Here is a 476,879-nt window from a genome sequence, read left to right as displayed (position 1 = left end):
GTGATCAAAACTGTGCCCACAAAATTGGAAGGCAGTGTCTGATGGAGCAAAAGAACAATATGTAGTAATGGAATCCACAACTTCTGACTACTCCAGTCCTCTTCTGATTATTAGACCAGACTGCGACTCAGATAAAACCATTGTTGGAGGCTTAGAGTAATTATTGGAAGGATAGGAAGATGGGCTCAAAAAAAGCCAGTTTTGGGAACCAGTTGTGATAATTTAATAACTTTGGATGACTTGGAAGAAGATGCAGAGAGACTGCTAACTGAACTTGCAGGTGATGCAAACGAGGTGGGACTTCTCTTACCTCTTACGGTGTTATTAATCTAAGGAAGTTAGAGGAAATGAGGGGGCAGGGGAAATCAATAGTGGTTCAATTTAGGAGACCGAATCTGACATAAATATAACAAAGAAGAATCCTCGTCAGAATACAACACAAAGTATCGAAGGTGATGACAATTTGAGCATGTGCTGTGATGCTGCTGCAAAAACAGACGGATAATTTATAGGGTATTGCATATAACAACAGGAAAGTAATTATCTCTGCATACTGCATGGGCAATGCCATGTTTCATGCACTGGGTGCATTGCTGTGCTGTATAAGAGAGCTCAAACTGAAAGGAATATAGAAGAATGGCAACAGAAATGCTAAGCAGCTTGGAAAAAAAGTGCCTTTGAAGAAAGGTGGCTTTGCAGAGCAATGCAATGACCTGGCAAACATGTTTATACAACCACTGTTGTTGGAGATAATTAGTGAGGGGGCTAGAGGTTAGAATTCAATAACCAACTAGATGTTCCTTCCAACCCAAATGAATCCAATGCTGGTAGTGCAAACCAAAAGTCTGCAGTGTTTATTTCAGTTCCTTTAGAAGCGCTGGGAAGGGAAAAAAGAATTGATGCTTGTCAAGAGATTATTTTCAAGCTTCTAAGAGCAAACTGCAAATAACGGGGATGGAACACATTACAAAAAGAAGATTACCCTCTTAGTGGAAAGATACGAAAGTTCTGCTGAAAAATCCAAGCAAAACTCAAAGCAATGTGTATTAAAAGAAGAAGGATGGTATAGTGGTTAGGGAACCAGCTTGGGACTTGGGAGACCCAAGTTTAATTTACTGTTCTGTCACAGAATTCCCGTGTGACCTTGAACAAGGCAGTTAATTGATATGCCTTAGTTCCTCACCTGTAAAATGGGGACAGCAGCACTTCCTTACCTTCCAGAAATGTTGTATAGCCTAGAGACTGGGAGGTATTCAGATACCATGGTGATAGGGGCAAAGGTGGGGTATATAAGTACCTAATATAGAATAATTATATTCTGTAATGCCAGACAAAGTCATTCTTATAGATGCCTTAGTTGAAATAATAGTAATAACAACAATTGAGTTCCTGATTTTGTTTTAAAAATGTTTTTGGCACGTATAAAAATATATAAATGTTCAACATGGAATTAAGTTGTTAAGATTGGTTTAAAATTCAAGAGTTATAAATTCTAATTGCAATCTATCAGAATCAAGACGAGCAAGCAAATGAACTATCTTCCTTCAATTTAGCAATTAATCAGTCCTCCAGAATCCAGAAATACTGATTAAAATTTACCTTCCACTGTTACCTGTCTTTCCCTGCAATGAGCAGCCACCAGTGTTATGTTTAACATAGCCATTACCAGTAAATCTAAGTCTGTCACAAAGCAGTTGTAAACTAGTGTCTCTCTAAATAAAACTTTATCCTTTAGCCATTTAACTAACAAAGACCAGCCAGGGAATTTGACATGCTTGGGTTAATATTTTTTTGTCCACTGCCCTCCTCTGATAGCAGGCTCATAAGGGATTTGTGCAAACTTTTGTCTCAAAATCTAAAAATGGAAAAAATTTTTCAAATTTCCAAAATTCCACTGAATTTTTTTCATGAAAAACTTTCCCCATTTTTTTGACCAGCTCTATCCCAAGTCATGTGATGTTAATCAGGGAATCTGTTTCCTTGTCATCTGTGAGATCAGCCTAGGTTCTTTGTGGGGGTTAAGAATCATGGCCGTGTGTCAATTTATGATTTCACACTGTAACTGGGGACCACTTGTCATCCACATTGTTTTGAGGAAAAGCCATCTGAAGTGCTGCAGTGTTTTGCTTTGTTTCACTAGTGGATGTAAGACAGGCGAATGATGCTTATAAAATTCTGGCGTGCGTATCCAGGTGAAAAGAAAATAAAAGATTCACATGAACCCTTCTGAACTGCCAGTTGATATAGTCCAGTTTTGCACAGCACCCATACCGTGTGGCCAGAGGATACAAGTTGAAACAAAAATAAACCTGAGGCTTCTCCACCCCTCTCTGGCATGGACAAGCCTGGAAAGGTAAGGATGCAGAAAGCCTTGGCATCTCTCTAGGAAATGCCTTGTGTTTTCAGTTGTGCCCATCAAGGGAAAAATACAAGTGAAGAAGCTACTGGGGTACCTGCAGTGGGAAGGAAGTTGGCTGAGGGGCTGGTGGGGAGTGGAGGAGACGTATCCACTTACAGCATAATAAGCAGGCACGTGCCCCAAGCAGTATGCCTCTGTTCCCCTCCCCCACCATTTCCTTACCACCATACTGCCAGCCCCAAGAGTTCAAAAGTCATGAATCAGCCCCTTCTCCCCCAAAAAAGTAAGACTGTAAATATACTTTTTAAATATGCTTTCTGGTTTTTTGAAGTAGTTTGTCTCCCTCTCCTCATATATTCAAGTTCTTCTCTGCAACCATGAGAGCTAAAACTTGTACATGAAAAATGTCAGGTAATCACCTGACTCCAAGAACTGGGGCTCCAAATAACATGAGATTGGGTTACCCTGTTGCAATGAAGTAGTACGGCAATTTGTCAAAGTTATACCTGTAGCTTTAGAGTAAGGCAAACAAGCTGGGTTGTGCTGCACACTGTGACAATTCTTGTTCGGTCTGTGAAGCCTAACTATAAAACCTATCTGCAAAGTTCACATGCTTCCTAATGAGCTGTATGCATATTTCTCTCCAGCGCTGTCCACAGGCCAGCCAGTATGACCTCGCTCCTAATTACCGCTCTCCTGTCAGCTTGATTCATATGGGAAGGGAGTCCTGGGGAAGCATCAGTGTTTTTCTTCACCACACTGATTCCAGCAGAATGTTAAGAGATTTCCCTATTACAGGTGGGTCTCTCAACTCATTGCTCTCTGACCTTCCTTCAGCAGCTCATCAGTAGCTGCATTTAGAGATTTTACTACCTTGACCTCTACAGTCAAGGGCAATGCATGCTCCTGGGACCTGGGACAATTCTACTTGTTTCAGACTTAAAAACATTGGCTCTTCATATTTTTGTTTCCTTTTTTTAAGATATACTTGCTTGGCAGACTCCCCCTCTCCCCATGCCTCAAATTAGCGACCTGCTTCCCTCATTCAGATATAAATGTGCATCTAAGCCAATGTTCTAAAATGCTGGTGGCCTCTTACATGGGCTGATGGAGCCCCAAGGCCTGGAAGCTGAGCACCAACTCTGAAATGAGGTTGTCTCAAGGCCTAATCCAAAGCCCATTGAAATCTATGGAAAGACTCTGTGTCTTGAATATGCTTTGCATCAGGCCCCCAGCAATGGAGCATTCCACTTCAGGGCAGGCGATCTGACCCATACCCACCCAGACAGGATTGTTCTATCTTGTAGCATTTCACTGGGTAGAAAAAAAATGTGCTTTGAAACATAACCAGCCAGCTGCAGGCTCACCCTCTGACTCCCTGCTACTGCTCTCCTTTTGCAAGTTTTATGGAGTGATTTGTACTATATTTACACAATGGCGATAAAGAGTTTTTAAAATGGAACTGAAGAAAATGCAGTTGAATGAATTGCTACAAAAAAGCCCTGTTTACCATTCAAAAAAAAAAAAAAGTATAAAAATCACCATTACAGGGACATTCTGTTAGTCAGATTTGGGTACTTTTCCCTTGATTTGTGTCTCTAATGTGAGGAGAAGAAGCTGCAGATGCATGCTGAATTCTGCAGAGAACATATGCATGCATTTAAATCATTTACAGCTTTTTACTGGTGCAATTGTAAAGCACATTATTTTTTTGCATTTGTAATTAGATTCCAAACAGATGGTGAAGGACTGTAGCTCCCAATAAGACTGGCTTGTGCTCTGTTGGACTGAATTGAAAGAACTAACTGAGCTAGGAAAGTTTTCTAATTTATTACACCATATTGGGAGGGAGGATATAACTATGTAACGGGTTGGCTAAGTATGAGTTCCAGTGTCTGTGTGTGTACATATATATCTATCTGGACAAAATTGAACTAGTCCACTTATCTGCTTATAATGTAATCAGCGCATTTCTATGAATACAAACAGTCTTCACTGGCCAAAATTTAGCATAGATTCCAGATTTCATAAATATGAGTGATGCCCAGTAGCTACTGCATGATTTGTTCTGCACAGCATAGCTTTTATTATGCAACAGCATAAGATATAATGTCTGCTTTGACAAATGTTTTTAATATAAAGCAGAAGGTTTTGATTTGAAAAGAGACTTTAGAATTAGAGCAAACTTGAAACATAAGGTCACATACAAAGGACAACTGTCCGGTTTATGGTTTTCACTTTGCTTTTCAGCACTGCCTTTCCCCTTCAAACCTAACTTCCCCGTCCGTTTGAAGATATGGTGTAAAGTTCTTTTAATCCTCTTTCGAGGACATCCTTGTAAGCTGCAACAATGTCACAAACTCAGTCTACTGCCTTCATTGTGGGATTAAGAAGGAGGAACATAATGAGCTGTACTCTTCCTAAGAGCTGGCAAAGATGGTTTGGAAAAACACATCACATGAGCAGTTAAACAGTTGTATGTGTGAGTATGATCCATTTAACCTTGTTTCCAGAACTATACTCCTGTTCTAAGTTAATCGCTAAGGGTATGTCTATACAAGGATTAAAAAAAACCTAGGCTTGCCCAAGTCAGCTGCAGCCTTGCTGTGGGGCTTTGATCCCTGTATAGATGTACTTTTAGAGAGAAACTAGCTGGGTCTTTGCCTTTCCCTAGCAGCAACTGCTCTCTATGGGCTAAGAAAGCCTGGGTACCAAACGGCTAATTGCACACCCTCTTATGAGTTGCCTCGTTTTCAGAGTTGCTATTGCTGCCCGGTGACCTCAGTGACCCAACTGTTGTGTAGAGCAGGCATTCATCAGATGCATTTCCTTGTATTATGTATTTATACATTTCTGTACTTCTGCTGTGTCTGGCCCAGTTTATTTTTTGTGGATAGGAGACGGAAAGGGGATTAGGTATGCACACAGCTAGGACAGGGGGAAAATAGACAGCTGGAGATGCAAGGAGACAAGAACTTAATAGAACCAGCCTATGCCAGGCGCGTGAGTCGAGGCTGAACTGCTAAAATAGACTGAATGGTTTCATGGTGAAGGCACTGGACTGAGATTCAGGGTTCCATTCCCAGCTCTGCCCCAAACTTCCTGGGTGATCTTGGACAAGTTATTTACTTTTGCTGCTTGTCACTTCCCCACACGTAAAGTGGCAATAAAGAGACTTCCTTTCTCCCACCCTTTGCCTGGCTTGTGTGTTTGGATTATAAACTCGTTCAGGCAGGAGTTGTTGGTCATTATGTGTATGCACCCAGTCTACCCCAGTCGTGCCCTCTGCCACAGTGGGAGCTCTTGTGTAGACAAAGTGCTGGCAGTTTTATCATGTCCTCTAACTCTGCTCAGAGCAAGTCTAAATGATAGTGGCAAAAATACCATTAGTCACCGACCACTGTTTTCTGCACTTGAGGTTGTGCTGCTGCTACCACTGGTGGCAGTGGGAAATCTTCGTGTTCAGTGTAGGCCAGGCTTATGCAATATGAGAAAGGGCTAGATTTTGCTTAGTTCTGTGCTGTTAATTCCCCTTGTCCTTTGCTCTAGAGCCAGCTCCTTAGTTGGTTCCAGTTTCCAGGGAAGCAAAGCAGTCATAGCGAGGGAGCAGGAGCGAATAGCTAGAAGTAAAGATGTGGGGTGCTCTGAACTTGTCAACAATTCAGCTCCTTGCTGTGGCAGAGGCAGATCCTAGTGAAACATTTTAACATTTAGAGCACAGCTCTGAGTCAGGTGACATTGGTGCTATTTTAAACCAGGTGCTTTTGTTCTACAATGGTGCCAGTTCCTCCTCTCTGTTTCTCTATCTTACATTTATATTAAGGTTGCCAGTGCAGGTGTTCCTTTACAGAAAGGACTTGCTGCTGGTGAGCCACTTATCCATCATTCCTCTATGCAGGAAGCTGGGCTTTATCTTGGTGCCTTTCTGTTTGCTAGAGAACAGAAGTTGGGATGGGAAAACGGCAGTTACAGCTTTCAAATGGCAGCCATGCTCTGGTGACCGGCAAAGGAACCTTTCTGAGAATTCTGCCCTGAGTCTTGGAGCTCTTGTGGCCCTTATTAGGGCTAGATTGCGCAGCCATGTAAGGACGAGGAGAGGGGAATAAAAAAGATCAAGGCTCCCTCCTACACCAGGCTCACCTGGATGGGGAATGCAGGGGCTACTTGTTCAATTCTCCCAGCTGCGGGCGAGTGGGCAGGAAGGAGGTGGAGTGGAGAGGAAAGGGGGGAGCCCTGGCCCCATTCTCTTTCTTACCAGCCATAGTTGCTCGCTGGGCACACAAAGGGAGGTGTGTAATTTACTTCCCTACCCAGCCCCAGAGAAAGGGGAGAGCAGGGAAGGAATTGAAACCGTTCATTCTCTGTACGGCTCCTTAGCTTCATGGGGAACAAATATTTGATAATGGGCTCTTCAGTCTGGCAGAGAAAGGTATAACATGATCCAGTGGCTGGAAGCTGAAGCCAGACACACTTAGGCTGAAAATAAGGTGTACATTTTTAACGGTGAGAGTAATTAACCCCTGGGACAATTTACTAAGGCTCGTGGTAGATCCTCCCTCACTGGTGATGTATTAATTGGATTGGATGTTTTTCTAAAAGATATGCTCTAGGAATTATTTTGGGAAAGTTCTTTGTCCTGGGCTATACAGGAGGTCAGACTCAATGATCACACCAGTCCCTTCTGGCCTTGGAATGTATGAATCTATTAAAACCTGAGGGCAGGTTGTCAAGTTCCAATCCAGCCCACAGCCATCACTCTCCGCAGCAGCTCTTCACTGATTTCTGGAAGCATTCACCAACTGCAAGTCTTCCCATCTTTCTCTGCCAGATGCATCCAGACAGAGGGATGGCATCAGAGAAGCAAATTATCATGACTTTAAAATCCGATGCTCTTTTTTGATTCCACGCTCCTGCCCAGAGAGAGAAACTGAAATAGGGACTAAAAAACCATGTTCCTGGTGTTTATGATGGAAGGCCCTGCCTACTTTGTACAGTAAGGGCAGTTCTGTTGCCTGTGTTAGGCACATACTAAATGGAATCTAATCTGTCCCTGGCAGGGAATGCTTCATGGACAACTTCCACAGTTTCAGAAATGAGTCAGAGAAGTCCTGTGCAGCCAACTCCTGTCAATGCAGGATTGTTCCCTAAGGTATGCTACCTAGCATTCTAACCCGCCCCCTCCATCCTAGGCTGTCCCTTGCCCTGCGCTGGAACCAGCCTACCCCTTTGCTGCTTACTCCAGTCACTTCCCATTGATGGAGCACCTGACTGTGCAGAGAAATACTTAGATTCCATCTCTTTGCTATGTTTGGACAATGCCCAGCACAATGGGGTTGGGGCTGCTAGGTGCTATCACAGCACAAATAATTAATAACAACAAGCAACCTCTGAGCAGAGCTAGCTACCCTCCACCTGGAAATGCTTCTCCTAGTCACTTCCATCACATGCATTTATTATTAGTTAATATTTACATTATCGTAGTGCGTTGAAAACTCCAGTTTCCGGCTCCATTCTTGCTAGGCTCTATACATACGCAGAGTCATGGCTTACAAAGAGTTTACAAATACTCTGTGCTGTGAAGGACGCTTCTATGCCCTGATATCCCAGTTGTCAGCATCCTTAGACAACAGGGCAGCACATAGGACTAGGAGCCTATTACAGAAAAAGAAACCAGCTCCTTTTGGGAAGCTGAAGAGCTAAAAGGCTGTTGTGTCTGCAGTCAGCCTGTAGATGGCACCTTTTACTGTGTCTGTGGTGATGCTGGAAACGGTGGAAAAAATTGTACTCTTACAATGTAGGGCTCAAAACTGAGAGAGACTGGCCTAAAGCAACACAATCAATGGCTCCAAACTATTATAATCCAGATCCAACTAAAGGGACTTGGACTCCAACTCTGCCCTTCCCTGGACGTAACTCCTGCCTCACTTGAGATTTTTTAATCAATGAACGGTTGCCATTCTGTCAATCGCCTGACATTCCCCTTTGTAGGAAATTCCTCCACTACTTATTTCAGAGGCTAGAGTCTCTGGCTGCTTGGATTGGAGCTGTAAAGTTATGCCGCCCAGGTTGTTCCTTAACTCCTCTTGTGTCAGTGTCGGCTGAGAAAGAGACTTTTAAACCTAGGAAATTTCTTTATTTCTATGAAAATGAATGTATCTAATGTAACTAGAAAATATGTAAGTGCCAACAGAGTGCCTACAAACCAGAAAAGAAGATAGCATGATCTAAATTAGATTGTAAACAAAGATTAGACCTTCAGCTTTTATTCAACTTAGATAAACTGCAGTTAGTCAAATATCCTCCACTGTCTAGCTGGACAAACATCTTTCAGTCTTTGGAGTAAAGTTAGGTTTCTGCGTCTGCAGTGGCAGCATGTTCAGAGCTATACCTACAAGCCCATTCTACGTGGGCCTAGACCTCCTGTCCTAATGCTTATTCCCAGACACTTAACATCTCTAGTCCTCTGAATGCAGGGCATTATGCTCTATTGCTGATAATGAGGCACGTTCCAGAACATCTAGCTCCTGTCTCCTATTACCAAGGACTCTGAGGGACTCTCTAAAGTAGTGCAACACAGATTGTACCATCTGTAGAACGCAAGCCACCGAATTGCTGGGCAAGAATTATGGGATCCATGGGAATAGATACCTCAGCATGAAGGTCTTGTGTTCCCAGCCTTTAGACTTTCCATCATGTTTAAAGACATGTAATTTTCACAATGGCTACTTTAATAAAGTTTAAAGACAATTACTTTCCCAAAGAATAAAAAGATGATCTTTTTCAGTGCAGAGAGACAAGTTTATATACAAGGAATATATACTCCATCCCCTTAATCACCAGAGTGGACTATCCCTTAACTGTGCACAGACTTCTTATTTGGCATCATTCATTTATAATTTCCCAAATAAAAAGCATGATCCTAATATTGGTCTTAAAATGTTGCGTGAAATTAATTTCACACCGGAAGAATGAGTCACTATCAATCATAACATTCAGGTATGTTGCATGGACTATCAAATCAAGCAAGTTCAATGCAAATCAGTCCACAGCATTTAGTTAACCTGACTTGATTGTACCAAATGGGCTGTCCTTGACGTGAGGGGCTGGAGCTGGGGTGGGGGCAAGACACTGCCACCCACAGTGGCCATTGTTGGCCTGGTTGGAATGTGCCCCTCTGTCATGGCAGGGTGAGTATGGGGTGCATTTGCTCTCCATATACCCCCTGCCCTCCACACTAGACTGGGACTAGGGTTATGGTGCCAGGGCAGAGGGTGCAGGTGATCGATGCCCCTTTGATGGAGCGAGGAGAAGGCAGTGGTGGAGAAGGAGGACACTGATAGGACACTGGCCTATGATTTCTACCCCTACCCTATGCCCTAATTTGGACCCAGGGTGGGTCACAAAAATGCAGTTGCTGGGTTGCTTTAGTACAAAGTTTGGGAACCATTGACTTAGGAAGATACTAAAGAAAGACCTGCTGGCTGGTTTAAATACACACACCAATTTGCAGAGCTGTGAGCTATCTGACCTAAAACAAGTCAGTCAAGGTTATATGTTGAATGGTGTTCTGTGGTGCTGTAGAATATGAACGAGAGGAATTGGACAATGATTCTTAAGTGTAAGAGAGCTGCACTTTAAATAGAAACACTGGCCTGAATTTATCATGGCGAGTCATTAAGTGAGCTATCATCTGTGTGAAGTCAGAATGACTGCAAATGGCCAATCCAGAGCCTTGTCTCCAAATAGCTTTGCGTGGATTTTTTTTCTTAATTATTTTGTCTCTTGTTGTTCTCTACTTTAATTATGTGTCTGTGTTTTATGGATGTGAGTGAAATCCATCTGTGCAGTTTATTTGTATATTCCAGCAGCACTTGCTCTGTGTTAAGGGCTGGACAAGACAACACCACTTCTGCACTAAAGAGCTCCTAACCCACGAGAAAAAGCAACGTGATGGGTGCAGGAGACAGACAGAATCCAGCATGCAATTTAGGTATCTTAAAGTAAATAGCAGCGAGGCCTAACTACCCCTCACTGTATCCATCATTAGCTGGCATTTCAGTTTATTCCAAGTGAATTGAACTCCTCCCTAGTTCTGTGTGCGCTCAGCCTCTTTCACAAGCAGATTATTTTCCATCTTCCAACATTAAAGGGCAAGCAAATGCTTCTTTCTTGGACCAACACTAGTGCAGGCTTGGAGTGACCACTTTTCAGCAGTGCCACTTCTGGAGTGAGGGATTCTTCCACCTGCTGGACCCTAAATGACGCATAAATATCATAATATTACCCCACTTCAAAATGGGCAGTCCTCCCTCTGACGAATCAGCTGCTTCTCCCTGGAGTGCATGTTTATAATCTGCTGCTGCAGTGCATCCCCTTCTACCAAAGGAGTGACTACTACCTCCAACACTATTTTTGTGCTCCAAGCTGAACCCCAGGGGGATCGTTGGGCGGGGAGGGAGGAGGTTTGAATAATACAAAAATCATCCTTTATTTTCCCCGTCCCAGAGAGAAGGGGACAATCTCCATCCCATGCAGCTTCTCCAGTACTCGCTCCCATGGCAACTCTTAGGGCTAGTTTACACTTGAAACACTATAGTGGCGCTTCAGTGTAGCCACTCACTACAGCAACTGGACCTGCTCTTCCATCAACATAGGTAATCCATCTCCCCGAGGTATTTAGGAGTCACTCCTATGTGGAGTTTCCCTAGTATGACACTGCAAGTATTTAAACCCTGAAACCACTGATCTGGGCTAGATCAATGGTGTTTGTTGTGCCCGTTCAAAGTGAATTCGATAACATTATAGTTATCACCGTAGGCCAGAGTTATGAGGGAGGAGAAAGCTGGATGGGATAAGCCAGATCTTGTCCAGTCCTGTCACCACTCCTTCTCATTTGTGCAATGAGGAACTTTCTTGCTACAGACAGCTGTTCTTGAGAGGGTGTTTTTAAATGCTGGTTTCATAATTCAGTCTAATAAATCTGGTAGCAGAGCATCTTAGATTTTCAGTATGGTTTGCTCTAATTTACAACATGGGACTCAGAAGCCAGAATGGAAGGTTGTATATAGGCTCCCCAGTTCAGTTTTCCTTCCTCTGAACTAGGAACACTAGCCACCATGTGTGAGCCTTCAAGAACCTGCAGAGCCAACAGCTGCATCACAGCAGAGAAGTAGATTAACCCAAGGCCATTGTGTGACTTGTGTGATTTCCCTACTGGAGCAGGTATTGCACATATGCCCTGTAGAGGCTAGACTTACAGATGATCTAACTGCATCACCTCTAATATTGTATACCAGAGCTGTTTGCAGGGTTGTGGGTGTCCTACAAACTCTTACTTCATATACAACTTTTGGGGGGCTTGGGATATGCAGATTACCAAAACCAGACTGGCTTCTGGACATTAGATGTCCTCAGATATTTACCCTCTAGTCAGATGCACCATTATGTTGTGCTTTTGAAAAGCACAATTATTCAAAATGCTTAATTAAAGAGAGCTCCATTAAGCATTTTGAATAATTGTGCAGCAAATGAAAGCTCTAGCCTTTCACCTTCAGTTCAAATTGCTCATCGGCAGAAAGATTTACTAACATCAGTTTAGACTATAGTAGATATTTGTCCACTCCAAATCAATAAGCGCCACACAGTTTGGTAATGATATAATTGTCCACAGCTGTTCAGGAGAATCCTAGGATTAATCAATGCTACCAGACCCTGACTTCAATAATCTGTATGAGTCACTCATCCAAAGATGTTCTTAAAGGGGGAGGGAGGGTTCCAGTAACAAAACATCCAAGAAGAATTATCTAGCAGTCTAAACGTGAATACAGGTGTAGATTTACAGAAATCCTAGTGTTTATTTGGTGCTCAATTTGAGACACCTTAAAGAGGCCTGCTTTTCAAATGGACTGGTGCTCATTGTTTCTGAAAATCAGTCTTCTTCAAGATGGGCACCTAAGAATCACTATTCACTTTTGAAAAATGAGGACATTATTTATACAAAGGAAAACTATAATTCTTCTGAATTTAACTAAAAGGCAATGTTATTCCAGGGTTGTTACCATGATTCTTGTGCCTCAGATGGGAGTGTGGCACCAAAGGGGTAGGCTTGGCAGTCTCTACTGAAAAGAATCTCAGGGCTAGTGCAGTGAGGACATTAAAGGTTAGGACTGAAGTGTGTTAGTAGAGCTACACTGTGTAAGAATTTAGTACTGGAACAGTAGAGGCAATACAGAGCTAATAGCAGCTTTAGGTATTGTGGGTTAGGATGGAGGTAAATTGGCAGTGTGGAGTGGGGAAGGTTGCTCAGTGCCCCTAAGTGACTAGAAACCTTAGCATGGGAAAAATGAGTCCACTGCAGCATTAATTGTATCCTGAAATGCTCCTTCCAGCTTGATTCCCTTTAGTCTTGCTTTTGCTCCTGTGATTAAACTGGGTCCTATTTGCAAACAGACAGAATCCTGTTGTCACATTGTATCCTCACTGTGCCAACGTGCAAGAAAACACAGTGATTGAAATGGTTTTACTGTATGTTTGGCTAGTCCGCAGACAAGCCATGTTTAGTTGATGCAATTTAGCATCATTAAGGGAGTAACTTGTCATTAAATGTAAAACTAAATCTCTCCATTACTTGTATTGAGAGTACTGGAAATAACTTTTACTTTGTGGCATTCATTGAGCAAAACAGGTGCAGAGAAGATTTAATTGCCCTCTTCCTTAGTGGAAGTCAGGTGCCAAGATCATAAACCACCAGTAACAGGCAAGATAGAAAGAACAGCCTGTCCCAAAGGGGGAGACATTGCCCCTGGAAGCCAGAACCCTCAGGCCCCAGGGGGAGAGAAAGGACAAGATGAACTGTATCTTTGCAACATTGCTCTATTCCAACTGCATGCCATTGTATGCTAACGGATGCCAATCCATGCCAGGATCTGCTGTTTCATGTTCATCTATGATTCATGCCAGTCTGGATAATCCAAGTCATTCTATGCCCACTTTCATTTGCTTTTCATATTATGGTTGCAGCGGGGCCTATAAATAGCTAATGGTATAAAGGCTAAGAGGAACTTTATGTACATGCATAATGACTAGTTTAGAATTATGGGAAGAAGGGTGGTGGGGTTGGTAGAGACAATTGTTTTCCAAAGCAATTTATGCTGCTAACGAAACGTTTCTTTTCTAGGTTGTTTTTGTTTTTAAATGTGGAGCTATCAGCCCGAGGCCAACCCTAATTCTTTTTAACAGAAGATTTCGGATGCTTTAGGTTTGCCACCCTCCACACTTGAAAAAGCAAATTTCTAGTCAGACGTGCTAGGTTAGTGGAGACAGACGTGACCAAGGGAGAGGGAGCCAAGGAACAAGGAAATGACTCCAGAAGCTGATGTTTTTTAGGGCCTTATGTACAGTTGTTGTTTTTTTAAAACCCAAACAAAAACCAAAACGCCCAAGCCCTGGCACATTCTGAATGTACTCTTTAGACAAATGCCTGACTCAACTGTAGTAGGAGTGGGGGGAGGGGGCACACTGAAGAGAAGCAGGGTCTGGCTGAGAGTAGAAGTGGATGCCAGGTACGATTGGATTTTAGATGTAGCTCACTTCCGACTTTAAATGTGAACTTTGAACCCTAGCAGAAAGGCCGAGGAATCTCTTTGTTTCCCCCCAGCGTGTTGGGGGATTTTTCGGCCCTATTTACAAACTATAGGCACCGCTAGCTGCTCTGGGCCGGAGCCTGATCTCCGTTACGGCTGTGTCAATCCAGCGTAGCCCCCCAGGGCGTTCAGGGAGTTGCTCTGGAGCGATCCGCGCCCGCCCCTGGAGTACCGGTTTAGAGCCAGGGCTTTGCTCTGCCGGCTGCCCCCTCGCAGAGCGGAACGGGGGCGCCGGGAGCCAGAGGAAGGGACGATCTGCCCACCGAGCAGCGGTGTTTAAACAAACCCATTCCTGCTGCCCGGGAGGGGAAAAGGCGGCGGCGGCGGCGGCGGCAGCAGCAGCAGCAGCAGCCAGAGAGGCGAGAGGCCGCGCTGCTGCCGCCGCCTTCTCCTCGCGCGGGGAGGATCAGCGAACTCCCTCGCACACAGCCTCCGCTGCACCTGAGTCGGGTTTCTCTGCGGGGATTTGTAGAGTCACCAAAGCAGCCACTGCCATGACATCAGCCGAGGGCACTTCAACGCGCGCTGAAATATTCATCGCCTGGCGCTGCGGCGCCGCCGCCTCGCCCGCTGATCGCTAGCAGCTGCGTTGCCTGCGCTCCTTCTGCCCCCACCTCCTCTCGCGTGCGCCGCCCAGGGGCTCCGTTTACTCCGCTTGTTTCCAGGGCAGGAGTGAGGGCGAGTCCCCCTGGCTCGCTGATGGCGCTGCGCCCGCGGGATCCCCTCCCTGCGGAGCGGGATCTGGCGAGGGGAGCCGTGTAAACGGTAACGGACCTCAGTGCGGGGGGACGCTAAAGTTGCCCGCGGACGCCGTGGTCCCGGACGGCGCAGGCAACCAGGCGCCGGTTCGGTTTACAGACGGCTTGCGCCGAGTCAAGCCGTGTGAACGTGCCGGGGGCGCGCTGCGGAGCCGCTGCTGTTGGCGGGCCATGGAAACGGGCTGGAAGCGGCGGGGAAGGGCTCGGAGCTGGAGCTGGAGCTGATGACAGCTCTCCCGGGCGGCCCGGAACTTCTCCCATCCTTTGCCAGGGACTCGTCAACCCGGAGAAGGGGGAAGAGTTTTCCACCGAGCAGCCTCGGAAGGGGCATTGCAGAGCAGGCGCTCCCCGGACGCGGGGCGCTCCCCGGCGGCAGGTAAGGCAAAGTTTTAAAGCCTCTGGCTCATCCTCCGCTTCGCAGCGGTCCGTGTGATCGCGTCTAGTCCGGGCCAGGAGGGAGAAACACTTGTTACCGCCCAGCCTGGTTCTCTCACCTGCTGTGTAGAGACCCTCCCCCCCCCCCCGGTATCTTTTTGTTGCGTTGTGTTTTAGCGGGGGCAGGCAGCCCGGCTCGGAAGAGCGGGGTTTAAACCACAAAGTGGAAAGCCACAATGGAAACAATTCGCCCCCGTCTCCCCTTCCCCTAGGGGCGTTTTGTCTCTCTCGTGCACGGAGACTTTGTTTTACTGTTTCCCTTTCACATGGCGCAGGCAGAAGGCGCTTTTTTCCCCCCGGCGGGTTTGCCTATTTAATTTCCGTGCCTGTGATCGTTTTAAAAACCCCAGTGACCCAGAGCCTCCCTGCGATCTGCCGGCCGGGGGCGTTTCTCCAGGGCCACACGCGCCTTGTAAGTTTCCGATAACTTGTCCTTCCAGTCCCGATGCCGCGATCGCTCGCGGCGGGATCGATATCGCTGTGCCCCGGGCATGCCAGGCCAGAAGCTGCAGGACTTTGCACGGGGATTAGCGGGTCTGGCTGACACCCCCCAACGCTTTTACACGCAGTCCTCCTAGGCAATGGTCAGAGGAAATCCCCCGCCCCCCAGGGCGAAGTTGAGTCTTGGTATTGATACGGTGCTACAGGTGCACCGTTCATTCACACAGCTGGCCGTGCAGGGCTGTCGTTAGTAGCACGCTTTATCTGGAGGGAGATCAGGCGCGCACAGACACGATTACTAAATAGCGGGGGGGTCTGTGGGAAGTGCCACCGCTGGGCAGCGCCGCGGTTCACAGCCCAGCCTGCGGGAGCAGGAGAAATATTTGCCCGCACAGCTGGGCTGCCAGCGGTGACTGCCAGGCTGCGGCGGCGAGCCATGGGCTGTCAGCGGGCCAAGCGGAGTGTCTCCGGGGCCCGGGGCTCGCTTTCACCCCCTAGCTGCTTGTCCTCCAAAAACATCAGCCGGGGAAGTCTTAACTTCAGGAGCGGGGGCGGGTTAACCACAGGCCAGTACACCTGCTTTGGGCAGCAGTCAGCTCTTTCCCTCCCCGCCGCCTCCGTTATTTCTGGGCTTCCCCTTATTTTTTGGTTCTCCAGACGGCCAAGCGAGCTCTCTGTTCCCACCAGCCAGAGCGTTCACACACTAAAACCGTTGTCCGGAATCGAGACTCAATTCTGCACGCGTCCTTCCAGCTCCTTGTTCCGCGGGGCTGTTTCCCCTGTCTGTTCGGAGCCCTCTCTCTGCCTGAAATGCACCCGAGAAAAGGGGGGTTGGAAAGGCAGGTGGAGGCATCCCCTGGATCTTTCCGAGCAGACAGATGAGAGTATCCCGTGGCACCTTGGTTGTCCTGCGTTTGCACTAGCTGGTATGAGTGGGGTACCTGTTGCAGGCTATTTTGTGTCCTGGCACGTGTGCATGGGAGGTAGGAAGTCGTTCTGCTCACTTTTCCCAGTTCGGGGATGTTCCTTAGGGCACGATGTGGAGCAGCGGTATCAAACTTGTACAACTCCCCGCCCTATCGCAAACAAGTGGGTCACACTGCCAGATCGCGGAAGAGTGTCTGTTTAAACATTAATAAACCATACGGAGTGATGGCTCTTCGCAAGAATAGTCTGATAACTAGATTTTATTGGTTAACTCACCACTAGCTCCAGTTTCAATTGCTCCTGGACCAAAAAAAAAAAAAAAAGTTTAAAACGTGTTCTTTACATAGTGCCTCAGGGGTGCACGGTGCTTTACAGACAAACTCTGCACTTGTGGACAATCTGAGCTAGACAATGGAGGGCGAAGAGTAAAACAAAAATGAATGAGGACCACTGTGCACATGGAGGCCCTGATTCGGCAATGAGAGCCGCGAAGTGGCATTCTGCCTGCATGCAACTCATCACAGGGTCAGGATGGTGCATGGTTCCTGTTTGTTTGGAGCATCTTTTTTGGCTGGGAGAAGTGAGTTTGAATTAATACATCAACATATTAACAAATCAAAATAGAAACTCTATTTGTGAGCACCCAGAAGATAGTAAAGTAATAAATAATAGCCAACGTGGATTTATCAAGCATAAGTCATGTCAAACCAGTCTACTTTCCTTATTTGATAGGGTTAATAACTTAGTGCATGGGGAAAGACATAGTTGGGGATATCTTGATTTTAGTAAGGCTTTTGATACAGTCATAGATAGTCTTATAAGCAAACTAGGGAAATGCAGTCTATATAAAATGACTAGAAGGTGGGTGCACAATTGGTTGAAAGACCATATTCAAAGAGTAGTTATCAATGGTTCACTGTTTAAACTGGGAGGATGTGTCTAGTGGGATCCACAGGGGTCTGTTCTGTGTCCTCTACTAGTCAATATTTTCATTAATGACTTGGATAATGGAATGTAAAGTATGATTAAAATTTGAAGATGATACCAAACTGGGAGGGTTGCAAGCACTTTGGAAAACAGGATTAGAATTCAAAATGATCTTGATAGAATGGAGAAATGGTCTGAAATCAACAAGATGCAATTCAATAAAGAAAAGTGCAAAACACTACAATGAAGAAGGAAAAAAGATCAAATGCACAACTACAAAGTAGGGGATAACTGGCTAAGGAGTAGTACTGCAGAAAAGGAGCGGAGAGTCCTAGTGGATCATGCATTGAATATCAGCCAACAATGTGATGCAGTTGCGAAAAATGCTAATATCATTCTGAGGTGTATTAACAAGAGTGTCCTATAGAAGACATGCGGTAATTGTCCTGCTCTACTTAGCACTGGTGAAGCCTCATCGGGATTGCTGTGTCTGGTTCTGGAAGCTCCACTGTCAGAAAGATATGGACAAAGTGGAGAGAGTCCAGAGGAGAGCAACAAAAATGAGAAAAGGTTTAGAAAAACGTGAACTGTGAGGAAAGGTTTAAAAAAAAAACTGGGCAAGTTTAGTCTTGAGAAAAGAAGGCTGTGTGTGTATGTAAGAAGAAGGAGCGAGGGGACATGATGAGACCTGATAACAGTCTTCAAATATGTTAAGGGCTGTTTATAAAGAAGACAGTGATTGATTGTTTTCTGTGTCCACTGAAGATAGGACAAGAAGTAATGGGCTTAATCTGCAGTAAAATAGATTGAGGTTAGATAGTTGCAAAACCTTCTAACTATAAGGATAATTAAGCTCTGGAATAGGCTTCCAAGGGAGGCTGTGGAATCCCCATCACTGGAGCTTTTTAAGAATAGGTTAGATAGACACCTGTCAGGGATGATCTAAGTATATGTGGTCCTGCCTGGGGGGAGGGGAGGGCTGGACTAGATGACCTCTCGAAATTTCCGATTCTGTTTTTGCTTGTATGTTCTATCCACATCTTCTACCCTTTGCTTATTTGTATTTTTAGACTGTAAATTCTCCAGAACAAGAAATATATCTTCTTTGTTTGTGCAGCACAATGGGGTCTTGCTCCTGCTCTAAATCTTTGGGCACTACCATAACATAAGCATTTACTAATAATTAATATTGTAGAGAGAAGCAGGGTCTGGCAAGAAGTCAGGAGAAGAGGTCAGCCATGGAAGGAGACCAGTTCGAAAGAGAAGAATGAGGCTGCGAGGTACATAGAATCTGGGAGGGCAGTCCACTTTTCAGGACATGTAATCACCTATCTAATGTGGTGCAATCTGCCAGTAGCAGAGTTTCCAGAAAGAGCTGCCCACTGCCACAGGGTCTTACTGAAGTGGAGATATCATTATTTGTAGGTGCATCCAGCATAGCTGTGCTATCACATGAAAAATTCATGGAGACCAAAAATGATCACAAGACAAAGAATAGTATTTCATCTTGCCTGAGATCACCATGACAAAGATGAGGCCATTAAAGCACCTGGGGAGGTTTTAAATCGTAGTATAGAAAAGAAAACGTAAAGGAGTTCTTCCCTCAGGCAATGATAGTAATGGAATAATCAATCTATTGTTACTATTGCAGGAGGCAACTTCTTTTCTCCTTTAGGAAGATATCCGAATGTTGATTCAAACTGAGGTCCTATAGAGGCCAGTGTTCTCCCAAGACTCAAGATCCCTCGTTGGGTGCCAAAATACATAGCTATAGATTTTTATTTTTAATTGTGAGCTTTTCTTGGGGACTTTTGTTATAATGATAAATACCAACTAAAGAAGTCTGTCCTAGTGAGACAGGTTAAGTGCCATCCTCAATCCCTCTTGTGCCATGTGGGTGTAAAACACTGCTGCTGGGATGAGAACTGAATTCTGATTTAGGAGGGGTTTACACACACTCTGCATGGTTGTAAATGACTATACACGGCGCAGAGGGACTGGAGAATCAGGCCATTCATATTCATCTGAGGAATATGAGAAGGCAAACTGAAGTATCTGGGGTGTGCATGAGGAAGAGAAAAGTCTAGAATCTGGCAAGTCTAGTGATTGACATGCCCAGTTACAGTAATACCTGCTGAGAGAAAGTCTTCAAAGGGACAGAGACCAGAAAGAAAACACCTAATCAAAAGATTTCTGCCTATCCCAAGGCTGCAGCAGCTGCCTGGGCCACTACCAAGTAACAGTGCCATGTTGGTGACTGGAAGGGACCTTTAGGAAGTACAAGAGCATGCATAACTTGTGGGAATGTCAGTGCGAGGAATGCACTGCATACCAAGAAATCAGCTGATCTGATGCTAGAGTATGTGTTTACATTGCGTATTTATTTTCTTCCATGATGTGGGCTGTTGGGAGTGCAAGTTTCTTCTTGAGTAAATATTGGGGTGAGCAGGCTGCCACTTGAGTAGATGACAGAGACCAAGTTGGGAGGGAGGATGCATAGTGATTACAGATGAAATGACACAGAGTGGTTTTGATTTTTGGCACATGCCAAGTCTTGGACCCAAGGAAATTGACATGACAATGACAAAGTCAAAGGCGAAATCACGCCTGCTTTTGATTTTTGGATGCAAGGCAGGAAGCAGTGAAAGACTCCAAACTTTTTAAGGCAGATAGTATAGAAAGGAAGAAGACAACTTCCAAAAAAGTGTCCAGTATAGGAATGTGAATGTGCCACAGGAGCAAGGGTTTGAATTAGACCTCAGCTGCAATCACTCCTAAGAACAGTTTAAACAAAACTATAGCCAAACAGGGCTGCTTTCTAGCTACAGAGAGTTGGGGGCAACGTCAGATAAATGAATAAAATAAAATATTGAAATGGAAAAATGGATTTTTTATGAAAAAAGCCAATTTTTTACAAATTGTTTTAAAAAAAATTATTGGGTTTTCAGGTTTTTTAATTTTTTTTTTAAAGAGAGAAATGTATTGAAGGGAAATTGATCAAAACAAAACAAACAAAAATAATCACTTTCATTAACATTCTTCAGTGGAAAACAAATCCTTTTCTGACCAGCTCACTATGTCTGGCCTGTGAGGGATGGGCCCAAATTATATAAGAATAGTACATCTCGCTATTTGTTTGTTTATTCTTAGTGGGATGGGGGCATGTGGCAGAGCCAGTGCTGGGAAAAACAAACTAAGCAATTGCTTAGGGCCCCAAGCAGCTCAAAGCGGTCCCCTATTCACTTTTTATGATAAGAACTTGCCTGTTTTAGTATTGGGTGGCGGTGAGAGGGGGCCAAAATATTCCTGAATAGGCCCCCAATGGTCTAGCACTGGCTCATGACAGTTGGAGCTTTTGTTAGTATGCTCTAGTCTCAAGAGCATTGGTTAGACAAACTCTTCTAACACAATTGGCTCCCTGTTTATATTGGCCAGTCAAAATGTGTAGCCTCCCATTTGGCTACAATGGCGTTCTGGCCTAATTTAGACTGTAAACTTTCTGGGGCTCTTTGCCTTTTTGCTCTGTGTTTGTACAGCACGCAGCACAATGGGGTTCTAGGTGCTATCATAATACAAATCATTATCAGACCATGCTTTAATTACAATTTTAAACATGGCTGGAAAAAACAGTTTAGTTACTAACATTCAATTAAAAAATAAACCAGATTCTTGACCGCGTAAGTTTTATTTTGCATAACTATTAAACAAGAAGCGGACGGGCTGAGGCAGCCTGGTTGAGGAGAAGAACGAAGAGAAAAGAAACTATTACTGCCTGTCCCAGATTAATAACTGAGCTCTGTGAGGAGAAACAGCAACTTAGAACTCTATTGCAGGCAGAAAGGAGAGGAAGAGCAGAATCCAAGTTAGCTCTGGATATAGAGAGCAGAGAGCCCAGAGTGGGGTCAAGGCCATTGCAACCACCAGCAAAGTTTAATTAACTCTCTCTAGGGTCCTTGGGAGCCTGGTGCTGATCAGTAAAGAAGAGGTCAGCACAGAAAGGACAATGTCGCTGAACTACAAGCAGTGTGCAGTGCCTGAGGACTTCCCTGTAACTCTTGGGTCCTTTATGTAACTGGAGAGTTTACTGTAAAATACACATTTCTTTATGCAAAATGACTGATTCGACTCTTCAGACAAGTCCCAGGGTAAGTGGAGAAGAGAATCTCCTTCTCTGTTTCTCTCTCATGTCCCTCTTATCCCCATCTGTTTCCAATTTGTCTGGCGCTGCCCCTCGCCACTGCTTAGTGGTGCTGCAGGTTTCATGAGTTTTCAGGCCCATGTAAATCAGCTGTTTCTGACCTGCAACCATGGCTGTGTTTGAGGGGAAGGGTCTGGCTTCCTCAAAATTTGGATGAGGGATCCCATCTCTAGCAGTGCTACAGTTTTAACTTGAGAGGTATGTATGTGTCGGAAAGCAGCCTGGATTTCATTCCAAGTATGCAATGGGGTGAAAGATCATCACCGTGGATAGCTCCCTGTCACCTGCTCTCTTCCTCATTTGTTTTTGCAGAAGATGCAAATTACCTGCTCCTTTCCTTCCCAACAGATCCCGCCTGATGTGTTGCCCAGTAACAAGGAGGCTGTGAATGCAGCATAAAGTATAATGAGTAACTACAGCTGGCTGAACATTTTCCGATGGAACCTTTTAACGTCAGAAAATGCCGATTCATCTAAATCAAAATGTTCTGCTGTGTAACAGCGTGTCCTGCCCCTTTAAGGGCCGGGAGGCCTCGGGCCAGCCAGCCTGTCTAATTATCCCTGCCCGGATAAATCTGTGTTGGGTGTGAGACTTAAAAGGGGCTAGAGTGAGAGCCAGGGAGACTCTAGCTAGGTGGAACCAGGAGTTCCATACAGGAGGGAAGCCTGAAAAGCTGCAGCTGGGCCGAGGAAACTGCTGTAGGCAAGTGTTGTGGAGAGCAAGACTAGCTCCTGCATGGAGGAAAGGAACTGAACCCAGCTCTGAGAAGGAGGGCTGGGGTCTCCTGACTCAAGGGAGGGGGAGAGGAGGAAATTCACTGAACTGGGGTTGGGGCCTGGAGGGCAAGAGTGTAAGGACTAAGTAAATTGCACCCCTGAAGGGGAGAGTTTTAATTACCATTGAACTGTGAGGTGGAGTTCTTGAGGAGTCTTATGAGAGAGGGAAACTGAGGCAAGATGCTGCAGTGCTACCTCTGACCACAAGGGGGCATGTGGGAGGCAGCTACCTGGTTATCTGTGGGAATGTGTTGGTTTAGAAGAAATTTTGTTTAGAAAAAATATCAAAACATTCCATTCTGGAACCCTTGACTTTTTTCCCCTTTTGAAAGGACTTTTTAATTTTTGTAAAATTTTGTTACGCCTTATAATGTAAAATAAAGACAACATTGAAATTAATTTTTTTTATTGTAACGAAATGATTTGTTTGACTTTTGTTTGGGAAAGAAAAAAATAATTAAATCATTTTGTGGGAAACTTCAAAATTCGATGTTTCATTCCTATTTGGAATTCAAAGACATGGAATTTCCCATGAAATGGAAATTCTGGTTTCTACCCAGCTCTGAGAGTAACTGTGGGGCTTGCTAGAGTTGCCCCTGCATGCCACAAGTTCAGAATGATTTGGGGGAGAGCTGTGATCAATTGGTTAACGAGGCTCCCAACTCCTGGGCTGTATTCTGCCACCCTTTTGCTCATGGGAATTAAAATAAATGGGGTGTTATACATAAAAATAGATAGTGAGATATGGCCCCATGTAATTATCTTCAGACTAACATGCAGCGTCCTTGCTAACAAGATTGCTCCACAACACTATACTATATGTATATTGCTTAAAAAACCAGAAATAAAAGCAATGAGATGTTTGTGTATTTTCCCTCCCCTCTCCCCCCCCATGGCCTCCAAGGAGTACTGAGAACTGTATCTTAAAATTGATTTAATTTGTCATATTTCTTAAATGTATTGGCTGCTCTCTAAGCAGATAACTTTAAACACGGATCCCTTTTTAATTAGCTGAGGATACAAGATTTGCTTGAGCGGGGGCTGTCCCTTTCTCTTTCTTTAGTGCATAAAGGGTCCCAGCTGTTGCTGCTACTGTTGCCATGAGCATGTATGTGCAGAGAAAGAGTATGTCTCGACATCATCGCTGTAGAATTTTAAATGTAGTGCTTGCTCTCTGATTACATGTCCTTTTATGCTCATTGGGCAAACTCATCCCACTTGTTCACAACAGCCCCTGGAATTTCAGTTTCTCCTGCAAAATTCCATTCACTGTAATAGTGGCAACTATGTAAAAATGCTACTTTGTGTGTTTAGGACCTGAGCTTACAAACACATAGGTCCATGTTTAACTTCAAACACATGTTTGTACAGCACCTAGCACAATGGGATCCTAAGTCCATGACTAGGGCTCTTAGGACACAGTGGTAATACTTTTTTTTATTATTTGTAACAAGTAGCCCCACTGACATTCATAAGACTCCTCATTTACTGAAAGTTAAGTATGTAACTAAGTGTTTGCAAGATTGGGGCCATATAGTTTTACAGATCAGATTTTCAGTGCATCAGGGCAGATAATGATGGCTTCTTCCTGTCTGGTCCGATCGACTTGCACAGACTGCTTTGAGAGTTGCAATGCTGCTCTGTGTACACAGGCTGATTCCTTGGCTTTCTTCTCTTCCCAAGCTTTGAATTTTCCTTTTCTTCTGTAACAGGGCAGGGAGCAATACACTTCTGACCAGTCAGCGCACTCTATATGTAAAACTGCAGTGCATGGTGCTGGTTTGTGAGAAAATAACATTCCTGTTGCCGATTCCATGCCCCAAGGAACACTGGGGCTTTCCAGGTTGAGATGAAGTCACCTAGGAGAATAAAGAGGATACCTAGACATTACCAGATGCTCTAAGTGGAGATGGACAAGCAGCAGGGTGCCTCACCAAGGGTTGGGCTGGGCTGGCTTTGTGCGTGGGCTGCACCATCATAGTAGTTAAGGCTTGAAATGGAAACCTTTGTGGTCCTTGTGCAGAGAAGCGTCTTTGGCTCTGCTGAGCTAGTAGGAGCTGTAGTGAGCTTTTATTATATCCATCCTCTTTTTTCCAGTGGGACAGACCTGCAGGAACATTGGCACATTTGCTTCTCTTTCTTAGACCTGGTACGTTGGAGGTTGAAGCTAATTCGTGTGTGTGTGTGTGAGAGAGAGAGAGAGAGAGAACGCACTCTGTGAACAACAGGCTAATCTTGTACACTGTCTCTGATGGATTTCGAGCATGGATCAGTGCGTCACCAAACTGACACAGAAACGCACTTTGGTGGTGAGGGCTTCTTTTGGTGTATCTGAAGTACTGCAGTGTGGGGCTGGGGTGTGCCAGAGCTACCTTTACAGGGGATCACCCTGAAAGAAGGAGTGAAAGCTGGCTATGAACATTTAAATAAAGGTACACAAGACCAGCCTTAGCAGCACAAACTGTGGTCCTGTAGTTGACTGGAGGTGGGTTTCTTCCACAGATACAAGAGCCTCTGCCAGACATTGACAGCATCTAAAAATGACCTATTTCTGTGAAGCTCTATTACACCTTGCTGCCCTCTTTCCTGTATTTGTTTTCCCATTTGTGGTGTTTTATGTAGCATCCAACATGTGCTTGGGGCTTTTCAAACATGGGGTCAAGATCCCTGCTGTAAGGAGCCTATGGGCCAGATGTACAGTGGGCAGACGAGATGGGACTCAGCTGAAGCTAAGGACTGAGGAAGTGGTAATTTCTTTCCTCTTCCCCCACTTCTCTTGGTTCGTGTTTTTTCTCTCCATTCTTCCCTCCCCACCACATCCTTAGTGATTACCAAGAGGCTGGTGTTGTAACCCTCCCCCTCTTCCTGACCAGTGGGTCTGGAACAACTGAAGAGGAAGGCTCTCCCTCTTTTAAGAAAAAAAAAAAATCATCCCAAGTTTCATACTGGACCCATTGTATATGGGGTTAGAACTTGGGTAGTCTTGGCATTGCTTAGTGGATGTCCACGTTCAACAAAGCTGATCAGAAGAGGCTACCATGGGAATGCAGTGTCAGAGACAAGTGCCCAAAAGCTCAGACCTTCATGCCAACTATCAAAATCTCCTCTTTAAACCTGAAGAGCTGGGCAGAAACAAGAACAGCTTTTCTTTTGATTGGAACTACAGAGCCAGACCCAGGAGGGAATGTAGTGAAAAGCTAACCGATGGCCTCCAGATCTCAACAAAGGCTGACGTTTTAGATGTTCTGTTTTTAATCCTCGTTGCTTTGCCCCATTCCTAGTCCCAGTCTGAGGGTTTGACATCACCACCTCTTCTGAGAAGTGACTCGTGGGCTCACTGGAGTGTCATAAATTAAAGAGTCGAGGGAGGAAGGAGGCTGAGGAGGAAGGAAAGAGAATATTTTGTACCTAAACCTTGGTAAATTGCAACGAAGGGGAAAGAAATTTGGGGAAAAATGACAGAATAGCTTAATGGGACCTCAGCAACTGATCAGGAATGTTTGCATGAGTGTGTGTGTTGTGGCTGTTTAACCACTGAACATTTAATAAGTTGCAAAATAGTTTGTTTCATGATAAGTATTTTGTTTTTCATGTTGTTTCTGTCCTTCTTGGAGAGAATGATGTGGTAGCTTGGGACTGACTGTTCAAAGTAGCCCTTCTTCCCTTCCTCTCACTACCCTCAATTTTTAAAAGGTTTCAACTAGCGAGTGATTAGCCACAGCGGGCCCACGGTGTTACTATATCAGGCAAAGTGTCAGTTTCATTAGCTTGAACAGTGAGTGGGCCTTGGAATGGTCTGTAGCAGAAAAGTGCCTCTCCCTGAGAGTTAAGTGAGCTTTGTGCAAAATCAGCAAGGACATTCTCTCTCTCTCTTGATTTGGATGAAGAGAAAAATGATTTGAAAGCTTTTGCGGTTGAGACTGCTTAGAGTGACTTGTGCTTCTGGAGCACCCTTTGGGCTTTTCTGAGATTTGCCCTTTTGATCCACTGCTCCACAACTGTAGAAATGGACAGTAGTCACACAGATTGTTTATTTAGCGATGCAAACACCAAAACTGACATCGGAGTAGTTAGAGACGGAAAAGAATGATGAAATCCTTGGAGTCCATCCCACTACATCCTCTGTGTGTGTGTTTGGTTCTTCTACTGATACTGAAATGGATTTTCAGTGATGTCTGTTTTTGGGGTTGGGGGGGAGGAACAGAAAGATTTGGAAGGGCTTTAAAATGTAGCTTGATATCTGATGCTTGTGGATTTCCAGCTTTGAAATCAATAAGGTTCGTTACAGAACTTGCCGTGTTTAGCTTTTGCATCCAGAATTCTGCAGAGGGGAGGAAAGAACAACTTAAGGAAAAGAGGATAGGCTTTCTTTTTGTTAGTGTTTAATGGGCCGATACAACGGATAGATGTACTCCAGGCTAGTGTTTCTCAATGATCGGTCCATGGACTGGCGCTGGTCCCTGAGATCTCCCTGACACAGTTTAGGAAGGCAGCAAGCCGGCCCCTGGTATCAAAAAGGTTGAGAAACATTGCTCTAGGCAAGTGCTGGGCAAATTCACCCCAAGCAGTCCTGTCAATGCACAGCAATCCTGAGCTGCAACTCCCTGCTACTCTTCTAGCGCTGCTGCTTAGGCCATTAATCCACAGATTCCAATTCTGAGCCTGGGACGTTCGCGATTAGTGATCTGACTCGTGTACATTTGAAACTAAGTGGTTATTCTTATTTAGTACGTACAAAATGAAGGTGCTGCACCTGAATCAAGTCCTCTCCACGGATGTCTTTGAAAGTTGCAAAACAATTGTTGTATGACAGAGGAGAATGTCTTGTTCAAATGTGGACTAGCAAAAATTTCCCACACTAGAAAGCTTCCATGCAGGATATGTGTAGGTACAAATACACTGCAACAAGATGGCAGGTTCTGGGCCAAAATATGAGCATTCAGGGCTCCTCTTTGAGTCATTTTGATGATAGCTGCTAGGAAAGTACTTTGTAGTTCCTCATGAGTCATACCAGCAGGTGGATCTTGTTAGGTCACACCAGGGTATCAGAGGGAAGGATGGAGGGTGTGGAACAGAGAGGTCCTGCAGGGGAAATGCTAGGAACAGCCAAGTATAGGGAGAAAATTTAGGCTGAAGTCTTTGTTCCATGAGGGGTAGTGTGACCTAGTGGATAGGACTCTGAACTGGGACTTGAAATCTGAGTCACGGTCCATGCCTCTGGGCCTCCATTTCCCAGCTGTGAAATGGGGACAATGATCCTGACCTCATTTGTAAAGCACTTCAAGATCTATGGATGAAAAGCTGATTGTTGGGGGTGGGGGAGGGGTGGTTGTTTTTGTTGTGTGTCCTGCCAGTTGGTTGAGGGAAGCAAAGTCTAACACTCAGCCCAGTGGTGTTTGTCTATACCATGATAACTTTTGAGCACCGCCTCTGACCAATGCCAGTCTTTCAGGGAATGCTCTAGGCAACAGTGGCAGGAACCCAGTTGGTTTTGGTGAAATGATCAGAATCAGCCACTTCAACCACCTCTGTAATTGTCTGTATAGATGAAAGCACCAGATGATAGCAGCTGTTTACATCTTCCAGCGTAGCACTACCTCCCATCTCAGCTCTGCCCTTCCTCTCAATGCGCCTTTAAAATGCTCACACCCTGCATGGGGGGTGCGGGGCGCACAGAGCCCCGGCAGAGGTGAGAATTGGAATTTCTTGGTCCTGGGGGAAGGGTAATGCAGGCATTGGGGGAAGGGGGAAAATTGGGGTGCCCACAGAGCCCCTGGGGGAGAGGAACAATGGTATGGAGGGAGAGGGACATGGCAGACATGGAGCCTCTGACGTGGTAGAGGAGTGAATGGGGGGGGGGGGAGGGCTGCAGACAGTCCCTGAAATAGTGGGGAGATGGGAGGGTGGCCCACAGGGAGCTTGTGGGGGTGGGGCAGGAGTAATGGAGGGATGCAAGAAGCCTCTGGTGTGTGCAGTGAGCTTGGCCTACACACACAACAACCTGACACCATAGTCAAGCCAAAGCACAGAAAAGGGGGAGTTGGGACAGCATGCAGTGTCTGTAAGTATCCAGCCCAGAGCAGGAGGGGGAATTCACCTCCTTACAAACTGCTGCTGCGGTGGGGTTGGATCCTGTTCTGAGTGAGGTACATAATGAAACTCCCACTGACTTAAATATGAGCACGTCTAAGGGACTGGAAAATCTCCCATTGACTTCAACGAATCAGGCCATAGTGCCTAGCCTTTCCTGCAGTGGTTTGCCACTTTGTGCCAGCAGCCCAGTGCCTGTTTTATGTTTGTTTTAAACACAGCACCCTTGGCTGAGTAGAGTCTGCCCACCATCCAAACTATAAACAGACTCAAAGCGCGCACACCAAATTCATGTGCGTGTTTGTCGTTGGGTCTGCTGAAGAAAATGTTTGCCTTCCAGAGAGAGTGAGGTTTCCCAAGTGGAGGGTGATTGCTAATGACAGTAGAATTAGATGGTAATTAGCAGATCAACTGCAGAGACACTCTGCTGGGAACTTTGGACTTTACCCAAGGAATTGATCTCCTTTCCCTCTGTGTATTGTGTGCGTACACATGAAGACATTGGATAAAAAACAGAAATGCGCTTGGTGGAAGGTTGCAACATGACCTACTTTATTTCTTAGAATTCAAAATCACACAAGAACCCAAAAGCAGAGAGAGAGAAAACTGGCTGCTCCCTAGGCAGTAAAGCACAATTTGCCCTACCTCACTTGAAGGTGGCTTTTTGCAGACTGACTCTGCAGAGGCCTTATAACCTGCAAGCAGGACCACTGTGCCCCCCATTCCCCCACTCTTAAAATGATTGTTTACAGTTCCAACACCGTCCTCAGCACACCACATATCGGGGCAGCGATGGTCTATTTTCATGGTACGGGTACGTACAGTGCAGCTGTCGGCACTCCCACAGTACAAATAATGAATAGTAGTAGTAATACCAATATGGCTGAATGGATTCCTAATCGCAGTCACCTAGCATAGCAAGGGGGGGGGTCTTTCTTACCTTCCTCAGTCTCCCTTCATAAATAGTGCATAGTTGCATGGGGGGAGAAGGAGGAGATGAATTTGACATTTGGCAACTGAGCATTACAGGACAAATGGGTTTCTGAACAGACACTGCTTCTCAGTGTTAGTACAGTATTGCAACCGATTGCATGCCCATCATTAAGGTCATACATTGCAGATTATACTGAGGACACCCTCTTTTCCTTTTTCTCTTCTGACAAGATAGGGAGGAAAAAGGCACATATGTATTCCCCCTCCCCACTTTAGTGCACTGGTCGGAAGGGAAGGCAAGGGAGTTGATTTTATAAAATGTTTTCAAACATGCTTTTCTTTCATGATGCGTGAGACTGTCTGTCCTAGCCACTTGCTCTGACTCTGGGATATAGATCTTGAGGGATGTGATTTGTTGTAAGATTTAAGGTTAGATTGCTGCTTCTCCATTTTGCCAGGTACAATTCAGGAGGGAACTTTTTGCAGTGTCACCCCCTGGAACAGCTATTCTTTCCCTCTTTGCTTCCTTAGCCAGGTCATGATAATTTTAGAAATGGGTGTGCTGTTCCCATCTTGGTCACTCAGCACATGGGGTATCAAGAGATCCCGATTCTTCTGTGAAATTGCTTGCCTTGTCTTGCTATCCAAGAGAGAGAAGTCTTAGTGAAGGGTACGTAGATCCTCAAGATCAGGTAACCTGGAGACTAAAATCTATATATTAAGCATTTCCCATCCCCTTGGTGTTCACAAAAAATTGTTGTATTCTTGTCTCCCAAAACACACTAGCCATATTTGTACTCCTCAGTAGACCTTCTCTCATATCCCTGTAGCTTGCACCTGCACCAAATGTCTACAGATATGTTGGCCTGTATTATTTAACAAGGGAAGTTGTTTTTTGTCCCTCCTTCCTCCCCCCTTCCCTCCCCCTCCCAAGAGTGAGGCGGGGGAGAAGAGGGCAAAATTCTTCACTGGGAACAAATCTCATTTTCAAGAGTCCTGACAAAATGAGCCATAAAATTACAATATTTTAAAGCGCTCTGTAATTCCAGTGCAGATGGCTCTTCATCATGGAATCTGAAAGCTCAGAAAATATAAAAGTCATTAGATTAAAATAAACCACCTACTGCGAGGAAGAAAAGCTTATTTATCAATATCAATTTACTTCTGATTACCCTGTTCTGCAATTTGTTATTTTCAGGAATTATGATTTGTGTATTGCTCATGCCAATGTAATTTTTTTTTAAACTTTAGTTTACTTTTCTGTAAAATGTGCTTATTTTAAACACCTAGCTAGGAAAGAGGGTTAGAGTTCTGAGCAGAAGGTGCTAATAGCAAATCATGACAAAAAGTGAAGCCTTTGTGTTGCAAAAGATCCACAAGTTAGCAAGTGTCTCCCAGTTTCTTGTCAAGTTGGAACCAAATATTTTTGCACTCTTTAGCTATTAGCAAATGTTAGGAAGCTGCCATTCGCTGGTGCTTTTGGAATACAACTTGCATTCACAACTAGAAGCCATAGGGGTGTCTTTCAGTAGGACCACTTCTTGGTTCTGTCAAAGCTGAGCCGTTCTCAACAGGATTCAACCCGCGGTTAATTCAAAGACTAACAGTTTAAAAAAACAATTTCCAGCTTGACTTGTTCATGGTCACCTGGCCTTAGTAGGAACAAATCTCTGAACTGAACTATGTCTAAGCAGCATAACTATGCTGGCATAGGGTATGTTTACACTACAGCAGCAGAGATACTGTGCTGCAGCTGTGTCACTAGCGTAGATGCTTCCTGCATCAATGGAAGGGTTCTTTCTGTCAGTGTAGGAAATCCACCTCTTTGAGGGGCAACAGCAAGGTTGATAGAATTCTTCTATTGACCTAGCTGCGTTTTATGGAGGGGGTTGGGTTGACCTAACAAAGTTGTGTATGTAGCATGACATTTTTCACAGCCTTGAGCAATGGAGTGAGGTTGACCTAAGTTTTAGGTGTAGACTAGGTCTTTGATGCAGCCTGTGCCAACAGAAAGAGGAGTTTTTCCGGCGTAGCTACACCACCTCCCTACATGACTTTAGCTATGCTGACAGAAGCACTTTTCTATTGGCATAGGTGTATCTATGCTGGGGTTTTGCTGGCATAGCTATGTCAGCTGGGCATGGATGTGTTTGTGTGCTAGCCAAGTTATGCTGGCAAAATTTGTAGTGTAGACATAGTCTGAAGTGCGTCATGCATTTGGGATCCAAATTTAACTCTGCCCTGATTAAACTGACGGTATCTTAAGTTCCTGTCTTAATGTACTTGATGATTTCCCAGTGATCATCAAAGCTCTGGACAACATTAAGTAATGCAAATGTCCATAGAAGTGCTAGAGGTCAAATGCCATCCTTCATTTATGTCTGAAAGAGGTGCTTGAAGTTCAAATCTGGGCTCTGATTTGAATCCAAGCTTCTCCAAAGTTTGAAGATGTTTAGGTTCATTGTTTTGGCTTAGCCTGTTATAGAGAAGCTCGAGCAGCAAGGCAGATCCAAAGTTTGGGAACCAGAGTGAGGTGCTTCTCATCTCTAAGTGAAGACAGGATAACAGTGCATGCATATTGAAGATGAGAATTTGGCCCTAAATGTTTAAATATGAGTTAGAAAAAATGTTAAGAAGCCCAGTTTAAAGTTTTCTTATGTCTGTCTGTACCCGAGTCCCATGTCATGGTTCTGTATGTGGCTATCTAATAAGAGTTGAGAAAAAGGAAGTTCTCATCAGCAGACTGTCTCTGGATGGGTTTTTTTTTAAAAAGAAAACCTCTGCATCGTGCCATGATTCCACTGTGGATATTTTGTTGTTGTTGTTGCTGATATGGGTCTTTCTATCTAAATTTTAAAGACCATTGTTCTGTTCTGCTGGGGAGTGACGTCTCCATGGATTAGATGAGAGCTATCGGAAGAAAGAAATGTGTTTCCCACTCCCTTTGTTCCCGAATAAATGGGAGCAGAAGGAATAGAGAGAGCCAGGTGTGAAGGGAAAATCACTGCAATGGTGGCAGTCAGAATGCCACAGCAGAAGAAGCCTTCTTGACAGGTGGATGAATGTCACATGCGCGTGCACAGAGATCCCTGTTGGGTTGCTGGTGATCTTTTTTGTCTTTTCTAAAAGGAAGCAAATACCATTAGTGGGTAGCCCCAGCTGTCGTGTTCCAGCTGCAATTATTCTATGAATGGGGGAGGGAGAAAGGGTGTGGGGCAGAGGCTAGCTAATTGCGTGATGTGCATCTAGAGAGGCAGTTTGGGGACGGGGGCTGAGAGTCATGAGCAGTTCCCCACACAAAAGCCATTTGGGAGATGCTTTGATTTATACTTTCATTTCTTCTTTACGCTCTTGGAACAGCATGCAGCAAACAGAAAGACTGACACTGTATATTAAAGACACAAATATTGTGGTAATGTTCAGGAAAGAGAAGACCAGGTGGGGGAAAGGGAGGAAGGCATTGTAGGTTTGGGATTATAAAAATGCCAGCAGCAGCCCAAATGTTTCTGCATGGTGGCCAACAGGGCACAGACAATGCAGAAGCTGCTGCTGTTCCGACGGAAGCAATTAAGAGTACTTTGTATGTATAACAACTCCTCTCCCGCAGAAGTGTCCCAACAGTGCATTTAAAATAACCAATACAGGTGCACAGCCCAATAAACTGACACTTCCCAGCCCGATAACAATACACAAAACACCAAATCCAGACGTGGCGTAAGTCCATAATTCTTCTAAGTGAAACGCTGGCAGCTTCTCCGCCGCTTGTTGCCAGTTTCACCTTGATTCATTTACAGTGAGGGCATGGAATGGGGATCTGGAGCATCCACCACCTGGAGTGACTGCAACTCAGCATGCTACAGTGAAAATGGAGTCCCTAGAAAGAGGCATTTTTATCTTTGGTTTTCTGGGATCAGTGCCCCAAAATAACAGGCTTCTGAACCAAATGCAGAGATGCCTTAGTGCCAACCTAGAAATCATTATGGATCAAGACCATGAACCTAGAAGATGTACGGCTACTAATTGCAGCCCCAATCCTGCAGTCTGGTGGGCAGAAAGTCAGCAAGGCTCCACATGTGAACACGGAACTGATTGTAGGGCTGGGGCCTGTAATCTAAATATCCTACCCCCACTTCCAGCCAAGGTCATCAGAGTGATGCACATGTCACAATAAAACACTCACATTTCTCTATCAAAATATGCAGCACAGAGCCACCACTGTAGGCCTAGGGATGCCTGAAAGGAAAAGGGAAAGGGAGAAGGCTATGAGTAAGAGGCCAATATTGTCTCAGTAAAAATCTCTGTGGGGGCACAGATTAACAAGTGTGAGTTGCTTATTTTTAGAGCAGGTATGTCTGTATCGCCCTCTAGTGGCCAGATTACTTAGCGACTCGAGTCTGCTACTGCCCCTACCTAAACTAACAGAGTTTATCATTCAAGTTAAACAGTAGCACCTCATGCTTTTAGATCCAGAGGTTCTAGGTTCAGTTCCCTGGGATGACCCATCCAGACCTATTATTAGATTTACATACAAGAAACTGTATTTCTGCAGCTATCTTCTTTTTACAAAGAATCTCTTTCAGAGATGAGGCACAATTAGATAGTCTCTCTAACACAGAATTTTGAAGTTCTCCCTTGAAATTCCTAAATCCACAATATCAAAACAAAGCCATCTCTGGAAACCAGTGTGGAGAAGTGCAATATTAATGAAGACAGACAATCAAAATGGCATTTCAAGCAATTACTTATGCGATGAAAAAGTGATTTAGACTATACAACGCTTAGCTTATCATTCAATTTAAAAGAGCGGCTGTCAACAGTCTTTATTTCTAAATAATTTGAATGGTTTTTCCACTGCTGGTTGTCGCAGAAATGCACTCTGAGAAGTTGGAAAATAACATTTCACCCTCTCTGGCTTGTGGTGGCCCCAGTTCAAAACCACAAGTGCTGCTTTCTCCGCTGGTGAGTCTCATGCTGGGAGGGGTTGCAAGTGCTTTGGAGGATAGGATTATAATTCAGAATGACCTGGACAAACTGGAGAAAGGTGTCTGAGCTGTGTGTGGACTTGTGCATAGATATGAGTGAATGGGCTCTGCCACATGACTTGAGATTTGTATGTGGTGGGGTGGCTTCTTTTTCACATTAAAAATGTAGGTCTTGTTTACTCTTGACTTTTCTGCTTGACTCAATGGGGAGCTGAACTGGTAAGAAATATCACACAAGTGAAATCAGATTAATTGAGAGAAGGAATTCATTTATCTTTATTTAGAACATTTCAGACTTTTCTTAATATCTGTCATTCAAATGCCTGAAACATGGGGGAAAAATACTAGTTTATTTAAGATTCAACATCTCTGCTCCTTCAGTTAAAGGCTGAGAGCTCTCCATTTACATCTGAGACCTTCAATGAGCCTTCCAGATAAAACAGGGAAAGCATGATTTCCAAAGGTTAAATTTTAAAAAACAAAAGAGGCAGAATTGATCCCAGTTTTTTCCCGAAGAAACCTTTCACGTTTACTTTAAATATCATAGATAAGCACCAAAAAACCCACCACCAAAGCACACGTGCGTGTTTCTTTTTCTTTGCAGGTCACCTTTAAATATTTCTTGATGGTGAAGTATTTCAGAGAGATCCACCCAGTGTACAGCAACGTTAATTTTAAATTCAGTCTGACACTTCCCCTACATAATATAAATGAATCTAGTTAGTGATTACTGTGCTGAAATATTTACCTTCTTACCCTCAAAATAAAATAATCTCCCAGCACCCTTCTCCTGCCCCCTTATTCCAGAGGTAAGTTTAAGATTTTTAGATTTATCTCCACAAGCAAAGAATGAGTGAGCCACCCTGGAGAATTCCTATCTTCCCTTGAATTCTGGGGCCTAAGGGATTGATCCCAATAGGGTCAATGAAGTTAATAGAGGTCTTTCCATTGACATTGATGGGCTTTGGATCAGGCTCTAATTCTCTTTGGTCATCTTGTCCGTTGCCCAGGAGCCAGTGCATAAATGCTGCCTATAGACTGTCCTTGAGAGCTCTAGTTTTATGAATCAGATAATGGTGCATCCATCACTTCCTTTGGAGGGGAGCTATTCCACACGTTTGTCTGATAGGGAACACTTCCAGTAGCGATGAGTGAGCCTCAAAAGTTTTGGTTTTCAGGTTAGTTTGGGTCCTTTAGCAAACTAACTGGACCCTTTTAGTTCTGTTCTGGTGGGCTAGAGATCTCCAAAGAATAGTCTCCCCAGTCCCAGCTGAAGAGGGGAATAAAAAATGGGAAAATAAATTAATGAACTCTTACAAACCTTTCCATTTTTAAATGAACATTAGTGCCCAAACCTTCCTTAATACTAGACACAAACCATCTCTTGCTCACTTTCATTGTGTTATTTCTAGTTAGTCTCCTTTGGTCTGTTGTGATGTGACTTTACTGAAGGAGAAGGGGGATGCTCTTTGGCTGAGGGTATGTGAATATTATCCTGGAAACTTCGTTCACAGGTGTGGGAGAAGGGCACAAAGGTTTCTTCACAACCAAGCGAGGGTCCTAGTATGTTCATAACTCTGGCTGCTTACAACTTGGGTTGAAGGTGTTATCAATGGAGCTCTTCAAGGCTGCCTTTTTCTGGATGCTGTAAAATGAAGGCCAAGATCCTCAGCTGTTGTAAATCAGCATTCCCACACTGTCTTCAGAGCTACAGTGGCTTACACTAGCTGAAGATCTGGTCCAATAATTGGAGCCTGACATAAAAATATGTATAAAGCTAATAATATGCACTAAACTTAATTTCATGGAACACTTGTACTCCAGGGACAAACTAATAAAGCACTGGATCCTGGGTGAAGTGTTTTGGTATGTGGACTCCCAGTTGGACCGCAACTACCACAAACAGGCAGATAGGACCTTAGTTTAATGACTTGTCAGTAAGATAGCAGCTCCTATCATATACAGGCTCTCTGTCTCTCCCAACCTCTCTTTCCCCCAGCCCCAGACTGCATATCCATGCTTGGTTTGCACTGCCTCACCTCATAAGGACAGCTCAGTGTATGTGCAGATGAATCACTATTAATATTACGAGGTTACTTGCTGAGGGGTATGTCCCCAGCTTGCCAAAACTGGTAACTTGTGCCTCAATCTGCGAGGGCCCTGGAAGTCTCTGTCCCACTTTAATTCTGGGAAGATTTCCATACCTACACAACAAGACCTTGAACTCGATACAGTAAATCACTTAAGCATGTGCCTCACTACTTCCCAAGGGCTGCATAAAAGTTAAGCGTGTGCTTATGTGCTCCTTTCTCAATTGCTGCCAAACTGCTCAGTGCCTTGCAGATCAAACCCACGGAGCAACTTCCACCAATATTCCACAATATATCCCAGGACATAGACCTGCCTCTTCCTGTCATGCATGGCCTTTAGGAATGGAAGAGCAAGGGAATGGAAGGTGCAAATTCCCCCATTCTCGCTAATCTTGTACACCTGAATCCATTTTACCCATATTGTTGCTTTTTCAAAACTGCTGCTGTGACCAAGGAGGTGAGTTCACGTGGATTTCTGCAAGGCTTCTAACCCAGCTAGTAGTTTGCAGTCAGGAGATCACAATGCAATAAGAAGACCTTCTATTGATCTCATTTGAAAATACAAATTTTCTGTGGTTTGGAAGGTTTGGGGTTTTTTTTTTCTCGTCTTTTATTTAATCATCTGAAAACAATGAAAGCATCTGACCATTCTAACCATTTCTGTTTTCATTTTTAATTCTGTGGCTTCATTGTAAGAAGCCATGTGCTCTGTTAATACTAGCCTGGGAAATTCTAGAAGCTAAGTGGAGTACTGAAGTGTTCGTTTGCATGCTAATTTACTCAGAATGTTCTTCCAGCTCATAACTATTTCACAGCAGTGCTTTGTTTGAGAGCTTTGGATGTGCTCATATGTTCTCTGTTATTTTCTGCATCATACTTCTAAATTCCTGGTGAATTTTTAGTGATTCCAGTTCTGGTCTCTCACACAGTTCTGCCAGTACAACTTGATAATTCACTGCTATACCAATCCTGGGCTCCCATACCATATTGCCAGCTCAGCTTAACCCTGACCTCCTGCTGTCCCAGTCCTCTGCCTTCTAACAGCTTGTCCTGGGCATCTCAGACCAGACAAGCAGCTCCCCTGCTGTGCCAGTCCTGAATCAGGAGTGGCGTCTCCTGAGCAGACGCTGCCGAACATGTTGAACTGTGTAATGATTCTTATGATATGAGCAAACATCCTCAGGAGACTAAGAATTAAACATCAGTCTCATTTTGATTTGTGACACGAGCAGTCATTTGACCCTGCTTTCCAGCTACAATGGGACAAATTCATCCCTGGTGTAACTCCATTGACTTCAAGGAATTAAATCGGGGATGAATCTGACCCAATAATTGTAACCCTTTAATTCCCACCCCTGGTTTGCACGTGGGTGTGCAAGGTGAGGGAGGAATGAGGTCTTCCATAGAACACAGTTATATGGCATACAGTCATAAGCTACATACCTGTTATACTTCTAGTTATACCCTGATTGGATCAAGAGTGTTAAGAGTAGTAAAGATGTGCTGCTTTTTGTCTTAATGCTATTCAGATGCAGATAGTCAATGGAAAGGAGAAATCTGGAAAGCAATGGCTTGTCAGTCACAGTGAAATTTTGTAAAGGATGCAGGTTTCGGATCACTTGGAGCAGGAAGGCAGTAATTCCTCTCTTTGGCTCTAGCGAGCCTGTCTCTGGAATACAGGGTTTTATTCTGGTCACCTCAGTAAACACTAGAAAGAGTCCAATATTTATTAAGGAATAACTAATGAGGCAAGCTTAAATGAGCTAAATATAGTTTGGGATACTTAAGGGAGACATGATGACTGTGAAGGATTTAAAACCAAAGAGGGAGAGGAGTTGTTTAGAATAATACAACAGGTTATAAATAGCAGCAACGAAATTTAAAATGAGCAAAAGAAAATTGTCTGGGCATTAGCAAAGATTTTCCTAACAGTGAGATCTTAGATTGTGGGGAAAAAAATCTCCCAAAGGAAATGGCAAAAATCCCATCTCTTGAGACACGTACAGTTGGTTTTAACACAGTATTAAACTGTAGGGTCCAATCCTGCAAAGCCAGAATTATGGACAAGATAATCTGATATAGGTCTCTTGTATCTCTAATTTCCATGAAGCTGTGTAATTGAACATTATGAACGTATTCAGTACTTGCTATGGCTTTTAGATACCTCTGCTCGCCATCATCTGATGAATGCCCACCAAGAGGCATCCTTTTGCTTTCTGTGCCCAAACAATGCATGACCACACACTGCCAGCTTTAACCAGTTTCTATTGTGAGGTTGTTGATGCCAGTAACTGTCAGATGGTATTTTTCATGGATTAACTGTATTTCTTCCTCTGTCTCCCCACTCTTCTTGTCTGGGGTGATGCTTAACGCTTTCATGGGTTTTCCATCCCCTAATATAAGGACTCTGGTTTATCTCCTTCAGCCAATACATTCCGGACTTCCTGCCTGGCTGGGTTCATGGTAATTGTGTTTGCAATGTCATTGCTGTACCATATGTTTGGAAGGAATTTTGTCCCTCACTGTAGCTGCATAAGTGTGCTTTGGGGGAAAGATGTCATCCACAAAACTGACTAGACTTGAAATGTTAAATTTGCCTCTCCTCTTCTTTGTCAGGAACCATGAAGTGTCACTTTGCTGCCAGCAACGTTCTGCTCTCCCTCTTGGTCTTGGAGTTGGTCTGTTTGGGTAAGTAGAGTTTCTCTTTGTTCAATGCTTGATTATCCTTCCTTCCTTTTCCCTGGCCCATCTTTCTATTTCAAGCTGTGTGATTGCATTTAAACAGCTTAACAGTTGCACGTTTGAGGGTTTCTCTCTTGGAGCAGAAAGGCTTCATCTTTCTACCGAGTATGTGATCTCTCTAGCCCAACACACTGTGATTGAACCTATTGTTAGATGGATGCCTTTGAGAAAAGCCACAGAAGAAACCAGTCACCACTCTTGAAAACGGGGTGTGGGCTGTACATAGATGGTAAGCGCCCTGGGGCAGGGACTGCCTTATGTGTGTCTATGCATACCACAAGGGGGCCCTGCTTTGTAAGTGGGGTCCCTAGGCACTACCACAAGAAAATAATTATAATTATATTGGAGAAGATCAGTTCTGATCGAGTCTATCAGTTCTTGATAGTTGATGCTCATCTGCCAACAAGGTTTGCTGTCACAGTAGTCCTGAAACAGAATCAGGACCTGCAGTTTTAAGTCAGTTTCACACTGTATATGTAGACTGAGAGAGAGAAATATGTTCTTTTATGAAAATAAGACTGACTGAGAAACTACATGCAGTGAGTACCGTGTTTGTTGCATTATGTTCTGCTGGAAGGTATTTAATGAGGGGTCAAAACCCTTGCAGACTTTCACACATTATGGTTACATGCCAAGCCAGCTGGCACCTCCTGGGGGCAGTTTTTGTACAAATGGTGGTAGCAGGTGTCTGCTCTCTGTTTTGTGCACCGTGGACCAACTACATCCCAACTATGGTGTGGCTGTCTGCCACACCCCTCCCACTAACCAATTTTCAGATCTAGAGGGCAGACTCCTTTTCTCAAGGCTGCCACTGGACTTCTGCATTGGGCCACTCAGGATATGTCTACACCGGGATGAAAACCTGCGGCTGGCTTGCATCGGCTGGCTCAGGCTCAGACGTCAGGGCTGAAAAATGGCTGTGTGGATGTTTGGACTCAGGCTGGAGTCTGAGCTTAGGGACCCTGAAAGCGGGGAGGGTCCCAGAGTTTGGGCTCCAGCCAGAGCCTGAACATCTACACAGCAATTCTTAGCCCTGTGAGCCAAACTCAACTGGCCTAGACCAGCCACGAGGCTGTAATTCCTAAGTGGCACTAGAAAGAACTGGGGGTTAAATCCTTTGTCATCTGGCATGTGGGAAGGTGGTTAAGCTTATTATACCCATTCCGTGTCAACATGAGGCATGATGCAAGAGAGTCAGCTGAGTTATTGAACTTGGCCCTTCAGGCTTAATGAGAGAGCTTTGGCTCGGTTGGTGAGAGCTCCCCCTCGTGTGTCAGTCTCCTTTACCCCAGGGGCTGTAATGCTAAGCAGGATCACCCCTACTCCGGAGTGGTTCTCCTTGGAAACGCTACACACGCTTTGCAGCCGGAGTGTGCTGGCAGCAGAACTCAGGCTGGATGCGGGACACCTGAGGATCGGGCCCTCTGGCTTCATCTTTTGTGCAACACGCTTACAAGCAGTTTTACGTAATTAACATTCAACAAACCAAAGCACGGAGACGATAAGAAGTGAGGCAACACCCTGCCACAGCATGACAGGCCCTTTTAAGAGCGAGCAAGGTCCAGTGCCCTTGTGACTTATTCCAGCTCTCTCACAATTAGGCTTAAGAGAGTGCACCTAGGTTCTAGCAGAGGAGACCAGGAGAGTCCGAGGTAGGGAAGAACTGTCTGAGTGCAATGCTAGAGAATCAGGAAGTGGTAGGCAAGAGCTGCCTGAGAGAGACACAGAAGGGCAGGTGCGAGCTGCTGGAGGAATGACCCAGGACAGAAGAGCAGCAGCAGAGCTGGCAAACGGTGCTTGGGACACAGCTAGGAGCTCTGATGGGACCTGGAAAGGAATTGCTGTTTGGAACTGACCACAGCTGGAGGATGACAAGCAACAGGCTTGGGCAGCGGCTCCCTGGGAAAAAGGAAAGATCCAGCTTGTCTGGGGAAGCCAAGCCCAGAACCAAGAGGCTTGTTGCTGGAAGGTGGATCCCCAGCGCAGGCATAGAAATGACAGGCAGGGAGGCCAGGCAGTGCAGCACTGCAAGAGGGGGAGCCCTCTGGGCCAAGACCTGAGCGGGGAGCTACAGGAAGAGCCCAGGAACAAAAGGTTGGTCCTGGAGGGATGTTCTCTGAGCAGGGGTTGGAGACTCAGGCAGGGATGGCTGGGGAGTGGAGCATTACGAGAAGCTCATTGCAGGGAGGCGGTGGTAGAAGAGTCATGAGACTGGTCTCTCAGAGTGGGACCCTGGAGCTAAGCACTGCTATTGACTCTTGGCTGGGTGATTTGGAGGCCATGTCCCTGTAGCGAGGAATGGAAAATCTGCTCTGTTTTATCTGCTTACTGTGAGAATTGGAGAGTGGTTTTACTATAAGGGTTTGGGGGAATTACTGCACTCGTGTATATGAATAAATGATGCCCAGAAGCGGCCCTTGTGTCCAACACTGACAGACTATGTTTTTTCTGTGGACAGATAAAAAGGGAAACGGAGGCTAGGTGCACTTGTCATCCTGCCTCTATAGGGTGCCCCAAGCAGAGCTGCCGTCCTTAAATCCATACTGTGAGATCATGTCCCTCCAATTGCTGTCTTCAATTCTAGCATGATTTTAGCAGCTCCTAGCCTCACGATTTCCTGACGTTAGGATTAAAAGGATTACGAACTTTAGGATGTTACACAGCATTAATTCTAGCTCTGAGTTCTCAAAATAGTGCCCACTAAAAGCTGCTGGGACCTGAAGGAGCAGTGAGACAAGGAATGTGCAGAAGGCAGCTCCAGAAATACAGGCCTCCACCTGATGAAAGAAAGGAGCAGCTCCCCATCTCAACCAGTTCAAGGTATCTGGAAATGCACCCCTGGGAGCCTCTCATTCTGTCCAATAGAGGGCAGTGGGACACATGCCTAGACCTAGAGGGACTGGGCTTTCTCTGTATCGGGATTAAACAGAGGACTGGCCAGCTGTGCTAGAACTGTTATCAGTATGATCAGTATCCCTGTAGCCATGTGTCTCTCAAAAGTTAATATCACTGAATGGCTGGTACATATGTAATACTAAAGCAATATTGCCAGGCTTGAGGCAGCACCAGCACTGATAACTGATTTGTCTTTCACTTCAGCGTATAGTCTCTGAATATCATGTCTTCTACTTTTTTTCCCATCCAAGCTAGCCTGAACAGCCACATGATCTACCTGTGTGCTCCTGTACCGCAGCCTTTATTAATAATACTGTAAGAAACATGTTTCAAGAGGGAGCAAGCACAATATGTGAAATTTCCTCCAAAACCTCTCTCCCCCCCCCCAATTAAATTCAAGACCATTATTGTACCCCCACCCTACTTTTGGAAGGGGGTTGGCGAGAGTGGAAGGAGATTTAATTGAGCGGAGAAACTTCTAGCTGGATCCAGCAAAGGTGGAAATCTCTAACATGCTTGAGTTGGAAGGTTAGCTCAAAATTTTCAAATGTGAGTATGTAAACTCAAGCACTTAAACCTCTAACTAGAGGCTTAAATACGTGGCATGATTACCAGAGGTGCCCAGCCCCCAGAAATTGTCCTCACAGACAAACGTTCACATGACAAAAAGACACTCCTAAAAGGACCAATAAACAGGTTTCTACCCAGCAAAATTCTCCGCTCCCTTTACCAGCTTTCTACTGGGACAACCAACACCTTAATTGTACCTGAGACCCTCCAGAGGAAAAAAGCAGAAGCCTCTACAGCCTGAAGTAAAGGACTAAGCTCCAGAGCTGGGACTGTCACAGACTCCTGTCCTCTGTGGATCAGGTACTGAGGGGAATGTGAGACACCCACTGAACATTAGCATCCCTGCTAACCTCCAGAAATGCCCCGCTGTCCTGATGATGATCCTTAGCGGGGTAGGAAAGAGAGAGGTTTGGGAATAGCCTTGATTTTCTCACTTCTAGTCCAGACTGAGAGCTTCTAGCCAGGAAGCCTTTCTTTAATGGTGTTACAAATGGCTTAACTAGGAAATAATTAATCTTCAACCCCAATGGAGGAGGGGCTGAGCAGGGAAATCACTCACTAATAACAACATTTGTTAGCAACAGATCATTTTCCTTGGGTAGATAGAGTCAAAAGCCTTTGCCAGCAAGAGGGTAGGGCACAGGGCCTGTCAGTCACTGGTTCTCATCTATCCCTGGCGATCTTGTGGTAGGTAAGCTCTGTGCTGAGGGAGTGTGAGTGGAAGGAGAATACCGTTTCTTTATTTGGCTGAACAACAGCATTAAAGAGTGAGTAAATAAAACCTAAAGGAAATTAAAACAAGCAGACAAAACACTAATATGTAAAGTGGAAGGCAGCAGTAGCTACATGAAAGTGGGACCATTACCACAGCGTGGGGCAGCACTTTCTCCTCACTGTTAAGGGGACTTCAGCAACCAGATTATTAAAGTAATTGTTTAATATATTCCAGGCAGTAACATCCATTTCTTAACTGTGAAACAGCTTTATAATCCCAATGGAATATTTACAGGTTCATGTAAACCTCACAGCAAGAAAAGGAGACGGCTCTGCTGTGGTCCCCCCGAATTTCCTGCTAAGTTAATGATGTTAGCAGCAGTTTGGCTCATTTCTCACATGCACAAAAAAGTTCAGTGCCAAAGTGTCGACAAGATCAGCAGCAGCCCTCTAAAACATCCACCTGGCAAAATTCCCACGTGGCAAGGTAACAGTGTAACACAATGCAGATTCTAGGCAAGGTGAGAAGGCTCTCAAGCTTCACACCAAGGCTGAGTTTTTAAAGCAAGTTATTTTTATGTCTGCACTTTAAAGGGGCCCGTGTAATAGGAATGAAAGCAGAGGGGTAGTGTCCAAAGTTTGGGAACGCTGATGTCTTCAGTGCTGGGGTTAGAAGAGAAATGGCTCCCGTTCCTCCCTGGTGTATTGTTGTGTCTGCAGGTGCAATGGCTCTAATGTTGCTGCCTAAAATAAGCTTGTTGTGATCTCTGCATCATCCTGTCATGAGCCTGCTGCAAATGGTACTATGTCATGGCAGATTCGGCTAACTTTCAAATGGTTTATTATAAAGCATATAGCACAGTCACATGAAAACTGGGATGGCTCATAAATAATTGGTGGGGTGGGACCTCTTAGCATGGGCGTTTATTTACCTATATGTGAATCTCTGAGAAACAATAGCAAGCAGGTCTCACTTTGATAACACTGGTGCTTGAAGTAATTTGTTGTTGTTTTCCCCGCCAAGACATAGTGGCAAAGATATGGGCCACATACTCGGCCCAGCTTAAGTTCCCTTTGTGCCATTCCAGTGAGGATTTAAAGCTCACCTAAAGGGAAGGGCCAGATTTTCCCCAGTAGCATAAAGTCTGAGTAGTTGTCTGATACCTGCTTCCCTTCCCATTGGGGGCAGGCGAGGGCGTGGCCAGGGAGGGGGAAGGGATGGTCAGGAGTGCAGTCCTTCCCAGCCATCCCTGCTCACTAGTATGCTCTAGACCTGCTCCAACTGGGGGCCTGTAGATCCCCTGGCTGGCCCCAGGCTGTAGGGAAGTGGAAAGGTGCCTTACAGTCACCTTTGCTGCCTTCCCCTGTGCAGTGCCTAGCATGAGCTTGGGGCAGCTGAAGAATCAAGTCCATCTTTATACATTTAAATTGATTCCAAATGGTTTCTGGTTGGCTTCCATTCTTCATATCCTGTATCAACGACCTACATTTGTATGTATCCCAAAGATTTTTTTTCTCCCCCTCAGCACTTTTTTTCCCCCCTCTCTTCTGAATTTTGACAGCCCATCTTCTTGGTGACAGCCATCATGTCAGAGACATAACTCGCTCTCTATACGGGGATGTACAGAAGAAGAGAGAAGTCATGCTTCAGAACCTCACCTCTTGCCCCATCCTAGCTTGGTCCATTCCTTGGGTATCTACACACCGTAGCTTGATCACGTAGGGGCTGTGATCTGACAGCTCAAATATATCAAACATCCTGATACAGCTGTTTTAGAAGCTGTAATCATTATTTCTAATATACTGTACAATATAAATAAGGGCTTCACATGCATCAAGAAGAATCTTCTCTACAAAGCCAAGGCCATTCAGCCTTTAGAAAAAACTGCCCACTAGGGGCTTGAAATGAAATACTCAGAGCTCTGCTTTGTATGTGGCAGGTGATCTGAGAAAGCTGCTGCCCAGCAGGGCGTGCAGAGACTTCAGTGGTCGATTATTGGCAAGTACTTTAAACTACAATTTAAAAAAATTGCATGCCACAGAGAAGGTCTTTTTGGTCTTGTGAATTTTATCTGACTCCTAGCTTTCTCACTCTAAAGCTCCCATCCTGGAACACCAATCAGTGCTCACTGACTTCTAACCCTCCAGAAAAATAATTAGCATTGAATGAACCATTTTGTCTGTGTGTTTTATTATTTTTTATTTATTATTATTTTTCTAGGTGCTTAGCACTGGAGTCCAAGACCCTTCACAAATACTAGTTGTGTAACTCTATGCTCCTGTGAGGTACACATGAGAAAAGCATTATCCCTACTTTAGGGAGAGGGTAAGGGACACAGGTGGTCACTGTGGAAGCTAAGATGAGTGTGTGGGTTTCCTGACTCCACTCTCATATGCTAAATGCTTGATACCTCTTTGTTTTTGTGTCATAGAGGTGAATTTTGGAAAGTGTGCATCCAAAAGCACCAGCTAGAACCGGATATGTCAAAGCTTCCAACACTGATCTCTGCTCATTGATTTCACTGCAGCCCTAGGCTGGGAGCCACTCCCAAGCAGGCTGTCTGTCATGATATCAGACACTTGGGAGTAGACTGAAATCACCACATTTGTTTCTGCTGGTGTTGTCACAACCCGAGTTTGCATCCAATCTTCAAAGAGGTAAATCTTTGATGCTAACTATTGCCCCCAGTTCCCTATCCATTCTGTGTCTTTACTCTGCAAGTGCTAAATCTGCCTCCTCGGCCATTTATCTTCCCCGTTATAAGTTTGTCAACTTAAGGCTGCTCAGGCTTTTTGTTTTCCTAACTGTTTTCTCTTCCTACAGTTTTTGGCAGCTTAGCAATACATCATCTTCCTGCAGACACATGATTGTGAGCTTTTCCCACTCCAGTTGCCCCTGTGCCCTTTACCTCCAATGCTAGCAATTCACCATTCGCTGGCACTGCTGTTAAACATCCCCAGGCTCAGAAACTGAAATTAGCGCACCTTGGGCAAGCTAGTTGGTCCTCCCCAGAATAATTATTTCTGGCTTTCTTTTTCTTTTAGTTTTTGCTGTGTGCACCTTTAACTAATGAAACCAATGCTTTGCTGGCAACCCTTCCCTGCGTCAAGGACAGCATCTGTGTTAGCCAGCCAACTGCTTCCATGGGCAGCACAAAGTACCCAGTGTTTATACTTCCTATCAACTTTGTTGTGACCTCTCAAACTGTGACATCAGAACTGATCAGCCAATGGAAAGGCTTGGACTAGGGTAGCCACCTGTCCTGGCTCTGCCTGTATAGATAGTTCTGAATTTTGGGGGGGACTAGCCAGCATCCTGCCAAGTAGGCAGTAGCTCCCTTAAAGTAGCCTGCAAAACTGTCAGCTTTGTGCAGCCTGACAAAATCACATTGTGAGATTGTGTCACAGTACAGTGAAAGCTAATGTAATTAAAACTCCCTATAGTTTGCTTAAGCAAACTTTCACTTCAATGTGTCACATGCTATGTTCTGTAATGTTCTTTGCACCTCAGATGATGCCCAAGATACTAGTGGGGGAGAGAGAAATGTTTCCTTATAACTGGTTTCCCAGGTATTATGGGGGCATGTAGGAGCAGTGTAATGAGGATCCTGTCTCCTTCTGGTGGCTGGCCCTAGTGACTCTATAGCCACCATTCGGGGCTAAAGGAGCTCTCATGGTAGAAGCCAGTGGGTTGGTGGTTAATTTTGTTTGGGGATGGGATGTTGGATTGGCAGGCAGTGCTGATGGTCCGGAGTTCAATCCCCATTTACTGTGGTGGCTGTCAGGGTAGTATGCATTGTTTGTTGCTAGCGCGCCAGTGACTAACAGATAATTCAGCTGCAGAGTCTCTTTAGTACAGATCAGCCATTGAGAGCTGGGCCAGCGGAGACAGTGGGCTGTGGGAAATGGAGGCCATGAGCCTCCAAGTTCAGAGGCCTGCAAATGTATAAGGGATCTGAGTGCACAGCTCTCCTTTCATCCTGTGTGTGCAGCTAGCCCAGGGGCTGGAGGTTTCTTCCTTAAGACTAGGTCCTATCAAATTTAACTGAGAGGAAATTAATAAAGTTCTCCAGAAGCTTAACAGGGTTCTATGGAAAATACTTAGAGAAGGATAACCTCTCTATCACAGTCCATAGGATGTTTGTAACTGTCCTGTAGAATTTTATAGCAGAGTGAGTTCTCTGTTAGATTCTACAGGGTGGTTCAAATAGCCTATAGAAAAGGTGTAATTTTTTTTATTACTTTTTCCCTAAGGGACATCCATTAGGAAGTTGAAGCCAAGCAAGCTTCAGAAAGATGAGCTTGGTGTACAAGCAGGGCTCTGTTGTCTCTAAATAAGTGCTAGTCCATGCCACTAGAGGGCATTAATGGTCCTTAGGTGGCAACTGTTGAACCATCCCCTGCTGCCATGGTGCTGGGAAGCTAGTGAACAGAATGATGAGGAAGCAGGGAAGAGCTAGGAAAGCAAGTGTAAACTGTTGCTAAGATTTGCAGTAAAAAAGTTTCCCACAACCATTGTCTGTTGAATTAGCAGTTGTCTTGCTGGTGAGTGACGGTTCTTTTTTCTTCTTCTTCTTCTTCTTCTCACTTTCGTGGTCACTATCGCCTAACAATCAAACTCCCCGAATTTCATGTTTTTGTCTCTTGAGTTTTGCAGCAAATAAATATCAGTCCCAAATGTTGAACTCTCCAGCCTGTTTTTTTGGGTGCCCAATGCCTGAGCTCCAGTTTGCATGCTTCAACGTGCTCCTGAGATGTAAGCTTCTGTCTCTCCCGTCGCCTCAGACATATACAGCCATGACTTTGTGAGTTCACTCAGCATGGCTGTCAAGGCGCCTCCCTGTCCTGTTGGCTTCTTTTTAGCCAGCTGGCTCTACACCCTTCTGAATGCAAGCTCCTGCCTGTGGTGTCCTCCCTGTGAAGGCATGGAGAGCTTGCATTTTAACACTACAATTATTTTTATTTAAACCTTTCACATAATAGCCGCCAGGGCGTGATGTTAACTGCAGCTCCCTGCAGCCCCGATTCCTGCCTTGGAGCCCTGCAGGCTGGTGTTTGATCTTTGCAGCCACAGCCTACCGTCACGAGACTTAACTTCCCTAAAGCCTGAACTCCTGGAGTCATGGAACTATTGAGAATCTCAGCTTTCCTTTAAAAAAACCCCAGAGCAACAAACAAAACATTTTAGACCTTGGGGTTGAGGATAAAAGCTTGAAAATGACCCTTAATACATTTAAGGATGATTTAAATCATCCTTTATTGAGTCTTTATTTACAAAAATTTAATGATTTTGGAATGCTGGAGGTTGACAATACGGCTTACGCAATAAGGTTACTTCACACAGTCGCCAATTCATATTGCAGTATGGAATTGATTGGGGGCAGGGCAAAGCTAACAGGCTGTGGGGCAGAGAGAGTGCAGGAAATTCAGAGGTGGGGGAACTATTCAAAGGCACGGGTAGCCCATCCACCAGCGCTTCCTCTCCAGCTTTTTTAATGTTATTGGATAAAGATCTACTTTTAGTGTGTAAAGTGACTTCTAGGGAAATCTTTATTACTTTGTTTTCCAATAGTCCCTGAAGCTCCTAACCCAGATCAAGGCCCTGAAGAGTTTGCAGAATAAACAGAGTGGTCGAACGAAAGTATAATTGTTCCCATTTTCAAAAAAGGGGAGCTGAGGCACAGGGAGAGTGGTGGATATGACATGGTCATTCAAGCAGTCTGTACGCAGCCAAGAATTTAACTCTGACTTCTTCAGTCTCAATCCTGAGCTGTGCTTATCTTTCCTCCTGGAGGCATCTGTGGCATTTCCTTGTCTTTTCCAATAGAGCTGAGCTAATGATTGAGGCAATGATCTGGACTGACTCAGGTGACTTGGGCTGGTTTGGTATTTGCTTCCCTGTCAGAGTGCACTGTGTTGCAAGAGGCAGCTGGGGTGGGCTCAGGTTGCCCAATGTTGTATTCAGAGCCTGACTCTTGCATTCACTCACCCCTGCTTTCCAGGTGAGCTGGAAACTGGAACCCACAGAAATTGGATGCAAAACACTTGTGACAGGCCAATTAAAACCTCCGCTTCCTTTGTTCAGTAATGTTTGTCGTCTGGCAGTTAAACTGCATCTCTTAATAAGTGAGCGTACTGACTACTTCAGCCCTGGCTGGAAATCAAGGGAAAACCCATCTGTCAAATGCAGTACCGTCAACACAAGGCCCTCTTGGAAATCTGCTGCATCTCTCTCCTGCTGCCTTGTATCCCATCTCTCCCCTTGCTCCCATGGTCAGTCCACGGTAGTTTATCGTTGCCATGGTTTAGGCTGCAGTTGTTGGTCCACGTGGTCCGGCCTGAACTTTCTCGCAACTAATGAGCCTCAGCTCATGGGGTGGCAACAGCTGCAGTTGTGAGGACAGGCGCACGTGCTCTCAGCCCTGCTCTCACTAGGTAAACAGGGAGTTGAAATAACTGATCCTGGTTATTAAAGGCGAAAGGAGGCAATTATAAGGAAATGTGATAGTGACAGCACGGTGGGGGAAAAGTGACGCTTTGGCAGAATTAAGGCTGATGAGGCAAAAGGCTCTCAGCCATGGGAACAGCGTGAGGTATTAATCATGTGCTAAAACAATAATTGCTGTCTCCCATCCCTGTGCAGCTGCTTCCGCTGCCATCACCCTTCAAACTTAGGCAATGGTCACTGTCTGCGGTCTGAAGATCTATCTCTCTGCCCCTCTGTAATGTGGTCTATAAGCCCCATTCAGGACTTAGACAGGAGGGGGAAGAGAGTCTTTCCTACCTGCAAACAAATAGGCTGCCACGCCCACATACAGCTGCAAGAGCTGCCAATTGTGAAGGCAGACACCCACAGCTGAACCTCATGAAGGAGGCAAAGCCCAATATAAATGAGGGAGCGCAACAGAGGAGGAGGATGGGGCAGAGAAGTTTGAGCCAGCAGAGCAGTGACAACGCTGTGCCAGTCCTTTGACAAGGTAGCGACACACCTGCAAACTCAGCAAGAAAAAACCACTCCCAAGACTGCCCTGACCAGGGGCAAACTGGGAAACCTGAGGAACCCAGCACAGACCCCGACGGGAGCCTGTGACAGCCTCATAAATCAATCTGGTCTGAGTGAGCCACAGCGCACTGACAGGTTTGGGCTGCTAGGGTATTCTTCCCTTTCTTTGTTTGTTCTGGGCTGCTTTACTGCTTCATCTACTCTGCATCCTCATCTGAGCCCCTGAGGTATGGGAGAGACAAAACTGGATCAAAAGATTCCTGGCCCACTTCCTGTCACTACCAACCCTTCAATCCAGTTGTTAATTTCCTTCTCATGTTGTCTCAGGATATATCTGTACTACAGCTGCAACTACATGGCTGTAGTGTAGACACTACAGCGATGGAAGAGTTTTCTCTGTTGCTGTAGTAAATCCATCTCTCCGAGAGGCGGCAACTAGGTCTGAGGAAGAACTCTAGCTGCAGCTATAGGTGGGGTTAGACCGACCTAACTACATCGCACTGGGTGTGAAATTTTTCACAGCCCTGAGCAATGTAGCTAGGTCAACCTAAGTTTTTAGGTGTAGACCAGTTTTAGTGTCTATGCAGTTCTTCTCACTGGGATATCTGAACACCATATGCGTAAGATGAAGCTTCCCACTTTGTCCAGCAGTCTCCTTTTGTCTGATTCAGTCAATGATGGGTTGGTTTGTCATGTCCCAATTAATTTTGTATTGGGCCCCAGTTGTTTCTCTGGAATGATACAGTGTAACCCTAGAGAGACACCGTGGGGGAGGTAGTCTCTTTTATTGGACCAACTTCCTGTTGGTGAGAGAGACAAGCTTTCAAGCTACACTGACTGAGCTCTTCTTCAGGTCTGGGAAAGCTACTTCCAGCTGCATCCACAGCAAAATGCAAGGTGGAACCGTTCCAGAGGGGTAGCCGTGTTTGTCTGTATACAGCAAAAACAACGAGAGTCCTGTAGCCCTTTAAAGATTCAATTTGTTAGTCTTTAAAGTGCTACAGAACTCTCTTTGTTCAAGGTGGAACAGATTGTTTAGCATAAGTAGTTAGTGCACATTGTAATGGACCATTCCGGGTAGGGTGGCCCATTAACACCTCTACAGTAATAGGACAAAAAGAGAGGGTTAGTGGGTAACAGGTTATTGTAATAAACTGTAAATCCAGTGTGTCTGTTCAGTCCATGATTTTTAGTGTCTAGCAGTGTCATGAATTCAAGCTTCCAGGCTCATCTTTTGAAAGTGTTGTGGAGGTTTCCTTTGAGGATGGGGACTGATAAATCAGATAGAGAGAGAACTGTGTCCTGTGACTGCAGAGGTGTTAATGGGCCACTCTACCTTGAATGGTCCCTCTTACAATATGTGCTAACTGCTTATGCTAAACAACCTGTTCCAGCTTGTTGTAGTTAGTTGTGATGTTACTTTTCCCAGGCCTGAAGAAGAGCTCTGTGTAAGCTTGAAAGCTTCTCTCTCATCCTGGGACCGACAGCTACAACTACATTGCATACAGTATAACCCTGTTTGCTATCACAGGCAGTTGGGTGAGGAATGGGACCAGCTGGGTCTCTCAGGTTGTGGTGATTTAAGGCACAAGAAGACTGAGTGACTTACTGCAGGCCTTCCGGAGAGTTAGGGCTTGCCTACACGACAGAGTTTTGTTGACAAAAGTCAACTTCTGGTGACAGAACAGTGGTGGTGTACACACTACAATGCACTCCTGCTGGCAAAACTCTCCTGCTTTGGCAACAAAATAAAAGCTCGACAAGAGTAGAGCTTTTTGCTGCAGAGTTGAAGTGACAAAGCATCAGTGTAGATGCTGTGTGCCATAACTGGGCTCCAGGAGCAATCCCACAATGACAACCCTGAGCGCTCTGCTCACTGTTTTCAACTCTGCTGCACTGCCCTGCATTCCAACTACACAGGCATGCATCCCTCTGCTTTTAAAGGCCTGGGAAGTCTTGACATTACTGAGCATGGAGAGCTCACACAGTTACTGCCCACTTCTGCCTGGACTACGGTGGGAGAGGGTGGGATTTGTATGGATCATTCTCCTCGGTCTGTAGGGAGAGGCGGCTGTGGAAGAACAATGAGGGAATCAGTCCTGCTCTCCTATGGCAGGCATGCAGGCAGCATGGGCTGCTGCTGGGGCAGGTGAGGAGGGGAGCAAAGAATCATGTGCAGAGCCAGGGAAGGAGGCAGGGTCTGATGTTGAGGTGTCCACCTCCCCCTGCTAGTGTACAGGTCTTCGCTGAGCTGTGGTGGGGGGGCAGGAGGCCATCAGCTGTCTGTGCACCAGCTTCTGCCTTAAGATTGGTTGCTTCCGGCTGCTTGTCTGAACTTAGAGACCGCGTGCAGACACACTCACTGTCCCCCAACACACACGCTGTCAATCACTGTCACACACTTCTCTCTTCCCCCCCTCCCCCCCCCCTCCCCAATGCACACACTTCTGGGGCTTCTTGCGTTTGTTTTCAGCAATGTCAGTTTGACTGACAGGGCAGTTGAAAAGCGGCTGTCAGTCTAGGAAGATGCCTATGGAATGATGAGACTCAGAACTCTTCATCAAATGATGCTGTGCCTGTTCCATGAGGCATTATAACCCTTCTCAAAGCACCCTGTGTGCGTTTACACAGTGGGATAGCTACCCCCAGTGCGCTGCTCCCTGTCACTGCAAGAGCTGGTAGTGTGAATGCACGCCACTAACACAAGGAGCTTAGTGAGGACATGCAAGAGCAGTTTAATTACAGCGGTGGCTGCACTCCAGCATAACTTGTGTCAACAACATTCTGTAGTGTGGACAAGGCCTTAGGGCTGACCTGAAGACACTGCCAGCTGTTTATTGCAAGCATTACTCTACCACAGCCTCCTTCCAAACAAATGAAATAGGATAAAATGTACTTAAAACCTTATTTTTCTCCTTCATCTTCTCAGGTCTGAGCAATCGTCTGCCGTACTTCATCAACTATTTCTTTGACACGTACCTGTTGATCAATGAGGATACCCCAGTGGGTGAGTGAGCTTCACTTTTGTGTTAATGAGCAGATTGTACTGTGTTTCCAGGTCTGTTGGGGGAGGGGGGGAAAGTGACCAGGGGAAGGGAGGAGGAGTGCAGAATGGCTAACAGGTACCATTCAAATGGGCTTTGAAGTGTGTTTGAAATTGCCCAACTGGGAAAAAGCCCCAGGCCCACCTGGGACAGTGGAACTTTTTTTTCGAAAGAAAAGAATTAGAAAAATATGCAATGTTCCCTGGGGAAGTATGTGGTGTGTTTGATTAAGATGTCAATTCAGGATAGTAAACTAAATGGGCCATCCTTCATCAGATCTTGTGTGCCTCCTCTCCTATAGAGAAGCTGGGCTTTATATGCAAACAAGGAGGAGGAGGATGTCTTTCTGCACTGAAATCTTCCAGAGTGAAGACCTGATCTTGGAAAGTGCTGCTGAGTGCCCTTCACTCTCAAAGTAGCATCCCCCAGGAGAGCTCAGCCCAGCACTTTGAAAGATCAAGTCTCAGTAGAGATCTCTTGCCACTTGAGGGCCCAGTTCTCCATTGCCCAGCAACATATTTAGTCACTTACGTCAGTGCAAAGTGTACTGTTACCAGACCAGAATGGTAGTGTCTGACACCCACTTTGCACCAGTTTCAATGATCACACAAGGTACAGAGCAACGGGGAATCAGGGTCCTCGGTGTTAGTGGGAGTTATCTGAATGCATTAAGGAACAGAAATAGACTCTTAAATAAGTGAAATTGTAGCTCATTACTAAAATGGGTCTGAGAGGTGCCAATGGGGGGAGAATTACACATGGAAATGGATTGTGGCCCAGCTGCACTTTATATTAAAATAATATTGTGTAACATACAAACTGCATATATGCTCAGATTTCCTCAGTCTCTCTTTTTATTTTGGCTAGCTTTCCATAGATAGCATAATAAAACAAATGTGTGTGTACAGTGCATGGCACAATGGGGTCCTGTTTCATGAGTAGGGCTTCTAGGTGCTGTGGTAATACAATAAATACTTATAAGCAAACACTTCCCCTAGGCTTCTTGTAATTTGTTGCCCACTTCCCAGTCCTTTCCAGCTTCCCATTGCAGCTAGTAAACAAGTCCTAGAAACTCTCACAGAAGCAGCTACAAGAAATTGAAGTGGGGAAGTGAGAGAGAGAGAGATTAGTTATTTCAGGGAGGTTAGAACAGGTTTAAATTCTGGGAGAGAGGCTTTTGTTGGATAGTAACTTTTCCCCTTCCTTCCCCCCATCCAAAATGCACAGACATACACGCAGCCACTCAATCTGGCTGCTCAAGTTGGTCACCAAAGAGCTGAGAGTTTGGGTAGAGAGGGGATTTTTTTGTATCGTACCCTTGGAGAAAAATTGTAATTTTTTAGATTGACAGATGTAACTTTTTATTTAATTAATTTGTTTTGCTAGTGATAAGTTTTAAGCCCGATCGATTTCTACATTTACTTTCTCAGCCTTTTTCCAGGCTCTCAATCCATTAAACTTGTGCTCTTCAATCAGGGCAGGTGGCTGGCTTTTAATGCTGAAGAAATTGATTGTAAGCCCAGAGTATGCACGACTGTGGGTCTGGGCCTCTCTCTGCAGGCAATAACTGTGATTTTAGCAGGGCCCCATTTACACTGGCCTCCTTCATCTGCCTGTTCCACCCTTCCTCACACTTGTATGTTTCAGATTCATGCAGAAGGAACCTAGCAGCTACTGAAACATCAACAGTCTCTTTCAAAATTTATGGGGGATTCTAGTCAAGGGTGCTTCTGTGAAGAGATTAAAACAGTACGGCTCACCAGAATCAGGTCTTTCTAACAACATCAGTGAGAGTTTTGTATTCAGTTTTGTATTCAGTTGTTTTGAGGTGCTGTAGAGAAGTGGGAATTTTCTTTAATACTTTTATGAATTCTGTGTGCCCCACCTGTGTTTTGCACAGTTAAGAGTGTTAAGTCTGCTCTTGTGGGCAGAGCAGGACATGAGGTGAGGGACAAATTGATAAATTAAACAGTAATAAGTCACCAGGACCAGATGGTATTTGCCCAAGAATTCTGAAGGAACTCAAATGTGAAATTGCGGAACTACTAACTGTGGTATGTAACTTATCACTTAAATCAGCATATGTACCAGATGACTGGAGGATAGCTAATGTAACGCCAACTTTTTAAAAAGGTTCCAGAGGCGATCCTAGCAATTACAGGCTAGTAAGCTTAACTTCAGTACCAGGCAAATTGGTTGAAACTATGGTAAAGAACAGAATTGTCAGACACGTAGATGAACATGATTTTTTTGGGAAGAGTCAACATGTTTTGTTTTGTTTTTTAAAGGGAAATCATGCCTCACCAATATATTAGAATTCTTTGTGGGGGTCACGAAGCATGTGGACAAGGGTGATCCAGTGGATATAGTGTACTTAGATTTTCAGAAAGCCTTTGACAAGGTCCCTCACCAAAGGCTTTTAAGCAAAGTAAGCTGTCCTTGGATAAGAGGAAAGGTCCTCTCATGGAGCAGTAACTGGTTAAAAGGTAGGAAAAAATGGTCAGTTTTCAGATTGGAAAGAGGTAAATAATGGTGTCCCCCAGGGATCTGTACTGAGACCAGTACTTTTCAACATATTCATAAATGATCTGTAAAAAGGAGCAAAAAGTGAGCGGGCGAAATTTGTAGATGATACAAAACTACTCAAGATAGTTTAGTCCAAAGCAGACTGCAAAGATTTACAAAGGGATCTCACAAAACTGGGCGACTGGACAACAAAATGGCAGATGAAATGTAATGTTGATAAATGCAAAGTAATGCACATTGGAAAACATAATCCCACCTACACATATAAAATGATGGGGTCTAAATGAGCTGTTACCACTCAGGAAAGAGTTCTTGGAGTCATTGTGGATAGTTTTCTGAAAACATCCACTCAATGTGCAGCGGATGTCAAAGAAGCTAACAATGTTGGGAATCATTGGGAAAGAGAGAGAAAATATCATATTGTCTCTATATAAATCTATGGTACGCCCACATCTTGAATACTGTGTGCAGATCGGATTGCCCCATCTCAAAAAAGATTTATTGGAAATGGAAAAGGTACAGAAAAGGGCAACAAAATTGATTAGGGGTATGGAACAGCTTCCATATGAGGAGAGATTAATAAAACTAGGACTTCTCAGTTTGGAAAAGAGATAACTAAGGGGGGATATGACTGATGTGGAGAAAGTAAATAAGGAAGTGTTATTTACTCCTTCTCATAACACAAGAACTAGTGGACACCAAATGAAATTAATAGGCAGCAGGTTTCAAATGAATAAAAGAAAGTATTTCTTCACACAATGCAGAGTCAACCTGTGGAACTCCTTGCCAGAGGATGTTGTGGAAGCCAAGGGCCAAGACCATAACAGGGTTCAGAAAAGAACTAGATAAGTTCATGGAGGATAGGTGCATCAAAGGCTATTAGCCAGGATGGGCAGGGATGCAAAAGCCTGCTCTGAAGTGTCCTTAGCCTCTGTTTGCTAGAAGCTGGGATTGGATGATAGGGGATGGATCACTTGATGATTATCAGTTCTGTTCATGCCCTCTGAAGCATCTGGCATTGGCCACTGTCAGGTGACAGGATACTGGGCTAGATGGACCACTGGTCTGACATAGTATAGCCATTCTTATATTCTTATGAGAGTGTCATGTTGCTGTTTGGGCTGCAGTGAATAGGGTCATTAAGGAACTGACTGGAACGTCCTGAAAGTGAGCCATACCAATGCAGGATCCCAAAGAGACCACGGAAAAGCCCCAGTGACCAAACACTGACATCTAGGACCCAATGAGCAAGAGCGAGGTGGTTTGTACCTCACTTCTCAGCAGGGAAGCTGAGTAGAGACCCCAGCTTGAGAACAAAAGCCTGAGATGTGTCAGGCAGGGAATAAGGAGTTGGCACCTGGAGGAAGCTGGCTGCAAAGCAATCAGAGAGAGAGAGAGAGAGAGAGCAACAGAGCCAGAAATGTGATCCACTGTAGGTTGGCTGGTGGTTTGTGCTGGTTTGGCCAGAATGGACTTTCTTTTAACCTTTATTTCTCTATGCTAACCGAAGGACTTTCTGTGCTGTGTGCCAGCTGTCTAATAAATCCTACTGTTTTGAAAACGCTGCTGGAGTGTCACTGTAAATATCTGCTGAGGTGCATTAGTCACGGAAGAGTGTACAAGTCTCTGTCAAGAATCTATTTCAGCTGGGCTGCCTGGGCAGCACTCAGTGTGAGGCAGGAGGGCTGGAGCCCAGATGCTCATCTGCAAGGCAGTGAGGCTGCATGGCTTACCCTGAAGGAAGGAGTGGGACCCCTTGGGGGTCTGTCACACCAGAGCAGTTGCTCCAAGAGACTGTTTAAAAGCTGGGGTGTAGCACAGATCCTGTGGATCCATGACAGGACCCTCAAATCGAGTGTTGCACATAGCCAATGGTGTTATACTTATTTATAAATTGTCTGGGACAGTGACAAGGCCCTCCTAGCACACATCCTAAAGAGTCCATGGGACTTTGACCCCTTGCTTGAGAATCTCTAAGACAACGGTGCACAAACTTTTTTAGTCGCACTCCCCATTGCCAGTAATGACATCTGTCCACACACACCCCTCCATTACTGCACAGCCCAGGCTTCCTCAGAAGTGGTGCTTGGGCAGAAGGTGAAGCTGGAGACGGAAGTGGGGATGAGGTAGGAGCCGGGGCTAGAGGCTGAGTGCGGCTGGGCGGAGAGGGAATGAGGGCAGAGCTGGGCCTGGGGGTGGAGCAGGATTGGATGCTGAGCAGGATAGGGAGTGGAGTGGGGCTGGAGGCAAATTGGGGCTGAAAGCGTGGTGCTCAAAGAGTGGTGCTCCCTCCTCCACCCCCATGGGGGCTGGCATGGGCCTGGAGGCAGAGCAAGACTGGGGACTGAACGGGGTTGGGTTGGCACTTCCTCCATGCCCCACCATGCACCTCCCTGCCCAACATTTCTCTGTGCCTGCTTAGGGGGATGTGCCCTGCCATTTTGGGACCACTGCTCTAAGATCCTTCCCCACATTCAGAGGACTGACTGGCAAGATCCAAATAAAGATGGTCACTTGACTTTTAGCGACTGTGTATCTTTGCACGAGTTTTAACTTGGTGACTGTACAGACAAAAGTACACAGGGAGTGCTCTGGGTGTTGTAGTCTATCTGAAACATAGCATCTCAATAAACAGAATAGCCACCCTCTCCTGCTGAATGAGTCAATACTGTGTTGGAATGTGAGTGCTTGGTGTGATAGGTAGCATCTCGAGTAGCAAGGCCTATCAGTGGTTTGTAATGCAGTGCAAGAGAACAGAATTGGGTCCGAGATTCACAGCAGACCAAGAATCACAAACTCCATATTGTGGATGACTTCTTAAAAGAGAGATTTCCATGGGCACCTCCTTTCACAATCTTTGTAGAAGCTAGATGAAGACGGTGTAAAGGAAATGAGAAAATAAATTCCTTTTAATATGATGATATCCTGTTTTGTACCGGCACTGTTCTACTTTCTTTCCTTGTGTAAGACTTTGCATAAGTGCAGTACTTTATCTGCAGCCCTTATTGCAGCATTAATATCTATAGATAACTTTACAGATTATTTCTCTCTTCCTGTGTGTTTGCTACCCTCTAATTTTGTCATCCCCTTCAAATACAATCACTACTGAATTTGCCCCAAGGAAATGCCTGATGAAGAAAGCAGCTACATGGACTACAGAGAGGTGGTAGGTGGAGCTGACTGGAAAAACTCTGGAACATTTTCTGATGGAGAAGTGGTTCTGCAGAAGTTGAAACAGTTTATGAAATTGGGTAGATTCTGCCACAATTTTGTCAGAACTTTTTTCACATTTTTTTTCTCCTAATGTCAAAACAGGATGTCTTGACAACATCAAAATTAAACATTTTGACTTTTTTTTTTCATTTTGAAATGACTGTTCACTTCTAAACTTCTATTTTGTATTAAAGGCAAAATCAAAATGAAATGTTTCGGTCAGGCTGAAACCAGAATTGTATGGAATTTTCTTTTATGGAGAATATTGAAATATTCAAGTATTATTCCTGATTGGAATGAGGACAAACCTCAAAATCCTTCGCAAAACAGAATTTTTGGTCTTCCTCACTGGTCTAGTTGTTTTTTTCTGCGTACATTTCTCAAATTAAAAAAAGTCCTCTGGAACCCATAAAAGTCCTGGACGAGGGCACATCTAGCTGATAGCAGATATTTCAACACTGTGCCAGAAGCACTGATAAAGTATATATCACACTCATGCAGTCCTAAATGCTATACAATGAGTTGCATGTGCAGGGGGTGTAGTGGCTGTAGACAAACACAGCTGTTATGTACTTTGCAAGAGTTGACACTATTTTGGCTGTTAGAACCTACATTTCCTAAGAGGATTTTGATCATGGTTACCCCCACTGCTTACTCAGCACTGTCATGGTATCTTTAAATTCTACCAGCAGCGCTCACAAGGGACCTTGCTTTAATGTCGCATGCAAAGAACAACTGTAGCAGTGCAGTATCCCCTTTTCCCACTGTGAGGTGTCACTACTGGACATGAAATTACTGTGTGGGGGTTTGAACCTACAGCATTGTGACTCTCTCAGGCAAGAACGCTACTGAGACATACTGAAGAATACAAATTCATTCCAATAGCTGCACTTGTGCAACAGAAACTGAACTGTAGGCTGCATCTCAGATGTTCAGTTAATTCAAAAGATACCCTCTGTCATCAGCACTGGGAATTCAGTCATCTGGAGGCAGGGCAAATCACCTCCAAACTGCACCCAACTTGGAAAACCTTAGATCTGGGGGAGGGGAAGGAGCCCCAAGATATCTGCAACATTCCCTTCTCTTTGTTAACCTCTTCCCTCCCAAGAAAGCCCCTCTATTCTTGCTTACTTGGCTAGAAATTAACAGCCGCCTCTTCCCTTGCATGATACCTAAAAGAGTCTTAAGCAACAATTAAAGAGATCATTCCCTCTCTAATCACTTACATGAGTAAATTAGTCTTGTCAGGAGCTATTAAGATCGAGAGCTTGGAATTCATTAGGCTAGATGGGGCCTATGAAGCTCCTGGCATTGCCGCCAGTCCAGGCTGATTAATTTCTCTGAAAACACCATCAATGCCCATCTGTTTCATTAAGGTCCAGGGAGAGCAATTTTCAGGTGGACTGATCCCCGCTTGTCAGTTATTTCACCCAGAAGTAATGAAACACACACAAGCACTGCAGAATTGGGGAGGGGGAGAATAGGAGGAGGAATATAAAACACAAATATGAAGAATACAAAAGCAATTGAATTTGCTAGGCAGCAGAGAAGAAATTGAAGGACAATAGAGAAATGAGTGAAGTGAAGGAATATTAGGTGCTCTGTGATGTGCATGACACGAAAGACTAGTTTAAGGAAGGAGGCGGGGAATCACCCAGCCATAGGGCTGCCAGGCGAGACCCATTGCAGAGACTTCTTACCTTGTAAACAAGAAGTGGGTAGTGGAAGCAGAAGGAACAAGGAGGGTCTGTTTTGAAATATGATGTGTATAATGGGTGAAGTTGCAGGAGTTATGAACTAGCTGGAAGGGAGTGGTTGCAGGGGCTTGGGCCTCTCAATCCCTGTGATGGGAAGCAGGGAAGACAAAGTAGAAACCAAAACTATGGGGCATAAACCTGGACTCAAATGTTTAATCCTGGTCTCATTGGCTTTACCTTGTGGAAGGCAGGTTGTTGAGAAGCAGAATTTCTATTCCTCTTTCTTATACCTGTTAACCTCATTAGCCGCTGACTTTGCATTATCACCATCTATGAATTGATGGAGAATAAAGCTGCTGACTTTGCATGTATAACTGAGAACTGGTTCAATGATGATGCAGGACAAATATTTGCGCAGCTGTCTGTGATTGGGTGTATGGTTCAGCATGAGATTAGGGAGGACTGGGCTGGAGGTGCTGCTGCTTTGCATCTGCCTCCAAGTGGAATGGAGTTTTTGTCATATTATTGGTATCCACAAATATGATAGTGACAATACTTAGCTTTTACTAAATTGCTTTTACTCCAAAAATCACTTCAGAAACATTTGACTAATTAATCCTCACAAGATGTAGGTAAGTGGTGTTCTCCCAATTTTATAGAAGGGTAGATGATGGGGGAATGAGGCAGAGGTTAAAGCCAGATCCCCATTCCCTCCTCCGCCCCTCCACCTCCCCAAAACCCCCGCAAACAAACTAGTCCTTAAGTGTTTTTGTTCAGAACTACAGAGGGTATCGATGTTCTTCTGAGATTAGGATCTGGCAGTTCTTCGTTCCCATTTCTTCCATGCTATATAATCAAAAACAAAATGTACAACCCCTGAACCTTCCTTTGCTGTAAGAAATGGGGAACATCACCTCCTTGTATGAAATTTGTGGGACATAATAACGCTGCAGCCTGATGATATGAAATTTCTGTTTTGGAATATCATCACATACTATCATGGCATGATGTCTTCACCTGGTTACAATGTCATCATCGAAAATCAAGTAATGACTCTCTAATTGCCCTGCAAGATGGATTTACAGCATGTGGGACAGACCTGTGAAAAATGAGATTGCCTAGCAAATTTCAGAACAGATAGCAACCTTGTAATTAGATGTACTGCCTTTGCACAAATTTCCGGAAAGTTGCATGCTTTGGAGCCTTGCCAGATACCCAACAGAGGAGGTAATTCAACTCAGGAAAGGAATGTGGTGGTAATACTTTAAATGAGTCTGGTTCTGAGTTCCCATCATTTTGGCTACTGCATTTAAATGTACTTGGGAATAATGCCATCTCCAAGTAGTAGTAACTGTTTGATTATGCTGTCCAGATGGACTCCAATAACCTTAAGACTGTTGCATTCTCAGTGTGAGAATGATGAAGATATATTGTGTGTGGGGGTAACTACAAGGTTTGGTATAGTAGCAGAAGATGGGAGGGGTGGCCCAGCAGTGCTGCCTGTTGGGTGTTCTAATTCTACTCTCTCTTTCACAGGTTGGGAGCACTTATTCAAACTACTGCTATAAAACTTAGGTTAAAATGGCTAGATAATGGTGAATATAGATGTGTACGCCAGAGTTTCACTGCGAGATCTGACTATCCATGGGTAACTTCAACATGAAAAAAGTCCAGGCTCTGATATTTTTGTTGCTCTTTCTGGAACTCTCTCTTCCGCTGTCTCTGGCTCTGGATGATAAATCTGTCTGTGGCTGGGAGCTTTGCCCAGGAGATTATGGCACACCTGCTGGTATTTCAGACAGGTGGAGAGACAGAACTTCGCACTGGGACTTCAGCAAAAGGCTCCTTCTACCCAGATATTTGAGTTCATCATGTTTCTGGGCAGAGAAAATGAACATAGCTAAGGTTCCCCAATCCTTGTTTGCTGCATTCATGATGAGACATTGGCTCAATACCTCTAGCTTCAGACAACAAGACTCAATCTTCTGTGCACTGTTCAGGAGCAAACTAGCTAAGCTGCTTGAGTATGCTAGGTTGATCTCAAGGGAGAGGCTGCTGTGGGGACAGCGGCTCAGCACTTCTAGCTTTCTGGGCAGATTTAGAGGAACAGATATCTGAGAGGTCTCTGGTTCAACATCTGTAGCTTGCAGGGCTGATGTCAACATGCAGTTCTCTCTGAGCTCACTAACTCAGGATCCCTAGCTTTCTGATCTCATGGGAAAGCATAAGTCTCTGCAAAGTTATTGGCTCAATGGTTTCAGAGTGCTGGGCTTATATCCAAGTAAGAGTCTCTGCGAGGTCACTGGAACAGAGACACCAGCTTGTTAGAATTATGTGAAGGCCCAGACCTCAGTGAACTCTCTGGCTCAGCACCTCTTGCTTGCTGGGAAGAAGCCAAGGCATCAGCCTTTCTGTGGATACTTGTTCAGTACTGCTGGCTTAGTGGAACGACCTGAAACCATGATAGCTTTCTGATATGTGGTTCAGCATCTCTCTTCCTGTGAACTGATGGCAAATTAGAGACCTCTTTGAGTTCATTGGCTCAGCACCTTTAGCTTACTGGTCTGATGTGAAGACCCAGGTCTCCGTAGGATCTCTGGCATTCTGGACTGCTACCAAGTCATGGCTCTTGAATGTTACTAGCTCAGCATTTGTAGAGTAATGGACCAGGGTGTAGGCAGTCTCACCTAGTGGTCACAGGTGGGATGAGGTCTGCCCAACAGAGGATGGTGGTAGTTGGAGCAGTCACAGGAGCAGGCTCCATAAGCAAGAGTGAGGGTCGGAGTCAGGCTGGAGTCCGAGGCTGGAGAGCAGGAGGTCAAGCAGGGTCTGGCATTACAGCAGGCCAAAGTCTGTGTGGTTACCCAGACAACTTCCTGGGGTAATCCCTGGGGTCAGATAGGGGCCTTGGCTAATCAAAAGGCCACAGGGTACTGTCAATCTGGGTCACTTCGGTGGCACTTCCTCTGGCGCCTACTCTCTCTAGTGCTCCCTGGCGATACCTCTGCGTGGCCTTCCAGTGGCACTGTAGGACTACCTACCAGCTGTCCCAGGTGCTCCACAGACCTGGGCTCTTGTCCCAGGGTCCTTACATGTAGTTTACTGGATGTCTGACATCTGGGCAAAGGCCTTGTGAGCTCAGCAACTCATGATTGTTGGTCTGAAGTTGAGAGAGAGAAAACTGTGAGGCCACTAGCTCAGAACCTCTACTTTGCTGAGCTGATATTAAGGCACTGGCCTTTGTAAGGTTATTGGGTCATCATCTCTAGTTTTCTGAGTTTGTAATTGGATCAGCACATAGCTTGCTGGGCCTATGTGAAGACACGGGCCTGTGAGGTCACTACGTCATCAACTTTAGCATTATGTTCTGATGTCAAGGTGTAGGCCTCTGTGAGGTCATTGGCTCAGTACCGATGGTTAAAGTAGATCAAAACTGGAGAATAAGCTCGTACATTTTGATGTTTACAAGTTATGTTTTCCAAGATAACCTAGGAACCTTCCATCGACCACTCTGACACAAGGAACAGCTATTGCTCTTATGGAAAAGTCCCCTGGAATTTGAGAGAATTTTAACGTTTCTACAGAATGTTAAACCAGCCTATGGAAATCAATGGTGCTGAGATAATTCTCTACTAAATTCTATGGGCCAGATCCTGGTCTCCATTATATCTGCTTTCGCACTGCTTGGGCTGTGCAAAGCAGACATCTGGGGATTCCTCTTGCATAGAGGAATCTTCCTGTCTGTGGTGTAAAGCTGGCATAGCCTGACACACACAGAGCTTTTTGATGGCCAGATATGACAACATGAACAGAGTGCTGGTGTACTCTGGTGATCCTTGGCTGTCAGAAAATAGCCCCTTGGCAGCCATTGGATCTCAGTTTAACTTAGAGTAGCCCTGGGTGTTCCCATAAGGAAAGGAATTAGAATTTAAGGATCCAGTCCTGCATTAAGAACAACAGGGCACATTCCTGCACCTGCAGAGCCCTATTCAAGCCAATGGGGCACTGCAAAGCAAACAACGGGGCTCTGTGTATCCAATTCCACGTCCTGTTCAGGCCATGCAAATGACCCAAAGGTCACGTTACTTTGTTGCCGTCTCAGGCTAAGTTACCAGGATTCCTAACCTGACAGCATTTCTTCTGGATTCCAACTCTTGTCTCTGCCGTATCCGGTTGAACAGATGGAATAGGAAAGATCATATGAACCATTTTGATGAGTTTTCAAATTTACCTTAAGAGGTTCTGTTATAGGTGAGCTCAGAGAAGAACTGTACAAAATGGAGACCCTGATGCAATGCAATGGGGTAGGCAATGACCTTGGTTGGTTGGTTGGTCCTCCACGAACACCTGAGGGAGAATGGGCCTACTGCCTGCCCAAGACTCCAGAGCAGGGTGGTAGAAGGCCACTGTATTTTTAAGGGGGTGAATAGAAAAGAACAGTGCCAAATAGGAGTGATGGAAACTGTCTGGTCTGGTGGAGTCCTTCATAATTCTGGATAATGAAAGCCTCCAAAGTTCTGGATATCAGTCTGTGTGAACTAAACTCTGAGCCTTTGAGATTCACAAAACTCCACTCAGCCTTAACTGTGGAACTGCAACGGTGGCTCCCTAACTTAGCTGTGCTCTTATAAGGCTAGCTTGCTGTGTGCGTTTGTTTATTTTGGCTGCATTACTGCTGCATTTTTGTAGGATTTTTTTGTATTCCCCTCTTAGTACAGAAAGCAGAGCAAGAATTATTTAATGTGGAAAAAGAGATCAGGTTAGGATTCACAAAGGAGATGGGAAAAACCACAACTGGTGGCTATGTGGTGTAATGTACTTGACTTGACCCTTGGCTTGTACTTTGTGCATTCAAAGCAGCATGTGATGCTCAGATTTAACGTGTTGGCTACACACCTATGACAATGAGAAGAGATCCTGGATATGGAACAGACCAAAAGGTCTGTGTAGCACAAGGGCAGCTGCCATTGCATTATCCTGAATTTAGTATCTATCTTCCTGTCAGTCTTCGTTAATGGGTCATCACTCCTATGTGCGTGTTCAGGTCACAAGAATCATTGACGCTGTGGGAGCCAAGTGGGATCCGGGGGGGAAACAGGCCACTTTATTTGCTGCTTCAGATATCTCCATGTAGTTGTGCATTTGCTCTCTCATCTAAATTCAGCCTATTTTGTCTGCTTGTTTTTAATCCCACTTCTGCTGGCATTTTGCTGCTGAGTAATGCTGATCTTGGTATCTGGTCCCACCATGGTGCTCTGCTTAATACAAAGCTGGGGGGAAAAATTTGTCATTCAGTTTATTGCTATTCCCATTTCTTGTCTTTTGGAATCTGTGTGGTAAAACAACTCTCCTCACGATAAACGTATGGGCCAGTTGTTGGATCCTTAGCTATTGCAGGTTATGTGAATGCCCAATGGTCGGGGAAGGGTGAAGGGGAGGGGCTTTGTGGGATGAAACTTGAAGAGGAATAAGGGATCATTAGCAGCATAATACTACTTTCTTCTGTCTCTCCCTGCCTCCTTTTTCACCTCTGAGTGCAAAAGTAACATGGCAAGTGGCTACTTGACCACTGCCACCTGATATTTCACAAGCACAAAGTTATAAGTCAAAGGGGTGTTATCTGAATGTTCTCATGTTACATTGGTTTAGCATGTATTGTATTGAAAAACAGCCAGTGCCCAGTCAGCAGAAAAGCAAAACTACCTGATCCTGATGCCACTCAAAACAAGATGAATATTAATGGGACATTTTGTGAAATGGGTTCACAGCTGCACAGAACTAGTTCATTCCCATTCCCCCAATGTACTAGATGCTGTAGATGAAATACTAATGACATAAAAGGGGAATTCGTTATTTGTTTAACTCTTCAATAACAGAGATGTAGCTTGTACTGGAAGACCTAGCTGTTCCCACCTATGAACCATACCCTCCCCCCTCCACTGGGTGTCCTTTTTGCAGGGTTATGGGCTGTCAGAGCTACAGGAACTATTCCAGTGGGAGGATTTGAATAAGAACAAAGGATGCTCATAGGGCTTGGGTAACGTACCGCACAAAGTACCTGCTGAACTGGGTAGAATTCCCTGGAATAGCTGAAGTGTTTAGCAGAGGAAGGAATTTGTTGAACCTGAAATTGTTTTTATCATTGTACCTTGCTGATAAGTAATAACTGCATGCTGGGGCCTAATCCTGCAATGGGATGCCTTCAGATATTGAGGTGAGTTGATGGTGCTCTGCCCCTCTCAGCACTGGAACTATACTGCACAGTCCTAGAATAAGGTATGTGTGGATGCTGCTAATGGTGCCTAATAAGTGTGTAAAAAGGGCTAAAAGCCACAGTGTAAAGAAAGTGCTGCAAGCATACTGTTAATGAGACACTAATTGGGTACTAACCAGGTGTGAATTAAATGAAGCACAGAGGATGGTTGCAAAGCTGTTGTAAACTCCTTGTTGAGACAAGCTGAACTTTTACTTTGGCTGCAGTTCTTGTTACTGTGTGTATTTGTGGTCATGGTGCACACCAGGAACACCCATTTGTGGGGCAGGCAAGCGACATTCTTTGTACAGTTTCTTTGGTACTTGCTAGAAGGAGCAGGGTTTGCTTTGTTATAAAGAAATGTTTAGCAAAATTTCACAAAACGATTTTGCATTTGCAAAATTTGATGAAACTGGAAGAAAATTGAGACGCTTTAGGAAATATGCTTGTTTGTAAGGGGAAATAAATGGACAATAATTACCACACATCTTCCAGGTACATCAAAGGGCACTTCCTCCATGAGGCTAAATACTAGTATACTGCATTTAAATACTGTCCAGTAAGGGACCCAACTTCGCTACAAAACAAGCAGATCAGAGGACCCAGCTATAACCTGGTTAAAATGTGTTGTGTGGACAGGTACTAAATGTGTTGTGACTTGTTTATAACGCAGCTGGGGTAGTTCCACCAGTGCTAACAATTGCGCGTGACCTAATGTAAACCATTTCTACTGTCTTCACTAACCTTGCCCACAGCTGGTCTAAATGGCAAAGTGGTTAAAACGCTGTCAGCGGCCAGCACCTTGGCTGCACTGGCAATTTTGTCTCAATCACAGCAATTGCTGGCCAGCCACCTGTATAGCTGCACCAGGAAAGCTGTGATTTGCACTGGTGTGGTTTATGCCACTTTCAACCATTAAGAAAAGCAAGGAACTCTAGATGTTAGTTATAAGGCATAGCGGGATGGAAATCTCTGCTCCCTCTACACAAGAAAGGGGGGAAGAAAAGCCAGCTGTGGCCAGCCCCTGAGAGTCCCCCCTTAATGCTGCCCTCTGACTACCATAGAGTGTAACTAGCCCCGTGAGTAGGGATTTAGGTGAGGGGGGATTTTGTGACTGAGGACACTAAAGCTCAACAAGCTGGACAGTTAAGCTGGATCGTGTGGTTGGTGATTGTCCCAAACCACGGACTGAGATTTGCTCCGTTGATTGTATGTAAATATGTAGGTGGTTGCGATGTTTCTTTTCTTTGGTTTTTCTCTTTCCCCCCCAATGTTCCCAGGCCTCCTGAGTGCTTACACGTAGGGATGAACCTCCCCAGAAGAGTGACTAGGAAAATTGCATTTTAATTGCCTAAAGCCAGAAATAGGAGCCGCTCTGGGTGGAACCTTGAGCCATCCTTTTACTTACTGTAGAAAAGGACCATAGAGTTGGAACCTGGTCCTTTGCTGTTGCCATTGGAGAAGGGTTACATAGTGTTAGTAGAAGAAAAAGTATCTAATGTAGATCAGGCCTTTGTGCAATGTGGTCTGGCTGTTTCAAGTTCTGAGGTTCTCCCTCGGGCTGAGCTGTAAAGTGGAAGTGAGCGGTCTCTGCTCCATTCAAAGGATATGACTTTCCCATTCCTGAGTAATGACACCAGTTATGCCAGAGAGTGAGAGTGTATATCCGTCCATCATCCTCATACGCGTGTGCCATTACTCTGAACGAGTGTGTATACATTTAGCAGAATTGATTTGGCCTTTACAAAGGGTAATTCAAGATGAATAGACTGGCCTCTGACTGTGAGAGAGATTGAGATATTATTGAATATGAAATCTGCTTGGATAGTTTCACAAAATGCATTATAGGTATGTCTGAGAATTTAAAGTTCTCAATAATCTGGTGTTAGCTAGCAGGGAATTAGGAGGAACTTAATCTCCACTTTAGTATTTGTTGTTAGGAAACAGTATTGTTCTCAATCATTATGTCCTGTCTAAAACTAGACTACAAACTCTTTGGGGCAGGGACTTCACCCTCTTATTTGTTCTGTAAAGTGACAGGCACACTTGTGAATGCTATAATGATAATAAATGTAAATGTTCTAACCATATATTATGAAACAGTATAATACAAGGATATTCTAATTCAATTCTTGTGACATAAACTCTTTTCTCATGGTTTCTGATATCATTAGAGGGTTCCTTGATGGCATTATATTCTTGTTCTTGTATATTAAATATAAAAAAATCCCTACTGTGTACACAATATTAAGGCTGCAATCAAATATTCAAAAAGTCAGGACATTAAAAAAATTAATCTTGCATTGTGAAATCAACAACTTTGCGTATGCGGTCTATTTTACAGTCTACTAACAGAATAATACATTCATGTTTACATGTAACAAGGGAGAGTGAAATAAAAAATTACTATATGTCAAACTGGACCAAATATCAGGCTGGAATAACCTTAATCTTTGTAATTTCCATATCTTTGAGTGTTACATCTTGTGTTTGATCTTACAATTTTTCATATTGCACTGTGAATTTTTTGTTTTGTTTTTGTTTTTCTTTTTAAATCAAAATAGTTGATTTATAGTAACTGGCTTATACACCTTACAAGCATTGCTGACTTCACCAGTCAAGCTTGTGAATTCTTTACTATTTTATATAGTTCTATAGGTAAAATATACTTTTTTACCTGTGGACATAACCAGGTTTGCATGTAGGTGTGAAGCTCCCAATGGTGACACAAGCGTGAGTACCAATCTGAGGGCACAAACCCCAAACTGATTGTGAGTTCTAAAAATAGATTTCACCAATCTGCTACACCAAGGGCAAATTCCTCTGGCATTTTATCAGCTTTAACGCTGAGTCACAGACAGTCCTCTTATATTCCAGGAGTCTGTCTTGCCTCCAGAAGAATGTATCTCTGTGAGATGGCCCCTTATACAGCAACATTCACAGCAACATTCAGGTTACTCCTAATCCCAAAGGACCAGTCACTTACCTCAGGTCAATTGTGTTTTAGGTCTCGCACCAAAGACAATGCTTGGAGCCAATCCTAAAGAATATGAAGATTTTTTAAATAGGAAAAAGAAATTAGAGAGTGATTTATAAGGTTAAAGCAAATGAACAGACACACGAATAAGTTAGTCTTGTGTTTCAAAAAATAATATAGGCTTCTATAAGTCACAGGATCTATTTGTTTTTTAGGGCTAATTGGCTAAGCAGCTGGGGATCTCTTGCTTATGCCTAGAAACACCTTGCCCCCTCCCTCCCCGAGTCCAAGCATCATGGAGATCCTTAGTTGCATCTTTGATTTGGAGATTTTATACTCTTCCTGCCATGTGCTCTGAGCTGCAAATTCAGCTGATAGGAGGAGTCTATTTACATGACTCATCTTCATGGGGAAGAAAGCAAAACAACAAGTGTCTTTCATCCTTTTGCTGATGGTTTCTCAATCCAGATGTAGGAGTTTCTAATTGCAAGATCTAACCATAACGCATCTGGTATCGATGGGTCTTCTCTTTCAGGAGGGACATAATAATTTACATAGAAGAGCAGCTCTTCACATTAAGGCCTGGTCCACACTAGAAAATTAGGTAGGCATAACTACGTCACTCAGGGGTGTTAAAAATCCACACCCGAGTGGCGTAGTTAAGCCAACCTAAATCACTTGTAGACAGCTCACGGAAGAATTCTCCCATTGACCTAGCTACCACCTCTTCGGGAGAAGGATTACCTATGACAATAGGAGATTCACTCCCATCGGCATAAGTAATGTCTACACTGAAGTGCTACAGGAGTGCAGCTGTGTCACTGCAGCCACACTTCTGTAGTGCTTCAAAGAGTAGACAAGCCGTAAGGGTATGTCTGCACTTAAACCACAACAGCGGCGTGCAAACAGGAGGAGTTTAGTCATTAGCATAGGTATCCACCTCCCCGAAAGGCAATAGCTAGGATGATGGAAGAATTTTTCCTTCGACCTAGCACTGGCTACCCAGAGGTTAAGATGGCATTGCTGTGTCTCTCAGGGATGTGGATTTTTCACACCCCTGAGAAACATAGCTGTGCCTATGTAAGTTCCTAGTGTAGGCCAGCCCTAATTAATGTCCCTCTCCTGTATGGCGATTCATAGTCGCAGAGACTCACAGTACAACTGCTCAAATATTACATTACAATATGAAACACCAGGTATTACAAGTAAGATTAATATATACAGCAACTCACAAACATGAAATAGATCCTAAACACTAAACACTTTCTTACAATTCTAATATCTGTTTTATCAACATTATATTAACCCACAAGTGAGCCAGACAGATTCCAGCTGTGTATCTGTCAGTGTCCATTTGAAACATGGGGATGTTGGCATAAGCTGACACACTGGCCTGCCAGTGTCACAGCTTGCACACTGCATTTGCATTAAAGAATGCCCCTGTAGATCCAGGAAATTTACTACTGTGCATGTAATTTTCAAATTGTCATATCTTTCTTAAATCAAGCCCTTTTTTCAAACTAAACAAGGCACTAGTTTTCAGTCAGGGATATGGGTCTCACTGTGCTAGTCCTAAATGTTCAAAAATCATAGAGTCCAGCTCCACCCCCATCATATTTAGAAAAAAATGGGGTGAGGGAGGAGGAGGTTTTTTAAAAATTGCCTTATAATTTGAGCCTCTCTCCATATTTTCAAGCTCTTCTCTGCATCAGGAAGGCTAGAAACTTTGCTTTTTTTCTGATGAAATCCTGAGATTTTCATACAATGTCTTGATTTCAGCAGCAGGGACTTTAAGAAAAACATCAACTATTATGGTGAAATAGCTAGCATCACTGAGTCATGTGCTTAAGTGCTTTGCTGGATAAGGTACTTCGAGGATGTGAAAAACAACCGTTTCAATTGAAACTGATTTGAAACTTGTTTCCACTCCAAGTCTACACTATAAAATTAAGTTTATTAAGCTAATAAAACTAAATTAGGTTGACTTACAGCCACCACAATAATTAAACTGCTTTTGCACGTCCACACTATGCTCCTCGGGTTGGTTGTGTGCAGACTCACCAGGAGCGCTTGCACCTATTAACCTCTCAGTGTGGGACATTGTGGGACCACTTTTGAAAGACAGCAACAGTTGATATAAGCAATGCAGTGTCTACACTGACACTGTGTCAACCTAACTATATTGACTTTAGCGCTATGCCTCTCATGGAGGTGGAGTTATTATGTCGGTATAGTGGGCGAATTATATCAGTGGGAGCTGCATTTTAGTGTAGACCCTTATGGAGTTAGGTCAATGTAAGGCAGCTTACAAACTCTGTAGTGCAGATCAGCACTAATATAGAGCTGTCAACATCTGAGAGCTTGTCTACACTTAAAAAACTACAGCAGCACAGCTATGTTGGTGCAGCTGTGCTGCTGTGGCACTTTCATGTAGACATTACTTACGGGGATAGGAGGGATTCTGCTGTCAGTGTAGGAGATACTCCACCTCCCCAAGAGGCAGTAGCTGGGTTGGCAGAAGAATTCTCCCATTGGCCTAGCTCTGTCTACATGAGGACTTAAGTCAGCTTAACTATGCCTCTTAACTATACCGCTGAGTTTTTCACACCCCTGACTGATGTAGTTAAACCAACCTAATTTTCTAGTGTAGACCAGGCCTCCATTCTCTCTTTATAGAGCTTACCTTTTATGAGGCTTTGTCTACAATAGCACTTTTGTCCATAAAACATTAGTAGGTTGTGAGTGGGGGAAAAAAAACACACCCCGACTGAAATAAGTTTCACCAACAAAAGTGCCAGTGTGAACAGCTCTATGTTGGCAGGAGATGCTCTCCCTGCCAACATAGCTACTGCCGCATGTTGGGGGTGGTTTAATTTGTGCTGGCGGGAGAGCTCTCTCCCGTCAGCATAAAGCGGCTACATGGGAGACCTTACAGTGGTGCAGCTGTAGCGGTACAGCTGTGCCACTGTAAGGTCTGTAGTGTAGGCATAGCCTTAGTGAGTAGTGGAACAAGAACTTTGCATGGTGTAACAAAGGAATTATCATGTCTCCCTTAACAAGTGAAGTTAAAGCCATAATAGAGATAAGCTATCAAGTATTATGTGTACCCTCATCTCTGTGTACTACTTCTTTCCCCCACTGCTGTTAACTGAAATTGCAGTTGAAATGACAGATGTGGGGAATGAAGAATGCTAGGAATAGATGGTTCAGAGTTGTGCTGACACACAGTAATTCACAAGTTATAAATTTATCAATGAAATAATGCAAAGATGTGCATCAAGCTGCAAAGAGCACAGTGCATGATGGGGAATGGCTCCAGGCATTTTGTTACTATGCTTGTGCTGTAGTGGAAACTACTGTCAAGGCTGCAAACTAGTTTTAATTAAACTAATTTTTACACAGTTTGCACACCCGTAACCTTCTGAAAAATTAATCTTCTAATGAAACTTTTCTGTGCTTGTGCTCAATTGAAATGTGTGGGGCTTTTTCATAAATAGCTTAAGCAAAATCCTTTCAGTTGTTTTTTAAACTGTTTTCTGCTATTTTGATATACACTTAAAGATCACACTTCTTTTAACATAACTCAAAGACAACTGAACTTTCAAACTTGAAAATTGGCATGTGACTAGTTCTTGTTGTGGAGAATGTCCATAACCGGGCTGAAAATGAACAGTTATGAACACTTGAAAATGTTTTGTACGGAGCATGTTCAGCTCAAAATTTAATTGTCTAGGAGTTTATACTCATAAAATAAACCACAAACATGATTAGTGCATCTCTGTAGATGTGGACATTATACTTTACAGCTGTTCAAGTGTTTATGCCACCATCAGTGCTTAAAATAAAGTAGCCTAATGGTAAAGTTTAACCCTTTCCTTGTTTTAAAGAAATAGGGAAACATAAACTTTTTAATGGAATATTAAAATTCACAATAATAATAAATTCAAAATTAAAGGTTCCTATAGCACACTTATTTTGGCCATGCTATGTATGCAATATCCTTTTTTTTTTTTTTTTTTTCCATGTTGATTGTATGACCTGGAAATACTGATGGTGCAATGTGGCCAAGCTAATATTGCTGTATGAGTCAGCATTTCCTAACTTTTTAACTGTGCAACCTGTAATAAAGTCAGGCCAGAGGGCCTCAAAAGGGCATATCAGGGCCAGAGTGTGAGCCCTAGAAGGCCAAAAATCCTTTTTCCTGCAAGCAGGGGAGAGATGATTGCAGGGCAATTAGAGACATCTGGACCCAATGAAGGGCTAGTCCAGGTGTACTTAAACCCTGCCTTCCCTAAAGGGAGGGGGAGAAGCGCAGGAGGAGGAAGCTGCTAGAAGGCTGGTAGCAACTGGAGGAGAAACTTCCCCCCAGGCCAGGAGACAGTGCTTCTCTGCAGCTACAGAAGGAGAAAACCCCTGGCCCCAGTCAGCAGAAGGAAGCTGGAGCAGGGTACCTCCAAGGGGAGACAGGGTAACAGGTGACTCCCTGGCCCACTACAAGGGGTTGAAGCGTGAGACCCACTAGGGAGGAGCTGGCTGTTTGCCACATACCTTAACACAAAAGTAACGCACTGTTTTGCATTTAATAGGTGAATACGTTTGACTGGCAGTATAAGTTAATAAATTGGTTCCTCATGTCAGACTACTCATACACACTGATGGCTTCTGCAGTAGCTGTAACCATTCGAGGAAAAAGATTGAGACAGAATTGCGAACAGCACAGTGAAAACATCTCCTCCGTTTGCAGCAGCCATAAAAAAGAATGAATAAGCTGTGTATCCTCTTTTTAAAGATGTATTAATATTGCATTTTACACAAGGGGAAAAGATTTCAAACACTTGATCTTTAGTGGTTAGTAACTCAATTTTATTCCATTCATCCGTGTTGCTTTGTCAAATTATTGGTCTTTTGAGTCTCATGTATTATATCATGTAGGTTGTCTTTCTGTGTGTGTTCAATTAGGATGGTAATTCAGTCTTCTATTTCTCTGATTTGTTTACTATCTGACTATGCTGATATTTTTAAAATGAATATTCAGCTAACGGAGTATGATGGGTGTGCTCTCCACACAGGCTCTGAAGGGGTTAATGTGGGAATTATGGTACCTAATTGCACCAGGAGCATGAGCATGAGCTGCACTGAAGGTGAAGCCCAGCTAGGCAGCAATAGGCTGGTTAGTATAAAGCCAGGAAATTGACAGCAGAAGGAGGCTGCAGGGGAGAGGCTGAAATCACTTGCTCAGAGCAGAGAGGTGGAGTGGTGAAAACGCGAGAGGGAGAACAAGCCCTGGAATCCTAGCCCTGGAAGAAGGGTTAACCTAGAGGAGTTGTGGGGAAAGAGAGCCTGAGGAGGCAAGGTAGGAAGAAGCCCAGTGAAAGAGCAGCAAGGAAATGGGACTGTGTAGACCTTGGCTGCTTGTTATAGGGTCCCTGGGCTGGAACCCAGCGTAGAGAGTGAGCCTGGATTCCCCTGCCACCCACTGAGAAGTGGCACAGGATTGTTGGCGATGCCAACTGGACAGTTGGTCTGGAGGGAGTTTGACTCCCTGGAGGGGGAGGACTGTACAGTGACCTGGCCAAAGGACTGAGTCACAAAGAGGAAGCACCCTGAATCCAGAAAGAGAGAGACTGCATAGGGTAAGCAACTGAAGGAGGTGGTACCAGATGGGAGAGAGCTAATCCCTAGATGAAACCGCAGGGTGGCACCTCCATAGTAAATGAGCCCCTTCACAGGGAGATATAGAATTCTATGGATTATGTCATAATGCCATTATATAAATCTGCTGCAGCCTCATCTTGAATACTATTGTTAACCTTTGGTCAGCTAATTTAAAAAAAAAAAAAACACTTAGCAGAAATGTAAAAGGCCCAGAGGAAGATAAATGCTTCAGGACATGCAAGAGAGGGGCTTCCATACAAGTAGAGCTTAATGACTAGTACTAATGAGTTTGGAAAGGAGAAGAGAAGGAATAGGTATGGCAGAAAAATATAAAGTGACCAGTGGTATACTGAAAGTCAATCTGCTTCCTGGAATTTACCTTTTACCATAACACAAGAGCAATGAAATGTAACCAAATTTTAAACAGTTAAAAATAAGCACTTCTGTCTGCAGAGTTTTAACATGTGGAATTCAGTTCAGCAGGATATTAAGGCAAATAGCTCAAAGAAGTAAGCAATGAGCCTTAAAAAGTATCAAATGCTCCTGGCCCTGATTTCAGCAGGGTACATGGGCATATGCTTAACTCGAAGGATGTGGGGTAGTCACATTGACTTCAAAGCTAAGCATGTGTTTATGAACCTTGCTGAGTCTGGGCCTAACGGTATAATAACAGCATGTATTTATCCTCTAGCAACACTTTAATGGCTGTTAATGCATATGCTTCAGAGACTAAATTATTTAGGAAGAAATGGGGGACCAAGACTAAATTTCCTAGTGTACAGTGAGATGCGTTATGGGATTTAGACCTTCTTTCGAAGGGCCTGAAGACTGGGGCAGTTCCATGTCACTAAGATTTCTGATACCTACCTCCTCAGCTGGTGTAAGTAGGCATAGTTCCACTGAAGTCACACATCCAGACAACTAGAATGACCATGGACTTTGCAACACTTTAGTCACTCTGTGTCCACTGACAGTAAGCTAGCAACACAGAAGTGATATACTACCTTCTCAATATCTTGGAGTCCAAGATCATCCCCCTTTGGGTCTACACGTGTTAACAGTTGCATAATCTGTGAAAGACCAAGGTCAGTTTAGAATGGTCTCCCCAGAGCATTGCCCCATTAAAGCAGCCTGTGATGTCTGCAAGAGACACTTCTGTTGGCAGATGACTTAGCACAGCTCCTATAGGCCTAGATTAGGAGGGATGTTCTCTTTAACTCCCCACACAGAGCTGCAATTGGTAGGACCACAAAAGTTGGAGTCTTGGATGTGTTGGTTGCATGAATATACAGAGCAAGTTCATCAAGGATCTAGGGGGACTCAGCTCACCAGTGAAAGCCATCTGGACTTTCTTCCTGTCCAAATGGTGCATGCAGTAGAGCATGTCAGACTTGAGGTCTGATGATCTTCATAATGTCTCAGCTTGACTCTCCTGAACTGCTTAAGGATGCAACTATGCAAGAGATTCCCCATGTAGACAGCACAGTCCTTCTGGTTATCAATTTTTACAGCTGTTTACTTGCAGTGTTGCTTGCATGAAAAGGGGAGAAAAAATCTCCATGGCGGATATGAATTCTTCACTTTCCTGGAGAAATTGTCCCTGTGATTGGAACATCGTCCGCAGTCCTGTCAGGTACATAGCCACAAATGGCAGGATATAGAAAGCAAATTGGCTAAAAGCTATTACACTTTTACTTCTGTGAAGTTGGAAAAATAGTCATAAATTAATGTTCCATGCCAAAGAGGGGAAGAAAAATAAAACTCCCAAACAGGTAAAGTCATAGTTTTCTTTGGGGGAGGAATAGGATGCTCTGATAATTGCTTTAAACTTCTGATGCCTCTTCCAAATTTACATACAGTCCTGTGAGTGGGGGCAGAAAAGGAGGTGGAGTGAGGCCTACAGGGCATGGGCCACTTCACAACAGTTTGCTGGCAGATAGCAATGTTGAGAAGAGGTTTCTCCTAGCAGATGGCAAGGGTGGTGGTGTTGCCTCACTTTTTTTAATAGGTGCTGTGTATTTAGGATTTTTTCCCTCCCCCCATCTCCCCCTTTCACATTGCTTGCTTTACACCTAACATAAGAAGAGACAATGTATTCTAATCTGTTGCAAAGCAAGCATTTGGGATGTCTTAAATACTTTTTGCTGGGTTGTGTTTCTTAATCTGATGAATAAGAAATGATATCGCTGTTCAGTCAGGTGGATTGTATGAAATTCAGTGTTTCTTAAAAGCTTTGGACTGTGGGCAGGCATTCCAGGCCTGGTCTAATCAAATGGTGCCAGATTTTGTGGTACTTTTTATGACAATGAGGTCTCAAAAAATCAAGCACTTCTTCTGAATGAAGATTTTCCTATCCAGTGAGCATTCAGAAGTATGAGGAAGGGAGTGAGTCCTACAGCTCTGCCTTTAATCTGCTGTGTGACTTTATTTCTCTACGCTTCTGTTTCCCTTCTCACCCGTTGTCTACCCTGTCTGCTTAGACTGTAAAACTCTTCATGGCAGGGACTGTCTTTCATTGTGTGTGTCTGCTGTATTGTGCCTAGTACAATGAGCCCCTGATCTTGACTGGAGGCTATGTGCCACTTGTGACAAACTGGGAAATTGTTTTTATGACTGTGGTGCAGGCCTTTGTGTTTGGTTATGCTGAGTTACTTGAAATGCAGTTAAATCAAAGGAGGCTGTAGATGGGGAAATCCCAGAAAATGAAACAATGGCAAAGATAAGATAGCTTCAGATACAGTCCTTCCAAGCAAGTAAGGGTATATTTACACTGCAGTTTAAAAACCTGCAGCTGGCCTATGCCAGCTAACTTGGGCTCTCGCATTAAGGGACTGTTTAAGTGCCGTGTGGACCTTTGGGCGTGGGCTGGAGCCTGGGCTCTAGGACTCTGTGAGGTGGGAGGGTCCCAGAGCTCAGGCTGCAGCCTGAGCCTAACCCTCTCCACTGCAGTTAAACAGCCCCTTAACCTGAGCCCTGTGACCCCGAGACAGCTGGCACAGGCCAGCTATGGATTTTTAATTGCAGTGTAGAGATACCCTTAAATAACAATGGCTGAGCCATCAGTGGGGAGGAAGCTACCCGACAGGCTCCGTCCAGGCTACAATGATTTACTCTTCCCAGGGATCAGGACTGGTATACACCTAAAACACTAGGTTGAACTAGATACATCATGCAGGGGTGTGAATAATTCACACTCCTGAGAGATGTAGTGAAGCTGATCTAAGCCCTAGTATAGACACTGCTTGGTCGATAGAAGAATTCTTCCATGGACGTAGCTGCTGCCTCTAGAGGTGGTGGATTTACTATTATGATGGAAACCCCTTCCATACCTGTAGTGACTGTCTATACTGCAGTGGTGTAGTTATATTGCTTGTAATGTAGACACCTAAACCTGGGATCAAAGGAGACCTACAATTTCAAAGACCACGTGTTGGGGAAGAGATCTAGGCAGCTGTGTCTAGTGGTTGGAGTCAGAGTCAGGAAGTCAAGCCAAGGCTCAGAACCAGACTTGGAGACCAGGGCAAGGATCAAGAACTAGGAGCAAGGCAAGAAGGCCGAGGCCAATGTAGCAGCCAGGCAGAACCCACTTGTTTGGACAACTTCCTGTGCCTCTATTTAGATTTAAATAGGAAACAGTGATCAATCAGAGTTCATGGTGTTCCTCCAGTCAGGCCCAGGGAAGCCCTCCCTGATGTAACTTCAGGATTCATGGTCTTTCCTGCTCAATTGGTTAGTAATGAGCTGCTGGGTGGCAGCAGGGAGGCAACGGCCAACTGGGAGCCCTGCCGATCCAGGTTCAAGATCAGCGGAGGTATGCCACAGTGGAAAAGAGAGGGGCTTTGGGTGAGCTAGGAGAGGCTGCCCAGTGTGTGTCAGTGACACACTGAACGGCCATGTGGACACAGAGAGATACAGATGTTGTGAGCAGTGGCAGTCTGTTTCTCCCTGCTAGGGAGGGAGTCAGCTGGGCTGAGGGGAACTTACCAAGGTGTAAATAATAACTTTGCGTCTAGGCTTTTTCTGTTGTTTTTACCCTTTGCTCTATATGCTTGTACCTTTGGATGAATCAATCAATAATGCTTTGCAGGGACACAGAAACAGCATCTTCGTAACAAACATGTGCTGCCAAAGGAAAACTCTTACAACGGAGTTAGGCCTGTGTCATTCACATGGTTGGGAACCAGGGGCCTGCTGCCCAGAGATCTAGTCTGTCGTTCCACTCAGAACGAGGTGCAGGCAGACTGGTCAGGCACGAGTGGTGCACTCAAGAGGGACTAAAAGGGGTCAAATGCACAGTCCTCCCTGCAGCTGTGAAACTACTGTAATACAAGTAACCGGCTACTTTCACTACTGTCCTCTATTTTTCTTGCTCTTTATTGGTAGCTCAATATGAAACAATGTCATTATAAGAGACTGAAATAACAGGGATCTGCACAGGCTGCATTTTAGAAGAATATAGTCATCTTAGAGGAAACTTTGGGGGAACTACATGGAACTATTGTGACAGATATTTCCTGCAAAATCCCCTCCGCCCCCCCCCAAACTCTTTTTGAATTAAGGTTAAGTAGCTTGGAAGTCCATGGTATTAAAAATGCAAAGTTTTTATGTATTATTGTGGGGTTGTATGTAAAGTCTCTAGGGGGGAAGGACCAGTGTAAGTAGACCTGGGAAGTGGTATGAGCTTCAAGGGACTATTTGAAACAATGTGCCAGACAAGAATGAACTTCTGGGACAAAATTAAGTGGGTTTCCTGGGAAATCTGTAGAGGAAGGTGAATGGAAATGTACCATCCCCGGTTGTGCAAAAACCCAGTCTTTTGAAGCTTCACATTGAGGAGAGAACCATCGTCTGGCTGATTACCTATTCATGATCTCTGCAGATCAAAGACCCAGGCTGTATAAAGAAAAGGCTTACCTATGCATAGAGGTGCTTGTTCTGAGCTAACTGCTGTTATGAACTTGTAAACCATAGAAAAACTCCTTGATGGGAGAGAACTGACTCCTATCAGAGCCCTTGGGTTGGAGTTGGGGTAATCTCTGGTAAGCTTATTAGCATGTGTGTAGGTTCTTTCATTATTTTTAATATGTTTTCTCTGCAATGCTTTCACCTTTAAGAATAAATGTGCTTGCTTAGAGAGGGCTGTGTGGTACCTTATAATTGTGAGCAATTATGCTGCTTATAACCTCTGAAGAGCAAGCAAAGCAGGCCTGCTTTTGCAGTCTGACTTGCTAGGGAACTCTCATGTAGGTAGGGAACTGTGCTGCCTGGGAAGAACTGTGGTCAGGAGTGGGAGAGCTGCAGGTCCCTGCCCAAGAGATGTGACTACTGAGGAGCTGGGAACCAAGAGTGGGTGCCTTTACGGCATCACAAGGGAAATACAGGTGCAGTATCCCTGAACTGGGACAACTACTTTAGAAAACATATTTACTTTCTTACAAGATACTTACTGCATCTCGTCTTGCTGTTGAGTCTGGGAGCACTAGGATGAGTACACCCTATCCTTCTCGTGGAGATAGTATGCATTGCCTTTGTTTGCTGTATAAATGGTAATTAATATAGGGATGCTTCCTATAAAAACCCAGCATAATTTTGGTCCCCTTTTCCAGGTAATTTAAGCTGATCACCTTTCCTTGGAACCCTAGATTATCTGGGACAGTGCCAAGTGAAGGACTGTTTCTTGAACAAGAGCACATCTTCCAGCCCTTCCTCCTGGATTCCACTTCCCCTGGCAGTACAGGAACAGTTGTCCAGAACCACTGGGGTGATATAATCAGGCACAGCTCCTCTAGAGTTCTCCCCATGTTGTACCAGTGTTGGATGGAACAGTAGGGGTCTTGCTGTTTTGATAGGTCACTGCTACACAATTAAGCACTCAGGGTCACCATTTGCTCAGAACTTTAACCCTCCTCCTCTCCATTGCTTGTAATCAATGACTCTGTCTTACTAACCCTGATCTAGAAAGGACTGTCCCTCCTAAGATTTATCCAACTCTTTCTCTACTTTGCGGCAACCTTTTCTCAGGAAATCAGATCATCCAGAATTTAATCCTTGTGCTTGTGTTTTCATGTAGTCTCTCATAGCGAGTGAGCTGAGAACACCAAACTCCGTCAGCTCAGTGCTTCTGTTGCTTTCATTAACAATCCAGGGGAGAGAGGTTTGGTGTCCAGTTCTTATCTATAAAATGCCTATTTTGGTATCCAAGCACCAAAACTACTGCTCTCAGTGGGCACCTAGATGTAAAGTAGACCAGAAACCTGAGAGAGTCTGTAGAAACAGGGAATTTTTTGGTTCTCAGAAACTTATGATCACTCTAGATAGAAGCAATGATTTTAATAAGGGCACAAGTGGCTTGATGATTTTCATATTGTTAACCACAATGCGGCTTATCGCTGACAGTGTCTGAGTCATCCTAACCAAACCAAGAGCCATAAATGGTCTTCAGCACAGCCAGAGGGCGCCCACTGACATCAGTTGTAGTTCCACATGTAGACAGAGAGTCAGCTTGAGTTCCTTGCTGTCTAAAGCAAGCGTCTACATAGAGACGCTTTCCTTAAGTCACACTCTGAGCATCCTCTTAGCTGTGTAATTAAATGCTCATCCTGAACAGCTTTATTAGTGTGATTCTGTGTGGGAATTGTTTTGAGAAATAACAACAAAATAAATATTTTGCTGAATTGGCTGGAGAGCAGCAGTTATGTCTCCAAGTGATGGTTACAAGGGGCTCGGCAGTGCAACCAGCTTCTCCAATCATGTTCTCATCCTTTTATCTATTAAACCCGCTGTGTTGTAAAAGCAGAAGTGGCCCCAGGTGGCAGGATAATAGCATATTTAATTGTGCTCTGAATGCGATTAACTTCTTATCTGACAGTTTGACATCTTTATTATTATTAATGTGTGAACAACGCTTTGTTATTTTTATAAACTCTGTGGTGGCAAATATTTTCTCTTTGTTTCAATGCATCAGTTACTTCCTTAGTTATCCCAGACTGGATTCTGAGCCTGTCTCAGAGGATGGAACTTTCCTTCCTTTCTTTATATCATGGCCCCTTCTGCTATGCTCCTTTATTTCATGGCCTGCCATTGTTTGTCGGGGAGGTAGAGGTGCTGGCAGTGAGAGAGCCCCAGTGCTAATGACATAGCAATATTAGAATTTCTGAGCCTAATAAAAGGAAGTCACGGTAAATGTGCTCCAGGCTGGCCGAAACTTCAGGGAGAGCTGCCCACAATTTAGTTCACACTTCACGGTCATTACAGCTGGCTAATCATTTTAGAGCAGCGATGCCGGTGGGACAACGGATTCAGGGCATCACAGCTGTGGTGTCCTGAGTTGGATGCTGGCTGCAGATCTCCACAGTCGTCAGTGGTACAGAGAGGGCGCTGGCTATGGCTGTCATACATGCTTCTTTGGCAGTAACATGGGTAGAACAGCAGTATCTGCAACATCAGCACTGTCATGAATGTTGGGAGAGGGAAAAGGGGAATGTGCTGTGGTTTGCAACCGGTGGCCAGGCAAGGGCCGCTGGCATGTGTGCATCGCACTCAACCTAATGTTGCTACTTAACTAGCTCTTTAATGGAATGACAAGGTCAATAATGCCTTTGCCTCTGTGAGCTTTAGTCAACATCTCTATGAAAACCAGCATTAATTTTCACTAATTAGGAGCTGCTACTTATGAGTGTCACAGTTAATTTACCTCATCGGTAATTCAAGAAAGGAGCAGATCACATGGATCTGAGAATGAGACTCTGACTCTTATCTGCCTTCCCTTCATCTCTGCCATGCTTGCATTTATCACTTGCCTGCTCTCTGCATCCATTCATCCTATGAAGACAATTGTGCGCCCATGTGCGAACTTGTCCTGCTCTGTGAATGTGTGTGCGTTTTTCTGCGTTGCTTCAGTGGGCAGGCGCTTCACGGAATCACTGCATGCTGCGGAATGTGGGTGTTGCCTGGTTCAGTCAGGAAAAGAATTAGTGATTTAGCAGTTGATCAGGTGAAGCAAGCAAGGCTGCGGGTAGGGTGGGGGGAAGCTGTAAAAAATGACTTCATATAGGGCTGCATTTAAGAGACAGAGCTGGCCAGCTGTGCATGACAAAACAAAATTAATGCAAATGGGGATAAGGACAGGGCAGCCTGCTGGATGTCACTGTGACGGTAGAGCTACAAAGTTAGCGCTCTGTCAGGGTTCATGGAAGCTTTCCCCCCAAAATGATAACTGCAGTTAGAACCGTGGGGGATGGGAAAAAATTGGAAGAGTTCTCAGCAACACGTACGGGGGAGAAAGGTGGAAATGACCCTGAAGGGGAGTTTTGGTGAATGTTTTATTCTTCTCTTCACTGGGAGCTCTTGAGGAATATTTTGAAGCCCTGCACTCTTTTGTGTTGTCCTTCCCATCCTCTGCTCAAATTAGTGTCCCATGACAAGGCAGAGAAGCCCATCTGAAAAATGTTCAAAGCTGCCTGCCTGTAGCTGAGCGCATTAGGTGGTGAGGCTTTTACAGGGACTCCTTTTCTCCTTCCGACTCCTTACAATGTCATCTCTATCATAAAGTCACATGGCTGGGCTTTTCTCTTGTAACAAGAGCAGGGCAAATGTTGGCAAGACATGATGTGGGAATTTTCGCAATATTTGTTATTCCAATATGCACCTCAAGTTTCCCTTGGTACCTGATGTTGCTGTGCACCTCATCTCTCCTGCTTTGTCATATCATTAGCAGGGGGTGATATGAATGGATCATTAAGGACTGGCTGGGGTCCTACAGAGACCATGGAAACCCAAAGACTGAATAATGGACACCTATCAGTGTGAGGCTCCCAGCTTACCTGGGTGGAGCACACATGAACACCGGCTACGTCTACACTACAGAGTTTACAGCGGTGCAGATGCACTGCTAGAGCGCTGCTAGAGCTCTCTCCCGTCGACTTAATTCCTCCAGCCCCTGTGAGCAGTGGTAGCTGTGTTGGCGGGAGTAGCGTTCCTGCCGACATAGCGCTGTCCACACCAGCACTTAGGGTCGGTATAACTTACGTCGCTCAGGGAGTGGCTTATTCACACCCCTGAGCGACATGAGTTATACCGACGTAAACGGTCGTGTAGACATGGCAATGGGGCGAGGTGACAGGAGGACTGGTAAGAAGAACTGGGCTCAGACAGAGAGACAGAGTTCTCTCCTGGAACGAAGGGTATGTCTACACTTCTTCCACTACAGTGGCACAGTTGCAGGATGAAGTGTAGACTCACTACAGTGATAGGAGGATTTCTCCCATTGCTGTAGTTTATACACTTTCCCTGTTGACTTAGCATTGTCTGCACCGGGGTATAGGTATATCTGTCTGGGGTGTGAATTTTTCACACCCCTGAGGGATGTAGATATACTAAAGTAAATAGACCAGCCCTAAGACAAAGGAACGGAGATGAAGAAAGGAAGCCAAAATGGTCCCTACAGCAGCATGGCTCAAGGGAGTCCATACGGGCCTATGCCAGGGCTATGTCTTAATCTTTGCTTCTCTGCAATGACCAAAGGACTTCCCGATGATGTACTCCAATTAACTGTTAAACCCTATTCAGTTTTGAAAAGGCTGCGTGGAGTCACTGCATATACTTCCTGAGGTGCATTGATCCCTGAAGAGGGTAAAAGTCTGAAGGGGATCCTATCGCAGTTAGACTTGCTAGGGAGAGTTCACGGGGAGAAACGAGAGTGCTGGATCCCAGAGGCTCAGTCTTTGACGTGTTGAATCCCTGGGGTCTGGCAGACAGAAGCACAGACTGTTAAATCACACAGATTCTGTGGATCTAGACTAGACACATGTCCACAAATATTCTTTGGAATTTTTAGTGAATGAGCTTAGCCAGTGTCTGCACCCCATTTGTGTTTGCTTTCTGCTGAGTTCTTGGCAGGTCTAGTCCAGGAATACTGCAGAATATTCATGGGAAGCACATTTCCAATTGATAGTTGTAACTATTTGCACTGGAAATCAGAGTCTCAGGTTCATCCACTCAGGGAACAAGGCCTTACCATATGAATTACGTGTCCAGTAAAATGGCTCAAATTTTGAAACCAATTGCTCCCCAAAGAGACACAGGCCAAGAATTAACCAGAGATTCTTTGATAAATAGTTCTGACAATCTGTTTGAGACTGTTTGCAGACAGTTCACCAACCGAGAGCCAGAGTCAAAATGCATTAAGTAAATTATTCGTTTTACCTACTTCCAACCACCCTACTCATTCTCTCAGTACTTTCCTGTGTTTGAAGGAAGCTGTCTTTGGTGCAGAAGGGTGAGCAAATACTTGTGTTGTCATTGCATTTTGAAATTTACTTTGCGAAGGTTGGAAGAGCTGGAATATTGAGTTGTTTGATGAATTTCTGTAACTGACGTCCTTGAATTTTTGCCTCCCCAAAAGCCGGGAAGTAGATGGATTTTTCAGTGTGCCCTGAATGTCACCAAATTCAGGCTGTTTTGGACCACAATGGGGAATTAGTTCTAATGGCAAGAGCCCCCCATGGAAAATGCCCTGCTTAAAAGTGGCTTTCCTTTTGTAATCCTAGCCCTTGGGCCTGGGTGGTGTTGCTGGAGTGTTGTGGTCATCAGTCTTGGTCCCTGGTAGCCTGTCACATGGGCAGCAGAGCACAGTGTGATGTAGGAATGTGCTGTAGATACTCTAGTTGCTAGGTCCCAAGTCTAACACATGGTGATTCCGCATAAGCACTCTGCCAGTTGCCTCCAACCATCACACTCTCTTGTAAGGCCAGGTATCCTGACCTATTCCTCACCAGCCATCCTCCTCCCAATGACCTAAAACTTTCCTCAGCAGGGAGAAGAGAGCAGCAGCAGACTGATCAGTAGCAAGTACATCACATTGTGCTCTGCTGCCGTAAGACAGCCTCTGAAACCAAGAGGTTAACTGCTCTACAGTAGAACCCAAATTATGTGATATTGTCTAGGGAGAGAGGCAGGTTCTCAGCTGAGCAGGTTTCAAACCATTTAGGCTTTTATAGGTTGAAACCAACAAACTAAACCCACATCGAAATTAAGGCTTGTGTCTAGGGCTGACCACAGCCAGAGAACGTGTTTTTAAATGTGTTCAATCCTGTTTACGCTTGTGTTTGAAATGTGTTAGTTAAAATGCGTTGACTAACACACTTTAAAACACACAGTCTTTCCTTGTCTAGATATGGTCTCTGGAGATGATTAGGATGCTCAGAGAGCAGTTTAGCACTATGGAGACATGCCCTTGACTGCTGGGCTTGATGACAAGTCCATATTTCACAGGCTGGTCCCTTTCCAGAATAAAATCAGCGGGTGTGCCATACTATGGCCTCCCTTAGTCTTGAGTGCAAGTGTGTGACCATGTTGCCTGGAAACTAGCTTGAGTCAAACTAGATGTGTTCAGAAGATTTGCCTTACCAGAGCAAATCACTGGTCCATCAAGTCTGGGGACGACTCTGGCAGCATCCAACACCTTTTAGAAGAAGAAAACCCACTAAAATACCCTTAGCTAATTGTGCTGACCTCTGCAGGTGATCAGCTTCAAGCTCTCAAACATGAAATCTGAACGGTCTTATCTAGATCAGTTATTGATTGTGTGACTATTCAGCTTTTGCTTTTTTTTAAAAGGGCAAACAGAAATCCAGCCACAGGCTGCATCAACACCAAGGTTTGTTCCCTAAAATTTCACACTACCGCAGTCACCTTCAGTAGTGTTTGCAATGGTGAGGATTCTAAAATAGACTGGGCTCCAGGTCACTGCATGTGTTTTAACTACCATGTTGATTAACTTTATGTAGAACAGGTCTAGACAACTCAATAGGTAAGATACTGCCACCTTGTCTATGCTAGAGCTCCAACTAAAAGGGAAAACATAGGAAAAAAGTCCTAGTGTAGGCTAGGCCACAGTGTGTGGTTTTGGGTATATCTACACTGCCCCATAGACTGAACTATGGGGATTGTGCAGAGCAGGTGCTATAACTCCCTTATGTAGACACTGGGCATGAGCTAAAATGCTAAAACTTTGCATTAATGTAGTCGTGTTTGAAGAGGACCATGCTAATGCGAACTAGGAACCTTTTCGTTCATGCTCACAGGGTCCCCATGGGGGAAGTTCTAGTGCAGCATGCTAGTGTGTACTGCTATGTTCACCCCCATAGTCTGAACCGTGGGGCAATGTAGGCATGCCTTTGGTCTCCTTTCATGGTGAATTCCTTAGTATGGTGTACACTGTGTGAAGATGTGTTTCCAAGATTCACCTAAGCTTCTATAGCATCTCTTGGTTTTGGGAATCTCAGTGCCTGTCACAAATGCAAAAATACTGAGATTTACAGAGGTGGCAGATAGCTACAAGCATCCAATGGGTTAAAACAGTCTCCTGTAAATAGTAGCATGTGTGAGTATCGTGCCTGATGCATCAATTGCCCTGTGGAAATCAGTGTCTCATCCTTGGAAACACACAGAGTTTGTGAGAATTTACGCCAACAGAAGGCAGAGCACAGTAGCTGGCAGAGGATGGTAGCTGACAGCATGGCTCTCTTTCCTCCAGCATGCTGACACCTTTTGCTTGGGGGAGTGGTGGATGAGAAAGTTTTTTTGCATTTAGTACCCAGGAAAAGCGACCTTCAGGCAGAATAGTTCTTTGGGAAAACTTCCCCATCCGTGACAGATTTGACTATAAATCTCCAGTATTAATGCCCTGGTTCCCAAGGTCTGTCATCCTGCATGCCGGTTAGGCGCACACGTTGCTTGAAAACAATGTACTGATTCATCAGTCATTTCTGAGACGCATCGGATCCTGTTGCTGCTACCAGGAGGTTGAAGGAAGACTGCAAGCTGTGTTTGTCTGTGTGTGCATGTGAGATAGAAGGCTGCTTTGGGGTTGCCACCCCAGAGAGAAGAAATAACAGGGTGTATCTGTGCCCTGGGAAAATTATAACTGTAAGGCAAGAGTCTGCCTTAATATAGGAGGAGCCACTTTGTACAAGGTTTTGATGCACTCACATTTCACGCTGGAGTTCTGGCCCCTCATGCTAAGGCTTGAGTGTGAAAGGTTGGAGAAGAGCTTTGTGGCTCTCAGAACTGAAGTGGCAGGGCTGAAGTATACAGGCATAGCTGCTTGAGAAAAGTTAGTACACTACTTCGTACTATGCCTGGCTCTAATCAGCACTAGCGTCAACCTCTCCCTTTTGATTTGTCCTCACAACTTCCAAGCCCCAGAGATGCTGCTGCAGGTACTAATCCTTTCCATACATTTGTCTTTTTCTTTGTTGTGTGGCCAATAAGATGCTAAATGGGTGTCCTCCGGTGAAGGTCACCAGGTTGCATTAGTGGCAGTCAGGGGCTAAGAAGCCTGCCAGGCTTCTTCAGTTAGAGACCACAATTGTATTTTAACCAGAAAGCTATTTTTTTCTTTAAAAAATGCCTTTGTGAATCATATCTCTAAAAAGGAAGAGAGGAATGGAAGTATTTTTCTGTTGAAGATGGAAAGAGTGATGCAGTGAGGGTATCTGTTTTATTTGTATAGGCATTAAGAAAGTTATGAATCTCTTGCAGTTCTTTCTCCTAAGAAAATCCTTTCTTTATTCCCCTCTCATTCACTGCTGGTTAATATGGCTTATTACTAGTCTTTAATAATGATGGTGATAATCTCAGGCTTCAGACCAAATCTGCGAAAATTTGGGAGGTGCCTAGGCAACAAAGCTCTCTTCATTCTCACAAGGACAAGGACCAGAATCAAGAGGTTTCAACCATTCACTGTTTTGCAGTACTCCATAGCTTAGCTACCTTAGATGAAAATAACTATCCTTTAATGGGGTGGAGGAAAAGGGGTGTATTTCATGTTGATGAAAAGGAAGAGAGAACTGGCTAGAATGAGGCACTGTACATGCAGGCAATGGGCAAGCTTCCTTTACATTGAGTGAGGCCAATATGCCTCAATCTTGCCATGAAGCAGTAACAACAATAAACAAAAATCTATTAGAGGCTATGGACAGACAGCTTGCCATATTTATTTAACTTGTGATCCTAAGTCACAATTGTGAGCCCACGTCTCCAAAGGTGAAAGGTTAGTGCATTCGTTTGCTGTGCCATTTAGCCTCCTGCCAGTGCATCCCGTCCTCCAGCAATAAAAATCCAGAAGAAGACTGAGAGGGGACCTGATAGCAGTCTTCAGATAGGTTGAGGACTGTGATTAATTGTTCTCTGTGTCCATTGGAGGTAGGACAAGAAATAGTGGGCGTAGTCTGCAGCAAGGGAGATTTAGATTTGATATTAGGAAAGGAGGACACCCATCATGCAGCGACTGCCTGGGCATTCAGGTGTTGTCTGTCATGACTGGGATGAGGGCAGACAGACCTAGTGGTCAGAGGAGGAGTCGGGAGTTAGGCTGAATCCAGGACTGGGAGGTCAGAGTCCGAGACAATCCAAAGGGAAAACCTAGAGTCAGTTGTCAGGAAGCAGGCAAGATCAGGTTACCAGGAGATCAGGGTTTGGTGCTAGGTTGCAGACAGAAATTAAAGAGCAAAGCTAAGGACAAACCAGGGTTGGAAGCTGGAGTCTAGGGTCTGGAGTGGAAGCAGGCAGCCAGGCTGTGTTGCTTAGACAACTTCCCATCATGGCTTCCTGGTTTAAGTACTGGTACCAGCCAATCAGTGGGCTGCAAGATCCTGCCACTGAAATCTTGCTGGGCTGTACTTCCTGCCAAGCCCAGCCTCATAGGGTCCTCCCATGGGAGGCCAGTCTAAGCCTCCAGTGGCGATGTGGTGGCATCAGCAGCATAGAACTCCCATGATCCCAGCCTTGCAGGTTCTTACGTCATCCATCCTCGACACATGGCCAATCCGATGTAATTGTGTTGCAGTAAGCATGGCTTCAATCCCTGTGGCATGACTACATTCCAGAACCTCACAGTTGGTAATTTTATCCGGCCATTGATGCAGAGTATGGCATGTAGAGATCACGAAGGGTAGTTAAGCTCTGGAATAGCCTTCCAAAGGAGACTGTGGAGTCCCCATTATTGGAGGCTTTTAAGCACCAGTTGGAAAAACACCTGTCGGGGATGATCTAGGTTTACTTGGTCCTGCCTCAGCACAGGGGGCTGGACTTAGTGATGTCTCAAGGGCCCTTTCAGCCCTCTGTTTCTATGATGCTCATGAAAACAAAGACTCAATCCAGTGGAATATTGTGAGATGAAGAGGCAAAAACATGAAAATCCACTGATCTTCCCTCCTTCCCTAAGCAGTGTGTCCATTGGAGAGGATTTGTGTGCTGGTTCCTTGGCGTGACACTAGGTGGCTGTGTGCTTCTAGCTGGAAACTAACAGTGGAGTGAACCAGAAAATGTAAAGGTGGAATTGAGCCATGTTTTGAGCTGCACCAGCTGTGATGTTTTCTGTATGACTGTGCTAATCTCAGGACCAGGGCCCAAGCATAATTTTTTTGGGCCCAGTACAAACTTGTAACATGGGCTCCCTCCTCCACACATACCCATGGAGATTGCAGCCTAGGCCGGGCCCCCCAGGGCCTCCAGGCCCCGGTAAAGTGTACCCTTCCCCCCCCCCATTTGGGGGCCCTGTTCAGGACAATGCCATGCCCCCATACCACACAGTCCCAGGGCACTACTTTTAGCCTTAAAATATTTACAAGGTTCCTTCATTTTATCACTGGCTGACTTTTATCAAGAGACACAGAGCCAAGCCATACATTGGAAGTCATTTCAGGCACTTGTGAAAGAAGCTAGGGCTGGAGTCAGTGTGCTTCTCCATAAGAAATGTTGGCACTGAGCAGGAAAGGACAAACTACTAAATATGGATTTGCTCTCTACAAACTTAGTTAGATTTTTCTCTTCACTTCAGGAATGGCTAATAGCACAGGAAGGGCCATTTCCAGCAAATACATACGTTTTCAGAATTAAAATCTGTATTTAATAAATTTTCCCTTCCTTTCTGCTGATATGTCATATAGGAGAATTCATACTAATTAAAGTCCCATCTTAAACCTTATTGCTGGGAATGGGCCAGGAATACAGCCAGTACAGGGAGTTCATATGGACTCTAGTTCTGGATTCTCACCGCTATTGGCAATGTATGTGTAGTGCAAATGTTGTTTATAGTGTGTTAAGGAATTTGTCTTTAGGAGTTCATGAAACAGGGCTGGCTCAGCTGCGGGGCACTTGAAGACACAAGAGGCTTATGTGGTGCTGGAAGTGAGTTGGTTTGACATGTGAGTCAGCGGTGTTATGGAAGCTGATGGAATTGAATGGAATAGAAAAATACTTGACCCACTAGCTATCAGTACACAGGCTGCTGTGTCTTGCACTTTTCTTCTGTCTGATCTTTAAAAGTAGCTGTCGGCTAGTATATGCTGAATGCAGTGGTCAATACCCATCTCTCACTCTCATAACAACGAGCAATTAAGGCTTCAAGTGGGGGGAAAAAAGCTTTACTCTGAAAAATTGAAGAAAAAAAAGTCTAAAACCATGACTTATTGAATAATTTTTCCCTCCATAGATTTCTACTTTTAGAACTGTCCATGAAAAACATTATCATTGCTTCCCCACACCCCTTTCAAACATCTAGATAGCTGGGGTTTAGAGTGGGTTTTGTGTTTCTTGCTTTGGGGTTTTTTTTAGATTTTTCTCTGAGGCAATTTTTATGCTCTGCCTTGGTTGGACACAGGAGAGAGAGAGGCACAGAATCAAAGCAACATATTGAAGCTGCAAACCTGAGTGCAGTAGAAGCTGCATGAATTGCTTCTTATGCAGTTTGACTTTTCCAGGCCACCTTGGCCACTGGACATATGTTGGCCTGAAGTATCTCACCGCTTCCCAGGCTCAGGACTCCACTGCATGACACGTCGTTAGTTTATTTCATGTTCAGGGCTTGTCTACACTTACAGTAGGTGCGGTGCTTAGTGAAGGCGCTACCTATGCCGACAGGAGAGCTTCTCTCATCAGCGTAGGTACTCCATTTCCCTGAGAGGCGGTAGCTATGTTGATGGGAGAAGCCCTCCTATTGACATAGCGCTGTCTACACAGGGGGTTAGGTTGGTGTAACAATGTCATTCAGGGGCATGGAAAATCCACACCCCTAAGTGACATAGTTATACTGACATAAGCTTGTAGTGTAGACATAAGCCTCAGAGTTGTTACAGTCCAACGGGACCAGGGTGTGGTGACTCCTGCACTCCATCCTCTCTGCCTCAACAGGGCTGAGAGGAAAGCAGGTGGAGCAAGGCCTAAACGAACACCATCGCTCCAGGGCCCTTATTTCCCCCACATTTTAAACTGCTGCTTTTCTTCATTCTGTAATAGCCACATTCCTTCATGTTCATGAAGGCTAATGTGAAGTATCAGATATTGAGCATGTCCGTAGACATGCTGTTTTGTGAGAAGAAGAACCTGACTTGGTACTTCCTGTAGCTTCCAGTAGGAATAAGGAATGGAATAGTAGCTCTTGCACATAATATCTCGAAAGACTGGGCGCTGTCCTACTTTTCAAGCCATCTGTCCGCCCCGTGACAGTTATTTTTAATGAACTGTTAATGTACAGCATAAATTTGTTACTTCTAAGTGCTAGGACTAGAAAGCTGTGAGCTCCACTATTGTCAAAGAGCTTCTCCTGTATTTGCTACAGCAGCTTCTGCTGTGTCTGCAGAAGCAGTCAACTTCCCCCACAGCTGGGGGATACTCCTTTTAAATATTAGGTAAAACCCTAGCCCTACTGAAGTCACTGGGGCAGGATTTTGCCCACTATCTTTCACTTGCTTAACCTCTTTCACTTGCATAACCCCTTTTATTCTGAGGTATCTCTACCTCAAGCTTGCAATATTATCATGAGAATTTACCAGTCCACACACACACAATCTATTTCTCCACCTTTTTACCACAGTGAGGAAGATAATGAAAAAGCAAATGATTTCACTTGTCTGTCCTAAAGATAAAAATTACTTGCCTCAGAACAGTAATGTTTTGCAAATCTACTTAGAATGCTTTACAAGTCATACAGGAATAACTTCACCTGCTACTGAAATGCAATTGCATCTGGAGTGAAGCATGGTAATCAGACGGGCAACTGGCGCAGATCAACAATGTACAAAAGGTGCGGTGGGATTAGTTAATATCCAGGCAGAACTTTAAGGGCTTTGTTTTTTAAGGTGTCTTGTAAAAACAAAAAACAAATCCCACCACATGTAGTCCTATGCAGATTACTACAGTTTATCTGCTTCACAGGGAGATGGAGGGTTGAGTGAGCACTGCAGGGGTTAAAATCTGTAGTTTCAATGGAGTTAGGTGTTTCAAACATGATGTTTGCACCACATAATCATAATATCTAGCAACACTCTAGCTAGGGGAGGCTGAGGCTAGTGTAACTCTCTGGAGGGAGCAGGCACGTAGATTACTTTACCTGGAGATTTGATTACTGTGGAGTTGATGGGATTCCTCCATGGAGAATTTCTTGGTGTTTGGAGGTTTCTCTTAGGAGTCTTTATTGTTTGCATTCCCGATTTCCTTTCCTATTCCACTGTTGTGCCATGTGGTGGTGAAAAAATGTGTTTTAAATGTTTGTTGGCTGTTGAGACAAGGAGCTGAGAACAAGATAGGACAATGCATAACTGGGATGCTGGGTTAGGAACCACAGATGGAACTAGAATTGGATGAATACTTTAGTGAGAAGTTCGTGAATGCTCTTCCGAGTACAACGATGTGAATTCATTTTGGTATTTCACAGCTCTTATTCACTTTGTTTTGACATTCATGCAAATTACTTTGTTTTCAAGGACATTTACAGAACGGCAGTGTTCTCAATACTCGCCATGTTTGCACAGGTGTTCACATGGCCATCGTGAAAGCTCTTTTTGGATTTAGGCATCATTCAGTCTAGAGGCAGAAACAATTCCATGTGCCTTAGGTGACCAATTGTGCAATGTAAATTGCAAATTGCCAATACTCAGAACAATAGTGATAATGAGCAGTTAACAAGAAATCTATAGACTGAAATACGGTTTTAATAAACCACTCATTGAATATACTCAGATAACAAATATATTCATAAAGAATCCAAGTCTATTTACAGATAACCCACAAACAATAAGAGAGGCTAAATTCACTAAGTAAATCACTCACTAGGGAGAGTTTTCCAGCTGTATCAAGAACCTCCAGATGTTTGTCTGCAGTGGTATACTCTTTCACAGATAAAATACTGCTAGGTACATTAACTCAGAAGCAGACTTCTGGTGCATACTTGTATGTTTCCACACCCCCACCAGCACCTGAGAAATTCTATTGTAAGAAACCCTGCTCATTTTTCATCTGGTCACATTAGGCATCTGACACATGCAAAGTGATGGAAGAGCCCTGTATGCCGCTTCCAATGCTTCAGCTAATTTAACCCTCCATGGTGTACCACACAGGTCCATCAGGAAGGCTTGATCCTCTAATGCAGGCCAACCATTAGGTCTTAACTTTCATTTTATTTGGTTGGGTTTTCTAGATATAACTGTAGGAGAGAGGGATGATGAACTCCCCAGTCTGTCAGCCATGAGAGGTCTTGTGTTTGTCTTGCTCTTATGCATTGTACTTAGGAGTGAAATTGTGGTGTCTTATGGGATATGGGAGGAGTGCTTGAATGTGAAGTTGGAAGAAAGGTGGAATGTCCTGGACTTGTCAGCCAGAGACCAGAACTCTACCAGCCCCCTCTAAAGGAGGAAGGCTTTATTAGTTCATTAGCGAATCATCAGTCCAGTGTGATCCATTCATTTTCCCCAGTTTTATTTTGTTTCTGTTGTTAAGCATCCCAAGCTGGTTTTTAAAGTCCTGTAACCGAACTGCCCCATTACTCACATGTGAGAGGACAATAGAACACCAGGATGCTCTTAAATGTCTCTCCACGTCGGTGTCATTAATAACCGTAATGTTGGCATCACTCGCTCCTAAATAGCCTCATTTATCAACAAGCAATTTACCGTGGAGCGGTGGCGGGGATGCAGATAAGCAGTCGTGGCTGAGATACCATGCGCCACCTGCAAAGTCTTTCCCCCCACCTTCTCTTTTGGCACTTCAGTGCTGGAGAGGGGAAGAAAGAGAAACACTGGAAAAAACTCAATCGGAAACGTGACTTCCATTGTGAGCAGCATTCTCCTCCCGGCAGCCTCCAAACAAGCTTCTGCTCTGCGCAAGGCCACTTCAAAGCTAGAATTAATAACCGAGGGTATTCTTGAGTTGCCTGTGCCACATGCAATAGTAGCCTAGAAGCATCATGTGCAACGGTGTGTTTTTTGTTCACGATGGTATACGTGCATCTCCCCAATCCTGTAATCTCCCTCCGGCCCTCTCACCACTGTCTTTGTTAGGTAGTCACCTGTACTCCAACTTTGTAAATTAACTGTCCAGTGGCTGGCTGTTTCTGTTGTGTTTATTTTTGGCTGTTGTTTGTTGTGGGAAGGAGAAAGGGATGTGGAGGTACATAGCTGCTTAACCAAAAGTCAGCTCTTTTAAAAAGTGAGTCCTGGCAGCTCCTAGTCTATTTTTGTGTGTCCCACTCATTCTGCAACTGCAGAATCATGGGTTGTAGTCTCTCTTCTGTGCACGGGGCAGAGGAAGGATGCAAAGCAGCAAGGGTTCTGTTGTATCTTAAATACAATCTTTTCCTCCCCTCTCCTAGTGCACTTCACTATTGCACCAGAGTCCACTCTAGTCACCAAAACCTCATGTTGGCTAGCATAAAGGTGGGGGTGCTGATTTTGCTCTAATATAGGGATTTTTAGTTGCCAGTTGAACAGCAACCACCAGTTGTGGGCAGAAGGGCCCTCATCCAAAGGGCAGTACCTCTAACACCATGTCATATGGCTAATAGACTACACCATCCATACTGGATAGGAACCAACATCCTCGTTGGAAACATACCACACAGCTTTCTGGCCAATGGAGCCCCTGTTTGAGGCACTCTGACAAATGCCAGGGCACGCTTGTATTGGAGCAGAATATCACGATATAGACAATACGCAAGCCAGGTCAGAATGCCACAAGCTAGGTACACACTAATCGTGTGTGTGTATAAACCTGTCCATGGCCCTCTTCTTCAGCAGTTCAAAGTAGTGGAGTGGAGAGGCTGGGCTACAGGGAAGCTGCAGCACTGTGGCTTTTCTTCCCTCTGACTGAAGTGGGAGCTTTAAGGCCTCTTCATCTTCTTGCAAGGCAAGAAATGAGATTTCCGGAGGAGCTCTTGCTTATTACATGTGTAATAAGAGCCGTAGACTGCCTCCAGCGAAAGCATCTTCAGAGGGGATCAGCTCACTTCTTCTCCTTCAGGTCAGGTAACCACAACCAAATCTTGGTCAATAGTATGTGACCCTGAGGGTGCCAGATCAGTCTGCTGTTTTCAGAGTCCATTTCACATGAAATGGAAGATTTCAGTAACTCTGAACACACACCCACCCCTTTTTTTTTCCTTATGCACAATACTGAAAGCATTGTGATATGAGAGAGGTGATCTCCAGGGGAGAGAACTGGTGTGACCCGCCTGCTAGCTCAGCATGCCAATGAAAGTGGGGGGTTGGGAATCAGGTCTCCTGTGTTCTGCTCCCAGCGCTGCCCCTGACTTGCCTGTATTACAGCAGCACACAGTCTAAACACTAGCAAAATATAGTCCCTGCCCTGGAAAGTTCTGGGCTCAGTTTCTAGGAGGGATAATCACTTTCTTGCCTTGCAGGGACATTGAGGTAAATTACTTGTTTGTAATGCACTTTGAAATACTTGGGTAGGAGATGCTGTAAACAGGCAAAGGAATAACATTCTCCATTGGTTCACCTGATAAAGCTGCTACTTCCAGGTGAGGATCTTGGCTTTGAGTCTTGGTTGCAGATCTTGTAATCAGTAACCTCTGGGTCCAAGGTCCTCTAGTTGCCCCCGAGCTCTTGCTAGTTAATGAGCGCACACTTCCCAATCTTGAATCTAGAAAACCTAGGTGTCTCACCCCTCCAGTTTCCTCCCCGTACTTTCACGCTGGAACCCTACACAAGTACTGCAGTTCTGTCAATTAATAATGTCAATGATCACTTGTACAGCTAGCCTCCTAGCAATCTGAATAATTTATACAAATCATTCTTGTTTTGGAAAGTGGGTGCATAATGAATCCAAAATAACATCAACCACTACAAAACTCATGCCGTTTTGGAATTGCTACTGAGAAATTATCATTTTTGCAGTTGCTATTTGATATGCGTTTTCCCAAATGCAAAGCGTGGGCACTGCGAGTTGACTTTCTGACATAGCTGGCAAAGCCGAGTCTTTAAACTCACGTGGGGCACTGGATACCTCAGAGAATGGCTAGTTCAATAGGGAAGCTTTGCTGTGGGTTGCAAATGAGTCATTTGCTGTCTGATGCTTGGGGTGTGAAGTTAATTTATGGTCTGAATCCAGTTCTCAATGGGCTGGCGTGCATCACAGAGGAAAAAGTAACCAATTGGAATGCTGCTTGGCTGAAACACCAAGGACTGAATGGACATGGAAACTAAACCAAGCCCCAGTGCTTATTTGGAAAAAGAAGAGTGCTTGTATTCTTCCTAAGGGCTTGATTGGCATGGAAATTCTCTCCATTCCGCTGGCACTGGGGGAGACCCTTCTCTCTCTTTGGTTCCCCATTTCTGCTAGGGAAATCAAATCAAACAAAGCAATGTTTTATAAATTACTGGTGGGATTTCCCAAAAGGCTGAAGTCAGTGGGAGCTGGGCACCTAACTCCCATAGATACTACTGAAAAGCCCAGCCGAGATGTAGCTTATTCATCCTAATGGGGTGAGGGAGTTCTTGCTCTTTCCTGTCCCTTCCTCTCCTCTCCCCACTTCCATTTTTCTGCCATAACCCACTTCCATCCTCACCCTTTTCTGTTCAGCAGTGCTCTCCTGTTCCACCATCTGGTGCATCTTTTCACTTTGAACAAACCATTCACCTTTTTAATTTCCCCCTCATTCTTAGTTTGTCCTTTCATAGTCTCTGTTCTTTCTCCCTTCCCACCTTCTCGTACTCCATTCTGCAGAATGCCGCTCCTTTTCCTATGTTCTCCTGCCTTTGCATGGCCACCCCCACATTTTTCCTTTTAGTTTCTTTTGCCTCCCACCTACCCTCCAATGGACACCAAACTCAATTAACCTCCTTCTATCCATTCCTCAGCTCTCCAGTTTTCCTTCCTTTCTGCTCTTCCTCTTCCTCCAGGCTTTTGGGTCAGGGCCCAGCTGGTGCTGATAACATTCCCACACAACGCTTTCTGCTGCTGCTCCTTCCCTTCCTTCTGTTGGTGCCACCCCCATCTCTGCCAGCCACCACCAGCTCTAGAATTAGTTTACCATATAGAGACTAAGGTGTGCGTATCCTTAATGGATATGAAACAGCTGGCAGTGAGTACATCTGTACGCTAGAGACCCTCCAGGAAGGAAATAGGAAAGCAGGAGGGTTCTGCAGTGGGAAGGGAGTTGAAACATTAGTGAGACGTGCACTTGCTGCATGTTGTGAGCTGCCTTCAGTTGTGTCTGAGCTGGAGTAAACCGCAAGATCTAATCAGTGCCAGTGTAGCGAGCCGTCCGTAAGTGCTGATGTACTGTTCCACACGCTGCCCTCTCATGTCCCACTTCAGATCAGGGCTGAGGCACATTGGTTGGAAAGATCATTTTACCTGTTCTGTGATCAAATGGGACTTTATTTCAGTTTCCAGATCTGTCTAGTACTCTGCACAAGCACTATTCACTGGTAAGTCACCCGATGGGATTAAAATCACTCTAGGCATGGCTTTATGCAAATGAAAAAATTGGTTCTCGGTGCTCAGTGTAACTGCTATGGGAGACTACGTGAAGTGAAGATTTTATACAAGCGTTGCCTCTTCCCAGTGTTTTACACTCCGTTGTTTGTAACTTCTACTTAAAAGCTAGAAGATACCATTTTTCATCGTAAAAATATTCCGTTTGAGAGTCCTGTTCCCCCCTCCCCCTCTCCCCCCCCCCCACACCATGTGGAACAGATGAAAACTTGAATGAGGGTCTGTGTGAAGAAAAATGTAACAGCAGGTCTGAGACTATTCTCTCGGTCTTCCATTCTGTCCTTGGAACTGTCCAGCAATTGGTTCCTGCTGCCATCCAGTTTCTTCCTATTCCTTCAGGTCTCCACCCATCCCCACACCATTTCATTTTTTGAACCTTCACTGTGTACTTCACTGTGAACTTCCACTTCATGCATCTGATGAAGTGGTTGCAGGCCACGAAAGCTTATGACCACAGAAATTTGTTAGTCTTTAAGGTGCTACAGGACTCTCGTTGTTTTTTATTGTGTAAGTAGAAAGACAAGTTAGTTGTGGAACCAGCCAAGAAAACTGGTGATTAGGTGAAAAATTTAAATTGACCTGGATTCCTAATTGAAATGGGAGAACAGAGAGGACAGCTGTTCAATTCCCTTCCCCACCTCCTAATAAATACCTCATTGAGGAATATCTATAATTGATTATGTTGCCCTTTGAAGAACTGTTGGTAACAGGAGCTCTCTATCTCTTGCTCATTAAAGAGCTAACGAAGCAGAATGACGGAAGAAGAGTGTGGTGTTTGAAATATGTGTGCCAAAGAGTTGGTAGGGCTTGCTCTCCTGTTGCCCTATATGTATGTCAATAATAGAGTTGGTGCTTTGATAACTATGCTGTATCTGCTGTTTGGTTGCTGCTGTGTTTGATATTATGCAAATAAAGCTCCCAGGAATGATGTCCTACACGGGGCTGATGATATATCATTGCTCAAAGGTGTGTCTTTGTTTGGAGGTGCAGCTACTGCCTTCTGGGGGCTGTGCAGTTCATGACTGCTGCCCAATTCTCTTATGGCAGCAGCATCCGATGCTACTTGCCAATCTGATGGACACGTTTTTCAAGCAAAGCTTGCACTTACTGTTCAGGAAAGCCCAGGGTTTCTTCACAGCACTGTCAGTAATATTGTAATTGACTTTGAAAGGGACATTCCTGTCTTTCCAGTGGGTGATCAAGCTGTTACGTGCTTGGATTGGTCAGGGTGTTTCGATGGATCACGAAGTCCCTCCATTATGGGGGTCCCACCCCAGAGGAAGGTCCCACATGCACAGAGATGACTCACCAGTCATCGTCCCCTTGTGGCTTGGTGTGGGGTTGTTGGATCTTCCCCTTGGCTGCCTCCTTTTGTTGGTTACCTTTGTCTGTGTCTACCATACCCTAACCCTCTGGCCAAGTCACTTAAAAGTTCAGTCCCCCTCTGAGATACTCATATTCCCAAAATAAACGCACCTTCCACAATAATTCCAAGTTAACATAAACAGACGGTCTTGCGCCCCTCCTGGACTCAACCTGCCGTTCTTCTCACTTTTATCAGAGCACTGATTTTGTGGGCATCTGCCCTCTGGGAGTCCAAATACAGCATAAACCACATTGGTCTTCTGCCCCTCCTGGGCTTCTCTTCAGTTCCCTGTTCCTCTTGTGGAACACTGTGTCACAGTTCAGGGCAACCGCACCTGCATTTCCCCTCAGTGGTCCAGCAATGGTACCCACTTTCAGGACTCCAGCTTCCCCAGCTGTTGTCTGGCTTGGTGGAGACCTGCATCTCACTCCCTTGTGACTGGGGTGTTTCCAGGCTGGACAGATCCTTGCCTTCACTCTGTTATTCCCAGCAGAGACAGACTGCCAAACAGCCCTGCTAGTTTTCTCCTCTGAGACTGATGACAGAGTGATTGTCACCAGTTAGAAGTACCACACAGCACTTCCTATGCAAGCCCATTTTATTCTTAAGGCAAAAAGCACTACAGAGAAAATATATTAAAACCAAAAACCTACGTGCATGCTAATAAGCTTACCAGAGATCACTGCAACCCTAACGTGAATTCTGGCAGGAGCAGTCCTTCAAACCTCCACCCAAGAGGATTCCTTGTGGTTACTGCTTCAGCTCAGAACAAGTACTGTGCCCTCACAACATGTTTAGAACACCCTTTATACAGTTGATCTGGAGTTTCCAGCAACAGGTAGTTAACAGACAATGGGTTTTTTCTCTGCTGGTAGATCTGAAGAGGGTCATTTGCATTCCTGTTATCCCCATGTACTTCCTAGGAACTTCAAAGGGCTTTTTTGGAACAATACCTGCAAAGGGGTAATACCTTCCAGAGACTGCATTAGTCAATCTCCTAGAGCAAGCATCTACAATTCCACAATAACCCATACACAATGGCATTTCTAATATACCAGACCCCAAAGGAATTAAAACTAATTCAACAAGGTTTAGCATAATTCAGCAATGTTCAGTCAGGTTATTGCAGGATATTGTTAGTCTGTTGCACACTGACATCAGGACTGCTTCCCTGGATCCCACCCCATGGGCCCATCTCAAGAGTTTGCTCCAGTCCTGTAGCTCAATTCTCCCGCCACCATCTAGGTCAACTCCTCCTCCTCCACAGCCAGCCCAACTGGTGGGCTTCCTTTCTTTTTAAGTCTGACACCCAACATAGGTGTGGCAGGCCAGGAATAATTCAACAGGGCTGGCTAGCTCTGGACCTCCTGGTCCTTAAAGGGGTAGGTTATCCTGTTACACCCTCCCTTGCAGCCAATCAGATTATTTCAGAGAGTGGAACCAGTATGTATCCAGCATGTATGAGGACAGATCTGAGTTAAAGTTGTTTAAGGAGCTTCCCTTCTTGAAGAGGAGGGCCAGCACAAAAAGGGTCCAGGAAAAACTGACTCGGGTGGGAGTTCTGCAAGGAAGTCTCTGGAGAACCTTAGAGTTAGGGTTCAGAGTCCGTTAGGGAGCTGGGTTAAAGCTTAGGACCTGAGCAGGGAATTTTTAGCCCAGGGACGTCAGCAAGTGTTGCTTTCAAAGTTCCAGTCTGCAGGGAGCCGTGGAAAACACAGTCCAGAGAGTAAGAAGGACAAGGGGTAGAATGACATCTGCCTGGTACGGATAAGCCTTATAGACTTTAAGGCCTTAATTTCAGAAGGATAGGCCTAACCAGCAGCCATGGGTTTTTTTTTTTTTTCTGGAGGAGCATGTATTAACAATCAACACTGGATGGACACGGGGAGTTAGAGCTGGTCTGGTCCACACATGGTCACTGCGAGCCTTTTGTTGTTGTTAGAATTATGTTTAAATTGTTGAGTGTAACACCTGGAATTGAACTACTCTGCATTATCTCTAACCATGCTGGAAGCTGCTGGAGCCAGTCACCTGCCTGGGACAAATAATTGACTATGCCCAGTTCAGTTTATGACCCATGTTTGTGGGCTCAGTTTATTATTGTCTGCTTACAATACTCTGCTGCAGCTACAAGTGTGTGCTCATACCTCTCTTCTGGGCCTCCTTTATATCCTCCACCTGGGAATCATCTGTCCCAATCACCTGATGCTCTACAGCTCGATTGGCTGATTCCCAGCACTTGGCTGCTGGGTTCCTCTCCTCTCCTGGCTCTTTATGGGGAAGACCACCCTGTTACATATGACCTTACTGTTTCTCTGTTGGTATGAGAATAAAGGTTCATTAAATTTCATGACGTGTGTGTGTGTGTGTGTGTGTGTGTGTGAGAGAGAGAGATCCCTACCAGGGATGGGTTGCCCACATAGTGCTAATAGAAGCAACCATAGTACTTGCTCTTTAGGGTTGTGATGTGGTTGTCATAGTTATTAGCACTACAAAATTTCTGGGCACCACTTTTTGCACAGTATCAGGCCTATCTGAGACAAGAGAGGGGTCAGATCTAATACAATTCCCTGTAAATGAGTTTCAGGGTGTTCTGTTGTATGACTTCAGAGCTCCGTTCTTGCCACAAAACTGAATAAAAATAAAGGAAAGAGGAGGTGCCATGTAAGGACAAACAACTTAATCACTTTTAAGAGCAAGCTAGACAAACTTATAAGTTCAGTTGTTTGCTGGGGCTGCTAGTGGTGATAGGGGGCAGGCCTTAGCAGCCCTGGGACTCAATTCCAGTATATGTTCCTAAAAGCTTGTGCTTCAGGGCATCAGGAAGGGATTTCCCCCCACAATATGTTATGGGAGGAAATTTTTTAATCTCCCTCCTCTGAAGATTCAGAGATGGCCCTGGCTGGAGATGGGACATTGGATGGCAAGGGCCAGGACTCAGAGACTGTTCAGGGCCACCTCACTGTTAGGTGCTTGCCTGGCTAGTTCTTGCTCCTGTACTATGTGGGGTGATTAAGTAATTTTCCCCCAGGATCAGGTTGGCAGTGACCAGGTTTTCGCCTTCCTCCGCAGTTTATTGGTGCAGGTCTGGGTATTTCTCACTGAATCAGTTCCTTGCCATTGCAGGAGGCTTGGGCATTGGTACACCTTGGTCCCTCCTGTTGGCTACCTGGGGTACATAATAGGCTAGTCTCTTGTGGGCTATAAATTATATGTTGGTTTAATTGCGGTTGTCTGGTTTAGTGTATGGGCGCTTTACAGGAGGTCTGACTAGATGATCTGGTGGTCTCTTCTGGCCTTGAACTCTGACTTGCTAATAAGTCCTTCTTTAGACGCTTCCCTCCTGTCTTTCTTTATATGCTCCTGTCAGATAATTTCATGCTGGGGGCTACCACTCCTCCATCCTATAATCCTGATTTGCTCCAATGCAACAAGTCCTTCAAAGGGTGCTTACCTTATCTCTGAGTCTGCTCATTCTGAACAGCAAGAAGTTAGTGTTATCACTGCCTTCTTCAGTAAAAAATGCTCCTTTTTTCCCCCATCCAAGCTCTAATTCACACTTTCCTCAAAGGTACTCACAGGACCTTCCCTCCTGGCTCCCATCCACTCTCCACAATTCCCCCGTTCCAGCAGGCTTTTACCCCCTCTCTCCCTTTCAGTGGTTGTACCTCTGGGCTCAGTTAATATCTCTCCAACCATCTGGTGTTCTGATTCCCCAGTTCTCAAAGTATTCTTCTCTGGTTTAGAGATTACCCAGCAGTCAGACTTCCAGAATGTTTGGCAACTGAGAGTAACAATTTATAACCACTAATATTTGTTTTCCTATACATTTCCACATGGCCCATGATATTTAAATGAGGAGAGGAGTGTGTGGTTTTCCTCTCCAAAGTAGCACTTACAGTAAGATTCCTTCATCACATTTTATAAAGCAGATATATACTTAGCCAATGGGATTGCTTGATTAATTAGAAACTGAGATTTCTAGTGGTGGTGGTGGTGGGGAAATTGTTCCTCATCCTTTCTGGCCTATTTCGTTATCTGCAAAATTAAATTTAAAAAAGGGTATTCTGTGAATTGAAGGTTTAGACTTTGTGTCAGAAGTATTAATCAAGACTTTAACTAGATTTGTCAAGGGGAGTGAGTGTGTGTATATATACAGAGCACATAAGCAGATTGTTTATAAGGTTCTGTTGACGTAAGTGTAGGAATGTATGTATGTATGTACACATGTACAGAGGAGGGGTTTGTGTATTTACAGGAGTAGGATTTGATCTCGGAACTTCTCTTCTTGGCCAGTTGGCCAAAGCCATCTCAAGTAATGCAAGTTAACCCTAACATCATTGCATTTCTTTTCCTCCAAAAGAGCATCCAGACTCAGAGGTTTCTCCCCACCCATGCTGCGAACAGTCATATGTCCCTCATTTTGAGTCTCTGGTCTGGAGGGTTCACCAAAAAGCAATGCAAGGTGGCCTCTCTAGGCCAGGCAAGTTTTCTGCTTTGACATTTCCAACAGTAAATAGGGATTTCTGCTTCCATGTTAAGTCAATTCTAGGATTACCTGCCATCTGCTCCACAAAGAGAGTGCTACCATACCTTGGAAAACACACAATCTACTTCTGGACTGAAAGTAAGAGGGATTTCACTCTCCATGCTCATTCGCTCCCCAGGCAAAACCATCTTTCCCACTGTTTCTTTTCCTCCAACTTTGACCTGGAGGGGGAGGGTAGGGGACCTCTAATCTCCTAGTGAGAGAAAGGGAGTTCAGTCTCCATGTTAATTTCATTCCTGGGTTGTCCTTTCTCTCTCTGTCCTCCCCTCCTCACTGCAGTGTTCACAATATAATAGAAATTAGAGATGGAAAAGACCTATGCCTCTAGTCCATGCACGTGGGGGCAGTACAGAATCGTTCGCAGGGGTGTGTATATTCTAGATTGTCTTTTTGTTTTTTGTCCGTCTCTCCCTCTCCCCGGTCTAGTTTTAAAAATCTCAAGAGATGCGGCTTCTTCCACTGCTTCCTGAAGATGATTCCTCACAATGAGATAAAGTTTTTTTGCTAATTTTTCCTTTACTTCTTCACTCTCCTCCCTCCAACCTAAATAATTCCTCTTCATCCTTGCTGGATACACCTTGCAAATAGTTGTATATGGTCATGGTATTTCAACCAGATGGCCCCATTGAAGCCAAGCTTTCTGTAATTGCCTGATTTTAAAAAAAGAGACTCTCCCACCCAGCCCTCTAATCACTTTTTATACTCTTCTCTGCACACTGTCCAATCTGAGATGCCCAGAAACCATGCAGTATTCCAGTTATAGTTGAATTAGAGATTATCACACCCCTGCTTTGTGGCATGGTGCCTTCTCTGTGCCCTTCAAAATCGCAACGGCCTTTAAGAAACCTTAGGAACTGCTAGACCTGTTGAAAAGCTTAGGCTGAGTCTTGTGTTATCTTGTTGTTTGAGTTACCAGTAAAGCCAGTCCACGCTGAGGTGTACGTTTGACTTTATACAGCATGAGCAGACTTTATCTGGAACAGAGTGGGAGTATCACCTGCTCACAATGTCCTTCAATGAGTTTTCATGTCCTCAAACAGTGCTTAAAATTGAGCCACTTTGAATTAATTTTGTAAAACTTTGTAAGACAGGACATCAAATGCTTTTCTGAGCTGATGGTACATCCTGTACATTCCTTTCCTCCACTCATTTTATAGTTCTGTCATGAAAATCAAGTTTGTCTGATATGATTTCTTCCTTTATAACCCCATGATGCTCATTGCTTATGTTTCTTTATATGTTTGCAAATTGTTTCATAATATTTATTCCATTACTTTACTGAGGACTGACTTTAGATTTTTCAGAGGGTAAATATTTGTTTTTTTTCCATTTCTCTGGTCCCTCTATTGTTCTCCAGTCCTTCTAAAATATATATATATATATATACACAAATTGTTCACTAGCTAATTCCTTCAGATTAGTTTAAAATGTTCTCCCGAAATCCCTTGAAATGTTGTTTTTATTAAAGGACCCCAACCTTATCCTAGGTGAGCCATCATCCACTGATATGAGAATAAATTTTTTATGCTTGTTTGATGGCTAATTTGGGAACTATATGATCGTTCTGTGGTGCAGGTTGAGATCTAAACTATGGCCACTCTTTGATTCATCATCTTTGCGAGAGACTAAAGGGGCAAGGATGGATATCTATAAAAGTGAATGAGGTTGTTTGACAGTGCAGCTTCTGAGATGGAACTTTTTATGGCACAAACAATGGATGGAGTAATATTTGCATAAATCTCATTAGAAAATGTGCAAGTTTCATAAATCTTGTGATAAATTAGTGTGATATCATTCCAAACGTGATATATTAATTTTAAGGTAAAATGTATGGTTCTGTGATCATTGTTGGTAATTAAGTTTGTAGGCAGTGCGGAGAGGAAATTATTTTTTTTAAAGGGACTTCTTAGCATAGGAACTCCTATCAGACTGGCGATGGCTAAATAGACACTGACACTTTCCTTTTACAGTGTCTTTTTCCTACTCCTTATTGTTCTGTAATTTGATTTTATTGTTTGTCGTGCCCTCTTTAAAGTTAGTAAGTTTCTTTCAATTTTTTAAAATCTTTTTCAGTTTGTCAAAATATTTATATTCTCCCCCATCCCATTCCAGTATGTCAGGATGTTTCTAGTGGAACTGGAGTCAATAATGCTGCCAGTTATTTGCTTCCTTATTTGTCCAACACATCACTCATAATCTCAGCAAGAATGTGCCATTTTGAGGAAAGGGTTTGTTAACAAACTCCTGCTGCAAAACCAGCCGTGCGCTAGAAAAATGAGCTCGGACTGCGTGGTGCTTGGGACATTATTTGCTACTTAGTGGGCTCTTGATCTAGAACTGACATTGGCATGGATGCATATGGATGTAGGCAACAGCTTCCGTATGCCTATCTGCGGGTTGCTGTACACACAGAAAGTGCACCAATTGGAGTCACCATGGATATTTCTCTGAATACAGCTGCTCAATGTGCAGCAGCAGTCAAAACAGCTAACAGAATGTTTGGAACCATTAGGAAAGGGATAGATAATAAAATGGAAAATATAATGCCACTGTATAAATCCATGGTATGCCCACACCTTGAATGCTGTGTGCAGTTCTAGTCATCCCATCTCAAACAAGATATAATTGCAGAAGGAGCAGAAAAGGGTGACAAAAATGTTTAGGGGGTAAGGAACAGCTTCCATACAAGAGAGATTGGGACTGTTCAGTTTAGAAAAGTGACAGCTGGGGAGGGGGTGGAGGTTATGATATGATAGAGGTCTATACAATCATGCATGGTGTGGAGAAAGTGAATAAAGAAGTGTTGTTTTCCCCGTCACATAATATATGACCCAGGGGTCACCTGATGAAATTAAGAGTCAGCAGGTTTATTTAAAAAAAAAAACCCAAAAGAAAGTACTTCTTCACACAACATGAGACTGACCTTACTGAGTCAGATCAGCGGTCTGTCTAGTTCAGTATCCTGTCTTTACACAGCAGCCAGTGCCAGATGCTTCAGAGGGAATGAACAGAACAGAGCAATTATCGAGTGATTCATCCCCTGTCGTCCAATATCAGTTTCTGGTAGTTGGAGGATTAGGGACACCCATACTATGGGGTTGCATCTCTGACCAATTTGGCTAATAGCCATTGATGGACCTATTCTCCATGAACTTATCTAATTCTTTTTTTATCTTTTATTCTTTTATCTAATTCTTTTCTTTTCCAGTCAACTGTGGAACTCTTTGAGGGGATATTGTGAAGGCCAAAATTATAACTGGCTTAAAAAAAAACTAGCTAAGTTCATGGAGCATAGGCCCATCAATGGCTATTTGCCAAGAAAGTCAGGGATGCAAGCCCATGTTCCAGGTGTCCCTAAACCTTCGACTGCCAGAAGCTGGGACTGGATAACACGGAACGGATCACTCAATAATTGCCCTGTTTTGTTCATTCCCTCTGAAGCACCTGCCACCGGCCACTGTCGGAGGACAGGATACTTGGCTAGACAGATTATTGGTCTGAGCCAGTATGGCCATTCTTCTATTCTGAAATTAGCTAGATCAATTTAGCTAATATGGTGCAGCCCTCTTATGTGGATGTGTCCATAAGAATCTGAATTAGCATGGTGATGGGCAATATTCTGAGATTTACCATAGGTTGTCAGATCCATTTATGCTAAGCATTTCCTGACTGGATTCCTTATTTACACTGGTGATCTCCAGTTTAAAAAATATACTACTGAGGAATTATGTATTCTTTCATATTTTCATTCCATCTCTCATTCTGGGTCCAGGCATCAGAGCAAATGGAAAAATGTCTGTCTCCTCTCCCCAAAAAATCTTACTAAAGTTGCCGTATTTTTAACCGCAAGGATTTGTCCTCCCTCCCCAGTCAGCTCCCCCTTTCATAGAACCATAGAAATATTGGATTGGAAGGGACCTTGAGAAGTCAGCAAGTCCAGCCCCCTGCTCTGAGCCAGGACCGAGTACACCTAGATCCTCCCTGCCAGGTGTTTGACTAACCTCTTTTTAAAAACCTCCAGTGATAGGGATTCCACAGCTCCCCTTAGAAACCTATTCCAGAGTTTTATCACCTTTATAGTTAAAAAAATATTTCCTAATATCTGACCTAAATCTCCTTTGCTGTGGATTAAGCCCATGTCCAGTGGACACGAAGAACAATGGATCACAGTCCGTTTTATAAACAACCCTTAACATATTTGAAGTCTGTTACCAGGTCCTCCCTCACTGTCTTTTCCCAAGACTAAACATGCCCAGTTTTTTTAAATCTTTCCTCATAGGTCAGGTTTTCTAAATCTTTTATCATTTTTGTTGATCTCCTCTGGACTCTTTCCAGTTTGTCCACATCTTTCCTAAAGTGTGGTGCCCAGAACTGGACACAGTACTCCAGCTGAGGCCTCACCAGTGCCAAGTAGAAGGGGACAATTAGTCTCATATTTTACATATGACAGTCCTTTTAATACACCCCAGAATGCTATTAGTCTTTTTCACAACTGCATTGCAGCCTCATATTAGGTTTGTGATCCACTATACTCCCATGTCCTTTTCAGCAGGACTTCCACCTACCTAGTTATTTCCTATTTGGTAGTTGTGCATTTGATTTTTCCTTCCTATGTGTAATACTTTGCACTTGAATAGTGAATTTTACCTTGATGATTTCAGACCAATTCCCCAATTTGTCAAGATCAATTTGAATTCTAATCCTGTCCTCCAAAGTGCTTGCCACCCCTCCCAGCTTGGTGTCAATTGCAGATTTTATAAGCATACTCTGCACTCCATTATCCATGACATTAATGAAAATATTGATTAGTACCAGACCCAGGACTGACCCCCGTGGAACCCCACTAGACTGGCTGTCCCAGTTAGACAGCGAACCACTGATAACTACTTGATCTTTCAACCAGTTGTCACACATCTTGTAGTAATTTCATCTAGACCACATTTCCTTAGTTTTTTTTATGAGAATGTTATGTGGGACTATCAGGTTTTGTTACTAAATATATCTATATGTCTTACCTAGATTTTACCACCTGGCTTATTCAGTTGCATTTGCCTATCTATCTAATGCAGGGGTTGGCAACCTTTTGGATGTGGCGTGCCATGTCTGCCCTCCTTTCCCCCCCTCCCACGTGCTGTGGGCCCAGCAACCTGGCCAGGAGCTGCTCCCAGCCTCAAGCAGCGCTGTGTGGCAGCCGCTCCCCCCACAACCCTCCCTCGGTCCCGCCCCTCTCCCAGCGCCCTGGCCAGGAGCTGCTCCTGGACCCAAGCAGCACCACGTGGTACTTGCTCCACCCCGGCCCTGCCCTTCTCCCAGTGCTGGGTCCATGTGACGTCACGTGGGAGAGGGGCAGGGCCAGGAGGGTGGAGTGGCCATTATGCAGCGCTGCTTGGGGCTGGGAGCGGTGTGGCTCTGGCCAGGGCTCTGCTGATCCCATGCGGGATGGGGCGGGGCTGGAAGAGGGGAGTGGCCTCTGTGCGGCACTGCTTTGGGCTGGGAGCGGCGCGGCTCAGCCAGGGAGCCACTGGGCCTACGCGGGAGAGGGGCGGGGCCAGAAGGAGCGAGCAGCGAGTGCCACTCAAAATCATTTGTGTGTGCCACAGGTTGTCGACCCCTGATCTAGTGTATAAATTGGGGCGCTAGTTTTTTGTGAGCCTGCTGTGCTGATCCCATGCTCCTGATATGTGTTTTGCATCTAGAAGAGTGACTCCCATTCTCCACATATCTGTATCTCCTAGCGCTGTGCCATTCATCACTTTGAGCCCGACAAAGAGCAGAATACATCCATGTTCAAATTGTGGGAGCGTTTCTTGCTTGCTGTCATTTAGCTGGAAACTAAAATCTTTTTTTCCCCTAAGAGAATTGTTGTCCCCTCCATCCCTCATGTGCACACAGGTTGGCTGTTGTAGGATTGCCCAGTGATGCAGAAATGTTGGCATTAAATTATCTTTAGGGAAAACATCAAAGAAGCATTTTTTAAAGGTGGTGTGGGTGGGGGTGGCAGTTGGAGGGGAAAAATTACATGGACTGTGCAAACAGAAGGAAAAGGGAACAGGTGAAGAATTAGGAACATAGGATTTGGCTTTCACGATCAGATTCAGCAAATTCAGTACCTTGGGTGGAGGTGTATTAGAAGCCTTACTGGTATAACGAACTGGGCCAATTGTGGAATGCTTACGTAGAGATGGGGATTGCTTCTTCCCCCCTACAGCGATCATCTTATGTCCTAACACCTGAGATGTGTTTGTCCTGACCATAGCCTGCATAACTAATACCTCAGTCCTGCAATCAAATCCACTCAAGTGCAGGCCATTATGCGAAACATGGATTGCTACTGAAGTCAATGGGGCTCTGCATCAGTACACGGGCCCTAAATGTTGTTATTCATTATCTGGTCCTAAAAAAAGAAATATAGAAAAGCTAGCACCAATGTTTGACTTGCTGATCCTCTCCAGCAGAGAATTTCACCGACGAGGCCTCCCCCTTTTAGCTTTATTTTGACAGGAAGCTTTTACTGGAGCAAGATATTTTGTAATAAAATGAAACCCTGAGGCCTGGTGCTGTATATATAGTGTTCCTCAGGATTGTTCTTTGCTGGGGAGGGCCACATACTGATATTATTATATATGTCATGTGTAAGACTCAGCAAAAAGAGCTGAACTCTCTTATGCTTACTCAAAGTACTCTAATAGCTGTTGTCTTAAAGATCTATCTCAGACTGTCCCCTTGGAAAACAAATATAGGCAATGGCCTTGGTGCAAAGGGCTTCTTCTGCCTTCTGACCCCTCCCTCAATGTGCTTTATGCAGTTTGGGAATTAAGTGCTGGTTCCTTCTTTCCCAATCCTCGAGTTGGGAGTGTACAGTTTTATTTTGTAAATCTTCTTTTCTGTAAGCTGAAGCGTTGCTGAGTTATCTCCAGATTCTGGTGTGCCCATGGTATAAATTACAAGAAAGAGTGGTCTGAAGAAATTGTATAGAGACTATACTAAAGCATGCAGTCATAAGGCCAGGTAGGGTGAGGTCAATGAAGAGGCCAAGGCTAGGGATACAAAGGGCCTTTTTAAAATGAGATTTTAAAACGTTAAAATTAAATGTACTTGGTGTTAGAAGATCTGACCCAAAGCCCACTGAAGTCAGTAGGGAGACTCTCACTGACTCCAATGAGCTTTGGAACTGGCTTACTGAGAGTGTTTTTTAAAACAAGTAACTAAAAATCCAACCTTTGGTATGGGTTCCCAGCATCAGTCTCCATACCCAGTGCCCTGTACCACCTCTTGTACCAGTTCCTGGCATCCTGGTCCTCTGTCTGGTGCAATTCTCCATGTTGTACCCCCTGGTCCTCTTGTTCTTTCCTACTCTTGAGGTCCAACATTTTTGGAAATTCTGCTGCATTTTGAAGATCGTTATTCTTCTCAGGGAATTCATTGTCTCTTCTTTCAAATTCCTTATTTAAAAAAAAAAGGAAAGTGGTTAATGGTGGTAGTAGAAAGTCCACCCCAGGCAATCAGACACAAAGCAGCAACTTTTACTCACTCTTCTGCTGCTCTGATGTTGGCGGAGGGAAGGGAAGCTTATGAAAGCATTGAGTTACCAAGTGAGGCCTCTCTTAAGAGAATTTTTAGTTTCCAGGGAGAAGGATAGGGGAAACTTGGCAACCTTTGAAAGGTCATTCTGCCAAGCCCAGCGCTCTGTGGTCCGTGATAATCGGTATTTGCTGTGCTAGAAAACCCCAGATTTAGAGATGAAGGCAAGACATTGAGATAGGAGTTTCTACTTGGAAAAACTAAAAATCCCTAGCAAAAAAAAAAAAAAAAAAAATCCCCTGAGGTCAGTCAAAGTTCAAGATTCTGAGAAGAAGAAAGTGAGCGAGAAGCAGCCATGATTGAAAGAGGGAAAGCAAAAGAAGACAAGATAAATTGTGATTATCTGGCAAAATCAAGACACTTAACTGCCCTGTCTGATTCCAGGGAGGAAACAAATGGAGTTGATAACTTTGCACTACAAAAAGATCATTTCTCCTAGTTTCCTTTGTCCTTCTGCTAAAGCAGCTGTCAGTGGGGTTCATGTACACTACTCTGTTCTTCTCATGTCCAGCACATTCCCAGGGAGATGTCATGTTCCTTTTCCTCACTAGCTCCTGAAATGCAAGCTCTGGATGGTATCTACCTGTGTACACAGGGACTGAACACAGCTCCATCTGAGAGGAAATACTGCTCTTTGCAACAATTCCCAATTAAAATTTTCCAATGATACACCAAAGTGGTGATTTCGAGCCTTTTAGAACTATTCATGAATTATGCCTCACAATGTCTCTGTCCAGCAAGGAAATACTAATAGCCCCGTATTACAGATGAGGACACGGGGGGAGGGTGGGGTATGTGTGTTGCCCATAGCCACACTGGAAGTCTGTGGTACAAATCAGCAGTAACAGCTAGCTATCCTGAAGGGCAGTTCTTTGCTTTACCTCCCCATGATGGTCCTTCCTCCTCGACTGTAGCACTGATGAATAGTAACAGAACTGGCAGGGCTCGGGGGCTAACTAGTATTTTTATATTGGACAGTGTTTATTATTTGGCATTTGAGCTCATTTTAAAAGTGCCAACTTTTCCATTGCTGGTAACTTTCCTGTCCTGGGAAGTGTGAGGGTGAACATACCAGCAGGCTAGAGAAGTACCTACCAGGAATAGCAAGGGATGTTACAATAATTCCAGGAGTGACGTACCAGTCAAACTGTTGTTCAGCCATCAAAATCCCTGGTCCAGCAACAGCTCACAAGGCCAAGAAGTGAGTAGGATCAGACATTGGGATGGGTGAGAAGACTACCCAGAGTTGGGATCATATTTTTAAATGCAGCCCCCTCTGGAATACCACTGGTTGCCAGGAGGAGTGGTATCCTTGATCTTGGCTCTGTGGCCCATTTTGGGACCAGTGGGCCCTGGATTCTTTGTGCCTTTCTTCCAAGTCCAACTGAAGGGCTGTGTCTCTTCCTGTTTTTGGAAGCTGCCGCTCTGCAACCAACTCCTGTCTTCCAAACACCATGTTGGTCCCAGCTCAGTTCATGTGTACTAGGTGATCCCATTCTAATGCAGACAATCCAGGGCTTGTAGTTGGCCGCCATGGAGCATCAATCAAGTTCTTTGTTTGGCCATCACAGGCTGACTGTTCATAACTCCAGCATCTGCGTAGGCAGATTTTTGGGATCCTGGAGGTCTGTCTTCTTCCTGGAGTCTCCACAATAGGAGGAAGTCAGCTTTGGAAAGGAGATCAACCCTCATGCTTCAGGCTATAAATCAATCTCTGTGACTGGAGGTCAGGAGGAAACTTTCCAGGGGGCTTGTTATCCTATTACTGTCTATTGCATGGTTTCTCGCACATTCATCTGAAGTATCAAGTGATGGCCACTCTTGGAGAGAGGATACTGGACTAGACAATCCACTGGTCTGATCCTGTTAGGAATTGCCAGTATTGTTCCTAAAAAGGAGAGGCGAACGGTTCATTCTGCAGGCATGGGAATGATTAGAGGGGAAAGGAGAGGAGTGGTACCTGGCCTGTGAGAAGTCATGGTGAGGACATGACAGGAGTTCTGACTAATAGAGAGCTCAGAGGAATACATCTTTCAATGGGGAAGATTGCCAAGGGGCCTGCCAGATGAGCAGAAAGTTTGGGTCACGAAGAGCTGTACTGGGGAAAAGGAGCAACAGTGGTGGTTCAGAAAGATATATCTACATTAGCTTAATTTGATCTGGACCCTATCACCATAGTAAATACCAGCAGAGGCAAAGGAGTACAAAAGACTGTGGCTTTACATTTCTGTTCCCTGTGGTCTACAAAGGCAAAAAATGGGGGAACTCTCAAGTTACAGCTACTGTAGCACAAAGTGTGCTATGGGGAGAGGGCAAAGAGAGCCCCCTCCTATCATTCCCTCCACTTCAGACCTCCCATGCACGAGGCAGTGATAATTTGGCTGCTTGTGTTCCAGGATGGTAGTGGGAAGGCTAATTCATGCTGCTTTGGAAGGCACGTATCTTGGCAAGGCCATAGCCATAGCTCTGCCTCCTTGTGCACAAACTGGTAGCTGTGCTAGTGGGAACACAGTGTACACCTGTAGAACAGTTGTCTCAGAGGTTACTGGTGGGTGCCCCTGGAGGCGTTATGCCTGCACTTTGCTGACCTAGGTAAGATGATCCCAGAAGAAATACCTCCTTCCTCTTTCAGCACAGCTTCCCCTTGTAGCAGCCTTTATTTGGTCCTACGCATAGGAGTGGAGCAGGCAGTGTCCTCGTCCACTGGTGACCTTTGATTAGCTGGAGTCATCCTCCAGTCTCAGTGGTGGTGAGGAGAAGGGCAGCACTATCTCTCTGCCGTTGTCAGAAGCAGTGACTGAGGCAAGGCGATCTTCTCTGAGGAGGCAGAGGAGCACTCTTTCCACGCTCGCAGCATAAGGCGTATCACATAGGTTTCCAATCTTTGGGAGGCCCCTCCCTCAACCTAGGGGCATGTTTGAAGCGCTATCCAGATAGCTGAGAACTGTTCCCATGGGGAGTCTAGGCAACACACAGGGAGAGAGAGAGAGAAAGAGACTGATTTTCATTTAGTGAAACCAAAATGTGAAACTGCTGCCTCCAGGGACTCTTGTATAAACCCAATAACCACTCTGGGGTAGGCCTTGTTCTGTAAGAAGTGTCCTGGGGTAACTTGGAATGACAGAGCTGTAGTGGCAAAGGTGAGGGCTCTACACTCCACTGCTGAAGAATCTTAAACATGGAGCCCGCTTGGGGCCCAGCGATGGAGAGGTACAGCTGGGGCAGTTGGTAAACAGAGCACAACAGGGGAAGTGAGAGAGAGGGAGCCCGCAGGATCCACAGCAAGGGTGGTAATATGAATTATAAAGGTGGGGAAAAACCCAGTACTGGTCCTCCTGTCTTCTCTGAGTGTGCCTTTGGATCTGTAAACTGCGTGGAGCAGGAGTTGTTGTTAGCTTCAAGCCTTCTTCAGTGCTCAGCACATTGTTGACACTTAAAAAATAATAAGATGCTAAGTGAAAATTTGTCTTTTTATTTGCTCTTTTGTGGGTATGAAGCAGCACGGCTGGGATTGGGTTTTTGTTGTTTGGTTTTGGTTTTTTTCTACCTGTTCCACCAGCAGTGAGAGAGGCTTCACATCTCTCCCTTTCTTTTGAACAGATGTGCCGTTACTCCACTGATGCTGCTGCCACTGCAGCAATTTAGCTGCTTCGTGTAAGCTGGCACCTATACAGCAAGTGCATTGGTGGGGGGGAAAGGGGAAGGAATATAATTACTTGCCGAAGGAATGTTGAGTACCCAATTCAATTACTGAAGACCATAATGAAGTGGGAGCAGTTGCTCCATAGTTAAGCCTGAAGCTCACTCCCCATGGAAAGCCCCATACCCAAATTTCTTTAAAAAGAAGCAAATTTTCCCAGCTCTGTAGGCTGTGTCTCATACTCAAGTAAACTTTTTTTCTAGGAAGTTTGGCAAAAAAGGATAAAGAGTTGAGTTATGCAGCTTAGCAAATGAACCTGGACTTTACTTAGAATATTTTTTAAAACTTTTTTGTGGCTTATCATATATTTAAAAGGGCTTGGCCTAGAAACCCCAAATCTGCTTTAGTAGGCCTTGCTGACAAGAGCCTTTTAGTACTTTTGGAAGGGCTGGTGAGAGATTAAAAAAATATAAAGACTTGTTTTTTCAGGGTAGGGAAAGCAATGCTGGTTGGTAAATCTAAAGTGGGCTCCTTCTGACTCCAGAATATATAATATATATAAAATAAAATGTTGCGTGTGGGAAGACATCCAAGGGAACTATGGTCGAGTGAGAATTTGTAAAGGCATTTGGAAATGAGGCCAAGGACAGAGGAGGGTGGGGAGCTTGGGGACAAAGCAGGGGGAGAAAACTTCGGTGGGGGCAGAAGCCGGAGGTTACATGGTGGCGATAGCATGGAGTCATGTTTCCCTAGCTCAGAATGGGAGAGAGGGAGCTTGAGGCAGGTGGAGAGGGCACATGGATGGGAGCAGGATGGTAGTGAGGCATGAAGGAGTGATGGAGACTGCAGGGATCTCCAGGAGCATTTGGTAGGGTGGGCAGGGAATTTAAATTAAAGCTTTTACATGGATAAAGTTTTCCTCCTCTGCTGTCGGCCACCTCTGTGTTCCACATGTGCATAACTGTGTTACAGGGTCCTTGCCCCTGTTGAAAGCCTAGATGCCTGGGGCTAGCCAACCTTGGATACTAAGTAGGCCCACCTGAGCAGGGATCAGGTGATTCCCCTATAAGAACAGCAGGAGCAGGTGGCTGTGATGTTCCAGGGTATTAGCCAGACCAGTGAGGGGCTGTATCATCACCAGCCCTGCAATACCTGGCTGTTGTAGCTCAACCTGGTTCGCTGACCAACAGCCACCAGAATACAGGTGCCCGAGTGTCTGTGTGATACTGCAGCCTGCCGGTTATACTCTGGTCATATGCTGGCTCTCACCAGCCTGAAGTACTATTCCAGGGTGACCCCAACACTCTACAAATCCCAGATTTCCACCCCAAAATATATGTTCTGTGCTGTCCAGCCCTCTCCTGGAAAATCCAAAGAGATTAGGTCTGCTGTCCCGAAGACAGTGGTCCCAAACTTTTGGGGTCGCACCTCCCTTTACCTAGTCTATGCCCACCCTGGAAGTGCAATAGGAAGCCGGGGCCTGGAGTGGGGCCAAAGCTGCGATTTGGGTCCAGGAACTGGGGCTCAAGTTGTGGCTGGGGCAGAGGGTGGGGACTGGAGCTGCAGCCATGGGGCCGGGAGCCACAAGCTGGAGCTGGGATTTGGGGCCCAGGGCCAGGAGCCGAGGCTGGGGCTTCAGCCAGGAGATGGGGGTAGAGTGGGTGCTTCCTCTTCGCCCTGTGGGGTCTAGCCTAGGCCCTGCCACAACTCCCCCTGAAGATTCTTCTGTGCCCACCTAGGGGGGCACACACCACAGTTTGGAGACCTCTGCTCTAAGAGAACAATACACAACAACTTGCAACCTTCAATGGAGCTACTGAGACAGTGTATAAAAACCACGTGCTATATGCGCATGCCTCAGTGACTCATGAAATGACTGAGGCATGGGTGTGTGCGCCCTTTGTTTTGTGGTGGTGCTTTTAGTATGGGACTGTTAATGTACTAACTGTTCCCATATGCTGCCTCCCTTGCAGCCTGTGGCATGGGGGGGGAGAGATAGGAGGGGAGGAGGAGGTGTGTCGAGTGTGGGAGGAGTTGTCTCTTTGCCACTGAGCATTAGAGATGCTTGGCTGCTGTAAATTAAAACAGCCCCCCAGGTTGCTGTAATTTGTTGTGGGGGCCACTCCATGTGCTCAGCCAGCCCAGAATCTCCTTTGCCCTCTGACTTCCTGGGCTCCACCTTCAGTTCTGTGGGTTGTACTTCTGTCTCAAGCACAGTGAAAATTAGTCTGATATCCCCATGATCCCTAGTGAGTGTCTGTCTACAGAAAAGACCCTGCCATTTGGCACAATTTAATGTTATTGGCAGTCTCTGTTCAAGGCCCAGAAATGCAGCGGGAGCATTTTGCAGGTCAAGGCTGAGAGATGCGTTGGCAGATGGATGAAGGGGGCTCCAGGATTGAAATGAGAGTAGATGCGCTGGCAGAATTGTGTGAAGGAAGCACGCACAGTAGTTATCCAGTTGTCAGTTTAGCTGTTGTTGTTGTTGTTCCTGTTATTTTCCTGAGCTCTAAAACTCTGTAGCAACAACATGAAAGTAAAGTGTCTTACAGTTCTGAGGATGGATGTTGTTGGCAGATTTTTACCAATAAAGATGCATGGATTCTCTGTGTTTCTAGTGATTGACACAGCTGGATGCTGCCACTTTTACTCAACTAACTCAACTTTCCCATATGCAACAATTCCTTCTCTCATTCACTCACACTTTTTTCCTCACTTATGTTGTTCTAGGCTCGTCAGTGACCCAGCTGCTTGCCCGGGACCTAGACGATGATCGTCTTGTGTTTGGTGTTGTCGGAGAAGAGGCCAGCAGGTTCTTTGCAGTGGAAAGCGTGACTGGAGTTGTATGGCTCAGGCAGCCCTTGGACAGAGAGGTAATGTCATTTGCTGCTAGAAGACAAACTGCCACACTTTGATATGTATTTTGTCAGCAATATTCCCTGTGGCAGGCACCTGGTAACTGGAGGGCAGTGGCAAATGGACAGGATCTTGACCAAACATCAGAATGGAAATGATTGCTCCTCATTTTTCTGTGCGCCTCTTGTATGAGGTGATCAGGAGCCTCCTCAAAGCCCTACCTGTGAAAAGTGAGCTTTCCCTGTGTGGTAACGTTTTGGGGCTTGGGCATTCTTTTATTTTTCGATGATAAATCAAAATTTTACACAGAAAGCAGAAACCTTGTGGGACCGAAATTCATTTAATTGAAAATCCAATTTTCTATCAAACGACTTTCAATGGACAGTTTTTGTCCATCCCTAAATGAACCTTTCCATAGTAACGGTGGCATGTATCCCCTTCGGATACTCTGAACTTTGTTCCAGACTCATGGTAACGTTAGGAGCTATGCTCATACCCAGTCTGCAAACGTATGTCAGGGCTGAGCTGTGGTTTATATACCAGAATGAGCCAGTCAGTGGGGAGTCACCACTCAAGCCCTGCTGGGCAGTACTTTCTGCAGTGCCTAACTTCACAGGGTTCTCCAGCAGGAAACCCCCCTAAGCTTCTAATGGCAATGCAGAAGCGTCAGTGGCTCAGAACCCACATGGTCCCAGGTTCTAGTCCCACAGATTCTTACATCATCTGCTCTTTCAGGTTGGTGTCAGTCCAGGTGAATCCTGTGGAATTCCTCCATCAAGTCAGGGGCATGGACATGGGAAGCAGGTTCCCAAGTGTGATCATTGGGGCCATAGCCTTCCCAGTTCACCAGACAGTGCAGGTGGCCATGCATCTGTTAGGAATCAAAGATGGCATGTGCTTTGTACTCCTTGATACTCTGGATTTCAATTGGCAGAGCCAATGTGTGGTTCGGTCAAGGAAGGGCTTCAGAAGGGAAACCTGAAAAATTGGGTGTGTTTTGAGAGGCTGGGGAAACTATAGTTTCAAGGCAATGGGGTTGATCTGCCGGCATATCAGGAAAGGTGTCCCGGGAACTGGCGATCCAATTTCCAGGATTGTGCTTGGTGGAGAGCCATGCCTGCTGGCCTGACTGCGGATGTTGGCGCTTCTCGTTGCTGTTGGTCTGCGTGCCTCTTGTAAGCCTCCTTCACCTCTTCTAGATGGTTCCCGAGGTGCTCCTGAATTATATTGGACCTGTTGGTGGCAGCTGGATTCAGGGAAGCTGCTGGTAGCCCCTAAGGAAAAGGGGATAGAACCCGTAATTAACCAAGAAGGGGCTCTGACTTGTAGAGGTATGGTCAGTGTTGTTATATGAAAACCCTCCATATAGTAGGAGTCTCTGCGGGTACTCAAGTGCTGAAGGGTCTTGTCCAAGGCATCTTGGTATATGCACAGGAGTCTATGTAAGCTTGGACTTTGGCCAGCATGCAGGGCCATCAGAAAAAACAGGCAACCATGTGGGAGATGTTCAAGGCAGCCAGAATGACCTGCTGATGGAGCATCATGGAGCATCATGGCACAGCCATAGCACCTCCACTTGGGGGTGTCCTGCGGGGGGGACAAATATGCACTTGTTGAAGTATGTTATCCTATCCCACCCAGAAAGTTGCATCTGAGCCTCTAATGGCATAGACTGTGTTGCTTGGGCAAGCAGAGTCATCTTTTGAGGCAGACAGAATGAGGGAGAGTACGTCTTGCTGAGCTGTAGCTTTGACAAACTTATTCTGTTCAAGGAGGTTGGGGGGGGGGGCTCAGAAATAGGTTTCTTGTTTTCTCAGTAGTATTCACCATAGAGCGTCAGCTTTTCCATTTCAGTTTTCCAGGCACTAGGTAACTGTAAACTTGAACTGAGAGAACAACAAGGCCCATTTTAACTTCAAAACTTGGGCCTTGTGGAGGTACTCAAGGTACTTATGGTCTGTAAAAACCTGTCCTGGGTGCTGAGCGCTCTCAAGGTGATGACACCATTCTTCAAATGTGGTTTTGATTACAAGCAGCTCCTAGTCCAGTATTTCATAGTCCATCTCTGTGGGGGTGAGATTTTGAGAGTAGAATGCACAAGAGTGCAGAACTGACTTGGGTCTAAGTTGCTGTGAGGGAACAGACCCAACAGCTACCTTGGATGCATCGGCTTCCACTGGGTCAAGGTGTGCAAGAATGAGAGCCATGGTAAAGGTATTCTAGAGCTGGTCAAAAGCAGGCTGGGCTTCAGGCAATCACATGAATTGAAATGCTTTATAAAGGAGGGAAGTCAGTTGGGCTATTTGTTCAGAGAAGTTGGCAATGAATTGCCTAGAAAAATTCACAAAGCCCAGGCAGCACTGAAGCCCTTGGAGGGTCTGCATTTGCTCTCTGGTTGTGGATGGCTACCACCTTCTGCAGGTCCATCTGAATGCCCTCTGAGGAAATGATATCACATAGATATTCAATGGTGACCTGGTTGAAAGTGCACTTCTGTAGTTTGGCTTACAAACAATGCTTCCATAGTCTCTCCTGGGCAGACCAGACTTGATGGCAGTGCTTCAGGGTTCTCAGAAAATACTATCAAGGTAGATGACCACATACTGGTCCAGGATGTCCCTGAACACATTATTTAGGAAATGTTGCAGGGGCATTGGTTAACGCAAACAGCATTACTCAAAGTGCCCATATTGGATATGAAAAGCTGCCTTCCATTTATCCCCAGGTCTTATTTGCAGTAGATTTTATGTCCCTCAAATATCTAGTTTAGTGATGATCCTGGCAATCCTCAGGTAGTCCAGCAATTCCAGGATCAGGGGCGAGGGGTACCGGTTATGAATAGTCACCTCATTCAATGCACAATAGTCTAGACAGAGGCATAGTGATGTGTCCTTTTTCTGCACAAAGAGGATTGGTGCATTCGCTGGAGAGGTGGATCTCTGAATGAAATTCTTGGCAAGATTTTCCTGGTTATAAGCACATCATGCCTCTCGCTCTGGTTCAGACATGATGTATATCCATCCATAGGACACCTTTGCCCGGGGTTGTAGGTCCATTGGACAGTTGTAGTCCTGTGTGGGGGTAACAAATTCACATTTTTCTTCTCAAGCACATCCAGATAGACTCGCTACTTGTGGGGGAGGCTGAGGTTCTGGTCTGAAACTGCACCCTTCTGGTTATCCCCTGTGGTCCAGGATTTCACTTCAGAGAGTGTTATCCAATTCTGGAGCCCTGGATGAGAGTCCCCTGTGGGTGGGTCAATTTGTTGGAGGCAAATTTTCTGGCAATATTCAGAAGAGAAGCTAATGCTCCTCTGCTGCCAGGAGATCCATAGGTGGTTCTCCAATCAAGGAATGCCAAGAATTATTGGGAAGAATGGAGAGCAGATTACATCAAACCATATTATCTCTTGGTGCCCTTTCACTATGGCTTCTAAGGGGGTGGTCTCTTGTGTCACCAGCCCTGACGATAGGAGGACCAGTGACACAAGAGACAATCATCAATCATCTCCCTCAGGTTCGGTGTGGGCTTGGGCTAGAGAGGGATCTAGAGGGTTTGAGTTGCCTTCGTGTCTATAAAATTGGCTGCAGTCCTGGAGTCCTTCATTACCAGTTGTGGAGGAATCTGCTGTACCTTCTCCAAGATCCACAGCTACAGTAATGATTGGAAATGTGGGGAGAGCCCATGGCTCCCAGGTCAGGTTCTACTTGAGCGTTTGCAGGGATGGTTCCAGAGCATGAAGTTTGGTGATGCCCAGGCTGTACCCGCTACCGGGCCTGGGCTGGTCCACCTCCTGAGCTTTTTCAAGATGGACAGGAGGCAAGGGCATGCCCTGGTGCCCCATGGTAAAATCAAGGTTTAGCTACCGTCAACGGTTCTTTCCCCTCTGGGGTCAGGTATCAGCGATCCAGATCAAGTGGGTTCAGGGCTCAGTTCAACAGGGTTTGGCATAGAGAGCAAGCATGGGGACATCAGGCCACCCCTTATTTCTTCCTTCCTTCTGGTCTCACAGCCAAGAGTCAATGTGCAGGGCAAAATCAGTAATGGCCTTTAGGCAGGTGGGGTTTTCAAAGTGGGCTAGCTCATTTTGTATATCTTCACTGAGTTCCCCCCAGAGTTGTTATAGATGAGCTGCTTTATTCCATTTGACATCCAACTGCAAGCTGTCAGGACTAAATGGCATAGGAGGTGGCTGCCCTTGTCCCAGTGAAGCTTATGGAGGGCTGCCTCTGCTGAGTGGATGTGATGCAGGTCATCAAAGATGGTTGAGAAGGCTTGCAGAAAGGAATCCTGGTTGGAGAGCACTGGGGTGTTCTGCTCCATCATCGGGATAGCTCAATTAAGCACTTTGCCAGTGAGCAGGCTGACTCCTAGCCCCAACTTCGTTTGGTCTGTGGGGTGTGTTTGGGGGCAGAGCAGGAAAATCAGCCTGCATTAGTTCAGGAATCCCCAGAATTTCTGACAATCCCCATCAAACTGTTCAGGCAGTGGTACCATGGGAGTGATGGATGACCTGTTTGGGCACATAGTGTAGCTGCTTCTCTCTGAGTGTGTGCTAACTGCTCACGTAGGGTCTGTGCTTCACCAGCAAGCTGTGTCATTTGGGTCTTGTAGCTTGCGGTTCTCTGCCTGCAGGTGGGTGACATAGTCCTGCAGATCCTGGGCCCTCGGGGAGCCATTGGTCGGAAGGGACCTGCCCCTTCTGTCTTCTGTGGAAGGGTTGGATGGAGTGGCGGTAGGCAAAGGTGGTCTGAGCAAACTCTCGGGACAGGGGTGTGGGTAACGTGTGTGCATCAGTCAGTTACCAAGTTGTGGGCAGGAGATGAATAGCAGGGTCATTCTCAAGCCAGGTCAGGATACCAGGAAGTCAGGGTCAGGCACCAAGTTGCAGACAGAAGGCAGATAGCAGAACTGGGGACAAACGAGGGGTCAGAAGCCACACTCTAGGGTCCACATCCAGACAAAGCCTAGAGCGGAAGCAAACCAGCAGTCTGCATTGTTGCTTAGACAGCTCCCTATGATGGCTTCCTGGCTTATATACCAGCATGAACCAATAATGGACTGGGGGGCCCTGCTGTGTGATACTTATTACAGTGCCTGGCTTCCTAGGTCCTCCAGCAGAAATCCAGCCTAAGCTTCCACTGGTGATGCAGAAGTGTAAGTAGCCCACAACCCCCATGGTCCCAGTTTGTAGTCCCTTCGGTTCTTACAATGCAATGATGAAAATGATGCCATAAATCCAGTGACACCCCAATCCAGAGATCTGGATTCTTTCTGAAAGGTCATTCCCCACGACCTCTGTGGAGTCACTAACAGATCCTTCCCCTTTCTCTGGTCACACACACTGATGCTTCTGTGGAGGGCAGAGGGAATGAGCAGGAGGCACACGTTAGTTCTGCCTCATTACCTACCCTGGATTTCACAGTCATGTGATCTACTCTAGTGTTAACAAAAAATTAAATTAATACTAACGGCCAGAGAGCACAGCACTCAGAAACTCAGGAAAGGTTATGTGCTCAGCCTGCTCCTTTGAAGCCATCCAGAGTCCAATTTTCACTTTTAAAGAATATCTGAACCCTATTTTTTCAGAATATTTTGCATGAAGATGGTGTGTGCCTCAGTTTCCCCTTGGTACTACATGATTAACTAGGTGGTGGGGAGGTGTTTTCTTTGCAGAAAAATCCAGAGATCAATGTGGGCCCTGGGCCCAGACAATGACCCAGCAATCTGTTACCTAGCAACTGACACCCCTCTGTGGGAAGCCAGCCGGTTTGACCAGCTGGAGAACAGAGTCAGGAGGAGACCATATGACCTTATTTGCCCAGGAAGAGGAACAAAAGACTGAGGAGGAGCAGGTTGGGTTAGTTAAGTGTGGCGTGCTGGAAGCAAGAGGTACTCTGGACTGGGGGCTGTGAGAGGACCCTAGGCCCTTGCCAGACTCAGTTGGACTTGACTGCAACTTTCCCACTCTTTGTGCTAACTCAAGGACTTCCTGTGCTGTGTTCCAGACATTTAACAAATCCTGCTGTTTGACAATGCTGTCTGAGAGTCACTCCAGTCTATAGAGGTTGGAGAGCATTGCTCCCTTTGGGTGTGCAAGGCTTCCCCCCAGGGGGCCAATTTGAGTGGACTCACTGAGGGGAGCTCATGGAGTGAAGCAGGTGTGCTGGAGGCTCAGAGGTACAGTCCATGGAGGTGGTGAAACCAAGTGGCTTACCCCGGTGCGAGAGTAAACCCTCAAGGGGTCCTCCCAGGGACTGTTACAGAGCTGTGCAAACACCGGATCTGTGAATCTGTGACACCTTTGTTAGAGATACTGGGTAACACTACTCATATTGACTTCTGTTGGGTGTACATGGCTTCTTCTCTCAAGATCAGGCACTTGGATACTAAAATTGGCATAATCTCGTACATAAATGACCATTTTACACACACATAGTAAATGCCTATTTGAGTGCCTAAATGCAGGGGCTGGGTGCCCTGTTTAGGTGCTCATCTTTAAAAGTTGAGCTTCGCTATTCCCCTGGCTGCTGCATCTCCTGCATTTCTGATGAGATGGAGGATGGTTCCATATGGTAAAGACACTGGACTGGAACTCAGGAGATTTTGAATCTCTTCCTGGCTGTGCCACAGACTTTCTGTGTGACCTTGGGCAAAGCACAAATCTTCCCTGTGCCTCTGTTCCCTATCTATAAAACAGAGAAAGTACTTCCCTACCTCGCAGAGGTGCTGTGAAGCTAAAACCCATTAATACTGGTGAGGTGCACAGATACTATTGGGATGAATACCAGAGAAATCTTAGTTTAAAAAAAATTTGCATGGGAATGGAGGGACTCTTTGCAGAGGGTCAGACTCTGTGCTGTCTCTCGCAGGAGTTTTGGCATAGTAGACACAGCCTGGCGTGGTGGTATGGAGGAAGGGGCAAAAGATAGTTTTGCACATAGACGTCAACTCTCACAATTTAATGGTGAGTCTCATTGTATCTGGTGGTTGTTTTTTAAGTTCCCCATGATCTCACAACTGCTGGCATCAAACTCCCAAATCTTCCTCTATTCAAAGTGGCCACCATCTTCCATCACTTTAACAGGCCTGAAACCAAACATACTTTAGTCAAGATGTCCACTATTTCCCTGCAGTTTTGCCAGTGGAAGCAAGGCTGCCCCTAGTGAAGACAACCACCGTCTTCCATTATCTTCAGTGGGTTTGAAGTCAAGGTGCCCTCCAGAAAAGTGTCTGTCATTCGATGGGTAGGGAGCTGACAAGGAGTTATGAGGAGATGGGGGGAATGTGAGAAGCAGGAGGGGACTGAGAGGGTGCAGGGGAGAGCCTAGAAAGTTCAGGGAGACGTGGAGTGCAAGTGAGGGTCTTGAAGAGACAAAGGAAATGAATGTACAAGGAGAGAAACTTGTAGAGGAATGTAGGATGCAGGTGGAGATTGGGAACAGGGGAGGCTGCTTGTGTCAAGGAGCTGGAGTGTTTATATGAACTTTGCAATCCATGTGGATTGTGGTTGGGGTGTGTGTGTGTGTGTGTGTGTGATTGGATTTCTGAGGAGAGCAGCTTGCATATGTAAGCAAGATCTGAGTGTCTGAATAAAGGGGGGCACTTTATTTGCATGGGCTTTGTATCTGCATGAGTACAATTAAGTATTTAGCATAATTCACCTAGGTGCTGAGCATAATGGGAAATGGTTAGCAGGGCTGGTTTGGGGCTACAAACCACTTTTGTGTTAACTGCTGGGGAATGAAATGTCCTTCAATTGTATGAACAGATGTCAGCAAAACTGTGCTTAGTCTGTTATGATAGAATACTTCACCCTAAACTAAACAGAACTCCACAAGGGTGGTGGACAGATGTTTCAGCCTGATAAATATGGGAGGTGGAGAAGTCTTCTATTGGGATTGCATGGGCCCTGGTAAAGGGTTGCCCCCAGGCATGGAGTGAGTCTCTCCTCCCATTGTTAAAAGAATTAATGACTCCTCTGTCTTTTGTTTCTTGAAAATTGGGACATTGTCTGTATGTCAGCAAAAGGTTTACCCATGAGCTGAAATCACTAAAGAGCTGACCCAGTAGAGGATCGGGAAACCTTGCCTGACAACTAACAGAGCTAAGTGAGCAACAGGCACCTCTGGTGAGAGGGTGGCACAGTCGGTGCCAGCCCGGTCAGCAGTTGGCAGAGGGGCCAGCACAGTTGGTGCCAGTCCGGTCGGCAGAGAGGGCCGGCACAGTCAGTGCCAGTCCGGTCAGCGGTTGGCAGAGGGGCTGGCACATTCGGTGCCAGCCCAGCGTGGTTGTCAATGGGAGACAGGCGCAGTCGGTGCCAGCCAGGTGCAGTCAGCGGGAGCCAGGCGTGGTCGCTGCCAGAGGTCAGGGACTCAGCAAGGCCCGAAGGCAGTAGGAGGCAGCAGCAGAGGGGGCCTGGTCAAGCCTGTGTCGAACAGGAGCCGCATAGGGGGTGGAGCCACACCTGAGAGGTGGACATTGCAAATACGAGGGTCAGTACAGGGGGAAGAAGGAAGGGAGAGGCGAAGGACACACCCTATACTCTGGGATGGGTTTGGCTCATTAAATTAATGAATTCTGATTGCACTGTTTCCCAAACCATTAAAACTATTAAAAGGTTTCTTTCTACACTCAGACTCTGTGCTTGCGAGAGGGGAAGTATTGCCCTTTGGGGGCACCCAGGGTATAGTATGTGATTTCCCAGGTGACTGGGTGGGGGCTCGAGCCAGTTTGGTGTTGTATCATTGACAGGGACCCTAGACATAGAACCTGGCCCTTGCTGCTGTTGACTTGGTCTGGCAGAAGGGTTACACATATATGAACTGATCCTGGGGAAATCTGCAAGTGTTTATGTATTGGTTTGACTGTGAGGACAAGTCTATAGTATGTGAGAGGAAGAGAGTTTGGAGGTGCAGGCAGGCAGGGCAGAAGTGTGTGAGAGAGTTTCTGGTGGAGTAAGTAAGAGAGAATGTGTGTGAGAGAAGATGAAGGTGGAAAGAGTATACAGAGACTGGGAGTGGCTAGTATGAGAAAGGAAAAGTGTAGAGGGAGAAAGGGGGGAGAGATTGCAAAGTCGGAAGAAGAGTAAACCATGAAAGAAAAGCAAGATGGAGGGGACATAAAGGAATCATATTAATTATTGGACAGTGTAGGAAAATAAGGTTGAGGAACAAAAAGAGAGAGGACAAACAGCAGTGGAAAGGGAAAAAACAACAAAAGGGAAAAGAACAAATGCAAGGGAGTCAAAATAAGCTTTGAAAGATTTACTTAATAGAAAGAATTAGATGCAAAATGATGCAATAAATTACCAAGTCTAAAAAGGGATGAGACTGAAATGAGCTGTGGGGACAGAAATTAGGCTGGGGGCAGTCCTGTCTGTCTGTCCTGCCTCTACCCTGATTTATCTTTTTTTATGTTCAACAAAATTTGGTCTTGGTCCCTGTTCCCCAATTTTTTCCCCCTTGTTGCACTTGTGGAGGGAAGAGGTGGGAGAAGTAGTGATGAAAAAGCTGACATTGGAGAGTCTTACAGCAAGGAAAATGGATGTCTCTCTTGTGTCCTTGGCATTTGGGCTGCTCAGACTGGCTACAGGCATTGCCCTGAGGCAGGAACTGAATCCCACTTAGGCTTTCTCAGATTGCGTTTCCTGAGCCTTCATGGAGGGGAAAGCATGCTTTGGTAAACCAGCCCCGAACCCCCTGCAAGGTAAACAGTTATCTCGGTGTAAGAGAGAAGCTAAGCTGCAATTTTGGGAACCAGAGCCTGCTGGCTATCCCTAAGCTTCCTTAGAATAAATCAACCAAGTCTATATCTCATGCAATCATTCCAAGCTTGCTTTCAGATCATTCCTCTACCGAGCTTCCAGTGTGCTTGTCATGCCACTCTCACAGCAGTGGCTAGGGGGCAGTGCAGCTGTAAAAGGAGGAATCGGAAGGAAAGGAATTGTTTGATGGCTGGTTGGGACTCTGGGTTAAGTGAAATCAGACAGTCTCCAGATAACAGATAGCTCTGTTGTAATATTTTGAGTCACTCTCCCCAGCCCCGCATGATTTCTTTGGCATGATTTTATGTCCCTCAACTGGGAACAGTCCCTGGAGGAAAAGAGGTGGTCAGGAAAGAAAGTTCCTCTCCATCTTCTTAAGCATTAGATGCCAGCTGTTGCTTGGAGGCAGGATACTAGAGTTGACAGACCAGTAACCTGATGTTCCAGTATAGCAAACATTCTGTGTTCCTGGACTGAAGATGTCAATACACTCACATCCAAGAGCTGGGTGGAGGTGGGGATGGTATATAGGGAGGGAGAACGGAATATTTTTTTTTAATGGTATGGAAAAATTGATGGGACTTCACAGGTCCCTTGTCTCTAATCTGTAAACTGGGGACTTTGCTTCCTCTTGACTCTTTAGAGTCCTCCTGGATTGAAGTCATCATCACAGGGCCAGTGTTGGGTTTTTATTTATTTATTTTTGTTATGCTTAGCCGTTGAATTAACTGGGATGTTAAGGAGCATTAGGGGCATGGGGCAATTGACTTCTCGAACCCTTTCCTCGGGGGGGAGGAGGTCTCAAATGTTTTTATTCTGCAGACTACTTGTCTCGTGGATGCCTCTCCTGGCATTCCCAGTCACAGAACATCCCAGCAATTGCTTTCTATCAGAGTAATATTAGGAAAGCTGTGATGTGTTTTAGCAGTCTTTAGTGAGATAATTGTGGTGTCCTATTTGACAAAACCTCATCACATCTCTCAGCTGGAACCAAAGAGGACAGGCAGCTCTCTGCAGACCACAGTGGTCCATGAGCCACAGCTTGGGAACCCCTGTCTTTGAGGAGGTCTGTCTCTCCCTTGCTGGCCATTGTTGCCAGGGTCATAGTGCATGCCGGAATATGCTGGAGAGGGGTGGCACGACGAAGAAGGTTAAACAGCAGACTCCTTTGATCTGTATGGCATTCATAAAATATCCACCTCCTGTTAGAGTGCTCAGCTGCCAGTTGGGAAGCTGGCTGCTTCAGTCCTTGCCACCTGTTGACACGGGAGAGCTGCCTCTCGTGTATAGATAATGTATGGGAGCCCCATGTTGTCAGTATTTCTGAGCAATTGCACTCATATACAACATATGTAAGTGGGCTTGACCCCTCCTTATTTTCTTCAAGGCCATGACAGTGTTTTGCATGTAATAATACTCGGCTAAAGTTCAAAGCCTGCCCTCCACAGATAAATGCTATAGTGCCTCTAATTATATGTTTTTCTTCTCTTTTCATTTCAGACTAAGTCAGAATTCACGGTTGAATTTTCTGTCAGTGACAGCCAGGGGGTAAGTGTGACTTTTTTCATTTCGTGATCTGAGACAGGAGAAGCATGGGGTGGGACCGGAGAGCACTGGCTGCTGGGGAGCTCACAGCCTCTGCAATCCCAGCCTCTCCCCGAAAGGGGCATCATGGAACGAACAGGAGAGCACTGGGGGATGGTTCAGATACTTCAGGCCCAGCCTCTTTCACCAGGCCACTGTAGGGCATGGTGTAGAAATACAGATGCAAGTCGTTTTACTTTTCATGTAAAAGCTGCGGCGCTGCAGGGATTAGAGTAGAAGCACTGGCTCGGGGGATCATGCAGCTACAATACTACCATCTCCTAGAAGAGCAGCTCTCAGGAATGGAGTGGCTGCATTGTTTTCCAGGGGAATAGAGAAGTATTCTAGTCCCAGCATCTACCAGCAGGGGGCGTTGTAAGTCCCATTGGACCTCTGGCTGTTGGGAATTTAAAGAGAATGATGTACAGTAGCTGTGGCTGTAAAGGAGTTGACAGCTGCTGAAGTTTTGGTCACTTTCTGCCTGAATCTGCAATTCTACATCTGCCCCTTCTCTGAAATCCTTTGAGAATGAAGAAAATATCCAGTAGCCTAATGCCAGCTATATGTTTTATCCTTTCGGCCACAGGTGATCAAGGGGACAGTGAATATCCAAGTGGGAGATGTGAATGACAATGCTCCGAGGTTTCACAATCAGCCCTACAGCGTTCGCATTGCAGAGGTAGGGGCTTGGGTTTCCTCTGGAGAGATCTTTTCCCTGGGCACTCTTTCTTCTCAAGGGCAGAGCTTGCCCATTTGTTTCAGTTCATTGTAAAAAGAGCAGAGCTCTCTGTCCAACTGTGTGGTGATGGTGACAGCCCCCAGGAGTGCTGGGATCTAAAGCACTGGAGATCAGTTTGGTTCCATCTCTTCCACCTGGCCTATCTTTGGGGCTTAGTGAAGGATGACGTCTCTGAAAGTTTAGGCTGTTTGTTTCCAGTGGGTAGGAGTGGTGATAACTCTCCAGCGGCAGAGTAAACCTTCGGAAAAAGGCAAGTAGAGGAGTGAGGTGTAGGCTCAGAAGAAACGCAACACACAGTCCCTCTGGGGTTTTAATTCAGGAACAAGCTTTGGGAAGGAGTTTAGACTGAAAGCAGCCCCTAATAGCCCAGTTTTTGCTTCTGCTTTCTTTTGGGGACAAAGGAAGAGGAGCCTCCACTGAGGCAACTTTGTGTAGAAGTAAATGCTGCCGCAAGCCTTTTAGATTAGTGGCAAACTCCAAGAAAGGTCTGCCTGTATGGTTCTGCTTCCCCAGGAGAAGACTGTCATGCTCCTTCCAGGGTGGCTTGGCCATGCCGGCTGGTGGGAAGAAGATAGCTCCTGTTTGTGTCACTAAGGGAGACTGCTTGTGTAAATGCAGTGAAGTAGAATTAGCAAGGGGCTTCTCACTCCGGAGATTCTGGACTGGTGTCAGGATTGTTGGGTACAGCCTAGCAGCCAGTGTTCAGTGAGGGAGAGGATGGAGACTGACAAGCTGCACCATGGCTGGTACTAGTCTTAGTCAAATGATTAACAGTTTTGAAATGGAGAAATGAACTGATGGAGCCCTCTCCTTTTCTGATGCTGAGCCAGGCCCTGCTGTTCCTAGACTAGGGGAGCCCTCTCCCTGTCTGACCCCAGGGCAGGCTCTTGTTATTCCTGGAGCATGCCTCTGTGTGCATATAAGAGAGTGCATCTGTGTGTGTGAAATTGAGCAGGCTTTGGTAATTGAGAAGTACAAATTATTGGATTACAAATGATTTGTTAATATGCTGACTGCAGGCGCCCTGGTGTACTGGAGCTTTGATCTTTCACTGTCTCTTTCCTGCGTGGGTGAATTTTCTTCATTAGGCTGCTTGTGATAAATTGGCCTGGAGTTTGTCTCCCGTTTGCTTTGTCTGTTTCTATGTGAAGCAAATAATCTGAAACACCTTTTTGGGAATGACAGTGGATCAAAAGCATTTCTTCTCCTTTTTAGAGAGTAAATATTTTAAAAAAAACAAAAAAAACCCCGAAGTCAGCAGTAGCTATATAACCCACTCCCTGCTCCCCTTGTGTGCCCAGACCTCTGAAAACGAATGAGGAGTGACTGGATCTCAATCTTCCACATCCTCTGTATGGTGATATATCTGACGGAGGGTAGTTTAGTTGGTCTGTAAAGGGAAAGGGCAGTCGGTGTTGGAACTGCATGTCCTGTCTCCACAAGGCCACCCTAGGATATTGGAGGGGAGGGAACTGGCTTTTAGGTGACTTCGCCCAAATCCTTGAACACAGAGACCCTTGTTTTCTATTGCTTTCCTCCTCTTTTCAAGCTATTTTCCTATCTACAGAAAACTTCCCTGTAGGACACAGACAGGAATAGAGGTGAATGTTCTCTCCTCCTTCGCCATCCCAATTTCACCCATAAATATCTGTTAAAATATTTGTATATGGTGTCTACTGGGGAGAGGGCTCTCTCCTGGTCATGGAGAAATGAATGGAAACTGGATTTCTGTACCCATCTGGTATTGACACTGAATTAAGCTCCTATATTTATATAGCTGGAGAAGCCATGCCATTTCTTCTCTCACGTCACCTCCATCTTGAGAACTAAGATCGTAAATTTTCAGCCTTCCATATATCTGAATTTGTTTATGGGCAGTAGGGAGGGCAAAAGTTCAGGAATGGATGTGAATGTTAAAGTTGGTTGGGAAAAAGGCATCATGGCAGCAGTGCCGGACTAAAAAAAAAACCAAAAACTGCCACACTCTTTCTCTGCCGGCTTCTTCTGGATGTGAGTCCCCTGCTCTGCAGTGAGGACTCTGTTGTCCATCTTGTTTTTGGTTGTAGTTAGCATCATGTTACTCAGAATGCACCATCATTGCAACTTTGTTGCACCTTCAGAACTTATGCTTTTTTGGAAGTTGCCTAATGTAATTAAGTTTGTTCATGTTGCAGTCCGTACTGGTGAACTTTAGGCAAGGGCATGAATCAGAGGTAATGAGCCACATACTCATCATTCAGCCTGTGTCCTGGAAGCACTTCTGTTCTTCTACCAGGCAGATAACATTTCCATGGTGTCTTTTTTCTGTGTGGTAAGGGAGTGAGAAAAAGGGAGATGAGTGCTTCTTTGAATCCAATACGACCTTTGAAAGGTATTTCACTAGAAAAGTCATTGCTACTGTTTGCTCTCTCTTCCTCCTTAACACTGCTGGTGGAGACACTCTAGCTTATTATATTACAGGTTCTGGGGCCCCTGGAAGGTGGAGGGTATTTTCATTTTGTGGTAACTTTGGGTTGGCAATAGCATGCTGTTCTCCCTGCCACAATATCACTTTACATTTCCTGCTGCCTGTAACCCATCCCTGTTCATGTGGGAATCCTGGGTGGAGGAGTCACGTGCCCATCCTATTGGCCAGAAGAGAGCAAGCAAGAGAGACAATACCTTCTCCTTTTAAAAAATGACAGTTGGGTGGGTTGAGTTAGCTGCATGCTGCTACTATCACCTGGTGCTGAGTATCTCTAGCTGCTATTGACTTCGCCTGGAAGTGTAGGTGCTGTTCACCTTGGAAAATCAGACCCCTGGTGCGAAAGGGTGGCTTTGCACATCAAGAGCTGCTTCATACCAGGTGAGTTACTTTGAAGTGCCAACATTCCACTGAAACAATAGTATTTCCAAGGAATATGGACACATTGTTGCTATGGGACAAAGCTGTGAAGGGTATTATCAAATTCCTTTCTATGATATTGCTTTTGATAAACAGTGAGGTTACTAACAGTAAGAGACAATCCCCTGCTCCAAAGAGTTTACAATCCAAGTTTAAGACCAGCCGTGAATAGACACAATGAACAAATGGGACTGTGAAGTTGGGGAGGGAAAACGGACTAACAGTCGTGCAATTGCAATTTTCCCTCAATTAGCTGCTGGCACAATTTGCAGATATTAAGGGTTTTCCTGGTTTTATGAATGTATTTCTTTTGAGATATCTGAACGTATCGGTAGCAGTAGTCCCAGCTGAGAGATGAAGCAGCAAGGGAAGGGCTATTTAAACCTACTCCCATTGTATGGCAATAGGGAAATAAAAAAATAATGTGCCTAGGTAAATGGAACACCCTTTAAAAATACTGTTTCTGAATAGGTATCCCAGTGCCTTAAAAACCCCATTTGTTTCAAGAATGTCAATTATTTGGGCACGAGGTGTGTAGTGCAGTTTGTGAGTGTGGGTGAATGAGGGAATGTGCGTGCAGTTTTACTGGGGAAGAGAATGCGCCATTTAACGTTAAGCTCAGTGTGTCAAGCTGGTTAGTGGACTGGTGATAACGCCTCTTCGCCTTATGCGTCAGTACAATACCTGTGGCATGGTGGTTTTCACTGCCTGTCATGTCTTAATTACATCACAGTCACCTATTTGGAATAGCAGAGCAGATGTGTATGTTTGTGGGGGGAGGGGGGTTTCCCCCAGCCCATCACTATGCTGTTCCGGTGTAATTATCCATTTTGTTTGGGCAAAAGGGCCTGCAATTTACTTGTCGAACTCTAATGAGGCTGCACGGATGCTTTCAAGTCTGTAAAGAAAGGGGAATCCAGTTAGAATTGGCAACTTAATTCACCAAGCTGGCCTTGACAGACCTCATTAAGTTCCCTTGTATTCATTTCAGGCTAATGGCTGTCATGCTGACTGCTGTTTGATTTGCTATAATAGACTTTTATGGCTTTCCAATTTGCTAAAACGTGTTTGCCTGTGTCTGTGCCCCGCAGTGCTTCTGTAGTACATTAGTTAGGCACCCATGTGCAGGCCACGCTGACCTTGAGGGTTTGTTTTCAAAGATGCATTTTTTCACTTTGTTCTCCTTGCCCCTACTACATAGACTCATAGAAATGTAGGACTGGAAGGGACCTTGAGAAGTCATCAAGTCCAGACCGAGTAGAGCAGGACAACTACCTTCTGTGTTTTATTCACAACACTTCTGTTAATACACCATGGGATGTTATTAGCTTTTTTCCCAACTGTCACATTGTTGACTCCCATGCAATTTGTGATCCTCTATAACCCCCAATCCTTTTCAGCAGTACTACCACCAACCAGTTATTCCCTTTCAGTAGATGTGCATTAGAGTTTTCCTTCCTAAGTATAGTACTTTGCATTTGTCTTTATTGAATTTCATCTTAGAATCATAGAACCATAGGGTTAGAAGGAATTGCGAGGGTCATCTAGTTTAACCCCCTGCCAAATTGCAGGATTTGTTGTGTTTAAAAAGTGCTGTATAGAATTCAGACCAATCATCCAATTTATCCAGATCATTTTTAATTCTCTAACTCTGTCCTCCAATGTGCTTGCAACCCCTCCCCTTTGATGTCATGTGCAGATTTTATAAGCATACTCTTCGCTCCATTATACAAGTTATTAATGAAAATATTGAATAGTACTAGGCCCAGGACTGACCCCTGTGGGACCCAACTAGATACGTCATCCCAGTGAACCACTGAGAACTAGTCTTTGAGTATGGTCTTTCAAGTAGTTGTACACATACTTTAGAGAAATTTCATAATCTGTTCCTTCGTCTCTCTCTCTCTGTAGTTCTGTTTTCAATTTTCCCAGAATCTGGATTATAAATAAAAGTTCTATAATGCTGAGTTCTTCCTCTGTCCATTCTGGGTTGTCTAGAAATAGACACGGAGCATCAGTAAATGCCAGAAACCCAGTTTCATGTGAGATCTAACCCAGTTTTGGGGTTGTCCAACCTACGGTGGAGAATAGTGGATGTGCCTAGATCTGAAAACTCTTGTATATCTTTAAATGTAAGCTAGCCATCTATCTTTTCATTGTACATAACATGTAAGAGAATAAGCCAGGTCCGCCAGCCTGCCATGATATAATGATTCTATGTAAAACAAGCTAACAAAGAACAGAATCAGCACTTATTTTTGGAATCTGGTCCAGGTATGGTACCAGGTTAGACACAAAATATAACCTCTAGGTACAGCAATGCCTCTCCAATCCAGTCTGCAAATACATAACTTTCAGAGGCAGGTGTCTCCCCATTTACTGGGTTATGTTTCACAATCATAGTGGGAGTCTCGAGTTTATGAAATACTTGGTTTCTGCTGGATTTTATGGCTATTAACTCCACATGTATTCAGTACTCATAGGAATTAAGTCTTTGGTCCTGCAGGTTCCACGCATAACATCTGTACCTGGTGAGCCAACTGGCTCAGCTGGGGGGGAGGGGAGAGTGGTTAAATCACACTAGGTCCAGTATCCCTTAGGAGAGGGCATTGCCCTGTGTTCTGATTCCCTGTAGAGCCAATTGATGCTCTTAATTTCCCAGTGTCCTGAACCACTCTTACCTTGCTAAACATGCCATGGTTCTCTGTAATTACTGGGGAATTGAGAGCCCTCACTGGATGACAGAAATATCAGTTGACTGTTTCCTTCCTGGCTGAACCTTCATTGGGTCATTTCCAACAGGGATTTTCTCTTCTGTAGCTTCCCCATCTTCTTCTTTCTGTTCTATCTATTTAACACATGGGATGATTTATAGAGTCATGAGTATTATTGGGTTACATTCTGGCATAAAACCATCCTCTCGGTCATCACGCTTTTGCCAGACTGCCACTTAGTACCTCAACCAGCCGTGAGATGACACGTACACCAAAAGAAGTACCTGTAACTTGACAGGACATATTAGTTTATACTAGAGCTTTGTTTACAAGAGGCTTCCACTGCATCTTTAACCATCCACTTATTGATCTGTGAGAGAGAGGAGCAGAGACCAATAAATCATCTCCAAACTTCTCCACTGCTGGACTGAACTGATGAGCTGCCAGTGCCTCTGAGCTACTGAATCTAAAATCTTTTATCCCCTCCAAAAGACATTCTGTGGGCTCAGGTTCTTTGACCTTTCCTGCCCACTAGTATGGTGAGCGGGTAATGAGAAAATCCTCTAAACATCAGATAGGTGGCACCGTTTAGAAAACCACCACCTTTGACTTTGTAGCTCAGTGACTTTGTCTGCAGCAGTTTAGCATATTAAAAAGCATCAGGCACAAGAAGGGGCGTGTGTGTGGTGTGAGCCTGCATGCATATGTGGTTTCCAATAAAAAAAAAAAAACACCCTGCATCTGCATTTGCTTTTATAGATAGAAATATAGCCAAAAGAAGTTTCTGCAGAGCAGAGCCCTGTCTATGCAGTGACAGTCCATCTTGTCAGTGTTGTGTCCCCTGACCAGGGTTTTGATTACCAATTTATTTTAATTGGGAATGTGGTGGGGCTACAATCACTTGCCATTTACAGCAGTCACTTCTGTTAAAAGCAAAAGCCTCTGGGAATGAAACATCACAAGCTTGGGGTCACCGTTTTCATTTTTAATATATTGATGCTGCTGAAGCAGTGGTTTGTTTTTTGTTTTTAATTGGGTAGAAAGGTGTTCTGCTGCCCAGGGTGGGGGCTGCAGGAAAGGGTTGTTGTCACCATGCCTTACCTGGAATGAGCGTGTGCTAGGAGAGGGTGGGGAGCAAAAAACCAAAGCCCCAGATGTAATTAAAATGATTATTTTGTTTTAATGGTAATAATGTTAGTAATTACATCTCTTTCCCAGCCGATTCTGCCCAGGAGTCTTTGGAGGCCCATACAATTCTATTGCAATGGTTACAAGGCCTGATGTTATGAATATGAAGCAGTTGAAATGAGTGTGAACTTCTAGTTCAGACACACTGGCAATTCTCTTACTCATTCCAGGCCACCTTTGATTATTTTTTGCTTTAAATAAAAAACCTTTAAATTGAAGATGATAAAGCTCTGATAGGAGAGAGGTTCCTGCTACATTGTAGAGCTGTCAGTAATCAGTGCTGGCTGCTTTTCTTTCTCTTTTCCTTTTTTATCCCTACTTGCCTTCTTCCTCTCTCTCTATCCTTAGGCTTCTGTATGTTGTTTTTTACAGCTGCATGAATAAGTTGCAATGAATAATTTATCTGACCAGTCTATCTTCCCCCCCGCCCACCCATCGCCGGGACCTCCGCCCTGCTCACAAGATACCTGTAAACAGATCAAGATTTCCTCAAACATACTCGGTATGCAAAATTATCTGATGGAGGTTTTTAAAAACTTTCTGTTTGGTCCCAAAGAGTTCTGTGAATATTCACTATTCAAACTGTGTTGGTTAATTGTGATTGGTCTGACATCACATGGTTCTTCTTTCTTGGATTGCATGCAAGCACTTCCAGCACAAATACTCCCTTATGTGAATGTAAACTTTGGTTTATTCAATTATTCATCTTGTATGTTTGTAATTCACTTTCTGCAAACACTCATACCAGTGACACTCAATGACACAAATGCCTATGAGAAGTGAACACCAAAGGAGGATGCAAGCACAGCCTAAGAGAATGAGTTTAAACATTCAAATGAATATTGACTGGAAAATATTTTTTGTAGATTCCACCCAACTCTAGCATGCTATTTGAAATATAATAATAATCACTGCTCAATCACACAGGGATTTAAAAGCCCAAAGATGAGGGAAAGACATTTGTTCACTGGCCAGGCAAGGGGTTCTCTCTCTGCTTTTGTCACTTTTTTTATGGGAGAGTGACTAGCAATAGAACTAATTTTGGTAAAAAGTGACAGACTTAAAAATTGATTTCCTCCGTATGACAGCATGGTCCTCAACCCTGACCTAGAGGGATCACCTCTAGGGATGAGAGGGGAGCTTTGTTGGCTCGCTACTGAGATTGCAGTTGCGGTGGTTTCTGGTTGGGATGTGGGCACATCTCCCCTAGGAATTAACCTGAGCTCTTTGGTTCATTTCACCCATAGGATACTGAATAGGGGTTGGAAGGTGATGACTTTTAGACTTCAGAACTAGTGCCATCCAGGTGAAAGAGCTTGTATCCCATCACCAATCCTCTCTACCATGCACAGCCCATTGGTGGTCTAGTGATTTGTTGAGTTCTTGCATCATTAGATCTGTTGTATCATATAATGCAGAAGTTCTCAATGTGGGGGACGTGCCCCATCTGCCGAGGGGCGGGCAGAATGTATTTGGGGTGAGGGGGGCAGGTAGGCGTGAGAAGTTTTAGGAAATAAAAATCTTACCGTGCACATTCAGAGCTGGGTGGCTGGAGAGCAGTGGCTTATGGCCAGCTCTGAAGGCAGTGCTGCCGCCAACACTTCTGTGGCGCTGCCACCCTTACTGCAACCGCCGCTCTCTGCTCTGCCTTCAGAGCTGGGCGGCTGGAGAGTGGTGGCTGCTGGCCAAGCACCTGAGAAGGGGAGCATAAACTACGACAAACACAAAGAAGAGGAGCATGATCAAATAAGTTTGAGAACCACTGGTATAATATAATATAGTATAATATAATATAATGTACTGAGTTCCTGTATCACTAGGCATTCCAGGTTCAAAGATTCTGTGACTTGCTTACATTACTGCCTAAAAATATGTTCTCACTGTTGCCTTTAAACTGTTTGAATTTTTAGTGCACATGGAAATGAGGAACTGCATTATCTGGGCATACTCTGTGCAGGCTTTAGTTTTAACAGCACTTTTTAATCCTGGCTTACAATTCTTCATATTATTTCAGTTCTAGGAGCAACTCTCAGAGCTCTGCAAAAATAGCTCCGTTCTGACCTGCAACACCTCACCCCTGCTACTTCAGTCATAAATCTCTCTTATGCACAGGCTACCAGTCTTGCCAAATTGTGTTACTCTGTGGAATGTTTTTGGGATGCAAACCTGGGAAACATTATAATATGAGAGGATAATTCTGCATAATAAATACTAGAAGGTGGGACTGTTGGAGTTTTATAAACTTTACACAGAGAGATGTTACAAGTTGTTACAGAGTCATTTAGATGGCGCACAAGTCTGACCCATTGAAAGTCCCAGCGAGGGCTGGAAGAAATGGGATTACATACAGAAACCATAGGGAGATCAGCCAATAGTTCTTGTTCTATGTGAGGGGTTGTTCACCCCATACCAGCCCTGAAGGGGTAAATGTGGTTCAGAAGGGGCCAATTAACCTTATAGGCTGCACCTGGGGGAGAGTCAGGCTTGATTGATAAAGCTAATGATGATGAAGCCTAGCTGGGCTGGGGCAGGCTGAACTTGTATAAAGCCAGGAAGTTTGCAGCAGAAAGAGGTTGCAGTGAGAGAGTCTGTAGCCACTTTCTGCATATAGACAGGTGGATAGGAGTAAACCCAAGGGAGAGCAAAACCCTGGGATCCTAGCTCTGAAGAAAGGGTTTGCCCAAGGGACTTGCAGGGAAGAGAGCCTGTGGAAGGCAGAGTAGGAAGAAGCCCAGGGAAAGAGCAGCAAGGTTTGAGACGGTTTACACCTTGGTTGCTACTGATTGGGTCCCAGGGCTAGAACCCAGAGTAGTGGGTGGACCTGAGTTCCCCTACCAGCCGCTGAGGAAGTGGCATATGCCAGGAAATGCCATGGAGGACTACCTGGGATGGTGTACAGACAATTGTTCCAGAGGGACTTAGATACCCCAGAAGAGAAAACTATATAGTGACCTGGCTGGAGGGTTGAGTCATAAAGAGAAAGCACCTAGAATGTTGGAGAGTGAGGCAAGCAAGCTTTGGAAGGGATGCTAGACCAGATGACAACTGATCCCCGGACACAGCCACAAGGGGGCACCCTAGTTGTGAGTGAACCCTGTTACATTCTTTCACTAGCCACTGGAGCTGTAGAAAGAAATATTTGTGAGCTTCCAGTGCTGTGGCGCTTGCTCATTGAAACCATTTGTACTGCTCTGTGGGAACTTTAAGAGTGCAGTCAGTAGAGCTTCCCAGTAGGGCCAAAGAATAAGGCAAAAGAGCATCTTCTAGGAAGATTCTGGAGCCCATTAGACTTCCCCATCCCCACTACACATTCTAGATATGAGTGTCTTGCGTGGAATGTAGGGGTAATAGCTTGTGCTGCCACATACACCCACACTACAGTCTCTGGGCTTGAGTGCTGAATTCTCTTATGCTAGTTTTATGCTGGTGAAACATGAACAATTCCAGTGTGCTTATTTTGGCATAAAGCTCACATAGTAAAGTGAAGAGTAAGGCTCTCTAAAATGGACTCAAACTGCTGTCAGTGGGAGAGTGCTTCAGCCTAAGTACCGCTCGCTTCCAATTTACAGGTTTAATTTCTGAAATTTTCCTGACAGTGTGGTAGGCCTGATAACTTCTACTTCGTAGCTCATATTCATGGCAGACTCCTTTTTTTGATATTGGGTGACTCCCTTGGCGCCACCTTTTTTTTTTTTTTTTTTTTGGACACTCTAGGCGATTGCCCATGCCATCCATAGACTGGTCTTAAAGCTCTGTCAAACAGAGTGAGCATAAAGGAGGCATTGTCTTTAGATGATTTACAGTGAGCACTTAGCGTGTTAGGACAATATTTTCCTATGTCTGAGGTGTGTGGACTGTGTGTCGGAGAGCAAACTGGGAGCTTGTGTGCACACAGTGTCAGGACAAGGAGTTTATTTAGATTTTAGTGACCACAGGCCCTCTAGAAAATGCTATTGGTTGGTAAAGTGTCTGTTTGTTAGTCTTAGTTTTGTGATTGCTGCTCTTGGGCTACAGCCCATGGAAAGGATCTCTGCTTATCCTTTGTGAAAGAAAGCGGGGAGGATAAAGTATGACTAAAGTATGTTATCACATTGTATTTTCAAACTTTGGGTGTGCTGTGGGGCAAGAGGTTGAATGTTGAGTATCCTTGACATGTGTGCGTGTGAAAAAGACAATGTAATTGCATGCCCTGGAGTGCATTATTGTTCTGATAAAATATTTGCACATCTTGCCTAAAGCTCTCTGACGCATGCAGGCTTTTGTGCTTCACAGCTTAGAAATCCTCACCGAGCAGTGCTGCTTCAATATGGCCAGTTCTGGAAACCAATGGAAGTATCCCATTATTGATTGGTTGCCTGGAATGCATGTAGGAAGATGGGACAGTGATGGATTCCACTCGTCCTCACAGGAACGCTGCATTGTGACATGTCCCCATTTCACAGAAGTGTAACAGTACTCTGCAGCAAGTGAATGTTACAGATGTTACCAGTGTCATCCATTCAGAATGTGTGAACTTTAGAGAAAACATGGGCCTGGATTTGAGTATTTCGTTTACATCATTGCAGGCCTTGAGGCGTTCTATTCTATATTGTATATTGCTGCTGTGTTGTTTATAATTCGTATTTATTTTTTTCTGGGTTTAAATTCCAGCTCCCATTAGCTCTGACAGGTTAATTTGTGGGCAAAATAACAGGATAGATCTATATCTTTTCTCTCTGGCATTTGAACAGCTGGTCACAATGGGATCACTTAGATGTGTGCTTTGGGACCAAGCTCTCCTCCTTCCTTGCTTGATGGAATGGTAATAATTTCTTTGATTTCTTAGCAACCTTTAATTACTTCCCAGCTTTGTACAGCAAACTAGTGGAAGTGTGAGGCATGCAGCGAGAAGGATGCGCTTGCCTTTAATAATCTTAAATGGAAGCATAGTGTCCATCTGTAAAAAAGCCATCTCTTAGCTAGATAAGATCACGTCTTTGAGTAGGTTTCATTTGATCTGTAATCACTAGGTAGAATATAATATCCCAGGAAGAATTAATGTTCATGGCTCACCCCTGTACCCCACTTGTGTGTGATTCATGGAGACTTGTCAATTTCTGTATTGCCCTGATAGTCTGAACATTAAAATGTATCTTTACATTAGAAAAATTGTAAAAGTCAGAGCTCTGCCACTAGAGGCAAGGCAAGGTCCCTTTCATAGGTTATTGAGAGACTGTCCTGTTGGCCACATCCTACCCCCACTTCTCCCAGCTCTCACATGAGAGCGCACAGACTTGGACACAGAGCAAACAGAATCCAGTGAGTGTAAATAGGGAGCACAGAACATGAGTAACACAGAAGTTATCAGGCTGAGTTTACTCTGATGTACTTCCCAGTTTGAGACGTGTGTATTGCTGTGTATGCTGGCAGAAATGGTGATATTGGCTATGAAGTGGAATTGTAAATATTCACAAATATCCATTTTCGCAACAAACAACTTCCACTGATAGCGTAAGCAAAGAGAAATGAATGAGAGTGCTTTAAGTGTGCTGACCTCAGGTTGATGGAGGTTCTCTGAGATGAAAGGCTATTGTTCTGAAACCAAATCCTAGCTTTGGCCTTCAATTTCTCTTTCTATGGCACTGAACAGATGCACATAAATAAAAGGGGTTGCACGGGTGTAAACAAATGCAGCATTTAGCCCAAAGGATTTTGCACCATTCTTGTCAGTCATGTGCACAGGATCAGTTTGCAGTTAGATCCAAATGTCAAAAACACTAAAGTGTCCAAGTAGTTTATTAAAAATGTGGTGAGTTGTGCCACACAGACAAAAGAATAAATGGGGGATTTTTAGTGATGGAGCTGGATGCTGAACGGCAGGTTGATCTTGCACAAGATTAAAAGGTTAGTGAATATCCATGCTCCATCACTTGAGTCCTGTTGTTTGTATAAGAAGCTGTGGCAAAGCAGAGTGCCTGGTAAACCTGAGAATTTCCAGCCCCCTGAATATTGTTGCCATATAGATTTCCTTGTCTTTCTTGGCGTTGCACATGCTAATATATCATAGCAAAATTTTCTAAACCTTTCTGGAAACTTAAGCCTTCATGCATGAGCTATTTCCTCAAAATCAGAGGATAAAAATTCTCCAACTCTCGGAGTCCTGCCATTTGTCCCAGTTCACTGGCATATATGAGACCCTGACTCTTTAAAGCATGTGCCCAAGAAGTGAAATGAGAAATGCAACAGAAACTACTGGGGCGGAAAACTCCAAATGGCGTGGAAGTAATGTCTAAAGTGCGCTGGAGATTACAATCATTTCCATGAGACAATGCTTTGACTGTGTGGGGAGTGATGCTGCAGCAAAAAAGGAGGGAAAAGCAACCTAAAAATTAAAAATAATCATTCCATTTCAACCAACATAGTTCCTTTGGGGTGGACAAAGGGGGGCAGGGAAAGGTAGAAAGGGGAGAAAATGGCAGATTTGGATGTCAAGGAGAGGGGTACGTGGGGCCACAGACAATTCTGTGCATCTGTAGTGAAGCTATCACCTTGGGAAAATGAGATTCCTAGAACCAAAGGAATAATTTCAGGGCAGAATAAGAAAAACTATATTCAGAAGAATTTTTCAAACAATGCACACCTAAAAGAGAGAGGGGAAAGGTGAGAGCTGAACCTGGATAAACAGGCAGTCATCCATTGAGCAGTAGCATAGTGAGGATAAACATACCCACTTTTCAAGCCTATCATCCCCAGTACATACATACTCCATATTAATCACTGCACATAAAGCTATCCCCAATTCTTCCCTCCTACCGGCTTCCAAAGCTGTGACAATGTCTCCTTCCCTACACCATCTTCTTGAGATATGACTCCGAGCAATATTTTGTTTCTTGGGATTGCAGGAAGCAAGAGAGAGAAAAAGTACTAGGAAGTTAACAAACACTAAAAGTATAGCTCTGAGCAGCTCCCAGGAAAAAAACAATGCTTGTCTTTTCAAGATCTGCCCAAAGTCATGGGAAAAGTGAGAGCTTGACATCACCATGTACTCCTAGCAATGGAGGCTTCTCAGGAACCCCTCAGTCCAAGTGGAAGCAAAGAATTCTGGGTTACTTGTTAAGACCTTGGTTTTGGAGCCTGAATCGTTTCACAGTGAACAGAGAGCTGTGGTATTGACATTTTCCATGAATGAGTACAGGAGAGTTCAAGCCCATGATGTTGCAGACAATGCGGCACAAAAGAGGACTTCTCTAGTGTAGAAAAGGATGGAGATGGAGTGACTAAATAATGAAACAGTGCTGTCAGCTATTAGTTTTGGTTTTACATTTTTTGCTCTGCATGTTTATAACATGCTGCTAGTAGCTTGAAAACTGAAATATCTTTTGCAACAAGTTGTCCTTTTTTCTAATGAGTAAACTTTGAGTCCTTGCCCTTCCGTTTCTAATGGAACAGAAGCGACATGGTTCTTTTTTGTTTACGTCTCTTTTTGTGCGTTGGAATCAGCATCTATGTCAGTAGGTGCGTGGCTCCCTCTGGAAACAGGTTTGCTTGTTATCTGTTTGTTGCAAATCAGGCAGCAGGGGGAGCTTGCATGTAGTAACTACAAGGTATGGAACACCAAAGACCATTAACTCCCCTCTCCCTCCCCCCCAGTTATCTCTTGCCAGTCATAGGATTTCTTTTGATAGAAATAGATACTTTGGGGATACCTTTTCAGGCTTGGGGCCTAGATTGGTTGCATACAATATGCTTGTGCATACACTCCGACACAGGACTCTGTGCACTAAACAGATAGTTGGATATGAAGATTGGTGCCTATATACATGCAGATATATGATTCTCATGGGTCTGTATTTTGCAGGCATAACTTAGGTCCCAAGTTTTGAATATTTAACCTTAGAATGTAAAGGACACATGAAACCATTATTATAAGGTAGGTCACATTTGGAGCCAAATTGCATTGAGTGCCTATTCAGCATGCTTTACAAAAGGTCCGCCACCATCTCTTAAATATGTATCCACCACCTTTCAAAGCTCCATGTTATGGAGATCTTCCTTTGGTGAGAGGAGCAAAATGACTCCTTTTCATCAACGTCACACCTACAAGGGGAAGGAGATTTATTGCAGCACAGCAGGAGGTGATCCCCATCATTTCCAGAGCTAACTATGATTGATTGTATGGGGCTCCCAGACTCAGCTGGCTAAAAAGATGGAGATCTGACCTGAAAACCAAACCTTGAACGAGGTTTTCTTGGGCCTGCCTTTCTTGAATACATTTTTAATTAAACAATTGATTTTATGTTTAACCACTCCACCTTCTGCTACTTACCCCTTCGACATTCCCAGTATCTAGAGTTCCACCCCTTTAATAATAATGAATTTTGTGCATGTATGTACAGTGTCTTCCATCTTAGGATATCAAAGCTTTTTACAGATATTAATGAGTTGAGCCTCACAACAGTCTTTTGAGGTTGGGTACATATTATCCCCATTATATAGATAGGGAAGTTGAGTCACACTGAGGTTAAGGCCAAAAACTTTTAAAGGACCTGTAATTTCAGGGTGCCATAATTCTTGGGTACCTCACTTGAGACATCTGGGTCCTCACTTTCAGTGGGGCTCAGCACTCACAACTTAAATTGACTTTAACTGGAGTTGTGGTGAAAGTTAGGCTCTGGATCTTTCTAGTTGAACAGCTCAAATTAGAAGTCACATTTGAAAATGTTTGGCCTTTAGCTTTGGAGACGCCAGCCTCGTATGTCCATATCTCACACATGTGAAATTGTCCTCAGCGTTCATGTTCACAAATGTCCTTTCGTCAGTTTCACAGACATCAGAGAACAAGGTTGGATGTTACCTGCTGCTGCATGTGAAGAATCATTTCTGTCCTTCATTTACTGTCCAGTTCAATCCTGACTTATTTAGGTCTCATTTGGCTGAATAATTTGCTGCCTACACCTAAGGATGAGTAGCCGTCTTGTAATGGTATTCAGGATCACATGAATACTGGACAGAAGCAAAAAACATATTTTTGGATTGGGTTCTTTAGATTTGATCTGCCCATTCTCATCTTATCTGATTTACATCTCCATCCCAGTTCATGCAGCCTTCCCTAGTTTGAGATTTCCTATGCCTTATCTAGCTCACTTTGGACTTCCTGGCTTGATTCACTTTCCATCCATCCCAGCTCATTTGTCCATTCTATTTATACATAAATAAATAAAATGCTAATGACAGTCAATGCCCAGACTGAACCAAAGTGACTGTTCAAGCTTTACTTTAACTGAGTTAGATCTAAATTCAGATATTTTGTTTCCTGCGAGAAAGCTTGTCTCACATCACCCAGTCTGTGGCTTCAAGCAAGTTTGATACAGAGCAGCAGTGCACGTACCTTTTTGATTGTTCCCAGTGCTCTGATATTGATATCATACCTGCTGCCTTCTGAGCAGCAGAACTGGGCAAATGTGCAGTGAATGAGCTTTGTAAATATGCTTTTTTCAGTTTTCTTTTTTCCCTTTTCTCTTTTCTCTTGCTGTGTGTCTGCTGTTCTGCCTTGATCTCCAAATGTCAGACTATCTTCTTACTTTTCAGCTTCAGTGGTTCCCATTCTCTTGGTTCAGTCCCAGCACCAGCTCTCTTTCCCTTTGGCTTTTTGCTCTTCATTTAATAACGCACAATGGGCTTTAAAGGCAACCTCCCCCCAAAATATACCCAAAAAAATCTGGATAAATGGCTATAAATGAGAGAAACTCAAGACACCAAAAAGTACAACTGCAGATAAGCTTTGTATTTTAATACAATCCAAGCATCTGCAAACAGGATTAATATGTCCAGGTGACATGGGCAGAAGAATAGAGAAGAGGGGCTATATCACTAGTTTATTGCCATTGAAACAAATCCATTATGCCATGTTGAGGTGATGGGGTTTTTTACTCTAACGTGCAAAATCAGATCACAGGATGGTATTTGGTCCCTTCTGTGTTAGGTGCTTCTGTTCCTTCCTCTCATATGGCATTGAGCAGCACTTCATGGTCTGTAGATAGGAATCTATGCTTCTGGAGATAGAACAGAAGCAGAGGGACTGTGGTCAGTGGGAACTCTGTAGGACCTACTGCAAAGATGGTATAAAATGCTGTTGTAAATCAAACTGAGGGCAGAATGGGAGCTAGGGAAGAGAAGCAAAGGTGTAATTAAGTTGGCCACCTTCTGTCCAGTCAGTGTATGAATGGCTTCTGCCATCTGTACAGGCTTGCATACTCCACATTGGCAGCACTCAAGCTACGTCTAGCTTAAGCCAGTGCTACCATGAGTGCTAAATTGACTCTTAAGCTTATCAGCATTTTCATTGCCGACTCTTCTTTCCTTCTTAAATGTATCAGATTAGGGACTCCAGTTCCTGTTTCTCTGCCAGAGAAGACAATGGGCTAATAGAAAACATTTGTATCTTTTTGTTTGGGATGGGGCCAGGACAATACCCAGGATCCACACCCCTCTGAACTTCGGGGAAAGTGTGGCTCCAGAGCTGAGCTGTGCATCTTGGGCCTTTCTCTGCTTCATACCAGGGCTTGGAATAAGTGTGGCTAACAAGAATTGGGATCTGTGTAACTGAGATCCAAAACCCAACATGGGGCAGGAACTACTGAGCCGACATATAAAAATAACTATTATATATGCTAAAGACACATGGCCAGATGTGCAGTTACCGAGTCTCATTTGCTCTCATGCCTCCCTGGAGTAAATGTTACTCACCCTGAGAACTGCACGCCTGTCCTTATTTTTGAAGATTGGTCAAGGGAGAGTGAGAATGTTAAAGCATAAAGCTGTTCCAGTGCAGTGGCTAGTTTATAGTCTGTGAAGCGTCTGCCCCAGTTTGCAGTTTGTTGGTAAGATGGGAGGACAGGTGGCTATTCTTTTGCCTTGTGTATTTTATGCATTTGAGGAGGGAGATTTTGTAAAAAGGCTGCTACTCTGATTAATGAATTTCCAAGGCACTAGGAGATGAAGGAAATAGCTGTAGCTGCATCTCAGAACATCATAAAAGCTGCAGTTTATGCGGGGCCTTAATGGCCCCTACCCACTTCGACATTTAGTATGATGGCTCAGGGCCAGATTTTGTCTACTTGCAGGAGAGGGGGTGTGAGAGAGAGGACGCACAACGAGTCTTCCCTCCTTTATTCCCCTGCACAGACACAATTTCATCCTTGACTGTTGGGGGTTAGTGCCGACAGCACTACTAGCCTTCCCAGAGAGAGTCCCAGCCCTTTGTGCCAGGAAATGACTTCAGTAGGCTCTGGATCAGGCTCTAAAAGCACAATCTATCTCTAATTGCCCTGCAAATTGTACATTTTCCAACCTGATTGCATCTCCAAGGCTCGTCACATTGTAAATGAATCCTTGTCATGTACTGTGTCTTACACAGGCTCATATTTGACCTGTGTAGGTTTTTCAGAAGATGCTAGAAGTTGTCAGCAGGGGTTAGCACTGCTCTAGAAAATGACAGATCCATTTCTTTCCTTCAGAAATGTGCTCTACTTTTCTGAAATTTTGCCAAAGAGTGAAGGGTCCGATTTGTGTTGGGTTTCTTGGCCAATCCCTTCTACCAATGTCTCCACAGCGATAGCATGAGTGGCTGTGTTCTGCTTGATGGAGCATCCTTGAAATATCCCACTGGGAATGTAAATCTCTCTTGGCCATACGGAGTGTTTGGTGTCAGACGCATTACCAATACAGCGGGGACAGCGCTTCCTGCTGGCCCAATCACGTGACTTGAACGTGTGTTTCTAGAGCCTGGCTCTCCACAGATGGGGTTGGGGTCAGGTGGAAGAGCAAAGGCTGTAGTGTAAATGAAATGATTCCATTCTGGGCTCCCCCTGGGGAAGGACTGCTAGGGAGTGGAGGGGAGGAGAAGGGAGAAACTGAGGCAAGTTGGGTAAAAGAGAGGGCAAGCAAATATCTCAAGGCCCGGAAGCAGGCTTGGTGAGTGGCGTGGTCGGTTAGTCACGTCCATTCTGCACGTTTGCACTTCAGGCTGGGCTGCGGCAGACATGCTTTTTTTGTTTTTGGTTAAAAAGCCTCATCGGAGCGTTATGGAATTGGAATGTGAAGGGTAATTGAGCTGAAAGCCATTCTCTTCCTGCAGTCCGCGCGATAGGAGTGATTGAAGCTCCCTCAAACGCCAGCCTGGGAATCCTGATGGAAGAGCGCGCGGCAGCTGGAGGAGAGGGGGAAGGGAGGAGTAGGAGCTAGGGAGAGGGAAGCACAACTCTCTCCTGTATAGTGACTGTCTCCTGTTCATAACCGCAGAATGCTGCCCAGGGCTTTATTTTCTATTCGGTCTTATCCCCTGAGGTCATGCACTCCCGAGCTCCTGCTCCCCAAGCTTTCAGTTGCACATAAGAGATGATCTTTAAAGGAACAGAATTCAGGACAAGGTGGGTTAGTGAAAAATGAAAGTTTTGTGTGTAATAAACACACAAAGATAAATAGATTCCCTGAACTGTAATCTCCATTTCTGCAGGCACCGGCTCCACAACACTCTCTGAATTAGTTCCTTCTACTCTCACTGCATCTTCCTTTGTTCTCTTTTCAGTGATGGTGTCACATCTGTTCATGATTAAACCCTCCTGTCATACCTCTCACCATGTCCAGGGCCGTATAGCAAAGCGCTTCCAAGCACCTCCCGATCCTCCGTTTCACACCCACCCCTAAGGCCATGTACATTCTGTAAAAGGCTGCATAATATTGACTAGATCAGCCAGATACATTATATTTTAAATGATTGGAAGGCCTGGAAAAAGACACCATCTGACTGGGCAGGATGGGGACTGTTATTGGGTATAACTGCTTGAGAGTGAATGTAGTAGTCACATTCCCTACCTTTAATAGAGATGAGTAACACTGCAGCAAATTAGGTTACACAGTTACCTGCACTATGTCAGAGGAGGGGGTTAGCAGAAAACTCCTGTTCTTCAGTTTTGAACCTTAAGCCCACCCACCGAAATGCAAATACTTGGTATGGCTGTGCACCTTGCCGTGTGTTATTGATTGCAAAACAGGCAGAGTTAAATGTGTCTCATTAATATTTGTTTTGGTCCCTTTCCTAAACTCTGATGTGTGGAGAAGATGCTTCTTATCTCTCTCTCGCAGGTTTTCTTTCTAGAGGATTCCACTTTCTGGTGACAAACCTGGTCTTTGTAATAGTTGGGCCACTTTCCCTGATTTCAGAAGGAAGGGTGAGCTCTAGAAGCTAACATAAAATTAGAAGAATTCGGTAGAAAGGCAGTTAAGACTATTTTTTTTAGCGATGTTCAACTTGTGCAGCTGAAATATTGATTGCCTTGCTCAGTTAGGTGAATAAATCTATCAAAATGGACAATTTGCATGTGAGGTTTGCCTTGGGTAAACTTTTGAATGTACGTGCAGAGATGTGTGCATGAAGTGGGTAGTGGGCTAGCTGATTACTCGTCACTATCTTTGGGTCTGACTTTGAGGTGTTTATTTTAGACCCGCAGACAGTGTTAAGGGGTTTGAAAGCCTTTTGTCCTCATCTTCTATCTATTCTTGTGCCATGGCCAGGCCATTGTCACTTCCAATCTACAAGATATCCCTTTGGTTTGCTCTCATTCATCTTTGTTTCCCTATTGTATCTATCTGCATGAGGCTCAGCTGACTTTTTCACATACTTCGATGGCCACTGGTTAGCTCCCATTCTATTTTTCTGGTGAGGTCCTTGTCATGGTTACTGAGGTAACTGCACCTCTGACCCCTTTGTGGCCTCCTGTAGAGCACTCACCTAAGTTTCACCTAAGTCTCTGGCCATCACTTTCTTGGTACAGGAAACCTGTGTTCGTCTCCCTCCAGACTGGGGGGGTTTCAGGCTGCAATTCTATCTGCCATTAATTCACTGTGATCTCCGTGGCAGGCCTGACTTTAGTTCAGCACCTGTAGTCCTGTTCTCTCCTGGGCAATGACAGGATTAACCAATGACCAGCCAGCCTTCATAAAGCAGAGTGTTATTTATTCAGAAAAAAAACATTGCAAAGAAAACCTGTCATAAAGCAAGAAACAGCTTACACACACATTTACCAGGTAGTACATATCCACCACAAAGGAACCTCATAGGTTTCAAAGTACCTCAGGATCTTTCTGCTGAGTCAGATTATCTGGTCACAGTCTCATGTCAGCTCCTGCATCCCATTAGAGCAACCCCATTGCCTGCATCAAACTAGTCACTTTACACAGTTTTTCAATCCTTTGCCAGATTTCTCCAAGCAGGTAAAATTAGTCTGTGCAATTTACCCCAGCTGAGTGATGCTTCTCCAGACTTATTTTCCTGCTTAGGATTTGCATTAACTATCCCCCTAGTCCATACAGATACACATAACACTTATCAAGTTGATACAATGGTCTTTGAATATTCTGTGATTCTCTAGTTCAGTTCACAGATTGATCATTCATTCATGCTTACCTGATTTCCCCCAGGCACTGCATTGCTTGTCTTGTTTTAAGAAAAACATTGATCTCTTCATGCCGGGGGAAACAATACAAGGTGGGAGGGGAAACTAAGCCACACTTTTTTGCATAAAAATAAATCAGAAGTTTCCCAGTTCTCTCCACGGGCCCATGTTTCAATTCCTTGGCACGGCTAGTTGGATACAGGCGTGTAAAGGATGTAGATGTGTCAACAACCATTTGTGTCAATTGTTTCTTATTGTAATGCACCATGATATATTAAACTGTTGGTAATCTTGTTCAAAGACTTTCACCCCATTTATTTAGTTTGTAGCTTTAGATGTTAAATAAGAAGTAAAAGAAATGGTTCTACCTGCTGTTATTACATACTATTTGTTTGTAAGCTGGTTTATCACGTAAACAATGGATCTACATTTTTCCCTTCCATGCCTACATCTGATGTTCAATGCAGACACCTCACTTCTCTTTGCTGTACTGCTTGAAGGTGGCTCTGCCATGGTGTCTGCGGGAGCAATGCAAGACTAAGTTGCTGTTATAGAGACTTTACAAGGTTATCATGCGGTTATGTCTCTTCCCATTCAATGAAGAAGCAAATACAGTGTTGTATGCTAAAAATTTGCTTTACCATAACTTTTCTGTTAAACCAAACCCATAAACTTTTCAACGTTTCAAACTTGACTGCAGCTTTCATGGGCAAGGTACTAGTCCACCTCTTTATATGTCTTGAATAACAATGTTTTGTTGGGCTGGAGATGCCTCTAGTAAGTAACCAGGTGGTCACCACAGGGCTGCATAAGCGATTTGCTGTACAGAACAGTTGTTGATGTCATGAGTCTGAAGTATTTTCAGATGTTCTCTAGGTAGGTCAGAATCATTGGTGGTATATCAATAGGATCTTATTTCCCTCTAAGTGTTTATCAAATGTTTGTTGCAGCCACTCCCACTATGCAAAGCACAGGTCTGTGTTTAAGGTATTTATCCAGCTGCATTCCCCATTCAATTAGAAATGGTTCCTGAAATCGAAGTTTTCTGGCATGTCCAAAAGCAATGAAAAAAGCTGCTATAACATAGTTACTTTTCTGGTATTTGAATGGTATATTGGGTTCAAATTGCTATGAAGTGATAATAGCCTGTGGAGCATGAAAAACTGCATTTTTTATAGTTTACAAATGAAGACCTGTCAAAAGCCTTTTTAAGCAGTCACAACTTACTTTTCATGATACATTTACCCTTTCAAAGGTTTCCCATCAAGCCTCAGTTCTTCTCTTCACTCGCTCCCCCCACCCCCAAACTTTTTTTCTCGATTCTTCCTGGTTTAGAAGGATATGATCTGGCCTAGGTAGCCATCCCCATTCTCAGCTTCTGTATCTTCCTATCCACTGGGGTCTTTGCCCATAAAATAAATGCCTAATAAGGAAATGTTGATATTCACTATGTTCATCCTGAGTGCACATTCCTCCAAAAGCACATGGAATTGGAGAAGGAGAGGTGTACTGGAATATGGTGAGGAGCGAAATTGGAGCCACCCAGACAATTAGCAGTTTTAAGCAAATATTTTGTCATCTGGACCCGCAGCTTCCTTCAGGAAAAGATTTGCTAAGCCAATTGGTATTTGGAAGGTTTTCAAAGGGTGTATGTGTGTACAAACTCACACTTCATCTCCAAGAGAGACACGTGTCTTTGCCAGAAATAATGGAACATCATTCCTGGACAGTGTCATTTGCCTAATCAGTTTTTTTTGATGCCACTGCTTTATTCCCAAAAGTGTTATGAAAATGATGTGAGCAATGTAGTGGCAACCTCAGTGGTTAGCTAAACCTGCACCTTGATTAACAGTGGGAATCTGCCAAAGGTTAGGAAACTGTCTTCTGCACCCTTTCCTCCACATGCATGATGTTTGCTATGTCTTGTGCAGCTGAAATGTTACTATCTGGCCAGCTATGAGCTTTGACACACGACACAGCTTGTCACAAATTACGTAAAGGTAGCTGCTTTGCCAGAGTTGGTGGGGTTGTTTGTTCCTTTTTTCCAATAACTCATCAATTTCCAGATCAGGTGTTTTGTTCTCAAAGCATTTAGGAGAAACTAAAAGTAAGAAATAGTGTCAAATGGTAAAAGGTGCCAGATTGAGGGTCCAGGACACTGAACACCCCCTCTGTCTAGTCACAAAGTAGATGCTGTGGCAATGGGCCCCAAACTTGATCTAGACTTTCTAGAGGGATTACCTCACGTTCAGGCTCAGTGTCCATCTTATTAGCGTTCTCCATGTGGGGAGTGCCTACGAGACCATCAGTTAGGAGGGTGGTTTTTGTTATGTGGGCACTTGTCGTTGAGAATTGGACTGACACCTGCCAAACAGCCAGCAAGTGGTAACACCTTTCCATCTCTACCTATCTGAGGGAGAGTCACCCTCTCAATCTTTAGTCAAAATTCTAGATCTCGTTACCAGTCTCTCCCATTCCCCCATTTGGGGAAATAAGGAGCAGTTTCCACCTTAACTGACAGACACATAAGAAGTTAAGATGCAGTGTCAGCTTACAAATAATGAGCATAAGTTTTATTGAAAGAGGAAACGTTCACTTTCTGCTCCTCTGCTGAACAAGATGCCTAGAAAAATCTTTCCACTTAAAAAGCCCTTGTCACACTGAGACAAACTGATGATATTTCACCATACTCCCATTGAACAGCCATGGTTTTTTTTTTTTTTTAAATGTTGTTGTTTATTGGTACTAATTGGCAAGGTATATTTGTTACTAGTGTTCCATTGTACCTAACAGCCGGCCTGCTCCTGAGCAATGTACCAATACTTTGATTGTGACATTGCAATTACTTCAAATGATTGTCACAAATTCTCGACTGTGGCATCACTGCGAGACTGAGGAGAGCTACTCTGTACACACATACCCTGGCAATTAGCAAGAATGTTGAAGAAAAAACAGGGAAATGGAGAGGGCAGTTCAGTGAAATGTCAATTATATTTCTTTTAAATTTGCCTGAATCTAACACAGGCTTTTGCAGTGGAGGAGGCAATATGATATGTTGTTCAGGCTTTCTAACACTCCAGTAATCTGTTGAATGGAATTGTGTTGGTGATGTGAATATGGTAGCAGAATGCAATCCCCTGAAGATCTGAAGAAAGGATGCCTTAATTAATTAGCCTGTTCTTTTGTAGGTCACACCTCTTCAGTTTGCCCCAGATCCATCTGCTTCTGGGTTTTTTTGATGTACTGTTTCCAAATATATGGGGGGAGGGTCTAATGGGATGTTGGACTTGATGTGATTGTTGTGGAGAGCACTGTCACAAGAATGGAAAGTCTCCCACCCCACTTTGTGAGGATGGGGTTTGGAGGATTAACTTGTTTGTAGATGAGCCAAGCTGGTAAAGATAATATATGTATCGAGCCTTTCACCACCATAAACCAGGGCTGAAATATTGCTTTGGCCACAAATAATTTAACTTTTCTATGGCTGCTATATACTACACGACCAACACACAATTCATCATAATTGCACTGAGAGTTGCTCAGGAGAACTCCAGGACTGAAATAGCAGGGGCTGAATATAAAGAAGAAAAATATGATTTATCTGAGCACCTTTCATACCTGTACATACATGTGCCGATAGGTGAGCTGGGACTTTCAAAATAGAGAGGAAACACATGAAATAATAGTAGTTTCCATCTTACTTCCTGAAAAGCAGATGGTGAGCAGAATTTGAATAGTGAGATTAGCTGTGGTCCAGGATGGAGAGGTATGAGTAGAGTTGTGTGTGTGGTGGGCAGGGCTAAGTGTGCATTAGTAAGATGTGGTGTAGGAATGAGAGGCATTCCTAGTGGAGTGTGGTGGGTTCTAGCCTACAGTAGCACGCCAGAAGGGGGTGCATTACAGTATGTGCAGGGAAAAGAGGGAATAGTTTGCGAAAGATACCTGTGTCCGTTGTGCCTGGTGTTAGCTAGTGCTAACTTTCCCCCTTTTTATGGACATTAAAAAGAATTCACCCTGCTATAAACAAACCAAAAATCTTTTTAGTAGCAAGAGCACAATTAGCTGTGCTCTGAAGAATAAAGAGTAACTCTCTTCTTGCTACCTCTTCAGTGTGACTGTCTCATATGTAGAGTTGCTACAGGAATGTCTGATGTCACAAACAAAGAGTTGTGCGCTTGAGGTTTGTCTTTCATTCACTGGTGTAAATCAGGAATCACTCCAGTGAAGTCAGAGGATTTACTCTGGGGTAAACCAGAGTGAGAGAAATATCTGGCCCCACAACATCATTCTAAAAACTAAGTGTAGCAGCCAGAGGGGAACAGAGAAGATGAACAGATGAATTCTAAAGAACAAAGGAATAATTCTCTGACAAATTAGCTGACCAACAAGAAGTTTGAGGAAAGCGAAGAAGAGCAAGAGTGGACTTTGGTTAAATTTCTGGATTTGTTAATGTGGGGCTGTCCTGGACACCCTCCTTTCTCCTTCCTCTTTGGCTGCAAGAAAGTTGATGTGACTTTTGCTGAAGCCTGCTAACCTGTCTCTAAGCATAGACCACAGGAAGTTGTGTGGGACTGAGGTGAGACATTTCATTCTCTAGGAGTTGTGTGTGCTGCACTCATCATATTCAGTATGATAGCTCAGGTCCTAGACTTGGATACTGTGTGGAAATGCAACATGCAGCCACTACATCACTGGACAAATCTCTTTCCCATGTTAAAAACCCCTGCTACTCCCAACAAATCTAAAAGAATAGATTTTACCTAACTCCCGTTTGGTGTCCTGTACTAGCACACTCTCTTTGTATTTCTTTCTCCATTGCTATTTATTTCCTCTTAACAGGTGAATTTCATGCTTTCTCCATGTTCAAATAGCAAATTATTGAACTATTGAAGAATCTCTGTAATTGATTATTAATCTATTGGTGTGTATGTATAGATTTCTTCTTTCTGATTATTCTGTTCCAATTCCTTCAGTGATGTCAAGGTCCACTGTTTGTAATATCTCAGCTATAGGGATACATTGAGAAGTCCCAAAGAATGATCTTGGATCTCACTAATTGACCAAGGCAGGAGGAGACAGCTGATGATAAAAGAAAGGGTTACCCACCAGTGCTCTCTATGAACACGTATGGGGAATTGCATGACACTTTTAACGGTTTCCTTGGGGTAAAATGATTAGATTTAGCACATTTTATACAAGCATTGCAAAGGGGCTCATAAAGATGTGATGGAAAATCCCTGATGAGAGTAGGCCTGTTGGAGCCTCAAGGGGTTGTAGTTGGCCAGTCTGTGAAAAGAAATCTTTGTGTAACAGATAAACAGGTGGTCTTTTAAAAGCATCTCTCCGCTCCCCATCACCTTTTTACTTACAAATTTTACAGCATGAATCTCTGGGTTTATGAATCAAAAGAAAGACAGCAGTGATAGTGAGGGAAGGACGGGAGTGTTTTATTGACCTCTCAGGGGGATGGAGACACTGTGTAAATTACACCATTTGTGTATGTTTTGTGAGGTCACAAATGACAATGTTGCAAGTACCATTGAGAATCCTACTAAACAGATAACCTTGCTGCATCAAAATACTTTCTTCTCTATTTTTCCAGCAAGAGTTTCTCTCAGTGGGCTTTGTTGTTTCATGTCATATATTTTGGTTTGGCACGTGGAAAGTGCTTTCATTTAACAGGTTTTTTATTGGGTCAATTTCCTGTTGCTTTTTTCCTTTGAGTGCACTTAGAGGAATTTATTTGTTTAACAGGTTTATTCCTGTGTCAGGTATTTATTTTAAAGGGCTTCTCTGTATTTCTGTGGACAGTTTGATTTTCTGTGTGGAAAATTTATTCTGTCACTGGCTTGCTCCTGTGACAAAGGTACATCTAAGTAGGTTCCACTGTGCTACTTGGTGTATATTTTACAAAAGGGGTAACATTGGAAACTAAAGATGATGATGACCTTATATTAGGGCTTTACAACCTCAGTATTCTCTCCCTAAACTCCAGTAGGGTTTTTCAGTTTGGATAGTTGCCATATATGGGAAAAGAGTTTAAAGGGACACTGCTAAGTACCTTTTATGCATGTTTTTAATTGTTGTTGTAAAACCCCTGGAGAAGATGGAAAATGCTATTTAATTGTTCTACTGATGTTTTTTCCTTCTTGTGTTTTGTACAGAGTAAATAGCTAATATGTTTTGTACATTTCCTTTATTTGGGCATAGAGAGGCTCTGCATTTACAAATGTGTGGAATTAGGAATTTTCTATATTCTACAGAATCTGAACATCTTTTAAAGCAAATTTTTATCCCTTCTAGTTGCACAGAAGAGATTTTTGGAGGGTGTCTCTACCGATCTTTTATGCCCCAAATGTCCCACTATTGTGACTACCAGTTCAGCTCCACCAGTGGTCCTAATGGTGGGAATTCTAGAGTAGACGGGGCATCAGGTGGCTACTTTGCACTTTTAAGCACTGTTCTGCATCTCCGTGCAGAGCCACATCTATGTAACAAGGTGGTTTCAGGAGCTGCTAATACTACTCTCCCATTCTTGCTACCTGAATGGAGCTGAACAGATGTTGTCAACAACAAGCATTTGTGTAGAGATAAACCTAGAGTGGACGAGGCTTTGCAGTTGTTTTCTGAATCTGCAGACAGAATATCATCGAGAGAACTTGTCCCTTTCACCTAAACATGGTGTTAGTATTGGAATTTAATTATCAAGGAGAATATAAGTAGCAGAGGTGCAGTGTCTTCACGTTAATCATGCTGTTTGGGGTGTAGTTTCACCCCACATTCAAACTAATGCTGTATTACACCACTCCAGTTGCATTGCTCAACCTTTCCAGTTTACTGTAACCTTTCAGGAGTCTGATTTGTCTTGCATACCAGTTTCACCTCACTTAAAAATTACTTGCTTACAAAATCAGACATAAAAAGACACAAAAGTGTCATAGCACACTATTACTGAAAAATTGCTTACTTTCTCATTTTGTCTGTAAGAATTTTTAGTTAGTACTGACTTCGCTGATGCTTTTTATGTAGCATGTTATAAAACTAGGCAAACATCTAGATGAGTTGATGTAGTACCTGGAAGACCTCTGCATACCCCCAGTGGTATGAGTACCTCTGGTTGAGAACCACTGTTCTGTAGTTCCTGATAAGTTCTCTAATGCAGTGGTTTGTGAGAGATTTTAAACAGCTTCCTGGGAGCCCAAGAGGGCTGTGGGACAAGAAATCAAATTCCCACAATTCTTTTAGACACCCCCCTAAGTGCCTGGAGGCCAGTGTTATTTCCAAGTTGTCTTCTCAAATTGAAGGCTAGGATGAACACACCCCTACTCCTGGCTGAGGGAGAGGTTTGCTGTTTGACCTTTTCAACAGCAGTCACCAAGTGGCAGAGGGTGTTCTGCAGCATGCACCTTGGTTCTGCTCCTCAGCTCACTGAGTAGGTGCTGCCATAGCCACACACATCCTACCCCTAAAGAGGAGCCTGCTTTCTGCAGTACTGGAGGGAGAAGTTGACTAGCTGGAGTGCCATTTTGCGGTCTGGATAACAATGACAACCATGTTGCTTTGAGTTTCTCTGAAGACCCAGGACAAGCAGCAGTGAATGCAGAACTTCAGAATGAGGAGAAAGTCTTTTTTTTAGTCTGCTCACCCTGACTTTGGAGCACAAGATTTCCAGGATGTGGCAGTTGCTGTGTGGAAGCTGGCTACCCTGAATTACTCATTGGTTGGGGAGTCCATAGTGGATGGTGTTGTCATGGAGGTGTGAATGACAATACGCAGTATGTTGCAGGGACATGCAGTCAAAGCCCCAGTGTGCAAGAGATAATTGAAGGAATCCTACAACTGGGATCTCTTAACTGTGAAGGAGCTATTGATGGAAACTGTGTGTAGTTCTCAATAATTTCTGGAGGACATTAACAGGAAGGGGGTATTGGTCAACAGTGACAAACACCCTAGTGGATCTTTCTGACAGGTTCATGAATGTGCATGGAGGGTGGCCAGGGAAAGTACTTGATACTAGAATTTAAAAAAAACCTCTTGACTTTTCAAGAGCAGTCGGAGGAAGACTCTTTTTCCATGGCCTTGACATTGACATCAATGGTATCTTCACTCCCACTGTGATTGTCAGAGACCTTTCATATGTGCTTTTGCTATGACTAATAAATCAGGATTACATAGACCTAAAGAAACCTCTATTCACCCGCACACTCAGCAGGTGCTGGATAGTGGTGTAGGGTCCTCTTGAGATGATGAAAGCAAGACCTGCAATGACAGTTACCATTTGCTTGTTTCATCTTGCGTAATTTACATGAAAGCAAAGGTGTGATGTCCTTTACACAGTGGAGGAAGAAAGCATCAGGACATGAAGCAACTTAATACCTGGCCAGACAGACAACCTGTAACTCCTGAGGTTGATGTGATTATTAGCAGTCTGAAGTTGCCATGCTTTGTGCTCACACACTCAGAATTATGGTGGGAAAATGGATGATGGATCCTGTGATGTAATTGTTGCTGTTTTAAGGCATCTCAAAATGATGCACAAGAACTCCATGACTTACACTGCTTTTTGTTACATGTAAGTGGCTTCTGGCATACCTGAGTCTTGGCCAGTAGAGTGCAGAAACCAGACCAGACAGGCCACTTGAGTAGTAACTGGTGCACTGTGCGGGGTTGGTGGTGCGAGGGTTGTTTGTTGGGGCTATTAGACCAGTGATTCCTGTCCATGATGGCTTTGTACAACGTACATTGGCACCATGGCAGACAACATCAGGGTTTAACCCTGCTTGAAACAAGTCTCGTGCAAGTGATGGCATGATTGAGTCTGTGCGCTGTTGGGTACATCTTTGTGTTTGGATGTGTGTGGCCTTTTACATGTGTGCTAGGACACCAAGCCATGATTAGTGTGTATTTTTTACAGTGCCCAGCATGATGGGTTCCCACTCTTGATTGGGGTCTGTAGGTACTACTGTAATATAAATAATAATAACTAATAGTGAATTTTGCATCCCAATATTGCTACTGTAGACAAGGACAGAAAGAATCCAGTTAGCTAGGCAGGGTATGAATTATACACCAGGGTGCATATGGATTTCCTATTGGGTGCCTTTTTTGTTAGGTTATTTACCCTTGGATCAGAAACAGACCATTTAAAACATTCCCATCATTTTTTTTCTCCCATTGCCAATGAAGCTTCTTGCAGTAAGAGGAGATTCAGCTGTGAGATAGAACAAGCAGCATTTAGACTTCCACTCTCCCTCAGGAGATGTGACATGGGAAGCCAGCTTTTATTTCCTTCTGGGGTTTCATCAGAGCTTTTCTGGTGGAACGCTGCAAAGGGGAGGCTGAACTAGGAGCTGTACTGCCACAGAATTACCTATTACCTGATGTCTGTGGAGCTACTTGGAGGGGGTTCCAGACAGTGGGAGATGTGCAGTAGTGGAGCTGCACCAGTGTACCAAAATAGAGGAAGCCCAGGTTACTTAGTGCTGTCAGGGATTTATGTGTGATAAGGATAAGTGAGGAGGATGCTGCACAGAAGGTCTGTTTCCAGCTCTGCCATGAACTCAGTGGAGCCTCCATATGGAGTTATGGGGCAGTGGAGGCGGCAGTTTCTTTTCTGGGCTTTTTTGTCACTGTTCTCCCCCCACCACACCCATCTCCCCCAATACGTTCTTTAGTTTTGGGCTTCCTGTGCATAGAAATAGATGGAGCCAGGTGTTGTCTTGGTGATTTGGCTAGGTGATTTGGCTAAAGGGACCAGTGGGATAAACTGAGAACCATTCCACTCATCTCCCTGGCGACTGAAGGTCAATTTAACCTCCTGATTCTAGAGCTTCCTGAAGCTGCTTTGTCTGAAAATGGATTTTGGCATCCCGAAGTTCAGACATTTGTCCTGAGCCAGAAATATACACAGATTTGCTCTCTAATTTAATAAAGTCATCCAAATAATATGATTTCTCCCACAACCATCGTTTGTTTCATAGCAAAATGATAATGAGAAAGTCATTAGAAGTAATAAACAAAACCAAACCCACATAGCATTAATCCTTCACTGAGCCTGACTGATGGGGAGAAGAATAACAGCGCTTGAATCTTAGTTAGCCAGTGTAATGTTTGCTGGCTGCTGCTGTTATTTAAGCAAATGTAAAATGATGCTTCAAGAACATTTTTTGTTTAAAAAAAAAAAAAAAAAAAAAAAGGATTTCTGGTGCCTCAGCAGATGGAGCTAGTCAGGCCCATACTAACTTTCCCTCTTGCAACCAGGTTTTTATTTTTATTTAATACTGGATTGTTATAGTAGTTTCAACATCCCTTCTTTCCCCTGTAAGTGTATTGGTACAATAGATAACAAACTATCATCTGTCACTCCCCAAAAAGCTTTCCTTTCAGCATAATTTTGTTGACTCGTTCTTTCCCAGTTGTGCCAACAACCAGAGCCTTGAGAACGGCACCTGCAGGAATGCCTGGGGGTGTGTATATGCACGTTTCTCTCTTATCTCCCAGGCTGATCGGATTAATAAATTCTTATTTAAGGCTCTCTCCCCTTTCCTTTGCTTGACCCATATACTATAAAATGGCTTTTCTTATAAGCATTTGATTTTTTTTTTTCTCTGTAGATATTTAAGGGGAAAAAAAACTCAATAGAAATACAGGAAAACCCCTTGAGGAGAAACTGTCTCTCCAAATCTCCGAAAGGTTTTCTCTTTTGCGCACACACTCTCTTACTGCTTGTGGCTTTGTTTGTTACACACTTGTCAGGCCCATTGAACTAAATGATGCAAAACCAGAGATATAACAGCTCCTTTTATCTCCCTCTGAAAAACCCAATTTGTCTTTGCCATCTCTCAGGCAATCCACTGTAAACTCCTGCTTTTTTCTTGGGTATTTTAAGTATTATTCTGTTCCCCCCCCCCTTTCCTCCTAAGCGGGGGGGAACATATTATCTGTTTTGCACTTCCATTAAATAGTGGAAAAAAAGCAGTTGTGCATGCAGTGGAGCTGCTGGCCTGGTTGTAGAGGGCTTAACTAACCATTTGGGGGTTTTATTTTTAACCTTTCTTCTACCCAGATGTGCCTTGAGCATATGAGGTTCTCAAGTTTAATCAGCTGAGTGGAAAGAATACTGTGAGAAAATGCTGTTCCATGCACACCCTGCCACTTTCTTTCCAAGGAAAAACTGTGATGAAAATACTTAGTGCTAAGCTGAACAAAGATTTTCTTCAAAGCAAGGGAAAGGCTCTTTGGCTCAAATTTTCCAAAGCACCTTTTGTAAGACAGACGACTGTAGGATGCTTAAATCCATGCAAAGGGATGTACCTTGCTAAGTCTTCCCAGCTCTTTGGGAGTCTCTTTCTCAAACACTTAGTGGGTCTGATCCTCAGTGGAACTATGTAGATCTTCATCAGCTGAGGCTCTCAATCTTGACAGTCTTTTGAGGTCTGTGCACCTGACACATCTGGAGATACAAGACAACATTCTTGACCATTACAGACACTGTAGAAGTGTAACAGTCAGGATATATTCTCAATACATTTTATTTATTTTATAGATATATTTTAATGCCACCTGCTGAAGTCCTGAAAGACTGTTTCGGAAGACGGCATTTTTTCCTTATGATATTTTTTCTTTTTCTTCTGGGACATTTATTTCTTTGATACTAGGTTGCTGATGGCACCTGACCCCTTTTACTTCACTCAAGGATAACTGGGTAAAGCATGATCTTGTAATTATTCATCTTTAAGGTATATTGTAACACCTTTATGCCAGACTGATGGGCCGGAGGCACTACAGTTCCTGGAGAACAGGGGGAAGTGCCTTGTGTGGGCACCTATGACCGCTTTTTGGCTAAGAAAATAAAAAGAATATTTTGTATAGCATTGGAAAGGAGTCCCGTGCTGTCTTCTTGAATCAGAACTAAGATGGCTGTAGTATGGGGCTTTAAGGATGGAGGGGGAAAGTGGGGAGATATGGCAAGATACTCATTCTTTTTTAGGGATATAGAAAATCCCCACTCCCTGCAGCAAGTGCCTCATGTACAGTTACCACTTTTGGAATATAAACTAAACTAAATCTCCAGATAATTCTAAGAGGTGGACCAAACATAGATGGGTCCTTTTAGCGATAATAAATACAGATTATGAATAAGATTTGTTAATACCTATATGAAAAATTCAGGTATGATAATAACAAAAAAAAATCGGTAACAAAAGGGCCTCCTTTGTACATGTCTCAGATGACATGCACGTCTTCTGACATGCATGCCAGAAACAGCCTAGTTGGATAAGAGAAATAGAACTCGCAAGGAGATGTTTTAAATTGGGGAAAAGAGTTTGTTCTCTGAGGGGTTAACATTCTCTGATGCACTGAGGTCCTGTGCTGGGGCAGATGCCTACATCAGTAAACAAGGAATTAAAGAGCTCCTCTAGAAATTGGCCCCAATCCAGCACACCTGTGAGGCTTGTCAAACCTGGAGTCCTTGGAAGGGAGGATCCCTGCTCAATTTGGGGTGGCATTCTGGAGGAGTCAGAGCTCCCCAGCCCCTAGAGGCAGGGGTTGCTGACTGGGGAAACCCCTTTGCAGCCTTTCAGCAAGGAGTGGAGCCTGTTCTTTTCTCTTTTCTAAAAGCCATGGACGCTGCCTTTTGAGGGCCAGAGAAGCATCCCGACTTTTTTTTGTTTGGGCTGCTTTACCCCCTGTACTGGGGCAGATGCCCTGAGCAGCACATATGAAGGGCTGTGCCCCAGACTCCAGGACAATGGTACACCAATGCTGTGGTGAGGGGAGGGATCTCCAAGATGAGAGCTGTGCTCACCTTGTCCCCAAGGGGGTGCCAGAAAAGTATAACCTACTACAATGGGACATTACTTGTCATCCTTTCAGGGGGTGAGAAAGTGAGAGTTCAATGCATCTGCATCTTGTCCCAGTCTAGAAAAAACAACTGGGACTGTTGGAGAGCTCCAAAGAGAAGGGCTTCATTTGTTATGGGAGCTTCAGATTTTCCTGGCCTCATTACAGAGAGGCTGTCACCACCTGAAATTATCACCATGACATTTTCTGATTTGGCCTGGACTGGGAAGAGCAGTTTGGGTTTTGGCTCTACCTGGCTTAAACTATGAAGTTGTTTTTGGTGGAGTCACTTAAAAATCGTTTTCAATCCACTTACTTGTCGAGGCCTTGATTATTCTGTGATGTTGAGCTTGCGGAGAACAGGATGATGGGATCCAAGGGGAGAGGGGTAAACACACACCAAGCCACCGAGGATCAGCTGGAGGTCAAGTTGCTGCTTGGGAATTTCTCTCATCTACACAGCACATTAGCCCTCCTGTTTCTATTTATGGGTTTGGGAAGGGAACCTCAGAGCTCCCTTTTGGAATGGACCCCTGCCCAAACTAAGGCAACGTGATGTTGTGAGTATTGGCAGTAGTCCAGCTGCTTTTCCACCCTGCTCTTTCAGTATGTCACAGAAACGGGGTGGTGGCAATCACTAGATATAAAGCCTCAGAAAAGGGCATGCAGGTGAGGGGGATGGTGGCTCCTGTTGTTTTCACTAGAGATATGAGTGACATAGTTGGCTGTCTTGTCCTGCCTCCTTTATCTAGGAAGGGCTCTGGCCCAGCTATCAAAGCACTTATCATTCAGCTGATGGCTTTTTGGAAATAGTCGGTCATCAGACACTTACGGTTCTCTCAAGCCCCTTTCTCTCCCTAATAATCCCACCTCTTGGGAGGTATTGATTCCCCACTGTTGGCTGTCTCTTGGCATTCCTGGCCCATTTTTGTCTATATAAATTGCTGTGCTATTATTTTCACGCAGCAATTACCTGCTCTGATTTCTTTCATCCTGAATCTTTTGCTAGAAATCTGAACTCTGTATTGACAAACCACAATAGCAGAAGAAGTTTAAAGAACAAACTTTAAGAGTTTTCTCCAATGCAAAATAAATAGTTTATATTCTCTCTCTCTCTATATATATATATAGATGTAGATGTAGATGTAGATCTGTAGATCTATATATAGATATAGATATATATATGCATTACATGGAGCAGTCACAGTGAAGTTCAGTCATGTCACTTTCTCCTCTTGCCACTGTATGGAACCTAGGTAACCAGTGAAAGAGAAACAGAATTACAAGGTGAACAGAGGCCTGTGAATCGGGTATTTATAACCTTCCCCACCTCCCTGTTTGCGCTGAAAACATAAGAGATTCTTAATCTCCCTGATCACAGCATTCTGCACAGGATCTGCCTGGAGACTTTGAGACAGGGATTCTTTGAGAGTACTCCCAAACTTAATTGATTTATTTTCTATTAAAATACAGGGGGAGACTGATCATCACCAGTCTCCAGCTGCAGAAGTAATGGAGCCTGTGTGCTTGTGGCCTATGCGTTGCTACCACCATCTAGAAAAGTTACACAAGGGACGATTATCCAAACTGTGGTTTTGTGGGCTGCTGGAAGAGCTCTTGGACTATATTCTCTGGAATTCTAGTGCATTGCAAATATTCATCAATCAACACGCCCCGTCAGTGACTGTCCACATTAACCTTTTTGACCCAAAATTTCTCATCCTTGCTCAAGCTGGGTCAGCTCCACTTGTGGTAGCAGCAGTACGCTAGTGCAGACAGGGCTCCAGACTGCTACTGGTGTTTTCACCATCATGTTGCCTCATCCTGCTCAGAGTAAGTCCAGAGAATGCATTGGACTTCTGGGGTTTGCTAGCACCCTTTCTACAATAGAGCCCTTGCTGTGGTTGCCATTGGTGGAGTTGGGCTAGTATTAGCAATTGTGGGAAACTTGGGCCAAAAAGCCTATTGTAGTCAAGGCTTGTGAATGAAATAATTATCAATCTTTCACAGTCGGGGAAATAAAGGCAGAGAGATTAAGTGATCTGACTATCTCCACAGAGGGAGTCTGTATCCGAGCTGGGATTAGTTCCTTGCTTAGTCCACTAAGCATGCTGACTCTCACTCTGTTAAGCTGCCATAACTCATACTGGCTTCTCCTCAGAAGTGCCGACTGAGCTGCAAGCGGTCTAAGGGAGCTTGCCACTGCCTTGGCAGCAATGTGGAACAGCTGCAAACTGAAGTGAGTTCCAAAGTCAAAAGAATCTCTGAATATGGCTTTTTCAAACCACCAGGGCCAGATGTGGGCGTGTGGTGGTGTGGGTGGAGGAGAGGCTAGGAATTTGAATAATATCATACATTGAGAAAATTAACCTTTCAGTCTTTGTGATCGCATTTTTACTTCCGTTATCAGGAAAAAGGCTAAAAACTTAATTTTAAAAATAAATGAAAACTGAGATTTGTACTGATACTTCTAGGTCCCTAAGTTCCTGCAGGAGAGTGGGGTGTCCACAGTTGCAGGTTTCCTGTGCTTCAGAGGCCTTTTCTGATTGAAGCCATTTACCTACAGAGATGAATGGACTTCTAGTCCAAGTCAAAAGATGTACATATAGTGACCAGGAAGAGTTCAGCGTCAGGCTCTTGTGCAGCAGATTAGAACTCTAAACCAGTATTGGTAACTGGTATTAGAAGAAGACTGACTGAATAAATGTGGAGTTTGTTTCCCAGGAGAGGGTGGTCCCTTTGGAGCCAGGATTAGAATCCACCTATGAAGCAGATGGGGGGAGAGGCTTGAAAGAATTTGGAATGACTACTATGCAGATCCTCTTGAGATGCACCTTTTTAAGGTAAATGTAGTGGAGGACAGTGAAGCAATAGGGCAGTGGGTTTTCTCTTATTCTTCTGATTTTCATTTCTGTACTCTGTACCATATAGTTTGCAGCCTTCCAGAAGTGACGAGAATTTTCCCTAACATGGCACAAAGTTCCTCTTCCAAACTTGAAGGCATTTTGTTATTAAAACAGTACGCCTGGCCAGTGAGAGCTCTCACTTGAACAGAATCCCTATCCTAGCAGAGAATAAATTAAAAAGCCAACTGGCCGAGCCTGCCTGAGGAGTACGGGGAACAGAGATAGGGCCAGAAGTCAGATAACAAATAGTGTCCAGAGTTGTGATGCCTGGTGCAAGGCGTGAAATTAAAACCTTTTCTCCCTCCCCCAGCACCCTGTAATAAAACAGTTCCTTCCACAGTCTAGTGACACCGACAGTGAAGAGGAGAATAATTAAATAACTGGGGATTTTGTTTCTGAAGACAGGTCTTCCTAGGGAAATGTCCCTTCTTCTTAGTCTTTCTCTGCTTTGGGCATATGCTGCTAATTTTGTAGTATTGCCCTGTTGCTTCCGCCTTCCGTGGTATCCTTGACTCACGTGCTGGCCTGTGGCAGGATCTGTTTTGCCTCTGGACACAGGGTAGAGAATGCCACAAGAACTGTTATCGCTGACCCAGCTGCAGGGTGTTGCCATGGGTGCAGTAGCATGCCAGCCCCTGTAGGCGTCTGGTAGGGTGCTCTGTGTACCACGAGTTTGGAGATGAGTGCTGTAGATGCTCCAAGCACTATACTCAACTCTCTAGGCTCCAGCCCTTGATGAGTCCCCATTAATATTCACAGATTACAAAGATCTACTAGGGGATTACTTACTAGGGTGGCTGGAAAATAAAAGGTGCAAATACACTAGGCACAATTGTTTTAATGAATGACAACAGAGATCAAACCATCAGTTCCTAACCCAGCCACTAGGGGAAGTTCAGTACCAGGGTATGAAGATAACCATTCCTCATGGGGCTCTTCAGACCTAGCTCCTGGGCTACTCCCGCCACTCCACCTCTTTCCCAAGGGCAGTGGAGCTTTGGCCTTCACATCCCCAGCCGAAGCTCAGCTGACTTAACCAGGTTCTCATTGGGGCCCCTCTGCACTGTCTTTCAAATATACGGTTGACCCACACCCTCAACATCTGCTCTCAGGTCTCAGTGCAAGATCATGCTGTTGCAACTGCTGTCTCCAGCTGTCAATAGGCTGCTTCTCTCCTCTCAGCTTTCGGTCTGTATTCTTTTTGATGCCTGACCTTCCCTCTGCAGCTAGCAGCTTCTGGTTCCCTCCTCAGCCCAGTCCCTTCTGTCATTTCCTTTTCCTGTCCTCTAAGGATTCTAGAGCCCTCTACTAGCTGGATATGGAATTGGAAGGGAATATAGCACCCATTACTGGCCAGGTCCTTTACCTTCCCCAATCCCTGCTGAGCCAGAAGGGACCCAGCCAGCAGTTCGATTTCAGTAGGGGAGGAGATGTCTGGGATAAGAAGGATACAAAGACTTTAAGACAATCACCTCCAAAAAGAAATACATAGTGCGGGGGAGAGGGCTTACGCTGGGTATTCATTGCTCCATCTTGATCTGAGTGATTTGGCTACATGGCTGTAGATGGAATATTGCATGCTGGGACATGTAGGCCTTGGGGCCATATTTCCATATTAAAGATGAGGAGGCTGTGAACCACAGAATTAGTGGGCTGCACTCAGTCTGTTTTCAGGCTGTTCTTTGCCCACTTCTGCCGTATATAGAAGTGAAAAAGCTTTAATGAGTCTTGTTTGACCTTAGTTTGCAGTGTTGTAGCCATGTTGGTCCCAGGATGTTAGAGACACAAGCTAGGTGAGGTAATATCTTTTACTGAACCAACTTCTGTTGGTAAGAGAGACAAGCTTTGGAACTTACACAGAGCAAAGCTGAAGAAGATCTCTATATAAGCTCAAAAGTTTCTCTCTTTCACCAACAGAAGCTTGTCTCTGTATTTCACCTTGTCATTTGAGAAGGCTCACTCTTAAAGCGGATAAGCACCTATTTCAGCCCTGCACTTGGTTAACAGGTGTGGTCCTGCACACAGATGTGCAGGGTACAACAAGCTTTAGAAACAAGGCCCCAAACCCAAAGAAATGCACGCATTGTATCAGACTTCGTTTCCAAAACCTTAAGTCTTTTCAGAGCTCTGAAAGGATGAACTCCTGTTGCTTTTCTGGAGTTACCACAGAGAAGCAATGAAGCAGGCAGCACTTTTTAATCAAAGTTACATTAGGTGAAGCCTTATATTATTCACCCTGCTTTATTACAGCTATTTTTACACAGGGGTTAGAAGTTAATGCTATTCTGCAAGCCTGGTTTTACTGAACTCTGGCAGCTGCTGAAATCCATCAGCAAATCAAGACAGTGGAGGAAAGAGCCAAAGTGGAAAAATAAACTCACCAACTGAACTGAAAGAGCTGTTAAAAACAAACTTTAAAAACCCTTTAATAATAGAGGCTATGGACTGAAGTGGTAGGAACAAACCAGTGGCATCAGTTCTAATCAGCAGAACTAAGGGGCTGCAATCACTGCAGTGTGGGAAACAGGGACTGTAATGGGAGTATGAAGGGGAGGAGAGGAGAGGGGGTTTCAGTGCTGTGATGCAGGCAGGTTGTTTTTCATGGGCTAGAAAATGAATCAGAACTCTATTATGGTCCTCAGCTCCACACCTGGTTGAAATGATGAGGTTTCAGCCTGATTCTATTGGCGGTACATTGACTCAGGAGACTGAGATGTTGGCTGCAGTTAACTGCTTAGTGTCAGGCATTTTTAGCAAATAATACATGATGGGGCATATTTTCAAAGCAATGCATAGGGTTTCAGCTGTACAACTTCCTTTGACTTCAGTAAGATACTCCCTGGGCTAAGAGCTGCACCAACTTTTGAAAATGAAGGAATGGTTGGGTTGGGAATGGGAACTGCAACCCCCGCTATATTTTAATAAAGGGTCAGAATGCAGCATTCCTTAAACCCAGACCTCTTCCTGGAGCCCCTATACTTCCCGAGTCAATGATTCAGTGCCATTAGTTACAGCCCAGACTTTCCCAGCAGGAGGTGCTATTGCAGTGCTAAAGAATTATACTTGCACAGGGTCCAGACTGATTTCTGGGAAGTTCTGGTGTCCAGGTGTGTTTTACAGGGAGTGTGGGGGCACTTTTGCAAGTTGAGCACTGTTTAAAAAAAAGCCCCAACCTTACTGTGTCATCAGTTGACTGACTGCCTTATGCCCACCTTAAAAGCTAACTCAAAATGAGCTTATTGGTCTTTTGAAGAACAATCAAAAGGATTAATAACTTGCTAAATGCTTCCTTCCCCCATTTTTTTGAAAGACTCTCCTGCTCCCATTTTAAACCAATTATCTTGTAAAAGGTAAAAACATACATTTGTCAAGGCCTCAGTCAGTCTCCAGCATTCACTTCCAGAACTGATTGCTCACTAGGCAGCAGCTTAGGGAGGGTGGGATGCTATGCTACATGGAGCTGTGGGGAGAGGAAAAGGAATGTGTGCTTCCAAGGGGGTGGGGAGAGGGAACATTATATAGTGAGTAGGGGAAAATGTGCTGCCTGGGGGAAGAAATGTGAAGGTGGGTTTATGGGAGCATGGAGCTATATGGTTTCTGAGGTTCCTTTTCCTCCATCTCATGGCCTTGTCACCACAACCTGTATGTACCCTAAATGGTAAATGCAGCTCTGTAGATAGACTCTGAAGTTGCCCATGAGAAGTGGCACTCATTAAACAGTATGGCAGCTAATGCTGCTGCCAGGACTTTTAGGGTTTATATCAGCTGACATCAAAGAACAATGAGAGAATATGGCAATCTGTTTATACCTACATGACAGTCCATATTTGGTGTGCAGTCCACCATTGCAGCAATGTGTTGCTATAGGAACTCTGGCTGCAAAGGTAATCATGCTATCACTGCCTCAGCCTCTCGCAGTAGCATACATTTTTAAGGGGCTGTCTGCTTCAGGAATTAGTTGTATTGCAGTAGCACCTTGAAACCCTAGGACATCATTGCGCTATGCACTGTACCAATACAAAAAGATGGTCCATGCCCCAAAGAGCTTACAATTAAATATCAGACGAGACAATTGGTGGGTACAGACAGATGGGGGTTTGCAAAGAAACAATGAGACAGTATTGGTCAGTGTGATAGGCGGTGGTCTCAGCATACCAGCAGCCTAACTGGTCAAGTTTCTGTAGGCCTCACAGCAAAGGAGTTTTAAGGAGGATTTTGAAGAAGGATAATGAGGTGTTTTTGGGGAGCTCCTCTCAAGCATGAGGGAAGGCATGGGAGAAAGAACAGAGGTGCTTGCTTGAAAACTTAATGAATGGCCAATGGGGAGGTTGACATCATTAGCTGATCAGAGGCAGGAGTTGACATCTCGATAATGAATAAAAGGCAACTGGTGTAGTGGAGATAGGCTGTTCCAGTCCCATCCTCTCCCAGCAGGGGTCAAAGGATTGGAATAGGGCATGGTGTAGGGTTGCTGCCTGTGAGGAAGTTCACAGTTAGAGTACTCTGGTCCCGCTGTCAGGGCAAGAGTAGTTTATAGGGGATGGTGAGTACTGATGTTGGAAGCTCTTAGCTACAGGGTTCTACTTTCCTCAGCCAGGGATGAGCCTTTACAGAAAGCCCTCTTGTTGTGGGACTGAGGGGAAAAAAGGAATAATTCAGGCTATTTGTTGGGTTAGGAGCTCATGCCCCTGGCTGTGCCCTAGAAAAGAATAATATGAAAGAGAAACTGGCATCTGGATTGGTAGTTACTTCTCGCTGGCTTTTATGGACAAGTGTGTCTCTCACATGTAATAGATTTCTTCTTAGCAGTAGGTGCTAAGTGTCTTGTGCTTGACATTCAGAACAGAGCACTTGGCAATGGCAGGCAAGGGAAACCGGGGTAGAGACTAGGAGAATCTGTATTTCCCCATTTTAGTCAATGTCTTGGCTTACAGCTAGCCTGAGTAGATACTTGTTTTTCAATAATGAATCTAGTAATGATTCAGGTAGTCTGCACAGTCACCTCAGCCAGTCCTAGTATTTCATGCTGCTTCAGTCTCTCTTGGGATGGGGAGCAATATACTATTTATAAGGGTCAGTTCTCTACGTCCGCGTTCACTGGTAGATACAACACCAGTCATCAGTGGGCTACTTGTTTCTCAGTGCAGCGGTCAGATGAAGAAGGAGACAGTGCACAACATTACGTTTTTTTATGAGCTAGAGCAGGTATATGAGGCAAGCCCATGGCTGTGAAACTTAGTTCCTCCAGAAATCAGGATGGCACAGGAGCGTCCTACATTCAGGGTCAAATGGGCTGAGCTCTCAGCGGCTCACATTGAAGTGAGTGAGCTTTTGGGCTTTTTAAAAATCAAGCCACTTACACAAGTCCCTGAATGTGAATTTAAGCCCCTAACTTTCATCTCCCATTTTAAAGAAATTATTTCATTGAGGAATAGCCTGAAGTGGGAATTATCAGCACCACATGTTCAGTTCAACATTGTTTTGAGAGTAAACGCTCAGAAATATGATTAATTTGGTCAATGCTAGTTAATTGTGTCTGCTGCCAACCACCGGGCTGGACTACAGGGGAGTTGTCTGGAATCATGTCTTTCCCATCTTGGCAGTATTCTCTTGAAGACTGAGAGGAGTGGGTGAAGACAGGCTTTTAGAAACTTTGGCTGGCTTTCCGTTGTGTCCACACACACAACATTCCTGTCAGGCATCAAGAACAGTTTTTAACAGTGATTGGAAAGAAGGGGAGAAGGTAGGAGGGGGAAGGTGTGATTTATTTATAATTGTTGTGCCTCTATGTTGTATTAAGTTTATAATCTACAATGGATTTTTCTCCCCTATCTCTGATGATAAATTATTATCTGGAGGAATCCCATGCACATTTGACATACAAGACATGATCCATTCTTTCAGGTGTGGGCAGGGGCACATCTGGGTAAAGAGAATTTAAATTACCTATACAAAAAGAGTAGCGTTCACCCTATTTCCTAAATGGGCGACAGAAGGGATGACACTTAAAACAAACTTGTTTCTAGCCACAGAGACACGCTCCTGAGTCTGAATGTTGTTGTTTAAAATGAATGATGGGAATGCCAAAACATTGCTGCCTTAGTTATTGTATAAGCATAAATCAATGTGTTGGATTCTCTGGGAAATCCTTTTAAACAGGAATCATGTTAGACAGAGAAAAAAGTCAAGTGAACACAATTATCTAAGGTGACATGTAAGATCTTATGTATGCCGTGGTGGTGTACTTGTGTTCATCCCAGGATATTGGAGAGACAAAGTGGGTAATATCTTTTATAGCACCAACTTCTGTTGGTGAGAGAGACAAGCTTTTGAGCTTACACACAGCTTTTCTTTAAGTCTGGGAAATGTACTCAGGGTGTCACAGCTAAATACAAGGTGGAATGGATTGTTTCACATCAGTAGTTAAGTCATAGTTCAAGGGATCAGTCAAGGTCCCAGTTAACACATCTCCAGTCATAGAGGGGAATGGTAGGGTGAAAAAAAAGCTGGAGTGGGGGAGTGGGTTATAGATTGGTGTAATAAGCATAAACCCAGTATCTCTATTCAGTCCATGATTTTTCGTATCTAGCAAAATTGTGAATTTAAGCTTTTGAAGGTATTGTGCTGATTTCCTTTGAAGAGGAGTGGGAGGTCAGATGTGGAGTGATCGTTTTGTAAAAAGTGTTCACCCACAGGTGATGTGGTGCTTTTGTTTTTTATCATTTTTCCTATGAGAGTTCATTCGAGAGTGTAGTGATTGTCTCATTTCACCCTCTTAGTTGTTTTCAGGGCATTTATTGTCCTGGTGTTTGGGGAGCTTGTGTCTGATGATGAGCTTGGAGAGGCTGGGGGGTTGTTTGAAGGCCAGAAGAAGGGTTTCAGGAAAGATTTATTTCAGCATATGGTTCCCACTGAGTATGGATAGTAATTGTTAAATGATATCCCGTATATGTTCCAGGGTGGGATGTAGGTAATAACTAGGGCTGTGTGGTCGGAGGGGGTTTTATTTCTGTATTGAAGCAGGTTCTTTTGGGGAATTAGGGTGGGCCATTCCATGCTGTGGTCTACTTTTTTGGTGGAGTGTCCTTGCTTGGTGAAGGCGGTTTAAAGTGTCTTCAGATGTATATCCTGGACTTTCTCCATGGAACATATTCTGTGGTATCTGAGTGCTTGGCTGTGGATGACAGATTTCTTGGTGTGTTTGGGGTGGATGCTGGATCTGTGAGGGTAGGTGTAGTGATCTGGGTATGTAGTACTTTGTAGGGTTCTATTGTTGAAGCTGATCATGATGTCCAGGAAGCTGATGCTAGTGTTGACTGTTCTAAAGAGAATTTAATGGATCGGTTGTTTAGTGGTGGTTGAAGTTGTGGTGTAAATCTGGGAAGGAGTTTAGGTCGTCTGTCCAGAGGATGAAAATACCATTAATGTATCTCAGGTATATAATAGGTTTTGTGACAAGATCCTATACTAGTTAAAAACCCAAGTTTTTAACCATTCAGAGAGTCTTGTTACTCTAAAGGAACTTTCCATATGTCAATCTCTGCCTGAAAGGAGTGGCAGTAACCAGGCTGAGGGGAAAAGTCTCAGCTGGACACTTGCCCAGAAGCAGTTATCTGACAAGGAAACCGACCTGCACCTAGTTTCAGGCTGTGGTATCGCACTCGCAAATTAAAATGAAACAATGTTCCTGCTGTGGTTGCCTGAGGCATTTGTCTGCATTTTACTTGTTCCGTTGGGCCAGAATCTGGCCCAGTCTGAGATTCAGCTGCACACTTTTTCCCAAGGCATAACTTATGTGGCTGACATCATATGTGGCTGACGACATATGGTGGATTCCCCCTCCCCTCTGACTGGCAGCTCAGCTGTATTGCTCTCTTCTGTCGCTTTTCTTCTCCCTACTTCTGTGGCAGCTCAGTTCCCTTTGCTCCACTTCCACACAGTCCTTCCGTCCATCCTCCTCTTTGACTGATAACTCATTGCTGTTGTCCCATGTCATGAGCCCGTGCCCCGCCTTGCCTGGCAGTGGTGTTATCTGGGGTCTTTGACTTCACAGATGTATGCAGTGCATATCAGCTATGTAGCTGTATGTTAAGGGGGAAATGTTGTACTCAGATAACTGGGCTGGACAGGGGGGGTCTCTGTGAAGAAACCTTGGTCCCAGGCTGGCTCATCTTCAGCACTGAGGTGCAGCCCCCACCAATCTTCAAATCCCCTCTTTCAATCTGAATGTTCGCCACTCAGATAAACCTGGAGATTGTGTGCTGAGACTCCCATATACAGGAGTTAATGTAGCAGAGAAGCTGAAGTCCATGGGCTACATGGCAGAACTTCCTGAGCCATGCTTTAGTTACAGCTTTTTAGACTCTATGTATTGCTATTCATAGTACCATAATTCTCCTTTATATGAACAATTTCTTTGCTTTGTACTGCTGTCTGAGTTATTCTGAATATTAAAGTTCTTCTCCTTTGCACTAACTATATGTGCAGTTTTTATTCCCCACTCATTGGTGCCCTATCTTCCTTTCCCCAGATCACCTAGAGACAGTGCCGTTAATTAAACATGTATTTTGTAACACTTATTTAAACAAAGCTTGCTAAGGCTGTTGCCATGTTCTGAATTGGAGTGCATTGGGTGACAACTCTGTCTCATGCAGATCACTGGCTAGACGGAACTTGCAGAATACATCTGCTAGTCTGGCGTGGTATCTGGAATCTACAAATCTGACAAGGAGTGTGCGTGAGAGGTTTGTGAAAGTTTTTACCTGAAATACCCCATCCTGTTAGTAGGTATTGATCCTGCTGTGACAGGGTTACGTGGGTGTGGCTGAGTTATTGAGGCAGGTAGCTCGTTACTCTACTTGGATATAAGGCGTAGGTAGGAATGTGTCTATAGGAACAGAGAGAATGAATAGCCCAGGGTTGGCCCTTTCTGAGAATGGCTAAGCTGCAAGGCCTGATCTGAACTTTACTGATCACTTCTTTTTTAATAAAGCCATCCCCAGGAATCTGAGTTTTTTGACTCTACACAGTGTATGGTTTTTGTTTTAGTGCATCTTGGAAAAGATACCTGTTCACAGTCTTCCAGAGATTTCTCAACATAAGACTGGTTTCTTCAGACTGGTTTATGAGAGCATTCAGGTCCCAGACTTCAAAGAGATTTTCCACCTTCATAGGCACAAAATATCTGTTCTACCTCTGAACAGGTAATCATCAAGTGATCCATCCCCTGTTGCCCATTCCCCATTTCTGGCAAACAGCAATCCCTGCCTATCCTGGCTAATAGCCATTGATGGGACCTATCCTTCATGAAATTATCTAGTTCTTTTTTGAACCCCGCTATAGTCTTGGCCTTCACAACATCCTCTGGCAAGGAGTTCCACAGGTTGACTGTGTGTTGTGTGAAGAAGTACTTCCTTTTTTTGTTTTAAACCTGCTGCCTATTAATTAATTAGGAAACTTTTAACTGATTTTTTTTCTAGTGGGTTTGCATTGTGAATAAAATGTATCCCCTGGTCCTATTTTTTAGTTAATACTTAGGCAGTCGTGCTGTACAGGAGACTAGTGTTCAATTTCTGGTTCCAGTGTCTCTCACCACAGGTGGATATGGGACAGGAGTGCTGCAGAGCTTTCAATGTGCAATCTCTGGTGAAGAAGTAGAAGTACCTTTCAGGTTTATTGAGGTTTAAACTCTGAAGGGAGTTCAAACTGCTCCTCAGCCAGAATGGGTGGTGGTTGGATCTGTAGGAGTGATGGGGGGAAAAGAAGGAATATTCTCTGCTGTCAAAGGAGTACAAAGGCACTTTTTTCAGGGAAAGAAAGAGATATGAAACTACTGTGCAAAGGAAAATGTGTTCACAGACAAACATCCTTAGATTGTATGTGTATATTTGCAATATGTTGCATAAATGAATATAGAACCTAATGATTCGTGATTATTATTTGAAGGGTCCCACTGTTCCAGATTTGTCATTTCTTGTAATAACACAGATGATAATGAATTCATTTGTATTAATGTAGGTGTCATGTGGACTTCCGTTGAAATTCTGCGTTAATTAATGTACCATTAAAATAAAGTGTCACCCAATTAATATCAAGTAGAGGTAATACTGCCAGTGTCCTTTCATTAGGAATTAATTTGAAAGTTATTGTATTAACATTCTGCTTAATGAAAGTAATTTGCAATCCAGAGTATCACCCCATAGGCTTCCATGGGAATACCAGCATTAAACATAAGCTAATGGACCTATCAGAAAGAGGTTACCCAGATGAATTGATGATGACAGAACACTGTTAAAAGGGATACACATTATTGCCTCACCTCAAGCCCATGTCCGACTGCTTAGAATTCCAATTCTGGTCATCTTCCCTCTCAGGAGCTGTGTCAAGCGTCCATTTCAGGGATTAGAGAAAGCTGGTTCTGGGGTTTTTTTTTTGTTTGTTTTTTTTTTTTTTTTAATTCCTTCATTCCAGACCTATAGCATCTCTGCTTTTTGAGTCCCCAAGTTTCACCCATTCTTGCTGAATTGTGCAGCAATATTGTGATGTGTTTACAAATTCACTAGTGACTGGGGATGAGTCCAGTCTTTATTTTTTATTTGTAGCGTCTGTGGCCCACTCGAGAAACAGGGCCCCATTGTGCTAGGCGCTGTACAAATGAGTAATAAAGACAGTCCCTGCCCTGGAACTCATGATCTAGGTATATGACAAGATTCAGCAGGGGGAATTAAAGAGACAAAAGGGTGTGGGGGGAGCTGAGGGAGAATGAGCTAACAGTAAAGTGATAAGCAGTAGTCTCATTGATGACCTAAATCAACATTTACATCCAGGTCGGATGCGTTGATGTTACCCACTTTACAGTCCATAGCCCTTTTCCCCTTCCCCATTTACATAACACAAGTGTGTTCATGAATGTAAGCAGCCACTGCAAATAAAATATTACCTAACAAACAGGATCTAGCTGGTCATGACACAACCCTAATGCAGGAATCAGTGAAGTTTGTCCTAAAAGCGCTTTAGTCAGTATGGGGAAATCTTACTGAAGACTTGCGTTTGCTTATTGAACTATGATATTAAAAGAAGGATGGTAGTGAAATTTCATCTGTTGCTATCATCCTAGGCTGCCTGACTGTCTCTATAGGAAGATAGCAATGTCCAGTGGTTAGAGCACAATATCAGTAGGTGAGAGACCTGGGTTCTATTCTCAGCCCTGTCACTGATTCATTGAGAGTCATTCAATCATATCTCTCTGGGTCAGTCTTATGTATCCAAAAACCTGGCTTAATAGTACCAGGGATGATTTGATTTCAGTGCTAATTGCAGGTGTTCATCACCCCCGATGGGCAGGTTGCGGGGGAGGATGTGATGCTGGTAGCCCAGGCTGTCTTGCCACTGACTTACAACAAAGCCAACTCTGAGATCTGGTAGTATTAGTCGGGGGTTCTTTTGTCAGACTTCTCATGGCCACACACTGTCTGACTCTGAGGTAGGTTGTCTCTGAGATCAGAAGCTAAACCAGAGGCAGGGTCTCTAAAACCTTTCTCTCTCTCAGAACAGCATTCTACCTAGGAAGGGGGATGAGGGTTGCGCATGATTGCATGAATGAGATAAAGCTGGTGTGACATGACTGGAAACCTAAATATGGAGGCAGAAGCTGAAGGAAGGCTTCCTTTTCCCTGTCTGAGCTGAGGGCTTGCTGGGACACTCACAATGAACCCTCAAGCAGAGGTTCCTGAAACTGAAAATCCATTGCCTTGCTTATAGTAGGGGACATGAAAGAGCAAATTAATTGCCATTGGGAGGCCCTGAGCTTCGTGACTGACAGGTTTTCACATTCTCAGCATTTGCTTCTGACTTTCAAATGTCTCATTAGGCCAGCCTGGGATCCCATCTGTCATGTCCTAAATCAGGACTAACATGATAGCAACTCAGAACATTAAAACAGGCTACTTCACAGTCCTCCTTCCTTCCTTCTCCACTTCCAGCTTCTCAAAGGCTGGAACCTTTTTATGGACTTCACCTCAGAAAGGATATGCTTCCTCAAACATGGTAGAGGAGGGCACATGGAGGTGAAGTGAACTTTCCTTTATACTCTGTGGGGACTTTGGTTCAATTAGGTCACAATTGAAATGAATCTGGAGACTTCCACCTCCTCCAGAGTGCAGGTTGGCTGGACCAGAACTTTTTGCATCTTCTCTATCTCTACTCATCATTCAATCTGTCTTCTGGAAAGAACTCAGACATGGGGGGTTGCTTTCTGTCAGTATTAAGGCTGGCAAAGGATGGAGTAGGAGGGGCAATATTGGGACAGTGGGGCATGCTGCAGAGAACTGTGTTGGAGGTTGCTGCCTGTCCCCTAGGTCTGCTTCAGTCTGTCACTTTTACTATCATGAGAATGCACCTTTAATTACAGAAAAATGCTTAAAATTATACCAGTGGGGGTGGAAGAAGGACATGAAGATTTAATTTACTAATTTGATCAAGCAATCTGGACAACCCCTTGTTAATATATTTGTATGATGTTAATTTCTTGTCAAGCATTCCTGATTACTTACTGTCCAAGAAATCCCACTTGCACTTTGTTCATTCACAAATGTGTCTGATGCTGTGTCTGCAGATGACTAGAACTATACTAACATTTCAGACAGGTGCCCAGGCCACCCCCAATGAACAGTATGTGAGGGGCATTATGAAGGTTAATTTCAGATGAGGCTGCCAATCCAGAATTTCCCTGTGGCTATTACAGGTGAGAAATGCTACCAATGGAAAGCTGTCCTCCTATCAGAACGGGAATGGGATCCCCTGGTCTGTTTTTGTGGAAAAAACTATCTTCACAACTGTCTTAAAATGAAATACTCTTCACCTCACCTGCTTGAACTGTGCTGATAAGCTGCAGACGTACACAGAGACAGCTACAGGGGATGGGTGTGGGTGGGGGGAGCCTGTGGGTAGACCTGGGGAGAGAACGAAAATTCCATTTAATGCGGATTTTGAATTTTCAAAATTTGTTTTCATTCTTATTTGAAACAAAACCTGAACATTTTGAAATTCTCCACGAGAGAGAATTCTGGGGAAAAAATAATTTGGGCTAGATCAAAATGTTTCTTTTTGACAAATGAAAATGTTGAGTTGTGATTTTGAATTTTTAATGCTTATCATACAAAATTTAAAACATTTTAAAATGAAAAGTTGTTTCTAAAGGAAAAACTGAAACATTTCAATCTGACATTGTCAAAATGGGACATTTCAAGTCCTCTTTTGACATAGTTGGAACTCACCCCCCACCCTTTTCCCCCTAGACTAAATTTCAGTAAAATCAACATGATTTTGTGAAGTGTTTAGATTTTGTTGGAACTGAGTTTTGTGTTAGAAAACTGTTCCATTGAAAGTTTTCTGATGCAGCTCTTAACTGTGGGTATTTGTATGTGTTCACGTTTGTTTCTCATAGACTTTAAGGCCAGGAGGGACCATCATGATCATCTAGTCTGACATCGTGCACATGGCAGGCCACAGAACCTCACCCACCCACTGCTGTAATAGACCCCTAACCTCTGCTGGAGTTACTGAAATACTCAAATTTTGATTTAAATATTTGAAGTTACAGAAAATCTATCATTTATGCTAGCTTAAACGTGCAAGTGACTGTGCCCCATGCTGCAGAGGAAGGTGAAAACCCCCCAGGGTCTCTGTGTTTCTGTGCATATATGTTTATAGGCTCGTGTAACTAGAGAGAGCAATCTCTGAGCATCACATTTAGTTTCTGCAAAATGTGTATGTGGTGGGGGAGGGGGAATGAATTTTGACAGACAAAGCTGACTGGTCTGCCTAAATGTCCAGGTACAGTGCAGAGGGAGGACATTTTAAAAAGCTGGTACATCACTTTTGTTCTTTTTCATTGGACCACAACCAGTAATTTTCCCTTTGTGTCTTATGGTGCTGAGGCCAACACAGCTGCCTTTTGTTTACTTCTTTGTCTGTGCAGCAGTTGTGAAAGAACAATGTGGTGTTCATGTTATAGAATTCATATCTGCTTTGGATGCATAGAGAGATCTGTTCACCAAGGAGCAAGCAAGATTTCAGTGAGAGAGAGACCAAATAGATGCTCCCTTTCTCCTGGGTTTGGTTTCTAGTTCAATTCTCTGCTTCTTTAGGGATACATTTGCTGGTTTGGAAAACTGACATTTGTAGCAGTGACTAGAACCCATACAAGAAGATAGTGGGAAATGCTACACAACTCTACTAGCATACTCAGTCTTCACCTGGAACATCCACTGTTATTGGAATCCACCCATCTCTCCTTCCCCATCCCAGCTCTGCCAATGCACCGTATCACTTCGGTTGTGACCTGCAGCATCCTAGCTACCCTGGTCCTGGCTTTCCATACATATCTGTCTATGCAGCTATGTCATGACCTGCATCGCTGCAGCTATTCTAAGCTTTAGAGCCCTGAAAATCCGCAGATATGTGCTTTATATCCGCGGACCATTTTTTGCGGATGGTGGATCAGATGCAGATCTCAAAGGTGGGGAAGCAGCTGTCTGCAGCTCATAGCCTTTGACACTGCTTCTTCGCCTTTGATATCTGGGGGTGGAGGCTCCCCCTGCCGGCCGCCAATCAGCTGTTTGGGTGGGGCTTCCCCTGCTGGCTGCTGATTAGCTGTTTGGCAGCTGCTTGGAGGGCTGACCTCCAAACAGCTGATTTGGGGGGCCCAGAGCTGTGGATGCATGCGGGTATGGATGACCTAGAAGACAGAGACTGAGGATGGCAGGTCGGATGTAAATTGATTCTGGCGGTGCGGATCGGATACGGATCCACATTTTTGTATCTGCGCAGGGTTCTACTAATCTATAGTCTGTCTTGAGCAGAGTCTGTCAGTGATGCTGAATTGTTCTGAAGTGTGAGGTTTTTGTGATGTGGGTGAGCTGTGGATGGCACTGACACTACTAAACTCATTTCATTTATGACTCAGGCCAGACAAAGCTGATGCATCAACTCACTTCATACTCTCCCCATTCTCCACTTCTAGAATTGTAACTAATGCCGTTTACTTTCCCAAACCACACAAGACTAGACACTGGAACTAGCAGATGCCATACTTTGTGCACGGCTGGCAAACCTGCTGCAATCTTGGTCAAACAGAGCTCCTCTTTGAAGCTGCATTGTTTGTCAGAGCTTTACTTTGCACCTCCCTCCTCTTAATATCTTTAAAAAATAGAAATAGATTCTGGGTGAGTGTGTGAGCCTCCAAACAGCTTTGTTGCTCCCAAAGGTGGAGACTGGGCAAGTGAGAGGTTCCACTTATCATGTCATTGCCTGGGAGGGACAGCAGCGGGAGCCGATTGGGAAGTTTATAAATAAGAGAGACATTTTTATTTCTTCCTCTTCCAGCTGCCCTCTTTCCTCTCCCTCTTCTGCCCCCACAATACGCCAGACAAATAAAAGGCAGATGGGTGTGGTGTTGAAGTAGTATTTAACTGCCTTCTCCACAAATAAACCAGCAAGGTGTCAGCACTGGAGACCCACCAGCTATTTTGTGTGTCATGTGCCGTGTGTCCGGGAGTGTGGCTTGACAGAGATTACGATTGCTATATTGCACTTGTTTTATGAAGGACTGACTGCACAGCAGGTTAAATGCCTGAAAGTGACACAGATCACTTCCTTTTCCTCCAGGAGAGGAAGCGAAGGGGCTGCATAGGGTTGAAGGAAAAGGGATGTTCTGCCCACACAATAATGGAGCAGTGACCCAGACTAACCTTTCCTCTGCTCATGTTTAGTCACCTAGCCTACCTGCTATGGTCTGCTGCTGTTGGGATCTGAGAAGTGTATGGCAGAGCAGTATGCAGTTTATGTACTGAGTAGTGGTTTGGAAGTGTTGGGGGACCATTTATCTTGCTACAGCAATTTTTACTTTGCCATCCCCTCTACACTGGGATGCTTGTGAGAAGTTATATTCATGTTATAGTATTTCAGTCCATAGGGGACTATTATGTCCTTGTAATCCATGACTAATTGTCAGCATGCAGTCAGATGTTCTAGTAATTGCTCTGACCAGTGCTCCATAAGCAGCATTCACCGACACCAGACACAGAACAAACTGGCTTCCAGTGTGTCGAATTCCTGCTAAGGCCTGCTCATTATGATGTCTGTTTCTTTAACATTTTGCATTGAATTGGGCTGTTTATATTTTGAATAACAGCACACAGAGATGAGAGCAGTTAACCAGGCTGTAATTCAACCTTGAGTTTTGATAACGTGTGTGCTCCAGCTGTGTTTATTATGTTTTCAGAAGCTCCTCAATTGAATTATTGCTCCAGAATGGCTGTTTGCCAATGTCACCCTATAAAGAGAGAGGTCACTTAACAGAGATAACAGGAGATACATATTAAATAGCACTGGTGTGAAAAAGGGACAAAATTTTCACCAAAATAGTTGTCCATTTTTAATCGATTTTTTTTTTGTTGAAATTTTGAATTTATTTGAACACATCTAATATTAATGCATGCGGAATAATAATAATTAAAATCCTGAACGAGTAGATTGGCCTTAAAAATCCTCAAGCAGATAGACTTTCAATGTACTATATACATATAATTCATGAGATAAGAGGCTGATTCAATGTGGCAAGCAGGTGACCTTCAAGACCGAACCAAAGAAGGGAGATGAATCTTCAGATCAGGACTCATTTTTCCTGTCTGTGGAGTTTAGAGAAAGGGGTCTCAAGGTAGAGGTGATTCAGATTCACAATAGGGGTCTCTCTCTGCTTTTGTTTGCTTAGCCCTCCAGGAGCAGGGGAAATGGAGACATAGAATGAATGAAATATGCCAGTGTTCAGCTGGGAGTTGGGGTGGGTTCTAACATCTCACCAGTCAGCTAGGGGCACATGCCTTGCATCTTGAAGCTCTTAAAAATAAACAAATATACTTAATCCCTCTTCCTCTCTCTCTCTCACTTTCTTTCTTTCATTTCCACCACCTTTGCTTTTTTCCTTGCCCCCTTCTTTCTCCCTCTCCTTGCTCCATTTAAATTTCTGTCCTGCATGATTTGGGCTACATAGGTAGGATTCTATTGATGAATCAGCAGGAATGGAATGCAGGTCACAGTGGAGCACTTGAATTCAGTTATCTGTTACACCTCATACTATGACTTCCGGGAACCTGGCCTGTGGTTAAAAGGCCTCCCTCTGCTTTTTGATCTACGATGAGAGAGACACAACAAGAAAGCCCTCCAGCTAGCATAGGGAAACCTTAAAAGTGTACTATGCCACCTCTATCCTCTCCTCTCCAGGGCAGCCTGATGAGAAAAGGGAAGGAGTGAAAGGGATGGAAGAACGATATTCATTGTGTCAAATTTGTCATCTTTTATGAGAGACAGACCTTGGTGGGTGTTTTGTATCATAGGAGCGATCAGCTATCTATCCACCTGATCTGTGTGGTTGCTGTGGGAGGGGAGGGGAGTCCAGTATATGATAGAATATGTCTGGCTGAAAGCCTTAGCTGGGCAGAAGCCTGCTTTTGGAAAGAGCCGAACAAGAGCTGCATCATAAGCTGCCTCTTGTTCTAACCCCAGCAATGCCTGTCAGTATGCACCCATCAGTCCGTTTCTATTACCTTCTCTCATTTCATTGACCTTCAGGCAGCTGTTTGGCCAGATTGCCTGCTGTTTTTATACATTATTTGCATTGGTACAATGGGTGTGCATTCGCATCCTAATCATTTTTACCAGCTTCTGTTCCTCCATTGTTGGGTGACTTTGCCCTGGGCGGTCATATGGTGGTCCTGTGTGCGTGCGTCTGCCCCTGGGGATAAATAGGGTGTGTCTGGGGATTAAATGGGAATTGCATCAACAAAACTTTGACTTTTCCCAAAAATTGTCACAGTTACAAAAAAGGCTCCCTGGCTTTGGAGGGAGGGCTGAGGAGGCAAATGGGTGTTGGTGTATCTAAAGAATAGTGTATCTAAAGAATGACGGACTCCAGTAGACATCCTGTCTCGCCTGAGACTCATAGACTATAAAATCAGAAAGGATCATCGTGATCATCTAGTTTGACCTCCTGCACATTGCAGGCCACAGAACCTCACCCACCCACTCCTGTAATAGATCCCTAACCTCTGACTGAGTTACTGAAGTTCTCAAATCATGGTTTAAAGATTTGGGCTGTAAGGATGGCAGACCCCAAGATGGTACTGTAAAACAGTAGCAGAAAATTGGGAGTTCCTCTGGTTGCTGGTGGGTGATGCAAGCCACATTTTAATGGATCCCATTCCTGCTGGCATAGTAGGATGAATAAAACACCTGCAGTGACGCTATCACAAAAAGATGGCCACTCTCTTACCTGGTCAGGCAGCTGGCCAGTGACCTTTTCATTCACTTTTCAACCCAGCACACATACAAGTCCTCGCTCCATTCATCAGATCTCCAGAGGAGCCACAAATATGACCCATAGTTGTGCTGGCAGTGAAACCCCAAAGCACAGCTGCAGACATCTCCATTGGGAGGCAGAGCAAGGGGATGGCATGCCTGAATTGAAGACTGATCCTGAGCAGAACCCCCTGTCCTCCCCAGGCAGTGGATACCTGGCGTTAAGTATCTTCTCTCTTTCAACTGCTATGTGAACCTGCATCTTATACTGCTTAGGAACTAAATGAGGTGCAATTTAGCCTCTTCAGAATATGGGTCTGCCTTTTAGGCTCAGTGCGGCGGGGTTGGTGCCTGACCTTAAGTCTTTGCTGACCTGGTGGAAACAAATTGGCTTTTCTTAGTCAACAAGGCACTAGCAGATACCTCCCAGTATGTCAAAAACACAACACGATGAGGCACAACTTGGCACAACAGGGCCATTCTTGTTCAGGAAAGGTCCAGGATTAGAATAATGCAGTATAGAGTGCGGAAGTTCAGGGTTGTGGTACAGTGACAGAGCTGTGTTAGGCACATGACTAGAACAGCAACAGTCTTTGAGATCAGGATTCTGGAGCATCTGCAGAGTTGTGTGGAATAATTTGCAGAATGGGCATTCTGCTTACTTAAAATCAGTACTGCCTGTCCTCATCTTTATGAACATTGTATTTGCTTAGAAAGTTATTGCATGTGTGCACGTGCACATGTACATGTGTTTCACAAGGTCTTTAAACTATTTTGGTAGCTCCAGGGCTTTCTGTAGCCGGAGCTAGAAGGCCCTAAACGGTTTTCAAGTGGCTGGCCAAGATTTGCGAGAATTAATTTAAAATGAAATCTGATTCATTTAATGAAGGAAATGGGAAATTTACTTTTCAAAGTCTGCCTCCTCTTCCCCCACCTTTATTTGTATCAAATACTGATCCTGTTATAAAATAATCAACTCTTTCTTTCTCTCCTCTTCACATAGAAGGGCACTTGGCAATAAGCCAGTTGGATGAGGTTGATGGATTGAGTCACGTTCTAGGTGTTTGTGGCTTGTGGCCCGTGAAATGGTTTTGATACGGTGGAAAGCTCTGAAAAGCATAGCGTGAATCTATTCCTTTAACAGGTTTATTCATTTAGCTGGGCTTCCCTTGTATCTCTCTGTCTACCTTAGGTTTTTATATAGAGTTGGAGCTTTGCCACTGTGAACGTCTTGTGCCCCTGAAGGGCTCTTGAGGCCAGATTTATATTGCAAAAGGGTCGATTGATTAACCCAGTACCTGCCCCTTTGTCAGACTCCACAGCATGTGAAATGTTCATAACTGGGGGTTAGGGGTGGGGGGAAAAATGTCAGGAAAGAAATTCTGACTCCTCATTCATTTAGTTTTTCAGGTTTTCATAGCAGAAGAGTTCAGCTTCAGCACTAAAGCTGACTAGGTATCTTAGGTATGATACCCCCATTACCAGAGAATCTGAATACCTCACAATCTGAGAGCCTGTGCTGTTACATGCAAATAATTTTTCAAGTCATGTGTTTGTGAGAACTTAAAAATTGGACAGTAACAGACTGTGGATCCCAGAGATGATTGAACTTGGTGATATTCTGAAGGAAAAGGAGCCCTCAACCATGCTAGGAGCGATTTCCATTGCTTCACATGGACTCCAACATTATAGTATTCGGAGTGATGTTTAGGGTTATTGTGTGTGCCGGTTCTGTTGTTGAGGGTGGTTGTGCTGATTTGCATGCGGATTGTGCTGGAAGATTTGTGCTGATTTGTATGGGTGGTGAATGAGGGTGTGTGCTGCCATAAGGCGGGCAGTGTGTGTTTGGGGTTATTGTACATGCTGATTGTGGTGGTGTGTGGGTGGTTTTGAAGAACTGAGGCATTTGGGCAAATAATCCACTACCTTTGCAGGCTACCTTATACAACCAATGAAATAGTTGCACACAAATTAGTTGTAGAGTAAGGGTGGTGACTGGTTGAGCTACCTCTGATACCACAATGTCTAGGAGACTTTTCATGGCATTTGCTGTTGCATAAGTGTAATTTGTAAAGTCAAAATGGCTGAGAACTTAAAAATCAGACGATGACAGACTGTGAAAACAAGTGATAATTGTACCTGGTGATATACTGAACAGAAAGAGCTCACGGCCATGCTTGTAACGGTTTCCATCACTTTGCGCTGACTCTACAGACATTCAAGTTTCAAAGTGATAATCTTGGCATCTTATATAGAGCCTCACTTTTATCCTTATTTTACAGGTGGGGAACAGAGACACAGAGAGGCTATGTGACTTGCCCAAGGTGTCTCTCACAGTCTACTGTGGAGCAGAGAATTGAGACCAGGCCTCCTGAGTCCCAGGCTAGTGTTCTAATCACTGGACCATTCTTCTCTTGTCTATAATGTCTAGTTTAGAAACTAGTCCACAGAGAAATGTAAATGGAACTATGCCTCGAAAAAGACCCAATTTGGTTGTATTTTAGACTAAGTGAGAAATTAGCTCAACAAGACTTACTGATGCCTTGGGGGAATTGACCTCTGAATTTTTCTTGGGTTTGCAGCTTCCCCTTTGAGGAATTATCGGCACGTTTTGGTGTCCATTTTAGAATATTCTGTTGGAAAATGGTTTTGCCTGATTTCTGGGTTGATGAAGTCCATCCCTTCTGATTATTTACATGGCAGAGCTAAATTGGGTTAAAGGATTTCCCCAGTTTTTTTTTCCCCTTTCCTGAGAAGTGTATTTTCTGGGTCCTGATCCACATACCTCTGGGACACATGAAGCTAGGGCTGCCCTGGGTAAATCAAAATGTTCCATTACTGGCTTTTCCAGATTTGCCAGGTCACTGTGCTGTTCAGCTTTCAGAAAAGATGTCTACTTGGAATGATCTGTGGATACCATAAAACACAACATGGATGAGAGGTGTGTGTCTCAGAAAGCTCTGACAGGTGATAGGATGGTGCATGTGGAACAAGAATCAATTCCAGGGAGTCCAACTCTTCCTCTAGGCTATTTTGAAGGCTGTGCATATTGTGCAAAGCTATATCCTGGTACCTGTTCAGTCAGAGGCTATGAATATTGTACTTTGCTAATTCACTGCATATCTCAGTTTTTGTTGCACTGTAACAGGATCTATGATTAGTCTTTGAGAGAGCAGTCAACTTTCAACCTATCTGGGCTTCCAAGTGGTTGAAGTCTCATTTCACAACAATTCTGGGGCCACTCCAGTCATGGAGCGTTGCATGACACTGCATAGGCACAAGAACTTCAAGAAGTATGTAGTCTTTATGTAGTCTATCCACAAGTCCATCACTTCCAGTTCATCTGCACACTCAATGTAGCTGGTACTTCAGAAAGCAAATCACTTGTTACTCCTGACTGAATTTGCTCTGAGCAGCTCAGAGATCACCAAGATATGTTTGGAGTAAGAAATTATGGATACAACTTTCAGAGGAATCTTTACAATATCTATCTGTCTAATCTATTAAATCTGAACTATGTGATCTATCTGGTATTATGGTACATTCATGTTGAAAGGATATATTTTGTACATGTAGTAATCTGTGATATATTGTTACACCTTGTGAGACTAGCTTCTGTCAAAAATTGATTACTAATGCATTTTATAGAAGGATTTATAATTAGATATTAAATACTGTAGCTGTATCTACTGAGCATATCAGAAATATTTAAAATAGGTCTTTATTTGTAGCACCTTCATTGAATGTCAGTTTCCAGGTGCCTTTTGTTTAGGGTATTGTATTGTATAGGGCTTTCATATCGCAGATATTAACATACCTGTGTGTGTGTGTGCATGCCTTACAAAATTCGATTTGCCCATTCAAGATACAGACTTACACAATGGGTGAAATCCTGGCCCAATTAAAATCAATGGGAGTTTTGCCGTGGACTTCAGTGGGACCAGGACTTCATGTTATGTATCTGAGCTTGAGCAAGTCACCTGAGCTCTGGCTGTTTCCTCCGTTGTAAAATGGGGCTTTAGTATGTCAATTCAGTTCATTAAAACTTTACTGGCAGCATAAGCTATATTGGTTTTGCTGAAGTGTAAGAGACAAACCCTGCACCCCATGCTCTGCCAGAGGAAGATACAGTGTGCTTAGGATGGCGCTTCACACTGTTTGGGATTTGATCTCTGTCCATTTGTCATTATGGTCCATTCCTGATCCAGGGGGAGGTTGCTACATAGTGTAATGCTATCTCTGCTGGGACTCCCTTTTCCTTAGGGTTAGACACAGCCTTTTCTTGCAGCTTTTTGATGAAAACTCTTATTTCTGATCATTCAAAGAAATAACTTTTCCTTCTGTTTGTCATGTGCCCCTATTGTGGTTGAATGGAAAGTGTCTGCCTTTCCCAATCTCTCCTCAGTCATATTGATTACTCTGTCACTCTTCTCTGGGTTTGGACTGTTATTTATGTCTCTCAGATTCCAGCTCTAGGTTATGGTCACTTATACCGTATTTGATAAGAGTGTGCCCTTGCTTTGCATGTTCCACTGCAATGAGGTAGGCTGCTAGGGTAATAGTTCCGTTCAGAGATCTGTAGTAGTGTAGCTTGTCTTTGATTGGGTCTTCTCAGTGACTTGCATGTTCGTGTGTTGCAGTGTTGTTCTAGTCTCTTGATCATTTTTCAATTTGGAATGGATTGTTTGCAGTTTGGGAGGTTAGTGATGATGATAAACAAATGGAGCATGCTTTAATCTGTATTTAATTTTTGATCCTTCAGTATTTTGCTGTGCTAAACCGTTCCCAAAAAGTAGTTATCAGTGGTTCACAATCAAGCTGGAAGGGCATGTCATTTGGGTTCTACAGGGATAGTTCTGGGTCCGGTTCTATTCAATATCTTCATCAGTGATTTAGATAACGGCATAAAGAGTACACTTAAAATGTCTGGACAATACCAAGCTGAGGGGGGTTGCAAATGCTTTGGAGGATAGGATTAAAATTTAAAATGATCTGGACAAACTGGAGAGATGGTCTGAAGTAAACAGGATGAAATTTAATAAGGACAAATGCAAAGTATTCTGCTTAGGAAGGAACATTCAGATGCACGCATACAAAATGGGAAATGACTGCCTAGGAAGGAGTACTGTGGAAAAGGATCTGGGGGTGATAGTGGATCACAAGTTACATATGAGTCAACAGTGTAACACTGTTGCAAAAAAACCAAATATCATTCTGAGATGTATTAGCAGGAGCCTTGTAAGCAGGACACGAGAAAAGGAACAAAAATGATTAAAGGTCTAGAAAACATGACCTGTGAGGGAAGATTGAAAAAACGGGGTTTGTTTAGCCTGGAGAAGAAAAGATGGGGAGGGGGACATGATAACAGTTTTCAAGTCCATAAAAGGTTCTTACAAGGAGGAGGGAGAAAAATTGTTCTCATTAACATAGGATAGGACAAGAGGCAATGGGCTTAAACTGCAGCAAGGACGGTGTAGGTTGGATATTAGGAAAAGCTTCCTAACTGTCAGGGTAGTTAACCCCTGGAATAAACTGCCTAGGGAGGTTGTGGAATCTCCGTTATTGGAACAGGTTAGACAAACACCTGTCGGGAATAGTTTAGATAATACTTAGTCTTGCTTTGAGTGCAGGGGACTGGACTAGATGACCTCTGGAGGTCCCTTCCACTCCTACAGTTCTATGACTGCCTCCTGGATGGAGCATCCCTGACACTAGGCCAGAGAGACAGCCCTGAGGGGCTTAGTTAGAAACCGTTGGTTGATCTTTTGCTTATAACTTAAACCCATTGTGCTAAAGTAGTTGCAGTGTTTTTCTGACAGCCCTAACCCTTTGTTTTTCACCAGACTAAGTGTTTATTGGAACCCAGGAAAGGCTGGAGCCTACTGCTAGATATGCCTACTGCACTTGCTTCTGAGTGTTCAGTACAGTCACCTCTACCAGACATATAGTGCACTGGTATGCCACAGCATTCAGAGACCCCTTGCAATGGCTCAGTTACAGCATGACCAAATAATCAGCACAGAAGAGGCATTTTATCTCCAGATTGTTTAGTGGGAGTGCTGAGTTAAGGTATTGATGTATATGTTGAGGAGGGTCAAACAGAGGATGCATCCCTGTTTTACACCTCTTTATTGCCAGGAGAAATTGGTTTGCATGTTTATTTCTATCCTGCATCTGGGGGAATGGTCCTTGGATTTAATGATGATGGGTATGCTTCTCCAGTTCCATTCTGTAGTAATTTTAAGGTTCAGTTCTGAGAGATGGATTGAGTCAAAAGCTTTTTTAAAATTTTGTGAAGCAGGCAAATATTCTACCTGTTTTCAGTGAGCATCTGTAACATCTAGACTTGGTCAGTGATTCGATTCTTTTTGGAATGAATTCGACTTTTTTGCATTTACTTTGAGCTGACATAAACAGTTCTTAAATCAGCGCTGAGGAGGCGGAAAGTTACAAGGGAAACATTTAAGTGTTTTGTAATGGACTAGATACTCAAATGTAGAGATATGACTCATCTTGTGTGGTTTACTGTTTACACACACTCATGAGTTTTGCCTTCAGCTAGTTATTTATGATAAAATACTAAAGCGCCACAGAATGTTTATCCAAATGCATCACTCCATTGTTTAAATATTATAATGCCTCTTTTCAAACATAAGATGCCATCTCCTGCTGTGGAATATTCCAGTGACCTGTTCCTTTGTCACTCTTGGGAGGGAAAGGAAGAGGATTTTTAGCATGTTTGTTTATTTTAAGAAACACTCATGGAAATTCCTGTAAACTCCGGATATATTCTAGCATAAATGCTGCAAACATTTCCTTTCTTAGTGGAGTGTTGTTGTGTTCTCAGTCTACGCCTCCCAACTACTTTGGTCTCATCTGAACTGCTTGCTTCAATGAAAATAAATATTTCCAGGAGTGCTTATTAGTTTAGGTCCAAATCCTTGACCTGTGTGCAAGCCTGAGTAAATAGACTTTGTGCAGAGGTTCTCAGCAAAGCATGGGGTGATGGACTCATGGCCATGGAGTCCTAATGAAACTGCTTCATAGTTTCTCTACGGCCGCAACTGAAATAGCGGTGGCTCATATGCTCTCCTTTCCATAGGGTGTTTGGGTCAGTTGATCCATGCAGTCGTGGACTTATTGACCATTCTGTTGCCCCTATCTTGCTCCCAATAAACCTTTTTGTGTAGGTGTGCAGCACAATTCTACGGTTGGCAGGAGCAAAGAGTGCCTGGAGGAAAATTTTTCAAAATCTGCCCCTCTGCAGCAGAACTTTAATGCTTTTGCTGAACTTTGGGTCAATCAACATGTTCACAAGGGGGGAGCAGGATTTTACCTATATCATAAAACCTGCACACACCTCTATTTCTTGCATACAATATGTGGTTGTTCTTCCCACATCTTAGCAAAGATTTAATAACACAGCTAGCACTTTACTACAGAGGCTTCATGCTACTAACACTTCATTGCTCAACCAAATATGCTGCAGCATGCCTGTTTTTATTAGCCTGTGCTATGATGCATTATAAATGGTTAAAATGGAGTTAAAAATGTCAGACAAATACAACTTATTTTCTGATGCCGCATCCATGACATTTTAAAGGATTTGATCTCTTCTTTTTTCATAAAATTCACTGATTTGGATTGGATTTCACCAATTCACAGTCCATAGTGTAAATTACTGAGGTTCTATACTTCTACTGTAGCTTTCATTTCTGCCCATGGAAGAAGCAGATGCTGAATAGCAAAGCTAACATAGGCTATTGATCAAGGAGAGTAGTTTTACCTTAGCAAGAGGACTGTTAGTTTAGTAGAAGGTTGATCCTCATCACACTTTCTGCAGCATTATCACCTTTTTAGCTTCACAATCCCACATCCTTCCTTCTGCCTAGCTTGGACAATAAAGGCATCTGAAATAACTTAGGGAGCCTGAATAATGCATGACATTGTGATACAAGGTCACAATTATAACTGGGCAAAATTGGCCCATCGGATCGACCAAAACATTTCATGTTGGATTCACAGAATTGTTTCCATGGTAAAACAAACTAAACAAATTAAAAAAACTAACCCAAGATGTTTTGTTTCAGCATTTTTTAAACAAAACATCTCAAATTGAAACAACTTTTGTTTCAAAACTTACTTTAATTTCATTTTTTTCCTAAACAAAAAAAAAATGATTTGGGGTCACATTTTGGTTTGTCAAAAAATTTGTTTCTGATTGACCCAAAACAATTTTTTCCCTCTGATTTGGAATGACCAATGAACTAAAAACATGTTGTTTTCACAGCTGGTAGTCATCATATGGTGGTGGCTTCATGCAATGTGATGTTTTGACACCATCATTGCATTGCAAGATGGTGATGATGATTAATGTCAATGCAACTTGAAGCAAGTTATATAAACCTGAATAAGCAGCATTGTTGGGCTGTTTCACGCTGCAGTTCTGCTGTTCTGCTTGCCTTTTAGTCATATCTTGGCTCCTAAAACTCACCAGCACCATTTACCTCTCTCCTACATGTAGTTGCATGTCTCCTTGGGGTCTTTATAGCTTTAGCACAGATCCACAGGACCCTGTTCCTTGTGGGTAAAATAAAAATTCAAAGTCTGAAATCCTGTTCATTTGTAATCTCCTGTACAGGCCAAGTACGAGAGGGAGAGCTGACCAGTGAATTTCTGAGATAGGAGAATAACTGACCTTTATCCCCAACCAGAATCCAGGCTTCATAGCTGTCTTGATTCCAAACTACTTTTCATTTCTGCTGGTGCCTTAGTTGACAGAACCAAAACTTATCACACCCATAACCCTGAGTCCTCAGTATGGCGTCTCTGGAGCAATTGAGCTGCCTTGGGGGCTAGAGAATGAATAATACACTTCAAAGCCTGTTTTTGGCTATTGTATGAAATACAATACCAGCTAAATCAAACTCTCCTTTTTCACAGTCAGCCGTGCAGCCCGATAATTGTTGGTGACCAGAGCAGATTTGCATGTTAAAAGAAGTGACTGGGGACACTTAAAAAGAAAAGGAAACGTGTTCATCAAGGCTAGCTTTATCCTTATGAATATTATTATTCCCAGGGACAATACCCTTAGACCTCATCAGAGCAGGCCAGCATTTAGACTCCTTTTTTCCCATTAATAGTTAATTTGTAATGGTTTGAGTCTTAACACTGATACTGTGCAGCTCACCAGAAGGAATTAAAGAAGACGCCTGTGAGGCGCGCTCTGACAGTAACATGCACTGCATGGGAGGGGTAGCTGGCTTTGGAAGGACGCTACTAAGGGGACGGGCAGGCTGTAGGACAGTTTCTTAGAGTGCTGCTGTTTTGAAGTTTGTAATATCAGGATTATAAATGACCCTGATAAGGACACAGTTCTCAGGAAGCATATAGTACTGGAGTCACAGCTGATGCAGATGTGACACTATTGAACTGATGGAATCCTAGGTGGTAGTGGTAGGCATTGCTAGCAGGCAGCTCACACTGCTGGAGTCACTCCCCCCCCCCCTCCCCCCCCCCCCCCGCCCGCCCCGGTACTAATTTAAGGGGACCAGATTTCTAAAATAGAAACTGGGCTCACTCTGTCTCACATTGCCAGAGGTGATGGTGCAGCCAGCAGGGCTTTGGTAGGTGGGAGGGTGGGGTCAGAATGGAGGCTTTTGTCATAATGGTGAGTGAGTGGTGCCTGCTTAACAATCATTGCTCCCCACCCCTTTCCCAGTCTCTGCACCCAACAATCTCTTCTTCTCTTCCTCTCTGCAACTTTGATTCCTGCCTTCAGAGATAAATCTGAGGCTTTGATGTGCCAGCACTGGGGACTGACAGGGTACCACCTCACTGAGTTGCTGCACACTTCGGTGCAGAAAGGAATCTGGAAAGCTGCAAATCTCAAAGTGCATGGGATCGTGGTACAGAGCACATGGCCTAGAGGCACAACCTTTTCCAGACATAGCTGGGCCCAAAATTCATGTTGATGGATGGGGATCTGGCCAAGGAAGCTAGTTGATCTGGCTGATTCATATTGCAGTTGTGATGAAATACCATTCAGTCATCCAGGGTTCCCTTCACAAATCCTGGTTGGTCTCCGAAAGCCAGGCCATGACATACAAGATCTTCTTTGGTATTTTGATATTTAGAAAAGAAAAGAAAAAATCCCATCCATCTGGGAGCTGCAACTCCTCACACTTCAAAGAAGTGGGACTGTAGCAAGAAAACTCCAGTGTTTTGTTTGAGCCTGAGGCAAGCTAATATGTCAAGACATTTCCTGTAATGCTGTATTACCTTTTGTGCCTTTTCTCCAACCCCCTCCAAAAAGCAGATAAGGATGTATGTGTGTTAACACCTTGCTAACTGACATTGCGTTTCTTGTTCCTGTCACAAGAGCCCACAGTCCTAAATGTAAATTGCAGGTAGTGTTCTAAATTACCATTCTCAGCTGATCAGCTCCATATGAAACTGTGGGTTTTAATGGGTGTGAGTTCAAATACCTGAATTCTTTTTTCCGAGCTGTTGATTCAAACCGACCCAAGAACTAAAGGAAAGCTCATCTGAAACCCTGAGCTTTGCCTGGGTTTAGGGCAAATCAGAATTACTGGTATGTGAAATCTTGTATGTGAGAGTTTCTTATGTTTTCTGTCAAAACTTATGACTCTGACCAGGGTCACTAGAAACTTGGCTCTGATTCACTGGGAGGTTTGTGAATATCGGTAAACCCTGGCCTGAGAAGATTTGACATGGAACATGACAATGGGCGGGATTGTGACAAAGCTTTGGCAAGCCTGCATCGGATCAAAGGGCTGGTATCAACTCGGGTTCAGAATTAAGTCCCACACTTCTAACACATGCATTTCCCCCCCGACTGTGCAGTCATCTTCACTTTGCGGTAACTCCATTTGTGTTGAGGAGGAATGATTTAAAATAAGTGAGGTAACAGTAAAATAGGGAGGCTTTGGAAGGGTTTTGAAGAAGTAATTTGTGTTATTCAAGCTGGTCATAATCAGCCACTAATGTGCCTATTTGTGTTATGACCTTTGCTGTCCGCTTTCAAGTGTTAGTTCAATGTTAATCCTGCCCATTGTTCATTTCTTAACACATCTAGGAATGCAGTATAAATATATGTGCTTACCACACTTGGATGTTGTGGTCTCAGAGTAGCTTTAAATTATCCTTCTTGCACATTTTTATTGCTGTGTATGGTATAACTTTTCTGCCTTTAAAGATCCACTTTTAAAAATATGCATTTAAGTTGCATATATACAAAATGCAACAGCTCTGCTCAAAATGGATAATTGTGCTCCTGCCGCTAATTAACAATAGGAAATGCCACACTGTATTTGTAGTTACTGATTTTGTATGCTCAGCTGTGTATATGCAGATTAGTTACTTATAAAAATTTAGCTTTTAATATGTGTGTAATCTGGCCAGGTTTCAGTTGCTGTGGGAAGTATAACTGAATTTCATGTAAAATTCCAACTATAGTGTTACATTTAATACAGTTCTTTTTGCCTTTTTTTTTTTCTTTTCTTTTTTTAAATCCTGGGGGGGAGAGGTGAAAAAAGATTGTTTTAATATTTGAAAAAAATGTGCCTTTGAGCTGAGAAAAAAACAAGAAATTTCAGCTTAAAAGGGGATTTTTTCTGGAAATTTGTGTCTGAAAATATTCATTTTAGAATGAAAGTATCTTCTCAACCACAACTGTATAATTATTATTATAGCTATATTAAAACTGTTATTACAGCATAGCTGTAGCTATAAGGAAAGCAACTGTATACCATGTAAATATCTTAAAAACACAGAAAATTTGTTTATTGTATGCACTTCTCTATTTTCAGAACACGCCAGTGGGAACTCCAATTTTCATAGTGAATGCCACAGACCCAGACCAGGGGGCAGGAGGCAGTGTGCTTTACTCCTTTCAGCCTCCATCCAGCTTCTTTGCCATTGACAGTGGTCGTGGCATTGTGTCGGTAGTACGAGGGCTGGATTATGAAATTACTCAAGCCTACCAGCTCCAGGTCAATGCAACGGTGAGTCAGGCCATCTGCTTCATTTAATTCTTTTGCTTGGCATTTGAAACTCTTCAGCTGCAGTGGAAAGAATCTATTATTGGCCTGTTTTATCTCCTCTCATTCTACTTTCCCTTTGGAATCCTGGTTTCCTGTGGAGTGCAACAGTAAAATCCTATTTTAGAATATTTTAAGTGGCCACCTAGGCAAGGGTCGGAGGATTTTATTTAAGCAAATACATGCAGGGCATGTAGTTACACTGCCTTAGATATGGGCTTGAATGCCAAGTGCCTCCAACACTTTGTGTGTACATGGCATTAAAAGCACGCATTTTTTTTTCAAACATTTTATGCTTACAAAACCCTTATTTTACAAATTGACTGGTGACTTCCAACTCAGATGGGGTCTTGAGTCTCCAAATTGCACCCTTCACAATATTTTGCATGCACTCAGATAACTCCCTTCATCCAAGAAAACAGACCGTAACAAGGTGGTCTGTCCCCATTGGGTATGTCTACACTGCAATGAGATGCCCATGGCTGACTCATGCTAGGTGGCTGTTTAAATGCAGTGCAGACATTCAGGCTTGGGCTGGAGCCAGTTTCCAGGACCCTGGAAGCCCGAATGTCTCTACCACAGTTAACAGCCCTTTAGCCTGAGTCCCATGAGCCCAAGTGAGCTGGCACAGGCCAGCTGCAGGTTTGAATTGCAGTGTAGACATACCATTTAAGGGCAGTGGGGTCCAGGTCAGTCAACCTCTGTTTCAAGGGGTTGCCCTTTAAAGAAAGGTGTTCCATGAGAGGATCACTGGTCCAACTGGGAATGGGGGCCAGCTGTTTTAGTCGGGTGACTATAATCATCAGGTCAAGAGACTTTTGTAGAGCTCAGTGAGGGGAGCCTGCGGTCTTGAGAGACGTGGAGGGGTCAGCTTCCTGGAGCGGAACATGAACCCTGATGGGGGAGAGCTAGGGATGTCAGTGAGGACTGCAGTGCTGCCCAAGAAAGCAGGGCTGTGTGGGTACCCTGTACCAAGGGATAAATTTGAGCCCTTGAGGGAAGGCAGCAAGCTAAGGAAGAGGCCCTGGGAAGGAGAAGCGGGGCAGTTTGCAGCTATGGGGGGCAGAGAGGTTTTTTTGTTTTGTTTTATTATGCCAAGAGTAGTTCATCTAAGAATCTGGGTGTCTGGGAGCCACTAGTCCCCCAATTGCTTGAGAGGTCATATGCAGGAACTAGCTCTTTTCCTTGAGGGGAAGGGGCTGAAGAGACATTGACCAATTCCTCAGAACAAGCGTTCAATACCTGGGACCCTTTCAGCTAAACTGGGACTGTTAACAGGTATGGAAGAGTTGAGCTGCTCGGGTCCTCCCCGCAAGTACCCATGGCTAGGGGAGGGCACAGAGAGGAGAGAGACTGTGTGGAATGGATTCACAGAGACAGAAAATAATTACAGTTAAACACCCTGATTCTGTGCCGTGATCTCTGCCATGTGATGTGTCAATCAGTGATGCTGAAAGTCATCAGGATACAATACCATGAAGGAAACATTGCAATTCAATGTCAGAATCATACTATGACTATGTTGCAGCTTCCTACAACTCTGTTCATTATTGGCTTTCTCACTCCTTGAAGACAGGTGCCACTGCCCTAGCATTCCATACCTAGACACCAATTAAATGAGTTTAGTGATTTCATCCTAACTGAGTGCCTCTCTGTCATATTACAAAACCATCTGTGCTACATCAGAATTGTCTGTGTGCTCTCAGGAGAGGCCCAGATATGCTGTTCACCAATGCTGCTGATGAGGTTTGAGTTGTACTGGCAGAACTGAGCGCAGGTCAAGGCTTAGGATAGAAAGGAGCATTGCAGATGAGCATTGAGGTGGGGCTTCAGGCTTGTGTTTGGCAGAACTGAGGTTGCACAGGCAGAGACTGTTCAGATGCGGAAGCTTGTGCAATGTCTGCCGGCACTGCATAGGACAGTATGGTCAGTCCAACTTCACCAGACTTCAGATCAAAACTGGAAAAATAGTTTTTATCTGAAGAAAATAACATCCTCAAGCCCCGTAGCAATAATGCTAGAGGAGGAAGAGAGTGAGAGTCAGAAACGAGTATCCAGCATAGCCATAAACAGTGAGGCCTGTGTGTTAAGAGGGTAATGTACAAGCTGTGTCATTGAATGCAGTTTAAATTAGCATTAATCTCCTGGCAATCAGTCCTTGCTGCTGTTCAAAACCATTTGCGCAAGTGTGCAGTAACCTCTAATGTTTGCCTTTCACCACTGCGCTTGATGGTTGGGTAACAAGAGACTTATTTATCTCCCTTCATATGTCTGCTTCTGTTTGGCCAAATATGTAAAGGTTAGTACTTTATCTGGCAAAGGACTACGTGAGCTAGCCTGGCTTTGGGGCTCCCGTTGGGACGGGGGAGACTCCTGCAACAGAGCTCTCAGTACTGCAGACCTCACCTGATGTGGGACAGCACTGTGAGGAAGCTCCTATGGATGTAGTCCCAACTATGACTCGTAAGACACTGTACTTAGGACGTTCACACTTGTAGCATTTCAGCTACTGCTGCTGTAACAGAATGCATGCTGCAGCAGTCCTGGTTGGCAATAACTGGATTCAGTGGTAAGGGTGCCTACTTCACTTTCTTGAGACCATGGTGGGTTATTTCTCTTGCAAACTAAGCCATGTCTGAACCCAGACTTCCAGCAGTGAAAAGCATGCAACAACCCAATCACCCTCCACCCACCTGGCTTGAAATGTTCCAGGGCTGTTGCTTTAAAAGGCTTTCGTAATAAGACCTCCTGTGTACTTGTTCCAAGCACTGCCCTCACTACAGCACGGGAAGCAATGTGCCTCGCAGAGAGCGAGAGCTGCAGTTGTACTAATCTTGCTCAGCTCATTTATAACATAATAGAAGTGGGTGACTTTTGACTTATTTAAACTCAAAATGTAACTTGCAAATGATTTGAATACCATGAGGGCATTGTCCTCCCATGGCTAAATGTGTTGTATTTATTTTTAACCCATTATTCCAACTGTAGAAATTGGGGTTGCTATTTGTGGAGCCCACACAAATGACCATGTTACGAGCTCTTGTTAGTCACCTGCTGGCGCTGCAGCAGCAAACTAACCCAGTATATAGCCCGAGTTAAAACAAATACATTTCAGCATAAGGAAACAAACTGTGGATTGAAATATTTGTTAAACAAAAAGCAGACTCTGTTCCGTTCAAAACACAGTGAAAAATACATACGTGTTTGCTAACTTGTGAAGGGCAAATCTTGGGCAGAAAAACGTGTTGTTTTCCAGCTCAGAGATATGTGCTGCCGACAATAACTTCACTAGATAGTTTTAAGGAAAAGTGATTTCCTGGAATAGTTATAGAACCTGACCTGACCTGGTGGGCAAGATGGCAGGAATTTTGTAAGTGCAAATCTGAGACACTTGACCATTGTGTGGGATGAACTATTGCTCTGGGTATTTTTCTCCTGGTCATAAATGATTTTTTCCTCCCTGGGTTTTAAGGACCAAGATAAAAGCAAGCCCCTGTCCACTTTGGCTAACCTGGCAATCACCGTCACGGATGTGCAGGACATGGATCCAGTCTTCATCAACCTGCCTTACAGCACGAACATCTATGAGAACTCCCCTCCGGTAAGGGGCTCTTTTTCTTGCAGTGGAAGGGGAAGAGAGGTAGAGCTAAGGGGAGAGGGAGAATACTCGCCTGTCAAGTACTGTGGCTTCCTCCTCTCAGGATGGTTTCCCTGTCCCTATTTTCAAGTGTTGAATTTGGGCCAGGGAAGAACCCTGTCTTCAGTGCAGCTGCCTGATGTCCAGATTCAAACACCATAGCACAGTTTTTGTTCTGCAGAACAAAATAGGGGAAATGGCAGACGGTGCTTGGTCTGAAGTTTGGGAAAGGTGTTATGATAGTAACAATATGTCTGCTCGCTCTGGGGAAGGGTAGCTTGACATACAATAACAACATTTTCAAAAGCCTCTGTAGCCTAAATACCATTGGAGTCTATTGTACTTAGGTTCCAAAGTAACTTTTGAAGATTTGGCCCATAGAACATGTGTTCTCTACACTTGGAAAGCTACATCCTGTCCTAAAATCATCCTGTGCTAGACTTCCATGCACTCGCATATTGCTTCTGGAATCCTGCCTTCAAATACCTGCTTAGGTCACAATTTACTTCCTTCATCTCATCCAGTTACACAATTTAACATAATAAACAGTCCATGTTCAAGAATGACCAATACATAAATAAATGTAGTACAGGATTGGGGTGCAATATCCAAGCTGTATAGGGGCACAGGGCTGGAATAGGAGTAATGGCTGCACATCAAAGTTGAGGTGGACTGGTGTCTTTGAAGAAGGTTCATCCAGTGCCAGGCTCCGTTGTCCATAACTCAGGCTTCGAAAACAAATGCCTCACCTGCATAGTTCTACATTCATCTACAGACGTTCTCAATCCTCCCCCACTCTCAGATCGTTTCTTCTGCATCAATTGTATGCTCATACTGCGGAATTTCCGAAATACTACGTGTTAACTAGAACATTTCAAAGTCTGGATGGATGGATAGATGGGCTTTGTAGTCCGGAACACTGGGCACGAAATGTAGGGATACATGTTTTTAGCATTCTCTGAATGTGTGGTAGGGTTGTCTGATGCCATCCGGCAGTGCACAGAGAAAAAGGTATAAATAAGGTAAATTCAGACTGGAAATAAGTTGTAAATTTTTCACAGTGAGGGTAATTAACCATTGGAACAATTTACCCAGGGTTGTGGTGGATTATGGCCTGTGTTATACAGGAGCTCAGACTAAATGATCTCAGTGGTCCTTCTGGCTTTGGGATCTATGAATATATAAAGGTGGAAAGCCTTTTAGGAGCATGTCTGATGGGACAAACTCAGATGTCAGGACATTATAATATCACGTCAGCACAGTGCAATGCAATGTACATTTTTGGGTGAATGTAGTCCATGTTGTGAGCATCCTATAAGCAGTGCTTGTGAGAAGCAAATTACCCCCTTTAAAAATAGGACAATCCTAAAATACTAGGACATGTGGTGGCAACTCTAAACAATAAATCATTGTAAAATAAATGGGGCTGAGATCTACATGCACAAATCAAACAGTGGAATAGCCTCTTCCGAATGACCACCCTCCACCCCCCAAGAAAAGCAAAGAAAATAGAAAATTGCAATTATTTCAAACCCAAAATGTCCTTCTTTGCTGGTATATTGTGGAACCTCTCCCACTCACACACGCAATAAATGGCAGCATCTAGGCAATCAACAATAAATATTAAATATACAAATCAAAAGCGCACATACGTAATACATGAAGGGGTGATGTGCCAGAATAATACTACAAGGATCACAGATGTTAGAAATGGCAAAGCTCTATTAAATTATTGATTCTCTTCCTTGGCAAGGGTAGGATATAGTTTTCCCTCCTAGAGGATTTTTTAAATATTTGACTGATATTACATTTGATCTTTGCCAAAAGGCTGAGAAGTGATTTCAAGAGGGAAGATGCAATTGATAGATACAAATGGCTACATGAATTACACTCACATGAAATCCTGTCCTGTTTATATTAAGCATTTTCCCAGCACTAGATAGTATACACAGTGAAGAAGAAAAGTTCCTCTTTAGAGTATTATTAACAAAAAAAAAAAAAAAGAATGATATGAAATGAAAATTCCCACTATCCTCAAAGATTATAGACTGGATCACCTTCACGGAGTGACCTTGTATCCATGAAAGGACACTCTCTCAAATTAAATGACAGTATAGTAAGATTGAAGCTAAATGGTCCTTTCATGTTGTTACTTATACTAACATACATAACAATTACTCTCTGAAAGTATAGTACTCAGCCTGGACAAAATAACCAAAGAATCCATGTCTAAGGTGAAATATGAAATCAGCCCTCAACTACTAAGCTACAATCTAACAATTTTCCAGTTTGTTTATAGATTTAATTTCTCTTCTTCTATTGCATCTGAAAAAGTATATAATAGAATTAAAAAATGAAAATGTGAGGGAAACAAAATTCTGATACATCAAACTGTCTTCATCCTCCATAGAAAATATGAGAGTATACAGCTTGTATTAAGTGATTTCCCCTTCACATTCTCTTATCACATGTGTGCGCAATTGATGGGAGTTCAGAGAGGACCTGTATGTGACTGAATGGTGGAGTGTAAAGGCTGGTGTATTTTCCCTTCAGGGAACAACTTCTGACATTGTAAAGAGCATAAGAACACACATCTCTGTGCACATGCTGAAGTTTGGCTGTGCCGCTTTTGCAAGACAAGAAATGGTTCATCAAAGCGCCAGCCAGGCATCATTGTCATCTCCAGCACCTCTGACTATTTTTCTTTTCTTTTCAGATCTCCAAGTTGTCCACCTGTAGCACTGGCTTGGAGATTTTGTGACCTAATAGCCTCAATGCTTATGAGATGAGGAGACTAGTGTGAAGTGAATTCTGATATAATTGTGAATAATTTGCTGCTGTAGTGAGAGATTCCACTAGAACTTTCATTTGCAAGAATAGTTGGGTCGTGATTAACAGTGAAGTGATTTAAAAAAAAAAAAAAACTATCCGTACAATAGCTTGCTACTTACTTAGCCACTTCTGAACCTCATAAAATCAGGCACCAATACAGTGTCGAGAACCTATTATGATGAATACATGGACTGTGAAAGCCTCCCAAACACATCTCTGTCCTGACCTATAACGCCCTTGGTATTCAGTTGTGGATGTGCTAAATAGAAACTGTCAGACTGCATGGTGGTTTTGTTATGTGGAAAAAGAAGTCCACTAGAGGTTTAGATGAGACACCTGGACTTATTTAACTTGTGCCATAAAATGGCCTTCAACTTGAACTGGACACTGTGGACTGTGCTCAGTGCACTCTGTCCTGCTATATACATCCACTCTTCTGGCACATTGGGCTAATATATGCACAAGCTGTTTCTGCTATTGTAGATGTAAGGCTGCATTCAAGGTTTGAACAAGGTTCCTGATAGTTTCCCCAGCCTGTCTGTCTGTCTGTCTCTCTCTATCTATGGTGCACAGCATGACTGTGTTTCTCTATGTATCAGGCAAGAATAACTAATCTAAAGTGTATACATTACCTAATAAAATCTTCTTATTTGGGATTACTGCATCAAATTTTAATTTCCTCACTCAAGTAACAGCATGTCAGCCAGCCTGTCAGTGAAGAGCTGATAGAAGGTGAAAGGAGTGGATAAACTGCAGCAAATTACTGAAAACAGATCCCTATCAGCCCTTTGACTAAAATTGACTGAAAATAAGGAGTGCGAAATAGGATTTTTTTTTTAACCTCAGATTCTGCCATAGCAGCTTTCTGAAGTGCCCTCCCATCTCCCTCCCACTGGCTCCTCCTGCCTTGACAGGGGGCTACGGTTCACCTTTCAAGTCCTTAATCCTGTGACAGAAGAAGGAAGAAAAGAGAAGAGTGCTGCTGTAATTCTTATTTTTCTGAGCTCAGGATGCTGTAGCATAATTCAAAAGCCTTTTGCACATACTTATTCAGACCCTGGGTAGAAAGAAAATTCCTCCTCTTTCCCCACCCCCGTTTATAATTCATTAGCCAGCAAAGACGGGGAGAGAATTTGTCTTCTCATTAAGTATTGCATATTCCTCCTTGATGCAGTATGTATTCTCAAAATGGACAATACAAATTTCCCTTGGCTCCTGGACAAACCGAAACAGAACACCCTACAGTTACAGTTATGTTAGGCACTTGTGAGTCAGAGTTCTTGTCTTCTTCAAAATGCTTTGCAGATGTGAATCCTCACAACCTGTATCAGTTGGTAAGCATTGTGGCCATTTTACAGACAGGTAAAATGGAGGTGCAGAGAATTTACTCACAGCCATACAGAGGATTCAGTGTCTGATAACCCAGGACTCCCTGGCTAATTTTGTATTCAGACCACCACTCACTCTTGTCCAAGAACTTTAAATCAAGACCCATCAGAGCTTCTCTTGTCGAAGGAGCATGGGTATGATCCACCGAGCAAGAGGTAGGTTGAGGCACACTGGAATGCATTCCACACTGGCATCCCAGACAGGAAACCACAACAGTGAGGGATGCTGAGACCCAATAATTTTTAGTCCCTGATTGGGTTTTGCAAGGTGAGGGAATAATGTGTTCCTTTATTGCAGCTTGACATCTATTCCCCTTAAAATAGAATTAAAATACTTTTAATTCTTTGTCACTTCCAAACTCTGCCCCTCCAAATTATTAAGTTAAAGAAATAATGCAGAAGCACTGCAGTACCACCTTGGCTCCAGAGTATCGATAGCTCTCTGTTAATTCCTTCTTAGAATATTTCCAAATCATCAGTGTGAATACTTTATTAAAAGCTCAGGGTTTTATTAAAAAAGGATTTATTTAACCCCCCCCCCCCACCCCCCCCCCCAAAAAACCCTTTATTTGGCTAATATAAATGTCTCCTTTTTCTTGTTTTTAAGCATGGGCTATTTCAGATTATTGCTTTTTAAATCTTCTTCTCCCATCCATGTGGGAGTGGGTTATTCTGTATTCTTACACTCCACTTTACACCGTTGACTTTGGGGCCTTACATTATGGCCTCCCCCCTTCTTGATGGTTTGATGAATTGTTAATCTCTGTAAGAATATTGGGAGCTTTCAGGAGTAGCTGCAGCCACCAGTTGACCTGACAGATGAATGGATGAGTACCCCCTGGAGACAAGAACTTCATGATTCCGCTTAGGGACCTCACTAGTATATAGGATAACAACAAAGACTTCTTCCAGTGACAGTGGCAGAGTTACCTCTGATTTAGAGATGGAGTCCTTCCTTCCTGCTTGCTATTGGAGTTTTCTGGGCAACAGGCTTTCATCTCGTGAGTAAAGTTAGGGTGTCTTGTAAGAAGAACCAGGGAAGAAACCAGCTGCCAATCTAAAAAGTTGTGAGAGACTGAGTAAGTGAGGAGGACACCAACCAATCACTTAGAAGAGTTTCTTCAGATGAGGGAGCAGCTAGCAAGAATGAAGCTGTCAGGATGTTAATTTGTATGCCATATGGCTACCATGGATTGCCTTTGTCAGCATACTGAGGATGTTTCTGGATGGGGCGCGGGTTGTCAGGGGCCCTGGCTGTTGGGGCCCAAAAGTATTTTTTGATTTCCCATTTGAATTTGCTTTTCTACTCCCCCAATGTGCACTCTGAGACTCAGCAGCATGTAGATGGGTGTAAACAGAACCTGCTCCAAGTTGGTGCCAAGTTTCTGGTTGGAGCATCAGAAATTTACTATGGTTGTGTTTTCAGATATGTCTATCCTTCCTGAAATTCACTATTCAAACTTGGGATAGATTAGGGCAAATTGTGAGGGGGAAGGAATTTCTTGACTGTTTCAGGACAGCAGAATGTTATGAAAGCATGACACAGGAAGATGCCTAAAGAAAATATAGGTGTAGAGAGAGGCCCTTCTTAGGACGGCATGGATCCAGCTCCCTTACAGCCCTCCACTGCTTGGCTCTGTATATTCTTTTCTGCAGATCAGTTTGCTCTGGGATAGTAAATAAGTGCTCTGCATTTGAGGCTGTTACCCAGGTGCTCAGATATGAGGGCAGTTCATGATTATATTGGTATGTTTCATTTCACACTAAGAAATTAATTGAAGATGGGCATTTAGGACCTGATCCTTTGAATTCAGTGAAAAACTTTCATTGACTTTGCTGGGTTTGGATAAGGCTATTAGTGGGAGCATGCAAACTCCTGGGAGCTTGGTTCCGCTGGTCAAATGGATGTTGGGGGAGCATCATATAAACAGGACTGCAAGAAAGATAAAATCACAGTCTGGTAGGCCATAAAGGGAAGTGTGTCAAGGGGCAATTGCTCTCTTTTCTCTGGGTTCAGGAAATGGACGTCTGGACAACAGGGGAGAGGCAACCATATCCACTGTAATGCATGTTATATTGCCCTGGATAAAGTGTGAATCGTTTTCAGCCTGGCATAAGGAGGGGCTTGTAAACTAGAGAGGGGAGGAGTAGAAAGGGTTGATCCACAATTGCAAAAACACCTTCATGAAAGCCTGTGTCTGACTCTTCTGAGCCAGCCAAAGCCCTAGTTTCCAATGCAACCAGTCCTTTAATCTTCATGACCAGATGATGAAATATCATCTATCCTGTGGGTGACCCCGTGGCTCTTGCAGGTGGGTTTTTCTAAAAAGAAAATCCCTAAACCCTCACAGCACCATCGGTACTCTTAGCTTCTGCCTCCCGGCAACAATCATCCCACTTGTCACCCACAGAAGGCGGATTTTCTTCGGATAAACCTGCACCAAATTAAATAGGGCCATTACTATTCCAATGCCATCACTAGCCCCCCTTCCCCAGCAATTGCTTTCCCTTTGAAATGTACAGCACGGCTTGTGACACTTATCATTCTGAGCTGCTCCTTCTTTTTTGACAGGCGATGAGTGAACTGTCAGATAGGCCACTGCTGCATCTAGTGTCTTTGGAATGGAGAAACACTTTAGTTTGCCATTGAGCAACTGGAGGCTCATCTCTCTCCCGTGGGAACAGTAAATTGAAGTGCCACATTTGGGAAGTGAGCACTGAATTGTGTGGATAGAAGTTTCACTCTCTTTCTCTCCCCCTTCCTCTTTTCAGATTTCTTCACTCCTGTAAATCCCAGCTACCAGCTCCCACCTGCCTCAGTTTCCTCTTTTTCCCTGCTGCTTGTAGTACCATCTTTAGTTGTACTTGCTGATTTGGAAAACACAATTACTCCTGGTGATTTAAAGGCTCTCTGGTGGCTGCTGGATCCCAGCAGCTGAGTGCTCAAAGGTCAATGACCTGGGAGTTATGCTTAATGCTATCAGATAAAAGTGCGGATTTACTTAGAGTTTATTGAAATGCCATGGAAGGATGGGGAGTGAAATATACATGGCCCAAAGTACTTCCCTTTTATTACAGACAGTTCCATGTATTCTCCACTCAGTCCTCATTGTGTCAGACTGCCGCTCTGAAAGTGGGGGACTGAAAATCTGAATTTCTGTGGGAGAAGCTCTCTGTGGTTTCTCCTAGGTAACTCAAAGCTATTTTTAATTTCTAAATGAGATTATTTTGATATCATGAGATCACTTCCATTTCCTGTACTTTTAATGAGGTTAATTTCTATTTGACGAGTGTACTTTGTATGTATTGTGCACACACATAGACACTGACAGGTATTGCATGCTTAAATATTTGCACATGCATTGGCAGGCAAACACAGACATTAACAGGTACGCATACACGTACACAGGAGCAAATATGTGTACACCCACCCACCCCACACCTGGGTACTCGCATGTACATCATTATACTAATAGGGACACAAATATGCATTCACGCACATTCACATATGCACACTTAGTCATGCATGCCCAGTGGCAAGATTTTTTAAATTCAATGCAGTTCATAAAAAAAAAAAGCTGCAGGTGTAAAGAAAAACCGAACCAGTAATGTTGGTTAAATAAACGGTGGAAATTCAAGGGCTCCAACCTTCAGCTGATGAATTGTGAGTTTGGTGGAATGCAGCCAATGCCAATGCCAATGTGCTGCCACACTTCCTCATTAGACATGCAAATGCCCGTGTTGACATTTTCTCTCAGGGTGAAATAACTGCCTCTTTTTCTGCTCTCAATAAACCACTGAAAACAGAGCAGCTTACATTCATAAATGTGTTCACACTACATTAATTATTGTTTTGTGTGTGTGTGTTTGTCTGAGCCCGGACTCACTGCAGCCTCAGAAGTGAAACCAAAGCTAGAGAAGCCTGATAGTGAATTCACATACATGAATAACGTTTTTATTTCAAAAACTAAAACTAATCCTTGGTCAGTCTTTGGCCATTTGCTGTTTACTTGGGGCTCTTGGGCTTGTGGATGCTTTTGGCTTTTTACAGGATTGCAAGTCCTGTGACTTTCCTGAAGGTGCTTGTGTAAGTAGCTGTCTGCTGACTGCTCAGACAGAGGCGACCATCTGTAAACTGACCTGTTCTGAGCTTTGTTCTGACCCTCATTCTGTCTATAGCTTTTGATTAAAATGTAACAGATCTTTGTAGCTCTTCCAGTCAATCAGGTAGGTGGCCCACCACGATCAGTATCTTTCGTTGCCAAGTCCTCATTCAAAAACACTGAAGACAAAACCGAAAAGAAATCCAAACTGCAAACAAATGGGCAAGTAGAATCAATGTATTGGCCATTGCCGAGATGTATGGTGGACGAGCGACTGCCTTGTGGAGTATGAGGCCTGAAGCCCCAATCTGAGGAAGTTATTGATCAATGGAAGTCCCTTTTCTAAAATTAACGAGTGTATAGTTTTCCTTATAAACTAAAAGCTGCAGTCTGGGTATCTGTTATACTCTTAAATGTCTTTTTGCCTTAAGTGTACTACAGCTTACTTCACTCTCTGCTGAGATTTCTCTGGTTTAGCTCCCACTGTTAAATAACCCTCTGAATTCAAGCATTAATTGCAAAATTCACCTTGTGACCTAGCTTCAATTTCATCTGTTATAGATATGTGGCAAGTGACAGTGAAATAAGTTTGTTGGTGTCATCAGTCCCTAATGGACATTTTCCCGCTTCACAAAACTACCACATGATTCATCTCTATATGCTCAGATGATCTTACGTGTTACAGGTCTAGTTCTGGCTTCGGTATTACAGGTCAAGACCAAGCTATGTTGGCAGAGCTTTGTGGAGGGCACAGAACTTGAATAGCAAAGGCTGTCACAGGACAGAAAATAAGTTGCTTTGGTGGAGCTATGTTGTGGGAATCTTATTTAGGGCCTTTCTGCACAGTGTCTTGTCCAGTTCATGAGCAGCTCTTAATTCTCACAATACTCCGCACACAATAAAAAAAAATTACATTAGCAATGTACTTCAGTTATTATACTTGCTTTGTCATGAAGTTGTGTGATTCACTCTGTTGTTCCCATCCCCTGAGTGCATGGGAATAAGTCTTGCACATAGTAGAAATGCGGAGTTTGTAAACATCCTGCAGTATAATAAAATGCAGGAAAATGATACCGTGGAAAGTCTACAGAGTCTGGAATGTTCACATCTTTCTTTCCTTCCCAGGGTACAACTGTGCGTATGATAACAGCAATTGACCAAGACAAAGGACGGCCCAGGGGTATTGGATACACCATTGTCTCAGGTAAGTAACATGGAGACCGTATCATAAGCCCATGGTTGGCGTATGTTGGAGGTGAGGGAAGAACTGGCCTTTTAAAGAGCTTTCACCTACCCTGTCCAAACTTGAAAAACTATAACTCCTTAATTGTACTTTTTTGGTCTCTAGTCAGTTCTTTGATCCCAATCGTTGCTGATTACCAAAGCCTACTGGTTTAACTGAAATCTCTCAGCTTTCTGATGAGCCTCTTTTGCCTTCAGTGATGTGTCATAATCCATTGTTAGTGACATCTCAATTCTCTTGAGTAGAAATGGTTATTTTACACACAGTTTGCCAATATTTTATATTGTGACCTTTCAGTGTTAATTGCATGCAAGGTACCTGCAGCAAGATTGCTATATGCATTTCCATGTCCCCAGCACTGACTGTGAGCTGCTTGCATTGCGCACCTTTGGATGCGTCCGGCTAATACCAAATGCAGTTCACTCTTCTCGGTGTATTCCAGTAGCTCAAGGCTCTATGCAGTTTACCTGATACAAAGTAGCAGTTCTGCACAGGATTAGGAGAGCCCATGGGCATTTCAACATGATAGTGTTACTTTTATAGAAAGAATATATGTAATGGTGGACAGCATCGGACACGCTCACTTTCATGAGTTAGGATCATTGCATAACTTAAAAGTGACGGAGCAAAGCAGAAGTTCAAGTATGGTCATCACTAGGGAATAGTTTCATTTCATACCACATCAGAGAGGAGGTCTGCAAATAGCTAGGTATAAGCATTTTGTTATGAGAGTTGTCATGTTTTGATATAGTTATGGAAATAGTGTGATTTATTACCTTCTGAATTACTAAGACCATTTTCAGCAGCACCTAAATGGTCCCTAGTAATCTCCCATCAAAGTATTGGCCTGGCCAGGCCTGATTCTGCTTAACTTGCAAGAGTTAGTAGCATTACAGCACAAGTTGGTATGGCAACATGCTATTTTTTGAATGAAAGGAGTGGTTTAATAGTGTAAGAGCTGGCTAACACTTCCCACCATCAGTGTGCCTTAACCCTCGCGGATGTGCCAACTCAAGGGGTGCGGGAGTAATCCACGCCCCAATGCATAGTTTCCCCTCAGTTCTTCTCCTTGGTCAGCAGGTATTTCCTGTGCTCCATTGGGCCCATGAGCCAGAAAACAACTCCCTATGGGAAAGGTCTGCTTAGTCTGTGTCCTTTAAGTGCTTCTTTGGAATAATCTGTTTGAAATTCCCAAGCAGTCTAGAACCACCTGAGATGTAATAAAACTTGATTAATAAAGATAGAATCAGATTTCAGAAAAAACCTGAATGCAGTTCTCCTTTTTGCCTGCATTCCATTAGCTCCAGGCTCAGACACCTAGTCTTGAACTCTGCAATAGGTCCTCTAGATAGATACCATGCAGGTAGTTACAAGGAAATAAGCGTTATCTTATATTTCTCAAACATACATCCTTCCTCTTCAGCTTGACACTGGCGCCTTTGGCGGGCCTCTATTCGCAGGGACATGGCCTTGAGTCTCAGGTGTCCCATGTCTTTCTTCCTCTCTCTTCTTGTCTGGGATCCCAGCCCTTTATACTTTGTGATGCTTTTTAATAATGGTGGTGTGGACAGAATCCAGTGTCGTATCAAATACGTAGGGTTAGGTTACAGCAGCATTTCAGCAATGGAGTGTTCAAGCAGGTATATCCTCTTTTAAGTGTAACAATGTGTCTTCCATGAAATTACTATTGTATCCTGTGTCTGCTAACAGTTCCCACCCTACCCTCCACATCTCACTCTGGAGTTTACTGCAGAGTTTTCTTTCTCAAAATCTAGTGTTTCAAATACATCTTTGATATTGCCTTAATCAGCCTGAAGGGTCTGGGTGACTTGATCCTGACTTTCATGTCTGTTGTCCCTGGCAAGAAGTCTGAGTCTAAATCCAGCTCGATATGCCTTCAAAGATACTGAGATTATACAATCATAATTCCCTTTTAACTTTTTTCTGATATACATACAGTATGTATTAACTGACCGAGTCACGCTGACCTGTCACACAGGGATATCAATCAGAGCAAATTGCAGTGGTGGGTTTTTTGTGATGTAGACGCTTATTTACTGGGAACTAGACTGGGACCACAAAATCATTTCACAAAGGCCATCAGGCAACCTTCAGATGGTAAAGACTTTCCACAACTGCTGACCTGTGCTGCATTCAAACCCTGACCTAGAAGTGAAAGGCTCTGTTATCCAATTACTCCTCTTCCAAGGTCCATTTTGTAGGCTAATCCTCCAGAAGGTCATTTTCCAAGTGCTGCTCACTACATAGCGATCAGCTTTAATTTTCTTCACTGGCTTGGCTGTTGAGTTTGTCTTGGAATAAATGTGTATTCCCATTAATAATGACCCTTGGTTTTCCCACTTGCAAAATTGTAATTTTTGCCTGTGTTCCTAAATGACGGCTTTGTAGCTCTTATCCCTTTCATTCTTTCCTACGTGGCCAGCCTGGAGATGTCGGGGAGGTAGGTGGGTCCCTTGCTGTCCTTGTATGCACTGGACTTTTTGGGGAAATTTCCCCATAGTGTTGGCAATGCTGGGAACACAAGCACAGGCAAAGCATTGATGGTCACAAGCATATTTACCCACCTGGTCTGTAGGCCTGCTGTTAGGAACGTTAGACTTTGTGGTGGTAAAATCCCTAATGCCCTACCTACATTAGAAGTTGCACAGGTAATAATGGAGCAGTGGGAGATTTCCCAGGAAGTCTAGTGTAGACACAGTCCTTATGCAATACGGCATGTTTTCATTGCTTTCAGCAACCTGTTACGCTCAGCTGTATAATGCGTGAGCAGAATTTCCAACATTTTCCCCTTTCCACACAGGCTGACTTGTGCTTCTAAAATCAAGTTCCCTGAAGCACTATCACTGATTGACCTTGAAAAACATTTAGGGTTGAGGGAGGTTTGTGGTGTGAATATGGCCATTCTGGTCCCCACTCTTTTGGGGAGTATTCTGTAATTGCTTTCCGCATAGAAAAGGTCACTCTTCTTCCCAAAAGGCTGAATGCTGGCAACATTTTAGCTATGAACCCCACTTGGTCTGTTCCCTCTGCTCCTGCAAGCTCCTAAGTGATCTCAAGTTCTTCGTTGTGGCCTGGTTTTCTCATACGTCCATTCTTTACTTTGAGTTTTGATTGATTTTTATGGCACAGAAGAATTCTTAATAGCTCTTATTTCTTCTCCCTCTCCCCAGTTGGATGATCCTTTTAAAAACAATACCACATGATATTAAAACACTCTGTAATTTACTTATTAACCAATCAGGATCTTTTTACTATATTATTAACCAATTGTAGTTGATAAAATAATAATACTTGGTCAGTCATTTTGCTGTGAGAATAATATAGATAAATCAAATATTTTCCCTGTCATAATATTTAAATAGGAATATATAGTACTATAGTAAATGAAACAATGAATTCAGGCTCTTTTGGGTAATGTGAATTGCTAATTTGGCTCCTGACCCACTGAGGTCTGAGTATTACTGCTGTAGTGGGTGTGAAAGGGAACTAAGAACAGTATTACAGACCGTTATGAGAAGTCTAAGTTTTTTTAGCTTTAAAGAAATGTGATTTTTTTCATTTCACCTCACTTTCAGGTATTTTCTTTTAGCCTGTCAACTGCTATACAAAACAGACTGTGCCTAGACTTGAAATATTTTTCTATCTCCTGGCCCAAATCAACAAAACAAACGGGCATGTGTGCAGTTTCTAAGTCAGCTAAGTTCACTAAATATTTGCTTATGTTCACATCAGGCTCTCTACTCTAGTAAAACCCCATTGCTGATTTTAAAAGCAAGGAAACAACCCGCAAATTTCAGCTTTACACATGCCATGCTTATATTTGTATTTTATTGCTTCCTTACAATCATTACCCAATGGAGATACTGTAGGAATAAACCAAGAATGCTTTGAATTGTGTGTGTGTGTGTGTGTGTGTGTTTGTATTGTGAATTGACAGTCACAGTCAGACACACGCAAAGACACCTGGATTTGCTTGAATATGCCAATAACTTAATCACTGCCTCTGGATCTAGCCTGGCGGGGGGGCGGGAGGAAGGAGCAGCTATTGTAGGAGACAGTCATAAAAAACACATCAAAGCCACAAGCGATTAAACTGTTTTGCATTTTTTTGAAAACACAGGAATTTAAAAATATTTTTGAAACTGTCCATCCGTCATCCCTCCTGGTAACCTCAGCACGTTCCAGTATGGTAGTGTTGCTGGAGTCCAAGGGGTAGCAGGTTCATGGACAGATTAAATGCCCAGTGAAAGAGAAGGATTTGAATGTAAAGGTATATATGGGGCACCAAGGGGATGGACTGCCTAATGTATGCCAGAGAACAAATCGAGGCATATTGGGCCTAATTCTGATTGCATTTACACCAGTTTCAAATGGCATATCTTTCATTTCACTCCTCATTTGCCCCAATGCAAGAGCCGAATCAGGTCTACCATGTTGAAACACAAAGCAATGAAGATGGGATAAAGGTATGCTGCTACAACACTTGGCACAACATGGGCCCCCAGGCACTACTGTGGTCTAAATAAGAAGAATAACAAGATGTATTTTCTCACAGACATCCCATCCATCAATCGCTTTCAGCACTAACCTTGGCAGTGCAACCTTCCTGTTCCCTTTTGATATAGTCCCTCACCCCGCGTTTGTCTTAAAACAGAGGTTTCCTGAAAACTGTGTTCTGGACTAAAACCTCTAGGTTTCCCGCTTCTGCTTTGAACTGAGTTGTAACCAATACTGATGTGGTTTGTGTCTACAAACAACATGACTGAAGCTTGGTTAGTAAACCTCATCTGCTAACAGTGTTTGATCCATGCCAGAGGCCTATGCTAAACACATGGTAATCTCTTACCAGCTCTGCATGCTGTATTTGTGCAGTGCAGAGAGGACCTCTTAGCAGGGCCTATGGAATATGGTTGGCCAGATTGTGACATCCCAGAGTGCATTGCCCCATGTGTTGCTGATACTGATCTATATTCATGTTCTCGGGGCATTTTATCCACTGCTGAAACATTAGTGGATAATTACTCATGTTTTTGCAGAAACCCTATGTATGTATTACTGCAATGTCTACACTGCAGAGTAAAATCGATTTAATTTAAATCGACCTTCACCCACTGAGCCTCAGAAGTCAGAGGAGCAGGATCACATCATGCTCACTGCGTTGGGTGTTTGCGCCCCCACCAGCCGTGCTTGAATCGATAATTGAAGCAGTGCACCGCAAGTAGCTATCCCACAGTGCAACTACCCACAGTGCCTTTTGGGAAGCTTGTCATCCTCCCATGATGCAACATGCTCCCTCTCCCATCCTCTCTGGTCCAAAACAAACAGATGATCATTTTTTCACGCCATTTTTCCAAACCCATTTCTGCCGCACGCACGCCACTGCTGGAGAGGCATGGAGCCTGCTCAACTGTGCACTATCATTGTGAGCATCACAAATACCTCACGACTTATCCTACAGTATTTTCAAGGCTGAGACAGGAGCCGTAGCGTGGAAATTGTGATGTTACTGAAGTCACCCTGCTAGAAGTCATAGAATGAAACAATTCTTGTTTGCTGCAGGCTGTCACGCAACATCTTTGGTCAGTGGAGTGTCAATTCTGGTCCTGGGAAACAAACAGTCATTGGTGGAATAGCATCGTTATAAAGGTGTGGGACGATGATCAGTGGCTGCAGAACTTTCGTATGCGAAAGGCCACTTTCATTGAACTTTGCACAGAGCTGTCCCCAGCCCTGAAGGGCATGGATACTCGCTTGAGACCTGCTCTGACAGTGGAGAAGTGAGTGGCCATCGCTCTATGGAAGCTAGCAACCCCAGACTGCTACCGGTCAGTTGGGAATCAAGTCTGAGTCGGTAAATCCACCATGATGCAAGTTTGGAGGGCCATTAATAGATTTCCACTAAGAAGGGTAGTGACTTTGGGAAACATGCAGGACATAGTAGACGGCTTTGCTGCAATGGTGTTCCCAAACTGTGACGGGGCGATTGATGGGACACGCATCCCTATCCTAGCACCAGACCATGTTGCCACAGAGTACATAAACCGAAAGGGATACTTCTCAGTAGTATTGCAGGCCGTTGTGGATCACGAGACGTTTCACCAACATCAGTGTGGGGTGGTCTGGAAAGGTTCATGACGCGCGCATCTTTAGGAACTCAGGTCTGTTAAAAAAGATGCAGGCGGGCACTTTCTTCCCTGATCAAAAAATCAATACTGGCGATGTTGAAATGCCACTAGTGATTCTGGGGGATCCTGCCCCCCCTTACTCCCCTGGCTAATGAAGCCGTACTCTGGGCACCTGGACAGAGAGAAGGAGCGGTTAAATAATAGGTTCAGCAAGTGCAGAATGGCGGTGGAATGTGTATTTGGACATTTAAAGGCTTGCTGGCGCAGCTTGCTCACTAGGTTAGACTTCCATGAATGCAACATCCCAATTGTTTCTCTGCCCGCTGTGTACTCCATAATGTGTGTGAAACAAAGTGGGAAATGTTCCTACAAGGTTGGATTGTGGAAGCTGATAGGCTGGCCTCACGTTTTGAGCAGCCAGATACCAGTGCTACACTGAGAGCCAACCGCGGAGCGCTGCGTCTCAGGGAAGCATTGAAAACCCATTTTTTTTAATGAACCGCAGTAATGTACGTCTCCGTCAGTGCTGTGCCTTCCCTTTCCATCCCCTACCCTTGTACCATCATTCTTCCCCCCCACTTCTTTCTCCACCAACAGTCCCCGAGCTCTCAATGAATAAAGAGTAATGTTTTTTAAAGCAGTAAAGTTTTATTGGTGATCAGTTACAGTGGCGGGGAAGGATGATAATTTAACAGTCTTATAAGGCTGCTTTGAGCATCCAGAGCACAGTGTGACTATGCAAACAGCAAAGCATGCACATTTCCAGTTATTTCTGCTCCCCACCACCAGCATGGAGTGGAGCATGTACTGCACCCTGCTCAACATCCTCCTAGAGTGCTTGAGGGTGGGGGCTGGGAAACAGCTTGTTGGCTGACTATTTTTCAGGGGCTGCAGAAGGAGTCTGTCCTGTCGCTACTCTTCCTGGAGCTCTACCAGGTGCCTGAGCATGTCAGACTGATCCCTCATAATTCACAGCATCTCCTCTTGCATTGCATGCTCCTGCTCCTGGGCTGATTTTCTGTTTTCCATGTTCATTTTCTCTGACAAAGACATTCTCCAGGCTCTGACCTCTGTGTCAGCAGTCGCGAAGGCGTTCATTAGTTCATTGAACATGTCATCCCGAGGTTTGTTTTTTTTTCGCCTTCTAATCTGGGAAAGGCGTTCTGCAGGAGTAGAAACTGGGGTGAAGGCCAATGTGTTCACTGTAAGGCAAGCAAAGCACAAAGTTTCCATTGTTAGCTGGCCCCATGGAATGAAAAGAAATGTTACAGTGTAAAAACCACTCCTCTTCATATTCACAAGGAAAACCAGACCTGCATACTGCTCTGTACCTATTGCATGGATTGGAGTGGCGTTTCAGCCATGATAAGTGAGGGGCCTTTGCATCCATTATAGGGAAATCTCTGAGCACCACATTCCCCAATCTACACTTAACCAAGGAGCTGGATCATTGGGCTCTCCTTTACCATCCCAAAGACTGACTTTGGAAGAGGTGGTCCAAAGGGATTGGAAGAAGGTGTGGGTGAAGTGTCACTGGAGAAAACATAGGGGCACCCGTTCCCGGACCCCTTAAAACCGATGCCAACATCATGGCTAGGAATTCCCTGTGTTGGGGCACAGGACACCATCCATGGCAGGGGAATAACACGGGGTGACTATATTGGTTGGGTACTGTAAACTTGCACCATCTTCCCTAGGTGGCCATGTGTGAGATCAGTCTCCTGAAGGTAACAGAGCTGGAAAGTGAAGATTTGCTGCAAGCATCTGGGTACAGGCCTTGCCCTTATGCTGCTATATTGTGTTCCGCAATGATGCCTGCTTATTTAATAGCAGAGTGGTGGGGAAAAGTGTCCTACCATGGCGGAAGAAATAAGGCTGCCCTCCCCAGAAAACTTCTGCAAAGGATTGCAGAGTACCTACATGAAAGTTTCCTGGAGATATCCCTGGAGGATTTTAGAAGCATCCCTGTGCCAATAAATAGTCTCTTCCAGGGGGGAAGCTTCTGCTTAAGTGGAGCAACATCCAGGAAGTCCATCCACACAGACTCCTTTTTTCGCAGAAATAAGAAGCTGGACTGGGGCTATAACCACAGAAATACCATTTGCTATACACACTCACCAGATGTGCCTTCCCTGGCATCTCGATCACTCACACTGTCCTGCATCAAGCTGGGCTGCTCTGGGGTCACAAACAGGTCCTGGTTCTCAGGGAGAATGGACACCCTGCTCGCCTGCATTCTGTTCTCCTTCTCCTCCTCCTCCTCCTCGTCCATAGAGTCTTCCTTATTCATCCAGGACTGGGATTCTACGGAGGTATCTATGCTGGATGGTGGTACAGTGGTGGGGTCACCACTGAGAATCGCATGCAGCTCCTCATGGGGACAAGCAGAATGATTGTTCACCTCTTTAGTTTTCTGATACGCCTGCCTCAGCTCTTTGATTTTAACACGGCACTGCTGTGTGTCCCTGTTGTGGCCCTTCTCCACCATACCGCATGATATCTTCTAATAGATATCCAGATTTCTTTTGCTGGCTCGGAGCTGAGCCAGAACAGACTCTTTGCCCCACAGGCTGATGAGACCCAAGACCTCAGGTCAACTCCATGCTGGAGCGTGTTTGGGGCATGTAGTTGCCATGAGCAGTTCAGCCACAAAGCTTTCTCCATGCTGACCAAACAGGAAATGGGAATTCAAAATGTCCCAGGACTTGAGGGGAAGAGCTATTTCCTGTTTATGTGGTCACAGTGCAGCAGAGTGCGAATGCCCATAGTGGTCACAACAGAGCTGATAGGATATCTCCCGGAGGCCAATGACATCGATTTACATTGCACTCTGCCTACACCGATGCTCATTTGACCCCTGCAATTCGTCAAATTTTACCGTGATTTAGGTTGGCGCAACTGACATGCCAGTGGAGATGCATACTTTCTGTGGTCGACGTAAGCTGCATTCCATCGACCTACATTGTCAGTGTAGACCATAACATAGTCAGGAAGTATGGTATGTGTGGATGCACAAGTTTAGTTTTAATGGCAGAAAAGCTATGATGTGGCCATAGCCTGAACACTTACTTGTAACTTGTTAAGCGGATCCTTCCTCTAGCCAGTTACAAAATCACAACTGTGGATGTAGTGTGTGTGGACTAGCCCTCTGTCTCTTCTGCTTAAGACAAAGGTACTTTAAATTCATGATTCATTTAAACTGATGCTGGCAAGTCAATTTAGGCTCAACATTTAAATTTTGTAAAAATAAGTTTTGAAAAATCTGACATGAACAGAAATTATTCTGACTCCTTTTAACTCATGACTCTTTAAAATTTCCATGCCAATAGTTCCTTTTTGAAGGAATATGTTACTTTCTCATGTTTTATATTCCAAACATTGAAATGTTCTGTTAATGCATCCTTGCAAAATTCTATTCACACAAGGCGAATAGTTCTCTGGCAGTCAAATAAAACATCATTAATTTGTCATTATCCTTAATCATTACAGTAAAAGTCAATGAGTAGATTTTGTGCCTAGGCAGGTAAATTTTCATGACAATTTTGCAAAGCTGTATAACATATGGGTATCAGGAAGTTAATTGAATTAGCAACTGACCATAAGCAAAAGTGAAAAAGTAATAATAATAGCTAGCTAGCTTTTATGTAGCAGTTCTCATCAGTAGATCTCAAGGTGCTTTACAAAGGAAGATAAGCCTCACTATCTCCATTTGAGAGATGGGGAAACTGAGGCACATGGATGGAAAGTGACGTGCCCCAGGTGAACGAGTGGCAGAGCTGGGAATAGAACCCAGTCTCTTGAGTTTGTCCGGTGCTAATGTCTAGGCAACACTATCTCTATTATCTAGTAATTTAGTCTGTTTTTATTGTCCACACTGAAAGTACAGCAACAAGTAAATTGGATGTTTATCATTCTGTCAGTTTTAATAAGTTATGCTGTTAATATCACCGGGAGGGACATTTTAAAAAAAATTATGAATCTTAAGTTGACATTGTCCTTTTCAGCCTAACCCTTCTGTTAGATGTGCATTAGATTGTGTCTTCAGAATATACTGCAGGAGCTCTTATTTATGCAGCTATCCACAAGCACAAGGTTCTCATGAGAGGAAAACAATAAAACTAAAAGATTAACCATGACCATACAAAAATAAGTCTTAAGCTGTAATCTCATGCTGCTTGGTTACAAAGATATCAAAGTCTGAAATCATAGAGAATCCAGTGTTCTCATCGATATGCTTTTCTTTCTTGGTTGGCATGGCTGAGGAGTCCACTGTTTCCAGCTAGCAGGCGGGCTTGTCTACATGCTAATTTGTAGATTTCCTCCATCCATTATTACATGGAGAAATCCTTTTTTTTTTTTTTAATTTGTTTGTTTTTCCTGAGTCAATTAATGTGTTTCTCTCCATGAAAATATTTAACTTTTTGACATTGTTGGGTGGGGGAAGTGTTGTCAACATTCAAATTTCAATGACAAATTTCATTGAAAAATCAGAATTTTAAAACTTTCTCTAAACTCTAGATTTAACTGGTATGGGGGTAGCAATATCAGAAGCCACCAGAGGCTTGTTTACACTAGGGCTTCCATTGGTGCAGCAGAACCATTGATAGCAATGATGGGAATTTTTTTGCAAGTTTCTCTAGAGATGTCATGTCTGTGGAAGCAGTCAATTTAAAAAATGTTGGCGAGAGGCAACTGGCTGCAGGCTGTTTTTCCAGGAATTCTGCATGTGGGGCTACACCTGTGCAGTGGAAGCTTTGCGTATTATTTTGGTCGATCCAACATTATTCAAGGTAATAATAGGGATCCTGTGCATATTGTAAGTGGAATTCAACTGGGGAAAAAACTGTCCTTGGTCTAAGTCCACTCATTTCTTTCCTAACAATCAATTAACACACTCAAATTCAGAGTCAAAACCTTTCTTGACTCCTCACAAGCCAGGTCAACAATACTAAAAGCAAGAGAAAATACATATCTGCACCCAAATGAGCTAGAGAGAGATTCTAGTCGGGAGCAATAGTGAAAATAATGATGGTAGTAGGGGTACTTATCAGTTATCACTGAACACCATCTACAAATCAGACTGCAACCAGCAAACAGCTGCCTCTCATACTGCTTTACAGAATTGCTGCCATATTCTAAGTTCACGAGCTGCCTTGGCAGGTTGGTGATGTTCAGCGGTTGAGGTCAGGGCTCTGTTTGAAGGACAGATAATTAATCCAGCAAAGTAATCCACAACTCCTTTTATGGCAGATTTATGGAGATAGCCTTTGTCCCGGGGACTCTGCCTCATCATCTTTCATTTTCCAGGCAAAGCAAGTGACTTGTTATATAACATGGCATGTTCTAGATAAGACTTTTCATTTAGGGGATCTCTCTGGGCTCAGGGAGATTGATTTCCTGGAACCATCCAGAATGCACCAGGTGATGGGAAGGCAGCAGAACTAGTGTTGGATGTTCAGGGCATCACTAGTCTCCAGAAAGGGAGAAACTAAAGCTGGCTGGACATTAGTTGATGCCTTTACTACTCACAGAACCCAATCATGCCCTTTAAATTATTGTTCCTCGCCTCTTCATCCTGTCTTCAGCATCCTGCCCCCCAGGGGAAGTTAGGAGCAAGCAGCCTCAGTGCTCCACAGACGGCAAGGCACCCAATTACTGCTACTGCCTGTGGCTGTGCAAGGGCCATGCAGGAAGTGGAGGAAAGCTTTTTACTTGCCCCCCATGACCCCATAAGGGCAGGGCACAGTCTGACCACCAGTATGTTGGGGAAATGCTACTAGTGTATGAGAACCAGAGCTTTCATTGTTGGGGTAACCTGATGTGTGTGGTGGGCAAGGTGAGAGATTCAGGATATGCCAGCTGATGATCTGGCCCTACGTTCTCTGTGTTTGACTCCAAGCTGTTCTACATATTCACCACAGCACCTACTAGGAGCTGACTTCTTCACCCCTAATGTTTCACGTTGGCTTCTCTCCCATTGCCTCACTAAATGGACTTGGCTTTCACCTGTAGAACCTGGTGATTGGTTTTTCTGCCTGGGGATTGGTTGATAGTCTCTCTGTTCATTCAGTTCTGAGCTTCCTCTTCCGCTGCTCCACCAGTGAGAGCCCTTCTCCCCCCAACTGGCAGCTCCTGGAATGAAACAGTAACTCAGCTGATGCAGTATGTCACACTGAGACAGAAATGTCCGTGGGCTTGCTAAGGAGATATTGTGGCTGTTAACAGAGCTATGTAAGGTAATGCTCAGCTCTGGCACAGCTGGAGAATAATCCTGGGATCTTGGGCTCTAATAAAAAGCTGAACACTTTCATTTCCACCCAGAATCTTTCTGGAAAATGAAAGGCAGTTTTTGCAGATGGAGAGCTACCATTTTGTCTCAGAAAGCTGTTTTTGCTATGGAAATAGTGAAATTTCTCTGAAAAAAATTGGTCACTCTGACTATACATACTTGTACAACACACTGAGAATTGAAACAGAGAGAAAGAGCAGCTGCATTTCAGATCAGAACCCTCACCTTCCAGTTCCTTAGTTGGGAACTAATTGTATGGTGCTGAGTGCACCCTGTTAGATATGGAGTCCCTTTAACTCGTCTTGAAGTCAGCGGGAATGGAGGTTGCTTAGTACTTTGCAGGATCGGGTCACTGGAGAGCAGCACATTTTAACACTAGCAGCTACTAAATCCACCCCAGATATGGTGAGTCCAAAGACTTTTTATCAGCAGGATTTTCAGAATTAATTAAATAGACAAGAGAAGAACTTTGAAGGTCCTCAAGCCCATGGTGGGCAAACTTAATGGTCCCCCTATGTGTAAAAACCCAAATCCAATAACTTACCCATCCATGGGCATCTGTTTTAAATTGGGTGTCTTTCTACATCTCCTGACCTGCCAAGTCTCTTTACAAGGTGTGAGACTTACAAAGTAGTTCCATTCTACTCTCCTAAAAGCTTATTATGTTGATGGGAAATGCAAAACTGCGGAGAGGTGCAAGTATTTGTACACTTGAACCCTGTAAATCAGAACTGGGAAAGCATATTTCTTCATCTGTATAGAATAATGTCGAGAGGCTATGGGGGTAATATCTAAATGGTGTATTTGATAAAAGTACCACTAGTATTTGGTGAAATCAGTTAAAATGAAAAACCTACAGCACTGGGGACTAATCCATATCCAGTAGAGAAGGACTTGGACAGCTGTGGTTTGGGGTGTACAAAACTCAGTCATGTTTCATCTTTTCAAATGGCATAACCAAATCATTCTGGTTTTGATGTTTCATTCATGGACCTGCATCCTGAGCTGTGGCTTGAAGCAACTGAGGAGGAGGTAAGTGCTGCCCTAGTGCTGGGACTGTTCTGTGCTGGGCTAGTCCCCCACCACAGGTGAGGGCAGCTTGAAACAGCTCTAACTTACACTGGTTGCCAGGGTCTACCAGGCAACTGTTACAGCAATCTGGGATTCTTGGGGTGTAGAGATGATTTGGCCAAGCCTCTCTCCCTCCCCACCCCAGCCACATCCCTTGTACTGGCTGTAGAGGGAAGGGTAGCGCAGCAGCCACTATGGCAGCTCAGTGCGACCCGAGACTCCTTTTACACAGGGCAGAGCCTCCTTTGGCGGGACGAGCAGTTTGTGTGCTGATAGAACAATTCAAAGCTGCCCCGGTGCAGGGGAGGATCCAGTCTGCGGTCTGTCGTGACATGGTATATTTTATTCTTTCCAAATGTCCCCATCCTCATTCGCAACATTATTAAGCTAAAATAATAACTTCCTTTGCCTGTGTTCTAAAATGGAGGGGTATGAAATAACTGCGCAGGATCCAGGCTATTAATGTACACCATGACTAGAGAATGCAGGAAACCTGCTCTCACACCTTCAGCTTCTGCCGTTCAACTAACCAGCCCCCAGTTTGCTGAAATCAGGGATGGGTCCAGGTGACAATATTTGGATCTAGACACCCCCTGCTGACGTTTAATATGCAAGATTTGGGGATTTTTTCCCCTCCCAGTCACAGCCCCATCTGGGATTTGGATTAGAGCATCAGAACCAAACTAGTGGAAATCTCACTAGAATATTTCCCTCTATTCTCTACAGGCTTGGGTCTCTCTCTCCCATCATCCCATTTACCAGCTTTTTCATCCATTCCCTCTTCTCCTGAGATTTTCTGGGTTATCAAGTAGCTGCTCCGGAATTTCATGAGCTTTTCTGGGGTGGGGAGTCGTAAGGTGCTCCTGACCCCTCCACCTCAAATTAGCTGGGAGTGATGCCCTCCTTCCATGACTAGGAAACTACAAAAGATGTGGGGGGTTACGCTGTAATGGGAATTGGGACTGTGCCAATCTCCGCTGGCCTATGGGGAGAGCACCTACCACCCACACAGAAAACAGCTGGAAATGTTGTCCCTGTTTGGTCTCAAAGGAGAAGCCAGCTATCTACCTACAACAGCGAATGTAAGGAGGGGCGGGGGAATAAAGATGACTCTGCCCCATCTCGCTGATGACTGGTAAGTGGAGTGGAGGAAATCTAGGCCTGTGGTGTGATGGCAGAGGGAGGTGGCTTTTGGGGCAGAGAGAGGTTATGTTGGGAGCCAAGAAGATTGGACCTGCCGAGTTGGGACTTGGTACTTAACAGATGTAATATGGGCTTGATTCCAATTATCCAAATCAAACCCATTTTCACAGGTTCTGCAAGGCTGAACTTTTGAACCCAGGTCTCCACAGGTGAAAAGTAAGTCCAACCCTGCCTGTTCCCAATTAAACCATCCCTTGTGATCCTCCCCAGAAAACAGCCTTTTCAATTTGTTTTCAAGTGGATCTTAAAATAAAAAAATCTGCACAATCTCTTAACATTGTAAAGATATGCAGGACTCTTGGCACAAATATATAGGACTGACTTCTACTTCAAGAGTGGACACCAAAGCGTTAAATCAAACAGAAAGATTCATAGGCTCTGGAAAAACAGTGGTTACCACTGATGTCAAAATGTCAATCTCTATGTGATTGACAAATTTCACGTTCAGTGATGGATGGACAGTGGAGAGATTACACAAGGACAATCGATATGTCCTTCCCAGTACTTGAAGAGCCTTTGTAGAAGACAGTAGAAAATTGAGATCTGGAGCTGGTGGGGTATAGGGGTTTTGTGAAATCTATAGAACTTTTTTTTTAGTTGATTTTTGTGAAACTTGCTAAATTTTGAAAAAACATTTCCCCTTAATTAAAACTGTTGTACGCCAAGGGAAGTGTTTGTCCAACTAAATAGAAGCCCTTGATACGGAAGCAATACGGATATTGCTTGAAAGTAGCACTTCCCCTGCTTCTTATATTATTGGAAAACAATATTTTTAAAATCATAGTCATGAAACACCTTTCCCCAAAGGCAAATAGAACTCAGGCCCCCTTATTTTCCAGTTGTAGTGCAAGTTTTTAAGTCAGTCATTTGGCCAAATGAGGTGTCTCAGCCCCCAAATTAAGAGGTTGTTTAGCCCTCCTTTTGTAACTTCTACTAGGTACCCATCTGCGTTTTAGGTGTCTCAGTACCTTTAAAAATCTGGCCCTGAGTCCCTAAACTGGACGTTACATGGGACAGCATGTCCTGGAAATATGACCCATTGGTTGGTTGGTCTAAATTGTGTTGGCTTTTCCCCCCACATTCAAATCACTCTGAATTATCAGTGTATTAAAGTCTTCTTAAATCATACCTGCTGGGCAGGCCTTCCTGTGTGACTTATGTGATCATAGCAGAACATTTATGTAGGAAGACATGATAGTGGGTAGAAATACACCTCACACCAAGTTATTGATCAGAGTCTGTTTTTCCACACTACCAAAATAAGGGAATGAGATTGAGCGTGAGGGTGAGGCGACGGCTGCTGCTATGGCCCTAGTTACTAGGGTGTTTCTCTGACGCTGTGAACCAACAGGCTGTGTTGTTACTTTGGCATGTTACTTTGGCCTGCTGTCAATCCAGGAGCAATCATAGTAAATATGGCTTCTATAATAGCTGCTTTCATTTCAAAGTGCTTCCCCAGGAAATGGTCTTCAGTAATTAAAACTATAAGTCAACCTCAGTTTGGGAGATGACAGGGTGAGGCGGTGGCTGCTGCTAGGCCCTAGTTACTAGGGTGTTTCTCTGACTCTGTGAACCAACAGACTGTGTTGTTACTTTTTTTGGAGGGAGACATGGGGTTGAAGTCTGCATCTGGAAAGGGGTTTGGCATTAACGTCGGTCCAGCTAATTGCAGGTTTGAGGGGAAATAACGTCAGGCAGTGCCCCACACCTTGTTATTACTTGAACATGTCAGAACTACTTTAACAGGAATTGCAGAATTGAGAAAAGGAGACACACTGAGTGACAGAAAAGAGGAGTGTGTGCACAATCTGGATTGGAGAGAAACCACTTTTTCAGTAGCCAAGACAGAGAGCTTCATTAAAGTGCTTTTTTCCCTTCCCCAAAAGAATTTTGAGTTTAAAATGTGTGAAGTTATTGTACGAGGTGGACGAAATGCAAATAATTACACAGTAAACCAAATAGAAGTCATAATCATCCCGTCTGACATTTTAAAATCAGATCCCTCAGTAGGGAGTTGGGGTCTTGGATTGTGCCTTATTTTTTGTGATTTTTTTTAAAAACACATGGAGAAGAAACATTGAAATATTGAAAACTGAAACATAGTGGGATTTCACTGTCTATTTGTGTTTCAGAGGGTTAGGAAAAATAGAGTTCTTACATTTTTACTCAGACTTTAACTGGAAGAGTTTCAAAAAGGTAGCAAGGAAGAGGATTTATTTATGTTAAAAATGCATCCAAAGAAGCAATGACAAAGTAAGAAATGCCATCTGGAGGTTATGTTGACTCAAGTGGCCCCCTGCATGGCTTCTGATGTCAGCAGGAAGCAGCTGATAGGTATGTGGAAGTACAACCCATCCATAAGTCCCTGCATGAGTGTGTTTGTTTCTGCACTGGACTGCTGAGGTTCATAAAATATCCCTCATTCCCCTCCTATAACAGCAATCTCCATCAAAAAAACCCAGCTGTTTTATGTGTGTGTTTCTTTTGTATGCAGGGTTGTGAAAATTCATTCCATAAACTCCATTCAAGCTATAAATGCATGAAAATCCAAAGGCGCAAGGCACATACCCTTTGGGAATATATTTGCCTTCTGCTCCCTGTTTACTTGGATGAAGCCCTTTGCAAGTTAAACAGGAGGTTAAATAAAAGGGTGTAATGAACATTTATGAGAGTTATGTCATCCTTTGGGAATGAGAGAAAATTGTGTTGTACTGAGAGGAGCAGAACAGAACTGAATGGAGTCTTGTGTTGTATCACAATGAAGTGATGTGAATATTAATATTAATTTGTTCATCTTCCTGTTAAAACATGGTTAAAACAGGTTTGAACTGGTTAACACTTTCTTATACTATATTGGTGTGCTCTTTCACAATCTCTTGTATTACTGTAACAAATGTCATGGTGACCGCCATCGGCAGAAGACACAAACTGCCCGTTGTAAAAGGTAATGTTTTATTTCTACATGAATTCTACAGGCTCATTCATGATGATGATTTCTCGTGGAACTATCAGGCTGCTGGGTTGAGCAAATGAGTACAGTTTTCTTGCAATAAGTTTTCATTGCATTTAATTCATGAAATCATGGAGGACAGAGGAGAAGAAAGACCTACTGGTCTTGATTCTTAAAATCTTTTAAGTGAATATTTGGATATGTAAGGCTATCCCATTGAAAAATGCCTCTGATGAAATGCCCCCATTAAGGTGTATTTTCAAAACAATATCGCAACTGTAGTCAGTCCATGTCTACTGTGTTGGTATCTCTCCCAGAAGTACCACCTGTTAAGGGTTGTACTATACTTATTGTGTGTACCCATGTTGGGGAGGTAGAATGGATACCTCCATATAGCGTTGTCCACAAATTTCACAAACTTAGCTCCAGATAAAGCAAAAGTGACTACAGGAAAAGGAGGGGAAAAAAACCCAAACTATTATGAGACATTATAATTGATGTAACTGTCTCAAGATTTCTTCATCCACTTTGGATGCCAGCATTCTAGATTTTGAATGAAAACATGTAAATGTGGCCCCCAAGATTACAAAACAGGTCCAGAGTCCAAAGCCATGCTGTTATTTACCTTCAGTTCTAGACACGAAGCATATTTTAGAATTGTTCTGTAACAGAATATTGTGGCTCAGGATTCAGAATCCTTGAATATGATTCTCACAGGGTGGCTGCCCCTTTAAATGAAGTAGCTCCTGTGCAAAAACAGGTCTTCCAGTTGGGCCAGTTAAGATAGCAGGGAAGCGCATTGGACTATAAAAAGCCAGGCTGTCAATACGGAGGGGGGAGTGGAAGCAATAGGGAGCTCCCTAGGAGAGACTGCAAAAGTCCCCTGCTGAGGAAAAAGGGCCTCCAGGGATAAAGCTCTGGGATGTCAGTGAAAAAGGCAAGGGAGAACCTGCAACAGGGCCTGAAGCAGGAAGGACTGAGGGAGGCAAAGAGGAAAATCCCCTGAGAGCTGTAGCTTGAAGATGGCTGTTTGTGTTTTTTCTGCATTTGGAAACTAAAATTCTGCCAGGGGAAAAAAAAACTGGTTGTGGCACCAGCTCTTTTACAGGCTGGAGAATAGCTAGCACCGTACAATGATAAACTACGGTTAGGGCTACAATTTTGTCACAGAGGTTATAAAGGCTATGGAAATTGTGAATTGGAATAAACTCCATGAAATTGGGTTCCTGCTGCTTTGAAAATGGCTGTGAAAACGCATTGGATTAGGCCCCCAAACTGAGTGGAACTGTAACCTTGTGCACGGAGTCGAGGTGCCACTCAAGTTTGGCCCTTTGTCTCCATCTAAGGAGGGGCAGCAGAGTCAAACCTGAGTGGCATTGCAAAATTGTGTGCCAGGTCACAACACCCAGAGCAGATAGCCAGAGCTGCCACTGCTGGGTGAGTGTGGGGTGAGCTCACTCTCCCTCACCACCCTGGCCTCACCTTTCAGCACCCTCACTTGTGTATGTTGATGTAGCGAAAACTGCATTATTTGGTGACCTTTCAGGTTTTTTTCCCCTGCACCTGTAATGTGAAATTTTTTAACTATTAACTTTAATGGGAATTGTGTCAGTATATCAGGTGGTAGAATTGGTCCTTATGTGTACATGTGACTTTGCACAAGGTAAATTTTACCTGTACTTGCTGCAATGAAAGTTATTCTTTTTAGATACCACAAGATTAGAAATTGGAGATCTATTGTGTTAGAAGAGGTGAATTCACTCGCTGTCAGACAAGGTACCAAAATTGCTGGTTCTAGAAAAGCTGTGTGTGTGGGTTTTCTACAAAAATTCCCAATCTAGATTTGAGTGCCATGGCAGGAATAGTGTTTCTAGAAAGTGGCAGTAATCTGATTCTAGATCAAGGAGAACGCATACTCTTTTCTAGAGCTGGAGCTGATGAAATTGTAGTCTCTGTTTCTCAGGGTGTAGTTTATGAAATAAAGGACAAGATGTAATCCTCTTTCCTTCTGAAAAGTTTTGTTTCCTTCAAAACCCAGTGGGGGCAGAGACTGAGGAATGCTCTTACTGATAGGTTGTGGGTGTGTTGAGGAAGACAGAAGGGAAGTTGCCCTGAAGCACTTGTCTCCATATTGCATGGGGGCAAAAACTCAAGGTGAAAAGCAGTGAGGTGGTCATAGGAGTTGATAGACTATTTATATAATGATAACTGTGTCTGTTGCTGACTCTATGAACCATATCCAACAGCATCTATTTCAGTGCAGAGGAGCCCTGACGGAGCACATTATGATTAATAAATTATCTAGCTCAAGGAGTGTGATGGGTTCCCCTTTACATCTCATGAAAGTCATTCACTCCAAGTTCAGTGGCTCGGCAATTCCAGGCCATTCCGACAATGCATCTCTCAGCCACAAATGTCCCTTCACAGGGGGGCTGTTGGAATGTTCACCTAGGCACAGAGGGGTGGACAGTGCTGGCTGAGAGGCAGTCCTTAATTAAAGATGGAGAGTGGCCAAATCTTTCTCTTTGTGCATAATTTGAAAAGTAATGAGCTACCAATGGCAAAGCAGGTGGGGAGAGATTGGAGACTTCAATATCTTTCTCTTTTTTCTGGAGTCAGTCCAGTATTTTTAAATAGCATCTTTAAATGGAGAGATTCAGCAGAAGGTATTAAGTTGTCCTACACAGACCTGAAGAAGAGCTCAGTGTAGTTTAAAAGCTTGTCTCTTTCACCAACGGAAGTTGGTCCAATAAGAGAGATTACTTCACCCACCTTGTCTCTCTAAGGTACTCTATGGCTTTGAATGGCTCTTAGTATTTTAATGTATTGATCCTCACAACTGCCAGGTGAGGTTGGGAAGTACTGTCATTCCCATTTTACAGATAGGGAACCAATGCACACAGAGAATAAATGACTTGCTTAAGATAACACAGGAAGCCTGTGCCATAGGAGGGAGCTGAATTTGGATCTTGTGATGCTCACTCTCCTGTGAGTTAAAATGTGTATGTTACAAAGTTAGCATATGGGCAGGGCTCACCCTAGGTTTTGAAAGGCCCTTTGTGAAATCTTATGTGGTGCCTCAGACAAACTGCCATGGAATCCATGTGGATATTGAGTATGGTTTTATTTACTACAAACATCTGTCCCTTCTGTTCACACACTTCATTTTTTCTTCTGTAACTTAATGCATCTTCTACTCCCTGTTTTTCAATGTCTCTCTTTGCCTGGGTTTGTTTCCATAATAGTTCATACTTTTAAAATTTCAATTTATTATTTTCTGTAACAAATTTTATTTTCAGATTCTTCCTTCAACATTGAGCTATTTTACCATCACTTTGTTTTTTTCTAAAATATTCTTTTTAAAAAAATCTTACACTCAGTTTTTCTTCATGCTCCACCTCTTTGACCATCCCAACTTTTCTACTATGATTCCTCTTTGCCTCCTACTTCAGCCTGCTCCCCTAGGTTTCCTCTCCCTGGCTCTGCTCTGCCATCAGTCCCATTCAGTCTACCCTCACTGGCTATACTCTGCTCCACACCTGACCTCTTTCAGGTCAGCAGGTTTTCATTTGTGTTTCTATGTAGGAGAGGAAGAAAGGGAGCCATCCTTGCCAGTAGGGGGTAAGGATTTCTGTTGCCCACCAGGAGTACAAGAATCCCTTTCTCTCTTCTGCTGAAGGACTCATCAGTTCCTGAAATTTGCCTGTTCAGTCTGACTGAGCCAGAAAAGTGCCTGCATATGCTAGATGCTCTGCTCCAAGGCAGAATGGACCATTTTCTTATTACAGTCATGAGCTCTCCAAGCACTTTGCAGAGAAAGCAGCTGGTTGGCTCATTTCAAAGTGCTAATGGTACTGAGGTTTTTGGTCCTTCTCAAGTTTCATTTCCTCCTTCTTTTTAGTCCAGGACTGTTTAGTCTAGGCCTGAATTCCTGATTTATTCCTAGGTACAGTTCTGGGAATGCACAAGCACCTGGCATAGCACAAGCTGGAGAGTGGATTTGAAGACCCCTGGCAGAACTGGGGTGACACAGATTAGATAGCAGCTCTTTTTCCAAAAATTCTTCATAGCTTTGGAACAGACTGTCTCATAAGTAGTGGAAATGTGTTGCTAGTGAACCTGCGGCCTGTTAGTGATTCCTGACCTGTTTATGATGACTTAATTACATGGCCGGAGTAGGGATACAGCAGAGGTAAGCTAACTCTTTGTCTGGCTGGTACATTAAATGGTACTGGAATTTTTGTTCATATGTGAGTGTGTTGTGTGAATGTTGTGGCACAGAATGTTAACAGAAATACAGCAGAGATGGCTGTGGATAAAAACTTGGAACAGAACAAGTTCCCCCCGAAGGGAAGTCCACTTTGAACACTTTGTCTGCTTTCAAATATTCATATGATCATTCAGAATCCGGTGAAGTTTTGGTTTTAGATGCTGATGTTCTCAGTCTGGGTCACAAAAGGTTTATGTGCTGCACTCTGAGATAGCAATAACACAGAGTGAAAAGCCTGCTCCGAGCAACAGGATTATCTTGGTAGATCAGCGCCATTTAAAATACATTAGAGAGGATTCTGTGTATCCATTGTGTTCCCCCACAGTGCTACTTCTAAAAAAATAGTCATCAGAGAAGCAGCCATTCATTGTACTGGCACGCCAGTTTAGACAGGGTCAGGGTGGCAGGATAGGACAGGTAACACCAGCAGCATCAGCCAGACAAGACCAAGGTCAGAAGGGCATGACAATACAGGTGGCATAAGACAGGGCAGGTAACGTTGATCTGAGCAGCAAGGCAGGGCCAAGAGAACAAGGTGTCTTTGGACAGGCAAGCAGCACTGAGAACAGCAGACAGGATCAGAATTCAGAGTGGCATCACAGCAAAGTGTGGCATGAGACAATAGGTGGCTCTGGAAGCCTGTGTCAGGCATTTTTAGATGGAGGCAGTGGCATAGGGCAATGCAAAGAAAACTGGCAACAGATCTGCAACTGTGAAGAATATGGCAGTATATGGATGAGTCACTTGCCAACATTATGTAATAGAGAGAAAAAACCTTGCTAACCCATAGGATTTCATTGGATAGTTATCTGCTTCAGAGGCCATTGGAGTAACAGATTTATCTGCAAGTGAATGTCCATCAGCTAGCGACCATAGTCTCAGCAACTACATGCCAGGCTGCCATCCATGCTGCTCAGCATCCCGCGTTGTGCGACTCTGTTGCGTCCATGGACTCCCTCTGCCTCAGAGTGGGTTGTCTCAGTAGTGCAGAGATGTAGTGGTTTGGAATAGTTTCTTTGTCTTCCAGATACAGAGGGAAAGGAGAAACAGGAGAGAAGGTAATTGCTGTTAGAACAAAGAAGCAGACAAGCCAATTGAAAGCCATCACCTTGTGTTGCAGTACTCACAGTGAGCCACACACTAAACTGCAGTTAACCCAGGCTGGGACTTTTTAGTGGGTCAAAAAACTGACAGATAACAAGAGGACAAGAGATGGAGAGATTTTATAGCAATAAGGGGTGGAGAAAGTGGGAGGCTGAGTGATGGCAAGCGGGGAGTGAAAAGCAAAATTGTCTATTTTTCCCCCCATGAAAAAGATGAAGAAATTGAAATTGTAAAGATAATGAAGGAGTTTCCAAAGAGAAGCACCTAGCAGGAATTTACATTGTTCTATGGTGCTGTACTTCACGGAGGACCATTGATCAGAGGACTAATGAATTGAAGAGGCTTTGTAGAGAAAATTATGAAAAGACTTTGAATGACAACTTTGGAGACATCTTTCCTACTCTGACTATTTTTAGAGCCAACCAACTCTGTGTAAGCAAAAAGGCTCCCAAAAGTACATCAGATGCATGTCTTCAGTTCGAACAATATTTGAGAGGCTGAGCTAAAGGAAAACCTCTGATGTGCACAGCAGGAGAGAATTTGGGTCCTTAAGTTGTTCTCTCAACTTATATTTGCTTAGATTCTGGTTGCATGTAGAAGTCATGGTGAATCTTGGAATGTGGGGTCCGGTGCTCAGCATATAGGGCTTTGTTAGGTTCTTCGTACTCTGGCCAAATTCAGAATAAGCCCCATCAATCCATTTCCACTAGAACATGTTTGTTGGAGGTTAAAGTTGACAAAAGTACCAGTTGGCAGATTGTTGGTGGCAGGACAATATTTTCTGATTAATATATATATTTATTACATTTAATGTTAGGGGACAAAGGCTGCCCCAACATATAATTTATCAGGGCAATGGCTGGCAGCTTAAGGCATTTAAATTCTTTGCAGTACAATATAATCATAGAATCACAGAGTTGGAAGGGACCTCAGGAGGTCATCTAGTCCAACCCCTTGCTCAAAACAGGACTAACCTCAGCTAAATAATCCCAGCGAGGGTTTTGTCAAGTCACAGCTTAAAAACCTCTAAAGATGGAGATTCCCCCACCTCTCTAGGTAACCCATTCCAGTGCTTCACCACCCTCCTAGTGAAAAACCTTTTCCTAATGTCCAATCTAGATCTCCCCCCCTGCAATTTGAGACCGTTGCTCCTTATTCTGTCATCTACTACCATTGAGAACAGCCTAGCTCCATCCTCCCTGGAACCCCTTTTCAGGTAGTTAAAGGCTGCTATCAAATCTTCATTCTTCTCTTCAGCAGTCTAAACAAGCCTAGTTCCCTCAGCCTCTCCTCATAAAGTCTTGTGCTCCAGCCCCCTAATCATTTTTGTTGCTCTCCGCTGGACTCTCTCCAACTTGTCCACATCCTTTTTGTAGTGGGGGGCCCAAAATTGGACACAATACTCCAAATGCGCCCTCACCAATGCCGAATAGAGGGGAATAATCACTTCCCACGATCTGCTGGCAATGCTCCTACTAATGCAGCCCAATATGCTATTAGCCTTCTTGACAACCAGGGCACACTGCTGACTCATATCCAGCTTCTTATCCACTGTAACTCCCAGGTCCTTTTCTGTAAAACTGCTACCTAGCTCATCGGTCCCCAGTCTGTAGCTGTGTATGGGATTCTTCCGTCCAAAGTGCAGGACTCTGCACTTGTCCTTGCTGAACCTCATCAGATTTCTTTTGGCCCAATCCTCCAGTTTGTTTAGGTCCTTCTATATCCTATCCCTACTTTCCAGCGTATCTACCACTCCCCCTAGCTTAGTGTCATCTGCAAACTTGCTGAGGGTGCAATTAATGAAGATGTTGAACAAAACTGGCCCCAGCACCAACCCCTGGGGCACTCCGCTTGTGACCGGCTGCCAGCTAGACATGGAGCCATTGATCACTACTCATTGATCATAATATATTTGTATACGTTGTTCTTCAAACATGGAATCACGAAATGACTTTCAGAATTAGACATAACTAAAGAGAAAAAAATATGACAACCAAGTTTCAAAGAGAGGAAACAACTCTGTGTTTGGGGAAGAAGATCAGAGTTCCTTGGATGGCAGCCCAAAGTGGAAAAATGAGTCCTCCCTACTCCATTTCATCCCAGCTGTTGAGAAGGAATAGGGGAGGGAGCCCAGACCGGAGAAGCATAGTGAGTGCAGGGAGTTGGTGGATATGAAATTGGAGAGGTAGCATGAAGTATGTGAAGGTTTTGAAAATCAGGAGGACAGCTTTGAATTAGATTTGGAGATGAGCCGGAAACCAGTGAAGATGATGGACGCACTGGCATGGAAATGGACAAGATGACTTAATACTGTAAGTCTTGTCTATCTCTAATTATGGTTGGCTGATTCTGGTGAGGGGAAGAAAACTGAAGATTTCCAAGGCTCCCAAAACATTAGAGAGACAAAATCAAGGAAGGTGATGCATTAAATTTCAATAGCTCTAGATAGGAACAGATTTCAACAGTGCTAAGGACAAATTTAGAAATGTTTTTAAATGGGTGCTGGAATATTTCATGGTCCTTAACTTTTTCTTCTGCCACATCTTTCTTGCCTAAAATTATAAGATTTCTAACTTTGGTAACAAAATTATGGCTTGACTTAAGAGGAGGTCAGTGGGTTATGGAGGTCATAGTTTAAGAAGGGTCAGTGATGTGAGGCAACAATGTCTTCTCCCTCTCCCACCAACTCTGAAAAAGGATTTAATCAACCATGTAGTAGTCAGGAACTGACAGTCATAGACAGACAAGTACACATTAGATAGAGGGGTCTGAGAATAAACTCAAAAAGAAAGACTGTAGAGCTGGATGACCACCACATAGAGGTAAAGTCCAACGCGGAAAATGTTGGTACCTTTCATAATTTGCTACTGAACACCATTTAATATTTGTAAGTAGATCCTTAACAGTTCATTAAGCTGGGAACTCTGTCACTGAAGCAATCAATGGGCCATTGCAGATGGAACAGAAAAGAGGACCCAAGGACAGAATCATGAGGCACTCTGTAATTGGAGGCCTGAAGGGAGAATGTAAACCCTCCACTATAAAGGAGAAATGTACATTGACAGCGTTAGGACTCGGTTCAGGAGAAGGAGGAGACACTAGTGTCTCTTTGCTCCTGGAGGGTAAAATGAGTGGACTAAAAGCTACAGTGTGACCAAGTCAGATGAGAAGACAGCTGTAGCTAGAGGTAGGAAATGGGTCATTATCCACCCAGAATAAGGGAGCATCGTTACGATGAAGGGGTTGAAAGCCAGACTGAAAGTGATATCAAGGTGGCTAGGTCAGGCAGGCAGAGGTACAGGATCAGAACAGAGCAAGTTGGTCAAGAGCTAAGGAAAATACCATTTTGTAATGGCAAATTGTCTCGTGTGTTTCCAGAGTTTTTACCATAGAAAGATACGGAGTGGCTGGGTGTCTTCCCCCCGGCCCCCACCTGTATGGAATGTAACAATCCCCCACCTCCTCCTTTGTCTTGGTGTTTGGGATCAGGAATTCCTACACATTGTGGAAGCGTTGGGAAAATTGTGTGTGTGTGTGCGTGCGTGCGTGCGTGCGCAAGTAAAAGCCCCTGATCATTAATTCAGTAGCCTCCTCCCTGGATATCACACAAATCAAATATCAGATGTCCAAGGCTCCAAATAACAACTGTTTTCTTTGTCTCCGTAGACAAAGGTAAAGGAGATGAGATTATGGTGAGGGTAGCCCCAGTCCCATGAGATTAAGTTTAATACCTGCTGGCAGTTGGGCTATAAGACTCAGCAATACCACGTTAACCCTCTGTCAGTGTCTGTTTCTAAAGGAGAAAACTGACTCGGGTTGCCATGAGAGAAGGACAAGCTTTTCTGCATGAAGCACAAAATAGTGAGGCACTGAGGACAGCATCACATGTGGCTATTCATACATATAACCTTCGGGGACACCCAGTTTACGAGCTCGTAGAAAGGCACCCAAAGGCATGGAACAAACAGTATCTACAAACTAGATGAGAGCAAGAGCAATGAGAGGGCCCAGCCCACTCCCCCAGGGAAGTGGGGACACTGAGAAGGTGCACTCTGCCATCCAGGGAACATGGTGGCAATGGCAGAGTTGAAGGGATGTGGGGGAAATGAGAATGCAGTGCTTCAGCTAAAGGATGAGGAACCTGAACCAACCCATGTTCAGTTCAACAACTGAATTTTGCCTTTTGGTTGTGCTTCTTTAGCTCTAAAACCTCATGGAGCTAGACCACAAGCGCTAAGTAAAGGTCAGCGTGTAGTGTGTTCCTGTCCCAGGAGCAGGACAGGTTGCAGTTGGGTCCCTGCTTCCCCTTTGGTCTAAGGGAGAAACAAGATGCACCAGTCCTATATCTGGCACAGCGTACTTCCTACTCTGCACTGGCTCAGCTCTGATGGCTGGTTTATTATGGTGGGTATGGAGCTAAGGCTCTGCTCACCCCCTGGCCCTGTCTAATCATTCCCCACCAACCTTGATGTGATGGGAGTAGCTGCCCCACTGCGGCTGCACTTGCTTTACGCTCAGACTTTGATGCTTGCTAAGAGGTAAACTGCAAAAGTGTCTGTCTGTATATACTGTCTGAGATCCCAAGTCAGTAACAGAGTCGATGTGGAGATAAAAATGATGAATACATTTACATTTTAGCAGAAACTCTTTGAAATTCCTACACAGCCTGAAGTGTTTGTGATGCTATCAGCTCTTGCAAGGAAAGCACAGTCCTGAGCCCAATATTGGGTAGGTAAGTGAAGGAGGAACTGATTTACAGCCATTTAACTTTAAAATGCATTTATTATGCGTTAAGTCTACACCTACCAGTATCATCTGTTCCCTGCCTGGGGATCTTAAACCAGGCTACAGTTCTGAATTCTAAAATAGTTTTTTTTTTTTATCTGGTCTGGTCCTGCATGGAGGGTAAGGAGAAGAGGCTTGTCTCTTCAGGCTTTCCTCTATCTTAGGTCCATAGTTGTCTTTGTCTTTAGCCACATGGTCTGCTTGTGCTGATCCTGTTTTTCATTGCCAGGTAACACCAACAGCATCTTTGCACTGGACTATATCAGTGGAGCTTTAACCCTGAATGGGCCACTGGACCGTGAAAACCCTTTCTACAGCACTGGATTCATTCTCACAGTGAAGGTGAGACACTGAGAGCAACATCCCTTTTGGGAGGGGGGAAGCATCCGCATAGCTGAAGGGAGAGGAAAGGCCCTTCAACCAGAAGATCATCTGTGAGTCTGTTGCAGCTCTTTGCTACTTAATACTGAATTATTTCAAGTGAAGAAGCACAGTGGAACCGTTCTTTCCCTATCAGACACCAGGGCAGACCTCTGCTATTCCCAGTGCAGGGCCCCTCTCTCCATCTGGCATGAGGGCCGGACCCCATCATCCCTAGATTGGAGTAGTGGGGTGTAGAATTAACACGTTCTATCTCCTGTGATTCACCCTGATTGCCACTAGCTCAGTAGCCCCTCCAAAGCTCTGTGAACTTCTGCTCCGGGACACTCCTCTTTTGGTGGCTTCTAACTTTTGCAGTGTATGTACTGTTCTGGCTCAATGGCACTCCTCGGTGTAGGGAAAGGCTAAATGCATACACACTGCATGCCTCAACCCCTTTGAGCAGTAAGATGAGCAATGCGCTGTGGATTAATGAAGAGGGAATGTACTGATAGAGCTATCTGGGACTGTGAGATGCCACACAACTAGAGAGGCAGAGAGAGAGATGCTGGCATGCTGCCATGACAAAAAATGGGTCCTTTTTTCATCTCACTGGGCACCTGTATTTCTGGTGTCGAGCAGATCCTTCAACTGCATGTGTGTCTGTGTTGCATTGTAAAAGGACTAAAAAGAAAAGGCTAAAAGTCAACTCATCATTAAAATGCATCGAAGCATGACATTCCAATGCCACGAGGCCCCACCAGAGAACTGCTCCCCCAACTCCGATTTCAGCCCTTTAATCAAAATCAATACCAACCCAGCCAGTTGGTTGGAAATACATTTAGAAGTGTGGATTCCACTGGGCCGGGGGGAAAAAATCCGCATGTTAGAGAGGTCATTGATTGGGAGGGTGGCAGCCAGCACTGAAAGAGCACAGTTCACCTCCTTCCTGTGGTAGGGGCAGCGCTTTGTCAGGGAGGGAAAATGACATGTAATTACTCTCCTTGACCTCTGGTGAGGGTCTTTCTGTGGAGTTCTATACGGTCAATATACTATTATTATCATCCCTTGGAAACCTGCTTCTTTTCCTTGATTCTCAGTGGAGAGAGAGCGGGGTTGATTTTTGGGTTAAAAACTACAGAGTATTTTATATATATTATATGTGATATATATAAAATGGACCCAAATGCCAATCTGTGGAAATGCTGAATTTTACCAACTCAGCATCATACCCTCAGGATGATCTTTAATGACCTCATCAGCCTGCCCTCCATGCTCAGTGCAGCTGCAATGGGCTCTTCCCTCCCCATACCCCATGTGGTCTTGTCTCTCTTTTTTCCTGCCTGCAATGGAATAAGATTATACAAAATACAAGAGGAAGAACTCTATTTTTTAAATATCCTTCACCCCTAAGTTTCTGAGACAATAAAATACATCCTCCAGCCACCCACCTCCCTTCTTCCCACTACCCCCCACCATAAAAAGCCTGTAAAAAGTGAAGTTGTTTGATGGGAGCTCATGACATAGAGTGTCAATGCACTGGCCCTTCATATCTAGTAATTTGCTGCCAAACCTCTTTTAAGTCACAAGGAAAATGAATTTGCTTGTGTTGTCCTATTTTTCTAGTGGACATTTGTTCCCATCACATCACAATACGATTGACACTCTTGCTAATCTCAGCTCAGGAGAGGTCCAGGAGTGAATCTGAGGTCTTACACTGCCCGCCCCCAAGTCATGGGAAAACCCTGGTTTTGTGGAGCGTCTCCCATGTCCTGCCAGGCTATTTTGTAAGATGTTAACAATCTTGACATTAATGCTAGTGGTGGAAAACCATCTCCTGCATGCATCACGCTGTTATGAGTTTGTCATTGCAGTGTGCAGTAGCAGAATGGGAGGCAACAGTTTGGGTCCCACAGGGCAAATCTCTAAAGGTGGTAGTCCATATGAGAGGCAGATTTGTAGGTCAGTAGTAATGAATATAATCAGTGTGATAGGTACTGGAGCAGTAGGGGTGATACAGGTAAAAATCTTTGTGACCATCCTTGGCAGACTTTGGAGGTGGGGGAACTTACACAGCCCTAACCACGTTATGCCTGCCTGAAGCCACATTTATCAGTCTATCGCTTTGAACAGTAAACTTGCACCACAAATACACATTTAAGCCTTGGTCAAATCATGCAGCATCCATTATATGAAACACAAGGGAAGGCTATTACTGTGCCATTGACTTTGTCTCAATGACAGTAGTCAACTGCACTGCCTGTATGCAATTTCTATATGATGACCCACAATCTTCTGCATTTCTCTTATGCTTGTTCTTTGAAATAAAGGCCTTTCTGATATTTTCCCTTGCAGGGGACGGAGCTGAATGATGACCGCACCCCTTCCAACGCTACTGTGATCACCACCTTCAACGTCCTTGTCATTGATATAAATGACAATGCACCAGAGTTCAATAGTTCCGAATACAGTGTTGGCATCCCGGAGCTGGCCCAGGTGGGCTTTGCCCTTCCTCTTTTCATCCAGGTGCAGGATAAAGATGAGGTAAGACAGGAGAATAAATATCAATAGCCACTTGCTGCAGATACACCCTACGAGCATCTGTGTACCCTCTCCTCCACCCTATTAAACCTGTAATCCTAAATGACGATTACTTGGTGAAGTTCTTAGATGGTCTGACAGGAAGGGGGATTGGGATATTTATTTTCTTACTGCTCTTCAGTGGCAGCAGTTACCCCTAGTAACACTTGCCTGCAGCATCAGTGTCTTGTTCTTTGCTGCTGTTAATGGACCTTCTATTTATTATAGCACAGAGACATTTCACTTAGGAATTCCATTAGGTTTTCCAGCCCTAGGGTTACACTCTTCAATTACTCCTCATATTTGACTCATGCAATTCATGTCTTTCTTCCTCTGCTATCCTAACCTACAACCATGCCACAGTTTATAATTCCTTTTTAAAAAACAACAACAACAAAAACTGCTGGCACCTCATGGAGAACTTTCTAAAATATTTAAAAACAATCCTGCTTCTATAGCATAGAGTATCTATATTTTTCTTTCCTTGTTTTTTGTCACACTATGAAGAATATTTGCAGGAAAATGGGAACTTTGTTTCTTTAATTATAATTTCAGGTAGATTGAATAAATACAAGGAACAGAATAATTTCAGAGTATTGGAAGGGAAAAAATCAGATGGCTGATTAAAATGTACAATTCTTCTGTAAAACTAGCAAATTTTCACTTGTGGCAAAAGGATGGAGATTTAAAATTTGTTCTGAGGATGTAACTCCACCATTGTGTATCACAAAAACTGTTTGCTGGTGAACATGGCAGTTTTTCCCCCCTCTTTGAAATTCACAAGAACTTGCAACAACTTTTCAAAATATTTGTTTTCATGTATGAAGCAATTATGACAAAGCACTAATCAGAATAGTTATTTGTGACATATATCACAAACAGGGAGTTATGATTTCAGCTGGGAGACATGCAGGTGAGCGTTTAAGCAGTTAAATAGGATCATGTTTTCTTGAAAATGTCCTTAGCAAACAAAGAACAGAATTACAAATCAGATGACAGGTAGTCAGGATTGTTTCTAAATTGAATATTAATCATGGTGTTCCATGAAGTGTCAGCAGCTCTTTAATTGAAGGACATTATGGTAGGACTGTTTATGTCAATAGAGTGAAGGCTCTGTCATTGTTTCTTTTCAAAGCTCTGTTTACAGGAGTGTATAACATATCTTCACAAATTCAATCCATCCTTTCAGCCTCACTCATTTTAAAAAGGGGGAAAAAGATTCATGTATTCATTTAAATAATAAGAGCAGAAAATAAACTAGTTTTGTGGTTTTCAATTAAGTTTGTCTTCTGTAACTCCCAGACAGATTGGTTGCAGTTGTCAAAATCGCTTGGCCCTGCCTAACTCTTCTGCCATTGAAATCAATGAGATCCTTACCATTGATTTTAATCAAACCAATGGAGTTATTGTGTGTGGAAATGGCATGATATGTCTGTACACTCATCACATTTTCCAAAAGTAGTCACTCATGCTTGCCTGTACGTTTGCAGCCACTAGATTAGCCAAGAAAGCGGTGCTGTAAAAATCTATTGGAGGGCTACAATCTGGGAAGTGAGACAGGTTTACACTGTGTGGAGATTGGCACCGGTCAGATCAGGTCAGCTCATGCTTTCTAGCATGGCCAGAAATAGGTGCTTGCAACCTGCAAAACTGCAGTGCTGTAAAGGGTAAATTATACAGGCTCTCATGGGTATGCATTCAAAATGGCAGGATTCCTCATCTGAACAGCCCTCTTGGGGAAACGAGTCTCATTTTAGACTCTTGCATGAGCAGTTTGTTTACTCTGCTAAAAAGCCCCCAAGCCCTCAAACTTTTTTTGCATTAAAAGTAGAATATTAAAGTTTAGATGTACTTGAGCAGAACAGCAATTCCAAGGTACCAATAACACTGCTAGCTTTGAGTTTCTTTTCCTCCTCTCCCCCCACAAAACTGTGAGTTAAGAGCAGAGTGTCAGCTTTGTCTTACTGGATGAAATTCTGGCCCTGTTGAAGTCAATGGCAAATTTCCCATTGATTTCAAGGGTCAGGATTTCACCCCTAGTCTCTTGGACTGTGCTGTTCTGTTAGACCTATAAAGATATATAAATGTAATTGTTTGCAAAATATTAAGGTCCAAATCTTGACTTTCTCGTGTCTCTTGTTCTTATTTTCCTGTTAATTCATTCTTTGTTTCCTTTTCTCCTCTCCTCTGTTTGCCTCCATACTGTTTGAATGGTGTCAGTGTGTCCCCCTCTTTGAATGTGTCCCCCTCTTTGTGGGGTTCTGATGGAAAAATGGAGGTCCCCTTCTTCTTTTGACGGGTCAAATGGCTCCAACCCATGACTGAGCTACATGCCCCATCTTCCATAGCCATGGACAGGGCTAGTAGCTTCCAATAAGGACTTATCTACATGAAAGTTTAATTCATGGCAAGCTGGGGTGTGAATTTACCCCACCCTAGTCTGCTGTGCGCTAAGTGTCCGAATGGACCCTGCTGATGTGCATTAACAGTTTGCTAATGTGCTTCCATCGAGTGATAGTTCAAACAGGACTAGATCAAAGCACATTAACAAACTGTTAATGCATGTCAGCAGGATCCACACAGACAGTCAGTGCACAGCAGTTTAGTGCAGGGTAAATTCACTCCCCAGCTTTCCAGGAATTAATTGTTTGTATAGACAAGCCCTAAAAGAGCCCGTCTCCCTTGTCTCCAATGATGTCATTAGTGGTGGGGATTTCAAATGGGAATGTGGGGAGCAAGGGGAAAAGAGATCTTCAGGCCCAGAGGTGAATGAGGATGGATCTGAAAGAAGCGATTTCAGCACCGTGGCTGTCATGCAGGAGATGACACAATTCATTTGTATGAGAGGCAAAGGCAAATGAAAAGAGAATTATTCAACTCATTGGGGAAAGTGGCTAAATAAATAAATATAGACAGAGACAGATAAAATCAAGGCAAGATTCTTTTAAATGCCTTTAGAAAGACCAATTCTGCCCCTTATTTTATACCCCGTCACCCACCCCAAGTTATAACTCCATGGACAGGCCCTGAATAGTTGTTTTAAACAAACTAGAGATCGTTTTTGGGTTTTTTTTCCATTCTTTCCTCACATCTCCAACCCCTTTGTGATTTTTGTTCCTAGGCTTGGAATTCCCTAGTTTGTTCACATCTTTCTGGCATTACGGTGTCCATAGATGAGCACAATATATGTGATCAAGCTGCAGTCCTGCTCGATTATGTGGAGGGGAGGGAGAATTACCCTCTCCAATCTGTGACATGGCTGTGTAGGCAGCTCAAAATTGTGCCTTTTTTCTTCTTTTCTTTTGGGGCCATAGTGGGTACTTATTCTGTGCAGGGCTAGGCAGCATGGTAATAAAAAGTCCATTCCACCATTGCTAATGCCAGTGGAGCTACAGCAATACTGGATCAGTAGTGAGAGAACTGTCTATTATTCTACATCCTTCTTCCCCTATCCTATGGAAAGACAGAGACAACCAGTGCTATTCCTCCCCCTACATGGAAGTAAGGCGGCAAAGCATTGATGAAAGAAAAAGCTCCCCATGTAAGGCCCAATCAACCATTCCTCCTTCCATTTTAAAAATGAACCCCAACCCTGCCACTGAAACCAAACTGGGTCATGCTGTCTACAAACACGATTAGTTCTTGATTCAAATTACACCTACGCTCCCACTCCACTTGTACGGGCCCTCGTTTTGTATGTGGCCGTTGAACACTTGTAGAAGGAGCAGGTGTGTGGCGTTGTCCCTTTTAAAACGTTTTAGGTGCTATTATAAGCAAGAAAGCTTTTAATATGTTGACAGTGTCTCATAACTAGAACTGTCTGAAGTTTGTATAAATTGGTTGAATTTTGCTAGTTTCTCCTCTTCCACCTGACACAGCCATATGGTGTCAATCGAGTTTGCCTCTTTTCACTGCACAAAGCAAAGGACAGAAGAAGATTGGCATCTGATGAGATTCTTAAAGGAGCATGGCTCAACCCCTGCCCATATGATTGATTTTTTTCTTCTTGAGGAGTAATTAGCTAGGGATTTCCACATATATTAAAACTCCCCTGTGCTATCTTAATTCAATTGGTCCTTTTTTACTGATAGTGCAAGTTCAGCCATCAAATCTTTGTGCAGCCTCCGATGTGGTCTAGCAGTTAGAACAGGGACCTAAGCCTCAGGAAACCTGCATTTTATTCTTGACTTTGCCACTTGCTCACTAAGAGCTGATCCAAAGCACGTTAAATTTAATGGCAGTCTTTCACTGACTTCATTTTTTTTTGGGTTAGGGCCTATGTGAACTTGGGAAAATGAGTTAACTTCTCTGTGACTCAGTTTCTCCATCTGCAAAATGGAGAGTGATCTACTTGAATACCTTTTCTAAAGTTGATTGAGAGTCTCTCCTGAAGGACAATGGAAGTCATTTCCACTGGTACTGTACTAGGCACTTTACAAAATAGTACTCATATATACATAAGATATACACATTGGGCTGGATTCTCTTTTCACTTACTGCTGTAGAGCGGGATTGACTCACCGAAAGAGTAAAACTTGTATGAGTGATAGGGGATTCGGGCCTAATATTTATTATTACAGAAAGGTTTGTTTCAGTTCTGAGACCAGGAATCACTCTGTGTGGATCAGGTTCCAGCTAGTTTATAGAGTTTTTCAACCAGCACTAGTCCCTGGTGAGGAAGAAAAGGAGGAAGGTACCTTTTAGTGCTGTATTGTTACTATTTAATACCATAATTTGTGTGACACTTTATGGAGATTAAAAAGGTAAGATCACTGCCCCAAAGAACTTAGTCTAAATTAGGCAAACCTAAAATATGAAGATAACAGAGAAAGGAAGGGGCTAGGGAAAAAAGAGAGGTGGGTTACAATACATGGAATAAAGAGAGGCTTGTAGCATGCAAATTCTGATATTTTAAAACTGAGGTAAGAACACAGGAAGAGGATGAGTACACAGCAAAGGGGTCGGAGTCAGTTTTGCAAAGAAAGATGAAGAAGTAGGTTTTGAGGAAGGTTTCAAGAAGAGTGAGGATGTTTGGCGCACTGGAAGAGGGATATTGTTCCAAGTGTAGGGAGCAGTGTGAAAGAGTGAGCAGAGGAGACCGAAGAAGGGCAGAGTACAAAGGGTGAGCAAAGAGATTGGCAGGGCTGAGCTTTGAGACAGTGTGGACAAAGGGCTCAAACTTTTATGTGGGAAGAAACAGGGAGGCAAGTGATAATGCTTGAGATGGAGAAGGGGCTCAGGCAGACCAGTGGGAAAGGGGGATTATTTAAGCTGCTGAATGCTGGATGGGTTGAGGAAAGAAGTATGCACAATTAGGGAAGCTAGAGATGAGGCAGTCTCAGTGGTCTGGATTCGAGGGACTGAACTATGGCTTTGGCAGTAAGAATGAAGAATAAGGGTTAGAAATGTTAGGTGGGAGAAGCAACAAGATTTGGCCAGAGCCCAATGTGAGGAGAGAAGGAAAAGGAGGAGAAAGACATGTTCTCTTTGAGGATATAATAATAGTCAGGTACAACCCAACCTTTTAATTAGCCATATCCCCCATGTATTTTGTACAACATTTATTTAAATTACACATTTTTTCTCACTGCTTATGAAGTAGTAACTCAGGGGATTTCTGAGGAGATTTTGCTGACTGAAGTAACTGAAATTCTTATTAAACAGATAGGTCAATTTTTGAAAATCCCACCCTAAATATGCACCATCAAAGTGTTCCAGTTGCAATACCAACTCCTGTGATAATGTATCATCTGTGTTACAGTTGCAGCATCCCTCATGTAGTGGAAAACCCTTCTTCCCACCAAATTCCATTCTATCCAGATTCTTAAACTGTCCTCATCACACTAGTATCTGCAGAAGTGCATTAAGTAAAACAGAGGATATCCTAAACAGAGGGTGGAATCAGGTGTGAAGAGAGAGACACTTTTCTATTCCAGCTTTGATTTTATATCCTGAGCCTGGTAGACTGCAGAGAGGGAGAGATATACAATGTATCTAGCACATGAACCACTGCAAGTGTGTTGATTTGACATTTTAAAATATTTGTAAATATTCATTATTTAAAAAATATATAAAAAGATAGATTTAAAAAAAAAACACTACAGGAATCTAAAAATATGATGTATAAAGTAGTTTCAGACACCGTTGTGTTATATGGATATGAATGTATGTATGTAATATGAATCTTAGCTATACTGTATGTATGCATATAGGCAGACAGACACTATAAATATGATATACAAAGTACATAATTATAAAGGAAAATTGACAGCTCTCCAATATTCTTTCCCAAAAGTGCCAGCTGCCAACTGGATTGAATTAGATTTCACAGGGTTTTTTGCAATACATGGAATTCACCAGCAAATTACCCTTAAAGAGGGAAAATCAATCATTTGGAGCAGAGATAAGCTGAAGGCGAGTCAGCCTCGGATTGATCCCGTCTGTGCAAGCGTGAATGGAATTCAGCAGATAACCGGAGGAAAGCAGGAAAGGAGGTGGGGGGAGAGAGAAAGGCAAGGAGTGTGGAAAGAGGCACTTGAAACAGGCAGAACGCTACAGAAAAGGTGTGTTGAGGAGCAGCTGGAAGGATTAGCAGGGGGTGGCAGGGCTCAAGACTAGAGGAGAGGAAGTGAGAGGCTGAATGAAGCCAGTGCAGACAGGATGTAGGGAGCATTCCCTTTTGGGAACTTTATACCCTGGAAATATATGCGGATTCTTTTGGTCTCTGACAACAGCCAAATGACTACCAGCAGCAGCCAGCGCAGACTTTCTCTCCTCCAAACCTCAGGCTGACCAGTCTTTGGAGAGAGTCTTCTTCTCCCACAACTCTCCATTCCCTGCTCTCTGGGCTTTGTGGTCAGGACAGTGACTGAGAGGGGCAAGGTGCAAATGCCTTTCTGGTGGTGAGGGGGAAGGAATGAACTTAATTTGTAATGCTTATTGAAAAAACTGGCAGAAAAGGCAAGGGCAGTGGAGGAGAAGAAGTCTAAAGAGGAGAACGGGGGAGAGGTGAAATGAGGGGGAATTTGGAAATACTGGATTGAATAGGGCCTGATGGTAGAAAAGAGAGTGGGGGAGAGGAAGGAAAGCAGGAGACTAGTATGACAGGGAATTGAAAAGGCACCCAAATGTGCTCTGGCCACCCACTCCTAGTTGATGTTGTGAGAGGCACTGAGCTACAATGCTGGGTACCGTAAGAATGCCTATGGAAGGTAAAAAGCAAATCGTGAAGTGCCACTCCAAAGGATAGGAATTTTCTGTGGGGGAAGGAGGGATGTCCCCTTCTGTCAAAGGAAAGGGTTTTGATGATATTCCAGGGTCCCTTCTCTGCTTCCTATGATGATGACTGGGAAGGGGTTTTGCAAAGACACACATGCAGGGCAAAAAGAGATGAAGGTAGCAGAGCAAGAGAAATGTAGGTGTGTGCAAAAAGCCACATAAGCACAAGAGAGTGGTAATGATGACAAGAAGAGAAGAACCTAAATGATACCTCCTCTGGAAAATTCATCGCCTGTGGAACTGTATCACCACCAGCCCTACCCTTTACCCTCACCCTCCCCAGAAAGAGACAGCAGACAAATAGATGAACAGCTTTTCACAGCCTGTGCCACCCTATCTCTGGCACACAGCTATGCATCGGTCAGTAGACCAGCTCCCTTCCTCATCTCCATCTCTCTCTCTCTCAACCCTGGACACGTAGGGCCTTCACCCATGTCCAGTCTGTAGTCCAGTACAGATGCACTGCAATCATTGGTGGGAAAGGCTAATTCACGAAGACACTTGGGTGTAGCTGTGCTGCCATCTGCTACTGGATAAACACTGTGTGAATAGGCCAGGTTGTTGCCAGCAGCCACTCCTCTAAGCTATTCAGTCACATTTTTGGTGTTAACACTTTGCGATCTAACTGTACTTTGATGGAGTGCCAAAGGATTTGAATATTAGGAGGGGGAAGGGTATTCTCATACAGAGGGGCAGCTGTTTATTTAAACTTCTTTTTTCCAGAGGCCTGATAACTTTTCTCCCATATCAAAATATTCTTGGCAAACTCATAAAGACTGGTGAATAATTTGTTTGAGAGCGTGGGCAACTCCTCCTCCTCTTGTTGGGAACTTCCATCCTTGCAAATAGTCTGTGCCTGGGATACAAACTTCACCATCATGAGGCTGTGATGGGATGAAGAGTGTGAACTGACCGTGGGCTCCAAAAACATGTGGCTCTGACCTTGTGAGCTCAACCTGTGGCCCGTGGGGTCTTTCAAAGTGGCCCGCTGCTCCTCTCCCGCTGGCTGCAAAAGGGAGCCGCTGCCTAAGGACCAGGCAGAGCGTGTTGCTGTGGGGCTAAAAGACCAGTGCAGGCTCCTTGCTGCAGCCAAGGGGATGGGACATCAGTGCTCCTCTCCCCCAGCTGTAGCAGGAAGCATGGCAAAGCACTACACCTGGGTCCTGAAGTGCTGGGGTCCCAGCTGGAGCCAGAGGGAGGGGAGCACTGATCTCCTGTCCCCAGCTGCAGAAGGGAGCTACTGCCTAGAGACCCAGGTAGAGTGCATGGGGCTACAGGAAACATGCAGTTTTCCCGCTGATCTCCCGTTCCCCTGGCTGCAGCAGGTAGACAGCTTCCTCACTGAACTCCTTCTGTCTGGCTGCAGTGGGGTTGGAGGGCTGCTGGCAGAGACTGATGGCCCTTCAGAGTTGTAAAAGTGGTATCTGTGGCCCTCGAGCCAAAATGATTGGGAACCACTGAGCTAAAGCAACAGCTTGCTTAGTGTAGAAAGAACTCAATAGTTACACTGAATCAGTATGTGAATGTGTGTCTTTAAACCTGAGTCCTGATCATTCCTGATAATTAAAGATCGGAAGGGTGTTCTGGCCACATTCTGGCATGGCTGATTAATCTGACTACCTAAAGTTCCCAGTAATTTCAGTTGGATACAGGATGGTGGTTATGATTATTTATTTATTTGCCCTAAATTCTTGTGCAGCAATTGTTACGTGCTGTTAAAGTCTGCTGCGTTCTACCCAGAAGTGGCTGCATTTCACTGGCAGATAATCAGTTTGTTAAATCATTCCCCAATCCTTTAGAAAGGCACTGGATAAGCCTAAAATATCATATGGTCTGTGTCAGTATGCACTGGGATGCTGAAGCAGGATATGAACACAACGGTTATCTCCTATACATACTGTAAAGACAGAATTAAGTTAGCAAAAAGAGGGTTTTTGTTTTTTGTTTTGTTTTTTAACACATGCAGCATTCATGAGCAATCTGTACAAAAAGGTCATAGCAACGTTCCTTTCTCAGCTCACAATGGAATGGTGGAATCTAACCCACTTGCTGCTCCGCCTACTTGAGTCCAGCTCCTGTTGACCACAAGGGGAGTTCCACGCACTGAAAGAGTGGGATACTAGAATCAGGATCCGTCATGAGCCTCAGAGAGCAGAATTTTGTCCATGACTCATAGTGGGAAGAATTATAGTATGTATAATATATATATTATATTAACTAGTCTCTTATTCTGCTGTAGAACAGTTCTGTGTACACTTGTATAAACGCACGCACATGTCAACGTGTCACAGACTGAGTGCCTGATCTGAATCCTTTCCTTTCTCTTTCTTAGAAACAAGAGGGATTTTCTATGAGCTAATCACCTCTGCTTTGTTACCGAACAAAAGGGAAAAGTAGCTAGTCAGTAGTGTGAAGAATAAAATGCTGCTTATGCAATGAAGTGGTCTAAAATTGTCTTTTAATCCATTCTTTGTTTGCTTAAGATCCCTCTCACCTCCTCTTCCAAGGCAAGATGGCGTCTTATTTTTCAACTCTGTGTGTGGTCACCCTGGGTGTTTGATTGGGCTTTAATTAAACAAAGCGGAGAATGGAGTGATGAAGAGCAGAACTTCTGTATAGTTTGATTTTCTGTCACTCTGCACAATAAATTAGGAAGTCAGAAAGTTGTTAAGCAAGTAATGAGCACCATACAGACACGTGGACATTCTTCCCTCCTCCCCACCCCCCAGCACCATCCTATTTTAGATGCTCAGAGGCGACCATTGCATTCCTGTTCACTTATGAACTAAACCCAAAATTTGACCCCAAATTCATGTTCAGAGACAGCATGTAGCTTAGACCTTCTTATGTTCAATTAAACTTCTGGATTTACTTGTACCCACACTGTACATGTCTAAAGGAGTCTGTGTTGGCATAATGAGGGGAGCACAAGAAAGTGTAAGTTCCCAGTATGCCAGCTAGACTCACTTCTGGATTTGGTGCAAGACCCCCAGAGTGACAAAGCCAGTTGATTGTTCCCTGGCTGAGTGGAGCCCTGAGAGGTTTGGGTTGCCTCCCGCCATGCCATACTGCAACAGCTGCAGTTAGAAGAGGTGTTCAAGCTGGACCCTCTTGCTATAAGAGGGAGGGGACTGCTGGCAAGATGTTCTCCATGGAGGTGTATCTGACTCTGGAACTCATTTACCCCACTGGTCCACCAGAGTCCTGTTCTCTGACTCTGCACACATTGCAAGGCCCATCTTTTCCTCCAGGAATTTGAGGAGGGGACTGCCTGGGGGGGATTTTTCACTAGTTACGAGAAGTCTTGGCATAGGGTAGTTAGTTCTCTCTGTTGATGGAATGAGTGGTTTATTGTTAAATATTGTTGGATACAGATATGGGATTGACAGCTGCAACTATTGGGAGGGCCCCTAGAGCACAGGGTGGCTCCAATAAAATGCTCAAAAGAATCATCATCAAAAGAATGAACGAATCTGGGGTTCCCAATCTGTGATTCTTAAGCTTGGCAATCATCCATTTGCTTCACACCAATTTTGAATAAGGTGGCATGTGACCCAATAAAGCAAGGGTGCCCAAACTACGGGCCGCATCTGGCCTGCCGACACATTTTGACCAGCCTGCTGAGTCCAGTGGCATTACAATTACGTGCAGCCCTTCATCACATAACGCAGGGGTCGGCAACCATTCACAAGTGGCGTGCCAAGTCTTCATTCCTCCCCGCCCTCCCCCCCCGGCCCTGCCCCTTCCCCACAGCCCCACCCTGGCCAGGAGCTGCTCCTGGCCTCAAGTAGCACCGGATGATCTCTCCCCCCTCCCAGCTCCACCCTTTCTCCCTGCCCCTCTCCAACATGATGTGGGCCCAGCGCCTGGCCAGGAGAAACCACTCCGGCCCACCATAAGAGCAAGACTGAATGATGTGGCCCTGGCAGCTGAAAGTTTGGGGACCCCTGCAATAAAGTTTAGTAGCCACTGCACTAATAACTACACACTACTAGCGCTATATGCACATTTTATTGAAATAAACAGACCTTACTACAGATGGATTTATGCACAGGGGATGCAGCTGCTGCAGCCCTTGGGTGCCCATTGTGCTCCTTGACCACCAATGAGCTTCAATTGGAAGTGGGGAGTTCAGGTACAAGGTTGTGGGAGGAAAAGTCTATGCAGGAGAAAAGTCTATGGAGGCAGTTTTGTGTAACCGCTACTGCCTTTTTCTTAGCATTCTTTGGGGGGATGGAGCACCAAGGATGACTTCTGTCCTCTGTGAATGGTTGATATCTTGCAGTTGGTGGTCCAGGACCAGAAGTTGATGCCCCACTTCCTTGTTTGTACTGAGCACGTGAAGGGTCATGCTCTTCCTAGCACAAGACAAGAAAGCCAAAGGACCCTGTGCTCTGTATAGTAAGTGGAGAGTTTCACAGTTGAAACTCATTGTAATTCTTAATTTTGCATTAGTACCTACCGCAGAAACTAGAATGATTGGAAATAAATTAAAATTGCATTTCTAGTTGTGAGGTGTTGTTAATAATAAGCTTATATCAGAGCACCGTTTCTTTTTGGAGCGATTTGTTTCCTCCATGCAATGTAAATAAACTGGTTTATTATTATAGGGTTACACATAAGTGCTGGGCTATGCATGCTGATTCATTATTTTACAATTGTTCATAAGCTGGCTTTGATTTTTTTTTTCCTTTAAAGAAAGAGCATTGAAGCATTTACTTTGCAGGAGTGAAAAATAATCTAAAGCATTAATGTGGGCTTTGAAAATAGATGAAACATAAAGAAGGGAAAATGGCAGAAAAAAAGTTGGGCCTCAACAGTGTTCCTTTACAAGTCGGAGACATGGCCTAAACCCAGATATACTCAGGTCACAAACAATTCATGCTGCTAATGCCCAGGTATCCTTTACCAATCTTATCCAGTGTAAGTAACTTAGCCTGCCCAAGTTGTTTCATTTGTGAACCTGCCTTCAAAGGAGAGAATCTTTACATAGTTCAAAGAGACGGTGTTTATTTCTGCTTGTCTTCCCATGTTTTGCGGGTCCTCGGTTTGCTTCATATGTTAGATGGAGTGAGGAAGGGGAAAGATTGCTTTTTTAAAAAACAATAGAGAAAAGTCTTTTTCCCCAAACCTCTCTCTTTTCCTGTAGGGTAATGTGTCTACTGGGAGGAGATAGCTGTGTTCCAGTCTAAGCCCGCCCCTTCTGGTGGGCAGCTGATAACAGTTTGAATATTCGGATATGCTTTCAGCCATCTGCAGGGGGTTCAAAGGCTCCAGTAACTAGGAGCAAGGAAAGCAGCATGTGGCAGAAACAAAAAATAAATAACAAAATAAATAAATAAATTACAAAATATAGACACTTTCCCAACATTCAAATGAATTCCAGTCCTCAAGACTTCATGTGGGGAGGCTCAGGCATTGGAGTAGTTGGTAATTAGGGATGGCAAATATCAACAGACTGATCTGCTTTCCCAGCTGGAGGGGAAATAATCCACCCAGCTCCTTTCCACACATGCTGGGGTTCCTTTTGATGTTCAATTTTATCTCGCATCCGAACAAAATCACTCCTCTTCAGTTCCTAGAAAATCCATAGCATCTTACAGTGATGAAAGGCGCCTTGATGCATGATGACTATGGTACAAGATACCAGAGAGAGACTCCAGCTAGGTGTGGAGAGAAGGCTTTCTTTGACACTGTCCTGGCTGCAATGGCCTCCACATTAGGGGACAGCTGCAGAGCTTAGAGGGAAAAATCAAGGATGCAGATCTGCTTCCTCTTGATTTCTCCAAGTCTCCAGCTTGGGACACTGCAGACTCGGGTATGACTTGTTTGTAGGCACTCAGATGCTATCCTGCTAAGCACTGTAGGATTGCCAATAAATAAATACATTTTTTAAAATTAGACACTTTATGTAAGTTCTCAGTGCAAGTGAAAGACTACGATTAAAACATCTGAGTCTGATTCTGATACTCTAGTGCATGCTGGATGGTACACAGTTCCTATATAGTTCTAGTGAGGGCAAGGAGACCACTTGTAGAGTAAGGTGCTCTTAAGTGTAAGGCAAGGTATCAAAATCTTGCTCTCTGTTATGAGTCATGCTAGAATAGGCCATTGCTCCTGGTTAGTAATCCATTTTGGAACTGAAAGAAGGACCTTTGCTCAAATGTGTTAAGACTGAACGTGCTCTAATACAGAGAATGTAAACTGACATAACATGTATATCTTCTTAAGCGGGTGCCCATTTTTTGCTGCTTCATTACTAACTATTCACCTTTTTCCAACCACCTCCTCTAAAAAGCTGTCCTGAAAGGCTGGGTTCAGAACCCATGGGTCTAGAATGTCCTGACTGTGTTGATAGGAATATACACAGCTTTTTCTACGTGGGGATGAGTGACTGCATGAGCATCTCCAAAGCATGCACTTACCTGCACTAGCATTTTTAAAAATAGCATAATCTAGAAGTTGGTCATCATTGTTAATGTGTTTGTTTCATAATAAATATGTACATTAATCCCTTGTCTGGCCCCAGCAGGCTACAGTGTCTATTTGTGGAGATGCTAGAATGTGGCAAATGATATTCAAGGAGGTGCATGTGGTGTATGAGTTTGCTGGGCATGTGCCCTATGCTCCTGGGATGCTGAAGGCTTTAAAAGCAAACAAGTGAAGGATATTAAGAATTAAATTCCTACTTAAGATAGGACTGAAAATGTAATGGAGGGACAGAAAAAGAGCCCCACTGGCAGTTGTCCAGGAAGCTATAGAAATAGGATACATATTTTTATTTAAAGGAACCTGCAAAGAAATGCTTTTTTAAATTGTGGCTTGTGCCCCTTTATGATGTATATAGTAGGCTGAAAGAAAGATGCGGACACATCCATGCATTCTCCGTAAACCACCTGCACAAAGGAAACTAGAAGCCAAGCAAATCTTGTTTTACGCTAATCACTCCTGCTGCAAGAATTAGTGTCTTATTTGGTCCCCCTTCCTTTTCCTCATCTCCCTTCCTGCTCCTTCCCCAAAGAGGAGCAAATGTAAAGCTCATCATAGTTAATGGAGGCATGTTGCAGGTGCCTCCTTCAGACTCAGTAGAGTCAATAAACCCACCAGATGAGATTAGTGATGCTTGTGTTTTACTGGGAACTGACAGTGAAGACCATACATATCATAACTACCATAGAAGTGGGCAGCTCCCGACAATCCAACTCCATGTGCTTTCAAAACATTTTCAAATTCCTAGACCAGCAGAAAAGGAGGGGTCACCTGTTGAGTTATATTGCAGCCATTCTGAAGTATCCATTCTCCTCCAGTGTAGTTGCACAGTCATCTTCACCTTCTGTAGGGGTAGAGGTGCTCTAGGGATAGCCCCGTTAGTAGCATTGGTTCTGATATGAGGGCTACAAGTCATCATAAAACCCTTTTTTGTCTCTTTTCTAGATGCAGCTTCCAACTCAAGTGAAAAGATCTAGGAGCAAGAAGTCTGTTAATAACTTTTCTTTGTTTTTGCTAAAAGCCTGGTCTGCATTTGGGTTATACATGAACTCTCCTACCTCTCTCCACTTCCTCCAAAAAATCCAGTTCTGCCAAACTAGATTTTGGGGGCCTTTCCCTTAGCCAATTGTTCCAGCCAGTGAAAAAGGCTTCCTCATTCTCTCTCTAACTTCTTTCTTCTTCCAGATCACTATCCTTCGCTAATCTGTACTCTGGCACAAATCACTTCCTCTCTCCCTGTGAACTTTTTTTAAATCCACTTGGGCATCTGTATTGTATGTGAAAGTAAGAACACATGAAAAATCAGTACTACAGCTTGTAACCAGAGTTTTCCTAAGAGCAGGCTGCCTCTGTTTTCTTTATTGTTGTGTACATTCCCCATCAGCTTTCCTAATCTAACAGTTTTCAGTCTCATTTAGCTTGTTGTCTCCTTGGGGCAGAGATCTTGTCATCTTAATTTGCCTGTGAAGTGCCATACATACCTCTGGTACTATATAGGTATCAGGAATACTCAGATCTCTCCCCCTCTGCATGGTAATATCTTTTTTTTTTTTTTTTTTTTGGTAGGAGGAGGGAAAAATAGGGAGAGGACTTTCTGGCATGTCACCCGCTCTCAGCGGTCACGCTCAGCCAGCTTTTGCTATTAGTGCCCCTTCGTGCATTTAATTGGTCCCTCCTCCTAACAGGACGGAGACCATTCGGGGGAAAATTGGAAATTCGGCTCTGGCAGTTTCTGAACTTTAGTGTAATGTGCTCTACTGGGTTGCACCTTGGGAAGGAGCTGGATGCTTTGTTGGAAGGTCCTGAAGTGTCACTATCAGTATTTGGGGAAAGGCTCCTGCTTGCCTCCAGAGAAGGGCTGGGGAGAGGGGAGCTTTTGAGTCCCCAGTTTAAGCTGTGCCTTAGGAAAGTGAAGCTTTGTCTATAGAAATAACTGTTTAGAATCAATATTTGCATTTCTGGAGGTTAAGGATCACTTCAGTGACGCAGGCGGCTGCGTTTTGAATGCGTTCAGGCTCAGCATGCAGGCTCTGCACTGGATATGTGATTTCTAAGATCTCCGCATGCGTGAAGTATGTTGGACGTGTGGTGTCTGTGGGCATGGCATGTGAGTGGCATATTCTGGGTTCAGCCTGAGCATGGCATACTGGATATGCACTGTCTGTGACTTGGTGTATGGGTAGCACACTGGGTGTGTGCTGTCCATTTGCCATCAGGTCTGTATTTTCCCTGGCATCCTGCTGTCTTGGCAGTCAAAGATACTGCTGGTCATGTAGATCCATGCTGAGATGGCAAAGGCTGGTTGGGTCACACAGAGGCTGAGTAGTGGAGAAGAGTAGCATTCTTGGAAAGAGATTGCAAGTCTCCAACTACAGGTAAAACACACGGGGAAGCACATATGCTGTACTTAGCATAACATGATGTGTGGACGTAAAATATGTGTGGTGTGTACAGAATCATCCTGTATCTTTAAATATCGCAAGCTTCATTTCTTACATTTCTATACTGTGCATTACAGTCAGGTTTATACCAACCACATGTATTTTGTGTCCTAGAATCATAGAATCATAGAATATTAGAGTTGGAAGGGACCTCAGAGGTCATCTAGTCCAATCCCCTGCTCAAAGCAGGACTAACCTCAGCTATATCATCCCAGTCAGGGCTTTGTCAAGCCTCAGCTTAAAAACCTCTAAAGATGGAGATTCCACCACCTCCCTAGGTAACCCATTCCAGTACTTCACCACCCTCCTAGTGAAAAACCTTTTCCTAATGTCCAACCTAGACCTCCCCAACTGCAACTTGAGACCGTTGCTCCTTGTTCTGTCATCTGCCACCACCGATAACAGCCTAGCCCCATCCTCCCTGGAACCCCCTTTCAGGTAGTAAAAGGCTGCTATCAAATCCCCCCTCATTCTTCTCTTTTGCAAACTAAACAAGCCCAGTTCCCTCAGCCTCTCCTCATAAGTCCTGTGCTCCAGCCCCCTAATCATTTTTGTTGCCCTCCGCTGGACTCTCTCCAACTTGTCTACATCCATTTTGTAGTGGGGGGCCCAAAACTGGACCCAGTACTCTAAATGCGGCCTTACCAATGCCGAATGCATATGTACAATGGGATTGATCAATTAGTTTATTGATTTATTTATTATAAATTGTATCACCATAGTGCCTAGTCATGGGCCAGGACCCCATTGTGCTAATTGCGGTACAAACACAGAACAAAAAGACATGGGAAAATAGAGAGGAAATAGTATGTTTTTTCCGGGTGGACATCCCTTACCCTGCCTGTGACTTCTCCCCATTAGATATTTTCCCCTTTCCTTTTCCCTCTCTTTTGTCTGGCTGGCTCCTCCATTGTCTCTTCGCATTTATCTGTCTGTATTCTCTCTACCTGTCTCTGGGCTGCATTTGCTCTCTCCTTTTATCTATATGTATTGTTGGATTTGCGACCACTGGATTACCTTTTATCCCATCATGCACTTAGCCTGGGCTGCCTATCTCTGCATTGAGCTGGTGATTCAGGTACATTCTGCATTTCTCATGTTCCTCTCTTTATTGTTTTGAAATATTGTTTTTAGGGACTCAACAGTGTTTTTGAGGTTTACCTGGTGGGAAACAACTCCAATCACTTCATCATCTCCCCAACCTCGATCCAGGGAAAGGCAGATATCCGTGTTCGAGTTGCAGTGCCGCTGGACTTTGAGACCATTCCTCGCTATGAATTTTCTGTAAGAACTCTCCCAAGTATGGGCTGCATGGGCAAGGGGGGCAGAGGGGCTGGAGATGTGAGGAACCCAGGGCTACATTACGCAGTAAGATAATGCATTATCCCACGGGTGGCAAACTCATTCAGTGAGAAAGCATCAGCCTGGAGTAAAAAGTTCACTGGCAAGAGGGTAATTTGCAGTTGTGTTCAACTGTAGAATGTGCCTCTTCATCCTGCAAAGTTAAGTACTGCATTTAAAGACCATTTAAGACATCTTTACAAGAGAAAATGCATTTATGTAACCTTCCTCCCTCTTTCTATTAACACTCCCTCTGAGCATTCTCCCGTGACCAGTCACGTACCAGCCCCTACTCTCTCACACACACACGGGCCTTCCTTTCTCTCCTCCTTCTTGGGGGGCTGTCCCTTGCTCTTCTTTTTTTTCTTCCACCTTTGGAGATTTCCCCCCTTTCCCTTCTCTTTTTCTCCCATCATTTCTGTTTTCTCTTCCTCCTTTGGGAATTCCACCTTCCTTTGCGGGGATTCTTTCTATGGGTCTTGTTCCTTAGAAGGCGGGGTGGGAGGGTGGAGAAGCAGCTGCTTCTCTGAACCTGGTCCTGTGAGGCCAGCAGTGGAGTGGGGAAGGGAGCTCCCCTGAGCACAGGCTATGGTTTGCTAGGGGGCTATACAAAGGGCTGCTTCAGGGTGAGGAGGAGGAGAGGGGGAGATGAGGGACTCTGTTGTCTGTGCCTAAGCAGGCATGATCTCCCACTAGGTCTCCAGGTCCTTCCTGGCCTCCCTGAGCAGCATTATCCAGCAGCTGCCAACTTTGTATATTGTAGAGGAATCTGTGGGCCAGAATCAGATCCTGCCTACAGGCCGTATGTTTGACACCCCTGCCTTGCTTATCCCCTCTGGGGAACCAAGTCCAAAACCTGACTTGCGTGACATGATTTTGATTGTGTCAGTCGTTCTGGCCGTCAGTGGACATTGGCTGACCTCACAAAGCTGCCATGCTGTTTGGCAGCATAGAGCTGGAGCAGCAAGATTGTGGGGGCAGCCCAGGACTAGACTGTCAGACCTGCCCAAGGTCAGGAATGGAGTGCGCTAGCAGAGCTGTGCGTGCAAGCGTGCATGGTACCTGCCCCCTCTACTCCTGGCTCTAGTCAGAGCGATCAAATTCAGAAGCATTGAAATGTACCCTGCCGCCCCTCCAAAGGGGAAGAAAATAAAAATATATTTGTTCTGAGCCTTCTCGCTTCTCCAAAATTTAGAGCCTCAGCTACTAGAGCTTAAACAGAACATGTGTCTTCCCCTCCTACCCGCTCCCCCGTTGTGGGGCCATAAAAGCTTTATAGAACATAAAACTTTGTTTTAAATGCACCTATCAGGCAGCAAAGCTCTTTCCAGCCGCCTGCTGGAGCTGCGTCCTGCTGTCTGGTTGAGCTATAAATTCTGGCAGGCAAAGCAGCTTCCTGATCATGCCAGCAGCTCCTGTTGCTGTTAGTCCTGGCAAAGGGGCTTTTATACACCAGTGAAGAAACATAAATAAAAACCTGACTTGCTTGAGAAGTGCCAGGTGTAAACCAGAAAATCCCAGTGCCCAGGTTAAATCCCATTCAGGTGGCTGGTGTGGTGGTGAAATAGTGGCAGCTTCTAATGCTGTGATCTCTGGGGGCTTGGAGCTTAGATATATCATGCTCCGGGTGTCTTTAAAGGGTGAGGATGAGGAGGAGATGGTAGTGGTGCTCTAATGCTCATAGAACAGATGCTTGTCACAACTTGTATGCATACCGATATTGTATTCCGTGGGATCTGACTGATTATTCTAAACTCCTTACCATAGGTCTCATCAGCGGTAGAGCTTGGGCTATTCTCAGGATTGCAAGGTTGAGGTTTGATGTCATTGCTAGGTAGAGTGCACCAAGGAATGGGGGTGAATATTTGACTCTGACTAGTACAACCAAGGTCTTAACGTCTGGTAAGAGAGCACAGTTGCCTGGAAAGGTTGGGAGCGATTTGTCTTGAGCCCTTCCATCATTATGTTCAGCATTGAGTTAGCCGCACCGTTTGTGCGTGTCCTACCACCAAAGGCCACCGCTGTAGTAACAGAGCCTCAGAGGAGATCAAGAAAGAACTGACGCTTTTTTCACTTTAAAAAAAAGACACGCAAATGAAGCCTCCAACTGTGGTGTTTGCCTCCTGTCTCTGCGCAGCTGTTCGCAAATGAGAGCGTGCCAGACCACGTTGGCTTTGCTCGTGTGAAGATTAACCTCATCAATGAGAATGACAATCGCCCCATTTTCAGCCAAGTCCTGTACAACGTCAGCCTGTTTGAGAATGTCACAGTGGGAATCACAGTCTTGAAGGTCCATGTAAGTAGAAACAACTTTGAATTTTCTTCCGTTACAATGTGCATTTTATTACCCCTTGCCCTCAAAGCTGCAATGTGTTGACGCCACAGAAGGCATCACCAATGAAAATGAAAGCTCTGTGCATTGCATTCTCAGAACAAATGGGTCATGGGCTGGTCACATCCTGGGAGCAGGGCACTGTTATCTGGCTATTCCTGGGAATTGATCATCCCTGTTGTGGGTGCCACACACACAACACGGCTGTCTGAAAAACGACAGTAGGCCTGGCTCGCACAAAGGAGCCGCAGGGCAGGCACTAGGGAATGGCCCTGCCAGCTTTGTAGAAGCCCAGGCACAGGGGTTGTTCTGGGGCAGGCTATGGGCAGAGTAAGGGTGGGGGTGGGTGGGCCAGATGAGGGGTGGGCATATCAAGAGCTGGAGAGGGAGCAGTTGAGGTGAACTTGAAATTCTGTGCCCCTACAAAGCCCTACAGGAGCCTTTGTAGCAGAACCAGCTGCCCTAGCCTGTGCTAAATCAGGGGAGGTGCAAGCTGCCTTTTGTCATCTCCATTCTGACACCTGCATCATTGCAGAGATGAGTCTGGCTCCTGCTCCCCAGTTTGTGGGGTAATACCTAGGCAAAACTGGTGGAGCTAGAGACAGAGAGAAAAGGCCTGTGTATGCCGCTGCTGTTGGGTTTCAGACCAGAAGTGGCTAACAAATGTTATTGCCAGAGCAGGGCACGTTCCAAATGACCCCTTAGCTGATGCTGACACACAAAGGAATATCTACATTTTGATTCCCAGGTTAAGGGGACATTTTGTGCTAGCTTCCACCAGTCTAGTGTGCTGAATAACAGAGTGTAGCCACAGCAGTGTGGCTGGTGGGTGGGACTAGCCATCCCAAGTTCCTGCCTAGGATCTGTGGTGGGCATGTACTTGGGGTGGCTGGCTAGCCCCTCGCACTTCTTGCACTGCCACAGCTGCCTTCTGTTTTTAGCACACTAGATTGGTAAGAGCTAGCACGAATATGTCTCCTCAAGCTGGGAATTCAGACCCCCCAGCCAGTAGGGTAGACATACCCTATCAGAGAAGTAGCTAAAAGGCAGGCAACCAGGATCTATGCTTCATTTCACCAAATGGGGAAGGAGAAAATTAAAAAGAGAAGAAAATGCATTTTCTAGCTTCTAAAAAGGAATTAGTGATGGCACAGAGTAAAATGACAAACCAGAAACCAAAACCCCTTCTTAAAATTTATTAAAATAGATGTTAATTGCTGTTTAGGAAGAATGCCATCACTGGAGACTATTATAAAGTATTTCTGTGCACCTGTACTGCGTTAGTTAAATATACATGGATTCATCCTTTCACATGTGTTTAGTTCTTCCTCATTCCATCCTCTAATACACGTTCTTTCCCATCAGCCCCCATGGTCCTGGACAGACAAACTCTTCCTCCCCTCCCCGTCCCACACACACACTGAAAGCTCTGACAAAATGATTTGGGGTGTGTAAGTGTGTTTACTCTACAGACAGATGGTATGAAACTGTGTGGAGCCCCTGAGCAGTTCCCATCTGACAGTTATTAATATTTCAAACAGATGTTTAGCTAGTCAGGCCATCAGACACTAAACAATGAAATTGTTACAGCGTCTTTTTTCCAACTTCTAGCTATGCCAGCATTTTGGAGCAAACACAAAATGCCAGGAGTTGAATCTTCTATGATAAATCAGAATGTTTGCAATTAGCACTGAAATCCAGATTGCCCTTCCAGCTGATCCCAAACTTCTAACAACCCTCAGAAAACACCACTACTACTTGTATTGGAGATGCAGTGCTCTGTATGTGTCAAAAATACTGTTCCCTTAACATGATCATTCCACCAACTGTCCCACGCTCCATGAACAAAATGAACTCTGAGAGGACACTATAATATGAAGACTGCCTTTCATAATGATAAACTACTGTTTTTCAAAGAATTTCCTGGGAGCTTAAAGAGGGTGATTATTAAGGTCAGATTTTAAAAACTGGCCATTTAAATTGAGTGCACATTCGTTATATCCCCCCCTAAATGTGCATAAAATGGATTCCACATGCAAAAGGGCATTTATATCTATTATTCACCATTCTATGTTGTAAAATGCCCTTTTGCACAAATGAACCTAACATTTTGTGCTTGCAATGAATGTGTGCACAGATTTTGTGGGTGCCTTTTAGACAGCTAGTTTTGAAGGCTTAACTTCTCTAAACTTAAACTCTCCTGTACTTTGAAAAGTAGATGGAAAACATGTATCATAAAATGGTTTTGAGCACTGAGCAGTGGTTTATGGAGGATTAATCTTCAATCATAGATGGTCTTGCACTGAGGATAATGGTCCTATTGGCATTATCCCACTGTCACAGACAGTCCAGCACAGGACAGCAGTTTCACAGGGATTGGCCCTTTGTCACTGAGGCATTGTCTACACTAGCATTTTCCCTCAAGTTCTCCACCTTTGCACTTCCACTAATGCATCCAGTAGCAAGAGCGGGAGCTCAAGAGTAGCTCCACCACCAGAATTTAAACCACTGTGTCATCTAGCTTTGGTGGTTCACAGTGTTCAGGGAACAGAAAGGATTGATTTCAAAATTAGCTCTCAATCCCGTCAAAACAGAGAACAGAACAGTCATATGTTTCAGGGAAATAACAGAAGACTAGACAGATACAAACCTAATACAGAAACAAACCCATATGTTACGGAATCAATGTGAACAGGGATTTTTTGTCTCCTCCTCTCTTCCGGAATTCTGGTGTTCATCTGATTCAAATAGCTCTGTGTGTCTTCTAGGGCCTTCTGTGAGTGAACATAGTAACTTTTCCTCTATTCACTGCAACAGCCATTGTGTTTGCCTTGAATAATGGAAGGCAGTCTCCAAGACCCCAGAGTATGTGTGTCAGCCTTTTCTGGAGACAGCAGAATGGCAGCTGGCACTGCAACGCCTACAGCTTGTTCCAGGCAGAGACATGGACTGCTCAGAAATAGGGGAGGTCTGGGGAACATGAAAGCTTTGATCTTTTGCACAATATAATAGTGACTAAAAGCCACTTTACTCTACTTCCTGAGGAGGGGAAGAGTTTACTCCCATTGTTCTGAAATTCTGGGCTTTCAGCCCACTTTCCAGAGTTCCTAGCCTGACACACTTCCCATCGCTGTTATTTAGCTATTCGGGTATATGGGTGGGAAAAGAGGAGTCCTTAGTGAGCCAGAAAGAAAATTGAGCCTCCCATTCAAAACATGCACACTCACAAGTTCCCTACTGCAATTTCCGCTTTCCCTGTACCTTGAACATCTGAAAATGTAAAAGAAAGAGAAAAAGAGGCTTCATTTGTGATGACAAATGGCCATTCGTTTCTGCAGCATTTCACCTCCTAATGTGACTGACAGCAGGGAAATGCTGTCTGTTACACTTCTAAATCATCAGTAAAGCAACCTGGAGTGCAAGCAGCAGAGAGTCAGAGCCTCTTTTTACCTCTGCTTCCTGCTCTCCTTCATCCCTTCCCTGCACAGGACATGCACAAGTTCAAATACAGGTCTCCACATGAGGGGCTTGGTGAAAGTCTAGCTGGCTTTTGGACAGCCCCCAGCCCTTCTCCCCAGTTACCATATATCTTGTGCAATCTTCTAATATTTTGTTCAAATGTCCTGCACTCTTTCTATTTCACATTCTCTGTTTAATTCTGTCCATATGATACATATATCTCATAAATTTAGTGAATGATTTGTCTGCATTTGAACAACTGGCAAATACAGGCTTCATGGAAGCAACTCCTCAGTGTGCACAAGAACCGGGAATATGCTGGAAGGCAGCCCTGTGGGGCATGAAAAAGATTTCCTTTCAAGAGACCCATTCATTATGCAGCTATATTTAGGCATGGAGAGATATTGGGCCAAATTCAGCCGTGACGGAACACACTGCAACCCACTTAGTCAATGGAGTTGCTACTTCTTACAGTAGGGCTGAATCTGACCCATTTTATGAATAGGGCCTGGCTTGAAGGACAATAAAAATAATTACATATAGTGATTTTAATCCAGAGATCTGAAAGTGCTTTTTAGAAGTTGAAGAAGCAGTATGGTCCAAGGAGAGGGACTGGGACTCAGGAACCATGGAATCTATTCCACACTCAGCCACTGACTTGCTGTGTGACCTAGGACAAGCCATTCCACCTCCTGTACCAGTTTCCTTTCTTGACCTTTGTCTTGTCTGTTTAGACTGTAAGCTCATTGGGTCAGGGATTATCACTTTCTATGTGTTTTGTACTGTGCCCCCTACAAAGGGGCCCTGATTTTAGCTGAGGGTTTAGATGCTCCTGTAAATATAACAACAAATTGTTGTTTATATTCATTATACAAAGGGCACAAAAAAGGTTAAGCAAGTTGCCCAAGGCCTCAAAGTGGCAGACCTGGAAGAGATCCCAGGCTTCTTGACTTTGAGACCGGTGAATTAGCCACTGGACCCTGCTGCCTCTTACAAACTTGGGAGACTGAGCCTCAGCTCTTTACAATAATGTAATGTAATGTACTGTAATGTATTTTTGAACTAGATCTTTACTTTGGGCATGTAATTTTGCTCTGTACATTTGTTCATGCATTTTCACTGGAAGCCAAAGTCTTCTGTTTTCCCCACTGAGGGCTGCAATTATTCCTGTTCATCCTTCTCACTAACTAAAAGTTTGGGGACCAGATTTTTTCAGAGGTGCTGAGCCCCCAGAGCTCTGATTGACTTCAACTAGACTGCTCAGCCCTTCTGAAAATAAGAATCCTGACCTAGTGTGATTACTCAGGATACTTGCATGATGAATGTGTATGTGTGAGGCAAAATCCATTCCCCACTATTCCTTGTTCCATCTTTTTTTCCATTTTAAACTCAATTCCTTCAAAAATAAAAATTTTTAAGGTCTCCTTGTTCCAAAAGAAAATTAGTTTCCTTTGTTACACTAGATCTGCCTTTTGGGAGGGGTGGCGACGGGGAGAGGGGCAGTAATTCTCCTGCCTGACTCTGCTCAAGCAGCCTTTACCTCAGAGGAGAACTGGATAGCTGAAAATGTTGACAGTGCAGAAATAGTGATGTGTCCTGTATTATTTGTGCATGATTTCTGGATGTACAACTTATCTTAGCACCTTCATGACACCTGAAATAACCACTTTACAAACACCAACGAAACGAGGGGGAGATTGGCCAAACAATCCTAGCACTTGGTCCTGGGTGTCAAAGAACTCCAGCTGATTTAGGGAGCTGTATATGTTCTCAGCGCCTCTTGCTTCTTGAGGGCATCAAGTTATACCAGCTACCAGCTTGCTCAAGAAGTGTGAAATTCCTGCTCTGACCTTTTCTGTTATGTTATTAAAAGGTTTCACGGCCAGTTGTTTCAGGGGGAAAAAAAGAGTCAATATCTGCTGGTAGCTGGGGCAGAACCTACAGTCTCTCTAGCCTGGGCACTGGTCAGCTGACTCTCTGTTTTACAGCCTTGGCTTTGCTCCTTCAACACTGGATGTAGCATTGCATTTCAGACTAACTCATTGTCCCCGTGTACAGCCTTCCACAAAGGAGCATAGCTAGGGGCAGGCAGACAAAGGCCTGGTCTACACTAGAGTTTTGTCAACAAAAGTCAGCTTTTGTCAGCAAAACAGTGCTGGTGTACACACTACAGTCACCTCCCGCTGACAAAACTGCCCTGTTTTTCAACAAAATAAAACCACCTCCACGAGAGGCATAGGGCTTCTGTCTGCAGAGCTAGGGCGACGCAGTGTCGGTGTAGACACTGTGTCCCCTTAGAGCTGTGGAGGGGCTGTCATACTTGTCTTCACCACTCTGCTAGAGCAGTGAAATTGACAAGTAAGCGGGTGGCTGCTGCTGGGCTCCTGGCTGCTAGCCGGGGCACGGGAGGCTGCCGCCCAGCTTGCAGGGTGTGGGAGGCTGCTGCTGGCTGCGAGCCCATGGTGCGGGGGCTCCAAGCCGGGATGTGGGAGGCTGCCGCCCAGCTTCCAGCCAGGATGCAGGAGGCTGCCCCCTGCAGCTCGTGTGGCTGGGACTGGGTGGGACACAGGTGGCTGCCATTTGGCTTCCCAGGACTTGGGCAGCTGCCATCTGGCTCCTAGCTGTGACTGGGTGGGACGCAGGCAGCTGCCACCCAGCTTCCCAGGATGCCCAGGGACCGCACGGGTGAGCTGGGACCCGGTGGGACTAGGGAATGGGTGGGGGTGGGGGCAGCCCACAGGGAGCCTGGGAGCCTGTGGGCTCCTGGCAAGGAGCTAAGAGATGGGTCTGTCAGCTCCCCACACTGCCCCTTAGGTCAGTGGAAGTGCCCTAGTGAAAACACACTCCTCGAGCTAAGGAAAGCAGTGTGTACATCAGCCACCGCTGTAATTATAGTGGTGGTTGAAAGGCGACATATTTCATGTCGACTTGTTTTTCTAGTGTAGACGAGGCCAAAGACATCTGTGTGCTGAGTGGTGAGACTTGCTGGCACATGCAGTGGGAGCGAGCAGAAACAAGGATGACTGGAAGCATGCACTTTAAAATAGTGGTTGTAAGTGAGCCTGGTGACTGCTATGTATGAATGAGAGCACCAGGTTACAGGCACAGAAAGCACCAGCTTGGGACCAGTTTTGCTCTTTATAAGAAGTCCTGCAGAAGCATTCAGGAGAGCTCTCTAGTTGCAGTCCTCGTCTCAGGTAAGGAGAAGGGGAGACCGGCTGAGCTACTGATCTCTGCTTGCCTGTATGTCACATGAGAAGCGCTGTATGGGCTGTGTGAATGCCAGAAGATAAGTTTGTATAACGACCAGAGTTGCATGTGAGCCTGTACCCCTCAGGCTGTGGACAGGGTATTGCCTGGAACCCTGGGACCAAATCACTGAAATCTCTCCAGAACAACTGCAAGGCTCATCACCATCAATACAGAAGAGGGCATGTGTGGGTACCGGTATTGTGACCATCCTCAAAGCAATTCCCAGCCTCCTGTTGTCTTTCCTGCTGTGTGTGTATAGGCAGAAGCAGGGCAAGGGAGAGTCTTGCAAGCCCCACCCCTTCCCAGTTATGAACCTGTGAATGGATAGACTAGAAGGGGGGTCCCAAGACATGAGCAGCTGTAATATCAAATAGAGGCACATAGACAGATCTTAGACCAGATAGGAGGATAAATCTATTGAAGATAGGAACAGCTCAATAGATAGAGTAAGGTGGGGTAGATAAAACTGAATGGCCAAAAACCCAAAACTCCATCAAATGATATCAGCCCAAGCCCTACCGAAAACAAGTTATAGCACAAATGGCAAATTTCCCCCATCAAATACTTCCAAGTGAATGGAAGAAGGGAGAGGATCAGAAATATACATAGTGGATGATGGAGCACAGCAGCTCTTAGAAGAGCAGAATGAGAGGTCTTGGTAGTGTGGAATAGAAGATCCCAGAGAGCTTGTTGGGCCCCATATGGGAAGAGAAGTGACACTGTGAACATGGGCATTAGATGAGAATTGAACTCTTGCCCCTTGATGCTCCTCCCTCTGCCTTTTGTAGAAACCACCTCCAAAAGGTGCAGTGGTTTTTGCAGATGGAATCTGGGGAGTTTAAGATAAGCTATGGAGTGAAGTGTCTGGTGGCATCTAATGGTACAGCACAGATCCCTTTCTGACCCATCCGAGATTTGGGAAAGAGAGGAGGAGAGTTTTGTCACCGGATGGCATTTTCTGAAGGAGGCCCTTTTTAGTAGGGAGGGCAGGAACTACAGTTGCTGGCAAAGATGAGGATATAGTGAGGGACTGTCATAGCAAAACAGGACGTATCTCTGTTTCAATTAGCGTACGCAGTTTAGACAATCCTACAGAGAGAGGAGGAGTGGCAAGAGCTCTTTCTGTGTCTCCACAGCTTTCCTGGTTGTCTCTTCACTGGTGCATGTAATGGCTCTGGTTTGACCCAAGAAATTAGCACATGGGTGCAATGGAGAGAGGGGGAGAAGAAGCGATGTGTCCATCTGCACTTATGAAATAACCTAGGTACTTATGAAATAACATAGGTTTTGCTCCTATGAAGTAAGAGGGCTTGTTTAACTCTTGAAAGTATTGTCACTGAGATAGAAGCTAGGTGGCAGCATCTGTGATTAGTGCTTCAAGGGTAACTGACCCTTTTCTTTCTCTTGTGTGTAAGCAAAAATTAAAAATGTGAAAGAGCCAGAGGAGGGTGATAACAGTGTGGGACTGTCAGACTGGTCCTGCTGCATCCCCAGGTCAGGAGTTCAAACAGCAGACCAATCTGATCAGACTGCAGTGCTGTACTGTTGGACTAAAGTCACAGAGCTGTCTAGGTCTCAGCAAAGGGCACTGATAAGTGGGTCCTGCCATTGTGTGAGGCCGCAAGGTCTGAGTGTATGTCTATACTTAAAACACAACAGCGGCACATCTGCAGCATTGCAGCTGTGCCACTGTAGCACTCCAGTGTAGACACTACAGTGACAGGAGTGGTTCTCCCATCACTAGTTAGTCCAGCTCCCTGAGAGGCTGCAGCTAGGTGGATGAAAGAATTCTTCTATTGACCTAGTGTTGTCTACACCAGGACTTAGGTCGGCACGGCTATGACTCTCCAGGGTGTGGATGTAGCTATGTTGCTGTAAAACTAGAGCAGATCACTGTTCAAGCACAACAGGAGTATAGTGCCCCTCTGTTTCGTTTTGCTTTTGGTTTTTTTTCACTCCTATTGCTGGTCTTTTTGAGCTTGACGTTGCAGTTCCATATTATAGTGTAGAGAGAAACTGCACAGTTTTAATCCATTCTGCTCAGAAGCTGTGGATCGTACCACCAGTGCCCTGCTGTAGGGATAGTGCTGCTCTAATAGGCTAGGAGCTTGATTCCTAGTGTGTGGGTGCTGCTAAGTTTCTTTCCAGCTGCCTAGAGCCTTGCCTTGCTGTATCTCTGCTTTCAGCCATCGAGGCTGTTTTCAGTAGCCCTTTTCCCGACCATTTCCCTCTGTTGCTACCACTGGTTCGGCTCCAGACATGGGAGCAATGATGGGCGTGCTAGTGTAGCACACCCACTAACATTTTAACCACCGTACTGTCCCAGAGCCCAGTGCACAGATGACACAGTGGCTAGAGTTCTAGTCACCAATCCATATTAGTGCTGTCCCTGTTGCTATCACTGTTAGAGCTGCGCTGGCTGCAACAGTGCGGTAAGGGGCTAATGTATACAAGCCCAGTCCCAGCACCAGTACCCCAGTGTGAATAGGAGTGTGAATCTTCCTCTGTACAGATATTTCTACTTGAACGGTTCTCTTAGTTTTCCTTTTACTTGATGCCATAGTTGTTCTTTATGTATGATCAAGAACTCTAGGCCATTCCTCTCTGGTCCATGGGTCTTATATATGGGCCAGAGTATGCAGAAACACAGATAAAATTCCAGTACTGGTCTATGCAGGTTCCCCCACTCCACCCCTGTCCTGTCCCTTTTGTTGCATGAATAAGGAATGCTTCAGGCAGAAAATAATTAGTCACACAACAAAGCTGCCTTCAGTGCACTCATTATTCAGTCGGGGATTGCCAGGAGCTGGGGCCAATCAGGAGCTTTCTTCCCTGAGGTTAAGGATGTATAGGATAGCCTAATTTGTGTCTTGTTAAGGTTTGCCAATAGCATTAGCAAAGCCTGCAGGGATGGAGAATGGATATAGGAAACCCTATAGGAGATGGGAATTAAAGAGAAGGGAGGTGGTCTTAAGACTCTCATTTCTTTAAGATTTGCACAGTTGAATCTATCTGAAAAATGCTGATAACTGAAATATTTAAAACTGAGATGAACCAAAATAGTTTGTTTTTAACACAACATGCATTCAATTTGCCTTGCCTTAAAGGATATGCAAAGAAACGATTCCACCGGAAAGGGTTGTTTTATATGACAGCACTGACTCCAGGATCTCTCTCTAGGATTTTTAGGCTGTTTAAGCTCAGATCGGTTGCTTTAAGCTCCTGAATCAGCTGGTACACAGTAAGTCAGCTGACCTGCTCTTTAAGCCTTAATACACTCTGCTGTGTATTCCCTACTGAGACTATGTTTTCTTCTTAGTCAAAAAATAATGACAAGTTGAGAAAAATTACTCTTGAGAAAGTGAGAGGACGTGTTACAAGGACAGAGCCTGAGCTTCAGTGCCTTCGCCTCAGTTTATTACTGCTCTTATTGAAACAACACACAAGTGTCTTACAGTCATCAGCCAAAACCATACATTTTACAATAGACGCTACAAAGTTTGGACCGTTCCTATAGAAAACGCTAATATACAGAAATATAGGAATTGCCATACCAGATCAGACCAGGGATCCATCCTGTCCAGTAACCTGTCTCTGACACTGGCTAGAACCAGATGCTTCAGATGAAGGTGCAAGTCACTCCACAGAGGATAATTATGGAATGATCTGTTCTTAAGGAAAGTTTATTTCTAGACCGTTCATTTAGAGGTTGGTTTATGTCCTGAAGGGCTCACCCTTTAAACGTCTAGGGTTTTCCAACTAGGTTTTACTAATGTAACTCTGAAAGTTCTTATTATTCATATAAATTTCCAGTAATTTTTAAAATTCTGCTAAGGTCTTGACCTCTAGGATATCATGTGGCAATGAATTCCAAAGGCTAATTCTAAGAAATGTTTTTGTTATTGGACTTGATGTACAGATGACATTCTAGTTAATCAGGAAGTCAAACTTAATGATCCCTTCTGGTCTTAAAACCTATGAATCTATAATAATGTTTTACGTTTAAACAAAAAAAAGTAATTCCTTTTCTCAGTTTTAAATGTCCTGCCTTTCAGGTTAATTAACTGTTGGCTGGCTCTGGTATTATGAAAAAGAATAAACAGAAATGCTTAATAAACCTTTCTTTAAATCATTCCTTATTTTGTATACCTTTATCATGGCTCTTCAGATTCAACAATCCTCTACATAGTCACAATCTTTTCAATTTCTCTTCATGAAAACTTTTCCATGTATCTAATTATTCTTATTACCCATCACTGAAACCCTTCTGTTTCAGTTATATCTCTTTTGAAGCAGGGTGGCCAGAGTGGAACATAGTGTTCCATGGGAGGGCATCCATCGATTTATATAATAGCATTCTAATATTTTCAGTATTATTTTCTGACCCATTCTGCCTGCATCCCAACATTTCTCTGGTTTTTGACAGCCGCTGCACATTCAGCAGAGGTTTTCATTGAGCTGTCCACAGTGATGCCCAGATCCTTTCTTGAGTTGTAGCAGTTAATAGAAGGCAACAAAGCGTATGAATAGTTCAGATTATTCTCTTCAATTCACATTGCCTTGAATTTGCAAACACTAACTTCATCTGCCATTATGTTGCCTATTCACATTGGCTTGGTTGAGTTCCTCTGAAATTCCTCATAGTCCTTCCAATTTGGAGAAACCTAAATAATTTTGTGTTACCTGTAAATTTTGCCACCTCACTGCTCACGTTAATAACTGCATTAAACAACTCTGGTCCTAGTACAGAACCTTGGGGTACCCCACTGTTATGTTACTCCTTGCTTAGACCAACCCCCTTAGTGTGCTCCAGATCCTTCTAGCATATATGCATGTAACCTACTATATCTTCCCTCATGCCAGTGTCTGAATGTATACACACGCACACAATACCAGCACTCATATTTGTGTTCCCCTATACTTAAATACATGCCTTCTCTCATTTCTTCCCCCCACCACACATAACCCTCTCCCAATATCTGCATATAGTTGGGAGAGGCCTTGTTAGAAAGATCCTAGTGCAGTAAACGTGCTAATTAACCTTTCATTGCTCCCTTCATTATGGCATCTTTAATTCAGTTGACAAAGTCTCTCCCTTTTACCTTTTCGGCCATCACTTTTCTTCTGCCTCTTCGATCTCCCCTTGGCCTCCCACCAGGGACAAGGAAATCGATCCCAGTCCAATTTTTTTCTTTTCTTTCCAGCCAGTCGTAAAAGCCAGTCAACAAAAAAGTAATAATGTAGTCGTCCCTCACTGGGAAAGAGAGCAGCAAACATCAATAAACTCGTATTTAAAATGCAAATCACTTTCTCAATCAGCTGTCAGTCTGCTGTCAGCTCTTACTTCCTGACAGCTGCATAAGGGGCTTTTGTGGCTTGGTGCTGAGGTCTGCCAGGGGCCAGCACAGTCTGAAATCCCTGTAAATGTCTCCCCAGGGATTTGTAATGTCCCTTGATTGAGTCCAGCAGTCTCAGCTTGGTGACTAAAAAGTAAATAAGGCATAGTTTAGAAAATGGGAATACGTCTGCAGGGTGACAGCTATTCTTGCAAGTGGGACTTTTCTTGTTACATTTTTGCCACTGCTGCATCTCCTGTCGTCCCAGATTCGGATCCAGGTTTTTGTCTGTTCTCAAACAAACACAGGGCTGCTGCCAATCCCACTCTGCAGTACAAACAAGAGACCTTCTGTAATCAGCTTTAAGGTTGTTCAACTCTCCCTTTGCCGACACTGGTTCTCTCCAGCTTCCTTAATGCAGGCAGGAGGAATCACACCTCCCTTTCTAATATCACATGCATAATCATTATTATCTTTCTTCGCTTGACTCCCAAAAGCGCGTGTAAGGAAAATCCCTGGCTGGTCTGAGCTGGCAATTATATCTCAAGAAGTTGTGGCAGGTAGAAATAGTACAGGATGCTAAGTACTAAAAATATCAATACCACATTGCTGGCAAAAGTCTTAGCAGATGGCTAGATCTGTCTGCTTATAAGTTAAACCTGTGGTCGGGGGTGTCGCTGGGGTTTCACTGGATCCTTTCCAGTCTGCTGTTTCTCCCTAGGTATTTTTTCCCTTCAGTAAAGTTCACTCCTGTCTCACAGGACAATAATGTGGTGTATGGGTTCTCTGAGGCCTTAAGAGAAGCCTCTGGGGCCAGCACTACCCTATTCCAGGGTTGTCTGGAAGAGCACCGTGGGAAGAAGAAGATGGTCACTGAGGGAGAAGTGTGTTCAAGAAGGCAGTGGGAGTTTGGGAAGAAACCCCAGATGCTGTTTCTCTTGAGGGCCTCTGACCACAGTTCCCAGGCAGAAGGTGGTGAGCTGGAGTTCTCCTCACTCCTGAGGGTCTTCTGGGAGGAGTTGTTCCTAGGGCTGCTGGGACTGTAATTAAGAGTTTGGCAAGGCATGCTGGGAAAGGGCAGAATATTTAAGAGGTTCCCTCCCCTCAGGAGAGACTTGCTGAGAGCTTAGAGGTCTCTCCCAGAAGAAGGGGAGGTAGCTCACTGTTTGACTTGCTTGTTTGATGAATTTTTTATTTTATTTTTGGGAAAAAGGAACTATGCAGCAAACCAAGTCTTATGAACTCAGAGGGGCTAGAACAGGAAAGCCTTGACAGGGAAGTTCTGTTTTGTCTTTGTCAGGGAACCCAGGGATATGGTCTTTTTGTTTGCTTGGGCCTGCTTGACTCTCCAGCAAGGAACAGCCTCAGCCTTTTTCACAGCAGATTGTGCCTCTCCATCATCTTGTCACCAGGGGACAGGATGCTGTTCTTTGCTACTTCCACTTGTGCGATACTCTCTGCTGCTCTTAGCTCAACACTGAGCTTGAGACGAAACTTGGCTCTCTTGTTCATAGCTACCAGGGAGCTAGGCTGCACCATATCCAGTGCTGTTGATAAGATCGCTGAGTACATTGAGTACATAGTTTGGTAAGCTGCTTGGCATACTCTGTTCCCAGGCTATGGAACTGCCTCTCCTTTTTTGTGTTCACCAGAAATTTTTGCTTGAAACCAGGTTCTTTCTGCCTTTTGGATGCATTTCAACTTCAAGACCTTTATTTTCTGGGTGCATGAGCACTAGAAATATTGAAGAAGTGACTGTGTCACTCTCTGGGAGGATAATTAGCTTGCCTTTCCTAGAGCCTAGAGTTTAAGGTGAGTATTTGACTCTAGAAGTTACAGAAAGTAGGGGGAATAAGGAGTGTGATGGAAAAGCTAACCTCATTCAATAAATGTATGGGTGAAAGGCAAAGGAAAGTGCAGAAAGGCTTGTAATCACGAGTCTCTGCTTTAGAGAAATGGGTGCCCTTTTGGCATTTGTATGGAAGAATGGAAATTGGATGGGTGAGAACCAACCTATTGTCAGAGTCCTCTGCCACCTAGGAATCTTTCTTAATATTAGGACTGAGGTGTAGTACAACCCTTTCATCCACATAGGTAATAGCATCTAGTAGCACAGTGTTCCCTGACACCAGGGTGGCATGTAGAGTGACGGAAAGCCAGGTATAAAGGATGACATCTTCAGCTGTATAGTGCCTCAGACATCGTGCCTCAGAGTTGGAAGACAGAATTTGTCTTGTTCCTTTTTGTTACTATAGGCAGACAAGGAATTTATTCATATGCAGTGGGAGTTGTTAGAGGGTATGGATGTGTAAGGGTATGGGTGATTAGTAAGGAGATGGGGGACGAATCATCAAGGGTGATGGGGTGTGCTTTAGGTGCGAGGCCTGGGGTAACCAGGAAGGGAATGAGTGTGGGTGTGGTTAGGGACGGTAGCATATAATTAAAAGACGAATGTGGGATGATAAAGAAATCCTGGTGTGTTATGGAAGGTTGATGGATTACCTGTAATAGGATAGAGAGGAGAAGGATGAGGATTTGTGGTTGCAGAGTGGAGGTAGGGTGGAATGGGTATAATAGACTAGCTTTCAGGAGGCATCTGAAGGCTCAGGTCTGTAAAATGGTTGTAAATATTTTTCTCCTCTCAGAGTGAACCCCTGGAAACCTCTTGGATAGGGTAATCTGACTCCTCTGCTGCAAATAGGAAAAATGAACGTGTGAGAATGGGGTGGGGAGGGGCTGTTCTGTTAAGATGTCCTCTGAGCTGTGTTCTTCACCCTCCCACCCGCCATCTCTTCTATCCTTTCTGCCCAGCTCTCTTCACTACTGGCATCTTAATTGATCTCATTGTTCTCAATCCCCTCGAGTCCTGAGACTCCAGCTGTGCTTAAACAGAACAAAATCTCTTCCAATTTCCCCACCGTTTAAAAGAAAATTGAATTCTTTATCTGCAATAGGAGAGAGAAACTGCAAATATGTGAAACAGTAAATAGTTAAGTAATCAAAGAAGAGATTCCAAATTGTCTGGAAAGTTAAATGCAAATTTTTTTATTATTATTATTTGGTCAAGCTCCTTGTTCTTTTTAAATATTCTTATCAATTCATCTTGGTAAATAAAGAGAAGAAGGGGGGGGGGGAGGAATTACTAGGTAGCAAGATGATTGATGGATCTGAAGTTCTTGTCTATCTGTCAGGGCCCAGTGCTCTTTGGTTGTGTTTATCTCTTTAATCTAAATATCAATCCTTAAAACCGAAATGGGATGGAATAGGAATCATGACAGCCCAAGCGCTAAAGAGAGAGACACTTATTGCAGCCTTTGCAGCCACCATGTGTCCTGATGGAGCTGTCAGGATAAATACACACTTTCAAAGTGCATAGGCGGAAGAAAAAAATGAGAAGGGAAAAGGAAAGAAACAAACCAACAAACACACATTTGCAGCTGTCCAAATTATAGCCTTCAAAAAACTAAGAAGTGAACAGGAGTCACTCATTGAGTATTGTGATTTGGAGTTTGCGCCCCATTATTTTTTGCTGTGCTGGTTGTTTGGGAGCCGCTGGGAGCTGAAAGGAGTTCTTGTTCAAGATGAGGGGTTGCTCTGTTTCAGGCTGTTGGATGGCTAAACATTACCCAAACCCAGGTATCACAATCACATATGCAAGTAACAGTCCTATATGGCAGTAATAATCTTTAAATAGCTTTTCCTCATCCAGATATATCTGTCCCTTTGCCCTGCACCCAGGCTACTGTATGATATTCCCCCCTTTGCTGGCCACTACAGCCATTACTTATGCAGTGTTTGTATTGATTTGAAGGGCGGGCGGCTCTCCTAAGAGGCAGGCACAATGCAGGGCATGTGTTTTGCAGGATTTCCCTTTCAGCCCTTTGCTATGAGACCTCCCATAGGCACTCTGCCAAGTGTGCTGTGTATTTGTGATGTGGACCGGTGTCCCCTATTGAGAAGGGTGATCCCACAAAAAACATTGGAAGCCTAATCAGAACTTGAATCCAAATCTCAAAGGGTTCAGTTAGTACATTAGTGTAATAAAGGGGAACAGGTTTATTAATTAATCCATGGTCCTCCAAGCCCCCCAGGCACAGGTTTTTGCCAGTCTGTTTCTGGATTCTGCTGCTCTTGTCCACTAGTATAAAAGCAAATCATAGCTTTGTTTTAAAAGTGTTTCTTCAGATAAACACTCTGAGAAGTCCTGGTGCAAATGCATGTTGTGTTTAGTTAACAGCATTGAGATGTGCCAAATACCAGCACAACCACAATAACCTCCAGCCCCATTGGACTTGGAAAAGGAGGTTTTTCCCTCCAAAGATGAAAAGTACGGGGTGACCCTACCTCTTTCCCCCTGGACTTCAGCCCTTCTCTGAATAAAAATCCCAGGTGGAATTCTTCCACAGCGCCTGAGGTTAGAGTCTCTTGTAGGACAAGACCGACTTAATTGTCTGCAAATGAAAGAGTCACCTGAGAAACTGGTCTTTGGGAATATGTCACAGGGGACATACCAAATTCAGAAGTGATGGCAAAGGTGCTGTAAGTTAGACGCCCCTTCCAACCTCTACATGCTTGCTCACCTATTCTCTTAGACCTGTTTACGTGCACTCTGTGGCTGTGCAAGGGAATCTAAATTAGTGTATACTGAAGAGCTCAGAAGAAAGATAAATTAAAGGGGGGGGGGACCTACTTCATCTTGCAGCTTCTTCCAGCTCCTCTATGTATAAGTTACACCTACTTAAACTACTTGAAACTTCTGAGTTTGTTTCAAGGACCTTCTCCATCTATCAGTTCCAGGCTGGTAAATCCAGTAATAAGTAGGCTTATTTTTGGGGGTGCTGCCCAAGCATGGGAACAAAGGTGAAACTGACGCCACACCTGACCGATACTGAAAAGTGTCAGGGGTGGAGGGCCGGGAAGGTTCCCTTCTCTTCCTCTCAAATATTTTGATACTACCCCCTCTGCTGCTCTGCGGTTTCTCAGTGCTGTGCCTGGCCGTACCTGCTTCATATATCTGTCCCACAATCGGGGCCAGTTCAGACAGTGCTGGCAAATCTGCAGCCACTGCAGCCCGCCACGGACAGGTTGAAGTGGATATGGTCAAGATGATCCTTACTGTGCATATTCCAGTGCTGCTTAGTGTGCAGTCCAGGCTTCTTTATGTACAACTGAGACCTCTGTGTGGATAGTAACTTCAAGTCCTTGGGAAATCAGGGTATGTCACCCCTGATGCTTTAGCCACAGTGGGGTCAAATCACAAGTTCTGCCTCACCCCTGCCTGTTTATCGTAAACTTCCATCCGTGTCCTCTCTAACGCTCTCCTGGAACACATACTCCAGTTCTGAACACACTCTGTCGCCTCTCTCTCCACTCCCTGTGCAGTTGGCATGGCAGATGGCTGCACATTGACTCAGGCCTCATCATGTATGTCTGTGCAGGGAAATGGAAGTGTTTTATAGGAACCCTCAGCTTTGCTTGAAGCAGCCCTGGCCATAATATAACTTCTCTGCTTCTCTGGCAGCAGGTGGCAAATGTTTATTAGTGTAGACATTAAATAATAAAATTCCTGTCTCAAAAGATACCGAGGTGCTGCTTAACATAAAGAGAGGTTGTTAGTGGTATGTGGTACCAGAATGAATTACCTTCATTCCTTTTGGGCAAAGGCTAGGCCATGCTGTCCCATTCTTCTCCACCAAGGTCTGACCCGTTCACACCCACCTTCACACTAGAACTGATTCTAGTTCTAGGTCTCTGCTCCTCTGGATTGGATCTTATTGTAATTTCACTCCTCCAAAATGGGCAGCCTCTCCCACCCCTCAGGCCAAAACAGAGCTCCTGATTAATCAGCTCTGGTCTCGGGATCAGATGGAATTGCTAATGGTGGCAAAGGGGAGAAAGGAGCACTAAGGATTATATGTGTGAGCTCTTGGGAATATTTCAAGAATCGTTGGTGATTTATATTTCCTGCTTCGGACTTTGACCTTAATTTCTTCCGTTTTGCTGGGCTGTAAAATTCATTAGAGACCTAACAGCAGAGTGATTGAGATGTCAGCCAGGCAATTGTGTGGTTATTTAATCTATCAGATGTGCTGCTTGCCATTTAGGTGGACAACAAGAGAATATGAAATCAATACGGTTCATTAGCAGAGAATGTGTGCCTGGCCCAATCACAGAGCTCCAATAAAACCTGGTGAGGCGAATGTCTAAATTGTGTTGGTGTCACCTTGGGGAATAAAATAAAATAAAAAGGAGGGGGGAAGAGAATGAGTGTATGTGGAGCCTTTGGCTAAATATCTATTTCTCTGCTAGAGGGATGCCTTCAGTATGACATGGCTATTGAATAAAATTTTAGACCATAATCGCCAACCACTAACAGCCTGACTGCAGTAAATTACTCAGTGCTAAATTGAGGCTGCTGCTGCATGGCTAACAGTACCAACTGCACTACTGGCTGGCTGATTTTGCTGGGACTGCTGTTATAAAACACAATCAGAGGAAGCTGTTGTTTTTTCTAACAGCTGGGAGAGGAGGTGGAAGAAGCTTTGTAATTCCCAGGGGGGTTGATTGGCCTTTTTCCCCCTGCCATTCTCAGCAAGAGCTCTCTTGGGTTTTTAGTTTAGTTTTAACCCCCGCATTCTTTGAGATTGTGCACTTTCAGGCTGCTCAAGAACCACTTTAAGTTTTCACAGTGTCCTGCCCTTAGCATCCCTCCATCTCCTGGATTCCCTGCTTCTTTCCTCTCCGCCTCCTTCTCCCCCAACCAATCACCTTTGCACAATTCCAGCTCAATAATTCTGATCAGCAGGTCATCTCTGGTAGCTCTGATTATGACCTCCTGCCAAGGTACCACTCTTTAGATGATACAGAAAGAGAGAGGTTCCTGAAAGTGATACTGGGGAAGATGTAGTTTTCATTTGCAGAATTTATAATGGTTTAAGTGGAATTCCTACCAGGTATTGATCTGTTTTTCTATCCTAATGATTATTTCTACTGTTAACTATTCAATCTCTCTCTTTCTAAATATCCAGTTGAGTTAAAATCAGTGTGTATGCTGCTTTTCAGGGAGTACAATATTCAGTGAATATCACTAGAGCTATTCACTAGGACACCAACATCAGACAGATAATTTATGGAAGAGCCATTTGTTCGCTAACGTTCTACAAATAGTGATTCAGTTTGGGTGATGCTAGAGACTGGTTGCAGGACATAGAAGAACCATTCATCACTCAATCTTGGTTCAGCTGTGGCCAGGGACAGGAAACTGGATTCCTGGGGATCAGGTGGTGACATCTGTAGCCTTTTTACTCGAGGATGTTGGTTTGAATCTGGTCTGGTCAGTTGTGACCAGGAGTTGCCACATAAAATGTTTCACATTTTGAATATTGCTGTGAAGTTGCCCAGTGGTGCAGGATTGGATGGCTTGGCAGGCTCATATGGGAGTTCAGAGCCTTTCATTTCTAAAAAAAGAGTCAACAACTGAGGCCGGCTTTTCTCAGTCCTGCTAGCCACCTTAAAGACTAACAAATTTCTCCCAGCCCAGGGGCATAAGAAGCAGCTATGTGCTGCTGGTCTGGAACCCATTTTGTCTTTCTGGCTTCTGGAGCTGGTACCTTCCTCCTCACTGATGCAGCTGCAGCCCATGAAAGCTTATGCCTGCAGAAATTTATTAGTCTTTAAGGTGCTACAGGACTCTCATTGTTTCTGCTGTATACAGACTAACACAGCTACCCCTCTGGAACTTTTCATTTCTAAAACACTCATATGAATTTGGCCTTGATCAATAGTTAGCACAAGGTATGGGGATAACCTGATGATGGCTTATTCACTGCTCATTGTGACTCTCAAATTCCTCTCAAATTAGTTCCTAATGGAAAAACATCCACACCACGAAAGACCCCATTGGAACTGATAGATTGTCCCTTTGTCGGCAGTCTTGGTGGGTTAAGTACTCCTTCATCTTTGGAAATGGTTCCCCAGATTGGTATTGAGGCACAGAGCAAAGTGGATGTGGAATAGAGCAGAGCTACCCGTGTTGTACCTTTGAGTTAATATAAGACAATGCCTTTGCCCAATTTACTTTCCCAAAAAGCCTACAAAGGAGATGAGGGGGAATCTTCCTTTTGCTTTTTTCCTTTCATGGCAACATTTCATGCTGAAGATCAAGGCTCTGTGAAAGATGGACTGGAGTATTTTCAGCCAGGCAGGCAATGTGGAATATTGTACAGAGACCTTGATCCTTTTTCATGGTCCCATTTCACTGCTGCTCACCCCACACAGTATCACCAGAAGGCTGGCAGGTACATAGCAATGAGAATCACGGCAGGTCGCTCTGGCACTTTGACAGGTTTTTGACATTAGGTAATTGCTTTCTTGCTACAACTCTTTTAAGCAGAGAGCTTCTGGCCAAAGCAATTTGCTCCCCATCAATTTTTATTTCCTGTTTTTTAAATAAAAAAAGAATGAAAAAACCCCAACAATAACAACAAACAAACCTGGGAACTCCTTTATCTAACAGCCCTGGTGTCAGGCTTCATTCCTTTTGCCTGGGTAGCCCTGCATTGCCTACAGAGTGACATCTTAAATGGAATTCTCTCATCGACTGGGGTTGCTGTGGCTGATGTCTTGTTCCTTTCTCTCCCTAGCCCTACTCCACTGTAGCCTCCAGTTGTGGCATGAAAAGAATCAGCGGAGCTTTCCCAAAAGGCCATTTCACCAACGAATAACACGGGATTTGCCTCCTCCAAATCCCCCTCTTTTTGAACAAATACCATGCGCATCCTCTTAGCAGCTGTGGACTTTCTGAGGGGTGTTGTTTTTAGTTCATATGTGTTGCTTAGGGTTGCTATTGATTAGGAGAGGCAGGAAGGAAAATAAAGACACACACACTTCTGTGAAGATCACCCCTGGCAATGCCATTTGTCATGCCTGCAATGAGGGCTGGGCAGGAGAGGGCACAAGTGTCTTTCATTTGTTGTGTGTGTCCAGCAGGGGTTCATCAGGTATGACCATGCATACTTCTCCTCCTCAGTGCAGGCAGACTCTCACTCTCTCTTGCTGTCTGGCCAAAGCTTGAACCAAGCCTTCCCAAAGGCAGCAACAAAAAAGTAGATGTTCTTTGAGTGTGATGGGATGTAGGCTTCTGAGTCACTCAGGCCCTTTTGAAAATTTTATCCTTGACATTTCTGAGTGGTAGTCCTAAGGCTTTGTTTTTCCTCTCACCTATATTTCCTCTTGGGCCAACTTCTGCCGATATAATCCAGCCTCACCTCCCCATCTGCCTAGCATCCGTGATAATCGCCCCAGCCTTATTATGATGTTCATGACGTATTATTAGTTGTTTGTTTGTATGAGTATTACAGTCGCATTCAGAGTCTTGGATTGAGTCCCCATGGTGCTGGACAGAAGGCTAATCTGGAGTCAGCACGCAGGTAACTAGTGATGCTGATAGGCAAATCTCTGTATTTTGTAATTAGAAGTGAGGGTCCTGAGGTAGTTACTCAAACTGGGTTTATTCTGTGCAATAGGATAAGCCATTTTCTGATGTGTATAACCCTATAATGTAAACATGAAGGGAGACGCCACGATGTTTCATGAATTGGAAAGGTTGAGAGGTTTTTTCCCCTCCTAAAAAGATGCCCGTCCTTCTCCTCCTCTCATTATTTTTCTATCATCTTTCTTCCAGCAGTTTCTGAAAGGCAAATGAACAGAGGACTGGTGTAATCATGGCGAGTTACAATATCAAAGCACAGTGCCATTTTATAACAGCCACCTGTGTCAGGTGATGTAGGTCAGGCTACAAGAGGCTACCACCCTTACAATCATTATCCTCGGACTGGTGGCTACTGTTACATCTGATGGGTGAAGCTTGTGTGGGTTACGCTCAGGGAACAGGCAATGAAGGAGGAGTGGCGGGAGGTTGTGGAGTTTGACTTTTGTCACTCAGCCTTTCCCATTTCTCTAAGCTGGACTCTGAAATGACCCTGCCCAATGGAGTGACAGAGGAGAGATGCACCAAACTCCTCATACTTGCAAACACGAGAGATTCAGCTGGTGGGGAAGGGGTTTTTCCTCTTGGATGGAGCTGCCTCTGGGTCTCCTAGTCCATCCCGTTTTCTCTGTGTCTTATCTGCTAGATTGCAAGCTCTCCAGAGTGGAGACTGACTTGATATCTGTCTCTTATACAGCACTGAGCACTTTGACAGCATTAATAATAACATTAACAATAATGTCTGAAACTGGACCCTTTCCCTCTAGAGTGTGTGTGCCACAAAGGGAAAGGGTGCGTTGATCGCCTTCCCCCTCAGACAAACATGTATGTTTTTAAAAAAAAAAACCAATGGCCTTCTGGTAAAGGAATTGCATGCAAGAGGTTAAATTTCATTTGATTTGCTGAATTAGATCTCCCCAAGGGATGATTTTATTTATGGCCTCATTATGCAGTATGTGCTGTGTTCCAGATTTGGTGAAATGGTTTTTAGAATTAAATTGCAAACCCGCAGCAACCTCCTCCCACTTCTATCCCCTGCCATTTCTTCTCTCACCCTCCCTATTCTCTCTGTCTTCCTTTCCTTCCCCGCCTGTCACCTCTTCCATTTCCTCCCATTATGCCATCCTTTGCCCTCTTCTATTCCTTACCCTGTCCCACACACTTCCAGCTTGTGATTATCCTTCTCCCCAGTCCCAGTAATGAGGGAACATTATTTCCCTAGATAGCATTTTCCCTTTATCATTTCTAATTATGAGACTATCTTGCACTGGGACCCTTTAGGCAAGCCCGAGCCATGGTTCATATCCGCTCCATAGCATGTTCCTCCAAGTCAAAAGGAATTAATTATTCTTCCACTGTGCTTCAGTTATCCAGTCACCTCAAAGATCCATTTTCATTGCAAACCAGGTTTAACCTAGGGGATGGGGGAAAGTGGAGGTAAAAGTTCCCATCTCATTCCGGGAAAAGGGGAGTGGGGAAGGGTTCCCTCTAAGTCACAGCTGAAATCTATCAGCAGAAAGGAGGAGTCCAGACTGAATGAGCACTGAGGTTTGAATTTGCTCACATTGGAGCAGTTTGATTCAGGTAGATCTTCTGTTAGATTCATGAGGTTATCCCAGGTTCAGCAACACTGCAAGGAACAATCTGCCCAGTGTGCCTCAAACGCAGTGATGTGCACAAGCACCATGTGACCCCCTGGGACTCAAATGTCCACAAGGGGAGAGGGGCCCAGACTCCAGACTGAGCCCAAATGTATACACTGCAATTTTACAGCCCCACAGCCTGAGCCAGCTGATACGGGCCAGCGGCAGGCGTTTAGTTACAGTGTAGACATAGTGATGCGCACAACACTGGATTGCGCGTATGTGGGTCTGTCTGCATTTTTGTGTGTTATACTGAGGTACGTACAGCAAGGCCCCCCCATGCCAGCATGTTTCGGAGCATTGGGGAACCTCAAGAAATAGACCTTCCGTAAGCGCTCCTGTAGATGTATTTAGAGAGTTGGTCACAGGAGTTTCAGTCAGGCGCAGGGAAGAGAAGGCAGCATGGTCTAGCGGATTGAACAGAGGGCAAGGAGGCAGGAACTCCTGAGTTCTTAGGCCCACTCTGTGGCCTGGGACATATTACTTGAGCCATTTCCCTAAGCTGTAAAATGGGGGTGATATTCCTAGCTCATATTGATGCAGCAAAGATGAAAGGGTTTCTGTGCAGTATTTTGAAAACATCCCGTGCTACACATTGTGGCCACATAAGGGTTAAGTGTTGTTAGAAGATGGGTAGTCTAGCGTTTTAACTACGTTGATGATCCGTGAACATGGCGGTGGAGGAAGTGTTCAAGAAGCACTGTCCGAGCTTAGAGGGTGTATTTTAAAGGGGTCTCTCAGCATAAGCAATCTTCCACTCCCATTGTTTGTAGAACAGGGGTTATCAAACTTTTTTTTGCTGGGCCCCCCCTTTGAAAATATATCAGGCTGTGATGACCCACCCCACACATGCACACACTCTTGGTACTGGACATAGCTTTCACAGCATCAGTGCAGATCCTTAGAGTTAAGTAACCATACTATGCCACCCTTACTTCTGTGCTGCTGCTGGTGGCAGTGCTGTCTTCAGTGGCTGTAGAGCGATGGTTGCTGGCCAGGCGCCCAGCTCCGAAGACAAGGAAAAAGGATGAACAAGGGAAAATCACGGACATTTGTTCATATTTCAGAAACCCACCCAGACAGATATTGGAGGACCAAAAAAGAGGTCATGTCTGGGAGAACCCAGATGTATGGTAACCTTGTAATTTTTGTGATCTCATGACCCGCCCCGCAGTAGCCTTGTGGCCCCCTTTTGGGTCTGGACCCCCAGTTTGAGAAACGCTGTTGTAGAAAATTCTCCTATGTCTTTAAACTCTTCCCTTCCTCATCTCTTTGTGCCTCCCTGAAGCTGCTGCGAGTAGAGTTAATCTCATGTAGTTTAAGGAGTTACTCAGTGGGGCTCAGTGGATGATGAATGTTGAAACCATTACCGGAAAAGCGCTAGGGCTCCATGGAGCTGTTTAAAAATGCATTCTCCCATGTAAATTTCTGCTCCATCAATCCTTATGACATGTCAGACATTGCTATTGTTTCCTGAACAAATTGTAAGACATGCCCTTTTCTGCAGATTTGTGCACGAGAGCAGAACTACTCTACAGCTTTGGCTTCCGCTTTTGTCTTGTAGCAGGTCTAGAGCAGCAGCTGCTCTCATGCTGATTTCCATCACAAGCCTCATGCTAGTGTGTATGGGTGATGGGTGCCTGGGAACGGAGGGGAGGAAGTATATGCACGTGTGACAGGTGTAAGGTGTTGTGTGAGAATGCACACGTGTGCAAGGTAGATATGTTTGAGAGGGGTATGTTTGTGCGTAGGTGGGGGGCTGTGAATGTATGAGGGGTATTTTTGAATATATGTATCACAATGAGTGTGGCCCGGGAGGAGAATACAAGAGATTTATGGGTTGGAATAAAACTGTATAAAGAAGAGAGCGGTCTGTTCCTCTGTGTGTGTTTGTTAGTATGTTATATAGACACCTGTAAAATTTGTTTGTATTATGGTAGCACCCACAGTATGCTAGTCTGTGTCCACAGATATAACTCACAGTATACATATGTAATACAGTGTAGCTGCACAGTGTCTCATGAGCATATTAATGCACTGCAGTGTCGTTCAGGGAATTAACTACTCCTTTGGCTTCTTTAGATCTTGTCTTCCTGGCACTCTTCTGGAGTTTGGTTGTACATAAATGGTCTCTAGAAATGCACTGCAGCAGTGACAGCTCGTAAAAATACAGATATAGACCCATGTTTTCATTTTGACCTTTGCAGGGTACACTCGGCAAACCCTATGTTAATATTCTGCACAGGAGATGAGCAGCCATAAAAACATTTGATTGATTCTTGTCATGAAACCCCCAGAATCTTCCAGCCAGCTGCTTTTTTTCTTTTGTGTCTGATGTCAGATTGTCAGGGCTGTGCGTGTTGAGGGGGGACCAGGGGAAGAGGGGCAGAGCTGAATCCCAGGAATCATGTAGGGGTATGTATACTGACTAAGTGGTTCTGTGTGTATTTGTTTGCATGTCCTCCAATGTGAGTGTGTTGTTTTCCTATTAAGTCCTTGTGATAGCTTTCCTTATCAGATTTAGAATCCCAAGTGGCTCTGTGCCCTCTCCTGTGGGTTATGAACCACTAAGGAACTTCATCCTTAAAACTAAAAGGGTCCTATAAAGTAAAAATTATGACAACCACAACAATTAAATATGTCCAAAGCGTGTGTTCTTACTTTTCTCATGTCTCCTGTCACACACAGCAGTAACCTGCATTATTTCCCTGGTTGCCTCTATGTGATATATGAGTCTGCACACCACATGACATTGGCCTGTGGTCACCAGAACATGCACTGAGCCTGATTCTCCTCTCCTTTACACTGGTGTAAATCAGAAATAATTCCACTGAAGTTACTCTGGAAAACTTGTTTAAAGCAAAGGAGAATTGCACTCATTGTTTCCATTAGAAACAATAACTGAAAGTGCCAAGTGTCATTTACCTCAGCAGCTTGATGGTATTTTAGCATGGCGATAACACATGCTAACACTGTTCTGGGGTAGCTAGCATGTGTAACACAAGCGGTTTCTGAGCCAGCAGGCTGGGTGCATCAAAGCTACTACCTGGCCTTGCATTTCTGCCACTCAAGGGTGTGGAAGATGTTGGAGCAGGAGGAGGTTTTTTTCAGAAGGAAGGAAATCAGCCATGAAAATTGCCAACGACTTTTTCTGTGCGATATGTTAGTGGTTTTGTTTTACGTTCTGGGAAATCACAGAATTAGGTTGTGTACGGAGCAAGGCTTTGATCCCTCTCGGGACTGCTGAAGTTCACATTCCACATGCCGTGGCCCCCTGGAGCAGCTCTTCTCACCTTCTATTACACTCACCTTCTTTTCACCTTCTTTTTTCTCCTGGTTGGTTTTTTGTCAGCGGAAGAAAATTACACTTCCCCAGCATTGTCCATCACTGAAATAAGCACTTACGAATGCAATTATAAAGGGCCAAATGAGGGAATTAGTTTTGCTGGTAAAGCCAGCCTGTTATAAATCATTACCTCATCCCCGGCCAATCCAAGCATTCTGAAAAGCCTTCTTATCTCACTGTTACCATCCTTTTACGCTGCACTTGGGGTTTAGGAAACAAAATGCTGGTTGGTTGGTTAAACATGGGGCTCCAGCAGGCAAAGAAACCCCTCCTTTGTTTTTTATAAGAGTTTATGGGATGTTCTATTATCCTAATTCCTTAGGGGAAACTCGGGAGGGAGGGGAAGAAATTAGATATGCTTAATTTTTTAAAGATTTTATTACAGAACACCCTATACATTAATATCTAAAAGTTCAGGCCCCCTCGTATCTGACCACAGTGTCACTTGGTTGGCAGGCTGGTTGTCAGGACTGTTCAGGTTGGCTCTAATTTTCTCACCTGAACAGCTGCCAAGCTGACTCTCACGCGTCTGATAAGAGTCACCCACAAAGCAAGGCATGAATGAATATACTACATCTAAAGATCATGGCAGGATGAGGAGAACGTACCAAGCGTTGCCATTGGTGAGCAAAATTATTTGAAGAACATGGGCCCCCACAGTGAATATTCTGTATGAGATGAAAATCCTTGACATGACATACATAGGGAAAACCCTTTTCCTGGACAGGCATGGTAAAAATCTGATTTATGGATGTGCACACTGAAAACTAGAGTGGATCAGGTCTTCAGACCTCGTAAGGTCAAGGAGTGTTCAGATCCTAGGTTTTGGTGTAATCTCATGTTTACTGAAAACCACAAGTAGTGCACACGTGTATATGGTGATTTTTTAATAGTAATGGTCTGATCTTTTCACAGCAAAATATAGGAATACAAGATGATGTAGCAAGATAATATCTAGACTACAGATGTCAGTGCAAAGATTCAGTTGCATCAAGTCGTTTTATTACTAACAAAAACAATTTTTTGGTACCAAAATGTTTTTGAGAGTGATTTTCCTAAAGCACTTGAAACTAACAGGCACATAAGTGCTGTGTTTAAAAGGTAACTTTTCATTGTGCAGCTACCTTAGCTCCCCATACACACACAAACTGCAGCCTGTGTTGGTTCACTTGACAAGCTGAGCAAGAAATCCCATTCTAACTGTGCTTCACAAGTGCAAAGTGTGATTTTTCATTGGATCCTAAGCTGGTGAATTTAAACTCTGTTGTCACCAGAAATACTCTAAGGTACTCATGCTCAGCACTGACTTATTTCCCAATTTCCCTGCACCTCCTCCTCTCCTCCTCCCCCCCCCAAGCATTTAGGCTGTAGCGCTGTTAAAAACAAAACAGGGGGGTGAGGTGGGGAATCTACCTATAAGATTTGTGTGTGCTGCAGGGCAGAAGAATTATTTTGGTAAGAATGAGAAAAGGGTAACTTTTCACTCTTTGTTTTTACAAAAAGGGTAACTGATTTTGTCTAGATGTATCTTTGAGCAGTGACCATCCATGGAAAATTTCAGTGTAATACGTGAAAGTTTTGGAAAGTAATAAGCAAATGAAGGAAAGCACAGTTAAAATGGAAAAGAGCATGCAACTGTAGCAATCACTACCACTTAAAATGAAGACTTAAAACATGCATGGTAAAAATATATATAGATGTGGGCATGCATTATAAAGTATAGTTTTTCCCCAGAAGAGGCCTGATTTTAATCTCACTTTCAACAGTTTAACTCAATTTATGTCAAGAAAGTTACTCCTGATTTACATCAGTGTAAGATAAGAATTGGGCTCTATGAATCCATTCTACAAGTGTTGTATGATTGGCAGTCTCTCCTCAGGAGAGGCCTAGAGCTGAACTATTAGAGTAGTTACAGTTAAAGATTGATGTGCATTGGCAGAGCTGTGTGGGAGCCCAGGACTGGAATAACAGGGAGTACTGCAATTCAAAATTGAGGTGTAATATCAGAGCAATGCGTGTGAAACTTGCACACCATTTGCCTGCGCTCTGCCTAGTCTTATTATTACTTCACTCTCAACAGCAGTAAAAATCTACCAATTTAACCCCAGAACGAGGAGAAATAATAAAGATTTCTGCTGAGCATGTGCAATTTCAGATCCATTCCTTTCCTTTCTTTACACCAGCAGAAGTGATATGCTTCCTGAGCAGTGAATCAAAGCTGGTGCCTCAAACTGAATTGCATTGTTTATCAGAACTGGCTGCTGTACCTGTGATAACACGGATCTTGGGAGCCTAAAATAAAAGATTCTCTCTTTTGTAGTGGGGTGGCTGCTGTGTGGTTACAGGTTCACAGTAACACAGGATTTTTTTTAGTAACTGTATAACATGCAGATTTGTAAGACCTGCTTTGATTCATCCTGAATTCACCGTCCATGGGCCCACAAAAATATGGATGGAGCACATTCCCATTTAATCCAGCTAGCAAAAAGAGACCCACTGAGCCACATGGTACACCAGTGACACTCCATTGATTTCAGTGGCATGAAATGATACCATAGGCATGAATTTGGCTTTTGTTTTAAAATTATTTTATGTTTTGAAAATATTTACTTATTAGACAGTTTAGTTTAACAGCATCAACTCAAGGATGCCTGGCATTTACAAGATTGGCCTAAAGAAACTCTGAAGCCAAAAGCAACATAATGGAGATTTTCTTGTACCTCAAGTTACAGAAGCCTGTGTTTTTGGAGCAGAAGGTCCAGGGTTCTGTTCATTCCCCAGGCCATATTTGTGTAATATAGCTGGCAACCATGTTGGATTTGTCAGAGAGACTGACAGGGAATGAATCTGAGCAGAGCAAGAAACAGGAGCAACGGGTGGTTAGAACTGGAGGGATCTTTGATTAAAACAATACTACTAACAACATATAAAGGAGACCTGGAATGTGCGGTATTTGGGTTTTGCCACCTGGTGCAGTTGCATTTGTGAACAGCCTATTAAAGTGGGCACTGATGCGGTGTATAAAGGTATTGCCAGAAATCTATTCCTTCTCAATGAACGGGGCTCTGAGGAGCATCTGTCTGAAGGGCCATCTGGACACCTGTGGGTAGTTGTACTGGCCACATTAACTCAAAGCTTTCTGTGCAGAGATGAGGTTGGATCAAATATGAGGAATCTGCTGGTTGTGTGACCACTCATTAGCCTTCTCCCTAATGGGGCGGAACACATTTGGTTCAAGAGTTCAGGGAATCCTATCTCAAAGCCATGTTCTGAGCCAGGAAAAGCTGAAGCCTGCTGCTGAAGGACCATGCCACAACAGTAAATTGCAGCCTCTCAGCTTCCAGCTGGCAGAGGAGGGTAAACACCTGGAAGGCTTACTGGGAGGAGCTGAGCTGTTGCAAATTGATAGGTATGTGGGTTTCCTACCCACAATCCATGCCAGACCAAAGAGCAGTTCTCCTGAATAGGGGGATGGGAGGTGGACTGAAGAAAAGGGAAAAAAGAAATGGAGAGTCAAGCAGCAATTACTTTTATTTGTTTGTCCTCCTTCCCCTCTGACAAAGCTCTGATCCTCTGCATTGAGAGTGCCTTCTTAATGCAGAATGCCTAAATGCCGGGATATGGATGCCGCACTCTGAAGGGCTCTTCAAAAAGGGTGCTGCACATTTGAATAAAACCAGAGGCATTCCCTGCAGAGGTCTCCCTTTTGTTGCTTCATACTCCTCCTCTAGGACTTTCATTCATAGGATGGGAAAATGTGCAGGTAGTTTGGTAAGGAACCCCTCCTTGTTTATTGGGGAGGGGAGCTGTGCTTGTAAGAGGAAGAAGGGTTTTGTGTCAGCTTCTCCCCACTGTGAGGGGAAAATGAAGTGTGCTTGCACTGAAGAAGGGGAGAATGACTGGAATATTATCCCGTTACAAGTAGGAACCTGGTTCCCTTGCCTCAATTAAATGGAACTTAATGTACAAAGAACCCACTTAGGAGGAGTTTGCGATCACATACTTTAGCACCAATACACACAAAGCAGCTGGGACCACACATGGACATTCTTGTTCCATTTTCCTGGCAATATTTACCATGGACAATTGAAAGATTCCCACTGTGTGTAGTAAAAGACCTCCTCGGAGACCCCAGCCTGGAGGGAAACCGAGACCCCCTCTGTGAATCTCTGGTCTCCTGAGTGGGATTCTTCCTGGCTACTGGGCTGTAATTAATGGCAGGGGGTGGTTTGTTTAATGAAATGATAATATACAGATTAACTAAATCAAGCATTAGAGCACTAGTATTAAGGAGGCTGTTCATCTAAAAGTACTGGCAGCTATAAAAAGTGTCACTCAGCTAGCATTAGGCATTCAGATTTCACTGCCTGAGTTGGGAAGGCATTTGAGAAATATATGATTTCTCTCCAGTTAGTTTTCATACTTTCTCCTATTCTTTCTTCTCTCTTTCTCTGTTCATGCCCACTTCTTCCTCCCCACCCTCAGAACTGCTAAATGAGCTAAGCACAGTTAAAGGGGTTTCCTCCCCGTGTGGTACTCTTGAGCTTCTGTTCTATCAAGAATAATCAAGAGCATATAAATCACGAAGGTTGCTGGAGAGGATTCTATTCCATGCCAGCCCTAAAATAAAGCCCTTTGATGGCATTATGAAATCAAATGTGTTTCTGCCTCTGCCTTCCCCTGCTCCACTGGAACCAAAGAAACCCAGATGGGCTCAATTTAGAAAAGAGATGTTTTTTGAAAAAAGATAGTTTGGGATTTTTTTCCCACTTTTCTCATTTTAAAATAAAATTTTCTGGTCCTTTTCCTTTGCTGCTATTCATACATATTTTATATATTCATTAGAGAAAAGACTTTAAGACATCCGCAAATCTTGCCTTGCTCACCCAGAGTGACACTTTGAGTTTTACACATTTACACGTTTTTCTGGGAAGGTTGTTATTATTTTGCCATGGTCAGCCTGTGAAACCTATCACAGCTCTAAACCGTTTACATGGATGGGCTGCTGATAGTAGAAGGCCTGAGATTCTGCTAGGAACTAAAAGCACAGTAACAGGGGCTCAGCCCCGCTTTCTCCCTTGCGCCCCTAACTAAACTGTTTCTTATATAAAGAAAACTTACCTTTAAAAACAAAGAGGCATTTGCAGCCTTGCACAGTTTGCTTTTCAGAACATTGTGTGGAACTAAAAGAGGTTGTGTGAATGTGTGTGACCTGGTGTGTGTCATACACTTAGTCACATGTATGCTCACTCTCTCTCTCTCTCTCAACGAACATGTCAATGTTCCATGATAATTAAAAACAAAATGGTTTTGGGGGTATTTGGTACAGGCAATTGACAGTGACATTTTACATTTTGTCCCCCAAATATCTTGCTATGCATTTATGAGCTACCATATTCATGAGCATGATTGCAATACATATCCCTCTGGGGCACTTATCACAGCAAGGAAAAGGGGAGAATTGGGAAGAAGGGCAACAGGATAAATCGCTACTCTTACAGGTACTTTGCCGTCCTTTCCATCCAGGCTGAGGAGATGAGGCCTTTTTTATTTTTTTTTTATTTCGAAGGTTTCATTTGAACGACCCCACACACAGAGAAGTGCATGTCACTCACTTTATCTACTTTGGAAGGGTAAAAAGCTGAGTTGACCCTACTAAGATTTGAATCTTTTGTTGTAACGAGATTGCGTTTTCCAACCTGACCTTTAGACCACTAAGCTGTCCTTTCAGAGTCTGCATTTTTTGTTATGGTGTAATATTGACAGTGAATGGCATCTACTGTTGTTTGAATAATTGAGAAACATAAGGGTGCAGAAAAAGTGATCATGGCGGTATTGAAATAGAACAGTTTTGGCAAAGGTTTTCTGATTGTGACTCTGCTGCCACTACAAAAATTTAAGATTCTGTCTGTGTGTCTTAGATATTTATTTTCCTCTGTTGTCATAGTATCTGAGTGCTTTTAATGTATTCATCTTCTCACCACTCCTGTGAGATAAAGCAGCATGAATATCATTTCAGAGAAGGGGAACTGAGGCAATGAGAGACTAAATGGTTTGCCCAAAGTCTTGCGGTTCCTTGCTCTACCACAGAATCCCTGTGTGTAAAGTGTGCAGAGCCCCAGGCCCTGACCACTGGGCAATCCTACCTTTCCTGGAAAATACTTTCAGAATTGCGTTCTTACTTGTCTGAAAACTGGTATTTTGGATCCACTACTCTGATTTTAAAAAACAAAACAAAACATGAAAATTGTAGGTTGGGGTGAGTGTATCTGGCATTGATCAATGGTGACTCATCCAGAAGTTTAAGGAAGAAAAATTGACTGTCCAGTTCTTCTCAGCCATGAAGAGAGATGTTGGTTATGAAGAGAGCTTGGAGGCTGAGCATGGAGGTTACAACTATGGGAGCCTTCTCTGGCCTCCAACAGAAATCAGAAGAGGCCCTGAGTGGAAAAGCAGGATTTGATTTCATATTTCAGCTGCCTGACTAAACTTTGCTCCTTTTCTTCATGCAGCAGCATGTCCTGCTAGGTATTTGTATCAAATGATAAACTGCAGTGATTCCACCAGCTAGCAAGGAAAACTACAACAATGTGACAATGGACATGTTCCAAAAGACAATGAGTGCCAGATCTGTGTGAAGATGAAGGATGAGTGAAAACCAGATTTCATGTGCTTAACTCAACTGCCAGGTCACTTTTGGACACCAGAGTTATTTGAAAAGCATGACAATAGAAAATATAAATAAAATTATACAAGATCATACATGCTTGTTGATATTTTGTCTCTGCTTTTGTCCTTATGAGGCCACGTAAGGTAAGTAGGTATAAAAATCAAAGTTTTACATTGTTCTCTTCTCTGGGTTTCCTGGAAGATTATCTGTATTTTGGATGGTAAAAGCTTTGAGGCAGGGTTTGTCTTCATTTCTGTGTTTTGTATAGTCCTCAGCACATGGTCAACACTAAATAAATAGTAAATAATAAAAATTATAATGGGGCCTCAATCTCAGTTTAGATACTTCTGCATCTTCACGAGGCTGTGCCCAGCAGCAATGGGTGTTGACCTTGAACACGAGAAATGAGGAGAGGTAACCCAATATGTTAAAATGCCCTTTTATCTACTTTTAACTGATATTTGATTGGTCCCCGTTATATGAACTGTGATTCCCTTCTGTAAATGACACTTTTATTTCCTTTCCTTGGCAAATCGGGCTTTGCAATTTTCTCTTGCAACACACCACCACCACCACCCTTGTTAGAGTGACTATCCCTCATTATTGTGTGGATTTTTGTATTGCTTTTCTTTTGTAGGATTGTGTCATGTGAAATTTAAGCAGCTGGTCTTTCATAATTATTATATTAATTTTCTTTTTGATTTTCTATGTCTTTTATTATGTCCTGTTGTTCACATATATATTTTGTGTGTGTACTTACCATACCAGCTAGTCTTGGTATGTAAGTTAGAGTACAGTATGTTGAAAAGTTTCTTACTGCTAAAGTTTTGTGGAAGTAGTGTAAAGAGGATTTGATGAAGTGTTGTTATCTAGGGCAGACTATGAGTCAGGGACATATACAGAATACATTTCAGGAAAGCACAAACATCCGAGTCCTAGATTTATCAGGTGAAAAATGTCAGCTAACAAAATCTGCACTGGTGTTAGCCTATTAATTCACTTGTCAGGAGAAGGGGCAGAAAGCAGAACTGGATTTGTATACCCACTTGGAATGCATTTTGGGTGCAGCTCCTGCTATAGGTAGTCAAGGCAGGTTGGAGGATCAGAAAAGCAGCGTTAAATCATTATCCCCTCAGAGCAAGTCCTGAGGGGAGTGTAACAACCCCAACCCTTGCCCTTTCTGCAAGATATTCTAGAGAACAGGGAGCAGACAGGTAACCTAGAAGGATGTCAATGAAACCATCAAGCCAAGGCAGTAGCTATATGTAGGTAAGGTTGAATTAAGATTCCTATGGATTTTTAAATGTTTTCCTAATCAGAATTTACTTTTTAAAATTGAAATTCTCATAAACATCTTTGCTATTAATATTCCTTTTGTACTTAAACTTTTTAGGCAACTGACAACGATGTGGGCCCTTATGGGAAAGTCAGCTATTTTTTCAGCGATGATCCTGACAGGTAAGTGTGACAGAACCTCTCAGAGAGCGTCAGTTCCTTAAAATCACTTTTCAGTCTCACCATGAAGTTATGAAATTGGAATGTTGGTAACTTTAATCTCTGAAGTTGCTCCTGAGAGAGAGGCTACTGTAAACTGCAGCAGGGAGGGTGAACTGACCCTAATAGAAGACCTATTCCTGTTTGTACTTGGCTTGTTTTTGATCTAACTTTCTCTTGTGATTTGGGTGCTCGTAAATTGAGGGCAGATAGAGTTGGATCATAGCAGAAGGCTTAATCCTGCTGCTGTTGAGGTGAATAGCAAAACTTCCATTGACTTCAATGGCATTAGCCCTCTGCTAAATGCAGACTGTTCAAGCCACCCCCATCTATCTTGGCCAGTAAATATCAGTCCAGATCTGTGTCTGGTTTTGGTGTCCGTACTTTAAAATGGGTAGTCAAAAATTCGAGAGAGTTCAGAAAAAAGCAACAAGGCTGGTTTGGCAGGCACAGTTTAAGATGAGAGGTTCACAGAGTTCAATCTGTTTAGCTGATCAAAGAGAAGACTTGAGCAGTCTATAAGTACCTGCACAGAGAGACATTTTCTGATACTAGACTGAGCTTTAATACATCAGAGAAAGGTGTAACATCATCCATGGCTAACCAAATTCAAACTGGAAATAAAGTGCACATTTTAACAGTGAGGGTAGTAAACTTTTGGAACAACTTACTAAGGGATGTGGTAGATTGTCTATCGCTTTGAGTCTTTAAATCAGGGCTGGATGTTTTTCTAAAAAAATAGACTCTCGTTCAGCCATAAATTATTGGGCTCTGTACAGGAGTTACTGGACGAAGATCTCTGGGTTGCAAAATCAACAAGACTTGAGCTTGTGCTTCGAGAGAAACACATGCTTAATTGCTTCACTAGATCAGGACCTTTCTGCACAAATGTGTCACTTGAGGTCAAGACATACACTTAATAACAACTTGCATGGTGGTATTAGAACTACACAAACTTCTGCCATGGGTGAGTGACCAGGAGTCTTTTCCTAGAATGCTAGGAATATGGTATCGACATTGAGGCATAAAAAGGGCAAAAGTGATTCCTGATGTAATTCAACTGACTTCAATGGGAGCTGCGGCTGCTCAGCCCCTTTGAAAATCAGGTTGCTTATTTCAGTCTTTAAATATGGATTTGGATGCCAGAGTTTTTGAAAATTTTGGCTGTGACCTCTTCATGCCTCAGTTTCTTCAGGAGTTTGGCTTTAACTTCCCTTGTGCGTCATTTGCTCTGTCTGTAAAATGGGGTAAGTAATACGTACCACCCAAAGGCTCAGGGTGAATCAGTGTCTGAAAAGCACGATGAGATCCTCAGTTGGAAGAGGCTGTAGTACAGTGAAATCTTACAGTCAGGAGGAACCTATGAGATTATACGCACAGCGTCAAACATTTCCCAGTTTCCCTCTTTCTGCCTCTTTCTTACAGTGTTGTTTCAGACAGCTGTTTCCTGTCTGCCTGAAGTGAGGGTTTGATTTTGTAATTCCTCTGTTCCCCCTCTTTTTTTTTTTTTTTGCTTGTCAGGTTCTCCCTGGATAAAGACACAGGCGTGATCACACTGATCGCCCGATTAGACTTTGAGACGACGCAGCGCTACACACTGACTGTGATTGCTAGGGACGGGGGTGGGGAAGAGACCACGGGGCGAGTGAGGATTAACATTCTGGATGTCAATGATAATGTCCCCACCTTCCAGAAAGAATCCTACTTGGGTGCTCTCCGGGAAAATGAGCCTTCAGTCACCCAGGTGGTTCGTCTCAGGGTAAGATACTCCTATACTTCTCTTTCTCCAGATCCACAATGGTCAGTATCATTAAGGAGACCTGGAGCCAGTGATCCAGGGTTTCTCCAGCTAGGATAGGTATTAGATGGGCCAGGAAGAGGAAAGAAACAGCATGAAGTGCATTTTACGTCTTTTCCCTCCCTCACTCTTCTTTTAATTTCTCTTCTACTATCATTGCTCTCTGTCATTCTCTCCTGTTTGAAAGCAGTCTGAAACCAGGGTGATGCTACTATATCTCAAGGAGGCCCCACAGAGAGAGCTAGCCACTGTAATTAAACCCTTTACGGATGCAATTAAACAGGAGTGTCACTGGGTCAGGAATATAGGAGTAGGAAGAAGAAGAAGGAACTGCAGACCATCTGCTCCTTTAAATGCTTTAATTACTCCTTATTGTGAAGTGCAACTGACTCTACTTCTCTAGCTGCCATACTTACTTTCATCATGTCCCTTTCCTCCCCTCCTTCACTGGATGTGTGCAGGATTTACTGTATCAGACTTTATTACACTGAGTGATTGGGACTTCCCTGAAGGCTCTCTGGATTTTGTGACAGGATTGGAAAGATGCTAATGAATTCAGCCAAGTAAAGAGAAGAAAGCGGGTTAGGTTGGGAGAGCTGAATTTCCATTATGAGTGTCTGTATAATCATCACTCAGGAGTTGCTGTGAAATGCAAGGCTATAGAAGGACAGGAATGTACCGCTAAAGGGAAATGTAGAATTACCGAAGGCAGTGAGATTTCCATTTTGATAGGTTTGAAATTTGAGACAAGCATATTCAACTTCAAAATTCATCATTGGCATGACAAGCTGTGCACGTGTCAACAAGCTGCACAAATGTAGACAATCCATGCTTAGCCAAGAGGAGGAGAGTCACAAGATTTTCCCATCCCAGGTGTATCGTCACCAGAGCTACACCTGGAGTGTACCGTATCCAATAGCAAGACTTCCTCCAGAATGCAAACTCATCTTCATTATCATCTGATCCCTTCCTGATGAAATCAGCATTTACCTATGGGAGTCGAACAGTTTGTTGCTGATAGAATTGTAAGCTTTTTCTGATAAAAAAGAGGTGATGGAACCCATTTATCTCTTTGAGCATGACCAGAATAAAGTGGGCCTTTTGCAGTTATCTTCAAGCTGGTATCTTCCTTCAATAAACGCAGGATGGGTGAGTACTGTAAGAGTATTGCGGTCATCTCTTAGGTATTTTAGATCTAAGTGTCTATTCCTGATAGGTGTGAGCAAAACAGGAATGGAGAGGAGGCGTTTAAGACACAGTGACTTTTGTCTGAGGTGGGATGTGAAGCGAAGTGATGATTTCAAACACTGTCATCTCAGTTATTGCTGCTCACCAGTTCACAGAGCAAGGTGGTGTTTGGCTTAGTGAATATTTCTGTCTTGCCCTCACAAGCTCCGGCAAGCAATCCCAAAGGAAGGAGGACACCTCATCCAAGGCACACACGAGTGAAAGGAGGAAAGGATGTCTGGCATGGGCATGAGGATGAAAGGGTAGTCCAGAAGAAACCAGCAAGTGGAAACCACATCTTACTGTTCTTTACAATATAAGGTATCCTGTGATGCGGTATATAAACTCCGCACTAGCATGGGAGACGTTAAGAAGCGGCTTTGGGCTGGAGTGGCCCCGCCTCGCTGCACCTGCAGATCATGCCAGGACTAAAGGAGGAGTTAAAAAGAGGGAACTCCACACAGAGGAGTGCAGCCCTGGAGAGAGGACTGACAGCCTGCAAAGCCCTGCCCTCGCAGAAGGAGGGTGCAGAGTTGAAAGGGAAAAGAAATAAGGCTTGCACGGGAGCCCAGTGAACTCTGCAGTGGACCTCGATGTTCCCAAGCTCCTCTGAAGTAAGAGAGGCCCCTCTCCTGGAGGGAGCTGCCTATAGGTTTTTCTGTGCTTTTCTTTCATTTAACCCCCTTTCTGACTATGGACTGATTGGTGGGGACACACAGACAACGAGAGGCCCCGGCCAGAAGATGAGCGCTGGCCTGCTGAAAAGACACCCCGCAGCACCCGCTGGTGTGAGGATGGAGTGATTGGACACATCCATGCGCTCTCCATGTAACCTAAAGGGGGCACCCTGCCACAGACAGATTCCTGAAGGGGCGTCCACACTCACCACCTAGAATTAGTTCTGACCACCTTTAGGGCAGGGAGAAGGCTGGTATAAACCTTTGGAAAGTCATTTATAGATATTCAGTCCCTTACCACTACTGCCCCCCCCCCATTCATTTCCCCCTAGACACTTCCCCTCCCCTCCTTTTCCCAAAATTGTTTGCTTCTCTTCTCCACACATTATGCTGCAGTGTTTCTCAAAGACGCCTTCTATACTTATATAGTAACATTGGGGCTTTTTTCTGCTTTAACCTAGGCAGCTGATGAGGATTCCTTTCCAAATAACCAGATCACTTACAGCATTGTGCAAGCTTCCGCCTTCCGAAGTTCCTTTGACATTAGTGTCTCTGAAGGGTATGGAGGTGAGCGCTTCTGGGGCATGGCAGGGTGCCCCATGAGGGGAGGGTCACGGAGCCGAGTGGCATTCCAGGTGGGAGTGGTGCTTCGGTTATATACACCGCATTTCTGCTTGGGCATGGGTTAGAGGCTGCAGCGTCGGCTATATACGGAAGATGGTGTGTGGATGTGCCATTCGGTGCAATTCTTCTGACTCCTCAGGAGAAGAATCAAGATTTTCAAAAGTGACTAGTGATTTTCAGTGCTTCAGTTGTTGGGTTCCCAACTTGGGCCTCTTTACAGGGGGCTGATATTCAGGAAAGTTTGGACCCTGGCTGCCCCCACTTCCCAAGGTGCAGATCATGACCCTTTATGGTGTCTCAGTTTTGCCGTTCAAAATTGAGATGTCCCCCAAATTTGTCACCTTTGAAAATCTTAGCCATAGTCAGAACAATTCTGCTAAGAAATGCAATTGCTTTACTGGGAGGGGTGGGAACCAGTGCTCACTCTGAAGAGTGGCTGGATGTAACTCCACTGAGGACTGGGGCTGACTCTCAGTACGTGCTTATGCGCATTACTTAGGGTACATCTACCCTGGAAAAATTTGTGCTTACCTGCATAGGAGCAACTAGCTAGCCACGGTGGGCACTGCAGAGTGAACAGGGCTCTGGCATTGTAAGCACTGTGACAGGCTGCTGCCAGCGGTAGCACAAGTGCAGTTATGCCCGTGAGGAATAAAAGATTTTCCTGGTGCAGGCAAGATCTAAATGGGCTGCTCCAGGAGTCGACCAGATGGACTTGTTCTGCTGCTGTTCGGGGCGTGCCTGTGTATGTGTGCGTGCTCGGGTGTATGTGTTAGTGGCTGTTATGTGGGCTAGTACCAGCTGCATTTACTCAGTGCTTTATGCCATTTCAGTGATAAGTGTGACTCGTCCTCTGGATTATGAGCAAGTCCCCAATGGAGTTATTTATCTGACCGTGATGGCCAAGGATGCAGGTCTCCCATCACTTAACAGCACTGTTCCCATCACCATAGAGGTGTTTGTAAGTACCAGCAGTTCCTGTCGTTGCATTCTTCCCCTCCCCTCAAAGCCCCACCCCAAGCAGGAAATTCTCATCCTGGCATACTTATGGTGAGTAGCACTGGCCCTGCCAGAAGAGCATGCCCACATGCTTGATGCCAGTGCTTCAGCTGCTTTTTCTACGTTAGTAAGAATAATGCTTTGCATTTACATAGCACCTTCCAGCCAAGGTTCTTAAAAGGCTTTTGTGAGGTAGATCGGTATCATTCTGCCCATGCTTTGGACGGGTAAAATGAGACACAGAGAAGTTAAGTAACCTGCTGAAGCCCACAGTCCAAGTGGCAGAACTAGAGTAACACTCCAGAGTCCTGTCGTGCAGTTTCCTGTTGTAAATCCTACATGTTGCCTTTATATTATAGAGCGGGATCACCTGGCACCTGTGGGTATATACATACTATATCATGTGCCTGTGATATTGTGTAGGTGTTGCATTTATATGTACAATCATGTAAATATATATGCACGTACATACATTTTTATCTCCATTATTTGAAATTCCCTCTTTAAAGCAACCTTAAAAATAGCATTCCTTTCCCTCTCAGATGTGTATGGGCTTTTTTTTTTTTTTTTTTTTTTTTTTTTAAATAAAACCTATCGTTCCCCATCCTTTGTGCTTCTAATTGAGAAGTAGCCCTGGATGAGCACCAGCATCATCAGTGACGTTAGCAGGTACATGCACATCTCAGGAATAATTTTTTGTTCGTAATCTACTCTAGCAGAGTGAATGGAAACCGCTCACAACCTGATTTTGGTGTGAACCACAAGCATAGTGAAAAATTCTTACCGAGAGAGAGTCCCTTGACAAGAATAACATTAGTAATTTAGGGCTGTATTTTCAAAAGTGCCTAAGGGAGTGAGGTGCCCAATTCATTGAAAGTCAGGTAGAGTGCCTCACTCCCTTAGATGCTTTCAAACCCATGCCTTAAAGCCTACAAGATACTCCCCAGTCTGATGGCTAAATAAACTAAGGATGTCTCTAACATTTGATATGTCTGAGTGACAGGGTGATTCAGTGGAGAAACCTAACCCTCTGAGGTCTCATGTTAACAGTCAAAACAGAAATCGATCATCAAGACCCTATTCACCTCTTCTCCTCTCCTTTCACTGTGTGTGATGCACTTGAAAGCCATTGGAACCCAGGCATGCATTTCTAATTGTAAATGTCTTGAGCTTACAGAAAGGTGAGGAGCACGATAGTGAGAAATGATGCAAGGATAATATTTAGCAATTATAAAGTGCTTGCTGTCTTCAAACAGCTTTACTGCAAGAATTATTATGTGAATTTTACAAAAAGAGAAACTGAGGCAGCGAGCTTAAGTAACTTGCCCAAGTCTATAGAAAGAGTCTATGATCACTCAGGATAAGGCCATAGTTTTTGGCTCGGAGTCTGTTCTCAACCCACTAGATCACACCTTTCTCTTGCTGCAGTCTCTACAGGTAATGTGTATTCAGCACCTGATGGTTATTGCTTTGGGAATTTGAGTATTTTTCATGGAAATGGCTAGGTGTCCCCCAGGTGTTATCACCTCAGCATCCCTGATCTTACTGTAACTCTCTTGATTACTAGTGCTATGGGCACTTGTTGTTGCACAGGAACAGAAGGTGTAAGTTCAGCAGAATGTAGTGTAAATGGATTCACTTGAGATGGGATTGGGATTGGTAATACCCTAGGCGCTGACTGGTAAGAGTGATGTCTTCCTTTTCTCCCTTCCTATGCCAACTAATTTGACAGGCAGCCTTGGGAGATTCCTCCAGTGACTTGCTTGCAAAGCAGTGGCACATGGGGATCAGAATGGGGTGAAGAGAGCAGATGCCTGACAGGAGAGTAACTTCATTCGTTTCCATTTTTGCAAAGTACAAGAGGATTAATAGAGGGTCTTTTCCTTTTTCTTCTCCCTCCCACCTCATCTTTAAAGATCTAAAGGTGCCTGAAACCAAACTGCACACAATCTGACATGAATATCAAATGCACATTAGCACTTCCAGTGTCTGAAATTATCAGTCACTGAATCAGTCACAGTCAGTTGTTTATTTTTTAAATGCCAGCTGTCCTGGCTGGATGAGGTTTGGGTTGCTGCATTGTCCTGGATGCTTTCCTTTGCCTTCTGCACCGTGATACAGGTGTTCTTATCAGAGATGGTATGTGTGTGCTGATGGGGGAATTAGTTTATAAATGTTGCTTTGCAGGATTAGATCAGATTGTTAGTTTGCAACATATTGTGATTTGACAAAGGCTCAAGGAAGGTATCAACAATCGAGTCTGTTCATTTGACAGCCCTTCAGTCTTATTGTGATCTGATCTGATCTTTCTTGTAAGTGACATCAATGAACTGACCAGAAAATGGAGGAACTCATTGCTATAAGAACTGAGTGATTTCTTCCTCCCTCTTCCCACTCCCCCCAACTCTTTATAATATTATGGGGGGAATAAGAGGGAGAAAGAGGGAATTTAGTAGTAGCTAAATACCTCCTCCCCTGGCTGTTCTTTGGACAGTGTAATCACATCTGTCTAAAGACCACACTTGAAAAGGTCATCTCCTTCTGGCTGATTTTGTACATTGGTGATTTTTAAGTAGCTGTCACTTTTCTCCACTTTCAACCAAAGGGATTTTCTCTCAACTGAAAAAAAATTTTTTGATGATGATGAACTAGCTCACAATGGCACTTACAGCAAAAAAGAAAAAAAAAAGGGGACAGAACAAGAGAGAGACTGAGAATGGAGGGAGGTAATTTTTTTTCATCCTTTGCTTGTTGGTTTTTAATAAAGAAGTCAAACTCGCTTTGTAGATTTCCCATTAGGGGACAATAAGCTTTTGTAGAGGGAGCCGCTGAATTAGAACTAATAGCAAGTGTGATGCCAGGATCCCAGGAAATATCATCACTAATAAGTTTCTGCCTAGCTCTCCGTCACTGACATTCTAGATGCCGTTTTGCGCAGTGAGCCAGTAACTCTAACTATATATAAGTATATAATAAAAAGGTGCTGGTGATTGACAAAGTCTCTCCTGCAGAGAGGATGCTAGCACTGGCTATTTGGATAGGGAAAGGAAAATAGAGCTGTTGGCGAGGAAGGTGAGGGGTGGGGAAATATTTTAAATTGGTTTCTCTGACTTAGCCAGTGAGTCAAATATAATAAGCTCAGGAGCAAGGTTGGTGGTGGGCAGAAAGTGGGGCTCTTACTCCCTTGTTTGGGTGAATCAGTTCTCTTGAAGGTGCTTAGAAGTTGCCATACTGCTCAGACCAATGGCTGGCTAGGCCAGTATCCTGTCTCCAAGAGTGGCCAGCACAGGATGGGAAAAAGTGCAGAAAACCTAGTAGTGAAAAATGATAAAATAAGTTTTTCTGGGTGTAGTGGGAATTTTTTCCATAGTCTCTTATTTTCACTTGCTTTCACCATCCATGTTCAGAAACCCTTCCCACCATCACAATATGCAAGATGGTTACTGAATTCCCATAATTAAAAACTTAATGCAACACTAATAAGTTTGCTGTGTTTGGATGGATGGGTTTCCTGTGGATCTGCAGATGATTCCTCCTGCTTCAGCCAATAGCCAGGCCCTCCAAGCACGACAGTATAAAGCAGAGGTACAAGGGGATTTCCACATTAAGGTTCATTACACTGTGCGGAGGACTGTGTGCAAAACTGAGCATCACAGAAGTGATGCAAAGGCTGATTGAAGATCACCTGCTTCTGGCAAAGAAAGCAGAGGATAGCAATTTAATTAGAGTGTGATGGGCATCACTGGTATGTGAAATTGCCTAAAATATCAAGTTCAATGGCAAAAGCATCAGTCAAGGCTACAGGGCTATCAGAGGCCTCTAGGAAGCTCATCCTTGACATAGGGACCTCAAGCAAATGGGGTAGTTTACTTTTCTGACCTTTTCATCCTTAACTCCTTTCTGTTGTTGGGATTGGTTAGTTGAAGGCTAATCCTTACCATTATTTGAATGGTATTTAAAACCCATTTTAGCTGATCCTTCTTCCGTTTTTAGGAATATCTTAAACCAAGAGCTACTGATCTAGTTCACCAGGACATTGGTGGTCCTTGTCTCCCAGCAGAGACAAGCGTAAAGGGCCACCATCAACTTGAAAATTCAATTTCTGCCTGGACGTTTTTGTATCTACTAGTAGAGAGTATCACTAAAATTACCATCTCTGAACGTGGTGGTGGCAGCAACCATCCATCTTGAAAGACGATGGTGTAAGTGCAAAAGCTGTTCAGTACTGTGTGTCATGCTAAAGCATCCCATGGCTAAAATTCTCGAATGACGGTACCCGCCGCCAACAGCGTAGGCGTAAGATGCGGGGTCACAGGATGAAGCCAGTGTACTACTGGCACTTGAGGCCTGCTGTGCTTTCTCTTCTTTCTCTTTGCTTTCCTTTCTTTCAGTCACCTCTCTTCAGCCTCTTTTGGAGGGCTGCGTCTCACAAGGGAGTCAGTGCAGCCTTTTGCTGGCTGCATCTTCCCAGTCTGCGGTGTGGATGTTGACAGTTTTCAAGTTCCTCTTGCAAATATCCTTGAACCTGAACCAAAGTCATCCCAGTGGCCGTGGAGCATATGCAGGTTCTCCATACAGGAGATCCTTTGGAATGCGTCCATCATACATCTAATGCTGTCATCTGAGCCAATGGAGACATCTGTATTTGAGAATAGAGATTAGACTGGGCAATTTTGCTTTCTCAAATGCTTCAGTGTCAGGAACTTTGGGTTCCCACTTGATATTTAGAATACAGCGAAGACAGCCGGTATGGAGGGTGATTAGCCTGTTGTAGGTGATCCAGTCTTGCCACCACATAATATGCAGCATGCTCAAAACACACGCCCGGTAGACCTGTATCTTCGTGTTCAGTATTAGCTTCCTGTTATCCCAAGCAGGCTTGGTCAGTTGGCCAAATGCAGTAGTTGCCTTTCTGATGTGAGAATTACTTGAAGAAAGTGAGTGAAAACATGGTTTTTGAGTTTATTTATTGAGTATGTTTGCTAACACTTTGTGTGACATAAAAGTCACTGCTTCTCCTACAGGGGGCTCACTGAGAAATGAAAATGTTTAAAAAAGAGTCCATTTAAAGCAGCTGTGCTGGCTGCCTTTTTACTGTACCTGGCAAAGTCATCACTAATGAATAAAAAGCCCAATTCACCATTGTCCAGTGGCCCCTTTGTGGTGGCTGAGGTATCTCTAACTTGCACTTGCCATCGACTCACTCCCTGGGTGGTCCCAGATTAAGGGAATCACAGAGGTGGTATAAAGTCATCTCTCCTCTCCCCCTGTGCTGTAGGCCCTGCACTGAGCAGAGCTCATGCTCACCAGTATCAGGTCTTGTCTACACTTGAATCGTTACAGCAGCATGGCTGTAGCTGCGCAGCAGAAGAATTCTTCTGTTGACATAGCACAGCCCACACTGCGGGTGAGGTCAGCTTAATTGTGTCACTCAGGGGTGTGCAGGAGAGTGATGTAGCTGGGTCAACTGAACATGTTGGTGTAAACCAGGCCTTAGAAGCAGTGCAGAAGGCAGGCTGCAGACAATAGAAAGGAATTCACGAGCACAGTGCGGCTCTTTAGTGCCACCCACACACGTGCTATAAAGCAACAAGGCCTTCCCATCCTGAAATGCCCCCAGAGTAGGAAGCCTCTCTTCCAGATACAGAGCTGGCTTAGCTGGCTGTGCACTCCCCCACAAGAGCTTCCGGCCAGGAGGGGGCATGGTCTGGGTGTGCCTATACTCTGATTAGCCTGTAGGGCAGCAACAGCCCGCAGGGTCCATTGCAGCCCCACATTTCTATGGTTTCATATTACAGCATCAAACATTCTGGCCAAAATTTTCCAAGGTGGCCACTTGATTTTAGATGCCCAACTTGATAGACCTTGCTACCTAGTTTTCAGAAGTGCTGAGCACCCATAACTTCATCTGAAGAAAATAGGAGCTGTGGATGCTCAGCACCTCTGAACATTTTACCCAAGGTATCTTGAGCTGTGTGTTTAAAATCATTGGCCACTTTTTTGAAATTTTGGCCTAAACCATTTTAAAGTTAGAGGAAAAGGCGAAAACATCAAAGGGGGTTGGACAAACAACTCAGTGGATTGGTGCTATAGTAGATCTCTGAGCTGATCACTTCTATTTCATGGTTCCAACCTGGCACAGGTTAGTCATTACTTACCATCTGACAGCCATTGTGAAATGAATCTGTGATCTTCCTTTACTAGTAGACAAGTATCCACAGCACAAATACTGCATAGTTCTTTAGGGATCTTGGTAGAACAGTACTTGGAGACTGTACTATCCTCTCACTCTTAGAGATGGTCTCTGCATGTTTAGGTGAGTGGGACAGTATGGGGAAAATTGCACTGCCATTGTCTGTGCCATGATTGTCCTGTGAACAGAGGATTTACAGTCTCCAGAAATGTCATCTTTCATCAGCGCTACATTCACTTTTTAAAAAGAAAGTATGATTCCTTCCCTCCTCCTCGTAACGAGGAATCAGATGAACTTGTTTTGTGCGTGACTTCCAAGATCAAGTGTCATTAGCCAATGTGATCCTGAATGATGAAATCTCTGTGTGCTGCTCTGAGGAAGAAAAGGGAGGAGGAGATGTTGCTTGTATTTGATTTAGACTTTTGTAATGTTTTGCTCCCTTCCAAAACTGTGTGATGGAGGAAGAGCTCACAAGGCACTCCCTAATGAATAGCAGGGAGAAAGCAGTTTATATCACCAGACATAATTAATTGGAAATGTTTACATCAGAGAAGGAATCTTTCCTTGGGATTCTGTATATTTCTGTACATTAGAGAAGGAATCTCTCCTTGGGATTCTGTATATCTGTTTCCCACTGCATCCGTTCCCAAAACTGTAAACTTCTTATGTTGGTATCAGAGAAAATGGGGTAGAAAAGAAAAGTAAAAATATGGAAATGAGACATTCCAGCCACTTTGAACCATTCAGGCAGAGTGCCAGATCAGGCCCAAGTAGCAAGCAGAAATTGCCTTTTGGGGAGATAAACTGCTGCTGGCATTAAGCTGGGAAAACTGTCTCCTTTGTCCGCTGTGCACTCCCTACTCATGATGTATAGAGCTTCGGGAGGGATGGAGCTATGTTATGCCATGCCAATGCTTTCTGCTTGACTGGCATAAGGTCCCAAACAGTGAAGAATTAGGGAGCCATAACTGGTTCCCTAATGCCTGTCCACTCCTTTTGTGCTGACCGCAATGTGGAAACAGAGAAGAGGCGAACCCTTTGTTTTCAAGCTTCTTCTGAGGGTATTAGAGAAAATGCAGTAGAAAAAAAAATGTACAGAATAAGATGCCTTTCCTTTCCCAGAGTATGCATGACCCCCAGACGGTGCTGGCCAGGTAATTATGCCTACCATTTACATAGCACTGTCATCTCCAAACAACTTTCCTATTATAGCTAATTAACTTTCACAACACACCTAGAGAGAGATGTCATTGTCCCCGTTTTGCGGATTAAGAAACTAAGGCACTGAGAGACAATGTACCATAACTTGACCAGAGTTGCAGTGGAAGTCTGAACGGATTTCCCTGCTTGTAGTCTTGTGCATTAACCACTGGAGAATCGTTCCCCGCTTTGTACTGGTAAAGCAGTGTTCTTTTCAGACTGGGGCTGAAAATCAACCGGAGGTAGACATTTCCATGTCCTATCATACCAGAATTTGGTCGTTATTCTGTTGTCTTTTTCTAAGTCAGTGTCTTCCAACATGTCTTATTTTCTTTTTAGGATGAAAATGATAATCCACCCACATTCAGCAGGCCATCCTATGTCATTACTGTCATGGAGGACATCATGGCAGGTATGGAAAAGTGTGCTCCCACTCTCTTTATATGGCTTCCCGTTAGTGGGGTCTTACTGGTAATATTTTATGTGACAACCTACTGAGCCAATGAGGAGGTGGCACTAGATTCCAAAAGAACCCAGCTACCTGGCAGAGGATATCGGCATCTCGTGGGAAGCAAGTTTGCAGAGAGAGAGAATTAGCTGCCTAATGCCCGGGCATCCTGATTTCAGTACATACATAATGCATTGCATACACACACTATGTATGCAGTCATGCACATTGCCTCTCTCCACATGTACCATTGTAGCAGCGTAACCCACTTGGGGTGTGTTAGCATCAGACAGGAATGTGGGGGAGTTGAAGGAAAGGCATTCTGAGGAAAGGCTATTGACTCTGGGTCTTGTTTCCCCTGCTGATTGAACAGATTCAAACATAGGCCTTCCACTGAGCCATGAGGAGTATCTTTTTGCACTGGTATTTGCCAATTTGGTATTAGCTGGTATTTGCAAACTAGGTGAGATCTGAGATGGTGTATAGGTTAATGATGGATGACAGCCTTCAGGGTTGACACTTAGGAGCACATTACCAATTGTGACAGCCTCTATCTCAGCCAGCACCGGGGACTGAACCAGGGAGCTCCAGAACTGAAAGCATGGGTCTCTACAACTTGAGCTAAAGAGCCAGCCTCTGCAGCTGTGGCTGTAACACTCCCATCCTTTGGATCAGGCACAAGGGGGGAGACACAACACACACTGGGATACATATATTTGTGAATGTTGTTCACCATCCAGAGGTTGTGAGATGGGCCTTTTTATAAGTTGAAAAATAAAATACCTCCATTACATGCAATATAACTCATACAAACTATTGCAAATCTCACCCTAACGCGCTCTGTGCTGCTGCTGTTTGTTATTTGTGTTGTGTAGTGCCTAGGAGCCCTGGTCATGGACCAGACCTCCCCGTTGTGCTGAGCACTGTACAAAGCAGAACAAAAACACAGTCCCTGTTGGCCTAACTCTACTCCCACTACAGTCAATGGTAAAAATCTCATTGAGTTTCCTGGAAGCAGAGAGGCTAACTCTGAGTGCTTTTGAAAATCACACTCACCAATAGATGATGTACTTACATCCGTACAGGATTTGATGAAGGCTCCTACCAGTAGGGCGGCATAAGGGGTTGGGAGAGGAATTATGCTAGTGAAGCAGGGGGGAAAGATCCTTGTATTTCTCCTAGTGCCATCCTCCCAAGACTGGCCAATGCATAGGTAGGGGCTGAGTATCCACACGTGTTCCCTCTTGGGTGCTCAGCTATGCTAGTGGGCCTCCATCCTTATAAGTGGGGAACACTAGATGCAGAATTATTGCTCCCACCTGCATAGCAGCGTTAGGCTGACAAACTTCCAAAGCACCTGTGATTGGTTTCCACACCGTGTGTACATGCATACTGTACCCAGAGAGCAACTGGGCTTCTGCTCTCACCAGTCAGTTGCATCAGTAAGCAGCAGCATCCTGTTCATATCTATGCTGGCAAATATAAAGTAAAGCATATGCTTGATTTGCACTTCTACAGTGAAAACCAGCTAGAGTAAACCTGTTAAAGGGAAAAATTACTTTCTATCAAATTGGAGCTCAAGCTCCCTCACTTTACACCTTCCTGTACAGTTTATGCCCTTGTCTTACTGAGAAAGCAACTTGTGAAAGCAACAGCCTCCCAGGTTCTTCCTAGCTATGCAACCAAAGTCCTCACCATGGCACTTAAATCCCTTCAAAATTAAATACCGTTTTGTTAAAGAGTTTATTCTTGTCAGCTTTCCTGGGACATGTAAGTAACAAACCCATCATGAACGGCTCCCTGGTCATGACCGAGCTGGTGGCAGTAGTGATTACACATCCAACCGGAGGTGGCTCGCACAGCCTCCATTCTCCTGGATTAACATTGAAATGCCACTAAAATCCCCAAGGGCCTGTGTACTTTCTTTAAACACTTCCAAGTGATTAAGTCTCTTACCTTGGGATTCCTGGACACAGTGACAAGTCTGAATTGGGTGTTAGAGTTGCCAATAATACAACAGTCAGCTCAGAGGTATGGACCAGTTAGCAGGATAGAAAACAATAGACCTATTAAAAGAACAGTCTGGGAATACATATGACCCTGCTTCCTACTTTGGAATTACTATGAGCCATGTTATGTGATCTGTTAAGGGTTTTGGGGATGCTGTGCTTTCTGACCCAGCCCTTTTCCATGTCTGTGTGCTAATAAACATGCATCTTTGATTTCTCATTTCTGGTGTTTTCCAAGGAGCCACAGTGCTATTTTTAAATGCCACTGATTTGGATCGGTCCAGAGAATATGGTCAAGAGTCAATTATCTACTCCCTGGAAGGTTCCTCTCACTTTCGGATCAACGCTCGCTCAGGTGAGCCTGCCCACGTGATCTTTCTCCTTCCCCTCAACTCTGTTTCTCCTTCAAACATCTTTCATATTCTCTCTTTTTCTGCATCTCTCGTATCTTTCTTCCTTCCCTCCATCCTTTTATTCTTGTCATTTTCCTCCCTTCCTCCATCCCTTCCCACCCCCCTCATCTCTCACTCTCACTGTAGAAGAAACACAGTCTAAGGGAGTGGAAAGTGCACCTGGTCCCAGGACTTCAGGCACAAATACCCATCCTGTCACTACAATATGCAGTGCCCAAATCCACAGTCATTTTCTAGAAGGAAGTGGGAGAGTGACAAGTGAACAAAGGGCCCTGGTCCGAAGGGAACTTTAATGAGTGTTCTACTTTTTTATTCAGTCTAGGAGAAGAGAGAGCGGTGATTTCCCAGGACTGCTTTGGGTTTAGTGTAGCTGATATATATGGCCACTATTATGAAGAAGCTCACACTATGTTATTCTAAGATGTTGCAGACCTAGCAGTGCTGGGAGGAAACTCTCTGGAAATATCTGAACATCCATTATGATCCAAGAACTCCTTTCACCCACCTAACCTCGAATCAAGATATACTGTAGCATACATTGGTACATAAGGACAGGGAAAAGAAAGATACTGCAGATCTGTGTCTGCCTGCTCAGTACCTTTGAGGTGTATGCACTTCTGTAGAAGTTCCTGATTCAAATTAGCTGAACCTGCTCTGTAAAGGCGTGCTTAATTAGATGTAATTTTGTGGACAGGAAGAGTGATCCATCATTGTGACACCTTCATAGTTAAAACTTTTTTACTGATTAGTTTTTTTTCAGCCTGTGAATTAATTGATGCCACAAAACTTTTGAAGCAAATATATTTTAAGAAGACCTTTTAACTTTGTAAATTTCTCTCATCTAGATTAATTTTCCCTCTCCTCCTTCTTTCTTCCATTTCTGCCCTGGGCAGCCCCTCACTTTAAAGCCTTCACAGTGGAGCACAGTCCTCAGTACTGATCTCCTTTCAGTAATGGGAATGTGGAGTAGGGAGAGAAGAGGTAATTGGGTGCAAGGTGATTTGGTATTGAGGAGCAATTACAAATGGCTGTGGAGACATCAGAAATAACATCATTGTGATCTGCCACAGTCTGGAAAACTGTCCAAATCAAACTAACGCATGGCTCCTTGCTGTGAGCTGCTACCACCTTGGGAATATCAGCCATTAGATTCCTGTGTTGTTTTTCTACATGTTCATTAAGAAACAATGATGTCATCATCACAAGAGGTCACTGAGCTCAAACCAGGTAACATTACAGTGATGTCCTAGGTTACCTGTCATCCTAGGTTAAGATATCTGAACTTTGAGAGCAGCAAAGTGGAGTCTGAATTCAGCTAGATTCTTTCTAGGCTGTCCTGAAGCTGATTCATAAACTCCGCACAGCCTGAGTCCGACTCTCAGTGAAAAGATGGACAAGCGCATTACAAGCGGAATTGTTTGTACAAAGGTTCCATCACAGAAGGCGCCACTACACCAACACATCAGTGATCTGGTCCTCAGTATGGCTGTTTCATAAGGGATCCTTATTGTCATCAGGACACATTATCCCTGGGTCAGGACTGGAATGTGAAGTTCCCATAGCAAATTACAAATATAGACAGGTCACTCATCTAGTATGACTGTGACTGTGTACTCTAATGCCCTCACCCAAAACTTAATACAAGGCCTTTGCTAGGAATATTTAAGCATATCAGAGGATGGGTAGGTGGATACCAGTCCCCTTAAGTGCCCTAGCATTGCCGAGGGAAGGGATAGAGTGGACCCCTTTGTGAGTTTACAAAGGTTGCCCTAGAAAATGATAGTTGTCTGTTTTAAACAGAATCATGGGATTGACATCACTTCTCTTTCAACATCCATGTCTCACATCTCTCTCTGTGCATGCTCATTTGTGGACAAACCTGATGATGTTTCCTGATCTGAATTTTTCACCCATTCACAATGATCTCTCTCTTTTTGTACACACACTCAATCTTGGATAAACTTTGCGCATTAGTATTTCCAAATGGTCATGCCACTCTCATCCCATCTGGGCACGTGCATAGGATTCATTATTATAGTGTGAAACCTCTTTTCTCTTCCATTTCCCTTTTCTGCAGGTGAAATCACCACAACCTCTTTGCTGGACCGGGAAGCCAAATCAGAGTACATACTCATTGTCCGGGCCATGGATGGAGGCGTGGGTCACAATCAGAAAACAGGCATTGCTACCGTGAGTTCAAATGCTTCTCTTCTCCTGTTATGAGCTTGTCACATATTATCACTCCCCTAATACAGGATACAGGACATTTCATCTGTGGGTCACTGATTTAAATACACCCTGAGTCAATAGTGATTGAATTTCATTATCCTCTGACAGCTGAGATGAGTTTGGTGATTCTCAGTTCAGTTGTTAGTGGACAATTGTCCACATCACAAAAGCCACTAGCTCCACTGGAAACCACTTGTGGATCATTTCAGTAAAGGGGCCAAGGACAGAATGGGCCTGGAGTTTGCTGAAACACAGTGTCAACCCTAATGGTGTGCCGTTGGCTCAAGGAGGGACATGTTTGGTGGGGAAGACAACACTGCTGCTTCACAGTATCTGTGACTGAAGAATTCAGGTTCCTGTACTTCAGAGTCTTTATTTAGATTTGTACAGAAGCTAAGAGTACACATCTGTACATGTGCCGTAGGCAATCTTGACATATCTTTAAAACTACAACAGAATTAATGCCCTAACATAATAAAGTGTAGCTTTAAATCAGGCACTCTTCATTGTCAATACATTTACTATCAGGTGATTTGACCTCTCTGTGCCTCAGTTTCCTCATCTCTAAAGTGGAGATAATAACATATACCCACCTTGCCTCTTGAGAGATGTAGTTCATTAATGTGTCTGACATGCTTTGAGATCCTCCAGTAGAAGGTATCCCAGGAGTGTTTAAGTATTACTTATTATTAGTCTGTGTCCTGTTCAACTGATGCTGTCACGTTGACCCAGATGCCTGTCCTTTAGTTTTAAAACATGTACATAGCCAGTCATTGAAAAAGCTTTAACAGAAGTTGGAAGAGGTTTTATAAATGTAAGAAAACCAGCAGCAGATGATGCCTTTCTCATTACTTGAGTCATTGTACTGTGCCAGCATGTCTTTCCAGGCCTTTTGGTCTCACCCAACCCGCTGCTTGCTCGGATAGTCCAAGAGATGTAACAAGTGGCAGGTACTAATATAAAGATGACAATCTTTCTTTAATCTGTTTGTTCTTCCACTTGTGAGTCACTGGAAATGTCTTTGCAGTGCTGAAGGGGAGAGCTCTCTGAGGCAGTTCTCATTGTGATGGGGAAGGATGGCCCCTTGATAGCTTGATGTTTCCTAGTGAATCTGGGGCAGGCAGGTTACAGTCCTGTCCAGTCTGAGGTGACTGGCATGTCTCTGCTCTGTCCTCTTTGGGGCTCCATGGGAGAGGACTGGTCTCCCAATAGATTCATTAAAAGGCAAGAAACAGTTTCTGGAATGGAGAAAAGTTACATCAACATATTTCCCTAAAAGTGTCTGTGATCAGAGAACCTGAAAACTTGGTGGGAAGTTGGTGTCTGATTAAAAGTTTGATTATTGCATTTAGCAGGAATACGCACCCAGGATTCACCAGCCCCTGCACCACCTTTTGAATAGGAAAGAAGAGCCCAGTGCTCCAGGGATCTCCATGGGACATGCATGCCTAGGGTTCCCTAACAAGCCACTCTAGTGCCCTTTAAACAGCAAAAATTGCCTGTGATAGCCCTAGATAATGCACATGTTGGGGTTCATGCCACCAGCTACTACACCACCCAGAAATCCACAGAGGGAATGCAGACCCCAGAATAAGCTGACATGCCACTCCAGACTCTTGAAATAGAAAAGCACCTGTGAGAAAGGGAGCAGTTTAGCTGCATAATAATATCCCAAGGGAAGCAGTGTCAGTGTAAGTGTCTGGAGAGGACATGAAAGAGAGCAAATGTGCTGTGGACAACAATCCTGCATCAGCCCCTAGGTAATGGAGTAGTAGTTCTGCTAGGTCTTTTCCTTCCCAGATGTTATGAAACAGCCCTAAAGAGCCTATGCTTGTCATTCAACACAGCATCAGCAGGCCCCTTGTGCCCATCCCCTGGGATATCCGTAGGGAATATGCACCCAAGCTTCACCTAGCAAACCTTTCCTGTGATAGCCCTGGAGACCACAAACTTGAGATTCTCCTGACCTACCACTGGATGGCATCTGTGCTCCACCTATATGTGTCTGAAAGAATGTGCGTGTCTCTGAATTGTGTGATCTGACCCTCAGTTGCTCTTTGACCTAAGCAGACACAAGCATGGTTTGGTTTGCTTTGGTTTAAGGAGAATATTTGCTAATATTAAACCCCTGATCTTGACTTAGCCTCTCTTGGAGTGATATTGTAGAAGCACCTAGCAGCTGGGGACTGCTATCTGAACCCAGAATGCTGGGACAGACATGACAGGGTTCCTACATCCTACTGTGTATTTTGTAGGCCATCCTGTGTACATGCAACATAACAGAAAGCTTGGAAGAGCTGGTTCAAAGTCTTAAAGCTGTTACAGTCAACAGCTGGTTGACAGTCAATGAATGTATGCATGCTAGCTTTCTGATGGGCGTGAGGATCAGAAGAGTTGGGTTTGGCACTTAGGATAAATGTACTGAGGATTTGAATTTAAAAAGAAAGGTGCCCCATGAACCAGGGCTTGACATTCAGTTGAAAAGGTTACCTGACCATGTTTTGCTGCGTGCCTGCCCAGTTAGCCTAGTCAACTTCCCAAAGGTAAACCTACACTTTGATTCTAGTCTACTCAGCAGCAACATTCTGCCATAACCGCCTTCCCTCATAGATTAGCAAAAATGTGGGACCTTCCCAAACAACCCCAAGGAGAACATGTGCATAAATGTATAGACATCATTTCACTAATCCAAACACTGGGCGGGTCTTTTCTTGTTCTCACCCCGCCTTTTTTATTTTTACTCTTCCTCTCTGAGATTTTTTTTTTGGTTGCTCTTGATTTGACCTGGATTTAAGCCAGAGAGCTATAATGTGAAAGGCTCTGCATCCCACCACCAATCCTATGAGCCATCTGGACCCTGGGTACCCACATCCAGCTGCTCCTTTTCTTAGTGCAGGCATTCTTCGGTCTCGAGAGACCATGGGTATATGCCCCTGAGAGGTAAAAATTTTGTTCAGTTGGTTTTATGGCAACCCTATCCCACACAAGAGGGACAATCTCTGCTGCATTTGTCACATTTAAAGATGGTGTTTTGACCCTTTGGTCTCTGCCTTCTGTGAGCTCTTTTCTCCTCTGCTAAGCTGGACTGCCTCCTGGCGTAGCTTTGGAGACCTTTATTGAGCTCTTGTTTCCAAAAGCTGCGGTCCTGAGTGTGGTCTTCCCAGTCATCCATATCCATTTCTTTGAGGTCTCACTTACATGCATCCTTGAAACACAATTTTGAACATCCTATTGGTCTTTTTCCAGATGCCAGTTCACCATAGAGGATGTCCTTTGGGATGTGCCCATCCTTCATTTGGCACACATGTCCAAGCCAGCAGAGGCATCTCTGTTTAAGGAATGTTTGCATTCTGGCTATGCTGGCTGCTTGAGTACCTCAGTGTTGGTGACTCTGTCCAGGAGATTTCAAAAATTTGATGAATACAGTATCTCGATCCCGTACAAAAATGTACTGATAACACATGCACAATACACATAGATCTTTGTGTATTCTGTCAGTTTATTAAACATAAGAACGGCCATACTGGTTCAGACCAATGGTCCATCTAGTCCAGTATCCTGTCTTCCACCAGTGGCCAATGCCAGGTGCTTCAGAGGGAAAGAACAGAAGAGGTAATCATCAAGTGATCCATTCTGTTGCCCATTCTTAGTTTCTGGCAGACAGCAATCCCTGTCCATCTGGCTAATAGCCATTGATGCACCTATCCTCCATTAACATATGTAGTTCTTTTTTGAACCTTGTTATAGTCTTGGTCTTCACAACATCCTCTGGCAAGGACTTCCACAGGTTGAATGCATTGTGTGAAGAAATACTTCCTTTTGTTCATTTTAAACATGCTGCTTATTAATTTCATTTGGTGACCCCTAGTTTTTGTGTTATGAGAAGGAGTAAATAATACTTTTTCTCCACAACAATCATGATTTTATAGATCTTTATCATATTGCCCCTTAGTTGTCTCTTTTCCAGGCTGAAAAGTCCCAGTCTTATTAATCTCTCCTCATATGAAAGCTTTTCCATACCCCTAATCATTTTCATTGCCCTTTTCTGTTTCCTTTCCAATATATATTATTTTGAGATGGGGTAACCAGATCTGCCCACAGTATTCAAGATGTGGACATAGCATGGATTTATAAGGATGCAATATGATATTTTCTGTCTTATTATCTATCCCTTTCCTAATGATTCTCAACATTCTGTTAGCTTTTTTGACTGCCATTGCACATTGAGTGGATATTTTCAGAGAACTACCCACAATGACTCCAAGATCTCTTTCTTGAGTGGTAACAGCTAATTTAGACCTCATCGTTTTTTATGTTTGGTTGGGATTATGTTTTCCAATGTGCATTACTTTGCATTTATCAACCTTGAATTTCATCTGCCATTTTTTCACTCAGTGACCGAAGTTTTTATAAGCTTATAGTGAACCCAAAGTTTTGGCAGGCTTTGGAAAAACTGTCCATGAGATTTTGTAGATGGGCTTCTGAGTGGGTTGTCGCTGCTGTGTCATCAGCAAAGAGGAGGTGTTGGTTAAGGACCTTCGAGTCTTGGTATTAGATATAAGTCTTGCAATATTGAACAGCTTTCCATTAGAAGTAATGTGCAAGCAGATTCCCTCAAATGAGGAACCAAAAGCTTGTTTCACTAGCAAGGAGAAGATGATCCTGAACAGAGTTGGGGCAAGTATACAGCCTTGCTTGACCCCGCTACAAATCTGGAAAGCCTCAGAGACTGAGCCGTCATATTGGACTGTGCCGTACATGTTTTCAAAGAAGGACCAAATCAGGCTTAACAGCTTGGGGAGACATCCAATCTTTTCTAGAAGCCCAAATAGTCTGCTTCTACTGACAAGGGCAAAAACTTTGTGAGATTGATAAAGGCTATGTAAAGGGGCTTTTTTTGTTCTCTGCATTTCTCGTGTAGTTGTCTCAGTAACATCATATCGATAGTAGACCCTTCAGCTCTGAAACCACACTGTGATTCAGGATAAATTCTGTCTGCCAGGATCTGAAGTATATTCAGGACAACTCGGGTAAAGGCTTTTCCCACGATGCTAAGAAGGGAAATGCTATGATAGTTGTTACAGTTGCTCCTATCACCCTTGTTTTCATAGCGAGTGATGATGTTGACTACTCTCATTTCTTGTGGTACTTCACCTTCTTTCCAGTACAGACAGAGCAACTCATAAAGGTGCGGCAGCAGGATAAGTTTTCTGCATTTTATGATGTCTGATGGTAGGCAGTCTTTTCCGGGGGCCTTTCCACTGGGACGCTATCTATAGCAAGGCTAAGCTCCTCAACAGTTAATCGTCGAATTGGTTTATAGCAGGCAGGCTTTCAATGGCTGTGTCCGTTACAATATTTTCACAAGAGTAAAGCTTGGAATAGTATTCTACCCAATGATCCGTCTGGCTGGTGTGTTTCCCGTTGTTTATTTCAATGGAGCTATTTTCTTTGAAGTTGGACTCAAGGCTTTTTTACATTGCAAAATAAATAGTTAACACTTCAGAGTACCATTCTTTTCCGGCTTTGTGTTCTATGCCCTTTTCTGCTTATTTGTTGTTCCCTCCTTTGCATTTACCAACCATGTTCGCTTACCCCTTGCTCATTCCCTTCTTGCTTCTTTCATTTAATGGTCTTGTTCTTTGCTTTTTCCTCCCTTTTCTTATATTCTTTCCCTATGATCCCTTCATCTGGCCACAGTGACTGAGGTAGGTGCCCTGCTGGGAACATAACTTTTCAGGAATACAGTAAAGTGCCCTGTTTAATAAGCAGCTGCCCCAGGCCACTGCGATAATGGGAATTTCGAACTCTGTAAATAATTTACCAGGGTGGTGAGAGATCAAGGAAATTGCATGAACTGCATCTTGTTGTGTCTCTGATTCGAGTTTATGAGGGAAGCAGCTGCTTTCAGCCCTGCCAAAACTTTTTCAAATGGAGAATGGCTAACTTTGCTACAATATGGCTCTAAGGGGGCGGTTGTAATGAACCAGTAGCACCCGAGTTACAGCCCCTACCAACATTGGCTAATGTGTGTTCCGATGCCTGTCATGGGAAATCAGTCAATTCCCCTTGGCCTCTTTCAAACTGCAGCATCTAGAGGGTCAGTTTAGGTTTCTATCCTGATGGCCTTACTCATGGAAGTAGTGCTATTGACTTACTGGGTCTGTTCATGTAAGGTCAGAAGGATTTGTTTAATTCTGTGCCTTAGCAGGAAGTATGTGGCTCAGAGCCCAGGAGAGAGAGAGAGCTGGGGGAATAGTGTAAAATACTTCTTGCAAATATTTATTGGACTGTTTAAACAAATTCCCTTTCCCTGTGTCTTCTGTGTCCATTTTCCATGAATCTGCAAGTGTGTTTTATTATCTCAGCCCGGTGATCACAAGGCATTTATGACAAGGCATTTGGAGTTCTGAAATTTTCTTCTGTTGTAACATGGGGTCCCAGTATGGAAAATGCCCAAACTATTGTCCTACTCAGTGAGTTCTCTGATAGGCGTGTTTGTGGAAACAGCAAGCTTTAAGGAAATGTAGAAGAATATTCATGTAAAACTCACTCTGAATTCATAAACGCATGTATTCACTCTATAAACCTGAATCAAAGTGTTAAGCTTGTCCAGTCAAGGAAAGGAAACGCCACCATTCGACCTGCATATCCCTAGAAAATGAACCAGCCTTCTTTGGATTTCAAATATTGAATGAGCTGTCCAATATGCAGACTGAGATTATTCAGCAAATAATATCAAAAAAATGAATAGATTGAAGAAAAGACAGAATTGGTCAAATTTCCTTGATTCTAGACAGCAATGTTTATGGAGATAAAAATGGCACTGAGTACAGTGCTCCTGAAAAAGTTCATGGTGAGAAGCGCCTTCTCATCTGGTATAGATAATTAATTGGATTTACTCTCATCATTTCAAAGCCACCCACGGGGGCAGTCATCTTGCTAAAATGACATCATTTGTGACACGGGCTTCAGAAGGAAAGGTGAACGGACCAGTATCAGACATCTTAAGCCCAACCCTATCTGAAATGAATAAGTAGAAGCACTGCGGTAGATTTGCAGCTACTCTAGAGTTATACTGCGCTGGTTACTGGGTAGGAAAGTCCATATTCATACTTGTGATTTTGCAGGTGAACATCACTTTGCTGGACATTAACGATAACTATCCCATGTGGAAGGATGATCCGTACTTCATTAACCTAGTGGAAATGACCCCCCCGGACTCCGATGTCACAACGGTACGTGCCACGACAGCCAACAAAATGCTAGTTTAATCTTTGTGCTTTCTGGACTGACTTTTAGCATTTATAATATGAAGGGCTGAGGCCTTTAACTGGAGCCAAAGGGCAAATAGAATCTGTGAATACTTTTGTCTGACAGTGCTGCCAGGTTACCTCAGTCCTGCTACACCAGTCCTGAGTCCTGCAACACCTTTGTACATACATCTCCATCCTGACCTGCCACCCTCCACCCCTCTATTCATCCAGTTCCAGCGCTGTCCCAGGCGGGAACTGGCACACTGTGCCAAATTCATTGGACAGCATTCTCTGTGTTTGGCAAGGTGCAGAGAGCAGTTATTCTAAGAAGTCTGTTCCTTTAATCCAATGATATTGGCATGGCCAGAAAGCCGGATACAGGCAGGAAGTCCTGGTGCCTAAAGTCATGGCCTTTGTTGAAAGGAAAACTGCAGTTTGATTTTTTTAAAATGACAACCATGTCTGATTATATTGATGTGTAAATCACCAATAAGGTTAAATGGTTATTAAATATAATAAATGAAACAGCCACCATCTTGCATATCTGCTGAGAAAGTTTGTGACAAAAGGCACTGCGGCTTAGCACAGGAATATGTGAACAAGCTAGAGGTTTTCATGGCTGCTTAAAGGCAAATTCTGCTGCCTATTAAAGGGTTCTCTTGTTAATTTAACAATAGTTTAAATTCCTATATGATGTTTTCTGCCATTTTCTAATAAAGATCATTATTTACCTTAGAACCGCCGTCCCCGGCCATTTCACTCATTTATCTACTAGGTAGCAGTTCCTTCATCTCAAACCGCTTGATGGCGGTGGAACTCCAGATGGGCGAGAGGGTCTGCAGGAGCAGATACATCGCAGAAGAGGGGACTCTGCCAGCTGGTTGGCTTTCCTGCTGGAAGGTGCCACTGAAATGCCCCAGCACTGTTTAAAATTATGAAGATATCAGCACCATGGCAGATACGTCTGCTTTTAAAAAAAAAAAATTGAAGTGTGGGTCTTAGCTGGTGTAAATCCATGTACCTCCACTGCCCTAGGTGGATTTTCCATTTGCACCAGTTGAGGATCTTGCCTGGAGTTATTCCATGTACTTGCTTCCTCTAGTAAATACTCATTTAGCTATCTAAAGCCCTGATCCTGCCAAGACTTATACACACGCTTACCTTTGTTCTGTCAGTAATCTCACTGACATTAACAGGACTATTGTTACAGGGCACAAAGTTAAGTCTTTGCAGGATCGGAGCTTAAGGTGTTGAGACTACAGAAATCATGGCCGTTTCCTTACACGTACCACAAGCTCTCTACAAAGTAAGACTGGTACCTGATCCATTTGCAGTACTGGATTTGAACTCTGTTTCCTCCACTGTGCAACGGGGGCCTGATATGATTTGAAAGGCATGAAAGTCCATTTGGAGAACACAGTCCTTGAATTGCATCCATGTGTCCCACCCCCACTATGTTAAAGTCTTTCCTCTGCATGTGCGTGTGTTTCTTTAAACAATGTTTTTGGCCAACTTCTGCTTTCCTAGCCTTGCCTGTGACCTCCTTCAAGGACCTCTCTGAAAGGCATTGATTTAAAGTCTTTCAAATCCCTTCAGCAAAATAAAAGAGAGGGGGAGAGAGAATTATATTCCATCATGCTGGGAGAAAAATGACGGGCGTGAAACAGAAAATAAATGAGGGAAAAGTGAAGAGAATCCACAAAATCATCAAACAGGGAAGACTGGGAGGGAAAAAGTCCTGTAGTGAAACATTAATCTCTGGGGAGGGGGGAGGGGGAGAGAGGGAATGGATTCCATTCTGTGTCCATCTTGCAGAAATTAACTCTGCGTTACCGTAGCTGGCCTATCGGCTCCCCCTTTCCCATGGGCGGTGAGCAAGCTGTACTTTCTGAGTTCACGATTCACTTAGACACGCTTGTAGCTCCTCCTGCATCTGTTCCTATTGAGAAGATTCTGTCGGCAGCAGAATAAGGGGAAGCAGAGGGGATTAATAAAGTGTTACATTATTATTATTTATGCTGAGCAAATATAATTTTTTCCTGTGTAATTAAAATGAAGCGTGGCTGATAAAGGCAAACAGAGGTGGTGGGTTCTGTGGTTTGCAACCCTTTGCTGTGCCACTGTATCTCTGCACCTGTAGTTACACACCTAAAGGAATTAGAACAGGCGCTTAGATCACACGAGACAGACATTAACTGGGCAGAGGCAAGTGGATGGACTCCCTTCCATCTCAAAACATTCATGTGCTCTTTGTTACTATGAAGCTTCCCTCTATGGTGATCTTCAGGGACAGGGTACTGAACTAGTTGACCATTGGTCTATTTGGGTATGGTGCTTGGTATTAACTCCATAAAAGCTGTGATGTTCAGAGTTGCAGTTGCCACTCTGATCATAATTCAACCCATTTTCCAATACCTACGTTGTATAGGACAGTGCACTGCTAAGGTACACTTCATTATTATTCATGAACATATTTTGTTGCATTACAGTTGTACTCAGGGACCCCTATCATGGCCTTATTGTGCTAGATGTGCCATTGTAAAGCACCTACCATGTTTTGGGGCACAGTGCAAACAATAAATCTCTGCCATTGGTATTGCTGTGGTATCCAGGCAATGTTATCTGTCATTTTTGCTATGTTTTTGGTGTAAAATACGGTGAGTTGAGCAGATAAAAGTTTTAAAAGGTTTAAAAGTTTCTGGGTTAGCCCCTAAAGATCAACTGTTGCTAGTTGGAAAACTTTGGCAAATCCTCCAGCTTCTGTATCCCAACACAGATGAGTTATAAGACCAAGGCACTGCTCCCTTGTGGCAAGTAAAACTGATGGAACTTCTTGTAAATTAATCCACGTGTCCATGTCAAATTCCTGTAGGAATAATTTGTGTCTGAATTCCCCCTGCAGTTTGGGTTGGATGCCATGTTCTTCTTCACTTACTCTCCTAAATTGTTGTGTGGTGGTGTGCTCTATGACACAGCACCCACCTTACACCCGAATGAGAGGCTGCACTTAACTGGTGGGCAAATAATCCTCATCTTCTTCACAGGGATATTGTGAAGGTTGATTCATCTCAGTAAAATGCCGTGCGATCCTTGGATGAAAGGTGTTATATTGCTGTTCCATATTTCTCCTCCATTATTTTTAATCTGTAGGGATGTCTTGCATGAAACACAATCTGTATTTCTTCAGCATGCCACTACTCCTGCTGCTTATTCCCCACTGAAAGTCATCTTGCGTTTGACATCACAATTAGTTGCTGGGAAAATAATAATTACATCCCCAACATAATACTAATTCAGGCAAGGGACAAGCAACAGGAGCAGTTAAGTCCTAAGTAACAAAGGTCTTATTTTTATGTAAATGTCCCTGGTAATTAAAACCCCCAGGAAGAAAACATATGACACAGAAGAGAATAAGGGCTAGAGAGAGTGATTTTCGTTTCTCATGGGACAACACAAACTCTTTAGTCCACTTAATTTTTTATTCCTTTTTGGTTTCTTTAATTTCCTTTTCAGTTTTTCCTCCTAGATCAGAGAGTTGTCTGTGTGGATGAGCTGCGCTGAACAGGGCTCCTCTGATTTAGCAGACTGACATCTGCATTTGGTCTCTACAGGTGGTTGCTATTGACCCAGACTTGGCTGAAAATGGCTCCCTTGTGTACAGCATCAGGCCACCGAATAAATTCTACAGCCTCAACAGCACCACGGGGAAGATCCGGACCACAGGGGTCATGTTGGATAGAGAGAATCCAAACCCTCAAGAAGCTGAGCTGATGAGGAAGATCATGATCTCCGTCACTGACCGTATGCTCCAACTCAGTTCTTCTGCTCCATGCTGCTTCTTTTCACTTACTGTATGCCTTTGCCATTTATCTCTCCTGTTGCTCCAAATATAGGATCTATCTATTTCTGCATCCTGTTTCTCTTTGAACCTTCCATTGTCAAGCAGAGTGTGAGTTACTGGAGTGGCATGATAGAATTCCCTTAAATTCTTGTGTTATATAATTGTTTCTGATATAGCAGGACTGGTAGCAACCACTATGGCTAAGGTTACGTAACTATTTCCATTCTAACCCTTTGTTTTCACTTGCATGTGCTTTTCTGAAACTTTCTTGTATCAGGCTAACATTTTCCAAGAATGGTCTTTGCTTGAAGGCAATTTAGAGCTTTTTGGTTTTGTTCTTTTATTTTGAGCAAAATAGATCAGCCATTTCTGAGGAGAAGAAGAGAGAGGGAGGGAGAATACTTGCCTAATTATAAAAAATACAGTTTTCGTGTTCTTATTTTCCCAGACAAATTAGATGAGAGAGGTGAAATTTGGTCTGGAAATAGCCCTTTACTGAGAAGTGCTTTTGAGTGTTGTGAAAACTAGGTTTGCTTGCACTGAGTTATTACCAGATTGCACTGTGTGCATGCACACTACATTTTGGAAGGATTTCCTCACTCACTGTGTAGAGTGTGCAGCTGGCAAAGGCTGTGGTGTGTGCTCAGGTGTGGTTAACTTAGCTGGGTCATACAAAGGAGACATTAAGGAAACTTTAGAGGCCTTTGCCCCATCCCTGGGATACTCTGTAAGGGTTTGAGGCAGGGCTTTTGCAAACCTCCTCACATCCATAAGAAGGATATCAAAGGAGCTCCTCTTCTGCAGACGATATGAGGGACCTCTGCTACTGCACACCATACGAGGGGAGTTGCTGTCGTGTGCAAGAAGGAAGCCCTGCATCTGTGCTCTATATCACTAGGTCTGCAGCCCCAGGCTGGTGTCTCTTCTGTGAGACTTGTAAGATCTCTGGGGCACACAGAGTCTGCTGTGAAGTCAAACATACCACAGCCCTTAAGGTTTGCTGGAGAGGGGGCTCCCTTCTGCAGGACTTTGTAGGATACATGGGGTATGACATTCCAGTGATATCTATCTAAATAATGTTATCATTTAGGGGGACAAGGCTGTTGAGTGATTAAAAAAAATCTTTCTCTGAAAAGAATATCCTATGAGAACAGTTTGTTTTTAAATTTAGTTAGCCATGCAACCACAATGTTTATTTAAGTACTCAAAAGTCAGGAAATGACAAAGCAAGGTTGTACCTAAACCTTAACCTTTTCTCTTTGATGTTTGCTTTACTCCTGCACTGTGTTACTTACACCAGCACACATTTTTCAGCTGTGCTGTATGATGGGGGTCATATAAGAACATAGAAAGATACTTTTTGTTCTGCAGCCACATACACATATTGTCATCATGTTGTCTGCTGTTCTCAGGGGATTATTTTAAGAAAACTATTAACCAGCGATGACATGAGTTTCCAGCATGGGAACCCAGTTTCTGAAGTGTGTGGCCTGTCAATTCTAGTCCTATTGGTATCTCTGCTAGATCCAGCCTGGGGAAAATCATCCTACATCACTCTCCTTACAGAAAAAAATGTGACCCTGTAGAATTGTCAGTGACAGTGGGAATCATTCTGGTGGGTGGAAGGTTTCTGCCACTGTCCTTGCTTGTAGATTGAAGTTGTACCTTTCCTGGACTCTGCAGGTGGGAGACCGCCTTTACGGGCCACTGGTAGTGCCACAGTTTTTGTGAACTTGTTGGATCTCAATGACAATGATCCCACCTTCCAGAATCTGCCTTTCATTGCCGAGATCCCTGAAGGCCTTCCAGCAGGCTCATCCGTCTTCCAGGTGAATCTGCTCCTTTCATCATTTCTGTTTCAACCTGTATTTTGCAGTGATTGGGCAGCCATGTTAACCTGTATGGACCACTTAATGTTTGTAAAAGTGCTATGGAAGTCCCATTGCTATGAAAGTGTTCAGTATTATTATTATCACTGCATTTTGGTGAGAGCCTTCTCTGAAGTCAGTACCCTCCCCAAGATTAGTATGGAGAGAGTCAGCAGCCAGCATTGTATAAAATCGAGCTACAGTAATGATTGTTTACAAGAGCCGGCATGCTCTGAGCTCCAGACTCCATAGGACAGGGAATGTTAGGGCCTAACTAAATGCCAGGAGCTCTGATTCAGATTAATTTACTTGTGATTTTGGTGGTGATAAAGGGGTTATTTTCTCCTCACTCTCACCCAACCTCTCTCTTTCGCCGGCCCCTTTCTGTGCAAGAGAGAAGCGTGTATAGTTGTTTAAGCACAGGGCTAAAAATTGGGAATTCTTGAGCTCGGGTCCTAGCTCTGCCACTGACTCATGCTGTGGTTTGGGGCAACCCACATGCCGTGTCTGTACCTCCATTTCCACACCTGCAAAAAGGAAATGTCAGGATTGGCCACCCAGGAGCACTGCGAGGGTTAGGTTATGTTTGCGACGCACTCTGTGTAAGTACTAAGTAGCAGCACTCCTGCTCCTGAAACATCTCCCTAATGATGCGACACCAATACTTTAACTCTAGGGGAGTACATTTCAGATGCAGCCTGTTGTCACACCATGAGTTCTATGTACTGTAACCACTGGCAGATGTGATGTTCAAAGTACCCTTTGTGTTTAACTCGGAGTCTGTGGGAAATGGAATCTCTCTCTGGGTCTGAAGTTTATATATTTTTATTTTATTTTGACCAAAGCAACACATTCAGAGCTCTCATACTAAAAGTGTGATGTCTGTCTCTTTCTCATGCTCACTTCTCCCCTCCATCCTCATTAGGTGGTGGCCATAGACCTGGATGAGGGTCTGAATGGGCAGGTGACCTACCGCATGCAGGTGGGCATGCCCCGAATGGACTTCCTCATCAACAGCAGCAGTGGGCTTATCAACTCCACAGCAGTGCTGGACAGAGAGAGGATCTCTGAGTATTATCTCAGGGTGGTAGCAAGTGATGCAGGAGTGCCGTCCAAGAGCTCCACCAGCACCCTGACTGTCAGAGGTGACTGCAGGGCTGGGCATTCCAAGACTGTTACACTCATGCCTACACTGGAGATCTTTCCTAGACTTGGCTGGTGGGGCGGGAGTTGTTTCCATACCTCAAGCCACAGAATCCCTGCTGCCGTGCATGGGAAGGGGGCTATCCCCATACGGCTGTCCCCACATGGCTTGGTGCTGTCTGTCTTCCTCATAAGTGAGATCAGCTGGGGTGTTCATGCTAGCAGTGCCCAGACATGAACACTGAATCAATGAATGCAGGGCATTGTCAGGGCAGGGGAGACCTAGACTCTGGATTTGTTTCCTCCCTTGCTCTGACAGCCCTAGCATTTCTGTTCCTTTCAGGGTATGTTGCAAGGCCTGTCTGTTTACCCAGATCTTTGCTTGAAGGGGATTGAGTTTCTGCATTGCTTGGGGGTTGGGTTCTCAAAACTGACCTTTTGTAAATTAACCTAGTGATTTAATTTTTGTGATTTTACTTAATAGCTATACATGAGCCTAAGAATCTACAAACAGCCATACTGGATCAGACCAATGGTCCATCTAGCCCAGTATTCTGTCTCTGACATGAGCCTGTGCCACGTGCTTCAGAGGGTGTGAACAGAACACGGCAATTATTGAGTGATCCAACTCCTGTCATCCAACCCCAGCTTCTGGCAGTTGGAGGTTTAGACATACCCAGAGCATGGGGTTGCATCCCTGACCATCCTGACTAATAGCTATTGACGGACCCATCCTCCATGAATTTACCTTATTCTTTTTTGAGCCCACTTATGCTTTTGGCCTGCACAACATCCCATGGCAATGAGTTCCACTGGTGGACTATGTGTTGTATGAAGAACTACTTCCTTTTGGGTTTTTTTAAACCTTCTGCCTACTAATTTCACTGGGTGAAATTCTTATGTTCTAGTTCTTATGTTATGTGAAATAAAACTTCCATATTTACTTTCTCCACCCCATTCATGATTGTATAGACCTCTGTCATATCCCCCTTAGTTGTCTCTTCACTAAGCTAGACAGTCCCAGTCTTTTTCATCTCTCCTCACATGGATGTTTTTCCTACCCCTAATCATTTTCATTGCCCTTCTCTTACCTTTGCCAATTCTAATATATCTTTTTTGAGATGGGGCAACCGGAACTGCACACATTATTTAAGGTGTGGGTGTACCATGGGTTTACATAGTGGTATTATGATATTTATTATCTATCCCTTTCCTACAAGTTCCTAACATTGTTAGTTTTTTTGACTGCCGCTCCACATTGAGTGGATGTTTGCAGGGAGCATCCACAATGACTCCAAGATCTCTTTCTTGAGTGGTATCAGCTAATTTAGATCCTATCATTTTGTATATAGAGTTGGGATTATATTTTCCAATGTGCATTTCTTTGCATTTATCAACATTTAATTTCATCTGCCATTTTGTCATCCAGTGACCCAGTTTTTTTAAATCCCTTTGTAACTCTTCGCAGTCAGCTTTGGATTTAACAATCTTGAGTTCATTTGTATCATCTGCAAATTTTGCCACCTCAGTTTTTTCAGATCATTTATGAATATGTAGAACAGCACTGCTCCCAGTATGGATCCTTAGGTACCCTGCTATTTACCTCTCTCCAGTGAGAAAATTGACCATTTATTCATGTTTATTTGTTTCCTATCTTTTAACCAGTCACTGATCCGTGAGAGGATCTTCCCTCTTATCCCATGACTGCTTGCTTTCCTTAGGAGTCTTTGGTGCATGACTTTGTCAAAGGCTTTCTAAAATTCTAAGTACACTATATCCACTGGATCACTCTTGTCCTCATGCTTGTGGACTCCCTCCAAGAATTCTAATAGATTGGTGAGCCATGATTTCCCTTTACAAAAGCTGTGTTGACTCTTCCCCAACATACTGTGTTTGTCTGTGTGTCTGATAATTATATGCTTTACCAAGTTTCAACCAATTTATCTGGTACTGAAGTTAAGCTTAGCAGCCTGAAATTGCCAGGATCGCCTGTGGAACCTTTTTTAAAAATAGGTGTTACATTAGCTACCCTCCAGTTATCTAGTACAGAGTCTGATTTAAGTGATAGGTTACATACCAGAGTTGTAGTTCTGCAATTTGAGTTCCTTCAAAACTCTTAGGTGAATTCTATCTGGTCCTGATGATTTATTACTGTTCAATTTATCAGTTTGTTCCAAAACTTCCTCTGTTGACACCTCAATATGGAACAGTGCCTCAGATTAGTCACCTAAAAAGAATGGCTCGGGTGTGGAAATCTCCACCATATCCTTTGCAGTGAAGACCAATGCAAAGAATTTGTTTAGCCTCTCTGCAACAATATTGTCTTCCTTGAGTGCTCCCTTACCACCTCAAGCATCTAGTGGCCCCACTGACTGTTTGGCAAGCTTCCTGCTTCTCGTGTACTTAAAAAAAATTGTCATTTGTTGATGGTTCCTTAGATAGTAGCTCTTCAAATTCTTTCTTGACCAGCCTTATTATACTTTTACTCTTGACTTGCCAGAGTTCCTTTCTATTTTCTTTACTAGTATGTGACTTCCTAAATTTTTAAAGGATGCTCTTTTGCCTCTAACTGCCTCTTTCACTCTGCTTTTTAGCCATGGTGGCTTTTTTTTTAATTGGTCCTCTTAATGTTTGGTGTGTGTTTGTTTTATCTGGGGCATACGTTTAGTTTGAGCTTCTATTATGGTATTTTAAAATAGTCTCCATATAGTTTGCAGACATTTCAACCTTGTGATTCTTCCTTTTAATTTCCATTTAACTAGCCTCCTCGTTTTTGTGTGGTTCCCCTTTCTGAAGTTAAATGCTACTCGGGTGGGTTTCTTTGGCATTTTCCCCTATATAAGGATGTTAAATTTAATTCCATGGTGGTTGCTAGAGCTTAGGATAAACATAATTTAGAAATGAGAAAAGAGAGAATCCCAGAGTACCTTTATTCTGGTATGGGAAAGGGGCTTTGTCTGCACCTAGAGCCCCAGCATCCTCTCTGCCATACACCAGAAGGTGGCTAGGCCATCTACTTCTAGGCCCCAGATTCTCTTCCCTCCTGCCTTGGGAAGCAATGGGGACTGTCTCTGTATGTCTGTCCCCCAGAGTGTCTTCTGCCCTACACTGATAGGGAATCTACTTATACTGTAAACTTGTGTATGCCTTTCAGGGCAGGAATGGTCTTTGCATTCTGTGTTTGTACAGCACCTAACACAATAGGGCCCTGATCTGGAGTGGTGCCTCTAGGCACCACCACAATGCAAATAATAAATAATAACAATAAAGGAATTATAAGCAATGGAAAGTTTGAAACAGCCACCAGTGAAGGGATGTGTTTGAGACCCTGGTAGTTGGCAATGGCCTTTTAAGAATAGTGGATTAGCCTGGGTGCGTAGGCAAGGGGCATACTTGACCCTCTGCTGTCTATTACAGTTCTGGATGTGAATGACGAGAACCCCACCTTCTTCCCAGCTGTCTATAACATCTCCCTACCTGAGGACATACGCCGGGATTTCAAAGTGGTCCGTCTGAACTGCACCGACGCTGATGTGGGTCTGAACGCTGAGCTCAGTTACTTCATCACTGGTACCAAACATTCCTGAGCCTTTTTATCTCTGATATATCTTGGCTGTGCTGTTAATCCCCGTGCAGTGGAGAACACCAATCAGTCCTTAGACCTGTTCCAGCATCATGGGGCAAAGCACTATGGGTAAAACATATGCAAATCAGTCAGCCAAAGGGGCTTTTCATCCTGCTGTTGCTTTGCACGGCTGGTTTGCATGGGGATTTGTTTACATTTTCCTACGATGCCTTGCAAATGACAAAAACTGTTTTGGGCTGTTTGAGTCTGTGAATTATCTATGCTTCATCAACTTGAAAGCATAATCAGCTGTGTGTGTCTGCGCAACATGAGCATCAGGGCTTGAAGCAGGCATTGTTGGTCTCCTTTGCAAAGTTAGGTGAAGCGTTGCCAAGGGAGCTGTTTTCAGGCAGGCATGGAAGATGACATGAAAATGTGCCACTTTTTATCTCGTAGGGAGCTGTTGACATAATTGTTAGATTCAGATCCCTTTTCACTTCCGTTTTTCTGGAATACTTTTGTCATAACTCCAACTATTCCATTGAGGAGACCCAACAGTCAGAAGGGGCAGTACGAGCTGCAGCTGGCCACAATTTCCAGTGACACTCAGAGATGGGAAAATAGACACATGAAACGCCTACTTATGAAGATGGATCTACCCATGGAATAGTAGGAACCTTGGTGATGACATGGAAACTGAGGAGCTAGAGGAAGTGTGGAAGTGTCTGAATGTGCAGGTGTGCTCTGTATGGGAGAGGTAGAGGAGGATGTTTTGGTTTGCAGGGTTGGCACTTGTCTATTCAATGGCAGTGTTGTCATGGTGTTTGTAGGCGTTGTTGGAGATGGTGCTGTCTGAGGAGTTTGTTGTGTTGTTCTGATATACAAGAACGAGTTTGTTGTTCACACTGCTGAAAAGCTTTGAAACGATGTTCCACTCATAAGCTCTGTTTTCTCCAGAGGTTCCAAAAGTTGTACAGTATCGCCCTCTTCTGTATGGAAGCGAGTATGATGCCCCAAATTTGTATTAGGTTTAGCTGTTAAGTAGTCCCATTCTTTAGCCAGGAAAGAAATGCTCTACTTGCATGACTTCTCTTTGCATTCTTCTTATACATTCTGATTCTCACTCAGATGGTTTTGATTGAAATCCAAACCAGAACTCTTTCCATTTCTCCCACTGCCGCATCTTCCCTCTCGGCATCACGAAAGCAAGAGGATTGGCTTAGTGAAGCTGAGAGAGATGCGCCTAAGTCAAAAGGCACAGTTCATTTAAAGTGCATTTATGGTTGGAAGCATGCCTGTAAAAATGGCACCTTCTAATATAAAATACCATCTCTCTTCCCAGTCATATCTGCTCACATTACTGAAACAAACATGTTATTGGTTTTATTTCTTTTAATACTACAGAGCCAATAGAGTGATGGGAGAGCAAACCGGATTCTAATCTGCCTTGTGCATCATCACCAAAATAGTCAGTTGAGTTCTAGGTGCAGAATCTATAATATCGAAAGTGAAGAAAAGCCCTACTCTCCCCCTCAGAAAAAACCCTACAACTTGGTCTTCACATCCCAAGCTGAGTTTTCTGCACCTGCAGTTAGAAAAAAAAAGTCCCTTACAGTACTTTGACTTGCAAACTGAACATATTTGACTTGGAATTCATGAAGAGAGAAACACAGAGTAACCAATAACATCACATTCTGATTACTCTTCCCACTATAGCTGCACTGTGTTTTGTCCCACAGCCCCTATGCTTCAATGGGAAAAAAATACATATGTGTTTCCCCAAGAATACTATGAAAATTGTATGAAATGACCCACTTTTCTTCGGAGGCAGAAAGTGTCCATTTGGGATTTTTTGTTTTTTTTACATAACACAGCATTTCTTATAATCTGTGGTGGGCTGTAACCTGTCTAATAAAGGCCTGCGGCGGGTAGTTGGAGGGATGGGGAAAAGGGAGCTGTTTGTTTCAGCAGTTATTGACTTGTTCATTCATCATATAAAACACCCATATCCTCCTCAAAAGAGTGCAGACACGGAGTTATTCTGGTGTATCCGACTGGGTCACAGACCAGGTCATGTTGTTTTGGTTTCCACTGGTTAACACAGAGCATTGTAACATTTGGTTTGTTACTTGGGTAGCAACGTGTTGTGCTGAGTCATGTGAGGGATTGGGCTAATTGTATCACACTGGGCAGCTGGGAGGGTTGTGGGAAACTTGCTGTGTTTCAGACAGTTGAGATGATTTGGTTGCATTACCTTATCCAGGAGACTGCATTCTTCATGTGATCTGGCACAGCAGGTACAAGACAATGTTATGCAATAACATTTTAAAACCATATCTTCCCAGCATCTCTCAGGAGTCAAACAGCATAATAACTATGTTGTTATCCATTAGATGGAGCCACAACTAGAAAGCACTCATTGGTTTCACTGATGGTATTTTCCCAATAGAACATGCTGGTTAGGTTTCCAGTCACTTTTTACATTTGTGTATCTGTTTTCTCATTCAGTCTTTGAAACATTTTCATTTGCTTTCTTGCAGGTGGAAATCAAGATGGTAAGTTCAGTGTTGGCTTCAGAGATGGAGTCGTCAGAACAGTAGTGAATCTCGACAGAGAAACTATGGCATCATATACTTTAGTACTGGAGGCCATAGGTAAGGATTTCCCTCAGTTTTTGTTTTGGTTATTCAAGCAATCAATGTAGGTTATATACAAGTAATGTCTCCTTTGGGGTGCATTGGAGAGAGAAGGAACTGTTTGCAAACACCATGTAAATCAATGTCAGTAGCTGTATTTTAATAATAATGTTTCACATCCCACTTCTGTTAATATATCTCAGCCCTAACGTGGAGGGACCTGCCTTTATAGGGTGGCAGGGGGATTCCTTATTTGTGTTCATTCAGTCCAGGGATTCCCCTGCACTGTTCCATTGTGATCTGGAGGAAAAATCCCTCCCTTGGGTAAGGAAGCAGTTCAGTCTCTTGTTACTGTGTATCCTGCTGTAATGAAAATATTCACAATGAAATTATGGTACAGCAAGATCCGTCTCAAAGTGCCATGCCAGAACCTGTTCACTTAGTTGCCAATTAACACTGTGGAGCCAACTGGCATGATCAAAGGGACTCAGTGCCAACTATTTTCTGGCCATTATCACCAAGGGCTTTACAGTGTTGTTAGGTTATAGCAGCCTTGGCACTCTTTGGAAGGGGAGATAAATGACAAGGTAGGAATTTTCTATAAAGCACAAGATTGTTGGAATGCATGTGAAAGAGAACTACTTGTATGTGAGAAGGAGAGAGGTGAGATGCACCACCCTGTTTTCTGTTCTTCACAGACAATGGCCCGACAGGGAACAGGCGGACTGGGACAGCCACCGTGCACGTCACTGTACTAGATGTCAACGACAATCGGCCTATCTTCCTTCAGAGCAGTTACGAGGCCAGTGTACCTGAGAATATCCCAGACTCCAGCAGTGTAGTGCAGGCACGTATGTCTCCTTTTCAGCAGAGTCCAAAGGAAGAGCATTACTGTCTGAAAGGGAATCTCACCTCCCTTCCCTCTCGCCACATTCCGGCTGTTAGCTGGAAAGACAGATTATAGAATTTACTCAGTCTTTCCAGCTCTAGCTATGATCCATCTTCCTGCCAATCTAGGGATTATTCCATACTGTACACTCACTACCCATTCCCTCCTCTCCTTTGATGGACCAAAAACACCAGAGGGAGGAGAGGCTGGGAGAAAGGAAGCTGGGCAAGTGAAAACAAGCAGAGACAGGGAATAGGAGGGAGCCCTGGAAGAAAAAAAAACAGGAAACTGCTTTGCCCCACTTTTGAGGGAAAAACTAAGCTTGTGAAAGCCTTTTTCTTTCTCTTTCTTTCGCTTTTCTTCTCTTTCCCACCCAGCTGGTGTTCTATATGGTATGTGTGGCTAAGGACTCAGCTGCACTCTGCAAGTTTCCATTCTGCTTGGGTAAAGTAACGTTTTCCAAGGGAAAGGAGACAGGCCTCAATAGCAGGCAGCTAGTGTCCCAGAACAGAGCTGCTTTCATTGCGACACTGGCTGAGGCTGCAGTGTCTTTTCTCTCCTTCCAGTGAGTTAACAGGCTAAGAGGATACAGAAGTCTTCAAAGAGAGAGAGAGAGAAGAGTTTGGAGGCTCATTTTTATTTTTGTTTCCCCTTTGGAGCTAGCCATCAGTAGAGCTGAATGGCTGAATGAGCGAGTGAATGAATGCATGTATTCACTCAGCCTCTGAGGGTTTCCAACCTCACTTCAAATCCAAATGTTTTCTGGAGTGGGCACCAAGGAATCATTGGAGCATGCTCTGTGAGGCCTTCTTATGCCTTGAATGCATCTCTTAATGCGGGAAAAGGGGCAGTGAAGTGACAGGGCTTTGTCCCTGTCTTGTGGAGGAGGAGGAGATGGCAAAGTGATGCACCGGGGGGGAAAAATAATGGAGCCTTTCACCTGTAAGTCCCTGGTTGAATCCCACCCAGGTTGGTAGTAACTGAAAGTCATTAGTAACTGAAAGTCATTATCATGCAATGGCTGTTATCACAGGTGCCATCTGTGAAAGATGTTTGGTCTGAGTAGTTCCTAGTGGGCATGTGACCCTACAGAAAAAAATCACAAGAAGTGATGCTCTTGGTGGTCTAAATTTTAGCTTTTTATAGCCTAGTTTGAGTGGGTTTGCTGCACCTTAGCTATGCTGGAGTGTTTTTTCTGATGTGGGTAGTTTTTAAGTCATGTCAGTGTGCTCAGAGTGTGTCAGTAGGTTCCCTTTTTATTTTGTGCATATACATCTAAATACATAAGTAGTGAATGCAAGGATTGAACAGGCCTGGAGACAAAGTTGCTCTTTCACCCTACATCTGATCCCTCCAGATCAGGGCCCAGTCACCTCATCAGAGCAGTGTGGGAAAAAGTCCTGAGCTCTGTTGCTACCCTCGTTATGCCTGATCTCTGGAGTCACATGGGATCCTGCTCTCCAGGCTGTCAATTCGGCTGCACATCCAGATGCAAACTTTTAAAAGAGATAATTAGGAAAAAATGGATGACTCCTGCTCTTACCCTCCGGTGGGCGAAAGGGAGGAGGAATTGTAAAGCACGTTTGATTGCCTTGAGGGAATAATGATGACACTCTCAGTTATGGGGCAGGTGACCGGTCTGTACACCTGTAACTCCTCCCAGGTTCTTATGGGTGTGGATGGAAACTTCCCTCTCTTGAGTGTGTGTTTATATGTACCTGCAGACTATTCTTCGGCCTCCCATTTCCAGGCAAAGGCAGGCATATATATATATATATATATATATATATATATATAATGCTGCACTCAAGCCCCATGGAGCTCTCTTGTAATGCATTTTCTTTCCACCTGTCCTGATCTTAGGATTGGCTGGGGGGAAAATCAGCCGCAGTGAAGTTAGAGCAGCCTCTAACTTCCAGGGACCAGGGCCAGATCTGCTGGGCCATGATTGCTGAAGTACATTGTGCTCCATGTCTGCCCCGCTGTACCAGGAAGTAAGGAGCAGGTGGTATAAAACTCACTATGCAAGCTTTGCACAGCTGAGCATTCCCCACTCATGGGGAATCCTCAGTTTTCCACATAGGCCTGCCTACAGATTCCTTTTGTGCCACTCTGGGAGCACAAATGAACGTTGGTGGATACCTTTCCCCCTATCTTCTTGTAACCAGCCCTCTCCCTTCTGGAGGAGAAGCCACAGCATTAACTTTCTGCTTTGGGGTAATGTCACTCTGCTGTTCAAACCCCCTACAAGAATTCAGATAGTCTGCACAGTCCCATAATTGATCCTATTTTCATTCGTTTGATGGATTTGCTCTGGAGAAACATAGACTGATTATGCTTCACCTTCAACATGTGTGTTTTATCTTGTTTTTCCTAATCAGACTTGCCAGGCCCTATCTCATCACGCGGATTAGCCTCTTTTGATGAGTTTTAAACAAAAATATGTTTGCAAATCAAAAGATGTTTTTAAACAGAAGAAACATGCATGCTTGACACTTGGCCTGTGTTTATGCAGAAACTTTTTGGATTGCCCCTCTCTTGATGATAACATTATGGAGCAACACAATAATAACTGAAACAAAACTGAACCTGGCTTTCCGACACGGTTTTCTGCAGAGGACAGTACAATGTTTCTAAAACACTCCCTGAAATGAAATGCACCTGAAAATCTGGAAAGGAAAGGAGGTGGAACCCAAGAGAATTTGCCAGTAAAACCAGCTTTAATGACCTTCCAGGAAAGCCTGTGTTCCCTAAAACAAAACCCAAAGAGAAATGAAATACATTAAACCAGATTTAAATGATATCAGTGTGATAGTACAAACAAATCCAGGAAACAGATAATTTTGTAGTTTAAAATAAATGTTTATAGCTGAGTAAGTGGAGGAAGATGCATTGTCCTTTCCCTTCATGTTTCCCTGTGATTTTCACTGTGTGTCGTGAACCTTTAGGGCTAAATGGGAACCTGGCAGTTCCCATTGTTCTCAAGGTGGTGGGTGGAAGGAGAGCTTCTCTATTGTTCTCAGTGGGAGGTGCTATGCACTGAGCACTTTTGAAAATATGGCCACTTCATTTAACTATTTAAATGGGAGCTGTGGGGTGTGAAGCTTCTTGGAAAACTTGGCCCTAACATCCAAACATGTTGTTTTTTATTTATATTGCTTTTTTTAGACAGCCTCTTTGTAAAAGGGAAGGCAGATTACCACACTGGTCATATGTCCTTCACAGCAGAAATAAGTGGCTCGTCATTGCACAGCCCCTTTCCAATTTGCCAGTGGTTGAAACCCTCAAAAGGCCATATTAATGCAGTCACAAGCATGTTTACCTTATCCTGCTGCTTATTTATTGAAGCAGTTTTTCAGTAGAGATTTGTGGAGTTTATGATTACATATTAATGTATAACAACCTTGGATTATAACACTGGGATGAGTACACAGACATTATATGGTGAACAGATAGTGAGTGCAGGGGAGCATATTTAGCACACACCTGCTTAGGAATAGGCCATCTGAGAGAAGACATTTTCCAGGCACAAACTCCAAACCATCATAGAATTATAATGAGGGCTTTTTAAATGAGGCCCCAGTTTCAGCTTAAACCAGCTAAAAGAATAAATTTATAAGGGCACTAAAATGTAAAATACAATAGAAAACTTAAAGGAATGCATCTGTTTAAAAGGAATACACGTCACTTCAGGGAACAAACTTTTGTAACGTATTCACTCCGACTCACTCATTTTAGAAGCAGTGTTTATTAGGCAGGGAGGTTGTTGCTTTCTTGCCCAAGTTGTTTCTTTACAGATGTTACATGACGTACCCAACATTCTCCAAAAGAAACCAAGCAGTCCCTTAATCAGCTATCTGTGAAAGCCTCCCGTGCGGGTCATTTGGACCTACCCATTTCAGACCAGGAAACAGGGACCCTGAAAATTTTAGCTGCAGTATTCATGATACATAGTAAATCTGAAGTAACACAATCTCACCTCCTCTTCCACCCATCCCCAAACCCCGGTCTCACTCTACCCCAGAAAGGGGCATCGTTAGTGGTTAAAAGACAACAGATCCCAGGGACCCCAGTGTTAGAAGTTCTCAAGACCTCCAGCAAGAATACTTAGAATAGCATTTATTTAGCTTTCCTTACTAGAATTAAAGGCTAGTGCTTAATGGAGATTATGCAAATTAGTGAGCTCTGAAGCAAATATTTTAGTAGGTGTGTTTGGGGAAGTTTAACAGAGCTCCCTATACTCTGTGACTTAGAGGGTGGTCCAGGATCCCCACTCGTTTTTTCCCTTCTTTATCCTCTCCCTCACAATGCCCAGGAGCCCTCCACTGCAAAGGGAGATCAAACAGCACCCTCTGGAGCCCAGCCATGCACTTTGGGATGCTCTATGTCCTTGTTTTAAAATGGCACACATGTTGCAAGCGCAGTTTGAAGGACATTACTGTTTCCTAGAAAACATCCAGATTGACACAACGTCAGCATGTTATGTTGTTACCCACAGTGCGGCAATGTGTATCACAGCATTGTGGGCTGGCGTTGCTGGCGGGGTGACACTGTGGCCCAGCATCAAGCCATGACCTGTTTGTCTCAGAGATCAAACTTTAAAATGGTGGCAGCCCAAGGGCCACTCCTGAATCAGCCATCTAGTCACTGCTGACTGTTTGAAGGGGGATCTGGTCTGAGCACAACACCTGCCAGGCACTGCCTCCCCTCACCTCCTTGCAACTGAATACAGTGCCTTGCACTGGATCTGCTTCCCTCCACCTGTACTGGCTCAGAAGTATACGGAGTGCACTGAACACTGTCACGTAGCCGCTGTCCCACACCTGCCTTAAAGGGCCCTTCTGCTTCTTCATAAGTAAAACGGTTGAGTTTGGGGTCTTTATCTGTCTTTGGCAAAACCTTTGAGAGCTCCTATTCTGCATGATCTAAGAGTAATAAAGGCTAAGGCCTGATCTGTGCTAGGAAATTAGGTCAGTATAACTGTGTCGCTCAGGGATGTGAAAAACCCATACCCCTGAGTGACAGTTAAATTGACCTAACCAGCAGCGTAGACAGCACTAGGTCAATGGGAGACTTCTCCCGTAGACCTTGCAACCACCACTGTGGGAGGGTGGTAAGTACACCGATGGGAGAACCCCTCCCAAAGTCATAAGTAGCGTTTTCACTGAATGCAGCTGCAGTGGTGCAGCTGTGCCGATTGATGTGTAGTTATACCCTAATGCTTCTGTTTGTGAAGAGAGGGCAGATATTTTAACATCAGTGTGGGCTCCCCTTGGCCTTTATGCTAAAGAAGATGGAAGAAAAACTGCAAACTACCAAAACCTGCAGAAATAGACACCTTAACCCCAGGGAGACACTTTCCAAGGAGCTTAAGAATTAGCGATGCCTTCTGTCAAATGCTTTCCCAAGCAGATGCTGCTCGTTAGTTCCATATTGTAGGGCTCCAAGAAATAGTACTACATTGGTGTAATCTGGTTCCATCAGCCAGTCTTTACCAACATCATGCTCCAACACTGTGGGTTGTGGGACTCCTTCAGAGATATCCATAGGCACAGGAATTGTTGCCACTCTGCTCTCCCATGCTCTCCATCCTGACCCTGCACTCCACAAAGTGGTTTTGGGTGCTTGAGATCTTACTGACAGCAGTGAATGGTTTGGGGTGCAGTGAGGTGAGTTGGGTTTTGCAGCAGAATGGTGGAGGAGCAGCTGTCACATTTTAGTGGACTCCATGAAGTCCCAGTCCTGAGTGGCTGGTGGCATTCTTGAGCAGGTCCGATGGCGCTGGGAGACAGGCTGGGTCCGCCTGAAGCTGTTGATAGAATGCCTTAGGGAGCCCAGCCTCTTCCAGAACCTTAGCTGTGGTTCACTGCTATTCTCTGGGTGGTAGGGCATGCACTCGTGTGGTCCATAGCGGGCTTGGTCAAGTGCTGCTGGTTTGCAGAGGGTGACGAAGATGAGACAGGTAGCCAGGAGGAGGAAGATGCAGATGAGTGTAATGATGATAGGCAAAGGGTCTGGCTTCTCCCCGGGGGGCATGGGACTTTGTGGGACCAACTCCGTGGTGGTTACAAGGAATCCAAGGAGACTGGGTGTTGGAGAGGTCTCATTCCCAACATACACTGTGTTCATCTTTCCTGCAATGCACAACATTAACAGAAATAAGGTGATTTAAACTATTACCATCAAGAAGCTGTTCTGCAGCTGTTGTAAAAGTGACTGTTGGCCTCAGTCCAAAGAGGTGTCCACATCACCAAAACCACATTCATGATGGGTGCCAGTTGGCACTGATGTGGGTAACATCAGCCATGAGGACAACAGTTGCATGGGATTAGAGATGGAATGATCCTCTTATCCTTAGAGGATGGTTCCTCCAGAGATGGGCAGAGGCACGGCAGTGGGCCAGTGTGTGAGATGCATGTCTTATACTTTTTCTTTGGATAAAGAGAAGACTTCAGTGTGCCAGGCTTTCTACCTAGCACCTTTCACTAGTACTAAAATGCACCTAAAAATATGATGCAGTAAGCTTTCCCGACCTCAATAAAAGTGAGGGTAGCTGATGTTTCCATGAAGCCTGTCATCACATGGGGAAAGTGCACCTCTTTGCATTCCACTCGTAACTCTGACACCTTCTAACAAGAGGCTGGCTATTTATTTTTAATAAATTGAATGACCCTGGTTGATAGTCCAAAGCTTGGAGCCTAGAAATGAAGTATGGGCTGCAAGCCTATGACACAAAGTCATGGAACAGTTTGTTCCAATACACCAGCAGGGAAAGTGCAACAAAAGGCATATTGTGGCATTTAGATCTATTAAATGCACTTCCTGTGCAGTGAACTAAAATACTTTATATAAAACAACAGAGCCCCTGACAGGAATATCTGTTAAAAGGAATATGTGCTCCCGTACTGGTACGTGGAGCAAAACGCACCGCCCTTGTTGCCCTGGGTAATTAACATGTCATGACTCTAGTGCTGTGATTCCAATGGAACTCCATTGTGTAGAGTTCAATGGTGAAGTGAATACTAGAATCTGGTTGAAACATTTCCATCAAAACATTTTTAAAATAGAAAATGGCTTTTTCATTCTTTAGAAATTTTTACCAAATATAATTGGGGGTTTTTTGAAAATTTTTGGATTTTTCAATGAAACACCAGAAACGGTTGAAAACAATTTGCCAGCAATAATAATGGTTGTCGGTAACACTTTTCAGGGACAAAAAGTAATTTCCTGACCACATCTGTGAGGCTAATTCATTTGTGTTCTGTATTCTATTTACCCAGGTTTGTTCAGTGCAGACCTAACATCTGTTTTTCAGCAAAGTCGCCTAAGACTGGTGATCTAAACGCAGTTACTAAAGTATGACCAAAGCTAGCCTCGCTGTTAATTGGGGCACAAAGGGGACAGCTGTCTCCTTTTCTTTGTTTAAATAAAATCCACCACCAGAGTCCTGCTGTCCGTGAAGCAGGTTCCATTCAGCTCTCTTACTCCCATTCGTCCGCAAGAAAGGCTGTAACCACTGAAGGCAGGCTCTGAGCTAAGAAAACCATTTCTCAGACTGGGGGTCCTGACCCAAAAGGGGGTCACAAGGTTATTGTAGGGGGGGGTCATGAGATCACAAAAATTATAGGGTTTTCCCAGACATGATCTCTTTTTGGTCATCCAGTCTCTGTCTGGGTGGATTTTTGAACAAATGTCTATGATTTTCCCTTGTTCATTCTTTTTCCTTGCCTTCAGAGCTGAGCATCTGGTCAGCAGCCATTGCTCTCCGGCCCAGCTCTGAAGACAGCATGGCCGCCAGCAACAGCAGCGCAGAAGTAAGGGTGGCATGGTATGGTTACTTAGCTCTGTAGGGATCTGCACTGATGCTGTGAAAGCTATGTCCGGTACCAAGAGAGTGTGAATGTGGGGTGGGGGTGGTCACAGCCTGATATATTTTCAAAATGGGGCCCAGCAAAAAAAAGTTTGAGGACCCCTGATCTATACCTTATAGACCTGCCCCCTCCCCTCCTGTTTTCAGGGAGCAATCAAACCTTAACCTGGGTACTGGAATTAAAGCTTCATTACACTTTGCTTTCCTACCAAGTAGGCAGTGAGAAAGAAGAGTAATAAAGAGGTGTCAGATTGGTCTATGGCAAGGTTTGGACCTATAGTGACCAGTACAGAGTTATTTTATTTTTTTAGAGTGAACTTCTGTACCTGCTGTGGAGGGAATTATGGAGAGGTCTCCTCAAAGGTCAGTAGATTTGAGACTAATTTCTTCTTGCTATTGATGTTTGGAGAAAGAGACGAGGTAAGCAACTTAATGGCAAAAATTAGGCATTTTAATGGCTCTGTCAACTGCCCCCTTCTGAAGGGGATCATAGGAAATACAGAGTTAGATTTTTGCATTTGCCATTCTAGAGGCATTTAGTACAACCATGCAGCTATGTGCACTCATACTCAAACACTCATTTTAACATTCAGATGTATTTCTTCTCGTCACTGAGCTGCTTAGATGTTCAAGAAATAGATAGGACAGGGGTTGGGTAAATATTTTTAAAATGATTATTAATTGGTATTATTATAATTATATTGCAGTTGCCATGAGAAGTCCCAACACAGTAAATAAGACATGAGGCCACATATTGAACAACGAGGAGAAAAAAATTGTTGAATAAGTAGCTCATCAAGTGAGCACTGTCTGTCCTGTGCACTGAATGGGGCAGGGTTGCTATGGAAAAAAATAGTATGTGATGATATAATTTAAGTCTGTCTCATAATACATATGCACAGGCAACCTTAATTCTGGCATATCCTAGTTTTTGAGTGCTAGACTTTGCAAACTTAATAATGTTCTTTTAATGTACTTTTTGTGTATAATTTCCTAGTTTTTTTAAAAAACGCTAACTGAAAAAACAGAAATTCCATCATGTGGCATCAAAATGACACCTACATGCATCGTCAGCAGAAATGGAATCATCCACATAGAACTGAATTAACTGATAGCAGTGGTAGGTTGTCATCCTATATGTGAACGAGCAGAAGAGGGAAATGGGACACTTTCACAGTGGGTTTCATAGATATTTGCTGACATCAGAGAAATAGTGAAACTCGGGAATCACAAGTTCCATTCTAGGTTCTGTATGGGAGTGTGCCGATGGGTACAGGATCTTCTGCCTATTCCCCCCGAGAGTGACCCCTTGTGCTCCATCTCCACCAATCTGTCCCAATCTTATCTCTTCTCCACCCTTGTCTCCTCATCCCAATCCCATTCTCATCACCTAGCCAGTTCCAGTTTCTGCTCATTAGGCTTCATCCTAGTCCAACTCCTCTTTGCCCTGCATGTCCTAGTCTCACCTCACCAGACTCCTTGGCCAGCTATTCCTGATTATTTTCCCCCAACTCTTTGTCCCTAGTCACCTTGCCAAGCCAGTCCCCATTCCCTGTCCCCACTATCTCCCTGTCCCAATCTTCTTCCCTGGGCTCCTTGTCCCAGGAACTGCCCGGCCAGCCCAAGTTCTCCTCCTGTAGCCCAGCTCCTTGTCAGATCTGTTTCCTCTCCCACCTATTGGCTCCCAGTCCCTTCACCCATTTCCCTTCCAGTATCCCCCTTCACCCTAGCTCCCAGTCGGTTTCCATGCTCTGCCCACTAGTCTCCTTGTCCCAATCTACTCCCTCCACATGTCTGACTCTTGTCCCCTCTGCATTAGGCAGCTGCTCCACACGGCCTGGGCCTAGCAGGGGGTAATTGAGAGCACAGGAGAGACTGTCTCCCTGCTCTCAGTTCAGGCACTCATACCTGAACCAGCCCACAGCAACCCAGAGCTGCATTTGCAAGGAAAGCCCCAAGCTGGAGCATGTCCAATGCAGCTGAAATCTTCAGAAAATGTACCTGATAATATCCAAGTCTCCACTGAACATGTGAACCTGCAATTTTGGGAAAGGCTTGTAACATGGCCGAATCTAGACAGATTTTCATGGGGATGGCCAAAGGCACAATCCCTGACAGGCCATTCCTTGCCAAATTTCAAGTCCTGCTCCAAAGCACGGGAGAGCTAGAGATTTTCAAAGAAAAGGTCTCAAGAATTTAACATGGGCAAAACAATGTATTTTTCCATAGCCTCATTCCCAGAAACGGCTGACCCATTTGGGCTGAAATTTTCCAAACAAATTCAGTCTGAGGCAGACACCCCAAGTTTGATGAAGTTATAAGCAACTGTAAAGAGGGTCTTACAATGCAAAGTGTCTGGTACCCTTAATAATAGACAGTGCTATTATTACATAATAATAAGCAAGACAGACAAAGGAAGTATTGTTATCTCCATTTTACAGATGGGGAACTGAGGGATGGAGAGATTCTCTGGCAGAGCCAGGAATTATACCTAGTTCTACTGAGCCCCAGTTCAATGCCTTATCATGCTACTGAGTTAGTTTCTTTCAAAATTTGTACACCTTAGCCAGCTTATGAACAATTTTCACAGTCATGCCCCTACACTGCGGACCAGTAGGGGAGTTAGCTTAGGAGCAGTTACAGCAATTCTTTATCACTCAGAAAATCCCCCATGCTAGTAGGATCCTTCACCAGCCACCTAAACCAGCATAAATGTTGCTTTGCATTGCCAGATCCAGTGCAAAGCAGCCATAGCAGGGCCAACATGTGGCCCATAGACCAGAGTTAGCCTGCAGTTGCTGGTTTTCAGTGGAATTGCTGGTAGCCCTTGATAAAGAGGCAACTCCCAGTTGTAAAAGTCAGTGGAGGGACTTAACTGTATAACAAATGTATCCAAATGAAAGCTGAATCAAGCAACGTGCACAGAGAAATATAGGTTATTTCCCACATATGTCCTTGATTTTTATACCAAGCTAACATTTAAATGGCTGTTTCTATAGACGCTTGAGGCTTATGCTCTTGTAACAGTCATGGTGGACAGTTATCAAGATGGCTGCAGAGTGTGAATTGGATAGCTCCTCTAACTCCCCGTTTCTATGGGAGAAGTAGGAAATGGTGTGTGCGCTAAGCCATGCTTATAGCTTTTAGCTTAATCCCTGCATCCAATGTAAAATCCATTCTGCATGTGAACTACACCATACCCTGACACCAGTGACACTGAGAGTTGAAAAAATATTTTGCTGCATAGTTCTACAGAGATTAAATAACTATTGCAAAATATTTACTATGCAGATACTCTAGGTAGTAAAGTGGCACAATAAGCAATCATAAAGCACATTTTTAAACACATGAAAATATAAAAAGCCACAATTTTAAACTTGTCTATAAAGCTTTAAGGCATATCTATTCATAATAAAAGGACAACAGCATTTTATATACACATACATACACACACACAGTCATTAAGCAATCACATTATATTCCAGCATTAATACTGGCTTAGCCAACCAGTAAAATACTTATGGCTGACGGTGTCTGTTCAGTATGATGAAGAATATATGGTGAATGGCCAGACTTAAGATTCAATGAACACAGCTATAATTCAGTTCCCCTGTGACACTGTATCAGGATCGCTTTCCCCTGTTTCAAAGAACTCATGGATCTCTTCTTAGGCCCATTTATCTTACTAAATATCAGGTCAGATGTGTGGTGGTCCCTTCCCCCATTAATAGAGTACTTTTTCCAGGTTGGTAAGAGATGTGTTTGCTTTTGTTTCAGGCTCTGTTCTTCCCACCCCTTCGGGTGGTGTTTCTCATGAAAGAGCTTTATTCACTATTCTTTCAGATGGAGAAACTGCCCTCAATACACACAGGGAAAATCCACATTCCCTGTAGTTTCCAAAGCTGCCCTGCTGCAGCCAAAGCAGCTCAAACTTCATTTGGTGAGCTCCAAGAAAAACACATGAACAGACTACCTACACAAGGTCAGATTCTTTCCTTTAGCGTGTGGGGAAGTGGGGGGTCAATAGGCATCTTCACCAGATTCACATGTGCTTCTACAGCTTTCCAGCAGCCTACCTTAGTGGAGAGATTTTTCATGTTAAAAAAAGAAATAAATAAAAGCAAACTTTCCAGACTTCACACCTCTCATCCTGGCATTACTGCTGTGGCTGCTACCACAACTCCATTGGAGAAGTGATGGGGGCTCCCACATTGGATACCACCAGCATTATTGTCAGTGTTCGCCAGAGAGTGACCGAAGCACTCTTTCACATTGCTTCAGAGGCAATTCCGTTCCCAGCCATCCTGGAAAGTAAGGGAGTTTTGAGTCATTTCCTTCTTCCACTGATTGAGTCACTTGGGAATCGTTTTGATTTCCAGAGGGGTGTTGTCTGCATGATACATGGGGTTCTGGCTCACATGAACACTACTTAGTTTGCCAACTCTTGCAATATTTGGTGTTTTTCTTAAGGACCCAGTCCCAGCATTCAAGTCATTGCATAAGAATCTCAGCATTTTTAATTTAAAATAAAAAGAGAATTCCTAGCCTTCACAGTTGCAGAGCCAAGCTTGAAAACGTGAACCCACATGCACCACAGAGGTTCAAAAACCAAAAGGCAAAGAAAAAGAAACCAAAATGTGTTGGATTTTAAGCCAATTTCATTTTTGGAGACCTGTCTCATGAGCTTTGAATTCTTGGGGTTGGCGGTATAGGGAGCTGCACAGCCAAATTCCAGTATGTCAGGTTGAGAATACACTAAGGGATTTGCAGACGTAAGTCACTTGTGCTAACATCTCTGGCTCTTGGTTACTACCAGTGTCCTTGTATCTCCACTGACTTCAGCAGAGCTACTTCAGATTTATACTACTGTAGCTGAGTGCATTTGGCCCTTGACCTCTGAACTGAAAAGTGGAATCTCTCTGATAAATCAGAGATTGCCACTATGTCTGTTTTCCTCTACTTCTCAGATCCCCCAATTTAATGTTCACTGTTATTTTCCTGAGATAGTATATTGATTTTCCTTCTTCCACCAAAGGCCGCTGAATGCTCACCCTAATCCAAAAGTAAACTAAAACAGACTTGCAGGTCTGAGAAGAAACATTCTTGCTGTCTTTCTGCAGACCCTTTCCATATCTCATCACTTCCTCCTCTAATTGCTTGCACCTGGGAACTTCCTCATCCTTCTCCAGTGGCTTGCTTTCTCTTTCTGTCTCTCTGACACAGTACTGCCAGAGTCTGTACCCCAAACTGAGCTGAGCTGAAAACTGCTGTGTGGTTCCTATTTGAATGATGTTACTGGCTGTCAGAGCAGGAAGGGGAACCTCCCCTACATTAAGCAGGACACTTTGCTACCAGGCCACAAAGTCAAAGGCCTTCTTCAATTCACCGTTCAGTGCAAGAGTGAAATGGTGGCTCTCTCACACAGTCAGGCCAGCACTGCAGCTAGCAATTTGAAATCAGTTTTGTTTTAAAGCTGAGCAAATTATGCATAATAAATATATTTTGAAAATCGGCACGTATCCATTTGAATTTGAAAATGGGATTCAGTTCAGCCACGTATGCAGCTAGAGGTGGCAAATAATTTCGAATGTAATTTCCTTTTTTTTTTAAATCTCATGAAATTAATTGAATAAATTATTCTGTAAATATATTAACAAAGCATTTGCCCAGCAGTATTTTTAAACATACTACCCATTCCGTTTCCCTCCAGTCCTGCCAGCTCGCAGGCACAATTAGCTAGCAAAATCCGGAAGTGTTAATAAAAGGCCTGTCAAAGAACAATCAATCTGCCAGTAACCATACAAAACATTGCCTTTATCTGATTAAATATAGTATGAAGTGGCTTGCATAAGCTCATGATTCAGACTCAGGTCAGATCTCTGCATTCAGCTGAAGGCTAGGAAAGGGTTTCATTTTCTGAAATGTTCACAACACAAATGAAAAAGTCATCATTTCTGAACATCATAAGAAATGGAACCAAACATTCCTCTCCTCAGTCTGACCAAGTAGCAGCCATAGGATGGGTTTGTGCATTTTTGCAGTCGTTTTCACAAACTCTCCTCACCTTTTCTGATTTTTTGCTAGGAGAAAGTCATTCTCAGTGGTTTCTGCACTTGTGACACTGCGCTGATGAAAAGGGGTTTTTCTCTTCCCTTCTTATTGTATCTTGAAATGGGTGAACTCTAGGAAAGTGTCTCCAACTCTGCTTAACATGCAAAAGAAAAAAAAACCTTTTCACCTATCTGGAGAAGGTTGTAAAATTCAATGGCTCAGTTGTACTAACAAGCACAGTTTCAGCAAACTCAGTATTTTAGTATCTAATTAATGCAGAAAAATCACTTAAAATCTGTTTCCATTTGAGTAAGCTCCTTAATCCTCTGCCCCAAAACCCTACCTGCAGACCAGTAAGTGATGCATTCACAGAGCTGTTTCCCTCCTCCCTTGTTGGGATACCCCAGCAGATGGACAGAGAAAGTGATCATGAATGACCAGGTTTGACTGAGATCACCTTATTTCAGCAGCATCACAGACCATCTCACTCCCTCATGCCCTGGCTGCTTTAAAGCTATGATGAGCCTTTTGCTTTTCTCCATATCTTTGTGAAGTCAAACTTGAAAGACAGGAAGAGGGGATATAGACTGTCCAGATTGGAAGGACTTCAGGGCACTGACCTTTCCCTTAGAAGCTGTCAAGAAATGCTGCATAACACAGGCTGCAGGATAGCTCTTCAGAGTTAGCGCAGATCACTGATTGATCATTTCCACCCTTGTGTGCTCCAGCAGCTGCTGTTATCTTTCCAAAATAATCCCATGAGGCTGCAGCCAGTCCCCTTGCTTGTAGTGCACCTCTCTCACCAATACTCAAGCTGCACTAGAGTGTCTCCCTCCTCCTGTCTTTTCCCTCTTGCTGCGCACCCTTCCATAGTTCTCTTTTGTCTTTCAGTCCCTTACTTCTTGGGGAAAGGGAGGAGGGGGGTAAGGTAGGATGGGGCGAGAGATGGCAGCTAAAATGGGACTAGCAGGAACAGACAAAGCCAAAACAACTTAAATGAACCAGCCAAACCTATAGAGCTCCTGCACTTTAGAATCAACAAACTCATTTGGTCCTTCCTTAGGATTATTTTTTTTTTTTAATTTTTTTTTTTTTTTTTGAGGCTTGGATGCAATCCCTTTAGGGAAGGGATATCAGATTAAATTATAATTCTTTGAGCAGCTCTCACCTTCCCCTGCTGAAAGTTTGAATGGTACGGTCTGGTGGCTGGATGCTATTCATTGAATGCCAGCCTTTGGGTTACTCTGCGAGCTGATTTGGGATCAGCAGCAGGGGTGGGGGAGGGATGGAAGCAGGCCTCTCTCCTTTACGCTTTCTCTCCCACTTTTTTCATTCTTCTATTTTCCTTTCCTCAAAATAATCCTTTTATCTTTCTTTTCTTTTTCTTTCTCCTGTTTAACTTTCTTTTTACTGCTCATTTTTGGCCTCTATCTTCTGTCCTGTATCTTTTTGTCCCTCTTTTAAAGTAATCAGCAAAGGGAAATACTTTTGAGTTTTATTTCTGCTTTTTGATATACAAAGAAGACCTGACAGGGTTTTTTTTTTTAAAGATGGCTTTTCTCTGCTGTCTACTTTAGAAATGCCAGGAATATCTCATCTTGTTTCATCTCATCAGTTTGTTCTAGAGCACTCATCACAGGACTGGCTAGAAATTTCTCAGCTGCAAAAGAAGGAATGTTGAATCTTTCACAAAGAGAGATTTTCTCCCAAGTGTTTACCATCCTTTTGAATTAAATGGGTTTTAACATTTAGGCGGCCTGGCTAAACAGCCCTTCCCTTCTCAGTTGCTCAGCTTTGTCTGTTGTTACCTGTGATGTCCTAATCCTGCTGCTTCTCCAGTCACCAACAGAATCTTTCAGGAGAGAACAGGAAAGATGAGACCTACATTTTTAATGTAGCAAACAAGCACAGAAGGCACAAACATTTGTGTGCAACTTGCCTTTAGCAGTTTAAAATATGATTTTCATATTGTAGAAAACTTTCTATTCTATCATATTAAGAAAGTCGATTTTGGTTTTGTGCCTCTCCTAAATTTTGAGAAATATCAAATATGTTTGGGCCAGATTGTTCCACCCTCACTCACCAGGAGCAGTAGCTTATTGCACAAATAGCTTCATTGAAATCAATAGGACTATTTGAGGAGTAAGTTACTACTCAACATGAATAAGGGTATTGGAATATGACTTTCTTTGTTTAACCAAATATTTTCCCTTCCCCCACTTCCCCCACCTTCCATTCTCATTATACCACTGCTTTAAAGTCTATAATGCCGAATTTTTTGCTTCACAGTCATTTTAATGGCATCACAAGCACTTGATTGCAACTTCACCAGAAGTTCCAGCAGAGGGAGAAGCTGGGCAGTGCAGCAAAATGTTCTTATTGAAAACAAATAGTTTAACAAATGCATATGGAAACAAATTGCTTTAGTGCGAAAGCTCTCACTTTTCACCTGCTGACCCATTTTGCACATCTCTCTGCAGGGCACACCTGCCCTTATGGCACAAATCTTACTTTATCAAATAACCTGGCATGAGCTGTGAATAAACAGCCTGTGTGGAAGATGGATGAGGAAGTCTTTCTTGGTGGGATTTTCACCTTGACCTGTGAGATTTGGTTGGCCAATTCCTGTTAATTTTTAAGGGCTTTGAAAGTCCCACCTTTTGTCTTCACTGTAAAACTGAAATCTTTTTTTTGTTACACACACATACTGCATGGGAGCCTAAGGAACGGCACTAAACTCTGCTAAGAATCTTCCTCTTCTTCCCTTTCCTCTGGTTTTCCTCAACACCACCCTCTTCTGACTTTCTCTCCTTCATTTGGGACCTCCAGCTACTTAGCAGGCAAGCTGATATCACCACCTAGACACTCTGGGTATGCTTAGGAATTATTAGCCTGCGGAAATAAGTCTCTGAACCACACTGCCCTCCCCCATATCTGGTTTATCCGGTCCTGGCATGGTAACAGAGAGCCAATGCAATCCTGTCCCAGAAATGAGCTCACAGACTCAAAGCCCGATGGCAGAGATATGTTAAATAATTTGCTTGGCAGGAATGGCAAAGCTGGTTGAAATGTGAGCTTTTCCTCCATGTCATTACTAACTTGAAAATGGTCTCAAGGCACCCCAAAATATGCTACATTTTACACCCTTTTCATTTGGAAATAGGTCCTCTTTTCAGAGAAAATGAGCTCACAGGTAAGTAAAAATGGGCCCAGACCAAGCCACGGTTGGCTTTGAAAATGAGACTGTGCCAGGACAGCAGAAAAACTAGCCTTGTGCTTCCAGCTAGAAATGTCTAAAATAATGGTGTTTTTGTCAGACGGAGGGGAGGGAATGGGAGTGCTATGAGTTGTGCTGTAAGGTGAGAGCCTTATACCTGCCTGGGGGACATGGACTGGACAGGCACTGAGGAGGAAACATGTGACACAAGAAGGAAAACTGGACAATTTGAGATTGTGAGCTCAACATTTGCAAAAAATGGCCACTAACTTGGGCTGTCTTCACTTTTTGTGTGCCCCAGTGAAGGCCCCTCGGACCCGATTTTCAGAAGTGCTGAGAGCCTGAGACTCCCATTAATGTCATTTAGAGTTGTGGGTGCTTTGGCAACTTGCCCAAAGGTGTTTGAAGCTAGGCATCCATGAATTGAGGCATCCCTGTGTAGTGGCCACATCTGGTCATTTGGGCCTACATGTGTTTTGCAACAAGGCAAAATAAAACCCTTTTTGTAATGCCATTTCTGGAGTTTTTGTTGTAAATCCCCTTTCTGCTTTGTAAAAACAGACTATTCCCTAACATTTTCAGCCAAAACATACACCCTCACAGAATGAAATGTTTATATCTACATGGCAAAGCAGCCCAAGAAAAATGTTTGAGAAATTCCCCAAATTCCTGCACATTGATGCATTTTTTCACCTCTGTCATTTTGCAGAGCAGTAGTCACAATTTCCACTTGTTTTTCTTCTCTGTAGTGGGGGAAGAGGAGCATTTGTTTCTCTCCTTGAAAGGAAACTAGAAAAGTTTGATTCACCTGAAGCAGGAGGCATTAGACACACATACACTCCACCCCCTCAGTGCTCTGCTTAAAGGCTGCTAATAGCTGCGGTGTTGGAGGATTTGCTGTAGCAGCTCTGAAGCCAGGCTGGGCAGGAAGGATGCTCGGGGGGCGGGTTCCTGGAAAGTGCTTGGGGCGGGGGGGAGGAGTGGGAGGGGGAGAGGAAACTCTGCAGTGTGTGATAGAAACACCAGGTGGAACCATTGAGTAAAGTCTCCCCAAGTGTTTTGGCAACATTTCATTCAACTCTGTATATCTAGGACATAGAAATTGTCCTCCTGTGATCCATCCAGTCCAGTAATTTGTCTCTGATACTGGCCAGAACCAAATGTTTCAGAGTACGATGCAAAGAAACCCATAATGGACATTTTTGGAATAACTTGTCCAGAAAAGACGTTTCTTCCCAATCCCCTCAACTAGGGTTTGCTTTGCTCTGAACCATGCGGGTTATGTTGCCTATATATAATATAATACAATATATGCTACCTAGTGTAACTATGGATGGTCTCATCATCTACATGAAGCTTTTTTTTATAGCTCCGTGATTTGAGTCCATGAGTTACCAGGGTTGCTGGCTCTAGTCCATAAGTAATATTGCTATCTGTCTTAAATGTGCTGCCTTTTAAGTTAATTGAATGTCACCTTGTGAAAGGGTAAATAGGAGCACCCACTTGACCTTCTCTGTACTATTCACTACTGTATACTTCCATCATGCCCCTCTTATTCATCCCCAGTCTAAACTAAGCAGCCCAATCTTTTCAGTCTCTCTTCATCTGGAAGTCATTCTATGCTGGTACTAATTTTTGTCCCTCCCCTTTTCCCCAGCACCTGCTGTACTTCTGCGCTATCTTTTTAGAGATAGCTGGAGCAGAACTGAACACTGCTCCTGGGGAGGGCATACCACAGATGTATATAATGTCACCATAACGTTTTCAGTGTCATCCATCCGAGCGGTTCTCAAATTGTGGGTCAGGACCCCAAAGTGGGTCTCAACCCCATTTTAATGGGGTCACCAAGGCTGGCCTTAAACTTGCTGGGGCATGGGGCTGAAGCCAAAGTCTGAGAGCTTCAGTCCTGGGTGGCCGGGCTCAGGTTACAAACCCCCTCACCCACCACCACCACCACCACCACCACCTGGGGCTGAAGCCCTTAGTCTTCAGCTTCGGCCCTTCAGTTTTGCGTGTGCACACACCACCCACGTAGTGAGGTTTGGGCTCAGGCTTTGGTCCCTCCTCCTGGGGTTGTATAATTTTTGTCATTCAAAGGGGGTTGCGGGGCAATGAAGTTTGAGAACCACCACTGTTCTATCCAATTGCTTATGTATATCCTAACATTTTGTCTGTTTCTTGAGAACAGCTGTTGCACATTGAGCAGAGGTTTTCATTGAGCTGTCTATCATGACACCAAGGTATTTTTCCTGAATCTTTAAAGCAATGTGTTGGAGAAATTCAACTTATTTCTTGCATGTGCATTCCCTTGCATGTGTCAAGAATAAATTTCATCTGCCATCATGCTGCCAGTTCCCCTAGCTTTCTTAGGTCCCTCTGAAGTTCTCTGGCATCTTTGCTAGTCTTAGCTAACCTAAATAATTTTGTGTTATCTACAGATGTTTCCCCCTTTTCCAGATCACAGACAAATATGTTACTGAACACTAGTTATATGGAATCTTGGGGTCCCCAGTTAGCTTAGGCTGACTACAGCCTGTGATATGTGAATGTGCAGGGGACAGCAGGTTGGGCATTCTAAGCCCTCTGCTTTCTTCGGTATGCCAAAATTTGACAGGCACGCTATTTTTTTTTTTAACCAATATTTAGTGTCTGTGTTTCAATCATTTAATTCACTTACTCACAGCTGTCAGATCAAGTATACGTAGGCCAAGGCCCCCACATGGGGGGTGGGGAAGGGTACACTTTACCGGGGCCGGAGGCCCTGTGGGGCCTGGCCTGGCCCAGGCTGCAACCCCCATTACCATGAGGAAAAATTTAAGGCTAAATTGTAGATCAGGCCTGAGGATATTTATAGAAACTTATTTCCCTGTATCAATGTATCTATTGTCCAGCTCTTGTGAGATTTGCTGGAGATTGGGCGGGAGGAGGGGCATTTTTCAGAAAAGTAGAATATATAACTGTAAACTCAGAATTCAAACCTTTTTCATGTCTCATGAGATTGTATGTATGGGATGAGAGTTTGTATGTATGTGTGTGGGAGGGGCCCCGTGTTACAAGTTTGTACTGGGCCCGAAAAAATTATGCTTGGGCCCTGACCTAGCCTTCTGGTCTCAGAAGTTGGTTATTTGTTACTTAATTTAGTGTTGGTGTGACAACCCTGGAAGTTGAAGTCTGTTTACCCACAGAATGTGGGATAGTACAGGCAAAAGCAGCATAAGCTTCTTCAATCTGCCTCCAGCCTTGATCACCTGTAGTGAAGAGAGGGTTTAGGTCAATTTCAATGACAGTTCAGTCCTTGTCCTATCTGTTTAGACTGCCAACTAGCATGAAAATTAGTTCCAGATGTGGTGGTGGTGGTATTGTCATATGGACACCTGTCCATGAGGATTTTGACCCATTGATTTCACATGGACCAGAGAATATTGCTCAGACTGTAATGACTTTCAGTCAGTGCTGAACTGGACTTGGTTTGAACTGATGGCCAAGAGGTGAAAGGCTCCTGAGCCCGTTACAGATTCTGTGACCCAACCAGTTCCCTTCTCTGGAAGCATTTTGATGTGCATCCTAGAAGCAAAGGAAGTATAGCTGTGCAACCAGACAACTACAACAATGTTAAGTCAAAGGCAGGGGTCAGGTGCATTGGATATAGTCACCTCTCCTTTCTAATGACCTAAACTCTGCCAGATTTCCTGTGTGTCAGATGGAGCAGGGTAACACTGAACAAGGGCAACATCCAGGTGGTGAGAGAAACAGACACGTGAATGTATACACTGATGATTTTTTAATGAAATGTTTCCATTTTTTATTTCTCTCTGGCTCATTTTGTCTTTTGCTGCTGAATGCTGTCTGATCAATTAGACGCTGTCCAGTGCAGTCTTACACTCACTTGAAGTTTTATCCAATTGCTAAATCTGGTGTCATTACACACACATATATATATGGGTTTTTTTTTACTTCCTGCCCTAGGCAGAGCAGACCAAGGAGCATCCTCACTCACAGTGCAGAGCAACAGAAAGGTCCATCCATGCACTTAAACCACAGTTGAGCTGAGATTTCCATAGGGAAAGGGCCCTCTGGTTCTGAACTCATTGGGAAATAGGGTCATTTAAAGATGTGCCCCTATGACCCAGAGGATTTGGGGAAATGAGACAGTCCTGTGTATCTGCTTTTGGCCTTGCATAAGGACAGGAGAAGGAGAGGGCGTTAGGTATAATTTGAAAATTGCTGGCCTTTACTGGCTTCTTTTTTCTTTTGAAGGTGAAAGCCACAGATGCGGATGAAGGTGTTAATGGGCGAGTGTGGTACAGAATTGTCAAGGGTAAGTCCAGGTGCCTCTTTGCAACAGGGAATCCTGTGCCCATATGATTGGGTTAACTGAAGCTTTATCATCACCTTTTGGCCAGATAAGCACGCTGGCAATCTTGCATGATGTGAGTATTTCATCACATTGTGGCTCTTTGGCCTGCCCTACAGCCAACAGAAATGCCCCTTTCCCTATGTCTTAAACTTCATCTTAATTTTAATTTTCTATTTTAATTTTTATATGTAATTAATATTCATTTTAATATTTATGGTCAGAAGAGATAAGTCCTTGACAGTTTGGGATACACTATAATAACTGTAGTTGCACCGCAATCACACTGTAGTTACATTGCCGTTTTGCTTTTTGAAACCTGCAATAGCTATCAGATTGACATTGTTACCTACATCACTGAGATGGATGACAGCATAATAATATAGTTAATGCATCTAAATTCTAACAACATATGTTCTAAATACGAATCCAAAGGAGTAAGGATAAGTAATTCCATATTGATGTAAAACTTCCAGTTATATGAGTTAAAGGCAGTTAGTTCTCAAAAAGCGTTACTCCAATGTAGTTACACTGCAATCCTGACCCATTACAGCCCAGTCCACATTACTACCTCTTAAACCTTTTGGGGGGAATTAACGTGATTTGCATCCACACAACATATTTTTTAAACTTGTCACAACCACACTCTAGACCCTTGATGGGGCCCTGCAAAGGGAGAGGATGTCTGCTGAGCACAGTTTTGTTGAAAATGGTTTAATGAGTGTGGTGTTCTCTGTGGTGTGGATGGGGATTAAACTCTGCTAGTTAAACCAACTTTAAAAGGTGTTTTGGGTTGTGTTTAGTATGGATGAGGCTTGATACTCAAAGGCAATGAACAAATGTTGTGGGGATGTATGCCTGTTACAATGCTTAGCAACACAAGTATCATCTCTGGTTCACTCTTCCACAGTTCTGCTTTGCTGTGTGTGGTGATCTCAAGATATTTTTCCATGTGGGGAACTGATTGAGATGCACTCTGTTGTGTGGTGTTTGTTTACTGGTAGGAAACAATTACAATCACTTTCGGATCAACCCCAGCAGTGGGCTGGTCATGCGGGGCTTACGACACCTGGACCGAGAACACAATTCCTCCCACGTCCTGGAGGTGGAAGCCTACAACAGTGAACAAGGATCAATGAGGAGCTCTGTTAGGGTAAGGACATTGCCGAGTTTGAGGTGGGGGGGGAGGGTGCGGCAGAGCCAGTGAGGAGCTACACCAGAGTGAGGGTGGCCCTGGGCTAGTGAGGGCCATCAGCAGAAGTGATGAAGAGCCCGTGACTAGACCTGGAGTAACAGGTGGGTAGTGGTAAAACCAGACAAAACTTTGTGAAAAGGTTTTTAGTGCAAAATATTAGAGCGGTTTCATCAAATGTTGGTACTTTCCACCCTTTGTGGTTCAATGTCAGCATATATGGAACTGTCAGCAAAGTGCTGTAGAAATGACTGATGGAAATTCTATGAGTGCTGCTTTTGGGTGGAGGATATTTTTCTGTGCCATTTCACAACGTAATTAGGCTGAAAAGTGGCAAGGGGATCATCTGCAAAGGGAATTATTTTCAAGCTGTTAGAAATGGTTTATGTTGAATTTATTTAGTTACAAGTTAGGAAAAAGAAGATACATAATCACTTCAGAACACAATATACATACACAGACAACATGTTATTGAACAATTGTTTTACCATATGACTACATTTGCCCAATATTTGTCCAAGTATGCACATTTCCCTCCTTTTTGAATTGACAGTTCTGCTTTCTTAGCTTTCTTTTGCTGTTTTCGCATTATGGCTTTGTAATCTTGATCTGTTTGAAAATACAGGTGTGTGGCCAGTGATACATTTACATAAAACAGACAGTAGTAGCAGTAATTGTTATCGGTGCAACTCCATTCTTCTGGAAGGATCCCAAAGAACTTCATGATCCAGTCCCTAATCCTGCAATCTCATGTAGGTGAATCTCTACTGCATGGAGACCCACTGACTTCAGCAGAGCTCTCCATGGATGCAGGAGTCTGCCTGTGTAGATGTAATCACAGGATTGAGGCCATACACAAACACCACCATTCAGATGTGGAGGGAGGAGGCCAGGAACAAGTTGGCAGATAGCTAGTATGCAGCGCACCATTTGTGGAGAAAATGATATTTTGGCCTACACACTGGAGTGGACCCCAACACTTACATAATTTACCCCAGGATAATTCATGTCTATGTGGCACAAACAGGATCTCATTTTTTAAGGTCTGATCTCAATGACTCCCACACAGTAAAGTGCAGAGAATTCAAATTGTATCTACCTCAGAAGGAGGAAGGGCTGAGTCAGCTCTACCATGATTAGAACTAGTCGTTCCGGGGGCGCCAGGTGTTTCAGGCCACCAAGCCATCTCCTGAAGCAAATAAAACAAAGTCACAAATGTGGTGATGGGTTGGCAAAAAACCCCACAAAATTGGGCAACCATTTTATTATCATCAATTTTCCAACTACATATTTTTTTCTTTTCTTTTTATTGAAGTTATATGAGATGGACTCACAGGCACGGGGGGAATATCCTGATTTGTACTTGTAACTTCTCCTAGTGGTGTCCATTGAGGTAGTGAGTGTTTGAATGTCTGGAGTCTGACAGTACTGGTCTGTGGAGAGGCTTCCAGTCTCTGAAATAGAAGAGGGCAGATCCCTCTGCCAAGGGAAGCCTTTTTCTCATTCTTTTTTTCAGGACAACTTCCAGGCAGTGCACAGTACACTAATGGCTTGTTTTGGGGATTCCCCAGGTGATAGTGTATGTGGAAGATGTAAACGATGAGGTGCCTGTGTTTACCCAATGGCAGTACAACCGTCTGGGACTGCGAGAGACTGCAGGGATTGGAACTTCTGTCACAGTTGTCCGGGCAACTGATCGAGACACAGGTAAGGTTATGGTGAGCTGCAAAAATCTGCCATCACTGCTCTCCAGCGTGTTGTGGGATCACACCATCTGTCTCTGGTTGTGTGAGTGGATTCTTGCCTTCCTTTCCCCACTCTTGGTCTGGGAGTGCAATGGATGCAGATTAGTGCTTAAAATAACGGATGGAGGCTAGACAATCTGTAAAGCCTGCAGCCTATGACCAGTCCAGTTCCTCTGATTTGGGGTTCTTTAACTCCAGACACCAGAGGCCAGCCCATTGATGGATGGGCATTTAGTCACTAACTTTGTCCCAAATGTTCTCAGGGAAGGGAGGAGGTTTGTCATACCATCTCATTAGTACCTTAGGGCAGCTTAGAGGAAAAATCATTAAAACAATAAAAGAAACGATAAAAACCAGTGTTCTGTGGGTAGGGTTAACCTGTCTTGGCTTGTCGTGTTTCAGCGAACTCGGATTAAGATGGAACATTACATTCTGGGACTTGTAGTCTCTCCACGCTGCACCTCCATATAGATGTAAGAATATCAGCAACCTCTTTTATTTTAGGCAGATTAGGGACACCCCCGAGACTCTCAGCAAGCTGACCTATTAGGCAAAGTTTGGGGACCCTTGGCCTCCTCTGTTTCTCTGTGAAGTCCAGTCTAACTCTGATAATTTATTCCTGCCCCAGGGAATGGAGGTCTGGTGAATTATAAAATCCTCTCCGGCTCTGAGGGGAAGTTTGAAATTGATGAGAGCACTGGCCTTATCACCACCATCGACTACCTGGATTATGAGACAAAAACCAGTTACCTGATGAATGTCTCTGCCACAGACCAGGCACCTCCCAACAACCAAGGTTTCTGCAGCGTCTATGTCAGCCTATTGAATGAACTGGATGAGGCTGTGCAGTTCTCAAACATTACTTATGAGGCAGTGATCACAGAGAACATCCCCACAGGCTCTGAGGTGCTGCGCGTCCAGGCACGCTCCATTGACAATCTGAACCAGATCACCTACAAGTTTGACCCCAACACCAATGCCCGGGCACTGTCCTTGTTCAAGATCAATGGAATCACTGTAAGTAGTGTACAGTGGCCCATTGGGCCAAGGCTGTAGGTGCTTGATCAGTAAGCACGGCATTGGGTTGGGTATTCACAATCTTTGTTTGTTCCTGGTAGGGTGTGGTCACAGTCAAAGGCAAGGTGGATCGAGAGAAAGGGGATTTCTACACTTTAACAGTGGTGGCAGATGATGGGGGACCAAAGGTTGACTCTACTGTGGTAAGTGGATTTTAGCTGTTTTTGCCATAGTCCTTTATCCCAGCCCTGGTACAAGCCAAACAAGAGCTGACTGCATGAGAACATCCTTTAATTTCTCTTGTTTGGGAGGGAGTACCCCTGCTAACCGTCACTCACCTCTCCTTTTGAAGTGTTGCCTTTTGTTTCTTACTTCTTATCTGCTTAATCTTTACCCACCTCTCCCTGGGTGCAGCTGCCCTGCTGGGAGGACAGACTGCAGTGGCCTCCTCTGAGGCTTCCAGCTACAGCTCTCCAAGGAGCCAACACTCTAGGAGATTTGCAACTCTCAGTCTCTCCTCTCCTTGCTCCACTTGCCCAAGGGCCAGGTGAATCCCCATTAAAATGTGCCTGATCTGCATCCACCCAGGTACTTCAGATGTGCATTTTCTACTAACCACCAATCATTTTTGTGGTAGTGCTTCTCCTCTAAGAGTGCTAAGACTGGGGGCTCTGCCATGGCATCGTGCCCACCACGCTACCATAACTGGGGTCTCCACCACGCCAGTACTATGCTCACCACACTTCCAAGATTGAAGTTTCCCCCATACCACCAGAATGCCCACACACTATAAGGATGGTGACTGAACCTTCTTTGCTCCCTTTTCTCTTTGTTATGCCCCTTCCTTTCTCTTCCTGGCAGCTCTCTTTGCACTGCTATCTCCAGAACTGTTAACTCATGGTTGTATGGTGAGGCGATTGTAAACCTGCAGTTTCCTTGAGTAACCTCGATGTGGTCTCTTGGTTGGATCCTAGCCATATGGTCTTGCTCCCATTCCCAAACCAAGCAATGCACTCTTGCCAAGCCCTCCAGAAAATTTATGAGTCTATGAGCCCTGTGTTACAGGGTCATGTGCATACACATGGGCTGTTGTGTTTTCATTTCTGCATAACAGCATGCTGGGTTTTTCAAAAAAGAAAAGATTTAGAGTTTGGAAGAGATTACTCACCCGATTAAAACAGGTTTTAGGCAGGTAAAATTTGTGGTCTAAAATATTTGATAGTATAACTGTGGCTGACACTCCTCCCTGAATACACCGCATGTCCTTAGGGTTGCAAAGATTTATCATCTGTAGGCAATTTGCAGGTCACATATTCTAAACCACCTACCACAAAAGGGCAGCTAAGTATTGGAACTACAGGTCAGATCCTTGGTGTAAAATTAATGGAGCTATGCTGATTTACACAAGGTGAGGATCTGATCCAGAAATTTTAACTCCTAATTTTCTTCTTTCTTTGTTTTAAATCAGACATTGGATGTCATTTAAGGAGAGTATGTTGTGGTTTAAAGGACTCCAGTAGCTTGGATTTTGGTGCATCTGTTGCCTTTAAAAATGATGCATGCTCAGGCAAAATGAATGCAGCCAAAGCACAACTGATACTTGCCTCCAGCAGTCAGGGGGGCCAGCGTCTCTTCTCTCTACGCACTCATGTTAATTTCTGGGTTAAGTCTGTACTCAAGATTGACGTTTTAGAACAAGTGGTCAGGGGTGGGGTGAAGCAAATCACCCGTTGAATGTGCATTGGTTTTCAGGAAGTGTTGAGGATTTTTTTCACACTGGTTAAGATAATGTGAATTTTGATAGAAGTGTTTGCCTTTCCCCTCGGGGGGTCCTGCTGCCACATAAAGCTACTCAACAAAAAGGAACCTCGCACTGCGCAACCTGACTGGCAGTCCCTGCTCAGGAGAGGCTCTGGGCTGGAATAGCTTTGGGTGCTCTGGGCCTGGATTAAGGTGCACTGACAGAGCTGTGAGGGGGAAGTTTGCCCAGCACCTGGCTGCACTCTTCTGGTTCCACCAGTCTTCCCTTCCCCCTCCTTTCGAAAGCACTTAGCTCATGCCAGGTTTTTAAAAGAAAAGGGAAAGATCTGATACCTGTATTTTTGTTTCTTTTTATTTCCCATTCTGCTTCCCTCCAACAGAAGGTAAGAGTGTTTGTTTCTAGTTCTGGTTATGCCTCCCTTCCTTCCTCCCGCCTGCCTTCCTCTCCACTGGTCACTGCCCAGGCAGCTGTGCAAAGCCTGTATCTGGTCCTGCGGGGGGACAGCTCCAGGAGAACAGGACACTACACAGCGTGATAGCATCTCCCCTACCCTTTAACAGGATAGAGCACCCACTCCCCTTCCTCCCAAGGCTGAGATGAAGGAGAGCTAGAGTCATGGCCCTTTCATCCCTGCTCCTGTGAGGTTTCTAGGGCTGCTGCTGGTACTAGGGTTCCCCAGTCCTTATGCTTTGGGAATTCAGGGCCTATGATCCGTCCTGGCTTTGAAACAGACGTGAGGGGAGGCTTTTTGAATCCTCTTTACTCTTGCCCCACCCATGCAGCCTTAACGTTGCTGTCTCCTGACTCATGAGTGCTCAGCCATGCAGCCGTCATATCCTCTTAACATGGGTTTTTTGATAGAATGTTTTAAAAAGCACGTCTGGGGCCAGGTTCTCAGCTGGCATGAATCAGCAACGCTCCACTGAAGCCTAGGAGCTCTGCTGATTTTTACTAGCTGAGCATTTGGCTTTTATGTGACCGTCCAAGTAGGTGTACACGGAAGGTAGACTAAGTCACTAAAGGGCCTGGAAAGCAGGTTATCCAGCTTCTGAGATATACAGACCCTCCCTTGTTCAGTGGCACTTGTTCCAGTTAGAAAGGTTTGCCTGTTGCAAGTGAGAGTTTGCCTCAGCAGCTGCAGATTTTCTCCTTGAGGCTGATTGGGTTTCCCACTCTCCTGCCATTTTTTTTTTTAAAGCTACAACAGTAAGAGAGTCACCCAAACGCAAAAAAAGAAAAAAAAAAAGAAAAAAAGGCAGGTTTCCTCCAGGATGTTATTATGTTGACTAACTCTGCACCTGGGGACTGTTAGCACCCATAAATAGAGCCCTGAGAACAGAAATGTTCTTCCTCTCTTTCTCTCCCATTATATATAGCATATATGATTTTAATTTTGAACATGATGACTGCATTTCCTCTGGCTAGTCACAGAAGAGGCAGACACTTGTCTCCTCCTTGAGTCAGTGACCACAGCTGAGCAACATCTGCCTCTGCCACTTCTCTCTCCTGCTGCTGCTACTACTGGTGCTTCCTAGTGCTGCAGCTATAAATCTGAATGCTGAATCACCGACTGATTTGAGTTATGGAGTTTTGTGTATTGGGCTCATCTCTGTCCATCCCTCCTGCCTCTCTGCATTGCTGTTTACCTGGCAGAGCTGAGTGGTACACAGATTGCAACTTAGGCACGGAAACCCGTATGTGAATAGGATTGTGGATCCATCCTGGGTGGATCAGAGTATCATTCCCTCTAACTGGGGAGAAATGTATTCAGCACCCCAGGAAGGAACTCTGGGCTTGTCTACACTCAAAGCTTGCCCAGGTTGTTGTGGTTTAGTTAAATGGAGGCAAATTCCTGTGTGAACATTCAAATCAGCTTATAAATGGCTTATGTCAATTTACTTTATATCAAATCCTTCCCAACATAAGCTAAATCAAAATAAACCAGTGCAAGCTTGTGTGTAGACAAGGCCAATGAGTTCTCATGAGCTTAACACTAGCACAATACTAGCAGAGCATCCCCTGCTGGAGTGGGCCTTTACATTTTCTAAACTGAGAGCTCTGAGTAGAGGGGACCCCCTCATGTGCCACACCATCCTCTCTCTCTTACACCAGCCTTCACCCCTCCCTTGTCTATCTTAAGTGTGTATACAGAAGATTCATACATTATAAGGGACCAGCGTAATCATCTAGTCTGACTTCTGGTACAACACAATCCATAGGACTGCCCTCAATTCATTCCTCTTTGAACTAGACATCTTCAGTAAATTTGGCAGAGTTAGTGCAGCAGCCTTTCAACTCTTGAGACTTGGGCTCAAAAAGTAAAATGAGTGTCGTAAGGCCCATCTCTATCCCCAAAGGAGCAGACAGCTCTCCATATTCCTAAACATGATGTTACCCTGCTTGTTTACCCCTCCTCGAGCGAGTCTCTGGACTGCAACAGCCCCCCTCAGTGAGTCAAGCTTGAGACCCCTCAGCAGCACCATGTGGGGAAAGATTTCATCGGGCCTGTGCTCACCAGTGCTTCTGTGCCTCCCTTTCAGGAGATCCCAGATTCACTTACCACTAACTACATGCCAAAGATTGTGAAAAGGGAGTCCGCAGCTCCTCAGCAGAATCCGGGTTTCCTAGCCTTTCATTGAGATCATATGGCTGTGACATTGTCAGCGCACCTGGGCCTAAATGGCAAGATTTAATACAAGGGGGTGGGAAGGCAACACTGGAATGCCAGCTTATAATCATTAAGATGCGCTGCACATATCTCAGTTTCACTACAAAGGCTATCCTGTCCAGCATGGTTGCCTTCAGGAAAATCATCAACAGCCATATTCCTGATAAAGCTCTCGTTAATCTCTGCACTCAACAGGTAACAATCACCGTTCTGGATGAGAATGACAACAGCCCACAGTTTGACATCACCTCTGACTCTGCGGTGAGCGTAGCAGAGGACAGTGCCATTGGGAGGCGAATTGCTGTAGTCTTGGCCAGAGACCCAGATGCAGGAAGCAACGGGCAGGTACCAATGCTTATGCAACTACAAACTATACTGGCATCTCCAGAAAGGAAGATGGGTGAGCAGGTGGAATGGAGAAGGCAGATTTTGCTTATTCTGATTTGAGGGAATATTTCCATTCAAGCTCTGAGGCACTGTGGGGTATTGGTCTGAGCACATGACTGACAGACAAACTCCTGAATTCTGATACACACTTTGACGCTGACTCAGGACCAACAGTGGAACAAGCTTCATGAAGACATGGGGAGGATGCAGTTCCTCATTTATACCTTAGCGTGTCTGCTTCCTACACACCATGCCCATATTCCCAAAGCGCAAAACCTTTTTGTGGCAATCCTACAAGGCCCCGTTACTGTTTCTAAGCCGGATTTATCTAGAAACTCCTCAACAAATTCCTTTCCAGCTACTCCCCACTCTGGGGCTCTAAGATCAGTGTGCTGAACTCTGAGCCGTATGAACGCGAACACCATAATCTTTGGCAACGGGGCTGCTTAGTGCCAAAAACACTAGCGGTAGGGCTGGTTTGATGACTGTGAAGGGTGTCAGAGGAAGGTCATATTAAACAGTTCCCACCAGTGCCAAGAGAAGCTGTGTGACAGCTGCCATGTGTGACAATGGGCCTGAACATCTGGGGGAAAAAGATGTTGGTTTTTCCTCCCTCACAATGGACAGCAGGGAATTTCTCTCTGGATTAAAACAGGAAGCTCTGTCCACTTTGTTACTTTCTTTAATCTGCTGGAAAAATTAATTAGATGCTGTGGGCTTCCAGAGAGTTTCTTACTCAAATTAATCAGTCTAATCCTTCACTCAGTTACAGCAATCTATATTCAGAGTAAGTCTGCTGAATTCAAATGTTTCTTCACATTTACAGCAGTCAAAGCCTATTGAAGTCAGTGAGTGCCTTTCTTCAGACTAGGAGGTCGTCCAAGCAGCAACCATCTTTCTTTAGTTTTTGGAAAGCACCTAGCACACACTGGGTGCTACTGCTAATCAATCAATCAATCAATCAATCAATAATATTTATTATTATTATATCATCTAATAATATCAATGGGGTTTGGTTCAGGCCCCAAATAAGAGCAGAATTGGGTCCTGTGTCTGTATGCCTCAGTGACAGCCTCAGATATGCAGAAACCTGGAGCTTCTGGCCAAAGAGAGTAGAGATGAGCAAATCAATTCACAAAGAATGAAAACTTTCCCAAATTGAGAACTCTCATGGCATCTGAACTGGAATTTGGAGTGAGGTTAGAAGTTTGGTTAACATTTTTAAGAGAGATTTTTGTGATCTATTTCTGGCTCCAGCTGAAACCAGCAGCACGTGTGCAAAATACTCCAAGAGAGACCATTGTGTTGGATTTTCAGCACAAGGGCAAGCAGGAGCCAGGTTTAGTAAAAACTGGCCATTTTATAATGTCTGTTTCTCTCTCCCTTTTCTTCCCCCTTGCTTAACCCCACTGCTCCTCACATCCCCACACTTCCCATTATTTATTTCCTTCTTGCCAGGTGACTTTTTCTCTGACATCAGGAAATATAGGCAGTGTCTTTGAGATCCACACCACCAACAATACCTATGGAGAGGTGTTTGTGGGAAGGCCATTGGATAGAGAACTGCTGGATCACTACATCTTAAAGGTAACCTGGACCTTACCACCATCCTAGCTGCATTTTTTGCAATATGCACCATTCCCTGTGATAGGCAAACAGTCAAGATACATAAACTCATTACCCATCTAGATGGTAATCCAAATGCTGTCTTTGGTGGCTGTAGTTTGACTGCCTGAAACTGTAGTTTCTGACTGTGTCATTCACATGATGCTGCAGGTATTCTTGTGGCTGGTTAAACTAATCATTGGGGAATTTTCCACACCAGAAATATTATAGTTTCCCTATATGTGTTGCATATTTCATACAGAGTGTTATACGTGTGTGTGTGTAATGACGCAATGCTCTACATTGCTGAATAGATGGTAATACAGCATATATTTTAAGTCACAGAATCGGCTGGTTTTGTAAAATGATATAATTATTTAAAGCCTAGTATTTTAACACCTGGCGCTCCACGCAAAGGTGCAAAAATGTACCGCAACAGCAGTTTCAAGATTCTATTCTCGTTTGTAGAGGTTCTTATAATGTGCTTATCACCACAACATCTGAGTGCCTTCCAGTAGCACATTAAGCAGTGCATCTATCACGTGTTTGTTCTCTCATCCTCTGCCAAGTTGATAACCAGGGTTCCTCTGTTTTGAGCTAGGTAGAGAGGGTTGTTTGTTAGAAACAAAAGTGTAGAGACACATTTGATAGCCCTATAAGGTGGTTCTCAAAATATTTAAAGGAATTCCATCATGTTAAAGAGAATCAAAGAAAAACATTGGTGTTTCTGTCCTTCAGTGCTTTTTTATGCTGCACAGAGACAGTTGCAAAGATTTCTTCGTTTGTTTGTTGGTGGAATGGAAGAAGAGTTCTCTTTAAAAATCATATAGTTTTAAATATTCAGCTTTTTTCTCATCAATTACACTGTTTTTAATCACTCTTAGATTTTGTTAATGCTTTTTCTTTTAATGCAAAACCTAAAGTTTGGATCTGACCTATTGGGCAATGCCTGTTTATAGAATATATTTTTTTGTTTTTTGGCACTATAGCTATCTTTTTTTCATCAAAGATTTGACAATAAGCTTCTGCCCAGATATAACCATTATGCTTCACTGCAGATCCATGCATCTGACAGCGGAGTCCCACCTCGGAGAAAAGAGCACACCCTAAGAGTTAATATCCTGGATGTCAACGATAACCCACCAGTCATTGGAAATCCCTTTGGCTATAATGTTAGCGTTAATGAGGTAAGCAGCTGTGCTGTCTGCCTTTATACAATAGATTTTCAGTTCTCCCCCAATGAAACATGGGTGATGTGCGTGCCCAAGGACGCCAGCCAAGGGGCTGTAAAGCCAGTGGACCTTATCACTGGGGAATGCACTCAGTGTCAGTAGGATTCCCCAGTGGCATAGAGCCAGCAGTATGGCTCTGGTGCCTCTCTTGCAGCTCTTGGCAGAGGTACTTATCAGAGGAGGCATGGCCTGAGCACAATGCAGTCTTGTTGTTCTGGGCTAAGGGACAGCTCCACAGGGAGCCTTTGGGGGCAGCATAAATTATAGAGCAGTGTTTAGGGTGGCTCTGACTTACAGATGGGACTTCTCCAGTCCCTCGCTACCTATAGGACCCAAGAGGCAAAAGGTGGCCCACAGCCCTCTTTACCCTTCTTAGCTATGTCACTCAGTTTGGCCACAGCCTGGAATTGGTCTCTCAGACTCTCATCCCAGTATGTGCTGAAATCCGTGCTGTGGCTCTGATCTGCCAAGAGGAGGGACCATGTTTTCAAATAATTTCCTCCAGAAAACACCACACCAATTCCTGGTTCCTCTTAACAAGAGGTATGGATAACGTCATTTGGAACAAAATTCTTTGGAGGATGTTTTGAACCCATTGTCCTGCTCATTAAGCGGCATTATACAGCTGCCAGGAAAAACTGAATGATGTAATGGACTGTTGAAACTTCCAGAAAATTACATGTAATTAAAGAGAATTACCTCCCCAGAACATGAATTGCTATTGGGAAATGGTCTTTGAAAGTTTGGTAATTAAGCAATAAAACCCAGCCAAGAATGAAAAGGCAACTTATTTCCTGAACTGGGTATCTTAATGTGATTATGAAAAATATATACAAATAGTGCGTGTGTAGCCTGAGACACCTAGTTATGTCTACATAGTGTATATGATTTATAGCTTTGAATTAAATTTTTTAGCTTATCCAAACACTCTTCTCTATTTAATTTGTATCTGAATCATTTGTACCGCTGGCCCTGGGAAGTCAGCTGTTCGGGTTGGCCTTTTGTTAGGCTTGAGCCACACTCAAAGAGTTACCCATTGCTGACAACAGGCTCAACATCTGTTCAGCTGCACTCAGCTTCAGTGCAGGTGTGGACAAGAAAAAATGCTTACAGCGCTATTCCAGCAAACCGAAGCCATTCTGTGCTATTGGAAGGATGCTCCTGGGCAGTCTCCTTTGTACTGTCCTTACAGTCTGGTGTGTTTTTGAAAGGGGCTCAAGATATGAAGTGACTTCATGTGAAATTTCATTTTTTAAAGTTATTTTTTAGTTTTATGTGAGTCATAAAAAGGGGAGGATTTGTAATGAGGTAGGAAGTCTTTTGCCGCCTGCTCAGTGGTTTAACGCTAAGCTGAGCTGATAGTGGCAAAATGTTGTTTCCATCTGACAGCTCTTTAGGCCTGTGTGAAATGAGCAGGTAGTCTTGGTCTCTCTTCTTAAGATAAAGGTGTCTCCATTAGAAAAACCACGATCACAACTGGCACTACAGTAATTAACACCTTTGTTGGAATGTCTCAGCAGGAGGCCTGGATTGAGCTGGTAACTGAACTAATCTTTCACCCTTAAAGATAATCTTTCCAAATCAAGGTTGAAACACATAGGCAGAGTGGTGCGGGGAGGACTGTTCTTCACCTGCCCATTCTCTATCTTCCCCAGAGAGCTTTGGTCTCCGGGGCTGTTGTTCTGGCACTTAGAGCACTAAACACCATGGGACAATGTTGAGGACGTTTTCCAGTTTCCCTCAGGCTGCCTCTTTGTGAAGTTTTCACCTAGGGTAGAGCTGTGCAGCTGGGGTACCTGGAGATTTATAAAGAAAATGCTGGAGGAGCCTTCCCCCATTCACAGTGTTCGAGGCACTGCTGAGAGCTGTTTCGCTGTGAACATTCTTGTTCAGATGTGTCTGTGCCAGAGCCTGATTTCTCTTTCTTTCCGTTCTCTTTCCCCCATGGATCTCCAGAACGTTGGTGGAGGCACCGCAGTCGCTCAGGTACGAGCAACCGACAGAGACGTTGGGCTCAACAGCGTCCTTTCCTACTACATCACCCAGGGGAACGAAGATCTCATTTTCCGCATGGACCGAGTCACTGGGGAAATTGCCACCCGCCCGTCCCCTCCAGACCGTGAACGGCAGAGGTTCTACCGGCTGGTTGTCACTGTGGAGGATGAGGGCAACCCATCCCTTTCAGTAAGTGCCGGTTGGGGGGCTCTGACAATTGTGTATGGAAATACACTTGGAATTGATTGGAAAGTGCTGTTTGTTCACAAAGTTACCCCAGAGAATCTGTATGGAGAAGAGGATGCATATCCATATCCAGGGGTGAAATTGGGAGTTTATTTTGTGGATATAAATCAGTGTGGCTTAATCCAAGTTTAAGTGTAAATAGTTCATCCATACCTAATAGCTGGCTACACCTAATAGCCCACTGTGCACCCACATCACAGTGGTTATTTTCATTTCAGTGATTTACCCAGTCAATATACAGGGGGTTAAAGCATTCAGTAAAGATTCACTTCTCCCACAATGATATGCATATTAGAACTCAGGCCTGGAGCAAAGTGATGTCTCCCTCCCACACAGTCCTGAGTCACAGCAGCCTTTTGCTTTCAGTATGTGTGAATGTCAGAGATGGGGTAGAGGACAAGTTGAGGTTACTATTCAAGTTCAAGATCTGCCAAGGGACCAGTCTGACTCAGCGACCCCAAAAGCCATCTGGGTAACCTTTCTGCAGAAACACAATGATGATCCTCTTGACAGCTGGAGACAGAAAGGTAAATGCTTCCTGCACTGTGTTTGCAATGGGGAGTTTCAATTCAGCTCATCTGCGGGAGAGCAGCAGTTCTCTGTGTGGCCAAAGTCTGCACGTGAGTAACTCCTCATACGGAGCTTTCAAAACCAAATCTACTGAGTCTTGAGGGTGCACAGCTGCTACGTCATCATTCAGTCTCCCAGCATGCCCTGGTGTCACTGGTTTTTACCTTTATAAATCCATTATGGCATGCTTCCAGCATGAGCGTTGAATTGTTTACCTTGTCCTTGTGAGTAGTAAAAACACAAGCAAAGTCTCTGACATTGCAGAGGTCACCCTGCCCCACAAGCACTGTTTGTGCTCTCAGTCAGACATGTAGGGCGCTGTCTAGCCAGAGCATTTTGTCTTGCTTATCCCCACTGGTGCAGAGTTTGCTGTCTCAGAGCCACTGGAGATAGGAGTGGGCATTGGACTCTTTCTTAAAAGCCATATAGTTTGTCTGCCTCCCAGACTGTAACACACAAACTCAGAACGAAGGCTGCGATTCTGTTGTGGCGATCATGGATTCTGTGATGTTAAGAGATGTCCAAAAATTCCAATAAATGCATTAGGGTTTGAGAAAAAGCTATTTCCTTTAAAATCTGCAGTTCGACAAGTATGGAAAATACCATTTTGTTCACGGTTGTTCCCAGGGCCGGTGTTAGGGGGTAGCAAGCAAGGCAGTTGCCCGGGCCACAAGCGGCCCTGCGAAGCTAAGTTACAAGTGGCGGGATTCAGGTTTGGACTTCGGCCCTGCCACCTGAACTTAGCTTCATGGGGCCCCCTATGGTGTGCGGCCCCAGGCAATAGTACTGATGTAGTGAAAACTGCAGTACTGCGTGTACATTCGTGTGACTTATTATTTCTTGCCTGCATCCTGTCCGTGACTTTGATTTTGGCAGGGGTATTTTTATTAAGAGTCTTAGAATCAGTGTCCCAGCACCTCACCACCATAGTCTATCAGCAGAGCTTATCCTGATACCGTTTTGTTCATCGGTTTCATTTCTGCCTGGTAGTAGGAAGCAAGTTACCGCGTTTGGAGACCATAATAAGCAGGGGGAGTGGAACAATAGCAGTTTGCACACGCTGTCCCATTTTTATAGCAACATGGGAATCAGTAGCAGTAGAGAGTTAAGAACTGTTATTTTATTTATTTCAGTTTAGACTTACAGGGTATTTCTCTAGCTCCAGGTGTTTGTATATTGGTTAAAATACACACACAATAATAATCATCCTGATACAAATAAATATATATTAGTTTTCCCAAGCTGCCATATCCTTTACCCAGGAGGCACTCTCTAAATGGGCTCTGGGTAGGTATTACAGTGACTTGGGAAGCTTAATATTGGACAACTTGTATAATGGTGATTAGAATTCAGGACAGTACAGATCTGTGATAGGCTGTTGTGTGTACGTTTGAAACTTCTCTTTACTGATATATACATCAAATGTGCGTGGATTGTTACTAGCATATTACTGCTGTCCTCAGATATGGGGCACCTTTGAAGAGACAGGTATTATTTATTTACCACCAACATAAACACATATTAGTGGTGGTTATTCTACATGTCAAGTCATATTTTTACATTCCAGTGTCCAGCCTGTTGCAAAGTGTTTGCATGTCTTTCTCATTCCTGTCCCTCTCCAGATCACCTATGTAAAAGTAGTCATTGGTGGCTTACAGTAATTGTAAGAAAATCTAATTCCATTTGTTTCTAGCAAAAGAGAGGACCCCGGGATGCGGAAATCAAGAAAACATAATACTAGTGACAAATTTTAAATCCCAAAGCCACTTTTACCATTTGCAGCTCCTGAACTTTTGATTGGTGCATGCACAGTTGTGTGTGTGTGTGTGTGTGTGTGTGTGTGTGTGTGTGTGTGTGAGGGCTGGTTCACACTTACCGTGTGATTCAGCGGCAGTCAACGGGAATTACGCAAACTACACAGAGTAGTTTGCGTAACTGACATTGACTGCTCTGCTTCCCTTCTGCGTGCTGTTCACACTGCGTTCCCGTCGGCTCAGCGCTACGCTACTTGAGGGGGTGGACTTACTCAGTCGACTTCCTGATCAATTGAGCAGGTCTCACTGACCACTCAATCGATCAAGAAAGATTGATATGGCAGCGGCGAATTTGCCACCGTCCGTCTGAACATAGCCTGATACTTCCCCCTTGTGGAAGAAACTTTAGATGAGTCCAGATTGTTATACCACAATATCAAATGAACACACTAGGATTGGCCAGGATATGTCCTGATAAAGTAATATTTGTCAATGGGAAATAAAAAACATATGATATTACTATAAATATTTTCACTTTCCTTCCTTCTCTGGACCTGATCATTAAGTGAACTCATGAAACCTGTTCCTTTGGCTCATCACCTTGTTTTTAGATGTCTGCACTGAAGTCATTTACTCAGACACTTTCTGTAAACAAGTATTCCTCAGGATCACACCCTCAAAACCACAGAGAACTATTGACAAGCTTCTCTTGTTCCACAGCCCCATATTCTGCTATCTCATACCATCTCTCTCATGTTTTTGTGATGCTCTCCCAAGGTGCAGAAGCCTGTTCTACTTATGGAGAAAACATGTTGCAACAAGCATGAACAATGTGAGTTTGCAACACTTGTACAGTGACTTACACTCACACCAACTGTCCATTTGACAACTCCATCTGTCTATCATCCCTTTATCAAAATATCTGAGCCGCAAGTTATTGCAATGCCTGGAACAAGATCTTTAGCTTACGTTCAGCTGAATGTGCAGGGAACTGGATGCCAAAGCACAGTGACTATACTGAGCCCTGTGGAATAGTGGCTTCAGGAAATCCGGAATGCATTGGTACAAGCATTTATAATGAGGCATGCTGTGCCTGGAAGTACCAAAATAATTCTGGCAGAAACAGTGTTGCTATGGGAATGTGCTACGTTTTTGTAAGGACAAGTGAGACAATAAATCATTTCACACTGTAAGGGCTTCCAGGACACACCCAAGGAGGATAGTCACAGCCTCCATCCCTCTCTCTGTGTATAGCATTGGAGGATGATTTTAACTCATGACCCTAGAGCATGGGACAGCAGTGGCCTTAATTTAACCTCTCTGGAATCATAAAAAATAGTAATAAAAAGACCTTGTGAGGCTGAGAATCTGCCTGCTTGAGTCTTCATTCTCTGCCCAAGTCCTATACCCTTTCATAGTCCAGTCAGAGATTACATAATGATCAGAGCTGTACTTCTTTCACTTTCCATTTCAGTAACTTCAATTTCAGAATCCATCTTGCAGTAAGTTGCCAGTGAATCAGGTTTAGAATCTTGGTTTGGAACATAACAAACATGTCATAGCACAAGCAACAAAGTAAAGCACTTTGTGGGATCAAGGGGTGGGTGGAAGAGGGTGGCACTTGTCAATGCCTGGAAAAGAAATGGCTCTGCAGTGCATACTGTCTTTGGTGCTCAGAGACCACTGTGATGGATGCCCCAGAAATATCCAAGATGGAAAGTGTTCATCCTAGAAATGAAAATATTCCCTGGACCCCAAAAAGCTGGGAGCCCTTTAACGTGTGTGACACTTGAGTTCCTTTTCCCTTTGGTTCTCCTTGTCATCTCCCACCATCCATCGACATACACATGACCTTTAGTCACTGTTGTCCTATGTCTACTTCTTCAGTCTTTGAGTTTTTATGCCTTTAAGTCCTCTGTCCTCTCCAGAGCCCTCATAACCACTTAAGGCCTGAGTAGCTCATATAACAACTCTGCATAGCACCACAAATGGTATTCCCAGCACATCTCCAAAGCAAGTTATTTTACCAGTGTTCTCAAAGTCCTACTGCACTGAAGTATGGCAGTAAAGTGTAATGATATGTTCCCATTGTCTGGAGTGAATATCCGTCATCCAGTCCAACCTATCTTAGATGCGTAAGGATGCCCAAGCTTCCAGTCAGGACCTGTTTTAAAGAAGCTAGTTGGGTGGGATTTTTAGTCTAGTTTCTTTTGAACTGAGATCTGTATTACAGATTCACAACGATGATCATCAGGGGTTTATCACCTACCTGAATTCCTTTAAACTCAAGAGGTCAAATGCCCAGGAGAGTCTAGACTGATGTAACATTGAGAAGGTGGAAGGAGCTATAAGTTACCAGTCAATGTAGACTCCCTTAAACCCACTTGTTTGTGTGTCACTTACAGCTCCTTATATATAATCTTCCAGTTTGGCTTGTTGGGTGTGTTGGAGGAATGGGAATGCTACAAACTCCATAGGAGCTACTGAAAGGACTTGAGATGGAAACTCAACCTGGTCCATAAAGCACACGATGGCAAGTTCTTCCTTTCCCTCCACTGTTGTTACTGACTCCTGTGCATTTTCACACTGGTTGTGGCATTTTCATACTGGTTGGCAAATCTCCTGCTGCCACAAGCTAGTCCTTCATGGGGACCATTGGCTCTCCATGAGCACACTTCATCAGCTCTCGGGTCAAAATACCCCTTAAAATGGTCACATCACAGAGTGGTCCCCACAGTCTAGTGGTGAGTGCTCTGCAGCATGTGAAACACAGGCTGGTCACTCACTTGTCAAGCCAGCGAGAGGTGGGAGTGTGCCAGTGACCTAATGGTTAGTGCTCTGCACTGCTGTAAGTGAGACTCCGGTTTGATTTCCATTCCCGGGCTAGCAGGGCAGCTGCCTTTGGATCATAGGAGGTATCTTGTCACTCACCAGTGGCATTTCCTGCTGGTGGTTGGGGTGGATCAATGCTTGTCTTACTTTAAAGATTTGAGTTAAAAAGTGTCTTAAATCACAAGCGAAAGGAGCCTGTAGCTTGAAGCTTGGTCCAAACCTAATTGTGCGTGTGGGGGACAGTCCCACCAAATCTGGCGCAGTTGTCAGTGTCTCTCTGAAGTAATTCCGTAGGAGTTGCAAGTAAGGAGCACGGGCAGAGCTCTGTAGGGGCCCAGCCCTGTTTCAGGCCAAAGTCGTGTGGCATCAGCAGAGCTCTTAGAGTATGTCTACACTGCATTGTAATCCCTGGTCTGTGGGACCTGCGCTTGTGGACTTGGTGTTTCCAAGTCCACACCTGAGTGTCCACACTGCATTGTAAAACCTGGGTTTACAACTGCTGAACCCAGGTCTCTCAACTGTGCTAACGTGTCAGTAGTACACTACACAGACCTCCGAACTCAGGTCTGCAGCTTGAGCTCTTTCCACACTGCAAAATATCAGGGCTTGGACTGAGTATCAGCAGGGCTTGGGCTCAGACCCATCCTTTTGGGTGGTCCTAGGACTTGGGTCTTGAGTGCTTGAGGAGCTGAGTCAGGTGATTTGTGTGTGGATGATAGGAGGTTTGGACTCAAACTAAGTCTGAGCCCAGGTTTACAATGCAATGTAGATGTACCTTTAGAGGCCTAGGACTGAGATAGTAAACATCACTACAAGGCATAGTGGCTAACTAGAGCTGTTGCATATGGCCGTTTTTCCCTCAACTCCTTGCTGCCCCTCTCTGAGTGGATTTTCTTACAAGCACAGAGTGCAGAATGTAGTGAGTCAAATTTTTGTGCGTTTTGTGCCTCGGCCTTGTGCCTTGGCCTTTCTAATTTTGTCCCTGCATACTTGTGTTATTTGTTTATATTCATCCTTTGTAATTTGACATAGTTTCCACTTTTGGTAGGACACTTTTTTGACTTCTGGATCACTTAAGATTTCCTGGTTAAGTCCGGGTGGTCTCTTGCCATACTTCCTATCTTTCTTATGCAATGGGATAGTTTGCTCTTGTTCCCTTAATAATGTCTCTTTGAAAAACTGCCAACAGTCTTCAGTTGTTTTTCCTCTTAGACTTGTTTCCCATTGGATCTTACCTATCAACTCCCTGAGTTTGCTAAAGTCTGCCTTCTTGAAATCCATTGTCTTTATTTTGCTGTTCTCCCTCCTACCATTCCTTAGAATCATGAACTCTATCATTTCGTGATCGCCTTCGCCAAAGCTGCCTTCCACTTTCAGATTCTCAACCAGTTCCTCTCTGTTTGTCAAAATCAAATCTAGAACAACTTCTCCCCTAGTAGCTTTCTCTATCTTCTGAAATAAAAAGGTGTCTCCAATATATTCCAAGAACTTGTTGGATAGTCTGTGGCCTGCTGTGTTATTTTCCCAACAGATATCTGAGTAGTTGAAGTCCCCCATCACCACCAAGTCCTGTGCTTTGGATGATTTTGTTAGTTGTTTAAAAAAAGCCTCATCCACCTCTTCTTCCTTGTTTGGTGGTCTGTAGTAGACCCCTACCATGACATCACCCTTGGTTTTTACCCTTTTTATCCTTACCCAGAGACTTTCAACAAGTCTGTCTCCTATTTCCATCTTAACCTCAGTGTATGCATTTTTAATATATAAGGCAACATTCCCTCCCTTTTTTCCCTGCCTGTCCCTCCTGAGCAAGCTTTACCCTTTTATGCCAATATTCCAGTCATTCGTATTATCCCACCAAGTCTCTGCGATGCCAACTGTCATAGTTGTGTTTATTTACTAGCATCTCAAGTTCTTCCTGCTTATTCCGATACGTCTTACATCCATATACAAACATCTTAAGATACTGATTTGATCACCCCCCTCCCCTCCCAGTTTTGTCCTGTCTCTTCCCTACCTCTGCTATAACAGCCCATGCTCCCCCAAATTCCAGCCCTTCTCCCAGGTCTTTTTGACTTACCCATGGGCTTTGGTCACCTACCCTGTTCTAACCTAGTTTAAAGCCCTCCTCACTAGGTTAGCCAGTCTGTATCCCAATATGCTCTTCCCCTTCCTCGATAGGGAAGATTATGTTCTAGTAACTGTGTAAGCAAAGGCAGTAGCCATTCTGCATGCTCAAAAACTCACCTACAATCGTGCTTGTTGGAATTTTGTTTTATTGGGAGAAGGAATATTGGCCAGAATGCTGGGAATAGGTCTTTAAAAAGCATATGATGCTTTCTAACAAAAGTTAACCTCCACCTAGACAGCAGCAGCCAGGGCTTGGAAATTTGATGTGTGAGGGAGAGGAAGTGTGGCAGTGTGATAATGCCTCCCCTTGGTCCAGTGCTGCAGTGTCAGCTTAGCATTGGGTAGGAGCCCGAATGATGAAGTGTGACTGGAGCCCACAGACAAGGAACGCTTGTTATGCTATACCCATGCCACTTGTGAAAACATATCTCACACAAACACACAGAGTGCCCCTCCAGCTGACCAGAGGCCCCAGCCCTGGGCTTGCCCACACTCACCCCCGCTCCAGCAGCCCAAGCCCACCAGCTTGCAGCACTCAGATGGCACCCCCTGACCATAGTGCCCTCAGCAGTCACCCACCCGTAAGGTCAGCCCTGAGGCCATGTCCCTGTCCAACAGAAATAAGGGGATACCATCGGAACCACCTTTCTGAAGTCTCCACTCCTGGTCTGGGTGTTAGCAGAAAGGCAAATGGCCAGAGACCAGTCAGGGCATCTAGGTGCTACAAAGACGACTCAGCAGGGCTGAAAACAGGAAAACCACAATGCAAAAAAACATGTTTAAAGAAAAAAGAGGAAATAGAATAAAGGAAGTATGGCAGCACTTCTCACGTTTGTTGCAGAATGAGGGTAGTGGATTTTTAAATCTCCAATGAGATAGATGTTGAGGGAGGTGTGAAAGGGGTGGTTCTATTTAAGCGGAGGTTATTTCATTTTCCATCATTATTATTTCAGCTTTCCATCAAGCTACAAATGTGCTACAGAACTCAGAAAGCAGGGGACCGTCTTGTACAGGCTGAAGACTTGTCATTTCTGTGAACAATTTAAGATGAAGAAAAACTATTCCAGAAAAAGAACTTTGGTTTTGCCAGCAGGCCACAGTGAACTGGCAACTTGGAGCTTGTCTTTTCCCAGTTCCCACTCCATTCTTCCTCCTACATACCCAGTTCCCGTAGCATCATCTCAGTGCAGTTAATAATCTCACCATCATCTTCACAGCCACTGATATATGCTGTCATTGGCCCTTTCTTGACTGCAGCTGGTTAGATTTTAAGCTATTGTTTGTGAATCCCTTTCTGTTACGTAAGAGAATAATATTTCCAATAAAACTTTATTGTATCTCAAACAGCATTTTTTATAAACAAACACATACAAATCAGGAGAACATTTCAGAGCAATCCGAATGTACCAGTAGCCCAAAGCAGTTGATTATCCCCTATACCATACTGTAAATGTTACCTTAGTTTACTCTCTTCACCCCCTTCAATCTCGAAACATGCTCCTGCTGTCAAAGATCGCAGGAGACATACAATGTGATCATTTTATGCAGGGCATGGAGAGAAGATTTTTTGTGTGTTTTTGCTTTTTTTTAAATGGAATATAAAAATTAAAACTAAGAAAGCAGTATTGAGAGCCACTTTTTCAGATCCGACTCCTCGTTCTTGAGTCATGCATTGTTCCCATCAGGCTCATGTCTTTGCACACTTCCCACACACTCTGTTCCTCTAGACTGTTGCTCTGGAATGAGTAGCAGAACCTCAGGGAGGTGGGGACTTGACACTTTCAATCCCATCCTGAGCCCTTTATTTAAAAAAAGCAATGGTTCTCAAACTGTGAGTCGGGACCCCAAAATGGGTCGTGCCCCTATTTTAATGAGGTTACCAGGGCTGGCGTTAGACTTGCTGGGGCCCGGCGCTCAGGTTCAGGCTTTGGTTCCCCTTCCCAGGGTCGTGTAGCAATTTTTATTGTCAGAAGGGGGTTGCGGTGCAATGAAGTTTGAAAACTGCTGAAATAGAGCATGAAGTCACATCACAGAAACAAAGCTAGTTTGTGTGGCCATCTCAGCCAAAGGGACTTAGGCCCCCAGAGAGTTTTTACCTGATGCTGTGGTGGTGGGGAGGAGAGTTGGGAATTTAGATAGCTAGTGAAATCCTTTGAACTGAAACTTGAGTGGAAGCAAGTCAGTGGGTGAGAGCATGCAGCTGGGTGACTTCTACAACCAGGAGGTTATTTCGTAACTTTGAGGACCTGCTATACCAGTGGCAGCTGGTTTGCCCAAGGCCTCCACACTCCCTTTGTTGATGGACTGGCTTCTCCTTTGCTTCCTTTTTTAAATCTGTAGACCAGGGGCCAGCAACCTGCGGCACACGTGCCAGAGGTGACACATGCACCGACTTTGAATAGCACACAGCATCCTGGCCAGAGTTGTGCCACTCCCGGCCCCAAGCAGCGCTGCACGCCCCACTCCACCCCCCACCGATGCAGTACTGCCCCTTCTCCACGTGGGCTGAGCAGCACCCCTGGCCGGGAGCAATGTGGCCCCTGCAGGATGGGGCCTGCAGACCCGCCACCGCCACTGCCACCAGGAACGGGGACGCAGATGCACCCCTGCCCGCCTGCTGCCACTGCAGCACTGGGAGGGGGGGAGGATTTGGCACGGCCCTTGCTGAAGGTTGCCAACCCCTGCTCTAGACATGCAAGGACTTGTTTCTTGGAATTATCCAGTGTGCTGCTCAGCGGTGAAGCAGTTAACAGCTGACATAGGAATGGACCCATTAAGTGAATAGTTCCCCAGATCAGATATGGATACACTTGTCATGCTGAAGTCCCCAGGCTGTGGGATCCACAATACCAATGATGAGCATGCAGAGAATTTTGCTACTCAATAGAAGATTTCAGCTTTCACGCAGATTTTCAGGTTCCCTCAATGGGTCCCTTTATATGGGCAACCCCTAAGACACACCCACTAAAGGAATTAGCAGATTTTGCCTCTAGCAGTGTACCATCAAGTATCACCCTCTTAACAAAGAGAAGGATTGTGGAAGTTCTGAAAGGTGGGCGCAGACACACAACGTGGTTCATGAGCATCTTTTTGCTGTGGTGCATCATGACATCCTACTAACAGGCCTTACAGTTGCAGTGTATTGAAATTATTTGCAGTTTTTCTGAGATAAATCAAACCTTTAGGTAGCAGTTACTGCTGCAAGATTTTATCCTGTCATCTGTTTGGAGTGTTGAAGTGATGTTTTGCTCATCCCAGGCTGTTATGATGAATGTTGGGCTGTGATGGCTGCATAAATAAAGTATCAGCTACACCTGGGTTCCATGCTGTGAGATAAGCCACAGCTGGCACAGTAGCTGGATTCCTAATGGCTTGGAGCCAGCCCAGACACCATGGCAACCAATGAGTCACAATAATGACACATCCTAACAAATAACTTTCAGTACTAAACTTTTCCCAGTGTTGGAAATAAGTATGGTGTGGGGAACTGCACGCCAGCAGCGAGAAGTTTAGCAATGTATTGGTCATTAAATTGTAAGCTTCCTTGTGCAACAAAGAAAAACCAGCAAGAGTTTCAATATTTGTGGTGATCTTTTTTTCTTTCTCTTTTTTTTTTTTTTCCCTTGAGAAACTTTCTAAGGAAGGTGAGCACAGTGATGAATTTCAGGTGTTGGGAAGCACCAAATGCAACAGAAAGTGTCTGTCGGTTTTTATCTCAGAAGTGGCCTTGTCTATAAAATCTTTTTATCAGCAATAGTCAAAGCCTCTTCCATATGGCTGACAACATATTCAGTGAAAGTTGTTCTCCTTTAGCAATTTTATACTTTCATGGAATTGGGAGAATCAGGAACAGGCTCTGAAAAGGAGAGACAATTCTGTTAAATGTTGTTGGTTCTGTATGGACGTGGAGCTCATTGGGCACTTCTGTAGCTGTGGTTTGATGTGCTTAGCAGAAAATACTTCCCCCACTATTGACAAGTCTCTAGAAGATCCCAGCTGCTGGGGATGTATGTCGCTTTTTGCAGGCAGCTTTAGCAGAATGGTTCAGCCATATGTCGCCAGGTGCAAAGGTGCCAGGGAAAGTGAACTAAGGGCCTGACCCAAAGCACATCGGAGTTAATGGAAAGACTTTGATTGACTTCACTGGGCTTTGGGTCAGTCTCTGATGTTCCATGACTCGCAATTTTTAATCTCCTAAAGGTAACATTTCTTAGGGCAGCTGGCAGGATTTTTTTTTCTTTAGCAGGTATTAAGAGTTAGCTTTCCCATTTATAACAGCACCTGCTCTATTAGTAATAGCAGGGTATGAAATGGCAGGCCAGCTCTGGGAGATTAATATGGGGATACTCTGGGGGAGGGGACAATGGGCTGGCAAGTGTTTAACATTGCTAGCCCACATCTGGAACTCAAGAGCACTGCAGAGACTCACCAGCTGGTGAGAGCCCCCTGTATGAAAAAAGGGCAAACCTCATCATTACCCCATGCTGCAGGACAAACAAAAAGAGCCAGTTATGTCACACCTGTGTTTCTTTCAGCAAAAACTGAGAACTTGTCAAGTTCCTCCGTTCACTTCTAACCCCAAAGATTTATTATTTTGGTTTGTATTAGCAATTTATCTTGAGACACCAAATCATTATGAGTAAAGGTCAGTGGGCCAAATTCTGGTTTCATTGACATCAGCGTAAGTCTGGAATAACTTCATTGGCTTAAGTGGAATCATTCCATGTGTAAGCTTGTGTAGCTGAAAACAAAACTTGGCCCAGGAGGTATAAAGTGAGACACTACGGTGGAGGTGTAGTATTTTCCCCCATCCCCAAAGACACAAGACTGTGCATTTCATTTTAAGATAGAGGTTAGATTCAAACTGAATATTTAACAAGGGATCACTCCCTTCCCTTTCTGCCTCTTTTCCTTTTCCATGGCCCTCTTCAATGATGCCTCTGTCATGACAGATTTAGCCTGGGTTAACCAAGGACATTGTTTTGTAAAATGGGTACTTACCCAGTGTTGGAAAGAAACAATCCCCTGTGCCTGGAGGAGACAGCGGAGTGTTTGGTTCTGAGAGAAGGTGTCGGCCCGATTCTGACTGCTGTCGGTGGGCCATGTATGTCATCTGTGGTTTGGGCCTGGATTCTGTATTTGTGGCTGGAACAGCCTCAAAGACGGGGTTTTCGATGCCTTGAGCATTACTGCAGGAGAAAATACAGTGTCAGTCCTCACTCTCCCTTTTTCCCTCTCACCCACAGAGAACGCCAGAATTATAGTTTCTTCCATTCTAATAGTAGCACTTATTGTTCTTAGTACAGAAGTTCCTATTTATCTAACTTAAACATAAGCGGGTGGGTATCTCCTGTGTTTGTCCTTGTGACTTCTGCTCAATGACCAAGCTCTTTTTCATTTTGCTAGGGCTGCCTTCCTAGCACTTTGTCTTTCCCCTGTAATGCCACCATTGTTTTGTACAGCAAACAACTGTGATGTGATACAAGCACTGGCTTAGGATCTTGCTGGAGGAAAACCTGGATTCGGAGGGAGGCGCAGGGTCTCATTAAGAACATTATAATGAGAAGAGGTGTAACTCTTGTCATGAAGTCGCTGGCCCCTTTAAGGGGAGTCCAGGCCCAGGTTATCATGCTAAGCTAATTTAAGGAGAACGAGTCCATCTAGACATTTCATTGAATAATGAGCATCTGGGCCTGATAAAAGGCTATCAGGGCTCAGTTGTAATGAGGTGCATATAAAGAAATTCTCCCAATGGACAGGAGCTTCCAGAGACCACAAGCCCCAAGGAGGAGAGCTGTGCACACCCCTGAGCCCAAGGAGAGAGACTAGGGGCCAGGACTGAGGCAGTGAGAACCTGCAGCACTACACTAGATCAGCAGGGGGCGCTACAGGGCAGGTATGCCCTACAAGGACAGGTACTAGAGTGGGATTCTGAGACACTCTCCCATCAAGGAGGGATGACTGAGCAGCACCATGTAGACACCTGCCTTGGCTGTGAGATTTTGACTCTCCCACATCATATGGAAGGGCTGCCACAGCAAATGGAATTACAGCTCCAGTTTTTGGGAGTGGCCAAGCAGAAGAAGAGGCACGTCAAGGAGGTTCCACAATGGGAAAAGACCAATCACCGTCAAAACCGAAAGGGAATGAGGCACAGGGCTCAACCAGCTACATATATTGACTGTGAAGAAGTGGGGCATGCAGGATGGGTTTGCTCCTATATGGACAATGATTATAAGGCCAGCATGTTTGCACTGAGCACCAGAAGAACCAGGGAGAGCCAGGCTATCAAAGACACCCTACCATGAACTGTTGGTGCCTGGGCTATTGTGAAGTCAGAACATAGGACTATGGTGACCCAGTTGGGGCAAGGAAGAGTAATGTACCAGGGCCACTGTGTTTTGGTTGTGGGGAAAACAGGCACATAGAATGGTGTTGCCTGCTAAAAATGTCTACTTTGGGAGAATGGACTATATTTATGAGGAAACAGGAGCCTCAAGAATAGACGGATGTGGCTTAGCTGAGGAAATAGGCCCAGGGTGTAAAATTAAAGGTGGGGAGGGATGGCTGTGGGTTTCACCATTGGCATTTGTTAGGAGAGACACCCCTACATGACTCTTAGTCCCAGAGCATGAGAGCTTGAGGAACTTGAATAAAAGAACCAGGGCAGACCTAGAAAGCAGAAGGGGTTCCAATTAAGAGGGGTCCAGCTGTCCTAAAAGATAACAGGATTCTGCAGTTGAGCAGGCCAGTAAAAATATGGAACTTGACTCAAAGATCTGAAGGGCCAGGGAAATGGAGGCAACACGAACCATGATGTGACTGCTAAACAATTCAGTAAATAACAGGCCTAGGTGGTGGATTTCTACCAAGAGTTGGATGGCTGTCCAAAGAGTTAGGAGGCCCAAATCCAAGAAATGAGGTGGAAGCACTCCCAGGCTATGGAGGGCCTGACCATACAGTAGGAAGAAACCTGGCCAATAGAAGCAGACCATGAAAGGGCAAAGCAAGCATGGCAGAGGTTGACCAATTCCTCTACCTGGTAAAGGAAATCCTTGGCACTCATGGAAGGAAGTGACAGAACTGTAAGCCATCTTGAAAAGTGACTCAAGACGGCCAAACCCATCGGAGAGCAAGTAATTTAAACTAATGGATAAATTGACAGACCTGGGAGCTTGACTGGGATAACACAGGAGTTATTGCAGGAAGAGACACACCAGAAACTGAGTCCCAGTACCCCGGTGGAACAGATGGAGGATGAGAAAATATATGAAGGTGCCAAGCTAAACCAAAACCCTGAAAAAGAGGTCTCCAACCTAAAAGACAGAAGCAGTTGGAATATCTGCTTGTTTTGGAGAAGAAATGCTTTTTGTACTACAGAGACAAGTGGAAATATATTGAAATAGAAATATGGGAATAGAAGAGACCAACCCTCTCCTTGAGCAGAGCAATAGAAGAGCACTTGGAAAGGAAAGCTAGTGCTAGAGAATGTCAAGTGTACCTTGCAGCAGCAGGTTACCAAGATGGAAAAGGAGCTGGAGACTAAGGCTATGTTTATACTGATGGCTGCAAAATCACCGCTGCCAGATCGATCTTTTTGGATCGATTGAGCGGTCAGTGAGACCCACTCAATAGATCAGGAAGTCGACTGAGTAAGTCCACCCCCTCAAGTTCCCGTCAGCTCAGTGCAGTGTGAACAGCACGCAGAAGGGAAGCAGAGCAGTCGACATCAGTTACGCAAACTACACAGAGTAGTTTGCGTAACTCCCGTCGACTGCCACCGAATCGCGCGGTAAGTGTGAACCAGCCCTAAGACTAGTGAGTTCCAGGAATTGTCCATTCAGGCAGTAGCCCTGCCACAGCCTGGAAGAAGCAACTGGTTTGCAGGGAAACCTGGCCCAGGAGTTTGTAGACATACAGAAACAGGGTTCTGAAGCCTATGTACAGACATGCATTAAGATGGTGAGCACAGAAATCAATTATAGGGAAGCTTGTGTTGATACAAAGGGCCTGACTGGCAAGTCAGGTCTCTGGAAAGACTTTCCAAGAGGAGCAGTCAACTGTTTGGCAATGGATTGGGTGTCCTGTGACGCAAACACTGAGATCCAAAACACAACAGTAATGCCAGTTGCCTTCTCAGCTACAGAACAGACCTCTGTAATAAAGTATAGTGCTGGGAGAGGAGGCTGCTACTGCTAATAGGAATCTGCTGAAATCCTGGAACTGCAGATGGCTGAAGAATGAGAGGTGCTGGAACAGATGTGCTCTTCACGGGGAAGGATCACCATGCAAGCTGTGAAGCAGCAGCAGCCTCAGAGTTGAAAAGGAGACTGTGGAACAGCAGTGTTTGCTACTTCAGAAGGAGCTGACTAAACTCCAGAGCCTGCGTAAGTTCCAGCTTGGGTTGAAGTCCTACTTGGCCAAGGATAAAGAGTTGGAATCCCGTGAGATGAGGCCACTATTACAGGAAGATGGATTGATCAAGAAGGTACAGCAGCCTTCTGAAGCTAAGCACTGCCCTGTCATGGCATTACAAAGCTGCAAGGCCAAGCCCCAGCCAGACCCCTGCTGAAAAGAAGGGTCCATCGCAAGAAAAAAGGGAGACCCAGATAGTGCTATGGTGCAGAACGTCATTCAAAAGGTCCTGTAGGTCCAGGAAAAGCAGAATGGTGTGCTGCTGAGTGGATTGTGGAGTTGTAGGGGAAAGGGTCCAGTCCTTCGAGTCTCAAAGCCCTGAAGGGAAGTTGGACTTGGACAGGGCTATTTTTAATTCTGACGGCTGTGCTTGTCTTTGTATCCAGGGAGCCTCCTCCCCAAGAGACCAAGTAGTAACCTTAAGACAGTTCAACTCTGGTGAAAGCTCTGTGCTGTTGACCATGCCTGAAGTAGCTGTTGAACTAGACATTTGGGGATACAGCACATAGTGACTTATGACATGCAGAGAACTATAGAGGAATATAGTCACTGCATGAGGCACTTACAACATAGTGGAACCCAAGTCCTGATCATGTCATATTTTACAGAGGGAGACAAGAACATTGCCAAGGATTTAATAGATTTCCTAGTTGCTGCTGAACAGGAAGTTCCCCTGGCTGAAGAACATGACCAAGCATTAGCCATCACTAAGTCTACTTTTCAGTATAAGTCGGCTTTGCTGGGGAAAGGTATGTCACAGGGTTGCTGGTCTCTTGTTTACTGGTGCTTATAGAGAAAGAAACTCTCCTAAGGAAGAGGAGCACCAAGAGACCACAGGCCCCAAAGAGGGAAGCTGGGCATACCCCTGAGACCCATGGGAGAGACTTTATTTCAAGGTTATTTGTATTTAATAAAGTAGAACCTTAACAGGAGAATTTTGTCTTACATCTTTTTGGACTGTGTGGAGTTCTCAAGTGTCACTGAGAGAAGAGAAACTGAGGCAAGGAGTGCCTACAGTGCCATACTAACTCAGCAGGCAGCACCATACTAGGTCAGCAATTACCACAATAGGGTAGGTACATACTGAGACACCCTGCCCCTGGCTGGCTGGAATTTAGACAATTTAATGTGTGTCATAAACCCAACACTGCTAACAGGGAAAAAAGATTTTTCTTTAGCTCACGTTGTAGGAACCTAAGTTTTTTATATGAGTTCCAATTCCACTGCTAATGAAAAGTTCCCAATGACCACAGTATGCAGCATAATCACAATCATGACACTCTAGATGGCCCTAGATTAGATACAATATATTTATAAGCACTCTGCTGCCTCTTTCTAATAATGTAAAGTGCTAACATAAACTACCTGAACATCACCACTACCAGAAAATGCAGCTGAGCAGTTCTTGCAATTAGTGGTATTATAAATGAGAGCAGTTTATAATCCCTGAAAGAGCGAGGCAGCTGAGCCCTTACAAATGCAGTGTAATAAAGCACTGAAACACTGAGAGAAGTTCGTAAGTAAATTAATTTTCTTTAGCAGACCTGGAGAGAAGAAAAATAGTAATTTTAACCGTCCCTTGCAGTTACTGACCAAATGGAATGTCACAATGGGTCTGTTCCAATCTGCATCTCTTTTCAGCATGTTTGTGATTGCTAAAATTACCCCCAGCATCAACCTCAATCCTAAACTGCTTTTCAATTACTTCCACATGAGATGCTATCTCTTTGGAAGAAAGAAGGCATGTAGCTCACTAGAGTGTCTTGTGCTGTGATCATCTGACTAGATTTCAGCACTTATTAACAATCAAGATTGCTACAGAGGATTACAGGCCAACTCAATGTCTATTTTTGTTTCAACGTTTCATCCTGACATTTCCCCCACTCTGAAAGGTGGGGTTTTCTTAAGGCCAAAGGGGCCAGATGTCCTTTGAGGTTCCATCAATGTCAATAAACAAAACCAAGGTTAATTTGCATTTTTATTTAAGTTTCTGATTTATCCTGCCAGTTTATTACTGCTTGAAACAGCTGAACAGGGCAGGTCACATACTTACCCTTTTAGTCAAGGCCTGTATGAGATTTTTAAAATGAAAAAGTAGGAAATCTGTCATAGGGAGAGATGGGGGGAAGCTGCATGTCCGCAAATTCTGCATGTAGGAGGGTGGGGATAGAAGATGCCAACCTCAGGCTACCAACGTTCAAAATGAAAAAGCCAAGATGCCTTAAAGTAAAGGTGGCCAAGATGCCAAAAGTGGCCAAGAGGCACTAAAGTAAAGGTGGCCATTTTGATCAAGGGAAAATACGTCAGTTGGCAGCCTTGGTTAAGAAGAAAAAAACAAAACCCACCCAAAATTGCTAGAGTTGTGATGAAATTGTGAGAGTTGAATCAACTGCTAATGCTGTTCACAGGCTGAGCGGTTCCCCCTCTCTCCTCATTTCTTCCACCCCCTGCCCATCCCCCCTGCATGCTTCTCCCTTTTCTCCCCTTCTTCTTTGCTTCAGGAGTGAAGCCATTGTACCGGGCTGGAGCCTGGAGGCCTCACACATGTCCTTGACATCTCATTCTCTCTATTTTGATCTGATGCCAGGAACAACAGGACACATTGAAGCTTTAGCAATGGGGATTTAGGAGCCTCTGCGGTGCAGGGAGAATCTGACTCTCGCATGACAGGGTTAAAAAAGAAATAGATAGTTTCCATTTGGTGAGAGGGGGTGGAAGTTTGTGGTAGTAGGGCAGGTATCTAAATGTGGACTCTTCATCACACCTTACCACTGTGCAGAGGATGTAAGTACAGTCACTGGCAATCTGCCAGGCTAGAGTTTAGATCATTATCAGAGGAAGAGGAGGAAAAGCAGGCCACTTCCAGGATCACAAGGAGGGAAGGGAGCACGAACAGGTTAGTGGAAAAGTGAAAGACTTAAGATTTCCTCACCTCTCCATTCTCACAAGTTCATGAGCACCTGCAAAAAGACAGAAAATGCTTTTATTATAACAATAAAAAACAACTGTTGCTATTTACAGTCAGATTTCATGGCACAAATATTAATGCTGCTAATTTAGAAATCCCTCTGCATTGTTTCCCCCTGAAGGTGAGCTCTCTCTGCTTCGTAACTGAGATAACTGCCCAGGGCTCTCATTTAAGGTGTCACATAGAGAGTTCTATGCTACACGAAAAAGGCTGGGGCATGGGCACATTGCATCAGCAGTGAAAGGATTAAGTGTGGAGGCGTATTCCAGCCCTAGCCATGGTGACCTGAATGCACTGCTGAAACTGAAGCAATAAGCAGTGCAATACAACAGAAATGAGGTTCTCCAAAGTGCAGCACATGAGGGGTTAAGTCCTCAAGTTCCTTTCCTTTCCTCCTAACTGAGTAGTTTGTTTTTGTTTTCCTAAGTAACTAATTCCTTTTTCTGTTCTCATAAATCTGTGATTTGGTGGTTTGGACTAGGGGAACGGAAACTGACAATTCATCTGGAGAATGGATACCAAAAGGAGTGCTTTGGAGCTTGCCAGGAGGCTTCGTCTTTATCCTCTTTTGTTTCTTTCTTCACTAAAATGTTTTAAAGATGAATACAAGTGAGAGCAGGTATCGCACAGGCCTTTTTACCCCTCATGACACAGCACTGGAATCCTGACCTGCAGCTCCTCCTGTGTCTGCCTACAGCTTTACTAACAGCATGCGAGTCTCACTTCCAGAGCTCTCTTGGATTTCAACCCACATTGCCATGAGGAGGGAGGATTGAGAGTCCTGTCAACTTGCAAAAGCAACAGATATTTGCTGTGAAGTAGCCTGAGACCTCCAGCCTCTCATTGTACTTCTGCTCTCAGTCAGGGTTTGAACGTAGGTCTCCAGAAGAGCAAGGCTTATAATGCATGAGCCCTTTGTCGTGCTGGTGCCCTTTTCAGAAGGCATGAACTTTCTGCGATCCAAGCACAGAGTTGAAAGAAACAGTTGAGTTTCTTTGGTGTTTGCCTTTGAACACAGCACTTTCTGTGGGCAGTGTAACAAGGTTGTCTTAATGAAAGCATCCAGATAAGGAGAGTGACCCGTTATTATTACTGTGCATGCACACTTTCTAAGTTGGGGGGCCTCTCTGGCATTTTGTTTTGGATTTTATTTCTGTGCTATCCTCAGATTCCTCAGGATGGGTGTATGAAGTTCATGCTCTGTGCAAAGGAGACATAGCACAGCAGCTGTTTTCCATAGGAAAACTAAACCAAAGCAAACTCTGATTCAATGGCATTGAGGCTCAACTGTTATCAGTCTGAGTAATCTTTTCAAGGCAATTGCATTTTACAGTATTTGTTCTTCCATTACAGCTAATTGGGGGAATCATCTCACAATTTGGCCATGCTCTCAACAGGCTCATGGCATCAACAGGAGTTTTGTCTGAGCTTGGACTACAGGATTTGGCTCGATGTTAGTAATGTCTGTATTAGTGTTAACTGATGTTGAAGTCAACTATATTATTTCTGCCCCACCCCTATTAATAGTAGTAATGTGAGGATTAGTACCAACTCTATTGCTACGGTGTAGTCTCCAGATCATAGAGACATCAACAGAGCAGATGCTTGGCCTGCTGTGCCAGAGAATTCCTGCTTAGTGCCTCTTGCTTGTCACATCTGTATAGGCTTTATGCCAGGAGTGGCCAAACTTACTAACTCTCCGAGCCATGTACAACAATCCTCAGAAGTTTGAGAGCCGGGGCGGCCTGCCGGAGCTCGGAGTCTCAGCCCTGTGGCGGGGCTCAGGGCTCACTCCTGCTGAAGCACGGAGCTCTGGGCAGGCACACCCTGCATGGCTGAAGCCCCGAGACCCCACCCCACTGGGCAGCAGCCCCTTAACCCCACCACCCTGCCTCAGGGCAGAAGCCTTGAACTCCCCCTACCCCAGTAGGCAGAGAATAGGGAAGCAAATGGGGGGCTCCACCAGCTGCACTTTAATTGTAAAAGAGCCGCATGTGATTCGCAAGCTGCGGTTTGGCCACCCCTGCTCTCTGCATTTTTGTCCGCGTAGGTGTGTAAGGCAAGCAGTGGAGGCTCTGCGGAGAACTCCCTTGGGTGGAACATTCACTTCGCTGACACACAGCTGCCTTCTGAAGCAGCATTCACTCCCTCAGACAGTTTTTCTCACAAGTGTATTGCTGCTTTTGGAGGCTGCTTTCAATCCCTGTGACAAAGCCCCAACAAGAGGGCTCTTTTCCATAAAGACATGGGTGGAGGAGCTCCTCTGTGGTAAACTGGCATGACCTGTACACGTAGTTAATTGTCTGCAATAAATAGAGAGCAGGAGTGATGTTTGACTGCTCTGCAGATTATTTCATGACTGGAATTGCTTAGTGCAAAATAGAGTGGATTTCATTATACATCAATTGTAATAACTATACTCCTTTGTCATAAGAGCAATCAGTATTTTTCTCATTTTCTCCTCCTTGTTTCTCTCTCTTGCTCTGTCTCCTTTTATCTAGTACATTTCCCTGTTCATTTCTCCTTGCTCTTGTCCTTTTCTTTCTCCTGTCTGTCAATCCATTCTCCACTCTGTTAAAGTGAGCTGACTCTTGGGCCCCATTCTGCTAGCATTCCAGGCCCTGATCTTCCATTCCGTGGGTGTTCCACCAATCCACAGGTTTGTAGGACTGGGCTCTGGCAGGCAGGTTTCCTAGTGTTAATCCTGAAAGTTTTGTGTTCTAATTGCATGATGCACAATTCATCAGCTAACTATTGTATTTTCGCCAGCTCTCAAGAATCCTAACTCCAGTGGGTTAATTTAAAGTGCAGCTGTTGCCTGTATTTTCACCTGCTGTAAGAGTAGCGTGATCCTGCAGCAGTGCCACTGATGGAAGATTTGTGTTCAGGAGTGACCTGAGACATCTATCGCTCCCTGCCCCTGCCCCACACACACACCCTACCCGCCTTACGATAGAAGAGTGTGTACTCATTGCTGTCATGGTGTGACCACTTGTGACTTTGGGATTAATGGTAGCTTTGAAAGAGAATTTGAGCCATGCTTGTTGAGAGAGACGTGATGCTGTGCTAAGGATCAACCTGGCTAGAAGGAAACCCTGCTAATTGAAAACCTAGAATAAAGGGAGTGATGGGAAGGGGCACGTTGAAATGCACATCCAAGAATGAAGGAGTACATTACATTTGCCAGGGTCCAATTTAATATCCTGACCTGCACTGGGATGAAGGGGGCATCTTTGCATATAGAATGAGTTGGAGATGTGTGGATGGGGCTTGCACTCACTTTAGGCACAGATTAGCAAACTGCCTGGAGCACTGCCCAGGTTTGCAGATTCTTCCCCTTTGAGGAAAGCAGCTCTCTTCCTCCCTCACACAGCAACCTGGAGTCTCACATTGCTTGGAGCTCCACAGGACATAAAACCAACTTAGGAAGGGGAGCAGAGGAGGAATATTCTGCAGTCTGGGAATCGCGGGGGTTTTTTGTTCATTGATGTCTTCAGATCATACGGCGTCCAATGTTCAGCTGCCACCTCTTGAACTCTCAAAGGAAGTGAGCGGCCCTGATATTTGTGGTTTACTGTCTTGTTTATTCTGAAAAGTGGGGCCATCCTGGATTGAAACTGTAACTGTAATAGAAGGGGGAAGGCCAGCCTTGTGGGGGGCAACATGGGAGACCGCCTAAGGCACCTTGTTCAGAGGATCACCGTCCAAGTGCCCCAAGCTGATGGGCCTGGGCTGTTGGAATAGGGGTGAGTGCAGGGTGGCTAGGGGCTGGAACCCATAGCCAGCTGGGCAGGGGGCAGTAGGGTTCGTCCCTGTGGAGCCAGCAGGCCAGCCCTTGGGTTCTCCCTTCCCGTGGGCACAGGTGATCACCGTGTACCCTCACTCCTCCTGTTAGGTGGTCAGGGGATGTATGGCCAGGAGAGCAAAACTGTTCCCTGTGCAGCCTGGCCAGGCTCCGGGGCCAGGAGCTGGTCCTTGCACTCTTTGCCCACACTGCTGTTCTCAGACCCAAAGAGAGGGCACCAAAATACAAGTTTGTCCAGGATGCCATTTTCCCTCAGGTTGACCCTGCATTTATCTGTGTATGTGAAGGCAATATTTTTAATGAGGGGTCCCTAAAATATTTATACCCTCAGCCTCTGATAAAACATCATGTCCCATGGTTGCATGGCTGTGCAAAAAATAGTGGTGCAGGACAGGGAAATCTATTAATTTGTTTTCTCATTTAAAAAAAAAAAATACTTTCTCATAATCACACTGATAATGCAGCACCTCTTGGCAAGCAAACTTTTATATTAAATGACATGCTACAAATATTTGCATTATGCTGCAGAAAAATATATTGGTAGAAAAAGTGGGACTAAAGGCCTAATGAGATATCAGGGGGGAGGGAGGGAGTATCCTCTTTGAGATTTTTTTTTAAAATAAATACTTGACACTTAGTCTGGTGTATTCCAATTTCAAAATACTTGCTCTTCAGAACTACTTGTATAAGCCCCAGGAATTAGTTACCTCTGCCAGGGATAGTTTAGTCATACATATCCAGGAACTGGTGAACTAATTCACAGAGAGCGAAATCATCTCACCCCTCCCTTTAAATTGGGGAAAGAATTTTAACAAGGGTTTCCAGAAAGCCTCATCTGGGACAACTCTTTGTTCATATCTATGTGTGTGTGTGCACAAATTCATACAACAACAACAGGTATGGGGCATACAAGTATGCACATTGTTATTGCACATGTGAAATGGCTATATATGAATACAGATGTATATGCACAGGCACATTTGTGTGAAGATCTGTGTGCAAATGTTCTCATGCCTATGGGCCTGCAATCATGTATGTTAACTGCGTTTTGTGTAAGAATGTGGAAAGAGTTGGGCAAATACTGTGATAAAAATTCCAAAAGATTTGTTTGGATTTTAGAGAATTTGGCTTTGGCTGTGTACACACCCCTCTGTGCTCTCTTCCCATGAGTATTCCGGCAATGAAGCTCACTGGCAGCAATGTTCACAGAAAAGCACATTACAGGTGTATTAATCCCTTTCACATTTGTAATCAGGAGTGCTCACTGCAGAAAGCTGATTCCTATGGGGTTCATGCAGATAAATGCTGCCATTCAAATCTGTGGCACACATCACAATACAAACAAATGGCATGCAGTGACATTGCGTTGTACCCGGGGCATGCACCTTAACTTCGTTGGATGGAATATTTTCTTATTTCCAGAGTTTCAGTATAGCTGCATTTGACTTTCAGGGGGTGGGGTGGGGTACGAGATATTTGAATCAAACTTAACTCTGCATTAATGAAGTGTTTGGGCAGTGAATTTCTGTTGTTGTTGGTTTGGGGTTTTTTTTGAGGAAAGGGTGCTGGTGAAGGGTATGCTTGTGAGTCACCTGGGTGTAGAACTGTGTGATTTTTTTTCAGTTTGTTGGCCATACTGAAAAATAGTTTCAGGTTGACCCAAAATGAAATTTTGTTGACATTTTTAGCATACTGAAAAGTTGAAAAAAAAATGGTTTCAGGTCAAATAACACATTCTCAGAAGGCTGCCAAAGGCATGACTCATACCTACAGTACATAAATGTGGCTCAGGTTCAGAGGCCATCACACATCACCTTCAGCCACCTAGTTATTCTGATGATGTCAGCATGCCTGAAAATACTGGCTTGCAACAGAGCCCCAGACCTGCTGCATATATACCAGTGACTTTCTCTGGCTCTTCAACTTCACTTGAGCCACAGTCAATCCAACTTTTACCTTGGATAACTTTTTAAGTATTGCTTCTCCAAAGAGGCAGTGGGCACCACTGAGATCAAACCTGCACAGGGGATATCATTTTGGGAGGATCAGAGCCATAGTTTGAGCCCCAGATGTGTGCAAACGGTAATCACTGAAAAACGTTGATGCCATGATTTTTTTTAAAAAGAGGAGCTGTATCTTTGGAGCCCCCTTGTCCACATGATCCCAAACTTTGAACACTAACTACCCAAAGCCCTGATGAGGCATAGCAAATTTCAAAGCAATCTGGCTATGCATATGGATTTCAGAGAACTTAAAAAAAATTGTCTGTTAGACAGTAAACTACTCTCATCCTTAGCAGGGTGGTAGCACCACTCTAGTTATTAGTCCATAGGGCCTATCACCCTGGTATCTGTGCCCCTACATGTTAATTCAAAACAAAGATTTTGAACAACAAATTCTCAAAATGAGAACAAACTAGAGAGCAAGAGCTAAATTTTACCATTTAGGGTAATAACTGCCATGCATCGGGGAGCCACACCCCCTCAAAGGACAGTTGCAGAGGCAAGTTTCTACCCCAGACTCACAGGTGCACCAAGGGACCTTTGTAGCTGGCTGTCTCCCTTTAGAGTGGTGCTAGTCTGAAGTTTCTTAAGTTAGTGTCTTAGCCATAGGCCGTTGCATATAACACAATGAATAATACATATTTTAAATTGGCACAGCTCCAAAAAACGGATACAAATTTAAAAAATCCCCAACAGATTAAAAACACACTATTAATACTTCCTTAAAATCAGTTACACCTTTAAAATCATCAGTCCTAAAATGATATACAAAAGTAAGATTTAAATACATATTAGGACTACATTATTTCATTTAAATCATACTTAGCCTTTCATGGACATACTTTCTTCTTGTTTTTATGGCCGACCAAGCAAATAGGGCGAAAGCCTGTATATCTGAAACACTTGTACTACATACCAAGAATTCTAATATCTGGGGTGTTGTCGTAGAGGGCATCTGGGCCACAAATGGAGAATACCATTTGTTTCTTACGTAGCAATACAGGTTACAACTCAATAAATAGTGTGGTAAATCTCCAACATTGCCAGCCCCACAGTGACAAAGACAATTATACCTCTCAGGTCTGCTTCCAAATAGGCTATCTGCATAGTTTGGAAACGCAAACCTGTATAGGCCCTCCTTAACTTACCGTAGTTCCAAATATCCAAATATTCCTCATAACTGTGGCTATTCATTAAATGAGAATGCCAATGAGACATATTTGTTGTTGTATGAACAACTGCCATATCCAGTTGTTGGCAGATACCTTTTGCTCTGTGCTTAATTAAGGTTTTCATGCTTTTGCTTACAATCCTAACCAAGTCAGGTTCAGAAAAGTCCAACAAATGGAGGGAACAGAGAACTTGCGAAAGCCAAGGGAACTTTAGAGAATGTATCTTGTTATGTCTGGAGGAACAGCTCAACCTTGGAAGTCGCTGTTGATTCATATGCTGAATGTGGAGCCATTAATTAATGTAAAGGCACTGGGCTTTGGTGGAAATAGCACATTCCCCTCCCTCTGCCCCAAGTAAGGCAGCAGGAGTGGTATTTTGGAGGCAGAGCATTCTCCTTACCAATTTGTTCCACATAATCTCTAACTTGCTAAGATTCTTTCAGCCCCAAATTTACTCAAGATGGTACTAGCTTCTTTCGGCAGTTCAGTGAGAGTGCAGGGTCCTGTCCATGTCTCCTCTCTGCCTTTAGGATGCTTCATCTCCCTGGGAGCACACAGCAGGAGTAATCCTTCTGAACCTCCCCAGGAGCAGGGACTGTGATTGTGTAGGAGTAGGAAGGGCCCAGGTGCCCTTCCCCAGTCATGCACCTATACAAGGGCCAGGAACCATTGAGACCTGAGCATTATGTTGACTAATGTTAAGTAATGAGGAGCTTGCCCTGTGATCTGTGGACAACATGCATACAGGAAATGGGGCAACATTTGTCTATTAACGGGTTATGAAATGTTTGCCCCTCTCTAGTGTGCAGTATGTGTGCATGTCCCTACACTCTGACTTTGTATGCTGCATGGCTAAACATAGGCCTGTGTGGATGAGTGTTAATACTGCCTTGTTTTGTGAGGGGTATTAATGCTGTACCCATTGCAAAACCGCTCCCCCGGTCAGTTTGTTCTGTCTTTGTTGCATACCCTTTCTCCTGGACCTCTGCTTAAAGGTGGTTTGCACAGCAAAAACTGAACCAAGTTAAATTCTGATTTCAGTCCCAAATGGAGCAGGGCTGTGGGGAAGCATTCAGCAAAGAAATAAGTTTAAGCTAATCTTTTCAAATTCATTTCTCCCTACCCCCATCAAATCCTAATAATACTTCTTGGTTCAATGACTACATCCCAGAATTCATTGGTCTGTGACATCATAACAAGCATGCTTGGCATCAGTTACATTCAGACCACTGATAGCTGTTGATGTCACATTTTGGGGAGTATGTCCACTGAATCAGGAACGACCAAGAGAACCGTACAGAAACAGGGGAAAAGATACTGAAATAGTTAAAATTTACTTCTGTACTGCATGCTCCCTACAACCTGGTTAGCTGGGACATCCAGCAAGTCAGTCTCTGTTAACTCAGTGTTCATTTTTGCTTTGCCACTCACTTTAAAACCACCCCAGGTTGTGCACAGGCAGTATTCCCTGTACCTAGGGTTATTCACTCAGTGGCACAGAAGCACCAACATGTGCCCCTCCTTTCAGCTGGAGATCGATGTTGAAACTCTCTGCTATATTTCACTAATTGCATTTCACCAGATTGTGCAACGCAAACCACTTCTCTAATTTATTTTAGTCAGGTCTGCATAGTCACCCACTGGTTCCCAGCAGGGCACACTGGGGCTCAGGGCTTTAGCCCGGTTTGAAAATATTTACCGGAGCTCCACTCCAGACAGCTCCAGCTGAATTTAAGCCGCGACCCCAGCAAAAAGTGGTGTCTGTTTCTGTTTGGTCATTAAAATGAGTGGTAATCCTAAAAGAGTCTGAGCAGGGCCCTGCCTGCGTCCCACCTCCTGCCTGGAGCTACATGCTTTCTGGGGGCGGGAGGGAGGAGACATTCTTCTGGGATTCTGTTGCCATAGAAATGTGGAATATAGGGAGTCTTTTTTTAAAAAAAGAAAGTTATAATAACTATATTTTCAATCACTTGAGTAGAAAAAAAGCAGAATAGAAAAGCTATTTCTGTTTCATAATGAAACTCAAATTAGAGGTAAGAAAATTAACAATATATTTCAGCAAATGTTGATACAACAATGAAAGAGATTTGATGTGACCATGAACTGATGTCATGTAATGAAAGTATCTCTGCCACACCCAGGCACACTTTAAACGTGCTGTTGCATATTTACAGCTTTTTTAAGATGCCCTGCCCTCTGTCTGTGCTACTCTCCCCTTGTCCTCCCCATCACTAATCCCTAAGAGATTTGCATAAATTAGCTTGTTTTCTCCAGGCCAGAAAGCCTTCTCTTCATATCTGACAGCTTGCTATGACCCAGATGTGGGATGCTGGCCTTTAAGATGTTTAACAAAGATACATGATGAAGGCCACGGAACAGAGCTATAAAGGAGGAAACTGAAACTGAGGAGATGTAGCTCTTTAACATACAGTATATGTACAGTTTTCCATAACCACAGTTGCAAATTAGCGTGTTTTTTTTTTTTTTTTTTTTTGCACAAATGCAACCACTGTGAAACGTGACCATATGTTCCCCTCACCCAGGTTTCATTGGTTTCCTACCATTTTTAACTTGCTTCCCCCTACAATTCTGATGTAAAATTACAGTAAGATGCAGTAAGAATACACAAGCTTGTGCAGAACAGAGATTAATATGGATCTAGGATGAGTGACCTCCATTACTGCTAATGTGGTGACTGGAATTATCACACAGTCAAGTGCTCATGGCACCTCAGTACATCTATGGACTTGGTAGTGAGCCTTTGCCCGTTCTAGCCCTGAATGCCTCCCGTGGGCAATATGAAGATGGCTTCAGAGGGCTAATGGATACATTCACAGTTGGCTAATGGATACATTTTCACCCTTGGGGAGAGCCACACAGCACCCTTTAATGTTGTCAGGGATCATTTGGCCTACTGCAATTCAACCCGAAGAGGCTGGGTGACAGAGCAGACTTATTCCTGCATTGGTGCAGATATACGGGCTTTAGTAGTTTCCCTTTCATGACAGGTCCTAGCAATAACCAGCTAAGACAGAGAACCCAGGAAGGCATTCATCCTCACATCAGCTAGTTTCAGCCATTAGGCCTGTGAGATATTGAAATAAAAGTGAGGAAGGGGAACAGTGATGATATGAATAGGAACCTTTTAATACATACGCCTGCTGTTGACTGCTTGTCTCTGCTTGTAAATGAGGATCAGGATGAGGGGCAGGCAGAGAATGCCCACAATGCATGCCCCTGTTGCCAGTGCAGCGGCTGTGATGTCTGAAACAGAACCAAAAAGTCAGAGGGGAAATAAGTGAGCCAGCGAGAGCTGTTTCAAACTGCATGGCCTAAAGTCAGGCTCTCTTCTGAATAAACAAGTAAAGCTCCTAGTTCTAATTCTCAGGAACTTCCCATCTGCTAAGGCATTCAAAGAGTAAAAGGGAAAAGGTTCTGTGGGTTCGGGCTTCCCTTCATATATGAACTGCAAAGCTGGAATGAAAAACAAGCAATGCCCAAAACGTTGTACTGAATACCCACTAAACAGGCCAATGAGGGGAATTCAGCACTGAAATGAGATTTAACTTACCATTTCCTGTCTGTGAAATCCTCAAGACACCCCAGAAGCATTTTGTAACACTGATGTTCCCAGAAGTCTCATGTAAGCATGCTACCATTACTCCTGTGCAATCTGGGTAACCCATCAAACTTCTCATAACAGAAGGATTGACATTGCCTTGGAGAAGTAGTAGCAAGTGACATTATTTCTTCTGTCTATAGAACTGAGGTGGGTCTAAGCCAGTGGTTCTCAATCAGGGGTACACATACCCCTGGAAGTATGTAGAGGTCTTTCAGGAGGTACATCAACTCATCCAGATATGTGCCAAGTCAGTACAAACTAAAATTTCACATAGACAATGACTTCTTTATACTGCTCTATACACTGAAATGTAGGTACAATATTTATATTCCAATTGATTTATCTTATAATTATATGATAAAAATGAGAAAGTAAGCAATTTTTCAGTAACAGTGTGCTGTGACACTTTTGTATTTTTATGTCCGATTTTGTAAGCAAGTCGTTTTTAAATGAGGTGAAACCTGGGGTTATGCAAGACAAATCAGATTCCTGAAAGGGGCACAGTAGTCTGGAAAGGTTGAGAGCCACTGGTTTAAGCCATGAAGTTTGGTTCCCAAACCAAACTTCTCCAAGTTCTGGGAATACTCAGACACGTGGGTTTTGTTCAGTCCCACCTGTACTACAGGTATAAGTAGAAAATTATTTAACAAGTGATAAGAGGCCTGACCCAAAGTCCACTGAAGCCTGTGGAAAGACTCCCATTGACTTCAGTGAGCGATCAAACCCCTAGTCGGCTAGTAAAAATTAGTGACTCTTGGTCTTCACACTAGCTTTCAGCTTTCAGTCACATCTGCATTTTGGAGGCTGAATTTGGAGACAACAAATCACTACCAGCAATGAATTCTCAACACAGATATTATTAATTAGACACCTACTTACAAGCTTTTAGGTACAAATTAGGTTGGTAGATGTAAAAATATCAATATTTCCATGTGGGTTTAATTGTGGTATAGTTACTATGTCTGCAAAATCAAAGGCCAGATTCAGGCTTGCCTAAAAGTGGGTGTCTTCCTGTATATTTACCTAGAGAAGCAGGTTCTAGGATAACTTAGCTCTCTGAACAGAAAGGGAAAATGTTATCATTCAACTGGATTAGGAAGGAAATTGTATGTACAGTATGTCAACAATTTGTGGTGAAAAAATTTCTTCAGTCACACAGCTTGGTGCTATTTTTAATATGGAAGAGAGATACAGGAACACTAGCTGTATTTACAATTATGGGTAGTAATAAGTAAATTGACACTATACTGGAAAGAACTTTGTAATCCAGATCTAGCTAAGGAATTTTCATGATTTTCTGTGGAAAGCTAAAGATTTGATCTCTGTCCTTTATAACTTTTTTAAATTAAATTTACTATAAATTGAGCAAATGTAATGGGAATAAATCAGGAGAGATTGAGCTGCAGAATTGATAGGCAGATTTTGTACCAAAATATTAAGTAATTAGACTGGGATATAGGCTTGGAGTTAATTCAGCAAAAGATTTCTTTCAGGGCTGACTAATCACCTAGCAGGTTGCACATGATTCAGAATCAGTGTTCGTGGCATTTGTTGGAACTGCAGAAAAGTGAGAGCAGATTTGATGCATCTTCTCTGGGATCTTCTCTGTGCGCACAACACACAGTCAACCTGTGGAGCTCTTTGCCAGAGGATGTTGTAAAGGCCAAGACTATATAACATGGTTCAGAAAAGAACTAGATAAGTTCATGGAGGATTAGTCCATCAATGGCTATTACTAGGATGGGCTGGGATGTTGGGCTGTTTTCTGGGGTGTCCCTGGCCTCTGTTTGCCAGGGGCTGGAAATGGGCTACAGGGGCTCACCTGTTCTGCTCATTCCCTCCAAGGTACCTGGCATTGGCCACTGTCGGAAGACAGGATACTGGGATAGATGAACCATTTGTCTCACCCAGTATGCCCATTCTTATGTTCTTAATTTGCCCTATGTTAAACCCTGCTGCTTTCTGATGGTATCCTTTAGTGTAAGCACCACTTCTGCCATGTTCTAGGGCAGGAGGGTGAAACTGGGAAGGCAAGTGACCTGCACCAGAAGGGGTAGCCATCTGTATTAACACAGAGGCCCCATTCTTGAATGGGGACAGATTTTTTTAGGACACCATATTTGAGGATTCATAAATAGGTGCATAAATACCTCATTTATTAATGTGAAGTATTGGTCAGATTACACACATGAGATTTGGATTTCTTCTTTAGATATTCACGTTTTCAAATTAAATTAGCCTCTGTGTCAGAAGGGAGATGATTCTGTCTCAGGGTAGTAACAGAGTCTTCATGGAATTGCAAAGGAAAAGGTTTCGCTCTGACTCTTCAGCTCTCTAAAATAATTCACAGCTCAATTCTCTGTGTGTGACAGTGGCAGTTAAATGTTAGACTTGTGATCTGCGTTTCCTTGAATTAGACTCTCGGATGTACTCCATTCCGTGTCTGTGCTGCAGGGGTAGGTTTGCAGGGTTAGCACACTGCAGAATTCCTCTTTCTAATGGCTCACTTCCTACTTTCACTGTTTGCACAGTTTGGGGACTGAACCCGTAATCACAGATCATTGATGATGGTAAACCAGTCCAGCCAGTCAGACACAATGAGTTACTCCCAAGTGGGTTCCAGCTGTTTTGTATCATAAGCGCCTCAGAAAAGGGTCTTTGTATTTTATTTCTCTGTAAAGCACCATGCACATATCTGATGCTGCAGATAAGCAATAAGAGTGGATATGTGAGCGTGCAGAAAACACTCCACAATACACTGCTGGGGAAGAAGAGGCAAAACAGAAAATAGCTGGAGGGCCTCAAAGTATAATAGCGGCTGCATTTTCACATTCGACTCAACTAACCATTTGGGGCCTCTACCCTGCCATTGATCCACAGACAGAAATTTCCAATTGAATAAATGAGGGAGTTCTGTGTAAAAACAAATGGCTGGATATGGCTTCAGGTATGGGGTTAGGGAATGCTGACCAGAAGTTAGAATGGACAGGATGGGATACTGACAGGAACACAGAGAAGGGGGAAAGTGGTGCTGTCCTATCTGTTGTCTCCCTCTCCTCCCCTCCACATTCTTCACCAGGACTTGGCAACAACAGGCAAGACCATTCTGAAAGAATTTATCCCACGTTTTATGTGCATGCTGGGACACAGCTTTGGGAGTTCATTTAACCCTGTGTGTAAAAGCATGCAGAGAAAACTGGTAGTTGTGGACTACCACAATATAAAGACTCAGGCCAAATTCTCAGCTAGTGTAGATTGGTGCAGTGGAAGGAACTGTACTTGTTTACACCAGCAAAGAATTTGACCCAGCATGCTTTGTTTCATAATGCTAATTCTCTCTATAGAGGCTATGAGTGATTTCCGTTGAGCTCAATGAGAGTTATTTGTAGCCTGCATGGAGAGTCTGGGCCTGAGGAGATTCCAGGAACCCAGGGCACAACCGTCCTGCAGATTACACAATGGCTATTACTGTGCAGAAGCTAGGGAATAAACCTCCCAGGAATTTAACTGAAGTTTGTTTCTTGCGGGTGGATTATTTTGTCTAGGTTTTGACTGAAATGCAAACGTGTAAAATGAACACCTCTGCCTAGGAAAATGCATAGAACAGGACAATAAGCAGGGCATTATAGAGAGCACTTACTTTCTTTCCCTTTGCTGGTATCGGGATGAAATGTGCAGTTTGGAAATGCTTCTCTGGCTGTGGAATTAAAGAGAAGAATTGGTTAAATCTCCTGGGATTCAGTTCTCATCCAGTAATAACATTGCTTCAATTGTCTTTCTTTTTGACATAGAGAAAATCAGCTTTGCAGATTCCAAAAACTAGGGTTTAAAAATGGCTATGAGAATTAGTTATGACTGCTATTTCAGACCTGCCCTCCATCTAATCCACCTATTGTGGAGTGAAAAGATGTGGTCTAAGGATGTATTTACGCACATTTGGGATACTACAGTACAAGTTGCTAGTGGCAAAGCTACCAATGTGTCATGGGGTCACTCCCAACAAATACCAATTAAAATAATTATATCAGGGATTCTCAAATGATTTCATAATGAGGCCCAAATCTTAATGGAGGTATTGTTTATTGACAACCAGCTTCCCTCTCGGTTGTGATCGTGTGGATCACTGCTCCCATTCTCGACCACCCAGACCTCTTGATCATCCATTCACAATTGCATAACATCCCTGTGGCAATGACAGTAATTGTTTGCATGGAAAAATAATACTGATATTTGGTTGTCTCTTGAATACAGTTAAGCAAGAGATAAAGAGAACAAGCACCATGTGCCCAACCAGCTCTCTGCATACCTATAGCATGGTATTCCACAGACCAGTTTGACTTGCTTTTTTATGCTATACCACTCTCACGTCTATTGTGCTTTAAAACCCACATTATCTTAGTTGCCAGGAATCCTAGTAATTAAAGCAAACAGTTAACTAATTTTTCTTAAATCTAAAAATAAATTATAAATCAGTGTTGCAGTTCTAAAACTGGTGATGCTTTCCACCACTGGAATTTAGGCCTTCTAGCTCTCCAGTAAAATACAGCTTTAATTTCTAGCCCTTAGTGTTTGCAAGATATTTGACCATCAAAGTATTACTGGTCCAGGACTAAATATAACTTTTGCATTCAAAAATAACATCTGACATTTTTCTCTCATTTATGGCCTGAAAGTGAACTTTTTTTTTCTGAAAGAGGTTGAAGAAAAGTAATGAAACAGTGTAACTTTGTTTTTATTATCTAAATAGGGAGGGAGGAAGTGTATTCTAGCTGCTTATTTGAAAAAAAAAAAGTGATGTTCTTTTCTCCCTTTAACCCAGACCTATGACACCTGTTGCCCTTCTGGGCTTGGGCCCCACATAGTTTTGCAAATGCACCTTGATCCTGATTACAGCACCCGCCCTGGCCTTCCGGTCCTGAATGCTAAATACATTGAGCCTGATTGCCTCAGTTCTGATCTACAGCACCAACTTTATCTGTTGATTGTGGGCCCAGTCCAGTTCCCACTAAAGTCATTGGGAGTCTTTTTACTGCTTTCAGTATGAGTTGAAGTTGCACAGGAATTTATCTGCTATTTTTTCTTCTCCCACACACATTTTTGCATATGTATCCCAGACACATCTACCTTTCTGTATGCGGAGTTCCATGAAGCCATGAGCCACTTGCTGGGGGTGTTGCTTGCCATGTTCCTTTTTAGATTCTACCACATAACAGCAGTAATTGCCACTGTCCTGCAGAGTTAGATTCATCATGATGATATGAAATGTCCCATGGTGGTCGGAGGTGGTCTCCAGCCCAAAGTGTTTTGCTCGTTCCCCATGTAAGAACCTTTCAGTGACGTTGCTATGTGTCCCATGATGCTTCCCTAGCTCATGATGCAGGTCCCTTTCGGTGGCATTGCGGATATGTTGCTTCTCAGAGCAGCTTTGGTCTCCATCGCTGCTGAAGTACCAAATTTTGTAAAGTAAGTCATGCCGATCAGAGAGCGACCCAGTGAGCTTGCATGTCAAGGTGACATTTTGTCCTTCTGGGCAGACGTAGAGGGAATAAGGAGTGGTGACCATGAAAGCTGTTGTCTGTTCTACATGGAGAAAAGAAAATCTAAGCAATTAAAATGCAAGATAAATGGTGAGATGTCTGAGAATAACAACTCTTTGCACCGCTGTGAAGATATAATTAAACACCTGCAACAGCACTATGTGGTGGATAAGCACTGTTCCCATTTTATAGATGAGTAAACTGAGACACACGGAGGTTAGTTCAGCAATTCACACAAGTTTACACAGTGTGCCATGGCATCTGATTTGGAACTAGAATCCAGGAGTCCTGTTTCCCACAAGAGAAATTTCACCAAGCAGAGCTAAAACTTTAAGGTATCTCCAATGCCGGCTAACTCTACACCATTACCCGCCTGATCATTTAGAGTAGTTGTTCTCCACATTAATGCTGGCAAGTAAAAATACTTTATACATTTCTCTCTGTGTGTGAATGTATCCTTTATACATACGTGTTTGTGTGTGTGAAGGAGAGGGAGAGAATTGAGCAGAGTAAAGTTATACTATAATAGATGAAGGTAATATGCCTTGTGGTGTAGAATTATATAAGAAATCATGAATCAGTAAATATCAAATTCCTTTCACAGGGATTAGATCTGTGAATCACAGACAGCAGAAGGAAATGGATTTCTTTCTCATAGATGAGTGCCTTTCTGATAATACAATTAATGTTATACCTGTAAGATATTTAAATATTTCGGTGATATTTCACCCTAGCAGAATGAAAAATCTTGTAACAATATAAAATGTTTACTACATGTTTTAAAAAAACTGGCCAGTAGGGCCACCATGATAGTGACACGTGACTTGTCCTCTCTGGAGTTCAGAATGTTTTCTCTTATGCCAAGCCTACTCCTGCCAGCCCTGGAAAGTGAAAAGAGTATGAGCACAATCTGAATTTGGACTCATTGCATAGCAGTCTGATAATGCACTGAAAAGAAATGTCTGTTAAAGCATAGCACTTCGTTTGGACAGTTTGTAATATACAGAACCCATAAAATAATCCAGTTTTCTTTAGAGGGTCCCAGTGAGCAAGAAAAGGAGAAATCTCTTTGATTTTAGGATTGGGTCCTGCTTCCATTTAAGCTGGTAGCAAAACTCCCACTCAGTGGCAACAAGTTTGGTGGACACCAAAGGGTGAAAAAGTTCTTGCTGTTTATGTAAAGAATGTAGTGGAAAAGTTGGAAGTATATCGTAACCTATAAATAAGACTTCTTTTCAGTAGGCATAGTGTCCTTGAACTATAACAGGTATGCTATTTTTATTAGTGTCAGGTAGCAAGGCGCTTTCGCCCTCTTCCTGGTTTGGGTGGCAGCAGTGGTGTTATTATGTAGGTCATTCGCTTACTGGAGCTAGGGCTGTGGGATGCAGCTGCATGATGTCTTAGCACTGTAAAATTTGCAGAGAGAGATCAAAGTGGATCAGCAGCCTCTGTGGGGGAAGAATGATGTGAGCGGGAGTACATGGCTCTCAACTGAGGACATTTTAAAATGCCTATGATTCACTTACAAATCCTGATCACTGGCATTATATTCAGTTCCTTCTTCCCCCCAACCTGGGCTTAGTTAATGCCTGTTTTAAAAAAAAAAATAGCAACAGCTTATTACTCCCCTCCCCCAATCCCAAAATCAGACTGGTTTTTAACCCCACCCTGTTTACGCAAGACTGCTTGTGTTTTCCATTTTCTCTAAGGCAGAGGTGGAACCAACTGGCACTCAAATTCCTTAATATGAGAAGTTGTTCTCTGCCAAGTTTGGAAATCCTGCATCGTTTACTGAAAATTGTGTTTAGAGGAGGCCCAGCAAAGGAAGAGCAGGGAACGTTTGCACCTCCAAACGGAGGTGTGTTAGCAGAGCTGTTTCTGGGGCTTGTGTCAGGGTGATGCAAGTCAGGATTAAGATATATGAGCAAAGTTGGTTGGGAACCCAGGACTGGCATAGCTGGTCAGATGGTGGTAAACTGACAAATCTGTGAGTACCAGGACTGACACGGTGAGGCAAGGTATTGTAGGTCAGTACTCCAGTGCACGTACAAACGTGTGGAGAAAGATTGCAACAGTGCCCACCTGGGTTCTGCCTAACTGGGCCTCCAGCCACTGTCCCAGGGTGCTAATCTCCCCAGATGCTCCTTCAAAAACTGAAGAGGAAAAAAAAAAGGGATTTCTTCATTGTATTTTTGAAACTATTGATAAAGGGGGACCCCTTGGTAAGATGTTTCTGCGGTTTAGCTTGGTACAGATATGATAGTGTTAGGAGGACAAGATATTCTCTTACTGAAGTTACATCCTGTTGATCTGTTGGCTTCACCTTTATTTGAGTTGCGGATTTTCATTTGATGTACCTCGCAGGGGCCAACAGCACACGTTGCTCTGAATTACCACAAAAGTCTTTCAGGACTAAAACAGGCTCAGGTTAATTTGATTCAAATACTGGCCAACCAGAAGACAGATGAACCTTGTTCAAATGGAGTTTGAAAATGATGTTCTAGCCTAGATCCCTACGTTGACAAGAACTGAGTTTCTAATGCAGAGCCCTCTCTACTAACCTATGCAAGGTCATGTGACTTTCTCAGATAATAACAGACCTCCAGCAGAGTTGATCTTGGACAAATGAAAGTGAAAAATGTTCTTAAAGTCTTTCTGGTTTTGTCCATTGTTTGTTGTCTTTAGAACATTGTTGGGTACAGACCCTCCTGGTGCACCTGAATCATTTAAATGTATTATTTACTTTTATTTTCACACTATTTTTTCTAAATTTCAGCAGACAATGCTGAGAGTGGCAGAAATAAAGTTAGAGGGGCTCTGGTACAGTGACATTTCTGACTGGGTCTCTGTATGCCGACCTCAATAGTTTGGGCACTCTGGATGTTTTTGTGCAAACTTCGAAGAATGGTTTTTAACCCTGAATACAAAAGAGGTCTCCAGGGAGTGAGGGGAAGGGAAGTTAGGGTTCTATTGGAGGAAACAGTACTTGCAACACCTTTGAAAAGTGTCCATGGGATTCTTTTTGTTTCTTATCTCCCTAATGAGGTCCTCTGAGAATCAGAGGAGTCCTGCACATCCCCACCAATTTTCCCCCTTTAAAGCTGGCCCATCAAAATCTGAGGCCCCACATCAGAGGATTCAGACCAGGGCTTTCTCTCTTTGCACACAATGGATACAGCCCATCATACCATGATTGTGTTTGCACTGAACAGGAGTTCCTAGAGGCTGAGAGACAGATGGCCACTCCATCTAGAGATTTTAGCATTGTGACAGAGCACTCTGCATGTAGGATGGACTGGATGACGACCTAGCAGGGAATTTTCCATCCTTCTCTCCTACGAAACGGTGATACAATGTGCAGTCTTTGGTGTGGATAGCTCTCATGTCTGGGCTGGGAAGCTGAGTCCAGCAGCTGGGCTTATATCTCATATGGACATCGCATTACAGGTGCAATGCAAAACATTGCATTTCAAACAATTCTAGGTGACTGGTGGAACAATTCCTGCTTGCTGCCATCCAGAGCAAGAGTTTCTCACTGCTCTGACTCTTCTCTGGCCTTCCCCATTCATTTGGCGTTAGACCCCATGCAAACAGAAAGGATGTAGCCAAGTGCTTGCAGGTAGACATACAGCCACAATTATATCCATCACACTGAACAGATTAGGCAGTGAAAAGGCACCAAAGGAGTCACTGCTCAACATTTTTCATACAAATTTCATTTTTACTGAGAATTGTCTTTTTCTAAAATAATCTTTTCACAAAAGAAGTTTATCGATGTTATAACATTTTCCATTTTCTCAATGTTTTGAATCAGTATTTGAAATTAAAATAATTTTTAAAAGTTTTGTTTACCAAAACACCAGTTTTCAGTGAGAAAACACAGTTTTAAGAAAACAAAACATTCTATAAAGATTTTGATGAAAACATCAGTAAAATAAAATCAAGGACAATTTTCACACAGTAGAAAATTGGTCCGTTTTTAACCCTATAACATGGAAAGAAAATTTCAACATTTTTTGCTACATTGTTTTGCTGTTTTTCAACCAGCTCTTTTTGACTGAACGAATAGAAAAATCTACAAATAGAAGCTATTCCCACCTTGGTGACCTGCCACTTGTCAAACATCCTCCTTCTGAACTAAATTGTCTTGACATAGATTCATGGATTCCGAGGCCAGAAGAGACCATTGTGATCATCTAGTTTGACCTCCTGTATAACACAGTCCATTTAACTTCTCCAAAATAATTCCTAGAATATATATTTTAGAAAAACATCCAATCTCGATTTTAAAATTGTCAGTGATGGATAATCTATCACTTGGTAAATTGTTCCAATGGTTAATTAATCTCACCATTAAAAATGTATGCCTTATTTCCAATCTGAATTTGTCTAGCTCCAACTTTCAGCCATTGGACCATGTTATACCTTTTTCTGCTAGATTAAAGATCCCAGTGTTAAATATTTGTTCCACATGTAGATATTTAAAGTCTGTAATCAAGTTACGCCTTAACCTTTTCTTTGTTAAGATAGATAGATTGAGCTCTTTGAGTCCATAAGTATAAGGCATGTTTTCTAATTCTTTAATCATTCTTGTGGCTCTTCTCTGAACCCTCTCCAATGTATCAACATCCTCCTCTGACTGTAGGCACCAAACTGGACACAGTATTCCCACAGCAGTTGTAACCGTAGCAAATATAGAGATAAAATAACCTCTTCCCCTACTCGAGATTCCCGTTTATGCATCCAAGGACTGCATTAGGTCTTTTGGCCACAGCATCAGACTGGGATCTCATGTTCAGCTGAATATTCTCCACAACACCCAAAACTTTTTCAGAGTCACTGCTCTCCATGATAGAGTCCCCTGTCCTGTAAGTATGGCCTACATTCTTTGTTAGTGTACATTTACATTTAGCCATATTATTACACCCAGTGTGCTTGTGCCCTGTTTACCAAGCAATCCAGATTGCTCTGAGGCATTGAGTCACTGACCTGTCCTCCTCATTATTTACCACTTTCCTCATTTTTATGTCACATGCAAACTTTATCAGTGATGGTCAACAGTTGGAAGATCCAAGTGTCTCAGTGCATTCCATATGGTGCCCGCCTCCAGCCAACATTTGGGTCCTAACATTTTTGCCTCAGCCCAACCAACACACCGTTTTGTGGCATTGGTTGTGAAACCTAGTTCTGTGTTCCTGCAATCTGTGGTGAACCCGTGTAACACAGAATGATGCAAGCATCCTGGGGGTTTCAAGAAAGGCATGATTTCCCCACTGAGGTCTAAATCTGCAGGATTTTTTTAAGACAATAAGCAAAACGCAGAGGAAAACTCTAAGATCACCTAACTAACTTTGTATCACTGTTGAATGTCTTAAAATAAAATTAACTATTTCATCTAGACTTCAGTTTGAACAAATGAAAGCTCCTTCCCCCCATTTCTCTGAGAATTTCCATGCCCTCTTAAAGATCTTCAAACCTCTTCCCTTTTCAATCTCCCTTGTTTTTTGCTATTCCCTTCTCTCCCAGAGGATCAGCCTAGCAACATTCTGCTCATTCACTTTCCCAGGGCAGGTAAATATATTTTTTAACAACTGAGTAAAACATCATCAGTCTTTTCATTATCATCTTTGCCATAACCAGTTGTTGAAGCAGATTTTCACAAGAGGATGGAGATCCCTTAGCCCACCAGCCAAGGAGGAGGGGGAACTGTGAGGAAGCAATACTTTGCCTAGCCAGGAGAGGATGGGGGCTCTCTCTCTTTCGTTGATGGAGGCGGGAAAACTATTACGCACCTCCTACTCTCTTACTTTCAGTTCTGATCATGACAGTAAAGGTAGGCAGGTAGATTTTGTATCTCGGCTGTACATTTTCATGAATGTTGCAAGACTGACTTAATTTGTTATCATTGGGCTTCCGAGTTTTCACGCCAGTGAGATAAAGGTGAGGAGCTCGAGCTTCTGTTCGAACTAGAGCCCTGCAGCAGGACTGGGACCCTGCAGGACCTGCTGCCCTAATAGCAGGAATGGGTTAAATGTATTTTGCTGTGGGCAGGATTCAGTGGGGTAAAATAAAAAAAACAGACTGCAGTAATTTGTGGGAAAATACTAAATCTTTTGTTTTAAATGAAGGTTTTAATACTTAAATGCAAGCAAGGGATAGAAAGAGATTTGATGTCTATTATAACTGAAGTTAAAGTATTTTTTACATGGCTTAAGCAAGATTTGTTTTATTCTTTTAGCAGTAAAAAGTGTGTGTGTGTGTGTGTGTGTGTGTGTGTGTGTGTGAGAGAGAGAGAGAGAGAGAGAGAGAGAGAGAGAATATTAACCATCCAGGTTTGTGGGGGTTTTTTTTTAGTAGCATGGGGCAATCTGCCTCTCTTGCAGGATCTAAGGTTTTTGCAGGTGGGAGTGAGATAAAGATGCAAGAAACAATGTGGGAGCTGATAGGAGCGGGCATGGATATTGCGGGGAGGAACAGAAGCAGGATTAAAAAAGCAGTCCTGCACAGGGACTGTAGTTAAGACAAATCTACATTGGGAAAAGCATCTTGTATTGACAATGCCTCCCCTGGCCTCCTCTCAATTGGTGTTGAATACAGATCAGCTGCCAGTATAGACTGGATCAAATCATTACAGACAGTGAGATTGTGTTGATATGTTTGACCCCATCTACACTAGCAGCCAAACTGTTTCCAAAATTGGTTGGGAGGGTCAGGGAGGAACCATTGTCAACTACTTTCATGCTGGGGATGGTCACCTTAGATCTATTCTTTCAATCTGTCTATTGATTAATTGGCTTTAAGGCTAGAAGGGACCAATATGATCACCTAGGCTGACCCCCTGCACTTCGCAGGCCACAGAACCTCACTCAACATTCCTGTAGATCCTTACCCATCCACTCCTTCAGTAGGGAAGCACTGCATCAATCCACTTTCAGAAGAAGTTCTGCAACCGAACTTAGAATCCTGTTTAAATTCTGCAGTGGAGATGCACCAAATCCACAAAGATGCTCTCTGTGACCTAGCATAGAATTTTCCGTGGGTTTTCTCTCCAGAGGCCTTGCCTTTTAGAGTTTTACTTTGTTTCAGGTTCCAAGAAAAAATTCAAAGTGAAACTGTGCTGAAACTACATGTGAAACCACTAACTTTCTCATTATTTCTACCTGAAGTGTACCTTTGCTCACAATGCAGCCTGGGCTTACTGAAAGGTTAATGAGCAAAAGCCAACATGACCTAATGTTCAAGTGTGTGATAAAACTTTTAGAAATCATGGGTCTTGCTTCTTTTAGGTTTTCACACAGGAGATCTCATGAGCTCTAAATTGAAGCTAATTGACTTAGTGTGACAGAAATAGAGATGGGCAAACTTTTTTGACCAACCCCTTTTTTTTTCCAGCAAAAAGTGCAGATTCCATTACACAAAAATGTTTGCGAATTCATTTAAAAAAAAAAAAAAAACTAAAAATCCCAAAAAATCTAAATGTCTTGTTTTGAAATTTTTGAAACAAACCTTTTTGATTTTTTTGGTTTGAAACAAGGTTTTGTTTCAAAATTTCCATTAATTTTAATTTTTGTAAATGTCAAACATTTAAAAATGCTCCACACTGAAACAAAATGTTTCATTTCAGGTCGAACAAAATGTTTCATTTGACCCGAATTACATTTTTTTTAACTTTTCAATTTACAGAAAAGCTTTCATTTTCAGTCCACTGTGACATTTTTTTGACATTTCAAAATTGCCAACAAACCAAAAAACCTGTTATTTGCCTGGCTCTTCACAGAAATCCCTTTGCCATTAGAACGTAAGAACGGCCATACTGGGTCAAACCAATAGTCCATCTACCTCAATATTCTGTGCTAGATGCTTCAGAGAGAAGGAACAGAATAGGGCAATTTCAAGTGATACATCCCTTGTTGTCCAGTCCCAGCTTCTGACAGAGATTTAGGAACACCTGGAGCATGGGGTTGCATCTCTGGCTATCTTGGCTAGTAGCCATTAATGGACATATCCACCATTCCCTTCCTCTAAACTCTATCTGTCCTTAGGGCTTGTCTGTTTGAAGCAAGCTGGAGTGGAAATCTGCCTTGCTATAGAGTACCCTCACACTCACTGCCTTTGGGGATCCTGCCGCCACACACTAAAATTTCCGTTGTGCGCTTTAATCTACCTCACTTTGAAACACAAGTCGAATAAAGTGCCCTAGGGAAGTTTTAGTGTGCGGCAGCAGAGTCCACAAGGGCACTTACTGCGTGGCAGGCTGAGTCAGGGTAGATTTACAGCTGAGTTTGCTGAGCACTTACTGTTCGTAAAGGCAAGCCCTTAGACTGGCATCCGATGTCCCTGTCCTGATCGGTCTGAAAAGCACCCAGCCCATCAAGAGCACTGCCACAGACAAATGATAATAAATTTGCATTACCATCTTTTTACTTTAAACGCAACCTGATGTTTAGCTCCACTATCCTAGACAGCTAATAAAAGTGAATCCCTCACTAGGAGCCTAATCAAAAACTCACTGAAGACATTGGAAAGACTCCCCTTGACTTCAGTGAGCTTTGGATCAGACTCATAGTAAAGTGTATTTTAATCTACAGAAGATTAAAGCTTCACTGCCCTGAAGTCCCTCCCACTCTTTGATCCTTAGGTAGCACAGTCTTCACCCTCTTTAGTAGCACAGGGGACTAACAACTGGATAGTCTCTCGCTGTTCTCCCTACCCTCATCCACATAGCGTGAAGAACATTCCAGGTCCATTCCTGGCCTGATCAATGCTCTGCAGTCTGCCCTTGAAATACTGTGTTCTGTGCAGAATGCCTGAATGCCTGGCAGGGTGCTACTAATATCAGATTGGAGGAGGCCTGATTGTTGGCATAACACACCTTGAAAGAACAGTATTTGTCAAGAGCCAGGGACCTCCCAAGTATCTGAGCCCAAGGCAGGATGTGTGTGCCCTGGAAGGCCATCCATGGAGTGTGAGCAGCAGAAGGGTTACCTTAGAGGTACAGGTAAGAAATGTTACATTGGAATCAAGGGCAAGTGTTAATTTCTGTTGAGCTTTGAAAATCTTTCTTTGTTGCTTAAATATCCATGTCAATGTGTCCAGAGGAAAATGCAGCTGGCAAGTTCCACATGGGCAACCATCCCTCTTTCACCAAGGTAACATTATTACTAGTACTACATTAACACCCAGAGGCCCCATTCAGAAACAGGTGCTGGGCACTATACCGATTATGAGGTCTAACACGCAATTCAATGGCACTTGTCTGTAATGAGAGAACTTTTAAAGACAAAGTCCAATCCATTCCAAAATGTCAGGGAACATTCTAGGTGCCAGAAGGGAGAATCCTATTGATTTTGGTGACAATCAGGAAACCAACACGGGAAAAGTCTGATTTCCATACAGTGCCCATTTGATGCTGACTGCCAGAGGAGCACTGTGACTGGCCCCAGCAGTAAATCAGTCTGTCATTAACCACTCCTTCCAGGTTAATTGAGTACTTCAATCCCTCTGATTGAAATGAGTTAGCAAATGAAACTGCAGGACATCACTGAAGTGCTTTGACAGCACTGGTGGGTGCAGGGGTTCAAGACTGGACTAGCATGGGGCTGCTTCGGATCAGGAGCAATATTGGCTGAGTAGGAGTGAGGTTGGAGATTTCCACACCAGGCCTGGCTCAGGCAAATTCTTTTATCTTTGCCCAGTCAAAACGGTTTTATTTCATCTGAAGAGACTCCTCTGCCTGCAGCAGCAGATGGGCACTGTCGAGGGGAGAGATGGCCATGCAGGCAGCAGAGTTAGGGTTAAGTTTAATGTTGGGGGTCAGGGTTTCTGGAGGGAATCAGTGATGACTGGCTGAATTACCTCTGAGGTCACAATGCTACTGCTCAGGTTCCTCTGCCTGCAGCACCTTGTTGTTAATATGACAACTCAACAGTAAGACGTTGGGTTTAGTGGCAGTATGCTGTATAATTGTTATGGGTTCCAGGATAGAGATTGTGTGCCTGCTCTTTCCACCACCTGCCATCTCTGCTCCTGAGTCCCAGTCTCCTGCATGTTCTGTGTTACACTCCCATCTGCATCCCAGCACTCCGCTGGTCTGACTGGCATAGTCTGGAGTTAAAAAGCATGCCAACTCTGTGGCCTGAGCTTGCATTTACTATGTGTGCCAGTATCTGATCAGTTTCCAGCCAGCTGCATGAGGTTTCTGGATTTTGACGTTTTGGGCTGAGCAAAGCAAAGTGTGCACTCAGTTTGTCTGTAGATCAAAGAACCAGCTGAGGGCAGTTTTGAACACCTCCCACCGTAACAGTCCCCCATCTCAGCTCTGCCCTTTTTTCCAATATAGTTTTAAAATGTCAGCTCTCTGAATGACTTTTCTCCCAAACAGAAAGAAAAGAAATAAGAATGGTGGGGGTGAAGGAAGTACACAAAGAGCTGCTGTCACGGGGAGGAAAATGGGGGACCCTGGTATAGCAGGGAGAGGAGAATTGGGAGGCATACAGAGTCCTTAGCACGAGAGAAGGGCTGGCAGTGCAGAGTGTCCTGGAAATAGAGGGAGATGGGAAGGTGGTACAGGAAGTTTACAGAGGGGAATTAGAGGGAAGCAAAAGGACTCCTGAGTGTGGCATGCACTCAGCTTATAGAAACAACTGTGTGTGACCCTCTAGTTGTTCATCACTCCAAATCATAGGACATGTTCTTAGCAATTATTGTCTGACTATAAAGACCTATTTTGTGGCAGATTTCTCCATCACACATCACAGCCATCAGTAAATCTACCAGCTGGTAACGAGGAAATGGGGGATGAGGTGTGAAAAAAACCATTTTTCTTTATATTAAATATTTGTAGCTGCCCAATGTTAGGCTGATTGCCAGATTTAGGGTCAGGGTGGATTTTTCTTTAGGGCACATTGGCAGCAACAGAGCAGGGAGCGTGTGTTAGGATCAGAGGAGTACGTCCCACACAATCATTTTACTGCAGTGCAGGGGTCATTGTAGAACCTCGGTCCTTCCCACCTGCAGCTCGAAGACCTTTATTTGTTAATCTGTTGTGGCTTTAATTTTCACTGAGCAACTTTTACTCGCAGACATCAGAATCCCCAATCACAAAACTCTTCTCTGTGTTCAGCAAAGGCCATGAGACATCATGCATGAGATAAGTGACCCTGATTCGAGGCCAACTGAGGGCACCAGAGCACCAGCTGGAGGCTGGCAGTTTGGACGGTATCCAACGTATCTGGAAATACTCAAAACTATTGGAGTAGGGAAAACTTCAGAGCCCCCCAGTAATCTCTTGACAGCTCAATTTCTGAAAATTAAGAAGCCTAGTTAATAGATCAACGCAAAGTCCACGCTGGTTGGTGTCCTGTATGTCCAGAGAAACAGGCAGAAGTGACACTCCCTAGTGTGCACACACACAAACACATGCTGTGCAGTAATGACAGCAAAGTTAAGCATCTCTATAGACTACAATGATGGTCTTCTTTGAACTCAAACAAACTGCCTCTATCTGCCTCTCTGTTAATAATGAAAGACTCCATTCACCTAGAACCCAGGGCAAATGTGCTGTGCGTACACCTCCAAAAGAGCTGGAGTTAAGCTGCAAATAGAAAATAATCTAGCCTTGTATCTCTGCACATTCTCAGTTTCCCTTTACAGGACTAGTGGGGTGGTTTTGTTTATGACTTGGCTTTGTTCTGACACACAAATTAGTTCAAAGTGAAGGAAAAGGGAGGATAATAATTTCAGGAAAGCATAATTTAAAAAACACAGTAGCTCCTCTCTTCACCCCCACAAACACAAATAGCACTCCTTAACCAACCCCAGAAGACAGCCCCCCTCCTTAAGAGTCTTTGAGAAATCTCCCTGAATCTTAACACAGAGAGAAAGGTGAGAAAGTAAATAACACACATCTACAGATGCTGGAATTCCTTTAGCTTCTGATCAAACAAAAAGAGGGTCAATACAGAAAGTGGATAGAAAATTAGGTTTTTCTTTCCTCTCCTTTTTGAGGAGAGGAAAACCAACCTGACTTTACCTTGGTAGGAAGCCAAGTAGAGAGCTGTCAGCAACACCCAGCCCTTCCACACACCGTCCATGCCATGGGGGTAAATATTCATCTTCACTCGCTGAAATTGGAGCTAACCCTTCTCCAGGATTTTTCTCTCCTGTGTCTTACACACACACTCTGAGCAACCCTGAGATAGTCAGAAGGCACAAGAGAGTTGCATACACAGGAAATTTCACTGAGATAATGCATACTGTAAGTTGAGAGAGAAGCAGAGAGATGAGAGCACCCCCAGGAGGTCAAAGGAAGAAAAGAAACTTTGTGCTGCTCGACACAATGGTCCAATCCCTGCTGTTTTCCTGAAATCAGTGGGGGACTGTGACTGGATGGGACTGCTAAATTCAGCTGTCTATTTCCATGACACACAGAACATATGCACTGAGATTAGGTGACCACATGCACACACACAACTGTGAAATGCAGCACTGTTTTCTATTTATACATTACTGATTTTAGAAGAAATGCATTAGGGTGGCAGGAAGCTGATTTGTTACATTTGGAGATAGCCAGTTAGACACTTCAAAATATGCTTTTCCTCACAAGAAAGCACAACTAGATGCACTATCCAGGTCTCAGTGAAGTTTTAAAAAGTGTACTTTTAAAAAAATAATAAAATTTCTAGCTGGGTTGATTGAAGCACAAGTTGTGTGAGGGACTTGTTCAAGGGTTAACCATTCGGTCCATGGCTCATTGAGGATCAGAATCCAGACTCTATCATTTTGCCTGGTAACTGGCCCTTTCCTATAGTAAACATGATACCCCCACGGTTTTTTTTTTCCAGGAGATACTATTGGATCCTGTATGGGTCCTGGGGCAGTGGGGAATCAGTGCTCTGGGGATTCATCGCCTGTCACAGCTGGTTGTGGGCTCCACTGGCAGTTCAGCTCCCTGGGAAGGACATCTGGCTCCAACTGAACTGCAAGGCCCTGCTCTTATACTTCTTGCCTCATCCCCCCACTTCCTGCAAGGAGGAAGGGAAGTGTTCAGCTGAGCCCAATAGGGTGAGTTAGCCCTTTCTGTGCTGGAATGAGGCCATTCTGCTTCATTACACACACACACACACACATAAACCCCTTAAGTCCATCTCTGAGGAACCAGAGATGATAAGTTTGCCTTCCCCTGCCCAGGAAAAAAAAACTGTAATTAAGTGTGCCTTACTAGCTCGGCGTCAAACTGAGAGGGCATATGGTAGGAGGGTAAGCTACTACTTCATGGTCTCCTTTGCAAATTGCAGCCACTTCAACAGGGCGTGGCTGGTCACTAAAGTAATGGGGGCTCCCGAAGATAATATTGCAAGGCTGCTGTGGCCCACTTAACAATGAGGGCCTCCTTTTCAGTCACGGATTAGTTGCACTTGTGTGGAAATACCTTCTGACTGATGTAAATCACGGGGTGCTCTTCTCCGTTGACTTCTTGGAAGAGGACTGCTCCCAAAGATACTTCCGAGGCATCAGTTTGAAGGACAAGCTCTTGAGAGAAGTCAGGGCTGGCACAGGTGGTCTTTAATTGCCTGGAAGGCTCAAGCACACTGTAGAGTGAACTCATCAGGGGCTGTCCTTCTTCAGAAGTTCTATCAATGGGGCCAGGATCAATGAGAAGGTGGGGACAAAATGGCAGTAATACCTTGCTAATCCCAGGAACTGTTGCTTTTTTTTTTTTTGGTTGATGGTGATGGATAGGTCTGAAGGGCCTTAACGCTATCAACAAGGGGGCAGAGTTGACCGTGTCCTAAGCTATGTCCCAGATAGGTCGTCTCCTCCCAGCCTAGTTTGCATTTGCTGGGATTTGCCATGAGCCCAGCTGTGCATAAGGCTCGAAGGACAACTGCCACTTGGTTGAGATGATCCTCCCACTTACTGCTATACATAACCACATTGTCCAAGTAGGTAGAAGCATAGGTGTGCCATGGGGCCATAAGATGTGGTCCATCAACTGCTGGAAAGTGTCTGGAGCCTGTAGAGCCCAAAGGCTGGTAAATTGGTATAGTCTCACTAGGATGGAATAGGCTGTCTTCTCTTTGGAGGCTGGATCCAGTGGCATCTACCAGTACCCTTTTGTGAGGGTCTACAGTGGAAATATAGCAAGATTCACTGAACCAGTGAAGTAGTTTCTATGCATTGAACTTGGATATGGCATTCACCGTCTTAAAGTCTATACAGAACCTGTGGGACCCATCAGGTTTTGGGAATAGAACAATGGAGCTGCACCACTTGCTCTGGGACTCCTCAATTACTCCCAGTTCTACCATTGCTTGGAACTCCTTCTTCACTGTCTCTTGCATTTGCCACAGCAGGGGCTGAGTGTTCTCTCGGATGATCTCCCCTCGGTTGTCAAGATCTTGTGCTGTTCAAGGATGGTGTGTCCTGGCCGGGCCATGAAGATCTTGGGGAATGCTTTTAGTAGACTCCTGAGTTGCTTCCTTTGTTCGGGAGCCACAGTGTCACCAAGTTGGGGTTCCTCAGAGTCTGTCAGTACTGGGATCTGCGCCCCCAACTCTGGATCAGTGCTATACTGGGCAGTCAGTGACTGTTCCCTATCCTGTCAAGGTTTCACATGATACATATGTCATTTCTTTCTCCTGTTTGGCTGCCAGATTTCATGGTTAATGAGCCCCACTTGGTGGATAACTTCACAGGGTCCCTGCCATCAGGTGAGCAGTTTTAAATCGTCAGAGGGGAGCAATAGGAGAAACCTATCCTGGGTTCAAAGACCCTTTCTCAGGCTCCCTAGTTCTAAGCCTGCTCCTGTGATGTCTGTGCACTGCAGAGATTCTCACATGCTAACACCTCCCTCTTCTCAAGTCAGTCCTGCAGTCAGAGGACGTACCACAGGAGACACAACAACAAAGTCAGTGCCTGCTCCCAGTTCTCACACACCAGGTACAGGAGTCCCCATGGCTGCCTCCCATAAAGCAGCTCAAATGGATAGCACTTGGTTGAAGATCAGGGAACTTCCTAGATTGAGAGTAGCAGAAGGGGATGAGCTGTTCCCAGTAACAAAACTCCCATGAGGAGAATCTCCAAAGCATGCCCTTGAGGGTTCGGTTGAATGGTTGACTAAACCATCTGTTTGAGGGTGATAAATGGACGTCCAAATCATCTCAATGCCCAACAGGTTGCAGACCTGTTTAAGCAACTTTGATGTGAAGTTCATCCCCTGGTCTGTCAAGATGTCTTGGAGGAGGCCCACTCAAGCAAAGACATTGAGCATCTTCACAGAGATGGTCTAGGCTGTGGTTTTACAGAGGGGGATTGCTTCAGGGAAGTGGTAGTGTAGTCCAGAATCATCATAATGTACCTGAAACCAGCTATGCTCTTCTCAAGGTGTCCCACTGGCTCCATGGTGATCCTCTCAAAGGGTACCCCCACCATGGGTTGTGGGGGAAGCGTGACCTTATGTGCTCCACATGGAGTAATGAGCTGGTATTGTGGGGAGGCGCTGCAAAAGTCTTTGACTTCCCAATGGATTCCTGGCCCAAAAAAAACCAGGACAAAATTTGAGCCAACATCTTTTTGTGGTCCAAATGCCCAGTAGCAGGGACGTCATAGGTGAGCCTCATGACAGTTTGCCTGTGGCACGAGGGAACTACCAGCTGAGTCCAGGCCTCTTGAATCTGTGGGTCATGGTCAACACAGTACAGGTAGTCCCCTTTTAGCTCAAAGCAGGGGTACTGCGTTGCCCCTTGTGGCCCTGTGACCCTCCCATTTACACTGGACAATTGCTTATACGCTCAACTGAAAGTAGGGTCTTCTCACTGGTCTCGGCCAAAGTCAGCTCCCAGGTTTGGTGGGTCCTCCCAGTGTTGTTGAATGGGGCCTGCCTCCTCATCAGGGAGGTCAAGCTCACCATCCCAGGCTCCCCTGATGTCAGTGTCAGGATTAACGGCCCTCTCCCCTGTTTTCTTGAGGAGATCCCCATCGAATGTGGACTCCAGTTTTCCAGGCTTGGCATTTTCAACATGTAGAACCCTCGCAAATCCCATCTAGTCCTGGCCAAGGATGACCGAGTTGGCCAGCCTCAAGGCCAGGCTTACCATCATGATTCTGGTCTCACCATTCACTGTCGCAGCAGGCCTAGCACTGGAGTATGGTTTCATGTCACCATGGATATATTGTAAGCAGATTATTTCTCCTTGTGGATTTGGGTTGGTGACATGGTCTTATCATACGAGTGTCTGTTCACAGCCTGAGTCCACAAGTATGGGGACCTGTACTTCATCAGTTTCCATGGGGATCATCAGTTTGCCAGAGGGCTGTTTCCAAGCACAAGCCTCCCTGATCCAGGCTTGCCCAAAGTCACAGTCCATCACCAAGCACACTCAGCAGAGGTGGCCAATGCAACTGCAGATGAAACATGGGCCAATCTCTGACTGCTTCAGCCAGTCTCTGGGACTTATCAAGAAGTTTGGGCTTCCAGGTGCCTGAGTCTCCATCACTAGGTCAGTGGGCCCTGAGGCCCTCGACATTCCAGATGACCTCTGCCAGTACCTGGAATCTCGTCTGTTGATATACCTCTCACTCAATCTCAACTAACCTCTTGGGAGGTCCTTTGCTTTATGGGTTTTTCCTCTTTTGGTCGCAAAGTCTACAGGGTTGGGTTCCAAGAACCAGGGCAAACTGGGCTTTTGGCAGCCACAAAGTTTTCCATTAAAGTGACCACTTCACTCATGGTCACTGGCTGATGATGAAGGACCCACACTCTTCTGTGTGGCAGTAGGACATGAATAAATTGATCCAGGACCACCTCTTTCGCGAACTTGACCCTGGTGTGCCACTCAGTTTAGAGCCATCGCCAACAGCATCCTTCAGCCGCTGCGTGACCATTCGCCGTTTGGCCCCCCCAGTGAGTACTTCTCTCCCCAGAACTGTGCCAAAATGTATTGGGTGTAATGTCGAGGACATCGAGGATCGTGCTTTTTAGTTGCATATAGACTTGGGCTGCAGCTGCCGCAAGTCTACAGTACGAGGCTTGTGCTGGGCCCATCAAATATGATGCTAGGAGGGTGGCTCATTGTTCAGGGGGCCACTGTGCCACTGAAGCAACCCGCTCAAATGTGACCAGAAGACCTCCAGGTTGTCATCAGGATTGGCAGCATGGTGATGATCTGTTGCAGACATTGCTGCTGTTGCTCTCAATGCTGGGCCTCCGTTCTCAAATCAGCTGTTACTGTTGCTTGTTCAGCTGTTGGAGGAGCTGCTGCTGTTGGCTAGATCTGGGCCACCTGTTCGCCATCTCCATTGGTCCAGGAGAGGAAAACTCTTCCACCACCTCTCTCCAGTGGCTGACTTGGATTCACATTCTGTTTGTCCCCTTGAGTCAGGGGTAAGACAGTGCCCACATCCTCCACCACATTTATAAGGTTTCTGTGTCTCAGGGCCAGGAGCACCCCATTTGGTGGTGATGGAAATCAGTAGGTTGATCTATCAGGCATCCTGGCTAACAGCCAAGCCATTGAGCAAGTGGTAGCTCAAGCCTTCTGGAGAGGGGTGCAGAGCAGACAAACAGTCAGTGGATCAGGCCTTCAGGATAAGATCTGAGCAAGCAAGCAGTCTGTGGCTCATGCCTCCTGCCTGAGGTCTAGGCAAACAGCAGTCAATGGCTCAGGCCTTCGGGCCTAGGAGTTAGTGCTCATCTAACCCTGAGTGCAGGGCCAGAGGTAGGGGGACCCAAGCACACCCTGCTCCACAGGGTCCCAGCCCAGGGCCCTAGCAGTGATGGGTGATCTGGTCCCAGGGTTCACAGGGAAGTGTGGGGTAGCTGCCTTGCCTCCCAGCAACACAGCTTAATCAGTGCCTCATTTCCCTGAGCTACTTCCTACTGTCATCTGGTGGGTCTGCTCTGCAGCCATGGGGGCCTGGTTCCTCATCTCCGCACCGAGCGGCTCACTCTCCACTTCCTCTCTGGGTCTCTCCATCTCCCGGGGCAGCGGCTGGCCTTCCCTCCAGGCCAGGTCAGGGGAGTTGCCACCCACCGCAGCCGGTCATGGGTTCTGCTGACGGTTCGGCTCCCTGGGAAAGTTATCTGGCTTTTTCCCTGGTCTGGCTCCAATGGAGCTGCAGGGTCCTGCTCTTATACTTCCTGCCCCACACCCCACTTCCTTTGAGGGGGAAGGGGCAGGTTTACCTGAGCCCAACAGGGTGAGTAAGCCTCCTGTGTGCCAGAATGAGGTAACTCCACCTCATTATAGATCCCAACAGAACCAACCTTCAGAGGATGAAAGAAAATAGTTTTGCCTTCTTTGGAAAGAGCATCTCGGATCGCATGACAGCAAGGATGGTAGAAAACACAAAAAGGAAAGAGTAATTTGAAATGTGGGTCACGAGAGCTGGACTATGAAAGTCAATGGAGGCTTTGGCAGGAGACATTCGGCAAAGACTGTATGGTGTGGCATTGTAACACTGATGTTGTCTCATCACATCATAATGCATCATGTGGCACTGTTCCAAAGAGAGGCCCATAGAGGTGGTCGCAGGTGATGTTATAATGCAGGTGTCATCCTGCTCAGTATAGGAGATGTAACGGGGCTGTGCAGCACAGTTTACTGGTGAGTGCTAGAGGAGAGACCGTTCCCTGTGCCAGGCAAGTTTCTAAATGCATTTGGAATGACACTGTACTAAGATGCTGGCAGGGAGGCATATAATGAATCCTCTCCCTTGTTTTTTGCCTGGAGAGGAGTCTTGTACCCTACTGAGAATAGGCCTCTCCGGTACACGGTTTGAGATGGTGAGCAGGTATGGGAAAATATACACAGCAACAAATGAGCCTTGAGTAACTAACTTCCCCTTCCTCCTCCCCAACCCCCACTATTCATAACAGGTTCGTATCCCACTATGTGTAATATTTGCATTTAAAAATCTCTCAGTTGTCCTACTGTATTCAGTATCCCCCTGTCTCTGCAGGTAACTTGGGTTTTGATTGTATATACTGTAGATGTTGGGAGGGGCAGAGGAGTTCGGTTTCTGTTCTCCCACTTCCGACCCAAAGTGTTCTGGAAAGTTTCTCTTTTGCTGCCTGAAGATAGTAGCTGGACAGTCACTGTGTGCCAGTGCACAGCATCTTATAACCCAATTCTCCCCTCAAAGAACTACTTCTATGACACATCGCTCAGTGGTAAAAAAGTACTCATAACAGGAAGCACCATCCTCCCAGCTCTGCCTGGGAGCATGATCTGCTGGATTGATTAGTATGCTTGGAATGTTTTGTTTTTTCTTTAGACTGTTCATGAGGAGCCCTTGTGAAGAGCCTTGCACATGCAGAGCAAATTTCTGCTTCAAAGGACAGAGAGAGCATCATAAATCCTTCTCATTTATTAGAATTTTTATATTCCACATGTTGACTTATCCATCAGATTAAAACTATATTATTACAGGCTGTGGCTTCAGTTCCCACCTCATCCTACAAGGTGGAGATTGGGGCAACTGCCTTCTCTGCACATCATTACATACGCAAATCACATTTTCACTTTTTGGGGGGAAGGAGGGTACCTAATTTCCTATTTTGGTTTAAGTATTTGGAGTAAGAGAAAGTGATCTCACTGAGGGGGCCCTACTGTTTTTCCCCCGACACAGTTAAAGTTCCATTTTCGTAGAATACACTGGGCCTTCACCATAATCCCGGTCTGAGCTAAAGTCTTGCACTCAGTGCTTTCACTTCCCAGAGTGTCAAGAAAACATTTGATTTTGATCCACTTAAGTTTGCAACTTCCCCATCTGTCTTCTGAGTTTTATTTTGAATTTCAGGTTCAAACAAGTTCAAAATCTCAAAGCAAGGTATAGCCAAAATTGGTGAGTTTTACTTGTTTCATGCCAAAATTGTGACTAAACTAATCAGCTGTAGTTACCTAGGAACTGGGCCCAAGAATCAAACACGGTTAGCATAGCTAATTGGCCAATCAAAGTGGGGCCTAACACTCAATTCACTGGCATTTCTTCCTTTGTCTGTCTGTCTGTAATGCAATAACTTTAGACCATCAGGGATGATTCAACTCTAAAATGTCAGTGAACGATCTAGGCATCAATGGAAAGAATTCCATTGATTTTAGTGACAAGTCAGAAAACTGGAAGACCAGAGAAGCCTGATTTCCACACAGTGCCATTTGGGGCTCCAGGCAGAGGAACCCTAGGGCATCAGAAGTAACTCTGCTACTCGTCTCTCACTCCTTCCAGTTACTTTGCATTTGGTTGAAATGACTGCAGTGCTTTGAGAAAGCTGGGAGTATGTAGCTGGTCAGGACTGGAATAACAAGGGCTGCTTCTGATCAGAAGCAATATTTGCTGGGGATTTGCATGTGGCTCCCTCCACACAGGCCAGATCATTTACCCATGCCCTGTCAAAATGGGGTAGGTTCATATAAACAGTGCCTACCTGCCTATTGCACCAAATGGGCTCTGCCAAAAGGAGAGGTGACCAAAGCAGGCTGTATGGTTGGGATTGAAAGTTAGTGTTTGTGGAGCATTGGGATCACTGGAGGAAGAGGTTGATGACTTGCTGAGTCACAGTGCTCCTTTGCTGCAGAAGCAGAGAGGCGCTGTCAAGGGGAAGTTGTTTCTAAAACTGATACAAGAATGAAGAGGAGTGGTTTAGCTAGCGTAACAATAAAATGTAGGTTTAGTGGCAGTGTCCTGTAAAATTGCAACAAGTTATTGGGTAGAGAGAGTGTTTTTGCCCCTCCTTCTGTCTGCCAGCTCTGCCTGCATCACCAGCAAAGTGTGTGGCCCTGTAGTGAAACTTTCCAACTAACTTGCCCCAAATTTTGAGCCTGTAATGGAAAGAGGAAACCACCTGACTATTGTGTGGTTTGAGGTTTTGCTGCAACGTTTTTGCAGCGCTCTTGTGAAAACTATTCCCTGAGGGTGATGAAGGAGGGATTTAGGCACAAAGTCCAGTGCTTTTTGCAACGAAAATCTGGTCAGAAGGACACACAGCTCTCTGGTTTTAATTTACTCTAACTCCTTCCTTTGTCACATGCACATTTGCTAAGCTAATGTCACTGCCCCCACCCTCTCGCTGACCTGTGCCAGGGTGAGATCGGCATGTTCCGATCTCGTGCCTCTCTTACAGAGTGAGATTTCCTGTGGCAATGACAAAACAGAGTAAAAATGTTTCTCCAGCCTCCTCCTCTCACTCACAGACGGGGGCTGGTGAGGACAGGAACATTCCATTGAGAAATGGGGGGAAAGTCAGCCACCCTGACAAGTGTCTCGCTTAAGAAATGTTCTTGTCCATCACCAGACGAGGGGATAAGAGATACTCATCTCTGCGTAACATATGGTGCGTTTGCCGTATGTCGTATGTTACTCCTGTTAAAAGAGGAAAAGGCATAATTAAGAAGACTTTGATGGATTTACTGTTCTTATCCTGACAGTCCTTGTGCACTTCATTTATCATCTGCCATTGAGATGTGACTGGAAGAACTTACAGTGACTCGCTGACCACAAAGACTGCAATAAAAATTTCCATCCACTTGGTCACTATTATTAAAATTTGGAAGAGTCCCAAGAACGCTCTGTTTAAACAGTGGAGCGAGTGTGGCTTAGTAGTTAGATCATGTGACTAGGAATCCATCATCCTATTTCCAGCTCTTCCCCGACTCACTCTGGCAGTGCCAGCGTTAGACTTTTTTTTCTATCCCACTGTTGTTACCAACAATAGAAGCTCTGGTGCAGGCCAGTGCCAGCTTTTTAACCACAAAGTCCTCTTGGCCTGTTCTGAGCAGGGTTAGACAACAGCCAGTCTCCAACAGAACTACAAGGGTTATTACAGCAATACTAAAAAATCTGAAGAAACAAAACTAGGCAAGGTTTGTGTGACAACAAGCATCACTTAGCCTCCTTGTACCTCAGTTTACCTGTTTCTTAAACGTGGATAACAGTACTTACCTAATGTGAGGCTTACTCAGCTAATGTTTGTAAAGTCTTTGAGATCCTCAGATGAAAAGTACAACAGATATAAGACATTTTTTTGTTGGCAATAATTCACATGTAACATTTTGTCTCTAGAAGAATTCTTCACCCTGTGATCATTGCACCAGCAGGCCCAACCCTGCTCTAGCCAGATCATTGATCTGCAGCCACGGCTGCCCAGCAAATCTCCTAAATTTCTTTTAGCACATAATGCTAAATGTGTTAGTTCTTTGCCCACAGGCCACTACCACAGTGTGTGTCACCATCCTAGATGAGAACGATAATGCGCCAGTGTTCCAGCAACAGCAGTATGAAGTCACGCTTGATGAGGGCCCAGCCACCCTCAATGCCACCCTCATCACCATCAAGGCATTGGATCCGGATGAAGGGCCCAATGGCACAGTTGCATACGCCATCACAGAGGGGAATATCGTGGGCACCTTTCACATAAACTGTACCACGGTTAGTAACAACTCCATCTCTTCATGCTGTTACCCTATTTTGCCATTTGTTTGATTAGTTTCCCTCAAACTAGACACTCCATCACTCTTGCGTGTCTTTTCAGGGGCAGATCAGCACTGTGAAGGAGCTGGACTATGAGATTAGCCACGGACGCTACACCCTGATTGTCACTGCCACAGACCAGTGTCCAATCCCATCCCGCCGTCTCACAACTACTACAACTGTACGTAGCTGCCATGAGAGTGGTGTTCACAATTACCCTAGATCATTGGATAGGGGGGTGTTATGGGAAGTTGGAGGAGTGGAGCTTGCAACATTCTGTGCAGAAGTGCTGCTTCGAGAAGTTTCATATCCCCCTGCTACAGAGTGCAAATAGTTTTGCACATCTGGGGTGAATAGGTCATTTTGTCTAGGAGTCATTGCTCAACAATGTGCAGCAGCTGCACTCTGTTATCCAAAATGCTTTAGCAAAATATGGAAGTGAACAGGAGGGGCAAGTTAATTATGATGATGCCCTTCCAAATGGAACAGCAGATTCACACTGAATAAATGGGCTGAGACATGAGCCATTTCTGTCCTGTCAGCACAGCACCCCACATTTTCTAACATTGTCCCCCACACCCAGCATTACTTTGTAGCTCCGTTATATCCATCAAAATTCCTTCGGACTTTTCAACTGACAGCCTTATTCTCCATCACTTCCTGATGTAAGCTGTTGTGCAGCATTGTTGTGTCCTGTTAAACAGCTGCTGTGTTTCCCTGATGAAAGGAAGTTTGTTTTTACACATCTAATTAACCTGATTATTTGTGTGGTGTTTGATCCTTTATAAACTGACCCTTTTCTTTTCTTTTCTTTGGGTGTCCCCTTATTCTTGTATTGGAGGAAGAGAAATAGCAGAGCCTGGCTGAGCTTTTTTCCGTCATCTGTTACTTTATATACCTCTATCAAGTCACCTTTTTATTCATCTCCTTTCTAAATCTACCATTCCCATTCCTTCTAATTTCCCCATATGAAAGTCTATCCAGGCCTCCAATCATTTGTTGCCTTTCTCTGGATCATTTCCATTTCTGCTACATCCTTATTGACCAGAACTAAACACAGTTGTCAAGGTGAGAGCGTAAAGGGGTAGCTTGTAGTGAGACTGTTTCTTTATTGGAATGGAATAGTCCATCCAACTTTCTTTTGTAACTTAAAACAAAACTCAAGGAGTCAAATTGCAACATCTTTCTGTGTCCAGAATGATATTACACCTCCTCCAATCTTCAGCCAAAATTCTTAAACTGGCCTCGCTGACAATTTCACCATGTGCCGTTGGAATATCTATTTATTTACATTTCAGTATGTTCTTAAATTGTAAGCTGTTTGGGGCAGGGGCCATCTTTTTGCTTTGTGTTTGCACAGTGCCTAACACAGTCCTGATCCATGACTGGGGCTACTGGGAGCTACCACAATAGAAGTAATAAATCACAATAATAAAATTGGGAAATCCCAGCCATCCAGTCCCAGACTTCTATTTCCCTATTATTATTTTAATGTGCTAGAACTTTGTTAGGCTTTGTATCTAACAAGAGCTGAGTATCTACTGTGAACAACTTCTTATATTCACTCCGGTTTGTAAATCACTTAGGTTCAACAATATTGCCTTCCCCATGGTATTCATGTTCTGTGAATATTCTGGTGAACAATTTACTGACAAGAAGGTTTGTGCAAACAGTGAATTTTAAGTGTATTCTTTGCCAGATATTTGCAGAAAGTGAATCTCAAATTTGTTACCTTGAACTTTCGCGTCAGAAGCCTGATTGTAAGAAAAAGGGTGGGCTTGTGGTGAAGGCACTGGACTGAGACTGCTGGGGAAGTCTGGTTTCAATGACCAGCCCTGCCTACAGGCTCCCTGTGTGACCATGGACAAGCCACTTAATCTTGGCCAACGTAATAAATAGGTATAATAACAAAAACAATGAGAGTTCTGTAGCACTTTAAAGACTAACAAATTTAATTTCTGCAGGCATAAGCTTTCGTGGGCTGTAACCCACTTCGTCAGATGTAAGAAATAGAAATCACATAGAAGGCATATATATACATATCCAAGGGAAGTAACAACAATGGGGAAGGTGGATGAAAGCAAAGTCCATTCAGTTAGAGTAGTTGAGGCCTATTCACAACCATTGATTAGGAGGTGAGAATGTGTGATCAATGGCAATTACTTCTTGTAACAAGATAACCATTCCAAGTCCCGATTCAGACCCAGTTTGATTGTGTCATGTTTGCAGATGATTTCAAGTTCAGCAGTTTCTCTTTGAAGTCTGTTTTTGAAGTTTTTTTGTAGGAGTATGGCAACTTTCAAGTCAGTGACACAGTGTCCTGGGAGATTGACCAACTGGTTTATGGATGTTATTATTTTTTATGTCTGATTTGTGTCCATTTATTCTTTTGCATAGTGACAGTCCAGTTTGGCCAATGTACATGGCAGAGGGGCATTGCTGGCACATGATGGCATATGTTACATTAGTAGATGTGCAGGTGAATGAGCCCCTTATGGTGGTTAGGACCAGTGAGCCCCTGATGTGGTTAGGATCAGTGATGGTGTCACTAGAGTCAATGTGTGGGCAGAACTGGCAACAGGGTTTGTTGCAGGGATAGGTTCCTGGATTGGCCTTCTTGTAGGGTGTATGGTTGCTGGTGAGTATTTGCTTCAGGGTAGGGGGCTGTCTGTAAGCAAGGATAGGTCTGCCTCCCACAGCTTGAGCGTGCGAGGGGTCATCTGCTAGGATAGGTTGTAGATCCTTAATGATGTGTTGGAGAGAGTTTAATTGGGGACTGTAGGTGATGGCCAGTGCTGTTCTGCTGTTTTCTTTGTTGGGTCTGCCCTGTAGTAGATGACTTCTGGGTATAATAATACTTCCTTTCTGCCATCCTTTGCAAGTCTTGTCTGTAAGCTCTTCATGACAGAAACTCCTTCTTACTATACCGCCTAGCACAATGGGGGCCGATCTTGGTCGAGGCTCATAGGCACTGCTGTAATGTTAGTAAATAATAATAATAAAAATGACTCATCCAGTCAGGGGAAAAAAGAACCGCACAGCACCAAGAGATTCAGGTAGTGAGATAAATTTCAGCAAAATATCCATGCGTTTGGGTATGTTTTGGATAAGCATCCAAACTCCAGAGGTTTTAAGGTTTGCACAGTGCTAGAAACTAACTAACAGTAACATATAGGAGAAGTAAAGCAATGGACTACTAAAAAGACAGCAGCATGCAAACCTGGTCTTCCACATCATTGTTGACTGCTGTGGTCAGATGAGTTTTTGAGATTTTGTTACTGTCTATTTCTAAGGCCTAGAACTCCACATTGTCTATCCTTTTCTCCACATAACTCAGGTACTCAATTTATCCAGCTTTGTATCTGTATGTGCTGCAGAAAAATGGTGAATCATCTGATTTTTGCTTTGATTTGCTCCAACAGTTAGAAAGGAGTGGAGGTTTTTGCTACGAAGTATCAGAACAACAGGTCAATGGTCAGAAGGAAGCTGGTGCTGTTTTTTTGTTAACCTGACAGGCTGCAGAGTCAATGAGAGAGCAGTGCAGTGATTTACTTGGATTCTGCTAAACAGCAAAAGCTTAAGGGACATCATAAATCTGTAGGATTCTCCTATTCTCTGCCTGCCCAGACAAACTTTGTTTACGTCATACTGGATTTAATTTGGCTAAGAACTCAGCCATGATATGACCAGCGTGCACATGGTCAAACCAGCATGTCGATTTTGAACTTAGTGACTATGGTGAGCCCTCCAAAATGCAGTAACCCAGAAAAAAAGAAGATAATTTGCTGTCTCCTTGGTCAGTATGTTCCGAAAACAGGAAATCTAGATGTGCTTTGCTTATGCTTGGAACTGAATATAACCTAGACAACCTGGAATGTTTTAAACAAACACATAGAGACTTTTAATAAAGTGAGATGACAAAGGAGGTGCCACCACTTTAGTGTAAGAAAACAGTCCAGGGAAGAATGTCCCCTGACTCCTCTGTCATAGTGCCTGCTTCACACCGTCTTACCAGAATATTAGATACCACAGGCTGGAACTGAGGAAAAGAGGTGGGCTCCGCTTCCATTGCTCTCCATGGATTCTCCATTACTGTGTATGCGTTCTTGCCTTAACTGCAGGTGTTGGTGAACCTGAATGATATCAATGACAACCAGCCGACTTTTCCAAGAACCTACGAGGGACCCTTTGACATCACAGAAGGTCAGCCCGGCCCAAGGGTGTGGACTTTCCTGGCCCATGATGGGGACTCAGGGCCCAGTGGACAAGTGGAGTACAGCATCATTGCAGGGGACCCTCTTGGTGAGTTCGGATGGCAGGGAGAAGCAGAAGCTAATATCTGGGGTTCCTTTGGATTACTCCCACACCCATCAAACACACTTACCTATGCACTGCCTCGTACCCACCAATGCACAAACACATAAGTACAGGTTGGGGAGGAAGAAGAGGCAGGACTGGTACTCAGAAACTATCTGGATTCTATTCCTGGCTCTGCCACAGACTTCCTTGGGCAAGTTGCTTCAACTGTCCTGGCCTCGGTATATAAACAAACAACATTTCCCTACTTCCCAGGGATGTTGTGAGGGGGACGTAATTATTATGTGTGAGGTGCTCAGCTACTGCAGTGATATGAGCCATAGAAATGCCTGTAAGAAAATGAAATACATATACACACTTCTTGGTGCACACGTCCATGTGTGTAAATCCCTGTGTCCACTCACACAGCTCCCTATGTACACATAGCTATTCGCTGACAAACACCTCTCTGCATTTACACTCTCTCTAGTTCACCGAACCTTCACCTGTATGCTCAGATACTGGTCCATCTTCAGGTACATAAGGCCAGCAGAAAGTCCAGCTGCACAGTCTAATTACTGAATAAAAGGGCACAAGCTGAAAGCCCAGATCAGAGCTGTGTGTGGACAGGCAAAGGCAAAAGTGGAAAAAGCAAAAGCATCCATGATTTCTTCCCCCTCCTTGTTCAGATGACCCTGTTGCTCTGGAAAGGGAGAGCCCCACACTGGCACTTTCATTCAAAATAGACTTTTTTTCCCTCAAGTACAAAGCTTTCCGAGAGATGGGGAAAGAGTGGAAAATGCTGAAATGGTTTAGGAAAGCACAGGAAGCGTTTCAAAAACTATCTTCTCAACTTGTTTCTCTGAGAAATTGGAGTTTCTACATCAGGAAATCCTGTTACGAGAAGCATCCGCTCTGCAAGAAAACATTTCAACCTGTTATTGCCTGTTCATGGGGGACTAGGGCTTGGAATTAACCCAGGGAACAAAAAGAGGGGTACCAGCTAAGTAGCGGCTTTGGGGAAATCCAAAATGGGCATGGAAGCTGTTATGAAGAAGAGGGGGAAAAAGACAACACTGAACTGCAAGCACACAGCAGGCTCTACACACCACATCAAGGCAGCATGCAGTTCTAGTCAGCTGAGAGTCGCTGTGCTGCTGGGGCAAACACAGGAGTTGTGGCTGAGCACAACCTGAGATCCCTAACACTCAATCTCTAGCACCAACATCATGTAACTGCACATATAATGAGGAAAGAAACATTTCACTCAGCCTTTGAGCTCATTTGTCATTCAGCCAGTGGGGTATTAAAGAAAGGAAGGAGAGTTTCTCATTTGTAATTATAGGGGCTGAATTTCAAAAAATCTTATGGAAAACGAGTCTGTTAGCCCTGGCTCCAGGCAGGCCTGTTGCATGCTGCCTTTGTGCCAGTTTCCCACAGAAATACCCAGTTCTGCCAATACACCTCAAACCAGCACGACAGGACCCCTGGTATCCCAGTCCAGGGCTGCTGCTCAGCACAGACGCCTAGTCGAGCCAGACTGCGCAGCGATATGTAGGAATAAGCACCAAGGAACAGCTTTACACCACCATATTCATGGTTACTTGTTTCTGGAAGGAAGGACAGTCCAAGTGCCAGCTGGCCCACATTTTAGAGCCTCCTAAATAACCTGGGTACAGTACATTTGCCCTGAGAGGCAGTTGTGCCACTTGCAAATCACTTTGGGAATTTCCTATCCATAAGGACACAACAACTAAACCATTGTCACGGAAATGGCTGTATCCATAACAGGATCAGCAGACTGGTGTTTACACCTCTTGCTCACCTGAGTGTAGATACACGTCTTAGACTGGGGTACTTAGCACATTAGAGTGCCCAGCCACTCCCACCGTCGGGTTCAGTGTCTGGGGACAGTAGAGTCATAGCAGGAACCACTGTACAGGTGACCCTTTGGGGAAAGAGTATGGTGTCTGCTGACTGCCTGCAGAGGTCAGTGTGAATAGGAGATTGCTGGGCAGTGACCTTTGTCCCTTTATTAACTCTTCAGTTGCCTGAAATAAAATAGGACAAAGGAGACAATATTTTCTTTAATTCCACAGACCCAGCCTGACTCTCTGTGTGTGATTGAAGCCCTTTCGTGGCCAGAGCCTAACTTCCCTGGTGCTGCAAAGCCTGTAACTGACAACCAAGGGAGCTATCGTCCCCAGGGTCCTACCCACTCCCACTTGAGAAGCCAATGCAAGGTCTCACCTTTCTGTCCTGACATGACAGGTCCATGCAGCTTTCCACTGTCTCATTCCTTACTGCTTGGCGCTAGCAAGCCTCCTTTTGAAAATATCCTGACCTCTTTTTTACCCTTCTCTCTCCTGCAGGAGATTTTGTGATCTCTCCAGTGGAGGGAGAGCTGCGAGTTCGGAAGGACGCTGAGCTAGATCGAGAGAACATTGCTTTCTATAATCTCACCATTGCTGCCAAGGACAGAGGGACTCCTCCTCTCAGCTCCACAGTGAGTCCTGTTGGCAGGTCATGAGGCTGGGATACCGGGGCCTCCCTGACATGTGTAGTCTCACTCTCAGCATGTTTTGTACACCGAATGGAAAAGTGAGGGGCAAGAGAACAAAAAGGAATCCCTGATCCTCTCTCCTGTCCCTTCTTTCCTCCCTCCCACCTTTTCCATTCTTTTCCTGTCACGTGACAACCTCCACCCCTTTCTTTTCCTCCTCCAGACCTCAAAGAGAAGTTTGAAGAAGTTCTTCCTTCTCATACCTACGTCAGCTAACAAAGTGCTGGCACGTGCTGAAGTTGGGCACAGCAAGCCCACTAGTTGGTGGACTAGAGGTTGTTGAGCCTTGTGATTTGGGGCATGGCAGTAGCATCATCATTATGGCATCAGTCTTACCACTACATTGCAGGAAACTTTCCTCCCCCATCATAGAGACATGGCCTGTGCCAAGCGGGGTTCAGGAGGCCACATTTACAGAGCTGGGCTCACTACTTGATTATTCCATTCCTAATTATGTTTAGCATTTGTTGCTCTTCTGTTTCTATTATTTATCATTAGGTCAAATCCTGGGATCCCTAGCCACAGTCTGTATGTGAAGGAGATGAAGGAAACTGTCAGGAGAGAAGCTTAGACAGAGTCTGAGGTTGGAAAGTTTTGAAGGAGATAAGAGCAGAGCTATTGGTGGGGCAGATGCTCTGAAATGGAGAAGAAGCAGCTTTATCATTATTTATTGAATGCTCTTCATGTACTAGGCAAAATATAGATAAACATGCAGGCAAAGTTCCTGATCTACAGAGCTTGCAATCTAACTAGTGAAAGGCTTAAGGGGATGTGCTACCACAATGACTGATGTGCTCCACAATGGTGGAGTTAGCATGTTCCTTGTAAATCCCATGATTTTTATTTAGAGATTGATTTCTGTTTTATTTATTGTGATTTCCATTTTCTCTCACTGTCCTTGTGTGTTAAGGGGGGACTTGAAGAAGGTGAGGGAGGAGGGCATGGCAGGTCAGATAGCAACTTCCTGGCACAGGAGGCTATATGGAAGGAAGCACAGATCTTGAATGTGATATGGAAGAAGAGTGGGAGTCCATTCAGGAATTCAAAGAGTGAGGAGATATTGAAATGTAGGTGGTGTTTGCCTTGCTACCCAGAATCCTCTTATCCATATTTCAGGTCATGGTGGGTGTGCGTGTTTTGGACATTAACGATAACGATCCTGTGCTCCTCAACCTGCCGATGAATATCACACTCAGTGAGAACATCCCCGTCTCCAGCTTTGTCACTCGCATTCTTGCCCACGATGCCGACAGTGGGCGGAACGCTCTCCTGACCTTTAGCATAACAGCCGGCAATGCAGAAAACACCTTTTACATCAATGGCACTGTGAGTCTCCTAGTCTCATTCCTTCTACATGCAGTGACACATGTGACTGTGTAAAAGCCTTCCCACCCTACACCACTTGCACAAACATGAACTATGCAGAGGGCTTTACATAGGGAACAGACTGTTTCTACAGAGCTCACCTTACACACCCTGCAGAAAAATTCCCCGAAAGAACTTCAGTATGAAAATGCCCACTAGGGGAGAAAGAGAGCACATACAACCAAGATAACAGTAACAATACACATCATCAGGGAAAGGCCTGTCCAGAGAGAAACTTACTGCATGCAAATGAAAACATGGTATGGTCATTCAGGGCCAAATTTTCAAAGTGTCCCATCATTCGGGGTGCCTCACTTCTTGGGAGTGTGTTGCTTCAGGCTTGGTTTTCCCAAGGCAACGAGCACCCACAATTCTAGCTGCAGTCAGTGCGATTGGCAGTGTTCAGCACCTCTGAAAAAAAGGCTGTATTGGAATCCATGGTATAACACTGGCCAGCAAAGCTGGACTGCTATGGAGGGGAGCGTGCATTGTGCCTTTCCAAAAGGTGACGCAGCTCCAGCTCCAGTGTGCAATCCACCTGGGGAACTCACCCTTGGAGAATTTCAGCTGAGTCAGCCAGAATTCCTCTGAGGAGTCCCATTGACTGCTGCGTGGCCTGATGATGTGACGAGTCACTTAGGGACTCAAAATGGCCCCCACATTGAGCTTGTTGAGCTCTGTGTTCTCTGCTCCTCACCCATAGATGGCTATTCTCATCAGTTTGGCATGGGATAGCCATACTGAGCCCCGTCTCTGTTTGATCTTTCTCCTTCCTTTTTTCTCCCCAGACTGGCATCATCTATGTAAACCGCCCCTTGGACAGGGAGCAGATGGCTGAGTACATACTGACTGTCACAGTGAGAGACAATCCTGAGAACACACGCAATGCCAGGCGGGTAATTATGGACAGTGCTGGGGTTCTCCATTGAAGCAGCAGGGGAAGAGGTTTCTTTTATTATTAGGGAATGGGTGGACTATTCACTGAAAACATGTCATATGGCAACCTCCTCCCCGAAATCAACTTCTGAATTCCAGAGGCAGATGATCCAAACGCAAGCATTTTTTTCATGCAGGTTTGAATGTTCTTAATAGACCTTTACCCAGCCTTTACTTCAGTAATGGTCTCCCAACAACAACGCACTTCAACTGGCCTTTCTGAAGTACAGTGAGAGACAGCATAGCGGAAGTACAAGAGAGAACTAGATGCTGTGTTACTAGAAGAGATAATGCAACGTCTTCGTGCTATGAATTCCCAGGCATCATTCTGTAATATGGTGCAGATGATAAACTTGTGGCTCTGTAGTCTTTGTGCCAGGATTCTATGCTGTAACATACCAGAGCTATTGCAATTGTGGCTGAGTAACATGGTCTACTGGACCTACTGTTGTGTTACAACAAAACAGACATGGTACAAGCTGCGTGTCCAGCTCCAGGTGTATAAGGTATCTTTGGGATGGAGGCTTCTGGGAGTCAGCCCTCTCTCCTCTCTAGCGATAGAAGGATCATGAAAGGAAACTGCAAGTGGCCCTCTACCCTTTCTGGAAACAGCACATTCCTTTGCCTGATTGACCTGACTATCTCCCAGCCTCCTGTAAAGGGGCACAATGTCTAACTCTGCTGTGGTCGTTTATCTGTCTGAAGGCAGCGAGGGTAGGTGTTTGCATGGAAGGCTACATTATTCAGTGCTGCAGTGTGGCAGCAGTAATGCAGTCAGACCAAATGGCATGGTATAATAAGATTGCAAATGGCATTTGCTGGCTGCCTGCAGAGTTCAGTGTGGGTAGGAGGTTGCTGGGAAGTCACCCGTTCCCCTTTATTAATTCTTTAACTGCCTGAAATAAAATAGGACAAGAGAGACAATATTTTCTTTAATTCCACAGACTCAACCAGACTGTGTGTGTGTGGTTTAAATCCTTTCATGGCCAGAGTCTAACTTCCCTGGTACAAAGCCTATATTCCAGATGGCGTGGTATAATAGTAATGCACAATCTGGGCTGAGCACATACAGCCATGGAACTGCATCACCAGAAAGATGCCATAAGATCTGTAATTCCCCTACCTATCTGATATTGGGAATGAAGCCCAGGCATCTGGGTAAGGGCATTACAGATCCTATGGGATCATTCTGGTAATGCAGTTCCATGGTTGCACATGGCCTAATTTCTCCATGGTGCTGAATTGGATGAGATGGTACATGTCAGACACTGATGCAGGAAGTGAGTTGAGGAGCAGGTATTGTAGTCACTGTCCTCTTTCCTTTTATTCATACACCCTTAGGATTTTGATCTGCTGGTGATTTCGATAGCAGATGAAAATGATAACCGGCCACTTTTCACTCAGAGCTCCTATCAGGCAGAGGTGATGGAGAACTCTCCAGCAGGTGGGTCTGTCCTCCCATTATTATATGATTCTAAACTTAGGAATTTTCTTTGATTCCCAACCCATCCCAGTTACCTCCAGCTAGATGAAGAGAAGACCACTGGAGAAGAAAGACCCTCCTTTGTGAGCTATCCTATATAACACCATTAACTGAATCTGATGATGTCATTGAGTAATGAAACATTTTAGATCACTCAGAGGGGGAATTGATGTGGGATAGGATGTTGTTACAGGGCGATGAAGATAAACATGAAGAGAAGGCTGGGTCAGTTTATGAAAGTGAATATTTTTTCCCCTCCAAAGTAACACTGGTCAGCTGCTTGTCCCACAACAAGATAATCCCTTTAGAAATTATACATCTGGGTGGCATTAGGCAAATGTGCTGTTCTATTATCTAGTCAATTAACTCCATGTCCTGAAGTCACAGGCTCTGTGGGGCAAAGCCTGTCAGGTGTTCTGAACTGAAGCTAATTTCTCTGGGACAACTGAACTGTCCAATGCTCTATTGTCATGTTTTGCTGAAATATGGCAGCATTTTGTTGGTGTTTCTTACTAAATGAGCTTTGTCTGCCATAAAGCTGGATAAGGTGAGCAGCTATATGCTTCATTTGCTTAGGGAATATCCTTCTGTAACCCCGACTGCTGGAACTATGTTTGCTTTTAGAGGATGGTAGGATAAAACATCTGTCTTCTGCGGTTTATGCCAGATAACTCTTTTGTTCAGATCCCCCAGTAGCTAGTAATATTCCCCTAAAAATAACTCCAAGTCTGAGATCACAAGTGTCTTTGTTTGGTTTGAGGCACAAACTCCTTAAAGTCTCTTGGACACTGGTAACAACTTGGCTGGTCAGAGTATTTGCAAAAACACTTTTTGAGACTAACATGGTTCTAAAACACGTCTGATGGCTTTCTTTGTTTGTTTTTAGCAGGGCATTAGACTTCTCCATACAGGTTTCTTGAGTCAGTCTGCCAAGGCTGCAACAGCCATTACTTCACTGTCTCATGTCGCCTCGCTCTGTTTGCCTCACTCATTTGTTGCTATCAGTCATGAGTCACTGGGGTGGGAGGAAGGGAGGAGGTGTCCACAAAAGGCTCACCATCAGAGGTTAACACTTCTTGTTTGATTCAGGAACTCCCATCACAGTGCTCAATGGGCCAGTTCTAGCTTTGGACAGTGATCAAGGCATCAATGCACTGGTGAGGTACCAGCTGCTGGGGATGCCAACGGACCTCTTCACTGTCAACAACAGAACAGGTAAGCTAGCCGCGCACACCCTGATTATAACGCTCCCTATCAAAAAGAGCTCTGTCTGAAATATAGAGCTGCTGGGTCGCATTGGCAGTTCTAAGGCACAGATGTTTCCAGCACTTGAAAGCTGTTGGATTCCACTTGAATCAAGTCTTGCGCTCTGTCTTGAAGTTGCCTCTTGGGTTTTGTTTGTTTGGTTGGTTGGTTGTTTTTTTTTCCTGGCTGACTTTTACTATCCTCCAGGTGTCATTTTGGTAAAACCAGGCAGAGTGATTGACAGGGAAGCCTTCTTGAACCCAAGCCTTGAGTTCATACTGATGGCAGAGGATGTTGGCAAGCTGAACAGCACTGCAGGGCTCACTGTGACCATCCTGGATGATAATGACAACAGGCCAACGTTTAACCCGGCAGTGGTGACAGTGCAACTGCAAGAAAACAGCCCCCCAGGTCAGACTGATACTATTGTGTGAGAAGGAGCTGGGACAGAGATGAAGACAGGGACTGGGATGGAAAAACCAGCAGTGGGGACAGTGAAAGAACAGATGATATCAAGGCTGGGAGGGTCCAGGGTTTCAAACTGTGAGAGTGAAGGGACTTTGCGTAAAGGGAGGTTTAGGAATTGGGGGCTATGTTTGCAGTGCCCCCTACCAATAACATGACAGCTTACAGGTAAGGAAAAGGTGATCAGGGGCTTTTGTCTGTAGTGATGATCATGGGCTACAAAGCTACAGTTCCATCAGGGAGCTGACTTAGCAGAGTGAAGCTCAATTTCACACTCTTCACAGGGTTGCATCTTTCCTATTTTCATAATATAGGTTGATATGTTTGTATTGTGCAGTCTGATATCACCCTCCAAACTCCAGACCACTGCTATCACCATTGACATAATGGGATCATGCAAAGTAGGGCACTTCTCTGTACTTCCATTGACACTGGGAACATGATGTTCTTGTCATTTATCTAATGGTGGATTTTTACAGCTATGTCTGGTACTGCATGTCAAATGTGTACGGGTGTGTTGCTCAGTTTTCTCTCAAGCTCATGTGTTGGATCCAATAAGGAGCATTTGCCAGTCATCCTTACAAAGTTGTCCTGATTTATCTCTTTTTTGTATTACACCAGCAAGCTGAGATTTCCCCTCTGCACTTAACTCTTGACACCCCATGAATAAGCCAGAAGTTACCAGTTCGATTTTATCTATGCCTTTATTTGCTTATCTGGCAGCTGTCGTTGATTTTAACTGTGTGCTTCCAAGTGCTGTCACTCTCCATGCTTAGGGCATAGCTTGGGGAGGAGGAAATTTCCCTGTGTGGTATAGTGTTGCACAGTTAGTTTAGTTATAGATGTACTACAGCTTCATTTGCAGCACACAGCATTGGCTACTGTCAGCAAGATGGTGGACTAGATGACCCATTGAACTGTTCCACCCTGGCGGTTCACTTGCTCTAATGACCCAGGTGAATGAAAAAACCTCACATGTCAGAGTATGGGTTTCCTCCCCCCCAGGTTTTTCTGTCCTTCAGGTAATGGCTACAGATGCAGACAGCGGCCTCAACCAGCAATTGAGCTATCGGATCGAGGGTGGAGCTCAGGATAAGTTCCTGATCAATGCCAACTCCGGAGTAATCCGGGTGGCCAACATCACCATAGATAGGGAAGAGAGGGACACCTACAGGCTGACAGTGATAGCTGTGGATCGAGGCATGCCTCCTCTCTCTGGTACCGCCACCGTCAGTATCCTCATTGATGACGTCAATGATTATCGGCCAGAGTTCATCAACCCGATTCAGACGGTCAGTGTGCCCGAGTCAGCAGTGCCAGGCACCATCATCGCTGAGGTCACAGCAATAGACAGAGATCTCAACCCCCGGCTGGAATATTACATCATTGAGATTCTGGCAAAGGATGACACTAATGCTCTAGTGCTGGGCCAGCAGGGAGCATTTGCCGTGGATTTTAAAACAGGTACAAGAACAGGAGAAACCCTGTGCCTCCTTCTTCCCCCTCCTACTTCTTCCCTTCCCTTCCCTTCCCTGTCAGCTGTCTCTCTCCCTCTCCTCACTTTGTCACTCTTTCTCTCTTTGTCTTTTCTTAGCCCTCTCTCGTTCTTGTCACCCTTCTCTGTTTCTTCCTTTCTCTTAGTCTTCCTCACTCTCCTTTTCCTCTCTCTCAGCTGCACTTGGACAGTGCCACACTGCCAACTAACGAATCCTTTTCTTTTCCTTACGGCTGTCAGCCTGGCAGGTTTGATCTCTCTGTTTCTATGTAAATCTCAGTCAGTCCTCTGTCTGCTTCATCCATTGTTTCCCTTCCATCTCAGTCATAACCATGATCACTCTCATCACTGGCTGGGTGCTTGGCTGTGTCTTGCTGTGAGGGAGCAGTCCTGGCACATGCAGCTGGCTGTTGTTTAGCCTTCGCAGACTGAACGCAGACACCCCCTCAGCAGCGGCTCGCTGGTTGGGGGGAGGTCTTCCGGGTAAGTGATCTCTTGCTCACTGTGTTTTGGTGTATGGAGAGGTGGACATATGAGACATCTCACTCACCGGTGAGATCGCATTCCCAGATCACAGGCCTCTGGCCTCTTAGTGATGCAAGGCCTTGTGCTGCGAAACAACAGGCCTGACTTAGTGAAAGCTCAGCTGTGGAAAGCTGACTCCAGAAAAAGGGGCACAGGCTCAGACACCTGCATGTCTCACCACAGCAGCCATGAAAAGGACTTTAAATGAAATAAAGGGCTAGATCCATAGTCAGTGGGAATCAGTGTCTCTCTGCTGACTTCAGTGGAACTACACAATTGACACCAGCTGAAGATCTGGCCCCAATGTTCAGAATTCATCTCTCCCCAGCACACACCCCTTTCCCCCCAGTTGCTAAAGGAGACTGATGTCTACTTAGCTCCATCCTAAGGAGGGGTTCTGTGGGGGTGTTTTTAACAAACAGAGAGCAGGATTTTTTACCTGTTGACTTTTTTTCCTTTTAATCTATAAATAACAAAGGGAAAGGCAGGAGGCCGCCGTGCAAGTGCAGAGGATTGTGGGGCAATAGAGGTTTCCTCAGGTTGGGGCTCTGTGCCCCTCTGCCTAAAGGAATCAGGCAGGGCCTCTGACAGGTTTACAGCCTACGTAAGTGGTTGCTTTCTTTCCTTTTCTGCTTTGCAGGAGCCGTGAAGGTTAAGTCCTCACTGAACAGGGAGCTAGTGGCCACATATGAAGTCTCCATCTCTGTCCATGATAACGCCAGCAATGTTGTTGACCGTTCAGTCAGCGTGCCAAATGGTAAGAGAACTCCTGCTTCAGACAGGCCTCGCCAGATCACATGCCAGTGTGAGAGTTGAGCCGGGTGGCAGATCAGTTAATGCTATGGCATTTTTTGGCTAGGGCCCTGGCTTCAAACCCTATTGATGGTTATGCCTGAAGGAAGTGACATATTCTCAGGCAAGGCCTCCAATGGATGAGTTTCCACATTATCAAGCCATGCTGCTGTTTGGCATGATTGCAGCCACTGCTAAGGGGTATGCCAGGAATAGAGTCTGCAGGTCCAGACAAAGCAGGGACCCAGAACTGGAAAAGCAATGGATGCTGTATGATGGAGATGATCTGGCAGATCTAGATGGGGATCCAAAACTGGAATAGCAAGGTTGCTTCCTCCACTTTATAATGGCATTTTTCCTCTTGGTCATCCCCTGGGGTTTATTTTTAAAATCTGTTTTTCTTCATAACAAAACAGCCTTCTGCTAATATTGCAGGCCCCAGGCCAAAATAAAACTGCTCACGTGTGCTGTAACAGCAGTAGGTGTTCTGTGACTATAGGCAAAGTGCTGTTAGCCAGGAGGATATACTGTGATCTGAGGGTACGCTTCATTGCTTCCCTGTTTCTGCAGACTGCTAGAAGGTCTGCTTTTGGTAAGATACATGCTTATAATTGACCAGGCCAGATATCCCTCACCATTCTAGCACTACTTTAACTATGGCTTTCTTAGATTGGAGGTATGAACTGAACTGGTATTTAATTTTGCATAAATAACGTACCACACCTAGTAATGTTCATTGCTGAGGTCACTGTTCCTGAGTTCTTGGATGCTTTGATGACCTACTACCTGTTGTGTAGGAAGACTCCACTCTTCTGTCTAACTGCAGCTCTTTGAGAAAGCTGTAAGTGGTGGCAGCCTTGCAAAGCTCTTACACAAGTTTACCAGCCCAGGCCTCAGTGTCTTTATCAGGATCTTGGTGTGGGAAAAACTACTCATCTTTTACTTCCCCATCACAGAAAATTACTTGCCTTGTGGCATGAAAATGAGAAAAAAAATTCAAGGTCTTTGAATAAGTCAGGTCCATCTTATTTCTGGAAGCGGCTGGTGGAACTTTGCTTTCCTTTTCCCAGCAAAGAGCTGAGCATTCAAAACAAAGTGAGGACTTCAGGCTGTGTGGTGAGCAGCTCCTGCAAAAACCCTGAGCTCTCCATAAAGGAATGAGAATAAACTTAAACTTTCTGGCCAGATCCTCAGATCAGCTCAGTGGACATTAGTGGAGCTGCTTGATCTGGCATACCTCTTACTCACCTCCCCTCCTTTCTTTCTCTCTCTACAATTCTCCACTTGTTTCTCTTTCATCCTGTCTGGTTTTCATCTGCTCCTCCCCTCCCCCTCCCCCCCCTGCACCTGCCTTCATGCCCCATCTCTGCCCCCCCTGCTCTCACAGCTAAGCTGACCGTGAACGTGCTGGACGTCAATGACAACACTCCCCGATTCCGTCCGTTCGGAGCCACCTATTTCACTGAGAGGATCCTGGAAGGTGCCACGCCGGGGACCACCTTGATTTCCGTGTCTGCGGTGGACCCAGACAAAGGGGCCAATGGACAGATCACGTATGAGTTGCTGAACCTTTCACCTGAAGGGTATGCCCGACTTGAAGACCTCTCAGCAGGTAGGTGGATGAATTTAGGAGTCCCTGTTCTCACCTGTGAGCCTCTAAATCCCATCAAAGTGGGAGGGGATGAATACAGATACTGAGATGAAGACTAGTCTGTGGGTGACCTTTGTACAGTCCTGACGCAGCCTGATTCAGAGAGGACTGGATCCACAGCCATCCTTACTCACATTGAATGGCACCTTGTTTCACATACCAAGAGGTTTGGCCACAAGAGATCACTGAAGGCATGACACTAATCACCAAGGCTATCTCCTTACAGATGTCAGCACCGGCACTGAACAGCTAGCATGTTCTTATATCAATTCCCCATTTGAACCCACCCCCCATCGCCTGTGCTCAGAGGGTCTTGGTCAGCCTTGCTGATCCTGATCCCATTGGCTGTGAGGAAGTGATTATCAGCCTTGGATTGTCTCAAGCAGTGGAACCCGTCCTATGGGAGCTTTCAAATTGCCATAGTTCTACATATGCATGAATGTCCTCTCCTTCCTCCCATAATGGATATTATAGAAATGAGATGACAGTTACCAAGCCGCATCCTGTAGGGCGAAACCCCATTGGAAGGCTCAAAGGGGTTCTCATTTCAGAGTCTGCTCTCTCTAGGGAAGGTTATTGCAAATAGCACGGTGGACTACGAAGAGGTACAATGGCTGAACTTCACTGTCCGGGCCTCAGACAATGGCTCTCCCCGGAGATCAGCCGAGATCCCAGTGTATCTCCAGATTGTGGATATCAATGACAACAATCCCATCTTCGGCCAGCCATCTTACCAGGTGAGTGGGGCTTAGCAGTCAGAATGCATAAGTGTTGTTGGGGGCTAACAGGATGGGAGGGGCCCAGACCTGACAATTGTGACAGGCAAGATGTTTGCAGGCCAAAATGTTGTGTACTGCACAGTGTCTGCTGTTAAAATCCCAGGAGAACCATACACAGGGAAGAGCAAAACACTTTAACAAAACCAAGGACAAAGCTGCTCATTTGACACTTCTTTAAGGGGTCATTCTGTAAATGAAAATCAGGCCCTGAATGTTTAGCTAAGATTTGGATGGGCAGAATGTTAACTGTGTGCTTCTGCTAAAACGGTAAGCAGTGAAGTAGATGATAATGTTGGTATTTACCTTGTTGTCATTAGATTCTAGAGCAAACACTTAATGCGGAGTATATTCCATTTCACACCTCTCTTAGGACTATTATTTCAGGACATCTGTCTGCAGACTCAGGATTAATAAATGCTACATCAAGTTCAGTTTCGGTGGCTTTGTTCCCATCCAAAAGGGTTAAATGTTCATAGTTTTTTAAATGAAAGCTTAAAATTTGCAGAATCTGATAGTTAAAATTTGGAGACCGTTTAAGACCCCACTCTAATGCCTCAGAGCAGCACCTCCCCTGCATAAAATGCGCAGAGACCACTCACTCATCCTCTAAACACACTGATTCTTCTGAATGCTTTGTTGGTTTGACTGGTGTGTCAGTGGGTGAAACCCTCATCCATCTGCCCCGCTCTCTCCTCCTCTTCTTTCTGCTCTTGCAGAAGCCTGTCTTTGAGGATGTCCCACTGGGTACGGTCATCCTGAGGGTCAGGGCCACTGATGCGGACTCCGGGAGCTTTGCCCTCATCCAGTACAGCCTGGGAGATGGAGAGGGCAAGTTTGGGATAAACCCCAACACGGTAAGCAGTGAAGGTTGGAGCTATACTGCACTAACAATAGGGTTATGGGAACAGGAGCACTTGAACACTGGAGTGGTCTGCTACTGAAAGAATGCCCTCTGGAGTCAAAATCTCATTATATTTTATGTGGGGAGGAGAAACTCTGAAGTCCCCCCTGCACTTTTAGGGGAAAGGAGTCAAGCTTGAAAAAGGGGATTCTCCCACTCCCTTATTTCCTTCTCCTATTTCTGTTACACTGATGACTCATTATTAACAAGAATTGGCCAAGACCAGCAGTCAACTTACCACAGCAATGGCATGTCAAACGGCCAATAACTTTCTGAAGGTCTCTGTATGTTTCAGGGCGATATCTATGTCCTGTCGGCCCTGGACCGAGAGAAGAAGGATCACTACACACTGACTGCTGTAGCCAGGGACAACCCTGGAGACATGTCTAGTAACCGTCGAGAGAACTCTGTGCAGGTACCAAGCCACAAAGCTGCACTAGGATGGGTTTAAGATGCATCTTTATGCCATAGGTATAAAACTCCATGGGTTTGTGTGCATTCTTCAGACTGTAGAAAGGCATTTGCTTTCTAGAGTATGAGAAAAGGGAGCAGCAAAGTGCATAAGTGAGAGAGAGAGCGTATGAGTCCAAGAAAGAAGTATCAAAAGAGGATGGGGAGAGCAAGTAAAAGAGGGAAATAGCAGAGAAGCCCAAGAGCAAGAGAGAAAAACAATATAGAAGAGGGAGAGCCCACAAGAAAGTTCAGGATGGACTCTCTTGGTGTTACTTTGTGGCAAAGTCACTGGTATTTTAGACTGTAAGGGGATAATGTAGCATTTGAAGTGGTTACATTCCAGTGTCCAGACAAGCCCAACAGTGCAGCTGTGTAAATGGATAGGATCACAGCTCCTCTCTGGCAACATGACTTTGCAAGTTTAATACCCTCTTCACAACCCGAGAATGTACAGTGTGGCAAAGAGACAGGAGCATGCAGAGTGCAGATCCGGCTGGGCTGTGTAGTGAGTCAGCAGTCCCTGTCAGTTTCTCCTGGGTTTGAATGCGCTGACATGTGGCTTCTCTAGACTGGAATTTTTATTGTATTGATATTGTGCTGGAAACATCTGATGTTGTTTTCTGGGTCACTTGCTGCCATCTCCATTAGTGCTGGCTGACTCATGCACGTCCTTGTCACCTGTATAGGTCCTTCCTGGTAGCAAAGATACAGGTCTCGGCTGTAATGAATATAGAGAGGATTTATTATTTGAGGCCACTGGATACAGACAGACTCTGTCATTCTCTCGGGGTCTCTAGCTCCCCGAACTGACTCTAGAGCTTCCTAGAGTCACTCGCTGCACAGACCCTCTTCGTCCTGACCTGGATCATGGAAAGGACTGCTGGCCACACTTCTTGGAAGGCAGGCATGGTAGAAAAGAAACTCAGCAGCTCTGAGCAATCAGTTCTGCCTTTTTACGCCAGTGCCATAGCACTCGCCACGGTAGCTGAAGCTAGATCTTCCACCCTCTCCTGCTCACATATCTGCCTGTTAGTCAGTTATCTAAGCAGCAGTTTCATCTAGTTATAGGGACAAGGCAGTTTCTGAAAGGCCTATAATCAGCAATGGATTTAGAGTTTTCTAGACATGGACTTCTAACAAAGCACCCTGCCTTTTTATTGACTACTAAAATTATCTGGCATGGTTTTTCCTGAGCAGTAATCCACCACCGGACCCCATCAGTGGAGAAGGCTGTCATGTCCCCTATATCATTGCCAAAGCAGTTTTCTGAAGTCTGAGTAGGGAGGCTGCTGCTCTGCTTGGGGAGAAGTCCATGATGTGGGACTGGGCTGTATGGTGAATATCATGGAGCTTCTGTTAAATCAGCTATTTCCCTTCCTGCTAGGTGTTGGCTGCTGTAGTCATTGTTCCTAGCGGTGGTTAGAGGCATGGCACTGGCCGTTATTATAGCTAGAGTCAGCCAGCGCTTTGTTTAACATTAGATAGATAGCAATAAGGGGGATAATATGGTAGAGGAGCCAGTTGTCTGATAGGGTCGCTGCAGCCTGATGGTTCTCTAGCCCCTGTAGAATCACCTCTGCCTTTATCCACATGACAAGTTTGCTTTCGCTTAAGGTGTTGATTACGGTTCTGGACATCAATGACTTCAGGCCCCAGTTTGCCAAGCAACAGTTCAGCACCAGTATGTATGAAAATGAGCCAGCGGGAACATCTGTGATCACACTGGCAGCCACGGACCTCGATGAGGGTGACAACGGAGTGGTGACCTACAGCATCGAGGGCCCTGGAGTGGGTATGCCGCCCCACTGGCAAAGCTAAGCGTTTAGGGGATGGGAGAGGCACAAAGGATGTTTTCGGAGTCGTATAGAAAAGACAGAGTTAAAACTAGAGAGATCTAAGCAGGCACAAAGACCAAATAATTTTTCCCATTTCACATGGTAACAAGTTAGCACTAAGGCCACCTGCACACGCAACGACTGCATCACAGAATATTCTCTTCCCTTCTAGCTCATGCATTGCAGCTCTGCAGACCTTTCCACTTCTGCTCAGTCTCTGATTTTCTCTTGTCTACCACACCCGAGGCTGCCACTTCCCAGACTTCCTAGTACCATAAATGTAAACTGTTTCCCGAGTTCCTGCTCCTGAAGTGGGCCCACTACACATCCTCTTACATAAAAAAAAACCAGGAAAGGGTGGAGGATGGGTTGTTGAGGTGGATACTGACAGCATGAATTCCAGAGTATTAAGTCACATTTGAGGGCTGCTAGGTACAAGGCCAGAGCCTTCATATCTAGATAGGAAAGGGAGGGAAAACCCCACTTTTCTGAAACCTGTGAGTTCACCCCCAATTTGCTGTAGCATCAAAGTGGAATGGGGAGGAACTGAAAATAACACAAGAATACCTGTGAGCTTTAAAGCTGTCAGTGAGATCAGCCACAGCCTCTGTGCAGCTTTAAGGGATTCGCTGAAATTCCAGCATGCTGGGATATCATCATTTCAGAGCATATGTACAGGGAATAGGAGTAGCAATGGCAAGTGTATTGTGCTCCATAAACAATGTGCTCATGGTTGTAGGTTCCTGAAGCCCAGAGTTATTCAGATTTAGTGTGTTGTTAGAGTGCTGCAGCCAATGATTTTCAGCCAGTGAATTATGGTGTATTCAGCTGTCTGCCAGAATCCCTTACCCAAGCCTAGCTCCTTTCTCTCAGCCTGGTTTCTAATTTATGCCATATAATAATTTACAATACTCTCTTTCATGCAGAGTGCACAGTGTGATAGATTTGTCTGTTCTGTCCTCAGAGGCCTTCAAGATTGATAAAGGCTCCGGGCTCATCACATCCCGAAGACACCTGCAGTCTTACGAGAGATTCAATCTGACAGTCGTGGCAACAGACAAAGGCAGGCCACCTCTGTGGGGGACCACCATGCTCCAGGTGGAGGTCGTTGACATTAATGATAACCGGCCAGTGTTTGTCCGGCCACCGAATGGCACCATCCTGCATATTAAAGAGGTAAACTGCTAATGTGGTGCTGTGGTCCTGTTGTCTGAACTGATGATTACTGGCCTGTGTCATTAAGGTGTCAACAGGGGAGCTCGTACTGGAAGCACACACTAAGCAGGAGAAGCAACTGTCCATTAACTTGGACAGCAATGCCATGTAACAAGCCAGACTTCCAAAGGAGCAAAATTCGCTATTGTGGACCTAGTTTTGTTTAAGTCTGATAAGATATTTCACTCTCTGGTCTTGCTAGCACTGGGTGTGGGGCCAGTTTAGCCCAGTTCTAGCCCAGAAGGGACCACTGGAAAAAAAAGTGGAGAAAATCCCCTTACCTCACTCTGCAACAACCTCCAAAGGCTAATCAGTGCACAGCACATGCAGGTTTTCAAGGAAGCCCTGCCCAATCCTCCTTAGCCAGGAATTGTGTCTGTGTCTGCAGCTCTGGCAGTCCTGGATTGTGCTTTTGAAAGCTGCTGTTTTGCACAATAGATGAAGGAGTGAAAGAGGGAGATGATGGCTGCCAGCCTAAGGAAATGAGGAGACTGAAAAGTCCGATTTGTTGACACCAGGATGCCCTTCTCTACTTCAGTCACTGCTGTAGGGGTGGCACCCATTGCCACTGGCCAAACCTTTTATGTTCACCCTGATGGTCCCGCTCACCTTAAACAGAGGAGCTACTCCCTATAGTCAGAAATGCCCATGCAGCCATCTTCAGAAGCTCCACTGTTAGGGACCAAAATGTGCCTTTGGCCTAAACCAGGGGTTCTCAAACTGGGGGTCATGACCCCTCAGGGGGGGTCATGAGGTTATTATGAGGGGGTCGCAAGCTCTCAGCCCCTGCACATGCTGGTGAGGGTGGCATGGCAAGGGGGGGAGGGGATCATCACAGCCTGAAATATTTGCAAAGGGGGTCCCAGCAAAAAAAGTTTGAGAACCCTGGAACCAAGGACACTCCCTAAAAATGGGAGGGAGTCCTCCTTTCTTTAAAGGCCTTTACTTGAAATACTGGGAAAATATATCACTGCAGCCTGCAGGAACCTGTCCCCATCACAGGGTCTCATGAGAGCGTCTCAGGGTAGCGTTAGGGCATAGAAGTTTCAGGAGACTAGCAAAGTAAGAAAATCACTGATCAGAATGTGCTGAGTGTATTTATAAATGAGGTCTTCAGTCTGGGGACTGAAATACTGATATTTTAAAGTTTCTTGTCTACATGAAGCACTGTTTAGCTGAGTCACACAGATCCCAGATATGCAATGAGGCTGTTTTTCAGGTGTAGAAAATGATGCCTTTGTGTTCGTTGACTCCTTGGGAAGCTGTCTCATATACTCCTGAATGACTGAAGCTGTAACAGCAGCCTTGGCCACCAGATAGCAGCAATGCAAACAAACGAGCATTGTCAGCAGTGCGGCTGTACAGTGGAGATATACATGAATTTTACTGGTTTGATTAAAGCCAGTATTTTGTCATGGATCACCTTACAGGACATAGCAGCGACTCTTGAAATGTTCGTGGGTGCTTACAGAAGCAGGCAGGTCTCCCATTAAGTGCTTTGCAGATCACTCTTCTTGTCATGATCTGTAGAGAGGGAAGGTGTGCATATGCTTGTGTGCATAAATAAGATTCCAAGATGCTGGGGTTTGGAGATTTAGTGGTGTGTGTTTCCCCTGTATGTGGATTGATATTCTGCTTGTGTGTGCAAATAGGAAATACCTCTACGGTCCAATGTGTATGAAGTCTATGCCACAGACAAGGATGAGGGTCTCAATGGAGCCGTACAGTACAACTTTTTAAAAACTGGAGCAGGGAATAAAGACTGGGAATACTTCAGCATCGATTCCAGCAGTGGACTGATCCAGACAGCAAGAAGGCTCGACCGAGAGAAACAAGCAGTGTACAGTGTAGGTCTGGGAAAGGAGTGGAGACTGGGACATGGATTTAGTCCACATGATTGTTTGTCCATATCACAAAACTGCTACCAAGTTTGTCCTTTTCAGTCTCAGCCCTGGTATCACAGGGGATGAAACATATTATGATTGAGGGAGAGTTGTGTGGAAGCTCAGGACTGGTCATGCAGCAGAAAAGGAGAGAGATACAATGTGAGTGGAGACAGGACTGCAATAGCTGTGGTTGTTAGCAGATCAGGATCGAATCCTTGTCACAGAGTGGTGTGGGTGAATCCTGCACAGTGGTTGATCTCACTGTGTTAGGCTCTGTCTCTGTGCATTTCCCACTTTCACAATTAAAACCTCACCCCTCAAATAATGCAAATAGCAGAAAGCAGTAACGTAGAAACTGCAAGTCCTGATTGGTGGTGAACTGTTTCTCTGATACGTCGGTGTACTCCTCCTAAGCCCCGTCCAGCTGTGGTCATGGGCTGCTGTTTGCCATTGTAACTTCCCCCAAAGAAACCATCTGTCCCAGAGCAGTCCAGTGATACGTTGGGTGAGACGCTGCACACAGTCCTTGGGTGGGGGGAGCTTAAATGGTGGGGCCGTACAGCTCTCAACTTGCAGCAATTTTAGGCCTCCAGCTCACCCCAGGCTGCTGAACACACACCTCCCTAGTTTACCAAATGTATCAAAAGATTCACCAACCTGACAGCTGAGGGAAGCGTGGTCTGTACACATTCTCCAGCCCGACTCTGTTTTCTCTACCACATAGGCTCATTCGATATACCTAACCCAGAAAAAACCTCTTTTACCAGCCTTCACCTTCTTCTCAGTCCCTACCCTCTTGGGTTGCAGTAAGATCCCCCCACATGCTAGTGTTTTGTAGAGTCTTAAAAGGCAAGTGTGTGACCAAAGTTGCATATGTGTTCCTCCTGCAGTTGATCATCGTGGCATGTGACCAGGGCCAGCCTGCGTATGAGACCATGCAGCCCCTCCAGGTGGCACTGGATGACATTGATGACAATGAGCCCATCTTCCTGAGACCACCTGTAAGCAGAGCTGTCCCTTTCCCTTGCATTGATCAGGGCTAGGTGAAGGGACATGGACTATTAGGCTATGTCTGCACAGCTGCAGCTAGCCTGGGTCAGCTGGGTCAGGCTCAGGCTGTGGGGCTAAAAATTGCTGTGTAGACATTCAGAATCAGGCTGGAGCGCGAGGTCTGAGACCCTCCATCCTTGCAGGGTACCAGAGCTCAGGCTCCAGCCCGAGCCCAAGTATCTACACCCCTGGAGCCCAAGCCCTGCAAGCCCAAGTCAACTGACCCAAACCAGCCACAGCTATTTTGTCCCTGTGTAGATGTAGCGTTAGAGCCCCGGACACACTTGAGTTAGTGAGACAGCTAATGTGCTAAGTGAAAATGAACATTTTCAGGAAACAAAAATTCTCATCTAAATCCAGCTGTCGATCCTGAGCTTTCCCCATGGTGCCCAGCAGGGGGTGCAGTATGTCGTATACATGATGAGTAATACAGTGCCTGGGCATTAACTGAGGCCCCTAGTCTTATGTTAATGAAGTTTGTTATGATTTGTCTATTTTTAGCATTTTAAAGAAAGAGAAAAAGTCTCCAGTCCATGAGGTCAGAGCGGGCTCTCTAACATGGTGCTCATTGTTTATTCTGACTGCTCTACTGCCTTCCCCTATAACACTCCCTCTCTTCTCCCTGGGCCCATTCTGGCAGAGAGGAAGCCCCCAGTATCAAGCTCTGTCTCTTCCTGAACATTCCCCCCCGGGTACCATTGTGGGGAATGTCACTGGTGCTGTGGATGCAGATGAAGGCTCCAATGCGATCGTCTATTACTTCATAGCAGGTAGGGTTGCTTCCCTTCTCAGTTTCTCTGGTGGGCTGTTTTGTGTTGCTGCTTTAATTTTGGATGAATTAAGGGCTTATCTACACTTAAAATGCCACTGTTCCACTGTAGCACATCAGTGTAGACACTACCTACACCGATGGGAGGGGTTTTCCCATCTGCATAGGTAATCCACCTCACTGAGAGGAGGTAGCTAAATCGACGGAAGAATTGTTCTGTCGACCTAGTGCTGTCGACATGGGGATTTAGCTTGGCTTAACAATACTGCTCGGGGGGAGTGGATTTTTTTACACCCCTGACCGACATAGATAAACTGACCTAATCTACTAGTGGAGACCAGGCCTCAGTGTTGGTGAAAGTGCAGGACAGAGGGTACTGCCTAGAGCCAGGTATAATGACACATGCGATGCAAGCTTCCTCAACACATCTCTGTCACAGCACCTAAATCCTGACCTTTATCAGGCCCTCGCTGATGAACTCTGCTATTGCCTCACAGTCTTGGCTGGGGTTATAGCTGCTATTCTAGCCCTGAGACCATCACATAACCCTGAAGGTGCTCCTTCATCTTAACCTGCAATCTGCTGCTATTCCAGGGGTGACTTAAAATGGCATAAAAGCCAGGTGGATGAGCAGTCATGTCAACTCATTGTCTTTAGAAACGTATGGCATGTGTGTTCAGGTTTCTACCTAGAACTCTTAAAATGGGCCTCACAGACTATTCTCTTCCCCCGTTTCCTGCCCCAGAGGGCTGTGCTGTTATTTTAGCTATTGCAGAGACAGAGGGCATCCACGGTCCTAAAATAAAATCTGTAAAAGTATTTCTTTACCCTGGCATGAACACAACATTGCTTCTCCTGTAAATGAATTAGAGGGCAGTGCCAGCTCTCCTTACCCTGTGAAAAATTCAGCTGTCACACAGGACAGGTTGCTAGCGGCGGAGTATCACATTCCATCTGGCAATATGACACCCTGGGTCAAGGACCCCAACACATCTCACCATGCATGAGGTATAAAGCTGCATTGCTAAGCCACAGAAATACTACCCTGCTCTTTCACGGGTTAATTAGAAGCTAAAAAAGGATGTCAGGAAAGATGCTCATAGCAGGCTGCCGTAATAAGGCAACCAGCTGTGTTCAGCTCTGTGTGTGTGTGTGTGTGTGTGTGTGTGTGTGTACACGCGTGCGCGCGCACATGTTGACAGGTGTTTAAACCTTTGGTGGGGGATGTCAATTGTGAACTCAGTAATATTTTACGGTGATATCCTATTCTGTGAGCACACGTCTTGGTGGATCATTTTTAAATCACTTTCATAAGATGAGAAACTCAGCTCATGCATTGGGTTAAAGAAAATGAAACAAACTGAAAGACCAGTTCAGCTGGGAGGAAAGAGCAGAAAGGGGCAGGGAGGGTTGAGTGGGAGAAAGAGACAGACATGCACTTTATTGGCTTGGCATTCATGTAACTCCTCTCCACACACACACATGCACACAACTGCACAGCTTGTGACCCCTTACCCAAGCCACACAGGAGCTGCCAGTCAGTTATGTGACCTTCATGTGTGCAACCCCTGGGAGACTTGTTAATTCCTCACATCTGCTTTTTCCTAGCAGGTTTAGAGGTATTTAAGCAGAGAGCTATTGACACCTAAAGGGCTATACAAAGAGGAGAGTTACCAGTGAATATGAGGTAGCATGGTAAGGAGAGCGGGAGGAGCCAACATCATGGCATCAGGGGTGCTCATTCTAGGAGGTACAGAAATGGATCCAGAGTGTTTCATTTACATCCTGCTGTGTGTTAAAATATCACATGATTTCACAAGAACTGGTGATGTTACAAAGCCCCAGATTCACTGGCATTAGCAGAACCAGAATCAGGATTCACGAGCAGACTCAGCGAGCTGTTCAGGGCAGAGAATGTATCTTACTGGGTGTTTGTAAAAGATCTGTAAATGTATGGAGCTAGATACATTATTTCTAAATGTTTTCCTGTGGGGACAAGGAGACCTGGACATTATTTCTGTGCCTACCTGGAGTGGACCCAATGTAATCCTGGGGGAAGGGAAAGCAATCTGGAGAAGAGCAGGGGAAGACCAGATTAGGAACTGATCTGGATTTCTGTGCCCATCTGTACTCCTCATCCATGTACAAACCTATAAGTCCAGATCCAGAAGGGAAGTTTTAGGGCAAAGGTAAGACTGACTTGCATTCCATTTACCCTTCCTAGCCGGTAACAGGGAGAACAATTTCAAGTTAAGTCCAGTGGGGAAGCTGCAGGTGCTACGAGACCTGGACCGAGAGACAGAGCCCTACTACTCCATCATTGTCAAAGCCTCCAGTAACAGGAACTGGTCATCTCCCAGAGGTCACAAAGCAGCCAGAATCCAGGCCTTGGACCCCAGCACAGACACCACTCTGCAGGAATTCCGGATCTTTCTAGATGATATTAATGATCAGCCTCCCCGGTTCTCTAAATCGGAATACACGGCAGGTAAGGGAGAGGGCCAAGAAGAGGGCCAGCTGACTGGGTGACTGCTTTCTCTGGGGTGAAAGCAGAGGCTGCCACTCAGGGATACAAACTCAGGTCCAAGCATGATGGGCTGGTGAGGGCTGAGAGTGCTGTGGTGGGATGGGGACTGTTGGAAGGAAAAGTATACAAGAAGAGAAAACGAAACTTCTCCAAGAGATAGTGCAGACTTGGATTAACCCACCAAGATAAGCTCCACCCCCAAGAACTACCCTACTTCCCAACCAATCACAATGGGCCAGCAAAGCCCTGGGAAGCAGCATGCAGTTTCACTGTAAACTGAAGCAGCCCAGGGAGGTTCACTTGCTGACTAAGAGTGTTTGACACAGGAGTCTAGCTGTGCAGCTCCATAATAGTCCCGGGCTTCTCTCTCTCTTTGGGAAGGATTACTGGCAAAACCAGGCAAACCAAACAGGTTCAGGGGTCAAACGGGCATCATCTTGTCCATTTTTCCATATGGGACATGCAGGACTTGTAGGGAAACTTCTTGGTGAGGGGTTATTCTGGGAGGTAGCAGGGGTGGGGCTTGCTCTTTACCAGGATGGCAGTTGTCATTTTCAGGGGGAACTCTTCTTTACAGTATCCCCTCATTCTTGGGTGTGTGGCCCCAGATTCAGGTTACATGCCCTACTCTGGTTCCTTCTCTTCCTTTCCTTTTTCTTTTTGTTTCCCCCCCGAAAGGGGTCGCAACAGATGCCAAGATGGGTTCAGAGCTGATCAAGGTAGTGGCACTGGACTCAGATGTGGGGAATAATAGCCTGGTTTTGTACAACATCCTGGGAATCCGTTACATCAAGCAGCACTCCAACGACTCGGAGGAGGTGGCTAGCGTCTTCAGCATTGGTAATTACCCATTTGTCACCTACAGGCGCCTCAAGCAGAAATGTTCTCACGAGACAGCACAGAGAGCCATTCCCCTCCCTCCTACCCATAAGGCAGGAGCTGAAATTATAGTTAGCTAGTTTGTGGAGGGAAGTTTAGGGGTGCCATAGGTTTACAGCCAGACCTCCATTCTCAGATCCCTTTGGATACAATCCTCCCACAACAGTGGCTGACACTGGGGCACTGTTTCTGTGGCTGAGAGTGGGTACGCAGGGCTATCCACCATACAAACAGGGAGCACCTTTTCTTTGTCTCATTTCTTGTGCTCTGGCTTCAAGAATCCCTTTCTGGGGATCAAATTGAAGTATGAGTGGGTTTGCGTGAGGAGGCTACAGCCTCCAAGACATGAGGAGAGGTATAACATTATCTCCAGTGTGAACGTTATGGGCCAGGTTGTCTGCTATGGATAAATCCCTGAGTCCCAGGTTGGCTGCACCCCAGCCCAAATAGCACAAAGGAAGCAGAAACTCTATTTATTTACTGGCAGTAATCTAAAATGATTGGGCTAATTCTTGATTTGTGATTGGCTGTCCCCAAAGGTAACTTGGATGGGATCCTGCGAACCTTTGACCTCTTCACAGCCTACAACCCTGGCTACTTTGTGGTGGACGTCATGGCTTCAGACCTAGCAGGGCATAATGACACTGCTGTTGTCGGAATCTACATCTTGCGGGATGACCAGCGGGTGAAAATCATCATCAATGAGATCCCAGACAAGGTGCGGCAGTTTGAGGAAGAGTTCATCAGTTTGCTGTCCAACATCACAGGAGCCATTGTCAACACAGATGATGTGCAGGTAATAATAGCTCCTGGGCCATGCACACACCCTGATGTACCGTAACACTGCTCAGAAGCTGGGACTGGATGATGGGATGAATCACTTGAAATTGCCTTGTTCTGTTCATTCCCTCTGAGGAAGCTGACACTGGCCACTGTCGAAAGACAGAATACTGGGCTAGATGGACCACTGGTCTGATCCAGTATGGCTGTTCTTATTACTTACCACAGAAATTCAACCAAAAAGTGATTCATCCTCAACTGATGGTTCAAGAAACCCCCTTATTTTTAACTGGTCTTCCCTGAAACAGGAGCAAAACATATGCCCTGTTCCTTCTACCCCTCACTATCATGAACTCTATGGGCAGCAGAGAGGGATCCAGTCCCCTGCAGCATTTTTGACTGACATCCAATCTCTCTGTGTAGACAAGTTAGCATGGTGGGATATAGCTAGTATGGTAAGTAAATAATATTGTCCTCATTTTACACATGAAGAAACTGATATGCAGAGAGGTTCTGACCAGTCCAAGCTCACACAAGAAGTCAGTGGCAGATCTTGGATTAGAATTCAACAGCTCCTGGCTTCCTCTCCAATCCTAGTGTCTATGCTGTCCCTTCATGCATGGGCAATGGCAGCAGCCCATTCTGGGACAACAGTGTGCATCTTTGTGGAGCTGGAAAGGAGGCAAAACAGTTGAATCAAGAAAGAGGGCCTCAGCCATTTATTTCAAACACAGACTGGCTTTAGGTTGCTGGTTAATGGTGAGATGAGTGGCCAAAGCAATAGGAGAGCAAATTGCAAAGGTGGGCCCAAAATGAAAACTTCAAAAAGAATAATGGGGCATCGCAAGAAGTCCTGGCTTGCAGTCTCTTATTAGTGAGAATCTTTCTGGAAAATGTTCTGAACGAGGGTTTCAGCTGCATATCTGAATTCCGAACAAACTGGGCCATGAAAGAACAGATATGGGCATGGCCTGATAGCGTGTGCAAAGCCCTTTGGTGCACTAGAATCTAGAGTGGCTGCCCAAGAAGGTGACACGTACCCAATGGATATTTTTCCAATGGATTTTCTCTTCTAGTTTCATGTTGACAAAAAGGGCCGTGTGAACTCTGCCCAGACGGAATTGCTGATCCATGTGGTGAATAGAGAAACCAATAGGATTCTGGATGTGGAGCGGTAAGCTACTGTCTTTCTGTATGTGTAGATGGGAGAGGGAAAGAAGCAGGGGAGGGGCATTCATGCTTTGGGAATCAATAAGGAAGTTTTATACCTCAATGTGCTTCACTTCACTGCATTGGAAGGTTGATGTCAGTAACACTGGGTCTCGTGTATCTTTCTGTATAGATGGGCTTGTCCTCACAAGGAAATCTTACTGTTTAAATACCCATTAGTGGACCCAAGTCTGATCACGACTGACTGGTCAACGTAAACAAGGAGAAGTCTTATTCATCATTGTTTCCAACTTAGGCATCCTGTCCCCAACTCTAGGGCAGTGAGGATAATGAAATAATCTGCCCACGTGCCCAGCTGCTCATGATTGCTGCCTCAAATCCACAAGCCAAGCTTTTTGCCAACACCAGAATAAGTGGCCATCAAACTCCAATACTGACTTTTAAAAAAAAATCTGATAGCCCTGCAATCTGGTTAGCTTGCTACACAGCCAGGCAGCTGCTGATCGGACTCTCCTGGCACCATCCAAGCTGTCCAAAGTAGTGTGTGCTTCTGCCTCCAAATGTCATTGTGCTCTGTACTATTGGAGTTGATTTCAGGATCGCGTAGGATAAACTGTTAAAAGAAAAGGATTTTTGGTCTTCAGTAAATGAAAGGAGCTCCTATTCACATATCCTCTCCTATCTTTCTTTCTAGAGTGATTCAGATGATTGATGAGAATAAGGAGCAGCTGCGGAATCTCTTCAGGAATTACAATGTGTTGGACGTTCAGCCTGCTATCACTGCCAAGGCCCCAGATGACCTCTCAGCACTGCAGGTAAAGGAGAGGGGCATCCTTGATTCTCTTCCTGCCAGTATCACCAACCCTTTCACTTTCTTGCAAATCACTTGGCATGACTGTCCAGCACACCAGTGGGTGACACTAAAGGAGAGTGCCTCTTGCATGATTGCCTCCAGGTTGCCTTTTTTAAAGAGGAAAGTAGTATTTACACCTGCCAACATGTAGCAGAAGGAATTATTTCTCCAAGAACTTACTGTCATCCAGTAGAGTGGGATGAATTGACAGAAAGGCATGTAAAACCTAGCGTCCATGTTGCTTCACTGCATCCACTAGCAGGTGATGGACTGTCACTTCTCTACAACATGTTCTTTCTCTCTGGGGTCCCAGGCTTGCCTAAAACTTGGAAGCATTTCCATTTGTATTAATATCCTGCAGATTCTTGTTTGCTCTACATCTGCAGATTTAAAATTGCTCACATCTGTTACAAATAACTTATCTTTTCTAGATGGCAATTATTATCCTGGCTATTCTCCTCTTCCTGGCTGCCATGCTCTTCATCCTCATGAACTGGTACTACAGAACAGTGTGAGTAACCCTAAGCACTAGGCCTGCAGGACAATGCAAGTATTTGAATAAACCTAAATGTTTGGATGCTATAGGGCAGAATAAATGACAACAATAACCTGAAATGGCAGGGCATCGTGAGTAACTCATGCAACCAGGGTATGATAGGGTAGAATGGCTAATCTAAGATCCTGGGTACTACAGGGTGAAATGATGGGCGCCAGTTTTAAAAACACCTAGTTTTTCGATGGAACTCAGGCTCCTACCTCACATGTTACTGGAAATATTACCTAAGAGTCCAAGAAACACAATCCTTTGAGTAGTCCTGACATAAAGGATCTTTCTGTAGTGACTGGAATAATATTCCCAGAGAGAGGGAGAGACAACTGTCATAGCTCCAACCAAGAGAAGAAGGCACCACCTGAACACCTGAAGATTGTTTTTGAGACTGTCCTGAAACCATAAGCCATATCCTTGCTGTTTAGAGACTTATGACTATACCTGGAAAGAGATCTGCAAGCACTGTCCCATTTAACATGATTGTTCCTCACATTGCTCTCCATTCAGGCTTCTTTCTTTCCTTTTTTTTTCCAGACACAAAAGAAAATTAAAAGCTATTGTGGCCGGCTCAACAGGTGGGAGATGTTGGGAGTTCTTTGTTGGTATAACAATATGAGATTCTTCTTGAAGACCTGCAGGCTAATAAATAGGGGGTGAAAATAATGTGAAACACAGATATTGGGTGGTGGGGAGAAACCCAGTTATCTGCTGAAAGAAACTTTGGGCTGCTAGAGGGCAATAAATTAGAGATGAGTTTGTCCAATTATTGGTAATACATGAATAGATATTACATTAGAAGAATTTATTTAGTTGCCAGAGTTTTGAGTTATTAGGCCCATAATATCTCCCCCACTGGCACTGCAGTTGTTTCCTTCAAGATCAAGGCTGCTGGACTGTCCCTTCATCATCTCTTCCTCGAAAAGAAGTGTGGATTTGTGCCCACAGCCATTCTGGTGTTCATGTTGTTTGTTACTTAGCCCAGTGTTTCTCAAGCTGGGGGTTGTGACAGTTTTAGAGGGGTCGCAAGTGCAGAGCTGGTATTGGGGGTGGCAAGAAAGGCAATTGCCTGGAGCCACAGGGGCGCCATGAAACTAAGTTACATGCCTCAGCCCCGTGGGGGTGGGACTCAGGCTTCAGGGGTACAGTAGTTTGGAAAGATTAAGAACCACTGCACTATAGCCTATATAAATGTCATGCTAACCTACACCTGCTGCCTTCCGCAGGGAACCGCGGCTTCATGGACATCATGGATATGCCAAACACAAATAAATATTCCTTTGATGGGTGAGTTCACAATACTTTTTTTGCTTTTCACAGTTTACTGTAGATAACACAGCAGGAGGAATCTCTGGTAATTCATAGGCAGAACAAGTGTGTTAGCACCGCCATTGGCTTCTGCTAGCGCTTCCAACACAAATCATCTCTGCAGCCACTTACCATTGAAAGCTAGGATTCCACAGCTTGATAGTATCAGGAAACACCATAACATTACCTAGACCAGGACATCTCTTACAAGTCACCCTTCGTATTAATCCAGCACCATCAGCACCAAAGCAGTGCAGACTTGTGGCGGCACTTATTGATGAAGGACAGATATAACAGAAATTTGAAAATCACCTGCAGGCAGATGTTACAAGGCTATAGCGTATCACCTGTAGATTCTTACAGAAAGGGGTCTTGGGCAGGTGGTTTTTGTTTGAAGTTATTTAGGCTTTTAGAATAAATTGTACAGAAATGCCTCTTAATTTAACCACAGCTTGAAGGCAAATGGAGGATTGAAGGGAGCTCATATTTTATTTGTGGTGGAAGGAGGAGGTATGACTTTGTCAGAATCTAGTTTTTGGGAGGAGTGATTATAGTGCATAAAATTCTCTAGAGTAAAGCAATGTGTAATTTTCAGAGAAGCAGCTGTAGCGGGCCCCATCTTACGTTCTCCCTTCATTCACTTCAGCCCTTTGTCTGTCTATGTAGGGCTAACCCTGTGTGGCTAGATCCTTTCTGCAGGAATATGGAGCTGGCAGCACAGGCAGAGCATGAAGATGACCTGCCTGAGAACCTGAGTGAAATCACAGACCTATGGAACAGCCCAGCTAGGACTCACGTGAGATACTACCATCTTATTCTTACCTTCAGGGGGGTGAAGTGACAGTTCATTCAAGACTCAGATGGACTGGATTCTCCTCTCACTTATACCAGTGCAAGACAAGAGTAATTCCATTGTAGTTAATAGAGTTAAACTGGTGTGAGTGAGGAAAGAATTGGTCCTACATGAAGCCCTGCTACACTTTGGTGAAGATGGAAAGCACCACAGAACTGAGTTTAGATTCTGGTCAAGCGTCTCACCCACAGCTCTGCCACTATATCAAACTCCAACTCCCACTATCTTAAATCCTGATCCCTGCCATCTCAATCCTGATTGTAGCACAACTGCTAGAGTAGCCCTAAGCCTCCCCTGACCAGCGACTGCTAATCATACCAGATTTGGTGATGGCTTTGTGATATGCACAAATATCTACTAAGGACCTTTTTAATTCTATTCAGTATGACACAAATGTTAACCCCAATGTTGGATTTGCTGGCTAGTTGTTCGATTGCATTGTGTATTGCCACTGATATTGTGTTGGGAGCCTTTGACTCACTGCACTTCCAACAAGTTAAACCTATGAAGAGTGTGCAGCAGAAATGGGAATGCAGCAAGCAAGGGATGGGTATGCAAAAGGATGTACAGCGGGCAAGAGAGCAATGTGAATGAAGTAAAGAGTTCCAAAGCTGCAGCCCCGGGGGTTGGTGGGAGGGGAGCGCAGGGGAGGATGAGGCGATGGGTTCTGCCCTATTTCTGTTTTCAGAAACTCCTGTCCATTTTAGGGAACATTTGGAAGAGAGCCTTCTGCTGCCAAACCCGAAGATGATCGTTACCTGCGAGCAGCCATCCAGGAATATGACAATATTGCCAAACTAGGTCAGATCATGCGGGAAGGGCCCATCAAGGTGAGTGGAGCTGGCTTCCTCCATTTTTGTCCTTCACATTCCTGTCCTATGCCAGCTTAGTCGCTGTCCTTCTTCGTGAAAGGAGCAGGAGAAGGTGAGGTTTCCAAATAGCTCCAGAGTAGCTGCAGCAGCCTGTCTTCTGAGAGGAATGTTGCCCTGACACTATCCAGTGCAGACTAGTCTTTGCTGTGTTTACCTATTGGGAATCTAACAGGAACAGAGCTCTGAAATTCACCTAACTAGACACAGCACCATCTTTAAGCAGAAAACCAGTCTTGGTCTCTAGCTGTTGGGACAGCCATAGCAAATACACAGTGACAAATACTATGTTTAAAATGTGATTACACTGGATTGAAGTGTGAGATCACAGAGATCCTTTTGAAATCATTTTTGTTTGGGGGAAAATGCCTGGCTGGTTCCTCTTGGATGGGGTTAGGTTTACACCTGGACTCTGAGATAGTTGCAGAGTTTGGGGCTGGCGCAGAGGAGCCCCGGTATAATATTTCTTGTTGCCCCCTCCATCCAGGGCTCTCTCTTGAAGGTGGTCTTGGATGATTACATGCGGCTGAAAAAACTGCTTGCGCAGAGGATGGTGCATAAAGCCACCACCAGTCAGGGGGACCAGTCCTCGGTTACCGAGGTAGAAAGTGTGTGCATGGACATGAGAAGAAATGCTTGCTGTGCCTCTGGAATGGAGTGTCTATTTCCATGCCTTTGACCTGCTCTACACTCTGCTGAGTGAACCTTTTTTTCCCCTTAAGCTGTGTGAGCTCATGGCTGCCAGTTTAACCAGACACAGGGGAGAGGTCTCCCTCTACCTTTTACTGGAGGCCACACTCAAAAACACTCTGACTTGGCACAAAGAGAGATTCCAGCAGTAGCCACATCTCTGGCCATCTCAGTGCCAGGATGCAGAATGGAATGGTGTAGGAATACGGTGGAGTTGATGGCATGCCACTCACCAGCGTATGTCTCCCTCCAGGATGGGTCTGACAGCATGACAGTGTTTTCTTTCCTCCTATAAAGTATCACACTGACACTTCTTTTCATTCCCCAGTTAATGTGACATCCCACCAGTTTTCCCCCTTTATCCTGTTGTTCGGACCATCTGCTCTTTTGAACAGGCCGTTAGAATATATCATTCCAATAATAATAGTTAGCTGATAAGCCTCTCTACTTCTGCAGCTCTCTGGTCTCCTACATTGCTGCCTGCTCCTTCAGCATCTCATTTGGTGGCTCTCCTCCTCTTGGTCCCGCATGTGTTGGTGTGACTCAGAATTGTGTCCTCCTCTCTCTTGGCAACTTCTTCCACTTCCTAGCCTTATCTCTGTGAAGGATTCCCAAGTCTGCTTCTCACTGGATCCAGTCTCACATCTCCTGCACGTTCAACCAGAATCTCAAAATGTCTCTTCAAAGCATAGTTTTTTGTTTTTCCCCCTCATGCATCACCATTTCATCTCCTGTGCCCACTCTGCTCCCATCTACCAGGCTTGTCACCTCTGTCACTCAACTCTTCTTCCACTCTCAAGCCAGACTCATACTCTTCCCTGTTGTTTGTTCTGTAAAATATTGTCAGATATCCATCCTTCCTTCTTTGTACTCAAAGAAGATATTACTCAGTACTTTGTACTGCCAGTGGCAGCTAGTACCTCAAGTTAATGGTGGGTCTGCAGGTAGCAGAGCCCACTCCAGTGCTTTTTTCTATCCGCTCCCCAACCCCTCCACCATGTTAAGGTAAGCAGATTTCCCAAGTGGAAAAGCTGAGACATAGCTGCAAGGGTCATGATCAGGGGGGTTGGTGGAGAGGTGAGGGGAAATGTGACCCATCTTCCACCACCTTCCCCCTTTCAGAATGAAAATCTGAGAGACCAGATAGTACAGGGCAGTGTGGGAGACAACAGGAGTTAACCTTTCTGACCGATTTACTGTTTGAACTAAGTCCCAGACGCTTTCTCTCCCTCTCCGCAAACACCCAGCTCCAAGCTAGTTCTTACTTTCCTCGCTCCCTTTAATCTCTTCCCCACAACTCAGAACCCTCATTCACACACAGCACCAATTCCTTGACAACAGCCCCATACCCTCCACTCACAACCCCACTTGCTTATCTTCAGTATTGCTGGCAAATCTACTCCTCCCATTTAAGCCTCCTCCATTCCCTAAGTCCCCTCAGCAACCTTCAACCCAACCCTAGATTGCGCAAAAAACTTCCTTCCTCCTGACCCTGCTCCCCCCAGACCCTGGTACTCAAAAACTAGAGGCGTTTCTTTCAGGGCAGTCTGAAGATAAAGTAACTGAAAATCAGCAGCATCTAGCAAAACTCAGCCCTGATCCCAACTGAGGCCTCTTGAGCACCACTGATTCGAGTGGAGGAGTTCATAGTTACAGATGTTGTGTTAATGCTCAAAAACCATGTAGGACAGGGGTGTCAAACATACGGCCCACGGGCCACATCTGGCCCGCGAATCTTTTTGATCTGGCCCACGTGCTGACGTTGAAAGTTGCATTTTATTTCGCGGTGAGCCTTGGCTGCATTGCCATTTTAAGAGATTCTTAAAGTGGCAATACCTTCCTCCACAGAAGGCTGCTGCCGAAAAGCATGAGACGCCCTGAATTTTTCGGCGGCGGGCATCGCTGCTAGAAAACCCTTAAAGCGTCAATGCAGCCAGGGCCCACCGCGAAATCCCGCTGCCGAAAAGAGGGAAGTGGCCTGAATTTATCGGCGGCGAGCATTGCATGGCCCCAGCGAATTGGAGTTTATGTGAATTTGGCCCGTCACCATCATCGAGTTTGACACCCCTGATGTAGGATCTACCTCAGATTCTACTTTAGTTTTAAGATGTAGCAAAGAAAACACTGCGGTGAAGCTGCCTAGAAATATAACTAGTGGAACCTGCCCTTCATGATGACCTCTGCTTCAGGGAATGCTGGCTAGGGCCTTCAGAGGAGCAGCTGGTAACCGGCAATGATGTTAAGGAAGGCAGGGGAGGGAAAAGGACACAAGTATTTGAAACCATGTTGTTGATTTCTGCTTGGGCTTCTTCCAGCTGATCCAGAATGACCTGGATGAGGAGGAGGAGCACAGCCCGAGCCAAGGGAGTCTTCGGTTCCGGCACAAGCAACCTGTTGAGCTCAAAGGCCCAGATGGTATCCACATAGTGCACGGCAGCACAGGAACTCTGCTACTGTCTGATCTCAACAGCCTGCCAGAGGATGACCAGAAAGTGTTGGGTCGGTCCCTGGAGACACTGAATGCAGACTGTGGAGGCTATAACGACCGCAACGCTCGCACCGAGTCCGCCAAATCCACCCCCATGCACAAGATGAGGGAGGTGATTATGGAGAGCCCACTGGAGATCACAGAGTTATGACTAGAAGTGGCATCACTCGTTTAGCGTTCCAAGCAAGTGTGGCCAAGCAGACCGTCACTGCAAAAAGAAAGCACAGACTCGGGGCAAGAGAGTAGAAGAGAACCTGGTGGCCTAATCACACCTCCATAGTCCCCCAAAACTAATCCTACTGAGACAGCCAACCATTTTGTTTTGATACAGCAGCCTTGGGGAACCTTACCTTGGGGGAGGGCTCTCAGGACTGTGCTTTACTGGAAGCTCACGTCATTTGATCATTAAATTCATATTTTTTTATTTTTTTAAAAAATATGAAAGGTTAAAAGTTTCAGAACAGAAAAGAAGAAGCCCTGTGGAATCGAGGCATGAACTACTAATGTTTAGGGTTGCGATAAACCTAGCACCAAGTGGGTGCAAAGACTCAAGACTTGCACATTTCCTGGCTCCCCAATTCATCCATGGCTGGCACCACTGCATCCTCCTACTGTGCATGGGAGAAGAGCATGTCACACCTCGGTGGGTGGCATTCCAGGAAGCCTATAAAGGGAGTCGGACTCTGTTTGGCATTAATCTGTCTCATCACCTTTCCAGAAAGAGAAAACAAACCGAAGACATTTCTCCATTTTGCTGGCTTACCAAATCATATATGACGTCAACCAGAAACAGACTGATATTAACTTGGGTTTTGAATGTAGAGTGTTCGTGTGTAGTTTTTTTTTGTTTGTTTGTTCCGTTTCTAATAGTAACTTGTAGAGAGTTTTGGGAATGGTCTGTTAAAGGAACCAGAAATACAATATATATGGATTTGGTTAACCTGTCCATCCTTCTTTCTTTCTCACTAACAAGGGGCACTTCAGTGAGGAAGGTGGTGGGCCATCTAGCAGAAGAACTTGATTACAGTAGATACAAGCCAGAAAGAACTTCAACTACTACTCCACATGACTTGGTAGCAGGGGAGGGAAGCACAAGGTTGTCTCACTTGCAGGAAGGTTTTATTGTTAGAGAAGTTTAAATGCAAAATCAAGAGACTTTAGAATTTTCCTCCCTGCCTCTCAGCCACTGCATCTAAAGCAGTGAAAAGGGTCCTGGATTTTAAGTTAAAATTCACCAGCTCACAAATATGTTCTGAATCCACTTTATCTATACAGGTGTGCATCACTGTGGTATCCCTAACCCAAAGGGTTATGTCATTCATTCATTACAAGAAGGCAGGAAAATTGAAATCTCCCCTCAGTATGATTCTGTCCAGTCCCAATGAAAAAAGACATGGCGGTCCAAAGCCCGATTCTTTTGGCAGCAGTCACACAACTCTGACACCATGTTTCAGTCTTGTTTATAATATACGAAGTTCCACTTTCTAGACAAATGTCATACACAACACTAAAGTTACTGGATGATAAATAAGGAAAGCTGGGCATTTTCTGCAGCTTTGCCCCCATTCCACATCGGCAAACCCCACAGGAAGCTGTCAGTGCAGTCTCTGCCCAATCCTACATTATGTGCAGAGAAAAACTGCAGTTGCTTTGAACATAAATCACTATTTTCTATTACAATGTGAATATCTAATGTAAATATCACCTAAGAGACTAGAAAAAGTAACAAAAATAAAAGTTATGACTTAGTTTGCTTTTATGGCTACATTGTATAAATGAAAATTACACGCTCCAGAAAAACAAATACACAAGACAACAACTCTGAATTAGCTGTGTCTTTAGATTCTCTGTACCTTGGCTATAAATGTTTAACCATTAAAAAATTAAGGTATTAATGATATGCAATTGTCTTGCCAAATTTAGGGCAAAGCACTTGCCCACCACCAGGTATCCTAAGGAAAACATTTAAATATCATCATAGTTTTGAGCTTTTGAATTTTTTTTTAAATATCAGGCACCATGCGGTTTGGTCATACTGAAGAGGTGTGCAGGGGGAGGGGAGAATACACATTTTGCCCATTTAAATTTCATGGCCACATCCCCTACATAATGATATACGGTGGTAGGGCTCAGAATCAACCACATAATTAAACTGCTAATCAAAAAGAGCTTTGTTATGGCTCCATTGCAGAGATCCCGCTCAATCTAATTTTGTATCCCTAATCTCATGTCCACTGACGTTAGTTTCCAATGACATCAATGGGGTAGGACCAGGCCTTTCATGAGCCTCATCTGGTGCTTCACAAGAACATATTGGAACAGATGGACACACACATGTAGGAAACTGTGGTTTGAATTATGGTCCTGAACCCCACCTCTTCATGGGGATGGAGCTTCTAGGAGATTGCATCACTAAGGCAGTGTAGGACGAAGCAGCAATTCCTCCAGCTGATTAATGGGTGGCATCAAGTGATTCCACAAAGGACATGTGATTGATTCGCCTTGGCTTGGCGGATAGCTAGCTAAGCCATAAGGATTGATTTATACCTTAATAAAAAATGCAACTGTGATAAATTGGCCTCCCCACAGTACCAGTTATATAGTCGTATAGCTATATAATTTGTTATTTATCTTCTTTGTTGCATTCATCTCCTCAAATGGGGTTTGCTCTATCAATCCTCTCCCTCCAAAGCGCTCTGCTCAATGCCATATCTTCTATCACACCATATGCTAACATGTCTTCCTTTATGACACCCCCAAACACACACTTCTGTCTTTTTCCTTCAATCTTGATCTGTTGGACTCTCTTACCCACACAGTTGTCAGGACAGTGCTTTACATGGCCAAACTGTCTGAGCCTACATTCCCTCTTTTCATCTGTGGGTAGGGCCCTACCAAATTCACAGCCATGGAAAACGCATCATGGACCATGAAATCTGTCAGGGCGGGGCAGAGCTGGGGGCGCCCCACCGGAGGCTCCTACAGTGTGCAAGGCTCCAGCTGTCAGTCCTGGCAAGGCTGGGGAGAGACAGAACTTCCTCTTCTCCTGCAGGGGCCACTCCCAGGGCCAGATCAGACCCACCTCCAGGAACCTCCCCCACTAGCTGGAGGAAGCTCTGGCCTGCTTTCTGCCCCCATAATTCCCCAGGTATGGGAGGGAGGGGTCACTATACAGGGAGAAACTGTGGAGCTTCTTGCAGCCAGGGGAGGTTTGCAGAAATGGATCTGAGCTGGCCCTGGGAGTGGCCCCTGCAGGAGACGAGGAAGTCCCGTCCCTCCCCAGCCTGGATGGAACGAGCAGCTGGAGCCCCCAGTCAATGGCACCACAACCGAGGGGGCCATGCCCCCCGCACTTTTTAACATAGACATAATTTAAGGTTGCCAAGCAGCCAGTTTCCGACCAGAAAGTGCAGTTGACAAGGGGGCCTGGCAGTGTCCTGTCAGCACTGCTGACTGAACGCTAAAAGTTCTGGCAGTAACTGGCCTCTGCTACCAGGGGGGCGACACAAACAGAAGCCAGTGCTAGCCTGGAAGAGCATGCAGGAAGTGCCCGGCTCTGGCAGAGAGAGGTAGCAGTGGTTCCCCCATCCTGCCCCAGTCACCCCCCCCCCCCTCCATCCCCAGAGTGTGGCTCCCTACTCCAGTCACCCTTCCCAACTTCTCTCTTTCACACTTTCTGCATTTGTCATATGTCTCACGTCTGCCCCATCCTGAACTCACATTCTGTCACTATAGGTCCTCCTGGCAGGAAGCAGGAGATGAGTTGTCAGCCCCTGCCCTATAGAGCTTGAGGCTGAGCCCACTGACTTTCACCCTGGGAAGCATGGAGATGTCAAGCTGTCCACTTGACCTCGAGAGCCCCCCTCCCACTCCCATGTGTGGTGGGGTGCCCGTAACCCCAGTAAGGCTGGGCCCAGGATTTCTGGGGCTCGACCCCCCCAATCTTGCTCTGGTCCCTTAGGGCAGGGGATGGGGTACTAACCCTGCACTGGGCACTTCCCTGACCCACTGATCATTGCATACAATACAAAGCAATACAATTTATTAAACAAATAGCAATCAAATTAATTTAAAAAATAAGAAAAGAGTAAAAAGGTTAAAAGGAAACATCCCAACACTGCCCCCTGGCCCAGGGCACCACAAACAGTGTCTCTGGGTTTCACAGTCCGTCACACATTGCAGGCCCACTGGCCAGGCCCTGGCTATGCTGCAGGAATGCAGTCAGCCCCCTGCTCTGGCAGTAGCCACACACTCCCAAAGTCCCTTTTGTTCTCCCCAGCTGCTCACCACACCCAGCTCCAGCGGGCTCCTGGCCCAGCTCGCTCTGCTCCAGGCAGCTGTGCTTCGCTTTCTGGGATGCCCCTCTGCTCTAGGTTGGGTCAGCTTGGCTCCAGTCAGTTTTTCTGTGCTCCTCTTCCAGCTGCTGGCTGCTTTGGCCTTAGTTCTGCCCCTGCACACCCCAACTCACAGGGAGGGCTGGGCTCCCCCCACCCTCCTGGCTCTCTCATTAGCCTGCCCGCCCTGTCAATCAGGCTGACCTGAGTTGGCCTCTCTCCACTGGCCCTGGGGGCTGTCCGCCCCCAGGGTCCTATTTCCGCCAGAGATGGCCAATCAAAAAGCCCCACTAACTGTCAGTAAGGGGCTAATAGACCCCTTACACAGGCCACTGCACAAATGATTATTTTCTATCAGCTCCTGTGGGTTTGAGCATACTCTGCGAATGGCAACTGCACGTAAGATACATGGGGAAATGTCCAGTCTGATGCGCCCTCTGGGGCTTAGGTGCGAGATTGGGTGCCATGGCTGCATGTCTGCTCACTGGCAGATTTTTAGGCACCACATAGCCTTTACCAGCAGAAATTTAGGACGCTATACTTTTAGGCAGCAGCTAAGCAGGGGTTTTTGAAATACCCAGTAGTGTCTAAGTGTTGGACTTAGTCTTTTTATCGCTCTAACCCAGGGCATCTTTCCTTCTAACACTCCTTTTTTCCAGAAGAGCATGAACTAATATTTGCCTCTGAGACCTTCCATCATGCACTACCTCCAGTCACTTGAACCAGCCATGCGCGCTGCCCGACCTCATTCCATACCCTGCCTGGCTGGAGGAATGCAGCTGGTACCCACTCCCCGTAAGGGTTATAACATTTTATTTAGGCAGAATGGAAGCTTTCTGCCAGTCCCCGATGTTGTTTTCCTGAACCTCAGATGTGAAAGGCAGCCGTTCAATCTCTTTTTTCTGTTGGCTTCAGGTCTATGTAAGTGGGGGAACTACCCTGATGTAATTGGTTAGCAAAAGGATCTGAGGCTTTGCTCCCACTGCCTTTACCCAGAGGCCTGCCTGGCCTCAAGGCATCCCCTTCCATTCTCCTGTGTGGCAGAGCTTGTAACCCCAACAAGCTGGGCCCAGGATCCCTGAGGGGTTCAACTCCCAATCTTGTCATGGTCACTTAGAACAGGGACTAGGGTGTCCACACGCCAGGTTACTCTCTCCGCAGTGGACGCTTCCCTCACCCACTGATCATTGCATTTAGCTCAAAGCAATACGATTTAGTAAACAGCACTCTATTAACAAAATATGGGAAAGGTTAAAGGGAAACACCTAGCACTGCCCCCCCGGGCAAGGGACACCCCACACAGTGACTCCGGGTGTAAGGGATGCTCACAGCTTGTTTCTCACTTGCCCCAGGTCCTGGCTGGGTCAGACACTTGCTCTGGCAGTGGCCATACGCCCACAGGCGCTAGGTGGCAAGGCCTTCTTCCCAGTGTCGGCCCCCCGTCGGGGTCATGATCCCCCTCCAAGTCCGGCCTGCAAGACCTCTTGGCTGGTGGCATCTCCCTGTACTGGGCTCTCTGCCCAGGGTCCCCCTTGCTCTACCCAGCTGCTCACTGCACTCAGCTCCTGCTCCACTCTGCCTCCAGCTCAGCTCCCTAAGCTCCCATTCTGGCTGCTGCTCTGGCTCTGCTTTCCAGGCAGCTTCCCTGTCTCTGGCTGCCCCATGGCTCTCCATGTAGCAATCTCCTTAAGTTGGCCCTGCTCTGCCCCAGCAGCTCCAGAGTCCAGCTCATGCAGAGGACGGGACCACCAGCGTCCTCCTGGCTCCCTCATTGACCTGTCAATCAGGCTGACCTGGAGCCTTGCCTCTCCCCACTGGTCCTGGGGACTGTCAGTCTCAAGGTCCAGATGTCTCATGGACTCTTCCCCTTGCCTTTGATACTGAGAGAGAGCGAGCCAACCAGAACCCGCACCAAGGTTCAGTAACACCTATCCAGTAGGTTGCTAAAGCACTTCCAGGCAGAATCCCTGCAGATTCCTCCAGCAGAGCAGTGGTTGCCACCGAAGAGAGCTGCAAGGCAGCTACCTGCTTTAGCCCCACCTGCTTTCATCTGCAGCCAGCACAGACTGCCTCTGTTGGCTTCAGCTGCGGCTGCCTTTGGCAGGCGTGTTCTTCAGTACAAGGGACACTCCCTTCTCCTTGTCATGGTCTGTTTAGACTCAGGGACATTAAACAGAACTATAGTAATCAGATCTCTCTGTTTACAGGGGTGTTACTCTTTAACTGAGTGAACATCCTTCTTGCACTTGTAGTGATTTTATTAATCTGATTACACATTTAACAGACCAGCCATGTCTATCAAATGTTTATATTAAGAAAAAATTACCAGTGCTGGTTTTTTTGCCGGTGAATGTACTTTAAGTGTTGACCAAAAGGTAACCAAATGGTTATGTATCTATTTGTCCTCGGTGCATTTTGTGGTTAATTTTTCCATAGCAATAACCCCCCATATTTTTAACCAATCCTCTATGGTTGGATCTTTTTTTCCTTTTTCCAGTGAGAGGTTACCAATAACATGAAGCTACTACCAGATGAGAAATTACTTCTTCATTTCATTTTGTGTAACTATTGTCTCTAGGAAGCCTAGGAGGATTACCAAAGGGTAATTTGGTAATAAATATCCAACAATTTGATATTTGGTTACAGAGTGCATCCTAATGGTCTTGAATGACTGAACATGTCCACAAAATCTCCTCTTTCACCACAATTTCTCCAAAATTTATTCACATTCAATCTCGCCCTAGATATATATATATATATAATCTGACTGCCGTGAGGCACCAGTGAAACAGTGTTTTAAAAAAAAATTCTTTTAGTGTGATAGACTTAGGTTGCTAGTCCTTTTTTTCCAGACCAAACCTCATTCCTCTGGGGTAGTTTATCTACCCCTGTCATTTTCTCAGGATGCCATATATGGACATTTCTTGGTTAGGAAAGTTGTCTGCAAAGATTGTTATTAATTAGTTATAAGTTTTTTTGTTTCCTAATTGACCAGATGCCATCATTTCTATTCAAGCTGGTTTCTGTATGAAACAGTTTTTCTAGAAAGTTGAGAAACATAATGCCTGACTTGAACGTACTGGTACCATGGGCAAGTGGGCCAATTAAAGTTAGTTTTGATCTCTAAATAAGCTTGAAAAGGTTCTTTACTGAATAGCTGTCCAGCTGTATGTATTCAATAGTCTACCCTTGTTTTGAGCAACATCCTGAGGTCAGTGCTACCCTATGTTCATGCAGATTTACTGCCAAGCAGTAGAAAACACATCTTTCCTGTTCAAGCCACCTATATCACACATTCAGCCTTTAGAAGTTTATGGGGTGATTTGACCTTTATCTAAATTCAGGTGATAATGAGGACTGACAGCAGAAGGATGTACAGTGAATGGATCACCAGCACATGAAAGTCCGTGAGAGGCTTCAAGAACTACTGTGTACAAAGGGAGACAGCACAAAGATATCAGGTTTACAAGAAGTTTTTATTTTTAATTACAGAAGCTTTCGTGCACCATTGAGAGCATGTTCTATTGAAAGCAGCTGCACGTTTCCCCCTCACATCTACAGCAGGGCAGAAGGGAAGATCAAGCATTCTGCCCACTGAGTTAAAATAGCTCCTCTCACAAACAAGCTCTATACAGGTATTTATACTGAGCTTGCCGTAATAGTATCTGAATGACTTGAAGGAGCATCCTTGCCCAAAAGTTTGTTATGCCAATCATTTCTGACAAGAAGAAGGAATATTTTAAAAGCTCATTGACTTCAGCCAGACCAGGATCTAGTTTAATAGACATGAGGCTGCTCTATCAGGATGAATATGATGCAACCAGTAATGGTAGAGGAGAGGTTCTATAGCTAAGGAGACCTGAATGTTCTCCGCACTGATGCACAGGGGAAAACCCCATATAAGGCAGATTCTTCGGTAGCCATTACACAAACTTTCATCAGATGGAGTGAAAAACTGCAGCTGCTTTATGCTTTTTGAACATGAAGCATTTTCAGATCCTGTACTAATTTCAACAGAAAAGCTATAAATCATGGTTTTGTTTCTCATTCAATTTAAAAACCCCAAAATATCGAGGATGTACCACCTGAGAAAGTAATGGAAAGATAAGAATTATAGTTAAATTTAATCAGGTTAGTTTCCTAAGATGTCTACGAAAAAAGCACTCCCAACAAAACACAAAAGTGTACACATTGAGACAACTCCTGGCAGCTCTTGCCACACAACCTGTGCTTTTAGAGTGCCCTTTTCTGTGCTACAGTGACGTGGCACTTACAACCAGATCTTCAGCTGCTGTAAAGGATCATCGCTCCACTGACTTCAATGGAACTATACTGATTTACACCAGGTGAGGATCTGGCTGTTAAAACTTATTTCCAGTTGCATGTGAACTCAAAAACCCCATGCCTTCCTTCTCCAGATTATACAAGAAACATTTCAAAATGGCAGTTTTACTGTTCACTTAAGTCAGTAAAATTTAGGATGGGATGTTTAAATAAACCCAAGGGATTGAGATGCCCAGGTCACATTCACTTGCAATCTGAATACCTCAGGCTGATTTAAAAATCTGAGCCTTAATTGTCTTGCCCCAAGTAAGGGCAGTGCACTCAAGAACACG

The 476,879-nt window shown here is 44.3% G+C and overlaps 3 protein-coding genes across 11 annotated transcripts; 1 reads left to right on the top strand and 2 right to left on the bottom strand.

Moving 5' to 3' along the window:
- The first annotated feature begins 14,545 nt into the window (after nucleotides 1-14,545).
- CDH23 (cadherin related 23) lies at nucleotides 14,546-468,865 on the top strand. 4 transcript variants are annotated; one of them, XM_067552666.1, is made up of 67 exons: nucleotides 14,546-15,135; nucleotides 39,175-39,246; nucleotides 53,412-53,489; nucleotides 119,507-119,649; nucleotides 130,899-130,946; nucleotides 131,569-131,661; nucleotides 198,874-199,068; nucleotides 202,577-202,705; nucleotides 212,190-212,268; nucleotides 240,355-240,467; nucleotides 242,841-243,029; nucleotides 260,408-260,557; nucleotides 262,752-262,910; nucleotides 297,533-297,597; nucleotides 299,155-299,392; nucleotides 301,797-301,902; nucleotides 302,793-302,920; nucleotides 310,691-310,763; nucleotides 313,047-313,163; nucleotides 315,299-315,411; nucleotides 322,581-322,688; nucleotides 326,318-326,507; nucleotides 328,231-328,376; nucleotides 329,341-329,560; nucleotides 332,976-333,128; nucleotides 335,664-335,777; nucleotides 336,458-336,606; nucleotides 358,044-358,104; nucleotides 359,145-359,293; nucleotides 360,904-361,039; nucleotides 361,706-362,094; nucleotides 362,196-362,297; nucleotides 366,720-366,869; nucleotides 368,370-368,498; nucleotides 369,575-369,703; nucleotides 371,705-371,932; nucleotides 428,998-429,219; nucleotides 429,323-429,442; nucleotides 433,383-433,563; nucleotides 435,930-436,063; nucleotides 437,237-437,446; nucleotides 438,274-438,381; nucleotides 439,763-439,865; nucleotides 440,994-441,119; nucleotides 441,357-441,560; nucleotides 442,620-443,078; nucleotides 444,275-444,391; nucleotides 445,814-446,038; nucleotides 446,645-446,814; nucleotides 447,573-447,710; nucleotides 448,053-448,172; nucleotides 449,825-450,002; nucleotides 451,010-451,221; nucleotides 452,913-453,107; nucleotides 454,037-454,147; nucleotides 454,837-454,966; nucleotides 457,190-457,453; nucleotides 458,171-458,332; nucleotides 458,911-459,167; nucleotides 460,228-460,325; nucleotides 461,016-461,136; nucleotides 461,606-461,685; nucleotides 462,259-462,299; nucleotides 462,948-463,008; nucleotides 463,696-463,825; nucleotides 464,590-464,712; nucleotides 467,757-468,865. In XM_067552666.1, exons 2-67 carry the CDS (start codon nucleotides 39,180-39,182, stop codon nucleotides 468,078-468,080), a joined length of 9,960 nt encoding a protein of 3,319 aa, XP_067408767.1. In that variant the 5' UTR covers nucleotides 14,546-15,135; nucleotides 39,175-39,179; the 3' UTR covers nucleotides 468,081-468,865. The 4 variants fall into 4 exon arrangements, with proteins under 4 accessions (XP_067408767.1, XP_067408765.1, XP_067408766.1 ...); XM_067552663.1 differs by lacking the exons at nucleotides 14,546-15,135; nucleotides 39,175-39,246; nucleotides 53,412-53,489; ... (40 more) ...; nucleotides 440,994-441,119; nucleotides 441,357-441,560 and having other exon boundaries at nucleotides 441,585-443,078; nucleotides 458,183-458,332; XM_067552664.1 differs by lacking the exons at nucleotides 299,155-299,392; nucleotides 310,691-310,763; nucleotides 313,047-313,163; ... (46 more) ...; nucleotides 464,590-464,712; nucleotides 467,757-468,865 and having other exon boundaries at nucleotides 302,793-302,863.
- CUNH10orf105 (chromosome unknown C10orf105 homolog) lies at nucleotides 339,364-351,407 on the bottom strand. Of its 4 annotated transcripts, none has more exons than XM_067552950.1 (3): nucleotides 351,190-351,407; nucleotides 350,583-350,723; nucleotides 339,364-342,782 (listed from the first exon to the last, which is right to left on the bottom strand). In XM_067552950.1, exon 3 carries the CDS (start codon nucleotides 342,775-342,777, stop codon nucleotides 342,358-342,360), a length of 420 nt encoding a protein of 139 aa, XP_067409051.1. In that variant the 5' UTR covers nucleotides 342,778-342,782; nucleotides 350,583-350,723; nucleotides 351,190-351,407; the 3' UTR covers nucleotides 339,364-342,357. The 4 variants fall into 4 exon arrangements, 3 of the variants coding, with proteins under 3 accessions (XP_067409051.1, XP_067409050.1, XP_067409052.1); XM_067552949.1 differs by having other exon boundaries at nucleotides 350,583-350,720; XR_010920703.1 differs by lacking the exon at nucleotides 339,364-342,782 and adding an exon at nucleotides 348,410-348,822 and having other exon boundaries at nucleotides 350,583-350,720.
- VSIR (V-set immunoregulatory receptor) lies at nucleotides 381,857-418,960 on the bottom strand. 3 transcript variants are annotated; one of them, XM_067552668.1, is made up of 7 exons: nucleotides 418,826-418,960; nucleotides 406,382-406,837; nucleotides 404,898-404,954; nucleotides 400,792-400,899; nucleotides 390,620-390,647; nucleotides 384,274-384,461; nucleotides 381,857-383,128 (listed from the first exon to the last, which is right to left on the bottom strand). In XM_067552668.1, exons 1-7 carry the CDS (start codon nucleotides 418,905-418,907, stop codon nucleotides 383,091-383,093), a joined length of 957 nt encoding a protein of 318 aa, XP_067408769.1. In that variant the 5' UTR covers nucleotides 418,908-418,960; the 3' UTR covers nucleotides 381,857-383,090. The 3 variants fall into 3 exon arrangements, with proteins under 3 accessions (XP_067408769.1, XP_067408768.1, XP_067408770.1); XM_067552667.1 differs by lacking the exon at nucleotides 381,857-383,128 and having other exon boundaries at nucleotides 384,215-384,461; XM_067552669.1 differs by lacking the exon at nucleotides 381,857-383,128 and having other exon boundaries at nucleotides 384,215-384,461; nucleotides 406,382-406,832; nucleotides 418,826-418,871.
- Nucleotides 468,866-476,879: the final 8,014 nt, after the last annotated feature.

This window comes from Emydura macquarii, unplaced genomic scaffold, assembly GCF_026122565.2.
Source record: "Emydura macquarii macquarii isolate MOO-44397 ecotype Brisbane River unplaced genomic scaffold, CSIRO-AGI_Emac_v2 contig_1390, whole genome shotgun sequence".
In the NCBI taxonomy this organism is placed as follows: domain Eukaryota; kingdom Metazoa; phylum Chordata; order Testudines; family Chelidae; genus Emydura; species Emydura macquarii.
The sequence above is the reverse complement of the archived record's forward strand: the minus strand, read 5'-3'. Positions and strand labels throughout refer to the sequence as shown.

Bases quoted from the DNA above. Each gene is read 5' to 3' on its own strand.
- CDH23 (XM_067552666.1), top strand. From the start codon at position 39,180: ATGAAGTGTCACTTTGCTGCCAGCAACGTTCTGCTCTCCCTCTTGGTC. The intron at 243,030-260,407 runs GTAAGACAGGAG...TATTGTTTTTAG, and splicing joins AGGTGCAGGATAAAGATGAG to GGACTCAACAGTGTTTTTGA. The intron at 441,120-441,356 runs GTAAGCTAGCCG...ACTATCCTCCAG, and splicing joins CACTGTCAACAACAGAACAG to GTGTCATTTTGGTAAAACCA.
- VSIR (XM_067552667.1), bottom strand. From the start codon at position 418,907: ATGAATATTTACCCCCATGGCATGGACGGTGTGTGGAAGGGCTGGGTG. The intron at 406,838-418,825 runs GTAAAGTCAGGT...TTCTCCATGTAG, and splicing joins CTACTTGGCTTCCTACCAAG to AACAGACAACAGCTTTCATG. The intron at 400,900-404,897 runs GTAAGTGCTCTC...GTTCTGTTTCAG, and splicing joins TACCAGCAAAGGGAAAGAAA to ACATCACAGCCGCTGCACTG.
- CUNH10orf105 (XM_067552950.1), bottom strand. From the start codon at position 342,777: ATGAACACAGTGTATGTTGGGAATGAGACCTCTCCAACACCCAGTCTC.